The sequence below is a fragment of the Zootoca vivipara genome, chromosome 16 (genome assembly GCF_965207765.1).
Source record: "Zootoca vivipara chromosome 16, rZooViv2.hap1.1, whole genome shotgun sequence".
NCBI classification, from domain to species: Eukaryota; Metazoa; Chordata; class Lepidosauria; order Squamata; family Lacertidae; genus Zootoca; species Zootoca vivipara.
In genome coordinates this window covers 7,386,165-7,885,728 of record NC_142599.1, presented here as the reverse complement: position 1 = coordinate 7,885,728, position 499,564 = coordinate 7,386,165, and the positions used below count along the sequence as shown (strand labels likewise).

Genomic DNA, 499,564 nt, shown 5'->3' with positions numbered 1-499,564 from the left:
TGTGAGGTTCGCCCTACCCCTGTGCACAGATCATGCCGCCCCATCCCCATGTGCGGGTTGCCCCCCCCCGCCCCCCACTGCTCCAGGTGCCGGAGCATCTAGCTACGCCCCTGCTGGAAAGGAGTTTGTTTAACTTTAATCTCTGGTTTGATAGTAAAACTGAATTACTGTGTCACAAAATGATACATGTCCTAAAAAGTGTTGACCGACATGAACAGTTTGGAAAGCTCTGTTCTACACAGACTGGTAGTGACATGCAGAGGTTTTAGACAGGGATCTCTGCTAGCCCTACCCAGAGATGCCGGGGATGGAACCTGGGACCAGCCACATGCAAACCAGAAGCTACAGCCCTTCCAGTAAACAGAGGAGTAGTAATATTTATTTATATCCTGCCCTCCCCGGCCAAACTGGGCTCAGGGCAGCTGACATCAAAATATATAATACATTAAAACATAAAATCCAGCAATCGACTGAAATGCAGATTAAAATCAGATTAAAATCAGAATAAATCAGAATAAACCAGATGGCAACACAACAGCGTTGTGGTTGTGGGTGGAGTTCTCTGGGGAGAAGGACTGGTTATTAAACCACTCTGGGAATTGTGGCTCTGTGAGCGGGGAAGAGGATGTCCTAACAACTCTCAGCACCTTCAAACTACAACTCCCATGATTCCCGGGGGAAGCCTTGACTGTACACAGTGATATATCTGTTTTTAATGTGTAGTGCTGATGAGACCTAAAACAATAAAAAATTCAGCAGAAAACCAAACACAAGCCTGAACCTGAACAACAGCACTCTTCCTGTCCGTGGGCTTTTTCCCAGTGTTGGCTCTGACCCCCTACACACACACACACACACACACACACACACACACACACACACAGCACACCTCCCCTTTCCTTTCTGACAGCAACCTACAACTCAGTGCTGACCATACCTGGGGGGAAACAGTCTGGCAAAACGTAGCAGCAGAAAACCGAATAGCAGCTATTAGGTAAACACAGCAAACCTGTGCATGAATATATATATGCATGCACACACATTAAAGCAAACAACACAGAGAAGTTTGCTCGTGACGCAAAATAGCATGTAAAATTGTGTACATGTTGCCCTTGGCAAATTTTCTCGAGGACTTTCAAATGTGCAAGAAAACGGTGCAGAAAACGGTGCAGAAATGTGGCAAAAACTGGACTGGCTATTGCAAAAAAAATGAAAAACAGAGTAAAACGGAAATTGTCGGATCTGCCCCTCTGCAGCTAGAAGGGTGTTACAAACCACTGCACTCATTACCTGTTGAGAAAAATGTCTTTGGGGAGGGGGACATCTTGGGCAGAGAGCCATTCCCCACTTACAATTTCCCTGTTTTAAATGGCTCATCCCGGTTGCTCCCCCTCCCCACATGTTCAAGCGCAGAGGGTGGGGTTAAGCGCTGGCACTATTAGCTCTACTTCACTCAAAATGAACCCCTCCCCTTTGAAACAGAACAGCCTAGGGGCCTGACTATGCCCCTCTGCTACCTGTATTTGTACAAAGCATGTGCTTAAACCCTTGATTAAATTACTAAGAAGAACCCTTTCAGAGTAAAATTAAAAATAAATCCATACACTCCACCAAGCTCCATAGCTGCCAAGTTTTCGCTTTTCTCGCGAGGAAGCCTATTCAGCATAAGGGAAAATCCCTGTAAAAAAGGGATAACTTGGCCGCTATGCCAAGCTCTGGTCAGGCTGCCTCAGTCGTTGATTGTCCAACTGCTCCATCATCAGGAGGGGAAAAAGAACTGCAGCTTAAGGAAGGAGGAGAAAAAGCACAACGGAAAGTTGTGCTTTATTTTGTTTTCAATTGGTGGAAGGAAGGAGGCCTCTTAAGGAAAACCAGAAGCATGCAGAGAAACAGCAAAGGGGGGGGGGAGGAGGAAGCTAAACAGCAGTGCTGAAGGAGCTGGCGGCAAGCTAGATCCCAGAGATGATCTAAGCCACAGTAATATATATGTTGTACCGTGTTTCTCATATTTTAAGGCATCCCCAAAAAATAAGCCATGACAGGATTTCTAAGGGTTGGTGAAAAATAAGACATACCCCGAAAATAAGCCATGTCGTGTAGCCCCGACCGAGCGAGAGGCGAAGGCGCGGGACCCAGCAGGAGCTCCCTGCCTGCTTCCCCGAGCCGTCGCGCATCGGGGGACAGAGCCGAAGATCGGCGGGCGCTCCTTGCTGGGCTTGACAAGCCCGGCAAACAGCGCCCGCCGATCTTCGGACCTGTGCTGTGTGACAGGCAGGGGTGGGGGGAAGCGGAGATCGTTCTCCGCTCTCCCCCCACCCCCGCCTGTCACCGAAGATCGGCGGGCGCTGTTTGCTGGGCTTGACAAGCCCGGCAAACAGCGCCCGCCGATCTTCGGACCTGTCCTGTGTGACAGGCGGGGGTGGGGGGGAAGCGGAGATCGTTCTCCGCTCTCCCCCCACCCCCGCCTGTCACCAAAGATCGGCGGGCGCTCCTTGCTGGGCTTGACAAGCCCGGCAAACAGCGCCCGCCGATCTTCGGACCTGTCCTGTGTGACAGGCGGGGGTGGGGGGGGAAGCGGAGATCGTGCTCCGCTCTCCCCCCACCCCCGCCTGTCACCAAAGATCGGCGGGCGCTGTTTGCTAGGCTTGTCAAGCCCAGCAAGGAGCGCCCGCCGATCTTTGGTGACAGGCGGGGGTGGGGGGAGAGCGGAGATCGTTCTCCGCTCTCCCCCCACCCCCGCCTGTCACCGAAGATCGGCGGGCGCTGTTTGCTGGGCTTGACAAGCCCGGCAAACAGCGCCCGCCGATCTTCGGACCTGTCCTGTGTGACAGGCGGGGGTGGGGGGGAAGCGGAGATCGTTCTCCGCTCTCCCCCCACCCCCGCCTGTCACCAAAGATCGGCGGGCGCTCCTAGCTGGGCTTGACAAGCCCGGCAAACAGCGCCCGCCGACCTGTGCTGTGTGACAGGCGGGGGTGGGGGGGAAGCGGAGATCGTTCTCCGCTCTCCGCCCACCCCCGCCTGTCACCGAAGATCGGCGGGCGCTGTTTGCTGGGCTTGACAAGCCCGGCAAACAGCGCCCGCCGACCTGTGCTGTGTGACAGGCGGGGGTGGGGGGGAAGCGGAGATCGTTCTCCGCTCTCCGCCCACCCCCGCCTGTCACCGAAGATCGGCGGGCGCTGTTTGCTGGGCTTGACAAGCCCGGCAAACAGCGCCCGCCGATCTTCGGACCTGTCCTGTGTGACAGGCGGGGGTGGGGGGGAAGCGGAGATCGTTCTCCGCTCTCTCCCCACCCCCGCCTGTCACGGAAGATCGGCGGGCGCTGTTTGCTGGGCTTGACAAGCCCGGCAAACAGCGCCCGCCGATCTTTGGACCTGTCCTGTGTGACAGGCGGGGGTGGGGGGGAAGCGGAGATCGTTCTCCGCTCTCCCCCCACCCCCGCCTGTCACCAAAGATCGGCGGGCGCTGTTTGCTAGGCTTGACAAGCCCGGCAAACAGCGCCCGCCGACCTGTGCTGTGTGACAGGCGGGGGTGGGGGAGAAGCGGAGATCGTTCTCCGCTCTCCCCCCACCCCCGCCTGTCACCGAAGATCGGCGGGCGCTGTTTGCTGGGCTTGACAAGCCCGGCAAACAGCGCCCGCCGACCTGTGCTGTGTGACAGGCGGGGGTGGGGGAGAAGCGGAGATCGTTCTCCGCTCTCCCCCCACCCCCGCCTGTCACCAAAGATCGGCGGGCGCTCCTTGCTGGGCTTGACAAGCCCGGCAAACAGCGCCCGCCGATCTTCGGACCTGTCCTGTGTGACAGGCGGGGGTGGGGGGGAAGCGGAGATCGTTCTCCGCTCTCCCCCCACCCCCGCCTGTCACCGAAGATCGGCGGGCGCTGTTTGCTGGGCTTGACAAGCCCGGCAAACAGCGCCCGCCGACCTGTGCTGTGTGACAGGCGGGGGTGGGGGAGAAGCGGAGATCGTTCTCCGCTCTCCCCCCACCCCCGCCTGTCACCAAAGATCGGCGGGCGCTCCTTGCTGGGCTTGACAAGCCCGGCAAACAGCGCCCGCCGATCTTCGGACCTGTCCTGTGTGACAGGCGGGGGTGGGGGGGAAGCGGAGATCGTGCTCCGCTCTCCCCCCACCCCCGCCTGTCACCGAAGATCGGCGGGCGCTGTTTGCTGGGCTTGACAAGCCCGGCAAACAGCGCCCGCCGACCTGTGCTGTGTGACAGGCGGGGGTGGGGGAGAAGCGGAGATCGTGCTCCGCTCTCCCCCCACCCCCGCCTGTCACCGAGGATCGGCGGGCGCTGTTTGCTGGGCTTGACAAGCCCGGCAAACAGCGCCCGCCGACCTGTGCTGTGTGACAGGCGGGGGTGGGGGAGAAGCGGAGATCGTTCTCCGCTCTCCCCCCATCCCCGCCTGTCACCGAAGATCGGCGGGCGCTGTTTGCTGGGCTTGACAAGCCCGGCAAACAGCGCCCGCCGACCTGTGCTGTGTGACAGGCGGGGGTGGGGGAGAAGCGGAGATCGTTCTCCGCTCTCCCCCCATCCCCGCCTGTCACCGAAGATCGGCGGGCGCTCCTAGCTGGGCTTGACAAGCCCGGCAAACAGCGCCCGCCGATCTTCGGACCTGTGCTGTGTGACAGGCGGGGGTGGGGGTGGGAAGCGGAGATCGTGCTCCGCTCTCCCCCCACCCCCGCCTGTCACCAAAGATCGGCGGGCGCTGTTTGCTGGGCTTGACAAGCCCGGCAAACAGCGCCCGCCGACCTGTGCTGTGTGACAGGCGGGGGTGGGGGAGAAGCGGAGATCGTTCTCCGCTCTCCCCCCATCCCCGCCTGTCACCGAAGATCGGCGGGCGCTGTTTGCTGGGCTTGACAAGCCCGGCAAACAGCGCCCGCCGACCTGTGCTGTGTGACAGGCGGGGGTGGGGGAGAAGCGGAGATCGTTCTCCGCTCCCCCCCATCCCCGCCTGTCACCGAAGATCGGCGGGCGCTGTTTGCTGGGCTTGACAAGCCCGGCAAACAGCGCCCGCCGACCTGTGCTGTGTGACAGGCGGGGGTGGGGGAGAAGCGGAGATCGTTCTCCGCTCTCCCCCCATCCCCGCCTGTCACCGAAGGTCGGCGGGCGCTCCTAGCTGGGCTTGACAAGCCCGGCAAACAGCGCCCGCCGATCTTCGGACCTGTCCTGTGTGACAGGCGGGGGTGGGGGGGAAGCGGAGATCGTTCTCAGCTCTCCGCCCACCCCCGCCTGTCACCGAAGATCGGCGGGCGCTGTTTGCTGGGCTTGACAAGCCCGGCAAACAGCGCCCGCGTGCACTTTATTAAAAAATAAGACATCCCTCAAAAATAAGCCATGTCGTGTTTTTTTGAAGAAAAAATTAATATAAGACATGACTTATAATATGAGAAACACGGTATGTTTCTCTCAACCGGCCCTACCATCAGACACAGCAAGGCGATTGCTTCAGGCAATTGCCTGCTGGGATCCAGAGGCAGCAGGTCCCACCACTTTGCCCACCTGCCACCACCGCCAAAGTGAGGAGAAGCAGCAGCAGTGACATAGCGTGGAGGGGCTGGGGGAACATGACACATTTTTTGATGGGGCGCAACCAGGTACAACCAGGCGCCCCCACAACTGGCTCCCTCTTCGGAGCCTGGCTCCACTACATGAGGGAGCTGCAGAGACAGCTTCCTTGGGTGATGGCCCAACGCCGCCAGCTGCAGCTCCACCCCTAGGTCAACCCTGACCCTGGAGGCAGAGAGTCGGTGCCCCCTTCCCTGGTCTTCTCCTTGCCTGGGCTGCAGTGTGCTTCTTTGTGCCTGACTGCAGCTCTGCTCCCGGGTCACGTCTGACCCAGGGGCGAAGAGGAGGAGGAGGGTCGGGGCAGCTGCCCTGCCCCTCTCCTGGACTGTGGCATGCGAGTGCAACCCCATGCCACTTTGCAAGATGAGTCACACCCCACACCCCACCCCAGGCAGCCTTAGCATTGGCTTTGCCACTGAGTGCCTGCAGCGTGCCCGAGCCATGCGTCTCTCCTGGGAGTGACACAGTGGCTTGGGTGCCTGCAGGCTCCACACTGCCCCAAACGGTCCACCCACTGCCTCCCCCTCAGCTGTAGGGTGGCTGAGTGAAAGGAGGCAGGGAGACTCCTCGGAGGCCCTGTGGAGCATCTTGCCCCGGCTCGCCCAGCCCCTGCGTGCGACTGGCCCCGCCCCTGGGCACAGGGCATGCATGCTGCCCCAGGAGCCCAATCGGCTTGCTCTGCCGCTGCTGGCAAGCTCTCACTGCTGCCATTGGTTCTCCTCACTTCTCTGGGGATGGAAGGGATGGGACATGCCTGCAGTGTCGCTGGAGTTCTGCAGGTGGCTCTCACCCCCACTGCCTCCACAGAAGGGAGGAGGAGGAGAAGAAGCAGAACCCCGGCTTTGGCAGCGGGTGGAGGTGGCAACTTCCTGTTTCGCCTCCGGTGGCAAAATGAGATGGGCCGCCTCTGGGTCGGAGCGTTAATTCTGCATAGACTTTTTTAAAAGGAATTCTCAATCTGCTGTTGAAATGCTGAGAACTGAACTTAAGACTGGAAAAACGAGAAACAGAGAAAATTGGTCCAATTTGCCTATCCCAAATGATTGCACCCTTTGTGTTTGCTAACTCTTCCTTGTCCCGGCTCTTCCCTGGCCTAGAAGCCCACCACGACACTTTGCAGCTCTTTGAGTGAAATATTGGCCACCTAACTCACAGCACCCTTAACATACCGCAATTGCCATGTGCAGAAGAGTCCTTAAGGCACATGACTGCCCTCAAAAAATCTAAGGAACTGACCAAGCTGCAATTCCCAGTGCCCTTAACAAGCCAGAGTGCTTGGGATTCTTCAGCGGAAGCCCTGTGCTTTTAATGCAAAGTGTAGACGTGAACTTTCTGCAAGCAAATCAGGATGCAATCTGAATAAACAGGTCATCTGGAGGAGCCCAAAAACAATTGGAAGGGCACCAGGTTGGAAAATTCTGTTCTGGACATCTTTAGCTCTAGAGCAGGCATCCCCAAACTGCAGCCCTCCAGATGTTTTGGCCTACAACTCCCATGATCCCTAGCTAGCAGGACCAGTAGTCGGGGAAGATGGGAATTGTAGTCCAAAACATCTGGAGGGCCGAAGTTTGGGGATTCCTGCTATAGAGCTTCCTCCTTGGGTTGATCACAAAATCATATTAAAACGAGAGAGAGAGAGAGAGAGAGAGAGAGAGAGAGAGAGAGAGAGAGAGAGAGAGAGAGAGAGAGAGAGAGAGATGGGTGTGAGGGAAGAAATGTTGCTTTGTATGTGTGAAGAGTCTTTTAAAAAATTAAACATATGGCTGAAGAGCTAACACAATGAAACTTGATAGCTTGGTTTCAGAACTCTATTTCACACCGGATGCCTTCCAAGAGATTTTAGCACTGTGAATGCCAGAAAATTAGCTAATTGTCATAAGCTGACAAAAGGCACACCAGGAAAAGAATGAGAACCCAAAGTGAAAAACTCTCCCTTTTTTCTGATTGCTTAAAAGGGAGGCTACAGAAAAGATGGGGGTTGTATTCCATGCCATGGCTGGAGGAGTTTGTACTGCAGATTTCTTAATACTGTTTTTATTGGAATTGCCTGCCTCTTGGTGATGCTGTCCAGGTCAGCTGAATCCACCTGTGCCGTTCACAGACCTTCAAAGGGTCCCTAGTTTCCAGGGACAGTCCTGGATTTACAGAAGCCTTCCTGGTTTCTGATTTGATCCCAGAATGTCCCACTTTTCCTTAGGATGTCCCAATTTCATTGGAGGGTATGGAGTTATGCAACCCCCAAGGCAAGGAGATAACTATACAACCTTTAGAAGACATCTGAATACTTCCCTGTACAGTATAAGGAAGCTTTTTAATGTTGAATGCTTTATTATGTTTTTAGTCACTGAAATGTCGCCAAAAGGGCAGAGAGGAGCAGAACGAGGTGTTTGCATGCTTTTTCAATCGGTTTCTATTATTATTATTATTATTATTATTATTATTATTATTAGCGATTTCACTGATGTGCACAGTGCCTCAGAATGTAACCCCCACATAAACGAATTGCTGCCTGCATTTATTTGTGTCTTTATCTTGTGAACCAGCCTGAGATTTTTTGATGAAGGGCAGTATGTAAATCTAACAAATGATAATAATTGAAATATTCTACCAACATCACAGGCGAGCTCAATATAATACAAATCCTTTGCAATTCTAGCTGTTAAGTTTCATTACAAATGACCTAATATCTTCGATGGCTTTGAAATCTAAAGGAGAATGGATAAAAAGTACTCCAAATGTATTTCTAAATAAGTAATGGAGATTATTGATGAGTAAAATACAGCTGATCCAAGTAGGAAAAAGCTCCCCCCCCAAAAAACCCCCCACACACAATTGATGTGAGTTATAGCTTTAATGTTTCATCTTCTGGCTTAAACTATGGGCCTCTGGGGAAGTTAAAATCCTTCTTGCTTTTATTTAATTTCTGTTGCTAGAATCATTCCAAAATAATAATAGCAATAATAGAAGTCAGAAGCAGAAATCATTGAATCTAGGCAGAAAAATAAGTTCCCAATCCTATGCATGTTCACGCAGAAGTAAGTCCCTCTGTGTTCATTGTGGCTTACTCTCTAATTATGTGTGCTCAGAGTTCCAGCTCCAGTCCCATGGATATCAGTCTTACTTCTGGATAAATATGTATAGCATTGGGCGACAAGCCTGAAGTCATAGATGTACAGTATATACCTGTAAGACTCACTGAACTCAGAGGGTCTACCTTTGAGTAAACCAGAGGATTAGGTGGCACATTCTGTTGTCCAGTGGAAGAGAGGCATGTTTGCACCGCCACTCAAGCTTAGGCAGATCTACTCAGAAGTAAGCTCCATTGCATTCAGTATGGCTTACTCCCAGGAAAGGGCAGTTGGACTTTTTGATTTGATTTGATTTGATTTATTATTTATACCCCGCCCATCTGGCTGGGTTCCCCTAGCCACTCTGGGTGGCTTCCAATAGAACATTAAAATGCAATAATCTATTAAACATTAAAAGCCTCCCTAAACAGGGCTGCCTTCAGGTGTCTTCTAAAAATCTGGTAGCTGTTTTTCTCTTTGACATCTGATGGGAGGGCATTCCACAGGAGAAGGCCACCACCGAGAAGGCCCTCTGCCTGGTCCCCTGGAACTTGGCTTCTTGCAACGAGGGAACTGCCAGAAGGCCCTCGGCGCTGGACCTCAGTGTCCGGGCAGAACGATGGGGGTGGAGATGCTCCTTCAGGTATACAGGACCAAGGCCTTTTAGGGCTTTAAAGGTCAGCACCAACACTTTGAATTGTGCTCGGAAACACATCAGCTTTAGCGAGAGCAGCTCGGTCTCCGCTTGCTGGGGCGGGAACACAGCTCTAACAAAAACACATCAAATAAATAAAGCAAAGTGGCTACCGGTAGTTAAGCAGTTAAGACAATGGAGCAGATATCCCTTTCAGGCAAGATTTGATAGCCATCACTTCACCCTATTGTTCTTCAGTGGGAGTTGTTAATGAGCATTCAGGGATCGCATTAAGAGTTCTATTGGCGATTTAATGAGGGTGCAGAGGATTCAATTTGACTAAGGTGGCTCTGCAAGGCTAAAAGGAAGTGAATAAGCTTTGATAGACACAGTGATGTTTATAAAAAGCAGTGGTGTTCCAGTCTGCCCCTCCTCCTGCATCTGTATAATGTAAATCAGGGGTGGCCACCTCCCAAGAGACTCTGATCTACTCACAGAGTTAAAAAATGGGAGTGATCTACCCCCTTTTGGGGGGTTCAGGTCAAAGCTGTTGAGTTTTTTTAAGGAAGGGAAGCCCTGTTTTTTGGGGTTTAGGTCAAACTTGTTGAGCTTCTTTTAGGAGGGAGGGAGGCCCATTTTTGTTTATGGCTTCAGGTCATAGTTCAGCTTTTTTTAGGGAGGAGAAAAAATTTGGGTGAGCTTTTTTTAGGGGTGCCAGTGATCTAGCAGTGATCTACTGGTTGAAATATTATGCTGATATGCAGCAACACCTCGGAGCCGTCGTGACTGCGGCCGTGCCTTGCCTTGCCCTCGCCCGCCCTGCCACCCCCTCTCGCCTGCCTGACCCTCCCGTCCTCTCCAGCCAAGCAGGATAGCCGCCGACGCTGCCAGCCCCCAGAAGCACAAGGTGGCCGCCGCTGACGCTGCTGCCACGATGTCGCCAGGCCCGCTGGCCCTGTAGCCCCACCCATGTTCCCACTTCATGGCCCCTCCCCTCCTGTGCCCTGGCCCCGCCCCTGAACGACCATGGCTCCCCCTCCCCAGTTTTGATCCTGGGTACGCCCATGTCAAGGACTCATTGCTCTGATATGGCCCTTAGGGATTCTTATTCTGAACAATCTTTGCCAGATGAGAGGGAAAATCCAGCCAAGGGGGAAATGTATTACACACACACACACACACACACACACACACACACACACACACACCTATACAAGTGGTGGTTGTTACGGTTCTTCTTCTCCGGCGATCGCTTGTAGCTCACATCATGTTTACATGTTCGATGTTCCAAGTAGCACGTTGAAATGATTGTTAATGATAAAGGCTTGATGTCGTTGGAGTTTGCTAAGGCCAATGCTAGGTTGGAAGATTTGATTTCTACCCTTACAGAATTTAGGCTTGCATGGGGAATCTTACGAAGCCAAAGGGGATATATTCTATTGTAGTTCTGATACAGAATCTGGTAAGGATTCTAGAGTTACTTCTGTAGTGCTGGGATGGGGAATCTGTGGCCTCTGGATCTTGTTCTACTCCAAATCCATTATGCTTCATAGAAAGCGATTCACAAATGAAATCAATTAATAAATAATAGCACCCACCCCTGGAATCTGACCTGGAAAGGATCAGGGGGAGATTGGGTCAGGAAGACAATAACACAGGAAGAATGGAAGACAATAGCACAAGGAAATTCAAAACAGTAACAATTTATTGTGCATTTATTCAAAATCCATTAAAAATATTTGTTTTTATTCCATGCTATTCCAGTTCTCTTTCTTCTTTTCACCAATCGGTGAAATCCCGTCTCTGCCTTCAATCAGCTCGAGACCGAGACACGTGGAGTTACACAGGGAGCAGATCATATATCCTAAGGAACGGGAAAACCCAAAATTCCATGAGATCTTTTGAGGCAAAATAATGTGAATAATTTTCAGATCTCTCTCTGTCCCCTGCCCTGCCCTGTCTTTTGCCAAAACAAAGGTAGCCACCCTGTGCCCAGACAGCAAGACCCCCCCTCTCTCGGCCTCCCTGAGGTGGTCCAAAGGAAACAAGAGCAAGGCATAAGGCCCCAGCTTGGCTGCAGAAGGAGGTCTACAAAATGCCATCCAACCATCTTAGGGACTCCACTCTGCATCTGTGTAGAGTTTACTCTGGAGCCTTTTCTTCTCCTGAAGCCATCCCATGAGGCAGCAGAGGTTTAGAATCAGAGTTCTCCTCCATGGGCTCCCATCTGGGGGGATGAGCCCCATCACGCCCTCACTTCCCTCTACGGCTTCCTCTGGATCTCATCTGCTCCATCTGCCGGAGCCTGTTCTCTGACAGAGGGGAAAGTCCCTCACTCACTGAGGGTTTGAGAGCCATTGGTTACCCTCCCCTGGTTCCCTGGCCTCTTCTCATCCTTGACTGCTCATCCTTGTCCCCCCACCCCTTGGCCTCTGTCCCCACAAGGCAGCTTCCCCCTACCTGATCTGGTCCCACAGCCACTGCATCCCTTCTGCCCCCATGAAAATATGGATAAGGAGGTCTTGCCGCCATCATTCTGTCATCTGCAAGAGAAAACAGGTAAGCAGGATGCCAGGAGTTCCTGTTTCTCTCACAGATGAAACAGGGTGATATGGAAATCGGGGTACACTGTCCAATCCTATGAGTCCAGAAATGAACAGAGAGGGGAACCATCTCCTTGGCCAAACAGGAGCCATATTTTACCAACTGTCAAAGTCCGGTCAGAAGGAAGCCAGCCCTGATATCAGGGAAGGATTAATCCTTTCTTGACCCAGACTTACCCTCGGATACGCCTCACCCCTTTGCATAAGCTGATTTCCACAATCCCCTCAGGAAACTCCTTGAAACAGCACACATAACAATACCTAGCTCAGGATGTTCGAAATGACGGCTATCACCTCCCTTTACACAAATCCCTTCCCGCCGCAGCCGAAGCGTCAACACCCCGCCCCGCTCCAGGAGAGAGATTATCGAATTCGAGACACCCTCACCAATCATGCCCCAATAAACTATGCCAGCATAAAGAAGAAATTGTTTTATACTACTTTCAGTAAGGGTTTTCTTCTGGGTACTCTTCTGAGCTGAGATTTTGTTTCCTTTAATACTTTGTTGCAAGCTGTCAAAACGTTCCTCTGAAATGTCAATGTACTTTCGCTGTTAACATGTAGCCACTCTTTTCCCTTTTACCCGTTACAATATTTATGTAACCCTTTCCTAGAACAGAATCTGAAATGTAACCCTTGATACCTTTTTCATTCAATATTGTATCTATTTGATGAAGTATTGTCACAAGCTTGAAATCTTGTACGTTGTTCTATGGACTTCCTTCATGTACCCTTCCCACCCTGACATCCCCTATACCACACTGCCATCTAGCTGGCCGCGAACAAATGACACCAATACACAAGTTCAAGGAAAGAAAAACAACTTTATTTAGAATTCAATATCATCGACGTCTTCCGCACCTCCGCCCAAGTCGCCCTGAAACAATAAAGAGAATATCTGTTGCATCAACTGGACTATCACCGGGAATTATCACCTTTTGTTTTCCCCATCAAGGACTATCAACCCATTTGTCTTTACCAGATGACCCTCCTCCCAAACCCATTTCCCGCCTTGCATGTAACTATGTAACATGTGAAAAAAAATCCTATAAAAATGTGAAACTCCCTTTGTTCTGGGTTCTTCACTCCATCTCGCTGTGTGAGGGGGAACCGCTGTTGCAACAGCTTTTTATTTCTTTGTTTCTTTGTTGGTGTATAAACTTTGCATTGCCTTTGACAGCCCTGGCTTGATCTCTGTCCTTTCGCAATCGGTAAGCGGCAGTAACTGCGCTTGCTTGCCGGGATCTCCGGACTCTCCCTGGGTCAGGATCCAATTAATTGGGTTCATAGGGACCCCCCAAATTTACTTCAAGGGCATCTCTAACTACAGGTGGGCTTTTGAGAAAGTCTTACCTGCTGAGTTCATTTGGATGTTGGCCTCTCTCTGGTGTCCGCACTGCCTATAAATCTTCAATGACAATGTCATCTGGATGGAAGAGAATGAGAATGTGAATGAACATGAGATTTTCCCACAGGCCTTCTCCCCTCCCCCCATCCTTCAGTCAAAGGCGGGAAAGGCCTGCCAGGCAGGGAGCAGGTCCTGCAGGAGTCCCAGCAAGAAGACCTCAGAGGTGGGTCTTGGGCAAATAAAGGGACAAGGTAGTTTGCTGTCTCCAAGGTGTAGGGCTCACCTTCTTCCGGCTTCTGTCGGAAGCAGGCCAGGTCCGGCCGAACTACCGTCATCTGCAGAGGAAAGAAAAATCAGGATCAGTTGGGAGCAAGAGAGCACAGAAGCAGCGCCAAGCCAGGAAGGACGAGTCTCCCTCTGTCTTGGACCCAATCCCTTGCTCCAGAGGACCTCCCTGGGCCCTGCAGCCTCCTGGGCAGAGGTGGAAGGGCAGCAGCAGGAAAGGGGGCAGGAAAAGGGGATACACAGCGCATCATCCGCGTTAAAGCTCACTCACAGATGTGCTCTTGGATGGATGGAAGCAAACACAGAAAGGAATAGAAGAAGGCGAGCTACTTACTCGGAGGCGGGGAAATTTCCGGGCAACGGCCAGCAGCAATGAAATGCTGCTGGCCGCTAGTTTTTGAGCCTCCCCGCTTTCCCCCAGGGCGTATCCTCGCAAGTCCTGCAGGAGGAAAGAGCGTCTCAGAGTCAGGGGCCAGTCTGGGCCAAAGTGGCCCTCACTGTCCCCACCACAGAGTCCCTGGCACTTCTGGACCATGAGGGTTTGCCAGCTTTGGTCTTGGACCAAATTGAGGGCCAAAGAGGCTCTGTGCCCCAGAAATGGGGCAGTCCGTTGGGTAAGGGACGGGGGAGGGGGCAACCCTAAAACCACCCCTGATGCCATCGGGACACTTACATTTAAAAGTTGCAGGAGGGTGCCAGGATTGGGGGCTTCCATCAGGAGACTTCCTAGGAGGAGACGGAAGTGGCGCTTCAGCTCCTGCAGGAAAAGAGAGAAGAGAGTTTGAATGTTGGTGAAATATGATGATGAAGAAGAAAGAGCCATGCAAAGGGAATTCAAGACAAAGGACATACCTCTTTTTCCTCCTCCTTTTCTGGGCCCTGAATAACTGCCTCCATGGTCCTATGGACCATGTCACAACTGAATTTGGGCCTCATGGTACTGCAGAGATGAAAGCGAGAGGGTTAGACGCTTCCTCCTCCTTGGGGTTATGCCCCCCACCCACCACCCACAACCCCGTCCATCCCAAAGACCCCACTCACCTTAGCTGGAGGAGGGCCTCCAAGGCAAGGGCCAGGGTCAGGGGGCGATCCCTGAAGTGCTCCAAGGGCCCCAAGATATCCTGGAAGAGAACAGAGGAGGAAAATCAGCTCTTTCCGGGGCCTCCAGAGGACAACTCCGACCCCCAACACCAGGCTTGGCTTTCCAGGGGACCCTAAGGCGGCAGGGTCCTCCTCTCCGCAGATGAACAACCCCTTCCCTAAAGGCCCTCCTTCCCCCCACCTCCCCGCAGGGGTCCCTCATACCACCCCTCACTCACCAAAATGGCTTTGGCCGTCTCCTGCTTGGAGCACTTCAGGGTTCGCAGCCCCCTGAGCTCAGCTGCCTGGCAGCTCTGGATGACCCCGAGGATGTATACTTGCTCATCCTCGAGCAGCTGAAAAGCAAAAGTCAGGCTGTCAGTTCCTTGTGAGGGGAGGGCTTCTCTGCATCTGAGAGTGCAGAGTGGGGGGCAGGTCTGAGGGATCCAGTTCCTGTTATTGTTTTCTGCAATACTCACCCCTGGGGAAGGGATGTGGAACCGCAGAACTGCAAAAAGAAGGACATGCAAACAGGTGAGTCTGTCCCTGAGCCCCTGGCAAGCCTATTCCAAGAGTTTTCTCCTGGATTCCAAGTCCTACTACAGAGGTGGGACATCCCCAGGCCTTGGGGGCCAATCCTGGCCTCTTTTCCCCAGAATGTGGCTCCCCAGGGAAGGTGCCCCTCCCGCTGGCAATTGCCCCCTCAGCCATGCCCCCCAGCCCAGCCCCCTGCTTCATTCATTGGACTCCACAAAATGGGTTGGCCTCTGGGGGGAGGGGGTTCCAGCCACTGGCCCAATGGACCTTGGGTCGGATTCAGCCATCTGGCTCTTTCCATCTTTTGACTAGCTTCCCCCCCGTGCCGATTCCTGCCCTCCTCTGTCCAAAAAAGGAGGGCCACTTGCTCACCTGGCGCCACGGGCTGCTCTGGGCTTTGCTGGGGGGCCACCCTGTGGCAGCGCCGAAACAGGCGCCTTAAGCACCTGATCCTAGAAGAGATGAGCGGAGAGAGAGACTCAGATGCCAGCAGCCCCAATTCTTGTGTGTGAGGAGGGGTGTCAGGAGAAGACAGGGAACCACCACCAAATGGGCAGAACAGACATACGTATGTGGAGAGGGGAGAGCTTTGGGTCATTCATTAACAATGTTACCAGAACAATGTTACCCCCTCCAACTGTAGCCCAAATCAACAGCTTCACTTCTGCAAATGTCCCCACAAAACACATCATCCTGACACAGTCCTTTCCTTTTTCCATTCCAAAGGCTCCCGTAAATAAGGCGCTCAACCAATCTGCTCAGACTATCCAAGAAACTGTCCAATAGCAACCAAGGAGCGCCGCCAAACAGCGCCCCCCAGCACAAAGCACACAGACACTGCAACTGCCGACCAGCCGTGGCCTCTGCTCTACAAATAGGAATTCCCACTGGGAAAAGGGAAAAGTCAGAACCACCCATGAAAACGGTTCTTGGTCCATTGAAACTAGTCTTTTGCATTTCAGTCTAGGCTCTTGTACTACCAATCCAGCTGTAGGCTTCTGAAATATGAACCACTTATAAACGCCATCTCCAACGCCTTGAAAGATTCCATCAATGGTGTCCCCACGACTCACCCCACCCCCACCCCCCGGAGATGAAGAGAAAGGGAAGGAATGCTACTTACAGCCTGCCCATTTCGTCGACGAAAAGATCCCACCCTCCTCACTAAAGTAACTATCTATCTAAAATGCCCACCCAAGCCTAAATCTGACCCCAACCCCAACCCCTGCCCTAAGTCTATACCTAACCACCGCCCTAACACTACACTTAACCCTAACTACTCTATGTACAAAATATATACAAACTATGCACAGATGTGCACAAAAAACAAAGAACAAAAATAATATAAAGAACAAAAAATAAAATAAATAAAAGTGTTAAAAGAAAAGAAAAGAAAATCAAAATAAATGAAATAAAAGTAAGAAATAAAATAACAGTAAGAAATAAAATCAAAATCAAAATAAGAAACCGGAAAAATAACAACAATCCAAACTCCTCTCCTCTCCTATTCGCCACCAATCACCACCAACCGCCACTAACTCCTCTCTCTCTCTCCTCGCCTCACTACAAACCCACAATGGCTGCCTGCAAGTCAGTGGCTTTTAAAGGAGAAGCAAGAGAGGTCACAAAGGAGGGTGGGTCCTTGTCACCATGGTAACCCCCCCCCCAGGACCTGGCCCCACCTGGCCCCTCCTGCGTGGTGATGCTCCTTTGTCATAATTCGGAGGCACCTGCTGTTCTGCCTGCAGCTGGGCTGCATCTTCATTTCACATCCAGAGGGCCTTCTCGGTGGTGGCGCCTGCCCTGTGGCACGCCCTCCCATCAGATGTCAAAGAGAAAAACAGCTACCAGATTTTTAGAAGACATCTGAAGGCAACCCTGTTTAGGGAGGCTTTTAATGTTTAATTGTTTTATTTCATTTTTCTGTTGTAAGCCGCCCAAAGTGGCTGGGGAAACCCAGCCAGATGGGCGGGGTATAATATATATTATTATTATTATTATTATTATTATTATTATTATTATTATTATTATTATTATTATTATCCTTCTTCCTGCAGCCCCATTCCCCAAGGGAGACCACCCCCACATCCTTCAAGGCAGGCTAGGCATCTCCATAGCGCAGGATTGGACCATCTGCTTGGCATGCAGGTCTTCCGTCCTGGGGGCTGGGAATTCCCCCCCCCCCCAAAAAAAAAAAACCCCAGAGAGCTGCTGCCAGTCAGTGCAGGCTAGCTGAAGAAAGATATTGAGCAGCTGGAAAGTGAGCAGAGGAAGGATGATGAAGGTCTCCAGGCCTTATGAGGAACGGTTGAGGCAGTTAGAAGCCAAGCCTGATCCATATTATAGATAACATTAAACAGAAGTGTGCGTGCAAACAAACAAACAAAAGGAAAAAGGGAGGGAAACTATTTTGCAAAAGGTTTACGATGGAAACGTAGAGCTGACTCTTCCCCATCCTTAGATAGATTCTTTATTGCGGCTAAAAGCCCACACAGGTGAAGTACATCAAACACAAAAAGTAAAAAACTGCAGTTCAGAAATAAAACAAAGACAAACAGAGGTAGCATCTCTGTAAAAGTTACACCACAGCCATTTGGAAGAACACAGTCGAATATCTATATATGTATGTAAAATTGCCGAGAAATAATAGAATAAAATAACATATTAAAAGGTTTCAATAATCGTACAGCATTCTGGTTCGTCTCTTGTGGGAGAGAACTGAGGTTAAGAACCTTGCCACCTGCAGAGTTCTGTTCGAGTCATTGTTTTGCAAAACGAGTGCAAGATGGGACTCTGATGGTTTATCCGCAATTTCCTGAATTATTGAATTCAATATATACCTGCTTGTTTCCAAAGGAGTGCTCAAATAAATTAACAAGTCCTCAAACAGGAAGGCCTTTTCCAGTCCCCACATTAGATAGTCTCAAAGCGCGAGGAAGCCAGGGCAAATTTATCAGCAATTTCAGCAGAAGTTGTGTCTAAAGAGTGCAGCAGCTACCTTTTGACTGATAAAAATTCTGGCAACTTGGCTGAGTGTCCTGGAGCATGCACAGAAATCCTTGACCTCCAAGGGGGGGTGCAGCATTTCAAAGACCGCAGGAGAAATGTGTTCCTGAGCATATGCAGAATCCTTTTCCACTGGTGAGGTGTGGGGAACCTTTGGCCACCCCAGCTTTTGCTAGTTTGCAACTCCTGTCAACTCCAGCAAGCAGGAGTTCAGCAACATCTGGAGGGCCAGAGGTTCCCTACACCTGAGCTAGAGACTGTGCAGGTCTCTGTGGATTCTGGAGTCCCAGAATTTGCCTTAGGTCTCCCCCCCCCCCCGCCCTGAATGTTAGTGACTTCACCTGCTTGATGCTGCGTAGGAGGTGACCGAGGATGAGATTGCTGGCAGGTACTCATGCTATGGCCTGGCTGACTTGCTTACACAGTAAACGGGAAATGAGTACTCAGTGTGTAATGTTATCACAGTGAAGAACGGTAGAAGCTTCCCCAAATCTCTGCTAAGCAGCAAAACTCTGTATTGCTGTGTCTGCTTGCTGGCATTCACAGCAGAAAGCCATTTGTACTTCTGCCTCTCTTCTGGTCTCTGAATGGAAGCATGGTTTGTATCCCACTACTGACACCAGTGTCTGTTGACCCTTAACTGTGGATTCCAGATTTTAAACAGCTCTTGTAAAGTTGGAAAGGACCGCAAGGGTCATCTACCCCAATGCCCTGAAATGTAGGAATCATTTCCCCAACCTGGAGCTTTCACCCTGGGATTAAGAGTCTCGTGCTCTACAAACTGAGGTGTATGTTCTGGTTTAAAATTAAAATAAATCCAGCTGATCTTAAGAAAGACCTTCAGCTGTGGATTGTTGGTCGACACTGCAGGGGTGTGTGTGTGAGAGAGTACAGGACCTCCAAGTGACTCTACTTTCCAGGGACAGTCTTGGATTTACAGACGCCATTCTGGTTTCTGATTTAATCCCGGAATGTCCCGCTTTTCCTTAGGATGTCCCTATTTTCATCGGAGAAATGTTGGGAGGGCATGGAGCCAAGAAGATCAAGTAACTCTGCAACCTTTAGAAGGCAGCTGAAGGCAGCCCTTTATAGGGAAGTGTGAAATGTTGTTTTTAGGTATGTTGGAAACCTCCCAGAGTGGCTCCGGCAGCAGGGGCGTAGCCAGGATCAAAACTAGGGGGGAACCCAAGCCATGGTCGTTCAGGGGCGGGGCCAATGCACGGGAGGGGCCACAAAGTGGGAACATGGGCGGGGCTACAGGGCCAGTGGGCCCGACGATATTGTGGTGGCGGCGGCAGCGGCCCCCTTGTGCTTCTGGGGCTGGCAGCATCGGCGGCTACCCTGCTTGGCTGCAGAGGACGGGAGGGTCGGGCAGGCGAGAGGAGGTGGCAGGGCGGGTGAGGGCGAGGCACGGCACGGCCACAGTCACGACGGCTCTAAGGCATTGCGCCCGACTGTTGCTCCAGTCAAAAGTGTATGAAGCCAGACAGCGGGGCAGTTAGTGCCTAAAACAGAAATGTCAGTTTGCAAAACATGCATAAAGCATTTTATGTATGTAAACGCAAAATTAGGGGGGGGGAAATGGGTTGTTCTCAAAAGGTGTGGCCGGAGAGGATGGCAAGGGTGGTGGAAAGACTCAAGGACAACAATAATAATAATAATAATAATAATAATAATAATAATAATAATAATAATAATAATAAATTTATTATTTGTACCCCACCCATCTGGCGGGGCCTTCCCAGCCACTCTGTGCGGCTTCCAACAAAAATTTAAAATACATTAAAATGTCACACATTAAAAACTTCCCAGAACAGGGCTGCCTTCAGGTAGTTATTTATCTCTTTGACATCTGATAGGAGGGCATTCCACAGGATGGGTTCCACTACCGAGAAGGCCCTCTTGCCTGGTTCCCTGTAGCTTTGCTTCTCGCAGTGAGGGAACCGCCAGAAGACCCTCGGCGCTGGATCTCGGTACTGGACTGGGCAGAACGATGGGGGGTGGAGACGCTCCTTCAGGTATACAGGACCGAGGCCTTTTAGGGCTTTAAAGGTCAGCACCAACACTTTGAATTGTGCTCAGAAACGTAGGCTAGCAACAACATGGAGCTTAATAAACCATGAACCAATGCAAACAAGAAACAGCACTAACAGGCATCAACACAGGTACCAATTAAAAGCAAGATAACCATTCGATGGGGATAACTCCCAGGAAAGCGTTGTTGTCAGGGTGAGAACTTATTCAGCCCAAGGACCACATTCTTTCCTAGGCGACCTTCCTGGCACCACATACCAAGTCTGGGGGAGAGATGGGCGGAGCAGTGAATGCAAATTTTACCTTTGAATGGAAAGCTAGCTTCTACACATTTAAGCAAACAAGAGCCATTATCGGAATGATTACTTCTTGCTTGCCTGGCTGAAAGAACCAAGCCTTCTGTACAAAGGTAACATTCACAGTGTTTTTGCCATGCTCACTTTCACCTCTGGCTGTGGCCTCTAGAAGGTTGCCCAGAAAGGAATGTGGGCCTTACCCCTGGGTAAAAAAATAGAGGGGGTCCCTGGGAAAGAAGGATTGTTGAGAGCTTCAAAAGCTACTAAAGACTGGAGGGGCCATTTCTTCCTCTGTATCTGCTCAGCCTACTCAGTCCCCTTCTCCTTAAATCCTCTCTTGGAGACATGCTGGGAACTTAAATCACTTGCCCTTTTATCCTCATCCATGGAATAACACCACACCCATTTTCTTGCTGTCTGTGACACAACACACTGCAGGGCTCATGTGCCCTCTTGCCCAAGGGAAACACAACCTCAGAGGTGCCCTATTTGATTTCAAAACATGCACAGAAGCTTCCTGCTGGTTTCACAGCAAGGGGCAATGCGTTTAAGCACAAACATTGCAATAAGCGATGGATACAAAAGGAAGGGCAGGCAGAAACAGCCGTTAGTCATACAGTTGTAGTCATACAGTTGTCTCAGCATCATTGACAACCATGTTAAACGCCTCATTTTCGTAACCTGCAGAACCCTTTTCCCACTGCAGAAAGAAGAAAATCCAGCAAATCGGATTCACAGGAAGAGATCTCCTCCAGCATCGTCATCTCACTTCAGAATGGGGTGTGACCTAAGAAGAGCAGTACAAGTGAAAAGGATCTAAGGGTCTTGGTAGACCACAAACTTGACATGAGTCAACAGTGTGATGCAGCAGCTAAAAAAGGCAATGCAATTCTGGGCTGCATCAATAGGAGTATAGCATCTAGGTCAAGGGAAGTAATAGTACCACTGTATTCTGCTCTGGTCAGACCTCACCTGGAGTACTGTGTCCAGTTCTGGGCACCACAGTTCAAGAAGGATACTGACAAGCTGGAACGTGTCCAGAAGAGGGCAACCAAAATGGTCAAAGGCCTGGAAACGATGCCTTATGAGGAACGGCTTAGGGAGCTGGGTATGTTTAGCCTGGAGAAGAGAAGGTTAAGGGGTAATATGATAGCCATGTTCAAATATATAAAAGGATGTCATATCGAGGAGGGAGAAAGATTGTTTTCTGCTGCTCCAGAGAAGCGGACACGGAGCAATGGATTCAAACTACAAGAAAGAAGGTTCCACCTAAACATTAGGAAGAACTTCCTGACAGTAAGAGTTGTTCGGCAGTGGAATTTGCTGCCAAGGAGTGTGGTGGAGTCTCCTTCTTTGGAGGTCTTTAAGCAGAGGCTTGACAGGCATATGTCAAGAATGCTTTGATGGTGTTTCCTGCTTGCAGGGGGTTGGACTGGATGGCCCTTGTGGTCTCTTCCAACTCTATGATTCTATGATTCTAAGAAATGGGTGTGGCCCAGGGGAGTTCTGGAGAGTCAGATTACAAGGCCTGGTAGCTAGAAGTTCCCAGTTTCTGGTGCCTTAAAAAAACCAAGACCAAGACTCGCCTTCAGGAGTTGTTGACTCCAGCCAAGTGGAAGAGACTGTGGTTCCACTAGGACAGGGTTTGCAAAAGCATTCCTAGCTTCCCTGGCCATTGACCAGTCTTGTGTGGGCTGATGGGAGTTGCAGTTCGCCAGCATCTGAAGGATCAGAGGTTTCCCACACATGCAGTAGATCTTCTGAATTGGAATCTTCAAAGTCCTTCGTACATCTCGAGCTTTTTCCTAAGGGCAATTACCTCTCCAAATGTCCAGCCTCATCCCCTGAAGGCATCTGACCCCAGGGTCATGGTGCTACCCTACCATGTTCAAAGTGACATGTCTCAATGGTGGGCAAACTAATTAGATCTGCAAGGGCTTTTGAAGTCCAATTCTTTGAGTAGTTGCCACAACAAGTCATTGTGGCAGAAATTAAGTTTTGGGGGGAAATCCAACTGTGGATTTTTGTGTGAAGGGGCTGTGAAGTCTCAGTTCAGTTGTACAAATCCCTGGGTTGAGCATGTACTCGGAGACATCATGTTGCTTAATTCTATGTGTTTGTCTGCCCCCATTCTGTGCCCGACTTGGATTGGGGAGCCTTGGGGGCACTTCACAAAGCAACATAAATCGCACAAGACCAAAGCCTGCTCCACATAGCTTATCCCCTTCCCCTATCCTGTTTTCAGGGCTGCTGGGTCATAGGCAGCAATCTGAAGCCTATCAGGAGCCAGGGAACTGGGAATCGGTGCCAAAAAGCAAGACCAGAAACACAAGCCCATACCAAAGCTAAGGATCAATGGGATGGGAAGTTTTCTTATACCGCTTCCTGCCCAGGAATAGCCAGTGGTCAGGTCAGATTCAGGAGCACAGCAGGTGACGACAACAAGGCCATGAATTTGAATGAATTTGCCCAACGCCTTTTTAAAAACCATCCACGTCAGTGGCTATTGCTGCATCTTATACATATCCACGGGGCCTCTTTTAAAGTACTCGCCCTATAGTAGCTAATTCCAGAGTTTATGTGCTTTGTGAAGTACTTCCTTTTATTCATATGTGGAAAAGGAACAAAAACACTGGCCTGTTGTTTTGCTAAACCAAACAGCACAAATTCACAAAAATTGAATTACTCGTGCCTCTGTAGCAGGACTATGCTCAGCTACTTCCAAGTGACTTGTGTCGCCCACTTCCATGATCCCCATCCCCCAACTGAAGTATCCTGCCTTTACATGAAATGGTGCCATAAAGTTTTAATCATCGTCGTAAGCCTGAGTTGCAGGCTTCAATAAAACATCCCGTACCAGGCTAACGCTGCCTTCTTGAAATCCTGGTGAGCTTGTGAGGAACCCATTTTACAGAGTTTTAAAATAGTTTATTGGTGCCATTTATCTCGCCTTCTATAAGTCAGGAGTGCTTCAACATCAAAGAGCTGATAGCACAGATCTTGGAGGAAAGACCATTTTTCAGACGAAAAATATCCACTTTACTCTTCTTCTTCTTCTTTTGTACTCCCACATGATGGTGATTCAGTTTTACACAAAAACTACCGGTATGAAAGAAGAACTGGACAATCTCACATAAAACCAGAGGTGACTAGAAGCCATTGACAGGGTGAGTCTTGCAATTAAATGTTGCGCTATGGCATTCTCCTATTCAGGGTTCCGGTCATAGACTAGCTTCCTGCTAGGATACTCCATTCCATTTCCCCCCTTGCCCTTCTGTCCCATTCCCCCACCCAGGAGTGCCAACTTGAATAAAATATTGGGGGAGCACCAGGAAAGCCCTGCCCCACATAATCGATAACATGACACGGCACACACACACACCCTGTTTGAATAGCGGTGCCCATCAATTTTGGGGGAGTGCCCCCCTTAAATATTTATGGAGTTGGCTCCAATGCCCCCACCCATTGCAAGCCAGCATTCTGTGGCCACTGAGCATGCCCAGTCCTCACTGAACCATGGGTGTGTTGGGAGAGCTCTTCCCCGCTGAGTCCCTCCCCACCAAAAAAACATATTGTCTGTACTTCTGCAAACCTTGGTGCTTGCTGATACTTATAATGGCTGATTTAGGATCCACACTCTGAGAATTAATTCACTATTATTGTAAAGCAAGGATGAGGAACCCTGCAGATAGACTCCAACTCCCATCAGTCCCAGCCAGCATGACTAGTTGTCATGGATAATGGGAACTGTAGTCCTGAAGCATTTGAAGTGCTCTAGGTTTTCCATCCCTACTGTGTTCAGAACCTCAGGCCCCGGGGACAGATATGGCCCTCCAGGCCTCTCTGTCTTGCCCTTGAAACTCTCCCCACCCACAGCTCCTTTTCCCAGGCCTCACTGGCTCTGCTTTGCACCCTACTCGAACCTTTTTGCCTGACCTAATGCACAAATGGAATATTCAGGTTCATTGCTCCACCCACTTTTGCTCCACCCACTTATTCCTGCTCCACCCACTTATTCCTGCTCTCCACTAGCATGTGACCCCTGGAAGGTTGCACAGAAAGGAGTACATTTTGGGGGGTTCCCCACAAGAGTGGGGCCCTAAGCTATACCTTGTTTAGCTTATACGTAAATCCGGCACTGGGGTCATCTTCTAGTGTAGGAGAGATGTTGACATCCCTCAGTCTCAGAGCACGATGAGGCTGGCTGTGGGATCTTCCTCCTCTAAGGATGAGGAGGGACACGGGTGGCGCTGTGGTCTAAACCACTGAGCCTCTTGGGCTTGCAGATCAAAAGGTCGGCGGTTCGAATCCCTGTGACAAGGTGAACTCCCGTTGCTCTGTCCCATCTCCTGCCAACCTAACAGTTCGAAAGCACGCCAGTGCAAGTAGATAAATAGGTACCGCTGTGGCGGGAAGGTAAACAGCATTTCTGTGCACTCTGGTTTCCGTCGCGGTGTTCCGTTGTGCCAGAAGCAGTTTAGTCATGCTGGCCACATGACCCGGAAAGCTGTCTGTGGACAAACACCGGCTCCCTCGGCCTGAAACCAAGATGAGCGCCACACTCCATAGTCGCCTTTGATTGGACTTAACCATCCAGGGGTCCTTTACCTTTCTTTTTTTACCTCAGCTAGTCTCAGACTGGGGCATGGACTGGTCCTGGTAGCAGCAGCAAGTGCTCTGTGCTGCAATTCTAACAGTTGAATCAGCCCTAAGTAATGTTTCAGATTTGTCCTGCTCAGTAATTGACTCTATCTACCATAACAAATGTCGGCCTTTCAGGAGTTACTCATGAATGCAGATATTACATAAAACAATAATATTAACATAACTGGGTAAACATTCTCTTTGTTTCTTCTCCCCTCTAATCCATAATACATTTCCCGAAAAGCCACCAACTCTGCAAGTTTTTCTGGCATTGCACGGCTGCAGCTTCAGATCTCTGCAATTAGGAAAACATTTTTGCTACAGCAAGCACCTGCCCTTGGAGTTTATGTCAACGCATTTGTTTTCTATTATTCTCTTAATTCATTGCCTTGCTGCCCTCAGAGGTCAAAGGAACCCAATGGAAAATGACATCAGATAAAATAACACTGCAGCCATGTTGCATTGCAAATAAAATTCTACCACTCAGAGTTGAAGAAATGGAATAACTCCCTCACCCCCACTCACAAACCTGAGCTAGTTATCTCTCGCTTGGACTACTGCAATGTGCTCCATGTGGGGCTACCTTTGAAGGTGACCCAGAAACTACGATTAATCCAGAATGCGGCAGCTAGACTGGTGACTGGGAGCAGCCGATGAGACTTGAAAGACCTACATTGGCTCCCAGTACGTTTCCGAGCACAATTCAAAGTGTTGGTGCTGACCTTTAAAGCCCTCAACGGCCTCGGTCCAGTATACCTGAAGGAGCGTCTCCACCTCCATCGTTCTGCCCGGTCACTGAGGTCCAGTGCCAAGGGCCTTCTGGTGGTTCCCCTCGCTGTGAGAAGCCAAGTTACAGGGAACAAGGCAGAAGGCCTTCTCAGTGGTGGCATCCGCCCTGTGGAACGCCCTCCCACCAGATTTCAACGAGAAAAACAACTACCAGGCTTTTAGAGGACATGTGAAGGCAGCCCTGTTTAGGGAAGCTTTTAATGTTTAATAAATTATTGTATTTTAATATTTCTGCTGGAAGCCGCCCAGAGTGGCTGGGGAAACTCAGCCAGATGGGCGGGGTATAAATAATAATATATTATTATTATTATTATTATTATTATTATTATTATTAGTCTTTCCAAGTGTGAAATACAATATAGATAAAAGAATCGTAGAATTGTAGAATTGGATGGAATCCCAAGGGTCATCTAGGCACTGCAGGTACCTTAACTAAAGCATGGTCATCCAACCTCTGTTTAGAAGATTCCAATGAAGGATAGTCCACCACCTTCCAAAGGAGTCCATTCCACTGTCAATCAGCTTTTACCACCAGGAAGTTCTTCCTAATGTTTAGTCAGAATCTGCTTTCTTGTAATTTGAAGCCATTGGTTCAAGTCCTACCCTCAGAAGCAGCAGAAAACAAGCTCTCTCCATCTTCCATCTGGCAGATCTTGGGATATGTGGAGATGGCTATCTTATCACCTATCAGTCTTCTCTTATCCAGGCTAAACATACCTCAACCATTCCTCAGAAGGCTTGGTTTGCAGACCTTTTATCATCTTGGTTGCCCTCCTCTACACATACTCTGTCTTGTCAATATCTTTCTTAAACTGTGGTCTCCAGAACTGGACACAGGACTCCAGGTGGGGTCTGACCAAAGCAGATTAGAGTGGAATGTGTGCTTCTATTGATCATCTCACTGTATTGATGCAGCCGAGAACTGCATTATCTTTTTTTTTTTGCTGCTGCGTCACACCGTTGCCTCGTGTTAAACCTGTGGTCTTACTAAGATCCCTAGATCCTTTTCATATGTTCTGCTGTCCAGCCAGGTGTCCCCCATCTTATATTTGTGCATTGAGCAAGTGCAGGACTTTACATTAGATAAGAACCTTACTTTAGATAATAGAACATAGTCTGCCAGCCTAATCCTGTGTTAAATGATGTGGTGAGTGTTTCACTCAGCCATGAAAGCTCACTGGGTGACCTTGGGCCAGTCACTGTTTCTCAGCCTAACCTACCTCACAGAGTTGTTGTGAGGATGAAATGGAGCAAGGGGAACTTATGTACGCCACCTTGAGATCCTTGGACGATAAAGGGGGTATATAAATGAAATTAATTAATTAATAGTAGAAAAAGTGCCGGGGGCTTATTCTAGTACAATACGGTAGTATAGATTTTTACTAAGATGTCCCACTGAGTGCTGTGGGAGCTACTTCCTAGTAAGACAGCTTTTCATATTTCCATTACATGCTGAAGAGGCAAGCTTTTAGAGTGAAATGCAGCTTGCCTCTTCAGTGCACCAGCAGTTGTGAGATTTGCCAAGGGTGAAAACAGTGATGAATGAAACCAAGGAATCAGAATCATATTTCAAGTGGGAAAACAGGAATCTTTCAAGTCCCCTCACATGATGACCATACCATAAGAATGTAGGATAGTCCTAAAGCACAAATCAGAACAAATATCGCCGAGACACATCTAAGCACCCTGGATTAAGTGTTCCTCTTTCTCACACCCCAGTTCAGTGCCTGTATGATACAAATAATTAGAACATGCAAATACAGCAAATCCATGCAATATATTTCAGTTAAAAGCTGGATTTGTTTGTTTTGTTTTAATCAAAACAGAATTCTATACCCCATTTTTATCACTCTACCCTCTCAGCACTTTGTCTGTTCTATGGAGATTTGGAAGATTAAAATTTGCATCCTTGTTCCCCTAGGTGAATTACTGAGCATAGTGCCATCTTTTAAGCTTCTGTTGGCTCTCCAGACATTGCTCTGCTGCCAAATGCCAGCGAGAACTCCAGCTTCCATGCTGGTCCCCATGGGAATCATGGTACAAAGCTAATTTGAGGCTGCACGCTGTGTCTCCAAGAAAACAATCTTATTCAGTGGGGGGGGGCAGAAAAACAACATCCCTTCCATTATTCAAATATGCTCAGCTACAAGCAAATGTAAGTAGCTAACGCCATTGGGAAAACGGGTAGCTAATTAAAATGTAACACAGCTCGGCAAGATGTCATCAACCATTGAGTGGGGAAGGCCTTCAGATTCCCTTTCTGTATGATTACGGACCTCAATTTCACCACGAAGCTGAAGGTTCTTATGGACTAGCAAAGATTGTCTTATGGACTAGCCATTTAAAGATTATTATTCTCTTTCTCCAGATCTATCCCCTTCTCACTGAATTGAGACACAAGTAGAGCGTTTCTCAAAACTCTACTTCTCCTTTCCTAAATTCCACATCCCAGTTCTCACTTGTCTCTATACTCTTAAAAGACACCCGTCACACTCTGTTAACCTAACACCCAGCTCAGAGACTTCCTTCTCTGGCTGTAGATCTTTCTCAGAGTGGATTTTACACACAGCTCAGAAGCTATACTCTTATCCAGCAGCCTTTCCCAAAAGGTGGCTGGGACATTTCTAGACTACCAGTCCCATCAGCTGACCATTGGAGTCTGAAATCATCTGGGGAGTCAAGGCTGGAAAAAGCTGACCTAAAAAGAAGAGTTGTGTTATCAGGGCCGGCCCAAGACATTTCGGCACCTGAGGCAAACCACAAAATGACACCCCTCCTTGGCAGAGAAGAAGGGGCGAGCGAGGATTAGCATCAGGAATAAAGGTGGAGAGCTGGACCATAAAGAAGGCTGATCGCCAAAGAATTGATGCTTTTGAATTATGGTGCTGGAAGAGACTCTTGAGAGTCCCATGGACTGCAAGAAGATCAAACCTCTCCATTCTGAAGGAAATCAGCCCTGAGTGCTCACTGGAAGGACAGATCATGAAGCTGCGGCTCCAATACTTTGGGCACCTCATGAGAAGAGAAGACTCCCTGGAAAAGACCCTGATGTTGGGAAAGATGGAGGGCACAAGGAGAAGGGGACGACAGAGGACGAGATGGTTGGACAGTGTTTTCGAAGCTATGAACATGAGTTTGACCAAACTGCGGGAGGCAGTGGAAGACAGGAGTGCCTGGCGTGCTCTGGTCCATGGGGTCACGAAGAGTCGGACACGACTAAACAACAACAAGCACCTGTTGCCACTGTGGATCCTGCCATCTGAGGCAGTCGCCTCACCTTGCCTCATGGGTGGGCCAGCCCTGCATGTTGTAGAGAACTGCAGGACCCTCAGCAATCTTAATATTTTGGTGAGGATCCAAGCAGAAGGGTTGCCTGTTGTGTTGAATTAACACTGATGCTGCTAAGGAAGGGCTTTTTGGCTTCCCCCACCTCCCTGCCACTCTTCCTTCCAGCTTGTTTGAATGCCTCTTTATTAAGTGTAATCATGCTCAATTTGTTCTACTAATTATGCGCAGCTGGGTGTCAGGCAGACAGCGCCACAGCAGATCAGATTGCTGCTTGTTCCCGGTTCCCAAACTTCCCCTCCCTGGTGGACGCAATAGAATTTGGGGCTTCGGCTGTCCTTCTTGGTTACCCAGATTGCCTTCCTTTAAAAAGAAAATAATAAATTGGCGGAGCTGAGGGATGGCAAGGAGCAATCGTGCTCTGGTCCATGGGGTCACGAAGAGTTGGACATGACTAAACGACTAAACAACAACAACAAAGGAGCAATGGAGGAGTATTTTGCAGTAATCTCTTCATCTCCAAGGAGGACTTTCCAGAGCAGTTTTGCTTTTGCTTTGGGCAACAGAAGTAGATCAGGAACTTTTTTGTAGGAAGATATTTGGATGGTTTTACATGGATCGGTAAGAATTTAGACTCAACTCCCAGTCATTTTCACAATTGCAAGCCAAAAACGCAGAACTAATGCTAATATTTTGCTTGTTGCTTAGTCTCTACATTCCTCACCTGCAAAATAGGATTATTTAATGATCTGTTTTTTTTAAAAAATGTATTGCCTGCCCTTCCCCAAAAGGTCCCAGGCTGTATTGAAACGATTACGAAGATGAAAATACTGGAATATTGACTGGTCACATTTATAGATTGGCGAATCTGTCTGTTTAGGTTTCTCCCAGATTGTCATACTTCCAGTCTTAAATTTAGTTCTTAACATTTCCATTTCCATAGCCATTTGCATTTTTTCCATAGAGTAGCTGCAACTCCTATCTAGTTTTATACCAGATCTATTTCGAAATGGAGATGGTCCAGCCAGCCCGACATATTAGTTTCCCCCCCCCCAGGTTAAAAAAAGGTAAAGGACCCCTGACAGTTAAGTACATCCCGCAAACGACTCTGGGGTTGCGGTGCTCATCTTGCTTTACTGGCCGAGGGAGCCGGCGTTTGTCCGCAGACAGTTTTTCTGGGTCATGTGGCCAGCATGACTAAGTTGCTTCTGGCGAAACCAAAGCAGTGCATGGAAATGCCATTTACCTTCCCGCTGGAGCGGTACCTATTTATCTACTTGCACTTTGATGTGCTTTCGAACTGCTAGGTTGGCAGGAGCTGGGACCGAGCAACGGGAGCTCACCCCGTCGCGGGGATTTGAACCACCGACTTTCTGATCGGCAAGCCCAAGAGGCTCAGTGGTTTAGACCACAGCACCAAATCTCATTGCCACAGACCCACATGTCTGTTAACCGCCTGGAAAGAGAGGAGACATGCAGTTTCCTTGCCTCCAAGTTGTCCATCGGGAGTCGGCTGGTATTCCTCAACGGGGGTTGAATTTGACTTCAAGTTTTCCAGTTCCTGGTCTTTAAGTTGCAGGCTATTAGCCTTCATTGACTGCCAGCCCCATACTCATTTTAAGACGTCCTAAATGCACCCTGATAAGCCACTTCAATACAGTCTGTAAACGAAAGCTCCACTTGCTGAAGGTCCTTATATTTGTAATGTGGTGCTTTCTTTGCTCTGCTTACATATATACAGGACAATATCTAACATATATTTTTAACTTCCTTTGTTTTCGCAGTACAACAGGAAAGGTGACCAGGCATTAACTCGCTTGAGATGTCACAGCAAGTGGTTGTGTTTGCAAGTGGATATAATTAAGGAGGAAAGGCGTGCAAGGCCATTGTGTGGAGTGAGGGAGGTGGGAACAGAAGAAATATGGCATAAACAGCTGCCTGCACAGTGTGTTCACACCATTTTGAGAACTGGCTTCACACTATCATTTATAAAGAGAACAACGTAACAGAGGCAATGCTGGTCTTTAGGGGCATAGCTCAGTGGCAGAGCATCTGCCTTGCATGCAGAAGGTCCCAGGTTCAATCCTCACCATCTCCAGGTAGGGCGGGGAGAGCATCCCTGCCAGAAACTCTGGAGAGCTGCTGCCAGTCAGTGTTGACAATACTGAGCTAGATGGACCAGTAGTCTGTTACTGCAGGATGAACACTTTTAGTTAATGTTCTTTTTATCATCTGGTGTGTTTTGAATTTGGCACTGTATTTTTTTAAATTAAAAAACACATTTAAGTGACTTTAAGCAATTTTTTAGTAAGCAACAAATAATGAACAAATAAATATTAAACGCTTCTCCTGCCGTCGGAAACAATAGGAGAGACAGAGGACGGCTATTACTTCCTCTCCTTTTTCTTTGGGTGTTTTAAGCTACCCTGTGCTGCAGCTTAATACAGTTGACATATATAAAAGCTAGGCTAAAAGGCAGATGCAGTTCGTCAACTCAAGTTGCGGAGCTTGCATGGGTGCATAGCTCCATCATGTGGGCTCTCAGCACTGTGGGAATATTTCTCTTTTAAAGTCGGTCATTTTTCTGCTCTCCATCAGGCCTTGGCTGAGGCAGGCTTTGCTCCAACCAGGTCAGAAATGAGCCATTTTCGCAAGAGCACATCACCCCTGGTCTGCACTGGAGCTGTGACAGGGCTGGTTCAGCCAAGCCCTGCTTGGATCACGCATACACACAAAAACCCTGGAAACTGTGGGGAAACGGATTGTTTTAAGATAACAGCAGAGGTGGATAGTTCCATAGCCATAACTGGATCCTTCACTAGCATGCGGCTCCTGGGTGGTTGGCCAAGGGTGCAGTGCTCTCTTTTTTTGCTACACCCAAAGGTGCCGGAACACACCTCCCTCAGAATACCTACCCCAGATCCCAAAGAGGATATATCACAGGGGTTAGCAAACTATGGCCCGGGAGCCGGATGAGGCCCCCAGGCTCGTAAATCCGGCCCGTGCCGCAAAGCTGGAACCCACTGCGAAGCAGAGACTCCTAGCGATGGCGACAGGAGAAAGAGGCCGAGCGGCGGCAGCTCTGCCAATCAAACGCGGTGCCTGGTTTACCTCAGCACGGTGCGGGGACGTCTCTGCCAATCAACTGTTGCGCACTGGTTTGATTGGCAGTTTGATTGGCCTCCCTGGTGCTCCTGTGGGCCAGAGAGCGGGGCAGACATGCTCGCTCTGCCTACCCGCTTCATGAGAAGCAGAAGCAGTGGCGTTGGTGGCGGAAGTGGCAGCCCCTGGGGAGGTAAGCACAGCGCCTTCTTTCTCTAGGCCGGGAGGAAGCCCGTTTCGCGCCACCACTGCCAGCCCTTCGGCGAATAAGGCAGGCGGCAAACAGAGGAGGCTGGGGGTGGGGTGGGGCGAGGACGACTACTTGCCCCCCTCACAGTGTGCATAGGAATTAGTTTTTTAAAAATATATATAGTCCGGCCCCCCACAAGGTCTGAGGGACAGTGGACTGGCCCCCCTGCGGAAAGTTTGCTGATGCATGGCTTTGCGGTGCGTCACCCAGTAGCTGGAAGGCTGCAGAGTCCTGCTGCTCCTCCGGCTCACCTGTGCCTCTCCTGAGCCTGTAGAGGATATCCCCTTTGGGCATACCTGCCAAGTTGCTGTCAGAGAAATAGGGGACCGGGCCGGAAATAGCAGACCGGAAGTAGCGCTGCCGCCATTTTGGAACTGGGCGGAGCATGCTCAGAAGTGACTTTTGATGCTGCTTTGCCCAGTTCCAAAATGGCCGCCACGCCAGAATAAACCGGGGGGAAACCCCCCCCCCCAAATCTGTTTTTTCAGCTAGGAACAGCTGGGAAAATGGGGATTTCCTGGGGAAAATGGGAGACTTGGCAGCTATGCCTTTGGGCTCCGAGGAGGGTCTCCTCATGACCCAGAGGTGCAGCGGGGCTTTGCTGAAGCTGGTCAGGTCTCTCCCACTTCCAGGGCCCAGCTGAGAGGCAAGATTCATTCCCCTCTCCTTACAACAATTCTAAGAGTTGGACATAGTGATGCTAGTTATCTGTACACGTGCAAAGCTCTGGCTCAGCTGGTTGGTGGTGATCACGATTCTTTTTTCACTTGCAGTAATAAGATAAAAGGAAGAAGCACTCGGGAATTAAACTAAAAGAGATCCAAAATGATAATACCTTTTTGAAACTGTAAAACATCTCCACTCCAGTATTTTAAGGCCTCTTTTTTGTATGGAGTTACCTGAATTCCAAGATAATACTGTAATCAGAGGTCTTCTCCTTGTGCCCCTACTGCAGAAGGTGGTGACAAAGGGAAAGACCTTCGCAGTGGTGCTGGGTCATTTCTGGAATGCAGCATTAACAAACATTAACATCTTTTCAGCACCAGGCAAATGTGTTTCTGTTCTCCCAGGCATTTTGAGAGTAATAGCTTTGTAGTACTGTACATGGATCTTTTTCTGAAAGACACTGGTGATCGTGCCTAGGTGATGAGTTTTGCAGAGGGGAAATATTTACTTATTATGCATAATTAGTGCACGAATACTTTGTTATTTTAATTTAAATTTTAGAATACAAACTACTTTTGTTAAATCACACTGGATTGTATTCAACAAAATTCTACTGATTCAGCACCCTGAAATAAATCGGCATGACTTGGTTTATTAACTTCAGTAGGTCAACTCTATGTAGAATTATACTTGGGGATAGTGACAAAATAAATTCTAATGATTAAAGGGCTTTTCTTTACCTGCATGAAGCTCGCTCATGAGTTTTGGTGGGTGTTTCTTTGCTGGGAACCAGTTGCCGATTGCAGCTTCACGACTGGTGCATACTGAGCAAACCACACAAGCACAACCTTCACACAATGAAGCAAAAGGTAAAGGAAAAGGACCCCTGGATGGTTAAGTCCAGTCACAAGTGACTATGGGATGCAGTGCTCATCTTGCTTCAGACTGAGGCAGACAGCATATGTTCAGTTCTCCGTGCCATGTGGCCAGCATGACTAAACCACTTCTGGCGCAATGGAACATCGTGACGGAAGCCAGAGCGCACGGAAACACTGTTTACCTTCCCGCCGGAGTGGTACCTATTTATCTACTTGCACTGGTGTGCTGTGTGCTGTCAAACTGCTAGGTTTGTAGGAGCTTGGACAGAGCAACGGGAGCTTCCGATCAGCAAGCCAATGAGGCTCAGTGGTTTAGACCACAGTAAACTGTGTTTCCATGCAATCTGGTTTCCGTCACAGTGTTTCATTGCATATTTAATATTAAAAATGAGGGCATTTTTTAAGAAATATTTTAACACCCCACTTTCATCTCAGTCATCTTTAAGTTTCCTGATCTGGGATTAATCTTTTAACCCCAAGCTGCCACATGGGACTACCTCCTCCCCGCAAAAAGAAATGTTAACATTTTTGCACCTCTCATTTTCCTAGCCATGGCAACTGGCAATTCTGGATTGAATTTGCCAAGATGCTTCTCAAAAATGTCCTTTTTAGGACAGGAACTAACAATCCTCCTACATCATTAACACAAATTACTGCTGTTATGAATTGGCACTGGGCTTAATTTTGCATAAAAGGCAAAGGGACCCCTGACCATTAGGTCCAGTCGTGACCGACTGAGGTTGCGGCGCTCATCTTGCGTTATTGGCCGAGGGAGCCCGCGTACAGCTTCCAGGTCTTGTGGCCAGCATGACAAAGCTGCTTCTGGCGAACCAGAGCAGCGCACGGAAACGCCATTTACCTTCCCGCTTGGAGCGGTACCTATTTATCTACTTGCACTTTGACGTGCTTTCGAACTGCTAGGTTGGCAGGAGCTGGGACCGAGCAACAGGAGCTCACCCCGTTGTGGGCATTTGAACCGCCAACCTTCTGATCAGCAAGCCCTAGGCTCTGAGGTTTTAACCCACAGCACCACCTGCATACCCTTGCCTTTAATTGAATTATCAGATTGTAATTGTTTCATTATGGGACACGGGTGACGCTGTGGTCTAAACCACTGAGCCTCTTAGACTTGCCGATCAGAAGTTCGGAGGTTCGAATCCCTGCGATGGGATGAGCTCCTGTTGCTTGGTCCCAGCTCCTACCAACCTAGCAGTCCAAAAACACGCCAAAAAGTGCAAGTAAATAGGTACTGCTCCAGCGGGAAGATAAATGGCATTTCTGTGCGCTGCTCTGGTTTCGGTGTTCCGTTGTGCCTGAAGCGCCTTAGCCATGCTGGCCACATGACACGTCTGCGGACAAACGCCGGTTCCCTCGGCCTGTAGAGTTGAGTTCCACAACCCGTGTCATCTGCAACTGGACTTAACTGTCAGGGGTCCTTTACCTTTTACCTTTGTTTCATTACCATTTAACGCCAATGTTTACATTTCTCTCTCTGCATACTCACACAGTATGCCTTCATTCATAGCTTACAAAGGTAAAGGTAAAGGGACCCCTGACCATTAGGTCCAGTCGTGACCGACTCTGGGGTTGCGCGCTCATCTCGCATTATTGGCCGAGGGAGCCGGCGTATAGCTTCCAGGTCATGTGGCCAGCATGACAAAGCCGCTTCTGGCAAACCAGAGCAGCACATGGAAACGCCGTTTACCTTCCCGCTGTAGCCTATTTATCTACTTGCATTTTGATGTGCTTTCGAACTGCTAGGTTGGCATTCATAGCTTACAAAAGTTAACACCAAAGAAATGTGACAAGTCCTTCAAGGTGCCACAAGGCTTCTAAAATGGTTTTCCTGGTTTTATTATTATATGTCCACTTTTAAGGCTTGCAGTCTTTTTGATATACCATTAAACTACAATGGACACTTTCCCCCCATATACACAAAAACCTAGGGCTGTCATTGAACAGTCAGCATTGGAGGATGTGTACTGCCGTACACCCCATTGCGGGGATTCGAACCGTCCTAGACTCTGATTACTCAACATGACTAAGACAGGTCCATTAATTTCAATGGATCTACTTTGAATAAAGTAGGTTAGTTGAATAAATGTTAGTTGAATACTTCCCGTTGAAACCCCCTAGTTCAAGAACTGATACTATCTACACTATGTACTTTAGAATCACATTAACATACAACCAGAGTATTTAGTCTTCTGACACCCAGATCTTCTTTCTTGCAGTGTTCATTCTACATGCTCTGATTTTACTGCATTTATTGCAGATATAGAATCTCTCTCGTGACCTGGTTTATAAATATTTAAGAGCCTCAACACTGGTGTTTCCTTTTTCCAGCGTTGCTCCTTCCCATTTCTTTCTTGCTTTGGGCCCAGCCTCGCCAGCACAGAAACCTAGTAGCTAGCAGAACACCATGGACATTTGAAAAATTGTGAATAGCTTCTATGCAGGGTGGAATTTTATTCATAAGTGCAATGCTCAAGAGATAAGAGCCCTGTGCTCACCTGATGCAACTCATGACCTGGAAGGCAAACTTCCATAGGCCCTCAAGTGTCTGAAGGGAAGCTTAGATATTAACTGTGGTGGAGTAAATGGTTACTGCCCCACCCCGCCTTCCCAGCACACAACAATGAAAAATTCCCACACGCTACACAACTGGTTAACATGCACAGCACTTTATGATGCTTTAGTATTACACTTTATTTGGCCAGCTCTCCTAACTTGTACAAAGGAAAGTGAACTGGTAATTTAAGAATAAAGTCCCATAAAACTTGCCTTCAGCTAATATGCTAAAAAGTGCTGCTTTAAATATATAGTATTGCCTATCTGCAGCCAAATGGGGGAAAGAGATGTGCAAGTGACGAAACCGTTTCCTACTGCATGCCTTTACAGTGCTATGGACAAATCTCCAAAAAGCAGGCCTAAATGATTAGGCCCTATGCCACAATTTCAATCCAATCCAAACACAATCCAATTGTCTTAAAACCAAGTATGGCAGCTTTTCCAGAATGTGAATTTACCGACTGCTAGCCAGAGCACTTGGCCTGTTTAGGGTTAAAAGTGTTTTTACTCTGCCTCAAATTTGGCTGAAGCTTTGAGGACTCTGAATAACTATTCTTAAATTCATGAAGAGTCACTTGCTTGGATATTTGAAATACAACTTTATTATGGTCTAAAGAAAAAGGAATGGGAATGACAGTAACAAACAAGATTTACCACTGAATACTGTGATGCGACTGCAGCAGGTTCGAAACTCAAAATGGGGAGTAAATTGCAGTCCAAAACAGCTAAATATGCAGGTCCAAAATGAAGGAATTTTTTTTAACTGCCACATTCACTCCAAAGCCCATTCTCTCTTTCAGCATTTCAAAGATTAAAGCACATGTTCTGCTCAGCTAGAATAATAAAGTGGCAAACACGCTGCACCACTGACATCACAGGACAGTTGCCTATAAAACTAGACTTCTGACGCTGGGCTTCAGCTTCACTCCCTCACAGGTCATCATCTTCATCTGGCAGTGCAGTGGTCTGAGCAATCTGAAATATGGGGGGGGGGGAGATGGAAAACAAGTTTAGTAACATTCTAAAGTCAATGGCAACAACAAGCAGATCACAATCTCAAGTCCTTTTATGAGCTCATTTACCTGTAAATCTTGCTCATACTGTGCTGCCAATGCTGGATCCATAACGACCTCTGGTGGTGCAAGAGCAGGCATGGCAACGAATTCCAAGTTGGGATCTCCGATTAGCTTTCTTGCCAGCCAAAGAAAGGGTTTCTCAAAATTATAGTTACTCTTGGCTGAAATATCGTAGTACTGGAGAAAAAGAGAGATTGCACATTTAGAAACAAACCAGAGAGGAATCAGTATCCATATGTTGTTGCAGAAACAAAGTTCCACGGCAGCTTAAAACACAAACTGTTTAACTGTGCCACAAGCCCTGCAGATGCATGAAGTTTTCCTCAATGGGCAAATAAGCCCACTGCTTTCTCTCCCACTACAAGGTGGAAAATTAACATTGCACAGAACCTCAGAAGACTTGTGCATTATCAACACTAGGCCTGAGTTTGAGGGCCAGAGTGTGATGGCACCTTCACGTAGCGGTGTATCGTGGATGGTGCCTGCCTGTGCCTGACTCCCTCCGCTGCCAGTGCCTGGCACAGAGGCTGTAGCTTGTTCCTCCCTCTGCTTTTCAACATTGTGATGTATCACTGTACTGTATCGTAATGTTTGGCTGGTGATACATGACAATGCTGAAAAGCTGACAATGTATACAAAGTATCAAAGATGTGATGATGATGATAATATAGCAATAAACGAAAACAAACCATGGCTAATAAATGTAAAGGGGAATTTTTTGGGATAATTTACTGAAGAACATTTCACCCAGCTCTTTCTTTCATCCACCTGCGTTAACTTCACCAGGGTGGTGGCAACCTAAGACTAACTGAAGAATTTTCTATCCAGTTCAGTTTTTACACACTATCTTGAACATCCTTTATTTTTCTATTGCCATCAGGTTCAATGCTTGGACATTACCCATTTGTTGAATGGTTCATTTATTCAGACTTTAAAACGTTCACTGTGCATATAATTCATTCCATGTTTTTGGCAGAACTAGTACTGATCTGCACATAGCATTGTAACATGTTTTTGTTTGTTTGGTCTTTAGTCTATCTTTAGTTCAGTTATTATCCCAGTAAATTCCCTTTTACATTTATTAGCCAGTTTGTGGTGGTTTGATTTGGTTTAATGCTGAAAAGCTAACATTGCCCAGCCCTAATTACCACTTAATCCCATTCTGAATGTTGCAGTCCTCCTGCACATTCAAGTTTGGCAGAATGCTTATGGTACGGTACCAATGATTTTCTGTGTCCATGTGGTACAATTCCCCTCTAGTCATATCCATGTGCATAAACATACACCCAGCTGTGGTGTTCTGAGATGAACTTCATGCAAATAAATAGCTGACAAAAGTTTATGCCACATAGAATTATCTTCCAATGAACCTTCCTTTAACATAGCCTTTTACATACTACTCATCATCAGAAGGAATTTAGAAGTAGATTTCATTATCTAAATTTTTCTACAGCAATGTGATGTGAACTAAGAAACCAAAATTAGAGAGGACGTGGCTCCTTTACTTCTTCCCAAAACAACTGACCCACCACCCTACTGCTTTTGTCTTCCCTTCTTAACTATTATCTTTAGCAGGAGAACTTTATCTTACCTGCAGGTTCTTCTTCCTGTGGAAAACAATCGACTTTGCTTTGACTTTCCTGTCCTTGATATCCACTTTGTTGCCACACAAAACTATGGGGATATTCTCACACACCCGTACCAGATCTCTATGCCAGTTGGGTACGTTCTTGTATGTAACTCTTGATGTTACATCAAACATTATGATGGCACATTGAGCTAAAAAGTTGAAAAGATTTGTAGTTAATTAACAGTGATCAAACTCACACAAAACTAACCTTAGCAGCTGTATTTTTATGATTAAAGAGCCCACAACCCAATATTTCAAAATAAAGCATGGAAATGGCAAAAAACTATGCTTGTTTATTTAGTTACTTTCTGATGTCTTCCAACTAAAGTCCTGCACAATTGTGATAATCTAAAACATGTTCATAACACATTGGTGCAGACCAGAACCTTCACAAGCAGCTGCCAGTGATTACATTGGCCGATGCCCTTCAAAAAGCCAAAATAAAACTAGAGGTTGCTGCAATTAAATTACAGACATTTCACACTCTGGTCAGGTAGCAAAAGTGTGCTTTGAGAAGTTAATCAGTCAAAATAGCTGTGCAGACGACTTACCTTGGATGTAGTAGCCATCTCGCAGACCTCCAAATTTCTCCTGTCCAGCTGTGTCCCATACATTAAATTTAATAGGACCTCTGTTAGTGTGGAACACCAGAGGATGAACTTCAACACCCAGAGTAGCTGCAATTACATAAAATCTCTGTTGGAACATTGCATGTAGAAGGCACGAGTGCATATTCTAATTGACCTGTAGGCTATCAGCAAGTGTGACAAAACATGAGGAGAACATGGACCTTCACTTACATAAGAGCATGGTTATTCACATTCATCTATTTAATAAGGCTGGCATTCAAAACCCACTTGCCCAAAACAATGGGATGTTTTTTATCTTGTCAACAAAAGATCTAAGATGCTTGTGACACTGCCCTCAAAGGCTTCCATTTACATAAGGGATGGAGAAACCTGAGGCTCTCCAGAAGTTCCTGAGCTCTAACTCCAGGCTGGGGCTGATGCAACTTACAGTCCGGTATTAGGTTCATCAGCCCTGATCTACAGCTTCACATTTTTCATTGCATGATCTGGTACATTCTTTTCCCTGGAACCAATTTATTTTGCCTACCGCCATCCCCTCTTCCAACATCAATCAACTGACAACAGAGAAAAAAATCAAATTGTATTACAAATTCAGATGCCCCTTAACTAGTGTTAAGTCACACAACTGTAGATGCTCAAAAAAACCTTGTACATTATAAAAAACACATTACCACTTTATTTTACTGAAATCTACTTTGTCTAAAATAAGCTACCAAAGTTATTTTACGTAAAGATTACATATCACTAATATAGCAGCCTAATAGAATAAGGAAGACATTTGACATACCTACATACTTCTTCTCAAATTCACCAGTCAAGTGACGTTTTACAAATGTTGTTTTACCAGTACCACCATCACCAACCAAAACAAGCTGTTGAAATACAAATTTAAAGAATTCAGATACTTTTGTACTGTAACTACATCCTAGGTCTACCAACAATGGAAGTATTGCTCTAGCTTGACAGGTATAGAGATTAGAGTTTTAGGCCAGGGCTGGGGAAATCCTAGTTCAAACCCCACATAGCTGGCTTAGGCCAGTAATTCTCTCACAACCTAACTTTCCACAAAGGATTGTTATGAGCATGGAGGGTGGGTGGAGGTAATTAGGGGAAACCAAATATGGCACCTTGAGCTATTAGAAATAAAGAATGTAAAATAAATGTATTAAGTACAGTGGTACCTCGGTTTAAGTACACAATTGGTTCCAGAAGTCTGTACTTAACGTGAAGCGTACTTAACCTGAAGCAAACTTTCCCACTGAAAGTAATGGAAAGTGGATTAATCCGTTCCAGACGGGTCCGCGGAGTACTCAACCTTAAGTGTACTTAACCTGAAGTATGAGTGTAATTGGTTCCGGAAGTGCATACTTAACCTGAAGCGAACTTTCCCACTGAAAGTAATGGAAAGTGGATTAATCCGTTCCAGATGGGTCCACGGAGTACTTAAACTGAAAGTACTCAAACCGAAGTGTACTTAAACCGAGGTATGACTGTACTTACATTAAATCTTGGTTGTTGAACCTTGACTTGACAGGTAGGTATTTAGGCATTCCCATTCCTTCTGGACTATTTGATTTGATTTGTTCCTTAAGGCTTCAGTCAACTTAGCAAGTTCCAAGTACTCGCTCAGCTACTGTAGCCAATCTTCTCTAGTTAATATATGGCCACGCTTCCAGTACTTGGCTATTAGTACTCTAGTCGCCGTCGCTGCATAGAAAAATAGTTTTAATCTTTCTTTTGGGATATTGTCAGAATCCCAAGAAGGAATGATTCCAGTTTATTGTGAAATGTGATTTTTAGTAATTTTTTCATTTCCTCGTAGATGGTGTCCCAGAAATTTTTTTATTTCTGGGCACGACCACCACATATGAAAGGTTCCCACATTTTCATCTGGTACCTAAAGATATGTAAGTAAGGCACAAGGTGCATTCTACAAGCAGGCAGCCACTGTAGAAAAGTCCCATTCTCACATTGCCACCTAGTCAGGTGAGCCAGGTCAGTTCTTAACATGAGATGTGGTCCTTGAGGTATTGTGGTCCTGAGCCGTTTAAGGCATTGTAGCAGGGGTAGGCAACCTAACGCCCAGGGGCCAGATGTGGCCCAATCACCTTCTCAATCCGGCCTGCAGATGGTCCAGGAATCAGCATGTTTTTACATGAGTAGAATGTGTCCTTTTATTTAAAATGCATTTCTGGGTTATTTGTGGGGCATAGGAATTCATTAATTTTTCTCCCACAAAATATAGTCAGGCCTACCACATGGACAGTGGACCAGCCCATGGCTGAAAAAGGTTGCTGACCCCTGCTTTATAGGTTAATCCCACAAAGCATTTACACACTGGCACATGTCCATTCTACCAGACTTTGTAGGACTAGTTCAGAGTAAGTAGCATATAGCTGCCATATAAAATGTTCATAACCATAACCAACGCCACTTCAACCAGGCTTAAAATCTATAACCTACGCATCTTCAAGATGAGTAGAAAACTAAACAAGATGACAAAATGTTCTTTTTGCATTGCCTGGGATAGAAGAGGAAGGTAAGACATAGGTGCTGGCCCTCTAGGATTTAATTCAGAGGAAAATGTGGCTTACATTCAACCTAGTGTCTATACACTGTATAGACTAGTTGGGCTAGTAGAGGAATAAAAATTAATTTACAACTTTAAGTATCTACTGTATAGGAGTCTGCAAAAATCACAAAGCGTGATAAATAATTTTAACCTAAATCATTTTAACAAATGTGACTGGTCTATGGGTCTTGGCAGACCACTTAAGGATTTTCTGCCTGCTGTAACAATTGTCACACTGTGCTAGGTGTTGTATGGTATTTAATTGTATTTTGAAAACACACCACGTACCACCTGAAAAAAGCTCAGGGACCACAGGTAATCTGTGGATCAGAATTTGAGAACTCCTGCTCTAGAGCAAATATGAAGTCACCGGGGGGGGGGGGAGTCCTTTCAGGTCTACTTGTTATTTGCTCAACAACTTCTAAAATACCAATTTAGGCTTGGGTTAAAATATTGTTTCCTCTCTTGGCCCTCACACATGTTCACTTCATCAAATCTGGCCCTCTGTGAAAAAAGTTTGGGCACCCCTGCTCTAGCAGAATGCCTCACATACCATCGGTGACTAATCAAAGGTATCTCCAAAAAAGATACATCTGACATCATCTGGTCTCACTTTTTTTCTTTTATTGAAGAACAGCAGCCTATTTTAATGCCACGAGCATTACAGAGGTGTCTGTGAAGGGGGTATATTGATTGAAAATGTATTGTAACTTTCGAATAATTTTTTGGGTTTTTTAAAAAAAAAAGTCTACTTGTGTGATGTTGGATGTCCACATTTTTCCAAGATGTAAAATGTAATAAGTTTCCAAGCACAATTCAAAGTGTTGGTGCTGACACTTAAAGCCCTAAACGGCCTCGGTCCAGTATACCTGAAGGAGCGTCTCCACCCCCATCCTTCTGCCTGGACACTGAGGTCCAGCGCCAAGGGCCTTCTGGTGGCTCCCTCGCTGTGAGAAGCCAACTTACAGGGAACCAGGCAGAAGGCCTTCTCGGTAGTGGCACCCGCCCTGTGGAACGCCCTCCCACTGGATGTCAAAGAGAAAAACATCTACCAGACTTTTAGAAGACATCTGAAGGCAGCCCTGTTTAGGGAACCTTTTAATGTTTAACAGACCATTGTATTTTAGTATTTTGTTGGAAGCCGCCCAGAGTGGCTGAGAAAATCCAGCCAGATAGATGGGTGGGGTATAAATAATAAATTATTAATTATTATTATTATATTATCATCATCATCTTGCAAATTTGTACAATCACTTCCCTGACTGAGCTATAATCCAACCAAAAGGCAAGCTAGTACTTAATACATCTGAGACTATACTACCCTGTGCTTTAGCTTAGATATCCACTTTTAAAGGCTTACAGATAACAACTGTGTAGGCATAATAAGTGGAAAGTCATTTTTTTAATTGAACATGTGACATTAGAAAGAAATTGCACAAGTTACACATTAATGCCACAAAAAGCGCTGAAGGACATAAATTGTTATTGAAAGCATACAACACAATTTACTGTATATAGCTCACTGTAATATGCAAAAAATCTAAAAAGTCCCAAACATTCATAACTGTCTACCTATTTAAATGTGTCCCCACATTCTAATTAGTAACTTAATCAAATTGTAATTTGTACAGCCCTGGCAGAAAAGGTGAGCATCAAGTCTTCTCTTGAATAAAAAAATGTCATCAAAACCTATGGAAACAAAGCAGACAGACACCCAAGCCTCCAATCCTATACACACTTAAATGAGTTAAATCCAATTGAAGTTAATGGACCTTTTTCTAAGTAAGCATGCAGAATTGCACCCCCCACACACACACGTGCAATCCCAAACAAACCTAGGAGACTTTAAAGGTTTACAAGGTCCATTTTGTTTTTATCGACCTTAAGCCTCTCAGAAGCCTTCTCAACGGAGTGGGTTTTTTTAAAAAAAAAAATCCTAATAAAACGGCCCATCATGGTTACAAGGCATGTAGCCTAATGAACATCCTTGTGGGTTTTCATCAGCCTAACAAAAGAAGCTCCCAAGCTATTATCTAGGCGCTAGTATCACGAGTCGTTTTAAAGATGTGGTTTCTTTCAAAGAGAAAGCAAGAAAAGGGAAGTGTGCGTGTCCCGGCCTCGCTCCTTACCTTAAACTGCACTTGAGGTTCTCCTTGCGGGGCGGCCATGCTGCTGCGTCTACACAGAGAGAGAGAAAGGCCCGATTGAGGTTAAGAAAAAAAAGCTCCCGTGCTGCGCTCATCGGCCCACGCCGCCCAAAAGGCGCGTGGCTCGCTCTCCATCCGGGTCAGGGAGGAAGCAGTAAATGGCGACCAAGGATTTTGTGTGTGTGTGTGTGTGTGCGCGCGCGCCTTTCTTTCCCCGCCCTCCATGCTCTCTCTCTAAACCCATCCCCCCCCTAGGATGGCTCAGCAGAATCTAGAAACTGCATTAAATTGGGGGGGGTTGCTAATAGCGTGGGCAGGTAGAGAGGAAACAATATTTTAAAAGATAATCCAAGACTCCCCCCCCAAAAAAAATCCAATGCCTTTTACCTTTTATCAATTTTTTACGTTCCCAAACCAGCATGCATCATATATACGCGCACACATATAAGAATTTAACACGGAAGGAATGGGGGGGGACCTCACTCTCGTTTCTCTCCCTCCCCTCGCGCGACGATCCTCTCATCTCCGCCCCCCCCCCGTCCCCGCGCACTCACTCGCACCCTCGAGCCGGGGAGGGGGCGGCGGAATGTAGTTCTCTTTCAACGGCCTCCCCTCCAAACCGCCGTTCCCGGCCTCGCCTCCCGACTAACGGCGCGAGGGGAAGAGGGAAAGGGACCGCGGGGGATTGTGACGCGAGCGCGCGATGCAGCGCGTGCGTTCCCGCCGCCGCCGTCGTTCCCCACCCCCACGCCGCATCCCAACCCCTCCCCCCACCCGGCGTGAGGTAAATCCTGGGCCTTTCTCAAGAGCCACGCGAGGCCCGAGAGCTTCGAAGGCCTCATAGGCCTCTGCCTCGGGGAGGCCTCCTTGCCGCCGCTTCATCGCTCTCTTTTCTCTCTTTCTTTCTTTCTCTCTCTCCTCCACCCTGTTAATCGCCGTCCATTACCTTCTCGATGCGTCTCTCCGTTCTTCGTCTCCTGCTTCCGCCGCCTCCTCTGGTTTCTTTCTTTCTTTCCGTGTGTGTTTAAACTGGGCGGGCGGCTGAGGAAGAAGATGGCGGAAGCGCGGCGGTTCAAATAGCCGTAAAAAGAATGAGGCAAGGCGGGCTCGGCTCTGGGTGGGTTGGGAAAGGCGGGCAGGCGGGAGGGCGTGCGTGCGCGCGCACGGCGGGAGACGCGACGACGTCGGGGGAAGCACGCAACAGACGCAGGGTCGCAAACAGCCTAGAGCGCCGTGGGAGGGGCCGGGTTGTCACGTGGGAGAGGGTGAAACGCGCCGCGCAGAGCGGCCGCGTGGGACTTGCGCGCATGCGCGGCCCCGTCTCAAAGGCTGCCGGTAGCCTGGAAGTACACTTTGTCCTGGGCGCGCGTGCGCAGTAGGCACTCAAGCCGCCCCGTGCAGAGCCTCGTGTGGGAGATGGTGGCGGGAAAACCTTGTTTTCCTTCTTTTCCGTCCCTCTTCTTTCCCCTCCTCCCTCCGTCTTTTCCACAGAGTCACCATCTCCTGCGCTCGTGGCGCCCCTTCCTGTTACTCCCTTCCAGGGCCCGGAGTCCGTCCATGAGGCAGAGCCAGCCGCCTCAGTCGACTAAAGGAGGCAGGCGGCCGCTGTGCTCACCTGTGTCTCAGAAGAGCTGTAGGGGAGGGCCGGCCTTCTCCCAGATACGCAGCTCCTGTCCTTTGTGGGCCGCATTTTAAATTATTTATAGACCACCTTTATCTTCCAATGAACCCAATGGTTCTCCCCGTTTCATCCTCACAACAACCCTGTGAGGTAGGTTAGGCTAAGACATGGGTAGGCAAACCAAGACCTGGGGGCCGGATGTGGCCCAATCGCCTTCTCAATCCGGCCCACGGACGGTCTGGGAATCAGCGTGTTTTTACATGAGTAGAATGTGTGCTTTTATTTAAAATCTGTGTCTGGGTTATTTGTGGGGCCTGCCTAGTGTTTTTACATGAGTAGAATGTGTGCTTTTATTTAAAATGCATCTCTGGGTTATTTGTGGGGCATAGGAATTTGTTCATTCCCCCCCCCAAAAAAAATATAGTCTAGCCCCTCACAAGGTCTGAGGGACAGCGGACCAGCCCCCTGCTGAAAAAGTTTGCTGACCCCTGGGCTAAGAGATGGTGACTGGCCCAAGGCTGAGTGGGCATTCAAATCCTGCTGTCCAAGGTCCTAGTCCCAATGCTCTAACTTTTACTCCACACTGAACAACTAAACATTACGCCTCTTAACAGCTAAATGTTAATTAACGTTTATTGGAATCAAAACACGTTTTCTCATGGCTATACCAGGTGAATTGTAGTGTTGGGAATGGACCCCACCCCCCCATCTAGTCCATGCCCGTCCCCCTGTGATGCAGGAACAGTGGCTGAAGAATCCCTGACTGCCAGGGCCGGCCCCGTTTTTGGCACCTGAGGCAAACTACAAAACAGTGCATGCACACACACCCTGCCAGGGAAGAAGGGATGAGTGAAGATCTGCATCAGGAACAAGGGTAAGAGGAGACCGGCAGCACCACCTGAGGCTGCTGCAGAGGTGGCATTGGTGGGGCTGCTGAGCAGGTGTCGCGCAGCAGCGGGCAATGCATTCCTTGGAGGCTGGATCTGTGTGGTCCAAGGCACTTGCCTCATGGTCATCCAACCTCATTAAAAAGCCAAGGGAGGGGAGGCCACCATCTTCAGAGGGAGTCACTCGCGCGCCCTCAAAGGATTCATGGCGTCTTCTCACTCCAGCTCCAAGAGAAGAACAAGCACAAGTAAAAACAAAAGTACAGTACAAATAGTACATACAGTGGAAGAGATAAGACTGTCTTTCCATTCAAACGCTCTTCCCAGACAGGTATGTGATTTACACCAATCTCATCTGCAACATCAGAGGCGTGAAATACTAACACCTTCATAGTGCCAGGCCTTCAGATAGTTCAAGATCTTTATGTTGTCTCTCATAACAAGGGCTCGGGAACCTGAGGCATGGGTCTTGAGTGCATACCCTCCAACATTTATCTGATTAAAATAGTGACATCCTATTCAATAATAACACTCCACCCATCTGACTGGGTTGCCCCAGCCACTCTGGGTGGCTTCCATTATACATTTAAAAATATCCCTACGCAGGGCTGCCTTCAGATATCTTTGTTGTATAGTTGCTTCTCTCCTTGGCTCTGGGGTGACAACTCCATACCCTCCATTATTTCTCTGGTAAAAATAGGGACATTCTAGGGAAAAGCGGGATATTCCAAGATCAAATCAGAAGCTTGGGTGAGTTCTGTACATCTGGGGCTGTCCCTAGAAAATAGGGACACTTGGAGGGTTTGTGATTGAGGACTGCCAAACATCTCTCTCTCTGGTCCTTGGGACTCTCCCTAGACTGCACAACTCGCCAAACCTAATTCAGACCCTTCTTGGTATTTTTGCCCAACTAGCATATATCCCTGAACTCAGATAATGCTTCTTTGTTGCCTGGATGGGTGAGATGTGAGCGTGTGTGGAAACTAACCTGTGCAAAGGTTAAACTTACTGATCTTTTGCCTCTGGCACCACCCACCCCAGCGTATGGCCCCTGAAAGGTTGCCCAGAAAGCAGTGTGGCCCACAGGCTGAAAAATGCTCCCCACCCCACCTTAATTGCCCCCCCCCCATTGAACCCTTGACAACATGCCATTCCCATATCCTTCTTAAAACATGGCAGCCAGAACTAAATACAACTAAATCAACCAAAGGTTCTCATCTTGATAAATCACAATAACAATCATAATTTCTTTGGGTGTCTGATTAAATGTTTATTGGGGACAGTTCCCTACACCTTTGAAAAAGTTGTCTGTTTCTCATTTAGAGCATAAATTCTAAAGAAAAGTTTGTGGAGATAAGTTGAATTCAAGAGAGCAAAACTATCTGACAGAATGCCTGGTTTTAACAGTTATTTTAACTGTAATTAATTTTATTCGGTTTATGTTTTTTGCTTCGTAATGGCTTCAGCTATACCAGGCATCCCCAAACTTCAGCCCTCCAGATGTTTTGGACTACAATTCCCATCATCCCTGACCACTGGTCCTGTTAGCTAGGGATCATGGGAGATGTAGGCCAAAACATCTGGAGGGCCGCAGTTTGGGGAAGCCTGAGCTATACAAATAAATTATATTTGTATTCATATTATAATTTATTTAGATTAGAACAGATTCTAATGGATCATGCTATATGAAGTGATGAACAGAGTTGGTTGTGGGTGTTTTTCTTCTGAGAATTCATCAGTTTCCCTCTAGAGGTCCGGAAGGGAGTTTGTGTATAATTTTCTCACCCAATCTCTTTATAGATTGGTTACTCCACAACAGGAGACCAGAACGCTATCAAGCCTCCTCCACCACCTCTCTCCTTTTCTGCCTTTGTTCTGTCTTTTTGCCTGGCCTACCTTCAGTCCTCAAAAAGCCTTGGCTTTTATCTGGTCTGGCAAAACCATGAAGTGTCTTGGCACTGCCCCCGCCCCCGTGCCTTTTATGTGTTTAGGAGTTCAACACAACACATTAATGAAACATGTTTCAGATTTTAAACTAAGAGGCAGAAAGACTGCCTACCCAATACAGTATTGCAACTCCTGACTGGCAAATCCCTGTGAAATAGAAACTTAATTGGCTTTTTTGAGTCATTGTTGGCCTATACCATGGCTTCTGAACTCCCAGTGGGTTGTTTTGCTCTCACAACAAGGGTACCAGCTGGCTTGCTGCTCAGATGAGGCCGAGAACCTTTAGTTGATTTAGCCATGTTCCACCTCCACTGTCAGAAATGAATAACAGTTGTTGGGAACCACAGGTGGGCAGAGTGGGTCCCATTAGGACCTGTGTGGAAGGGGTTGGAATATACAAGTGGAAACATGGTATACAGATCAAATTCCTTCGTTAAGGTAACAGCCTTGGGCAGCCTCACCAGCATCTCAAAGAGTTAGCTAAAAGAGACGTATTGCCCTACCGTAGTGGCAATGGAAGATACTTCCATGAGGCATTCTGCCACCTCTCTCTCCTAGCTGGATTCCACATCATCATAGGAAGGGAAATAATAGGCCAGCGAAGTAGTGTTGGAGAGAGAGTTTGGTTGGCTTGGAAGCTGCAGAGGGAAGCTTGACTCCCATTAGCTGTGCTTAACCCAAAGCTATGATACCTTTTGAGGTAACCCCTATATAAACTTAATGGGGAAGAAATATCTGTTGGAAGTGTTAATGCGGTGTACATTAAGTGTAAATAAAACACTGTATACTGAAAGGACTAAAGTCTTACTTGACTTTCATTCCAAGGAAACCATATGCTGGGTAAGCGCCGGAACCCCTGGAGACTCACCACTCCAGGGAAATTGGGGTGCAGGCAACACAGTATGTTGTGGAAAAAGTTGTTTTTGACTGTTGAGTGTTCCAAAGTTCCTATGAACTGGCAGAGATAACTTGAAGGGATCGTAGGCAAGTACCTAAGGATGATCTGCATACACACCATACTTTGAAAGAACTTGTGTTCCACCAGCCCCCCCCCCAAAAAAAAGAATCCTGGGAACTGTACTTTGTTAAGGGTGTTGGGAAATTTTGCCCAGTTTGATAAATTTCAGCCCCCATGATTCTTTGGGGGAAAGCTACTTGCTTTAAATTGCAAAGTAGGGATTAGGGTTAGGTTCTAGACCAGAAGACAAAATTTCAAACTGAGGGCACTTTTTGCCCTGGACTCTTTTCGGTGGACCTGGATGGTAAACAGTAGTAGCAACTTGATGTCTGCCCACCTCTGGTGTAGATGGTGTCTTTTCCTGCCTCTACTCATGTTCTCTACCATTTATCAGAAACAAGCAGCAGGTCCAATTCTGGAATGTACCATTAGACATTGCCAGTTTGAATGCGGGGCCCTATTAAAACACCCTGCATGTACAAAAGTAGCGTGGGGAAGAGTTCAGCCTAGCTTTGTGTGTCGCATAGGGAGATTATTTGAGTTTTTATATAGTAGCAGCATTCAGATACAACAACACCCCTGTAAACTCTGGTGGTACAGCCCAGGAAAAGCTTTGCCACTCATTTCTGCTGAATGGATAAATTAGCCCATTGATACAGCGTCTATGTGTCAAAAGAGAATGCCGGCCTTATCATGGGGCTGGGAAAGTGCAGTTATGAATACGACGGTGACAAGCCTGCTCTTTGCCTTCATAGTTCCAAAAAAACTGGGATCATTTTATCCATTCTGTTTGTATCGTTTGTGTATTGTCATTCAAAGTAACACCAGGGTGGTTTGAAGGACACAGCATAACAATAAAAAATAATGCTAGCTTCATAACAATGCAGAAGAAGTATCAGCTGAAAGACTGGTTGCATTCCAAAGGCTTGGTGGGTGCGGGGGGAAATGATATGGGGTAAGCTTAATGCTGTCTAATACAGTTGGGACACCTAGCACAGTACTGTCTGCACTGACTGGCAGTGGCTCTCCATGTTTTCAGGCAGGCATCCCAGTCTTACCTGGAGATGCTGGGAATTGAACTTGTTACCTTCTGCATGCACAGCAGATGCTCTACCACTGAGCTACTGCCTTTCGAAAACGGCTTTCAGCTTGCACCTAAATGAGGCCTACATGGAGACAATGTAATTTCTGAAGGAGTTCCCTAATCAGGGGGCAGCCACAGAAAAAGTCCTGTTTCATGCTTGCCCAGCAGAAGCTAACATCCCCAGCAGATGTTAATAGGGTCAGTTTGCATTTCTTAGTACAGAAAGTATTGATCTGATGTTTAGAGATCTTTCCTATTCTGCTTAGTTCAAGAGGGTTCTGGAGGGTTTCTTCTCTGTGTGAAAGAAGGTTCTTGTTTGGGTTATTCCGTCTGAGAAGCTGAGTACAGCTGGTTTAAACTGGTTCTGTTATCTTTCTGTCAAGGTCATGCTGACTATAATAGTCAGGCCAGAAGGAGCCTGGGTTTCACTTACTTTCTCTTTCTATCTCTTTGTTCTGGTGTGGTGTTCTGTATACTGTATAGTGTTAAGGTTTAGACCAGGCAAATCCAAACTTCGGCCCTCCAAATGTTTTGGACTACAGTTCCCATCTTCCCCGACCGCTGGTCCTGTTAGCTAGGGATCATGGGATTTGTAGGCCAAAACATCTGGAGGGCCGCAATTTGGGGGTGCCTGGTTTAGACTTACCTGTATTATAAGATATTTAAAGTTTAGGTTAAGTCTGCTGCAACTGGATTTTTTAATGAACAGTGCCAATCCTGAATGTATTGAATTTGTGACCATTATGCTCATTTGCCTTCAGTAGCAGTAAAGCTCTGCTGGATGAAATACAATTGCCTCTGGTCTATTTTTGGGGAATCCTGCAACATGTTTAAATAGTTACTCTGCTAACTATACATTGGAATCTACTATGGATCAATATTGAGTAGCATTTCAATGACAAATAGATGAGAAAGGTGCAGTACGGGAGAAAGTGCTCTCAGTATAACAAAATGTAATAGCCAGTACCATCTTGCCTAAGGAGAGGAAAAAAGAGAGAAGTTTTGGGGAATGACCACCATCCAGCCCTCATAGTGTCCCCTCTGTCTCCCAACTGCCACCACAGAGGTGTCATCTTGCTCTGGGGGGGGGGGGGAGAAGCCACAACAACATCTTCTATAACAGGCTTCCTCAAACTCTGCCCTCCAGATGTTTTTGGCCTACAACTCCCATGATCTCTTAAGATGGCGGAGGCTGTTTTTTATAACTGCGTCATATCTCAGAAGTTTCTTGACAGGTTTCCAACTGCTAACGAGCTTGCTTCTCTCTGATGTCCATAAATTTAGGGAGACTTTGACCACATTCCAAGCAAATCCCCAATTACAAACTTCAATTATTTATATTTTCCAATTCACATAGTCTATATACTTAATAACGATATTATCTCAATAAATTTCTAACGTTCCAATTTCACTTGCTTTGTAAATATTATAAACGGCTCAACCGGAGGGAGGTTTGTTAAGTAGATAGTAAAGCACAATTATAGAGTTCCAGCCTCCCCCCTTCTGTTCCATTGCATACCTTCTTAATCTGATGAAAGACATTCCTCAATGTATTCTGCCCAAGCGCCATAGAAGATGGCTGAAAATTCCATTTCTCCGACACCTACGGGGTAATTTACAAGGCTGTAATGGGAGTAGCAGCCTCCCGAAATCTTCCCGGGGGAGGGGTAAGGGAAGATGCAGTCTCATCCGCAGATGCCCACCACCAGCTTCAACTTTGGAAGGAAGGAGGGGCTGGGGGCACTGGATGGAAAGCCCCCGTGGGAGACTGGATCTCCCGGACGCTGATTTTACGAGCGATTTTGGGCTCCATGACTTAAGAGAGAAATTAGATATGAGTCGTGGACATGCTTCAGACAAAGAAGGAGATTTATACTGCAAACTACATCCAATCTGGTTTCATAATTTCTGATTTTTCTCTATACAGTATAGTATTTGTTGAGTTTGCTGGACACCGCTTAGAGATGATTGTGATTAAGCAGCGTATAAAGCATCTAAACAAATATACTAAATTAAATATGACATAAAACATAGAACCAAGCAACACAAAGAAAACAAGGACAAGATCCACTGCACTCTAAAATGCAAATTTAGGCACCAGCTTGGTTGCTATTGAGAACAGGATGCTGGACTAAGTTGGTGACATTCTGTGTACAGTGGAACCTCGGTTTATGAACACCTCGGTTTACGAATTTTCGGTTTACAAACGCCACGGACCCATCTGGAACGGATTAATTCACTTTCCATTACTTTCAATGGGAAAGTTCGCTTCAGTTTATGAATGCTTCAGTTTATGAACACTTCCAGAACCAATTACACCCATGCTTTGGGTTAAGTATGCTTCAGGTTGAGTACTCCGCGGACCCGTCTGGAACGGATTAATTCACTTTCCATTACTTTCAATGGGAAAGTTTGCTTCAGTTTATGAACGCTTCACTTTTAAGTACTTCCCGGACCATCTGGAACAGATTAATCCACTTTCCATTACTTTCAATGGGAAAGTTCGCTTCAGTTTATGAACGCTTCAGTTTATGAACAGACTTCCGGAACCAATTGTGTTCATAAACCGAGGTACTACTGTACTGAATTCAACTGTTTATAATTATGGCTTTTCCATATACCATACCCTTTCATGAAGGGCGGTATACAAATTTAATAAATATTAATGATAACTAATCGCTATGGGATGCTGCACGTTGCTTAAGTAATCTTCCCATACAGAATCACAAGCATCACCGAGCCCAACCCCCTGCAATGCAGGCATCTTCTGCCCAACATGGGGCTCGAACTCATGATCCTGAGACTACCGGCCTCATCCCCTATCACCTGAGTTATACCAGTTAAATATGCAAAGTATTCAAAGGCTGCTCATTTGTATTATATTTTTTGCCTTGCAGTGTAATAATTGAAAGAAAAAAAGACAAAGCGCAAGAGGCAATTTGAAAATTATGGTATAAAAATGATAAGAACATAACAATACTCAACTTAAAAGAATGCAATGTTAAGGTACAATAAAATAATAAGTAGGAGAAGTTGATATGTAAAGAACCAGAAAAGGAAGATAGGGGGGTGGGGTGGAGTTCGGGAATTGTATTTTTCTTTCTCTTTGAGTTAATGTTATTGTGATGAATATAAAATTGCAAAACTTAATTAAAAACTATTTAAAAAGAAACAAAGAACATTATGCACCCCTGATTCCTTTTGCTGCAAGCAGCCTCGAGCAGGATCTCATGACGGTATTCTTATTCCTTTCGCGTGCGAAAGCGGCGTACAAAATTTACAAAAAACCGAATCCCCTCCCCCGCCCAGGGCGCTCGATTTGCGTAAGCGACGCCTCCCCTCCTTACATTTGCATATGGACCACGCCCCTCTCCTCGCGCGGTCCTCTTTGCCTCCCAGGCGCTCTCCTCAGCTGCTTGGCTCGCGGGAGCGGTGGCGGCGCATGCGCGGGAGGCGGTGGTTGCCCTGGCATCGCAGCTGAGGGAGCCGCAACCCGTGAGGGGGACGGAGGGGAAGCGGCTGCGGCGGCGCCCCTGAAGCCCCGCTGCGAGGAGCGTGGGGAGCGGCCGGAGGAGAAGGAGGAAGAGGGCCGCCCGGGCCGCGTCTTGGCCGAGATGAGGGACCGCCTGGCCGAGCTGGCAGCGGTGAGGGCGGCGGCGGAGGGAGGGTCCCGCGGGGAAGGGGTTGGGGGGGTTGGGGTTGGGGTGGCAGCTTGGCATCAGTTTGTCTGGAGGGCGCCCCCTAGAGGCTCCAGCCCCTGGGGTGGGGTTCTGGGGGGGGGGGTTACTTTTGAGTAGGCGCGCCCCGGGGTCGCTGAGCCCCGAGTTAGCGTCTTCCTCGCGCTGCTGCTGTCGGGTGTAACGTAAAACGTATAATATGAAATCGGATGCTGTTTTATTGCTATGATTTATTCGTTCGTTTGTTACGCGCCCCCCCCCTTCTTCAGTGCGACTTCTGAGCAGGCATGTAAAGGGGCTGGGCAGTTCGCAGCATCCTCGGGTTGTTGCTCTCATGAAAGTCTCGTGTTAATGGTAAACGTGTGTGTTTTTGTGTGCGTATTATTATTATTATTATTATTATTATTATTATTATTATTATTATTATTATTATTATTATTATTTTGCTGGATTTCGGTTTGGGGTGGTGGTGGTTGGGGTTTTGTTTTGTTTTTTTGTTTACAGCACTTTAGCGGGTCTTTGCTTTTGAATAGGCACCTAAAGGGCTGGGCAGCATCCTCACTTTGTTCTCATTAAAAAACAACAACACCTCGTGTTAATATAAAATGTGAGTGTGCACTTTATTTTTGTTGTTGTTTTCATTATTACTGTGCTGGATTCATTCATTTGGGGGTTATTTGTTTAAAGGGACATATTTTTGAGTATGTATGTATGTATGTATGTATGTATGTATGTATGTATTTTCCCTCCATCTGAAGATCACAGGGCAGTTTGCAGGGTAAAAATACAAATTGAGAAGACAAATGACAGGAAAAACATACACAATAACCCCCTCCCCACAAACACATTTAAAAGGTTAAGCATGAACATGCTCTCTAAAATGGGTATTTAGGTCTCACAACTGTGTGTGCGCTCGTGCGAGGAGAGCCTTGAAAATATGTAAAAGAGCTCTCAACTCATAGCATTCTCATTTCATTGCCTTACTCTCATTAAAGCCTCATGTTAATATAAAATGTGCATGTGCACTTTTATTATGATGATTATTGTGTTGTATTCGGTTTTGGATTTTTTTATTTATTTAATGGTGCTTAACTTTGTGAGTAGGTGTGTAAAGGACTGGACTCTGAGTATGTGTTTGTCTTAAAATGTGCATGTGCACTATATTATGATGATGATGATGTTGGATTGCTTCGTTGTTGTTTTCTTTAATGGGGCTTACTTTTGAGTAGGCAAGTAAGGGATTGCCCTTGAGAACTGTCTTTATCTGTCCTCTGTGAACAGATTTCATAAAGACTCGTGTGTATGCATATTTGTATTATGCTAGATTGATTACTTTTGTTTTTTGCATTTTCTTTTATGGGACTCACTTTTGAGTAGCTTGAGATCTGTCTTTATAGCATCCTCATTGTCCTGCTCTCATAAAAACTCATTTCAGATAAAATGTTTGCATGTATGTTTTTACTATGCTAAATAGATCTGTTTTTCTCAACTGCTCCAGATACTCATTGTGTGCAGAAAAGCAGCACATGCTTAGAAACGTATATAATGTAACACATACACACATTATATAATGTATATGTTAAAATGTGTATGTGCCTGTGTACACACTATACATTCAAAGCACATCCCTCCCAAAGAATCCTGGAAAGTAGTTTGTTTAAGGGTGCTGGGAATTGTAGCTCTGAGGAATAAACTGCAGTTCCCAGGATTCATTGGGTGGGGAAATCTATAGTGTGTATGCTCCCTTTTTCTTTTTTACATTTTCATTTTTTTTTACAAGAAACACAAAACAGTATAAACAAGTTTAATGACTAGTTAGTACAATAAAATATATATACATACATTTCATATACTGTAATAGAGCTTGTTTATTTATAGAGGCATCTTATGTAAAGTGTGTTTGTGTAACTGTATGTATTGGACTGGACTGGACTTATCTTTTAAATGGGTGGATAACCTGCAATCCTTCAGGTGTTTGTGTACTCCTTAAATCCTCTTACAACAGGGACTGTAGGGATGGATGATGGGAGTTGTAGTTACCTTTTGAAAATATTTAATGCTTTCCCAGTTGGTTTGCTGTAGTTAGCTTCAGAAGTACCTCTGTTTCTTCTGTGATTTTTTTAGATGCTAGGAAGAGCGGTATTTCAAGCCCTTGTTGCATCTAAGATACATTTTCTTCCCTGACATTCTGAAGCAATGGAGCCACATTTGACTTCCTTTGCCCCATATAGCATTCCTAACGGTAAGAACCATTTGCCCTTAGAAGAACACCGTTCTCCTTCTTCTGCATGCGTTAGAGAAAGCCCAAAGTAGTAATTAATACAGAACAGGCCACTCCTTCTGACAGTGGATAAGTCTGCGGTATCTCTCTGCTGGAAGGGATCAAATGCTCAAATCACACCTAATGCAGAGGTGTGTCAAATTACCCACTCTGGCTGAATGCAGTAGCTGAAGCGCAGTGGGGAGGTGTTTGGGTGGGTTGGTATTTGGGGCTTACAATTTCTTCTAATGATTGATTTAGTTTTGCATACAGTACGTTTCCGAGCACAATTCAAAGTGTTGGTGCTGACCTTTAAAGCCCTGAACGGCCTCGGTCCAGTATACCTGAAGGAGCGTCTCCACCCCCATCATTCTGCCCGGACACTGAGGTCCAACACTGAGGGCCTTCTGGCGGTTCCCTCACTGCGAGAAGCAAAGCTACAGGGAACCAGGCAGAGGGCCTTCTCGGTAGTGGCACCCGCCCTGTGGAACACCCTCCCATCAGAGGTCAGAGAGATAAACAACTATCTGACATTTAGAAAATACCTAAAGGGAAGTTTAGGGAAGTTTTTAATCTGTGATATTTGATGTATTTTAATGTTTGTTGGAAGCCGCCCAGAGTGGCAGGGGAAGCCCAGCCAGATGGGCGGAGTATAAATAATATATTATTATTATTATTATTATTATTATTATTTATTAGGCAGCTGCCCTTATAGGTGGCTCACCTTCAGAATATGGTTAGTGAATGGGATGTTCTTTGAGGGATGTGCAAGTTGGGGTCAGGTGCATTTGTGCCTGTGAAAAGGAACTTTAAGTCAGTGTGTCATGTTGAAGATGGTTGGAGGCAGAGACGCCGAGTTGTGCCCAACATAGGGGGACCCACCGTGCGTGTGTGATGTCACATGCACATGGCCCCCCAAACCAGTTAGGTCGACTCAGCCCCCCACCCCCTTACCTTACCTTAGTTTGTTGTCGCTGCCGCAAGGCTAGCGCTGCCTTGGCGAGGCCACTTCTTCCCCCTTCGTGGGGCCTGCCAAGGCACTTTAGTGCATTCCTTCCAAGAAGGCGCCCCGGCAATCATCAAAGGGATGACCTACGTGAAGATGTTTTGCCCCACCACGGTGGATGCGCCAGGGTAAAGACAGTTCACACCACCATGTCCCTGGCAGAGATTGCCAGCACACCTTCCCATATGTAGCCCTGGCAATCCTCAAAGGGATGCACCAGTGCGAAAACCCCTTAGGGACTGGGCCCCTAGCCCACAAATATGGAAGGGGCTAAGGACAGCTTGGCCCCTGGGGTTGGCGTGCTTGTTTGGAGGTGACATTTGATACACGAGATGGCAACTGGAATGAGGAGGTGAATGAGTGTGTTTGATGTCTGGGAGGCAAAGGTTTGAAATCCATACTATAGCTGCTAGGGATATACAGTGGTACCTCGGGTTACAAACGCTTCGGGTTACAAACTCCGCTAACCCAGAAATAGTACCTCGGGTTAAGAACTTTGCTTCAGGATGAGAACAGAAATTGTGCTCCGGCGGCAGCGGGAGGCCCCATTAGCTAAAGTGGTGCTTCAGGTTAAGAACAGTTTCAGGTTAAGAACGGATCTCTGGAACAAATTAAGTTCTTAACCAGAGGTGCCGGTACCACTGTATGAGAAGGCATGGGTTAAAGTGAGGCACAGTCTCTAAGAAGCAAAAGTCTGAACCGGTTCCTGGATGAAGTGCAACTTCCTGAGGTAGCTTTAGGCAAGCTGTATCTCTTGGGCTCATGCTCCCAAAGAAGAAGGTCGTGGGTGGGGACTGGAAGAAGCAAGGTCACTGTGAGGATCGGTACAAGGGAGCAGGTGCATTGTGTGAAGCGTAACTGACGCTGTGTACATGCTAACCCATTTGCGGCACAAAAATGTAGCCTTTCATTCAAGTTCGTCCTTGGCATGCCTCTTCCCGTCTTGATTGATTTGTGACCCTGCCATGCACAAAAAAGCATATTTGAAAACCCTCCCTTTGATTAGGTTATCCATTCCTTTTCCTTCCTGCACTTGTCCAAGGTGAATGAAGGAGGTGGTGGTGATCTTTGTATGTAACTATCTGGTATCTTATTGGGCAGGTGTGGATACACACACACACACACAGCCCATTCCTACATCTGTTTTCAAACGGACATACTGTGAGGTGGTGCAGAATCAATCCGCGTTAAGTTTTTATTTTCAGAACGAAGCCAGATTTTGAAGAAGTGCTTTTCAGGGGGGGGGGGGGAGTGTGTATGTAGTAGAGTTTTATTGCACATGGACTACATGGGGGGGGGGACAAGTACACAGTCTCTGTTGTTTCTAGAAGTCGCATGTTGTGTTTATGTAGCCTGAGCATGGGAATCATGCTAATGAGGCAAATGGGAAGGAGCACATTGCTCAGGTGTTACAGATTGGGAAATGTGCATTGAATTTAGATAGGTTGTGTAGGCAGGGAATAGAGAGCAGCAGCAGCTGCTCCACGGAAGTGGATCTGAATTGGTTGAAACTAAATGTAGTTTATGGGAGGGTAGTCAATCTTCGGTGGGATATTTATGGAAAGATAAATCTATGCCATCCTCCAGGCAATGGATTGAGGATATGACAACACTCGCAACTTACGAATGGATTGCTTTTAGACGTAGACTATGTGTGGACAAGTATAACATTATTTGGAATGCGTTTATTAAAATGCAAAATAAAAAAATTCATTCAGTAGCACCTTAAAGACCAACTAAGTTTTTATTTTGTTATGAGCTTTCGTGTGCATGCACACTTTTTCAGATACAGTACCAATGCAGTCGTACCTCAGAATGCAGTCGTACCTCAGAAGTCGAGCGCCTTGCGAGTCAAACTTTTTATCTCCCGAACACTGCAAACTCAGAAGTGAGTGTTCCAGTTTGAAACGTTCTTTGGAACCCGAACATCTGACGTGGGTTCTGCAGCTTCCGGTTGGCTGCAGGAGCTTCCTGCAGCCAACCAGAAGCCATGGCTTGCTTTCCTAATGTTTTGGAAGTCAAACGGATTTCTGGAACGGATTCCATTCGATTTCCGAGATACGATATATGTATTCGGATGATAATAACATTTATGTACATATATACTAGTCAAGCCTATACGGAATTGTAGGTGTTTGAATATATAGTGACGTAATATACTGTACCTTCCTCCCTTTTTTCTTTTTTAAATTCACTTTTTATTTCCATTTTATTTTGCTCAGTTGACATACTCTCAATAAAAAATAGTAATTAAAAAGCTGGGGTGGGATATGACTATGTTGGAGTGGTATTGGAGAGGATCTTGGGATGTTAGACTGGTCAGTATGGCAGCATGGAGGGGATGCTACCAAGTTGAGTCACAACATGTACCATTTGAGTGAGGCTTTGTGGTTCATTAATCTGCTTGGCATGACTGATGTGGGTTTGGGGAGTTGAGTTGTGAGGTGGTAACTGGATTTGAACAGCAACCCTGTGAGCATGTACACATATATAATAATAATTTACATAATTTTATATGCCGCCCATCTGACTGGGTTACCCCAGCAGCTCAGCACAATATACCGGTATGTAACCTGATCCGTGGATCAGGGGAAGCTTAGCATGAGAGCTGTTGCAGAAAGCAGAATCCAGCTTGGGTCTGTATCACAGGCACTAGGATAGTCAGGGGATGCAAACAGGAAATATGGGTCAGGAAGGGTTGCCATGTGGCAAGGATAGCGTGCAAAGGAAAAGCAACAGATTAGCCTCGAAAATTTCAAATAAAGGCATGATGGGAAATTGAGTGTTAGTCCAAGTTATTGTGGATCCTGTGCTGATCTCATCTTATTTCCCCCCTTGGTCCTCTATCTCAGTCTCGAAATGCAGCTGCCTACCAATACATGCACTGCATTCATTTCCATTGCCCCAACTCTCGCATTTATTGTTTCCCCTTTGGCACCCTTCCTGTGGTTGTTTCTCTATCTTTTGACCCTCTTCTTGGTTTACTCTGTAAAACATAGTGTATGCTTTATGGCACTGTACTGTACAATCCATACAGGCACACCTTACTATATTGTGTGTCAAAGATATTGCTCCTTACGAGGACACGGGTAGTCTGGCCGCTTCCAGGGAAAGGAAGTCCTCCACTGTTCAGCTTCTGACCACGGAAGTGGAGCTGACTGGGACTGGAACTGGGCATTTCCCCTCTCACCCCTGCAGCCAGCAGGACTTGGCATAATAGACTGCTGTAAAGTGTAAACATCAATTTTATATGCACTACCAATGGGAAAGAAATAATAATAATACCGGTAATGCTTGACTCGTTTTATTACGATACTTGCTTTATTGAGGTGGTCTGGAACTGAACCCACAATATCTCTGAGGTATACAATAGAACTAAATGTAATAGAACTAAAATGTACTGGTATATTGATTCATATAGTATTTAACTTCACATAAGGATCAGACAAACATAGACAGCATCTTAAAAAGCAGAGACATCACCTTGCCTACAAAGGTCCGTATAGTTAAAGCTATGGTTTTCCCAGTAGTGATGTATGGAAGTGAGAGCTGGACCATAAAGAAGGCTGATCGCCGAAGAATTGATGCTTTTGAATTATGGTGCTGGAGGAGACTCTTGAGAGTCCCATGGACTGCAAGAAGATCAAACCTATCCATTCTGAAGGAAATCAGCCCTGAGTGCTCACTGGAAGGACAGATTGTGAAGCTGAGGCTCCAATACTTGGCCACCTCATGAGAAGAGAAGACTCCCTGGAAAAGACCCTGATGTTGGGAAAGATTGAGGGCACTAGGAGAAGGGGACGACAGAGGACGAGATGGCTGGACAGTGTTCTCGAAGCTACGAACATGAGTTTGACCAAACTGTGGGAGGCAGTGCAAGACAGGAGTGCCTGGCGTGCTCTGGTCCATGGGGTCACGAAGAGTCGGACACGACTAAACGACTAAACAACAACAACAAGGATCAGAGAGGGAATCTTCCAGGAGTGTACCTTTGAGATAAATTTCTATACGGGGGAAAAAAGAGTCACTTCCTTATCTGTTTTGCTAGAAAACAGGAGGTATAACTAATCCTGCTAGATAGGGACGATTTTCAAAGCTGCTGAATTCTGTGTGGACGTATTTATTTCTCCTGCACTTCCAGCAACTTACTGCTTTTCTATTTCAGCTTTGTTGGGCTGGTTTACATTAATAAACAAATTATTAAGATTTCATTGGGTTTTGAAAGTACATTATTTAGTTGTCAATCCACTTTCCCCCATATTCACATGACACTAAAGTAGTCCAGACTTGCATGTATTTTGATTTTGAGCAACTTTGATCTTTCCCATTCATACCAATGGGCTTCCCCTTGCTTCCTTCCCTTGCCATCTCATTCTTTCTTTTTTATTCTATTCTGCTAAATATCGGCAGGGCATGCTCACAAATACCTGTGCATGGATCTTTGTTTACTTTTAAGTTCCCTGCCCAGGAAGTGTGCAAAAGCACGCCATCAGGCAATTATAAATTCTCAGCGTGCATTTTTTAATGTGATTTGCTAGTGTAGTTTTCTAGTTTTGTGCAAATCTGAGGGGTCAAAGAGGGGGAAACAGTTCAGGAGCATGCTTGAAATAGTTAGGAGCACAGCCGGAGAGAAATGAAAACATTGATGGAATCAATGTGTATGGAAAAGGAGAGTTGCAGAAAGTGGTAATACTTCTACCCACCCAAAAACACAGAAGTAAATTGCAACCCTGAGTGCTGTGTTTTGGAACCCAATTTTCCCCAGTTCATCAGATTATCCCCTTGGTGCATTTACAGGGGGAAAGCGTCGAGATCAGTGGCATGTTTTGGAATTGGCTATGCTCCCCACCCTAGGTTTCTATGTGCAGGGATTCTTATCTTTGGTTTTATACAGAAAAACCTTTAGACTTGTGAGTTTGGAATGGTGTAGTTAAGAGGCAGGTTGCTTGCCTCCTCTGTTTTCGTGTGAGAATCAGTCCCCTGAAGAGCAAAAATGGCCCTCCGTTGTTCTAATCAGCCCCCATTATAGCAGTTACAGATGCAGATAAGATTATGTCTCTGTTCATGCCCATGGGAAAAGATTGTGTGGCTCTTCTAGAGGTTGTTGGACTCCCAACTCTCATCAACCCCTGCCCACGTGGCCAACAGGGAGGGATGATGAGAATTGCACTTCAGCAAAGTTAGGAGGGCCAGAGGCATTAGTGCTTCCTTTGGGAACAATGAAAGTACAGTACTATATCAGCCTGCATTTTTTTGTATGTTTACAAGTGGGCATTCAAGCTGTGTGTGTGTGCGTGCGTGAGAGAGATGCTTTCCTTCCGCTTATTCTTATCTCTTCCTGAGGCAGCAAAAGTTGAGAGGGAGGTGTTGAGGGTGTGAGAGATGTCTTTTGTTTTAGCATTGGTGGAAACTCATGAAATGGCGTTTGGAGAATTATGTCTTCAGCTTTTGCATCTGTATTCTGGAGAGCACCAAAGCAATGCAATATACCTTTCCTGTTTTCTCAATAACCCTTCAAGATAGGCTGTTCCTATTTATGATTTAGCTACATGTCCAAAGTTGCTCTATCACTGTCATGTGGGTGTGATTGGAATACAGGTACAGGGTTGTTGTTGTTGTTGTTGTTGTTGTTGTTGTTGTTGTTGTTGTTGTTGTTGTTGTTGTTTTGCATCCTTCCATTAAGCTACTGCAGGTGCTGGGAACCTCTAGCCCAGGCACCCCCCAAACTTCGGCCCTCTAGATGTTTTGGACTACAATTCCCATCTCCCCTGATTACTGGTCTTGTTAGCTAGGGATCATGGGAGTTGTAGGCCAAAACATCTGGAAGGCCGCAGTTTGGGGATGCCTGCTCTAGCCCATGAACCTGCGAGACCCTTTTTCCACACCTGATGTAGTAGGAAATGTCAGGTGTGGGTTGGATAGCTGCCAACACACAATCAGAAGCCTTAAGTCTATTGTTATTTTAAGTTATTGAAAGTCTTGAATTAGCGTTCATTTTTTTTACAATTTTACTGTTTTATCTTTTTTTTGTAACTTACTTTGAGGTTGTTGTTTTTAAAAAGCCATGTATCAGTTTTATGAAATAAATACATAAATGCTGCCGAACTCCTTCACACGCCCAGTGCTTGTAGAACACAGGCTTTGGTTGTACAGTATTGCATGTTTACTCAGAAGTTAACCCCACTGATTTTTCTTAGCCTTGCTCCCTAGTAAGTTTGCATAGGATTGCAGCCTTAACTACATAATTAGGAAGTGCTTAATTGGAAAAGCATTTCATAAGTTATTCTCCAAAGACTTCATAGGAAAGTTTGTGAGGAATAAATATTTCCGATCTGTCTTGTGTGCCATATGCTTGTTTTACGTCTTTCCAGTGAGTCATAGGGGGTGCAGGGAGCACAGGAGGGAAAGACCTGTTTATTGCAAATGAGGGGAAATCTTAATGAATTTTTGTTGTCAGTGTTTTAAGTGTGGTTCAGTGCATCAAATACTAGCTTTAAAATGTAGTTTATTAGTAAAACAGGTTGTTATACACAAGGACAAAGTGATAGCTAATTTTATTGCTGTGTAATAGCTTGCAAGTATAATAGCTTGCAAAGCTAGAAATCATCTTTCTTTCTTTTTGCCTTGAGGTTGAAACAAATTTGCTTCTTTTAATGCAGGCACGAGGAACCTCTGACCCTCCAGATGTTCCCGAACTACAACTCCCATCTTCCCTGGCCATTAGGCATGCTTGCTGGAGGTGATGGGAGTTGCAGTTCAGCAACATTAGGAGGGCCAAAAGTTCCCTACCAGTGTTTTAATGGATATCTTTGAATAACATAATACTTGTGTTTTTTTAAAAAGCGCACCCAAAATGAAGATGGAGAGGCATCTGTTGTTGTTGAAAATGACCATTATATGGAAGACTTCTTCCACCAGGTAAGATGCATGCAAGAGACCACCAAGAAGGAGCTACACATTGTAATAATAGTACAGTATTTATTTAATGCAGTAAATCATAGAATAATAGAATTGTAGAGTTGGAAGGGCTTGGCACTTCTGAAGGCTGGAAAGCTTGCTCAGCATGCATCCCTTTTCAAATGCCTGACAATCAGCTGGTTGACGGGTGTTTGGGAAGTGCTGCATACAGGGATAAATGATCTCCACTACCCCACCCTCATGCACCAGCTTTGATAGGTCTCTATCAAGCAATTCCATTACGATGCCAGATAACTGACAGGTGGAGGGTTGCATCCACATATGAAAGTTGCAACCAGCCACAGGGGACAGGGGCATAAATATCTTGCCCTCCTGGTCAAAAAGGTCCCCCCTGGTTTTGGAACCTCTGAAGTTGGGTTTGAAGATGAGTTCTGGTGACAAGAGGTTGGCCTATGTTAACCGAAGTGAGTTCCTAAAAATCTGTGTTCCTAGTTTAAAGGTAATTCTCTCCTTGCTGTTTTCCAACCTTCATCTCAGTCCTGGCATATGTATAAGAGAACCATCACAACTTGGTGAAGTAATGATCACCTTTCACCACCAATATCTTTCCTCTTTCTTTGACCAGGGCTTCTGTAACTTACCTGGGTGAGTAATAAATTGAATTAATTTGCCCCCTCCCAACATTTTTAATTAAATTGTAATAACTACAAATATACACAGAAAAAATAAAAGAAAGAAAAAATAGTTTAAAAAGAAAAGCGGGGAGTTGTCACAGTTGGAAATAAAGGAATATGTAGTTTACTAAGTGAATAACAAAACATATTAAAAGGAAACGAAGTGTGGCCTAAATCAGAACAATTACATACTTTCATTTCACACAACCCCGACTGTCAACTGTACTGATTCCAAACACTCACATAGAGTGGTACCTGACAAACCTGAGCCACTGTGTTTGTATATAAAATAAAATTGGACCAAATGATGAACAAGTGTTCTCAAACACTTTGGCCCCTGGACACTTTTAACTTGCATGAGACTTTCTCCCCCCCACCCCCCAAGAAGTGCAGTTTGCCAAGTCTTGGAATACCAGTAGTCCAGATTATTGAGATAAAATGCCTTCCTTGTTATATGTGTCTTGATCTGAATCTGTGAACAAATTCAGAAGAGCCAGACAGGGGAAGGATGAATAATAGAATTGTAGAGTTGAAAGGGACCACGAGGGTCATCTAGCCCCAACCTCTTGCAATACGGGCATCTTTTTGTTCAACGTGGGGCTCGAACCCATGACTCTTAAGATTAAGAGTCTCATGTTCTACTGACTGAGCTATTCTAGTTGCTCTCAGAAAATACGTGTTCAGAATCTTTTACTTTGGAGCACTCCTATCACATTGAAATAATGATAACATAATGTGAAAATGTCTTCGATAAATCTGTGCAATATTTTGATTGTAGCTTGACTTACAGCCAGTACTCCCCCCCCCCAAATGTTTAGAGGTACTCTCATTTTCCTACTCATATTGAAATACTGCCCCTTAATGAGGCCAAAATTAGATTCACAAAATGTTTAGGGGTATGCATACCCCTGCGTCCCCCCCAGAAAAAAGCACTGCTTACAGCAAACTGTAATATGGGTTTTCTGTGAAATTTCTGATACCCAAGAGATTGGTCCCATTTAGCATGCTTATTTTACTTGTACTTAGTAAACAAAGCTAAAAACTTCTGAAACAACCAAGCTTGCCTAATACTGTATCAGCAGTTGGTGTCCAGTAATTGTTACTGATAAACTTATGAGATGGAAAATACCCCGCTTCACTGACGGAAAGGGGGGGTGTTCCTCCTCCTCCTTGTTCTAGGATATCATCTCTTGCTAGGCGCTACCTAATGGACCCATGCAGACAAATGAGCTGTGGATTTAGTATTGCAACAGATTGTTGACTCATTGTGATTAGAAGCAAATCTATCTCTCCCTTCACTGAATTTATTCATTTCTCTCTCTTGCTGATGTTCTCTTTAAAGGTTGAGGAAGTTAGAAAGTACATTACCAAAATAGCCGACGTTGTGGAAGAAGTGAAGAAGAAGCACAGCGTTATTCTTTCTGCCACACATCCTAAAGACAGTAAGCTTTTCATTTTGTGACTCTCTGAATATGCATGTTCACTGAATCTGCATAAAAGGTTATATTCTGTGATGGGTTAGCAAGTGAAGCTAGAATAGCATCTAACTTGGAAGGCAAGCCTACCTTGGAAAGGCCCAGGTGTTTTCTGTGGGTGGCATCACCACCTCTGTAACCTCCTTGGTGCTTGTTCAGACTAGGAATCTGTGTGCCACACCTGTCCCCAACAACCAGTGCCTGCGCAGGAAAGTATGTGCTTCTCAGTGTGGCATTCTGCCGTTATGGGGGTCATTAGGGGCATTTTATTTATTTATTTTGCTTTCCCCCTTTCTTTTGTGGATGCTGTGAGAGAAGATCCATCAGGCCTTAGCCAGCTCCTGCCATTTCTCACGAAATCCGCAAGGAAATTTTGGTCTCGGCGTAATGTTTGCTACACACACATGGTTCTTTGCAGGAAACATTGCAAGGCGCTCCCAAGGAGGGGAAAAGTTTATAGTTTTGAGCTGATGCTCTGGCTTCCTAAATGCTTTCTATATGGCCAGGAGGCTGTCAGCACAGCTAGTTATACATTTTGTGGAGCTAGGTGGATAAGCTTCTCCCTAGACTACTGCTCTATTCTGCAGGTTGTGATGTTGGGGTGGTCCACGCTAGCGTTGCTAAATTCTCGAGAATAATCTGTTAGAGAATATTCTCGAGAATATTCTTGATTAATGAGAATATTGGAGAATTTTCATTTAAAATAGGAGAATATTCATTTTAATGCATTGAAAATGATATAATTTTAGTGCATTGAAAATTATACAATTAGTTAATATACATGTTTATTCATGGGTAAACTTGTTCAGATGGCAACCCAAAACTGTACAGATACTTTTATTCAATGGGGCAATGCAGTGAATTACATTCTTTGATTTTCCCCCCACCAAACTTGAAATTGAAAATTCAACGCGAATGACTCACATTATTCACTAAGCCTGCCGCTAACCATATATTTATATGTTGTGTATGTATGAAGTGTAGCTTTTAAAATAGAAGGAATATAAAAAAACCCGCCTCAGGTCTGCTACATGAGTATGTTCTTTAATAAGCTTATCTACATGGTACAGTATTTTCAGTGCAACACTAATAAAATCAATAAAAAGTTTAAAATAAATGCTATTATTTCCAGTAAATAAAACAAATGGTGAATGATGCAATGCCCAGTAATGTAACTGGATCAAAAAAATCATTATTCATTACTTACACTGCCAATATCACAGCTTGACTTATTATTTACTAGATTTTTAAAATGTGGGTTGTAAAACTGGATCTTACATTAGAATTTACAGTTTGTGGAGAATATTCTCCGGAGAGAATTTTCTAGCAGAGAATATTCTCACCTCACAAAACTAGTCCATACCATACCCTGTAAAAAACAAAACAAAACACTTGCACCTTGCAAACAAGAGTAGCAAATCAGGAGAAAGAGCGCCAGGCCAGCTTTTATGAAGAAGGCAGTTGCATCTTGTAACACTTGTAGGGACTGGGCTGGAAAAGGAGGATGCGATTATGAGTTTCTCTTTCCCCGGAGACTGGGTAGGTTGCTTTGGCCTGAGGGCTGCATTCACCCTTGAACAACCCTTGGAGACTCCATGCCAGCAACAAGTGTCACTGAAAGTGGGTGTGACCATCTCACACTCTAACCAGCGTGCTTGCATGCACACGGACAGACAGAGACAAGCACACACGCAGGCACATAGCCTCCCCTTGCCCCTGCTGATCCCCACCCTGTGTTGTGTATGATTTGTTTTCTATACTGCAACCATAAAAAAATTGGTGCTGTATTGAGGTCATGGTTAAAAAATTGCATGGGCCCGAACTAAGGCACTCTTTCCATTGAGGCCTGCCTCAGCCTGATAATGCTGGAATACCATCTTTTATTGTCCTGACAGAGCAATCTATACATTTTTCATCCCAAATGCTTGCTTGCTGCCACCTCAAATCTTCAGATCAGGCCTTCCCATCCAAACCCAGAGTCCAGATCAGGCATCCCCAAACTTCGGCCCTCCAGATGTTTGGGGACTACAACTCCCATGATCCCTAGCTAACAGTACCAGTGGTCAGGGATGATGGCAATTGTAGTCCCAAAACACCTGGAGGGCCTGGTCCAGATCAAAGGAAAATGCGAGGATTTAAGCTAGGGTATTTCCATCAGCATTTGTGGGTCTAAGGCTGGTAGTGCATTTTCACTGACACCACTAAGACTTACTTTCAAGTAAGCATGCCTAGAAGTAAGGTAGATTTTTTTAAAATAAAAAAACCCTTAGTTCTTTGGCTTTACTGTGCTGTGCCTATTGAGCACGAGTCTTTTAAAAATCCACTTGTTTCCCTAACAGTTGTGATCATGAGCTAATTTTAGCTCTCTATACATCTAAGAGCAGAGTGAGCTAAATGCAGCATACAGTATTCTCTAGAGAAATACGAAGCAGTGCTTGGTACAGTTGTGTGGCTGGCAGGGGGTGGGACGACAATGATCCACTAATGGAGGCTCAGATATATAGAGCATTGTTTTATAAGAAATCATTTAAATTTTAAACGGATGTCTGTGGCTATGTAAAGTCTAAATGGATTGCAGCTATTTCTTGTCTGCTAGCTTGATTTGGAAGATGATTTAAAACTGGAATTATTATTTCTTAATCACAAATAAAGTGCAGGTGTCAAAAGATAAGACAGTCCTTGCCTGCAGACTCAGTATCTAATAGACATGAGTATTTAACGTCTGTAGACAAACCAATAGAAATAGACACAACACAAAAGGGAAAACGAGTGGTAAGGGTAGAATAAAGCAAACCATTTCAGATTTCACTTTTTCAAGTTGCACCCTCTCAGTGGTATTGAAGGCAGGTCCCTCCCTGCCTTTAAGTAAACAAATCACACCAGCAGTCCTTAGTCCCCTAGTTAGTGGCAGAGTCCAGAGTGTGCTTTCCCCCCACTCTGCTATTCCAGGGCAATTTACAGTTGGAGACAAGTTATTTCTGCAATTCTTTCTGGCTCCTAGGAGAGGGAAGCAAGCTTCATCCAGCTGCTCTTTCTCTGCCTGTGGCCCTTTCTGTGATGCAATAGGAAGCACGGGCCTGCAACCACTTTGCATTGACTCGGTCCAGGATCATTTCAGCTATGTAGGATGAGCCTGGAGCAGGGCAGTGTTCTTTCTGGTGCAAGGCTCTCTGCAGGGTCTGGGGGTCCTTTAGCCAGAAACAGCACACCACAATGTCTGGGTACTGTTTTCTTTCTTTTTATTAAAGTTTTTTTCATAATACAAGACAATAAAAGAGACTAGTCTAAATAAGAACAATGCAGAATTTGGGGACTGTTTTCTGAGGGGCGGGAGCACTTAATACGCAAAGCTTATTATTAAGCTGTCATTTGTCATAAACAGCTCTAAAATATGTTTCAAAATTCCTCCTTTTTAAGAAACAAAGGAAGAACTTGAAGAACTGAACAAAGAGATCAGGAAAACAGCAAATATTGTTCGTGCTAAATTGAAAAGTAAGTGCTGTTATTGTTACACCTATAGCACACCCTTGTTGCATCTATAGCACACTAAAGGCCCGATTCCTAAAATACAGTGTCACATAGTGTAACTGAGTGCAAAGTAACACAAGTCAGGCCATAGTTATGTAATGGTGTCATTGGTAGGCTTCGGACACTTTTTATAGCCTTACAGCAGGCGTGCACAGCTTGCTGCTCCTCAAGCCAAGCACAGCCTACCAGGCAAAATGGTAGCTCCCGAATGGTCTGTTTCACATGTAGCACTAAGCCATAGTTTGTTTAAGAAACCAAGAGTTAGCTACAAGTTATCATACAGATTACCGTATTTTACGGACCATGACACGCACCGAACCATAACACACACCGAGTTTTTAGAGCAGGAAAACAAGGGGAAAAAAATACTGGTATTCTTTGTGGGTCCCTGTGGGTGATGCTGTGAGGAAACTGGTGGAGGCAAGCAGCTGCTCCTGTTCTGGTGCGCCCATGAAGCCCAAAGCACAACACACAGGAGCCACTGCAGAGACAGTGCGCGCACACGACCCTTTCCTCCATGCAAACCAAGGAAAAAAGAGACAGAGAGGGAGAGAGGCAGGAACAACAGGCATGAAAGCAAAATGAAAGGGCACTACAACTTCAGGTTGAAAGACAAGGAGAGAACTGTAGTTGGCTCCATCTAAGGGGCCATGGGGAGTTGGTGTGGGGCTCATGATAATGCTAAAGGGATTTTTTTTGGGGGGGGGAGGGTGGTGATGGAGAGAATTGCAGTGCACAGAGAGGGGAAGAAAAGAACAATAGTCCATGGCCAAAGAAGACACAGAAAGAAAGAGAGAGAAGCATGGGGGAAGTGGGGGGGGGGAGAGAGAAATAAAACAGGAAAGCCACAATCAGGTTTGGATTGCAGCAAGAGAGCAATGAAGGAGCTGAATGAAAGAGAGAGAGAGAGAGAGAGAGAGAGAGAGAGAGAGAGAGAGAGAGAGAGTGTATGTAGGAGACAGCCTTCAATGACTGCGGGTTGTGTGTCTGTGTGTGAGTGAGTGAAAAGAGGATAAAAAAGTGAGTCAGTCTTTCCAGCAGGGAAACTAAGGAAGATGAAAGAAAGAGGGGGATGAGCACTCAACCACCCTCCTACCCTTCTTTCATGGGGGGGGAGAGACAAGCCCCCACACCTTACACACCTGACTGAGGGAGGGGGCGCCCCTCTCCCTGCGAGGGCTGGAAGTGCCCTGAGGTGAAAGTGTGGGGGAGAGAGGAAAGATAAAGAGTTCCAGCTAGTCAGCCAGTTGTGTTCTCTTCTAGGATTTTGCCTTTTTCTCCTCCTTGTCAATTTTCCTATGCCCAGCAGACCGCATTCTGTACACACTGGGCATCCTCTGTCCTCACTGAATAGCTTTTGTTGTGTCCACCCCAGTTATTTTGGAAAATAATAATTGATAATTAAAGTTTGATGCCCCTCTCCTGGCCTGCTGCTACCTCCCTCTTTCTTGTGCTTTGATAGTGCTGTTTTGGCTAAATAGGGTTAGGCTCTTAGACGATGAATTTGCTATTTATAGGATTTAATTCTTGGCTGAGTTTTATTTCTGTAGGCAATGTAATTTTTTAATGCAATTTCCATTTTTATGGTAGGGAGTGAAGGGTAGTAACTGTGTGTGGCATCTTATGTTTTACGAGTTGCTTTTGTCTGTTTTTCAGCAATAGAACAAAATTTAGGTCGACATGAGAATGTTAATCGAACTTCAGCTGATGTCAGAATACGAAAATCACAGGTATGGTATGGCTGGTAGGTGCTCTGAAGAGAATTTTAAAGTGTGTGTGTGTGTTAGGAAATGGTAGCTCTCTTCTGCTTGAGTTTATGGTTTATTTTCTCATTATTTTGTGTGTGTTCAAAATAAATTCAGTTTGAAAGGTAAGTCCCCCGCAAGCACTAAAATGGGATGATTCACAGAACTAGATGCCTGGATGTGAGCTGTGCTGCATCTGGGTGAGCAGCAAAGCAGTCATTACACAGCTCCCCACTGTCTTGAGGCTTCCAGCCTGACCCCACACAGCTGTTTCCCTTTAGAGTTGCAAGGTCTTCACTGGTCCAATGTCAGTTCTTTGCTATCCTCCCAAAGGGGGTTGGCCTGCTTTTGGAACGAGCAGTGCATTCTGCATAATTGTAAGTAAGTAAATACCGTAAGTAAATTTTTATTTATACCCCACCCTCCCCGGCCAAAACCGGGCTCAGGGCAGCTAACATCAAATATCAAATACACTAAAACACAATCAAACAATCAGAATCAGGATACAATTAGACGATTGCCCACAAATTACAACCATAGGGGTGAGGAACCTCAAGTATTCATCAGGGCCAGCTATCCATGTTGGTCCCTCATGAGCTAACAAAAGGGCCAAAGAGATAACTTGCAGGGTCCCATGGAGGGGGGTGAAACGGGGCCCGGACCAAAGGCCAGGTGGAACAGCTCCGTCTTCAAAATTGCAAAGACTACAGTAGCTATGCTCCAGACTGCTAGTTTCATCATCACCCAATCTCCCCAGGGAACCTTGGGAACTGTAGTTCTGAGAAAGGGCCAAAGGGATCACAAACAACTCTCAGCACCCTCCTCAACTGCCCTTTGGGGACGGGGTGGGCTCATAGGTATGTGGAAGAGCAATATGCTTTACATGTAAAAGTAAGTCCTAAAAGTAACTTTGCAAATTTTATTTATATCTAATCCCAGCATACAGTGTTGACCCGGAAGTTTGTGGAGGTCATGACAACATATAATACAACCCAGACATGCTTTCGGGAACGTACCAAGGATCAGATACGGCGGCAGCTAGAAATAAGTAAGGGATTCCCTTTATTACTTAGTACTGCTGAAAGCTTTCCTGTGCTGTCAGGATTATGCAGGCAGTTAAGAAAATAGCCATCTACAATAGCTGATCTCCTAAACAAAAGAAGTGGTTTTTAATTGTGTATATGTCATAAACTGCTTACATATTTTTTTATGAATAGTGAGATACAAATATATTTTTAAATGAAATGCTATACAAATGCTATACAAATGAGTACTTTGCAATAATATTTGCAGAATGGGGCAGCAGGGTTGTTAACTGCACTGCTTCCTTGATCCATACATGATTGTGGTGATAGTCCTGAATAATCTGAATGCTTGTTGTTCTGTTAACTAGGGCTGATCCCACCCCTTCCCCAGTGCCAGGCAATCTGACATAAGATGCTTGCAGTTAGGAAAATGTGCTTACCAGGATGGTGAGCTTGCAGCTCTCTGTAAGTTGTTGGAATGCAACTTCCAGGGTCATTTCTGTGGGAATGTTCAGGAATGTGGATGAGGAGATATTGTTTAATATATCCTATCCCCGATTGCGCTAGCAAGCACCAAACTTTAGCAGAGTAAAAACATTCCCCTTTTGCAAAATGCACAGCAGAAAAGCGTTTGCGCAGGCTTGATTTAAGCCTATAAAATAAAGTGTATTTTCCTGGTATTCCCCCCTTTTTCCCTCTTAAAAGAAAAGATACGACACAATGCTCTTAAAAGTATAAAAGATGTTTACTTACAAGCATCTCGAGGTACAGCACACTCAAGAGGTAGACTTGCTTAGGTAAAAAGTAAAATATATATTGTGAAGTTCACTTATACTCTTATAGGAATTGAGACTCCATCTCATCTCTCTCTGGGCTGGAAGCCTAGAGGGAGACTCACTAAGATGTTGCTTCTTAGATGTGTGTAGTCCAAGAGGTCTGGTCCAAGAGAAGGAAATGGCTTCTCGCTAGTGAATTTATCTGCCGCTTCCCCAACTCATTTGCATGTGGAGGAACAGGAAACCAAGCTAGTCATGTGTTCCTCCACAGCCCTCCAAGTGGACCCTCTAGGGATTGTTGTGACTTGACTGCACTTAACCCTTTGCATCCCACAATTTCACCATTTCCCATTCTGGCTGGGGCTGATCTGATTCAGGAGTCCAGAAGCATTTGGAGAACTATGTGATTCCCATCCCTGACTTTTTCCCATCCCTGCTTTCTGTAGCATTGTAGCCTTATCAGCTACTAAGGGTCCTTTAAGTTGCGCCCAGGCAGGACAGAGACAGTCAAAAATGACACCGGGGTTGAATTCAGAGAAAGAATTTAATTTCTTATTAATAAGAGACTCTAGGTGATCAGCTCACGACAAGAGTAAAGAAACACAAATTGCAAAGCTTCTTATACACTTCTTGGGCTCCTTTCCCCCTCCTCTGTAAATGTGCGCACGCAAGGGGGTCACAAGTACATATATGGATCTTCCTGTGTCCGGTCCTGTGCATAAACACATGCTGACTCATGCTGCCCCGGTAGCATCCTCACTCAGCCTTGAGTAAGACTATGCGTCAAGGATAGCAGCTTCCAGCGTCAAGCTGGATGTGCGTCCACTGATAAGCCTTTCTCTGTGATCCAGAAAGGTCAGCTCTTAGCCTTGATAGCAAGTCTCACTGTTACATTGCACTTTGACACACAGAGGCATAGAGGCAAAGAGGAAAGCATTTTAAAGAAGCATTTTAGAAGGAATATTGGGGGGGGGGCAATGCAAACTATAGGATCAGATCTAGCTAAGTAACACAATTGGCAAACCCCTCCCTTCAGCATGAGAACTAAACACGATTAGCAATTTAGATGCATTCTTTCCAGCCATGGTTTGGCTCTCAGGATGGCTTACAATTAAAATCCACCCCAAAATACAATAATAGCTGTGGATAGGCTGGTGCTTGTGTGCCTCAGTCTCCTCTTTCCCTTGGCAATTGGCGACCAGTTTCTAGGTCCCTCCCTCTGGAGGGTGAGGCAGATGAAGTTGTACATGGCCCTTGGCAGGAGGTAATATGTTTGTTTCCATTTGTTTCTAGTCCTCCTTAGTTGCTCTTGAGAATGTGGGAGGGTCTGCTGACAAAACTCATTTAAACTACAGAGCCTGTAGCCCTCCAATTGTTGTTGTCCTCCCAACTCCCATCAGCTCCTGCTTGCATGACCAATGGTTGGTGGTGGTCATGGTGGATTTGCAGTTCAACAACATCTCAAAGGGCCACAGGTTTCCCAGCCCTTCTCAAAAGATTACTGAACAATCAGGGGCGGAGGAAGGGGGTGTGGGCCACCCCGGGTGTCACCACTGAGGAGGTGACAAAATGCCAGACAGCACTCATTGTGGGGCCTGCAGCACGCCTGAGCCACAAGTCTCTCCTGGGAAAGACACGGTGGCTTAGGCATGCATGCACAATCTCTGCACTGCCCAAACAGTCCTCCCGCTGCCTCTCTCCCCCCGCCCCAGCTGTAGGGCGGCTGAGTAGGAGGAGGCAGGCAGACTCCGGATGCCCTGCGGTGTGCCCCGCCCCCGGCGCCCGAGCGGCTTCCTCCGCCACTGTGAATAATATAAGTGCTCTGAGCACTTGAAGGAAGTAATATATTTTATATAAATTTGCAGCAATAATAATTGTTAGTAGAAGTGTAGCAGAATCTGTCCACTTAAATACTAAGCATACGTCTGTTGCTCTTCTGGTGAAATAGCTTAAGAGGAGTCATCCCTCCACACGGTCAATTTGCCCTTGGTGAAAGGCAGACGTTTCCTTTCAACTTCTGAGCAAGTAGCTATTTTGCAGCATGTAACACATGGATGTCTATAATTTCTTACTAGCTGGAAAAAACACTTCTGATGAAGAGCTGGAAGAAATGCTGGAAAGTGGCAATCTTTCTATTTTCACTTCTGACGTATGTATTTCATGTCTGCTTCCCTTGTATGTATAATATTTCTGTAGTGCTTAAAATGAAAACAAGGCAGTGTGCTTGTAGAATTAAGAAGTTCAGCTCACAGGCTTACAACCTAAATGTCTGTCTGTCTCTGTGTGTGTACTATTTCTCCAATAAATGAAACAATCCAATGCATATTTTCTTCTTCCCCAAAGATTATTTTAGACACCAAAATTACTAGAGAAGCTCTTGATGAAATTGAGTCACGTCACAAAGATATTATAAAACTGGAATCCAGTATACATGAGCTGCACGAAATGTTTATGGACATGGCAATGCTTGTTGAGGTTCAGGTATGTGATCAAACTATAACTTAATTCATTGCAGTGCAGTATTTTATTAAAACGTTTGAGGTCTTCTAGTTGGAACAACAGTCAGTTAATTACATTGCACGCATGTGACCCCCAAAAGCACTTAGGGTGTGTGATAAAACAGCCACAAAAATGGGAGATGTCATCACTAGCAGGCAAAACCCTCAAACTGTTTTGTGAGCTGCTTTTCCTTTCATTTGAGGAAAGTAAAAAAGGGGGGCAGATAAAAAAAATATGTACAAGGGTATTTTCAAAATGTAATACATTTCTCAACTGTGCTTTGGCTGTATGGCATATTTAGGGAGGTTAATGCAGATTTTGTGGGTAGCAGCCAACCGGATACGCAGATCCACTTTAGTTCCTTGTTCAGTTCTTCCTTGAGATTATATAAACAGTTGCATTCAGGTAGCTTAGTTTTTATTATTATTACTAAGCTTAATAACTGTTTTCTTATGATTGACCTGGCTTATAGCAAAAAAAGAATCAAGTCTCCAAGTAATGTGATGCTTTGGGTGGGCTCTGTGGTTTTTCAAGTTAATTAGACTCCTTATTGGGGGCTTTTAGCAGTGCAGAAGTGAAATGTTAAATGAGCTTTTTTAACACTTTGCTGTTTATTGCTGCTGATAATGTCTGCTGACGGACAGAACTGCACAGGTAACACTCCTACAATATTTACATTTTTCCCCATGTGCCATTTCCTAAGTTAGTTCATCAAACATGATATCATATTATATGTATATATACTGGCATTCTAACAGGAATTGCTTTAAAGGAAGTTCATGCAGCGATATCTCATGCCTCCAACCTAGCCCTGAACCAGCAAGGACAGTTTCCGAATGTTTGGAGAGAATGGAAAATCTAAACGTGCTCTCCCTTACGAATTAGCTCTCTTGTTCAGTCCTTGTTCACTATAGCTTGCAGCAGGAGAGTTTCCCAGCAGACTACTGCGTAGTTCTGGTCTGCCTATTCCCCCCCACCATCTTAACAGCACCTGCATTCTGCTAACTTATCTCCTGGTGCAAAGAGAGATGCCTAAAAAGTGGACATGGAACAGGAAAACCACACTACCACCAGCGCCTTCCATTGGCGTGAATGGCAGAATGGCCCCATTTCTGCCTGTTATGGCCGCAAGCAGGAGACTTGTGCAAGACATCTAAGCCAGTGGTTCCCAACAGGGGGTCCGCAAGCTATGCCAGAGGGGTCCGCAAGATGCTATTAGAATAAAAAATATATTAAATATATTTTGTATGATAACAGATTTTTTGTTTGGGCCGCTTCCTGCATGAGCAGAGTCTAGCGCAAAACTAGAATTAGATAGAGGCAGTAGTTCTGCTGTATGCCGTTAGGTGGCGCTTTACAAACACTACTGTTTTGCAAAGAGGCAGCGCGTGCATTCTACTAACGCTCACCTCCCCAAGATGCTTTGCGTGCGTCGGCTTCATTTGTGCGCTACTGCGCAGGTACCCTGTCTTCTCCATTCCCCTCCCTCCTCCCTGGCGCACGCTGCCTCTTTGCAAAACAGTAGTGTTTGTAAACAAAGCGTTGTTTTTCACGGAAGCTACAGTTCGCATAGTTAAAAATGGACCGTTGGTTAAAAAGTGGTTCGTTAAACCGACAAAGGCCTACAGATGAAGAGGAAGATAATGCATTTGATGTTCAAGCAAGTAAGTCAGTGACTCTCGAACCGATCTTGTCAGTGTCCATTGAACCTAAATCGTAACTGTAAAAAACGTATAAATATAAAATATAAAAAGACTCTTAATTTGGCTCTCACTTTTTAATTTTAGGATTAGGAATTAATGGGGGTCCTTGTCACAATAGCGGCTCGATGAGGGGTCCTCAAGAAAATTTTGTTGGGAACCCCTGATCTAAGCTGAGGTGCTGTGTAGTGCGTGTCTCTGGGATGCATGTGGGAAGCATGTGTTTCACCTGTGAAAACATGTCTTCATAATAATTGGGGCATGCTTACCTTTTTTTCTTTCTCACAGAAGCATAGTGACTCTTATGTGCAAACACTGTACAGCCCAGATCTGTGCGGCAGTGACCGAGTGTCAAATCTTGTTGACCCATGAACCACAACGCAGCAAGTCTCTGATCTAGCACTGGGTTCTAAACATCTGGTGCCAGTAGGAGGTGTAGTCTGGCTCACTAGAATGGTGTGAATGCAAGAAAAGGGAGAACGTTCATCCCACTTTCCCTTACAGTATTGAGCTTGGCCCAGCATGCTTGTGTTTGGCTGGTTCACTGTGAGAGAGACTGTTGCAGAGAAAAGGCAGGTTGCAGATCAGGGCTGCTCTTGCATCCTTGGATGGAAGGTAGGCAAGGACAGGTGAGGTGGGAAAACCTGAGCCTCATTTTGCAATGCTGGGGTGGCATTACAAAGAGTTGCTGTATAGCAAGGTAGAGTGCTTTAATTGCATAGCTTCTCTGGGAGCCCCTTCCTCGGGGGACATATTGCCTTGGAGAGCAGTCTGGTGTCCCTGAAAGAGGGAGAAATAAATTTAATTTGTAGGAGATAAGCTGGCTCCTTACTCTTTAGGGAGTTGCGGGTTTGAAGCTTATTAACTGTGTGACACATGACAATTTTTTAAAAAGTTATGATCGCAGCACAGGAAGCTGTGTGGGTAAGGGGTGTGTTCGGGTAGATGGACTGTGTAAGATACAAAATTCCCAGGTTAGAATGCCAGTCCTAAGGAAGCTGTTCAAAAGCATATCTCATTTTTGTAGTTATGCTTTCAATTATCAGTATTTTCCCCCTTGCCTGCTTTAACTGATCTGATTTCCATATGTCTTAAGTTAAGCGTCAAATGTAATAATAATAAAAACATGCCGTTTTTCTTTAAAATGTGGGTGTCATCACATAATCCTTGTTGTACAATAATTAAAGTATGTTTCTTCTCGTTCTGAGCCATTTAATGAATTCTGGAAATTTCCAACAGTGGTGAAATAAAGCTGTATGTTCTTGTTTTTGCGTTAAGGGTGACATGGTCAACAGCATAGAGAAAAATGTGATGAATGCAGTCGATTATGTAGAACATGCAAAAGAGGAGACGAAAAAGGCAGTTAAATACCAAAGCAAGGCTCGCAGGGTAAGTTTTCCTGTTGGTGAGCAAGTCTTGCTTTTATTGCATAGATAGATAGATGCCTTTTTTATTTTGGCATGACATGCAAAACAAGATTGCTACAATGCCACCTTTTCTGGAGCAATCCCAAATAAATGATCAAGTTTAAGTTGGGAAAAGCAATAGTGTGTTACATGAAGAAGAAGAAGAAGAAGAAGAAGAAGAAGAAGAAGAAGAAGAAGAAGAAGAAGAAGAAGAAGAAGAAGAAGAAGAAGAAGAAGAAGAAGAAGAAGAAGTATTGCTTCCTCACCAATGGAAGGAGTTGGAGAGAGGGGCTGTTTCTCTCTTCTCCGAATATTTGTGTTTATTTGTTCTATAAACTTAAGATTTAGTCCTATAAACTTAAGGGTTAGAGTCCTACTCAGAGTAGAGCCATTGAAATTGATGAACATGACTAACTTGGCTCTATTGATTTAAATGAGTAAAGGTTAGTTGGATAAAGCCCCTAATAAAGTTACAGTGTCAGAAATTGGCTTTGTACACCACAGTCCTGTGCATGGTTACTTAGAAGTAAATCCCCTGTTTTCCTGTGAGGCCTTCTCATCACTAGTTAAGAGGATTGCAGCTTAATTTTTTGCATTTATCAGACTGATGTTACTGAAGAATACGCATGCTTGCATGGCCGCAAGGTTTCCTATTATATTACTGCTAGAATTATTACGAATGCCTAATAATGTTGGCATCTTGTTTATACTAATCTGTGTTGTAAACCGCTCTTTGATATTCCTGTGGTATATACACTTAATAAGTAAAATAAAAATAATAAAAATATAGTGCTTCAAATTGTTAAAAGGGCTTTGCATGCATGCATGCATGCACACACTCTGAAATGTTGGGAGTGTGGCACAGCTACACACCCACCTCCTCTTAAACATACTTGCACACGCTAAATATTTGACATGCTTGCTTGCTTGATTAATGCACAGTCACATAACAACTTTCACATGTGAACAGGCCGTTGCTAATCAAATACCACAGATGCTACAAACACGATGAATTTCAGAAAGAGTCAGCTACTAGTCATCAAGAGATGCAGAATCCACATTATGTCTGTGCATGTGTGAATGGGCCTTTAGAGAATTTGCTGAGCTACTGAAGTTTATTTGTCATGATTGTAGTGGACTTGCCAGAGTGTTTGGATTGGTTTTTTGTTTTTTAAGGTGCAGTGGAAACGTTGCTAATTTAATTGCATGTATTGTTACATGTTTTTTCCAGCTTCCTTTTTCCACAAAGCCCTGCCCTCATTGATGGGAACTGAAATTCCACAGGGTGGCATATGTGGGTCAGAAAGTTCAGCTGACCTAATACAGTCGGAATGGGTTTATTTTAAACACACTTTTTCATTCTTTCTTTTTGACCCCAAAATGGCTTTATTGTTTTTGGGGCTAGCTATTCAGCCCCACATATGAACTGAGGGGTGTTAGCAAGCTATTTTTAACTTTGACAGACAGTTTTTGGATATACTTGTTCTGTCCTGTGGCTCTCTAGTGTGGGCAGAAAATCAGTTGTAACCCCCTCACCCTGGTAAGGGCAGCTGGTACTATTGGCATGGTGATGGTGGTGATGATGAAGATTATTTATTAATTATACCCCACCCATCTGGCTGGGTTTCCCCAGCCACTCTGGGAGGCTTCCAACAAAAGATTAAAAATACATTAAAACATCAGTCATTAAAAACTTCCCTAAACAGGGCTGCCTTCAGATGTCTTCTAAACGTCAGATAGTTAATCCCATATATACTAGAAGATGGGACAAAACAATGGACACACCTAGAGAGGAACACAATTGAAAATACCTGCACCACAGCATACCCTTTCCTCCCAAACAAACTAAGGAAAATTCCCACAACACTTAACAGGTACACACAGACCATGCTCAAAGCATGGAAAACAGTAATAGGCGAACTATCCCCAACCCCATCCCCACTAATCCCACTGGCGTACCACCCATTATACCACCACGCAGCACATTGACCCATGAGTTGGAGGTTTCTCCCCCTGCTCTAGGGCATGGCCTTGGAGGTTCCAGGAAAAAACAAAACAAAAACCAAGCAGATCCAGTATTGCACCATACTGACTTTTTCAGGCTGGGTGGTAGAATGGTACTTGACATTTCTGAAACGAAGCTTTTAACACCTTTTTGCAAAATTGAAACAATTGCCTTACTTTCCTTTGGCAGAAAAAGTGGATAATTCTCATTATAGTGCTGGTGGTGCTTGCTGTACTTGCTTTAATAATTGGCTTGTCGGTCGGGATTAAGTGATGCTTCGATAACCTCAGCATGCAACCTCACTCTGCTGTTGTGCAGTAAGTACTAATCAACTAACTTGCCGTGCATGCTAACCTTTGTTCATCGGTGTTAAGTGCGGTGATTTAACACACCCGCCAAGCTGGTGGGTTACACTCAACAGCTACTTCAACCCTGAAATGTGTTTGGGAGCAGAAGTCATGCGCATAGTGAGAACTGAGACACCTAGTGGCTAACTGCTAAATATATTTAGCAGCATCACTTCCAGCAGATTTTGGATGGAGTGATAACCACTGGGACTAGATCTGTTTTGTATTGGTGTAGAAACACACAAGCTTGGGGGCTTACACAGATTTCATCAACGTGTAGAGAAAGTGATGGACTGGAGAGAGAATTTGGATCTCTGCGGCAAATTGCTAACTGGGCCTCTCTTGGTCTGCATGTATTGTATATTTGATAACCTGGATGAAGCTGCTATTTTCCTTTTGTAAGGATCCTTGCTAGGCAGTAGTTGAGAATTATGTGGCATGTCCTGTCTCAAAACCCATCTCCTCCGCAGGAAGCTGCCTTACACCAGATCAGGCTGTTCAGTACTATCTACTTTAACACTTCCAGGGTCTCAAGCTTTTCAGGCAGCTGGTACCTGATCCTTGTAACTTGAAAAGTCCGAGATTGAACCTGGGGTCTTGTGAGTGCAAAACATACCGTAAGCTACGGTATGCCCATTCCCCATGAAGGCTTCCGTACAGCCTTTAACATTTTAGCTCCTGGTTCTCACAACAACAAAGCAAAGACTGAGTTGTATATACTGCTGCATATTTGATCCCTGTGAATATGTGCTGTGTCCCTTTTTCTTCTATTGCCCCACCCCACCCCCACATCTCTGTTACTTCTGTTGCTCTATTAAGTACCTGAAACTCTGATGTTACTACACAAAAGAAGAAACCACAAAGAATGATGCACTGTTCCATTCTGTTAAGCATGGTTCTGTGTAACTCCAGATGTTTGTTGCTCCTACACCAACCAATTGTGATGTTGCTCCTACACCAACATCACAATGCTCTAGTCTCTGGTTATTTTATTACATACAGTCATACCTCGGTTTAAGTATGCTTCGGTTTGAGTACTTTCAGTTTAAGTACTCCGCGGACCCGTCTGGAACGGATTAATCCACTTTCCATTACTTTCAATGGGAAAGTTTGCTTCAGGTTAAGTACGGACTTCCAGAACCAATTACACTCATACGGTACTTCGGGTTAAGTACGCTTCAGGTTGAGTACTCCGCGGACCGTCTGGAACAGATTAATCTACTTTCCATTACTTTCAGTGGGAAAGTTTGCTTCAGGTTAAGTATGCTTCGGGTTAATAATAATAATAATAATAATAATAATAAATTTATTATTTATACCCCGCCCATCTGGCTGGGTTTACACAGCCACTCTGGGCGTCTTACAACAAAAATGAAATAAAATAATTAAACATTAAAAGCCTCCCTAAACAGGGCTGCCTTCAGATGTCTTCTAAAAATCTGGTAGCTGTTTTTCTCTTTGACATCTGATGGGAGGGTGTTCCACAGGGCAGGCGCCACCACCGAGAAGGCCCTCTGCCTGGTTCCCTGCAACTTGGCTTCTCGCAACGAGGGAACCATCAGAAGGCCCTCGGTACTGGACCTCAGTGTCCGGGCAGAACGATGGGGGTGGAGACGCTCCTTCAGGTATACTGGACCGAGGCCATTTAGGGCATTAAAGGTCAGCACCAACACTTTGAACTGCGCTCGGAAACTTACTGGGAGCCAATGTAGATCTTTCAAGACCGGTGTTATGTGGTCTCGGCGACCACTCCCAGTCACCAGTCTAGCTGCCGCATTCTGGATTAGTTGTAGTTTCCGGGTCACCTTCAAAGGTAGCCCCACATAGAACACATTGCCGTAGTCCAAGCGGGAGATAACCAGAGCATGCACCACTCTGGCGAGACAGTCTGCGGGCAGGTAGGATCTCAGCCTGCGTACCAGATGGAGCTGATAGACAGCTGCCCTGGACACAGAATTGACCTGCGCCTCCATGGACAGCTGTGAGTCCAGAATGACTCCCAGGCTGTGCACCTGGTCCTTCAGGGGCACCGTTGCCCCATTCAGAACCAGGGAGTCCTCCACACCTGCCCGCCTCCTGTCCCCCACAAACAGTACTTCTGTCTTGTCAGGATTCAGCCTCAATCTGTTAGCCACCATCCATCCTCCAACCGCCTCCAGGCACTCCAGGTTAAGTACAGACTTCTGGAACCAATTGTGTACTTAAACCGAAGTACCACTGTATTTGAATTCAGAAAGTTCCTTGACTTTAGTTTTTACTATTTGTGATTACCACTGAAATTGCTTGCTGTCAGGTAATTATGCTTAAGCTTGGGGTGCATATTGTAAATTCTTGCATCTTTGCATTTATTAAAATCTGGGGGTAAGCTAATCACAGTTTTCCTCTTTTTGCAGAAATTGGTGTTCATAATAATTTGTGTAGCTGTAATCCTTCTAATCCTTGGAATTGTCCTAGCAGCGACTTTCTCATAACGAACAGCACATTCCAAGAGTTTGGGATCTTCTGAATCACACATGCAGGGAAACCAGCGTGGCCTAGTTCTTGTAAAGATGCCTTTTCTTGCCGTAATGAAAGTTTCTTTTGCAGGATTGGCCATTTACTAGCTATTTAAGTAGTCAACAGCACTTACGTTTTACTCCTGCAAATCGGAACCAAATTGTAACCACGGTTGTGTTTTTTCTTCTTCCAAACAAGAAAAAGCTGAAAAGCCTATCATATGGACATGTAACCTTAAAAGCTGCTAAACCTTTTCTGCACTAACTAATTTGAAGATGAATTCCAACTGTAGGTACATCAGTGTTACCAGTATAGAATTAGGGAATTTGTTTTTTGTTTTTGTTTTGCCAGAAGCATTCAACTTTTGAAATTTGGCTTCGTTTTTCCACTATTAATTCATATTCTTAGCATAACAATCTTGTTGAAAATTAAAGCAGCCACATTCTCTGAATAACTGACTTCAATCCTAAACACATTTACTTTGGAAGCAGGTCACACTGAAGCAACTGGATTTACTTTGAAGTAAATGTGATTGAGATTGAGATGTGAAGTGGCTTTCACTTGTCTCGTTTTAATGTTGAGAAACAGTCTTAAACTATAGGTCTTAAGATTTGTGTATGATATTTTTAAAACAAGTAATTTTTTTATATTCATTTTTATTAGTGTCAAGGCAAACAAGTAGAAGTTGAAGTGCCTCTTTAACAGTGACCCTAAGTTTTTAAAACTTAAACTCTATTATGAATAACTGTAATCTGTGCTATAAAACTATTTCTTTTTAAAGAAGATCCACTCCACTGTGAAGTTTGCTAAGTGCTCTCTCTCTCTGTGTTCTTTCAGAGTTTTGTTATAAAATTCTTAAAGGACACAAGATTTCTTGAGATGAATGAGAGGTGCTCACATATTCTGCAGTCCATGCTGGGGAGCCTTCCATTCACTTCAGTGGAGGGAAGGGAAGCTTTGCATGCTTCTTCAGCCACCTCCGCTGAAGTGAATGGGGAAGCCTTCATGGGTGGCACTGCTCTAAACACGCACCAGGGCCCATTTGGCTAAGGATCTTTGGGTCCAAGTTCTCTTCTCTTGTGCAAGTCCTGTTAATTTTAGCAAGACCTGCACCTAAGGCTGATTTAGTGGGCTGTGTTCAAAATGCCTAGTAAGAAAATGGGCTGCAATAAAAAAAAAGTGATGATGGAGCAAAGATACAAGTGTCTTGAAGCTTGACTTAATTTTGAAATACTTCCAATCTGCAGTGTGTGCAAAGGAACTCGCATGCGCACAGATCAGATCTGCGTTATCAATATTGGGTATAGTGCAGTGAGCCACTTCTTCGCCAAGGAGCAAAAATCAAGGTATTGCTTCTTTACCGTTTCTGTTTGGTCCTTGAAGAGCGGGTGGTTGATAAAGAGATACTGGCATGTTTATACTTTTTTTTTTTAAAAAAAAAACTTAAATAAAACACTGATTTTGTTGGGGAATTGGCTTCTCAGTTTCCAAAACATGAATGAAGTGTTTGTGACGGCAAAAAGCTTCAATCCAAAGAAAGTTGGTTGCACTGAAATCCTACTGAAATGAATGGGACCTAACACACATAACTTCCTCTGGATTTGGGGCCAAAGTGTCCATCTGTTAGCAACTTTGAAGCATTTCTGAAGTAACCCAAACATTTGAATTTTGTTTGTTATTTTTTGTATCGTGTTTATTACAGTGTAAAAATATTTGTAAGTGTATTTTGATTTGCTACTGTTTAAATATAGTAATGTCGATATTTATGCTGAAAGTGAAATAAACTATAACGGGTGCCTTTTTAAAAAAACCAAACCAAACCAGAATGTGGCCTTGAAATGCTTATTTGTCTGTGTTGTATGTATAATAGATATGTATATATGTAAACATAAACTGCAGTTATTTTGCCTTGCAGCGAACTTTTTTTTTCATGTAACTTCTCATTTATTTTACTTTTTATGTATTTGAAAGACATACTTTTAAACAATTGGGACGCACACAGTGACCTAAAAAGGTGTCTGTAGTAGTGGCTATTTCTGATGTGTATAAATTCTTTGAGCACTACAAATGTTCTTTGGAAAATGTTCACCCTGAAATATGGAGACTAGTAAATATAACATTCCAAATAAGTTTCTTGATGCTTTAAAAACACCAACATAGGATCTCTATAAATATAAGATTTTTCTAAATATTTGAGTTGGGAGTGTGGAGTGAAGACATTGTGTAGCATTGCCAGGAGAATTATTAACACATAACCTTAATTGTTCGTTCGTTCATTCATTTCTTTAAAATGATTGCTGAACATCTTTCGCTATTTAATGCAAACATCTATAGAAATAAGTCACTCACTACACATTGTAGTAATAATTATTTATGTTAAAGTGTTTTAAAGTTCCATTCCCTATGTAGCCACACCTTTTCTCTTGAAATTCTAAGACATACACATCTTGCAGAGATTAATTTTGGGGAGGGCGGAGGGCAGGCAGGCAGACTGATACCTTCTAATAAATGCATTGAAACAAAATATTTGTTTCTTAACTTTGGAACAAACCATTGGCCGCTAGAGGACAGTGAGGTTGGCATTGAAGACGTGCATCATAATGTATCTAGAATCATAGAATTGTAGAGTTGGGAGGGCCCTCAAGAGTCATCTAGTCCAACCCCCTCAAATGCAGGAATCTCAGCTAAAGCATCCGTGACAGATGGCCATTCAACCTCTGCTTAGAAACCTAAGGAACATGCACTAGGCTTTAGAAACAACCCATCATCCAGATCTTACGACATTGGAGAGTTGCCGTTACTGCTCTGACACTACAGTCTTTGCTGTGCTTGTTTCTCCCCTTCATGACTTTCTTCTTCCGTCAGCATAGTTGTAACCTTCAAGAGCTGTTTGTTGAGTGGCTTCTATATTCAGCCATGAATAAAGCTACTGGTTGGTTAAGAAAGCTGAATGTTTTCTATAGGCCAGTGAGAGTTGGGGCAGACTCTGCGCAACTGTTGAAGCTCTTGAGAGGTGGACCGGACTAAGTAAGTCCTCCTTGGTAGTTGGAACGACAGCGGTTGCAGTTGCTCCTTTCAACAACACATTTATTCCCAATGTATGACTTTAAAAGAAAGAGAATTCCAAGAAGTGTGGAAGGGAATGGCTAGCTGGGTGTGTGCGTGCCCTTCCGATGATATTTTCCATTTCCATTTATTGCATTTAGCAGGAGAGAGAAAAGCAGGAAGTGTGGCTTTTAACAAAAATGGGAAAATAGAATTAACTTTTGGAATTTCCCCCTCCCAGCCCACAGCCTCTCTGAAATACCCTTTTGATATGTCCCCGCGCCTCGTATACCTTGCTAAATATAGCCATGGTACAGACACAGGCCAGCGGGTCACTCTGCACCTGTGAAGCAACATAAGCCATGTACCACGATCGCCCTCTCGGTTTATGCAACCATCGGTTGCAATCCCTATTTTGGTGAACGATACAAAGCACCGACAGCTTCACACGGCCGATGCAGGAAAAGGAGGGCAGATAAATCCTAGGAACTGATCAAGGAAGCAGATGGTCCAGGCGTGTAGGCATTTAGTGGACTCATAACTCATCTTTGTCAATTGCTTTAGGGGTTGGAAATGGAAATGGTAAGTTGCATGGTTTTGATGTTTGAAAAGAATTGTATACAGCACCTGCTTTCCTCAGAACAAACTTCTAATAGGAAGAGGCAGGAATAAACCACAAAGTTACTGATCAAAGCAGGATAGAAAATGGGTATGCATTTTTTACTTGGAGGTAGAAAACAGTCAAAGCATCTGAGCTTTGATTTGGTGTAAAAGAAGACGAAAGACAGAAAACATTTCTCAACTATACCATGCTGCTGACGACTTAAATCAGAGTGGACTGTTTGGGTTAGATAACGAAAGTGATTACTGTACTCCAATGCTCTGTCCTGCTAGTACTGCACCTTAAATTCTTCATGGACCCCCCCCCCTTAGTAAAATGTAATTAAATGAAATATTTTCAGGAACGTAAGGGAGGGCAGTTCAGCTTTAAGCTACCATGGGCAGTAAATTGCCTCATTCGCTTGCTTTGTTGCCCTTGTTCTGTATTCCCAAACATCAACATTCAGAGTGTAAGCTCCTTGAGGGCAAGGAACAATCATTTTTTACTTCTGTTTCCTTAAGCAGATGGCACTGCATAGATCAGGCATATGCAACCTTTGGCCCTCCAGATGTTTTGGCCTACAACTCCCATGATCCCTAGCTAACGACCAGTGGTCAGGGATGATGGGATTTGTAGTCCAAAACATCTGGAGGGCCTAAGGTTGCCTATGCCTGGCATAGATTGGGGTAGCTAACCTGTGGGCCTTCTTGATGTTGCTGGACTACATCTCCCATAATTGCTGGTTGGGGCTTATGGGAGTTGAAGTCCAACAGCATACGGATTAGCAACCCTGAATCTCAGGTCGGTTGCTAGAGCTGAGAAGCTGAGATATGCAGGTGGCCCAAGCTGTGGCATTGCAAACCTGGGAAACGGGAAGCTTGCAAGAGACGATTATATACCACCAACAAGTCACAGGAACTCATACTGGGGAGAGTCCTTATATTTTATTTGCAGAATTTTTAGGCAGCCCCAATAACAATGTCTCTGGGCTGCTTACAGTTTTCTCTTGTGTCCAAAGAGGAATCTGAGTTCTTAAACAGTCCCTGTCATTTCCAAAAAACCTGTTCAGGGGAGTGGGACCAGCAGCTGGCTTTTAAGGGGTTGCCCCAGCTCCACTCACCTGAGCAGGTGTTTTGAAAATTGCATATAAGCTGAGGCCTGGTGGGAATAAGGGATGTCAGAGAATTCCAACAAAAATGAAAAAGGAAGTAGAAATTGAAGGAATTTGCATATTCACCTGCCTGTAGTCAGGAACAGAAATCAGGTAGTATTTGTTCACATGGTTGCTCTTAACACAAAGGAAACCTAATGATTTTGGTTTACACCGTGTTGGCGTTTGCTTTACATTGAGATGAACGTAAATTGCATAGAATCATATGCAATTTAATGACATTAAATAGCAAACCGTGAAGAGGGTAATGCAACATTTGATGCCGTGAAAAGAGAACAGTGTGGATTGTGATGGCGGCAGGTTGGGCCACAAATTGCTGCCTTCTTCCGTAGTGGGATATGGTGCAAGTCTGATATGCTCTGGCAAGTGAGTTGGGTGGGGTGAGTATTGACACACCCCTCCCCATGCATAAACTAAATTACCCTGATGCTAAACTAGAGGCCAAAAGTGGGGAGGGGCAAGTGAATAATCCCAGCAGTTGGCAACTGGCTGGATTCCAGTCTCAGATCATGAGCCCCAAGTAAGATTAGAAGAGTTGGGAGCATGCAAAATGGGCTCTGGTGGAGCTATTGTAATTACCCCTCAACAGGCTCTGTGGGGGAAATGGGTAGCCCCTCCTGCTTTCCACCTGTGTCCAAGGCATGGGAGGGTACTTTGTGCATATTGCATTGCAGACATACACACACGATTTCGAGGTGACAACCAACTACTCAGCTGAGTGGAGTTTGGATCAGGGAACTGTCCCAGGTGCAACTGTCTCTGTCACGGTCCGGTCGGTGGGCGGTTGAAGCCCTGGCTGAAGACGTCAGGACCAGAGGCAAGATGGTGATGTAGAAGCAGGAACAGGCGCAGGGCTGAGGGTCCAGCAGCAGGCAGTCGCAGGGTCAAGAAGCAAGGCGGAGGCTCAAGGAACAAGAAGCAAGGCGAAGGTCCAAGGAGTAAGGCGTCGGCAAGGCGAAGGTCCAAGGGTCGAGGATCAAGGCGTCGGCAAGGCAAGGGTCCAAGGAGCAAGAGGCCAGAGGCAACCAGGCAGGGGTAGCGTTGCTGTGGCAAAGAACTGGAGGGAAATGCTGAGCTTTTATCCTTCCCAGCTCCTGCCACCAGGTGCAGTGAGGTATCAAATGGCCTCACCTGAGTGACCACTCCTTGCCTCTCCAGCACAAGCTGAGGTCTTCACCTGTGTGGCCACTCCTTGCTTCTCCAGCACAAGCTGAGGCAGGCCCCAGTCCTGCAAAGCACTACAGGCCCCAGAGCCTGACTCCTGCCCATACTCCTGACAGTCTCGGCCTAAGCTAGAGCGATGTTAGGTTGTTCCTCCAAGGCTGCTGGGTGCTGAGGCGGCTATAGAAAACGGGACTTATTCAAGCAAAGCAACCTTTCAGGCGTATCTTAAGAGTTGTCGATGGAGAATTTGGCCTGAGGGAAGGAATGGCAAAGTGAGCTGAGAGACTCCTGCTCAGGTGGATTTCCTCTGCTAGTCACTTTGCCCTTGCAGGCTCCTCTGAGCAGACTAGGCCCAAACGAAGACCAGTTCTAAATGAATTCTCTGTCAGCTTTGGTCAAGATTTGAGAGTGTCTGCTTTTGTAACAAAGCTCGAAGTGCTTTTTGTCGCTGTTAGCCGCAACAATACCCCTCCCCATAGAACAATACCATGTGGACAGACATATCTGTTATTATAATTTATTCAGTTTGCATCCTGCCCTTCCTCTGAAGGAGCCCAGCCAACATGCCACATGAAAATAGGGACAGTCTATTCTTTAGAAAAGAATGTCCCTGTTGTTATGAGGAATGTTGGAGGGTACGCATCAGTGATCTTGGGGTTGCCAGGAACAGTGCCTTTCAGCCACCTCCTAACCAACTTTCAGCACCTTTGACAAACAACAGTTCACAGGATTCTTTCAGAGGAAGCCACAAATGTCTAAAGTGGTATGAAACTGTTTTAAATGCATATGGTGTGTAGATGGAGCACAAATCGAATCCAGTGTACACCAGTCCAGCTGAAGTAGTCCAAATTCCACTGCCAGAAAATGTGGATTGTGTGACCTGTATAAACTTGAAGGACCTTATGCTTGTGAACGTAAACCAAATGCTAAAATTCTGAAGGGGTTTAAAGAGGCAAATGTTCTTGAGAAGGGTCCTGTTTGCGGTTTCCTTGACAGGAAATTATGTTCCACAGCCTAAAACACAGGACAGAGGAATAAAAGAAACTTTGCTGCCAGAGGACCAAGCCTTTAAAAGTGAAGTTGGAACTGCGGAGAAAACAAGAAGCTCTGTGAATCTTAAGAAGAAAAGCAAGGTGTTGTGGACGGTACAGAATGTCTTGTATTCCAGGGGAAATTCAGGATTCTTCCCACTGGAAGTAACTCGTGACAATGAACCAGGGACTTGCCTGATATCGAGATAGTTCTGTTGCAGTGCCAGAAAGCTTTCCTAACCTCCTCACTGCAACCCCTCAAAAAGGAGTTTTGGAGTTGCCTCTAATGCGAGTCCTACTCAGAGTAGACCCATTTAAATTAATGGACATTACTTGACTTGAGTTCATTAATGCTCTTAGTAGGACGAGCACTGGATGCATCCCCTACCCTACTTCTGGATGCAGTGAAATGGATGGTTTCTTTCCTACCTCCAAACCCAGTGCTCAGATTGGAAATTAAGCACCACGAAACAACGAGGAAGGGAGGGATGTGGATGGGAGGGAAGGAGAGACTTGTGATGCTCACCAGTCAGTGGTAGTTGGAGGAGGGATAACCATGCTCTTCCTGACATCATCAGGGAGCATGGCAATGGCCAGTTTGGCCCAAGACTGGGCTCAGAAATAGGAATGGGGGAGTACTTTGGTTCAGTTTGGATTTAAAGGGACGCCTACCTGAATTGCACTTCCCAAAAGAGTATCTGAACCAAAACACAGCTATCCTTAAAACTTCACACTTCTCTGAATTTTGTGATGCAGTTCTCCTGCCAATGCCACAGGCCCAGATGAAGGGGAGATCATTCCACAAACGGGAAGCCACTGCAGAGAAGGCCCGTTCTTGTGTTGCCACCCTCAAGACCTCTCATGGAGGAGGCACATGAAGAAGGGCCTCAGATGATGATTTCAGGGTCTGGGTAGGTTCACATGGACAGAGGTGGTCCTTGAGATATTGTGCTCCTGAGCTGTTTAAGGCTTCATAGGTAAAAACCAGCACTTTGAGTTGGGTCCAGCAGCCAGTGCAGCTGGGCCAGGATTGGTGTCTTGCCCCAACCTGGCCACTGAATTCTGCACCAGCTGAAGTTTCTAAACCATCTTCAGAGGCAGCCCTGCGTATAAGACGTTGCAGTACCTGGCTGCCTCCTTCTCTTCTGAGCTCAAGGCTATGACAGACATATGCATTCCAGTCCACATCCACTTAAAGACACACAGACAAACCAGATGCCAGCATATTGTCTCTTTTCCATCTCCTTGGTAACCACACATCTAGATAGTACACTTTGCTAAGCATCCTTGTAAAGTTAAGGGAGGGAAGCATAAACTGTGTTCTTGGACTACAACTCCCATAAACTAAGGTTACCAGACGTCCCCGTTTCCCGGGGACAGTCACCAGATGTACCAATCAGTCCCCTGGCAAAATCCATTAAAGTTGAAAAGTGTCCCTGGATTCATTGGAAAAAATCTGGTAACCTTACCATAAACCCCGACCATTGCCCATGCTGGCTGGGGTAGTGGGGGCTTGTGGCCCAGCTCCAAACAATGGTGGATTTCTAATTTGCTGATTTCACCTCGGTAACAAGATCCACCAATTTGGAACGCCAAAATCTGGAGAGAAATTTGGATGAGAATTTCAGGAGTATTTCTCTACCTGCTGACTGGATGAAGGTCAAAGTGCAACCCTTACTCAGCTTCCTGCTACCGTGCTGACAATGGTTTCTTGGAGATAAACAGTGTGGAGCTCTGGCTTGAAAGTTCAAATTTGAAAATAGCTCACGAACCAGGTAATTCAGGAACCACTGTTGAGATGTTCTTCAAGTAGAAGGTTTTCTTTTCCCCCTCTTAAGGTACCCATTATGAGTGCAGGCATATACAAACACACATATAATCAATGAGAAAATCCAAGCATATGGCAACTTGTTCCCTCTTTTGTTCTGCAGATTCACTTGACATGTTAATGCTTAATAGGAACCTCTCCTGTTAAATATTCATTGGCCAAACTACCAGTGGGTAAAGCACCACAGTTTGATTCAATTTTCCTGACACTGTTCATTCACAGCAAAATGAACTGTTTCGAGAGAATGAAAATTGCATTTGCTGAAGGAGTTACCGTTGAATTACTTATTTTGAGGTCAGCATCACAGCCTGTTCATAAGGGCCAGTTAATATCCCAGTGTCCAAGTGGTGTAGTCATGGACATTTCAAAGGGAAACCTGTTTTCTAGTTTCAAAAATTCAGGCTTTTAATGGAGAGTGCCAGATGTGAGCGAACTTGGCATATTTATCTTCTGCTTTTTCATGTTTTTGGTGAGCATTTGTGAAAGGAAGGCATACCGTTTGTTATACACCACTGATTAAAAGTAAGAGGTGAAGGTCAGGAAGGAACCACAGGTTTAATCTAGGTGAAGAAAGATGATACAGGTGCTGTGAGTCTTCAGACTCAACATGAAGTCAGTCATGTCACTAGACCTGCCATGATATAAATAAGATAAAATCAATTGGAGCGAATTTGCCTGAGACATATGGCACTGAAGGAAGAGGGGCTTTAACCCTTTGTCCCCATAATGGTTCTGATTCGGAACACAGTCCCAGTGCTGTTTGCCCCAGGAGGAAGCTCTACTCCCCGGAATGAGATTGTGAAGGGGCAAAGAGTTAAATGTCCCGTCCCCCCTGGTCCATAACCACAGTCCCTACCTGCTTGATCTCACTTTCTCCAGCAGCTGCTGCTTATTAAAACCAAATCACAGATGGGTTAGTGACATGATTGATGCCATGAGCGGTATGATGCAGAAATACATGTAGCTTTGCGGAAAGTGCCTTCCATCTTTCCAGGATGGAAGGCAAATGCAACTTATTGACTGGAATCCAATGACACTGCCCTCTGAAATCCCTAGAGCCATTTCGCAACTAGTTTTTGTGGCTGTTTTTGTAAGTCAAAGGGGTAGGTGTGTGAGATATTGATAGTGTGTGTATACACACACGAGAGAGAGAGAGAGAGAGAGAGAGAGAGAGAGAGAGAGAGAGAGAGAGAGAGAGAGAGAGAGAGAGAGAGATTTCTTAGTCAGAATGAATATCTCATAAGTAAGAGCCTCTGTCATGTTTTGGACGGAAGCAAGGGCAGCTTCCCTGTATTGTTAGGACTCCAACTCCCATCAGTCCCAGCCAACCTGGTCAAATGATCAGGAGAGATGGGAGCTGTATTTCAAAAACTTGTGTGGTTGCCACACTGGTGACTCCTTGTGTAGATAATAATGAGCTATACATATGAAACTATGGTTAGACTGGGAACAAGATGGATTCCAATGTGCTCGCCTCCTCGCCTCGTGGACACACACACAACTTAAAAATCTCTCCTCCCCCCTTTTAAAAAGCGGTGGCCTGCAAAATGCACAAGCTTAGTCATCTACATCAGTGTTTCTCAACCTTGGGTCCTCTGCTGTTTTTGGACTACAACTCCCATCATCCCTAGCTAGTAAGCCCAGTGGTCAGGGATGATGGGAATTGCAGTCTGAAAACAGTAGACCCCCAAGGTTGGGAAACTCTGATCTACATTGACTGCCATGGTCCTGGTCTGTGGAGCACTGAAACAGAGAAAACAACTTGAAGATCACCTCCTTTGATGAGAGAAAAAGGTTCAGCTAGAATCCCTCTTTTTGAACCCATGCTTGAAACAAAGGGTAGAAGGATGTCCTTTGATATCCCTTCAATAAAGGTAAAGGGACCCCTGACCATTAGGTCCAGTCGTGACCGACTCTGGGGTTGCGGTGCTCATCTCCCTTCAATAGAGGACTATAAATTAAGGCCTCCCCAAAGAACAAAGATGTGAAAAGAAACACGTGATGTTTGCCACCAACATCAAGTCCTATTAGACTCAAGCTCTGATGCTGAAAATAGTAATTGTTGATACCTAATACTGATAAAGGAAGTCTCGGTAGCTCTCATACTTATTTACGACCTGAGAGGACACACCCTGAGCGTGTCTGCAAGAAGATGTTCTCTGTCAGTCCCTCAGTTTCAGGCCAGTATAGGCCTTGAAAATTGGGCACATTAAATGCCTTTACATATCCAGCTGATCATTTTAGCCGCGTCAGAATTTCTTCCTGAGATTTTGACTTGGCCTTCTTTGACCCTAGCTTTGGAAATAGTTTTCCCTCACTCCTTCTCTTTCTCTCTCTCTCTTTTTAAAAAAACAACGCTAGGATGAGTCTGCCGGCTGTGTGGAACAGAACTCAACAGCAGAGGGCGGCTGCTATCTGTGAAGGGGCGTCTCCCTGAGGGGTTTTTGGAGAGGTGCTGAGCTGTAGCCTTATTTGTTTTGACTGGTGGGTGAGGACGGCAGAAGGAGCAATGGCCCCCCTGTTCCATATAAAGCAGCCTTAGCAGCGGATACAAGGGTTTCTGCCCTTGAAATTCTGACCAAAGCTTAAAGACTTTCAGTCAGAAAAGTGACAATCCTCTTCTGGTGCAGCCTGCGCCAGACATTTTGCTCCCTGAGGTACAGCAGAAAAGGAGACCTCACCAAGCCAAGGTGCACACTAGAGTATTCAAGGCTACTCAGGTGTTGCTGTTGTTTGGGCATCTGAAGCAAAGAAGCCCATATGTGCCTCTTCCCCCACCCTGGGAGTAAAAACTCAACTAGTCTGTTAAAGAGCTTAACAACTTCATGACACCCAAAATCAGTCACCTGTGGTGGTGTTTGACTCAGTTTACCTCATAACAGCCCTGCTTTCGTACATTTTTGAATAATATCTTCTTCTGGCAAGGGTGGCCATGTGTCCTACTTTACAGAGGACAGTCCTCTATTTTAAGAGATCCTCTATTTGAAGAGCTTCCCGGTCTGAGTCTGGCTTAAAGATGAGGAGCTCTAAGAAACGAGAGCAGCAGGGGCCTTGAAGGTACCTATCAACAGGGAGCACCTGTCACGCAAGTCACCTGCCCACAGACTCCCCCCCCTATGTTTAGAGGTATTTCATTTCTATTTATAGTACAGTGGTACCTTGGTTCTCAAACGCCTTGGTACTCAAACAACTTGGAACCTAAACACTGCAAACCCGGAAGTAAGTGTTCCGGTTTGGGAGGTTTAGAGGTATTTCATTTCTATTTATAGTACAGTGGTACCTTGGTTCTCAAACGCCTTGGTACTCAAACAACTTGGAACCTAAACACTGCAAACCCGGAAGTAAGTGTTCCGGTTTGGGAACATTTTTCAGAAGCCGAACGTGATCCCTTTTGAGTGCTGCGCTTCCAATTTGAATGCCACACTTCCGTTTTGAGTGCCATGCTTCCGTTTTGAGGGTTACCCTTCTGATTTGAGTTTTACGCTTCTGATTTGAGTGCCACACTTCCGTTTTGCGTGTTACGCTGAGGACTGTCTGCTTTTGCTATTTTGCGTTTTTGTTTTTGCGGCTTTTTTGTTTTGTTTTTGTGACTGTGTGGAACCCAGTTCAGCTACTGACTGATTGATTGTGTGACTGCATTACATTGTTTATTGCTTTCATTTTATGGATCAATGGTCTCATTAGATAGTAAAATTCATGTTAAATTGCTGTTTCAGCAGTTGTTTTTAAAAGCCTGGAATGGACTGATCCATTTTGCATTACTTTCTATGGGAAAGCGTGCCTTGGTTTGGAACGCTTTGGTTTTGGAACGGATTAAGTTTGAGAACCAAGGTACCACTGTAATTGGGCTGTGTCCAAAGTTCTCTGTCTGCTAGCGCAAGTTCTGTTGCACTAAGGGACTGTTGAGTTTTAATGCTGCCATGCAATAGAGGAATCCTGGCAGTTGGCTAGCAGAACTTCATTGTGCAGCAGATAATAAAGTTCCCAGGTACCTGCTTATGCATTCTCTTGCTCAGCAAGGTCCTGTTGGCGCAAAGCATTTTTGCCAGTGTAACAAATGTGCCATTAAGAGAGCTGAACGTAGTGCAACATTTGATACAACTAGTGCGTTTTTTCAGCCATAGCGTGCTGGAGTGCAGTTCCGGCACCTCTCAGGTAGGCACCGTTGCATGCTGGGGCTCCCCCCCTGCACGATTCTTGCCTCTACATACTTCTGAAAAGCCAAAAATGAACAAGGTAAAAACAGAAGCTGGTCAGCATGTGAGTCTACACTTTTTTTAGATCTATGACTCCACCTATCTCCTAGCCCAGGCATTGGCCTACAACTCCCAACATCCCTAGCTAACAGGACCAGTGGTCAGGGATGATGGGAGTTGTAGTCCCAAAACATCTGGAGGGCCGAGGTTGCCCTACACCTGTCCTAGCCTCTCCTAACTGCAATTGGTCAAGCTATGGGACTAGGCCACTTTGTTTTTCCTTTTCTTCAAACTGTCTCCCGCGTAGTGGCAGTGGGCTTTATGTATGTGTATTTATTTATTTATTTATTTATTTATTTGTGTGTGTGTGTGCGTGCGTGCGTGCGCGTGTGTACACACACAGAGAATATATAGAAAAATTATAGGCTGATGAAATACTGTCTGATAACATTATTAATATGTAAAAACATCAGCTAAATGAAAAAGAGACACAGAATAAAATGGAAATGGAAATTAAAAATTGAATGCTTTTAAAATGACCTAATCAATATGCACACATTTACTCTCTCTTTATATACTCACCCAACAGAGCAAATTCTTTTTCCTCTCATACCAGGGATGGGAGAGAAGTTCGATTTGGTTCCCATCTTAAAGTGAATCTATCAAATTAGCACTTTCTGAAACAATGTGGGAACCAAAACCCAGCCATCTTTTGAAAATTGCACTCATCCACATTATGGGATGCACTTCTTCAACCAATCAACGCTTGGGGGGGGGAAATGCATTGAAAATGACTATATTAGTGAAAATTGCTGCATCCTTTGTGATTTTAAATCTCTGCTGGGGTTGTCTCACCAACTGGAGAGTACTTGCCCCAATTAGGGTTGCCATATCTTGAAGAGCAATAGAGGACAGCCCGAGTGCCCGAGCTGGGGAAGAGGCGTGTGGCCATGCCCAGACACCTCTTTCCCTGACTTGGACTGGCAGGGACCAACCATAATCCTCCCCCGGAAATGTAGGACAAGGTAAAACTCTTCAATGAAATTGATTCAATAATGGTGATAGTCTTAACTCTATTCCCTGCTGTCTTCTATTTTAGCAGGCTGGTAGTCCACCCTCTTCCACCACTTCCTCCTCATTCAAGCAGCCACCAAGATCAGAGGCTAAAAAAACTCGGCCAAAGAAGAAAATGGACCTGGTCCACAAGCAGGGCCCAAAGATGCAGAACATTGCTGACCAGTCTTGTTCTGGCTTTAAGGATGATCTAGAGATTCGCCTGCTTCAAGCTGAGTGTGAGGAGCTCAGGAATAAGCTTGGGTGCTTGAGGGTAAATATGAAACCCACACTTCTGTTTGGGACTGCAGTGAACCAAGGGGGAGGGTTGCTGATGCTTTTGTTATAAAAGCTCTGGAGTCTAATGAGCTGGGTGAGGTTCGATTCCTTTCCCTAGAGCTGAAACCTGGGAAAAGGTGGGAGGTGGGGCCCAAGTAGTAATAGAAGTAGGTCTAGAAGTAGTTTCCAGTTCCACTCTGCAGTGCTGTCTCTGTTTTGCTGCAGTTCGGCCTCTGCCCAAAACTGTGTTTCACCTTGGTGTCCACTGTGACAAAATTACAGGTCTTAAATAAGTAATTATGTACATTTATATAATGAATTACATAAATTATGTCATCATTACATTGTTCCGCCCCATTAAGTGCAAAGTAAACACAGCAACATAAATATTTAGCAAAAGCTGAACCAAGACAACTATTGAAGGGGAACTGTTCGGTTTTACAGGAAGGACTGACGGGTCAAAAGCCGAGTGACGTGGAGGAGCTGATGAAGAAGTCTCAGATGGAACTCCTGTGGCTCCAGAGGCAGCTGTCTTTTCTCTCCACCGGGGCACCTGCATACATTTTGCCATCAGGCAAGGTACTATTGCTCTGGGTATAAAATGCAAACAACTTAGAAACTTCGACAAGGCTGGATTCATCTTCAGTTTGTGTTCAGAACTGGGATGGGTCAGGTCTTAGCAGCATTCAGTCTCTTGGCTTCCAGAACCTGGGGTGGGGTAAGGGAATAGTTGCCAGTCCATACAGGCCATAGGCAGAAACATGATCCAGAAGGCACACAGCATGTATTCCAGGGCAGACAGACCAACAAACAATGTATGGTAGTCCATTAGCACAGGGCTACTCAAAGAGGTGCTAGCAGACAGATGCTGGTACCTAAACATTCAGCTGTTAGTCCCCAGTGACCTGTGGTGTTGAGTTCCACACGGCATTGGAGGGGCTTGTCGAATGCGTGCGACGTCACACGCGTCAGGAGGAGGCTGCAAGTCCTGATGAGGCCCTCTGCCACAGTAGGGAGGCCAGCGGGGGCCCCTGCCACAGCGGGAAGGCCAGATGGGGCTCTCTGCCTCTGCAGGGAGGACCTGCGGGGAGGCCTGGTGGGGTCCGGCACCTCAAGATTGGGGGAGGGGGTTCAGCTCCATCTCCACATACTTTGTCCCATAGAGTTGGTTTGTATGCAGGTGACTCTACCACAGTCCAGGTTGGGTGGGGCACTTCAGATACCAAATATGGTACCAGTCCCTGGCAAATTTGGGCAGGGGGAAAATGCCCCCCCCACATCAGAGAGCTTGAGAAGCACTTCATTAAGACATGTGGGGTGCTGCTCTACTAAGGGAACGATGCCCTCAGCCAGCCCCCGCCTGCCTACCATCTTGCTTACAACCAGTCTAGGGGACGATGCTGGCTGTCAGCCTCCTCCTCCTCCTTCGTGCTGCCTTTGTAGAAGTCAGAATGGAGGAGGGCAAAGTCAGGATTAGTTGGCTCTGCCTCTTGTTGGTTCTAATTATGCCAGCCATTTATTCATTTATTTTGCTCCGCTTACAATTGTCCTTTGCTAACATGTTGAAATAAATATAATATATTGTATATTATATATTACAGCATTACCTCACATTTTCAGAAAGTAAAATTAAAATTATTTGGTTTTCTGAAAGCTGTTGATGTGCAGTGGCGAATAGTGCCGCTTGGCTGCCCAGGGTGGCACCCCCTGGGGACGGGGCGTCGCTCCGCAGCGCGTATGCGTCCTGATGCATGCGTTGTGACGTCATGATGCACGACGCGTGCTAGGATGAGCCAGGACGGACTGCACATGTCCGCACATGCACAGCCCGTCCAGGTTGGTGCTGCTGCCCCTCCCTTGCTACGCGCCTGTTGATGTGCTTCTTCATCAATCTTGGATTTACCAAGCTCAGTGTGGTCCAGTCACAAACATAGCACAGTGGTACCTTGGTTCTCAAACGGCTTGGCTCCCAAACAAATTGGCTCCCGAACGCTGCAAACCCGTGAGTGTGTGTTTGTGAACATTTTTCAGAAGCCAAACGTCCGACGCAGCTTCCGTGGCTTCCAGCTGAGTACAGGAAGCTCCTGCAGCCAATCGGAACCTGTGCCTTGGTTATCTGACTTTTAGAAGACATCTGAAGGCAGCCCTGTTTAGGGAAGTTTTAAATGTTTGATTCTATTTTTGATATTCTGCTCAGAGTGGCAGGGAAAACCCAGCCAGATGGGTGGGGTATAAATAATATGTTGTTGTTGTTGTTGTTGTTGTTGTTGTTGTTGTTGTTGTTGTTGTTGTTGAACTGTTTCCGGAGTCGAACGGACTCCCGGAACGGATTAAGTTCGAGAACCAAGGTACCACTGTAGCAGATTTTAATTCCTCACACCCAAAAACATATTTTTCAAGACCCCTCACTGAAGAAATTTGCAAAAATCACCCCCTAAAATGGTACACACTTCTTCTGCATCAGCACAACCAGACACCTTCCTCTGTCCCAGCTGCAACAAAACATCTCTCTCCTGCATTTGTCTCTACAGTCACAGCAGGTGCTGCAACCTTCCAGCAGCTTGACTTCACCCCCAAAGACTTCTTTGGTGATCACTCGTAGCTGAGTAAGATTGTCTTCCATAAACACGGTTTTAACAATGGGTCCATAAGTGACTGTGGAGGCCAATTCTGAATCCACACGTCCTTCCACAGTGGGGACATTGGTTTCCGGGCGGGAGTTGATCATGGTGTGGATTTGCCAAGCGTGCCTTCCTCTTAGCACGTTTCTCCCTTGCGTCCTAAGATTGAGTTTCTTCAAAGCCCATGGCACCTTTGGTAAAGGCTGTTCTCCAACTGGAGCACTCGCAGGCCAGTGTTTCCCAGTTGTCAGTGTTTATACTACATTTTTTAAGATTTGCCTTGAGACAGTCTTTAAACCTCCTTTGTTGACCACCAGCATTACGCTTCCCATTTTAAAGTTTGGAATAGAGTAGCTGCTTTGGAAGACGATCATCAGGCCATGCGCACAACATGACCAGTCCAACGAACTGATGTTGGGAAAGAAAATCTGGGAAAGAGAAGAAATCCCAGCAGACTTTAGGGATGCCAAAATGATCAATCTCTGTAAAAAGGTGACAGAACTGATTGTGGAAACGATCAAGGCATCTCTCTATTAGCTGCGGCCGGCAAAATTCTTGCAAGGATCTTAGCAAACCATCTGGTAACAATATCCAAGGTGACCCTTCCTGAATCCCAAAATGGTTTTCGGCCTTCTAGGGGGACAGTGGACATGATTTTCACCGCTCAACAGCTTCAAGAAAAATGCAGAGAGCAAAACCAACCCCTGTATATGGCATTTATTGACCTGACTAAGGCTTTCGACACTGTAAATCGTAATACCCTGTGGACTGTCCTTCTGAAAATTGACTGCCCAGATAAATTTGTAAGCATCATTCGGCTCCTCCATGATAATATGACAGCAACAATTGCAGATAATAATGGCTCTCAAAGTGAACCATTCACAGTGGGACCAGGTGTTGAACAGGGTTGTGTTATTACCCCAACTCTATTCATTATTTTCATTGCGATGATCCTACACTTTGTCGACAGGAAACTGGAGTAGAAATCATATATTGAACAGATGGAAAGCTCTTCAATCTGAGCAGGCTGAAAGCAAAAAGTAAGGTTACCATAACTTCCGTCCTAGCGCTTCAGTATGCTGATGACAACGTAGTGTGTGCATGCTCAGAGGATGACCTCCAAACCATCCTAAATATATTTGCAGAAGCTTACGAAAAACTTGGCCTATCACTCAACATCCAAAAAACCAAAGTGCTGCACCAACAAGTACAAAATAACCTCTCTGCAGCGCCACAAATCCAACTCAGTGGTGTAACGTTGGAAAATGTTGATCACTTCTCCTACCTAGGCAGTTACCTTTCCACAAGGGCCAACATTGATGCTGAAATCCAGCATCGCCTGAACTCTGCGTGTGCGGCTTTCTCCCGATTGAAGTGCATAGTGTTTGAGGACTGGGACATTCTCAGGGAAACCAAAATGCTTGTTTACAAAGCTATTGTACTACCAACCTTACTATATGCTTGTGAAACATGGACCACTTATAAACACCATCTCCAACTCCTCGAAAGATTCCATCAACGGTGTCTCCGAAATTTTTTACACTTCACTTGGGAAGACAGGCGAACTAATATCAGTGTACTGGAAGAAGCAAAGATCACCAGTGTTGAAGCAATGACCGCCACAACATATGGTGCATTGTGGTGCGCCGGCCATTCAGCGGGCATGGAAGACGGGGCTTGGGAGTGCTCGGCAGCCTCTCCGCAGCGGCCCGGGGTGGCGGTTTCTTGGGGCCAAGGGGGCAAGGAGCTGGGCAAAAACCACCCCGACGTGGTGGTGGAGGGCTGAGGGAAGTGAGCAGAGCGGGTGTGAGGGAGGCTGCCATGTCTCTGCACTCCTCGCAGAAGCCCCCCATGGGCAGCCACTCCCCGACGGCGAGCTCCCCTTTTCTGGGGCCGGAGCCCTCCCGCCGGCAGCGGAGCGCCATGGAGCCAGCGGGGAGAGCCTTCCCGCCAACAGGGATGACCCTGGCGCTGTGTTTTCATTGGTAGAGCTGCTGCCATGTGGCATCGCCTCTACCAATGAAATGCAGCGCCGTGGTGAGGGATGACCCTGGTGTTGCAGAGTGGAACAGGGTCCTAGTGCCCCTGCTCCGCTCGCTTACCTCCCTGCTCTCCCCTGAACCCTGAGCGGCGCGGCGTGTAGGAGGAGGGAAAAGAGAGGCCGCCACGCAGCTCCCCCACTTGCTGGGGTACCCTTCAGCGCCCCTCAGTGCCCCGGCGCCCAGGCGCCCCGCGCCACTAGAGCCAATGGGCGAGCTGGCCCTGTCCCCTTCCTCCCTTACTGCTCCATGTGCTGCGCGCTCAGTGGAAAAGAATGACCATCCCAGATAGAAGGAGTGTACCATTCTTCAGTCAAGGGTATATCATCCCAGGAACTGTTGGCAAAAGGGTGGGTAAGAAATCTAAGAAGCGTTTCCATGCAGCCAGCTTTCTCTGTTCTGCGGTGCAAGGGCGCTTCCGCCACCAGAGGAGCGGGTTCTGACATTGCGCAGCAGAGGGACCCCATGCAACAGTTGTGCTAAAGGAGGCTTGTTGAGCAACAGATTGTGTAACCTATTGTGCAACCAAGTTACCTGCAACCTGCTTATGCATTCTCTTGCACAGCAGCAGCAGCAACAACAACAACATCCTGCTGGCAGGAAAACATTGCTGCAGAGGAGGAAATGTACCGCTAAGTAACTTTAACTTAGTGCCTCATTAGATGCATTTTATTATTTAAATTGAAAGTGTTTCCATTTATTATTTAAATTGAAAGTGTTTCCATACATCCATTTCTTAAATTCAGGGGTTTATTTTTCTCTCTATATACCGGTACATACATACATACATACATACATACATACATACATACACACACACACACACACACACACACACACACACACACACAGAGAGAGAGAGAGAGAGAGAGAGAGAGAGAGAGAGAGAGAGAGAGAGATATGGCAAATGCCTTTTGAAAGGGGATGTTTTTTTATTAAATGGAAAAGTCCTTATAACATACATTAGCGACTTATTAAAAAAAAAGCATCTGCTCAAATGAGGGAGGAAGAAGACAGGTGTCCAAGGACTGAGGATCCAGGTATATTCCTGTGCATGTATACAGTATATTTATTTCCGCTGCTCTTCTTCCAGTTGCTAGGCAGCTGCCAGATCACACAGCGAAGGGCTGAAGTTGTGTGTTGGCTGCAGTTGTCTTCTGTTAAAAAAAAAAGTGGGGGGAGAAACAGAATGGTTGGTTCCAACAGCTAATCTGCCTTTAATACCCTTCTGTGTTTTGAGTCTCAGACGCTTCCACTGGGCATCGGAGGAGGGAGGCTTTGAAAGGAATATATGTGTGTGCTTACATTTATATACACAGAGAGAGTGAAAATATTGCAGCTAACAATTCGCAGTTCATTGGCCAGACTCGCTTGCAGGCCTTGGCTGACCTGCTGAGGCTGTCCTGCCATAGCCTTTGCGCGGAGGTAAAATAAGATCCACAGCTGCCTCTCTCTCTCTCCCTCCCTCCTTCCTTCCTTCCCCTCCTCCACCCTCCTGCATTGGAGCCAGGCCCTCGGGGCCTTGCCTTCAACCTCCGGTCAGTTTCCATCAGCGCCCGCTTGCTGTGGCGGGTTGCGGGGGGCAAATGCTTAGGTGAAAGAGAAACTGGCAAAGGAAGCGAAAGCCATCTTTGCGCGCGCGTGTGCGTGCATAAGTGTGTGTGCGTGTGCGTGTGTGTGTGTGTGTGTGTAAAAGAGAGAGCGAGAGCGTGTGTCCCTCTTTTCTGTGTGCGGTATGCGCGCGCCAAAGCACTGCTGTTTCATAGGCTCTGGCAGCTGCTGCATGGCTGATGATGCTCTCTCCATCGCCTGCCTCTCTGCAGACAGCCACAGAATCATTTTGAGCCTGGACCGCAAGCGGAGTTAATGTGCGCATTGGTGCTGCCTCCTCCTCCTCCTCCTCCTTCACCACCACCACCACCTCCTCCTCCTCCTCCTCTTCTCAGGACCAGCCGCTAGTCCTCCTAGCCCAGACTGCGGTCTCCTTTTTATTTACTTAATATTTTCGTGCTGGTTTTTTTTTTAACTGTTGTTCACATTGCTGTCTGGTACCCGGTGGCAAGCATCTGTTCCGGCTTACTATGAGGAGTGCTAAATTCTAAGGTAAGGAACGAGATGGCTTTGCTACCGCCGCTGCTTTCTCCTCCTCCTCCTCTTCTTCTTCTCTCTCCCCCCCCCCAACTTTTCCTTCTCTTTCCTAAAAATAGCTTCGGCTGCTTAACTGGCTTAGAGTAAAACACATCCCCGGCCCTCTCTTGATATTAGCAGCGTTGGTGCAGGAAGCTCTCCCTGCAAGCAAGCAAACTTTATTATTATGCTGGAATGTGATGCGCGCGGGGGTGGGGGGCTTGGATGTCCTTCAGGTCCTCCCTAGAGTGGGGGGGGGGAGAGAAGAGAGAAGAGGGAAAGGTTTCGCTTGAACAGATAGGAGAGTTCACCTCTCATCTTGTGTGCACAAATATATATATAAAAGGGATTAAGCCCTTTTGCTAGATTATTCTATCCTGTCCTTCATTCCCAGCCATTCCCCCATCCCCCCCCCCGGGCAATCTATTTGATGTTGGGTTTGGGGGTAGGCTTAACCCTTTCTCGCCTGCCAGGCAGGATCTTGGCCTTCTCTCTTAAGAAAAGGCAGACGGGGGTCTGCTGGTGGCTGATGATGCTTTGCTGTGCCTCTGTGGCTTCTGTGTGGGGCAAAGTTAGTAACCATGCCAGCTACTGTGTCCATGTATCTCTTCTCTCCCCCCCCCCCTTCCACTTTGCCATCTACCTTTCCTCCTCCTCTTCTTCCATTAACACAGTTCAGCTGCACGGTGGTATCCGATTGCTTCCCTAATCAACACCAGTGTGTCTTGCAAAGCGGGCACTGTCATTATTGCCACTGAGATATTGTTAATGAAATTGGCCTTGGCTTTGCACATCCGGTGTGTGTGTGTGTGTGTGTGTGTGTGTGTGTGTGTAAGAGCACTTGTTCTGAGTGGGCTGTGGTTTGGAACTCTTCACATCCCAGGTTTAAATGGCCAGGGTGTCTCTTTCCCTTATGGAAGCCTTGTGGCTTTCTGTTTGAATGGCATGCCTGCCTACTTGTGTGTGTGTGTGTGTGTGTGGTGTGTAGCAAGTTGAATTGCAAATGTGCATTAACACCAGCAATTGCATACAGTATATTTATTCATTACGTGTACATAGTGTCATCAGTACACATCTCTGTTGCAACCCTTTCCCTGCTGTGCCTTATTTTCTAGATAGCAAACTGTTGGCAGGGACTCCTGTTTCTGCCTAGTGCAACGCCAGACATATTAATAATAATTTAGCACATGCTATTTCAAAGAGCAATATTTTTTTTTTTAAAAAAGCACAGATCCCCCCCCCCAATAATAGCAGCAACAATGTATGGTGGTTTGCAGTGCAATTCTATGTGTGTTTATTCCAAAGTCAGTCCCTGTGTATTCAGTGGGACTTACTCCCAGGTAAGTGTCAGTGGGAGATCAACCATAGCGATCAACATTCTTTTTTTTTTCTTTTAAAAAGCACAGCTCTCTGCCCCAAGGAGCCTACCGTCTTAATTTTGGTACTGTGGGTGAGAATGTAGGGAAGAGGGATACCGTAGGAGGGGACAGACCAAGCAAGTGTAGCAAACTAAAATGAGGAGCGAGTAAGGACTTGACAAGGGAGTTCAAATGATGTGTAGCATGGGTGCCATTTAAACAGGGGTTGATATAGTTCACTCCAAATGAGGCAAAGTGCACCATCTTTAAGTGATGTCAGAGGAGGTGCACACATTGGCAACATAAACTTAGCGTTGTGTATACATTGCCTATAATAATAATAATTTATTATTTATACCCCGCCCATCTGGTCGGGTTTCCCCAGCCACTCTGGGCGGCTTCCAACAAAATATAAAAATACAGAAATCCATCAAACATTAAAAGCTTCCCTAAACAGGGCTGCCTTAAGATGCCTTCTAAAGGCCTGGTAATTGTTGTTCTCCTTGACCTCTGGTGGGAGGGCATTCCACAGGGTGGGTGCCACTACCGAGAAGGCCCTCTACCTGGTTCCCTGTAACTTGGCTTCTCGTAGCAAGGGAACCACCAGAAGGCCCTCGGCGCTGGACCTCAGTGTCCGGGCAGAATGATGGGGGTGGAGATGCTCCTTCAGGTATACTGGACTTGTTGAAATGGAGATTGTGTGTTTTGACTGGGTGACTGACAAAATCCTCTGTGTGATACCTATCTGATGGCCCTTCTTAATGCCTTCACATGAATGCATATAGTCAACATTCCCTGACCTTGTCATGGTGTTCATCATGGCTGGGATGAATAATAATAATAATTAGAATAATAATAGGGTAGGAAAGGGATGCGGGTGGTGCTGTGGGTTAGACCACAGAGCCTAGGGCTTGCTGATCAGAAGGTTGGTTGTTCGAATCCCCGCGATGGGGTGAGCTCCTGTTGTCGGTCCCTGCTCCTGCCCACCCAGCAGTTCGAAAGCATGTTAAAGTGCAAGTAGATAAATAGGTACCGCTCTGGCGGGAAGGTAAATGGCGTTTCCGTGTGCTGCTCCGGTTCACCAGAAGCGGCTTAGTCATGCTGGCCACATGACCCGGAAGCTGTACGCCAGCTCTTGGCCAGTAAAGCAAGATGAGCGCCACAGCCCCAGAATTGTCCGAGACTGGACCTAACGGTCCCTTTACCTTTAATGGGATAGGAAATTCGAAGGAAAACCTTTGTGAATTTCACAACCTCTGACTTCTCCCAACTGTAGCCAAATCATGTTCCCTTGTATCCTTCTTAAAAACAACAAGAACACAAGAATTAAGGGCAGGGAACTCTCTGCCTGCCTCTCTCAGTTGTTTGAGCATTGCTGCAAGAGAATGACCCCCTCCTTAACATTACACTGTTTCTCTAAATGTTTGTTTTCCACTGGTATTTATAAAAAGTGCATTTCCAAGTTGCTGGGTTTCGTTCTTTTTACTTACAAAGATGCAAAAAAATAACAACGTGATGGCATGTTTGCTACCAGATGGTTCAATAAGAAGCAAATGGGCTGCTCCTGCACTCCAGCATCCTGTCAATGACTTGCACGGATCCGACTAAGCCATACTTCAAGTAGACCCACTCAGTTAGTTCAGTCCTTCGATTTTCAATGGGTCTGTTCTGAGAATGACTTAGACGCAACCCACCGCCAAGCGCTTGGTGTGTGTGTGTGTGTGTGATATTTTATTAACATTATTTCCTAAACTGGATTTAACCAGCACCCTTCTTTATGGAGGTTTTTGCTGGTTGCATCCAGGTTGGGCCTGGGTTCCTAACTTATTGCAGTGTTTAGAGTGGGCATGATTTGGCTGAAATTGGGAGGAAGTGGGACTTGTGGTTTATGTGAGGGGACCCCTCTACCTTTCCCTGTCTAATTTGAGCACTGGGTGCCCCCTCATTAAAAACATCTAGCTTTAACCCCACCATATGCACACATCCTCCATCTCAACAGTAGGTTGGGAGCAGCAAAGTAGTGCTTGGTACTGTCTGCTTGCTGATGTGCGTGTTCCCTGGATTTGGGCATCAGTAACTGAATGCAGAGTGATCCCCACTCCCACCCCACGGGGCTGTCTCTGCCATGTAGAAGGGTGAAGCAGCCTCTTTCAGGCAGCAGCATTGAAGGCGGCAGGGAGTAGTTGAAGACAAGGATTGATGTCTGAATGGTGCAGCAAGACTTTTGAAAGACCATAGCAGAGGAAGTGGGGGACCATTCGGGCTTGGGGCAGGAAAATGCCTTGAGGCTGGCACTGGCTATCCACATGCCTCCCTGTGAAAAATAAAATCCAGCAGCCTTCTTGATTGCATGAGGCCCAGTTCAGAACACTCACTCCTAAGGTGTGGTTGGAAATCTTTTTCTTTCCAGGTGTGGATTCTGACTGCATCTGGCAGAAAGAGGGGCAGGTCCTTAGAGCAGCCTCATGATGTTATTTGCTGCTGCTGCTGTTTTTTTAAATAAAATCAAAGCTATTAATCTCAGTGTTTTACTAACTGCATCAAGTGGCCACAGAAAGGAAGTGTTAAGGCTGTGATCGATAATATAGAAAGCTAAATACAGACTGAGTAGCAAGCGAGAGGAAAAAAATATATACGATCCACCTTAAGAAGCAAGGGTGAAGCACAGGAGCACCATGCCAGAGAAGAGAAGAGCAGAGAAAGGAGGTTTCATGATAAATGGTGGAGAAGGGAGCTTCCTGTTAAAATAGGAAAACTCATCCTTCCTGATTCACACATGCATGGACATTGCTCTGTTTCCCACTGCTCGTGAGTTGTGATTGAATTGTGGCTGAATGAACATACAATGATGGTCTCTGCAGGAAAAGCTTGATGGAGGCAATCATGGAAGCGCCATAGCCAGCTTTTAATCTCTGATGCCTCATTCATGTCTACAAAACCCTGCTAGATGCCGCACGGCACCAGATGATTGGGTGCATGTGTGAACCATATTTCCTTGGCGTCATTGTTTGTGGGAGGTGGAGAAAGAATTATAAGGAAGACCCATCCATTGAGCTGCGGCTAGTCTACTCGATGCAGGAATTATCAAGTGATAAATGTGAAGAGTCGTTGGTGTCAACAGCTCTCAGCATTTCAGTCTTTGAATGAGGTGGATGATGAAGGAGACGCAGAGCTGCGTAGCTATTTACGGTTGGCACGGTAGGCAAATAATTTTCCCGTGACAGAGCAGAGGTGTAGGCAACATGATGTGCTCCAGAAAATTTTGGACTACAGCTCTCTCATTCCTGGCCACTGTCCGTGTGGCTGGGGCTGACAGAGTTGGGGCCCAACAACAACTTGCTTGGACTACTGCAGTGCGCTCCACGTGGGGCTGCCTTTGAAGGTGACTCGGAAACTACAACTAATCCAGAATGCGGCAGCTAGACTGGTGACTGGGAGCGGCCGCCGAGACTGCATAACACCGGTCTTGAAAGATCTACATTGGCTCCCAGTACGTTTCCGAGCACAATTCAAAGTGTTGGTGCTGACTTTTAAAGCCCTAAATGGCCTCGGTCCAGTATACCTGAAGGAGTGTCTCCACCTCCATCATTCTGCCCGGACACTGAGGTCCAGCACTGAGGGCCTTCTGGCGGTTCCCTCATTGCGAGAAGCCAAGTTGCAGGGAACTAGGCAGAGGGCCTTCTCGGTGGTGGCGCCCGCCCTGTGGAACGCCCTCCCATCAGATGTCAAAGAAAAAAACAGCTACCAGACTTTTAGAAGACATCTGAAGGCAGCCCTGTTCAGGGAGGCTTTTTAATGTTTAATAGATTACTGTGTTTTATTTTCTGTTGTAAGCCGCCCAGAGTGGCTGGGGAAACCCAGCCAGATGGGCGGGGTATAAATATTATTATTATTATTATTATTATTATTATTATTATTATTATTATTATTATACCAAGCCAGATCCTTTGCCCATCACCTGGCTCAATTTTGTCTACACTGAGCAGCTGTGGCTCTTCAGGGTTTCAGGCACGGATCTCTCCCAGCCCTACCTGGAGATGCTGGGGATGGAACCCGTGACCTTCTGCATGCAGAGCAGATGCTGTACCACTGAGCTATGGCCCTTGGATTGGCTGCAGCAGAGGATAGTGTGGGACTTGAATGCTTTGCTCGATGGTGTGCTCATGGTTGACTGTCCCATTTCTCAACCTAACCAACCTCACAGGACTGTTGTACAGTGGTACCTCGGATTACAAACACTTCTGGTTACAGACTCTGCTAACCTAGAAATAGTAGGTTAAGAACTTTACCTCGGGATGAGAACAGAAATTGCGCACCAGTGGCGCGGCGGCAGCAGAAGGCCCCATTAGCTAAAGTGGTACCTCAGGTTAAGAACGGTTTCAGGTTAAGAACTGACCTCTGGAACGAATTAAGTTCTTAACCAGAGGTATCACTGTAAAACTAAATGGTAACACATAAGGTATATACTGTACCACACTTAGCAAGTTGGAGGGAGACCTGGTTTACAATTGTTACCATTATTATCATTGTTGTTATTATTATTTTCAATTATTGTAGCACTGTCTAAGAACTGTAGTCTCTTCTTGCACCAGTTCAAATCATAACAGAATTTTAGAATTTGCACCTGATATTTTCGATGTTGAGCACTGTCACATTTCACTTTATAATCTGACACAGAAGCATCCCTCTGTGCCAAATTATAAAGTTGAACGTCAACCTGTAAAAAACATTCTATTCTCCCTGTTCAAAACAACACACTTATTCCAACAGCATCAGTGAGTGGGAATATTTTGTGGCGGGAGAGGGAAATCATGTTAGCCGAAGTTACTTTAGAATTCTCTCTTCTGCTATACTTAAGCATACAGGGTTGTTGTGCAAGGAGAATGCTTTCTTCTCATGTAACAGAAATCCCTTTTCCATTTCTCCCGCTGCAAGTCAATGCAGTCCCCAGATCTGCTCTGGGATTTCTGCAACACTGAAGCAAATTTGGGGGCAGTTTGGAGGGTGCACAAGGAAGGGAATAGAAGAGATGTTCTGTTGTGCAATAGTAATGTGAATTAGCCGGATTCATCCCATATGCAGTACTGTACAGAATACAGGATATTTGAGGCTTGGGATACCTTTCCGTGACTGAATTAAAAACACTGTGTGTTATTTTCAGTGAGGGGGTCTGAAGCTGGAAGTCCCCTAGGCCAAGCCTGGCTGGCTTCATGCCCACCTTCTCCAAGTTAACAACCCAGAGGAGTGGTTCCCAAAGGGTCTGGCACACCACACTGGTCTGGCAGGAGAGTTTGGCATGAGTGGTGGGAAGATTCAAGGACAATCAATATTATATTTGGGAATGATTCATGTTATTATGTACCTGCATTGGTTTATACTTTCTGGATCTCCCATAATCATATTATAAAGTACCGGTAGTTGTGTCCTGTATTACAAATCAAGCACTGCTAGGAGTTCTTTCTGTTTTCCCATGTATTTCTTATCAAGCAAAGATTTGGTGTGCCGTGAGCAAATTTTTATTCCGGAAGTGTGGCCCAGGGAAAAAAAGGTTGAGAACCGCTGATCTAGGGCCTGAAGGAAATGATATCTGTGGCCAAACTATATGCTGGCAGGCCGTTTTAATGAGCAAGTTCTCTCAAAATTGGCCAGGAAAGTTAATACGGCCTGGGTTTTTATGTTTCACATCCACAAATACATTTAAAGTTCCCAAAGAATCTTGGGAATTGTAGCTTGCTAAGTGTGTGCAGAACAGTAGCTCTGTGACAGGTAAACGGCAGTTCCCGGGATTCTTTCAGGGAGTGTGTGCTTTAAATGTATGATATGGATGCACCCAAGTGTTCAAGGTGCTTGGTAATCCTGGAAGGCAGTTCAGCATTACTAAACCCACACTGCAGTTGACAGAGAGCAAAGGTTGAGAGATGAGAGCCTTGCCTACAGCCAGCTGGCAAGAGCCAGAAATGTAGATGTTACACAAATGTAGATGTGTGAACAGTCCCCTGATGGTTTCTTACATTTGCTGAAAAGCAGCTGCAAGAGGCTTCCAGTTTTAGCAGAAGAATGCAGGAGGAGAAGGGCTGCTTGACCCCTTCCCCTTTTGTTTGTTTTTCTCCCCAAACTGTTTCGAGGCAGCAAATGGGTAGAAGAAGCCTGAATCACCCCTAGCAAACCCTGTTGTTGTTCAGTTGTTTAGTCGTGTCCGATTCTTCGTGACCCCATGGACCATAGCACGCCAGGCACTCCTGTCTTCCACTGCCTCCCGCAGTTTGGTCAGACTCATGTTGGTTCGAGAACACTGTCAAACCATCTCGTCCTCTGTCATCCCCTTCTCCTCCTAGTGCCCTCAATCTTTCCCAACACCAGGGTCTTTTCCAAGGATTCTTCTCTTCTCATGAGGTGGCCAAAGTATTGGAGCCTCAGCTTCACGATCTGTCCTTCCAGTGAGCACTCGGGGCTGATTTCCTTAAGAATGGATAGGTTTGATCTTCTTGCAGTCCATGGGACTCTCAAGAGTCTCCTCCAGCACCATAATTCAAAAGCATCAATTCTTCGGCGATCAGCCTTCTTTATGGTCCAGCTCTCACTTCCATACATTACTACTGGGAAAACCATAGCTTTAACTATACGGACCTTTGTAGGCAAGGTGATGTTTCTGCTTTTTAAAATGCTGTCTAGGTCTTCCTAAATATATCATTTTTATCAAATCTCCAAAAATATTCCAAAACATTCATCATAATATACAAAAGAAGAATTTCAACATGAATTTATTCTTGACTTCCCACCCCAGTTTTCCTGGTGTTTTTTTTTTTTTACTTCTTTTTACTAGCTATTTTACAATACATATGTTTTTATTATCTGAACTTCACTATCATTTGATCTTTCAGTAATCCACTGCCTATATTTCAAATCCTGCCTGCGACTTCATGTATGGGTGATACTTTGATAGATAATCCACCAATGGGCTCCATTCATCTGACGCATCAAGAGCCCTTCTCATTTGTCCTGAGTAGTCTGAGTTCATGGCTGTAGTGAATAATATTTCAGCCAGGGGACTTCTTAGCTCAAACACTTTCCCAACTTTGAGTTGCTCTCCTTCCTCTTCAAGAGCGAGGTGGCTTAAATTATTGGCCATTGGTCTTGCACTTAGAGGGGTTGGGCAGCTGTGAACATCGGGGATGGACAAGTCACGGCCCACCCACAGTTTAATTTTTCCATTGATTGCTAGCATTTTGTATTGATCTATTATCTTGAGTCCAAGTGATTATTTTATTTTAAAAAAATCCTCCCACTTTCCCCAGGAAAACCTTCTGTTTGCTGCTGAATTCAAACAAATGTAAATCAGCAGAAACCCCAAAGAAAAATTTGTCCCTCTTCTGAACCTGTCCTAAAATAGATCCTGACCCAGGATGTCGTGTACTTTCCTGGGAGCTGCATTCTTCCCTCCTCCCCTCCCCTCCCTGCCTACCCCTTTTCCAGTTGCCTCTTCAGCTTTGAGCCCTTCTGGTTTTCTGAGCATGCTTTTATATATATAAGGTAAAGGCACCCCTGACCATTAGGTCCAGTCGTGACCGACTCTGGGGTTGCGCGCTCATCTCGCATTATTGGCCGAGGGAGCCGGCGTATAGCTTCCAGGTCATGTGGCCAGCATGACAAAGCCACTTCTGGCAAACCAGAGCAGCACATGGAAACGCCGTTTACCTTCCCGCTGTAGCGGTTCCTATTTAACTACTTGCACTTTGACGTGCTTTTGAACTGCTAGGTTGGCAGAAGCCGGGACCGACCAATGGGAGCTCACCCCGTTGCGGGGATTCGAACCGCCGACCTTCTGATCAGCAAGCCCTAGGCTCAGTGGTTTAACCCACAGCGCCACCTGGGTCCCTGTATGCTTTGCATTGCCATGTTTAGTGCTCTCATCCAAGAATTGCGATCGAATGATATACGTGCAAAATGTGATGCTCCCGCTTGTTTTTTTTAATTGGTTGTGGTAGTTCCAACCACAGCTTTATTTTCTGTCTTTAATAGTATTATTAAATAATATGTCCTTTTGAATACGTTGAATGATTGTCTGATCATCTGGTTTTCTGATTCTCTGACTCTCTGCCATGGGCGAGGGGCAGATCTTGGTCATCTTTGCCAATATGGCTGCCCTGACCGAGCCCAAAATTTGGCACCCCCATGTGGATCTCTGGTGTTGGAGTTCCTCATTATTGTACCCTCTCGGCTCAGTTCCCTGTGTGGCAGAACTGCCTGCTCCTCCCTAAATCCAGCGCTGAATGGGTGGGCGAAGCTGAAGGTGGAGTTGACCACAGGAAGAGTTGACCATTGACTCTAGCTAGAAGGAAAGGGCTTTCAGGGGTCTTCCCCTAAGTAAAATCTGAGGCAGAAATCACAAGTGGGAATACCCAGGCCTGGATAAAATTCAAAATGGGGTAAAGAGGCATTTAATGGGAACTGTAGCTGGACCCTCAGTCAGCTTCCAGCCCACATCGCTGTAGTGCTTTCAGCTGCAGCAAGGAGGTTTCCACATAGCTTCTGTCTAAGTGTCTCATCCATCTCTGGTTTCTCCTTCCCTTGGCCTCAGCACTAGAGGGCTCCTCCTCTGGTCAAAGAAAGGCCCCAAACTGTCTTCTTCCACCACCTCCCACCCACCCACCCACATTTGCCATATCCAGCACTGCAACCAGCAGAATCTCTCAGGAGTTGCCTGGCTTCTCGTGAGACCTCCTAGACTTTCCGTAGGTGGGATGGCATCCCTGCTGCCATGGCAACGAGGCTGCAGCTCATCCTGCCGCTCCCAGGTTCCCTTGAAGGAACACCTGGCTCCATAAAGGGCTGCACATGAATTCATGTAGACATTTCGGTTTTGCTCCAACTCAAGATGGAGGATGGATGCAGTGCAGCAACTGCAAGAGTGGGGGGCACGCAGCTAACTGGGTATTTTGCTGTGGGTGAAGCCTCCCGAAGGGCACCATTGAGGTGTTTGTATATGTACGGAAATGTGCATGGGGGGTGGGGGGTGGCAAACTGGGTCTTTGACCTGGGTGAAATGAAGCCTGGTTTTGCTCCTGGATGGATGGCTTGGAGAGGCAGCTTCTGGCTCAGACCCACATGGGTAGTAAGGGCATAATAGAGACCCTCCAAGTGTCCCTATTTTCCAGCGATGTCCCTGATTTAGAGAAGCTGCCCCGGTTTCTGATTTGATCCCGGAATGTCCCAGTTTTCCTTAGGATCTCCCTGTTTTCATTGGAGAAATGTTGGAGGGTATGGAATTATCCCCCCCCCCCCCGGCAATCCTGTATAGGGAAGTTTTTAAATGTTTAATATTTTATTACGTTTTTTATGTGCAGAGTGGCTGGGGCAACCCAGTAAGATGTGTGTAAATAGTAAAATTATCATTATGGAATGGGACGTCCCTATTTTCATCAGAGAAATGTGGGAGGGTATGATATGAGTTTTCATATGTGTTCAGTTACAAGCCCATTTGAAAATCTGCATTAAAGAAACAACAACCCAGTAGGAAAATCTTGCCCAGTTGATAACCGTATTTCCTGGCAACATGTGCATTTCAAAGAATACCTCCAGATGGGTGGGGTATAAAACAAACAACAACAACAACAACTATTATTATTATTATTATTATGGATTGCAAAACCTATTTTGGTGTATCTTTGAGCCCCAAAGTGCATCACAATATTCAGAAAGTATGAAAGCCAGGGGCTTACTATCTTCCAATGTGCGCATTAGTTTGGAAGGTGTGGATCAAGTTAAATTCAATCTGAAAGCACAGAGGCCAAATTCCTCAAGCATCCCTTACTAAAAATTATGAATGGGTAGGAGTGATGTTGGTTGCATGTGACAGTATCCTGAACAAAAGCAACTTTCCCCCAGGCTGTAGCAGGTAGACTTGTTCAATTGACACCTGTCTTGGCGCCAGCTTGCGTTGCTTAGCGCCTTGCGTGTTTGTATTGTGTCGATATGTCCCGAGCAGGAAAGAAAACAAACATGGGCGCTGAGACATTAGCTTGTGAGCAGCAGCAGCAAGCAAAGAGAACAGAATGGTTTCTCAAATAGGAATGCCTTTGTCAGTAAGATGGTGGGTGATCTTTTGAGATGGAGAAGGGAGGAAAAAAAAACAGGTCTCCCTGACCTATAAGGATGTGGGTCAGTGTTGTGAGAGAACGCAAAGCTTTGCAGCCCAGGAGGAGCTAACACTTGACACTTTGATTAACCGATAAGCTGCAATACCTTGACTTCACTGCTGTGGACTTGGCAGCCCTGAGATGGCATTGCATTACACTTGATTACTTGCATAGACTTTGTATTGGTAGGGCTTTCCAAATGGAAGGCCGTATTTGTTTATTTGGAGTATTTGTACCCTGCTCTCCAGCCAAAAAGCCTTGAAGTGTGGGTTACATGCAATCAGTTAAAACAAGATATTCTCTGTATGCAGGCTTCTAACCTAAAATAAATAAATAAGTGGGAAAGGGACAAGGAGGGAAGAGGGAAAAAGCAAACCCAGACGCCATTTCTTAAGCCGTAGTTCCTCTGGTGAGCAGCTGGCATACAAACAGAGGTAGGAGGTGCCTGTCTGATTGCTATTCATTCCTTCCTGATGCCAGGCTGCTGCCAGGTGACAGTTGAGTTAAAAGGAGGGCTGGTGGTGTTAGGCTGATTTTGGTAGCAAACGATGACTGAAATGTTGTTGCTCTTTTATGTCCTTTATAAAGAGCTAAAGGACAAGCAAGGGATGCAGGTGGCGCTGTGGTCTAAACCACTGAACCTCTTGGGCTTGCCAATTAGAAGGTCGGCGATTCGAATCCCCATGACGGGGTGCGCTCCCATTGCTCTGTCCCAGCTCCTGCCAACCTAGCAGTTCGAAAGCATGCCAGTGCAAGTAGATAAATAGGTACCACTGCGGCGGGAAGGTAAACAGCATTTCCATGTGCTCTGGTTTCCGTCACGGTGTTCCTTTGCGCAAGAAGTGATTTAGTCATGCTTGGCCACATGACCTGGAAATCTGTCTGTGGACAAACACCGGCTCCCTTGGCCTGAAAGTGAGATGAGCGCCGCAACCCCATAGTTGCCTTTGACTGGACTTAACCGTCCAGGGGTCCTTTACCTTTAAAAATGAAGAAAGCTCATTGCTATCTATAGATGGCTACAGGTATAGCTATAAAGACCACATCCACACATTGAAAGCATGTGGCTTCTCCCAAATAATCCTGGGATCTGTAGTTTTAAGGGTCTCCCCGCACCCATTACAAACGACAGTTCCCAGGATGACTGTTAAAGTGGCATAAGAGGGCTTTAAATGGGTGTTGCAGGTGTGACTCCAGAGCTGGAAAACCCCCAGCAGAAGCCCTCCAGCTAGGGAAGACGAATGTACCTTACTCTCCCTCTGCTGGAGAACAGATGGTTAGGGCTGAGCAAAAATGGCTCCCACAAATTCTCTGCACTACTTGTGGGTGGTAAAACGGGATGTGGGGGCTGCCACATAAACCTGGTGAGTGGAGGAAGGTGAAGCCCTCTCCTTAGAAATTCCAGCTCAGTGTTGAAAGAAACTCTTACTAGGCATCTTGGTACCCTTTTATTGATGGGACATGGGTGGCGCTGTGGGTTAAACCACAGAGCCTAGGGCTTGCCGATCAGAAGGTCGGCGGTTCAAATCCCTGCGATGGGGTGAGCTCCCGTTGTTTGGTCCCTGCTCCTGCCAACCTAGCAGTTCAAAAGCACCCCAAAAAGTACAAGTAGATAAATAGGTACCGCTCCAAGCAGGAAGGTAAACGGCATTTCCGTGTGCTGCTCTGGTTTGCCAGAAACGGCTTTGTCATGCTGGCCACATGACCTGGAAGCTGTACGCCGGCTCCCTCAGCCAATAACGCGAGATGAGCGCCGCAACCCCAAAGTCGGTCACGACTGGACCCAATGGTCAGGGGTCCCTTTACCTTTACCTTTACTCAAGATGCTATCATGCCAGTTACATGCTATCCTACTTTCAGTGCTACTGGCACCTGCAAATGTTCTGGGGCAGCCACACGGCTTCATTTCTAACCAGTGCATATTCTTAACTTCCTGCTGAAATCCCGTCCCTATTTATACCATATATTTTCTGGCTTATTCGTGTCCTGCTGCAGTTGTACTATGACCCCTCTGGATAGCAGTAACATTGGGAAAGCATCACAGAGCAATTTAAAGCAGAATGAATCCGCCACGAATGCACTGCTGCAATTCTGAGAACAGGTTGCAGAATACACCAGCAATTTAACACCAGTCTTAAGAGGCCCTCATTCACATTGTTGGATGAAGGCAGCAATGGGCCAAGAGAATGGGTCTGGAAAGAGGGCAGACCCAAACCCATTGCTTCTTTCAGTTATTGTTGCTGCCTTCCATCTGTCTTGGAAGACCATGCGGGAGTGCGCTTTGGGGATGAAGTGAAACCATTGGAGAGTTATCATGCCTGCTATGACTGTAGAGAGCGATACAGTGGTACCTTGGTTTAAGAACAGCTTAGTTTATGAACAACTTGGATTAAGAACGCTGCAAACCTGGAAGCAAGTGTTTTGGTTTGTGAACTTTGCCTTGGAAGCAGAACATGTTGAGCATGTTCCATTTGCAAATTGAGTCCCCCGCTGCTATGGGAAAGCACGCCTTGGTTTAATAACGCTTTGGTGTAAGAACGGACTTCTGGAACGAATTAAGTTCGTAAAGCAAGGTACCGCTGTACAGGAGAGACATGTTTTGTTGCAGCTGGGGCAGAGGGAGGTGTCCGGTTGTGCTGCTGCAGATGCACCATGGCATTTATTCTCTCTGCACTCCTCCCTGCAGTCATTCCTCTTCTGGTCACTGCTATGGATGCATGACCTGACTGACTGTCTCCAGGCACTATGGTTGTCTGCAAAGGATTCCCATGTGACGGGGTGAATATTGCCAGCCTTCATGTCTTGTTTGCAGACATCTTTGTAATGCAGAGTTGGTCTGCCAAACCTCCTTGCATGTAGAGGTCCCCAAAACACCCCCCCCCAATAAATCACACTTCACACAGAAATTTAAGTTTAAGGTTTTTGGCATAATTTTGGCCACAATTTTATTTAAAATACAAAATGTGAGTGGTTGCTTAGACATTGGTTACGACTATCTGACATCCGCCCGCCTGTGGAAGTCAGGGCAAGGAAAACAAATTGAGGAGAGAATGGAGATGGGGAAAGTGTATATATCTACTATTCGTTCTGGAAAATGGCTTGTCCACTTGGTGGTGATCTTAGTTGACCATTGGATGCCAGCTGCCATTTTGATTCAAGATGGTGGACCAAAATGTCACCTTTGTCCATTTTTTGGTGGTGTTTTGGTTGGCTCTTGAGATATTGTCACCGAACTTGACATGAGGGTTCCTGAGGTCAGGGTGGCAGTCTTTGTTGATGTTTGCATGCTGGATACCTTTATGAATCGATGGTGGATCAAAACTTTACTACCCCCCCCTTTTTGCATGATGGATCCAAACTTACAAATTACACTATCCATGTCATAATATTTCTTGGTTTCTAAAAATTCCTGAGCAGTGCTGGCCAGTCCCCGCATATATGTGTTGTATATCTATACAGTGGTACCTTGGTTTGCAACCGCTTTGGATTACAACCGTTTTGGATTACAACCACGTCAAACCCAGAAGTGCATGCCCCCCTTTTGGATTACAACCCGTTGTTGTTGTTTTTTGGGAGACCCCATTGGTGAAAGCGTGCCTCAGGTTACAACCTGTTTTGGTTTACAACTGGACCTCCGGAACGGATTATGGCTGTAAACCAAGGTACCACTGTATATCTATATATACACACAGTCACAAACCTAGATGTTCTTTCTCTACTGTCAGATACAGCATGCCTCTCAATACCTGCTGCTGGGAGCCACAGGTGTATTATATCATTCTTACTTTTTTATCCTCACCTTTACTTCAGAATGGTGTACATGATTTATTTGGGTTTTTCCCTCATAACAGCCCTGTGAGGTAAGTAAGCCTCAGTGAAAGTTAATTGGATAACCCAGTTAATTTTGAGGCTGATCAGACTTCGAACCTGTTCCTCCTCTGTGCCCGTGTCGCTCTTGGGTTTGTGGCCACCACATTGTAACATGCTAAAAATGTGTTAGACTTACTATCGCTAAGGCTCAGTTCCCAAAGTTATTTCTTGTTTGTCGGGGCTTGTCGCCCTCTCAGTTCCATGTGCTGCAGAAAAGTAACCAGGTTCAACCAATCCCTTCCTTAAAACTAGTAATCCAAAATAGTTTGAATTAACAAGTAACAAAAAATAAATAAATTGCATGCTGCTTCTGGAAGATGCATAAGCTCAGACTTTGGTGAGTCTCCCAGGAAGAGAATTTCTAAATAATAACAATAATAATTTTATTATTTATACCCCACCCATCTGGCTAGGTTTCCCCAGGCACTCTGAGTGGCTTATAGCACATAAGAAATGGAAAAAAATATTAAACATAAGAAATTTCCCGATACAGGATTGCCTTCAGATGTCTTCTAAAAGTCAGATACAGTGGTACCTCGAGTTACAAACACCTCAGGTTACAAACGCTTCAGGTTACAAACTCCGCTAACCTGGAAGAGTTACCTCGAGTTGAGAACTTTTCCCCGGATGAGAACGGAAATCGTGTGCTGGCGGCGCAGCGGAAGCACACCTCTGGTTAAGAACAGTTTCAGGTTAAGAACGGACCTCCGAAATGAATTAAGTTCATAACTAGAGGTACCACTGTGGTTGTTTATTTCCTTGACATTTGATGGGAGGGCGTTCCACAGGGCGGGTGCCACTACCGAGAAAGCCCTCTGCCTGGTTCCCTGTAACCTCACTTCTTGCAGTGAGGGAACCACCAGAAGGCCCTCGGCGCTGGACCTCAGTGTCTGGGCTGAACGATGGGAGTGGAGGTCTACTGGGCCAAAGCCATTTAGGACTTTAAAGGTCAGCACCAACAATTTGAATTGTGCTCGGAAACGTACTGGGAGCCAATGTAGGTCTTTCAGGACTGGTGTTGTATGGTCTTGGCGGCCACACCCAGTCACCAGTCTAGCTAAAGTTTCTAAAGTTGAGGAGCAACAACTGAGGACCTTTCTTTGTGATCTTGAGTTGAATTGTGGTTAGTGATGTGATAACTTTACCGCAAGCCCCGGTTCAGATGACACATTAGATGAGCCCTGGCTGAAATCAGCGCAGCAGCAGGAAGGACTGGGGAGGAATACGGCAGCTGTCAGCTCCTCTCCAATTGCTACACACTCCTATAGTCTCTCACTAAGTTTGGCTTTCTGTCTCATGGAAACTAGGCCCATGTATGTCAAGCCACTCTCCCAAATCATACAAGTTGCAAAAATGAAATATCTCATTTATATACCACTAGCTGGCCCTGCCACGCGTTGCTGTGGCTCGGTCTGTTAAATGGAGACTCAGAGTCCCCCTTCAGACTCCCCTCGCCTTCAGAGTCCCCCTGTTTTATGCATGTTCTGTTTATGCAGGCGCATCCCTGTGACTCCCCCCCACCCTGTGTCGATCCATGACGTATCAAGCCCCCTCTTCCCACCACCCCTGGCTCATACCTGTGACTGGTCCCACCGTGTCCTGACCTATCCCATCCCCTCTTCCCCCAACTCCCACCCAGGCGAGTCAGTACCTCCATCCGGCCTAGTCTGTAAAGGCTTCGGCCTAGTATGTAAACTGGAGCCGAGGTGGTGTTGAGAGGGATGGTTTTATAGGTGCAATACAAGTGTAGCTGCTGCTAGAGGGCGCTGGTTTGCAACCTGGTTCTTTTCCCAGCATGCCCAGCAGTGCCTGCTGTATGAGTTTTGAGGTCAACAAAATGGGGTTTTACTTTGCGCTGGGGTGTCATCTGTGTACGCAAATGGTATGTGGACACTCGGTTATTCACATGTGATGTTGTGTCCAAATTTCATTGGCATTGGTCAAGCGGTTTTGGTGAGAGAGGTGGAGACCAACCAACATGCCCCCTTTACATTTTTATATATATAGATTGCAAACCGCTCTGTGATCCTTGGATGAAGGGCAGGATACAAATTTAAATCATCACCACCACCATCCTCAGCTTAGGACAGTGTTCTAGCCTGAAATACGTTGGGTTTGGAGATGGCTTGATAGCCACTCTGGATCTGTAGTCACTTCTGACTTGTATAACTGCCAGCACCACGTGGTGAAACGTTGTACATGGAAAGCATACAGCTCTTACCCCATAGCTCAGTGGTTGAGCGCACGATCCCTATGTTCAATCCCTGGCATCTCTAGCAGACAGAATCTCAAGGAGCAGCTCTGGGAAGGAACCTGAAGAACTACGAACCTGGTCAGAGTAGACAATACTAGATGGATCAAATGGTCTGACTCAGTATGTGCTTATATTTTGGAGAGGGGTCATAGTTGTGGGGCAAAGCACATGATGTGCAATGCCCAAAGGGTTCAATCGCTAGTGTCTTCAGTTACTAGGAATTCAAGTTACCAGACCTAGGAAAGATCTGTGTGCCTGGGAAGCTGCAGGCACAACCATAGTGGAGAACAGTGGTGTAGATTAACTAATGACTCAGTATAAGGCTGGTTAAGGAAGGGAATAGAGCAGGGGTCAGCAACCTTTTTCAGCTGTGGGCCGGTCCACCATCCCTCAGACCATGTGGAGGGCCGGACTATATTGGGGGGGGGAATGAATGAATTTCTGTGCCCCACAAATAACCCAGAGATGCATTTTAAATAAAAGCACACATTCTACTCACGTAAAAACACCAGGTGGGCCCCACAAATAACCCAGAGATGCATTTTAAATAAAAGGACACATTCTACTCATGTAAAGCATGCTGATTCCTGGACTGTCCACGGGCCAGATTGAGAAGGTGATTGGGCCGCATCCGGCCCCCGGGCCTTAGTTTGCCTACCCCTGGGTTAGAGGGCAGGGGATCAGAATGACTCTGCCTGGGTCCTTGGACAGCTCTTGCTAGCAAGGGTAAACAACATTGGGTAGATGGGAGATTTTGAAGACAGCTTCCTGTGAGCTTCGTTTGTTAACAGAGTAAGTTTCTGGCCCTCATGACTGAAAATATATGTTTGGAAGCAGGTGGGTGGCAGTACCTAGTGAAACTAGGTACTGCCACCTACCTGCATGGAAACTAGGTACTGCCTGAACTAGGCACCACATGAAACTAGGTACTGCCACCCACCAGCATGGAAGACATGCTGACTTAGATTTACAGCCATTGGAGGATGAGGCTTCAGGGCCTTGTGTGATTCCCTGCTCCTTTCCAAGAGCAGAAAAGGCAGAGTAAATAGTGCCAAGTGTGGAACAAGCAATGCAAACCAAGAAGTCATAGTACCGTAATTTGCCTTATTTAGAGTGACTGCAAAAGTCAGTGTATCTTGTCATAAAATTTGGGTTTCCTTAGTGCTCAATTTGTTATGGGCTTTCTTTAGTGCTGTGCACATCCAGCTTTGATTTTTGAGAGTCAAAAAGGCATTTTACATCCTTATCACAATGCAGAGTGTCCCTATGGCATAACGCCTCTGATTAAATCTCTTGCCGTGTGTGTGTGTGTGTGTGTGTGTGTGTGTGTGTGTGTGTGTGTGGCATTCCAAGATCACTGGGCACTTCCAGACAACCACCATTTTTAGGTGGGATTCAATCACACCCTGTTAAATTCAGGTTGCACACTTAGAGTTGATTCAGGAGGTCTTACAGTGCAACAACCCCTGCCTCTCCTTGCTACAAAAAATCAACTTTTTGCAATAAGGTGAGTGGCAGGGCACTGCAATGGAAACTGTGGAATGACACTGGCTTTGATGCAGCACCATCTAAACTCCCTGCAAACAAAGCATAACTAGGGCTCCTTAAATAACAAATCACAATGAATGCTCAATAAACGGTACCAACGATTGAGGAGTGGCAGACGAAAATGATTGACCATGCAGAGTTAGCAAAGTTGACCTGCGGGATCCGAAACCAGGGAGAGACAAGGATCCAAAAGGAATGGAGTAAATTTGTGGACTATATGAAGAAGAACTGTAGAAGTTTAAAGACACTTGCAGGACTGAAATAAATCCTACGAACTGGCTTTAAGTAGATGGACTAAAAGAAACTGCGAGACAAGCATGGGAAGGAAAACCAAATGATGGGAGGGAGGGAAGTCAAAGCTCGGCAGAGCAGGAGAATTAGAATAGTTGACTAGAAGATAAAATGGGAAAATTCTTTTTTGTTTGTTGTTGTGTTTGTTGTTGTTTTTTGTTGATGTTGAATGTTTATTTGGAAATGCAATAAATTATTTTTTGGGGGAAAAGCATGCTCAATAAATGGGTTGTCTAATTGTGTTGCTTGCAATCATGTTGTGTGAGGCGGCGTTTTCTTTAAAAATATATATTCCAGTGCAGACGTTATTTTTATTGGGATCGCAGCCCGTGGGGATGGGAGATTTTGCCCTCCTCTACCCTGTGACAATCACATTCACCCCCTTCTCCTATAGTAAGTAAAGAAATACCAAGAGAATGCTTGCAAGCAGTTGGCATGCTGTGTATTTAGGCCCTGGGGGTGAAATTTTCCCAGCCCTTTTACCTGAAAGCAGCAGGAACTGAACCCGAGACCTATTATTCGGTCATCAATGTTTGTGGGTGCGCTGTGTCAGTTTTGCAGGGGGGTTTGTGGCAACCTAAAGGAACAAATACGGGTAAAGGGGGCTGAGTTCCCGCTAGACATGTAGGAAGTCCCAGGTAAAATCCATAGCATCTCCAGCTAAAGGATATCAGGTATTGGGGGAGCTGCTACCAGTTAGTTCAGGGGGCATTGAGCCAGCTAAACCAAATGGTCTGGCTTGCTATAAATCAGCTTCTCTGTAACAGCGACTTAGACGGCCAATTGCGGGAAGGCTATTTATCTGTGCTGGTTGTAGATTTATCGACAAATCTGACTCTCCTCCCTTAAAAAAAAGAATAAATAACAAGGAACGATAAAATCCCTATGCATTTTGATTATAGTATTAAGAACCGCGTTATCTCTTGATCCTATGAGCGTTTCCACCCCCACCTTCTCTTGTTTACCGCCTGCTAATTAAATTTTGTAGGTGACGGTTTGAAATCTTACTGGGTTGTGTCATGTGATTTGCTTAATGCCCTGGTAGATCAGTATTACATAACCTCTAAGTAGTGATGGGGGTGGGGCAGGGAAGAAGGGACGGGCGGGTGTCATTCTGAGAGTGGCAGAAGGCATCCGACTCTAGCTTTGCAGCCCAAGTGTCATTTATGCAGAAGCTGACTGCAGACAGTTTTCTGGACGGTTTGCAAATACATTTTATTACCCTCTGTCTTCCATCCCCGATTGCCTTCTTTTAGATACCTATCTGTCCATCTATCTATAACTCTGACACATTGCAATCTACACCATTGCTCTTCTTTTACCTTAAAAAAACATCCCTTATCCTTTATCTTCATTTAAGCATGAAATTAAAGGAAGCATCTGTAAAGCATCAACTGCATGCAAAGAAAGACAATAGCCTTATGGTATCAGATGTGTCTGTTTAAGATGTACCACTCCGCTATTAGAGATTGTATTGTGGAACTCCAAATGTTCTGCGATTGCCTTGGTTATACTGAACCAGCATAAACAAACCCTGTATTCTTTATAGCGTGTGTGTGTGTGTGTGTGTGTGTGTGTGTGTGTGTGTGTGTGTGTATTATATATATGCGCGCTATGTACTGTATATATATATGGGGTGGCAGCCTCTCTTTCAGGGGCTAACTATTCTGTAGTGAGATAGATGGGTGATTCAGGAAGTATCTGTTGGGGAGTAGTACACATAATTCTGAGGGACCCAGGTGGTGCTGTGGGTTAAACTACAGAGTCTAGGTGTGAGGCTTGCTGATCAGAAGGTCGGCGGTTCGAATCCCTGCAACGGGGTGAGCACCCGTTGTTCGGTCCCAGCTCCTGCCAACCTAGCAGTTCGAAAGCACATCAAAGTGCAAGTAGATAAATAGGGACCGCTCCGACGGAAAGGTAAACGGCGTTTCCGTGCGCTGCTCTGGTTCTCCAGAAGCAGCTTTGTCATGCTGGCCACATGACCCGGAAGCTGTCTGCAGACAAACGCCAGCTCCCTTGGCCTATAGAGCGAGATGAGTGCCGCAACCCCAGAGTCGGACATGACTGGACCTGATGATCAGGGGCCCCTTTACCTTTTACACATAATTCCACATTGTCCAATCTGGCTGATTTTGTTGAGGTATAACCTCTTTCTGAGCCTACCAAAAGGGGTTAATGGGACCTCTGATTACATTAGAAGGCATATGGCAGAAACTAATACAACTCGTCAGAATCACCTTCTTGAAATTAAAATATCTACTCTGACCACTTTTCGTGGGGGCTGTTTCCAAACCAGCCCGTTGGAGATGTGACCATTTCCACTCTGTTGAATTGGAACCATGCACATCTGTTCTGAATTTATGGATTATTTTAGCAATAAAGTCAATTATTATTATTATTATTATTATTATTATTATTATTATTATTAGCTATGTGAGTAAATGCTGCTGTATTTCTCTGTGCTTATTTATTAGTTGGCTTCTTCTAAACTGGGATTCCTGGTTTGACCAACACAACAAGGCAACTGCTCTTTGAAAGTGACGCTCATCTCTCTAGAACAGTGTTTCTCAACCAGTGTGCCTCCAGATGTTTTGGGACTACAACTCCCATAATTCCTGACCACTGGTCTTGCTAGTTAGGGATGATGGGAGTTGTAGTCCCAAAACATCTGGAGGCACACTGGTTGAGAAACACTGCTCTAGAAGTCCTTCTCCTGGCCACAGGGAGGAAGTGGGGAGTGTGAGAGCCCCATGCTTTCCTTGGGTTCCCTTCATGTAGGGCTAAAGCAATGGCTGCTTTGGCATTATGTGTAAATGCAGCAGGGGAAAGTAATCTCAGAGGTGCTGTTGGTATTTGTATGATGCATGGCAATTAAAACTGCTGCTTGGCTTAAGACCTCTTGGTGGATTAACTGAATGAGTAGTAACGGATTGATTAATCCATGGATCCGGCCCAATCGCCTTCTGAATCCGGCCTGCGGATTGTCCGGGAATCAGTGTGCTTTTATATGAGTAGAGTGTGTCCTTTTATTTAAAAGGCATCTCTGGGTTATTTGTGGGGCCTGCCTGGTGTTTTTACATGAGTAGAATGTGTGTTTTTAATTAAACTGAATTTCTGGGTTATTTGTGGGGCATAGGAATTCATTCATATTTCATTCATATAGATAGATAGATAGATAGATAGATAGATAGATAGATAGATAGATAGATAGATAGATAGTCCGGCCCCCTGCTGAAAAAGTTTGCTGACCCCTGGCATTAATCCATCAAACCAGCACTGTAAAATATAACAATCCATCATTCATTCCCAACTATAAATCATCAAGGGCAAAAAAAGTATTTCCAAACCATTAGGGTGCCCGCTTACACATCACTAAAACAAAAGACGGAGATTTGCAGATTTAGGAACAACTACTGTACTACGATTTAAATAGAAACACAATCAAGTGACCGGGTGAATTGTTTGCTTGCTCAGTCTGCAGTTCAGGGGCTTGCTGTTGTTGGACAACTTCAAGGCTCGTGCCGTTCTCCCTTCTTAGGGTTCTTTACCTTTAAAATGCGACTTGGAGCAGAGACTGAGAGCCTTTAAAACAGGTATTGGGGAAACTCAGGTCTAGGGGCCAAATGCACCCTAGGCCTCTCTTAGCTGGCTCTTTGGGATTGTCCTAATGCAACATCCCTCAGTGCGCTTGCCTTCAAACCTGGTATGGGTCCTTGAACTCTGATAATGCCTCTTTCTCAACTGGATGGAAGGTAGAGATATGATGTGTGTGTAGAAACCAGCCTACTGGTAAAATTAACCTTCGTTGCTTAGAGCAATTTGCTCTGCCCATGTTTGCCTCTGGCCCTGCCCACCATTGGCATGTGGCCCCTGGAAGGCTGCCCAGAATCACATGTGGCCCTTGGTTCATGCATATGCGCTGCCGGGGTGCAAAGTGCCCCCAAATTTAGTTAATTTGGTTGAGAATGACAAGCTCTGCCGCTAAATGAGCGCACAAAGTCGAAAGCCCTTTAGTGAAACAGTAGGTATACATTTTGGTAATACCTAGGTATATATGTATTTTAATTTTCTAGCTTGATCAAAATTATTTATTATTTCATAATAGGTAGATAGTTAAGAGCTTAGGTGGCATCAGTGGCGGGCGCCGGGCGCCCCCCAGATTTCAATGCCCATGTGCCCCGCACCGTTTCACCCCTGGGTAAAGACGGCCCTGACTTGGTTAAAAAAAAGCTGCTTTAAAATGAAAGACTGTCCTGTATAAAGTAGGGCACACAGCTATCGGGAGCCCTGTGCTAGTCTGAGGCATAGCTCTGTCGGTGGAGCATGAGACTCTTCATCTCAGGGTTGTGGGGTCAAGCCCCACCTTGAGTGAAATATTCCTACACTGCAGAGGGTTGGTCTAGATGATCCTCATGGTCCCTTCCAACTCTGATTCTATAAGCATTCTCCCCCTCCCCATGTGAGGATAATTCTCCCCATCCCCTCCCAGTGCCTGCCCACATTTGCATGAAACAAAACTCACTATTTAAAAAGAAGTCACCCAAATAATTTGAAACATCTTTTTAAATTGATCCGAAATATTGTTTCAGCCCAGAGTTCTATACAGGTGTGCTCAGTCCTGTAGGTTTTATTGCGACTTCTGCCCAGGTAAGTGTGCACAGAGGATGGCAGCATGAATTGATCATCAAAGCAGTTAGCTGGATAAAGGTTGCAAGCCGTGGATATCGTCCCTTTCTTAGCACACCCTTGGACCAGCTCATGACCGATTTCTGGAGGCCTATTTCTAATCCTCCTTGGAATTCCAGCTTTTGTTGAGTTCCTTTCTTTTTTAAAAAAATTATTCTAATGGCTTCTAAATAATTACAGCTAAGTGGCTCATCCACCCTGTTGTCAGTATTTGTCAGCACACTGCGGCCACGGGATGGATGCTTCCATTGTTGGCGGGCATTCCTGTTTCCAGGCAATCTTAGATAATGTGTATAATTAAACCCAGTGTAGACCGACTCAGCCAGATGCGCCTGTAATTTTGCTTCTCTCGACTTCAGTGGAGTTCGGCTGATGGGCAAAAATCGTGCCCAGTGCTTGTGCTTGGAAGGTTGGATCAGTAGCCAGAATTCCCTACAGGATAGTATTTACTTTTTAAAGAAAGCTTGTTTTTAAAGCTTTTTGCCAATTGCACCCGATGTGTACGATGAGAACATTAAGAAGTGCCTTGTGAGTTCATTTCAAGCGTCTTTCCGGGATAGGGGGTTCCCTGGGTAGCCCCCTCCCTGCCTCATTGCTGCTGCCCCTTTGCAGAGGAGAGCAGCTATGGTAAGATGATAAAGGGCCTGGAAACCAAGCCTTATGGGGAACGGTTCAGGGGGTTGGATATGTTTAGCTTGGAGAAAAGAAGACTTGAGAGCGAGGTGCTGTGTTAGCAGTCTTCAAATACCTGAAGGGCTGTCACATGGAAGATGTAGCAAGCTTGTTTTCTGCAGCTCCAAAGGGCAGGATCTGAACCAATGGATTCAAATGACAAGAAATCAGTTTCTGATTATACGTTAGGGAGAACTTTCTGATGATAAGAGCTGTTCCAGAGTGGAATGGACTACATAGGAAGGCAGTGCACTTAAGTTAATTGGAGGCTTTTAAGCAGAGGTTGGATGGCCACCTGTCAGGGTTTCTTTAGCTGTGATTCCTGCATTACAGGGGGTTGGACTAGATGACTCTGGGTACCCCACCCACCTCTGCAGTTCTTTGCTTCTGTAAACTCCTTATGCACCCTTCCTAGCATGATGGAGAAGAAATGAAAGCAGCTGTAAATTCCCAGGACGTTCTTTTCAGATCGTTGCTCAATACATCACTTGAAGACATTTTTAAAAATGTGTTTTGCTTCTGCAGTTTTGGGGTTTTGTGCAAATCTGAGGGATTAAAAAGAAAAAGAAAAAAGAAATTCCACTGTTTAGGAGTGGCTTGAAATAGTTACAAGCACAGCTGGCAAAGAAATCAAAGCGTTTGAGAAGCAGTGGGCATGGAAAGGGGAGTGACCAAAGGTAAAAATTGATCCACCCACTGCAAAACGCTGAAAAAAAATGGTTTGTTACCCCCGGGAAAGCAGTTTGAAGCCTGGTTTCCCCCAAATTATCAGAAGAAAAGCATTGGCATTGGTGTTGCTGGAAGGTAATGTCAAATAATGTCAAATTAAATAGGAACACAGGGTAGGACAGGCGAAGAGAGAGGCTCCCTTGGTGGAGTGTTTTTGGGACATTGGGACACTATTTTGTCCCCTATGGCTATTGAACACAGATTGTGCTTTTACATTTATCGTTTAAAGACAATTACTCCTCCAGGTCTAAATTCACATTTTGACCCAAGTCCTTATACAGTGGTGCCTTGCTAGACGAAATTAATTCGTTCCACGGGTCTTTTCTTATAGCGAACAATTCGTCTAGCGAATCCCATAGGAATGCATTGAATTTTTTTCGATTTTTTTTTTGCCCATAGGAATGCATTAATTTAATTTCAATGCATTCCTATGGGAAACCACAATTCACTAGACGAATTTTTCGTAAAACGCATTCGTCTAGCGAGGCAACCTCCGCTTGAAAAATCCTTTCGTTAAGCGGAAATTTCGTTAAGCAGGGCATTTGTTAAGCGAGGCACCACTGTATATAAAGGCTGTGTAATAATATCAATACATCATAATTTGCATTGCTAATACCCTGTTTAAGAGAAACCCCTTCCATAGGTTATTTGCATAACATTCTTAGGAGGAATGGTAACAGTATACCTTTAAGGTATGTCTCAGGTGCAACCAATTAACTTTGTGTGCTAGTATAACTGAGATACAGTACAGTAGGATTTGGCATTAAGATTGGGGCACCAGGAAATACTTTTCCCCAGTGAGGATTGTATGATCATAAGACTGGTAAGCAACAATTATTTATGTGCCTTATTATCTCAAGTGATTAAATTATGGCTACAGTGGCTTTTGGAGTACTTCTGATATAACTTTTATTGTATTAATGGAATTGATTATTTATATCACCGTAGCCTTATGGTTTTTAATGCTTCCAGATAGTATATTGAACAGATATCATTGTTTTGTGTGTTTGGCCTTACAGCAATATAGATAAAGAATGCATTTGGAAATGGGTGTTTTATGCTAGCTACTCTGTCTGTTTTTTTGCTCAACAGCATTTGATGCTGAATACACCATTGTTCACATAAATGGAATTTTCAAATCAGCCTTTTTCATCTGCATTTTTTTGCTTTAAATTAAATAGCAAACACCTGCAGACATGCAGTAAATTCTGGTGAGGGCAAGCCCTCAGTATAAGGCGCTTTCCTACATCTGAGAGAGTAATGGAGGTGCTATTGTTGCAAACACCACCGTGCTGCGTTCTTGTCGTCCCCCCCCCCCCAATTATGTATACTAGGGACAGGGAACCTGTGGCTCTCCAGATGTTGCTGGATTCAAACCCCCTTCATCCTTGCTGATGGGACATGCTGGCTGGTGCTGGTGGCAGCTGGAGTCAAACAGCACCTGAGACGCCAGAGGTCCCCTGCCTTGGCCTTACTCTGACCAGCATGACAAACCCAGAATTCTTGGAGGGTGAGGGGAAAGTGCTTCAAATGCGATGTAAAGCTTTATTTGGTGCGTATGCAGCCCAAAGATTCAGCTACCAGTTCTGGAATCGGAGGGGACTCTTGTCTTATCCTTTGTCTCAGGCAGCCTTGCTAAGCAAAGAGGCAATAACACGGAAGCCCATGCAATAAGATTGGAGGGTTGGGTTCCTCTTGTGAACAAAATATGTCCTTATTCCCTTATGGGGTATACAAGATCCCTTATAGAGTCCTTTGTAGGTTCTCCATCGGTAGGCAAAAATAACAGAGGCCAAGCAGAGAATATTGAGAAGCAAAGCAAGCTAGTAAGCCTGATTTTTTTTGAACCATTGCAACAGGGTGCTCCCCTCACATGCAGGAGAAAGGACGAGGACCCAGAACAAAGGTGTGCCTGCCCTTATATAGACATTTTAAATTGCCCACCCTGGAGTCCAAGACCACCCCCAGAAACCTCATACATAGATCACAGAAAGGGTGTAGCCCAAGACCCCCCCCAGATACATCATACCTACCTACAACAGAAATTTGAATGTTGTTGTTTTTCCTGTTTTCCAGGTTATCTGATAATGCCTTATCTGATTGCCTTTTCTGGTAGTCTGGCCATTCCTTAATTCCTGAGACAATGGGACGGTTCCCTCACCCCCTCCCTCCTTGCAGAGAAACATTTGGTCAGTTTGGGAGTCAAAATGGTTTCAGGACTACCAGTATCTTCCTGTGCTGCTCCAGACATGTGGTTTATATTTTTATGTACGTGTTTGCTTGGTACATTTATGAACATATACTAGCTGGCCCAGGTGTGACATTTGTGTACGGAAGGTGTCTTAGGTTACTCTCTTATTCGTATGTGGTGTTGTGTCCAAATTTCAACACTATCGATGAAGCGGTTTCGTTGAACATTAGAGAGGAATGGACATGCCCAGTTTACATTTATATATATAGATATAAGACCTTAAATTTTTATTATACTCGTTAAGCAGATAATTTTTATGCCTTTTAAGTTGTAGGAGCAAAATATGCTTCATGTTTTAATTCAGTAATGGTAGAAAAAAAATATCACCTCAACTAACAGGGGAGTTTGGGAAATATTCACAGCCAACCCAAAACATTATGCTGGCTGAAGTCTCAAGGACAAGATATCATTTCCTCCATTTCCATATACAAAAGCCAAAAACTGGCCACTGAATCTTTGCTTAAAAACACACCCATACAAACAAAAACATATTTTATGTTCCCAATTCTATTTTTCACTTCGTCGGGCTTCTCTTACCCTTCCCCCCTTCCAAAGAGTTCAGTTGCTTTTGATCGCTTGGGGATCAAACTATTAACATTTAGAAAAACTGCTAAGCTCCTCTGAGCCCAGGAGATAAAACAAACAAATTAATCAATAAGAGGAAGCCTAAAGCAGTGAAGAATAACATACAAAGCAACTGCAACCTCAAAAACAAAAGATGCAATACAAAATAATAATAATATATTTTTTTAATGCTACCATAACCTATGAGTAAAGTTGCAGTTAAATACCGAAAAGGTGGGAATGTTAACAATTCAGTTAATAAACCCAATACAAAATTCATGAACATTAAATAAACAGATTCCTGCAGAATAAACATTTCAGTAAGCTAGCAGCCCACAGCAGGCCAGGCTGTTGCAGAATCCTCTCAACATGGCACCCATTCTGCCATTAATTATAGCAGTGGTGCAGGATCTTGATGGGCCACTTTTATCCCTATTTGTGTGATGTTGTCGCCGAAGAATTGATGCTTTTGAATTATGGTTCTGGAGGAGACTCTTGAGAGTCCCATGGACTGCAAGAAGATCAAACCTATCCATTCTGAAGGAAATCAGCCCCGTGTGCTCACTGGAAGGACAGATCCTGAAGCTGAGGCTCCAATACTTTGGCCACCTCATGAGAAGAAAAGACTCCCTGGAAAAGACCCTGATGTTGGGAAAGATGGAGGGCACTAGGAGAAGGGGACGACAGAGGACGAGATGGTTGGACAGTGTTCTCGAAGCTACCAACATGAGTTTGACCAAACTGCGGGAGGCAGTGGAAGACAGGAGTGCCTGGCGTGCTCTGGTCCATGGGGTCACGAAGAGTCGGACATGACTAAACGACTAAACAACAACAAGTGTGATGATGGCAAACACTGTGTGTGTGGAATGAGCATATATCACTTTCTTGAATAGCAAACTTTGATGGTAAGTGGAAAACAAGACCGGTGGGGGGCATGTAGATGTATCAGCATGTTTTTTGGGGGGGGGAACAATTAAAGATTTGCAGTAGTGCCCCCCAAAAAGCAGAAACAAAACAAAAACAAACCGTGAAGTGGCGTCTTCTCCCGTAAAAGAAACCCAGTGATGACTGGGCCTACTCAGTTGTCAAGGAATGCTGAGTCTCAGGTGAGTAAGAAGGAAGCAGGTGATAGCCATCATGAAGGGATGACCGAATGGTATATTCTGGAGGAGAACATGGCTGTGCTGGAGCATGCTCAGTTGTCATGGAATGTTGTCTGTTGGAATAAAAGGGAACGAATCCTAGAATCCTAGAGTTGGAAGGAGTCCTGAAGGTCATTTAGTCCAGCCCCGTGCAATGCAGGAATCCTGCCCAGGTGGTTATGAAGGAGCGGTGATGGAATGGACTATGCTGGGAGAGGGCATGGGTGCCTGACTGGTTGGAAGCCTGAACAGTAATGTTCCTGTTTTCTTCTTCTTGTTGTTCTTTGGCGATTGCTCGTAGCCAGTGGCGGAGCTTCATGCTCCGGCACCGGGGGCAGAGAGCAGGCATGGGCAGAGTACGCCACCCGCATGGGCGTGGTGCGCGTTCTGAGGGCATGGTGTGCATTCTGGGGGCGGGGACAGCGGCGATGGCACCCTACCGGGATCGCGCTGCCTGGGGCGGCGCGCTCCCATCACCCCCCTCTTCGTATGCACCTGCTTATAGCCAAGTAAGATTGTCTTCCATAAACACGGTTTTAACAATGAGTCCGTAAGTGACTGTGGAGGCCAATTCTGGATCCACACTTCTTTACACAGTTGGTTCATTGGTTTCTGCGTGGGAGTTGATCACAGTGAAGGTTTGCCAAGCGTGCCTTCCTCTTAGCACATTTCTCCCTTGTGTCCTGAGTTTGAGTTGTAGCCTTATTAGCTGATAAGGGTTCTTAAGTTGCGCCCAGGCAGGGACAGAGACAGTCAATAACGACACCGGGGTTGAGTTCCATTCAGAGAAAGAGTTTAATTCTTAAATTTAAGAGACTCTTGGTGATCAGCTCACGACAAGAGTAAAGAAACACAAATTTGCAAAGCTTCTTATACACTTCTTGGGCTCCTTTCCCCCTCCTCTGTAAATGTGTGCATGCAAGGGGGTCACAAGTACATATAAGGAAGATCTGTGTCCGGTCCTGTGCATATGCTGACTCATGCTACCCCGGTAGCATCCTCACCCGGCCTCGAGTGGGGGCTTGAATTCCTATCTATCTTGCCTGCTCTTTGCGTCAGACTGCTAGCATCAGACAAGACAGTCATCCGGCCTTGATAGCTTAGCAGGGCATTCTGTCTTGCTCTCGAATGTTTTTATTACACTTTGGCCCACTTTGGTGCACAGACGCCGAGGCAAAAAGGAAAGCATTTTAAGAAGCATTTTAGGGATATGGGGGGCTAAGCCATACAATCAGAATTATACAATGCAAACTATATGATCAGATTTAGCTCAATAACACAGTTGGCAAATCTCTCCCTTCAGAGTGTCTTCAAAGCCCATGACACATTGGTAAAGGCTGTTCTCCCAGGCAAGTGTTTCCCAATTGTTGGTGTTTATACTACATTTTTTTAGATTTGCCTTGTGACAGTCTTTAAACCTCTTTTGTTGACCACACCAGCATTACTTTTTCCATTGTTAAGTTTGGAATAGTGTTCCTGTTAGGTCTGTATGCACACATGAATATTCATAGCGAGTATGTAGAACCAATGTACCTACCTGAAACCAAACCTATGTAGTTCTGAATTCTCCTTTGGCCTGGTGGGTAGGAAAAAAGACTCAGCCTATCGACTTCAAGCTGCTGGGGGGCAGGTTCTGTGTGTGCACTTCAGACCCGGTCGGTGGCCTGCCGCTGCAAACGTTGCTGAAGAAGCATTTGTGGTGGTGTGTCCACAGCTGACTCGTGTGGGGTGGTGGGGCTTGAGCAGATCTGCCTCGTCACAGGGCTGTGAGCCAACCAATCAGGCTTTCCCTGCGCTGTCTTGGCAACCTTCAAGCGCCAAGCGGTTTTCACGAACAAGCCTTTGATGGCTGCGAGTCAAACAGCATTGCCAACTGATTCCACGTGCCAGCCCCCAACTCTTTTCTGTTCCTGGCAGAGCCTTTACCTGTTCCCACCAGAAGCCAAAGTATAGGTGTGGGGCATTTCACAGTGGGGGAACGCAGTGAAGAGAACACTTTTTAAAAAAAAGAAGAATAAACATTTTAGGGCAAATATAAGGTAAAAAGGAAGATAAAGGACCCTGATGTTGGGAAAGATTGAGGGCACAAGGAGAAGGGGACGACAGAGGACGAGATGGTTGGACAGTGTTCTCAAAGCTACGAACATGAGTTTGACCAAACTGCAGGAGGCAGTGGAAGACAGGAGTGCCTGGCGTTCTATGGTCCATGGGATCACGAAGAGTCGGACACGACTAAACGACTAAACAACAAAAGGACTCCTGGACGGTTAAGTCCAGTCAAAGGCAACTATGAGGTTGCGCCACTCATCTCGCTTCAGGCTGAGGGAGCTGGTGTTTGTCCACAGACCCCTTTCCGGGTCATATGGCCAGCATGACTGTTATGTACTGAGCTGAATCCTAGAACAATAGGATTCAGAATCAGCGGGAGCTACCCAATCCAACTCCAGGTGGAAGTGAATCCGCAACCTGATTGGCCTGCTGGAGCAGCCAATCAGGCGGCTGGCAGAAGTGAATCTGCTACCTGATTGGCCTGTAGGAGCAGCCAATCAGGCTGCAGGCAGAAGTCAATCCACAATATAATTGGCCCACAGGTGTAGCCCTGAAGTAGCCAATCACGCAAGGCCCATTGTGTAAATAATGTATATAAGCAGATGGTTTTGGGAAAAGAGCCATTCGTCTTCTCTTCTTCTCCTTGATGAATATGAGCTGAATAAAGAGCATGAAATTCACTCTCGACTCCGAGTATATTTCAATGACTAAACCTCTTCTGGCACAACGGAACACTGTGACGTAAGCCAGAGCACATGGAAACACCATTTACCTCCCCACTGCAGTGATACCTGTTTATCTACTTGCATTGGTGTGCTTTCAAACTGCTAGGTTGGCAGGAGCTGGGAGAGAGCAACAGGAGCTCACTCAGTTGCGGGGATTCGAACCGCCGACCTTCTGATCGGCAAGCCCAAGAGGCTCAGTGGTTTAGACCACAGCACCACCCGCATCCCTTGCCAAATGTACAATACTGTTGCTATCACTAATTGTCTATGTTCCTGCCCTCCCTACTGAAGGTAGCTCTGGGTGGCTAACAGTAGCTTCTGTACTGATAAAGTAAATGCCAAGGAGAACTAAAAACAAAATTGGCAGGTAAACAGCAGGCAGCAGTGCTGTGTTCTTTTGAACCTCACTCCAGCACTGTATGTTTTCTGCTGTTGCCCAAAAGATGCTGCCCCCTGGGAGGGAAGAGAGCAGGGAGCCCAAAGCACAGGTGGAGCTGGCAAAGGCAGTGACAGGCAGAGCCAGTTAATTCTAGAACAGGCATCCCCAAACTTCGGCCCTCCAGATGTTTTGGACTACAATTCCCATCATCCCTGACCACTGGTCCTGTTAGCTAGGGATCATGGGAGTTGTAGGCCAAAACATCTGGAGGGCCGCAGTTTGGGGATGCCTGTTCTAGGCCCACCCACTTCCATCTTTCTCTCTGCTGAGAGAATGGTGACAGACTGAGGCTGAGGAGGAAGAAGCTGACAACCAGGGTCCCCCCCCCCTTGGACTCGGGGCCGGCTCACACAAGAGGCAAGGTGAGGAGACGGCGTTGGGCAGCAGGATTTGCCCTGCTTGTCTCGTTGCATTCCTAGGGAGGAAATTGTGGGGGCTCCCCTTTGGGGTCCCCTGGGCTTTGCACCCACCTGGCATGGTTCAGAGCAGGCCCCTTGCCCCTTTCCCTCCTCATGACGGCATTCGATTCCCACTTCCCAACAATTGAACAAGGCTGAATGGATTCTCTTCCTTGTTCCCTGGTTGCGGCAGGGCTGATTTTGTGGTTCGCCTCAGGTACCAAAATGTTTAGGTCCAGCCCTGCTTGGGCTGGTTGCAAGTATAGAGGCAGGTTGGTGGCTGAGGGCAGACTCATGTTGGTGGGTCAGTGCCTGACTTGCCCTAATGGACCAGCCGCCGCTGAGGGACAGCCATAACTCCACTTGGCTGTTCCATGAACAGGCATAAAATCATTCAGAAAAAGTCTAAATGCCATACAATAACATCCTTCTGAGAGGCAAATGATGGGAGTTGTAGTCTAGAAATATAGGCATCTTTGGTTTACATCTAATGTCTAACTACTAGTTTTAAAGTGTTTTTTTTTTAGTTTTTGTAATTGGTTTTATACTTGTAATCCACTTAGAAACCACTTTGGCAATTGAGTGGCATATACATTTAAAAGCAGCAGCAGAAGTAATAATAATAATAATAATAAAATTAATAATAATATCTATATTAAAATTACCCTCATGCATAATACCCCTGAACCCCTTAGAGGAATAGTGGGAGGCAAAATTGACAAATTAATGAAGAAAACAAATGCACATTTAAATTTAAAGCTCCCTTTCTGCAGTAATGCTGGCCTACCTTACAGGGTTGTTGAAAGATTTACTGAGATGACCTAAACCACTTGGGAAGCCTTGCTGCTGAAAAGTGGCCTATAAATACATTAAAATGGATGTGGTGTCCTTCAAATTCTCTACCATACTATAATAAATGCATTCCTATTCACAATTTTCTTTTGGGAAATTATCGCAGAAGACAGATACCTGAATGGTATCATTCACTAATGTAAAAAATATAGTAGCATTTCCTTTTCCTTTTTTTGCTGAGATATATATATATGTGTGTGTCTAAAAACAAGAGGAATTCTGACAAAATCCTCAAAATGGAATTTCTTTAAAGGGAAACTGATTTAAGTCCACTTCCAGCATGGCTGAGAATAATGATTTCTTAGTTCTTTAGGGGTTGTGGGGTTGTTATTGGAGCTGTCCCCAGAATACCTTGTAAGCTGGTTAAACCTGATGCTAAACGAAAGTCTGTTGTCATGGGGGGGGGGGGTGCACAGAGAGAGGGGAGGAGAAAAAACCAGAGTTGCCGTCTAGCAGGAAATGTGTCTTTTTCCAAGTGGGTATCATTGGGTAGAGGCTCTTCCTTTGCTACAGAGTCCTATTGTGCTCATGTGCTGCTTGCAAGCTTTCCCATTGGGCCATCTGGCTGGCTACTGGGAAAAGAGGATGGTGGGCTCGGGAGGCCACCATTGGCCTGATCCAGTAGGACCTTGATGTTCTTAAACTCACCTCTAGTAGGCAAGGCCTTCAGCCTTGGCCTGAAGAAGGTTGATCGCCGAAGAATTGATGCTTTTGAATTATGGTGCTGGAGGAGACTCTTGAGAGTCCCATGGACTGCAAGAAGATCAAACCTATCCATTCTCTCTGCTGTGGCTGCAGAGACCGGTAACTCCATAACTTCTGCCTCCTGTGTTGTTTTTGTGCATTAGTAGCACCAACGTGACTTCTCTGAGATGCAAACCTGGGCAGGGTGTATGGAGGTCCTGGGCTACTCAGAGGACAGGATCCCCTTCCTGGATTCACTGATGTGGTCCAAAGGAAAGCAGAGCAATACGTTTGGCACCAGCTTGACTGCAGGAGTTGCCCGAAGAAGGTGTACAAGACCTTTTAGGGACTCCACTCTGGATTTCTGTAGGGTTTACTCCTTAGCCTTTTCTTGCCCTGCAAGGCAGTAGGTAAGCTGCTCTGTTAAAGCATAAAATAGTAGCAGAGAGTATCCAGTGTCGCTCGGGAATTTTTAGAAACAAAGTATTGCAATTTTTAAACAGATAGTGGTACAGTGGTACCTCTAGATCCAGTGGATCCACTAGATCCACTAGATACTAGATCCACTCGATCCACTAGATACAGTGGTACCTGATCCATTCCGGGGTGCCATTCGCACCCCGAAAAGTACGTATCTAGAGCGGTGCTTCCGCACATGCACAAAGTGCGCAGGACGCTTCTGCGGATGTGTGCGCGGCGGAACCCGGAAGTACTTAACCTGAAAGTACGCAACCTGAAGCATATGTATGACTGTATTTGTGAGCAAAGTCACAATTTGGTCTGGCATCTTGATTCAAAATTGGTACCCGGCTCCCAAACATCCACATAGACCCTCACCTCAGGAAACCTCTGGGTGACAATATCTCAAGAGGCGCTTTTGGCACGTGAGCTGTATATTTTTAGGGCTCACTTTACATTTGTGATTGCAAGTTGCATTAAACTATTTTAAATATTTTGTATTTAATGTTGTCACCTGCCTTGCGATCTTAGCTTCTAGGAGGGGATAATTATTATTAAATGAATAAATATACTCATTATATATATATATATATATATATATATATATATATATATATATATATATATATATCATAAATATATCTAAATATATACAGTATCTAAATATATATACTATATATTTGCAAATAATCCCAAATATTACAAAACACCAGAAGTCTCCATTGACTCCTGCTTGTAAACTAAACCTGGGTAAATTTTGCACCTCTGGAACTTCCAGGCTGCTTGGAGAAGTTTGAGTGTGGGGGTACGTACTGTATGTGTAATGACACCCCTTCCTTGAGTACTTTCACTTTTCTTCCTTGGACCAAACAAAGTTGCTTTTAACCATTGGCTGCAGTGGCAAGCATGGGTGGCTTCTTACATATAACTTCACAAAGGTTATATATAATCTGTTGTTGTTGACCCCCTCTGTTTACGTTGCAGTTGGGCATCTTGGATTAAGCAGGCAACTCTCGGGGGCCTATTAAGGCCACGGCTCCTTCCGACAGCTTGAGAAGTCTGGGTGGGGAATTAGTTTTCACTAAAGGCAACTTGAGAGCCAAATAGGCAGATTACTCACCTGTAGGGGTAAAGCGGTGGACTGCAGCTTTGCTGGAAGACTGAAAGAAGCCTGCAGTGAGCCTGCAAGAAGGCCAGGCTGCTTAGCTAAACCTTTTGGCTGCAGTTGGTGGCTCAAGTCCAGTGATCCTGATTCTAAGACTTAGTATTCCATATAAAGGATGGTAGCTAGAAAACAAAGTGCCCCCCTTTTCAATACAAAGTTGCAATCCTACGGTCGCACACATACCTTGGAGCAAGTACCATTGAAGTTATAATAGTAATAATAATGATAATAATAATGATAATAATAGTTATTATTTATTACTTATGGCGCTGTGGATTAAACCACAGAGTCTAGGGCTTGCTGATCAGAAGGTCAGCGGTTCGAATCCCTGCAACGGGGTAAGCTCCCGTTGCTCGGTCCCAGCTCCTGCCCATGGACAGCGTGGGATTATGGGAATTGTAGTTTACAACATCTGCGGGGTCCTACTTTGGGGGAGGCTGAGCTAATTGAGAAGCTGCCACAACTGAAGATAGCATGGATCTGTAAATATCTCAGTTGCCCCCTTCCGCCACTCCCACCTCCTCATTCATCCTGTGTTCCATTACAGCCTCCAAATCCATCACTTGGGTTTGGCAGGTTGATTTGCAACAGAGTGCAGCGGCAGATATATTTTGATGAGAAAGACACAGCAGCTTGAGCTATACAAAATATTAGAATATCTCCGAAACCCCCTCAATCAACTTGCGTGTTCTTAATGGGTCTTGCCGCCTCTGCTGTTCCGTGGACCGTGAACTCTCAATTTCTCACTGCGAGGCGGATACCTTATGCCTGGCGCTTTAATAAATAGTGTGGCTCTGGTAAGCAGAGGCGCCCATAAGGCCTTTAGTTTTGACTGAAATCAGCTATTAGGAGGACAGACTCAATACATTTTGGCACCTGAGGCGAACCACAAAATGGCGTCCCTCACCACAACAGGGGAAAAGGGGTGAGTGAAGATCTACCTCAAGAACATGAGGGGAATAAAGATCTACACCGGGGTCTGCTGTCCCATGGATCCTGTTGCCCGGGGCGGTGGTCTCCTCTTGCCTCTTGGTCGGGCCGGCTGTGTTTACAACTACAATTGTATTAATGTTTGATAATGCTGAGCAAGTGTAGTTTAATGCCTAGAGGAAGTCTTTGCTTCAACATCACTTCATTTGCGTGTGGAGGTCCCCAAAACCACCCCTCAAACAACTCACAACATAGACAGAGTTTTTTGTTTAATGGTTTTTTGGCATGAATTTGGCCACAACTTTTTATTAAATACAAATATGTGAGTGGTTGCGTAGGCATTGGTTCTCAACTGTCACCTAAGGACAGAAATAATAACTTGCCTTGTCAATGAGGGGAAATCCTACAGGGAGAGACGGGGACCCGGGTGCATGAACTCTCCCCTCTCCCTTCAGGCTCCCAGGGGCTCAATACGCGGTCCTGGCCTCCAATCTGGGGTTACAGAGGTTATAGAGCCCTGGGGTTATAGAGCCCCTGTATTCTGACTGGAATTTCCCCCACCACGCAGGCATTAACTTGGGCCAACAAAATCAACAAGACCCCTTAATACAACCCAAATAACCAATGCCTAACCGCCAACCTTGCAAGTTGTGACTGTTTGCTATGCAGTAGGCAAAAAACCAGATGGCACCAGCCAATCAGCCAACTGGGGAAAAAATCCTACCAGGCCCCTGAATACAGGCGACCCCTTGAGAGGCACAGCAATGTCAACACAGAGGCCTAAAAACAGCGGAGGGGAGGATCCGAAACGCAGCCAAAGAGAAAGAGAAAGAGAAACCAGGGGTTGGTCCTACAACTTGCAACATACAACTTTGCCCAACAACAGCCCAGGTCCAATTGGACGGTGGCCACTCATGCCCCCACCTTTGGACTCAGGAGTGGTTTGCTAGCCCCCACCGCAAATCGTGCTCTCTGTGATAGAGAACCCACATTACTAGTGCAAAGTGCCCCACATTGCTTGGGAATTCCAGGCCCTCCCAAGTGCCCCTATTTTCCAGGGACTTCCCTGATTTAGAGAAACAGTCCTGGTTTCTGATTTGATCCTGGAATGTCCCACTTTTCTTTAGGGCATCCCTATTTTCACCAGAGAAATGTTGGAGTGTATGATAGGATGTCCCTATTTTCGTAGGAGACAAGTTGGAGGGGATGGCAGAATGTCCCTATTTTCAATTGAGAAATTTTGGAATGTATGGAGTTATCTGACCCCCGAACATTTTTTTTAAAAAAAATGTTTAATGTTTTATTATGTTTTTATATATGTTGAAAGCTGCCCAGAGTGGCTGGGGCAACCCAGTAAGATGTGTGGGGTATAAATAGTGAAATTACCATTATGGAATGGGACGTTCCTATTGTCATTGGGAAAATGTTGGAGGGTACAGAATTCTAAGGCGGGGTGGTGGTGGTTGGGCGGATCATGGTTAAACTTAGGGCATATTTGAAAGGCACCCAGTAGACTCCAAACATAGAGAAAAACTTGCTCCTTGATCCTAGAAACCATTGTGCAAATTTTGGTTATATTATCTTAAGAAGTGTCCACGTGCAAAGACAACAGACGGAGACAAACAAGTTTACAAACTATATAGTAGATACAGTATAGGCATATAATGATAACAACAACACGATATTTAAAAATGCAAAATGCAACAATTAAAACAGCAAAAATAAATGAAAGGCAATGCACTATAACATAACTTTCCCTTAAAGACCAACTAAGTTTTTATTTTGGTATGAGCTTTCGTGTGCATGCACACTTCTTCAGATACAGTGAAATGGAAGTTTCCAGGCACTTATGTAGAGAAGGGGTGGGGAGGGGTGGGGATGGGGAGGGGGGATCACTCAGAAGGGTGGTGGAAATGGGTGATTGACTGACTGATAGCTGTTGATGACCGCAAACGACTGCAAATGGTTTTGCATGAAAAAGCAAGGGTTGAGATGGCTGAAGATCGCTTATCATGTATAATGAGATAAGAACCCGATATCTCTGTTCAAACCAGGTCCCTCCATGGTTTTGAGCTTGGTGATAAGTTGCAATTCAGCAACTTCTCTTTCCAGTCTATTTCTGAAATTCTTTTGTAGTAAGACAGCTACTTTGAGATCTTGTATAGAATGTCCTGGGAGATTGAAGTGTTCTCCTACTGGTTTTTCTGTCTTCTGGTTCCTGATGTCAGATTTATGTCCATTTATCCTTTGGCGTAGGGTTTGGCCTGTTTGTCCAATATAGAGAGCTGAAGGGCACTGTTGGCATTTGATGGCATACACAATGTTAGAGGATGAGCAATTAAATAGTCCTGAGATGGTATGTTGGATGTTGTTGGGGCCAGTAATGGTGTTGTCTGGGTGTATGTGGCAGCAAAGTTGGCATCTGGGTTTATTGCAGGCTCTGGTACCAGTGTCCATGTTAAGTCTGGTGGTTGTATTATTGTGGGTGAGGAGTTGTTTAAGATTGGGTGGCTGTCTGTAGGCAATGAAAGGTCTTCCTCCCAGAGCTTGAGAAAGGGAGCGGTCATTGTCCAGGAGAGGCTGTAGATCTCTGATGATGCGTTGTACTGTTTTAGCTTGGGAGCTGTATGTGATGACTAGTGGTGTTCTGTTATTTTCTTTTTTGGGTCTGTCTTGCAGCAGGTTCTCTCTAGGTATCTGTCTGGCTCTGTTGATCTGTTGTTTAACTTCATCAGGTGGATATTTTAGTTCTAAAAAGGTTTGCTGTAGATCTCTTAGGTGAGATTCTCTGTCTGTAGAGTTGGAACAGATGCGGTTGTAACGTAAGGCCTGGCTGTATACGATGGATTGTTTGGTATGTTTGGGATGGTAGCTAGAAGCATGTAGATATGTTTGTCGGTCAGTTGGTTTTCTGTATAAGGTGGTGTCTATATGTCCATCCTGTATTTTTATAGTAGTGTCCAAAAAATGTATTTCTTGCATAGATTGGTTCATTGTTAGGTTGATGGTGGGGTGAAAGTCATTGAATGTCTGGTGGAAGGTTTCCAGGGTCTGTTGTCCATGTGTCCAGATAATAAAAATATCGTCAATGTATCGCAGGTACAGGAGAGGTTTGAGTGGGTAGGAGTTAAGGAAACGTTGTTCTAAATCTGCCATGAAGATGTTGGCATACTGTGGGGCCATGCGGGTGCCCATGGCTGTGCCGCTGATCTGGAGGAACAGGTCATCACCAAATTTGAAGTGGTTGTGGGTAAGGATAAAGTGGCAGAGTTTGGTAGCAAAGTCCGCTGTGGTTTTATCTGAAATGGTGTTCCTTATGGCTTGTAAACCATCATTGTGTGGGATGTTGGTATATAGAGATTCCACATCCATAGTGGCTAGTATAGTATTGTTAGGAAGATTGTTCAAATATTGTATTTTCCTCAGAAAATCTGTGGTGTCACGTACGTAGCTGGGAGCACTGATAGCATATGGTTTCAGAACAGACATTCCACCAGACATTCAATGACTTTCCACCACCTTCCACCAGACATTCAATGACTTTCACCCCACCATCAACCTAACAATGAACCAATCTATGCAAGAAATACATTTTTTGGACACTACTATAAAAATACAGGATGGACGTATAGACACCACCTTATACAGAAAACCAACTGACCGACAAACATATCTACATGCTTCTAGCTACCATCCCAAACATACCAAACAATCCATCGTATACAGCCAGGCCTTACGTTACAACCGCATCTGTTCCAACTCTACAGACAGAGAATCTCACCTAAGAGATCTACAGCAAACCTTTTTAGAACTAAAATATCCACCTGATGAAGTTAAACAACAGATCAACAGAGCCAGACAGATACCTAGAGAGAACCTGCTGCAAGACAGACCCAAAAAAGAAAATAACAGAACACCACTAGTCATCACATACAGCTCCCAAGCTAAAACAGTACAACGCATCATCAGAGATCTACAGCCTCTCCTGGACAATGACCGCTCCCTTTCTCAAGCTCTGGGAGGAAGACCTTTCATTGCCTACAGACAGCCACCCAATCTTAAACAACTCCTCACCCACAATAATACAACCACCAGACTTAACATGGACACTGGTACCAGAGCCTGCAATAAACCCAGATGCCAACTTTGCTGCCACATACACCCAGACAACACCATTACTGGCCCCAACAACATCCAACATACCATCTCAGGACTATTTAATTGCTCATCCTCTAACATTGTGTATGCCATCAAATGCCAACAGTGCCCTTCAGCTCTCTATATTGGACAAACAGGCCAAACCCTACGCCAAAGGATAAATGGACATAAATCTGACATCAGGAACCAGAAGACAGAAAAACCAGTAGGAGAACACTTCAATCTCCCAGGACATTCTATACAAGATCTCAAAGTAGCTGTCTTACTACAAAAGAATTTCAGAAATAGACTGGAAAGAGAAGTTGCTGAATTGCAACTTATCACCAAGCTCAAAACCATGGAGGGACCTGGTTTGAACAGAGATATCGGGTTCTTATCTCATTATACATGATAAGCGATCTTCAGCCATCTCAACCCTTGCTTTTTCATGCAAAACCATTTGCAGTCGTTTGCGGTCATCAACAGCTATCAGTCAGTCAATCACCCATTTCCACCACCCTTCTGAGTGATCCCCCCTCCCCATCCCCACCCCTCCCCACCCCTTCTCTACATAAGTGCCTGGAAACTTCCATTTCACTGTATCTGAAGAAGTGTGCATGCACACGAAAGCTCATACCAAAATAAAAACTTAGTTGGTCTTTAAGGTGCTACTGAAGGAATTTTTTTATTTTACTTCGATCCAGACCAACACGGCTACCTACCTGTAACCATAACTTTCCCTGTATATAATAACACAAGATTTCCCCTGATTGCATAAACTGGTAAAAAATAAAATAACATAAAACGTCTGCTCTGCACATTAAAAAATGGCTACCGGTCCTACTGCAACATCAGTTTTTTTCTGATAGCCCTGGGAACATTTAATGCTGTATTCATATATGAAACATCAGCCAAGGGGCAAAGTTCAGTGTCTGTCACCCACTGACACAGTCTGCATGTGTCTCACGCACTCCTGTCATTTTATGTGGGTCAGAATGACAGAAACAGGGGAGTCGTGCCCTCTTTTCCTTTTTCTCAGGTTTAATGGACGGATGGAGGGGATTAATAAATGTAGCAGAAGCACAATGCCAGGCAAAATGCCACCCACTGCGAGAGCTAAGCATGGCTGCCCTAGAGCTTTGCATTTGGGCTACACAGCAATAATAAGTGTTATTTAAACAAACACGCACAGAATCCTTGCTTGCTTGCAACTACCCAAATTCAGAACTAAGAAAGGAAAAAAACCAATCAAAGTTCTCAAGAGATGGGCGAAGGAGGTTGCGGAAAACAAGGTTTCTCTTCAGCCTTTAACTTTAAGATTTATATAATAAAATTGTTTCCAATATTAATACCGTGTTTCTCATATTATAAGACACGTCTTATATTTATTTTTTCCTCAAAAAAACACACTATGGCTTATTTTCAAGGGATGTCTTATTTTTTTCCTCCTCCTCCTGCCGCGGCCGGCATTGCTGCTGCGCCTATCACTATGTCTTATTTTCAGGGTATGGCTTATATTCCTTGAATGCTTAAAATCCTGCTATGGCTTATTTTATGGGTATGTCTTAAAATATGAGAAACAGGGTATGCCACCTTTTAAACAACCTTTGGGGAAAAGAATGTTCCCAAGACGGTCACAGACGATGAAATGCGTGTGTTTGTGTACTCATTATAGGCGTCTGTATAAATTTAACAATGGATGCAAGAAGAAACCTTAAGAAATATTTCTTGAAAGATCTTGAAAGACCTACATTGGCTCCCAGTATGTTTCCGAGCACAATTCAAAGTGTTGGTGCTTACCTTTAAAGCCCTAAATGGCCTCGGTCCAGTATACCTGAAGGAGCGTCTCCACCTCCATCGCGCTGCCCGGACACTGAGGTCCAGCACCGAGGGCCTTCTGGCGGTTCCCTCGTTGCAAGAAGCCAAGTTGCAGGGAACTAGGCAGAGGGCCTTCTCGGTGGTGGCACCTGCCCTGTGGAACGCCCTCGCAACAGATGTCAAAAAGGAAAACAACTACCAGACTTTTAGGAGACATCTGAAGGCAGCCCTGTTTAGGGAGGCTTTTAATGTTTAGTAGATTATTGTGTTTTATTCTTCTGTTGGAGGCCGCCCCGAGTGGCTGGGAAGACCCGGCCAGATGGGCGGGGTATAAATAATAAAATTATTATTATTATTATTATTATTATTATTATTATTATTATTATTAAATGTGAAAACTTTTAAGGAATGTTTGAAGCAAGAGTGTTAAACAAATATTCACTTCTTACAAGCGGAATGAGGGATTTACAAATGCAGGCTTCTCTTGAAAAGCAAATTGTTGCGGTGTGAACTGGCAACCGAACCCTGTGTTGTGGGTGGGTACAATTGGATAGCCACAACACCCTATTGGTAGGTCCCTTGTTGTTGGGTTTAATCAGGCCAATGGGATGCTGGCCTCACCGATCAAGGGACCTATATATGCCCAAGCACGTGACTCAGAGCTTCCTCTTTTGGTCAGTGCATCGGAACACCCGCCCACCTCTCCCTACTTTTAGGGCTTGTGCGTTTGACATTGCTAGGCAGTTGTGTGTTGTCTGTTGTTGGGACAGGGGCATGGCAGGATTTTCCCCCACTTGGCTGATTGGCTGGTGCCACTTGGGTTTCTCTGCCGCGTAGCAAATCGTCACAACTTGTAAGGTTGCGATAGGCTCTGGTTCAGGTGATAGGGATGGGGGAATGCTCTCGCCATCCCTATGTGAAGGGTATTCTGTTAAAGGAATCCAGGGACTCAATGGTTTGGTCAACCCTGAGAGGGTTTGTGCCTGTGCTTGAGTCCAGGGGGACATCTGGGTGGTGGACATAGCATGTCCCCAGCTTTCTGCCATTCCAGGTGTTCACCCTAGGCTGATGCCTTGGGTCAGTGCTACCTGTAATGATGCAGGGAGCTAGTCGAACCAGAGCCTATGCAACCACTCACTTGATGTAATCAGTAAAGTTGTGGCCTAAATTCTGCCAAAAACCAAAACAAAATTCGAGTCTTGTCTGAATTTATTTAAGGGAGGAGGTTTAAAGGTCTAAACACGCAGATGTGTGCTTCAGAGGGAACCATTGAAGAGGGAGAGTTAAATTTCCGCACAGCATGGTGACAAATTAGTTTCAGGTTTTTCCTGAGGCTGCCCTTTACAGAACAAAAAATGTTGCATCCACACAATTAAAAAGAGCTTATCAAATCTTGCTTGACCCTCAGAGAGCATTTATGCTTTCAATGAGACAAATACATGGAGGAAGGCTTTCAGCCTTAAGAGCTAAATTGAACCTCCAGCTACAGGAGCACTTAGGAGTCTGGATTGCCTTGGTTGTGCGCTGCCAAAGGGTATCTTACTGGCAATGGCTGGAAATGGAATACTAATCCAGTTCAGCCTTAAATTTTTACATTCTCTCTTCTCCCTGTCTCCTGCCAGTGAGACTCCTGTTCCTTTAGCAGCTGCCTGACAGACAGAGATTTAACAGGAGAGTTTCCCTCATCACTGCATCTAGGGCTGTGCTCGGTGTTTACATGCAGAATTTTAGGAAGAAAAACATGTTTTGGGGAAGGAATGTGAATTGAATGAATCTTTCTTTGTGCCAGCCACCAGCCATAGCAATAAAATAACAATACGATATACAAAGAATAGAAATAAAGTCAATTATATAAAATACATTTTAGGGTTTTGAATCAATAGTAAAATAGTGGATGTTATTCTGATTGCCCAAGCTAAAAACCTTGCAACCTTTGCTGTCACCTGCTCAATGGGAAGGAATGTGTTTGCCTCCTTTGTTGCTATTCACTTCTTAGTAAGCAGAGGTTTAAAAAACAACCAAACAAGATGGGCTTAATATTGCTGGGAAAGGAGCCCCAATTGGCTGGGTCATCGCAGCCAGTGTGATGATGTCACAAAACCACAAAGCCGATTTGGAGTGAGGGCAAGGGTTTCTGTCTCTTGTTGCCGTTGTCCTCAGGGCTGTCTTAAGTGCCCCTGGCGCCGTGGTGTGCCGGATCCCTCCGGTGCCCCCCGTCCCATTTCCCAGCGCAGTGGGCGGGCGGGCGCAGCGCGGCTGCCACAGGCGCTGCTGTGTGGCGGGCGGGCAGGCACAGCGCGGCTGCCGTGGGTGCAGCTGTGCGGCGGACCGGCCGGCCGACCAGCGGGCGGGCGCAGCTCGCGGCGCCCCCTTGGCGGGCCGGCTCCGTGGTGCCCTGTGCCACCCAGCCTGCATGTAGGGCCGGCCCTGGTTGTCCTGAACATGTGCTGAGGATGATGCGGGTAGACTGTGGTTTCTATGCGAAGGGGCGCTTGAGGGAGGAGCATGGTTGTTATAAGAATTTTAAGGTCTTATATATATAAAACAGATGCTCATAAATGTACCAAGCAAACACATACAAATATGTAAACCACATGTCTGAAACCCACAGAAAAGTCCTGAGACCATTTTCTTTCTCCCAAAATGACCTCAAATATTTCTCTGCAAGGTCGAAGGAAATGGGAAATCTCCCCATTGTCCCTGTGCTCACAAATCCTGCCTTAAGGACACATTTAGGGTGAGCCTGTGACTTGTGAACGGATTCAGGAATTAACTACTAGTTACAGGTAGGTAGCCGTGTTGGTCTGACACAGTCGAAACAAAAAAAATAAAATCCTTCCAGTACCACCTTAGAGACCAACTAAGTTTGTCATAGGTATGAGCTTTCGCGTCCATGCACACTTCTTCAGATAGGAATAAGTACCGGTAGTTATAATAACAAAAGAGTGGCCAAAACCAAGATAATGCAATCAGGTAACCTGGCAGACAGGAGATAAACAACACCCTCAGGATTCTGTTTTAGACCACCCCCTGTGATGTATGTATGATGTATTGGGGGTGGTTTGGAGTTTGAGGGTGGGCAATTTAAAAAGTCTATATAAGGGCAGGCACACCTTTTTTCTGGGTCCCCCCCTTGTGTGTGTGTGGGAGAGCACCCTGTTGCAACAGCTTTAATAAAGATCAGGCTTACTAGCTGCTTTGCTTCTCAATATTCTCTGGTTGGTCTCTGTTATTTCCTCCTACCGATAGAGAACCTACAAAAGGACTCTATATGGGCTCTTGGGTACCCCATAAGGGAAAAGGAGCAGTTTTTCCTCATAACAGTGGCCTATCATGTTGCAAACACTTTTGCCCCTTTCAAGTCCCGCCTTCCCAAAAAATGTAAGGGGTTTTAAGGGTTTGATGAGCTAGTTAATACAGCTTCTTAGGGTCTTAGGCAATGGAGGCAGTGAGAGATTTTACTTTCTTGGGCTCATTGATCACTGCAGATGGTGACAGCAGTCACGAAATTAAAAGACGCCTGCTTCTTGGGAGAAAAGCAAGGACAAACCTAGACAGCACCTTAAAAAGCAGAGACATCACTTTGCCAACAAAGGTCCGTATAGTTAAAGCTATGGTTTTCCCAGTAGTGATGTATGGAAGTGAGAGCTGGACCATAAAGAAGGCTGATCGCGGAAGAATTGATGCTTTTGAATTATGGTGCTGGAGGAGACTCTTGAGAGTCCCATGGACTGCAAGAAGATCAAACCTGTCCATTCTTAAGGAAATCAGCCCTGAGTGCTCATTGGAAGGACATATCGTGAAGCTGAGGCTCCAATACTTTGGCCACCTCATGAGAAGAGAAGAATCCTTGGAAAAGACCCTGATGTTGGGAAAGATGGAGGGCACAAGGAGAAGGGGACGACAGAGGACGAGATGGTTGGACAGTGTTCGCGAAGCTACGAACATGAGTTTGACCAAACTGCGGGAGGCAGTGCAAGACAAGAGTGCCTGGCGTGCTATGGTCCATGGGGTCACGAAGAGTCGGACACGACTAAACGACTAAACAACAAAGGGTCTGTTTGAGTTCCTGGGTGTGTAGCCAGAAGTTGAAGCAGTTTTGAGGAGACATGGTATGTTTACGCAGGCAGGGTTGAACTGGGGTGGCGGTGGTGGTATCCTGATCTTTCTGATTTTCTTTCTTACCTCCCTGTTTTGTGTGGAGAAGGATTTACATAACACCTTTCACCTTGTGGCTGCAGAGCTTGCCTGTAAATATTTTAGTGACTGCTCAGCTTTCAGCCTGACTATACCAATGACAGAGATCAAACATTTTCTGACCTTTTGTTAATCTTCTCTGTGAAACCAGAGGATGCCCTCGGTCTCCTTTTAGTGCTTGGAGAAAGAAGATGGCATATTTGGGGAGGAGGGTGGCCTTTCCTGCGCTGGCTGACTTCACACAAACACAATGCAAAGAAAGCATTAGGTGCTTCAGAAGGTCACACGCCTGGCTCATGTACCAGTAAATATAAAAGATTTGTCAAACAGCGTTGCTAGTTTGGAATGTCATAACCTCATTTTGTTTTTGTTTTTTGCACTTAGAGTAGGAGTGGGGATTTTATTTTCAGACTGAGCCCCTTTGGGCAACCTTCCAAGGACCACGTGACTATACCATAGCTGCCAAGTACCCCGTTTTCCCTGGGAAACCCCCGTTTTTACTTACCTTTTCCCGGTGGTCCCTCGTATCATTTCGTCTCCCGTTTTTCTCCATTATTTTCTCCTGCTGGCGGCCATTTTTTCTGATTTGCCCTTTTATGGGCACAAAAAATGGCCGCCGGCAGCTTCAAAAGTCGCATCTACGCATGACCGGAAGTGTGTAGACGCGACTTCCGGTGTCGGCGGCGGCCATTTTTGGTGCCCATAGAAGGGCAAAGCGACACCGGAAGTTACGTTGACGCAACTTCCGGTGTCACACGGCTGCCGGTCCCAGATTCTGCAGTCCGGGACTTGGAAGGTATGGACTATACCCTCCATCATTCTGCTGATCAAAATTGGGGTGCTCCTTTTTTTTGGTCCTGGGCTCTGGTGCGAGCTGGTTGATTTGCACCAGAGCGCCAGACCAAAAAACAGGACATTCTGGGTTATGATGAGAAGCCTGGATGGCTTCTGTAATTCTGGGATGTCCCGCTTAAATTGGGATGGTTGAGGGGTATGTCTGACATCAGTCCCAGAGGCAAAAATAGCTGGAGCAACCAATGTAAATTTTACATTTGTGTAGTGTAGGCTAATTTTTCCACACATGCTCCCACCTCTCTCTATCCTCCATCCTGATGAGCAAGAAGCATTATCAGAGTTTAAGGACAACACAGCCTGGTGCAGTGTTTCTGAAACTCCCTCCACTGGGGACCACTTAAGAAACTCCCATCCATCCACGCAGCACTGGCATTATCATCAAAACCAACAGTGTGTTATGAAAATAATGGGCCGTAGACCTAGGACTGGCCTTGCTATTGTTATTTGAGAAGCAAATTAAGATATGTTATTCAAGCCATTAATAATCCATTTCCTGTTAGACACCCACATGGAGATCACATTCTTATGGATAAAAGATTGTTAACTATGCAAAACTAGTACAGGAGAGTTTGGAAGGTTTTGCTTGCAGACAAACATAACATTGCAGAGCAGTCAAAGGCAACATTAACCAGAGACGAATTTCATGATGACTGTTCTCCCTTCTTTACTTTTATTAATGCCTCACCAGAAGAACCTAGATCACTGGTGTTCAACTGGTGGGCCTGATCCAAGGTGGGCCAAAACTGCAATTGGGTCCCCAAATGCAAGTTTGGATGAAAGGTGAGTCCTGGGTCTGAAAAGGTTGAAGGCACCTGAGCAGACCAACTGTTCACTTTCCTTTTTGGAGAGGTATGCTATCCTGGACTTTATCTCAACACTACATATTTCTTTATTCATATACCTATCATACAACCGACTCCCTCCAAGGTTTAAAAAAGGTGGTTGTTAACTTTGCAGGTCTGCTACTGCAATCAATCTTGTATGCCTGGCATTTATAGAATACAATATATTCTTTCTGATGTGTTTAATGAGGATGCAATGTTCACCTATGAATTTTCTCTCTCTTGACCTTTGGAATGTTTTGATTGGTTTGTATTGGTTTATTGGCTTTGTCCATATTAAAAAAGGTTTTGTTGTTGTCGTTTAGCACGCCAGGCACTCCTGTCTTCCACTGCCTCCCGCAGTTTGGTCAAACTCATGTTCGTAGCTTCGAGAACACTGTCCAACCATCTCATCCTCTGCCGTCCCCTTCTCCTTGTGCCCTCCATCTTTCCCAACATCAGCATCTTTTCCAGGGAGTCTTCTCTTCTCACGAGGTGGCCAAAGTATTGGAGCCTCAGCTTCAGGATCTGTCCTTCCAGTGAGCACTCAGGGCTGATCTCCCTCAGAATGGATAGGTTTGATCTTCTTGCAGTCCATGGGACTCTCAAGAGTCTCCTCCAGCACCATAATTCAAAAGCATCAATTCAAAAGGTTAATAATAATAATAATAATAATAATAATAATAATAATAATAATGTCCAAAAATATATTAAGAAAACCATGGGTCCTTTAACTGGAACATTTTTAGCATGTGTGGAGATCTGTAGACTGAGCTAGTGCTGCATTATAAAAAAGCTCCAAGCTGAAGCCTGCTTGACGAACCCAACCTTTATCAAAGTGGTTTCAGCAAGGAAAAGTAAACCAAATAGTTGGGCCAAGTACAGATTAATTGTTTCACAGCCCTTTTCGCCAACCACAGTTTGAGAACTTCTGACCCCAGTGCAATAGTTTGGTACATGTGGCTGTGCATTTTGAAGTAGCCATTTCAGCCTATCCTAGCTCCGTCCTTGTCTCGTGATGGTGCCCCATATTTACCAAAGGAGCTTAATATTTTTTATAGTAGGGGGAAATGAGCTTTGCTAAATAGGAAAGGGTTGCTGAACTCCTATCTCTGTAAGTGGCCTATGTTCTGTAGGTAAGGACAGGCAAGTTCCCCAATTCATTCACAGCTGATGAAGCTTCAAACTAGCCCAAAGTCACTCATTAAGCATCATTTGAACCCTGGCCTTCCAGGTCCAAGTCTAACCACTACACCTCACTGAGCCTCTTTGACTTTCTCTGGAGGTCTTTGTGCAGCAGTTGGTGTCCAGTCTGAGAGGTGAACATCAGGTTGATTTGTGTGAGCATCTACAGAGATCCCATGTCTCAAGCAGCCCTTGTCTCTGCTAAGACAGAAGCTGTATTTTGATATATCCAGTGTGGAACTCACACAGGTCAGAAGGCAACAGAATCCTATTATTTTCACGCACGCTCCACCCCTGTCATTATTTATTGCGCAGGGCAAGTTTACTCCTTGTTGTTGTTTTTGCAGTGGGAAATGAAAGCCCCTCATGGAAAATGTATATACATCAAAGACCTTTCTGTGGAGTGGGTGAAGAAGAGTTCGGTCAATTCTGCTCTCAAAGCTTCCTTGTTTTGGGGAATTGTTATTCTACAGCTGTATGGTGAGTCTCCCTTTGAAGTCAGAGGGAATGCACCATTGAACCTTCACTGAAGGAATTGCTGGTTTATTTGCTTGAAAGGATCTCTGGGATAGATCGTAGCGGCTACCAAAAGTGTTGGGGCGTGATTCATGTTTCTGCATTGTAGCATTAGAACTTGGGATCACCCAATCAGTAGCTTCAGGAGAGATGTAAGGGAGCTCTTTGACCAAAATGTGATTGTTGTAGAACAGGCATGTCCAACAGGTAGATCGTGATCTACTGGTAGATCACTGGACATCTGTGGTAGATCACCGGTAGATCAGTGGCTCCCCCCAAAGAAGCTAAAAAAACTTTGGCTCCCCTAAAAAAGCACAACATCTTTGCCCTGCACCCCTAAAATGACCTGAACCACCAAAAAACAGGGCTTTCCTTCCTAAAAGAAAGTTCAATGTTTCTTTCCTAAAGAAGCTCAACAACTTTTACATGAACCCCCCCCCCCAACATGGGCCTTCCTCTTTCCTAAAAAAACCCACAACAACTTTGACCTGAACCTGACCAAAAGGGGGTAGATCACTCCCAGTTTTTAACTCTGTGAGTAGATCACAGTCTCTTGGAAGTTGGCCACCCTTGTTGTAGAATAATACTTTTTCTTTTTTCTTTAAGGACAGGTCTATCGATTGTTAGCGTACATGAAAGCTAGAGGACTGCACTATTTTCACCCATATTGGTACCAGGGCTGTCACCTGATTGGGAAAATACTGCCCCCCCCGAACAGTACATTTTCCACATGCCCCACTCCTATAAGAGAAGAGAAGTGGCTTGGTCTGGGTGAGGTGTGCTGTGGAACCTGCGGCCAATTGGCCAATGGGGGAGGTTAATGGTTAGAATTGGTTAGGAGGTTGTGCTAATAACGCCAAGGTTGCAGGTTCAATATGGGACAGCTGCATATTCCTGCATTGCAGGGTGTTGGACAAGATGACCCTTGGGGTCCCTTCCAACTCTACAATTCTATGATTCTATGAAGTGCTGATGTGGCATACATAGGGGTGGGCCATGTTGTCCCCTGCCAAGTGCGCAGGCCCAGGGGTGCAAAACCCACACCTTTCCACTCTGGGCTTTTTAGACACTCTTGAGGGTTGAGTAGGAATTTGTGTGGGGAGCTCCGACTGGCCTTTGGACTCTCCTTTCATTTGCCTCCTTTGCACTGTTGGGTGTTGGAGAGACAGTTTTGCAATTTAGCTCGTTTGGCATTTCCTCTGAGCAGGTAGCAGGCTTGAAAAAATGGCTGCTTGAAGACCTGAGGCATTATTGAGCTAGAGTGCCGCTCAGCCACCTACCTCTGGCTAGTGCTTTGGGGGTACTGGGGGTGCCCTTTACATCTTGAAAGCCCACCTGGGTGAACGCCGGCCAGCAGGGCCACACCACACCTGTCAGGCTCATCCCCAAGGTGCAGGAGAGTTTTCTTCTAAACCTTGCCTGCATGGCCTCAGCGTGCAGCCCAGGAGATTGGGGCGACAGAACCCTCCCCATTTATTACAAAATCACCTGCCCAGACAAATTTAATTTGGTTCGTTCAGACTGGTTTGTTCAGTTTGTTGCAGATCCTCTGACGTGTTTTGCTTACTAAATGAAACCTGTGTCTCAAGGCTATTTGTCTTGACTCTTGTTTGGTGTATTGGCAAAGCCTCTTTGCTGACTTAAAGGAACCGAATCTCCCTATGCTCTCAGTGCCCTGCCCCACCTCCTGCCTCTGTTTTTTTCGCTGCCTGTTTGCTTGCCATTCCTTCTGTGCTTGCAATTCACGATCCCTCCAAGAGGGAAAGGGTAAAGCATGCAGCAGTTCCTACCTGCTCCACCTTACTCTTTTCCCTGCTTGCTCATTCAGAGAAGGTGGGTGAACTCTGTGTAGAGGACTCTTCTGCAGGTGAGAAGTGGATTTGGGAGCAGATGGCGGCATTCCTCCAGGCCGCATAGATTGGTCATCTCTTCTGCATAAATCTTCCCTGCGATCCCTAACCTACATTTTATCGCCACATGCTGGCTTGGGTATGCAGGGGAGCCCGCGGGCCTGCTGGCCCCAACCTTGTTATTTTATTTCAGTGATCTCTATGCAATTCCCTTTGCTCAAGCAGTTTTCAACAAAACAAAGATCAAGATATGCAAAACAATGCAATCCTTAAAAACCCACAACGAATCAAAGAAGGACAATTACAGCAGCAGTCGGATTATCTGCTCCAAACACCCACTGGGAAAAAAGCTGTCATTTAACTAACTGCCTAAAACCGTAGAGAGAGAGATGGGGCTATAGGCACATCTCAATCGGGAGCCACCACCATTAAATGCCACATTTCTTCCCATTTGCTCAAGGCAGAGCAACTGGTTCTCTTCCTACTCACCCTGTTCTATCTCCACAACAACCTTGTGAGGTAGGTTGAACTGATAAAGAGGGACTGGCCCCAAGTTACCTAGTGAAGTTTGCAGCTGAACCTGGGTCTCTCCAGTCTAGTCCAGCTCTGTCAACAGCACAACACCTGACTCCTGATTATCCCAAGAATTGTATCTGCACTGAGCCCGATAGAAGGTGGCTTCGTACAGCTTGGCTGGGTGTGATATTCAGTATCTGCAGGAGGAGAACAAACAAGCAAAACAAAGCCCTCAATGGCTATTTTCAAGCTTTGCCTCTTGTACATTTGATTAAGAGTGTGTGAAGGTGCCTCATTATTGACAAATTACTGCTGCTCCTGTCTTCAAAACCCTAGGAAACTTCTTATCTGCCAGCAGGAATGTCAGAATTTTAATGCACTTTCTGCCTGTGTGTTTGGGTTTAGTGTAGTTGCTATGACATACATGAAGACATTTGCTGAGCTCATTCAAAGGGATTTTTGTGTTGGGGAAATGCTGCCTGAAACCTCTTATCTGTATGCCTCCCAGGGATGCAGGGCTCTTTCATCCATTGCTAGTGGATTCTCACTCTTTATTTTAGGGGGGGGGGGAATGATCCAAATCTAATGTGAAATGTGTGAACAATGGCTTTGTTTGAAAAATGGCTTCCTTCTCTCTGTGCTTCTTTTTTTGTACTTAATATAATAGTGATACTTTTGCTTAAGGAGAAAAATAGGCATTGGATAGGCAGCACTGGTGATCTGGGGTCTCCAAAAGCCAAAATTGTTGTCTTTTCTGGCTGAAGAATTGATGTTGGATTTAGATATCAGCAGTATGATCATGAGGGACCCAGGTGGCGCTGTGGGTTAAACCACAGAGTCTAGGGCTTGCTGATCAGAAGGTCAGCAGTTCGAATCCCTGTGACAGGGTGAGTTCCCATTGCTTGGTCCCAGCTCCTGCCAACCTAGCAGTTCGAAAGCACGTCAAAATGCAAGTAGATAAATAGGAACCGCTACAGCGGGAAGGTAAACGGCGTTTCCATGTGCTGCTCTGGTTTGTCATGCTGGCCACATGACCGGGAAGCTATACGCCGGCTCCCTCGGCCAATAATGCGAGATGAGCGCGCAACCCCAGAGTCGGTCACGACTGGACCTAATGGTCAGGGGTCCCTTTACCTTTACCTTTAATATGATCGTTATCTTTTTACTCTCTCTCTTTCTTTTGTGCAGGGCATCCTCAATAGCTCGGAAAGTGACAGGAACCACAAGCAATGTAGAATGCATTCTAGCATGCATAACATAAATGCAAGCACCAGATTGGACCATAAAATCTTCTAGTCTAGGTTTGTTCAGTTTTTGGCCCACTAAGGCACAACGCCAGCCATTGCCAGGCCTTGGAAGAGCCAGGATCCAGGCTGCTAGTTCTGGGATGGCAGGGGTGCAAGCTTTCATCCCAAGTGGAACAGAAGGAGTTATGCAGTCCAGAATGGTTAGGGATTAAGTTCTGAGGTGGCAGAAGAGGCAAGAGAGAAGGCACTGAGGCCAGGGTTTGGCAACTTGGTTCCCTCCAGCTGTTTTGGATTTCCATTAGCCCCAGTCACCTCCATGCTGGCTGAGGCTGATGGGAATTATAGTTCAAGACTTCTGGAGAGCACCACGCAGCCAAAAGCTGGCTTAGGCAATGTCCTCACACAAGAGACAAGTTGATTGGGCTGAGGAGCCCGACCTTATTTCCATGTGAAATATGAAGGGTGTCATACGGCGTCCTCTGCTTACGCAACAGCCACATCGGAACAGAGAAACTGCACATGATGTGTGTGTTTATTTTGCAGCAGACTGCCTTGTGCTTTCTTCCGAAGCAATTCCACCACTCTATTCTTCCTTTTAAAAAGCATTTATATATAGCAGGGTGGCTGCTTTCCTCTTTCCTGCTCCAGCATGACCTCGAAATAGTTTGCCAAATGCCAGTGCAGCCGCAGATCATTAGAATAGCTAAAAGAACAAGAGGTTGCATCACTTTTGCAAAGGCCGCCTCTGCCTCTGGAAGGAAGCCATCGAGTTGGCACTGAGCTTCTTGGATGAGACAGCTTCACCTTTGCCCTTGCACCTCGCAAGATGCTGCGGGGCTTTCTGTCCCGAAAGATGGCATTTTTGTGGCAGTGCGCATAGACAAGTAACAAGCAGCATGCAGCTTCACCTCATCGGCTGTGTCAGTGGTTTTGCCCTCGCAGCCTCTTCCTCAACCTCTGACCTCTTTGCCTGCCTTGCCTCTTTTGATCCCATTGGCTGATCTACTTTGTGTGTCACACAGAGAGCCTTTTTCACTCTCTGGTCTGTGTTCAGCAAAGCTGCTCTGATGTCACAGTAGACTTTGAGCCTGGCAGCTGAGCTGAGTTGCTAACTGGGAAATGCAGATTCTTTTAGATTTAGAATTTCAGGGCTCTCAGGCAACTCTTACTAAATGAGGAGAGAGCAGCAACTACTTTGTGGTACTATGCGATCCTCTGATCCATTAAATCCAGTTCCAAAGTTTACCATAGCTTTCCATGTATAATACACCCCCATGTATAAGACGACCCCTAATTTTTTAGGACTCGAAATGGGATGGAAATGGGGGGAGATTGCCCAGAGTTGTTGAGCTTTTTTGGAGGGAGGATGGCCCAGAGATTGCCCAAACACCAATCACCAGCCCAATCACCACTGACAATCTCCTCATGTCTCCCCCAATCGCATGTTCCCCCTCTGCACTATCAGTGTATAAAACGACCCCCAAATTTTAACATTTGACTATAGTATATAAAAAAAACCACTCATCTTATACACAGAAAAATTCAGTATTCTCTTCCGAGTGCTTAACAGACAGTCAATTCAATCCAGTTGTTACCAATCTTTTATTCTTTACTATTTTTATTTCACAATACGAAGTTCCAAGGGGTGGCCAGAATCCCTCAAAACTCCCCCAAGGTTGTCACTCTCTATCTCCTTTCAGGCAAAGGTCTTAGTTGCGTGTTCAGACCCAGAGACCTCCCCCCTATATAAATTCACACATGACTCAAATTTGGGTTTGGTTTTTGGCAGAATTTAGGCCACTACTTTATAGATTACAGAAAGTGAGTGGTTGCATAGGCTCTGGTCCGACTAGCTCCCTGCACCCTTGCAGGTAGCGCTGACCCATGGCACCAGCATAGGTCAGCCAAGGGTGAACACCTGGAATGGCAGAAAGCCGGGAACAGGCTATGTCTGCCACCCAGATGTCCCCCTGGACTCAGGCACGGGCACAACCTCCTCTCAGGGGTTGACGAAACCATTTGAGTCCCTGGATTCCTTTAACGGAATACCCTTCACACAGGGATGGCGAGAGCGTTCTCCCATCCCTATCACCTGAACCAGTGCCTATCCGCAACCTTACAAGTTGTGACGATTTGCTATGCAGCAGGCGAAACCCAAATGGCATCAGCCAAGTGGGGGAAATTCCTGCCGTGCCCCTGTCCCAATGACAGACAACACACGACAGCCTAGCAAGCTCAAGCTCAACAAAACCCTAAAAGTAGGGTGAGGTGCAGGGGCGTACCCAGGATCAAAACTGGGGGGGGGGCAAGAGAGGGGAAGAGAAAGGGAAGAAAGGAAGGAAGGAAGGAAGGAAGGAAGGAAGGAAGGAAGGAAGGAAAGAAAGAAAGAAAGAGAAAGAAAGAAAGAAAGAAGGGGTGAGAGAGAGAGAAAGGAAGAAAGAAAGAGGGGGGAAGGAAGGATGGAGCTCCCGTCCGCCATCTGCCCGCAGCTCAGGCTGCTTCTCGCCCTCCCTACATTCCTGTCGCTGGCTGCAGCCGCAGAGGGGGCGGAAACAGCCCAATTTCCATAACCCTCCCTTCAGTTTTCGGAGGGAAAAGCGCAGGTTATGGTCCGTAAAATACGGTGTTTTTTTTTGTTGCTTCCAGGGGGCAGCTGCCCCCCTGCCCCTCGCTGGGTATGCCCATGGCGAGGTGGGCAGGTGTTCTGAATGCAAGCACTGAAAGAGGAAGCTCTGGGTCACATGCATGGGTATATATAGGTCCTTCGATCCGTTTGGACTGCGCCCCATTGGCCACATTGAACCCAACATCGAGGGACCTACCAATCAGTTGTTGTGGCTGACCAATCCTACCCACCCACAACACAGGGTGTTGGTCTCCAGGTCTCACCGCAACACACACCCTCTTTGAGGGAGGACCCGATTCGCAAAGAGGTATCTTTAAAGTCCACTCTTCCCAAAAACTCTGCATTCCATTGCTTTGGGGGAGGGTCGACAATGCAGTTCCCAAAGAAAAAAACATGACTTAAAATATTGCCTCCCCTCCCCTCCTTCCACCGCTCAAATAAAGCAGAAATTAGCATCTTTCATTCTTTCCAAACCTTTCCAAACAGTTGATTTTCTCCTGCAGCATAAATCAGGATCTTTTCAGAGGGGTGCCTCTTCGCTTGCCAATTATGTCCGAATTCAAAGGTATTCTGCAGCTCACCACGGTCCCTTGCTGGGGCTGTCCTTGGATGGGGCCATTGAGGCCGGTGCCCTCGCCTTTTTGTCCGGGAGATGGGGATTTCCACCTCCGCTCACAGACAAATAAATAAATAAATAAATGGCATTAATGGACAGCCTCGAAAGGTGTGGGGAGGCACCCCCCCTTACCTCCCAGCTGGCACCCCTCCCGGGCGCTGGAGTGCCTGAGAGGGCGATATGCTGGGTTCCCTGCAAAACAGAAAGTTGACCCAGTCCCAGGGAACAATAGGGGACCTGTAGCTCTGTGCAGGGAATAGGGGTCTCACAACAACTCTGAGCACCTTTAACAAACTGTAGCTTCAATTATTTTGGGCGGTGGAGATGAGGGGGAGCCATGGGTGTTTGAATTGGTCTCGTACTGTTTGAAATGTATATTGCAAATGAGGCCTCCTTGTTTTCTCAGAGTATCTGCAGGAAAATGGTGGTTTTCAAATGCCTGGAAAGTGATGGAGTGTTGTTTTTAGCTGCGGCATTAAGGAAAGTCTAATCCAGTGTGGAACTCTTCTCTGGGGTTGATCTGAACGTCCAAGAGCCTTTCTCTCTCCCCCCCCCCCCGCATCCCCATTCACAGCGGCTCCTGGCAGAGTCACGATCTGAACCAGGGACTGTTTCTGCCCCAAAGCTTGCTTTTAAGTCCTGATTTCAGACACGGCGATAAAAAAAAAGATGCTTAGTGCTGTGTCTGTACCACGTGTGATTCATTGTTCTCAACTGAGTCTCCAGACAGCTGAGAATTTTTCAAGCTAGAAGATTTGATTTCCAGACAGGTTTAAACCCCAGTGCATCTCTCTTTCAAAATTAAGAACTCCAGGCCTCTTCCACCTGCAAGGAAGGGGATTTTGATGGCATCATTTCGACCCGCAATACATTCATTTCCCTTATGTGGGCATCTTTTCACAATGTAATCTCTTTCTGCTTGTGGCCATACCGTCATGCCTTTGGGGCTAGGAGCTCTAACCTGTGTTTCAAAGCAGTGCGCCAGAGCAGAAAACACTTTTTTAAAAAATGTCGAACCTGGGTGGGTGAGATATTTTGTTTTCTTTTATGAAATTGCCTAGGTTCCATCTCTGATTAGTCATCTTTTTCCTTTTGTGGCTGGTGGGACTTCAGCCAATATGTGTGAATGTGAATTCCTTTCCCTTAAGGCAGGCATGTCAAACCTGCGGCCCTCCAGATGTTTTGGACTACAATTCCCATCTTCCCCAACCACTGGTCCTGCTAGCTAGGGATCATGGGAGTTGTAGGCCAAAACATCTGGAGGGCCGCAGGTTTGACATGCCTGCCTTAAGGCCTTCAGATAAATTGAGGCTTAAGACACCTGTGGTTGCTGTAATGGGGAACCATAGTGGATTTTACACAGATGGGGAGAGTGAAAGCCCAGGGACATTTGAATGTGCACTGTTCCCAGGTGGGATACAGATATAGACAGCCAGGACCAGCAGGGGTGGATTTAGGGCTGAGTGAGCAGTGCACACTGACTTGGTGCTGAGCTGGGGTGGGGGGTGGGGAGACACCATCTCAAAGTTTGGTAAGCAAGGTGCTGGGCTTTGGGAAGGAGTGTGGGGCTCTGACAGGGTCCTAGAGTCCTCCCACATGCTTCCCAAAGCCTAGTTATACTTTTCCCAGCTTTGAAAAGGAGATGGGGGGGCACTAGGATCCTGCTGGCACCTCCTTCACCGCCTTTGGGAAGGCAGCATGGGGGGGGCAGACATCCAATTTTGGCCTCACATGGGGTGCCATAGCACCCTGGGGAGCATGGATGTGCTAATCTCTTTTCTAGCAAAACAGCCGCAGGCGAATGGAGGCTGTTTGAAGGAGAGACAGAGCTTTGATTTTTTAGCTCTGGATGTAAGATATGAATTAAGGTATTTACCTATGCTAGGATCAGTATATCTAGCACAGGGGTTACCAAACTGAGGCCCGAGGGCCAGATGCGGCCCAATCGCCTTCTAAATCCAGCCCGCGGACGGTCTGGGAATCAGCATATTTTTACATGAGTAGAATGTGTCCTTTTATTTAAAATGCATCTCTGGGTTATTTGTGGGGCATAGGAATTCGTTCATTATTATTTTTTCAAAATATAGTCCGGCCCCCACAAGGTCTGAGGGACAGTGGAGCGGCCCCCTGCTGAAAAAGTTTGCTGACCCCTGATCTAGCATATTATGCAACTATCTAAATGTAACTTTATTGCTTTAAGTTGTTTAGGAGTAAAGTTCTGTAGTAAAGCTTTTGAACCATATTTTTGGACTGGAGAATTTTCATTTCAAAGAAGAGTCAGTTTTTATTCATCCCATTTGCTTCCACATGTGCAATACATTAATAGCCTCAATACCTCTGACATGCTTTGACATGGCTACACTGTGCTCTTGAACTGTAAGAATGCCTCTTGCTTGCCTGGATGGAAAATGGAGAGATATGGAAGGGACTGGCAGGCTAGAAACATCTGAGTTTAGCATGAATGGAATGTGCCTGATGTTACAAAGTTTAAGGCAGGGGTCCCCAAACTACGGCCCCCGGGCCGGATGCGGCCCAATCGGCCTTCCAATCCGGCCCGCGACGACCCCCGCCGCCCGCTGCCGCCGCCCGCTCTCACGGCGCGCGGCGCAGCGGCGATCTGAAAAATCGGCAAAAAATCGCCGAAAATCCTTTGTGCGCATGCGTACGGGCCTCTCCCGACCCGGAAGAGGTCATTTCTAGTGCACTTCCGGGTCGGGGGAGGCCCATACGCATGCGCACAAGCGATTTTCGCCGATTTTTTTTCCGCCCGTGTGCGTGTGCGCATGCGCACGGGCGCGCACTCCCCCGCCCTCCGGCCCGCTGCGCGCGCACTCCCCTGCAGTCCGGCCCACCGCGCGGTCGGCGCGGCGGGCACCGGCCCGCCGCTCGGTAAGTCTGGGGACCCCTGGTTTAAGGGTTCCTTCACTCACTTTCCCTTTTGTCCCTGGTCCTTTCCACCACCAGCAAAAATAAAAAAAGCAAGCGGAAATTGCTGGAGTTTACACATTAGTCTGTGGTCAGGAATGGAAATCTGACAACTGAATATGATCACTATTTGCTCATGCTGTTCTTGTTTTAAAGTCTGCAAGTGATGCGTTATCAATTACTTTTTATAAAAACATTGCTTTGTTGTTTCCTTTACACTGAAATGAATGCAAGTTTTGTATATAGTTACGTAACTTTACATTAAGTAGCGAGCAGCAAGACAAATAACATACCGTAGTTATTTGGCGGACCCCGAAATGCAGCAGGGCAGAAACAGCGCTGATTGTGATTAATACAAGTTACAACAGAAACTGCTGCCTTCTTATGCCCCTTCCCCTGGAAGGCGTTTACCTTGCTAGCCAGGGTAGATGACCCTCACAATTAAAAGAAGTTGCCACAGGATGAAGCAGGAATTTGTTCAATCTGTCATTTTACAATTCATATTGATGATGATGGCCACCTTCAAATAGCACGTGGAAGATGGGGTACACCTGTTTTCTGCTGCTCCAGGGGGTAGAACCCAAACCAATGGATTCAAATGACGAGAAAAGGGATTCTGGCTAAGCATTAGGAAGAACTTTCTGGTGGTAAGAGCTGTCTGACGGTGGAATGGACTTCCTAGGAAGGTGGTGGCACAATCTGGCTAGTTTGTAGTTTGAGCCCACCCAGAAACAGTTGTGGGCAGGATTTCTGCATTGCAGGGGGTTGAACTAGATGACCCTTGGTATCCCTTCCAACTCTACGAATATATGATTCTTCACTTGAGGTTTTTAAACAGAGGTTGGATGGCCACCTGCCATGTATGATTTAGTTGGGATTCCTGCATTGCAGGGGGTTGGACTAGATGACCCTCAGGGTCTCTCAGCTCTACAATTCTATGATTCAATGAAATGGTTAGGAGTGCACGAAGCGTTTCAGAGCAATATTGTTTTTGCACAAAGATGTGTATGAATACTATCAACTTATGCTGAAGATTACAATATTGGTTGGGTTTGTGTGCGCGCGCGCATGATGGAGGGAAGGAGGGGGAGAGATCCTCAAAAGCAGATTTTTTCAAATGTCATGTTGATGGAAAATAAACTACAAAGTGCTTTGCTTCGTTAAGGGCATAGAAGAACAAATGCATCGCTTTCAAGTTCAATTTATCTTTCCCTTTTGATGTGTTCCTTGGTGTAAGATCTATGCTTAGATCTTCCTTTCTTTTTAAAAATTCTCCCTGTCATCAACATATTGTTTCACAAGTGCGTTATTGCTTAACATTCCATTTGGTGAGTTTGTCAAAGGTCATACGGTTAGTCACTGTAGAGGATGCTTCCCTCTGTGATTTTTTTTGGGGGGGGTATTGTATTGTGTGTTACATGCTTTCACCTTTCTGAAATGAATTGTTTATCTGACCTTCAAGCTGTTCGATGCACTAAACTCAAGTTGTGGATTCTGCGAGTTGCCATAGGCCAAAGGAATGAAAAAGAATATAAACAAAGTATGTCAAGAAACTGATCACTCAGCAGCTTGAAACATCATAACTAGACAGTGGAAAGAGCCTTCAGGAGTGAATATAGACCACTGGTTCCAAAATGTATGGGAAACTGCCCTATTAGAAAAGTTAACCAATGAACTTAAACTAGCACGAGGACAAGCAAAGGAGGATGCCTTCACCCCGGTGTGGCTCCCCTTTATCACATATACAGCACAACAAGACAATGATCTATTCCCCCATACACTCATACCTCGGTTTAAGTATGCCTTGGTTTGAGTATTTTCAGTTTAAGTACGCTGACCTGTCTGGAACGGATTAATCCACTTTCCATTACTTTCAATGGGAAAGTTCGCTTCAGGTTAAGTACACTTCAGGTTAAGTACGGACTTCCGGAACCAATTACACTCATACCTCGGGTTAAGTATGCTTCAGGTTGAGTACTCCGCGGACCCGTCTGGAACGGATTAATCCACTTTCCATTACTTTCAATGGGAAAGTTCACTTCAGGTTAAGTACGCTTCAGGTTAAGTATTTTCGCTGCTGGCAGCCGCCATCTTCACATAGTTCCGATAAAATCAAGTCTAAGCGTCTGCTCAGTAATTTCCCCAAACCAGTTGCATCAAACATCAAACATTAGCCTTTCCAGGGGAGATTTACCAAATCAAACTGGAAATACAAATATAATGACATATTAAAGGCTCAGTGGCTGGGTTGTTTAGCAGAGTAATTCCTCTCTCCTCGCTCAAAGCATATCCAAAACTTAAATCCAAATTTTCATCTTAAGAAATGGAACTTGATGAGCTCACAGAGACAGCGTCCAGGAGAGCCAGACACTCTTGGGGGCTTTCCATCCAGTGCCCCCCAGCCCCTCCTTCCTTCCAAATTTGGGGCTGGGTTGTTGGGCATCCACAGATAAGACTGTGTCTTCCCGTACCCCCTGGGAAGATTTTGGGAGGCTGATTACTCCCATCTCAGCCTCTAATTACCCCGTTAGAGCTGCAGCGATGGAATTTTCAGCCATCTTCCGTGGCGCCTCAAGCGGAAGTCCCCTAACAGTTACCTTGTTCAGCCCACATTTTACCACCTTCCTTGTGAGAATATCATGGGGGACTTTGTAAAAAACCTTACTGAAATCAAGACATACTATTGTAATTCCATCAAGAAATCAGATTGGACTGGCATGACTTATTTTTGAGAAACCCATGCTGGGTCTTAGTAATCACAGTATCCTTTTCTAAATGCTCACAGACCGACAGTTGAATTATCTGTTCTAGAATCTTCCCTGGTACTGATGTCAAGCTCACTGGTTGGTAGTTACCAGGGTCTTCCTTTCCTCCCCTTTTTGAAGATGGGGACAACATTTGCCTACCTCCACTCTGTAGGGACTTCACCTGTCCTCCAAGAATTCTCAAAGATAATAGACAGAGGCTCTGAAATTACACCAGCAAGCTCCTTTCGTACCCTTGGATGCCAGTGTGGACAAGCAAAGCAGTACTGAGGCTTTTAAAGCTTCTTGTGTCTTTAATTAAAAGCTTCCTGTTTACGGCTTCTAGCCATTTTATTGACTCTTGTAGAGCACAGCTGGATAATTAGGGATGAGCAGCCTCTTAATTGCCCTTGAATAGTTTCTTTTAATCTGCCCCCAGAGGCAGTATGTTTCTTAATACTATTTGTTGGAAACAGCAGGAGGGGATAATGTTCTTATACGCAGGTTCTGCTTTGAGACTTCATACAGGAATCTGGCCACTGTGAGGACAGGGGTGTGGGTTGACCATTGGCCTGATCCAGCTGGAATCTTCATATCCTAAATGGCCCAATTTCTGTTCTCTCCTGGAGTTTAAAAGAAGGAAAGGCTTTAGTTACTGATTTCCTATCATTTTTTGTTCTTCCACATTCTTTTCATGATAAAAATAACAAAATACAGTGGTACCTCAGGTTATGTACCTGATTCGTTCCGGGGTGCGGTTCGTAACCCGAAAAGTACGTCACCTGAACAAGCGCGAAACCGCGCTTCTGTGCATGTGCGAATTGTGAAGAATGCTTCAAACTGCACGCGGGGCGAAAAATACTTCCGGGTTTGCGGAGTACGCATCCCGAAAGTACGTAACCCGAAGCAAACATAACCCGAGGTATGACTGTAGTGATATTCCATGACAACAATGGCTGGGGTTGAAGGACGTTTATTAGGATAATAATATTGTCGTTCAAGTCCCCCCAAATGCCAAGTTCCTCTGAACATTTTAGTATCAACAGTGTAGTATCCAGGGCCGGCCCACCTGTGAGGCAAGGTGAGGTGACTGCCTCAGATAGCAGGATTTATTGGGGCAGCAGATCCTTTTTTTAAAAAAAATAATTTTTATTAGTTTTACAAAAATAGAACAAAACAGACATATCAAATTCATCCACCCTTTTCCACCCCCACGAGCCCCCCCCCTGCCATGAGAGAGACCCATGCAGGGCGAGCAGTCAAAGGTGGTCTATTTTGTAGCTGGGTTTATCCCCTCCCCCCCTCCCCCCCTGAGCCCACCTCTGCCACCAGTGGGCCCTAGGGTAATGAGAGAAGACAAAGGAGGATGTCCACCCAGCCACCCATCCATACATGTCTTTAAAAAAGAGAAATAAAAAATAAAAAGGAAGAAAGAATATCGAAAAAAGAAAAAAGAAAAAAAGAAAAAAGAAAAACTTCCCCGTATCTTTCCCCTATTGATTTTCATATTTTATTATACTTATTAATTGCAGTTTCATTCTGATAATTTCCACTCCTAATCTTTAACATAAATTCATACAGCTTATCATTGTCCTTATACTTTATCTCTTATTCTGGTTACCATAAAATTCATCTTCTCCCATCCCACAGGACCCCTCCTGCCACGAGAAGGCCCCATGCGTGGCGGGCAGTTGGAGATGATGCATTTTATAGCCTGGTCTTTCACCGCCCCCCTCCCCCCTAGAGCCCCTCCCTGCCACCAAGGAGCCTATTGGGGCAGCAGATCCTAATGCAGGCTTCCTCAACCTTGGCCGTCCAGATGTTTTTGGCCTACAACTCCCATGATCCTCAGCTAGATGGGAATTGTAGTCTCAAAACTTCTGGAGGGCCGAGATTGAGGAAGCCTGTCCTAATGTCATTCTTTCTTCTCCCCTTGTTCCTGATGTAGATCTTCCCCATAGCTGCCAAGTTTTCCCTTTTCTCGCGAGGAAGCCTATTCAGCATAAGGGAAAATCCCTTATAAAAAGGGGTAACTTGGCAGCTATGATCTTCCCTCACCCTTTCTTCCCTGGCATGGAGGTGGGGTTCTATTTTGGGGTTTGCCTCAGGTGCCACAATGTCTTGGGCTGGCCCTGTTAGTACTCCAAACATAATATTTTTATACAGCTTGTATTTTGAATGCTCGCAGCAGAGCCTGTGGAAATTAATTTGAGTTTTCAATGAAGACCTCTTGAAATAACAATACTGTACCTCTAATCCCCCTTCCAAAATATACTATAAATCTGATTTTAATTTTTTGTTAAGCTTCTTGAAATGGGTTATGCAAGAGGCTGGTGGTATTTGCATTGCACCATGGTCAGCTGCGTCTTCAGTAAAACGTTCTCTCTGCAGTAACTGTAGGTAAGGGGTCTGTGAAGTGCTCTTCCACGCTCATTTATTAACTTGTTTGTTGCCTTCTCCTTCATATTTCTTACATTTGCATCTTGTCCTTTTCGCTAAGGCAGGCAGAGCCATAGTCTGAATCTCAAAACAATCTTCTGGGGTCGGTTTGACTTGAGAGATGTCAAATTGTTTTCAGGCTACCCAGCATTGCTTCATGGCTGGGTGGAGATATGACCCCCCCCCTCTCCAGGACCTTGGGGAACATCAAATAAGACTAGTAAGTGGAGAACAAGAGAATTGGTTTTTTGGGGGGGTGGGGGGGGGTAGCAGGGCAAAGCAATGCCAGTGTGATCTACTGGATAGAGGCTCGAGTGAAGGAGAGACAGTTTCAATCTCCACTCAGACACAAACCTCATGGGATAATCCAAGTCTCTCTCTCTTAGCCATGAGTAGGCAAACTAAGGTCCGCGGGCCGGATCAGGCCCAATTGCCTTCTGGATCCGGTCCACAGACAGTCTGGGAATCGCCACGTGGATCGCCAGTGTGTGTGTTCTTTCCCTCTTGCTCCCTCTCTTTTGCGGTGGCGGCAGCGCCTCCTCACTCCCTCCTCCTGGCTTCTCCCCGCCCTGCCTAGAGGAGGAAGGGGGCTGGGCTTTGTTGGTGCTAGCAGCATCAGCACTCAAGCAGCCACCATTTTAAGCAGCCCCTCTCCAGAGCCCTTTCACGCGCCACTGATCGTCCCGCCGCCGCCAGCCTCTGCCGCTTGCAAGACACAGGTAAGCAGCCACCGGGGCTCGTGATGCTCTTGCATCTCTCCCCCCCCAAATATAGTCCAGCCCCCCACAAGGTATGGGGGACAGTGGACTGGCCCCCTGCTGCAAAAGTTTGCTGACCCCTGCTCTTAGCTATCCTATCCCACATGGTTGTTGTAGGTAGTGCTGTTTTTCTATAAAAAGAGGTGCCAGAACTTGTCATGAATGCCTCCCTTGTTCTGCTATAATGGCAGTGACACCCACCTGAGAGGTGTCGGAACAGACTTCCTACAAGTTCCGGCTGGAAAAAAAGCCCTGGTTGTAGGAATAAAATGGTAGAAGAGAGAACCTCTGAGCTTCTTGGAATGACCAGTTTGAAAAGAAAGAATCAATCTAGTACTAAGGGGGCTAGGCTTGCGAGAGAAACTTTTTCAACCCATGTTCCACATTCCCTGATGGATAACCTTTGGGGGGTCTCATGCTAGTGGCAGTAGAGCCAATGGCATGTATGCACTTTGGTCACACCTGTCCATATGCAACCACACATGGAATAATAGAATCGTAGATTTTTGAAGGGGCCACAAGCGTCATTTAGTCCAACCCCTTGCAATGCAGGAATCTTTTGCCCAACAAGGGGCTCGAACCCACGGCCCTGCAATTAAGAGCCTCATGCTCTACCAACCGTGCTATCACACATCACATCCATCCCAGGTCCTCTGCATTATAGCAGCGGCACATAGCCCTCTTAAGGAGCTCAGAGCATAGCTGCCAAGTCTCCCACTGAAAAATGTGGGATCAGCAGTGGCACAGTACCGGAAGTCATTTCTACGCATGCCCAGACATGTGTAGAAGCAACTTCCGGTGCGGTGCCGCTCTGCCCAATTTCCGGTGCCCAGACATGGGCAGAGCGGCACCCGAAATGGAGCCTCCCTGGCAGGTAGGAAATCCAGGGGATTTCCGGGATTTTTTTCTATTAAGGATAACAGCGGGAAACGGATTAAAATCCGGGGGTTTCCCGTGAAAAACGGGAGACTTGGCAGCTATGGCTTAGAGCCTGCTTGTTTTGCCGTTCCCTTTTTCTCTTCCTGCAGTGACTAGACAGCAGAATGAGAGTTGGCCGGTGGGGGGCAGAGCCTCACATGAGGAGTTGCCATGGGCCCTATCATGACCCACTCTGTGGGCCTGATCTGGCTTTCAGCGCCTTGCACCTGGTCGAGGGAAATGCTCAAACGCAGAGCCCTGGTGGTTTGCCACATAGATTCAGTTGTGCACACAGCTTTCCTGCATTGCGGATGTGACTCAGAACTAGACCAGGCTTTTCCAATGGATAGGTGAATCCTAAATAGAAATAAGGTTTTACTCTTGGATCATTTTTGGAAACAGTTGCTGGAAACACCTGGCTTGTGTCCAGCCTTCACTATACCACCAGCTGGAACTTCCTTATTTCCTGTGCAGGCTCTCCTTTTTGCCACCTGCTGCCAATTTAACATCTCTCTGTGCTGGCAGCTTTCTTATGCCTTGTTTACTTTGCCTTAAAGAAAAAATAAATCAATAGGCAGGAGTTTTAAAGAGAAGTATCTCTAAACCAATTAAGCTCTTGAGGAAGAAAGCCACAATTCCCTCTAGGGTGCTCTGGAAGCATCGGATCTCACTTGTAGAGCGGAAAAGGGTTTTGTGTTGTTGTCGTCTTCGTTTTAATTTTGAATAGGGACCACAGTTCAGGGGCAGAGGGCATATGCAGAAGGTCCTGGGTGCAGATGCTGGCATCTCCTGTTATAAAAGGATCTCGGGTATCAGTGCTGGGAAAGACCTGAGACTTTAGTGAGTGGCTGCCAGTCAGAACAGACGGTACTGAGCGAGATAAACCTATGGTAAGACTCTCGGTAAGGCATTGCTATTAATTGGTGGTGGTGGTGGTGGTGGTTAGACTTGATAGCTGCCAATTAAACTGATGGCTCCAAGCGCCTTGCAACATATCTATCTATAGCCCTGTAGACACGCTATAATATTGACACATCAATGCAATTCATAAAAAAAATGTGTGCAGCCCTGACAACATTTCACGTTGGTGTATCTGAAGAAGTGTGCATGCACACGAAAGCTCATACCAATAACAAACTTAGTTGGTCTCTAAGGTGCTACTGGAAGGAGTTTTTTTATTTTGTTTCGACTACAGCAGACCAACATGGCTACCCACCTGTAACTAGAACATTTCACGTGTGAAAGTCAGGTCCTTGGGCTTTTCGCCCTTGGGTCAAGCATCTTTGCCTGAGCCACCCTGTGTTGCGGACAACAGGTTGCGTGGCACAGGTCTTGGTAACCTTTCGGACTGCAGAGTTGAAGAGACACACGCTGGCCAGGGAAATTGAGGCTGGTGGGTTGTGCATGTCTGCATCTGCATTATGGCAGGGAGGCTCACTTGCCCAAATCAGATGATACTGCTGGGATTATATAACTTCAAGAATTGCTGCATAAACTTCCTTGTTTCCTCTTTCCCTCCCCTTTCCCTTTTGAATTGTTTCTATGAGATGGTAAACCTTTGTTGTTCATCTCTGTTCAGTGCTTGGTATTTTTTTTATTTTTTGATGCTTTATAAGTTGCTATTGTTAATAATAATAAATAATAGCCACTTTTCTGCTTTGTCTGTTTTTTACCATGGATGTTACTTCAATGACATTATTATTATTATTATTATTATTATTATTATTATTACAGTGGCACCTTGGTTTAATAACAGCTTAGTTTATGAACAACTTGGATTAAGAATGCTGCAAACCCGGAAGTAGATGTTTTGGTTTGTGAATTTTGCCTTGGAATAAGAACATGCTTCGCTTCTTGTTGAGTGTGTTCCATTTGTAAATTGAGTCCCCCGCTGCTATGGGAAAGCATGCCTTGGTTTAAGAAGGCTTTGGTTTAAGAATGGACTTCTGGAACGGATAAAGTTTGTAAACCAAGGTAAAAAGGTAAAGGTAAAGGGACCCCTGACCATTAAGTCATGGACGACTCTGGGGTTGCGGTGCTCACCTCGCTTTACAGGCCGAGGGAGCCGGCATTTGTCCGCAGACAGTTTTCCTGGGTCATGTGGCCAGCATGGCTAAGCCACTTGTGGCACAACGGAACACCGACACCAGAGCAGTGCACGGAAATGCCATTTACCTTCCCACTGGAACGGTACCTATTTATCTACTTGCACTTTTTGGTGTCCTTTTGAACTGCTAGGTTGGCAGGAGCTGGGACCGAGCAACGGGAGCTCACTCCATTGCGGGGATGCAAACCACCGACCTTCTGATCAGCAAGCCCAAGAGGCTCAGTGGTTTAGAACACAGCACCACCCCACTGTATTATTATTTTATTAAGGACTTTCACCCTGGGAAAATCACTTCAGTGCTGCAAACACAATGGTTTGACTTCACCCCTGGAGGCACACTCTGTTGTCTCGAGAGACACTGCTGCTAACATCAGCATTATTATTGTATATTTGTTTATACTTTCGTCTTTTCCCTCTGGCAGGGACTCAAGGTGGCTTGCAGATAAAAATAAGGACAGCCAAAATGGTATTTATGCTGTGAAGCCGTCTGATTCCCTCCCCCTCTTTTATAATCATAGTAAGAGTAATGCTATCTTTTTGGATTGAACACAGTGTTTATTTGCCTGCACCTGCAGAAGTCTTGGGCTCATGGAAAGGAAATCGGAAGGATCGCCTTTCGCTTTTGAACTAATCAGTGTTTCTCATTTCATCTGAACGGTGATTAATTTAAAGAAGCCATGATCAAATTGTGATTTGTGTTCCTTGGTTTTTCTCTAACCATAATTGAAACTAACCAGAGTTCTCCGGACTTTTAGATGTAAAGGAGGATCTCAGGATAGTTTTGAACCTGGTAACTGGTGCTTCCCCTCTCCTTGTAGCCATTCTGGAGTGGGCAGGGCACAAGTTTGAGGCTCGTTTTTGTCTTGCTAAACCATAATTTGGTGTTGCATCTGAACAAGTTGACTGGTGTTCATTCTCTGTGGAACAAAGAAAGCCAAATCAGATACAGTGGTACCTCGGTTTATGAACACAATTGGTTCATAAACTGAAGCGAACTTTCCCATTTAAAGTAATGGAAAGTGGATTAATCTGTTCCAGACGGTCCGCGGAGTACTTAAACTGAAGCGTTCATAAACTGAAGCAAACTTTCCCATTGAAAGTAATGGAAAGTGAATTAATCCGTTCCAGACGGTCCACGGAGTACTTAAACTGAAGCGTTCATAAACTGAAGCGAACTTTACCATTGAAAGTAATGTAAAGTGGATTAATCCGTTCCAGACGGGTCCACAGAGTACTCAACCTGAAGTGTACTTAACCCGAAGCATGGGTGTAATTGGTTCCAGAAGTCTGTTCATAAACTGAAGCGTTCATAAACTGAAGCGAACTTTCCCATTGAAAGTAATGGAAAGTGGATTAATCCGTTCCAGATGGGTCGGCGGCGTTCGTAAACCGAAAATTCATAAACCGAGGTTCCACTGTATTTGGTCCATCTAGCTCAATGTTGTTCACAATGGCCAGCAGCCATTTTTTCTTTTTGCATCACTTGGGGCAGGAGTCCTTCCCAACCCTTTCTGGAGATTAAACTTGAGATGTTTTCATGCAAGACTCTGTCAGTTTAGCTCAATATGGTCTACACTGACTGGCAGCAGCACCTCAGATGGGCTTCTTTCTTTGCCCTACAGTATCTGGAGATGGAAGGGATTAACGCTGGGGTTGTTTGCATGCAGAGAGCATGTTCTCTACCACTCAGCTTGCAGCGCTCACAGTAGCAACCAAGGCATATTTGGTATAATCCATTCCTTTGAAAACTGTGATTGGCGTCTCAGGTTGGGGTGGGCAGTAATCAAGGTGAGAGTTTCTGTGCTCTGCAAAGCCTGAGAAATGTGATACAAGCAAGATTCATTCCAACGTCACCTTCCCATGCCAACACAATATATCCAGAAGGGCACCAGTGGATTGATAGCTTTGTAATTGCTGACATTTTCCCCCTGCTTGGTTGAGCATCATTCTCTGTTTCGTTCTCCAGCTACCAATTTCCTTGGCTGTGGCACATTTGTCACTGTAGGAAGTAAAGAGCAAACAGAAAGAAAACAGGCAAAGTGCTGCCCACTAAATTATTTCCGAATTTGCCCAATAAGCAGCAAAAGTGGCAGGTTCCTTTTAAAAAAAGCAATATGCGGTACTATAATGCAGCCAATTTGAGAAACACTGCAATTAAGTAGGGTGTTGTTGCTTTTCAAAGCTATTGTTGGCATCCATCTGTTTCAAGAGACAATGGAGTGCACCTGGGGGGGGGAGTCAAACGACTGCGTTAGCACCTCTGAAGTGACCTCCCTGGGGCACAAATGTGAATGGAGATTCTGGACTGGCCAGAAAATAAGACCCCTCTCTCGGCCGGCCACACTGATGTGCTCCAAAGGAAAGCAGAGCAATACATTTGGCACCAGCTTCGCTGCAGGAGATGCTGGAAGGAGGCGTACAAAGGACTCCATTCCGGATTTGTGTAGGGTTTACTCCTTAGCCTTTTCTTCTCCTGAGGATATCCCACAAGGTAGTGGAGGTTTAGGATCAGAGTTTTCATTCTCCTAGAATTTCATTCCCAGGTGGATAAGCCACATCTGCCCCTCACTGAGGTTTTCAGACTTATTGGCTACCCTCACCCAGTTTACCCAGCAAGTCAAAACCATTCCTGAGGTTTGGCTGCTGTCACAGGCTGACGGCTTCTAGGAGCCACAGGTGAGAGCTGGGTGTAGGGTGGGAACCAGAGGTGGACTAACTGCCCCAGAAGGATCACAGCGTGTTCCCCACCAGAGGTACTATCCTTGCCGTAATACTCCATACATCCCACTATATTATTTTACCTTCAAGGCTGCCAGAATACCCTCTAGAGCAGGAGCTCTCAAACTCCCCTCCCCACCATGGACCCCTTGAAAATTGCTGATGGTCTTGGCAAACCACTTAATTATTAATTAATTAATTGTATTTCCATTGCTTCTTTTATTTCTTGTACCGTGGAACCTTGGTTTTAAAACGTAATCCGTTCTGGAAGACTGTTCGACTTCCAAAACGTTCGAAAACTGAGGAGCAATGGGCGGTTGGCAAAATCCTTTGAGAAAAAAGAAAAACACGCAGCGGAAGCCATTCAGCTTCCGGGGCACGTTCAATGATGGAAGCAATTACTTCCAGGTTTTCGGCGTTCGGCTTCCAAACCATTCGGCTTCCGAGACGCTCAAAAACCAAGGTTCCACTGTATCATATTACAATCTGCATCCATTAAGATTCAAACTGCAATGCAACGAAGTACAATATAGAAAGTTAAAGAAGCGGCAAAATACAATTGAAGATAAATATTAATATTTACTGCGGACATCCTGCAATACCTTCTGAATGAAGCTGGTAGTCCACAGACCACAATTTGGGAACCTCCCGCTTGTTGAGATGTCACAACTCAGCATGCAATAGAGAGAAAAGCAGCCTATGAAAAGAAAGACTGACTGGACAGATTCTGAAATCTACATGGCAGTGTTGGGGACAAAGTCAGGTGGCTGCTTCCCAGGTGTGCATTTGCTCTCTTTTTTTTAGTGTCTGAGAGATCCATTGACCCTGCAGTCAATCCACCAGGAGGTTCTCCTGTGCAAGTCCCACTGAAACAAAGGGGAGCAGCGTCTTTCCAGATAGGTTTGTGTAAGTGAGCTTCCCAGGAACCTGGAATAATGCCTGTGCAAGTGGGTGAGGGGGTGCCCTTTTGATTTCTCCCCCACGCACCAAAACGTTTTGGATCAGCCCTGCTAGGTTGAGCTGGCTTCCAATTTGGTTGTGTGAGCACCACACATTTAATGCAGACAACTCAAAAAGGATCCTGGGAACTGGCCTATGGCCCTGTGCTTTATATGTGCTTGAAATGTAGGATCTGTACACAGCCTTTTGGGAAGGCAGAGAGCAGAGCAGTAAAAGAATATGGAAGGAAACAGCTGAAGCATGGGCAGACCCAGGATCAAAACTGGGGGGGGGGGCAGGCAAGCCACGGGGCCTGGCCACCACCCCCAGCCACCTGATTGGCTGGCTGGTGATGACGTGGCCGGGATCCCCCCAGGAGGCATGGTCAACGTCCATGCCCCCCCGGAGGGGAGGGGATGGTCACCCTGAGAGAGAGAGAGAGACCGAGAGAGAGGCAGAGAGGAGCCTGGCGAAGGTGGCAGGGAGGAGGAAACGTGTGTGCGTGCGCCATACCTGCCAAGTTGCTGTCAGAGAAATAAGGGACCGGGCCGGAAATAGCAGACTGGAAGTCGCACTGCAGCCATTTTGAAACTGGGCAGAGCAGCATCAAAAGTCGCTTCTGAGTGTGCTCCGCCCAGTTCCAAAATGGCCGCCGCGCCAGAATAAACCGGGGGAAAACAAAAAAATCTGTTTTTTTCAGCTAGGAACAGCTGGAAAAACGGGGATTTCCTGGGGAAAATGGGAGACTTGGCAGCTATGGTGTGTGCGTGTGCTCTCCCTCACACACAACATAACTCAAGCGCTTTCTCTCCCGCCCTTGCCGTCACTCCTCAGACTCACCCCGCTCCGGTCCTGCTGCGAACGCCAAGTTGCGACCACCGATTGCCGCCGAACTTGCCCGCAAGTACAAGGGCGAAGAGGGCGAGAGGAGCCGCTGCAGCAGGCTCCTCTAGCTAGCCTCTTCCTCCTCAGCACGGAGCGGTCGCTCCGGAGCCCGATCCTGTGGCGGAGGCGACCGTGGTGAAGCGTGCGTGTACACACACACACCTCCCCGCCAAAGCAGCTCAGGAGCCGGGTGGGAGGGGAAAGAGGCGGGAACGCATGCCACCTCCTCGCGCAATTGGCTGGCTATGGTGTCCACGCCCCCCGGAGGGTAGGCAGCGGTCACGCGGTTCTCCGCAACCACTTTTCCCCGCCGGCCACTTTTTGCCCTGAAAAAAAAAGAGCTGTAATTTATATCTTTCCCCCCTTCCTTTTTAGCTTTGGGGGGGCAGCTGCCCCCTGCCGCCTCCGGTACACCCATGAGCTGAAGTAATGGGACCTTGAGGTGTAGCCTTACTCCAAGTCAAACCACTGGTTTGTCTTGCTCAGTATTGTGTATCTCAGTCTTCCCCAGTTCGATACCTTCCAGATGTTTTGGGCTATTCCTCCCATCAACCCTGAGCACTGCCCATTCTGGTGGCATCTAGAGTACAACAACATATGGAGGGTGTAAGGGGGAGGGATTACAGAGATAAAACCCCCCCATCAGAAGCAGCCCGTCTCCAAGCAGTCATGAGAGCGAGGGGACTGAAGGGATGAGTCAGGAAACGGAGAAGGAGTGCCAGGGCTCTGGCAGCATGGGAGAGCCCCTGCTCCGTAGGCAGGAAGAGAGAGAGGCGGAAAGAGTGGACAGGAATAGGGCAGACAGAAGACCCGTACCTCCGATGCCGGAACTGAGGAAGAGAAGGAAAGGGAGGCGCTTCTCAGTTCCGAGGCTTTTATGCTGGTCGAGAACGCGGAAGAATTTAGTGCAGGAATCTGACTCGAGCGGGTAGACATGAAATGAGCAATCAGTTACACTGTAAATAATGTGCACCAATAAAAACGTCTGAGAGACAAGCATGTGGACGGTTGTTACTCAAGAGTAGTCACAACAAACCCTGACAGAGGGCACCAGGTCTGTTTGACAGATGATTTCTGTCTAGGGATTCAAGCAACAGTCTTACCTAGTCCTACCTTGAGATGCTGAGGATTGAACTCAGGATCTCCCAAATTCAAAACCTGTCCTCTTCCTCACTGAGCTACAGGAGCTGAGTCTCGTGCATTGAACTAACTAGCAAAATATTTGCATATAGTCCTCTGATAATAGAATATTTAATATCAGCACCACCTGCAATGGTGGCAGTCTTTCAAGCATAGTTGTTGCTGCCTCCTTCTCCCCCCCCCCCGCCCCCTTACAGGTAAAACAATCCTGTTGTTATTATTATTATCAAAGCAGTGTATCTTTATCGGCCTGTTTCATTAGGGCTGAATGGGTCCCAGAGATTGAGTTGCGGTCTTTATTCAGTTGATACAAAAGCAGGCAGTGGCAGGCCTATGAATAAATGAACAGGTTTGCCATCTCATGCCTAGCATGGAGATGGAAAGTGGCACAGGGCCACCTCTCAATATTATTAGAGGAGCTGATAAAAACTTGGCAGGCTCGTTCCAACTGAACTGGCATCGGGGGAAGGAATTTCACATGGCATTGGTGCCGGGGTGTTAAAGCACCAGAGAGAAGAAACAGAGCGGGTGTTTTTGCTAATAGACAAGATTTACAAATGTAGATATCAGGTGCTTGCCCCAGGGCCGGCTCTAAGGCAGGGCTGGGTGGCACAGGGCGGCGCCGCGTGCTGCGACCACCCGCCAGCTGCGGTGGGAAACGGGGGGGGGCGGCGCCAGAGCGATCTTCACACCATGGCGCCAGGGCGCCCGATACGCTTAAGACGGCCCTGGGTTGCCCTGTTCCTTTTGCTGATGAAAAGCCTACAAATGTACCCAAGTTTTCAAGGTTTTATAGCGGACTCTTCGTGCACTTTGGACTTATAAAATCAAATCCTGGGTGTCTTTTCTTGAAATATCAGTTTCCAGGTCATGGGTAGGCAAACTAAGGCCTGGGGGCTGGATGTGGCCCAATCGCCTTCTAAATCTGGCCCGTGGGCGGACCGGGAATCAGCGTGTTTAAAATGCATCTCTGAGTTATTTGTGGGGCATAGGAATTCGTTCATTTTCCTTCTTTCTTCAAAATACAGTCCAGCCCCCCATAAGGTATGAGGGACAGTGGACTGAAAACATTTGCTGACCCCTGTTCTAGGTGCTTGGGTTGCTGCCAGCCCAGCAATTATTATTGCCATTTGAGCAGCTGCAAACCTTTAGCAAAGTCTGCCAGTTGAACTGATTAAGGGTTGGGGGGCTAGCAGCTTCAGTTCCACCCACTGACTTGTTTAACAGTGGCAAACTAGACACCTCTCCCCCCACGACAAACACCCACCCACAAGCACACACATCCTCCTCATAATGCCTACTTAAAGATAGGGTAGTAGGGATCTGCTGACCAAACTAAGTCTCACAGAGCAAAATATACACCAGGAAGCTTAGTTTGATCAGAATCGAGTACAGTGGTACCTCTACTTATGAATAACTCTACTTACGAATGTTTCTACTTACGAGCGGAGCTCCGTCCGCCATCTTGGATGGACAATTTTTTTCGACTTACAAATGTGCGTTCAGAACGCATTAAATTCGTAAGTAGAGGTACCACTGTACACACTTTCAGAGTCAATGCTAAATATGTTGCTTTGGGCAAATGAGCCACCACAGCTGCTAGAGGTCTGTTAAAATTTGTGTCCCAGGCTTTTTAGACTTGTCTAGTAGTCATGTACTATCTGAAACCAAAGGGGTGCATTGTTTGCCAGATGTGATTTTTTTACCAGCTCACCTTCCCCACTACAAAGTATGGTTCTGAGTATCACCAAGGAGGTTGCTCTGTGCCAGAAGCCAAATGGGTGGGCCCCCTTCCCCCCTCCCCCACCTGGCTGGTAGTGAGAAGCAGGCAGCAGCTAGAAAGACAAAACCATGCTTGATTTCTGTTTGAATCTACGGCTGTGACTATGAGAGAACAAAGACCTCCTGGGTGCTAATGCTGTGAGCCCCTCCATCTTAGGCTTAGGTTGTCTAAATGTGTAAATAAGCCACACACCGTGAAGACACCACAGTCTCTGTTGTGCCCCATTCTGAGGAAGCTGGGCCCCTGGGATCTTGCTTGGAAATTGGGGTGGCATGCAACCAAATTTAAAATGATCTGCAATGCAAAGAAAAACGCAAGCCAACATGGGTCATACAGTGCACATTCTACCATCTCACTCACAGCCATACATGACCAGTAGCATGCTATATTTGACTTGGTGGGTCACGCAGGTTGCAGGTCACTGAGCTGATCAACAGAATCTCTGTGTGCTTTCAAACCTGGTGTGTAATCCTTGCCGACTGAAGAGCGGAGTCTCTCTCCTCTCGCATTACTTACCAATATTGTGTCTTACTTAGTTTGCTAATTAAAAAGCTTGCCTCGGGTCTTGTACTGAAGACCTCCTATATTGTATGAGATAATTATGTTGCATGCTTTTTTGTGTTGTACACCAGATTTTAATTATTTGGGGATGCCTTGCAAATAGCCACATAAATCCTGAATCAACACTCCCTTTGCAAAGAAAGGTTTCTGAAACGTATGAGAACTCCCATTCTCCCATTCTCAAAAACAGGCAACCTTGGAAACACACACGTACTTAAGATCTGTTCATCAACAATTATTTACAGTACATTCACCAGAAACATAGGAAGCTGCTTTAGACCAGACCAATCTGTTTGTCCATTTACCCCACTAGTATTATTTACTCTGCTTGGCAAACATGGCTCTCCATGGTCTTTAGTGTCCACATCTTTTCCATTACCTGCTCCCTGATTTTAAGAAAGACATTGACAAAGGGCAGGTCCACACAAGGGCAGGACCCCAATTTCCGTTCACAGTTTAATCCCCAGTTTCCCAAACCAAACAGCCATTTGATGTTGCTTCTCTCTCTCTTTTTATTCTGCACATACAGAGAATTACACCATATACAAGCAACACATTATAAACGGGAAAAGGAAAAAAAAAAAGAGAAACTAAGTCAACACAACCTTCTTCCAATAAGGAATAATAATAATAAATACATTAATAAGAATACATTCACTTCCTTGTTTAGCTTCTGTTCTAGTTACATTGTGTTGCTATTCTGTAAGAATCTATTACAGTATATCCTTTTCTCTTGCATATGTTATTTTATTTCTTAAATACTATCTATCCCTCCCCTCCTCCCCATTGCTTCCCTTCACCCGTGTGAGATCTTACCGTCACTAAATTGTTTCTAGTTGCTTTAGTACAATAAACTGGCATGAGAGCTTATTTCTATAATGTCTAGTAAATTGTGATTGCTTCTCTAGGTCCCAAGAGACCCAAGCTTCTCCATGTTTGAACATTCAGAGTTCCAGATATTCCTGGAACTTTTTGCAATAAGGAAAGCATTGGGGACAGTTTGGGGAAACTGTTGCTTGATATGAAATTGTATAGCCTCTCAAACAAATCAGAACAAATGCTCAATAAACAGCCAACCTGGTATAACTTCCCCCACAAACTGGAGGGATGCTCCAAGTCATTAACAGGTCAATTGGATACGACCATATTTCATGTTTGCAGTGGGCAGGGTTTTTTGTTTTTGTTTTACTAATGCACATGAGCAAACATGCACATTGCTAAAAACACAGCACAGAAAGAAGTGTGTGTGTGTGTGTGTGTGTGTGCGTGCGCGTGTGAGCACACACACACACACACACACACGGGGAGAGAGATACATAAGGGAACTAGAGAGCTATGGAACACAAAGCATTCTGAAATCCTAAACACAGTGATTCAGAAACAAGCCCCTTAGGTTGCACATACTTCAGAAGTAAGATTGGATTCAGAACTTGAAAATTTGGGAAGAATGTATGAGGATCATTTGTCAAGTGTCTAGCAATGGGGCTTATTTTTGCTGCTGTTTGTATTTGGACAGACATGTGGTATTTAAAAGCATTCTGTAAGCTATGCTATCAAAAGCAAACAGCCCCATGAAAAGACAATCTAGTGTACTGCTTATTATATTTCCGCCCCCCTCAGAAAATTGGAAGATTTGAACTCTTATATTTCCTGCTGTTCTACTCTTTCCTCCTCACAGTTTGGAAATGAGCTACCGTACTTACAACCTGCAGTGCCACAGAAAACATTTGGTCGGATCCATATTTTAGAAGAGAAGAACCAGGCTTTTCGGTCTAATGTCACCACACTAACCCAAGAGAATCATCGGTGCAGCTTCTCAGTAAGTCATCAGTTTTTAAATTCTCTTTTCTGGTTTTTGGATTTTCTTGGCTTGCTTGGAGGCAAATGTAATTTAGCAGTTCAAGTGTAACTGTCTGAACTCTTTCTCGAGTTCCTTTTATGGCTTTCTCCCCGCCCCCACCTCCCCAGACATGTATTGCTATGTACAACACTTTGATTCCTTGTTTTTTCTACTAGAGGGCAATATGAAATGGAACATTTCATAGCTGTAATATTGCTTTATTGTGTGAAAGGGCAGCTCATACTCTCAACTGCAGTGATTAATCTTGTTTCTGATTTTAAACAATCTTTTGCTAAGCTCCAGTATTACATTTGGATTGGGGGTATCGTTCAAATCACTGTAGCAGGGATGATGACGTTTTCAAGCTGATGTCTCTGTTTGCCACTCAAGCAATGCTCTGTGAAATATGAAGGTTTGCAAATCTGGCTGTTTTGATGGAACCATACACAATGTTTGTCAACAAAATTACAAGCAGAAGGTGCAGAAGACGACTTGGCACAGCTCTTTCCCCGTGGACCGTTTGCCCCGTGCTGAACCTGTTGTGTTTTACTTTAGTATTTTATATCCTGCCTTATATCCCAAAGTGAGTTGGCATCTTCTTAAACTCATTCATGAAACAGTCGTGCAATACTACATGGAAACATCAGAAAGCAGCACAATATCTCTCTCACAGTGCATTCCTTGGGTGAACAAAACCATTTTAGCTTATCTGAAAACTGTGGCTGCCAGCTAGGCTTTTCTAGGGAAAGGAGCTTCATGAGCCAGGCACTTCCCAACCGCAGGACCAGAGGACTCTTATCAGAATGCTGCAGTGCAATTGCTGACAGGAGTGAGGCTTTGTCAGCATGTAAAGCCTGTGCTCAGAGGTCTGCACTGGTTGGCAATCGGCTACCAGGCCATGTTCTAGGTGTTACTGTTAGAATATAAAGCCCTTAATAAGTTGGGACCAGTCCCCTTGTGAGATCCCCTTACCCTGTATGTACCCACTCAACTGCTTTGATTGACAAAACTGGCACCACTACAGGTGTTACATAATATCCGCACCACATCTGTAAGAACTCGATCGTTTAGTATGGCAGCACCTGAACTTTGGAACTCCCTGCATATTGATATCAGGCAAGCATCTTCACTGTATTCTTATTTAGATATTCTCACTTAGACAAGCCTACCTAGATGTTTAGAAAGTTTGCATGAATCTTAATTTGTTTTAGCCTATTCTATTATGGTTTAAACTTTCTGTACGTTTTAACTTATGGCTGTTAGTGATAATTTTACTGTTTTATCTTCCATCGTTCCCCCCGATGGGACTCAAAGTGGCTTACAAATTAAAATGAGAACCTCTAAAAACAGAAAAAAATATCATTTGAAAACAATTAAACGTTGATAGAATTAGATCGATCGATCGAATCTACTAAAACCATACAAATAAGTACAATAGAAACAGCATAACACAAACCCTTTCATTAAAAGCTGTCAGTTCCCCCAAAGCCTGTTGGAACAAGAAGGTCTTCACTAGCCAGCAGATGGACAAGGAGGGAGACAGTCTAGCTTCTCCAGGGAGGGAGTCCCAAAGTCTGGGAGCAGCCACCGAGAAGGCCCTCTCCTGTGCCCCCACCAGGCATGCCTATGTGGGTGGTGGGACCAAGAGAAGGGCCTCCCCAGAATATCTCAGAACGTGGGCAGCTTCATAATAGTCCCCAGCAACAGTTGGAAGGCTGCAGACCCCCCCCCCATTCCCAGTGCATAGGCATGAGGCTTGCTCCTTCTTCTACCAGTCAGGTAGAGTAGTGCACCCAGCTGCAAAGGGTGCTGCCATGTGGGTGCTAAGCACTCCTCTTTCCCCCTGCCCACTTCTTTCCATGTAGAAGATAAAGCTGAATGAATGCATATTAAACAAGCTAACAAGCCAGTCCTGAAAACAAAACCAGCAGTTTCCCAAGCTGCAGATGCAGCTCCTTTCTCTCTCCACCCCCCCCATCAACTTTTGCATTTTCTCTGCGCAAAGCACTATTGCTGCTCCTGCTCCCCCCCCCCTTTAAGAACCTTGGCAAATAACACACTTGGCTTGATGTCTGAAGAGAAGAATGCGATTAAGGTGTGTGTGTGGGAATTATATTGCAGCTCCAAACCCCAACTGAACGAGTTGACTTAGCGGAAATTTTGCATGGTCAATTTTCCAGCCATGAATACAGCCCAAATGCCTAGGGAATTAGGCTTGCCACGCTCGATAATAACCCTTAAAACCTGCCACTTGCCAGAGATAACGGAGGCCTGTGATCTTGCAGTTCAGAGTAGTGCGTCAGTGGGGCTGCTTAGCTACACAAGGCTAATGGCAGGTTGGGAGAGACCAAATAATGACACGGGGACCAGGCAAGAAGCTCACGCCCAGTCTCTCGCAGGGAAGCTTTCCTTTTTCGACAGGCCAGCGGAGGAAACTGGAGCGGAAGCCTGTGGACTGCAGATTAATGATGTAGGTTTCTTGGATAAATCTGAAAGTGTGCTGCTGCAGGCGGGGTTTGTTGTCAAATTTATGAGGACAGCAACTTCCTATTATGCAAAGATGGGTAAGTTGTGCCTCTTCAGATATTGCCGGACTCCAACCCCCATCGGCCCCAGCCAGTTTAGCTGGCCTGTGGTCAGGGATAAGGGGAGTTGTAGTCTAGCAACACCTGGACAGCCACAGGATCCCCACTCTTGCTATTTAATTCGTTGAAGAAGAAGCCACTTTCCACATCAGGCTTCACAGATGAAAGTGGGGGCTCTTCCTCACATGTGCATGATGTGGGATTGATTGGCGCCCCGTTCTCTACCTGCTGTGTGCTGTGTTAAGGCTGTCATCCTGCGTGCACTTTCTCTTAAGAGTATGCCCTATTGCAATGTAAACGTGCATAGGGCTGTGCCATGCGTAACTCAGCACACCTGGTAGATGAGAACCCAAAACGGGTCCCGGACCCAAGCTAGAGTAGGTCCCACCAGAGGGGCAAGCACTGTTTCCTTCTTAAGAAATTATTGTCTTCTATATGTATAAAGCCTGCCTATTTTGGGGGTGGGGCTGCCCCTGGTAGGGCAGTCACTTTGGGGGTGGAGTGAGGGTGTGAGCCAGCCCCCTTGTGACATGCTTCTGCGTTTTGTTGGTGGGTTTGCTGCCATCCTGGAAGCGTGCTGCCTGCTGCCCTGAGCAAAGGAGAAGCCCTTTCTCAGAGAGATGGTCTCATCCGCCACAGGGTTGGTGCTCAGCGGCAGCTCTTTCCGATATGACTTTATTAAACTGCATTAATCAACAACAAAACCGTTTATTGTGAGGACCATGCCTGTACACAAATATCAACACAACAATAAATAAAAAATGTTAAAATTCATTACATACTATCCCAACAAAACCTTCATCCCACAAAACAGGAAGAGAAGGAAAACAAGCAACGAGTTAAACAGACGATGAAGGGGTCTTTACTTTATCATCCATAAATCTTTCCCTGGCTTTCGTGGCCTTCATCACAAAGACCGCTACCGCATGGGTAATTCGTGGGTTACTCTATCTTCAGGATTGATTATAGAGTTGGGTATAATTTGCAGCATCGCGTCTCTAAAGCCCGAGTAAATGGGGCAATAGAGGAGGTAATGTACAAGATCCTCTTTAATTTTGATGAAGCAAGGGCATAAACGGTGTTCTGCTGGGATTTTTGTAAATCTACTGGTCAGGTATGCAGTTGGCAATGTTTGAAACCGGGCCATAGTGAAAGCTCTCCGAAGGGTAGGATCAGTGATATCCACCAGGTAGTTGGCACAGATTTTGACTGCTTTTACCTGGGGGAACCAGTAGGAAAACCCAGAATTTTTTATCTTCGTGGTGTCTAAAAAGGCGTCTTTTTCAAAGATCCATTCCCAAACTTTATCAGGGCTCCACAGTTTGAGAGTATTAAACTCGGGTAGATTGTATCTGGATACGATATCTAATAGGTTTTGACGCCAAGCAGTATTGTTTTGTAAAGATACAAAGGCTTGTTTAGCCAATAAGGTGTTTGAGGCATCTGCAAGGTTGATGGAAAAACGCAGAAATCTTAAGTGGGCCCTGGCAGACACAGAAGGTAATCCTACTTCCACTCTTAAGACGGCTGCCGGAGTACCCTGAGGGAGGAACTGCATTAATCATTGGGATGAATTTGTTGGTGTTTCCTTTACTTATAAGTTATTGCGTTTGATAGCATGGCGATTGCAACATTTGCTGTTGTTTTTAATGCTTTTGTGTTTATTGTGAGCTGCTTTGAGCTCAACATTTGTTGTTCGAAAAGTGGAGTAGAAATATCAAATCCAAATCTATACCCTACATGTTCCTGCCTTGAGGAGTGCACAGTCTGAAACAGGAGTCAGCAACTTGTCCAGTCGCCCCCACAGGTGATGTCGGGCTACGGCATTGGCTGTGCAGAATAGGCCTGATGCATGTCACTGAAGGATACAGGCTTTTAGGCAGAGATGTGGAAAGAGAAGGTAAATAAGAAAGTTTGGGATATGAAGAGAAAGGAGAGAGAACTAACGAGAGAGGAGGAGGCAGACTGACAGAGAAATGTTTCATAGAATCATAGAATGGTAGAGTTGAAAGGGACCCTGAGGGTTTATTTAGAAAAAAGTTGAAAAGTATGCGCCACATACCAGGTTACGGGTTCAGAATAAGGCCCTCATCTTGAAAAGTTGAATCCTGCCCCATAACGTGTGTGTGTGTGTGTGTGTGTGTGTGTGTGTGTGTGTTTAATTGCTGGCTTTTCATAGTGGAACTGCTTTTTTTTTTTTACATAAGGGTGTCAATTTTGGTTGCTCTTGGTCTATCATTTTTTCAGTCTTTAATTTTGGTCCTCCACATTTCCTCTTCAGATTATTTGTGTTTGTGTGCATTTGAAAAGTCCTCGTGGAAATTCATTAGCAAATATCTCCTAATAGACACATTTAATGCAATTTATGCAGGTCCCCCCCCCCCCAAGAAATTTCTCCAATATACTGCATATTTATTTGTTATTCAGTAAAAAATAACAACGAATATATGTATTTTTATGTACATTTTCCCCTGGTAGATGCATTTTAATGTACATTATTTGGCTGGAGAAATGCATTGCAATATTCAGAGAAGTGCAAATTTTGAGCATGGGAGGAATGGAATTCCCAACACTTATCTCCTGGCCTGGGCCAGCCCACTTGGTTGCCTTGGCTGTTGCAGTGCAGATGGGGTCACTCTCCCCCTGCACAGGTTATTCCGGCTGTATGCTGAGTGCCAGCCCATGCTATGCTTTAGAAAGGGACTTACTGCTTCCTCTCAAACCCAAGTTGTTGAGGGAAAGGTAAGTTGTGTATGTGTGTAAAAATTCCACCCCTTCAATAGTCTGTCCCTTGACATATGACATATGACCAGGAGATGCTTAGACACCACATACATACTGTAATGATAATGATATTGTGTTCCCCTCCCAAACACACATACTTATCTGTGTGGCCTATTGATTCTCATTACTTACACGGAAATGCGTCTAGAGTTGCCTCCTTCCTCACTTTTGCCCCGCTGGCATAAGATACCCTGCATAATTCAAGGCCATCTAAACAAATGCCGCATTTGACGATAAAAGCAGGATGAAGAGAAGAGTCTTCTCAAGCTTTTTGTGTACGGCGACCTTCCTTTATTTGGGTACTGGGGATTCTCTTTTCCTTACATGGTCTGCAAATGCTCTCTAATATTAGAGCTAGGTGTACACTGTTACAGAACATTTGTCTTGTCGCTCGGGAGGATTCTGTTTCAGTAGTGTCTGGCTGAAGGAGGCCATCGTAGTTATACAGATCAACATCTTACAGACTGCCAACCCTTGCTTCATTGCAAAATCCCCCAGAGGGTTCTGTGTATGAAAAATAGGAGTAAGAGTTTCTATCCAGATACATTTGCTTTCTGAATGAGAATTCAGCCATTGGACATAATAAGAGCCCTGTTAGATCGAATCAAAGGTCCATTTAGTGCAGGAGTCTGTTCCCAGCACTTGCCAGCGAGGAGACTCTGGGATGCCCACGGACTAGGTGGGAAAGCAATGACTCCCCAGCAATTGGTACACTCCGGGTCAAGTGTAATGTGTGAACAGGGTTTAAGCCCTTATGGAAAACTGTGGTGCTGAAGGATTGAATGGGTGCTAGAGGGCAGGGGTGGCCAACTCCCAAGAGACTGCAATCTACTCACAGAGTTAAAAACTGGCAGTGATCTACCCCCCTTTTTGGGGTTCAGGTCAAAGTTGTTGAACTTTTTTTTAGGAAGGAGGAAGACCAATTTTGGGGGGGGGGTTTCAAGTCTAAGTTGTTGAGTTTTTTCAGGGAGGAGGTAAAATGTTGAGCTTTTTTAAGGGTAGCCACAGTTGTTCAGCTTCTTTGGGGGGAGCCAATGATCTACCAGTGATCTACTGCAGACATCCAGTGATCTACTGGTAGATCACGATCTACCTGTTGGACATGCCTGCTATAGGGGGTTATGAAGACTGGGAGATATACTGGCTTACCTGAGTCTGGGTCATGTCACCAAGTCCTCCTTCTACACCATCAGACTCCTTGTTTCCAGCTGCTTCCCATTTGCTTACTTCCAGCCTTTGTATATGCATCTTGCAGCCTGCCTTCGCTGTACCTGCCTTCCCCTAACCTGAGCGCTCTGCTTCAATCCATGTGCAATTATTCATCATGGTCGAATGGGACATAGTGTAGCCCAAGACAGGTCAGGACCCAAAGCTGGTGGGCGAAGGCAGCAGACTCTCCTTCTCCAAGTTATTCTGGCCCTGTGTAGTTGCACCTCACCAACCACCACCCATAAAGCCTTATAAAACTCTCAAAAACTCCCACTGAGCCCCCAGTATTTTTGTTCTGGAGCGCAGGCCCCCAAGACACATTGGCAATGCTCAAGTCAGCAGATCAGTACTTGGGTTTTTCCTCTCTCTAAAGCTTGGTGGCGCCACATTGGTCCTTCACAGTCAACTGACTGAGTTATCATCTGTATTGAGTGCAGAGTCCACCTTGTATTGAAATTCCCAGGGAAGCGCAGTTCAGTCTGCAGGGTTTGTGGAAGGATCGAGACCCTGATGGGGCAGGGTAGGTGGGTAGGAGATGACCACTGGAGCTCTTGCTTGAGAAACACACAGAGGTCCCTACTGCTGTTTGCTTACACATCCCCAAGCAAGCCTATTACCGTACTTAACACTCCACTTTGAATATATTCAGGGCCGTCTTTAGCACATCGGGCGCCCTGGTGCAGGGACCCCTCGGGTGCCCCCCCACCCTCACTCTTTTTTTTTTAAAAAAAACTCTGCACCTCCAGCTCTTCCCCTCCATTTTTTTTAAAAAGGAAAGCTCTTACCTTCCCTGGAGGAGCGCGCCGTCTCCCCCGAGCCGGAAGGCCTCAGGGCGACGCCTTGGCTGAGCCGAGAGCCACAGGGCCAGGAAGGGAGAGCGCAGCCTGCAGAGAGACCCGGCATCCCGGACCCGTGGAGCCAGCAGGGAGAGCCCGCTCCTGCAGTCCGGAGCCCTCCCGCCAGCAGCGGAGGCCAGATGGGCACCATGGAGCCAGCGGGCAGCGGGGCGAGTCCTAGACTGTGGGAAGGCATCCAAGCCTTCCCGCCAACAGGAATGCCAATGAAACACAGCGCCGGGGTGAGGGATGACCCTGGCGCTGCAGAGCGGAACAGGGTCCTAGTGCCCCTGCTCCGCTCGCTTACCTCCCTGAGCGGAGATCCTGAGCGGCGCGGCTGGTGGAGGGAAAAGGGAGGCTGCAGCGCAGCTCCTCCACTTGCTGGAGCACCCCTCAGCACCCCCATGAGTGCCCTGGCGCCCCGCGCCACTGGAGTCAATGGGCGAGCTGGCCCTGAATGAATTGCAAAAAACCCCAAACCAAACCAACCCCCAAAACCATATAATTACATTTCAGCACTGGACAGTCAGAAGGTCCTGAGTGTGCTGAGTTCTCCCATTCCAATGTCTTTTTATGATTATTATTTAGACACCTGTTTGAAGAAAGGCAATTATATGATATCATCATAAGGAACACAGCCAAACCACCTCTTCAAGCAAACATCCTCTTTGTCCTTGGCCATTAAGCATGCAATGTTCATAGGCCTGTCCCTGATCTTTTGCAACACTTACCTGTTCGTTACTTAGCAACCGTGGCATTTACCACTGGCTGCAGCTGTCGGTAAACGGCCTGTAAGTCTAAATGTAAACTGAATTGCTCTGAGTTTGCAACAGATGCTCTTAAAAGGACCTGCTAATGTGTGTGTAAATGTTGCTTTCTTCACCGAGAAGAACCAGGAGCAGCAATTATGCCCTTGAGGAACCAGGACGTGGAACACACACCTTTCATCTCGGTACAACCTTTCTTTGCTTCAGAACATGCTGCCTCCCGTTCTCTGGTTTCCAGGGGCTCATTGTGCCATTGCTCCCAGAGGTGTTCTTAGGGGGTGAGCGAGGGGACTTAACTCCCTGGTCTTTGGGGGCTGGGCCCTGGATTGCCTGCCCTTCTTCTTTTCTTAAAAAAAGCTTGACTTATAGGATGACCGGGAGCACTAAAATTGTAGCTCCCTCGACACCTGCTATCTTAATTTGTTATGATTTATTGTGATGTTGTTGCTGGGTATCATGTGTGCATGATATTGACTGGCAGCAGGGGACTTGTCAGCATGTGCCATAACTGGATTGTGTGTGTGTGTATGTCCCAATCCACACACAAGGTTTTATCCAGTGTAGCATAAGGTAAGTCATATAGTAATATACTTCTTGCACTAGTGTTACATTGTGGCACAAGGGAAAACACAAGTACTTTACTAAGTTTGTCATGCAATAGGTTGCACAACAAGAATTAGCTGTTGCACAATAAACTTCCACTAGCACAACTCTTGCATTGGGTTCCTTTAAGCTCTGCCATTGGTTATTTGCCCACAGAAACTGTATAGGATTTCTGTGGCTGGGCAAAGGTGGCCCCAACAGCACCTCCTGTAATATGCAAGCTCAGGTGGTGTGTGCCGGCAGGTTGGGAGCCAAATCGGGGCCACTGAGAAATGAAAGTCAGGTATCTGAATGCACAGGGAAACCTCCAAGGGTGTTGCAGAAGGACAGCAGACCATTTCTCCCAAATCCTAGAGGATCGGTTACTCCTTCCATCACAACCCCACAAGAACTGAGCATGCTCAGTAGCCATTGAACACTGCTTGTCCGTTTGAAAAGGGGTGGGGAGGTGGAGTGGAATTGGTTTGTGCTGGAGGAGGCATGGTTGCCTGGCTGGAACCCTGAGCAGGAGCACTCATGTTTGGGATTGAGATACATTGCAACATATGGTGGTTGCCGGTTTTTCTTGGGAATATCTCTTACCTGTGTTTTTGCAGTTATGTAGCATCCTCTTCCCCGTAGCCTGATCTCATTCTGCAGAATAATTGTAGGCAAGGCAAATGACGTGCTTTTCTGTGTGCAGATGTGTTTCTCTCTCTTCAGGAAGGGAGATGCCCTGTGTGGGAAATAACCTTGGTATTTGCTCATCCGTGTGGCTCCTCCATACAGATGTTACCAGGCCATGAAGCAGGGGCACCCACCACCACTTGCAGTTTCATCTCAACTGGCCTTGTCTTTTAAAAGTGGCTTACATGGTTATCATTATTGGTTTTACTCTGGACTAATTTAGGTATGGTAGACTTTCATTCCAATCTGCCTTGGGCCAAAGGGCAAGGTAAATGTTAATTTTAAAATAAACGCTCACATTATCTTATTTCTGTTCTCTTGCTCCTTCACTGATGATGGTAGAGTTGAGCTTTTAGGTTTCCCTTTCCAAGCAAGCCATCAAGTCTCAAAGTCCACATGTACACTTTTACATCTGTGTTTATTCAGGAATCATCTCTGCTTCTGCGAAATATTGTACAGTAGCAGATGAGCCGTGTGTTTACTCTCGCACATGCGGTAAATATTTGTTCCATTCAATTGGATGTCTTTAAGCAAACCCCAAATAGAGTCAACCTGCAAACACTCCCCCCTGCCTCTTTTTTTAGTTTTGTGCACACATGTCTCCTTGCCAGATTTTCAGAAAGCAGGACTGGTGCTTCACTGTAAAGTTTCAATGAGATTTGTTTTTAGGGCGTTGGTGACTAGAAACTCGCTATTTGAAATGGCCACGGATCCTATGGATCACAGGATCTCAGCTTATCCTCCGTCATAATGGACGTAGGATCAATGTATACATGAAGTCTCCATGTGACCAGCTGTTTCCATAAAGTGTTTGCCTCACTCAAAAAGTTATATCTTCTTTGTCAGACTGAAGGCTTCATATCACCGTGCGATTTCTATCATTGCATCCATCTGAAAGCGTGGAATGGGGTACACCAATCAAATGATAGTGTGGCACCTCTCAATTGTGTCAGTTTGAGCCATGCTTGAGACTTCTGTTCTGACTTCCTCCCATTGGGAGATGGCCCACAGGTCAGTGACAGAGCACACATTTTGCATGCAGAAGATTTCAGGTTCAACCCCTTCCATCTCTGGTTAAAAACATCAAGTAGAGGATGCCAGTCAGAGTAGACGAACCTAGCTTAGATGGTATAAGGCAACTTCCTTTGCTGCTCATCAGGTTGTGTTACACTCCCATGCTTTGGCTCTCAGTTGCGTCAGATACGAAAATCCCCTTCATTTATTCCCCTATGGCCGTGGTTCCTAGCCCTTTTTTTTGTCATGGTGGCATATGCCCTGTCTATCTGTCAGTCTGTCTATCTATCTTGTAAAAAATATTGATATACTGCTTTTTTTAAAAAAAAACAGAAGTCTAATAATAATAATAATAATAATAATAATAATTTATTATTTGTACCCCACCCATCTGGCTGAGTCTCCCCAACCACTCTGGGTGGCTCCCAATTGAATATTAAAACAATACAGCATTAAATAGTAAAAACTTCCCTAAACAGGGCTCCCTTCAGATGTCTTTTAAAAAATAGGATAGCTGCTTATATCCTTGACATCTGTTGGAAAGGCGTTCGACAGGGCGGGTGCCACTACCAAGAAGGCCCTCTATCTGGTTCCCTGTAACATCACTTCTCGCAATGAGGGAACCGCCAGAAAGGCTCTTGGTGCCTGATCTCAGTGTCTGGGCTGAATGATGAGAGTGGAGACGCTTCTTCAGGTATACAGGACCGAGGCCGTTTAGGGCTTTAAAGGTCAACACCAACACTTTGAATTGTGCTTGGAAACGTACTGGGAGCCAATGTAGATCTCTCGGGACCGGTGTTATGTGGTCCCGGCGGCCGTTCCCAGTCACCAATCTAGCTGCCGCATTCTGGATTAATTGCAGTTTCCAGGTCACCTTCAAAGGTAGCCCCATGTAGAGCGCATTGCAGTAATCCAAGCGGGAGATAACCAGAGCATGCACCACTCTGGCGTGGCAGTCTGCGGGCAGGTAGGGTCTCAGCCTGCATATCAGATGGAGCTGGTAGACAGCCGCCCTGGACACAGAATTAACCTGTGCCTCCATGGACAGCTGTGAGTCCAAAATGACTCCCAGGCTGTGCACCTGGTCCTTCAGGGGCACAGTTACCCCATTCAGGACCAGGGAGTTCCCAACACCTCCCTTCCCCTGTCCCCCCAAAACAGTTCTTCTGTCTTGTCAGGATTCAACCACAATCTGTTAGCTGCCATCCATCCTCCAACTGCCTCCAGGCACTCACACAGGACGTTCACCGCCTTCACTGGTTCTCAAAAGAGAGGTAGAGCTGGGTGTCATCTGCATACTGATGAACACCCAGCCCAACCCCCCCTGATGATCTCTCCCAGCGGCTTCATATAGATATCAAAAGGCATGGGGGAGAGAACGGAACTCTGAGGCACCCCACAAGTGAGAGCCCAGGGGTCTGAACACTCACCCCCCAACACCACTTTCTGGACACAGCCCCAGAGAAAGGAGCAGAACCACTGTATAACAGTGCCCCCCGGCTCCCAGCCCCTCTAGACAGTTCAGAAGGATGTTATGGTCAATGGTGTCAAAAGCCGCTGAGAGATCCAGCAGAACTAGGAAACAGCTCTCACCTTTGTCCCTAGCTCGCCGGAGATCATCGACCAGCACAACCAAGGCAGTTTCAGTTCCATGATGAGGCCTGAATCCCGATTGGAAGGGATCCAAATGGTCCGCTTCTTCCAAGCGTGCCTGGAGTTGTTCAGCAACCACCCGCTCAATCACTTTGCCCAATAATAGTAAATTTGAGACTGGGCGATAGTTGACCATACTGGCCAGGTCTAAAGATGTTTTTTTTAAGAAGAGGTTTAATGACCACCTCTTTCAGCGGGTCTGGGAAGGCTCCCTCGCAGAGGGAAGCATTCTCCACCCTGTGGAGCCCATCGCCCAGCCCTTCCTGGCTCGCTTTTATTAGCCAGGATGGGCAAGGATCAAGGAGACAGGTGGTCGGTTTCACTCATCCAAGCAGCCTGTCCACATCCTCGAAGGTAATGGATAGAAATTGACTCCATGCAACTTGACCAGACAGAGCTCCAGGACTCTCCCGCCCTGGCCCTGCTCCCACAGTAGTGTCTACCTCCTTCCGAATCTGAGAGACTTTGCAAAATCATTGCAGGAGATCTTGGGGTCTTTACAAGGCCCCGATGGTAAAGGTGGTTCCATTAAATTGTGAACCACCTGAAAGAGTCTCCTGCTACTATTTTCTGCAGATGCAATAGAGGTGGTGAAGAAAGTATTATTGTCTTATTTGCCATCGCCATCGCCACTTGGTAGGCTCGACATTGAGCTCTAGCCCATGTCCGGTCCGATTCAGAGTGATTTTTCCACGACTGGTGCTCTAGCCGTTTCAGTGATTGTTTCTTTTTTTAAAAAATGTATTTTTAAAAAGATTTTTCAAACAACAAAAACATACAAAAATACAAAACACAAAAAGAAAATACAAAACACAAAAAATACAAAAATATAAAAAACAAAAACTCTAACTTATAACCCTTATTTCTAATCTATTGACTTCCTCATTCCACCTCCTTCTGCGGTTCTTTGCATATCATCCTTAGTAAACTCTAAATCTTATATAAACTCTATTTATTGCTTTAATATTACCTTATTTCTCTATCTTTTACATCTTTTCCTTTTACACTCTATCTATATCTTACTTCTTAATTAACTTATCATTTGCCCCTGCCTAATCTAAACATTTTATTCTAGTGCATGCAGGCTGCAAAGGTAGTAGGAGCTCCTGGTGGAACAGCTCAAGCATATAGAATGCTGTGTTGCAGAGCACGGCCCCATCTGCCTCCCCCCCCCTGCCTTTGCAACATGTCTCCTTGCTTTTCTTCAGTTAACGAGTATGCATTGCACTTGCTTAATTTAGAATGTAGTCTCCCTTGATAGGCCTTGGAATAAAATTGGCTTTCACCCCTGGTTCTTCGAGAAGTCATCTGCTTTGAGGAAACACTTTCATAGTGTTGCTATGCTGGAAAACTGTGAGGAGCGGGTTATTTTTTGAGCTCATTTTCTAAATCTGTGATGAGAGAAAATGTGTTCAGGCAAGTAGCTTTACAAATAGTTGTGAACTGCGTCGTTTTCTCTCTGTCTCTTCTTTTCTTGTTTAATGGAACCAGTGCCCTCTCCCCACTTGAGGATTATTAGAAATCTGTTTCTCAAGATGTTCTTCTCTTCGTGCCCTCCTCGCCCTCCTCCCATGGCACAGTAACCATGGTTCCAATTGGAAAGATTGCTCATCTTAACTCTTTGTAAGCTTCCTTCCACTTAAGTCATGTTAGCTTTTAAAAAAATCACATCAAATCTCCATGTTCAGCTACCATATACCTTGAGTCCTGTGGACACAGTGCATGCATGGAGACAGGAGGGAGTGGTCATTTTCGGTAGCCCCAACCCCAGGACTGGAGCACTGAACTTTTTGAGGATATTGACTGTTGAGAAAGCCCTGTCCTGGGTCCTGATATGTTCTTCATTGCAATGATTAATTTGAAAATTCAGTGGTACCCCATACTTTATTTATTTGGCTAGCTAAGAAAAGCCACACACACACACACACACACATGAGACAGTGCAATCTATGTATGTTTACTCAGACATACATAAGCCCCACTGAATTCAATGAGACACTTCCAAGTTGGTATAGGATTAGCTCTATGTAACGCAATGGCCAACTTGAGCAAAAATGTTTGTAATCATTCTATACCATACCACAGCAAATAATTTAGCAGTGGTGGTGAAACCGCTTGGAGCAATTGGTTGAGCTGCTCCGATCTCAAAGACAGGCCCCCTGCTACCATTGGCCAAACTATTAAGGTGCTAGAGCAGGGATGAGGGACCTTTGACCTTCAAGATGTCACTGAACTCCAACTCCTATCAGCCCCTGCTTATGGTCAGAAGTGATGGGAGTTGTAGTTCAATGATATCTGGAGGCCGGCAGGGCCCTTACCTAGAGAGAAGTGAGACATACATAGGTGCCTGGGTTAGGAGGTTGTCCTGTGCCTAAGGAGGCAGCGGCAAAAGAAAGCAGGGTTGGGAAGAGCTGAGAGTCGAAAGGGAGGGTGTATCAGAGGGATGCAAGCCTGTGGGAGAGGAAAGCTGGAAGACAGAATGGCCAAAGAAAGAGGGCTGTCAAAGTGATGAATCGGACATTGTTTTGAAAGAGCCAGCAGCATCTTTTGAGTGTAAATTCACATATCTCGTTGGCCTTAAAAGTATTGTTCTATGTCATCCATAGGAGCTAACGCCTAGGGACTGTGGGGGCTGGGTCCCCCGAAAGTTGATCATTCCCATTGAAATGGTGTGTGTGCACTGCATCATGTGATCAGTTTTGTGGGGTGGGGCTTACCTGAACCCCACAATATTTTATTCAAGTTGGCTCCCCTGCTGTCATCCCTCACTGTGCGTACATGGAAAGTACTTAACATAAGAAATTTACGTTCTAGAGTTATATGAAAAGTTATCAGCCCAGCCATCAGTTTAGCTTGCTTTGTGGCCTCTATAGATAGATCCTATTATCCTGAGGTTTATGAATTATTGTTGTTAATATAGGATATATGGTTTGTGGGTCTGGGTGTGTTAAATACGTTGCCTCAGATCCACCAGTTCTGCTTTAATAATCAGCACTCATCCTTGCCTGCTATTAAATTTACTCCTTGCACAACCAGGTCAAAATGCATCCTGCCTCAGAGAGGGAGAGAGAATATGAATGAATCAGATTAAATTATTACAAAAATTCAATTATATCTTTTTTTCATTGTGAGCACATTTTATGACATATAAGGAGTCGCATCTGCAGTTTTGCCTGCCTGCTGAGTTGCAGAACAAAAATTCATCAATAGCTTAGCAGCTGTTGGTAAGAGCTCTCTCACACCGAATTGGGGGTTGTTTGTTCTTGTATGTTGAATCATGACAAGACAGAAGTACTGTTTGTGGGGGACAGGAGGCGGGCAGGTGTGGAGGATTCCCTGGTCCTGAATGGGGTAACTGTGCCCCTGAAGGACCAGGTGTGCAGCCTGGGAGTCATTTTGGACTCACAGCTGTCCATGGAGGCGCAGGTCAATTCTGTGTCCAGGGCAGCTGTCTATCAGCTCCATCTGGTACGCAGGCTGAGACCCTACCTGCCTGCAGACTGCCTAGCCAGAGTGGTGCATGCTCTAGTTATCTCCCGCTTGGACTACTGCAATGCGCTCTACGTGGGGCTACCTTTGAAGGTGACCCGGAAACTGCAACTAATCCAGAAATCCAGAATGCAGCAGCTAGACTGGTGACTGGGAGTTGTTGTTGTCATTATTGTCATTATTGTCATTATTGTCATTATTGTTATTATTGTTATTATTGTTATTATTGTTATTATTGTTATTATTATTATTATATGTGTGGCTTCTGTAACTAAAACAAGTGCAAACAGAAAGGTATCTGGCTTTCCTGGGGCCCATGTCTATGTCATGTCCACAGTGCTGGACTACCCAATACAGGGCTGAAACTAGGCTTTCTGTCACCCGAGTCAAAGACCCAGTTTGGCACCCACCCACCACCCGGATGCATATTTGCACACACACAAACACACACACACACACACACACACACCCCCCTACACCCCTCAACACATTTCTTCATAAAGGGCATAAAAAGTAGGCAATATATTATTTGAATACAAAGGAATCCCAAGAAGTATTATGGCTGTATGACCAAAAGGAAAATGAGCATCCCTTCCAGTAAAAGCAAATTGTTTGTCAAAAGTAGAGCTTCCATGTGCAACAATTGTCTATCTGCAGTCAGGTTTTGAATTGGATTGATTTGGTCACAGGATCATTAAAAGACTGCATTTCCGTGAGATCAGCTAAGACCCTAGTGTTTCCTTTAAATTATTATATCTATCTCTATATCAATGTCCTCGGTCTAGTATACCTGAAGGAGAGTCCATGTTAAGTCTGGTGGTGGTGGTATTGTGGGTGAGGAGTTGTTTAAGATTGGGTGGCTGTCTGTAGGCAATGAAAGGTCTTCCTCCCAGAGCTTACCACTCCTATCAGCCAATCACCCATTCCCACCACCCTTCTGAGTAATACCCCTCCCCACCCTCTCACTATACATAAGGGTCTGGTGACTTCTGTTTCAGTGTACAGTATCTGAAGAAGTGTGCATGCACACGAAAGCTCATACCCTATGACAAACTTAGTTGGTCTCCAAGGTGCTACTGGAAGGATTTATTTTTTATTTTTTGTTTTGTCTGTGGACAAACGCCGGCTCCCTCGCCCTGTAAAGCAAGATGAGCGCTGCAGCCCCAGAGTAGTCTGCAACTGGACTTAACTATCAGGGGTCCTTTACCTTTTAGGGTTTGGTTTGTTGTTGTTTTTCATTTTGTGCTCTTGTTTTTAGAACCATCTAGTGTTACTTTCCATCGGTGTGGAAACTAACTTTTTTTTTTAAAAAAAAAGCGTACGATGATGAACTTTCTTCACATCTAATGTGAAAAAGCTTTCCCATGACGAACCCATCAGCTCTCCAAACTTGTCCTTTTACTTTTATGGATTGAGCACTTAGTCTTGTGACATGTTGCTATCACCAGGGGGGGGGGGACACAAGGGACTAGAGCACCAATCCCTAAAGAAGCTGTGATTAACATATCTAAAAGTTTTCTTCGGTGGTGTTTGTGCTTGCTTTTTTTTTTTTGGCACTTGACTACTTAATAAATTTGCATTAATGAAAGATCAAACTCTTCACACAATCCTCTCTGGGTAAGCCGAGGCTAAAAATATATTGCTTGGAATTTTGGCTGCGGAATCTGACATTTTTGAAGGGAGTGGTGGGGGAGGTGGGGATAAAATGTTAGTTAATGCTTATGATTTTAACTTTTTAAAGCAGGAAGAAAAGGCAGGTTTCCTGAACAGACTCAGCTGACATTTTACAGCCTAGAAGTGTTCTAGTCAGGTAGAGAGAGATTTTTGATGTGCTCCACCTCTGGCCTTGGACGTGTCATGTTCTCACTTGTGTATGGTCCAAACACCTGTCAAGTTGAGACTGAGGCAGACATGAAACAAGACAAAGACAGGATGCACCCAATAAAAGGAAGAGCGGAGCAGGTCAATTCTGTGTCCAGGGCAGCTGTCTATCAGCTCCATCTGGTACGCAGGCTGAGACCCTACCTGCCTGCAGACTGTCTAGCAAGAGTGGTGCATGCTCTAGTTATCTCCCGCTTGGACTACTGCAATGCGCTCTACGTGGGGCTACCCTTGAAGGTGACTCAGAAACTACAACTAATCCAGAATGTGGCAGCTAGACTGGTGAGTGGGAGCAGCCGCCGATACCACATAACACCGGTTTGGAAAGATCTACATTTGCTCCCAGTACGTTTCCGAGCACAATTCAAAGTGTTGGTGCTTACCTTTAAAGCCCTAAATGGCCTCGGTCCAGTATACCTGAAGGAGCGTCTCCACCTCCATCATTCTGCCCGGACACTGAGGTCCAGCACCGAGGGCCTTCTGGCAGTTCCCTCGTTGCAAGAAGCCAAGTTGCAGGGGACTAGGCAGAGGGCCTTCTCGGTGGTGGCGCCTGCCCTGTGGAACGCCCTCCCATCAGATGTCAAAGAGAAAAACAACTACCAGACTTTTAGAAGACATCTGAAGGCAGCCCTGTTTAGGGAGGCTTTTAATGTTTAATAGATTATTATGTTTTATTTTTCTGTTGGAAGCCGCCCAGAGTGGCTGGGGAAACCCAGCCAGATGGGCGGGGTATAAATAATAAATTATTATTATTATTATTCCTAGCTGTGCGCATAGCTGTCATGTTCTCCCTTTTTTTAAGGGAAATTCCCTTATGCTGAATAGGCTTCCTCGCGAGAAAAAGGGAAACTTGACAGCTATGTGTGCATGTCTGCCAGGGAAGTTGCTGTCAGTTTTTTTGTTTTGTTTTTTTGCTGAAAAGGGTCAGGAGTCGCAAGCTAGAAGAGTGAATGGCCGATTTCCTTGCAGTTCATTCTAGGTCTGAGTAAAAACAGCCTCCCCAAATTTTCCACATTTGTTGGTGGCAAAATTTGGGTGGGCGGTGGTGGAAGTGTTTCACGAAATATTCTTTCCAAATAGAGAAATGGCATTCTTCAGCAGTTTGTTTGTTCATAAAAATAGTTGTATATTGCAATTTCCTTAGCAAAAAAATAAAATAAAAAATCAAAGTGGTTTGCAACAAATGGTTGGCGTCCGTCTCTGAGAGACAATGGAGTGTGCCTCAGGGGGTGAAGACAAACCGCTTTTGTTAGCGCCACCAAAGTGACCTCCCCAGGGCAGTTTGTATGGAAGTCCTGGGCTGCCCGGTCTTGGCCTTGCTGGTATGGTCCAAAGGAAAGCAGAGCAATATGTTTGGCATCACAAGTTGCTATCCAACCATCTTAGAGACTCCACTCTGGATTTCTTTAGGGTTTACTCCTTAGCCTTTTCTTCTCCCAAAGATATCCTACAAGGCAACAGAGGTTTAGGACCAGAGTTTGCCTTCTCCTAGATGGGCTCCCTTTCCAGGTTTATGAGCCCCACCTGCCCCTCACTTCCCTCTACAACAGGGGTCAGCAACCTAAGGCCCATGGGCCACAAGCGGCGCACGGGGGTCGTTCAATATAAACTTGCTTAGTCTTTTTAAATTAAATCTCAGGCACGTACATTAATTTGCACCATATATCTCCCTCCTTCTCAGAATGCCCAGAATACCAGGGTGCTTATTGCACATTTGGGTATCAGAGCCCATGGTGTGCAGGGGCGAAGGAAGGGGGCCGCGGTCGGTGCGGGCTGCCCCGGGCACTCACCATGGGGCCTGCAGCGCACCCAAGCCACGCGTCTCTCCTGGGAGAGGCTGAGTGGGAGGAGGCAGGCAGACTCCAGAGGCCCCGCGGTACGCCCCGCCCCTATGGGCAGCTCGCCTTGCCCTCGTCCTGCCCCTATGGGCAGCTTGTCCAGCTCCTGGGCACGTTGCCCCAGGAGCCCAAGTGGCTTCCTCCGCCACTGATGGTGTGGAAGCATAGCTATGGTTGTTCGAAAGGATTGCCTTCCATATATGTAAAGGTAAAGGGACCCCTGACCATAGGTCCAGTCGTGACCGACTCTGGGGTTGCGCGCTCATCTCACATTATTGGCCGAGGGAGCCGGCGTACAGCTTCCAGGTCATGTGGCCAGCATGACAAAGCCGCTTCTGGCAAACCAGAGCAGCACATGGAAACACCGTTTACCTTCCCGCTGTAGCAGTTCCTATTTATTTACTTGCATTTTGACGTGCTTTCGAACTGCTAGGTTGGCAGGAGCTGGGACCAAGCAACGGGAGCTCACCCCGTCACATGGATTCGAACCGCCGACCTTCTAATCAGCAAGCCCTAGGCTCAGTGGTTTAGCCCACAGCGCCACCTGGGTCCCTCCATATATATGAATTTGTTAAATTTATCAGCATTTAGCATGATTTTCTCCCGATACACATATCTATGCATTTTGAATTATCATTTACAATTTGTGTGTGTGTGTGTGTGTGTGTGTGTATCACATGTTACGCTAGATTTCTGTGCTCGTTACTTGCCTAGAGAACTGCATTGCCAAATCTGGAGAAGTGGGAATTTCAATGGGTGGCTGTTTTTGGTTGGTGGGGGGGACTGGTGCTCTCCAAGGGGAAGATGCTTCCAGCTGCTGATCAACAATATGCTTATAAGTTATAATCCAGACAAGTTTACTGTGCACACATAAAAAAGCCCATATTCATAAGAGCTGTGCACAGATTTGCATTTTGCAAAGCCACACTCTTGGAACAATGGCTGCTATTGCTGTTATTGTTTACTTCTATTTTATTTATTTTGATAGTTTTGCGTCTTCTTTCAGAGCAGGAATGTGGTTTTAGATAGCAGCATGCTTTGAGAGGGATATATTTTTCATTGATCAGTTCTCCTTCCTCCTCCTCCTCCTCCTCCTCCTCCTCCTCCTCCTCCTCCTCCTCCTCCTCCTCCTCCTCCTCCTCCTTAAACAAGGGCAATGCATTCCTTCATATACCCAGCAGTGTATTTTGTTTTTGCCCAAGCTGGGATTCATTTGGGATTGAATTTTCAGCAAACAGCAAGGTATCAGTTTGCTGGCTGTTTTCCTAGTGTCACTAAATAGTGCAACAGCTGAGCAACGATTAGCAACATCCTGCCTCATTAACGGCACTTTGGTTAATGTTCCAAGCACGGCAGTCCTCTAAGGGAGTGTGAACGCCCCATTAGCTCGGTCTAAAATGAGCAGTCAGCGATTGGCATCAGAGCACAATATTGTACCACTTTAGAACACAGGTGGTGGATCACATGATTGAATGTCCCCCATATAATTATAAGTTAAATCTAAATACTCGCAGGATATAGGAGAAGGGCTGAAGACCAGCAGATTGGTCCTTCCCATGATGATGTACTAACTTTCCGTGTGCAGGGAGGTTTTTTTTTTGATGCTATGGAACATTGCTCTTCACCTGTATTCTGACTTGGTACATTCGAAATGGGTCTGTGACTCATGACGTTTATCAGTGGCAGATCTACCTTCATTCCACCCAAAAGGAAACAATGAAAGTTTTTGTGACTGATCACCAAACCAAGGGAATTATAAAGCTGTTGGAAAGAGCAGAACTTGGACCTTGTTAATCTACCCCTGGGATAAAGACTCCCATTATCCATGACCATTGGGCATGCTGACTCGGGCTGACTGGAGTTGTAGTTCAGCAACATCTGGAGAGCCAGAACTCCCATGATTCTTGACCATTGGTCATGCTGGGAGTTGTAACCCATAAATGTTTGGAAGGCCACAGCTCCCATCAACCTTGGCTATGGACCATGCTGGTTGCGGCTGACCGGACTTTGTGGAGGGCCTTAGGTTCTCATCCCTGGGTTAACCTAACGAGAGACTATGCTTTGACCTCAAGGCACCTTCAAACAAAGAAGCAGGCAGTAGTGTGTAATATCAGGTTCTGTGATTGGTAAGTGGTTATGAAGTCCCTAGACTGGTAAAATATAGAACAATGCAAGGAGTCTAGACGTTTGCCCTTCTCAGCAACCCAACTGCTGTACTTCAAGTTCTTGCCTGTCCAGTTCCAGCTTCTCATCCTGTGAGTGTGTGTATGTGTGTGTGGGTGTGTTTTCTATCAGCAAAATTAGCATTTTGCACAACTTGCCCCTAAAATTAAATAAAGAAAAGTCATAAAATTATCAAGAAATGAAAGAGAGAGAAAGAGAGAGAACATTTATTTAAGCACCTCCTATGCTTATACTTATATGCCAACCTAGCAGTTCGAAAGCATGTCAAAGTGCAAGTAGATAAATAGGTACCGCTCCAAGTGGGAAGGTAAACGGCATTTCTGTGCACTGCTCTGGTTCGCCAGAAGCGGCTTTGTCATGCTGGCCACATGACCTGGAAGCTGTACGCCGGCTCCCTCGGCCAATAACGCGAGATGAGCGCCACAACCCCAGAGTCGGTCACGACTGGACCTAATGGTCAGGGGTCCCTTTACCCTTTATGCCTATACTATTTTGTTTCATGGATAGAGTGAACTCGCATAAAAATTAAGATTCATAGCCAGGCAATATAAGAGATTAAAGTAGGCTTCAACTTCTTAGGTTTATACCCTTATATATAAAGTTGTTTGAACCTAGTCAGATTGGAGGTTATTAAAAAGATCTCTGTATCAATGTGTGTGTTTTTTAAATTGTGATAGCAAGTTAAGAACAACAATGATGATTTCTGTTGTTATTTTTGCCAATTGACTTTCCTCTACAGGAAATTACGAATGAAATTTCAAAATTTTCAATCCTAAATTACCCTAATCAATTTACCCAAAGTGCCAATGGAGTACATTGGGTCACATGCTACTAATTTAGCTATAAAATCATTGCAGATAGGTGTAAATATGTCAGTTTTCTTTTGTGTTAAAAGCTAATGTATAATTAAATTAAATTAAAGCTAATCTATGCTTTGCCACCAACTTTTTCTAGGAGGGCCAGCTGCCAAACCACATACCTTTACTAATTTTCCAAGTTTGTGCCTTGAACTTGAATTTTCTAGCTCCAATCTGGAGAAGATCCCTAAACATGAGCGCTACAAACAAGCCATTTCAGGGCCACGTGAGCATTTTGTCACACGAAATGCTGCATGTGTTTTCCAACTGGTGTTTCATCTGCTCATTGCGTTGTGTGTGTGTCCCCAATTGTTATTAAAAATTCAGCTGTCTCTCCAACTGAGGCACTTTGTCATTTTGAAAGCCACTGTAGCTGTGAATAATTAAAGGCAATTAAAAAAGTGTGTTGAAAGTCATGTAATTTTTATAGACCAGTTACTACATGGAGTTTTCTGTACTGTTTGGAGGTTTGCAGGCAACTCATTTCAAGCATCCATCAATTTTGGAGTTGGATTTTGTTTTGGTGGGAGGGAATCTTTTTTTGGAGGGGTGATGCTATTTTGGCTTGGAAATTAAAGCACCCAAAATAATGCAAATGTTTGATTTAAGCCAATGTTTTACATTTTGAACAGTTATGTGTACATTTTGAAAAAAGACTTTTCTTCTTCTAAGAGTTCCTTTTTACACACACACACACACAACATCCCTCAGCCTTTTGTTGTCGTTACAAATTTAATACTGGAATGGAAAGAAAATCTGGCCTAATGTAACATGCCCCTCACTTCTTCATCCGTGCAAGCAAGAATCATTATCGGAGTCTAAGGACACATTCCAGCCCTACAAAAACACCTGACGAGGGTGCCAAGCAGGAACAATTGATAGAATAGATAGATAGATAGATAGATAGATAGAGAGAGAGAGAGAGAGAGAGATACAACCCTTGAAAACTATACAAATACTTACAATAGAAACACCAGCCCTTTCAATGAAAGCAGTCAGTTCCCAAAAGCCTGTTGGAACAAGAAAATCTGCAACTGCTGGGGGAAGGAGAACAAGGCGGGAGCCAGGCTAGCTTCTCTAAAGAGGGAGTTCCAAAGTATGGGAGCAGCCACTGAGAAGCCCCTGTCCTGCGTCCCCACCAAGTGTACCTGTAACAGTGGCAGACCTGAGAGAAGAGCTCCCTTGAATACCGGTATCTCCAAACCCAGCCTTTTGTTGTTGTTATAAATTGTCTTTCAGATAGCTTGGTTGGACCTAAGCTATGAAGCAAGGGGGCAGGCCAAGTGGGCTTCCCCACTGCAGCTGTGCTTGTGGTTCTGAATCAAAGCATGCAAATTCTCTGAGTGTGTGTATGTAGAGGTTCCATCTCAGAGTCAAAGGTTGACATTGTTTCATAGATTTCGAAGTCAGAAAAGAGAATGAATAATAATAAAAAAGACCAAGCAGCATTTAGAGGGGAATTGTTAAAGTTATTGCTGTTATCCGGAGTCTCCAGGTTTTCTCCAGTGTGGTGTAGTGGTTAAGAGTGGTAGACTCGTAATCTGGGGAACCGGGTTCGTGTCTCCACTCGTCCACATGCAGCTGCTGGGTGACCTTGGGCTAGTCACACTTCTCTGAAGTCTCGCAGCCTCACTCACCTTACAGAGTGTTTGTTGTGGGGGAGGAAGGGAAAGGGGGTTATTAGCCGCTTTGAGATTCCTTAGGGTAGTGATAAAGCGGGATATCAAATCCAAACTCTTCTCCAAATTCCACGAGAATAATCTACTCAGGAAGGAAAGCCGATATGACACTACGTAAGAAGCAGAGCTGTGCAAGGTCTATCAAAAAGGTCTTTGGCAAAAAAGACTTCTGGCTTCTGTGCCTTACTGTGGTTTTACAGCATAAAGAAGAATTCGAAACATCTGTTTGATGGATGGGAGAGAGGGGAAAAAACAAGCAGATTACAGGTAAAATAACATAAGAGATTCACATTTATGAGAGGAGTTCACATATCAAATCCTACAAGATCAAAAATACCTCAGAGGAATCTGAGCTTTGCTGTTCCTACAAAGCCCCCCCCCTTAATATTCTCGCAGAGAAGCCAGTAAAATGTGGGCTGGACGAGGTAACAGTTAGGTTGACTGACCGAACCCTAAGAGCAGGGGTGGCCAACTCCCAAGAGACTGCGATCTACTCAGAGTTAAAAACTGGCAGTGATCTACCCCCTTTTTTTTGGTTCAGGTCAAAGTTGTTGAACTTTTTTTTAGGAAGGAGGAAGACCAATTTGGGGTGGGGGGTTCAAGTCAAAGTTGTTGAGTTTTTTCAGGGAGGAGGTAAAATGTTGAGCTTTTTAAAGGGTAGCCACAGTTGTTCAGCTTCTTTGGGGGGAGCCAATGATCTACCAGTGATCTGCTGCAGACATCCAGTGATCTACCAGTAGATCACGATCTACCTGTTGGACATGCCTGCCTAAGAGTGTTCACTAATGGTTCCTCATCATCCTGGAAAAAAGGAACAAGTGGGTTGCTCTGCAGGGTTGTCTCCTAGGCCTGGTGTTGTTCAATATCTTTATAAATGACTCAGATGAAGGAATAGAGTTATCAGATTCACAGATGTCCTAAACAGATTAATGAAATGGGTCAAAACTAACAAAAGGAATGTAAATGTAAGGTTCTCTACCCTTAGGCAGGAATAACCAGCTGCAGAAATATAAGATAGGGGGCACCTGGCATGCCAGCTATGCATGTGAAAAGGATCTAGGGCAGGGACCAGCAAACTGGTCCACAGTCCCTCAGACCTTGTGGGGGGCTAGGCTATATTTTGAAGAAATAAGTGAATGAATTCCTGTGCCCCACAAATAACCCAGAGATGCATTTTAAATAAAAGGACACATTCTACTCATGTAAAAACACACTGATTCCCAGACCGTACGTGGGCCGGATTTAGAAGGATATTGGGCTGGATCCGCGCCCTGGGCCTTAGTTTACCTACCCCTGGTCTAGGGGTCTTAGCAGACCATAAGCTTAACAAGAGTCAACAGTGTGGTGCTGCGTCAGCAAAAAAAAGGGGCGAATGACACATCTAGGCTGCATCAACAGAAGTGTAGTAGTAGTAGTAGTAGTAGTAATAATAATAATAATAATAATAATAATAATAATAATAATAATAATAATTTATTATTTATACCCCACCCATCTGGCCGGGTTCCCCCAGCCACTCTGGGCGGCTTCCAACAAAATATTAAAATACAGAAATCCATCAAACATTAAAAGCTTCCCTAAACAGGGCTGCCTTGAGATGCCTTCTAAAGGTCTGGTAATTGTTGTTCTCTTTGACCTCTAGTGGGAGGGCATTCCACAGGGTGGGTGCCACTACCGAGAAGGCCCTCTGCCTGGTTCCCTGTAACTTGGCTTCTCGTAGCGAGGGAACCGCCAGAAGGCCCTCGGCGCTGGACCTCAGTGTCCGGGCAGAACGATGGGGGAGGAGACGCTCCTTCAGGTATACTGGACCGGGGCCGTTTAGGGCTTTAAAGGTCAGCACCAACACTTTGAATTGTGCTCGGAAACGTACTGGGAGCCAATGTAGGTCTTTCAGGACCGGTGTTATGTGGTCTCAGCGGCCGCTCCCAGTCACCAGTCTAGCTGCCGCATTCTGGGTTAATTGTAGTATCAAGGAAAGCAATAGTACCGCTCTATTCTGCCTTGGTCAGACCACACCAGGAGTACGGTTCTGAGCAGTGCAGCCTAAGAAAGATTTTGACAAAATGTGCAGAGGAAGGCAACCCAGGTGTTAAAGGGTTTGGGAAATAAGCCTCATGGACGAACACTTGAGGGAGTCGGGTATGTTCAGCATGGAGAAGAGAGGACTGATAGGATAGCCTCAAATATCTGATAGGATAGCCTCAAATATCTGAAGCGTTGTCCCATGGAAGATGGAGCGTTTGTTTTCTGCTGCTCCAGAGGGTAGGACCCAAACCAATGAATTCAAATGTCCAAATAATAACAAATAGACAAGACAACGACAAAAACCCACCAACAGCATACGAATCAATATGGCTAACCTGACTCACAACACTCACCCCCTTGCCCACAAACAAAACAAAGACCACCACAGCTAACCACAAAGGAACAACCATATCCTAGGCCAACCCCAGCATCTCTCACCAACAAAGGAAAACAAGCGAACAACAGAGAACCTATGCAAGCGTCACTGACAAGGAAAAACCCACCCCACCCACCCTCCCTCCACCTACTATCCTTCCCCTCCCCTTACCAATGTCTCAACAAACGAAACTGAGTTGTAAAAATCTTAAGAGAGACATTGCTCTTATCTTTGTAAACCAAGAAAATCCTTAATAAAAATGATTTAAAAAAGGGGGGGAAATAAAAAAAAATGTCAAAATAATAATAATAAAATGGATTCTGACTACACATTAGGAAGAACTGTTTGTTTTGTTTTTGTTTTTTAATATATTTATTGATTTTTTACAATAACAAAACATGAAAAAACACATAACATACAAAAACATAATAAATGACAATACACAACAACAAAAACAACTATATTTTCAATCAATTTTATATTCCGTATCTTTGTCGACTTCCTCCTTTCCCTCCCTTCTACGTTTCTATATATCACTTACTTGGCACTTTCTAACTCTTAATTCCAATCTTTTTCATAATTATCTAATCTAAATAATACTCTTAATCCCTTCTCGTTACATAATATCCAAAATCTCTTAATATAATTCTAATCTTAAGAGCATATTAGCATCATTGTTGTTGTTTAGTCGTTTAGTTGTGTCCGACTCTTTGTGACCCCATGGACCAGAGCACGCCAGGCACTCCTGTCTTGCACTGCTTCCCGCAGTTTGGTCAAACTCATGTTCGTAGCTTCGAGAACACTGTCCAACCATCTCGTCCTCTGTCGTCCCCTTCTCCTAGTGCCCTCAATCTTTCCCAACATCAGGGTCTTTTCCAAGGATTCTTCTCTTCTCAGGAGGTGGCCAAAGTATTGGAGCCTCAGCTTCACATCACATAACTAAATCTTAACACATAATACATTTATCTATCTTACTTCTGCAACCTCCTTTTACTTCCAAATTCTTTATTAAATATTGCTAATCTTATAGTTCTTCTCTAAATAAACTTTAAATTTCTTCCAATCTTCTTCCACTGATTCTTCCCCCTGGTCCCGGAGTCTCCCCGTCAATTCAGACAGTTCCATCCATGTATTCTCTCAGCTTCATCTGCCAGTCGTCCACCGTCGGTATATCTTCAGTTTTAGGAAGAACTTTTTGATGGTAAGAGCTGTTTGACAGTTCAATGGACTACCTTAGAGGTGGTGGGTTCTTCCTCTGTTGGAGATTTTTCAGCAGCGGTTGCATGCCCATCTGTCAGGGTGTTTTTTGACAGTGATTCCTGCATTGCAGGAAGTTGGGCTGGTTGACCTTTGGGATTCCTTTCCAACTCTACATTTCTGTGATCATTCTATTCAGATATTGCAACTCTCATCACCCCTGTCCATTGTCCATGCTGAGTCAGGTGGAAATCCAAGTTGAAGTTGATTTAGAGGACAGGAATGGAACATTTCGGTAGATTTGGTTGGCTAGGATGTTTGTGGAAATAAATCCACCACAGTACGCAAGGTGCTACCGTGGTGCCTCGACTTACGAATTTAATCCGTTCCGAAGGCACCTCCGTAAGTCGAAAAATCCGTATGTCGAAAAATGCCATTGGAAACGCGATTTCCCATAGGAATGCATTGGAAACGGAAAAATTCGTAAGTCGAAGCAATCCCTATCTAAAACCGCCGCGGTTTTTTTCCGGATGTCAGACATTCGTAAGCACGCAGCCATTACCCCCATTCGTAAGTTGAAAAAAATTCGGTTGTCGGATCGTTCGTAAGTCGAGGTACCACTGTATTTCCTATGATATACCTGTTGCCCGTCACTGTGCTCTCACTTTCGGCTTTGCTATCTGTGACAGCAAATTGTGCAGCCGAGCAAAAATTTGGACACAAACCACATCCCAAATTGGGCCTGAGACACTCTCTCTCTCTCTCTCTCTCTCTCTCTCTCTCTCTCTCAGCAGGTTGTCTCTGCGTCTGTAAGCTCTTTCTCCAAAAACCTTTCTTGACACATTGTATCTGTCCTGCTTCCTTAATGGCACTCGGTTCAGAAGAGAGCTGCACAGGATGGCAGGCTGGAATATATCACCCAGTGAGGGTTCTTTGACAGGCACTTAATGCCATGCTTTCCATAATATAAGCAGTGCCCCTGGACAACCTCATTTCAGAAGATTGCCTTGTAAACTGTCACAACCAAGGGCTGATTCATGCAGCTGCCTGTCCTTGTGCATCGCTGTGATTCCCAGGTGCCAGATCGATCCCTCCCTGCCTCTCAATATTTACAAAAGAAAGGGGGGGGGAGGAAGAAGCCTTGGGTCTCCTTCCTCTGACCTTGGCCGCCTTCAAACCATATGTTTAATGCAGCAGCATACCGCTTTAAGCGGTCATAGCTTCCTCCAAAGAATCTTGGGAACTGTAGTTTGTCAGGAGCGCAGAGAGCTGTTTGGAGACAGGGGCGTAGCGTGGGAGGGGGCGCTGCTGGGGCGATCCAACTCAAGTATTTAAAAACTCACTAGTAGCCGTAAATCAGCACTCTTCAACTTTTTAAAACCCAGACCCACCTTTAACCCAAACATGCATTTAGGGAAGGGTTTTTTTTTTTTTTGAATTTTCAATCTTTATTTCATTTAATTGTAATAATAATAATAATGTACTTGACCGAGGCCGTTTAGGGCTTTAAAGGTCAGCACCAAGACTTTGAATTGTGCTTGGAAACGTACTGGAAATATGTACTCTAAGGTATACAGAATATACAGTGTAAATTATTACATTGATTAAATGTAATAATTTTTTGCTTCGGGGGGAGCTGCCCCCCCTGCCCCTTGCTGGGTATGCCCATGGTCCCTTGACTTTTACATGGTAGCCCTGTTTAGGGAAGCTTTTAATGTTTGATTTCTGTATTTTAATGTTTTGTTGGAAGCCGCCCAGAGTGGCTGGGGGAACCTGGCCAGATGGGCGGGGTATAAATAATATATTATTATTATTATTATTATTATTATTATTATTATTATTATTATTATCCTCTATAGAATCCTGGGAACTGTAGTTTACCCCCCACAACGCTATAATTCCCAGCACCCTTAACTACAGTTTCCAGGAATCTTCGGGGGAAGTCATGTGCTTTTAAATGTATGATGTGTCAGCAGCTTGTGTTTCCATGCTGGCATTAGATGAGGAACCCCCCCCCCCTTCCTTTGCACCCACCAGAGAAATGCAAGATGCTCTTAGCAGGGTAGTTGTTGTTGTTGTTGTTGTTGTTGTTATTATTCTTATTATTATTATTCATGCCAGGGACTTTTGCAGGCTTATTTGCAAGGCTTCTTTAGGAAGTGATCCCTGGCGCGAGGGCAGAGATGCATACAATAATGTGAGTGGCTTCCTCTCTGAAAATGCTGGATTTGTTGAAAATGCTGTTGATTTGCAAGAATTGATTTTTTCCCCCCAGTGGAAACTGCTGCAGCACAGTAAGTAATTTGTGAGGTGTTTCTGTTAAGGCACCTTCCCCCACAGAGTGTGCGCCACTAAAGTGAATTGCTGCTTGATGGAGATTCCAATTGTGCTTTGTCAATGTTTCTGTTGCCTGTGCAGATGGCTAATCGACCACAAGGTATCTCTCATGGCTACTGTTCAATGAAGCCCTGCACTAGATTTCAGCGTGGGGCTTCTTCTTGGGTTACAGAAAGATTGCTTTTACATTCCAGCAGGCAGTCGGATTCAGAGGGTGATAAACTTGCGTAGTGGAGTTCCCCAAAGATTTGTGCTGAGGTCTGTTTGATACTGCTGTTGCATTAAACAAGGAGCATTTTCACACGTTACAGTATTTTATTTTATTTTATTTTTACCATATTCAGTCAGACTCCAACTCTTCAGTCAGTTCACTCCTTTGCTGACAGGTCCAAAGCAATAAGGCAGTTTCATTATGCTGTATACACTATATTCAGGCTTCCACTAGATCCCTAGTAGAAGGTGTAGGCTTCAAATACAAAGCAAGTACAACTCACAGCATACATACAGCACAGAGTTCAGTATCAATCTGGCAGAGCTTCCTTGCAGCCAAGCAAAGAGGCAATTGTACAGCCCGCTCTTAATATACCCGAGAATGACCCTTGGCTGGTTGCCAGGTCAGGACCTTCAAACACTAATCACAAGGCTGGCAGGTGCAAGATAAGGGGAGCACATGCACCAGATTTTTCTTAACAGCAATTAAAAGAAGCTCAACATAGGGCCATCCAGTCCACCCCCTGCCAAGCAGGAAACACCACCAAAGCATTCCTGACATATGGCTGTCAAGCCTCTGCTTAAAGACCTCCAAAGAAGGAGACTCCACCACACTCCTGGGCAGCAAATTCCTCTGTTGAACAGCTCTCACTGTCAGGAAGTTCTTCCTAATGTTTAGGTGGAATCTTCTTTCTTGTAGCTTGAATCCATTGCTCCGTGTCCGCCAGTGTGGTGTAGTGGTTAAGAGCGGTAGACTCGTAATCTAGGGAACTGGGTTCGCGTCTCCGCTCCTCCACATGCAGCTGCTGGGTGACCTTGGGCTAGTCACACTTCTCTGAAGTCTCTCAGCCCCACCCACCTCACAGGGTGTCTGTTGTGGGGGAGGAGGGGAAAGGAGATTGTTAGCCGCTTTGAGACTCCTTCGGGTAGTGATAAAGCGGGATATCAAATCCAAACTCTTCTACTCTTCTTCTTTTCTGGAGCAGCAGAAAACAACCTTTCACCCTCTTCTATATGACGTCCTTTTATATATTTGAACATGGCTTTCATATCACCCCTTAACCTTCTCTTCTCCAGGCTAAACATAGAAAGTCTCATACAGCCAACATGCTTAAATCTAATTAATGCATGAAGGGATTAACAACATAGAGCAGGCACCCCCAAATTGAGGCCCTCCAGATGTTTTAGCCTACAACTCCCATGATCCCTAGCTAACAGGACCAGTGGTCGGGGATGACGGGAATTGTAGTCCAAAACATCTGGAGGGCCGAAGGTTGGGGATGCCTGCCATAGAGTAACTTGTCCTGCAAGGCTTAGCGAGGTCACACCCCTCACCTTGGGAGAAAGGTAATCAAGCCTGTTGTTCCCATTCAGCATAGCTGCCGAGTACCCCATTTTGCCCGGGAAACCCCTGTATTTTCTTACCGTTTCCCACTGGTCTCCTGCATGGGTTTATCTCCCATAAATCCCCCGGAAAGCAGCTCCTGCTGGTGGCCATGTTTCTGGTGCTACTCTGCCCATTTCCAAAATGGCCGGGGCACCAGAAGTCGCTTCTATGCATGTCCAGAAGTGCGTAGAAGCAACTTCCGGCGCTGATCTACCCATTTCCAAAATGGCCACGGTGCCAGAAGCCGCTTCTACGCATGTCCGGAAGTCGCGTAGAAGTGACTTCCGGTGCCGCGCCGCTGCTGGTCCCAGATTTTTCAATCTGGAACTTGGCAACTGTGCCATTTAGTCTATCAGGGAAGCTCAATATGTGAAGAGGTTCTGAGCTGGTTGCTCCAAACTCAAGCCACATGGCTATTATAAGCCATTGTACCAATAATTAAGGATGCCGAAGAATTAAACTGAGCCCTGGAAAGCACTTAGAGATGTGTAACAACGTGGGGCACGAATTGCTTTGTGTTAAGAAGGATGTTTGCTGGTCGGAAGTGGTTGGCTTCCCATTAGGTGCACAAAAAAGCACAGGCCACAGGAGGTTGCAGGAGGTTCCATACTTCTGAGCTGTGAAAAAAAGATGCAACATGAAGTTTTTGGTTTCAAAAAGCAATAATGGACATATTTTTGGTTACTGTGGCTAGAGAGCAACAGGGTCAGAACTGCAGCCCTGGGATTAATTGCATTTTGAGGGGCTTCTGTTGTGTTTCTGTTTGAGGATAATTGGGTTTGGCTGTGATTACTGTGGATAACCAGATTGCAATTTTAATGCCACTATTGGCTCTATGGCAGGAAATGAGAATATTGATTTTACAATTACCAGCCAGGGAGCCATTGCTGGAAGGGTAGAATTTTGAAGCATTTGCTCTGGCAAATTGGCTAAGATTTGTTCCTTCTGGTTTCCCCCACCCCTCTCCCGGTTCGGCGCTTTTTTGCTGGCTGCAGCAACAGGAGGTGGCTGGGGGAATTCATCTGAAGAATAATGATCAGAAGCTGAATACTGAAGGTGGGAATCCTTATCTAGCTTCTGGATGTGGGTGGGAGTTAGACAGGAGGGGCTTTTTGTGCCTTCGCATCTCAGTTCTAATAAAGAGGGGCGTGGGAAGAAGATGGAGCTGGCTTCTTTGGAACACAAATGCATTAAGCAGAGAGGAGGTGGAGGACGACGAAAAAGAAACCCAAACAATTATTTATGTGGGGTGTGTGTGTGTCTCTCTGTGTGTACACACATGTGTAGCAGGGGAATCTCATTTGATTTAGTTCACTCTGAAATGGAAATGCGGAGAAATCGGATCAAGCGTTCATTTAAACGAGAACTTGCCAAACTCAAACTTTCCCAAACAATGTATGAACTGAAACACAGGCATTCTATGAAACGTGAGCTTCTTTGACTTTTTCAGTGTGACTCTCGGGCCACAGTAAAGATAACATACAAGCATGCATTATATTAGGGAAAACTTATTTCCATAAAATGTGTATTATCAGGCAAAACTGTGTGGGAAGAGAAATTGACACACAAAGGCTTGTGAATTTTGAGGAAGGCTTTTTTTTATTTTAAAAGGCAAACTTACATATGTAGGAGTGTGGAGAGCTGAATTAAAGACATGGAGTGGGTGGGGGGCAGGAAATGAAAAGCTGAAGAAATACTGATATACTTGCCCTTCCCTTCTCTGAAAACAGGTGATGGCCAGTTGTTTGAACACTTTATTACAGTGGTGCCTTGCTAGACGAATTTAATTCGTTCCACATATGTTTTCTTATAACGAAAAATTCGTCTAGCGAATCCCATAGGAATGCATTGAATTTTTTCTGAATTTTTTTTTGCCCATAGGAACGCATTAATTGAATTTCAATGCATTCCTATGGGAAACCGCGATTCGCTAGATGAATTTTTCGTAAAACGCATTCGTCTAGCGAGGCAACCTCCGCTAGAAAAAACCTTTCGTTAAGCGGAAATTTCGTTAAGCAGGGCATTCGTTAAGCGCGGCACCACTGTATTCCAAAATCATTTCAACTCCTGATTGGTTTACAGCAGACTATGTGCCACAAAAGGTCTGCAATGCAGCTTGAAAACAGATGAGTACATAGGGGCACCCCTCCTGGTGTCTTTTGTAGTGTGCATTCATCATGACGTTTTTATTCTGATGTTATCTGGCTGCTCATACACTATCTTGCTTTCAATACTGTTTGCATCTGCAAAAGTTCTGAGGTGGGCCCACCACTACATTTCCAGTTGGGGCATTTAGTTCCCTGCTGAAGGCCTGTGATTTTCTTTTCATGTCACAAATTCTCCAAGGTGTTTGGCTTTGCTTTTTGCTTCACTGTGGTACAGCAATAGCGTGGTAATGGGAAAACATTACAGAACAACTAATCGAGTAGAAGGATGTGTGGATGCCCCGGTACAAAGCAACCACCACTATTATTGTGTCAATGACATGTTTGTTCTCCAAGTTGCTCAGCCAGAATATGTAGAATTGGCAAGCTAGACATGTAAAATTGGAGACCCGAAAGGGACTGGTTTTAAAGGAAATGGATAGAGAGGTGCTCTTTCTCCTTCAGGGGTTACATAATAATAATAATAATAATAATAATAATAATAATAATAATAATAATAATTTATTATTTATACCCCGCCCATCTGGCTGGGTTTCCCCAGCCACTCTGGGCGGCTTCCAACAGAAAAATAAAACACAGTAATCTATTAAACATTAAAAGCCTCCCTGAACAAGCCTGCCTTCAGATGTCTTCTAAAAGTCTGGTAGTTGTTTTCCTCTTTGACATCTGTTGGGAGGGCGTTCCACAGGGCAGGCGCCACCACCGAGAAGGCCCTCCGCCTAGTTCCCTGCAACTTGGCTTCTCGCAACAAGGGAACCGCCAGAAGGCTCTCGGTGCTGGACTTCAGTGTCCGGGCAGAATGATGGAGGTGGAGACGCTCCTTCAGGTATACTGGACCAAGGGCATTTAGGGTCTGACATGGGAGTTCTGCGTCAGCCAAGTGAAACTGACTAGTGGGAGATTCAGGACAGACAAGAGGAAGAGGAAGAGGAAGAGGAAGAGGAAGAAGAAGAAGAAGAAGAAGAGGAGGAGGAGGAGGAGGAGTTTGGATTTGATATCCCGCTTTATCACTACCTGAAGGAGTCTCAAAGCGGCTAACAATCTCCTTTCCCCTCCTCCCCCACAACAGACACCCTGTGAGGTGGGTGGGGCTGAGAGACTTCAGAGAAGTGTGACTAGCCCAAGGTCACCCAGCAGCTGCATGTGGAGGAGCGGAGACAAGAACCCGGTTCCCCAGATTAGGAGTCTACCGCTCTTAACCACTACACCACACTGGCTCTCTCCTGTTAGAAAGAGTTCTAACAGGTGCTGCTTTAACCTCACTAAAAACAGATAAAAGTTGCTGCCTCGTGTAGGATTAGGCCTTTCAGGTATACTGGACCGAGGGCATTTAGGGTCTGACATGGGAGTTCTGCGTCAGCCAAGTGAAACTGACTAGTGGGAGATTCAGGACAGAGAAGAAGAAGAAGAAGAAGAAGAAGAAGAAGAAGAAGAAGAAGAAGAAGAAGAAGAAGAAGAAGAAGAAGAAGAAGAAGAAGAAGAAGAAGAAGAAGAGGAGGAGGAGGAGGAGGAGGAGGAGGAGGAGGAGGAGGAGGAGGAGGAGGAGGAGGAGGAGTTTGGATCTGATATCCTGCTTTATCACTACCTGAAGGAGTCTCAAAGCGGCTAACATTCTCCTTTCCCTTCCTCCCCCACAACAAACACTGGAGCCTGTCTCCCAAAGATAAATTAATACCTTTTTAAAATAAAATTAAAAAATCAAAATCAGGAGGAGCAGGAGGCCTTGGAGGGCACAAGGTGGTGCCTGGGGGCACCATACTGGCAACTCCAGACTTAAACTAACAGCTAGAAAATGTTGCAATAACATGTTGGCAGAGGAAGAAGAAGAAGAAAAAGTTTGGATTTGATATCCCGCTTTATCACTATCCTAAAGAGTCTCAAAGCAGCTAACAGCCCCCTTTACCTTCCTCCCCCACAAGAAACACTCTGTGAGGTGAGTGGGGCTGAGAGACTTCAGAGAAGTGTGACTAGCCCAAGGTCACCCAGCAGCTGCATGTGGAGGAGCGGGGAAGCGAACCCGGTTCCCCAGATTACGAGACTACCGCTCTTAACCACTACACCACACTGGCTGTAGCACATAGTTCACACACCACATAGCTAAACTAAATTTGCTGCTATGAAGATGTGGCTCTGAACTATGGCTAGATAGACAGAAAGATGTGGCTATAGTCACTACACTGGGTGGATTTTAAAAGGGACATAGATAAATTAACAGGCGGTAGGTTTATCGATGGCTCCTAGTAATAAGGGCAGGCTAGAAGTCCCATGTTCAGAGGTGGCATGCATGGCACTGAGTAACTGCTGCTGGGGTGCACTAATGCAAAAGGGCTTTTGCTCTCATTCTCTGCTTGTGGGCTACCCAGAAGGCATCTGATTGGGCCACCGTGGGGAAAAGGATGCAGGAGTGGCTGGACTTGTGGTGTGATCCAGCAGGGCTCTTCTTATCTTCTTAGGCTATGCTTGGATAATTCAGTTACTCCCCATCCAGCAGAACTGCCTGTCTTCAGAGGAGGCTGCATGTTGCCTAGGTCTATGAGTCATTGCTCTTGGCTTTTTGCCTCCTCCTAATCATGTCCTTAAGAGCGACTCGATTAGGCTATTTTCGGAGGGCAGATCATTCTCGCCCTTTCACATCCTAAAAATAAACTTTTATTTGAGTACAAGAGTGAAGTGGGCCTCCAGTTTTAATTCATTGTCGTTGTTTGAAAGCATCTCAAACAACCAGAAGTTCCAGAACTACTGTTCTGCACACTCAGGTATTGTCTCCAAGTTTAAATGCAAAATTCAGGCTCCTGGACTTTTTGCTTCATTTCGATCCTTTGTGATAAGTGGACAATATCAGGGCTGCTGCTCATGTCTGGCTGGGCCCAAACTGCCTAGTTTAAAATCAAATTTGTGGGGAGGGAGAGGATGTGTGTCACATGCCTTGAGTGTAGAAGGTCTCGGATTCAATTTCTAGAATCTGCAGTTAAAGGGGTCAGATAACATATGATGGGGAAAGACTTCCTTTGTGTGGTGACCTGCTAGTCACTGGACATTCAACAGTATGGAGTTAGATGGGCAAGTTATTTGACCCCTCATATAAAGCAGCTACGGTACCTGTGTTCCTAAGTTTACTGTGGAGACCAACCCATTCACGTTTGACCTCAGCAAGGTCTGCAAGAATTCAGACAGAGTTGGAAAATACATTTACTTGTGTTGGAAAACTTGCTCCTGAAAGTTTGTCCCTAACACAGCTGCTTATTTTCAGTGTCTAACCCTGATCAGGCAGTTTCTCAGTAGTATGTACATAACATGTTTTAATGTGTCTGAGCAACTGAAAGATAGAGCTTTAGGGAAATAAAATATATGGGTGCCCTGATTAGGGATCTACTGGCGAGGACTCACTTCCAGAGCCATTGGCCAGAATTGATACCAGGAGACACCCAGGCAGCTCCATCAGTCTTTGCAAGATCAAACTCACCTAAAAATTGAATTGAGACTGCAAGACAGGAAGAGCAGGTTCCAGGACCTGGTCTGAAAGCTGATGATGTATCCACTTTGTGGAAGCTTAGCAGCTCTGGGTCTGGCCAGTGAATGGATAGGAGACCCACCTGTAAACCTTGTCCAAATGCTATTGAGCAAAGCCTGCTCAGTCATTAGGCAGGGTGAATTTCCTGCCTCAGGTGACAGAAGCCCCCCTAAGCGGCACATCCACGGATGTCCTGCCAGATATTTGGGGCAAGATTGCTTTCAAAATTGGTGTGATCGTGCCCCGAATCACGGCCAATGGTGGTGGTGCTTCTCCCCCAGAGGTGATTTGGGCAGGGTGTGCAGTGGAGGCAGGGCAGGTGGCTGTGGTAGGAACAAGTTGGTCGCGATGATGTTGGCAGCCACGGCAGCAGCAGCAGCAATAGGCAAAATAAGATGCACCCCCCCCCCGGTCTTGAGTTGCATGAAAGATAAGTGGGGTGTATGATGATGATGATGATTAAGTTTATTATCTGCCCTTTACTAGCAGGTCCCAGGGTGGGTTACAACAATTCAAAATTGAGAGTAAAAAAGCAGATTAAGCAGATTGCAGCTGCAAGAATAGGGTGGGTCCTGAAAGCACACATCTTGGGTGTCCAACACACCAGGGTCAAGAGGCGTGTCTTCGGCATTTGCCGATAGCTTTATATGGAATGGATGGCTATTATGGCAAACTCCAGCTCTTCAAAATGGTTCAGCCCTGTGTGTGGGCTGGCAGGCAGGCATGGAGCACAAGGTGAATCAAGATTGCCTGACGGCAAACAGCAGCAGCTTTACCGCACAAAGAATCTGAGCTGGTTTGCAAAATCTTCTTGAAATTCGTAAAAAGCTTGCTAAGAAGTTCCAGTGGCCTGCAGGTTGCCCAGAAGCGACAGGTAGCACTGAGGCAGAAACCCAAAATAAGTCAGAGAGATCTAACCCAAGGGCCTCGATCCTGGGCACCCTAGAGATCCCTAATATTGCAAGAATCCCTGGGTCAAACTGGGCCAAATAATTAAAATTTCTAGGTAAGGGGTCCCTTGGGGCACCCATCTGTGCGCTTTGAGAACGAACTAGCCTCGCAGGGTAACATCAATTCCTGTTGTGCCCTATTCCTCTGAGAGCCAGCGTGGTGTAGTGGTTAAGAACAGTGGACTCGTAATCTGGTGAACAGGGTTCGCTTCCCTGCTCCTCCACATGCAGCTGCTGGGTGTCCTTGGACTAGTCACACTTCTCTGAAGTCTCTCAGCCTCACTCACCTCACAGAGTGTTTTTTGTGGGAGAGGAAGGGAAAGGGGGCTGTTAGCTGCTTTGAGACTCCCTAGGGTAGTGATAAAGCGGGATATCAAATCCAAACTCTTCTTCTTCTTCCTCTGCCAACACGTTATTGCAACATTTACTAGCTGTTGATTTAAGCCTGGAGTTGCCAATATGGTGCCCCCAGGCACCACCAAGGCCTCCTGCTCCTCCTGATTTTGATTTTTTTTTAAATTAAAAATGTATTAATTTATCTTTGGGAGACAAGCTCCAGCTTCCAGCCAGCCAGCCAGCCAGTCAGCCAGCCATCTTGCTCCCTCCCTCCCTGAATACCTCTGAGCTCCGCCATAAACCTCATGGGCTTGGTGGCATTCTTAGAATAGGAAAGGAGGAGGGTGGGGCAGCTGAAGCTGGTACTTTGATTTCCAGTGTTCCAAGACAGTCTGATTTGTTTTGTTTTAATGAAAAGCAAAAAGGCTTTGAAAGAGTTGCTCACCCCTTCTCCTCTATTTAGCCTAATGGTTTCCAGCTTCTCTTAATTGAAACATTGCCCAGTATCCAGAGTACTGCATTTATTAAGCTTGGTTGGTAAACCAGAGCCTGCAATTTATGTTCCTCTGCATTGCCTGGAAAAATAAGATCTGGCAGCTTTTGTGCCTTTCTCTGTCGATAGTGTTTGCGCTCGAGAGTTTTGCAGATGAGTTGGACAGAATTTCTTCTTTGAAAGCCCTCGAGCACAAGGGCTGCCAGTAGAGGCAGGGCTTCACCTCCTTTGTTTCTCTGTGTTCAATAAACGGAGGCAGGGCAAGAAGCGATGCTTGAGCCCCGCTGGAGGCAACATAGACCTCAGTGACTTCAAATCCATCCTGAGAAGATGGTGGCGGGGAAAGAGGGCTTTGTCCCACTTTCCCTTGCCAAACACAACTGCAGGAGCCATTGAGACAAGCAGAAAGAACTCTGAAGCAGACTAGCAATGGCTTTACCATCCAAGCCTTGGTGAAAAACACCATGATGAAGAACAGTGTGCCTTCAATTGGTTCAACTGGCTTCAACCAGGAAAGGGGCCTTCTTTGTGGTGGCACCTGCATTCTGAAACTCCAGTGCTCTATAGAGTCCATCAGGGATGCTTTCCCACTAGAAGTTGAAGACATTCTTGTTCACCCCGTCCCAAGCCTTTCTCGACCCTTGATCAACTTGGCTCACTGTTTGTTATTTTTGTTGTACATGCTTGCTCTTCTGTATGATTTTACGAACTGTCGTTGTTTTACATTGTTGTACACCACTTTGATGCATTTTGTGAAAAATGGTATCACGGAATCATTGAATTGTAAGGTTGGAAGGGATCCTAAGGGGCATCTAGTCCAACTCCCTGCAATGCAGGAATCGCAGCTGAAGAATCTCTGGCCAGTGGTGTCCCACCGTGGAATCCCACCGTGCCAGAGCTCCAAGCAGAAGGAGGCAGCCTGAGCGACACTTGAATGTCCACTCACTAGGAGAACTCAGCTGGCACATGATTTTGGTCATCTCCTCTTCTCTGCAAGGGAAGCTGTGTACAAAGGACAAAAGCCCTGCAGGATCAGCGAGAGGAAGCACCAATCCTGCCTGGTCTAGAGTGTTCCTTTGCAAATGGATTATCTACAACGAAGCCACCTGCAAACAGTGCCCTGAACACAGCAGGATTGGGTTCCTCCTCTGAACAGCTGTTCAGTGAAGGCATCGATCTTACTCCTTTGCGAGCAGCTTCTCTCAGTAAGGATAGTCAAGCAGCAGGGCCCTGTCTTCTTCGGGCAATGAGGGTAGGTATAGGTCAGGCATCCCCAAACTTCAGCCCTCCAGATGTTTTGGACTACAATTCCCATCTTCCCGACCACTGGTCCTGTTAGCTAGGGATCATGGGAGTTGTAGGCCAAAACATCTGGAGGGCCGCAGTTTGGGGGTGCCTGGTATAGGTCATTTTGCAGGGTTTTGGTGCCTGATAGCTGCCTCTCCTTATTACCTGAAACCCCCCCCCCCCTGGTTTGCAGACATACCTCTGGGTCATCCAACACAACCTGTAGCTATCTTTGGCGGTCTGTACCTGACTCATCTCAGTGGCACACTTTGGGCTTTCAAATTTCAGTGGTGTGCTGTACAGTGTCAACATTTGGTGGTCTTCAGTACATAATTGTTCTGGCACTCCCTGTGGCACCCTCTCGGCTTGATGCCCAGTGCGGGAAAACCAGTTGCACTCCCCTAAATCTGCCTCTGCTCATCTGATGCCAGATTTGGCTTGGACTCAACCGAATCTGGTGCACAGCCCAAATATATATACAGTGGTACCTTGGTTCTCAAACGCCTTGGTACTCAAACAACTTGGAACCCAAACTCTGCAAACCCGGAAATAAGTGTCCCGGTTTGTGAACTTCTTTCGGAAGCCAAACGTGCTCCGTTTTGAGTGTTACACTTCCATTTTGAGCGTTACTCTGAGGTCTGTCTGTTTTTGCTATTTACTTTGCACTTTTGTGGCTTTTTTGTGGCTGTATGGAACCCAGTTCAGCTACTGATTGATTGATTGATTGATTGTGTAACTGCAGTACATTGTTTATTGCTTTCATTTTATGGATCAGTGGTCTCGTAAGATAGTAAAATTCAGGTTGAATTGCTGTTTTAGGGGTTGTTTTTAAAAGTCTGGAACGGGTTAATCCATTTTGCATTACTTTCTATGGCAAAGCGCGCTTTGGTTTTGGAATGCTTGGTTTTGGTACGGACTTCCAGAATGGATAAAGTTTGAGAACAAGGTACCCCTGTATGTATGTTTTGGAGTAGGGAGGAGATTGCAATTGGCAGGAGCAAACTTGTAATCATTTGGGGTTCCCCTCCTCCTTGAGACTAGTGCATCATTTTATTCAGGAATGGTTCTGCAAAGAAACATATTAAAGATGAGCGCTCTCTCTTTTAAAATAAAATGTTGCCTTCTGAATGGTCAGTTATCTCATGCTCATTTATTGAGGTCTTGATTTATTGAGTTTATATTCAATGAATGATTCGGTTAATTAAACGTCTTCAGTCAGGTTGAAAGCCCCATATTTTTTGCATTTGTTCTGGCTTTTCTCTGGGCCTTCACATTGCGGGCCATGGGGTGCAAATAGTCAATCAGCAGAATCCCTGGGAAAAGCCCTGTGTGACTGCCACAGAGCATGGCACTTGCTGCTGAGATTCAATTTATACAGTGGGCATTATGCCAGGTGCAGCTTGTGAATACGGGCCCTCAATGGTGTGCGTGCGTGAGCATGCAACAGCTCTGGCAACTGGTAAAGAGGCTGAGCGATTCAGCCTTGTGGAGTTAAGCAAGCATTTCAGATGCACCTTGATTCTTGGGCTGTTCTTCTCTCCAGCAAATCCCCCTCTCTGTGTCAATCCAGCGCTGCCTGTAAACATTGGCAGATAAAAGAGTTTTTCCTTGGTTACCATGCTGAACTCTTGGCAGGCATAATAACCCAATGATTTGGCCCCAGGGTTACTACCACGATTACTGCGTGCTGATCAGATGAGAGGAACAAATACTTTTGGGGGAAAAGGAGGGTATGCTTTCTCCTCTTCTTTTTTCCTGCATTTTCCCTATTCATCAGCAGTCTGTGTTTTTGAAATGAGAAGGGCAGAGAGTGCAGAGAGAAGGGTTGTTGCCGGTTGTCAGTTGTTTTAGCAGCCTGATTTTTAAATTGTCTTGTGGTTGAAAGGTCTTGCTCCACCTTGGGTAACGGAGGGAAGCTGTCAAGTCAGCTGGGGGGGGGGAGAGAGAGAGAGAGAGAAAGAGAGAGAGAGGGAGGGAGGGAGGGAGAGAGACGTGTTGTTTGTATGAAAGGCTAGGGAGACTGACACTTTTCTAATCTGTTCAATTGGCATGGTTTTCGGCATGACATCCTGCATTCACAATGTCTTGCCAGGCTGTCTAACAAGAAAGCCTCATCATTTATGACGGGGCTTAATTTAATCTGTTTTATGGATTCTTCTTCTCATTGTTGGTTATTTGCCTTTCTATGTCCATCACGATTAGCTATGAAATTCCACGATGAAGGAAGAGGAGGGAGAATCAACTGAAGTGAACAACTTCTTCGCATCGGGGATTGCCATCACTTTTCATAAAATATCTATGTTAGAAGTAGTGCCGAGCTTCCCCCACCCCAAATCATTGATAGTAGATGGTTCCTTTCAGGTGTTTTGGACTGCAGCTCCCATCAGCACCACCCAGCATGGTTAAAGGTCAGGGATGATCTGATTGGGAGCCCACAACATCTGGAGGGTGAGCATGTTCACCTCTCCTACTTTACGCTCACAGATTCTATCCTATTGATGGCTTCCATGCGTTGTTGGACTACAAATCCCATAATCCCTGCCCATTGGCCATGCAGGCTTGTCCTTAATGGGTGTTGGAGTCCAACAGCATCTGAATGGCCACATGTTCCCATCCTTGTCATAAAGGGCCGGGGAAACCCTCTACCTGAGACACTGGAAGAGTGTGGGAGAAGAGTCTGGAGAACAGAAGATCAAAGTGGGACTTGATAGCCATCTTCAGATCTCTTCATACATCATGCAGACAATGGGGTAAACTCATTCTCTGCTGCTCCAGAGAGCAGAACTGCATGAAGTATGGCAAAATGATAAGAACTGATTAGCAAAGGAACTGTCTTTACAGTCTTTAACAGTCGTTAACAGTCATATATACAGGTTTACCACTCCTATCAGCCCATCACCCATTCCCATCACCCCCCCACCCTCTGAATATACATAAGGGTCTGGTTTCTTCTGTTTCAGTGTATCTGATGAAGTGTGCATGCACACGAAAGCTCATACCAAAATTAAAACTTAGTTGGTCTTTAAGGTGCTACTGAAGGAATTTTTTCATTTTGTTTCGACTCAGACCAACACGGCTACCTACCTGTCTTAGAAGGTGTTGGCCTCTCTTGTGGCTGTATAGGTCCCATCTTTGCTGTACATTTAAAGCACTACTATTCCAGTTTATAACAGCCATGGCTTCCCCTCAAAGCCATGGATTTCCAGGGGACCATAGTATGTTAAGAATGTTGGGGGTTGTTAGAAGACTCCCTATTCTTCCCACAGAGCTACAATTTCCAGAGTGGTTTAACATTCAAAGCCCTCTTTTCAGGGAACAATCTCATTTCTTGTCATTTGAATCAATTGGTTCAGGTAGTAATCTCTGGAGCAGGGGTCAGCAAACTTTTTCAGCAGGGGGCCGGTCCACTGTCCCTCAGACCTTGTGGGGGGCTGGACTATATTTTTTTGGGGGGAGAACGAATTCCTATGCCTCACAAATTCCTATGCCTCACAAAAAACCCAGAGATGCATTTTAAATAAAAGCACACATTCTACTCGTGTAAAAACACCGTCCGTGGGCCGGATTTAGAAGGCGATTGAGCCGGATTCGGCTCCCTGGCCTTAGTTTGCCAACCCATGCTCTGGAGCAACAGATAACAAAATTGCTCCATCTCCAGATATTTTAAGATTGCTATCATATCTCCTTTCAGTTTCCTCTTTTCCAGGCTAAATTGCCCAACTCCCTCAACCATTCCTCATAGGGCTTAGTTTCCAGACACTTGAGCATCTTGGCTGCCCTCCTCTGCACACCTTCCAGCTTGTCAATATCCTTCCTAAACTGTGACGCCCAGAACTGGACACAGTGCCACAGATGGTATCTGATCAAGGCAAAATAGAATAGTACTATTTCCCTTGACCAGGACTTTACTTCTGTTGTGGACCTAGGACCTTTGCAGCAACATCTTGTTCAAAAATAAGTATCCCATCTCCCATGAAGACGAAAAGGCTAGTTTTGTCAGCAATCTAAGGAATACCAGTTTGTCAATCAAAGTTTTGCTCTCCCCTTGCTTTCTTTTACATCCGGATTAGTAACTGGGGCCAGGCAACTTTTTTCAAAAGGGCCAGATTTAACCCCAGTGCTCTCCATTTACTGACCTCCAGCATACCCCAAAGGCTGATGTTTGTTCAAGACCTGCTATTGATTCTTTTTGTGACATTTAACACAAAAAGATGCTTGCAAAGAAAACACAAAATACTAGTTTCACTTCAACGGGGGGAAAGCTGCCAGCAAGGAAGCAATTTCCACCACCGCCACCGCAGGAATTCAACTTTCAAATTATTAACAACTCTAAGGAACTGGAAGTGAGCATTTGAGCCAAGGAATCCCCTTAGGGGACCATTTCTCTTCATGCCTATTTCACTGGCTTCTATAGCAATCATTTCTTTAAATTTAGGAGCTACCCCTTAAGAGATTATTATTATAGCAGCATTAGGAACTAGCTATATTTGGCCTTTTGAACTACTCCAGTGAATTCTTTTCAGAGTCCAAAATATAGCTGTTTGATGCAAAAACAAGTGGAGAGAAATAAACACACCCAACCCAATGATTTCTTATATCCCATTAATATTGATAAAGAGGAAATTGGCAGGTTATTTTTAGTTTAGTTTATTGCAAAACAGGCACAGGAGAGAAGAATGTTTGATTCTATATGCATGCCTTGCAAGAATTTTGCTTCTCGGCCAGCTTTGCTGTAGATAATAGGTAGAAAACTTGTGGGTGGGGAAGAATCTTTTTGTAGAAGAATCCTAAATGCATGGTTGCTCAGAAGTAAGCCCCATTGCATCGTGTGAGGCAAATTCCCAAGCAAGCCTGCATATGTTTGTAGCTTTCAAAAGTCAGGCACTGAACAACAAATCCACGCCCCTGGCATGTTAGTTTTGAACATGAAAGGATATTTTGGTACGGAGGAGCATTTGATCATGTGAACCCCAAACTGCAGTCAAAAGTAGTTTACCGTACTTACAGTTTGTGACCACTCTAGGTCTGTTAAGGAAAGGAGGGGAAGTTAGGCTGACATCTGGAATGCAGACTGATCTTCAAGCCCAGATCAAGCCCAAACCTGGAGTTTGTCAAGACTGAGGCTGCATGCGCATCATGTATTTAAAGCACATTTAAAACACCCTCCCCAAAGCATTCTGGGAACGGGTGTTTCTTAAAGGTGCTGGGAATTGTAGCTCAGCGAGGGGGGTAAACTACAGTTCTCAGGATTCTTTGGGTGTGTGTGCCGAAGCTGCCTAGTCTCCCGCTGAAAAATGTAGGATCAGCAGTGGCGCGGCACCGGAAGTCGCTTGTACGCATGTCAGGAAGTGCGCCGACGCAACTTCCGGTGTCACTCCGCCCATCTATGGGCACAAAAAATGGCCGCCGCCACTGGAAGTCGCATATATGCACTTCCGGACATGCGCAGATGCAACTTTTGAAGCCGGCGGCGGCCATTTTTTGTGCCCATAGAAGGGCAAATCGGGGGGGGGGGAATGGCCACCGGCAGGAGAAAATAACGGAGAAAAACGGGAGACGAAGTAATACGGGGGACCACCGTGAAAAGGTAAGTAAAAACGGGGGCTTCCCGGGGAAAACGGGGTACTTGGCAGCTATGGAAGTGAGCTGGAGTCCATCAACATTTAGAGAGTAAAAAACTACACAACTACACACACACACACACACACACACACACACACACACACACACACCAGGATACAAAGCATGTTATTGGTCAATATAACTAAAGTGAACATGACTTACCAGAGTTTCTGTTATTAGAAACTATAAGTGATTTTCCAGAATTTCAGGTCAGAGTCAAGGGTCTCTCCCAGTCCAACCTTGAGATGCTGGGGAGATTGAACCAGGGACCTTCTGCATTCAAAGCAGATGTTCTCCAGAGTCTTTCCCCCGTCTATATGGCAGAGAAAGCGGCTGCTCCCCTCCCCCTTTTGAACAAAGTTGTTCATACGTAGCTTCATGGACCCCAAACCCATGAGTGATAAGAAATGGATTAAGCTGACATTCTCTCCCTTCTTACCCTTCGGGAAGATCAGAAGCGTGAGCGGAGTTGCCGAAATGAAACAACAGCAGATTTTTTCTGGAAGAATTTCAAAGGAAGCAAAATATGATTTTCCTCGTACTTGTTTTGGCTTACAGTGCAAATTGCTTTTCAAGTTAACAGCTCATTCTTGTAAGACAGACATGAAGATTTAAAAGCAGCAGAGCCAGTTTCAGAACAGTCCCATTGCATTTCATATACACATTTCATTTTCTGTTCCAGGGAAAACTCTGGTGCTACATGTCTTGTTGGAATTGAGATTGGGGGAGGGCGGGACAGCTGTGGAAGGCACCTATTGGCTCATGCCTGTGATGTCTGCCTTTGAGGACCAAGGTACACTTTGCTTAAATTCTGTCATTTGTATTGATGTAAACCACCAGAACATATTTTGTATAGCTAACTGTTTAGCTCTATCCCCAGAATATTTTATTTTACTGCTATGGCTAGTGGCTAATCCAAATAAATTTTCTCATGTGCAATGGTGTTTTTTTTTTTAAAAAAAAAAACAGCAACGACCACAACAACAAACCCAAATGTAATCATCTTGTAAATTAATGGGATTGGGTCCAATGAGGGATTTATTCCCAATGCAAAAGCTAGCTTTAGAGAAAGGAGTTTTCTCAAGCCCACAGCTGGAAGGAAAATGTTAAATTCTTTCCTCATGCCTTATCTGATCCCATTAATTGTCACCCTCCCCTCTTGGCTAATACAGTTTGCATTATTATTTTTCTAACAACCTACATATTGAATACAAATATGTATTAAAATCATGTCTAGTTTGGCACTGACATGCACCTGAGAACATCCTTTAGATCAGGCATCCCCAAACTGCGGCCCTCCAGATGTTTTGGCCTACAACTCCCATGATCCCTGGCTAACAAGACCAGTGATCGGGGAAGATGGGAATTGTAGTCCAAAACATCTGGAGGGCCGAAGTTTGGGGATGCCTGCTTTAGATGCTGCTAGTGTTTTTGGAAGACATCGGGCCACATTAGACAAGTTGCATAGAGATGTTCCCTTAAATCAGGCATGTCCAACAGGTAGATCGTGATCTACTGGTAGATCACTGGACGTCTGCGGTAGATCACCGGTAGATCATTGGCTCCCCCCAAAGAAGCTGAACAACTGTGGCTCCCCTAAAAAAGCTCAACATTTTACCTTCCTCCTGAAAAAAACTCAACAACTTTGACCCGAACTTCAAAAGGGGGGTAGATCACTGCCAGTTTTTAACTTTGTGAGTAGACAGCAGTCTCTTGAGAGTTGGCCACCCCTGCCTTAAATGAACGCAGTATGTTTTGCAGTAATCATCTGCAGTATTGTTAGCGTAGGCCATGTTGAGAAGGAGCTGATGGGTAAAACCTGTCAACAAATCTAACCACAATTATTTCCCCCTCCTTCTCCCTCTGTCTGAATTGGCTGAGTTTTGGGGAGAATAAAGAGGCTGGGAACTTGAGTTTATGTCCCAGTCCTTAGGGGCTGAATTTCAGCTGATTGGTTACATGCATTACTTCTCAGTCTTCCCTTCCTTAAGTATGTTAAAGAATATATATATATATATATATATACACACACACACACACACACACACACACACACACACACACACACACTTGTAGAATTCCCCAGAGCAAGATAAATCCCCTAGAGAAGACAGCTGTAAACTGAATCAAAAACTCTTCTCCCCGTTAAGTGGAACAATAGTCAAAGATTACATAAGAGAGATGCAAAAGAGGAGCTGTAATGCTGTTTTCTATCAAATTCAATTTCATATTTATCTAGGGAGAGCAGGCATTAGTGAGAGAAAAGGACACTATGGGTTCCCTCAGGGCATGGAAGACAAACCTGGCATGCAACAGGGAACATGGATGGCAGAGGTTCAAATGTCGCACCAGAACTCCCAAAAATGTTCCGCTGACACCCCTAAGCTCTGAGCAACCAAAAGCAGCATGTGGCTAATAATGTACTGACAAAATATTTATAACATTATATTGTATCACAATTCATAAACAGAAAACATGTGATACGTGCATGGAGTCACAAATAATAGGAGTCAAATAAATGTTCCATAAACAGTAGTAGTAGGCATGCTCAGTCACTATTAAAGAACACTGAGATGGAGGCAAAATGTCTTTCAACAGTCAATATCCTGCAAATGTGTGGTGATAGGTGCTCTGAACATAGCAATAAGGTCCTCCAAGCACAGCAGCAGACAGCAGCAGACAGAACAGTTCTTCCAGGATAATGAACTGTTTCAGTGATAATTCTTCATCAGCAAATAAATTGTCCCCACAGGTACATCAAATAGCAACGGATCAGCAATCGCCTAAGCTCAGCTAAATGTTTTCTTGGGTTCATCGTCCCTTTCTGTTTCTGCCTGTTTTTTGACACTGCGAGCAAAGTTATGTGGTTATCTACAGGGTGGCAAAACTGCTGAAGGCAGCAGAGAAGTTGTCCAGCCAGACATTTGGCCATGGCACCTAGACATGGCACCTAGCAAAACAGATGCTCACCCCTTCTGCAGGTGGGGGGCTGTTGCGGATCCTCGCACTCAGTCCCCATCCCTGAGCAGCTAGAACAGAATGCATATGGCCAAGTGGCCATGGGGGGGCGGATTCTCCCCTGGCCGTCTGGGTAGCTGGCTGCTGCAGTTCAAATTGGCCAATGACCAGCCTCCGGGAGGGGGTGTGCCTTGCTGGCTGAAAGGGCATTGGCTGCCTGTCTGCCTGGGCAGCCAGCCAGGCATAAAACCAGGCAGCGCCTTCCTGCCTTGTTTGTCAAGGTCTATGGCCTCCCTTTGGTCTCTGTTCATCTGGGAAGGGGAACCTGTGACTTTCCAGTGGTGGTTTGGCCCCATCCTAGCAGGTTTTAAATGCTGTCCACTTGCTTTACCAAGGCCGTGCAAATTTCTTCAAAAAAAGAAAAAGTGGGGAGCATGCATTCAGACTGAAAGCAGAGGTTGCGGAGAAGCCGCTTGCTCCCCGCTCTCCTGCTTGCACACGGATATCATTTACCACAAGGACCTTCAAAACTCTTCTCATAAAAGTGCATTCTTGTCAAAACATTTATATCAAAGACAGGAGTTGGTTCGGCACCGGAGGGAATGAAAACACTTTAAATAGCAGTGTGGCATCAGGGAAAGTCTGGAGAGAGAGAGAAATCACATTTTAAGTGTAAACGTTCCGATTAGTGTGACAGACACTTTGATTGCACATTATCCCCCCCTCCTTTTCCTTGCTTGGGTGTGGGGAGGAAAGGGAAAGGAAAGAAGTTTCTTCTCTCTTATTCATGTGCCACTCCTCATTAGAAACAAGGTTCTTGGTTGAAACACCTACTGTATTTTCCTGTGGGTAAGACTACTTTTTAACACAGGAAAATCTTCTCAAAAATTGGGAGTTGTCTTATATACCGGGTCGTCTTATACGCAACCGCAGAAGCGATTTCTGGTGCTGTGGACATTTTGGAAATGGGTAGTGTGGCACCGGAAATCACTTCTGCACATGTCCAGACGCAATTTTCGGTTTCCGGACATGCACAGAAGCGATTTCTGGTGCTGCGGACATTTTGGATATGGGCAGCGCGGGCATGTCCGGCCCACGGACGATCGTAGGAAGAGGGGTAGTCTTATACGGCGAGTATATCCCAAACTCTATATTTTAACTGGAAAAGTTGGGGGTCGTCTTATACGCCGGGAAATACGGACTTAGGAGTAGATGTTATGGCATTCAGTCAGTCTTTATGACATGAATGGGGAAGTGGCAGCCCTTCAGATGTTGTTGGACGTCAAACTCCCATTAAGCCCAGTCAGCATGGCCAATGGACAAGGATGAAGGGCCACAGGTTCCTTACCCCATATCTGCCATTGGACCATTGGCCAGCTTTTTCTGTGCCCTGAGATCTGTGTTATTTTTGATTGGTCAGAACCTGATCTGGACCTGGTTTGGAGACCCCCTTGGTTAGGGAAGGGCCACACTATACAGTGGCAGAGCCCCCTGCACCTTGGCCAGACCTGGAGTCCTGTCTCCAGTTCTGGGCACCACATTTTTAGAAGGATATTGACAAGCTGGAAACCAAGCCTTGTGAGGAATGGTTGACGGAGTTGGGTATGTTTAGCCTGGAAAAGCGGAGGCTGAGAGGAAATCTTATAGCCATCTTCTAATCCCAAGGGCTGTCCCATGGAAGAGGGAGCAAATTTGTTTTCTCCTGCTGGAGGGTATGACTGAACCAGTGGCTTTAGGTTTCAAGAAAGGAGGTTCCAACTAAACACCAGGAAGAACAGTGGAATTGACTCCCTTGGGAGGTTGTGGACTCTCCTTCATTGGAGGTTTTCAAGCAGAGGTTGGATTGCCATCTGTCATGGATGCTTTAGTTGAGATTCCTGCATTGCATGGTCCTATGACTTGTGTCTGAGATCGTGGAAAGCTTCAGCCGGTCAGTGTAGTCAGTACTGAGTTAATGGACCATTGGTCTGACATGGTGTAAGGCAGCTTCGTGTATGTTTATTTTATTTTACTTGTGTACTACAATTTCTTTAAAATGTCAAAGTATGTGTGTATCATACACACACAATAAAAAAACAACAGAAAAACTTAAAGCAGATCACCAACCAGCTATATTTATTTATTGGGGGAAAATGCATGTGTTCCATGCACGAAAACCATTTTGAGCCTTGCAAAAAAAAAAAAAAGGAACATGAGCACAGTAAAATAAATTATAAAATATTATGCTGGATACTGTTTGTAGTTTATTCACTCCTCCAAATAGCTAGTCATTTCTGTCTGGTCTTCAAAAAGGTGTGATAAAAGGGGCAGGGGTGTTGTCGGGGATGTTATGCAATTTTTGTGTGTAGCAGCTGTCTCCTTCTCTGTGTTAACTGTACATTCAGACTCATTATAACTTCTCATTAAAAACCTGACTGTTACACTCGCATTTGGCACTTTCCTTTTTAGAATGAGTATATATATGCATAGATCAAAACTACCATTGGTTACTTTGCATTTCATCTCATAGCGACCTTAGACAGATATGGCCATTCCTAACAGGTACAAGGGACACAAGTGGTGCTGTGGTCTAAACCAGTGAGCCTCTTGGGCTTGCCGATCGAAAGATTGGCGGTTCAAATCCCCGTGATGGGGTGAGCTCCCGTTGCTCAGTCCCAGCTCCTGCCAACCTAGCAGTTCGAAAGCACGTCAAAGTTCAAGTAGACAAATAGGTACCGCTCCAGCGGGAAGGTAAACAGTGTTTCCGTGCGCTGCTCTGGTTTTGGTGTTCTGTTGCGCTAGAAGCGGCTTAGTCATGCTGGCCACATGACCCAGAAAAACTGTCTGTGGACAAACGCCAGCTCCCTCGGACAGTAAAGTGAGATGAGCGCCACAACCCCAGAGTCATTTGCGACTGGACTTAACTGTCAGGGGTCCTTTACCTTTTTTAACAGGTACAAAACCATGGGAGAAGACCCTCTGTGACTTTGCTAAGCATAGGTGGGCATGAAATGGCAGCAGGTGCCAGAAGCCAGGAACAGAAGCAGGTAGAAAACAAGAGGGGACACTTGTGCACTGTATATTTAAAACAGCACCGAACCACTTTAAACAGCCATGTTCTGACCCCCCAAAGACCCCTATTGCCCCCACAGAGCTACAGTTTCCAGAGTGGTGTAACATTCAATCTCTCTTCCCTGGAAAATCTGGGAACTGTAGCTCTGAGATGGGAATAGCAGCAATTCCCAGAACCTCCCAAAAACTCCTAAAACTAAAAACCAGGATTCTTTGGGGAGGGGAGAAGCCATGCCTGTTTATTGTGCCATGCTTCTGCTTTAAATGTCTTGTGCTGGTGAGGTCAGCGAAGACAGCCAGTTAGACAGGGAGCCTCTGGTCAGCTGCAGGGTCTGCCAGGACCATAGACATTGCCATGGTGCAGGCACAAGTTGCCCCTATGAATTAAATAGCCTGTCTGGCATGGCCAGCTCTGGATTTCCCACAGAGCATTTACTTCAAAATAAGCTGTGGCCGGTCCCAGCACTTCCAGTTCCATAATTAACTTATTAAATTCATCGCTGCAAGTTTGCGGCAAGGGCTGTGTGGCTTACATGACTTTTTTATAATAATTTTTATTAATTTTATAATAATAATAATAATAATAATAATAATAATAATAATAATAATAATAAATTAATAATAATAATAAATTATTTTATACCCCGCCCTCCCCAGTCAAAAACCAGGCTCAGGGCGGCTCACACCAACAAAACCACAATAAAACATAAAAACAATTGATTAAAATACAGATTAAAATACAGTATTAAAATTTAAAATGCTGCCTCATTTCAAGTAGTCCATAAATCCAGGCCATGGGGGAGGAAAACACAGGGGTCAGGCTAAGTCCAACCCAAAAGCATAGACAAAAGCATAACAAAAACATACAAAAAGAAAAAAACACATTACAACAACAAAAATGAAAAAACAGAAAAATCTCATTATAAATCTAGAATTCCTTTAACATTGTATATAGCAGCGTTTCTCAACTAGTGTGCTGCGAGACGCTGGCTGGTGTGCTGCGACGTGTGGCGACGAGAAGGGCGATTTGCATTGCCACGTGCCTGGCAGCCGCCAATAAGCAACACTGGCCAGCCGGAAAGGAAGCCGGCCGGGTTACGACGCGGAGCGAGCGCAGCTCTCAACAGCCACCACCACGGGAGGGTGGTTTTAGACAAACTTAAAGAAGCTGGCTGGATGAACTCAACCTGAAACTTGCTGAGCAAAGGATTGTGCTGGCAGAGAAATCAGCGGCTTGTGAAGCCTTATTACAGGAGATTGCAACCAACACAGCAATTGGCAAGTGTTTCTTACAGTCATAATTATATAGTCAATATAGGGCGGCACAGAGTTAATTTTTTTAACTTTTTTAATGGTGGTGTGCCTCGTGATTTTTTTCATGGAACAAGTGTGCCTTGGCCCAAAAAAGGTTGAGAAACACTGGTATATAGGGACCTCCTTGAGTTCCATCAATCTGCGCTTCATTACATTTATTATCTTTAGCAATTTCTTATACATTTTTATATAAATTTCATATTGTTTCAATTCTTACGTCCCTCTAGCTACTTCACATATTCTCTAAATCCACAGCTTTTATACCTTTCTAAATCTAATCTTAATATACAATTTTAGCATATTTTTTCAAATAAATTTTGAAATCTTTCCAATCTTCTTCAGTCGCCTCTTCTCCCCGGTCACGGATTCTCCCGGTCATCTCAGCCATCTCCATATACTCCAACATCTTCATTTGCCAATCGTCAACTGTTGGTAATTCATGAGACTTCCAGTTCTTGGCTAGTAGTACTCTTGCCGCTGTTGTGGCATACATAATTTTTTTTACATTTTTCTTAGGAATCTCTTTTCCGACTATACCCAATAGGAAGGATTCTGGTTTCTTAATAAATGTGTTTTTCAACACTCTCTTTAGTTCATTATAAATCTTTTCCCAGAAATCCCTTACTAGTGGGCAAGTGTGTGGCTTAAATGACTTTTAAAGGGGATTATACTAATGCATGGAGAAGGATAGGTCCATCACTGAATATCTAACTATCACTCTCTCTATTAGCAAACTCAGGTGGTGAGCACTAAGGGAAAACGGGAGCCCTGAGAGCAAGGAGGAGTCAACAGCATGGCCCAGGGGAACCCCAAGGTTTGCAGAGCTACAAAAACAATCTAAAACCAAAACCAGAAAAAAATCCAACTAAAGCAGCAAGAAACGCCCCGTGCCAGGACATAGAAATCATTACAATTATTATCTAAGGACCAACAGTACAGTGCAATTTTGCAAACAGCATTATTGGACTAACGACACAAAAATTAAAAGTAGCAAGAGACCCAAAGAAATGTGATTATTTTATGCAGTCTGGTGTGATTAAAATGAGGCATGTGGTAGAATAGTACACATAGTTTACAGTTTGGTATGCATTAATTACATATTTTAATTTCCCCTCCCCCTTCCTATAAAATTCTATAAATTTTAATTGTTATAGATATGAAATACATTTTTTCTTATGGTCACCTATCTAAGCAATACATCATTTCATATCTGTAATATTTTCGGCTTTGTCAGTGCTTTGCCAAAATGGTCAAAGGCCTGGAAACGATGCCTTATGAGGAACGGCTTAGGGAGCTGGGTATGTTTAGCCTGGAGAAGAGAAGGTTAAGGGGTGATATGATAGCCATGTTCAAATAAATATATGAAAGGATGTCATATGGAGGAGGGAGAAAGATTGTTTTCTGCTGCTCCAGAGAAGCGGACACGGAGCAATGGATTCAAACTTCAAGAAAGAAGATTCCACCTAAACATTAGGAAGAACTTCCACCTAAACATTAGGAAGAACTTCCTGACAGTAAGAGCTGTTCGGCAGTGGAATTTGCTACCAAGGAGTGTGGTGGGGTCTCCTTCTTTGGAGGTCTTTAAGCAGAGGCTTGACAGCCATATGTCAAGAATGCTTTGATGGTGTTTCCTGCTTGGCAGGGGGTTGGACTGGATGGCCCTTGTGGTCTCTTCCAACTCTATGATTCTATGATTCTATGCTCCCAGCACTGATAGGTTGATAGATTGCTGTGAGCACTATTTGTTCCAGCAAAGGAGGAATCAGGAGCCCACTTTGAGCTCCCAGATTTTCCACATCCCCACTCAGCCTACCTACCTACCTCACAAGATTGTTGTGGGTCTGATCCTTCACGTGACACATTCAATCACAGATGCCTGAAACGAGGCGGAGTGATCTCACTTGACTTTCCATTGGTGACAATGATGCTATTAGATTAGGATGCTGTGAAAAAGACTTGCCTGATCAATCTTTTCACTCTTAATCACTTGAAGTTGATGGCTTTATTTTATTTTTAAATGATTAACACCTGACAGACTTTTCTCTGGGCGTTTTTTCATTACCCGTTTGTTTTTGTCCTTGCAATTAAATTGGAGAAGGCTGTTAGAGAATGTCAACAGGGCAACCAGTTTGGAAACTTGACTTGACAGTCTCCGATACAGAAGAAACATAGTCAAGCGCTAAATAATTTTGTTATTGCCTCCATGGAAGCCAGATAGAGTCAACACTAGAATTTATCATTCTTTTTTATCTTTAATTCAGAATGAAGAAAATCATTTTGGTGAAATAAAGTGGAATTCTATTAGCAAAAAACCACATAGCCTAGGGCTTGCCAATCAGAAGTTTGGCGGTTCGAATCCCCGCAACAGAGTGAGCTCCTGTTACTCGGTCCCAGCTCCTGCCAACCTAGCAATTTGAAAGCACGTCAAAAGTGCAAGTAGATAAATAGGTACAGCTCCAGTGGGAAGGTAAACACCGTTTCCGTGCGCTGCTCTGGTTCGCCAGAAGTGGCTTAGTCATGCTGGCCACATGACCTGGAAGCTGTACGCCGGCTCCCTTGGCCAGTAAAGCGAGATGAGCGCCACAACCCCAGAGTCATTCACGACTGGACTTAACTTTCAGGGGTCCTTTACCTTTACTATTAGCAAAGACTTGTGCTAGTCACTCATCGGTTGAAGCATTATTTAGCTGAGTAAGAGTTTTGTGGACGAATTAGTCACTTAAACCTGCACAGGAGAAAAACCAGTTCTCAATAAAATAAAAATGTATTCTTTTGTGGTGAGACACATAGCTGCCAAGTACCCCGTTTTCCCCGGGGAAACCCCGTTTTTACTTACCTTTTCCCGGAGGTCCCCCGTATCACTTCGTCTCTCGTTTTTCTCCGTTATTTTCTCCTGCTGGCGGCCATCCCCCCCCCGATTTGCCCTTCTATGGGCACAAAAAATGGCCGCCAGCGGCTTCAAAAGTCGCATCTACGCATGACCAGAAGTGTGTAGACGCGACTTCCGGTATCGGCGGCAGCCATTTTTGGTGCCCACAGATGGGCGGGCCGACACCGGAAGTTGCATCGACGCACTTCCGGTCATGCGTAGAAGCTACTTTTGAAGCCGGCGGCGGCCATTTTTGGTGCCCATAGAAGGGCAAAGCGACACCGGAAGTTACGTCGACGCAACTTCCGGTGTCACACGGCTGCCGGTCCCGGATTCTGCAGTCCGGGACTTGGAAGGTAGGGTGAGACATGCTCCTGGTTGCAAACCACAGGCCCTGTATTCAAAGAGGATATTGTTCAAGAGAGGATGCCTATTCCAAGGTGACATTTGTAATTTCAAGTACTCTGCTTCCAGGCCAAATTTAAGGTGTTTGCTCTGACATAAAAGGCGCTATACATCTCAGGACCAGGTTATTTCAGAGCCTGCGTTATATAGCCACCACGTCTCTCTTGCAAATTCTCAGGGTGGTTTAATAGTCAACCTCTCTTTCCATCAATCTCTGGGAATTGCAGCTCTGCGAGGGGAATCAGGGTCTCCAAACAACGCCAAGCACCATTAGCAAACTACGCTTCCTCAGATTCTTTGGGACAAGCCATGACTTTTTAAAGAGGTGCATATATAGTTTGTTTATAATTTTCATTTATAACAAATAAACATTTCAACAATAAAAAAAAGAATTTAAACAATTATCAAACCTCGACTTCCCTCCCTGTCTTTCAGCGGTTCCATAAATTAACCCCTTTCACCCCTTCTGCATATCCCAAATGACTTTTTAAAGAGGTGTGGTACACTTTAAACGCATAGTGCAGATGTGCCCTCAGTGGAGTCTTGTTGTCAGGAGTATGGGCAGGAGTCAGGCTCTGGGGCCTGTAGTGCTTTGCAGGACTGGGGCCTGCCTCAGCTTGTGCTGGAGAAGCAAGGAGTGGCAACTCAGGTGAGGCCACTTGATACCTCACTGCACCTGGTGGCAGGAGCTGGGAGTGATAAAAGCTCAGCATTTCCCTTCAGCTTTTTGCCACGGCAACCCTATCCCTGCCTGGTTGCCTCTGGCCTCTCGCTCCTTGGACCCTTGCCTTGCCGACGCCTTGATCCTTGACCCTTGGACCCTTGCCTTGCCGACGCCTTGATCCTTGACTCCCAGACCTTCGCCTCTGCCTTGCTCCTTGACCCTGCGACTGCCTGCTGCTGGACCCTCAGCCCTGCACCTGTTCCTGCTTCTACATCACCATCTTGCCTCTAGTCCTGACGTCCTCCGTCAGGGCTTCAATCGCCCGTCGACCGGACCGTGACACTTGTTAGCTTTGCAATCCTAATGACGTAACTTCACTCCAGGACCAGAGAGTTCAGTCTAATTGGACCTCATAAATCAAGACCTGAGCCTGGTCAGAGCTGGAGCCAGAGGAAAACCTAGTAGATCCTGCAGAATCCCACAGATCTAACCCCCCCCCAAAGGATCAGACCAGTAAGCTCCCTGATTGCATCATCCTGTCAAGCACCAGGGATAATTTTAGTACATGTAAGGTACACAAGTATGTGGTGTGCTATCCCTACACCAGGGGTCAGCAAACTTTTTCAGCAGGGGGGCGGTCCACTGTCCCTCAGACCTGGGGGGGCAGCAGACTATATATTTTTTTTTGGGGGGGGAGAACAAATTCCTATGCCCAACAAATAACCCAGAGATGCATTTTAAATAAAAGGACACATTCTACTCATGTAATAACATGCTGATTCCCGGACCGCCTGCAGGCCGGATTTAGAAGGCGATTGGGCTGGATCCGGCCCCCGGGCCTTAGTTTGCCTACCCATGCTGTACACAGTTGCCCATAGGTGAGATCTTGAACAATCTGGCACTGGCAGGGTGTGGGTAGATCCTTTTCAGATCAGGCCTCCAGATGGTTTCCGGTTCAAATCTCTCTCACCCACTTGAAGGCAGCACAGTGCAATGGGAGCTTTTAACTTTTAAGAAATGTGTGTGTGTGTACACGCGTGCTGGACATCCTGCTTGGACTGGCACAGCGACTCAAGAGGTGTTGCTCTCTCTCTCTCTCTCCAAGGCCCCACCTCTCCGTGCAGCCCCCAGGGGAGTGATGTTCTGTTTCCAGGCGCTCGCTGCAAAGGTCAGCACCAGCCAGCAAGGGAGATTAATTTTAATTTAACAGCATGCAGACAACGCAGCAGGAGAAGGAGGAGCGGGGCAGGCGGGTGGCACTCTGACTACTTGGGTGCCTTTTTAATGGGGCAGGCGATGGGGGGGGGGTGCACAGAGGTGGGGCTGCTTTCAGAACAAGCTGGCATGCCGAGAATGGCTGGAGGAAGAGAGCTGGTTAGTGTTGTGAGCTTCGTATCAGGAATGGGAGACTTCCCCGTGCATTCGGCAGCTGCATCATCTTGGTAAGTTTTGGGAGGCTTCTTCTTCTTCTTCTTCTTCTTCTTCTTCTTCTTCTTCTTCTTCTTCTTCTTCTTCTTCTTCTTCTTCTTCTTCTTCTTCTTCTTCTTCTTCTTCTTCTTCTTCTCTGCAGATTCGCTAACAGCTCAGTGTGTTGTATTCATTGGAAGTTACCATAGTTCATAGAATCATATTTCTGTGATTCCTTGATCTACTTTCTATGCACAGTGCCCAGGTTCAAACCCTGGCCTCTCCAGGGAATACTGAAAAAGATCCCCACTCTCTGAACACACACCCCCCCCACTCCCAAGAGCTGCTGCCAGTCAGTGTAGACATGAATGGGCTATGTCAGGCATCCCCAAACTTCGGCCCCCCCTCCAGATGTTTTGGGCTACAGTTACCATCATCCCTATCCACTGGTCCTGTTAGCTAGGGATCATGGGAGTTGTAGGCCAAAACATCTGGAGGGCCGCAGTTTGGGGATGCCTGGGCTAAGTGAACCAAAGGTCCAACTCTGTATGGGGCAGCTTCCCATATATTTGGGAATAGAGGCATAGAGGTATCTGTGAACAACCTAAAGGTGTCTGAAACGCTTTCGCTGGTGGGGCAAAAGTGAAGACAGAGGAGCCCTAGTGAGACTCCCTTTCATGGCTTAGAAAACAGCAGCACAGTTTGCCTCCCATTAGGACCCATTGAGGGGGTCAAACTGGAGAGTTTAATTTGAGGGTAGGTCAGGTGGTGAGGTAGTTTTGGATCCATGCTGTTTCCGAGTCTTTCCCCCTGAAAACTGCCCCAATATGCAGCCCCCCCCCCTTTGACCTGGGCGTTCTCTGTCCAGGGCACCAAAGGTTCTTGTGTGGGTGGAGCAGGGGCACCGAATTGGCCCCCACATTGTGGGTGCCCAACGTCAGCGCACACCATGCCATAATGACGTAATGATGGCGCAGCGGCGGCAAGTGGACCAGGGCCTCCACCTCTGTGAAATGTGCACCGTTGCCACGGCAAGCTGCCTGCCACAGGCTCCCGTCACCTTTCCTATGGCACTCAGACCCAATCGCCGCCACTGCGGGCGTCTCTCAGCAGCCACGGCAGGCCTTGCACAGAGGCAGCGGCCACTATGGGCAGGGGAAGTGGGTGGCGGCAGGGAGCGGAGGCCGGGCACCCATGGGCACCCGCAGCAAAAAAAATAATAATGCATGCCTGGGTATTTTTTTTTTAAACATAATTTTTATTGATTTTACAAATTACAAAGAATGGTACATACATGAACACCTTTTCCACCTTCTTCCCACCCCCCTCCATGGGTCCTCCCCTGCCACAGAAGTATCCCATGCATGTGAACAGTCAGAGATGGTCCATTTTATGATTGGATTTCTGTCCTCCTCCCCCTCCCCTGCCCCCGAAGCCCCCCCCTGCCACCAGGGAGCTCCAGTGAACCAGGGCAGTACGCAGGAGTTCATCCATCCAACCATCTATTATCATACCAAAAAAAGAGAATACAAAAAGAGAAAAAGAGAAAAAAGAGAAGAAAAAAAATGACAAAAAAGAAAAAAGACAAAATAATTCCTCATAATTGTTAAATTCATAATTGTTAAACCATATTTTGTGGGCTTCCCCACCCTCCCCCCTTCCCCGGTTTTCCTCCCTTATTTATCATCTTCAACAGTTTCATAGTTTCATATTTTATAACATACACCTTTATAGCTTATACCACTTTTAAATTAACTATTATCATTTTCACCTAATGTCCAATCACTGAAAAATCAAACTCCCATTTTTTCTTCCCGTGCCTAATTTTTACCCCCTCTATAGGCCTCCATATTTTCACCTTTTTCCAGAATCAATTCACTTTTTAAACCTATAACTATTCCCAATCTAACCTTACACCCCCCGAGTACCGGCTCCACCCCACCAATCCAGCAAGTTCCATGGTCAGCAGTCCAGTTATAATCCTATTAACCCATCCTTACAATCACAACTTCACTTTCCCTTCACCCCACCCCCTGTTTACAGTCTTTTGCCATCCAGGCCTCCATATCAGACCCCTGAGCTTCTTCTCTTCTCTGCTTAATTTTTCCTTCTTCCCTGTGGTCATTCTGGAGTTCCAGTAAATCCAATCGTGCCCCCCTCGAAGGGGAGGCACTCCATCCGACTTTTTGTAGAATAAAAACATCATTTTTTCCTGGTGGGCTTCATTTTGTGTTATATTATCGCAGTCCTCATCCTCCTCTTTTCCTTCCAAATCACAGTCTCCATCATTGTCATTCTCTCTCTTCTTCTTCTTCATTTTCAATAGCTTCATCCTCTATGAAATCATATTCTGCCATCACCATCCGGAATTGTTGCTGTAACTCACGCTGTTGTGTCTCCTCTTGACATAGTTCTATTCTTACTTCCCACATTAAGGTCAAAACAGTCCGCTGAAACTCAGGCGAGTACCTTTTTGTTGACATAGTTCAATCCTGTCAAGGTCAAAACTTGTCACATGGGGTGGAATATGATCGCAGTTTATTTTCTCGACTCCATTTTAACAAGCTGGCTGCATTCTTAAAAATAAAGTTCGAACTCACATTTCAAAAGCATATAGACCAAAAAGGAGTTTCCAAAAAGTCCAGAAATAAAGATAGAAATAAAATTTAACCATAAATCCTGATCAGCTCACTGGGTTGTCTGGGCTGCCGGCTCCCGAGGAAAAGAAAGGTCTTTCTTAGTCTTAACCTCTTTCTGCAGGGCATTCACAACCACAGTCTCTCTCCCCTTTTACCCTGCATTTAGGGGAGATTCTCTTTGATGCCTTTGAGGGATCCTTTTAAGTTAAGATCTTCTGTTTACGGCTTCGGGTTTCTGTTAACTGTCTCTTATGTTACCGTGGGGGGGGTGGCTTCCTCTTTCCCCCCTCTCTCCCAGGTCCAAATTATTGCCTTAATTTAAATTCCAAACAATCCAAATTACTCACAGTCTATTCATTTGCTGAATATTCTTTGAAGAATTGGTCGCCTCCACTTCCCAGACTCGCAGCTTCGCGCTCTCAGAGCAGCAGTGTCAGCATGCCTGGGTATTACTTATTTCATAGAATTGTAGAATTGTGGCATTGGAAGGGACCCTGAGGATCATCTAGTCCAACCCCCTGCAATGGAGGAATATGCAGCTATCCCATCTGAGGATCGAAATGACAACCTTGGCATTATCAGCACCACGCTCTAACCAACGGAGTTACCTGGGCGCTGATTTGTTTACTGGCAGCTGTTTTTATAAACAAAGATGCCTAGAGTTGTGTTTATAGGTTTCATCTACAAAAAAAATCACACCCGTTTTAAAATAAATTGGAGGACAGGGTGGCCTTACTTAAGAAAAGTAAAGTGATCAGTGAAGTTATCTGTGTGTGTGTTTAAAATAACCTTTATGCCTTGATGTTTTAAAAGATCTTTGATTAATAAAATATTAGCCTGGGTCCTCACAGCTTGCTCATTAATGAAAGGGCAAACTGCGAGATTTCATCCCTAGGTGTGCGGTTGTGAATACAGGAATGAGGAAATGTCACATGGGGACACTTGTGTCTTATCAAGGCCAAAACTGGGGACTTTGGGCTGCCATGTCTGGATCCAGATTTGGAGTGTGTGTGTGTGTGTGTTCTGCATCCCAGGGGCCCTGAGGTCAGTCAGGGTCTGGTTTATCATGTCGGACAACCCAAACACATCTGGCACGGTGCATCTGGCTTGGTGTGGTGGGTGACCAATTGCACAAGTTTGACTTGTGCAGGGGGACATGTTTGTCATCAAGGGGCACTGTAGAGCCAGCTGTTGTTAGCTTGCAGTGAGGCGGCTGTAAAGGAAAATAACTTTTTCTGAAAAGATCTTACTGTCTTTTCTCTCAAGCATCTGAAAGGGATAAATGTTGGGGGATATTATTGTTGTTGTTGTTGTTATTATTATTATTATTATTATTATTATTATTATTATTATTATTATTATTATTATTCTATGTATACCCATTTGACTGGGTTGCCCCGGCCACTCTGGGTGGCCTCCAACATATATGAAAACACAATAAAACATTAAACATTTTTTTAAAAACTTCTCTATACAGGGCTGCCTTCAGACAGCTTGGGGGTCGGATAACTCTATAGCCTCCAACATTTCTCTGATAAAAATAGGGATGTCCTAAGGAAAAGTGGAACATTCCGGTATCAAATCAGAAACCGGGGGGGCTTCTGTAAATCCGGGGCTGTCCCTGGAAAACAGGGGCACTTGGTGGGCCTGCAGGTGGTAAAGCACAACCAGGGAATTAAGCGGACCAGAAAGGGCAGCATGGCCTTGGGAATATTTCAGAGAATTATTCCCTTCTAGCTAGGATTCCCCACCCCCATCTTCTCCAGCCCAAGGGCCACATTCCCTCCTGGGCAACTTTCCAGGGGCCATAGGCCAGAGAGGTGGATGAGGCCAGAGGCAAAAGTGGATGGAGAAACAGGTGCTAATTTTACCTTAAACAAACACCCCTTTCCTCCACCCAGGTCATCAAAAGGGCCATATCAGAGATCAAGGACACATTCTGGCCAGGCAAAAAGAGGGTGTGAAGCAAGGCAGTTGCGGGATATGGCCTCAGGAGTGTCCTGAGGGCCACATTACAGAGGCCCCGAGGGACAAATTTGGCCCCAGGTTCCCCATCCCTGCCCGGGGGCATCATGGGAAGGCTTCTCTGCCCAAAGAGGTGACCAAAGATTATGCTGGCCTATAGGAATCATAGAACTGTTGACTTAGAAGGGACCCTGAGTGCAATTTAGCCCAACCCACCTGCAAAGCAGGAATTTCAGCTAAAGCATCAATGACAGGTGGCAACCCAACTTCCGCTTAAGCCGCTCTTACTCTGGTCATACGAAAACACCCAAGCCTCCCCACCCCTTCCTTTTCTGATTCTCAAATAGGTACTACAGGACAGATATTCCGCACCTGCTGGGCTGCATTGCCATGGCAACCACTGATCTCTCCCCCCCCCCCCCGCCACTGTTCCTTCGCGCATTGCAATAAGGAAGGCTTGTTGGGAAACAGTTGTGAGAGCCTATCCTTTTAATTGAAACGTTAAGTGTAGGCAAGGAAGGATACGGGGCTTCGATGCATGTACTTGAAACTGACTATTTAATCATGGCTCATGCATGTCTGGCTTTCGTGCCGCCTTCCGCATATTGATGCCCACGTGTTGGGTGGGTGGAATTTCAGTGCGTGCTGCCGTGCAGGCATGCACCTGCATAGCGGACTTATTTTCAGAGCACACAAGAGTCCTGACACTGTTACCTGCTTTTGCTGACCATTTAATCAAACCCTCTCCAGCACTCACCATGTAAAAACAGCTGCCTTTTCCCCCTTAACCCCCTCCCCCAATTGGTGTTAGGGAACAGCTCCTCATAGTGGGGTAGAGGGCAAATTGCTGTGGATTTCAATGGGTGTTGACCAGAACACTGAAGTGGCCTCCCCTTTCCCTTTCTATGCACCGCGTAGTTGTACTGGAATGCTAGGTCAATGATTCATAAGACCACTGCCATCTATGACTTGATCGTGGATGGAGGACTTGACCTGGCATGTGTAACAGAGACTTGGTTGGATGAAGCAGATGGGCCTGTCCTAGCTGCTGCTTGTGGGCGCGGAGGGGGGTTGCAGTGATTTTTAGGAAGTCACTAGCCCATAGGTGCCAAGTTCTGGATTGAAAAATCCGGGATCAGCAGTGCCGTGGCACCGGCAGTCGCTTCTATGCATGTCAGGAAGTGCGTAGAAGCGACTTCTGGCGCTGCAGAAATTTTGGAAATGGGCACAGCGGCATCAGAAGTTGCTTCTACGCATGTCCAGAAGTGGGTAGAAGCGCCTTCCGGTGCCGGCACAGCACCAGAAGAACATGGCTGCCAGCAGGAGCTCCGTAATCCGGAGGAATACGGGGTATTTTGCCATTCGGGACAACTGCAGGAAACAATAAGAAAATACGGGGGTTTCCCAGGGAAAACGAGCTACTTGGCAGCTATGCACTAGCCATCACGCATCCTACTGGGAAGACCCAGTTCTCTGAGTGCATGTTCTGGATGTTGGGCAATAGGGGCAGTACAGGATTCCTTTTGGTGTACCGAACTCCCCACTGCACCAAGGATTCCCTGCCCGAGCTGCTTCAGGTTGTGGCGGATGTTCTCCTGGAAACATCTAGTTTGGTTGTCCTAGGGGATTTTAACATCCATGCTGACACAACCTTACAAGGGGCCACTTGGGACTTCGTGGAAAACATGGCCTCTATGGGGCTGTCCCTGAATAAGTTTGGCCCAACTCACGGACATGCCTTAGACCTGGTGTTCACCTCTAGTGACGTGGGTGATCTGACACTAAGTAAAAGTGTAACAAAAGAAGTGCAATAGTCAGATCACTTCCTGGTGCAACTGGACTTCTCCGCGACCCTTCCCCTCTGCAGGGAGGTGGGACCAATTCGGATGGTCCACCCCCGCCACTTAATGGATCCAAATGGTTTCCAGAGAGTGGAAAAAGGTAAAGGGTAAAGGGACCCCTGGCCATTAGGTCCAGTTGTGAACGACTCTGGGGTTGCGGCGCTCATCTCGCTTTACTGGCCGAGGGAGCCGGCGTACAGCTTCTGGGTCATGTGGCCAGCAGGACTAAGCTGCTTTTGGTGAACCAGAGCGGTGCACAGAAATGCCGTTTACTTTCCCGCCAGAGTGGTACCTATTTATCTACTTGCACTTTGACGTGCTTTCAAACTGCTAGGTGGGTAGGAGCTGGGACCGAACAACGGGAGCTCACCCCATCGCAGGGATTCGAACTGCCAACCTACTGATCGGCAAGCCCTAGGCTCAGTGGTTTGCACCACTGCGCCACCCGCGTCTCATTCTATCTATTACTTATTCATAATTTCCAAAGTCCATGTCACCTTACAAGTATCACTGTATTCCTGCTAGTGATTTCAAACTGTTTACAGTAGTCTCTCAAATATGTTACAGAGTTATTCCAGTCTTTCACAAAAATTTGGTCTTCCTGATTTCTGATCTTTCCCGTCAGTCTTGCCATTTCGGCATAGTCCAACAACTTGGTCTGCCATTCTTCTCTGGTTGGTACTTTATCTTCTATCCATCTCTGGGTCTCTTGAGTTGCTTTCAACTCTCTTCAATGTTTGCTCCCAGCGTCAGGTTGCTTTTGGGTTGGGAAATTAAGGCTAAGAATGACAGACTGATCAGATTCTACTAGGGTTGCCTTCTCATTTGACCCATTGCGTTTTAGTGCTATTTCCCCTGGGATGGTTATTAAGAGGTTGCGAAGGTGGTTAGGAGCCCAGCATAATTGCATATATTCACTGTGGCAATGGGGGGATAGCTGGAGCGAATGACCTTTTCAAGGGCATCACCTTCTGTCCTATCTTAGCCCAACACCAGGCAATAGAGAGTAGCTGCCACTTTTCAGCTTGGCAAACACTGTGGTGCAGATGGTGGGTAACAAAAAAGGAAGACAATACATTAGGACAGCTCAGTTGGTAAAGCATGAGATGCAGCCTAACTTCCAACAGAACGTACTAAAGCAGAGGAAGCCAAAGTGGGGCCCCAGGGATGGAGATGCAGCTGTGGAGTGAAAGGGTGGGGTGCCTTATTCCTTAGCTCTGCTGCCACAATCCAATCCCCAGCCCACACCCGGAATCAAGTATAATTTGGTCCTGGGAACTTATCTGTCCAGTCTTAAATTCAGTTCTCTACATTCCTGCAACAATTCAAAAAAAAATCCTTATGAAAATTCTCCAGGGTGCAAAATTCTCCCAATAAACATATTTTAGCATGCAGTTTTCACTAACATGCACATTTTGCAGTGTGCCTTTAATGTTATTTTCACTGATTTGTTCCTTCTTATGCACCTTTGCCCCTCATAGGTGCAATTTGGTAATCACCGGCTGCATCACACAATTCCTATCAGTCCTGATTTTGAAGGATGGCTGCGATTTGGTTTTGTATTGTTTCAATAAGTTCGAATCTGGTAGATTCACCTTTAAATGGAAACTGAATCGAACTCCCCACCCCACCCCACCCGCATCCCTATTTGGTTCAAAGTCTCATGTCTACAGCATGGGAGATACAGTAATATGCTTTTAAAAATTGCTGTGATAATGGATGTCAACCTTCCCAAACCTGGTGTATTCCAGGTGTTTAGAACTACAATTCTGTTCTGCTTCCAGCCAGCCTTGACCACTGTTCAGAGATGACTAGAGATGCAGTCCACAGCTTCCACAGGGCACCAGAATCTAACAAGGCAATTGTTATAAAATAACATATATAAAATAAATGTTCATAAATGTACCAAGCAAATACACACACATATATAAACCACATGTATGAAGCTGTAAGGGTGACTCCCTACAGGGAGCCAGTCCCCATCATCCTGACGTCCACCCCGTCAAGTACAGAAAGCACCTGTGGTTCTGAAGCAGCCAGAGGGGGAGGGAGAGACTTGGAGGAGGAGAGAAATCAGCGGGAGGAACAATGAGAAAGCTCGGGGGGGGCAGAGAGATGCAGGCAGGTGCTCAGAGATGTTGGAGACCACTCAGGGAGGAAGCTGAAAGGGCATCGCTCCTTCCAGCGCAAGAAGTAAGGAGAGCGCCACAACGCAGGTCATGGGGGCGGCGTTTTGGGGTGCCCCGACTACTTTGCTGGCGTAGGAACAGACGTACGTCATTGCCGGATTCTGATTCGGGATGAGAGGTCATGTTTTAAGCTGTCTCTACACTGTAAATAAGTAGCACAATAAACGTCTTTGAAGACAAACTGGACTCTGGCGGAGTTACTCTAGAGTAGCCACGGCGACCCTCTGACAGAAGCTCACAGAAAAAGTACCATTTTGTCCCTCCCAAATTGACCTCAAATATTTCTCTGCAAGGTCAAAGTGGGAAACCTCCCCATTGTCTCTTTCCTCACAAATCCTGTCTTAAGGGCACATTCAAGATATGAACAGGGTGTGAGCCTGTGACCTGTGACGTAGATTCAGGAATAAAGTAGTTATAATAACAGAAGAGTGGTCTAAACCCAGATAATGCAATCAGGTAACTTGCCAGACAGGAGATAGGCAACACACTCAGATTTCTGTTGTAGACCGGCTTTTCTGTGATGTAGGTATGATGTAACTGGGGGTGGTCTTGGACTCCAGGGCGGGCATTTTAAAATGTCTACCTGTATGTAAGGGTAGTTACAGGTAGGAAGCCGTGTTGGTCTGACGTAGCCGAAACAAAATAAAAAAATTCCTTCCGGCAGCACCTTAGAGACCAACTAAGTTTGTCATTGGTATGAGCTTTCGTGTGCATGCACATTTCTTCAGATACACTACCAGTATAACAGAAGTCACCAGCCATCTCACCCCTTGCTTTTTTCCTGAAAGACCAATTGCAGTCGTTAACAGTTGACAACAGCTATCAGTCAGTCAATCACCCTTTCCCACCACCCTTCTGAGTAATACCCCTCCCCACCCCCACACTATATATAAGCGCCTGGTGACTTCTGTAGTGTATCTGAAAAAGTGTGCATGCACACGAAAGCTCATACCAATGACAAACCTAGTTGGTCTCTAAGGTGCTGCTGGAAGGAATTTTTTAATTTTGTATATAAGGGCTTGCATGCATGGCTGTGGGTCCTCCTCCTCTCTCCTGCGTGTGGGAGAGCACCCTGTTGCAACAGTTAATAAAGATCAGGCTAACTAGCTGCTTTGCTTCTCAATATTCTCTGGCTGGCCTCTGTTATTTCCTCCTACCGATAGAGAACCTACAAAAGGACTCTATATGGGTGCTTGGGTACCCCATAAGGGAAAAGGAGCAGTTTTATTACTTATATCACAACATTATACATAACTATGCAGCAGCATGTCCTGTCAAGTTCAGTGCTGCTTCCTTGTATTTACTTTAGGTAAACGAGCCTAAAACCCATTATAAATGTTTTGAAATTCTGAATGTTGAACAGTATATTAACCTTAAATAAATAAAATAAAATAAAACAGCAAGTGTAAACATTGTCTAGTTCAGTGTTTCTCAACCAGTGTGCCTCCAGATGTTTTGGGACTACAACTACCATCATTCCTGACCACTGGTCTTGCCAGCTAGGGATGATGGGAGTTGTAGTCCCAAAACATCTGGAGGCACACTGGTTGAGAAACACTGGTCTAGTTAAGCAGTGCCTGTTTCTTTGCCATAAGATGGACAGATATGGAAGTTGTTCTCTCAGTTGGAATAAACACATCAGTCTTCCCAGGGAATGAACAAACCTGTTGATTTCTCTTGCTGATTCTGCCCTTAAGTCTGTTTTGTTCCGTTTCTGCACTAAAATGCGATTATTGCTTTTTTTAAAAAAAACCATCTCCAAGTACATATTTCAATGTATATCTTGATATTATCTAAACTGCCAAACTGCATTGCAGTGTTCCTAGAAGCACAGAATCTGATGGACAGCTAAATTCCAATCCTCGTCTTTGGTCAAACAGTGCAAATCAGTTCATTCACAAATATCAGATTCCCCAAGCATCTCCTGAACCCTACATTTTCCAAGCATAAAACAATTGCTTCTGCTTTGTGTGTTTCTTTTTTAAGGATATGCCCGAGGGAGTCTACCCTGGGGTCATGCTTTGTAACGTCTGTGACCTCTGTTCTACAGCAGAGGCAAACTTGAATTGGTGGGCTGGGGGGGAGGGATAGAGAGAGAAGAAACCCAGGATTCCAATTAGAATTGCTCCTGGCATCCTTGCATGCAGTGCGCTTGGGAACCCACACAGTCGGAGCTGCTTTAAAATGTAGCAATTCCATTAATTGCATTGGCAATTGCATTAGTGGCTGAGAGTCCCTGAGAAGGTTGTGTTTTGCTTTGGTTTTTAACACCCGGGAAAGGCAATGCTTTCTTTGTCTTTAAAATGAAGTGACCCACTCCTCCCACTTCCCACCCTTCTCCAAGCTCCAGGCTTTTATGTGGTGACATATAATGTGCTTTTCATCAAGTGGTTGCTCTTTCCTTAACTTTAAAAGTGCCCATCACTTATCGTTGGGAAGGACTTTGTGATGGGGAAGTTGAAGTTCCATGCCCTTGGGATTGGTCGATAGAATCATAGAGTTGTAGAGTTGGAAGGGACTCCAAGGGGTCATCTAGTCCAACCCCCTGCAATGTAGGAATCTGCTAAACCATCCATGACAGATGGCCATCCAACCTCTGCTTAAAAACCTCCAAGGAAGGAGAGTCCACAATCTCCCAAGGGAGTCCCCCTTCCACTGTCAGAAGAGCTCTTACTATCAGAAAGCTCTTCCTGATATTTAGTTGGAATCTCTTTTCTTGTAACTTGAATCCATTGGTTTGTGTCCTACCCTCCAGAGCAGGAGAAAACAAGCTTGCTCCCTCTTCCATGTGACAATCCTTTAGATATTTGAAGAAGACTATCCTATCTCCTCTCAGTCTCCTCTTTTCCAGGCTAAACATACCCAACTCTCTCAACCTTTCCCATGTTTGTGTATACAGTACATCATTTTGCTTCTTTGCCAGGGTGCTGGTTTGAAGCTAAGATGTGCTCATTGATCCACCACTGGCTCAGTTTGTGCCTGAGTGATGAGGTGCTCAGAGTGAGGAGCTGGGACAGAGTAATGAGAAGTGATTAGTCCCTTGCAGAAGGGCTGTGGCTCAGTGCTTGAGCATCTGCGCTGTATTTTGATGGCCCCGGGTTCAATCCCCATTATATCCAGGTACAGTAGGACCCTTGTCTGAAACCTTGGAGAGTTGCTGCCAGTCGGTGTAGATAGGTGCATGCATGGGAAACAGCATTTTTGCCATTTGGAACTGGAGAGGGGCAGAGAGGGTGGAGCTGTAAGTTGGGTGAAGACACTTTTAGCCCCCAGGGCTTCTCTGTGAGTATCTGGTAAAGGTAAAGGGACCCCTGACGATTAGGTCCAGTCGCAGACGATTCTGGGGTTGTGGCGCTCATCTCACTTTATAAGCCAAGGGAGCTGGTGTACAGCTTCCAGGTCATGTGGCCAGCATGACTAAGCCACTTCTGGCGAACCAGAGCAGTCCACGGACACGCTTTTTACCTTCCCGCTGGAGCGGTACCTATTTATTTATTTACTTGCACTGCATACTTTCGAACTGCTAGGTTGGCAGGAGCAGGGACCGAGCAACGGGAGCTCACCCCGTTTCAGGGATTCGAACCTCCAACCTTCTGATTGGCAAGCCCTAGACTGTGGTTAAACTCACAGCGCCACCCGCATCCCAGGCGTGAGTATCTGGTACAGGGTGGCAAATCTACAGTTTTGCAAGAGTGAGTGTTTGCTGTTCAATCTACATATCAACATGTATTTACTTAAGCAGGACCAGATTTAGGTTTGATGAGGCCCTAAGCTACTGAAGGTAATGGGGCCCTTTATATGTCCTGCTGCTCTTTGTCAACAACAAATTGCCGCTGTTTTTGTGTGGAATATATGCTATATGCATAGCTGCCAAGTACCCTGTTTTCCCCGGGAAACCCCCGTATTTTCTTACCGTTTCCCGCAGGTGTCCCGAATGGCAAAATACCCCGTATTCCCCCGGATTACGGAGCTCCTGCCGGCGGCCATGTTCTTCTGGCGCTGTGGACATTTTGGAAATGGGCACAGCAGCATCGGAAGTCGCTTCTACGCATGTCCGGAAGTGCGTAGAAGCGACTTCCGGTGCCGCGGCGCTGCTGATCCCGGATTTTTCAATCCGGAACTTGGCACCTATGGCTATATGGTCATTTAAGGGCCTAATTGGTATCTAAAGCAATTTGCACATGTTGCCATGCAACCAGTGCATGCAGAATGTAGGCACCCTATATACAGTAGTACCTCGAGTTACAAACACCTCAGGTTACAAACGCTTCAAGTTACAAACTCCGCTAACCTGGAAGAGTTCCCTTGAGTTGATAACTTTGCCCCAGGATGAGAACAGAAATCGTGTGCCGGCGGCGTAGCGGCAGCAAGAGGCCCCATTAGCAAAAGCACGCCTCTAGTTAACAACAGTTTCAGGTTAAGAACGGACCTCTGGAATGAATTAGAAATGAGAAAACCAGTGATATTTTAGGGAGCAGGCTAGCAGGTGGGGCCCATAACTTACATCATAGGAGCCTACACAACACAAAACACTGTTGCTGTATGTAGGTTTTGTTTTATTTGTTTGTTATCTTATATTTTGGAAATGTACATCCCTTTTGGGGGGGGCAAGAGAGTGGGCCCCTAAGCTATAGCTTGTTTAAGGTAAAGGTAAAGGGACCCCTGACCATTAGGTCCAGTTGTGACCGACTCTGGGGTTGCGCGCTCATCTCGCATTATTGGCCGAGGGAGCCGGCGTATAGCTTCCAGGTCATGTGGCCAGCATGACAAAGCCGCTTCTGGCAAACCAGAGCAGCACATGGAAACGCCGTTTACCTTCCCGCTGTAGCGGTTCCTATTTATCTACTTGCATTTTGACATGCTTTCGAACTGCTAGGTTGGCAGGAGCTGGGACCAAGCAACGGGAGCTCACCCCGTCACAGGGATTCGAACCGCCGACTTTCTGATCAGCAAGCCCTAGGCTCAGTGGTTATGTAAATCCGGCACTTAAGTAACTTAAGGAGGAATAAGCCAGAAAAGTCGGCCCAACCCAATACACTTTGGCACCTGGGGCAAACCACAAAATGACATATGCCTCCCCACTGGGGAAGTGCTGAAGGTGATGCTTCTGCGGAGATGTGTTGCCAACTGCACAAGAATCCCCCTATTGTAATTTATGAAAAGCTGTTGGAGGAGATGCAGTTGCGTGCGTCAGATTTAGAGGCACCCCAAATCCCAAGGTGAAGGGGGTGCCCCTCGGGTGTGTTATTTTTTTCTTGTCAGAGGTGAAGCAGGGTGCATACAGGTTAAGCAGATGCGAATAAGCATCTACTCAAAGCGGTTCATAATTTCTGAATAGGGTGGGTAAGGAATGATGTAGACTTCAATGAATCCCCAAGCAACGTATGGAGTGCCTTGGAATAAGGTAGATCGTTTTCCAAAGCACAAAATCGGGATCCGAAACCAAACCTGTGGTCAGTGCAAGACCCCTATCAAGGGATGCACCTTTTGAAAGAGTCTCGCTTTTAATTACTCTTCTGCTCTTTTTCTGTTGTCCACCCTCAATTTCATGAAATTAAGAAGAGAGGTGGGGGCAAGATAATGAGAGAGGAAGAGATTCTCTAGGTATCGACAGAACATATGGTGCTGAGCAATTTAAATATAAAAACATTGGAGCTTTTGAGCAGTGTTGTGGGTTTTTTATTATTATTATTATTTAAAGGCTGCACAAATTTAATCTTCTGCTACTGTACTTTAATTATCCAAAAGTGAATTCCCACTAGGCCCCTGCTGTTCTCTGTTCCTTGCACTGTGCAAAGGTACGATGCGTTAAATTTATGGCTGCTGTTTTGCAACTCCACTGAGATTGCCACAAAATGCAAGAATCTGGAAGGAAGCTTGCTTCTCTATAACCTTCAGCTTTCATTAATCCTACTTTGGGGGTGGGGAATGGTGGCCGTTCAAGTGTTGTTGGGCTATAACTCCCATCATCCCTGACCCATGCTTGTTGAGGCTGATGAGAAGTGGAGTCCAACAAAATCGGGGGGGGGGGGGTCATACATTCCCTGTCCCTGATAGCACCACTAACACAAATGCAAGTTTCCAGACATTATGAGAGAGCCAGTGTGGTGTAGTGGTTAAGAGCGGTAGACTCGTAATCTGGGGAACCGGGTTTGCATCTCCGCTCCTCCACATGCAGCTGCTGGGTGACTTTGGGCTAGTCACACTTCTCTGAAGTCTCTCAGCCTCACTCACCTCACAGAGTGTTTGTTGTGGGGGAGGAGGGGAAAGGAGATTGTTAGCCGCTTTGAGACTCCTTCGGGTAGTGATAAAGTGGGATATTGTTATAAAACAATAATGGAACGGCTGAAGGAGCACTTCTCACCACAGCCCTCGGTGGTAGCTTGCCGAAATGCCTTCTACGCAAAGCGGCAAGCCCCGGGGGAAACCATAACAGATATCAAATCCAAACTCTTCTTCTTCTTCTTCTTCTTCTTCTTCTTCTTCTTCTTCTTCTTCTTCTTCTTCTTCTTCTTCTTCTTCTTCTTCTTCTTCTTCTTCCTCTTCTTCTTCTTCTTCTTCTTCTTCTTCTTCTTCTTCTTCTTCTTCTTCTTCTTCTTCGAACATCAAGAAAAGCCTTGAAAGATATGCATGGGGTGTCTGGTGAAATTTCACCATGTTCTATCTTCCTAATGCCCTACACACAAGCATTAATTTTAATAGACATGGTTGCCATAGCTCAAAATCCATAGGGAATATTTACCATTCAAGCTTCTTAGCTTCTCTTGGAAACGGAGATTATCATTGTTTGCTAAACTGGTGTTGGGGGTCTGTTAACTACCATTTAAGTTTATGTTTAGAGGGTTTGTCCTGAGCAGGAACCCAGTAGATGAGGGAGGAGATGGGGGGAGCAGAGCAAAATAGAAAGAAAAGGTTGATAATGTAGCTGGATGTGATTAATAAAGATCTCCTTAGAGCGCACAAAATCTGTTTGTCATGGATAAGGATCCAGACACCAAACCGGGGCTTACCCTTTCCGCTTTTCTTGATATTTCTTGGAACTTGTCCTTCCAGCACATTCATTACGATATGTAGTTTTGAGTTTTTGTATTGTAAAGCACTCTGTGATCCTCAGGTGAAGGGCAGTAGAAATTTAATAAGTAATAATAATAATCCCTAGTCTCTCTGTGGCTTACTTTGCATGTTGCCTTGAATGGCATGGTAGTCTTTGCTTAAGTGGTTGTTTCTAGACCAATCCTGGTCTAGACCAGTCCTTGTTTCTAGACCAGTCCTTGTTTCTAGACCAGTCCTTGTTTCTAGAACAGTCATGAGCAGGGCTGTTTTTCAGCCGGAACTCGCCGGAACTCAGTCCCTGCACCTTTCCAGTGGGTGCCAGTGCCACTATAAGAGAAAAAGGGAGGTGTTTGTGGTGAGTTCTGGCACCTCTTTTTCTAGATAAATAGTACTGGTCCCAGGGGCATGTGTGGCAGACTCACCCCACTAACTGTCCCCAATTCAATATAGTGGACCTACTGCATGGTATGAACACATTTGAACACGGTATGAAAATTGAACGAATTTCTACAATTTACCACAGGCTTTCTTGTGTGAAGCAAGAAACTTTACAAAAAGAGGTCAGTGAAACAAAGTTGGGTCAGGAGATGCATTATTTCAGGTAGAAGTTAACTTAAAACTAAATATGAAGATGTCACAGGCTTTAATCACAGTAGTATATGTGTAAAGGGTAAAGGTAAAGGGGCCCCTGACCATCAGGTCCAGTTGTGTCCGACTCTGGGGTTGCGGCGCTCATCTCGCTCTATAGGCCGAGGGAGCTGGCATTTGTCTGCAGACAGCTTCTGGCATTTGTCCGCAGACAGCTTCCGGGTCATGTGGCCAACATGACAAAGCTGCTTCTGGTGAACCAGAGCAGCGCACGGAAACGCCGTTTACCTTCCCGCTGAAACGGTCCCTATTTATCTAAGGTACTTGCACTTTGATGTGCTTTCGAACTGCTAGGTGGGCAGGAGCTGGGACCGAGCAACGGGAGCTCACCCCGTTGCAGGGATTCGAACCGCCGACCTTCTGATCAGCAAGCCCTAGACTCTGTGGTTTATGTTTAGAGGGTTTGCTATATGTTTAGTATATGCATAGCTTTCCTTAAACTTCCATTACTCAAAAGTCAGTTGTTACACTTCAGTTTCTGTTACTTCTCTCTGGGTCTTTTCACTCAGATGCTTCAGGTTAATTCTTTTGACACAGCACAGCTTCTTCCTCCACAGCTTAATACTTCAGTTCATGAGTGAGGGGCGCTCTCTTAACAATCCCACTCCTATTCCAATCCGTATTAACATAGCCAGGGATCACCTCACCCCTTGTTACTGCCTTGGGAGTCTCCTCTTTCTAGAACTCTTCCTTCCAGACTGAACTGAGACCCAAGTAGACCGTATCCGCACTGCTTCTACCTCTCCTTAGTAAGCAGCATTTTCCCTGCTCTGTTTGCAACAGCCTTGTGAGGTTGGACACGAGATAGCGGTAAGTAAACAGAGAGGGGGCCCTGCTGTGTGGCTTAGCTGACTTCTCACTTGGCTGTTAACAGCAGAGGCTTTTAAATGTCACCAGCTCTTTGCCCTTTTGTAGCTTGACCTACATTTCACTCTTTCTCTCCCCCACACCTTTCCACCCCCCCCTTCAAATATGTCAGCACTAAAGTTCAAATTGTAAACTAGACCTCGCTGATGCACAGATTTTGTTTTTAAATACAGGAGTTCATAAACCAGCCCCTAGTTATTACCACAGAGGTGAACTTCAGAGACAGACTGCAGGTAGAATAATACAGGAGAAACATACAATAGTAGAGCTGGAAGAGTTGACCCATGGGGGTCGTGCTTGAATCTTTTGCCAAACGTGGGACTTGAACCCACAACCCTGAGATTAAGAGTCTTGTGCTCTAGCGACTGAACTCATGTTACTATACACTTCCCCATTTATGAATATTGTTGCACGGCACCCCAATCTCCAAGCGGTGCGATAACCCAGTGGTTCAAGGTGCTTCCCTAGGCTTTGTGTTTGCTATATTTGGAATGCGGCACAGCGGAGACCGTGTTGTCTTTAGGATATGTGGTTCATTTACGCATACAGTGGCACCTCGGTTTATGAACACAATTGGTTGTGGAAGTCTGTTCATAAACTGAAGCGTTCATAAACTGAAGCGAACTTTCCCATTGAAAGTAATGGAAAGTGGATTAATCCGTTCCAGACGGGTCCGCAGAGTACTCAACCTGAAGCGTACTTAACCCGAAGCATGGGTGTAATTGGTTCCGGAAGTCTGTTCATAAACTGAAGCGTTCATAAACTGAAGCGAACTTTCCCATTGAAAGTAATGGATAGTGAATTAATCCGTTCCAGATGGGCTCGTGGCGTTCGTAAACCGAAAATTCGTAAACAGAGGTGTTCATAAACCGAGGTTCCACTGTATATACAACCTGAGCCTACGATGGAGGGGTTCACAGCATTAACACCCCCAAAAGGGTCTTGTTTCTCCCATCGCCGCAGCCTTGGATTCCAAGAGAAATCAAACATTTCTCTCAAATGCTGCCCTTCTTTCTGTCTCTCCAGTTTTACCTCTATGTATCATCACTGCCACTCTAAACTCTGGCTTTGTCCTTCTAACTGTCTCCCTATCACCGACTAGCGTGTCTCCCTACCACCTAGTTTTCTAACTGCAGGGATTTGCTTTTAAAAACAACAACTAAGCCTCAGTCAGGATAAGATTCTATGTTTGCCATTGACTCACTGCCTCAGCATCATCACCATTCTCATTTTGCACAAGGCACCCCATATTTGAAGCTCAAAGGCACTGTGAGAGAATTGTTCATTTGTGAACAATTTATTGGCCATCTGGTCAATAACAATGCAGAGCATTAACTTAGCCCTGGGCTGGGGAACATGTTGTCCTTCAAATGGGCTACAACAGCCATCATCCCTGATCATTGGCCATGCTTGTTGGGACGGATGGGAGGCGTATCCAGCAATGTCTGGATCACTGCAGGTTCCTTCCCACTGTAGTATGGGAAGTATAAGCTCTCCTGCCATGGCAATTGTTATAAGAATTTTAAGGTCATATATATATTAAAAAAATGTTCATAACTGTATATATAAACCACATGTCTGAAACCCCACAAAAAAGGTCCTGAACAAATTGACCTCAAATATTTCTCTGCAGGGGACGCGGGTGGCGCTGTGGTCTAAACCACAGAGCCTAGGGCTTGCCGATCAGAAGGTCGGCGGTTCGAATCCCTGCGACGGGGTGAGCTCCCGTTGCTCAGTCCCAGCTCCTGCCAACCTAGCAGTTCGAAAGACCGTCAAAGTGCAAGTAGATAAATAGGTACCGCTACAGAAGGTAAACGGCGTTTCTGTGCGCTGCTCTGGTTCGCCAGAAACGGCTTTGTCATGCTGGCCACATGACCTGGAAGCTGTACGCCGGCTCTCTCAGCCAATAACACGAGATGAGTGCTGCAACCCCAGAGTCCGTCATGACTGGACCTAATGGTCAGGGGTCCCTTTACCTATTTCTCTGCAAAGTGGGCAGGCAATTTAAAATGTCTATATAAGGGTGGGCACACCTTTGTTCTGGGTCCTCCTTCTCTCTCCTGCGTGTGTGTGGGGGGGAGCACCCTGTTGCAACAGCTTTAATAAAGTTCAGGCTTACTAGCTGCTTTGCTTTTCAATATTCTCTGGTATTTTCTCCTACCGATTGAGAACCTACAAAGGACTCTATATGGGCTCTTGGGTACCCCATAAGTGAAAAGGAGCAGGTTTTTTTCCTTATAACAATAGGATGGATAATCCTGTGGCAATCCATATATTGTTGGACCCAAGGCCAATTATGAGGCCTGCAACTTCTGGGTATCTCAGGCTCCTCATCTCTGAGTTATAGAAGAGATAATAGAATCATAGCATTGGGAAGGACGACGAGGATCATCTAGTCCAGCCCCCCGCGGTGCAGGAATCTTTTGCCCAACGCAGGGCTTGAACCAATGACCCCAAGGTTAGGAGTCTCATACTGTACCAACTGAGCTTTGGTGAAAATCTTGGCAAGTATTATTTCAGAACTCGCCGCAACAACCCTGCAATCTGGGTCAGTAGTAGTATCTCCCTGTTTTCATCCGCTTGTATTCTTTACTTGCCAGTAGCAGCCAGTCAAATTGCTATTTTAAAGTCTATCCAAGCATTTCTCAATCTCTCTCGTTTCCTGTGCCCCTCTATCTCAGCTTACCTTCTTCAACTACGTCAAGGCCAGGCCAGTACAATTTGTGACTCTCAAGCCAAAATACAACTCATCAGGGGCTTGCTAGCCCCCAGGCTTGTTTAATTTTGGTTTGTTGCCTGCCTAGTGCTGCTAACAAAAGTTTGGGGTTGGGACATTCTGAAGCATCCAACAGACTGTGATAAATGGCAGGTAGACGGTGTCCAGTTTTTTTAGGTCACTCAACCAACTCCACTCTGAGAAATCCTGGTGGGAAGATGAGAACACACTATTGGGCAGTGGAAGACAATAACTCAAAAAGTCCAACACGTTTCTCTCTCTCTCTCTCTCTCCCATCTCACCCTAACTGCATAATTTTATATTCCAGAAGGGCAGGGCTTTTGTTTTCAGATGCAAAAAAATTGATGCATGAGCTAAGGAATGCAGGACAACAGATGCTTAACTCCGGGCGATGTAGAACCTTGCTGCACAGACAGTGGTGTCAGATTGTGTTAAATCTACTGGAGCCATCTCCCCATTGTGGTTTTTTTTGTTTTTGTTTATCTGTTGGCCTTGTACCCATTGAAACACACACACACACACACACACACACACACACACACACACACACAAATACCATATATATTGAAAATGTTTCCTTTATTTCAAACCGTGGAAGAGATTCTGGCTTTCTTTCTGCAAAGATGCAAATGATCTGTAAGGTAACTTTTTTTAATAAAAAAAAAGCATTTATTTTCTTCGCAAATGAGCTCATATTTCTCCTACAGGGTTTTACAGAACGCAAGCGTGTTAAAACTGTTCAGCAGCCTGACTTCCTATTAAAGAGGGACGCTGAGCCAGAGGAGGAAGGGGGTTTCTTATCTGATCTTATAGATGCCAAAGAGTTGTCGATTAAAATATATGGACTTTGGGGGGAGTTGGGGGGGGCACGTACTTCACCTTCTCGTGTTTCTATTGCAATCTTCACCCAAAATGCTTGCATCCACTTTGTGGGGAAAGTTTGTCTGCCTGCCTGCCTGCCTGCCTGTTTTTAATAATTTTGCTTAGCTAGGAGACTGGCTGTGGGGGATATTCCAAAAATATTCTGGATATGGAAGAACAAGCATTTCTAGGATTCTATAGGCAAATGCAAAATGTGTGTTTCTGCTGAAATAGAATCTCTATGCCTTCAGGTGATGTAAAACAAACTGCCAGATCAGAATGTTAACAAGAAAACTGACTGAGCTGGTTGGTTTTTCTTGTGGCGCTTTTAATCTTGTTGATACTAAGCAGTAAGCCCACCATGGTTCCTGCACATGGCCTTATTGTCTGTGTGGGGTTTTCTTTTCAAATTAAGCCCCGTTATGTTTCTTGCATTTATCTCTGTTTATCAAAGGGATTGAAGGTTTTGATTGCATATTTACTGAATGGTGAGCCAGTGAAGGCACACAGTAAATGATCTAGAAGCCTGTAAGACCATTTGCCTGTTTCTCAATCTCTCTCTCTCTCTTTAAATATGTCTGATAATATTTCAGAAGAGTTTCTCTTTTCAAAGGGTTGTGTCCTGTGGCTAATAGTGGCTGGTTTCATGACTTATTAATCTCTCTCCAGCCTCCTTGGCTTCATCAGCAGCTGCTGGGGCAGGGAAGGAAATTGATTTTGAATAGGTTAAATGGTGGACCTCATTTGACTGTGTCACTGCCTATGGTATGTGGAAAGAGTGAGGGATAATTAACTTCTCAGAAATACAGCAGGCACCGCTGACCCCTAGCTCCAAGATAGGGGCACCAAATAAATAAATAAATAATACCATTTTAAAGGTCAAAAAGCACCTCCTTCAAAAGAACAAGATGCTTCACCCCACCTTTTTTTATTTATTTAACTGATAAATTTGAGTTTCAAACACCCATCCAACTGGCCAGAGAGACAAGTGGCAGGAGTGAGGAATCTGTAACTCTTCAGGTGTTATAAGACTCTCAGATCCCATCAGCTCAGTGGTCAGTGATCTAGGGGCTACCTCCCTGGGTTATGAGTGTGGGAATGTTCAGGGATGCAGGAGAGGCTATATTGTTCGATTATATCCTTTCCAACTTGTGTTAACAAGTTCTACAATTTAGCAGAGTAACATCCCCCTTTTAAAAAACTTGCACAGTGGGTGCGTTTGCTCAGGCTCGCTAAAGCCTCTAAAATAAGTTTCGTTGGTAATTTTCCCTTTAGTCCCTCATAAAACGATAGACACGGCACAGTCTTCTATAAAAGTATAAAAAGAGTTTACTCACACATTCTGTTCACAAATGGATCCCAGAAGGCAGACTTAAGTTACAAAAGTAATATACACCTGGAAACTATCCCATGAGATAGCTCCTTTGTCCTCTCTTGGCTGGAAGCTAAGCAGATGTTGCTTCTTCAACAAATGTGGTCAGAGAGAGAGAGATGGCTCTTTTGCTTACCTGGGCAGCTGAGGTCACGCCCACCTCTAGCCACATGCAGAGGAAGTCTGTCCCAGCCTAGGAGAAACAGGAAGTTCTGACTGGCTGGTCCAGACATCCCCTTTTATGTCCACTCTAGGGGATGTTGTACTTGACTGCTCTTGTGTTTCACATCCCACAATGAGCCCCAAGTACAATCCCCACAACTGGGGGAAGAGCCATAGTTCAGTGCCAGAGCATCTGCCTTGCTTGCAGAATGTTCCAGGTTTAACCCCCACATCCTCCAGGTGGGGCTGGGAGACTCTGAAATCCTGATGAGCCGCAGTACTGGCCATACTGAGCTGGGTGTCGGACCACTGGTGTGACTCACAATAAGGCAACACCCTGGAGTGCCCAACATTCCGCTGGTTGATTGAAGTCGCTGAGATTGAAGATGCCACCTTGTGCTTTAGTCTCTCTCTTCTCTTTTTCTTCTAGGAAAATGAACTGAACAATGTCGTGCATGAAAAGAACTGCTTGAGGCTCCAGTATGCGAGCATATCTCACAAGGCACTTCAATATGACCAGGTAACTTCTCACTACAGTGGCCAAAACTGTTCTTGGGTTTCATTGATCCCTGTGGGCCAATGATCTGCTGGAAGCACAATGCTGTGGATGAAGCAGATGGACCACCTTCTGCTTCTGCTGGCATCTTCAGGTGCACCAACCTCCCCACTGCTCTGCTGCCAAGCTCTTGAGTTTTGAGTAGCTTTTCCTGCTCCATTAGTGACACTTCTAGGCTGCCCAGAGTCCTTCCTTAGAGCAAAGCATTGTGGGAGAGCTGGCTCTGAGGAGCGCTGCACTAGTGCTGCTTTGCGCCAGCAGCAAATGCTTCTTGGAAGCATTACCGTGATAAATGGTGTAACACAGGCATCCCCAAACCTTGGCCCTCCAGGTGTTTTGGACTACAATTCCCATCATCCCTGACCACTGGTCCTCTTAGCTAGGGATCATGGGAGTTGTAGGCCAAAACATCTGGAGGGCTGCAGTTTGGGGATGCCTGGTGTAACACCTTTCTCCCTACGGTTATTGGTCCCTACGGATTTTCTGGGGTGCTAAAATTTTATTTTATTTTATATATACTGGGCTATACCTGCAGGTCTCAGGGCGGTATATAAAATGGGTGTTGGGGGCTCCCTTGATAGTTCCACCAACCTCAAGAGGTTTGGGAATCGGTGGCCTTGGAAAGGGCAGTCTCTGGGGCAGCCCCAAAGCCATGAAACCCCCCCCCCCAAGTGTGTCTGGCATCTTGCCGGAGATGTACCTCTTTACCCTGGCCTTTGGACACACACACACACACACACACACACACACACACACACACACACATATATATATATATATATATATATATATATATATATATATATATATATATTAGGACTCCTTCCTTTGGAGGTGTTTAAGCAGAGGTTCTATGTCCCACTCTATTCTATTGACTGAAGTCTGTTTTAACTGTTTCCTCTCCCCTCACCTTGGGTGTAATCTTGGGGGCTTGAGCAGGGGACTGATCCACTGCTCTTCCTAATTTGCTGCCTGAGGCAAAGGTGCTCACCTCACCACCTGAGAGGGCCAGGCCTGCTTGGGACAGTATTCAAAGGATCAGCATGCTTTATTAAAAGCAACCTGCAAATAAATAGGGCGAAAGTCCAACGTGCACCAATAATACAATAAAAGGATATAAAGTACAATACAGTGGATAACAGTTGCCTCGGATACCGACTCATTACTTGGTAGAAGTCCTGGGGAAATGTTTCTTTAAGCCTCTTTGCTTGGAGCAAAACATAGATCAGGTGGTAGTGCCCGTTGCAACTTGTAGGGCAGTGAGGCCAACCGTAGGGGGAGCAGGAGCCGATGGCAGGCAGAGTAAACTAATTCTTCTGCCATGACCGCGTAAAGTTCTATGATACTGCTTTAATTGTAGAATGTAAACGGGCTCTAAGCCTGGGAGTACTTGCTTCCTTCTCTCTCTCTCTCTCTCTCTCTCTCTCTCTCTCTCTCTCTCTCTCTCTCTCTCTCTCTCTCTCTCTCTCTCCATTCTTTCATTTTGTGGCCTCTCAGGAGGGCCTAGGAAATAAAGGGAGATGTTTTGTAGCACATGTTCGCAGCAACGTTCCTGAGCCACGTTTCATAATCTGCTCGCCGGTAGCTGTGATTAAGAGAGGGAAATTCATTAGCAGGTCTCTTAATTACAGATGCTCAGAAATGTGCGCGCATGCCTGCATGCGAGATAAACTCTCTCTTCCTAAGTCTGCCTAGAAATAATCGGTATTCAGAATAAGGCTGGGTAGAGCGAGGAGAGGTGTGGAAAGCTGTGTGGAATATTTTGCTGGTCCTTAATGAGCTATGTCAAGAAGAATCTCTCCCAACCCCCCCCCAACCCCCAGCTTCATGTTTAAAAGGGAGGAAGCAGATCTTTTCTAACAGAAACCTATAATAAAGCTGAAATGAGGAGGAAGCGGCCCATTAATTCTTTGTTTATTTGTTTAGCGCATACATCTGAAGGGTGATTCCTAGCATGTTCAGCTGAAAGCACAAAGGTCAATAGCATAGGTGGGGCCTGTATCCAGGGCCCCCACTCCATGCCTTATTTGAATGCATGTAGACCTATTGTCTGACTAGGGTTCAAGTTTCTTCCTTGAGAGGGCAATTCCGTTGGATCAATCCCTATTTGTTCTAAAGTTTGTTTGTTTTTATAAAGGGGGTGGGGTGTAATTCTGCAAATTTTGGAGTTCTCCCAGTCCTCCTCATCCCTCCCTGTTGCACACAAGTGGTGCCAGTTTGGCTGCATCAGGAATCCACAGCCAGGGAATGAGTCTGCTGTTAGCCTATAGCAGGTGTGGGAAACTTTTGGCTCTTGTGATATCGCTGAGCTACAACTCCCTGTTCATTAGCCAGGCTTGGATGGGAGTTGTGGTTCAGCAACATCAGGAGGGGCAAAGCTTTCCTACACCTGGCATATAGGATGGTGGTGATGTGGATCTGCTCTTAGGCAACCACAGCTGAACTGTGCGAATATGTTTCGGGGCATCTTGAATCATTGAAAGAGGAATCACCCCAGAGCAAACACACAAAAGACCTACAGATTTGGTTGTGATTTAGTGTCATGCTAAATCTTTTGCTTTTTTAAGTTGCCACAGGGCCATCTTTGTGCTTGGTATCACAGGCTAGTTTGGCTACCGCTTTATAATTTGTTCTAGGAGCAAAGTATTCTATAAGAACCAGGAGGGCTGTGTCTAGGCAGTCCTTCAAACTAGGTCAGCCGTCTTTTGCTGCCACTGGAGTTGGGGAGGGGGGGCCCTTCGCAGCTCTGACCCTATTTTCATTTCATGTATGGCCCATATGTTCCCGAAGCGGCAGCTTGCAGAGGCGATCATTAGATCCACTTGCATAAGCATGAACAAATGGGATTGACAGATTCCATGAGCACATTTGGGACGGGGCAAACCAAATCAGCTGCTGCTTGTGCACCCAGCTCAAGGCAAAAATCCAGAGGGAAGGAGAAAATGAGGCTCTCTTGCCGGGGGGGGGGGCAGTGTTTAAGCACCACCCAGCACCTGGGCACCTCTATACCTGCTTTGCCAAACACATAAATTAAAAACCCAAGTTTCCATGTGAAGGAACCCCCAAATTCTGAACTCAAGCTCTGTGGCAGCTACTGGTTTTGCTCCAGCTAGTCTTGTTTGCTGGCAGCAGCACCAGGGGAGGCTATCTTATTAGGGCAAATGCGGCACTGCCCCACCAACCTCAGTCCACCCTCAGTCCCCCACCTCCCTTGTCTGCCTTCTTACTTAATGCCAGACCATGGGATGCTACTACCTGTCAGCTTCATCCTATGGAACCCAGCAGAGATTAGTCTTGTGCAGGGGTCCCCAAACTAAGGCCCGGGGGCCAGGTGTGGCCCAATCGCCTTCTAAATCCGGCCCGCGAATGATCCGGGAATCAGCATGTTTTTACATGAGTAGAATGTGTCCTTTTATTTAAAATGCATCTCCGGGTTATTTGTGGGGCATAGGAATTCGTTCATATATTCTTTTCAAAATATAGTCCGGCCAACCACAAGGTCTGAGGGACAGTGGACCGGCCCCCTGCCGAAAAAGTTTGCTGACTCCTGGTCTTGTGTTTGTGCAAAACTAGTGTGAGTTGGCTCTGCCTGTCATTGGCTCTGGCACCACCTACTGTTGGCCTCCCTGTGTTCCACCCTAGCAAGCCCCACTGGGCAGTCCTATTTTCCAGTGTCTGTCCCAGGATGAATCACTATTCCCACTTTATCCTGCTTTTATCTGCCTTTTGGAGACGACTTGTTCTGATTTGTAGTGCGAGTTGCTGGGATTTGTCACTCTTCAGAGTTTCGCTTCCTTCTTTGGAGCTTCTAGAAATTAGGTGTCAGGGTGGTTAATGGAAATGTTGCCTCTCGTGTCAATGCATGCCCTTGTTCACTAAGGCAACCACTTCTCGCCACTGGAAACCATACTCTGAAATTCCTCTGGGTTCTGTGAGCTTCCATGGCATACATCTCACTGTAGTGGTGAAGACTGTGGCTGAGCAACCTTTGTGTGCCTTCTCAATCTACCGTTCTGGTGGTAACTTCAAGCCCCCTCTTCCCCCTTCTTTGAGTTCTTTATCTTTAAGCTAGATTTGGAACACAGAACCCTTTAAATATAAGGTGCTTCTAATAAAGCGCAGTCTTCTGGCACATAAAATAGCACATATGGTCACCCTACATCAGGGATCAGCAAACTTTTTCAGCAGGGGGCTGGTCCACTGTCCCTCAGACCTGGTGGGGGGCTGGACTATTTTTTTGGGGGGGGGGGAATGAATGAATTCCCATGCCCCACAAATAACCCAGGGATGCATTTTAAATAAAAAGACACATTCTACTCATGTAAAAACACGCTGATTCCTGGACCATCCGCGGGCCGGATTGAGAAGGCAATTGGGCCACATCCGCCCCCCAGGCCTTAGTTTGCCTACCCCTGCCTTACATGCTCTCTCAGCTTAACCTACCTCACAGGGTGGTGGTGGTGGTGATTGATGGGGGAAGAAGGAGAGCTGTGTATTCCAGTCTGAGCTCCTTGGAGGAAATCTGGAATGTAAATGTAAATGTGATGTTAAAACCTAGCCGCCTTGGTAGCTCGGTCGGTAGAGCATGAGACTCTTAATCTCAGGGTTGTGGGTTCAAGCCTTGTGTTGGAAAAAAGATTCCTGCATTGCAGGGGGTTGAGCTAGATAGATGACCCACATGGTCCTTTCCAACTCTACAATTTTATGATTCTATAATCTGCTCCAGAATCTACAGCTACACTAAATTCCATATTGTACAAAGGGTGTACATGCTTCCAGCCATCTTTTCCCATATAGAGTTCAAGGGTGGCACAGCATGTCATCGGCAACTGTCCTTTGTTTGCCCTGTTTCTACATCATGAAGAAGTTGCGGCTCTTTCTAGACATTCCAAGCAACCAGAAACTAGAAATTTAAAAAAACAAAAAGGGATGGAGGGCCGAAAAGCAATCCTTGGACAAATTTATGCAACGCATATACTTATTACTTAAATAAATTTTTGCAGTTGTTGTTATTATTATTATTAATCTGCATATGGAAACAGGATGGAGCAGATTATCAGACACCAAACTGAAACAGGCTGACTCTAGCTGGGTCTGTTCATCCCTAAAGAGACCACAGGATGCATACATAAGTGTTGTTATGGTCACTATCCAGTAGGTGCCTGCAATACTCACAGAACTGCGTTCTGAGCTACACCCATACAACAGGCTACGTACACACACCCTTCTCCACAACATGGATAAGATCCCCACCTGATTGCACGAGTGCATAAGTGACTAGTCCCAAAGATCCACGGGCAATAATACTTAAAGCCTTTTCCTTGGAAATATTGGCCGGGGTGGGGGGGGGGTGGGCAGTTGTAAATCATGTGGTTCTTCTTTCACATTGATGGCACCTGCGGAAAGGCAATTTGTGCTGTCTCAGTTTTTCCTCTGCTGTTGTTTAGGTGAAAACAGACTATGATCAGCTTAGAGAAACCCTCGCCGCAGTGACCAAAGAACGTGATTTGGCTGTGAAGGAGAAGCACCAGCTCCGAGCCAAACTGGAGAACTTAGAGCAGGTCCTAAAGGTATGTAGAAAGAAAGCTGAGAGGCTGTATGTGGAGCTCTCTGGTCCCTTGAATGTAAGTGTTGTCATTGTCATTGCAAGGAAGATGCTCAGCAAAGGGCTCAATTGTTTGCAACATACGGCAAGGCCCAGCTTGGCATTGCAACCTTGGAATGTTTGAACATTCAAATAGGAGGAAGATCCCGTTGATCTTGCGTCTCCATTTCGCATGCTCTCTATGCAATCTCCTTTGTGCTCGTCTCAGGCAAACTACATACACCAGGCATAGGCAAACTCGGCCCTCCAGATGTTTTGGGACTACAATTCCCACCATCCCTGACCACTGGTCCTGTTAGCTAGGGATCATGGGAGTTGTAGTCCCAAAACATCTGGAGGGCCAAGTTTGCCTATGCCTGACATACACACTAGTCGATTCCGTTGTCTTCTCTTTGAGACCTTTTAAATTGATGGCTAAAATAAAATACATTAACAGCCATAGGTCTGGCTGCACACCCTCTTCACAGAATCCTATATTACAGTTTCCTCTTATATATTCACTTCCTGTATGCATTGTGCGCTTGGAGAATTGCATCACAAAATCTGGTTTTCATCATCAATTGCTGTCGTTTATTTGTATGCCACCTTCCCATAGTTAAGCCATGCTCAAGGCAGCTTACATTCTTAAAAAAGATTTACATAATTACAAATATATATATATATAACAAAAGTAGCCATGAGCACTAAATGAAAAACATCTCAAGAAGTATACAATAAAATTAAACAATCCACACATAAATCATAATAAGGTCTCATAGTAAAAAACCAAACAAACACCAATAGCAGCAAAAATTAAGCATCTGCTGGATTAAATCTTGATGACAACAATTAATCCTAGACAATACACCACCCTGAGAATCACTGGGCGTTCTGAGCAGCATACCCTGCAGGACTCATAGCAAATGTGGTTTCGGTTTGTGTATTGGTTCGAGAAGTGTGAATCATGCTGTTTCTCATTAAAATGCAAACAAAATCGAGTTTGTATCAATGGCCTACCCAGGAAAGTGGTGTTCATTTTCCGCCTCTGAATATAGAAAGCAGCCCTGCGTTGAGGCGGAGCAGTTTTAATTTTCCCTTTCATTATATTGGGATGTATTAGCTTAGCAGAAAAGCCAGGGCTGAAATGTGCTGACACAACGCTCTGGAAAGTTAAGTATAACATCTCAAAGGAAATGGATCTCTTTTCTACCCCTCTCTTCCTTTCTGCCCAATGTGCTCCAGCTGCCTATCAGCCCTCACTCTGCTGTGCCGTAGATGTGGCATCGGCTGAGCGAGACGACAAGCCCTTTTGATCGCCACATTCTAGTGCAGAATTAAATTTGGGTCGCTTTCCTCCCTGTGTTCCAGTTATCTTTCTGAAACAAGGCAATGACATTCAAAAAGTCATCTGAGTCTCCGTTAATGTCAATGGTAGGCTTTTATAGATATTGGAACTTTTAAAAATAAACCTGTTCCCGGGGCAGATTCCTTCCCCACCATGGAGATCAGCTTCCTCAGCAAAGCCATCTTGTCGCCTGGGGGAAGCACACACACTTTGGAGACAGCTGGACTGGGGCAATGTGGAAAGAGAGACAAAAGCTCCAACTCGCCCTTTGGAGGTTGTGATGCTGTTGTGACTCTTGCATCTAGCAGCAATGTGGACAGTCTGCAGGGGCACTAGGTGGGGAGCCAGGTCTGGGTCTGGGCTCAGAGATGACTGCAGAAGATGGAGAGGCCATTGTGCCTGGGAGACTGGACAAGAACTCCCAGAAGAACCTCCCAGACCACCAGGGCCTGTAGAGCCAGAGCCCTTCCTACGGGAGGCTGTGGAACGGATGAGGAGTGCCCGTCTCCGACAGTGGAGTGGACTCCCTAGGAAGATAGTGGGTGCTCCTCCAAACAGCAGTTGGATGGCTGTTTATCAGGAATTCTTTAGCTGTGATTCCTGCATTGCAGGGGGGTTGGAGTGGTTGACAGTGGGGGTCACTTCCAACTCCACAGTTTTGTGATTTATTAACCCAAATTGCGGGTGGCGCTGTGGTCTAAACCACTGAGCCTCTTGGGCTTGCCGTTCAGAAGGTCGGCAGTTCAAATCCCCATGACAAGGTGAGCTCCCATGGCTCAGTCCCAGCTCCTGCCCACCTAGCAGTTCGAAAACACATCAAAGTGCAAGTAGATTAATAGGTACCGCTCTGGCGGGAAGGTAAATGGCGTTTCCATGCGCTACTCTGGTTCGCCAGAAGCAGCTTAGTCATGCTGGCCACAAGACCTGGAAAAACTGTCTGTGGACAAACGCCGGCTCCTTCGGCCTGTAAAGCAAGATGAGCGGCGCAACCCCAGAGTCGTTCGCGACTGGACTTAACTCTCAGGGGTCCTTTACCCTTGCCTTTTAACCCAAATTGCAGGATCCCAAGAGGAAATGGGGCTCTGGGGCATGCTCAAGAGCATCGTCTGACCGCAAAAGAAAGAGGAGGCTTCGCCCTCCCAGACTTCAAATTGCACTATGAGGCTACATGTTTGGTTTGGATTAGGGACTGGATAAAACTGGAAAAGGAAGAAGTGTTAGATTTGGAAGGCCATGACAACAGATATGGATGGCATGCATATTTATGGTATGGAAAGGGAAAGTACATAAAGGATTTTATAATCATATAATTAGGAGATCATTAATGAGAGTATGGGAGAGGTATAAAGACCTAATAGAACAAAAAACACCTTGGTGGCTGTCACCAATCGAAGCTTCGTTACTCAAACCGCTTGGCAAAAAGGGGAAGTGGCCTACATACAGAGACTTACTGAGAGATCAAGACGGAAAATGGAAATTAAAAGATAATGATGAAATAAAAGACCATGTTAAGAGTTGGTTGCATTACAGACAACTAAATGAGATGTATAAGGAAGACAAAAAAGGGTTTATCTATACAATTTCTAGATTCCAAAAAGAGGTTATAGAAGAAGATGTGAAGCTACTGAAGAAAGCATATAGTATTCTACTAGAATGGGAAACAAAAGATGAAGAGGTTAAATCAGTTATGATTAAATGGCCGCAAGATATAGGACATAAAATAAAATTTGAGGATTGGGAAAAATTGTGGAAGGTAGATTTGAAATTTACAGATTGTTCTCTTTTGAAGGAAAACTATATGAAAATGATGTGCAGATGGTATATGACACTAGTTAAGATGGCAAAAATGTATAAAACTGGATCAAATACATGTTGGAACTGTAAAGAAAAAGAAGGTACCTTGTATCATATGTGGTGGGAATGTAGGAAAGTCAAAGCGTTTTGGGAGATGATATATAATGAATTGAAAAACATGTTCAAATTCACATTTGTAAAAAAAAAAAGAAGAAGAAGCATTTTTGTTAGGGATTTTAGGACAAGACCTGCCAAGGAAAACAAAGAGTTTATTCATGTACGCTACAACAGCGGCAAGAATCTTGTTAGCACAAATATGGAAGAATGAGGAAATCCCAATGAAAGAACAATGGCAAGAAAGACTGATGTGTTATGCAGAGTTGGCAAAGCTAACATATAAACTACGTGAGAAGGACAATTGTGACTTTAAGGCAGAATGGGATTTTTTTTTACAAACTACTTAAAAAGACAACAAAAGGATCTGGACTCCTTGGCAGGTTTTGAATAAACATCCACAAATTTATTAGTAGAACATATGACAGATAAGGTAATGATATGTACAATTTTATAACATGCAGAGAATAATATGTACCGTATAAACAAATCAGAGTGGGGAGCTGAGGGAAGTCTTTGGCGGGTGGGAGAGGGATGGATGGGAGGGGGGAAATGTAATTGGTTAAATTGATTGAGAATTGTTTTTGTTGAATTTGTTCAATAAAAATATATTACAAAAAGAGAGAGAGCATCGTCTGACACTGTCATTGTGTGCTCAGGATTGAGTCAGCACAGCCCTGTCCAGCAACCTCCTTTGCAAGTGCTGCGTTGCTGACAAGGAGCAGCAGGAGAAACCCCATTGTGAGCTGGACTCAAGACTGAAATGGTCCTGGTCTTGACTTGAATTGGGGCACCTATTTTTAAGTCTGTGAAGCTCACGTGTCTAGCCCCCACTTTTTATTTTGGTCAAAATCGCTAGCTCCAAGCAGCCTCTGAAATGCCCTCCCCAAAGAGAGATGGCTGGTGCCTACTGTTTTTTTAGTGCCTGGTTAAGACTTTTTTTTGCCTCAACATTTTAAAGGGGTTATTTGACTCTCTCTCTCTCTCTCTCTCTCTCTCTCTCTCTCTCTCTCTCTCTCTCTCTCTCTCTCTCTTTTTAGTTCTTGTGTGTAGGACCTTGGGGTCCTTTGGGAGTTATATAAAGTATTAAATTAATAATATTATTTTTTTATCATTACATGCTGTCCAAGCCACATCTCAAGCTAGGATTTACTTCTGAGTAAACATACGTGGGATGTGGGTGGCACTGTGGTCCAAACCACAGAGCTTAGGGCTTGCCGATCGGAAGGTTGGCGATTCGAATCTCCGCGACGGGTTGAGCTCCTGTTTCTCGGTCCCAGCTCCTGCCAACCTACGGTAGCAGTTTGAAAGCACACCAGTGCAAGTAGATAACTAAATACCACTCCGGCAGGAAGGTAAATGGTGTTTCTGTGCACTGCTCTGGTTCGCCAGAAGCGGCTTAGTCATGCTGGCCACATCACCCTGAAGCTGTACGCCGGCTCCCTCAGCCAATAATGCGAGATGAGCGCCGCAACCCCAGAGTCGTCCGCGACTGGACCTAATGGTCAGGGGTCCTTTGCCTTTACCTTTTAAACATACATACGCCAAGTCTGCAATCCTAAACCCATTTACATGGGAGTAAGGTAAAGGTAAAGGGACCCCTGACCATTAGGTCCAGTCATGAGCGACTCTGGGGTTGCGCGCTCATCTCGCGTTATTGGCCGAGGGAGCCGGCGTATAGCTTCCAGGTCATGTGGCCAGCATGACAAAGCCGCTTCTGGAAAACCAGAGCAGTACATGGAAACACCGTTTACCTTCCCGCTGTAGCGGTTCCTATTTATCTACTTGCATTTTGACATGCTTTCGAACTGCTAGGTTGGCAGGAGCTGGGACCAAGCAACGGGAGCTCACCCGTCACAGGGATTCGAACCGCCGACCTTCTGATCAGCAAGCCCTAGGCTCAGTGGTTTAACCCACAGTGCCACCTGGGTCCCTTACATGGGAGTAAACCCGATTAATTTAGACATGTTTTAGGATTGCACTGTAAGGCTACAGATGCCGTATACATGACTTAAAAGAAAAGTTACTATGTCAAACAGTGGGAGTGAATTGAATGGGATTTTACTTCTGCCCTGAATTTAATGGGATTTACTTCTGAGGTGTAAGTTTTGGTGGATTATATGGAGCTTGCTTCCCAAGATGGAAACTTGGATGTAAGTTATGTAAATTAGTGATAGAAATCCACGGCTTTTTAAATTTAGTGTCAACAGTTGCCTCCTTGCATTTGCATGTAGTTGATCCGGTGAGCAAGTATGTGGCAATTTCAACAGCCAGTGAGAGGCAGAGTCTGTGCTTTCTGACCTTGCCAAGAGTGCTGTAATCACTTGCCTTAACCTACTGTGTGTTTGAGAAATGGGGTGACTTTGATTCAACTTCCTCACACAAGAAGTAATGAAAAGAAGGAGAGTTTTCTTCAACTTTTTCCAGATTTTCTTGCCAACTTTGACTGTAGGCAGGAGGCTTAGAAACTCTGGTTTGAAGTGTTTGTGTGTGTGTGTGTGTGAAGAATAGAAAGCAGAGCTTAGCAGCTAACTAATCAGCAAATCTCGCACTTCAGTGGCTAAAAAGTGGACAGGCAGAACATCATTTATTTATTTACTCCTCAAAATTTATATATCGCTTGTTGTTGTTGTTTAGTCATTTAGTCGTGTCCGACTCTTCGTGACCCCATGGACCAGAGCACGCCAGGCACTCCTGTCTTCCACTGCTTCCCGCAGTTTGGTCAAACTCATGTTCATAGCTTCAAGAACACTGTCCAACCATCTCGTCCTCTGTCGTCCCCTTCTCCTAGTGCCCTCCATCTTTCCCAACATCAGGGTCTTTTCCAGGGAGTCTTCTCTTCTCATGAGATGGCCAAAGTACTGGAGCCTCAGCTTCAGGATTTGTCCTTCCAGTGAGCACTCGGGGCTGATTTCCTGAAGAATGGATAGGTTTGATCTTCTTGCAGTCCATGGGACTCTCAAGAGTCTCCTCCAGCACCATATATCGCTTACTAGAACAAAAACTGATTTACAAGGAACCATCCAAAATATTCATTTGAAAGACCAAACAAACAAACAAACAAACATTAAAAGCAAGATCTATAAATCAATAATTTTTTCCCAAGCAAGAATGCTAAGAAGGAGGGGGAAAATGTGTAGAAAGTCAATGCCCATAAAAACCTGTGATTAATTAAATTACTAACTTCCGCCATCGCAGGGCTTCTAATATTGGATAGTTTTAGCATACTCGAAAGTTTTGTGTCTCTTTTGCAGGAAATGTATACTTTTGTGCATTCAGCAATTCAGCATGTTCTTATACCTACTAAAAACCATGTGTCCAAACCATGCGCTAAAATCACTTGCCTGGATAAGCTTGCTGGAACAAAACATTTAATAGCATGGGGCAGAACCAATGCAGCGAAGGTGTCTGCAGGGAGTTCCAAAGTGTAGGTGCTGCTATGCTAAAGAACTGGTTTCTTGCAACTGCAGAACAAACATTATGTGTCATTTGTAGGAACTTTTGAAATAAAAATTAGCATAGTTATAAGTTTCTAAATGGTTTGCGCTGATCTATAAAAATATGCTCCCCTCCACCTACCCAGAGCAGGCGCTTCAGGGTCAACAGACAGACAGACAGACAGACAGACAGACAGACCTTTCGTCAGTTGACTGAACCACAGTAACAGCCTCTGCGAAGTCTCCTTTGAAGTGACACAGATAAAGAGAGGTTCAAACATTGCTTTACAATCACAACTTTGTCAGGCAAGCAAAAAGAAGACCAAGGAGGGCACAGCGTATATGTTTCAGAGGCGAACAAAGGAAGACGAAAGCAATTCTGTCTTTGGTTTCAGCAAAAGAAAGACACACACACAAAAAACCCCATTCTCCAACCTGCCCCCCCGCCCTTTCCCCCCAAAAGGATGTGGCAAGCAAGGCTGGATGCCTTTTATTCCTATTTTAGTCCTTCAAAAACAGGCCAAATAGTGATGGGTAGATAGATCTAAAGGTTCGTGCAATGTTTGCCAGCTCATTCTGGATGATTTCAAAAGCGAAGACTGTCTCTCTATGATTTCGCAATGAGAGCTCGCTCCCTTTGCTTACTCTTAAGACCTCAGCAGGCGCCACTTACTGCCTGCAGGTTTGGTGGGAATTGTTTGCAACAGAGGAAAAGGTTTGGGGGAGAGGAAGGTCAGATTAAAGGACATAGGGCTTTGTGTGAATGTCTGTTGGTCCATTGCCTGGGAGGCCAGCAAAAGAAATGGTGGTTAAAGGAGGATTAGTTAAGGAAGGGCTATTCCAGAGCCCTATGCTCCAACTGGCAGTGTGTGTCTCACATCATCTGCCACCTGATTATTATTTTCACTGCAGATGCTCAGAATTGGCCCTGGGACCTTCTGCCTGCAACTCAGGTGTCCCACTACATTGTCCCTCTATGTCACGGGTGTCAAACACAAGGCCCGGGGGCCAAATCCGGCCCGCCAGACCTCGTCATGTGGCCCGCCGAGTGCCCCAGCCAGCGGGACCCAGCAGTGGGACCTTGCTGCTGAAGCGCCGTGCCAACAAAGTGCCGACAAACAGCTGGGGCCGGGGAAATGCTTTTTGCCCCTGGGTCCCTTTGCGCTCTTTTCTGGCGCTGAATCAAGGCGGTGACCCCCCCTCCCTTTCTTTCTTCCTCTCTCTCATTCTTACTCTTTCTTTCCCTCTCCTTCCTTCCTTCTTTATCTCTGTCTTATCTCCCTCTTTCTTTTTCTTTCCTTCTTTATTCCTTCTTTCCTACTCTTCTTTCTCTCACCTCTTTCCTTCCTCTCTCCCTCCTGCTCCCTCTTTTCTTTCTTTCTTTCTTCCTTACTTCCTTTCTTCCTTCCGTCCTTCCCAACTTTCTTCCTCTCCCTCATTCTTATTCTTTCTTTCCCTCTACTTCCTTCCTTCTTTCTCCCTTTCCGTCTTCTCTCCCTCTTTCTTTTTCTTTCCTTCTTTATTCTCTTCCTTATTTCCTACTCTTCTTTCTCTCCCCTCTTTCCTTCCTTCCTTCCTTCCTCCCTCCCTCCCACTCCCTCTTTCCTTCCTTCCTTCCTTCCTTCCTTCCTTCCTTCCTCCCTCCCTCCCTCCCTCCCTCCCTCCCTCCCTCCCTCTCCCTCTCCCTCTCCCTCTCCCTCTCCTCAGAAACATAGGATGCTGCTTTATACTTCGGGCCCTTAAACCCTGGAACCAGGAGAGCAGCTTCAGTGAGTCAACCTCAGCCAGTCCCTTTGGTGAAGGGTGGTGGCTCACTGGCAGAACATCTGTCCTGCATGCAGAAGGACCCCAGCATCTCCAGGTACTAGTAGCTCTGCAAAGGTCCTGCATGAAACCCTAGCGAGCCTCCACCACCCAGTGCAGTTACCAAAAATCATTTTTCAATAAATTGTACAATAATTGTACATTTGAATATCTACTTGCCATTATTCTGACTATGTTTCTGCTTTCAGAGCTAGTTATTACTTACATTATTACAAAAAACAGTAATAATTGAATGCAGTGACAATAATTTATGATAATAAAGAGTGGACACATAGTCCCACAGATACAACCGGCCCTTTGAGGGTGACCAAACTGCTGATGCGGCCCCCGATGAATTTGAGTTTGACACCCCTGCTCTATGTCATCTTGAGTACATCTTTGGCTCCATGTCATGACTCATTGTACTCAGCCCCTTCTGTGATGTATTATTTTTAATGTGTCCTGTTGCCTGTTTAGATACCTCGAGAATTTGAACTATCCCCAGGTGAACAAGCAGCCATTAATAAGCAAAGTGATCCACTGAGAATCACGTCAGAGCATTTCAGAAGGGAACAAAAGACAGCATTCTACCCAGCTTATGATATGACTCTAGGAACTATCTCCGAAGAGCAGAGAGAGTCTTTTTTCTTTCCATCTCAGCTGTGATTCCTGCATTGCAGGGGGTTGGACTAGATGACCCATGGTGTCCCTTCAAACCTTGCAATCCTATGATTCAACAGTGCAATGGGAAGAGAAATATCCCACCCCCCTGCTGACCTGGCAATGGTGCCTCTTCTCTCTTTTGCAAACCTGTAAACCACTGGTCCCATCACCTCCTGGCAAATAGAAGAGGAAGAAATGGAGGCAGTGAGAGATTTTACTTTCTTGGGTTCCATGATCACTGCAGGTGGTGACAGCAGTCACGAAATTAAAAGATGCCTGCTTCTTGGGAGAAAAGCAATGACAAACCTAGACTTAAAAAGCAGAGACATCACCTTGTCCACAGAGGTCCGTATAGTTAAAACCAGTGTTTCTCAACCAGTGTGCCTCCAGATGTTTTGGGACTACAACTCCCATCATCCCTAGCTAGCAAGACCAGTGGTCAGGAATGATGGGAGTTGTAGTCCCAAAACATCTGGAGGCACACTGGTTGAGAAACACTGGTTAAAACTATGGTTTTCCTAGTAGTGTTGTATGGAATTGAGAGCTGGACCATAAAGAAGGCTGATCGCCGAAGATTTGATGTTTTCGAATTATGGTGCTGGAGGAGACTCTTGAGAGTCCCATGGACTGCAAGAAGATCAAACCTATCCATTCTTAAGGAAATCAGCCCTGAGTGCTCACTGGAAGGACAGATCGTGAAGCTGAGGCTCCAATACTTTGGCCACCTCATGAGAAGAGAAGACTCCCTGGAAAAGACCCTGGTGTTGGGAAAGATTGAGGGCACTAGGAGAAGGGGACGACAGAGGACGAGATGGTTGGACAGTGTTCTCGAAGCTACGAACATGAGTTTGACCAAACTGCGGGAGGCAGTGGAAGACAGGAGTGCCTGGCGTGCTCTGGTCCATGGGGTCACGAAGAGTCGGACCCGACTGAACGACTAAACAACAACAAAACAAGAACAGAGGAAGCCGCCTGATACTGAGCCAGACAATCTAGCTCAGTATTGTCTACACTGACTGGCAGCAACTCTCCAGGGTTTCAGGCAGGACATTCACAGCCATACCTGAAGTTGCCAGCGATTGAACTGGGACCTTCTGCATGCAAAGCAGCATGTGCTCTGTCAATTGAGCTGACGCCCTTCTTTCTGGAGCATTCTGATCTGCTTGCAAGATCAGAGAGGGAGAAGATGCTCGGGTGCATCTTCAGTGCTGGCAGTGGTAAATCTAATCTTGGGACTGGTGAGCTACTGACAACAGTTTGGTAGGCCTAATCCTGCTCTAGACAGATTATAGACAGCATCTCTTCAAAACTTCGTGGGGAAGCTATTATCATTGGAAGTCAAGGTTGGCCTGGAAGTGGGGGTTTAACTCCAATTTATTTATTTATTTATTTTAAAAACCCTTTTCAGCAGCGACAACAAACGTTTTGAGACTGTGTGATGCACCTGTGCAATCCGCTACTGGAGTGTTGTAATTGGAAGCACCGTGTACGTGTGATGAGTTATCCCAGGGGTCACCAAACTTTTTGCATTTTTGACTGAGAATCATGGGCACCCTCTGATCTATTCTCTCCCCCACCCCCTGGATTGGGGTTCCCCTCTTCCCCTTCCCACATCCAGTTCCCATTCCCCCTGATCTCCCAGGGTCAAAAAAGGTATGAAGAGGGTGGAGCAGAGACAGATGTGCTGATGGAGTCTCAGCTTGCTTGGGAAGGACCCAGGGGAGGAGGAGCCTCAGACAATTGTGGGAAGGCAAGGACCTTCAGTCCTCACAACTGCCTCTTTGGTTGGGGCAAAATCTACTGCAGGCGTCAGCGACCTTTTCTGCCCGTGGGCCATAGGATTCCCACAGACTATCATCCGTGGGCCGGAAATGGGCCGCACAGGCACAGAAACCATTTCCAGTGGTGCTGCCGACATCTTGGAAATGGGCAGCCAGCACCGGAAATCACTTCTGCGCAGCCGCGGACATGCACAGAAGCGATTTCTGGCACTGCAGACATTTTGGAAATGGGCAGCACAGCACCAGAAATCGCTTCTGCACATGTCTGTGGCTGTGCAGAAGTGATTTCCAGCGCTGGCTGCCCATTTCCAAAATGTCTGCAGCACCAGAAATCGCTTCTGTGGCTGTGTAGACGCGATTTCTGGCACTGCTCGGCGAGTCCCCGCACCGCACTGTGCCAGTTTAGCACAGCGCGGGGGACTTGCTGAGCGGGCAGCTTGGTTCATGGGCAGCCTGTGGGCCGGATAAACTGCCTCCATGGGCCGTATCCAGCCCATGGGCCGGAGGTTCCCGATGCCTGATCTACTGGGACGAGTTGCTGTGCTTACTAGGCCTGGCCTCCTGAGCTGTTTGTTTCTTTGAATAGAGAATTAACTTCACTGACACTGTGTGTGAGCTATTACTGACCTGTTCCTGGCATCTGCCCCTCACACTTGCCTGATGAGTTGCTTTCTTCCCCACTCAACAGCATATGCGAGAGGCTGCTGAACGGCGGCAACAGCTGGAATTGGAGCATGAGCAAGCCTTGGCTGTTCTCAACGCAAAACAGCAGGAAATTGAACTCCTGCAGAAGGTAAGCAAGGCAGCGGGAGGAAGGGGAGGGTGAAAAGCAAGCAGTAGGGCAAAGCCGTCACATGGGTGGCACCAGGAGTGAAACAGGTGAGTCCCTGGTAGATTTCACAATTCAGTTTCTTAATCTGAGCCCATTCTAGTTAGGACATTAAGTGAACATGGAATACATTATTGGATCCATTTCTTCATGTTATGGGAACCATATTTTGAGAACTTTGGTTCCCCCCAATATTATGAGAACTTTGGTTCTTATCGGTGCAACCGTGTGTTAAGGGCACTTTGTACATTATCTTGCTGTTCTTGGATAGCTAGCCAGCCATGGCACGCTGCTAAATGCAGCTTCCATCTCTGAAAATGTGACTTTTCAGTGGCTGAGGGCAGATTCAAACTTCTGCAGGTGATGGGAATTGCTGTGTGTCCCTGCCCATTATGTTAAGGGAAAGGCTATAACTCAGTGGTAGAGCACACACTGTGCTTGCAAATGGTCCCTGGCTCATTCCCTGGCATTTCCAGCTAGGCCTGGGAGAGATCCTTGGTCTGAAATCTCAGAGAGCCCCTGCCTGTCTGCGTGGAGACAGTCCTGACCCAGGCGGACCATTGTTCTGCAGGGACATTCAAACAGCTGGCACATAGGCGGTAGCCAACAAATATAAGGTTGGTGCAGAATTCAACCCTTGAGACACCAATGGTTGGAAGATAGGAAGAGCCCTGCTGGATCAGGCCAAAGGCCCTTCTAACCCAGCACTATTCTCACTGTGGTTGACTGGATGCCTTAGTGGGGAGCCTCTCCTCATTTGTGATTCCCAGAAGCTGGTCTTTAGAGACATACTGCCTCCGATAGGGGAGGGAGAACATAGCCATTGTGGCCAGCAGCCTTGATGGTCTTATCCTCCATGGATTTGTCTAATCATCTTTTAAAGCCTCTCCCCCCCCCCATTTGGTGGCCATCACTATCTCTTATGAGAACAAATTCCATGGCTGAACTGTGAGCTGCGTGGAGAATTATTTCCTTTTGTCTGTCCTGACTCTCCCAACATTCAGCTTTGTTGGATGTCCCCAAATTATAGTATGTTGGGGGTGCATAGCTTTGTACACCTCTATGATGACTCCTCTTCCTTGCATTTTCTGTAAGCTTAAAAAGCCCTGAATGTCTCAACTTTTCCTCGTAGGTGAGCTGCTCTTTTTATGAGATTTCATAGCTGCATTTCATATTAAGAAAGCTAATAACTGCTGCTTCCACCTTAGATCTCTGATAGCATAGTCAGGCTGATTGTCCTGTCTCAGCCAATATGTCCCTATCTAGCCTGCCAGGCACAATATTGCCTTCCCAGACGCAATGCTGATAAGGGGGCCCAGTAAGATAACCAAGTTTGTTATGAACCGGGTTTGCAGTGAATACTGTTGTAACTTTCAGTATCGATATTTTGAGTTTGAATTCTGGAAAGGTATATTTATCATTTTTTATTAAACCTGTGATGGTAGATAAGACAAAAGTTTCTTATTACTTGCTAAGGTATTGTTTGCACTCCAGAGACCTCTTTGTGGTCTCTTTCCTTTATCAGATGCTATTAGGGAACATTTATTAGTCTAGCACAAAAAGCCAATGGAAAGAAAAGGCGTTTGACCGGGACTGAATAAAAGGATGCTTCTCCAGACAAGCCCATTTTCTCTGTAGTTTCTTTTGAAGACAAAGTGTTGAGGAGGCATGCAAACAGAGGAAAGCGGCAAGTTGCTTTCTCTCACATCTGACCATTGCCACATCTAGCTCAGTATTGTCTACACTAACTGGCAGCAGCACTCCACAATCTCAGAGGAGCATCCTACCAGGAGATGCTGCAGATTGAACCTGCAACCTCCTGCATGCAAAGCAGATGCTGTACCACTTCTCCCAGTGAAGTTGGTCAGGAATGGATATGGTGGGAAGTGAAATGTACATGGGGGATTTGGGGTGAGCTACTCTGCGAGAGGGACGGGGGTTGCGCTGTGGTCTAAACTACAGAGACTAGGGCTTGCCGATCGGAAGGTCGGTGGTTCGAATCCCTGTGATGGGGTGAGCTCCCATTGCTCGGTCCCTGCTCCTGCCAACCTAGCAGTTTGAAAGCACATCAAAGTGCAAGTAGATAAATAGGTACCGCTACAGCGGGAAGGTAGACGGCGTTTCCGTGCACTGTTCTGGTTCACCAGAAGCAGCTTAGTCATGCTGGCCACATGACCCAGAAGCTGTCTGTGGACAAAGGCAAGCTCCCTCGGCCTATAGAGTTGTTTGCGACTGGACCTAATGGTCAGGGCTACCTTTACCTTTACTCTGCGAGAAAGAATTGAGGTGCTATTGTCCTTCTAGGTCCCAGCATGCTCAACTCTTTCAACCATTCCTCAGAAGGCTTAGTTTCCAGATACTTTGTCATCTTGGTTCCCCTTCTCTGCACACATTCCAGCTTGTCAGTATCCTTCTTAAACTGTGGTGCCCAGAATTGGACACAGTACTCCAGGTGGGGTCGGACCAAGGCAGAATAGAGCTGTACTATTACTTCCCTCGATTTGGGCACTATACTTCCATTGGTGCAGCCTAGAATTGCTTTAGCATTTTCTTATTTTTACTAAGGAGTAGATCCACATGCTACGCTGCAAGGGAGCCTGGGTCACAGCTCTAAGATTGCATGGTGCAATCTCTTAGACCAGCAAAAATGTCTTTACCAGCCCCTGAGTGTGTTAAAAACCATCTTTGTAAAGATCTGTTGGGTTAGGTTTATTCTAGAGCAACAGGAGCTGATCTAATTTTCTTCCTCTGTCTCTTTCAGGCTCAGGTTGAAGCTAAGAAAGAACATGAGGGTGCAGTTCAGCTGCTAGAGGTAAGGAAGGCAACAATCTTTTTTCTGCTCTCAGAGCTATTACTACTAATAGGACTGCAAGCTTTGGTTGGTTGTGTTCAAGGATGGGGAAACTTTAGCAGCCCAAGGGACACATTTATTCATGGGGAGTTTTCTGGGGGCCTCATGCCAGCGGTGGATGGAGCCAGAGGGGAAAGTGTGTGGAACAGGGAAAGTGACCAGAGTTAGAGGTTTCCACACATATCATTCACCATCAATCTGTCTATCCAAGGATGCAAGAGGCGTTATTACTGTTCAAGGACATATTCCAAGTCAGCTGAAAGCATTTTGGGGGGATGCAAGATGGGGGCCCTGAGGGGTGTGGTCAAATAAGGAGACCCAGAGGGCCACATTCAGTATAAGGCTTGCACTTCCCCACTCCTGCTTTAACTGGTAGGTTCATCAACTGGTGGATTAACAGGCAAGTATCAGCCGAGCTAAGAGTTAAGAGCATGCTCATTTTATGTTTTGGGGTTGTTCTGGTGTTTTGCTAACAGGCAATTTTCAAAATAATATAATTAATAATGGCCGTTCCTCCCAACAAGGAGCGGTAGGTTTTGCCTGCTAAATTATAATTCTTGGTGCCTTGCCTTCATATCTCAGAAAGTGTGCTTTTGATATTTTACGGATGTGAATTGTATACTCTGATACGGCATGCCCGCTTTGGGGAACTTACATTGAAACACGCTATAACCGCAAACAAAGTTGGCACAATCTAAACAGCAAAAATATTCCAGTGGAATTGCTTGATTGGTTAAGGCAGGCCATTGATAAACCAATGTTTCTATAACTGGTTGATGACCCTAATTATTATTCTTATCAGTACATTTGTATGTATGTATGTATGTATGTATGTATGTATGTATGTATGTATGTTTGATTGATTTCAGCTTCAACCCTATATACACTTATGGGCAGAGGGGCTGGATAATTCCCATTGAATATGATGAAACTGACTTCTGAGCACAAGTGTAGGATTTCTTTCATAGAATCACAGAATTGCATAGTTGGAAGGGGAACCCAGGGGTCATTTAGTTCAACCCCATGCAATGGAGGAATCAAGCTAAATAACCCATGAGAGATGGCCATCCAACTTCTCTTTAAAGCCTACAATAGCTCTTACCATTAGAAAGCTCTTCCTGACATGTAGCTGGAATCTCATTTCTTGTCATTTGAATCCATTGGTTCAGGTCCTACCCTCTGGTATGCTGCCTCCGACAGTGGAGGGAGAGGCCTAGAATGTGACACCAGCTACAGCAGCGGTGGCCAACTTCCAAGGACTGCAATCTACTCACAGAATTAAAAACTGGCAGTGATCTACCCCTGTTTTTAGAGGGTTTGGGAGCAATAATTGCTTAGCTTTTGGGGGGAGGGGGGCACAACATTTTTGCATTATTTTGGGGTCAAAGAGAAACAGCAACTCCCCAAAAGATCGCTTGGGGGGGGGGCACAGCCTCGGTTTGTAAACTCCGTCTTCCGTTCTCCAACAATGGAGGGCGGGATGGGATGAGGGGGCGGGGCCAGAAGGGGGCCAGCGATTGACCGTGATCGACCAAAACCTCGCAGGGATCGACCAGTAGTTCGCGGGTCGACCTGTTGGACATCCCTGAGCTTATAGCATTCAGCTTCCTTAGAACTTCACTTTTTAAAGCAACAGACGTAGGCATCTAACCCTTACGATTGTATCAGACCTCTCGAGGGATAGTGCCAGAGGCAGCTCCGGGAACACAGGAAGAACTGGTGGTCAGTCCAAGTGGGACAGAATCAAGTGCAAGGTTTAAAGCAAGCAGGCATCACAATCTAAGGCAGAAGGCAGGAGAAACAGAGAAGGCTGCTAAGCAGTTTTTTCCCTGCCACAGAGACCAGTTGCTCTGAAGTGTTGACTCTATAAGGCCTGGTTGACAGGTATTGGCCACTCCAGGTCAGCTGATGGGTTCTAAAACCAGTGAGCAATTCCAAGATTACTTAACACAGATAGGCTATGCCCTAAGTCATCATAGCACCGTCCAGGTGTTACTGGACTTAAACTCTCATCAGCATCATCCTACAGTCATGGATGATGACAAATCCAGTACAACATCTAGAGGCCACCAGGTTGTGGAAGACTGCCTTGAAGATTAAGAGGTCCTAAGAACGTTCTCTTGTTTTGCTTTTTTTTTTAATGGGGGAATTACAAGGAGTAAGTGGAGACAAGGGCGAGATAGAAGCTCATTTATGTTTCTTAAAAGGGTGTTAGGTATGCTCAGAAAAGGTCTTTTTTATTTTTAAGGAGAATCCCAGCATTTTTATTAGATTTTATTGGAAGTCTCATGGACTTAGCAATAAACAAGGTTGTCACATCAAGCGGAATATCGAAGGCTGCCTCTGATAATCTCCCTGGCTCAGTCAAAGCCCATTAATTGCCCTGTCTGTACAGCTGGTGCCCAGAGAAGTAAAAATCTATATGCCTCCACCGGCTCCATTAATGACTTCTAATAGTAATTATGATCTTTGATGCTGGGAATTTCCTGGGGATTAATGACTGGGTACATCTTATCGACTCTGGGTTTGTGCCTCTTTGCCTTCCAGTCCTGTGAACTAGCCATTAATCCACGAGGAAGGCCCCTTGAGTCAATTTTTTTGCTTTGAAAAAACAGGCACAATGGTCTGCTGCTCTCTGCGTTGCTATTATGGGGTAGCAATTAAGAGGATAGCAAAAGTGACACCCCCCCTCCAGATGTTGTTGGATTCCCTTCACCCCTGACCATTGGCTGTTCTGGCTGGGACGGAGGGGGATTTTTGGAGCCCAACAGTATCTAAAGGCCACCATGTTAGTTGCACTTGCTGCAATACCTTTATCACAGGGTTTTCATTTATTTAGTTAGTTTAAATAAATAAAAAAAGCCACACACAATTATTTAGTTAGTTCATGGGGTATATGGGGTGTTAGGGGAAGGGTAGTGCCTCTGGTGGGGACACATTGTGCTCTTTCTGAGGTAGTTTGCCCACCTTTGGTCCCTACCCTGCACTCAGCTCTCACCATACCTGCCAAGTTGCTGTCGGAGAAATAAGGGACCGGGCAGAAGTAGCAGACTGGAAGTAGCGCTGCCGCCATTTTGGAACTGGGCGGAGCATGCTCAGAAGTGACTTTTGATGCTGCTTTGCCCAGTTCCAAAATGGCCACCGCGCCAGAAGTCGCACTGCAGCCATTTTGGAACTGGGCAGAGCAGCATCAAAAGTCGCTTCTGAGCATGCTCCGCCCAGTTCCAAAATGGCCGCTGCGCCAGAATAAACTGGGGGAAAACAAAAAAAATCCTTTTTTTCAGCTAGGAACAGCTGGGAAAACGGGGATTTCCCGGGGAATATGGGAGACTTGGCAGCTATGGCTCTCACCTGTGGCTCCTAGCAGCTGTCAGCATGCAACAGCAACCACAATCTGGGAAATGGCTTTGGCTGGGTGGCTAAACCAGGTGACGGTAGCCGATGGGTCTCAAACCCTCAGTGAGTTAGGGACTTCCCATGCATGTGAAGACAAGCTCTGGGCGAGACCAACGGTGGGGCAAGCGGTTAAGAAAGTGGTTTCTGCACGTGCTGGAAAGAGAAGTAGGAAGCAGGGGCTCTGGGAAGGTAGCCCATCTAGGAGAAGGAAACCTCTGCTGCCTTGGTGGCTATATGCTCATTCATGAGAAAGGCTGCAGGAGTGAACCCTGACCAAAAATCCGCACCCGCCGCCTTTAAATACTTTAAAACATACAAAAAGTTAAAATCCTTGAACAGGTTAAAAGTCACGCCAGCATTTCTAAGCATCTGGGTAGGCTTGCCTAACAAGGTTTTTAGCAGGTGCGAGAGTTCAGTGAAAGCACCTGCTTGTTAGCAACAGGCGGGGAGTTCCAAAGTGCAGGTGTTGCCATGAGAAATGATTGAGTTCTTACCAATGCAGAACAGGTATTACGTGGCACCTGTGGCAGTGCCTGTTCTGCTGGTCAAAGTGGTTGAGTGGGTGCATCTGCGGAAAGGCGATCTCATAGACACTGGGCAAAACCAGTGTCTCCAATGTCACTAGCCCCAGGGGCCAACAAAGGCTTTGGGTTTTTCTTCCTTTAAAAGTTTTCATGTGAAACGTTATTTGTGCAATTTCACTGCCACCATCAAGTGTATTAAAATTGCTTTAAAAATTGCTTTAAAAAACAACAACCTTCAGATCATATAAGGTAGCAAACCCCTAGCACATGCAAGAGGAAATGAGTTTGATCAAGCTGGGAGGGAGCAGTTATAGCCGGGAAGAGGTCATTTATCCTTCCTGAAATTCCAATTTCGCTTGGATTGTCTGCTATTTCTTCCCTTTGTGATTTGCTTATCGATCTCACATCGCCCTTGAGCTTATTAATTTCCCCCATGTGTTTATTTAATTGGCTTGTTGCGATTGCTAATCAGCAGCACTATTGATTCCCCCCTCCCCTAAACGTATGCCAGTGTGGTTGTTGCTAATGCATGCCATTTTTCTTTTCTTCGTTTGAGTATGGCAAACGTCTCAGTTGGCATATCTACGTTACTCATTCTCGAAAAAAGAAAACTAGTTTCCAACTTGTGTTCCGCTCTCATATTTCCCTATCAAGAAACTCAGTGAATTGCTTTGTGCAGTGCTGTGTAAAGAATGTCCTCGAGCTTTTGCAGGCTGCAAATGCTGGGTGGCATTTTGCAAGGTTTCTTGAGGGGCAGGAGAGAGTTGCAATATTCTCAAGGCCCAAAGGCTTAGTGGTGAAAACAACGGAGGCAGCATCTTCCTCATCAAGTGAAGGCAGGTCCCTTAAAGCAAACGGGTCACTCCCCTGCCAGCCTGAATCTGCCCCCAGCCCACCCAGCTGTCTCCTTACTTGTATCCAGTTGAGGAAGTGGCCCTGCTTGCTGGATTCTTCCTCCTCAATCTCTGTCTTGCCCTTTGTGAAACTCAGCAAGGAGGAGGATGGGAATGACTTTGCCTGTCCTTGGCTCTGGTTCCACCTACTGCTGGCCTCTCTGCCTTCCACCCTACCGGCCACCATTACCCGCCAGCTGACCCCTTGCCTGCTTCTTGCTTTTCCCACCACTTCAAGCGGCGTGAAGCTGCTGAACCCAGCCTGCAGTTGGGACAGTGCCCTGTTCCCACCAAAATGCCTTAATCAGTGGGGGGGGGGGAAAGCGACATCATGATGCAGTCAGGGGTGGAGGAAGGGGGGCGGTGGGCGTGGGCCACCCTGGGTGTCCCCACTGAGGGGGGTGACAAAATGCTGGGTGGCACTTACCATGGGGCCTGCAGTGCACCCGAGCCACACTTCTCTCCTGGGAGTGACGCAGTGGCTTGGGCGCCCGCAGGATCCGCGCTGCCCCAAACGGTCTGCCCGCCGCCTCCCCCTCAGCTGTAGGGCGGCTGAGTGGGAGGAGGCAGGCAGACCGATCAGCTTGCTCCACCGCTGGACGCAGTGGGCTAATCCACACTTTGGAGTTGAAGCTCAGTTAAGCAAAACTCTTTGTATTTTCCACGCATCTGCTAAGATTCGAATTGAGAGCAAGGTCGGATTTCCGCAAGGCACAGCTGCAGAGCAATGGGAGAAGCTCTCAGGCCTGGTGGAATTAATTGGTATACAGTATACACAATAGTGATCAAAAGTGTGGGTGAGCCCAGTGTTGTTCTGAATGTAGTGTTGACAGGGGGTGGAAATATGATGATATGGCTGTCTTCCAGCCGAGGCATTCTGGGGAAACATGGTGAACTTGCCTCACAGTGAATTGTTGCATCTGTGTGCCCCTTGAAGCATTGGGAAAAACCTTCCGTGGAGGGTCTGCGAACTTTGAAAAAGGGTCACCAAGCACTCTTACCCAAACTACGGCTCCCAGGATATATTTGAAATGGGTCTGAACATGTGGCGTAGATACGCACAATATATATGTTGGTTTGAAATGTGTGAAAGGAGAAGTGTGTTCTAATCTGTTGTTGTTCAGCTTTTTTGGTTTTTTGCTTTAAAGATCTTTCTTTTATTCTGCATCTTTCCCCTCCCCTTCCCTGTGTCTTTTTGTTTTTGTTTCTGTGTATATTGCTTTGCTCTTCATCCAGACCACCTTGGACAGCATGCAGGTATTTTGGTCAGAAAATAAAACCTCTTCTTTCCCCCCCTCCACCTCAACTCCACACCAAAGCCAAATGAGTGCACACTGCCCGCCCGCCCTCCCCTTTGCATGAAATCCCCACGCAATAGAGCCCTTGTTCCAAAAGCATGTTTAGTTACGGAGGGGGGGGGGAGCCAGGTGAATCAAAGCCAGTGGTATTACCTGGTGAATTGGCACAGGGAATGCTTTGTTACTATCATACTCTCAAGTCTGCATTTTGATGTTGAGTGCTAGGATTTATGAGCATGCCCAGTAAGAATGATTCAAAAGCTTCGTGCAAAGTAGTAACTTCCAGGTGTTGCGTATGGATTTGTCTGAATTCAGATTATGTGGCCAGCTGGCTGGTTGACAAAGGGCTTATCCGCCCCTCTGTTTGCCCCATTGCTTCCCCCCAGGGAAACCTGATCTTTAGCACTGAATCAGAACAAACAGCAATCGGGTTTTCAGCGGATTGCTGTTTGTTCTGATTTATCGCTAAAGAGCAGATTTTCCAGGGAGAAATGGAGGGACAAAGGCAAAACCCCAGAACAACCACTTTCAATGCCTGGGACAAGCAGAAGTCTGGACAAGCCCTAAATAAGAAGACATGGTTATCTCATTGTTTCAATTGTTAATGGCAAGAATGGTGTCGTTTTAACTTGGGCCTGATAGTGAGTCAAACTCTGCTATCATTACAGAAGAGGATGCAGGTTTGCATAAAATGTGCATATGGTAATATACCAGTATGTGTGTGTGTGTGTGTGTGTGTGTACACACACACACACACACACACACACACACACACACACAGATGCAAATTTTAAAATGATACAGTACATTTTAACTTGGAGCGGGCTGTGATCTGGTGCCCTATGTGCCTGCTTAGGCTGCACACACACTACCTTTAGATCACAGTTACAGTTCCCAGAAACCCTCAACAAACTACAATACCCAGAATTCTTTGAGGCAAAGAATGTGCCTTAAATGTGTGGCATGCATGCACCTTTAGTCTGCCATCCAGGTACTCACTACTGTTGGGCAACTCCAAGGCCCTGCTGTTCTGCATTCTTTCTCTTTAAACTGGACTTGGGCAGGACAGCCCTTCAGAAAGATGGCACCTTCAACCCAGAGGACCATTCTCTGGCTGCCTCCCAGATGGAGAATCATTCCCTGTAAAGTAGGGCACATTGCCTCCCTCGTTACCTGAGTCACTGGAGCACTGCTGTCAGTCACAGCAGACAATACTATGAACGAAGAGTCTGACTTGGTCTTCAGCCCATTCTCTTAGATAGGGAGGGAGGTCACCTGCAGTGAGAAAAAAATATATATCCAGAAGAGAACATGGAATTAATATTAATGATTTGCCTTACAAGATTGATATAAGTATTACTGAGATAATACATGCAAAGATCTTTGCATACTCCAAAGGATGAAGTTAGGGATGTGGAACCTGAGATCATGCAGATGCTGCTGGGCTCCACCTTCCACCTTCCACCTTCCCTGATATTTGGCCATGCCAGCTGAGGCTGACGATGTCGAACTGTAACTTGGAGGCCTCAGGTTCTCCATTCCAGATCTAGGGAAAGAGCTTTGGCTTCCCATAGAGCAGAGATGGGGGACCTGTGGCCCTCCAACGGTCAGGGGATGGTGGAAGTTCATTAACATCTGAAAGGCCATAGGTTCCCCCCCCCCACCGGACTTAGGAGCAGGGCCACAACTCAGTGGCAGAGCCCATGCTTTGTAGGAAAAACCATTCCAGGTTCAATCCCTGGCATCTCTAATTAAAAAAGGATCTCATGTAGCTGGTGAGATGGGAAAGACGCCTTTTCAGACACCCTGGAGGACCACCAACCCTCAAAGGAGACAGTGCTGAGCTACTTTGTCAGGGAGAGGGAATAAATTTTGGTGCAACAGCCTTCGCAGTCCATTGAATCCAATCTTGGAGTGAGTCTCAATTCAGAAATCCCACCCAGGAAGTTGCTCCTCTTGCAGCTGTTTTGCCTGCTTCTGCTTCTGCATCAACAGTGACTATCCTAAAGTAAAATAAAAAAATTCCTTCAGTAGCACCTTAAAGACCAACTAAGTTTATATTTTGGTATGAGCTTTCGTGTGCATGCACACTTCTTCAGATACATGTATTTTCGTGTGCATGCACACGAAAGCTCATACCAAAATATAAACTTAGTTGGTCTTTAAGGTGCTACTGAAGGAATTTTTTTATTTTGCTTCGACTCAGACCAACACGACTACCTACCTGTAACTATCCTAAAGTAGACACTTTGTTCCAGGTTTTAATGTCTGCCCTAGATTTCTGAAGGGGAAGCCCATCCATGGGAAACTCTCTCCCTCATTCAACGCTTGCCCTGCCTCAACACACCTTAGGCAAAGTGACTCAAAGTGGAAAGAAAGGCTGATCTTGTGGAAAGATCAGTTTTTGGGGGTGTGCACCATGTGATGGGGGTGTGGGGGCTGTTAGGGAAGTGATAGCACCTCTGGTGGGGGACAGGTCATGCTCCTTCTGGGGTAGTTTGCCACCTTTGGTCCCCACCCTGCACTGAACCCTCACTTGTGGCTCCTAGAAGCTGTTGGCATGCAACACCAGCCACAGCTTTGACTGGGTGGCTAAACCAGGTGAGGGTAGCCAATGGGTGTCAAACCCTCAATGAGTTAGGGACTTCCTCTGCACATGAAGACAGGCTCTGGCAGATGGTGCGGTCAAGACCAAGAGTGGGTCCAATGGTGAAGAAGGTGGCTTCTGCGCGTGCTGTAAGGAAAGTGAGAGGCAGATGGGGTCCATCAACCTGGGAAGGCAGTGTCTGCTGAGGTCCCTACACTCCTGCAGGGGGCTGCTGTCGAACCCCGGATCCCCTGTTTCTGGTGCTCCTTTTCCTCTTAGCTGTTGTTGCTCGTTCATCTGCCCTCTCTGACCATTCATAGAGTGATGACAGGGAAGCAACTTCCTTCACTTGCCATTCCCTCTCTGGGTGGCTGCATAGATTGGACTCAGGGGCAAGTAAAACAGACTGCAGTGACCCAGAAGAGGAGGGAGAAGAGGAGGAGGAGCAGCTGAGATCCCACCCAAGGGAGCTGGGTTCAAACCCTGGTGTTCTGGGTTCGACTAAGAGATCCATTCCAAAGCTTTAGCTTTTGTGGGTTCGGTAAAGAAAAATGGCCACCACCAAAGCTTTTCTGCTTGAAGTTCATGCTGCTACCTGTTCCAGCTGGAATTACTGAACAAAGCAATTCAGCAACATCTGGAAGTTACTCATGTTTTTGTTTGTTTAAAAAAGGGGCTATTGAGCATTTTCTGGAGTGTGGACTCTTGAATATGTTCAGTTAGGGCCAATTCATGGCGTTGTTTTGGGACATGGTGTGACAGGTGACTGGCAAGTGGTGACTGTAATAAATGCACCAAAAGACCCATCTTAATCAAGCACTCCAACAGCCAGACACCCTTGAAAGTGAGACATAATGGGGATATACCGTAATCCTCCGCTTATCTGACCTAAACCCCTGATATCCTCTTCCTGAGCATAGAATCATAGAATTGTAGAGATGGAATGAACCCCGAGGGTCATTTAATCCAACCCCTTGCAAACAAGTAATCTAATAAATGGACCATGCTTACAGCTCAATCCTGACAAAGTCTACTCAGAAGTAAATCCAGTTGAATTCAATGGGGCTTACTCCCAGGTAAGTGGAGTTAGGATTGCAGCCTTTGCAACCATGGCTAGCAAACACAGAGAACTAATCTGCATGACGTTGTGAGAATAAATTCCATGAAGCATTGATTTCACAGTGAAGCCGTCACCTGGTTGCTTCACCACATGCCCAAACAAGTTCATAAGTTTGCCCTTCTCTTTCTGTGCACAGTGGCATGTTGAGTAGCAATGTCGGTGCTTAATGGTGTGATCAGATTGCCTCTTTGTGGTGGATCTGGCATCCAGCAAGCAGCTTTGCTGGCAGGTCTGTAAGCTTAACAACAGCTTAGCATATCCTTTTACTTTTATGGAGCCCCAATTCGCTTCCTGGAACTTAAGTGCCTAAGTCAGGCATAGGCAAACTTGGTCCTCCAGATGTTTTGGGACTACAACTCCCATCATCCCTAGCTAACAGGACCAGTGGTCAGGGATGATGGGAATTCTAGTCTCAAAACATCTGGAGGGCTGGAGTTTGCCTATGCCTGGCCTAAGTTCACAGGGTTGGGATACACTGGTCTCTTGAGGGAAGAGCGTGCGTGGCCAAATGGGCCCTTTCCCTCCTTTCTTCTGAAGGCAGTTCCTTATAACCAGGGCTGCATGTGCCAAAACAAAACACCCCAAAACTCTGCACCAGTGTGTAGATCCAGATTCCACAGCCCATCAGAATTCATTCTTTTATCCACTAAGGGTACAATTATGTACCCTGTGATGGCTCATCTAATGGCCATAGGAATGGGGGGGTTAAATGGGGTTCACACCAGCTCCTTGATTCCCAATGCCCTTGTGAATATGCCAGCACCCTGCCCACCCCAAGGGAAAAGCCACAACATGTTATCTCCAAATGTGACCCCCACGTCCCTTGATCTCAGTTTTGGTATTCTCCCTTTGCCCAGGCTAAGGTCCGTGAGCTAGAGGAGAAATGTCGGACGCAAGGCGAGCAATTTAACCTCCTCTCCAAGGAACTGGAAAGGTTTCGGCAGCAAGCTGGGAAGATTGATCTCCTGACGAGTAACTCGTTGGCATCCACGGATATCCTTGGCTCACCTAGCAAATCCCTGTCCCAGTTCATGAACGGAATTGCCACATCCTTAGGCAAAGGTAAGAGCCGAGTGCTTTGGTCCGTAGAATGTCTAGAAAGATCCCTCCATTTCTGGAAAAGTTACGGAAGCTAGAGCAAATTAATGCCATCATGTGTTTCGGAATATCGACGAGTGGTTCAGATATAATGCCAAACCATAGCTTGGCATTTCATCAGCCTCCCCCAGCCTGGAGTCCTTCGACTCCCATCAGCACTAGCAGCCGAGTGAATGGCCAGTGACAATGGGAGCTGTAGACCAACAGCATCCAAAGGACATCAGACTGAGGAAGGCTGTACATCATGAACAAACAGACCGGAGCCGCTCACTCCCTCCTTCCCTTACACCAGGCAGCATGATGAAGTTGATTGAATTCAGCTTTTAGATCTCCCTCTCCCTCTCTCAACCCCCCGTTAAGTGGACCAGAACTGGAAACTAGAATCAGACCCCATTCTGCAATCCTGCTTTTCAAGGCAAGCACCAATAATATCTTTCTGTTCCAGACAAAATGGCAAGTGATGGGTGGTGAAAGATTGCTGTGTTCAAGGGGAAGAGGGTCAGGGAGTGGGGACAGGATGAGCCCAGGGTGCCTTGTTTTTCGTTAGGGTGACCACATAGAAGCATCACCCCCCAAATGTAAATGCATCCCCCACAAAAGAGGAAGCAGGCTTGCATAAAATGTGTGCATCTGATTTTTTTAATGCAAATTATAAATTTGCAAGTTATGCAAATAATTGTTGTAATTTAAATATCATGCCATAGAGAGGGAAGACTGTGACCAGGTGATCTCTGTCTGCTCATTCTGCTGTATGGGTGCTTATAGTTGATGGGCAACCTCAATTCTCCTGCTCCTCTCCCTTCTTAAGGCTCTTTCTCTTTAAGCCAGTCCTTCCAATAGAGGGTTCCTTCTGATGGAGAACTATTCTCTGATCGCCCTTCCGACAGAGAAATGTAAAGTCAAACCCAGAACCCTACTGTCCATTCACGTAACACCAAATCATGTCATTGCATCTGTAGCAGCCAAGAGACACTCAATGAAGTTGAGTGAATCAATTTTTCTTGATTGGGAGCCAGCGTGGTGTAGTGGTTAAGAGCAGTGAACTCGTAATTTGGAGAACTGGGTTCGCTTCTCTGCTCTTCGACATGGCAGCTGCTGGGTGACCTTGGGCTAGTCGCACGTCTTTGAAGTCTCTCAGCCACACTCATCTCACAGAGTGTTTGTTGTGGGGGAGGAAGGGAAAGGAGATTGTTAGCCGCTTTGAGACTCCTTAGGCTAGTGATGAAGTGGGATATCAAATCAAAACTACTACTACTACTACTACTACTACTACTACTACTACTCCCCCATCCTCTTCCTCCTCTTCTTCCTTAAGGGGAGTGAAAGGCAGGATATCAAGTCCAAACTCTTCTTCTTCTTCTTCTTCTTCTTCTTCTTCTTCTTCTTCTTCTTCTTCTTCTTCTTCTTCTTCTTCTTCTTCTTCTTCTTCTTCTTCTTCAGAATAGTCATGTGTTCTTTGAAATGTACTGCTTCAGACATCAAGGGAAACAGTTGTTTATGTGAATGGTAAGAGGCTGGGCTGTGCCCTTGAGCTCTGATCATGCCTTGCTTGACTGGATGGAGGACATGGCCCTGGCCATGTTTCCCAGTGGGGTGTGTGTGGCCCTTGAGCTGGAAAAGGCCCCCCAGGCCAGTTTAAAATTTGCAGTTGTCTATTCCCTTTGCATTTTAAGGAACCAGAGGAAGTATTATAATCTAGAGGAACATTGCAGGGTCATCATTCCCTCTGTTCCCACTTCTAATATCTCTTGCCTTGCTGATTGTAGGGTTACGTAAGTTGTACATTTCCTAAACCTTCACCTAAAAGCAGCGGCGTAGCTAGCCGCTCAGGTGTGCGCGTTCTGCAGCTGGGGGGCAGGGCAAGCCACCCATGGGGGCGGGGGGCGCTGCAAGGAGCCTCTCCATGGCCCCCCCCTCAGCTGTAGGGTGGCAAAGGGAGAGGCAGAGGGCAGATACAAGTCCCACGCTGCCATTTCAAGCAGCTCGGAGCCCACAGGAGCCCAAGCCCCCACTTCACTCCCAGGAGAGACAACTGGCTTGGCTTGGGCACACTGCAGGCTCCGTGGTAAGTGCTGGCCCCCGCAGTGTGGCGCCCAGGGCCAGCCGTGTTTCGTTACGTTTGTTGACTGAATTAAAAAGTTTCGTGAGCCCATTTTTTAAAATAAAAGCAACCTCATATTTTTGTCATTTTGTCACCCCCCCCTCAGTGATTCCACCCGGGGCAGCCTGCACCCTCTGCACCCCCTTCCTCTGCCACTGCCTAAAAGCTTTTGTTTGGTTCGTCTGGTGTGGTGGTGGGGCTTTGGCTGAGGTTTTTCTGTCTCGCCAATAGTAGCTACTGCTAACTAGCAGAGCCTTGTCTCCTTAGCTTGCTTTTAAGTGCATCAATAATTTCCAAAGGTCACAGCTGCTTCGCTGGCTGGAGGGTCACCCGAGGACACTTGGAAACATTCCAATGTGCCAATTTGCACACGTAGTTCTGTCTCCCACAGGCCCTTGCCCTCTGATTAGGCTTGGCACTGGCAGGTTTGGCCAATTCAGATGTCACATGTGCGTGTGCTTATTATTGAACAAACATTTGCCAGTTCAACTACAAAGTTGTGTGTTGTGAGTTAGCAGACATCCAATATTGGATATCTGGGTGAGTTTAAATAGTTGTGTGTGTATCTGGCTTGACCCTTATATGAAGTCATGGGCAGAGCCTGGAAAGGCTCATTTTAAAAAGGAACTAGTTTGTCTGAAAAGTAACTAATTCCAGCTAACACTCATCCTTTTGCAAAATGAATTTGTTCTGTGCATGTTTCAATTCAAGTTCATCCTCTGTGGGTTGAGGCAGGGGTGGGATTAAGCATTCGGAACATTGCAAACTGCCGCAGTGGAAAGCATCACAACACTCACACAATGCAATGTGAATAGTTTGATTTATTTCCCCCCAATGATTGTGAATTTTAAAGGCCCAAAGAGTCTATAAACAGTTAAACACACACACACACACACACACACACACACACACACACACACACACGTGAGAATGAGCTCGTTCAGAGTTCTACCCTGAAACAAACTTAATTCATGTTTAGGTCACCTGGCAATTATGGGAACTGCTTTCAGATATCTTTAAGCGGATTTGGCGCACTTTGTTAAACTCAACCTAGTTCAATCCACATTCCTGCTTCTGCGTATACAAGGAAACCTTACTGGGCTATACCCAACGCCCAGCAGATATTCCTGATCATATGCAGACATCTGAGCAACCATCATTTCGGATTCAATATATTTTTACCTTGCTCTTCAAATAGAATTTAACAGGGTGACCAAACACAATGCCTTGCTGGAGGTATTTAAGTGGAGGTTGGAAGACACTCTGTCAGGGATGCTGTAGTTGCAGGATTCCTGCATTGAGCAAAGGTTGGACCCTTGCAACTAAGGGCCCAACTTCCATAGCATTCTTCTCTCATCCATCACCTGGACCGGCTCTGACATTAAACAGAGTGAAGCAACTGCCTCAGATGCTTACCTTCCAAGTCCCGGACTGCAGAATCCGGGACTGGCAGCCATGTGACACCGGAAGTTGCGTCAACGTAACTTCTGGTGTCACTTTGCCCTTTTATGGGCACCAAAAATGGCCGCCACCAGCTTCAAAAGTAGCTTCTACGCATGACCGGAAGTGCATCGACGCAACTTCCGGTTTCGCCCCGCCCATCTATGGGCACCAAAGATGGCCGCCGCCGACACTGGAAGTCACGCCTACGCACTTCCGGTCATGCGTAGATGCGACTTTTGAGGCCGGCGGCGGCCATTTTTGTGCCCATAGAAGGGCAAATCAGAAAGGGGGGGGGGGGAATGGCCGCCAGCAGGAGAAAATAACGGAGAAAAACAGGAGATGAAGTGATACAGGGGACCACCGGGAAAAGGTAAGTAAAAACGGGGGTTTCCCGGGGAAAACGGGGTACTTGGCAGCTATGCTCAGATGGTGGATGTGGTGGGGTGCTGGTGCTTGCAAGGATGTAAGAAGGCAGTGATTTTCCTTCCAATGTGTCTTATCCAGAGTCAGCAGTGTTTCTGCTTCATGGCAGTTTGGTTTCAGCCAAATACTATGTTAGTCACTGTCTGCTGTTTAATGGAATCAATCTACCTAATTATTTCTGCAGCTAACGAACTTAATATAATTATTGACATAATTATTTCCACGCTATTTATTTTAATGCAAAGGCTGTTCATTTCAATGCAAAATATGCACAGTTTAAGTGGGAAATTAAGCATTATGATTGCGTATCATTTGTAGACTGAAAATTAAAACAGCAAGTGCCATTTTGTATTTATTTATTTTATTTCAGAAAGTTTATACACCGCTTGACTGTAAAAAAAAAAAGGTCAATGCAGTTAGCATATAGAATAAAATGATTGGGGGGAAACCATTTCAAAACAAAAAAAATCAGCAATAAGTCAAAAAGAGATTAAAGCATACATCCATTTGCTGGGCTGATTTCTATTGTGGACATGGGACAAATGAGCGAACACCAGCAATTACTGCTTCCCTGTGCATTTTCGCCAGAATTCTCCGACATTCCTGGGTGTTGGAGCATTTTTTTTCAAACTTCCAGAACCTGAAAGGGTGAACTACGGAATGTCGCGATGTGCATACACTTTGGGTTCAGAGCTGGGACGTGGGAAATGTAAAAACAAAAAGCTTTGTCAGGTTGCATTAAATTGTACAAGCCAAATCCACTTTGAAAAAGTCACACAAGTCTTCCAGCTGCAACCAATTGGAAATCCGCTCTGGGTAAAAAGATAGCAATCTTCTTGGCACAGCCAATCAGTAAGATATTCTGTTCATCAGATATCACGGACAGTTTAATGCGCTCTCCTGGGCGTTCAGAATAGTCCATAATTGATCAATCAATAACAGTATGAATTACTTTGTGCAAATGTTCTTTAAGTGCTGCTGGCTAATTTGTGCCCTGAGACCTTTAAATTGAGGAGCCTGCCACACTGCAATGTTTTCTTTTGCTTTCTGTGGGGCTCTTGCCTGGGCCTTATTTAGGAGGTGGCTGAATACCAGTTTCTGGGAACTACAACTGAGGAGGGCACTGTTGCGCTCAAGTCCTGCTTCCAAGTTTACCAGAAGCATTGCGATGCTCAACGTAAGAGCAAGGGGCGGAACTAGATGGGTCTTTCTAGCCCAGGAGAGCCTTGTGTTCTTCTTAGGACTGTTCCACACATTGCAGTGCTGAATTTGCCAATGAGCACCCCAACCAACACCCCCCACCCCCCAAACTTCATACCCTCCTTGTATAGCCTTATCAGCTACTAAGGGTCCTTTAAGTTGTGCCCAGGCAGGGACAGAGATAGCCAATAATGACACCAGGAGTTGAATCCAGAGAAAGAGTTTAATTCTTAATTAATTAAGAGACTCTTGGTGGTCAAGCTTCACGACAAGAGTGAAGAAACACAAATTTGCAAACATTCTTATACACTTATTGGGCTCCTTTTCCCCTCCTCTGTAAATGTGCGCACGCAAGGGGGTCACAGGTTATAAATCCAGGTTACACAAAGGGGGTCACAAGTACATATAAGGAAGAAGATCCGTGTCCGGTCCTGTGCATAAACACATGCTGACTCAAAAAAGCCTTTAGTACGACTATGCATCAAGCTAGCAGCTTCCAGCGTCAGGCTGGATGTGCATCCACTGATAAGCCTTTCTCTGTGATCCAGACAAGGGCATAGAGGCAAAGAGGAAAGCATTTTAAGCAAGACATCCCAGGGATATTGGGGGGGGGGGGGTAAGCCATACAATCAGAATTATACAATGCAGGTAATGCAAACTATAGGATCAGATTTAGCTCAATAACACAATTGGCAAACCTCTCCCTTCACTTGTTTTTACCTCACTGGAATGTGCCTGTGAATTCTGACAATGCCTCTTGCTCGCCTGGATGGACAGACATGTGAGTGTTAAAAAAAAAGGTTGGTGTACAAATCTCTTTGCTCCACTCACTTTTGCTTTGGGCTCTGCCCTAAGGTGACCAGACGTCCCCGTTACCTGGGGACAGTCCCTGGATTTACAAACCAGTCCCCATACAAAATCCATTGAAGTTGAAAAGTGTCCCCGGATTCATTGGAAAAAAATCTGGTAACCTTACTCTGCCCATCACCAGTAGCATATGGGCCTCTGAAGGTTGCCCACAAGGGAATGATGTGTTCCCCGGGGGTCATAAAGGCTCTTCAGCCCTGGTCTAGATGAATATGCTCAGGCAACTGGGATGATTTCATTTGGGAAGGGATGGTGCTCACAGTTTAGAGTGCTTCAGAATAATTAAAGCCAATTGCAGCGGATGAGTCATGGCATCAGCCTTTGAAAGCCAGCTGTTTATGTGCTTCAAGACGCTTTCTGGGGTTCAGAATAGAATCTGGGAAACTTGGGCTGACTAGCAGATTTCTTGCAGATCCCTTGCAGAAATTGAATCAGTGCTACACAAGTAATTATTATTATTCATTAAATCTGTATAGCACTCTTCATCTGTAGATAGGGTTGCCAGACTCAATAGTGGACAGGACTTCTGTGCCTTTAATTGCCCTGCTCTCTTTTGAGTCTGGAAACCTTAAAGAGAAACCAGCAGACCCTTTGCTTGAAAATGAAACAAAGGGTCTGCTGGTTTCTCTTTAAGGTTTCCAGACTCAAAAGAGAGCAGGGCAATTAAAGGCACAGAAGTCCTGTCCACTATTGAGTCTGGCAACCCTATCTGTAGATCATAAATTACACAAAATACATAATAAAAACAAAAACAAACCAATAACCCTCCCGCCTGCCCCCCTGCCCTCTCCCCCAACACATTTAAAAGCGCATCAGATGTCAACCAGCCAAAGGCCTAGTCAAAGAGGGACATTTTCATCTGACACCTAGAAGGGGTATAATGAAGGCACCAGGCGAGCCTCTCTGGGGAAAGCATTCCACAAGCGGGGAGCCACTTCAGAAAAGGCCCGTTCTCATGTCGCCACCCTCCAGACATGTCATGGAGGAGGCGCATGACCTCAGACAATGATTGCAGGGTCTGGCTCGGTTCATATGAAGAGTGGTGGTCCTTGAGGTATTGCAGTCCTGAGTAATGTCAGGCTCTAGACTCATTTGTCTTGCTCCACTCCCTCTTTAAGATAGTAATGTGTCTTCTTTTACTTAATTCAAAATGCAGCTAACCAGGGTCTTGTGAACAGGGCCCTGGAAGCCTGCCTTGAGAGCGCCTTTGGTCCAAGCACACACACACTTGAGTTTGGAAATGGTGCACCCATATTTCTGTATAATCAGGAGGGGGGAAGTGCATTTGCTTCTATAACCAAAGGGGCTCCATAGGGCTTTTTGACGTGGTGGTCGTACCCTGCCAGGTACGGAATTAGGTCCTTGACTTTTTGACAAAATCTATAAATGCTGCAGCACGTTGTGTCTGCAAAATGGCCGTTTTGAAGAAGCATTATTCTTTTTTTTTTAGTGAGGGGAGGGAGCGACATGCCGTACTCTGTTTGCCTCTGCTCTGCACTGTTGTTCCCTGGGAGCTGCAAATATGGAAGCAGAAAATAGCAAATGGAGCCTAATTATATCAGCAGTAGCAGCAGCAGCTGTAGCAAAGCCACAGCAGCCAATTTAGGACGGTGCTGACATCCTCAAATATCCTCTCCTAGCCTCTTTGCCTCCCTCCCTCTTTCTTTTAATTAAAATAGTCTACAGTACACTTTTCAAAGGCTGGATCTGTGCATATGGTTCAGAGCGAAAATTTATATCTGACTCATCCAGGTCTCTTGACTCGAAATCAGTTCACAAAATGAGTTTGCTGTTGTCTGCTCTTTTCTGCTCTCTGGTGTGCTTTCAAGAGCCCCTTACACCTGCCATTTCTTCCCTAGCCCAGACTACATGTTGTGGGGCTTCAGAGCCCTACTAATTGCAGATAGACAATGCAATGCTTAAACACAATGCTTCCTGTCATGCTCCACCCCCCTTTTTTTGGCTGTAAAACAGTTGCCTGGAGGTGGTGATGCCATCATGCAAGGTGTTGCTGCAGACTGCAAACTTAGGACCAATCTGAAGAGTCCTTCTTGTGGTATAGACCTTTCCAGCCAGAAAGAACCAGGTTTAGTGTCCAAATATATAGAGAGGTAATCCTGGCTTTCCTGAGTGTACCTGTGAGATACACATGTTTGTGTCTCATTCATACATTACTCCTTCCCCCATTGTTTGGCCATGCTTTGAAGATCTCCGGGTGCCTGCAAAAGACCCATTTATTGAGCGTTCATCCTGATTTTCTTGCATAGAGCTTTCATGGGAATTAGACAGAGCCTGTTTTTTATTGAGCATTCTTTCTGATTTGTTTGCAAGGCAGTTATGCCAGAATGAGTGTCCTGATTTGATTGTGGGGTGGTTATGCATTTCCATGAATCAATCATATATCCGATACCTTCTTTATGCATTTCTCCATCACTTTCTTAACAGCAAAAAGTGAATTTGTTGGGTTCACATTTGCACCATACATTTAAATCACATTCAACACTCATTTAAAACACTAGGCATCTCCCAGGGAATCCTGGGAACTGTAGTTTAGCCATCACAGGACTGCAGTTCCTGGCACACTTGGCACACTACCACTCCCAGGATTGTTGGGGGGGGGAGCCATGAGCTTTAAATGCATGGTGTAGATTTGTGACAGAGAGCTTTGATCCACTTTAATTGCACTCTCCTAAATTTGAATGTGTGGAGAGGCTTATTATAGCCATTCATTTCATGTGGCAAGCAGTTAATTTGCCATAGTTCACCACCTAGTCCTGGCAATTACATGCCCACTTCAACACTAAGCTTTCCCTGCCACACAATGTGTGAAATGGTCCAAAATGTGAGCAAGTTAAAAGGAGACAGATACACCAACCCTTTGCAAGTTCTCTCTCCCCCCCCCCTTAAGATTCACAAACATTTCCTTCTTGCCTGCTGAAGTTTGAGCCATCAGCCTTTGAGTGACTCTATGCAGAGGTGGCATCTGGTTCTGGAAGGCTCCCTGTGAACGCTTTAGACCTGTGGGATGCCCTCCATTTTGCCTACGGTAGAAGCGATTTCTCAGAGCAGCTATAAAACAAAATGGCTGTGTTTCAGAGACACTCAAGTCCATCTTAGCACCATTCAGATGCTGCAAGTAGACTGCAGCTATGTCATAGAGACAGACTATTAATTTCTGGGAGAAGATGGAAATACTGTAGTAATAAGGTCTGTGCCAAATGCTGTTTGGGCAGCTCTTGGTATGAAAGTTGTGCTTTTTTGGAAATGCCCTCAAAACAACAATCCCAAATATACCCCCCCCCATTTTGTTTGTGACTGTCTTTGTTAGAGCCATTTCTTCTCTTTCTCCTCCACACATTCCCAGCCAATTAGGGATCACACTATGAATGTGATAACATAAGGTCATCCAAGGGTAGTCAGTGTGGTTGACTCTCCAGATGTTATTTGGACTCCACCTGTTGGAGGGTTGGTGAAAGGGGTTGTCCTGCAACAGTTGAAGGGTGCCATACTGGTGATGCCAGTGGATGTAAGTGAAACCAGCTGCACTTGTAATTCATGTGAGGAATGCATGGAGGGGAAGCATTGGGCTCTTTGCAAAGACAGCAGGTGGATTCGTTGCCTTACAGGGGTCAGCAAACTTTTTCAGCAGGGGGCCGGTCCACTGTCCTTCAGACCTTGTGGGGGGCTGGACTATATGGGGCGGGGGGATGAACGAATTCCTATGCCCCACCAATAACCCAGAGATGCATTTTAAATAAAAGCACATATTCTAGTCACACATTCTACTCATGTAAAAACACGCTGATTCCCGGACCGTCCACGGGCCGGATTTAGAAGGCGATTGGGCCAGATCCGGCCCCTGGGCCTTAGTTTGCCAACCATAGGACAGTAACAAGGAGAATTGACCTTTGCAATCGTCCTCCCTCCTCAAATCATCCTAAACAGCTGCTCTCCTGTTCAACATTCAGCACCTTTACTGTTGGACAGCTCCCCTATCTTGTTCAGAAGGCCAGAACAGCACATTGCAGGCTTAAGACTCCCCATTTGGGATGTTCCCTGAGCTCCATGTGGGAAGCAACTGGTGTACAGGATTTGGGGAAGGCAGATCAGATTTGAAACCAACTCAATACCATGTAGCCAACATGATGAGCTAATTGATACCTTTTGGGGGGGGGGAGAAATTAGCTCCCTCCAAAGCTCTCTCTTTAAAAAATAAATACTCATAATTGGTGATTGATTTCTAAGTCAAGCTGAGAGGAGTTCACTCATCACTAATCTTCATCTATTCAAGCTACCACTCTCTTGATATGATACACCTTTCTGGACTCTGGATTGGTTCTAGGGGTACAGCTGGTCCTCTTCTGAGCCCACGGACATCCTGTTGCCAATGTTAATGTATGGAAATGCTAAGGAGGGGGAGGGGAGGGTTTTCTCTTATCACTGGTTGTGTAATGGGTATTGTCCAAAAGATGTGATTTGATGTTCATGCAGCAGCATCCTAAGACTAAGTAACATAGGCACCTGTCAGAGGTAAGCCAAGAGATGGGGGGACCCAGGAGTCCTGCCCACCCCTGTAATCTAAAATCAGTAGTTAAGAAGGCTGGAACATAAGGTAACGGAACTGCCTTCCCACCTCCACCCCCCAGTAATAATAATAATAATTTGTGTGTTGCTGCAAGATTGCCACTATACCTGCCAGTTTCCTGAGATGTTACTTCCTTTCTCTTTTTCACACAGGTCATGAAAGCTCCTCAGGAGGCCACTGTGTGATCTCAGAGTTCATACGACCCCTACAACTATCTGGTGACAAACCAGAGCAATTGTCCATCAAGCCAACTTTCCTGTCCCGGTCACGATCTGGCAGCCCAAGATGCAGGTTTGAATCAGACGTAAGTTGAAAATGGCTTTGGGCAAACCTGTCTCTTCTTCAACTGTTGGGACTAGTTTTTGATTAAGATGGGCTGATGATATAGTTCAGGCTTGAGGAACCTCTGACTCTCCAGAGGTTTCTTCACACACACACACACACACATTCAGTTTTCAAAAATTTACAGATACACACCTTATAATCACACACTTCCAATACAAATGCATATTAGGCTTCCCCCTTTTGTGGTTTCTGTCTTATTTGAATTTTTAACACTGCATTTTCCACTTTACTCAATTTTTTAGTTATTCTAGAATTTGTCTTGATAATAATTTTAATTGCTTGATTTTAGTTAACCCTACTAATGCACTTACTTGCATCCCATAATTTTTCAGATATTCCACAAATGTTCCCCACTCTTTAATAATCCCCCCCCTTTATTTCTTACTACACCTATTAATTTTGCCATTTTGGCATAATCCATCAGTTTAATCAGCCTTGGTTGGTACACCATCCTCTTTCCACCTCTGGGCAAATACCATTCTGGCTGCAGTTGTGGCATACATAAACAAATTTTCAGGTCCTTCAGAACCTCTTAATTCTGCCTTTGCTCATGCTTGCTGGGGCTAAGGGGAGTTTAGCAACATCTGGAGGGCCAAAGGTTCCCCATACGTGATGTAGGTAACATGATTGTGTGCACCAATCCCAAGAAAAATGGTCGAGTTTGCACGTTGAGTACAAACAAAAGTCAGAATGTTTTATTATATTTTTAAAATTTTGTTGGAAGCCACCTAGAGTGGCTGGGGGAACTCACCCAGATGGGTGGGGTATATTATTATTATTATTGTTGTTGTTGTTGTTGTTGTTGTTGGAACAAAAACTGAGGCACTTTGGAAATGGAAAACTTCCTCCTCTCCTCACACCCCTGCTCCCTTATCCTCTTATGTCCCTCCAGTCCTAGTTTGAGATGAGCCAAAATTCCCTATTTTGTCCAACCCAGTGAACTATGGTTTTGCACTTGCCCTGCAGACTAGGCTCACAACGCAGGCTCAAACCCTGTTTTCCAGGGCAAGCAGAATCTATTATTTAGCAAATGATGATGAAATGGCAAACAATGGTTTACCTCAGGCATAGATCAAAGGGAAGTTTTATCATGGTGGGCAGGGAAGGACTGGGAGCGCTGATTCTCCTTGCTCATTCAAGAAACACAAAACTTTGGTTTGTTGCTATGTCTGAACACTCTGATGTTACCTGAGCAGTTACTCCTGTAATGATTCTAGATCTCTTCCTGTTTTAATTGCTGGATAACCAGACATATGTAATGTAGAGGAAGCCTTGCTTCAGTGGAGACAGCCAAGAAGGGGGTACACAGCCTTGTTGGGTTTTTTTTTTAATAATGATGTCACCAGTGGTGCTAGAGGGGAAACACACTCTGAATAAGATATAAGAAAATGATATTGAAATGTCAGGACTTGCTAATGGAGGTAAGTTTACACTGTGTTTTTCTTTCTTCTCCCCATCCCAACATTTTTTTTAAGTGCTCTTGTATGTTTTTATGCACATATGCATTCATCTTTCACTTTACTTTGTATGGAACTTGATACTTGAATTAACAGCACACACCCCGCTTACACCAGGGATCAGCTCTGCTCCCAAGTGGAGCAAATTCCCAAGTGGAGTCAATCCCAGCAGAGTTTGCATTTTGAGCCAAATGCAAAAGGGCGCTGTGGGTTAAACCACTGAGCCTAGGGCTTGCCGATCAGAAGGTCGGCGGTTTGAATCCCCGCGACGGGGTGAGCTCCCGTTGCTTGGTCCCAGCTCCTGCCAACCTAGCAGTTCGAAAGCATGTCAAAGTGCAAGTAGATTCCCGCTTCAAGTGGGAAGGTAAACGGCGTTTCCATGTGCTGCTCTGGTTCACCAGAAGCAGCTTAGTCATGCTGGCCACATGACCTGGAAGCTGTACGCCGGCCCCCTCGGCCAATAATGCAAGATGAGCGCTGTGACCCCAGAGTCGGTCACGACTGGACCTAATGGTCAGGGGTCCCTTTACCTTTATCAAACACAAGCCCCTGTTTGCAGAGTGCAGCTTAAGACGTCAGATTATTCCTTTGCAGACACATCTTTACCTATATGGCATCCGGTTGGACTGTTTGACATTAATGGGGCAAAATGGCCTCATGAGCCAGATTTGGGTCCCTTGTCAGGCCTTACATAGCCCATGGGCCAAAATTTCCCCATACCCTTCTATACACACTTACCTCAGAGTAAATCTCATTGAACTGTGTAGGACTTTCTTCTGAGCTGAAAGGAATAGGATTGTACTGTTTGTGCGTTGCAAAACAGGTTGGATCAGAGTATGCAGCAAGCTGGGGTGGGGGTGGGGTGGGGAATGTGTCTGCATACATTTTAAGCAGCTATAGCTCTATCTTACTCCCACCACTCTGAAAATAGGATGCTGGCACAGAGACCCAGGTTGGCTTTTCTATTACTCGTTACTTCGCTTGCCCTTTTTTTCAAACATGAATCGCTCATTGTTTGCCTTTTGTATTGGTAATTACGGGGTGCGTGTGTACCCCACGTGGGGATTTTGGCTCTGGATACATTCAGCGGTGCAGTACCCCCGAGAAAGGCAAAGAGCTATATTATGTTGAAAATGCTTCAGGAGAACTCGGGCTTTGAAATGTCAAACCAACAAAGAGGTTCTTGACATGGGCAATTTTCAGAAATTGCAAGCAGGCCTCGGCCGTTCCACAAAGACACCATCCATTTACCGTCTTGGTGATTGATAACAAGGAGTGGGGAAGCAGTCTCCCAAAGCAATGATTATGGGCTTGGTTATGAGTTCTATTGCGTACCAATAGAGTGGAGAGAAGGGCTCTGTTATTTTCTCCACGGGCTACCAGGGCATGGGTGGGAAGAAAGTGATGGTGCAAAACATTTTTGGGTTGTTTGCGTTTTTCTGTGAGGAAGTGGGTGGATTGAGAGTGGGTGGCCAGGAGCACATAGCCCCCAGGAATGAGATAGGTAGAATTATTCATGCAGGCTGTTTTGCTGTCCACAGTGGATTCATGACGGTGCAGGAACTTCACTGTAAGTTTGAGGGAGCCCAAGCATACCTGGGTTCAATCTGTGGTATGTCCAGTATAAAAGATCAGGTAGAAGGTGGTGCAAGACCCTACTTTGCCCGAGTCCACAGCCAATGAGAGAAGACGACACAGGGGAAGGTGGACAAAAAGTCTGACCTGGTACAGCAGCTTCCTGTTGATCTCGTTCTTTGCATGTAGAGGACTCCATCATTGATCCCAAGGACCTTCAGTGACATAGGAAGCTACCTTATACTGAGTCAGACCTATAGGTCCATCTCTGTGTTGTCTATCCTGACTGGCAGTATCTCTCCATGGTTCCAGGCAGGAGACGTTCTCAGCCCTCCCTAGGAGATGTTGGGAATTGGGAGGGGGGAATCTCAGGTAGCAGGATCTAGAAGAGGATTATGCTTGCAACCTTTGTGGGCCTGGGAATCGGTAATTGGAGAGCCCTGGGGAAAACCCAACCCATTGAACCCTACAGGGAAAGGGCCATAGCTCAGTGGTAGAGCACCAGTATTGCATGCAGAATGTACCAGCTTCAATCTCCAGCATCTTTAGTAATTAGTAATAATAATACCCCGCCCATCTGGCTGGGTTTCCCCAGCCACTCTAGGGAGTACTGAGAGAGACTCTGTGTCTGAAATCGCGGAAGGCTGCTGGTAGTCAGTGTAGATAGCACTGAACTGGATGAACCTATGGTTTGATGCAGCCTAAGACAGGTTCCTGTGATGTGTGAATCCTGGTGGCTGAAAGAAAGATTTCTGAACGCGGAATTGCCCACACCTTACACAAAGTGAACGTCTGGGAAAACTAGTTGCTGGTCATCATAGGAAATAGTGAGATAGATTGGCCAGTGGTCTGACTTGGTATAATGCAAGCACTTCAACTGCAATATATCCATTTTTGCCCTTGGGTTCTGCAATTTTGCCAGACATTGAATGCCTGTTTTCAATATTCATTTCTCTCTCTCTCTCTCTCTCTCTCTCTCTCTCTCTCACACACACACACACACACGCACACACACACACACACACACACACACACACACACACACAGAGAGAGTCTTAAGTGGTGCTTTGTTTTTAATGAATATCTTTCACACGGTGTTGAGTGCCACACCCAGTACCAGTTCTTAGCACTTCCATATTGCGCATTTTGTTAAATTCCTGTTGCTTGATATTAATGCACTTTCCTAAAAAAATGGAATGCTTGTCAGACTCTATCTGGGAAGAAATAATATTATATACATATATATATTGTGGTCATTTGTACGTTAGGAGATTAAGATATAACCCTGATCCCAGGAGACCAATCACATTTATTACTTCTTATTGTAGATGGATAATGAACGGAATTCTAATACCTCAAAGCAGAGATACACTGGGAAAGTCCATCTTTGCATCGCTCGATATAGGTAATGTCAACCCACCAAGCAGGCCTGTATTTGAACTGTATTTTTTTTATTTTTCAAAATTTGAAATGCTTTTTTAAAAAACTGATTTATTAGCAGTCAATGCAAAATACAACATGCGGCATCCATTACAGAGTATAGGGGGTCTGCTATAAAGAAGACACATCAACGGGGGACACACACAAACTATTCATTTTGACAGCATCCCTTTAAAAGCTGTTGGTGGGGGCCACCCATGTTCTTAGATAGTAGCATAAGTGACAAATGGAAACTTTTGCATTGGCCTCAGTTTTTCTAATGACGCAATATCCCACACCGTTGTATGCCAATATTCTCTCTTTTATCCTCTAAGTTCTTCACTAACCTCAAATTTTGAGCCCTGCCACAAATCACCAGGAAATTGTAAAATTTTTGGTCTGCCTGAAAGATGTTTCCTGAATTTCAGACATTGGGGAGAATGAGAGGTGAGCTGGCCATTTTATCTGCTGATTGGCCACTTTCAGGGGCCATGGGCAGAAGTGAAAGCAGTACTTTCTCTTGCCCTCTCAGAGTCCTGCTGCTAAAATAAGTTGCCTTTCACATCTTGGGATTTCCCTCGAACTATACAATTGCGACACCGGTTGTTGTTTTTTTTAAAATATCCTTCATGCGTGGGAAGTAAGGCAGTCACGTTCCCAATTGTTGGGGCTCCTGAACATTCGTTGTTAGCATAGATGCTGAAAAACTACTGGGCCAGTAGAAATAATGTGGGTTAGCCAGATCCGAGGAGGTGGAGAAGGCAAGGCTCAAAGAGAGGCGTTGGGAAAGGCTGAGTGAGACAAGGTGGGGCCAGTTGCAAATTGACTTCATACGCTGTTTAGACTTAAGAAACAGACTTCTGCAAGAAACAGAGGTCACGTCTTGGCCCTCGGCCTACTTTGCGTTCTGGGGGTTGGTGTAGGACTGATTGCTCTTCCTGAGGTCCCCTCCAGTGGTTGCAAACCCTGACATCCTTGTCTTCCAAGGGTCCCAGGCTCAGGACCTGTCATGGCCTTGATGCCTGAAACTGGCATGTTACTTGCCCAACACTGCCCTGCTGCCAGTTGTGCTTAATAGCGCCCTGGCCTGGCCTACGTGAGGACTGGCCAAGGAGGGGCTGGATCACAGAGGCATTCCAGAATATGATGAAGCTTTCCAATGTTGCAGTAGGACATCTTGCTGCTTTGGGGATATGGGAGGTGTGAATTGGGTAATAGTGGGTAGCCTAAGACTCTTAGGGGAAATATGCAAAAGCAGATGGGGGAGACCAGCCAGAGAGGCAAGGACTGAGGAATGAATCAGCCCACCATCCTTCCTTAAGAGGAATGGTGCTGTGAAAGGGTTTGGGTGCTGTAAACCCAACTGGCTCCCCAAGGGCCTGACTTGCTAACTGTGTGGGGAAGAGCCAGGATATGGCTTTCTGTGAAGTTGGGAGCAAGTGGATGAAGGGCCATAGCTCAGAGGTAGGGCAGCTGCCTTGCGTGCAGAAGGTTGCTGGTTCCACCTCTGGCAACTCCAGGTAGGGCTAAGAGAGACCCCTGCTTGAAACCCTGGAGAGCCGTTTCCAGACAGTACTTGGGATGGGTCCATCGTCTGACACAGTTTAGGGTGGCTTCCTATGTAGCAGGAGGTTGCAGGAGCTCTTTGCCCTACCCTGAGATTCTCAGCACTGACTGGTTAATTACATGAGCGATGGCAAGGGAAAGTAATTGTGCTTCCCTGCAGTTACAACCCATTTGATGGACCAAATGAAAACCCCGAAGCAGAGCTGCCCCTCACTGCAGGAAAATACCTCTATGTGTACGGAGACATGGACGAAGATGGCTTCTATGAAGGTTTGTTGAGATTGGCAATTTATTAGGTTTTTTTTTTTTTGCTGTTGTTTTGCCTCTCTTTAGCCATCAAGAATTTTGGGTACATGGGAGCATTCTGGGTTTCACTTGCCCCCCTCGCGATTATCCAGCATTCTGAACCATCTATGGTGGCTCTTTAAGTAGAGCAGCCTCACTGCTGGAGACATTGGCCCACCAATGCATGGGGAGTTATGGAACTGAATGAGTGGGATGTGGCAGAGAGAGGGTTGCCCTTGTTCTCCCCTCCTACAAGTTCTAATTCTAATTGAACCGTAATCAGATGAGGGCAGTGGTGGCTAATTTATTAGAGCAAAGGGGACTTGGTCCCACTGACCTCTGTCTACCCTCAGCCAGCCCCCACTTGCCTGCCTTCTTACCTACAACTAACCCATGACTGTCAGCCTCCTCCTCCTTAGTCTCATTGATGCCCTTGTAAAGCCCAGTAGCAGCAGGAAACAACAGAGCATGCCATTCTTTGTTGCCAGTATTATATAGACATTCAAACTAGGTTTATCCAACCCATCTTATATAAGTTTCCTGGGCCTTCAGAACAACACAGCATCTCCCTATTACTACAGGACGAGAGCCCAGAAGTCACATATTCAGTCACCAGATTTTGCGCTGCCATGACAGATATTCAACGAAGAATGGTCTATGCTATAATTCAACCCTAAACTGAAAGCCCATGTTGTTAGATCCTCACTTCTGAAGCCTACCCCATATAGCTGTGTTAACCGATCTTTTAATTTTTCTTATAAATTTTTACACACCCATCTAAACTGACCCAGAAACTCCAGCAGGTGCAGAATGCCACGGCAAGGCTCCTTACAGGGTCCCGGCCGCGGGATCACATTCATCCAGTGCTTTACCAGCTGCACTGGCTCCCGGTGGAGTACAGGATCAGGTTTAAGGTGCTGGTTTTGACCTTTAAAGCCCTATGCGGCTTGGGACCCTCGTACCTACGGGACCGCCTCTCCTGGTATGCCCCGCGGAGGACCTTAAGGTCCACAAACAACAATATTCTGGAGATCCCGAGCCATAAGATGGCTAGATTGGTCTCTACTAGAGCCAGGGCCTTTTCAGTACTGGCCCCAACTTGGTGGAACGCTCTTTCCCAGGAGACCAGGGCCCTGCGGGATTTGTCATCTTTCCGCAGGGCCTGCAAGACAGAGCTGTTCCGCCTGGCCTTTGGGTTAGACTCAGCTTGACCCCTGTGTTTTTCCTCCCCCATGCCTTGGATTTATGGAATACTTGAATTGAGGCTGCACTTTAAATTTTAATACGGTATTTTAATCTGTATTTTAATTAATTGTTTTTATGTTTTATTGTAATTCTGTTGGTGTCAGCCGCCCTGAGCCCGGTTTTTGACTGGGGAGGGCGGGGTATAAATAAAAATTTATTATTATTAATTAAGTATCCTATGTATATGTTTAAATCTACGTTTGGTTCTTGTTCCTATTTATTTAATAATTATTAGATTCATACTGTTATGCTATTTATTTAGATGTTTTGCTTATGCTGGTCTGTGACCGTAATAAAGTACTTGAACTTGAGGCTAAAGTAAAGCCCAGTAGACAGGAAGGTAGAATTCGTTGACTCTGCCTATCCTTGCCTCTGGTTCCTTCTGCTGTTTGCTTCCTACCAGTTCCGGTGGACAGCAGTCACTACTGGCTTAGATTGGGTTGGGTGAGCACCTCAACAGGGCTAGGGCAGGGGGGGTGGTTGAAACTGGCTGTGTTTCTCCTTGGCCTACCTTTAAATGTGAATCCAGATGAGTAGTTGTGTCTTTTCTGTGTGATTGTGCAACCTGCCTTCCACCTTTTTTTCTCTTTCTCCTCTAGGTGAACTCCTAGATGGACAGAGAGGTCTTGTCCCTTCCAACTTTGTGGATTTAGTGCAGGATAATGAATCCCGTTCGTCGAGTGGGGTGGGCAGCGAGCAAGACCAGAATTACATCAACCACACTGGTCACATGTTGGAAGGAGATGGCCTTTTGGAGATAAACCCTCCCAGCCACTTAGAGCCTGGCGTTGTCAATAACAGCGCAGGGACCCTGGATGTGAACATTGATGAAATTGGAGAAGACATTGTGCCTTATCCTAGAAAAATTACCCTTATCAAACAACTAGCCAAAAGTGTTATTGTGGGCTGGGAGCCTCCGGTCGTGCCACCTGGATGGGGAACCATTCATAGCTACAACGTCTTGGTAGACAAAGAAATACGGATGAGTGTGTCCTTGGGGAGCAGAACTAAAGCTCTCATAGAAAAACTTAACATTGCTACCTGCACGTATCGAATATCTGTTCAAAGCATAACCAGTAGGGGCAATTCTGACGAGCTCCAGTGCACTTTGTTAGTAGGGAAGGATGTCATTGTGGCTCCTTCGCACCTTAAAGTGGACAACATCACCCAGATTTCCGCCGAGCTCACCTGGCTCCCGACCAACAGCAATTACAGTCACGTGATCTTCCTCAACGAAGAGGAATTCGATATTGTCAAGGCTGCCAGATACAAGTATCAATTTTTTAACCTGAAGCCCAACATGGCCTACAAGGTGAAGGTATTGGCCAAGCCTCACCAAATGCCCTGGCAGCTCCCACTTGAGCAACGGGAAAAAAAGGAAGCCTTTGTAGAATTTTCGACATTGCCAGCAGGTTTGACTCTGTTTTTGTTGTGTTTTTTTAAGGATATTGCTTGCTGTTGTTTGCTAATTTATACAGCGCCATTGGTGTATGTGAAAGCTTACAGATTGCAAGAGGGAAGGTCATTTCCTGAAGGATCTGGCATTCTAAACTTTGACACAGAAGAAGCCAACGTGGGGTCTTCCAGATGCTGTTGAACTACAAATCTCATCACCCCCGACCAGCATGGTCAGGGACAATGGGATTTGTAGTCCAGGAACATCGGAGTGGGGCACAACATTGACTGCTCCTGGATCATGCCAGGGTTTCAGTTGCACCTACTTAAGGCTTCGTTACGGACCCATGACCATTGAACACTGGAAGCAGGGGGTTGCCGTGAAGACTTTGGGGGCAAGATGAGTTTTGGAAAGACTGTCAAAGGAAAGAAGAAAGGTAGCCTCACACATGTGCTCTGGGAGGTGAGGGAGAAAGGGTGTATTACCATGAGTGTGCAAGTGCCTATGACCTCATGGGTGTGTGCACCCAAAGAACGTGGAATTGGGACCTCTAACTTAGAGCTGCCCTCTGCCTTCCCCTCTGGGAAGGACCTTAGTTCACTAGTAGTGGATCTGCTCTGTCCCAGATTCAATCTCCAGGTAGGGCTGGGAACATCCCCTACCTGAAACCTTGTGCCAATCAGTGGTAGACAGCACTTATCTAGATGGACCAAAGGTCTGACTTGATATGAGGCAGTTTCCTATTTTCCTGTGCCATGGGGAAGGATCAGTGAGCCAGCAAGACAAGTAGCCAAGGTTTCGGGAGCTTAAATGCATAGTTTATTGCAGAAACGGGATAAGTATATGCGCCACATTTAGATGGCACCATCAGTTATCCAGACAAGCAAATGGACACAATCCAGCCAGGTGAGAACACCTGGGGTGCAAAGCAAGGCCAGGGATGGGTGTGGCCTGGGTAGAACCCTGTGGGCCAAATAGAGAGGCCAGGGGGCCCATATCTGGTTCCTGCCTGGGCCTAAGACCCCTGGTCTAGATGGAGACATCCATGTTTCCCAAGCAGGGTCAGCGGTACTTCCGAAGCTAAAAAAAAAGTGGTCTTCTCAGATCGTAAAGTTCTGGCTGCAGGTGTATTAAATGGCACACCTTAAGAGAGTTTTTGCTCAGCAAGGCGGTCCTCGTATAAAAGGGTCTTCAAGGATCGCCCCTGTAGAACTGGCTTGGGGGAGGGCTTCATTCCCCAAAATGACACACAGCCTATTTCCCAAGGGAAAGCTAAGCAGGATTCCTGGTATACAGGGGCCTGCTAGTACTTTTTCTCAACCCATAAGAATTTTGTTGCCTGGCAATAACAATTCAGAGATGATCGGGGCTGTTGTAGGACTGCCGGCACTGTGAATTGATTGTTACGGTGGAGGGGGAGAGCGGGTGGCCCTTCCCCTCCGAAAGCTTTTTAGCTTGTTCAGTTTAGGCAGGATGTTGCCAAATATGTGGCAGAACTCATGCAATATGCATAACCTTAATAATCACAGGGATATTTTTAGGCTAGGCTTCCATCCAGCACACTGCTATTTATAGGGGATTGGTTTTAATTAGAGACGTAGCGAGTGTGCTATCATGATAACAGGCTTTCAGGGCCTTCAAACAGGGGAAGGTTTTGTTTTTGTTTTTTTGCTCAGCTGTTTTTAGCTGCATGGCACCCAGGTTTTGGAACACACATGCAGCCTGCCACTCCAAGATTCAAGGAACGGAAAGAAAGCAAAAGATCTAGCAGTCTAGCTGAAGCGTAGCGCTTAAGAGGAGCGTTGCTGAGTTAGGCCTCTGTCCTCTTATGAGGGCCTCATGCACGAGCAAAGAAAAAGTGTTACAGTAAGTGCCACACTTTTAACATTTGGGGGTGCCGGTACTGCGTACCCTTGAGTAAGGTAAAGGGACCCCTGACCATTAGGTCCAGTCGTGACCGACTCTGGGGTTGCGCGCTCATCTTGTATTATTGGCCGAGGGAGCTGGTGTAGAGCTTCCAGGTCATGTGGCCAGCATGACAAAGCCACTTTGGGCAAACCAGAGCAGCGCACGAAAATGCCGTTTACCTTCCCGCTGTAGCGGTTCCTATTAATCTACTTGTATTTTGGCGTGCTTTCGAACTGCTAGGTTGGCAGGAGCTGGGACCAAGCAACGGGAGCTCACCCCGTCACAGGGATTCGAACCGCCAACCTTCTGATCGGCAAGCCTTAGGCTCAGTGGTTTAACCACAGCGCCACCTGGGTACCCACCCCCAATAAATGAATAGAAGCAGTGTTCCCACCCAACAGCTGTAGAACAGAGTAGTGTGGCTTCAGCAGGACCATTTGGAGTCATTGGAGTCTTTTTTTCCTGGACTTTTGACTCACTGACATCCTTTTGGAGCTCATCCTTATGAGCCACAAGGATTTTCCAGCTCTCTCCTGTCATTTCAGGTTAGAAGAATTGAATTACCGTACTCATTTAACAGTGCCATGCATATATGCAGTCACACGCGAGCTGATCATACGTAAATAAGGGGATGCCTATAAAAAAGAAAGCTATGGTGTCAGGGGGAGATGTAGACACACACCAGCCTTCTTCCCTGACCTGCTAGGTTTCTGTGTGCAAGGAGTTGGGCCAGTTTATTGAGCACAGCTGATGCATGCCCTCCTCCGACAAACTTCTCTTCCAATTGCTGCAAACGGCACAAAAGACTCTTGGTAGCCTCTGGCATGCTGTTTCCCCATCCACTTGTCCTAGCGACCAATTAACCAGGCAATTATTAACCTGGCACCGACTTTGGACACTGGGACCGCAGCAGGAAGTTGCCCGTGTGCCATTCGCCTTGGCATTATTGGGTTGCCGCATGGTTTTCAGCATCTCCTGCTTCCTGCAAGCTCTTTCTAGGATTTTCTGTAAATGGTTTTCCAGACTTCCCTCCTCAGCATCAGATTGCTCCTGCCAAAGTTGCTCCCCAATGTTAGGATGTAGAAGTGTTTGCTGTAATCCTTCCAAGAGTGATTTGCAAGGTTGGCCTCTGCCCTGCCCTGTTCTCTGCTCTGCAATGACACCTTGGTAGCTGTCTTGCTCTCAACAGGCTTACCTCCCATCCTGGCATTGGCTCTGGGATTGCAATAGAGATGAGAGGATTTCTACCCTTCCATTCCTTTTGGTGTTTTCTCGGGCTTGCATTCCGCTCTTCCTGAATTCTTTTCCAGCTAGGAGGATTTCTGAAATTTCCACGAGGCAGATGGCTGTGTTGTATTATTTTCAGCACCTGCTAAAAACCTTTCTCTTTAGCCAGCCAAGACGTGTAATTTCAGCACTTAATTTTATTTGCATGCATTTGTTTTAAAACGACTGGTTTTATTTGTATTTTGATAGTTTTAAGTCCTCTGCATTTTTTAAATCAGGCATCTAATTTTTAACATGTAATTTTTACCATGTGGATTTCTTTTGAAACATCTGAATTTTAAAGAATAACGACTAAGAGTAACCCTGGAATTAAAGCATGTGCATCTTGCCACAGAGCTTCCCCCCCAGTTCACAACCACTACCACCACCTACATTAGCAATGTCCATATGTGGTTTGCTAGAACTAGAGATGTCTAGGGAATTCAATCTTTGCAAAATACGATGTGGACAGACTTGATGTCCACTTCCTGCATTGATGTGCCTCCACATCACAGATTTAAACTGCATTAATGATCAATCATTCTTCCTAGGGAACTCTGGGAATTGTAGTTTGTAAGGGTGAAAGGAGGGCTCTCCTAACAATTCTCAGCACACTTAGCAAACTACATTTTCCAGGATTATTATTATTATTATTATTATTATTATTATTATTATTGGGTTGGGGGAGGGGGAAGACCCTGTAAAGCACCTGTGAGCCTCAGATGAAGGGCAGTATATAAATTTATTAAATAAATTATTAATAAGAACAAGAACAACAACCCAGACGTTTAAAGTGCTATAAAAGTGCTTCCATTATGTAGTGTGGACTAGTTATCGTTTGGAATGTTCTGACACAGTTCTGAGCTAAAAACAACAGCAACATAAAACTAGGTTTGGTAATGCATAATGTCAGAGACAGTATGTAAGAAATCCATGTTTAGAAACATGTTTACACGTGGCAAATTGTGCAGATTTTTTTAAAATTTTGTTTTTAAAATTATGGATTAAAAAATGGTAATGGGGTGAAGTAGACTAAAGAGTGAACATATGCCAAAGTCACCTGGCCCTGAGACCGTTTCCTCCATCCCTCAATAAAATACTGAAATGACACATCTTGACATCTCCAGCCTAATCTCCTTAGACCAGGCATGTCCAACTCCCAAGAGACTGCGATCTACTCCCAGTATAAAAGAAATCTACCCATTAGATTGTCCTAAATTGTTGAGCTTTTTTTGGGGGGGAGACCCAAAGTTGTTGAGCTTTTTTGCTAGAGAGATGAGAGAGAGAGAGAGAGAGAGAGAGAGAGAGAGAGAGAGAGAGAGATCAGGGTCACGACCAGTAGATCCGTGATTGAGCAGTAGATTGACCAGATTGACCTGCGATTGACCGGTAGGTCATGATCAACCAGTTGGACATGCCTGCCTTAGACAATGAAAATTTAATAACAATGTGGTTCTACCTGTAGAACATAAGGAATCAAGTGACTAGTAGTAACTGAAGCATGTTTTGAAATCTAGGTCCACCAGCTCCCCCTCAAGACATCAGAATTCAGGCTGGGCCGACGCCAGGAACGATGCTGGTTTCATGGAAGCCACCAATTCTCACAGCAACAGGGACCTCCAATGGAGCCAACGTAACCGGTTATGGAGTTTATGCAAAAGGCCAAAGGGTAGGTGGGGTTTTCCACTTTGTTGATGGTGATCCACATGCCTTGATTCCCAGAGTGGGTTCAACTGTCCATCCCTCCTCCCAGGGAACTCTGGGAATTGTAGCCCTTGGAAGGGAGTGGGGTGGGGATCTCCTGACAACTCTCAAGAGTGATTTTTCCCCCCCTGGGGATACTCAATGGTACACAGTAGCGGCACCATTTTTTTCTAGAAGAAAACCACTTGCGTGCCGAGGCACCAAGATATCCTCCCAGTAACTCATACCAAACACGTAATTTTAGTTTAAGGTTTTTGGCATTAAATTTGGCCGCAACTTTATTAAAATACAAATAATAATGTGAGTGGTTGCTTAGGCATTGGTTTCCCCAGCCATCTGTCCCCCGCCTGGGACAGATCTGACTCCCTCTAGCCTAGTAGGGGAGCCAGTAAGTAAGCACCCCCTGAGAGAGGACGGGGCAGGGGGCACAAGCCCTTCTTCTTGTCCTCTCCCCAGATGCTCCCCAAGGCTCATGCGCGGCCTGTCCCCTAGTGGGCTTAAACAGACAAACATGTGGAGCCCCAGGATTCCTTTAACAGAATACTTCTATATGGCAGCAGCAATCAATGAGGGTCAGGCCCAGCCAAAATCCGTACCCCTCGTCCATTTTATTTGAACCAATGCCTAACCGCAACCTTACAAGTTGTGACTAATTGCAGCGTAGTAGGCAAAAACCACCTGGCACCAGCCAATCAGCCAAGTGGCAAAATTCCTACCAGGCCCCTGAATACAGGCGACCCCTAGACAGGCACTGCAAGGTCAGTGCAAAGGGCCTAAACATAGCGGAGGGAGGGCGGGCGGGAGATTCAATGCGAGCAGCAAAGAGGGGGCACAAACTGCTCAGTATGCATATATATTGCCAGGGCTGTCAATCAAGCAATTGCAACATGCTAAATTCCCCAGCAACAACCATTCCCTCCAATCAGATACCAGAGGTCATCCAAACTGACCCGCCCACCCAGGCCCTGGGATATCTCGTTAGCCCTTCCGCAACCCATGTTCTATCCTATGGACACAATCTACTTTCTCAGCACCCTCAACAAACAACAGTTCCCGTGATACTTTGGGGGGGGGAAGCCATGGCTCTTTAGAGTGGCACAATGCTGCTTTAAATGTAAACTGCAGGTGGATTCCTTTTCTCCCCCTTTCTATGGGCTCACCCACAATGCCACGGCCCACAATGCCCCATAACGGCCACTCGCCGTGGGTTATAGTAAAACAATGGAAAGGTAAACCACCGTGAAGTGCAAATATTTAAAAATATATGCACCAACAACCTTCACATATACAAGGAGTTTCAAAAATGTGTACAAAATCTCATGCTCGAATTCTTAACAGTCCAGTATAAAGTGCAATAATCAAGTCCGATAGTAAAGTGCTATGATGTATCATGCATTCTTATCTCTTCCCATGCGTTCTTATCTCATCCGACGGGTGGCCAGCTTCTTCCCCGTTTCACAGGAATGGTTTCCTCAGGGGGCGGACTCTTTCTTAAGTAATAAATTTGTATAAATTTATATGATGCACCATAAATACTTGTACATTTCTTTAAAACATTGTACAGAAATGTTTAAAATACTCACCAAAGGTTCATGTGCAAAAGCTTAACAAGACTACCGAAGCTCATAATTATCAAAGAATGATGAAAATGCAACAGTTACTTACAAGGTTAAATACAAGGTTCAATCATACATCATAGCACTTTACTATCGGACTTGATTATTGCATTGATTATTACACAGAGCCAGTGTGGTGTAGTGGTTGAGAGCGGTAGACTCCTAATCTGGGGAACTGGGTTCGCGTCTCCGCTCCTCCACATGCAGCTGCTGGGTGACCTTGGGCTAGTCACACTTCTCTGAAGCCTCTCAGCCCCACTCACCTCACAGGGTGTCTGTTGTGGGGGAGGAAGGGAAAGGAGAATATTAGCCGCTTTGAGACTCCTGAAGGGTAGTGATAAAGCGGGATATCAAATCCAAACTCTTCTTCTTCTCATATGTGAAGGTTGTTGGTGCATATATTTTTAAATATTTGCACTTCACGGTGGTTTACCTTTTCATTGTTTTGCTAACATTACCGTGTTGTCTGTTTGTTGCTGCTACTCTGTGGGTTATAGTAAAGCAAACAGTCTAATCTGTCAATGCGTAAATGATATCGAGCGTCAGAACAACTTGGCCACAATAAGGAAATTTTGCCCCATGGTACGACCATTTTCCATCCTCCCATTTTGATTCTCTGGCACCCTATCTGCAAAACCTAGCAACTCCAAAATATAGACGTGCTTTTACCCTTGCAGGATTGAATGTATTGCCCTTGGCTATACTTGAGGGATGATTCCAACAGATTCCATACGAAAAAACGCTTAGGGTATGTCCCTGCGGAGATGGCAGCACCAAATCAGTGGCACATGCCCTCCTGGCTTGCACTCTTTATAAAGATCTGAGGAACAAGATTATCACCTGTGAGGGACAGGGGATATCGCGAAGTCCCTCCCCTCCTGAGTTCAAGCCAATCACCGAGCACAGGGGAAAGCAGAGAGAGTTCCGATTCCAGTAGGGAAGCAGGAAGTCGGGTCCGAGGCTCAGGCAAGGTAGAGGAGCCAGGGTCCCAGGCGGGACAGGAAGGGGCGAATAAGGGAGGGAGACCCATCCCCCCAACGCCAGAACTACGCAGAAAGAGGAGGGGAAAGAGGATGGGTCTGCCAAAGCTTTTGTGTTGGAGAAAGACGCGCCAAAAGCCATTAGGAGGTTCTGAAACCGACTGATCACATCACTCCGTGTAAATAGCAATGACTTTAGCACTGTAAATACGCAGCACCAATAAAAGAATAAAATGCAGAGCTGCGTAGCATCGTTACTCTGAAGTAGTCCACTCCGGCCACTGTGACAGCAACCTCCTAATCCTTTTTGGGCTACTTTGGAGTTGCCGGGATGAGCGTGTCAGAGGCGGAGAAATGGCGGCAGATCGCGGAGCAAGCCCAGCAAGAACTGCAGCAGCTGTCGCTGCAGGCGCAGGGGGAATTGAAGGCAGCTAAAGAAGAGACTAGGAAGGTCCAGGACGACCGGCTACAACTTGCGGAACAGGTGAGAGCGCTACAGGAAAGAGAGCAGGAATTAAGGGCGGTGGCGGTAGACCTCCAAAACAAGCTGGATGCAGAGAAAAACAAGGCGGGAGGGGCACCCCAAGTCCAAGTGCTGCCAGGAAGGAGAGCCGGGACGCTAGTAAGCAAGTTCAATGGAGACCCGAGGGAATATCAGGGCTTTGAGACTGAGATTGTGTATGCTCTTGAGCTGCACCACGCTGAGTTCCCTGATGATGAGCACAGGGTAGCGTTTATTGTGGAGCACCTTACCGGGGCAGCCAGGGAGTGGCTAAGACCGTTAATCGCAACAAAGAATCCTTGCATGAAGAATGTCAAACTATTTCTAGAAGGTTTGAAAACGATGTATTCGTCCGATAGTCATATGGACCAGACTAAGGAGGAACTTCATAATTTACGCCAAGGAAATATGACAGTTCGCGCGTATTGGGCGAAATTCACCATGCTGGTGCACAGATTGGGGTGGGAACTCGAGTCACCCCCAATGCAAGCGGCGTTCTACTTGGGGTTGCATGAGGAGGTGAAGGATGAGCTCTCGAGAGGTCCAAAGCCCAGTAATATGGATCAGCTGAGCAAAGCGGCTCTGGCGGTGGGGGTGAGACAGGAATCCCGGTGGAGCGACAAGCAAGCAACGCGCGCAAAGCGGGCTTGGTTCCCACGGTCGCAGGAGAAGCCACTCCCCCAACAACCCTTTCAAGCCACGCCTGGGGCCAGTCAGGACCAGGAACCCATGCAGATTGATAGCGCGCGCGCGGGGGCTTTTCAAACCCCAGCGGCGCCAAGACGCAAGGAGGGAAGGGGTGGGAATTGCTTTCTCTGCAACTCCCCCCAGCATCTCGTCAGAGACTGCCCACATCGCAGGGAGTGGCAAGGAAAGGCGGGAACGGTTGTGCCCTCCCCCACTGACGCAGCACCACAGCAGGGAAACGGGAAAGCCTGGCTGCAGGAGACAAGGGGCAGCAGCCAGGCACAGTCAGCAGACAACAGCCCCAGCCCACCCACCCGCACAGAGAGGAGCAGAGCCAGCCCACCCCTCCCAGAGCAGGAGTGGTTCTAGAAGTGACGCTCACGCTCCCAAATGGCTATCCCCTGACGGTCCTCGCCCTAATTGACAGTGGGGCGTCAGCGAACTTCTTCTCGAGAAACTTTGCAGAAGAGCACCAGATCCAGCTTCTGCAGCTGGATTTTCCTCTGCACGTGGCAACCATTGACGGCAGAGAGCTGCTGGGAGGGGCCATCACTCATCAAACCCCCCCCCCCATGAGAATGACGGTGGGAAGGCACTCAGAGACACTGGCATTCAACGTCACCACCATCTCAGACCCCCCCATCGTCTTGGGCATGAGCTGGCTGGCGCGCCACGACCCCTCCATCAGTTGGCACCAAAGATGCATCACTTTTGGATCGGACTTTTGCCTGGAACATTGCATGCAGCACCAACCAGGGGAGGGGCCTCCGATAGCCACGGTGGCCACCATGCACGTCAAAGGGGGTGAGGCGATACCCAAGCCGTACTGGGACTTGCAGGAGGTCTTCAGCGAAGCGGAGTCCGACCACCTACCCCCACACAGGCCTTTTGACTGCCAGATCAACCTGGTGCCGGGGGCAACTATACCCCCAGCCAAGCTGTACGCCATGTCAGACCAGGAACTGGAGGATCTGCGCGCTTTCATCGACAAGAACCTCAAGCGGGGGTTCATCAGAGAAAGCAAGGCAGCAGGGGGCAGCCCGGTCTTCTGGGTGGACAAGAAAGACACGCAACAGCGCCGTCTTGTGGTGGATTTTAGACGGCTGAATTCAGTGACAGAGCCAGTGGCTTTCCCCATGCCCAGAGTGGATGATCTCCTGACAGCGGCACGCAGGGGCAAGATTTTCACCAAGCTAGACCTGAGGGGGGCGTACAACTTGATCAGGATCCGGGAAGGCGATGAATGGAAAACCACGATGTTCACGCCTCTGGGCTCTTTTGAATATCTGGTGATGCCCTTCGGGTTGCAAGGGGGCTCAGCATGCTTCCAGGCCTTCATGCACCACGTCCTGGGGTCCCTCCTTTTCAGGAAATGCTTGGTCTTCCTGGATGACATCCTTATCTACTCCGATGACCCAGTGCAGCATGTGAAGGATGTCAGGGAGGTGTTGCAGCGCCTGAAGGAGAACCACCTGTATGTGAAGCTGGAGAAGTGCAAGTTTCACACCAAGGAGGTGGACTTCCTAGGCTACAAGCTGTCAGACAAGGGGCTGGCGATGGACAAGGACAAGGTGCAGGCCATCCTGGACTGGCACAGCCCCAGGACGCGCAAAGATGCCCAACGCCTACTAGGCTTCGCCAACTTCTACAGGAAGTTCATCAAGAACTTCTCTCGCGTTACGGCTCCCATCACTGACTGCCTGAGAGGCAAGCAGAAGTTCAGGTGGACACCAGAGGCGCAAGCAGCGTTTGAAAGCCTCAAGAGGGTGTTCGCCTCAGACCAGAACCTGTTCCACGTGGTTCAGGACGCGCCCCTACACGTGGAGACAGATGCTTCTGATAAAGCTGTGGGCGCCATTTTGTTGCAACTGGACGCCAACAGAGAGTGGAGACCCTGTGCCTTCTTCTCCAGGAAGTTGACCCAGCCAGAGCGAAACTACACGGTGTTTGATCGGGAACTTCTTGCGATCCACGCTGCGTTCCAGCACTGGAGACACTTCCTGGTGGGCGCCAAGCACCCCATCCAGGTGTGCACAGACCACAAGAACCTGGAGTTCTGGAGAACTGCCAGGGTGCTCAACCAGCGGCAGATACGGTGGGCAGAGTTCTTCTCGAACTTCAACTTCTCCATACACTACATCCCGGGAGAGCAGAATGTCAGGGCGGATGCCCTCTCCCGCAAGCCAGAGTACATGGAGGAGGAGGCGCCACCGGCACCCAGGCACATCTTCCCCCCGTCAGCTTGGTCCTGCGGAGCAGCAGTGGTAAGCGAGGCAGAACTCACAGCACTGACGGCAGCGGATGAATTTGCCAACCGCATCTTCAGAGAACTGAGAGGGGGGGGAGCAGGCAAACGACTTTGCAGAACGCAGGGGACTGCTTTTCTACAAGGGTGCACTGTACCTGCCCACCACCCAGCTCAGACGTACGGTCCTCAAGCAGATGCACGACAACCCAACGGCGGGTCATTTTGGGAGGGATAAAACCACTCACCTAGTCATGAGACACTTCTGGTGGCCAGGGGTGCGGGAGGATGTGAGGGATTATGTAAGGGGCTGTGACACCTGCCAGCGGGCAAAGGTGGTCAGAGCGCCACCAGCAGGTTTGCTGGAGCCCTTAGCCACACCGCACAGGCCGTGGGAAGTAGTGTCCATAGACTTCATCACAGACCTGCCGTCGTCCAGGGGCAAGACCGCAGTGTTGGTGGTGGTGGACCTCATGTCCAAAATGTGCCACTTTATACCGTGTGCCAGGGCGGTCTCTGCAGAAGAGACAGCCAAACTGTTTGTGGATCACGTATTCAGACTGCATGGATTACCTTTAAGGGTTATTTCGGATCGTGGCCGCCAATTTGTTTCCAGGTTCTGGCGGCGGCTCATGAACCTCCTGCAGGTGGAGGTCAGCTTGTCGACGGCTAGACACCCGCAGACCAATGGACAGGCGGAGAGGGTCAACGCCATTCTGCAGCAGTACCTGAGATGCTACGTCAGCCAGCGGCAAACGGACTGGGTGGATCGCCTGCCACTGGCAGAATTTGCCTACAACAATGCGGTGCACGTCTCCACAGGGGTGTCGCCCTTTAAGGCCAATTACGGGCGTGACCTCAGATCTTTCCCAGAGAGGGAGGGGGAGGAGGAGGAGGAGGGCCCACAGGCTGAGGATTGGGCAGAGGAACTGGAGACGGTGCACCAGCAGCTCAGAGAACACTTGGAGAGAGCCAAGGAAGCGTACAAGAAGGGGGCAGATCGCCACAGGCGACCGGGGGAGGTCATTAGGGTGGGGGACAAAGTGTGGTTGTCCTCGGAGGGCCTTCCCATCAGAGGGCGATACAAAAAGCTGGCGCCCAGAAGGTTGGGCCCCTTCACGGTCACGCAACAGGTCAACCCGGTGGCATACAGGCTGGCACTGCCAGAGGACATGAGGGTGCACCCTGTGTTTCATAGATCGCTGCTGTCGCCGTACAGGGAAAGCAGCAGGCTCCGAGACAGCGAACAAACCCCTGAGGGAGGGGGGGAGAGGGAAGGCAGGGAGCAACTCAATGAGGCCACGGCCATCCTGGATTCAAGGTGGGGGGTGGGGGGACTGGAGTACCTCATGGCATGGGAGGATGCTCCAACGTCCCAGAATGAATGGGTCCCAGCCACTCAGATACAGGAGGAATTCCTGGTAGAAGAATTTCACGCCCTCTTTCCCCATAGACCCAAGCCCTGGCACATGGAAAGGGAGGGGGAGGGGGAGGAAGCACGGGAGAGCAGTTCACCATGGCGCTGGGAAGCGGAGTTTGAGGAACCAGAGGATGAGGTATGGGTGTCACCGAGATCCACCCAGTCAGAGGAAGGAGCAGATTGGCAGAACATTTTTACCCCCACCAGCTCTGACGCCACGGACTTTTTGGGATTCCCATCCTCCCAGGCGGAAGGGGGGGCTTGCAGGACTGGGGGGAGGTGTTCACACCAACGGGCTCGGAAAGCACTGAGTTCTTAGGCTTCCAGTCGTCACCGACACCTGGGGGGGACCTGGGGAGGGGTGAAGGAGAGCTTGGGAGGGGGGTGGATGTGAGGGACAGGGGATATCGCGAAGTCCCTCCCCTCCTGAGTTCAAGCCAATCACCGAGCACAGGGGAAAGCAGAGAGAGTTCCGATTCCAGTAGGGAAGCAGGAAGTCGGGTCCGAGGCTCAGGCAAGGTAGAGGAGCCAGGGTCCCAGGCGGGACAGGAAGGGGCGAATAAGGGAGGGAGACCCATCCCCCCAACGCCAGAACTACGCAGAAAGAGGAGGGGAAAGAGGATGGGTCTGCCAAAGCTTTTGTGTTGGAGAAAGACGCGCCAAAAGCCATTAGGAGGTTCTGAAACCGACTGATCACATCACTCCGTGTAAATAGCAATGACTTTAGCACTGTAAATACGCAGCACCAATAAAAGAATAAAATGCAGAGCTGCGTAGCGTCGTTACTCTGAAGTAGTCCACTCCGGCCACTGTGACACCCATCTTTTATTGCCCATTCCGGGCTGCCCTACCACCGCCGTGGTGTCTTTTCTCCTGGCAGATCAAAAGGAGCAGGTGACAGCAAAAGTTGCAAGGTTTTTAGCTGGGGCAATCAGAATAAGGTCCACTATTTGACTGCTGATTCTGGGCCCTAAACCGTGTTTTATATAATCAACTTTTTATTTTGTTCTGTGTCTACCACAGCCGATGGCTGATGCAAATAAAGTTTTATTCATTCAATGCCACTCGCCCTGTGTTTTCTAGACATGGGTCCGAAAGGTTTTTTCATTTCCTTGGGAAAACCCACCACTTACTGCTGAATCAGAACAAACATCTATCAGGTTTTCTGCAAATGGACGTTTGCTGCGACTCAGCGGTAAACAGCGGTTTTTCCCAGGGAAAGCGGTGGAACAAAAGAAGAATCTCTCAGACCACATAGAAATCATGGGACAAACCTAAGTTTGTCAGGGAAGAGTCATAACTTAGCATAAATGCTGAAATGGAAATCTCCAGCCTTATATTGCCATAGTTAGCTAGAGTTAAACCTCCTGCCTAATACGAACCTATACATAAGTTTTAAACTTCAACGCATACAAACATAACATTCTATGCATACTAAACTTATAACTTTAGCAGACCTCGGGGTCCTAGCAAATATATATATATACAGTGGTACCTCGGTTTATGAACACAATTGGTTCCGGAAGTCAGTTCATAAACTGAAGCGTTCATAAACTGAAGCGAACTTTCCCATTGAAAGTAATGGAAAGTAGATGAATCTGTTCCAGATGGTCCGTGGAGTACATAAATTGAAGCGTTCATAAACTGAAGCGAACTTTCCCATTGAAAGTAATGGAAAGTGGATTAATCCGTTCCAGACGGGTCCGTGGAGTACTCAACCTGAAGCGTATTTAACCCGAAGCATGGGTGTAATTGGTTCCAGAAGTCTGTTCATAAACTGAAGCATTCATAAACTGAAGCGAGCTTTCCCATTGAAAGTAATGGAAAGTGAATTAATCCGTTCCAAATAGGTCTGCGGCATTCGTAAACCGAAAATTCATAAACCGAGGTGTTCATAAACCGAGGTTCCACTGTATGTCAAAGTAGATGCTGTAAGCTAGAAGTCTGCCCACCTCTGTCTCATATAGGGCTACCAATCGGTTCTTCTGGAGTGTCCTACTCGTCTTCTGTACTAGTTTGAGGGCCCTTCCTTCCTTTCCCATCCTTCTCAACTTGGCCTTTGTGTTTTATACATCCGATTAGGTGGCAGAAGTTATCTTTCCTATGGCTGAGAACACCGTCGTGGAGCTCATGAGAATCCGGAGCTTGGAAGCCAGGGAAGTTCTCGTCCGGACACTTTCTGTCCAAGGGGAATCGGTGGACTTGCTGGGCGCTGCCATTCCGCCTGACCTACTGGTGCCTCCAACCCCTCACCCTCGGCCAGCTCCCAAATCTAAGCCATTACCAAGTGCCGGCATCCCAGATACCAAAGACGAACATTTGTGTCCGCATGTAAAAAGGGATGAGTCGTGGGAGCAGGGCCGCGTGGCGTCTCCCGTCCACGGCCACACCCTGGAGCCTCCCGACTTCCACAGCCCACTCCAGGGGAGGAGGTCTCCTTCCCCAAACCGGATACTCCCTCAGCCACAAGGCGCGCCCGTCCCCAACACAGTCGCAAAGGCCATGGCCAGGGAGGCTGCTCAGCGCGTCGCAGCAGAGAGCAGCAGGGTAAGTAGAGCTTGCTGCATCTGACACCCACAAAACTGGCAGCAAAACCTGATCTTGGGCTATTTCACACATGCGCTTCCTTCCACTGGTGATTTTTACATAAGATAAGATATCTTTATTGTCATTGTCCCCTTGCGGGAACAACGAAATTACTCGGTTGCTACATCCACTCAGATAAAGCATTCCGCATAATCCAAAATTACAAAACCTAATTAAAAACAGTAAACATAATACAAATAACAAGTAAAATAAGATGGCTTCAAAGTCCAGGCTTTCCATTTAAGGCCACAATCGCTCTAGAGAAGAAACTGTTCCTGAGACGGCTCGTTCTTGCCTGCATTGTTCTATATCTCCGTCCCGATGGCAGGAGCTGAAAGAAATGGTGACCAGGGTGCGTTGGATCTCTTGATATGTCTAGTGCTTTTCTATGGCACCTGGTGGTGTAGATTTGTTCTAAGGTGGAGAGTGAGCAGCCAATAATGCTCTCTGTTGTTTTAATAATTCTACACAGCCCTGCTCTGTCCTGAGAAGTACAGCTTCCGTACCACACACATAAACCGTACGTGAGCACGCTCTGTATGGCACAGTGATAAAAGGCAAGCAGCAGCTTTTGTGGAAGATGGTTTTTCCTTAAAATTCTCCAAAAAAAAATACAGTCTCTGCTGTGTCTTCTTCACAAGCCCCCTTGTATTAACACTCCAGGACAGATCCTCCTGTAACTCAATGCCTAGAAATCTAAACGTTGTTACCCTCTCCACACATGTGAGTGTGACCTCTGTGGGTCCGGTCTATGCATGCAAGCAGAACAGCATAGCAGGGGTAGCCAACATGGTCCCTCTAGATGCTGCTGAACTGCTGGTTAGATGGCCCTTGGGGTCCCTTCCAACTCTACAATTCTACGTGTGACCCTGCCTACCCATGGAAGCGAGGGACATGGGTGGTGCTGTGGTCTAAACCACTGAACCTTGGGCTTGCCAATCAGAAGGTCAGTGGTTTGAATCCCCATGATGGGGTGAGCTCCTGTTGCTCGGTCCCAGCTCCTGCCAACCTAGCAGTTCGGAAGCACGCCAAAAAGTGCAGGAGCAGACAAATGCTGGCTCCCTTGGCCTGTAAAGCCAGATGAGTGCCGCAACCCCAGAGTCGTCCGTGACTGGACTTAACTGTCGGGGTCCCTTTACCTTTACCTTTACCCATGGAAGCAGAATGAGATAGCCGAGTAGGGGTAACCAATGTGGTCCCTGTCAGATGTTGTTGGACTCCATTCCCATCAGCCGCAGCCAGCATGGGCAGTGGTAAGAAGTGATAGGAGTCAAGCATCATCTAGAGGCCACCACATTAGATATTCCTCTAGAAGAGTTATGACTGGCAGCTAGCTGTTGGGCACCCCACTCCAAGCACACACACACACACTTGGATGGAGCTGGGGAGGAAGCTGGGAATATAGCCAATGAATGAGACAGGATTCCTGAGAGTTTTTTCTTTTCTTTTTTTTAACAATGATTTTGGTTGGTGGGCCTTGAGAGGGGAGCAAGCAGGTATACACTTGAGGAACATGCTGTTGCTTTGAGGAACCTGGTAGTACTATAAAAACAGTGCCATCTGTTGGGATATCACCATTGGGAGGTCCAGCCGGCAGCCTCCTCTTCTCCTCAGTCCCGGTGATTCCCAGGGAACACAACTCAGGGTCTCAGTGACCTGAGCACGCAATCAGCAGAGATCATTTCCAGCGTTAGCGTGGTTTGGCAGCAGCAGCAGCATCAGAAGGAATACTCAGAGAGAAGTCCTTGCATATTTACAAGCGTTTATTATAAAGCATCTAAAGCATCTCGGAAGCTAGACCAAACGTGTCTGTCTCCATCAGCAAAAACGAAAGCAAGACTAACATTACAATAGTACAACCAAACAGAAATATACATCATGTGATACATTCAACATCCTCTGCCAAGCCTGTTCCTATTTAAGGTGGAACAGAATCTACTATGAAATCCTAACACCATCTACCTACTTTTCCCTGTGCCTTTTAAATCTGTAAATCAGCAGATATAGTACACACCCAAAGTCCCCCCCCCCAATGTCCTCACATGACGCTGTAGGGCAGAGATGGAGAACAGGTAGCCCTCCAAACATCGTTGTACTTCAGCTCCTACCTAACATTGTCCAATGATGGGATGATGAGAGTTGTAGTCCAGAAATGTCTGGAGGGCCATAATTTTTCCCATCCCTGATATAGGTTCCTGGCCTCAAGCTTCCTACCAACTGGAGAAAGGAGGAGCCCCAAATCAATGTTGAATGTGTTGAAGAATCACAGAACTGCGGAGTTGGAAGGGACTGTGAGGGCCATCTAGTCCAACCCCCTGCAATGCAGGAATCTTCTGCCCAGCATGGGGCTCGAACCTATGATCCTGAGATTAAGAGTCTTACACACTACCAACTTAGCAACCAAGACTGTGCAGATTAAATGGGCTTGCCTTTCAGTGCAAACTGAATTGAATGCCTCCCCCATCCCTACCACCAGAGCACACAGACCTCACATCCAATTTTCCCACCATCCTTGGAGAGGAGCTCTTCCCTCATGGTGTTCCCTGTTCTTTACTTCACAGCTGGAGAGAAGGAGCGTGTTCAGCGAAAGGAGCGGCGCTGCACATTACGCAAACTCTGACGAAGAAGAAGATGGCTATGACTCGCCGCGTGTCAAGAGGAGAGGGGCTTCTGTTGACGATTTCCTAAAAGGCTCTGAGCTCGGGAAGCAGGTAACTGATGCGACTGCAGCAGCTTGAGCGTCAGGCATGTGCCATAGTCACAGTGTGAAGAAACTTGCTTCCTTGTATGTGCTTTAAAACAAATGCTAAGATCCCCAGGATGGTGTATTCTGCAGCTGGTGTTGGAGAGTCCTTTGGTTTCGCAAATGCCTGCAGCCCTGGTGGTGGCGCTGAGGTTTTTGGGAGCTGCTCCACCTCAACATCTTGAGGTTGGCCTTGATTTGAATGTTGAAAGTCGCATCTTGCTTTGTTCGCCCCTCTTTCTCCCTCTCCCCCCACCCCACCCCCAACAGCCCCACTATTGCCATGGGGAGGAGTACCATACTGAGAGCAGCCGGGGCTCCGACCTCTCCGACATCATGGAAGAAGACGAGGAAGAGCTGTACTCAGAGATGCAGATGGAGGATGGAGGGAGGAGGCGAGTCAGTATAACATCGCATAACACTCTCAAGGTAAAAAGCAACTATGAGATGGGGAAATCCTCTATGCAAAGGATAGGATAGAGAAAGAAAGAGAAGCTGCTGAGTTACTCGAGGGTAGGCTTGGATGGTCCAAAGGTTTCATGGACTAGCAGCATCTTCAAACGAAAAATGTGGTTGGAGATCCTAGGCCATCATGCTGTATACAAAAAACAGCCAGAGACTTCCCAACTGTAACCTCAAATCTTCACTAAGGAATCACGTTCTACATAATTTCAAATTTCTGCCCCTTATCAGCCCTGCTGCCCCAAGAAAAACCATGGCACACAGTCACACATATTCCTAGAATTACCTTGCTGGCAGGAACCAGGTACTTCAAACCAGGCCAATCCCATCTCTGTGCACCCCTTCCGGTCTGCCACGTGCCAGGGAAATATTTTCTTCAGGCGTAGTTTGTTTTCTTTTGCTTTGAACATCTAACAGAAAGCCAGTTTCAAATAATGTTAAGCTTAAAAAGTTGGGTGTTCTTTAAAACGAGGAGCAGAGAAATAGGAAAGCCAACGCCTCGCCTATCTTGGAGCTCTCCCTGGTGCTGATTCTTCTGCCTTCCTGTTGGTAATTTATTTAGCATCTGGCAGGTACCAAAATGTTAATCCCCTTAAAACTGTGTGTCACAGTATAGATTTGGTGAGTCAATTCATAAGATATCTTCAAAACAGGAGTCAGTTTAGATAGCCACAGTGCTAAACAGGAAGATGACAATATCCTAATTGATCACTGGGCATTTGTAGTCCACTTCAATAGAAAAGGAGCATTAATGTGCCTTCTAAGAATTATTCTCAGCATACAAATGCATGCTGGTAAATTTCTGTTCTTCATCTAGATTCTTTTAATGTGTGGGCAGGACAGGAGATTTTGCACTTAAGATAAGTCTAACTGAAGAGCGCGGTCTACAGATTGGAAGAAAGCAGAGGGGAGAGTTATGCCATAGGGAAATACCCCATCACCCTCACATACCAAAGAGACCTCCTGTGCAGCATCAACTTCCTTGTTCCAAGTGCCTGGTTTTCGGTTCTTTGTCAGAGCCTCAATATATCAGCCTGCTGTATTGACATCCTTGCACTAATTACAACACTGAGCAACTTCCTAATCATGTCTTTTATTTTCACAGATTCCATTCAAAGCATGACATCTTTCCTCACTGAATAAAAGCTGCATGCTTTCTGTTCGCCATTGCTCTAAAACTAATTCTGTCTTTATTTTTTTTCTTTCCTTCCTCTTTTCTTTCTTTTTCTTTTTTTAAATCACACACTTATTTCTTCTCCTCGCCTATTCTTTGGTCCGTTGTTTTTTTTTCCTTTTTTTTTAAAAAAAATCTCACGTGCACTTTTAAAGGGATGTTATACGAATAAGAAAATTGACGCAGCTTTTTTGGAGCAGCCTGATTTTGCCCAGCAGATCCACCACAGTAAAAAGCTGTTCAGTATCCCCGAAGTAGCTGAAGAGGACGGCGATCACTCGGAACTTTTGCACAAGCAGGGTTTAGGGATGGCCCACAAAATGAGGAGCACAATAGCTAGAGAGAGTAGATCTGCCAGAGCTTACCACCAAGACCTGCAGCACAACTTCTGGCACCCGGCGAAGCAGAGAATCTTGGAGGATGCAGGCGAGAGAGGCTATACCTACAGCAGGTCTTCCACAAGGAGCCCAGACAGCGGCCTGGACTGCGGCAGCGAGGAAGAGGAATCGCGCTTCAGCTTCCGCAACCCCTATGATGCGGCTTCTGCAAATGTCACGCCCAGCTGCTGTGCTACTGGCGGGAGCTGCTCGTGCCGAAAGATGCCACCCCGGCCCCTGCTTGCCCGCCGGAGGACGCTGACGAGGCAGAGCAGCATTGAAGAAGACTTTGGGGACACCTTCCCTTCCTTTCTAGAGCCCCAAGGCGAGGAGAGCAAGTCATCTTATTATGAGAGGAAGTGCGAGCCTCATTGGTGTAATAGAGCAGATAATTTGATGCGCGAAGATTATCAGGGAGGCTGGAGTGGCCACTTGGCAGGGAATGACATTAGGGCACCTTCCGTCTCACTTGCAAGGCCATCCTACCGAGAGCCCAAAGACCCTCTGGTGTGTTGAAATACAAAAACTTCCTTCTAAACATCTGCTTGCCAAATCAACCTCTTTTCTTCCTTTTTCTCCTTTTTGTTTTCTCAAGAGTCCATTCTCAGCATGTGTCTCTAGCTCCCTGCTCCCGTTCTTATTTTGCATTTTCTTTCCTCATTCTTTCCTACGTATTTAATTTCTTTTTTTAAAAAAAATCTATGTTGCTTTCACAGGCTTCTTAATGCTTCTGTTGTTGTTATTATTATTATTATTTTGAAAAAACTTGTGCCATAATGAAATGGGACTAATTTGCTTTACAACGATTATTATTATTATTATTTAACCCCTCACAGATAATCAATCAACAAATAGATACTGGCTTTTGTTTTCTCCCTTCCTTCTTTAAAAGGACAACTGAAACTAAATTTTAATTAAGGGTTAGCTGAACTACCATTTTCCTAACATTTGGGGTTGTTCTTTCTTTTATAATTTTTTATAATTTTTTCCAACAGTTTCTTTTTTATTGTGTGCTCCTTAAAATGTAACCACTAAGGGATTTTATTTATAACTTTGAAAATTTAAACAGCCACCGCTGCCAAACACTAACCTTATTTCAACCCCTCCTTTTCTCTCGCTTCTGTTTGTTTAAGGTCTGCTTTAAATATTCCATCTTGTCATCTTGTTTTTGCTTCCCTCACTCCTAGACTTTCAAGGACGAATTCTCTTTTCCTTCAACCCTTATCTCTGGGCAAGTACTAAGAACAGTCTCTCTCCTGTCCTGTCCTGTCGCGACAGTGACCTAAGGGCTTTGGAGTTAGCAAGATTCATGGTGTTTCTATTATCCACCGTCCTCACTCTTAAACAACAAAAACCATCTCTTCTTGCCTTTGAAGTTGCGAACTGCATCTCTGCATGCAGGAGAAAGAGAACTCCCCCACCCCAAAAAGCTTTTGCTCTCCTTGGCTGTTTCCAAACACACACACACACACACACACACACGCACACACACACACACACGCACACACGCACACACACACCCTGGGAACAGTTACTGCAGTTCCATATTTAATCCACAAGAGGGGCAGCTGTACAGGATTATATGGAAAAAGAGAATTTAGAATGTAATTTAATGATGTGCTTAGAGTAAAGAAACTATAAGAGGAGAATTCATCATAATGTGAATCTATTAGTTAGGAATTGTGTATAGATTTAATTTAGAATTCAGCAAGGGATAAGTAATATATCTAGGAACGCGTGTTACAAATAATAGGAATCAAATTTTTATCTTCTTTTTCTTTTCTTTTTTCTCTTTCTTTCCCTTTCTTCTTCTCTTCTTTCTTTCTTTTTTCTTTCTTCTCCGTACCGTAGAGCCTAGGCATTTTTATGTATAGGTTTGTTGTTTTTTCTTTCTTTTTCTTTTTTCCACTTTTAACTTCGAACTTTAAATGTATTTTTGTCTTTATTTGATTTGCATATGTGTTTTTATACTCTTTGAAATTTTTTGAATAAAGTTCTAAAAAAAAAAAAGAGGGGCAGCTGTGCTTGCAAAGCCTTTATATCGTCTGTCATAGACTTCCCTGCTTCCAAATACACCAAGAATGGCTTGCTCACTTTTTAAGGACTGCAGTTATCCAGAGAATGGGCATGTCAGAAATATTCTACCTCAAATGATGATCGTAGATTCAGCATTAGCTGCTTCTGCATTAACTAGGCTAGCAGGTTATTTTCAGTGGAATCTCTCTCTCTCTTTTAAATGATCCACAAACAAAATTGGTGCCGACCTCTCCCCCACCCCTTCCTTCTCTCCAGTTAATGTCGGTTGTTACAAAGCTGGCCCCCGAAGAGCCATTTCCAGCAAACTAGCAAGCAGAGTGTGGCGGCTGTGCAATTTTGAAGGGGGAAACAAATAAATTAATTTGAGAAGGTTTTGGAATCTCATTTTCGTCTTCTCCCCCACTCCTGCAAGCATTAATGACTTTTAAAAAGCCTAGAGGTGGCCACAGACCGAACAGTAGGGGGAAAGGGATGACAGGAGGATGGATGGTGACGCTGCAAAAAAAACGACATTCTGGCTGGAGTGAAATGAGTAGATCAAATAAATACAGGCTAATCCACTCTTCGCAGCTCCACTTCGAGGAGGGATCAAAGGGACCGGAAGCATGTTTTAGTGGCAACGACAAAGGCAAAAGAATGTCTTAAAACTCTCCTTTTTTTCTGTTCCAATGTGCGACTGTTGTTTGCAAAGTTATGTACCACATCAGGCCAGCAAACTTTTTTCTTTCGTTTGTTTCTTTCCTTTCCAGGTTTACTGGGCATCTGTCCTCTTCTTTTCAGCTAACCTTTCAGTTAAAAACAAAGTTTAGTTGCCTTTAGAGCTTTTGACAATGATTGACTTGATTTTCTGTTAATTTCACACACCCTGCCCTCTTCCTCTCCCTGCCCCCTGCCCTTTACTGACATGTGTACAGGTGTGTAACTTTTAAACCTGTCTCTCCCCTCCCCTTTTCTCTCTTTCTCTCTTTCTCTCTCTCTTCCTCCCATTTATTTTGGTTCTTAGCTTTTGAGTAACCCATCATCCTCCGGACGACCAGACAGGATGGAGCACCGGAGTCAAAGAGTATCTCACCGAAGCTCGGGAGGACCACAGCGGTCGCGGCCCATGCAGGTCCCTTCCATTGGTTAGTTGGCCTGACTGGTACATGTTGTGTTGCTTGCTGGAAGGGAAGCACAGAGATGGGTTGGCAGGAAGGGAAATCCCCAAATAAAGCTCCTGACCATGATTTTGATGCAGCGGGAAGGAACAGCAATGACACATTTCTGTCTGCTTTGCATAGGAATATCCCCACTGGATATTTAGCACGAGAGATTTTTGAGGATGAAACTGCCGAGCGGATGAACCATTCTGCTTGTACAACCTGGGTTTGTCACAAAAGGCGGGTGGTAACATCCTGTCACGGCCGTACCACTACAGAGTCCTAGCGATGGGGGGGGGCAGAGGGCACGCTGTGTAATTTGGATAGTCCTTTATGCCATTCCCCTCCTACTCAGCGAGTACACAAGAGAGAAGGTTCCCAAAGCTTTTCTTCCTGTGTGCTGGCATGTGCATCAATGCATGGACACATTTGAACATGCAGCCCCCATCTCCGCCATGTATATTCTTAAGCAGAGGTCGGCAACCTCCGGCCCATGGGCCAGATCCGGCCCATGGAGGCCGTTTAACCGGCCCATGAGCCGCCCGCTCGGCAAGTCCCCCGCGCGCTGTGCTAAACCGGCGCAGCGCTGCGAGGGGACTCACCGAGTGGTGCCATAAATGGCATCTGCGCACCTGCAGATAACAGAAACCGCATCTGCACATGCCCAGACGCCGAAATCACTTCTGCTCAGGCGCGATTTTCAGTGTCTGGGCATGCGCAGAAGCAATTTCTGGCTTCCGGGCATGCACAGAAGTGATTTCTGGTGCCACGGACTTGCACAGACATGATTTTCGGCATTGCGCCACGCATGTCTGTGCATGTCCAGTCCATGGACAATTGTCCATGGGAATGATCCGGCCCATGGCCGGAAAACCTTGCCAACCCCTGTTCTTAAGCAAAACAGTCCCATGAAGACGTTGTGCCTATATGTCTTCTCGGAATTTCGATAGAATTGGGAGGACTGGGAAATGGGGTGCAAAGCCTTTCTTATTTCAGTCAGTTCATAGAATCATAGAGGGACCTCAAGGGTCATATGGTACCCCCCCTTGCAATGCGGGAACCACAGCTAAAGAATCCCCATGGAATTGCAGAGCTGGAAGAAAGTGGAGCAGCTTTTTTAGTAAGAAGAGTTTCTTGGCTTTTTATTTTTATTTTAAGGGGGCTTTCGCTCCACTTCCATGCACAGGAGAATGGCTCTGTACTTTCCACATCCTTGTGATTCGCAAATGGTGGGTTTTCAAATTGCAGCATGGCGATTGGAAAAGATTGCCCAATATGTCCTGCTCACACCTAGGACAATTTCAGGCTGTCAGTGGCCACACTGCGCTTGGTGAAAACAAGCTGGTGTGTGGCTGTATTGGATGCACACGCAGGTCCCGCTTCCCGAACGCTCGCTATGCAAAGGTTCAGTTATCTGAACATGAGGAATTCGTACCCAAGACTTGCTCTACGCACTGCAGATTCAGATATCCAAACAAGGCATTTTTTTACTTCCTTGTTTGCCTTTTGCTGGTTGGCTGAAGATCAGAGGGAGGGGGAATGATCGGACAAATCAGAGAGCATTTTGCCTGGGTTTTCCTGGGTGCGTGCGTTCATGTGTGTTCGGGGACAAAAATCTGTGATTGGGAACACATTAGAAACTTCCCCATAGGAATCAATGGAAATTGTCAACTTGTTATGCAAACACATTGTGTTTGGTAAGCGGGACCTGCATGTTCTTACAGCACAAGCTGAAACTAAATTAGCCTTTCCCCAAGGACCCCGGGGGGGGGGTGATAATATCTAAAGAAGCTCATGCAAAGGATTTGCTCTCTCAGCAAACTATCAGCCAAACTAGATGCTATTTGCTACTTACATGTTATTTTACGTACCCTTTTAAAAAAGAAAACAGCTTCCAAAGGCTGCAGAACTGAGTGAAGGAATGGAAAGGGCTGCTTAAAATCACCCTCCCTTAAAATCACACAGCCCCCTCTGCTTTTCCCGCTGCAGGAATATTAAAACTATATCAAACTGGGTCCCCCCCTATTTTTCCGGGGGGGGGGGGGCTTTGAGGGAAGGGGGGACTATTTTTCCGGGTTTTTTCCAGGCCTTCCCATCTCTACTTACAACCAATTCAGGGGGGTGGCTGTGCTTGAGGCAGCTTCTTCCTCCTCCTCCTCTTCCATTGCAGTACTTCTGGTGGGAGGAGGATGGGGACGAGGCAAAATTAAAATTACTTGTCTCTAGGCTGAAGCTGTGGGTTAAACCGCTGAGACTAGGGCTTGCCAATCAGAAGGTCAGCGGTTCGAATCCCCGCGACGGGGTGAGCTCCTGTTGCTCGGTCCCAGCTCCTGCCAACCTAGCAGTTCGAAAGCACATCAAAGTGCAAGTAGATAAATAGGTACTGCTACAGCGGGAAGGTAAACAGCATTTCCGTGTACTGCTCTGGTTCGCCAGAAGCCGCTTTGTCATGCTGGCCACATGACCTGGAAGCTGTACGCCGGCTCCCTCGGCCAATAACAGGAGATGAGCGCTGCAACCCCAGAGTTGGTCACGACTGGACCTAATGGTCAGGGGTCCCTTTACCTTTACCTTTACCTAGGCTGCCATTGGCTCTGGCTCCCCCTACTGTTGGCCTCCCCACTTTCCGCTCTACCAGTCCTAATGGGCGGCAGCCACCATGGTAAGAAATAGCCTGTAACTCAGGGGTCAGCAAAAAATTTTTAGCCGCGGGCCTGTCCACTGTCCCCCAGACCTTGTGGCGGGCCAGAGAAGTGGCACCGGGGGGGGGGTGGAAGCTGGAAGAAGAGGCGAGGGGGGCAAGTAGTCCTCCTCCCCCAGCCCCAGCCCCAGCCACTGTGCTTACCTTACCTGGGGCTGAGGATGCCAACCGCCGCTGCTGCTGCTTCTTGTGAGTAGGCAGAGCGAGCTCGTCCACTCCGCTCTCCTAGCCCACAGGAGCAACCACGGCGACGGCGGCGGGGGGAAGATGAGCGGCGTGAAAGGGCTGGCTCCGGAGAGGGGCTGCTTAAAATGGCGCTTTGCCCAGCCCCCTTCCTCCTCTAGGCAGGGTGGGGAGAAGCCAGGAGGAGGGAGGGAGGTGGCTCCACCGCCGCGGTGTGGGTGAGGGAGAGGGGGGAATGGAATGGCGCAGGGGGGAAATGGCGCAGCCCTAATGAACAGAATCCCCACGCCAATCCACGGACAGTTCGTGGGCCAGATCCTGAAGGCAATTGGGCCTGATCCGGCCCACATGCCTTAGTTTGCCAACCCCTGCTGTCACTCCTGGGGTGATTTTCAATTCTCAGGATCCTCGTCTGCCCTTCTGCTCAGCCTGAAGGCTGTTTTCCTCTACTTTAAACCATGTATGGCTCACCCCTACCCCCTACTTTTTTTTTAACCCCGGGGGCCATAGTCACCCTGCTCCCAACTAGCCACATTCTCACACACACCCCTTTCGCATGCACACACATCACACAGCTGATTCATGCAGATGAGCAGCGGAGATCCATTTCCCCTTCTCTGCTCATCATGTGGTCGATCTGATCACTATGGAGCCTCTCCCTCCCCCCAGGGCCACGAGCCACTGTTGCCAAAATCAGTGGGATCTGGTGAGGGGGGGGGTGTAAGAAAGATTTTCTGTGTGAACCATATGAGGCCCCTGGCTAGGGGAGGCATAGCTAGGTTTGTCCGAGAAAACCTATGTCACTTGAACTCTTGTTTGATGTGCTGTAGATGTCCTCATTGTTGGAAGGAATTGCCCTCATCCTCCTCATTGATTCACCCATCCCAGCATCCATTTTCCCATTCCTCTTCATCAGCACATTGCATTTCCCCCTCCATAATACAGTGGTACCTCTACTTACAAATGTTTCTACTTACGAATGGAGCTCCGTCCGCAATCATGGATGCGGTTTAGATAGGATTTTTTCTACTTATGAATTTTTAGATAGGGTTGCTTCGACTTACGAATTTTTTCTCCCAATGCATTCCTATGGGATTCGACTTACACATTTTTTCGACTTACAAATGTGCACTCGGAACGCATTAAATTCATAAGGAGAGGTACCACTGTACTTTTATTTTTTTGGAGCTTGGTCAAGAGTACCCAACAAGGAAGACCCAACAATCTGAATGAGAAAACTTGAAATATGAATTGTGTCCCTGTGGTTTCCTTTCACTGGCCTGGCTATCTTCTGTTCCCCAGAGGGATAAAGGTGGCTTCTCCTCACACAGCTCATGTTCTCTGGCAGAGCATGAGGTACCTTTGCCATTTCTCATAAAGGCTAAATAATCATCACCACTAACAGTGAACTCAAGAGTTTGCGTCCTTTTGAAACCAGGGCTGCCAAAATTAAGTCAGGCATTTCTACATAGTTTGGGGATGCAGAAGAATATATAACAAACAAAAATTCAGCCCATAATGGCCTGAGAGGGACCTATGAGTTTCCACATTTATAGAATGCCAATGGCAAATTGTTCAAATATGGAGAGGCTGCATTTGTACATAGCAATGATACACTATGATTTATTATTACACAAACAAGCCTCAGGCTTGTCCCTTCCTCTCATCATTTGCCTGGTGTATGGTAAGAGAGCCAAGTGCCACAGTTTTGGGGTTGGAAGGAACTGCTGGCATATTTTTTTGAGGATCTGGTGATATTATTTATTGTGCCTTAGCCCACCATTTCCTCTGAGGAGTTTAGGATAGTGTACATTGTTTCCCTCACATTTTATACACACAATAACCCCGGCAGGTAGGCTAGGAAGAGAGATTGTGACTGGCCCAAGTCTGCTCAGCGGGCTTCGTGGCAAAGTGAGGATTTGAACACAGATCCCTGAAATCAACACTAATGATTGCACTACACTGGCAGTTTTGCCATGTGAATTACTCTCCCCCCACCCCACCCCACCCACATCACAAGGCTACTTCATCTCACTCGGCTGTTGAGAATAACCACCTTTCTACCAAAAAGAGAGAGAGAGAGAGAACAAAACAGCCCAAAGCGTGAATCAGCAAGGTGATGCGTTTTATTAGATTAGCACATGCAAGAGGAATTGATGGCGCTCCAGATGTTGGTGGGCTCAAAGGGTGGGTTGATGATTTGAACTCCCATCAGCCAGGGGTGGTGGGAGCTGGAGCCCAGAAACATCTGGAGGGTACCAGACTAGGCACGATGGTGGTGCTCTCCCTCCACTGTCAGAAGCAGCACGCTTCCAAACACCAGTTGCTTGGAAGCCACAGGTGAGGAGAGCACTGTTTGTGCTCAGGTGCTGCTCCTGGGCTTCCCACTGGGATATCCTGATGGCTGGGCCAAGATGAGCATTTGGCCTGATCCAACAGGGGCTCCCTTCTTAACATTTTTTGTGGAATGCTTTGAGGTGCATGGCAGCCAACGTCCCAGCCAAAGGGAAACCAGAGCCGGACGGAGAGCCTTGCCGTGCGGAAGCCTCTTACAAGGGAAGGGTAACCGGAGTCGTGCTTAATAGACCATTCCGTTTTTCTCCATAGAGATTACAATGGACAGTAACAGTGAAGGTGCTCGGTCAGGTAGTGAGGGGCATAGTTCCCCCCTAAGAGAAGATGCTTATTCTCGCAGCATTGGCGGACACAGGAAATGGTGCCGGCAACGTACCGTGGCCTCTGACTATAGATACGGTATGCCAAAACCCTTCTTCGTCCTTTGTGCCAAAAAAAGGGGCTGCTTTTTTTTAAGAACTGCGTGTGAAATGAGCGCCATCTCTTTATGTCGACGTTGCATGCCACGCCGAATGCCGAGGCCGCCCCTCCCCCTCCCCCTCTTTTATAAGGCAAGTCTTGTCCTGCTTTCCTTTCCCCCTCTTTACGAACAGGTAAGTTTTGCTTAGACTCAGTCGTTGAGGGAGGAGAAAGCTTTATGGTCATCTGCCCCGATTCCCTGCCCATGCCATCAGCTTTCCACATTGAAATGAGTCAAAAGTACCACCCCATTGCATGAACCCCATCCTCTCTCTGCCCCCCTCCCCCCACCTTTCTACTTGGCTGTGCAATCCCAATGGATATGATCCAAGCACATGACCGCTTTCTTGTAACCCCCCCCCCTTCAATGCTTCTGTTGCCGAAATGCAGGTGCAGGATGCTCGGGGGGGGGGGGAGCGAATCGACAACACCAGAGCAGTGAGCAGATTCAGATCATGCAGCCCTTGCCATATCCTTGCTTTGGGGGGAAATCCTAATAACTCGGTGGGACATGCGCCCAAGAAAGCATGCATAGGGTTAGGCTTTGTCTCTGAGAATTTCAAATTTAGTTAATGTCCAAGTCTGGCAGAAGCCTGCATGCGGATAGAACTTGTTTCACCTCTGAAAATGTCACAGAGCCCCGCTGTTAGCAGAGCTCAGATCTGAATATCAGGCCCCCCTGCTACCAAAATGGCGCTGAGGCCATGTAGACCAGTACCAAGCATTGCCGAAATCAACGGGACTCGCTTGCAAGTAGGGTGTGGTGTTGATTCAGAACAGGAATGCTTGGGTCTGTGAGCATTCTGGAGGCATGTAATGCAACGCAGCGCAAACTTGAGAATGGGGGAAAATAGAAAAGAATTATTACAAGGGGGTAAATCCTCTTTTCCCCTGGGCACAGGACACATCCCAGAGGCATCTTGTCGCCATCTTGTTTTGGGAAGCAGTAAGTGGGGAGGCACCATGAAAATGAATTGGTTTCCATTCCTCAGTGGGCCTCATAAAAGCAAACTTTTGTGCACCTAGAACAGAGATGGAGAACTTGTGGTTCTCCAGATGTTGTTGGATTACAACTCCCATCACCCCTGACCACTGGCCATGTTGGCAGAAGCTATTGGGAGTTGAACAACATCTGGAGAGCCACAGGTTTCCCCATCCCATGACCTAGAATCCCCCTCTCCTCCTTTCCCCACCATCTTGGTTTGGCAACTTACTTCTGGTGTGTGTGTGTGTGCATGTGTGTGTGTTTAGGGGGTGTGGTCCTCATACCCCTCTGTCCCATATGCTACCCCCTTGTCCACATTCCCACCTGCTTTACAAGAAAAAGCAAATACAAAGAACAAATGCAAGGCTTTGGGGCTGGCCTTCCTTCCCCTCATTGTCTGGCTGCCATGCATTTTGTCTGCCCTCCTGCTGCTTGGAAATGACGTTTCAGTAACTTCCCCCCTTAAAAAGGCGGCACCTCTCTGAAAAGGTGGTGTTCTGTTGAACAAAAATTACGTATATGCAAAAGGCATTGGGGGATGCCAGTGGTGAATGTTGACCTTGAACGACTGAGGCGAGCAGACGGGTCCTGCTAGCGGCAGCCGCGTCTCATGCAAGTGTGCCCATGGCAGAAATGCACAGTCTCCTTTGTTGTGAACAGAACCAGCCACTTTGTGAGATACCACCATGTGCCACCTCAACGTGGGTTGAGTGGTGGCAACGTTGCAAGTTCTTGTAATGCAAGAATGGGGAACTTGTGGCCCTCCAAATGTTATTGGACTTTCTGGCTGATGGGAGCTGGGAATCCAACAACATTTCGAGGCCCACATGTTCCCCAGCCCCTCTCTAATGGGAAATGAATTAGACCCTCTTACATATACTTCTACTGGCATGGCTGCTGCTCCCTCCACAGATGCTCCCTTGCCAGTCTGGGTAAGTATAAAAGCTTCTTTAAACACACAAGGAAGGCCCACCTGGGTAGCATCCTTTAGACTTGTCTGTGCGGGTCCTGTTGGAAACCACTGAAATCAGTGTGCCAACAAAGATACATGCACTTATCTTCATATGTGGTGTCAAGGAATCGAATCAAGGGGGTGTGATCAAATTGCCATTGGATTGCAGACGCCAGGCGATGGTGTGGGGTTGCGTTGGGGTACTGCTGAACTGCAGAAAGGGGTCATTACACTCCACCCAAGAAATATTAGCTATGCAATTAGAGGTGTCAAGAGCTTCATACCCAGCGTTGCTTGGGAATCCTAAGAAACCCACAAAATCTGTGCAGTTTTGAATTTGGTGGTTGAAATCATTGCTGTTTTGGAAGGTCTTGATTCAAAATGGCAATCAATTGTATCCAATGAACTATAATGCAAAATTTGGTTAAAAGCAAAACCCCATGCCCTTTTCACATCTAGGCCAGCCCCAGATCCAGCACACTGTTAAGGCAGGCATTGATGGACTCCAATTCCCATCATCCCACACGCAAAGAGCTGAATGGGATCTCAGCATGTCACTTTGTCTCAAGTTCCTTGGATTCCAAAGGGAATGGCCTGGACTAGAGTGTTCATGGTCAGTTCTCAAGTGTGGTCTTCTTGTGCATAGACAGCAACTTTGACCGGGCGAAGGCATGTTCAGGGGAGCTAAAAGCTAATAAAGGCCAACCACTCTGCTCAGAAAGACTTTGCAGCAAGACTTTTCTCTGTAGCTATCTATGCACTGAAAGTTTCTGTGGTACCATTTCGCCATGGGCCTCATTGCAAATTAAGTCCAGGTGTCTTGCTTGGAACACTTCACTCATCAAAGAGACTCTGATGTAAACACTTGAGATAGGGAAATGGGAACGGGGAACTAAGAGGCCCTTCCCACAGTTATTATCCCACCACCAATTGTGAAGTCCTCACAAGTCGACTTTCCTTGCACTTGCTTTGGTTAATGCTCATCGCAACTTGGAAAAAATCATTGAAACCAGTCAAAGTTAGAGGAAGGCATATTGGGGGGGATGCCAACACAGAGAGTATTCAGGAAATTTGTCTGCAATTGCCAAATATTCTGCAAAAGTCAACATGTGATGACTTTGATTTTAAAATTGTGTGGGATTGTGCGAATTGCATGGGCTGCAAGTGGGAGATGGATGGATGAATAGATAATTTTTTATTAATATTTATTTTTTTATTACACTTATATCCTGCCTTTCATCCAAGAAGCTCAAGGCAGCCTGTGTGGTTCCCCCACCACCACCACCACCACCACAAAATTATCCTCACAAAAATCCTGTGTGATAGATTAGACTGAGAGACTGCTACTATTGACCGAAGGTCACCTATGGAGCTTATGGGTTGGACCTTCATGTATGGGAGACTCTTCTGATCTTCAGCAGAGAGTAACAGGTCCAAGCTTCTGTCTCTGGAGCAAGGCAGGGACTGGTGGACTGTAAACATGCCAATCTGCAGAAGCCCTCCTGCCGATCTGCAAATTTCTCTGGTGGCTGGGGACACAATAGCCCAGCTTCCAGTCTTACCCCTCCAGGCAGAAGGAGATGATGCTGCTTGATCAGCTAATTTATTGCTGGAGAGAGTAAGTCGTTCTAGCACCCCAACTTGATAATTAAAGAAATCACCCTGGCTTGGGGCACTTGGAGCTGTATGTTTTCAGGACCCACCTTACTTTATGATTGTAAGTTGCTTTAAATGGTTTGTAATATCATTTTAATGCTGTCCCTCATCCTGGGACCTTACGGAGAAGGGTGGGCAATAAATAAACAAACAAATAATTTTGTCCGCTGGAGGGAATGATATAAAAACTGCTATGGCCAAAGGGAATAGCAGTATTTAAAATGTTCACCCGTGTCCAGGCACCACCCACCCACAAGAGGGAAGAATCAGGGGAACCTTAAGATTTGCAGAATAATGAAAGCAACTTTAATTGGGTGGGTGGGAAACCCAAGTTGAAGGGGCTCAAAACAGTGTGTTCAGTGGCCAGAGGATTCTGACTTGCTGAGGTTGGGGGATGGGATACAGGGTAGAGGAGGGGAAATTGAACTGGACGATTGGAATCCTGAACAGCAACACTGCAGCCTATCATTGCAAGTTCCACTTATTATTCTCTCCCCGGGGCCGCCGCTTTACTGCAGCCGAGCCTTTAGGCTTCCTGGTCATTTCATGTCATTTATTATGAACTAGTGTATTTCAGCCCGTTCAATAACGGGCTCTAGAACATCCTGGGGTTCGGAGAAGCGCTTGCGCAGCGCTTCTCCGAACCCTGGGACCTGTCATTGCTGTCGGCGGCAAGGGGACAGGAACGGAGGAGGAGAAAGCGCTGCTTTCTCCTCCTCCGTTCCTCTCCCGCAGCCGCCGACAGCAAGGACACCTCCCAGGGTTCGGAGAAGCGCTTGCACAGCGCTTCTCCGAACCCTGGGACCTGTCATTGTTGTCGGCGGCAGGGGGACAGGAACGGAGGAGGAGAAAGCGCTGCTTTCTCCTCCTCCGTTCCTCTCCCGCAGCCGCCGACAGGAAGCAGAACTCCCAGGGTTCGGAGAAGCGCTTGCGCAGCGCTTCTTCGAACCCTGGGACCTGTCCTTGCTGTCAGCGGCAGGGGGACAGGAACGAAGGAGGAGAAAGCGCTGCTTTCTCCTCCTCCGTTCCTCTCCTGCAGCCACCGACAGGAAGCAGACATCCCAGAGTTCGGAGAAGCGCTTGCACAGCGCTTCTCTGAACCCTGGGACCTGTCCTTGCTATCGGCGGCAGGGGGACAGGAACGAAGGAGGAGAAAGCGCTGCTTTCTCCTCCTCCGTTCCTCTCCCGCAGCCGCCGACAGGAAGCAGACATCCCATGGTTCGGAGAAGCGCTTGCGCAGCGCTTCTCCGAACCCTGGGACCCGTCCTTGCTGTCGGCGGCAGGGGGACAGGAACGGAGGAGGAGAAAGCGCTGCTTTCTCCTCCTCCGTTCCTCTCCCGCAGCCGCCGACAGCAAGGACACCTCCCAGGGTTCGGAGAAGCGCTTGCGCAGCGCTTCTCCGAACCCTGGGACCTGTCATTGTTGTCGGCGGCAGGGGGACAGGAACGGAGGAGGAGAAAGCGCTGCTTTCTCCTCCTCCGTTCCTCTCCCGCAGCCGCCGACAGGAAGCAGAACTCCCAGGGTTCGGAGAAGCGCTTGCGCAGCGCTTCTTCGAACCCTGGGACCTGTCCTTGCTGTCAGCGGCAGGGGGACAGGAACGAAGGAGGAGAAAGCGCTGCTTTCTCCTCCTCCGTTCCTCTCCTGCAGCCACCGACAGGAAGCAGACATCCCAGAGTTCGGAGAAGCGCTTGCACAGCGCTTCTCTGAACCCTGGGACCTGTCCTTGCTATCGGCGGCAGGGGGACAGGAACGAAGGAGGAGAAAGCGCTGCTTTCTCCTCCTCCGTTCCTCTCCCGCAGCCGCCGACAGGAAGCAGACATCCCATGGTTCGGAGAAGCGCTTGCGCAGCGCTTCTCCGAACCCTGGGACCCGTCCTTGCTGTCGGCGGCAGGGGGACAGGAACGGAGGAGGAGAAAGCGCTGCTTTCTCCTTCTCCGTTCCTCTCCCGCAGCCGCCGACAGGAAGCAGACATCCCAGGGTTCGGAGAAGCGCTTGCGCAGCGCTTCTCCGAACCCTGGGACCCGTCCTTGCTGTCGGCGGCAGGGGGACAGGAACGGAGGAGGAGAAAGCGGCGCTTTCTCCTCCTTCCTTCCTCTCCCCCAGCCGCCGACAGGAAGGACGCGCGCACTCTCCCCCCCCCGCCTCCTCCAACCGCCGCTCCTCACGGCCAGGGAGGGTTGTGAGGAGGCCTTCGCCGGCCTCCACCCCGGCGGGAGCGGCGGTTGGAGGAGGCAGAGTGGGGGGAGAGTGCGCGCGCGCAGTCTCTGCTGTCCAATCCCTGTATCCCTGGGGCACATGCGCAGTGACCCAGGGACACACGGGACATCTGGACGCAGGGACAACATGGACATTATTATATAGAATATTTGTCATAATAAATGTGAGATTATTGTGTAACCAAATGTGTAACCAAGTGCTTGCGCAGCGCTTCTCCGAACCCTGGGACCTGTCATTGCTGTCGGCGGCAAGGGGACAGGAACGGAGGAGGAGAAAGCGCTGCTTTCTCCTCCTCCGTTCCTCTCCCGCAGCCGCCGACAGCAAGGACACCTCCCAGGGTTCGGAGAAGCGCTTGCACAGCGCTTCTCCGAACCCTGGGACCTGTCATTGTTGTCGGCGGCAGGGGGACAGGAACGGAGGAGGAGAAAGCGCTGCTTTCTCCTCCTCCGTTCCTCTCCCGCAGCCGCCGACAGGAAGCAGAACTCCCAGGGTTCGGAGAAGCGCTTGCGCAGCGCTTCTTCGAACCCTGGGACCTGTCCTTGCTGTCAGCGGCAGGGGGACAGGAACGAAGGAGGAGAAAGCGCTGCTTTCTCCTCCTCCGTTCCTCTCCTGCAGCCACCGACAGGAAGCAGACATCCCAGAGTTCGGAGAAGCGCTTGCACAGCGCTTCTCTGAACCCTGGGACCTGTCCTTGCTATCGGCGGCAGGGGGACAGGAACGAAGGAGGAGAAAGCGCTGCTTTCTCCTCCTCCGTTCCTCTCCCGCAGCCGCCGACAGGAAGCAGACATCCCATGGTTCGGAGAAGCGCTTGCGCAGCGCTTCTCCGAACCCTGGGACCCGTCCTTGCTGTCGGCGGCAGGGGGACAGGAACGGAGGAGGAGAAAGCGCTGCTTTCTCCTCCTCCGTTCCTCTCCCGCAGCCGCCGACAGCAAGGACACCTCCCAGGGTTCGGAGAAGCGCTTGCGCAGCGCTTCTCCGAACCCTGGGACCTGTCATTGTTGTCGGCGGCAGGGGGACAGGAACGGAGGAGGAGAAAGCGCTGCTTTCTCCTCCTCCGTTCCTCTCCCGCAGCCGCCGACAGGAAGCAGAACTCCCAGGGTTCGGAGAAGCGCTTGCGCAGCGCTTCTTCGAACCCTGGGACCTGTCCTTGCTGTCAGCGGCAGGGGGACAGGAACGAAGGAGGAGAAAGCGCTGCTTTCTCCTCCTCCGTTCCTCTCCTGCAGCCACCGACAGGAAGCAGACATCCCAGAGTTCGGAGAAGCGCTTGCACAGCGCTTCTCTGAACCCTGGGACCTGTCCTTGCTATCGGCGGCAGGGGGACAGGAACGAAGGAGGAGAAAGCGCTGCTTTCTCCTCCTCCGTTCCTCTCCCGCAGCCGCCGACAGGAAGCAGACATCCCATGGTTCGGAGAAGCGCTTGCGCAGCGCTTCTCCGAACCCTGGGACCCGTCCTTGCTGTCGGCGGCAGGGGGACAGGAACGGAGGAGGAGAAAGCGCTGCTTTCTCCTTCTCCGTTCCTCTCCCGCAGCCGCCGACAGGAAGCAGACATCCCAGGGTTCGGAGAAGCGCTTGCGCAGCGCTTCTCCGAACCCTGGGACCCGTCCTTGCTGTCGGCGGCAGGGGGACAGGAACGGAGGAGGAGAAAGCGGCGCTTTCTCCTCCTTCCTTCCTCTCCCCCAGCCGCCGACAGGAAGGACGCGCGCACTCTCCCCCCCCCGCCTCCTCCAACCGCCGCTCCTCACGGCCAGGGAGGGTTGTGAGGAGGCCTTCGCCGGCCTCCACCCCGGCGGGAGCGGCGGTTGGAGGAGGCAGAGTGGGGGGAGAGTGCGCGCGCGCAGTCTCTGCTGTCCAATCCCTGTATCCCTGGGGCACATGCGCAGTGACCCAGGGACACACGGGACATCTGGACGCAGGGACAACATGGACATTATTATATAGAATATTTGTCATAATAAATGTGAGATTATTGTGTAACCAAATGTGTAACCAAGTGGAGGTGACACTCAGAAGAAAAAGACATGCAGATTTGGAAACGATGGTTAGAACTGAAATGGAAACACAATACATTCCATCTCGCTCATGGACACAAAGGCTGTTGTGAAATGAGGGTCTCGGCACAACTGCCACATCATAGCAGGGTTAAATGGTTGGCCCGGAGCCCATCTGATCCCCATATGGATGTCTCCAAAACTATGTGCCATAGTGGGGGTCAGGCATTGAGTAGTCAAGCAGAGCTGTAGTTTTAGGCCAGTGTTAGCAACTGGCTGCACCTGTTCATATGTTGCCTGGAGTGAGGCAACATATCCACTAGGGAGCGGCTAATCCTCACAGTTTTCCAGTACTGCAATTTTCACATCTATTTTCTTTTTCTTTTTGAGTCCTCATTTAAAAAAAGCTTTTCAGTGTGAATTTTTCCTAATCTATGCATTTCTGTATGCGATTTCCCCTAATCCACACAATAGGAAAAGCATTCCCCCCCCCACTCACCCAGTGTGAAGCATTTTTGTATCTCTGCCTGCATATTGTTTCAGGAAGTGCCAATCAAGTAGGTTTGGTTTAAATGCAAGCTGAATCAAATACCGCCCACCCCTCCTCCGTCCACAGTGTCCCCCAGAGAACTGACAGCCGGCTAAAATGCAGGATTGCTATAGGGCAGGGGTGGCCAACTCACAAGAGACTGCGATCTACTCACAGAGTTAAAAACCGGAACCTTTTTTTGGGTTCCGGTCAAAATTGTTGAGCTTTTTTTTTAGGAAGGAAGAAGGCCCATTTTGGCGGGGTTCAGGTCAAAGTTGTTGAGTTTTTTCAGGGAGGAGGTAAAACATTGAGCTTTTTTAAGGGGAGCCACAGTTGTTCAGCTTCTTTGGGGGGACCCAATGATCTACTAGGGATCTACTGCAGACGTCCAGTGATCTACCGGTAGATCACGATCTACCTGTTGGACATGCCTGCTATAGGGTGACCATGTCCTTGTGTCTTACTTTACAGAGGACAGTCCTCTATTTGAACATGTCCACTCTTTAAGAATAATAATAATAATAATAATAATAATAATAATAATATATATATATATCCCACCCACCTGGCTGGGTTTGAAGGGCTCTCCAGTCCAAACCCACTTTCAACACAAATAAATAATGACAATGATAATTTGTATAGTTGGAAGGGGCCATGAGGGTCATCTAGTCCAACCCCCTGCAATGCAGGAATCTTTTTGCCCAGTCTGGGACTTGAACCCACGACCCCAAGATTAAGAGTCTCATGCGCCACCAACTGAGCTATAAAGCAAGTCAGGTTTAAAGTTAATAAAGAATGTATGCTAAGAAGGGAGAGCAGGGGGCAGGACACAAGGACCTCTGGGACACACGTCTCCCTCACTGTGGTGGGTTGTATTGCATTCCTATTTCACTTGCAGCCGTGATCCCCAAATTGCATCTATTCATATAAATTAGCAAGTGTAAGTTGTATGCAAAAATCTGTGTCCTCTTTTGTCCTCTTTCTCTTACTTCACGTTGCATAAATGTCCACTCTAAATTGCTTACAACACAGACATTGGGCCTCTGCTTTCGGTGCCAGTGCTTAGTGGCTAGAGCAAAAATGTTCTGCCTCTCCCATAACACCATAACCTGGGCTCGTCTAATAAAATTGCATCTGGCAGCACACTCGGGGTGTGCAAAATAAAGTACTGCCTTCATGCAGCCTTTGATTAACTTGCGGAACTCTCTGCCACAAGATGTGAGGATGACTAGTAGCTCGGATGGCTTTTAAAGGGGGAATAGACAGATTTGCGGAGGAGGGTTGGGCTACCGGTGGCTGTTAATCATGGCAGCTTAATAAATCCTTCATGTTTTGAGGTACTGTGCCTCTAAATACCAGCTGCTGAAGGCTATTTCGTTCATGCCCTGCTTGTGGCCTTCTCAGAAGCATTAAATTAGCCTTTGACAGATGGATGGTGCTGAACTAGATGGGCCTCTGTCTTGATCCAGGAGGTCCCTTCCTATGTTCTCACGTCCTCTGTCTATTTTGCACCTGAAGAACAAGTCATTTGCTGAATGAGATGGAGAGGCACCTGCATGGAGGCCTGTCAAAGATCATCTCTCAATGCTGCTCCCTGACACGTACTTGAACTTTCTCTCTGGCCTCTGGCGTTGGTTTTGCAGATGGCTACTGTAGCCGAGAGCGTCTGTCCCCGGAGATTTACGAAGAATCCGAAACTGATCCTGGTGCAGATGAGGTCTCCACGCGGATCTTCGTTGCCCTCTTCGACTACGACCCGCTGACCATGTCTCCCAATCCTGATGCGGCTGAAGAGGAGCTCCCGTTTAAAGAAGGGCAGATTATCAAGGTATGGCCTGTGAAGCACACTCATGCAGGATTGGGGCTAGAACCGGTTATGGCTGCTAGCCGTGGGGGCCAGCAGTCTGTGAGGGCTGGTGGGGCTCTGCCCTGCCAACCAGAATGTGCATTCAGCCAGCCCTCACTTGCCTGTTCTCCTAAACACAGGCAATACATGGGATGCCCTTGGCTGTCACGTTCTACCTTTTTTAAAATAAAAATAAAGTTTATTTATTCATTAAAAACATACACAATAATAGAAATGGAACAGAAAAAAACAGAAAAAACTAAAATATAAAGAAAATATAAACACAAATTAACAAGAAACTAAATTAATAATAAAATATAAACACAAATTACAAGAAGCCAAAATCCACCTTCCCCCAAAATAAATTCAAACATAAATTCAAACTAAATTAATTATAAAATATAAACACAAATATATAAATATAAACACAAATTACAATAAGCCAAAATCCACCTTCCCAAAATAAATTCAAACATACTTTTTCCAAAATAAATCACTATCCCCACCCCCCTCCACCACATTCCAACCTCTCCTACATTCTGCTTTATATCTACTTAGCTAATTGCATACCTTATTTTCCTATAATTTCCTTTTATTTTTGATTTAGTACCCTTCATATTTCTGCTATAAGATTCACTTTTTCCACTTGTTTCTTTAAATATTGTTTAAAGGAGATCCAATCTTTCCCTACTTTTTCTTCACTCAACCCCTTTGCTACCCCAACTTTAATAGCCAATTTTTGATATATTATTAATTTTGTAAGCCAATCTTCTTTGCTCGGAACTTTGTCGCTTTTCCAATTCTTTGCTATCAGGAGTATCCCAGCTACAGTTGCGTACATCAAAACACATCTATCTCCTGTCACGTTCTACCTTTGAATCACAGAATCATGGAATTGTAGAGTTGAAAGGGAGCCTGAGGGCAATCTAGTCCCACCCCCAGCAATGCAGGGAATCTCAACTGAAGCAGCCATGGCAGATGGCCACCCCATAGACTGCTTAGAAACCTCCAAGGAAGGAAGGTCCACCACTTTCTAGGGGAGTCCGTCCCACTGTCAAACACCTCTTACAGAATTTCCTTTGGTCTCTGTGTTAACCACTGTTAAGGACTAGAAATAGTTGGCTCTGCCAAGAGGTTGAGGGAACTTTTTCTCATATGTGGTGGACTTGTAAAAGGGTAAAAGAATATTGGGAAATGATCCATAATGAATTGGGGGGGGGAATGTTTAAAAGGATTTCCCCCCCAAAACCCGGAGTCCTTTCTGTTGGGGATAATTCAGGCTGAAATTCCCAGGTGTCAAAAGAAAGGTTATTTATGTATGCCACTACTACGGCCCATGTTTTGTTAGCCCAAAAATGGAAAACGATTGAGGTTCCAACTAAAGAAGAGTGGCAACTTAAGCTGACAGAATTTGTGCAGCTTGCAGACTTAACATATCAAATAAGAGAACAAGAAGAACATACGTTTAGAGAAGATTGGAACGTGTTTATTTAATATATGGGAAATGACTGTGTACAGTTGAAAATGCTGGCAGCATTGAGATAAATTCAACAGTGTAAATAAGTTATGATGGTTGTAATAATGGAATACTGAATGGTATAGTTTCTGTAAAATATGCAGGGATTTATGATATGTAAAATGAACTGTGGAAAGAGAAGAAGGGAAGTCATTGATATCTTAAGGATGTACAGTATAAATGAGTACTTTGAATTGTAAAACAGTCACCTGCTGTTTGGGCTCCCTGCTTTCCACTCCACCAGTCCCACTGGCCAGTCCTTTGAAGGCAAGCAGACCACCAGCAAATGGTGCCAGAGCCAGCCGATTCTAGTTGTGGAACTCCCTCCCCACTGTACAGCTTCTGGAGCAGGCATCCCCAAACTTTGGCCCTCCAGATATTTTGGACTACAATTCCCATCTTCCCCAACCACTGGTCCTGTTAGCTAGGGATCATGGGAGTTGTAGGCCAAAACATCTGGAGGGCCGCAGTTTAGGGATGCCTGTTCTGGAGAATGCTGAAGACGCCTTCCCAGCTGGCTGGGAATAATAATAATAATAAAGCATCGATAAAACATCAAACATTAAAAACTTCTCTAAACAGGGCTGCCTTCAGATGTCTTCTAAAAGTCAGATAGTTGTTTATTTCCTTGATAAACAAATAACAAACAAACAACTTTTAAACTTCAGAAATGCCTAACTGTTTGGTCAAACTGAGTAAGTCATTTGTTTGTTTTCTCGTCCCTGATTTAACATCAGGTGTATGGCGATAAAGACGTTGATGGATTTTACCGGGGGGAAACCTGCACGAGGCTGGGCCTTATTCCTTGCAATATGGTCTCTGAAATCCAAGCCGACGACGAAGCTATGATGGAGCAGCTTCTGAAGCAAGGGTTCCTCCCTCTGAACACCCCTGTGGAGAAAATAGGTAAGGGAGCCCGCCTGTGGCTGTCATCACACCATTGGGGCTCTGCCTGCAACAGTTGTAGATATGCTCCCCAGTTCAGCAGTAGGCCTGCAGTCAAGTAGGATAAATCTGCCCAGAATTAGATTACTGCATAAGCCAAGGGTAGGGAACCTCTCAACCCTGGGAGGTCCTGGGGGCCAAGGCCAAAGTGGGCAGGGCAGCAAATGCATAGCTGCCAAGTACCCCGTTTTCCCCAGGAAACCCCCCGTTTTTACTTACCTTTTCCCGGTGGTCCCCCGTATCACTTCGTCTGTTTTTCTCCATTATTTTCTCCTGCCGGCGGCCATTTTTTTTCTTTCTGATTTGCCCTTCTATGGGCACCAAAAATGGCTGCCGCTGGCTTCAAAAGTCGCATTTACGCATGTCCGGAAGTGCATAGACGCGACTTCCGGTGTCGGCGGCGGCCATTTTTGGTGTCCATAGATGGGCGGGGCGACGCCGGAAGTTGTGTCGACGCACTTCCTGACATGCGTACAAGCGACTTTCGAAGCCGGCGGCGGCCATTTTTGGTGTCCATAGAAGGGCAAAGCGACACCGGAAGTTACGTCGACGCAACTTCCGGTGTCACATGGCTGCCGGTCCTGGATTCTGCAGTCCGGGACTTGGAAGGTAAGCAAATGCCTATTTGGCCTTTGCACAGTAGACTGGTTTCTGCACGCACATCTCGCTATCCGGAGAAGTGCTAGGCATTACCCAGAGTTCAAGGACACATTCTAGCCAGGCAAAAACACTTTGGGTGCCAAGGAGGGCCTGTGAGAAGTGTGGCCTGGGGTGGGTGGCTGTGGCAGGAGGAGACTACCGAGTTCCAGATAGAGAGACCTGGGGGGCTGGCCTTTGGCCCTTGGCCTTGAGGCTCCACACTCCTGGTGAATACAAATAAGGGCTAACAAAACTCCAATAGAAATGTTTGTTCCCCCCACTGAGACCTTTAAAACACAAACACTGCCAACAATTCATCAGTCCAAAGAAAAGAAGTTGATCTTCCGAATGGTTACAGCCTACATGGTGTGTTCTGGACTGCTGGTTGGTCTGGGTGGTCACCCCTCTTGTTGTTTCCGCCGGAGACCCCTGCCTGCAGCTCTGAATCATGGCCGGAATCGCACAATATTCTGGACCAGGCAGGTCACCGTTGTGTGAAGGAAACTGAAGTAGCCTTCAGAACAAGTTAAGATTCAACAAGTAGAGAGGCAAAGGGCCAAAATAGATGTAATGTTAATTGCTTGGTGACGTGCACATTCTTCAGTTATGTGGGACAGCCTGAGCTGTCTCGGGACTATGGGGAGGTTTAACTCTCTGCCCCCCCCTCCGCACTGCACCCTCCCCAAGGGGCACCCAAAGGAGCTTTCCTTGGAAGACAAACAACAGCTTCCATCTATTTTTGTCAGCAGAGGGGGAAAGAAGCTGGCTGCACACATTTAAAGCACCTGACCTCCCCCAAAGAATCCCGGGAACTGTAGTTTACTCCTCACTGGGATACATTCCCAGCACCCTTGGCAAACTACAGTTCCCAAAGTTCCTTCTGGCAGGAGGGCAAGCAGGAAATGTGCATCAAATGCATTGGTTCGCTGCAGCTGCTTATTTAGAAAACAAAAAAATGTGTGCCTTCCATGCAGCTAATGTTGTGGCTAGGTTGGCCAAGAACCTTGCGTTTTTGTTGTTTTAAGGGAAGTATAATGATTTAACCCCTTTGGCCTGAAAGGGGTTTGGGGAGGTGGGTTGGAATCTGATTTTGATCCTCGATTGTTCATGTTGGGGTCTCCTTTGACCCTGAGGATGTGGAAAAGCAAGCAAACCCCTTAACCAGGCTGGATTACACATGGCTGGCACCACTCTCAGTGCAACAGTGGCTCTGTGATAAAGACAAACACATGGGGTGGTTAAAATGAACTCAGGAGAGGCGCTGCATTGCCACCCATCTGGTCTCGATCCTTGAAAGTCCACATTTGGAAAGTGCCACGCTTCCTTCTTAACAGCTTCATATCTTCTCTTCTTTTGTTTGTTCTTTTCCTGAAGTCAACTGCAACCGTTTCAAAGAGAGCTCACACTCTGCACACCGCAGGTCCAGAAAGTCCAAAAGAGGTCTGTGCTTAAAACCAACCAACTAACTAACCAACCAACCAACCAACCCCCAACCCAACAACCTGATTCAAGCTGTTGACGAAGCAAAGTGCTTTGAGCTGGCTTGTTTGATACTCCTTTTAGACATCCCATCAGATACTGGCAGCAGAAAGGGTGTTCCTCACCTGTAAAAATGTGAGCATTCATTAGGTGCCTCTGGTCTGGTCATTGTGCAGCTCTGCTGGCTACTTTTAAGAGTTCTGAGTTAGAATCTTTTGCCCAACATGGGGCTCAAACCCACAACCCTGAGATTAAGAGCCTCGTGGAGAATGGAGTTCCACAGAGCTTTTCTGCTGCACCCGCTCTGCCCCTAGGGGTTGGGTACACTCAAAGCTGGGCAGCAGAAGGTTTTGTTGTTCTGCTGCTGCTAAAGCCTCCCTTACCGAGGCTGTTTCTGCTATGACGGTGAGATGGACTCAAGGGAGTGCTGCCTCTTCCATTTCCATTGCCCAAGGCAGCTGCCTCACCCTGCATCATGGGCTCTGGCATGAAAATCAATTATTTGGTCTTGGAAGCAATTCTCCAGTGGTCTAGGGGGTGAGGAAGTTTGGGAGCTACTGGCCTAGAATATCCCCCCCCCCACAGAATTCCACAGTAGAATCAATGAATTGTAGAGCTGGAAGGGACCTCACGAGTCACCTACCAACCAACCAACCCACCCCCCCTGCAATGCAGGAATCACAACTATAGGGTCCCTGGCAGGTGGCCAGGCCACCTGTGCTTTAAAGAAGCCTCTGGTGAAGGGAAGTACAGCACCTTCCAAGGTTGACCGGTCTTCCTCAGACCTGTTAATGTTGGTAAGGACTCCCTGGTGATAGAAAATGTGGAGTTCTTGCTGTACGACTATGGAGATGTTGGGTGGAGGGCAAGGAGGGCAAATAAAGCCCTGAAACTACCTCCTTGTCACTGCCAGAGAAGGCCTTGTACATTTTCACCAAGCACTGGTCACATCCACAAACCTAAGGACTAGACTTTTTTTCTTTAAGTAAATGAAAATTAAGATTTCCTAGAATGAAAGAAAATAAATAAATAAGTGGTTTCCAAACATGAATATCTGGAATACACACAGCCCTGGGGAAAGTCTCGAGGCCTACCTAGCAGGTTAATCCCATGTACCCCCGCCAGAATCATAAGGTATAACCACCAGGATCCGTAGAACTGTGTAGGGTGGTTTTGTTGTGTGTTGTCAAGGGACTGCTGATGAAAGCAACACGAGGTATATGCCACCTGTGGCTTCATGGAACTACTTTCATTCTCCTTTTGGATCCTGGTCTGCATCTTCAAGGGAGGCAGCTCTTTCAAGAGCAGGGGTCAACACAAGATGTGATGAGAAAAGGAGTCTTTAAACTCGCAAACCCTCTCCTTCATTTGAGCATCCTCTCCCCCCCCCCAGTCCCTATTTCCCCGCATCCTTTGCACAGCTGAGACTGGTTATTTTTCTCCATCGTTCATGAAAGTGCTACAACCAGCACCTCGTACCAGCTGAAATAGTGGTTCAGCTCCAGGGGAAAACAGCCTGACCTCTTTTTTGTGCATCTTTAAAAGGGATCTGGTGCCTCTTAAAAAGGCTGTTCAAATATGTTTCGGGCTGCCTTGACATCTGCAGGGACCAGTTGCTAGTCAAGCCTGAGTCCCAACACAACCAAGATTTCAGCTTCTTTCCAACTGTGACTTGAGTCTCCTCCAAAGAAATGCCAGCTCCCAGGTGGTGTGGTGCGATGCTATACATTCCTTTCTTTCTTACAAAAAAGTGTACCAATCCCAGACGTTCCTCATCCTCCAGGTGTTCTTGGTCCATCCGATGTGGAGTCCCTGTCCCAAGTTCCCTTGCATCAGTTTTCATACTGTTCCCCACTAACTCTGCTCCAAAGCATCCTTCATGAGATACCGATGCTAAACAAGCATGGTTTTCCTTTGCCAGATCCATCAGTTTTAAGGACCATGCCCCATTCATGTCGTTTGGAAGGCCATTCCAGAACTTCCCCTGAGAAATGTTTAATGTTGGTGTCTAAACATTGCGGCTCTTGCTCAAACCACGTTTCCTCTTGTCGCTCATTGAGAAAATGTGTGTATTTCTGGTGTAAATAATGTTTGTTTCTGTTACTGCTGAGAGTGGCATGAAAGGTCTTGATGGAGCCTTCTTTCTTCTACCATGCAAAGGTGTTAATTGGATCTATTTGCAGAGGCTTAAATCAAGATGAACTTAGAGCCCTGCCTTTTAGCTTCAGTTTAGCCATAGTTTCCCACCACCATTGGTGCACCCATGAACCACTTGTGGTTCTTTCCAATTCTTGAAGACTACAAGCATATGTTGTTAGCTGCTATATGAGGGGCGCATGGGCGTACCCAGCATGGGGCAGGGGGTGCAGCTGCCCCCCTAGAAGCAAAAAAGGGAGAGCACAGCATGACAGGCAGGGACGCTGCCAGCTGTGCTCTGCCTCAGCCTGCTCGGCTGAAGCGAAACGGCAGCAGTGGCAGCGCTGCCTCCCTCGAGGGAAATCTGAACCTGGACCTGGGCTAACTTCAGCCCACACTCCTTAAAGTCACAGCGAGCACAGCACAGAAAGTGGTGCCCCACAATGCTCTGCGGCACTTCATTTGAATTGAAGGAATGTAGACTGAAGTTAGCCCAGGTCCAGGTTTCTCTAGACGGAGGCAGCTTCGCTGCTGCTGCCTCGTTGGCTGGAAACAGCCCCCTCCCCTCTGGGGTGTGTGGGTGTTGACCACACCTCCTGGGGGATCCCGGCCACATCATCGCCAGCCAGCCAATCAGGTGGGTGGAGGCGTGGCTGGCGTGCCCCCCTTACTTTTGATCCTGGGTACGCCCATGGAGGGGCATCTTCCTGGCCACTATGAAAACAGGATCCTGATATAGACTAGCCACTGGCCTGATCCAGCAGGGCTCTTCTTGTGTTCCTATGTTATTTCTACCTTCTGTTGCTAAGTCAGGAGAGCAGTCCATTGGGCAGAAGTGGTTTGGATACAGATGAAACCAAGGCCCCTAACCAGCTTTTGCTAACCGTGTGCCCTCCAGAGGCTTTGGACTACAACTCCCAAAAAGGCCATGAGGGCACCAGGTTGGCAAAGGCTGGCCTGAACAGTACTATAAAAAGGCAAAGACAACCTCAGAGTTAGAAACTGTACCTATTAGCCCTGCTCAGGGTTTCGTTGTGTCCATTTTAAAACCAGTGACTTGCTAGCGAACAAGGTCTCAAGTGGGGTTGCTCCCTTGTTTATGTCACAGTTGCACAGTGACATATATTTCTAAGTAACTGTGATAGATTCTCCTCCCTTTGGCTGGAACAGAAAGGAACAGGCGGAGCGGCCGTCAGCCTGCAGCATCGACCAGGAGAATGGTGGCCCTATATGACTACGATCCAAGGGAGAGCTCTCCTAATGTTGATGTGGAGGTACGCATTGAAGCAAACCAAAACCCTTCCTTCTAACCTGATTGATACATGGATACAGAAAGAATTAAATCCTTTTGAGGGGGCGGGTAGCCAGCTTGGTGTCAGGGACTAGCTGGACACAGAAGAGTGGTGGCTGGGTGCTGAGAAGCGGAGGTAGAGACTGACTTGGAAGAAAGGATCAGTGATCTGGGAAGACCTGTAACAACTGGGAGACAAGAGTCAGACGCAGGAGGGGCTGCAGTATTGGACAGTGAAGAGTCAAGGGCTTCCACACTTCCCCCTCCTGTGCCTACCTCTCCTGCTCCTGTGTCTCCCAGGACCAGGAGAGGAATGAAAGCAGGAGGAGCAGAAGAAACAGGTTGCATGTAGGCGCAGTCTCCATGTGCTTGCACGCAAACATGTAAGCCCGAGGTTGGGGCCTCCCTGTTGTGCCCACCCAGGAGTAGCTGAGACACGTAGGACTGCTAGACATGCCTTTTCCTAACTTGTAAGTGTACGTTTGACAATAAAGAGTTTGTTCCTCACTCTGGACATTGCTTGCCTGACCGCACTTTGACACTTAGTGCCTTCCAGATGTTGCTGGAATTCAGTACCCATCATCCATGACCACTGTGTATCGTGGTTGAGACTGATGGCAGTTGTGGCGTAAAACAAGTGGAGGGCACCACATTGACTACCACAGATTCCGGGGCTGGGGGCTGGTTTGTGCCTTCCCTGGTGAGAACTGCAGTCCAAAATAATCATGGCACTTACACGGGAGACCAGTGGTCCTCCAGGTGCTGTTAAACTCCAGTTCTCAGCCCTAGCCAGCCTTGCCAGTCGTCAGAAGCAGGGATGGGGGAGAAATCAGATTCAGTTCACATTTGAAGCCAAGCCAATCAAATTTGCATTTCCCACTATGAGAACTGCAGCAACACAGCCCTCCTTCAAAATTTGCACCCGCCCAAATTGCGTGGTGCAGTTCTCCAGCTAACCAACTGGTTACAAATTGCATAAATTTGGGGGTGGGGGACATTGGGAAAAAGATGGTAACTGCATTTTACTAGGGAAAACTCTCATTTTTAAAGAGAAATTTGCGCTGAAATGCTGAATAATTTTCATGATTTTTTTTTTAAAAAAACCCAAAACCAACCTCAGATTGCTTCAAAAAAAAAGTGTTCAGAACTGAACTTAAGATTTTTTTAAAAGGAACTTGCTTCTATTAAAATGAATTCCCACCCAAAATACTTCCTTACGACCAGGTATAGCATAAGCAGTGCCAGATTTATGTACTGTACAGTGGTACCTCTACTTACGAATAACTCTACTTACGAATGGAGCTCCGTCCGCCATCTTGGATGCGGTTTTTTCTACTTACAAATTTTTAGATAGGGTTGCTTCGACTACGAATTTTTTCTCCCAATGCATTCCTATGGGATTCGACTTACAATTTTTTTCTACTTACAAATGTGCGTTCGGAACGCATTAAATTCGTAAGCAGAGGTACCACTGTATAAGCTAAAGAAGCTATAGCTTAGGATCCCACTCTCTTGGCCTCCCCCCAAAAAAATAAAGGGGAAAAAACTGGATGTACATTTCCAAAATATAAAATCATAAACAAATAAAATAAAACCTACATTCAGCAACAGTGGCATATGGCTTTAGATACCTAATAGATCCAAAATTTACTATAGCATACCTGTATATTCAACAGAAAAATCAGTGAGAATTTGTTGTTGACAAACGACAGCTGGGCATATAAAGGGCCCCCATTACCTTCAGTAGCTTAGCAGGGGTGTCCAAAGTTTTTTCAAAGAGGTCCAGATATGATGAAGTGAACATGCATGAGGGCCGACCAACATTGTTGACTTTTTTTAGTTGAGCTATTTTACGCCATGAAATAAACTGCCACAGGGGCCGGATTCCGGATTAAACCAACCGGCGGGCCGGATTAGGCTCCCGAAACAGACTTTGGGCATGCCTGTCTCAGAGACTCATCAAACCTAAATCCAGCCCTGAGCGTAAGGCATAGACTTCAGCAGGTTTCAGATCGGGGACTCGCCTGCAACATCACCTCACACCATGGGGCCAGCTGTTAATGTCTTGCCAAAAACATGAAGATAGATTTGGTACACCAGCATGAGAAAAACTCCCCCTTAGAATTTCTTCTTCTACACAGACCTTAAAATTAAAGGAGCTCCTGCCATTGCATCTCATCTGCTCCCTTCTTTCTCTTTCCCCTCTTTTCTTTAAAAGTATACTAAACAGAAAAGGGAAAGATGGAACCTGGGGTTTTCTGCCTGCAACGCAGATGCTGTGCTACTGAGCTCTATCCCATGTCTGTTCTGACATTCCTCCTCCTCATGCGTATATGTGCTTGCTAGTTCAGGGTTGCACTTTGTGCGTTTGATGACGTGAAACTCTGGCCTGCAGCAGCCCACACCATAACAAACCTTAGTTTTTAAAGGAACCCCAAGACTTGTCCTGTTGTTTGCTGCATTAAAGGGAAAGGGAAAGGGACCCCTGACCATTAGGTCCAGTCATGACCGACTCTGGGGTTGCGCGCTCATCTCGCGTTATTGGCCGAGGGAGCTGGCGTATAGCTTCCAGGTCATGTGGCCAGCAGGACAAAGCAGCTTCTGGCAAACCAGAGCAGCACATGGAAACGCCGTTTACCTTCCCGCTATAGCGATTCCTATTTATCTACTTGCATTTTGACGTGCTTTCGAACTGCTAGATTGGCAGGAGCTGGGACCAAGCAACGGGAGCTCACTCCGTCACAGGGATTCGAACCGCCGACCTTCTGATCAGCAAGCCCTAGGCTCAGTGGTTTAACCACAGCGCCACCTGGGTCCCGTTTATTGGTGAGGTGACTATATCTCCTGCTGCAGAAGAAGATATACAGAAGTCTATTTACATTAGTCTATTTACATTAGTCTAATGTATATCTTCTGCAGCAGGAGATATAGTCACCTCACCAATAATAAACAGAGGTGCTGCTAGATAGCCATCACATATTATTATTGTTGTTGTTGTTGTTGTTGTTATTCCGCCCTATGCCCGGAGGTTTCAGGGCGGTTCACATAAAAAGATCACAGTATATAAAATAAAAATAAAAGCAATAACCCAATAATACTCCCCCCCCCCAAAGAGCCACGTTTTAAAAGGGTATGGGATGTTGATCAGGTCAACCAAAGGCCTGGTTAAAAAGGAACGTTTTTGCCTGGCACCTAAAGGTGTATAAGAAGGCACCAGGCGAACTTCTCTGGGGGGAGCACTCCGCAAACGGGGAGCCACTGCAGAGAAGGCCTGTTCTCATCATGCCACCCTCCGAACCTCTCGATGAGGCACACAAAGTAGGGCCTCAGAAGATGATCTCAAGGTCCGGGTAGGCTCATATGGAAAGAGGCGGTCCTTGACGGAGTGTCAAAAACTGAACCCCGCTTTGCAAAACCTGGTGATGCTGTCCTTTATTCTCTTTCCACAGGCTGAGCTAACATTTTGTACAGGAGACATTATAACAGTCATGGGAGAAATTGATGAAGATGGCTTTTATTATGTAAGTGTCCTGTTGATATTTCTTTCCGCTACTCTGTTCCAGTTGCAGTATTGAGCCCGTTCATTGGCGGGCAAACCCTCTTCCACTCAGGGTGTTGCAAACCAAGAACAGCCTTTTTCTTTTTCTTTTCAAGAGTGCCCTTGGAACCAGAACACCTCCCTTGCCTTTGTATGCACCAGCAAGAGCAGACTAGTTAGGCTCTTTTTCCAGTCAAAGCCCCTGATACAAAAACAAGAACACACACACACACACACACACACACCCAAAAAAACAAGCTACAGTTCAAATCCAGCAGGAACTCGTAGAAAAGAGCGGAAACAGCCGCAAATACCAGAGGACAGCAAACACACCTGATCAGTCAGGTCCAATAAAATAGCCAAGTTTCAACCTGGTGCCCTGAATGACCAGACTTTCAGGGCTTGCTTGAGATGCCTCCTTGGGGGAAGGCATCCCACATGGCGGATCCCAGAACTAGAGAAGGCCCTGCTTCTTAGATCTGTGTCTCGGTTCCCTGGGCTTCCCCAGGGTTTGTTTCCTTTGGAATGAGGCAGAGCAGAGACCATGTTGTCTCTAGGTTATGTGGTTCATTTACACGTATATACAACCTGAGCCTATGATGGAGAGGTTCACATCAGCACCCCAAAAAGCTCGCTTCTCCCAGAGCCCGCAGCCTTGGATTCAAACAGAAATCAATCATGGCGCTCATACCTGCCAAGTCCCTGCCTGAAAAATAAGGGATCTGACCGGAAGTAGCGCTGCCGCCATTTTGGAACTGGGCGGAGCATGCTCAGAAGCGACTTTCGATGCTGCTCTGCCCTGTTCCAAAATGGCCGCCGCACCAGAAGTCATGCTGCAGCCATTTTGGAACTGGGCAGAGCAGCATCAAAAGTCGCTTCTGAGCATGCTCCGCCCAGTTCCAAAATGGCCACCGCGCCAGAATAAACTGGGGAAAAACAAAAAAAATCCATTTTTTCGGCTGGGAACAGCTGGAAAAATGGGGGTTTCCCGGGGAATACGGGAGACTTGGCAGCTATGATGGCGCTGTGTCTTGCTTCCCAGCTTGCTGCTTTGCTTCCAGCTCACATCAACTCTCCACTGTCCTTTTTAACTATCCTAGTTGAGGCAACCACCCATTCGTCCTCTGGCACAGGTCGACTTCCTTTGTTCCCTTCATGGCCCATTACCAGGAAACTGGCTTGGTTGTTTCAGGAATTTGAATCCTTGAGTCAAGGAAGTGACTTTGCTGGATCCAGGAATTAGAAGGATCTCAGTATATACACAACCCTGAATTTGGAGGTGCACACTGAGCAAGGTCTGATATTTACACACACGGGGATACATATCCTGGAGTAGCTTCAAGGTAGAGTAGCAAACTAGTGAATCAGTCACGGTACTTCAGTAATCCACCCATTTGATCATCTGCCGCATTTAACTTTCTACATTATTTCCCTTTTCATATGGATCTTCTGCGATTCACTGTGGTTTGCTCATCAGTGAGAAAGTAGTGTTAATGCCTCACATGGCTCTGAAAACCTTGATCCTAACTAAGGTTTGCTAGTTTATCACTGGGGAAATCAAGGAAAAAGAAGGGAAGCAGAAACACTCCATCCCAGCTGCTCATTACAATTTGAAATTAGGGCTGGAAGGGAAAGTAGGTTTGGTTTGTTTTCATATAATTCACAGTTCCTGAAACCACCCACGAATCAAAACAACAACTTCAAATTTTGCCACGCTAACCAAATGAATGAATATCTTGTTGTGGCTGCTTTAGCTGAGATTCCTGCATTGCAGGGGGTTGGACTAGATGACCCTTGGGTCCCTTCCAACTTTTAAGGTTCTATAGAAATAAAAATGCATGTATGAGCAAAGATGCTCATAAAACGCAAAAAAAGGGGAAGTATTGCAAGAATGGCATACTAAACTGCTGCTGGATTTTCATGAGGACTTTTAAAAAAAGCAAACCAATGTAGAAGTGTGGAGAACTGGGCTTAAGACTGGGGGAAAGTGGAAACCGAAAAGGTCAGATTCATGTATCCCTACTTGTAACAATCGATACCTACCTTTCCTTGCTTCTCGCTCGCTCCCATTACATTTCCCTTTTGGTCTGTGTCTTTGAACTTGTAAGCCTGCCTGTCTGTCAGCTATTTTGGATACAGGTAGGTAGCCGTGTTGGTCTGAGTCGAAGCAAAATAAAAAAATTCCTTCAGTAGCACCTTAAAGACCAACTAAGTTTATATTTTGGTATGAGCTTTCGTGTGCATGCACACTTCTTCAGATACACCTGAAGATGTATCTGAAGAAGTGTGCATGCACACGAAAGCTCATACCAAAATACAAACTTAGTTGGTCTTTAAGGTGCTACTGAAGCTATTTTGGAAACCACTTTTGGAATTTGTGGCTATTTTTTTGCAAGGAAGATTTCTTTAAGTAAATATGGATTATCACTTCCCACCTCACCACTTACATTCCAGGGTGAACTTAATGGCCAGAAGGGTTTGGTTCCTTCAAACTTTCTTGAAGAAGTGCCTGATGATGTAGACGTCTACTTGTCTGATGCCCCAGCACGATATGCTCAAGATACGCCAATACGTACAAAAGCAAAAAGGGTAAGCAAGCATTGAAAAACAAAAAACACATTTATTCTTTTTTGGTTTTGTTTCCTTCCCCACCCCCCATATTTCATATCAGATTTAGTTATGAGTGTCATCTTGTCAACATTTTTTAAATCCATTTTTTTGTTTTTAGGACATGCTGCTGGGGAAAATGCCAATAAACACAGAAATAACTTGTTCTTCCACTAGTGTGTATAATAGTGTCATGAGCATTTAGCTGCGAACCATTCGTTTTGTGTTTGGTTCATTGCAATGCAAGCTTAGCTTTTCAAGCATTTTTCTGCCTTGCAATTATTAAACAGCTGCAGAATATAGGTATGCTATAGTGTTAAATGGAACACAGAACAAGGGGTTGGGGGGGGGAGGGACATGCTCCAGCAAGCTTGCGTAGACCATAAACTCAAACCATTCAAAGTCCTCACCCCGACCCCGCTGCCAGCAAGTATCCCACAAAGGTGCTCATCTCTGAATATTCATGTGTAGTATCTCACTTCTGTCTTCTTTCATCACTGCAGTTTTTATATATTATATTTTGTGTATATTTTTATTTCTTTGCTCATCTGCTTGGGAACAGAAGAAGAGTGTTCATTTCACACCTTAAAAAAAGGCAATGTAGCCTTCACGTAAGTGAGCAACTGAAGATACCAGTAAAAATATCAATTCAAGCTAGCAGGCATTATCTAATGCAGCCGTCTTAGCACCTAAATGTGCAGAGAGAGAAATATGTCTCCAAAACCATTAGCCCTGGTTGGTTGCAGACTTTCCTTCTATGTATTTTTCTTTTTCTTTGAAATAAAACCTCAACTTCTAGCATCTATATAGTCATAAAAATGTCAACAGAATTGACTTGTCTCACTGTTTTCTTCCTCCTTGTATTCAGGGCTCATGTTCGTAAAAAAAAGTTTTAACATTTGGAACATATTTCTTACTGGACGTATTGTTTGTTTGCATAAAAAAGTGTTCCTAGTGTCTAATTCCAAAGAGAAGCTGCATATTGCATTGTTAGCCAATCTGGGAGGAAAGCCCCCCCACCTCCAGGAGAGGGAGGGGGGGTAAAAGCACAACAGACCCACCCTTGAGTAAGTGTAAGACTGTAAGCAGATCAGTATGGTAGATCAAAAGAAAGGGGTATGGTTGTATCTGAGAACACATTAACCTCAAATATCTGCTTAAACTGTTTGCCTTAAAAGTTCCTCTGCTGGTCAATGATATACCCAAAGTCTGCCTATGGCAGTATCTTCTCCAGTCATCATTTAATAAATAATAATAATGCAAACTCTCCAATAGCACAGTCCGACACCCATGTTTGCAAAGCACTCGGCGGCTCTTTGGTTTATCAATGCAATAACAGTTGACATAGACATGCAGCTCAAACCCATGAATGAATGCATTAGAGCTCAATATATATATATGGTATCTTCAGGTGTAAGTTGGGGGTGCTTCTACGAAGTGGTTCTTTTTTGTTTTCTTCATTAGACAAAGACCTTGATTTGAGATCAAAGCAAGCTTGCGACCTCTTTTCTTCCATTTCAGTTCCGTTCATTAAACTGAGCCCGATTTAGATTTTCTGGATACAGTAGGGACCACCCAAGTGTCATAGCTGCCAGAAAGAATTGGTGGCCAGCATTAAGCAAGCACTGCGACTGGTGTGGTCACTCACAATAGTTTTCACTCTCGAATGACTTTCATACATATCAATGCACTTTGTGCAATGAAGTATTCATTCCCTGTACCAGCCATTTTACAAGCAATCCTATTGTATACAAAGTGTGCATTACTACCATTGAAGGTCGCGAAGCTTTCTTTGATTATGATTAAGGTTCATTTTAGCTTTTTTTCTTTCAACCAGTGTGCCATCTTACTAAAATATGTATATACAGTATTGCTTTTCTTTTAAAAGTGTCCAATGGACCTCAAAAATTAAAAAAGGGGGGGGGGAAGCCTCTGATTATATTATCTCCACAATTGGCGATTCCCTGTGGAAACTGGCTGGTGTATATATAGAACTTGGCATTTGTAGTACTCAGTTCAATTTTCTCATGTGCTCAGGGTCACCCAGAGTACCGCAATGTGAAAAGGCAATTTTAATTTTGGCCAAAATCCAGTTCCGAGTCACCTGGTTAAAATAAGCAGTACTATTTATTTTACCAAAAACAAAACAAAACCCACAAATTTAAGCCTTCAGCTGTATATGCTGTTTTTCTCACTACTTTGGTAAATTAGCTAAATCTGTTGTGTGGCATACTTTAAAGAAAAAAAATGGATTGTCCAAAAAAAAAAAACTAACAAAAAATGTTACCAACTTTCTTGTTGTTTGGCTTTCATTCAGTAAACTGTAACAATGTACCTACTAGGTTCCTCCTGAGAATACAGGTACATCACCAAGGAGAGCACCATCCCCCACAGTCCATCTCCATACGGGGTCACCTACGTCATCTGTGGGTTCTGGTAGTCCCGGGCGAGGCAGGGAACTGTCCTCGAAAAAGAAAAAGGGGCTGATTTCCAAAGGGAAGAAACTTCTGAAAAAGCTTGGTGCAGTGAAATGATTTCGTGTTCATCTGGACAACCTATAAAGCTTCAGATCTATGTATTTTTTTTATTAACAACAAAATAAAATGATTAAAAACTTCAAAAAAACAAACAAACTAGGGCTTTCATGACTATTCTGAACCTCTTTCTATAGAGAACCTGGCCATTTCCTAGCACATTCCGACATCAGCAGAAACATCTCTGACTGGTTTGGTGTCAAGTTCCTTAAATCAGATGGCAAGGAAGGGAGGGGGAGAAAAACAAACAAACCAGCGTGGCATTCTTACTAAAAAAGCAGTGTTGCCAACATGCATTTTTAAATAACTATAAAAGGGAAGACTGAAGGGATTGAGGAACATCATGAGAACCAACATCTTATGACAAGGCAACTCTCTTCCAGCTAACAACTTTGGATACATTTTGGTACGTTACCCTCCCTTAAAGTGGAGAAAGAAAATCTTGGTTCTTTGATCCCTCTTCTGCCATTTACCCACAACTTTACAAATAAATGGTCTTGAAACTCCTAGTTTATTCCGCCTTGATGTTTGCCTTATTAATGCACAAATGATTTGTACTGTCTAAACTATACAGCGTATACTTTGTATGTACTGTGTATTCAACTGTCTTTCCATCCTTCACCGAGACATTGGTAATTTTAAAAGATCAAGTAATTGGTGTTGCAGACTCCGTTCAATGTCCAATGTAATTCCTGGGAGTCTGAAAGTGTTGTGCAAAGATGCATTCTTAAACATCTGTACGAGTTCTGCTAGTCAACCTCTCAAGTACATTAAAAGCCAGATTTACTGCATTACAAATATTCAGAGAATGCACAGTCAAGCCATTTTAAATATATATATATTTCTGTAGGTCCTGGCACCAGTAAAGGTTTTGGTATTCCAACAGCCAGATAATTTTTCTAAAAAAAAAAAAGTATCTTGCAATGCGGTTGAGATGGACACCATTTTTTTGGTACTGATCTCAGAAGTATGCTAGACACAAAAGTGAGGAAGTACTACAATGAGAAAGTTGTGTTATTCACTGACCATCGCCAGCAAGAAGTTACTAAAACAGATAAAGAGTGCTACGTTTGCCACTACATACTATGTCCTAATATTGGTATTGCGGTTTGGGAGGTGGAAAAAAGATTTTAAAAAGCCCTATGTAGTTGATGGCAGGCATATTTGGCTGTTACTCTTTTGTAACTTGTCCATTTGTAAATTCTTTTTACTGTTTATACATAATTTTCAGACTGCCTTTCTTTTTGTAATTGATGGAAGGTTTATAATATGATGATCAAAGCTTTTCCCCATTGTGTCTTCAAAGAAATATAATGTAAATTCCTGTAAAATAATCTAGTGTGCTAGATTTATGAAATTAAAAGAAAAATACTGGCCTAAATTTGTGGTAAAGTATTGTGTGGGCGTGTGCATGTGTACAGTTGTTCATGTGTAAAATATTTTATATAAATAAATTTGATATTTTGTAGGTTTGTCTTTGTTGCCTCTTTATTGACAAAGTTAGGAAGGGGTCAAGCTCTTCAAGGATTCAGAAACTCCAAAGAGCCCAGTCTGTCTTCTAATATACCCTCCAGCAATGCATAGCCATCCTTTTTTAGAACATCAAGAGCAGGCATAGGCAAACTTGGCCCTCCAGCTGTTTTGGGACTACAACTCCCATCATCCCTAGCTAACAGGACCAGTGGTCAGGGATGATGGGAAATGTATTCTCAAAAATACCTGGAGGGCCGAATTTGCCTATGCCTGATCAAGAGATTTCGGTTTAAGACAGATTGCCATGCACCCCAGCCCTCTTAAGCAGTACTGGCCCTTTATGCCTCCCCCATCATGAATGAAATCACTCAAGTCTCTCAAGAATCAATTTTCAGTCTTTCTGGAAGGAGGAAGCCTGGATGCATGTGTATACATACATCCAATGAACAAACAGTCAGGTAAGTAATTCCCACCCATCAAGGGCTGGGGGACCATTTTCCTCCACACATATTTACTGTCCTCCAACTGCAGGCATTCTAAACAGACATTAAACATGAAGGTAAAATAGACGTAATCAATGCCCACAAGCTAAGCCAGTTGCTGCTGTTTGTTGGCTGGCTGAAACAGCAGAAATAAATCAATTGAACTAAATGGTGCTTACTACAGAGTAGACATGCATTATTTTACTTTGACCTTGCTGTTGACAATTTCCACTGTGTGTACAGATGTGCATACCCAACATTTAACTTGGGAAAGCACTTTATGCAAATGAAGACATGAAAGCATTCAATATTTCAAGTGAGTGTCAATGGCCCTCTACAATCCTCACTGGTGTTTACCAAAATTTTACTTTTTCTCCATACCAGATGTCAACTTTTCTTGCATCCTTTCCCCCCACCCCACTCCTGCAGTTAGGCTGCATACAGATTTGCAGTGCAACTTGACACAAACCTCCTCAGAAATAAACCCCCTGGAACAAGGTGGTCCAACACTGAGCCCACAAGGCCTTTTGGTGGCACCTGGCAGGGCAGGGAACTGGAAGTGGCTCCTGGGGTGCTTTCCCAGATTTGGAAAGGAGGTGCGAGGGCTCTAGGACTGTGTCTTTCTCAAAGCCCGTCAAGTGCTGACCAGGTTTTGAGGTGTCCTTTGGCTTGGTGCCCAGTGTGGGAGACCCAGTTGTGCTGCCCTAAAGGTCAAGGGCCTGCCTGGGGGCCAGGGAAGGTGAATCAGTGGGATAGGGAGAAGCAGCAGAGATATGGGGCCATCTGGGTAGGTAGGTAGTGTGCAAAAACCTGCCTAGTGGGGAAGAACAAACATGCTCCTGGTTTTAGATGGACATAGGCCTCTTTAAATCTCCCCCTTGCCAAAGATCTCACACTTGCCCCACGATTCCTCGGTTCTTCCTCATTGCCGGGCTCTGCATCTACCGATTTGTCAGGGACTCGCCCTGAGTTTGTGCAGTAAATTTAACAAATATTAGTACTATTAATTGTATATTTATATATAATTAAATAACATAACCATAATGCAAACACTTTAACAATATGGCATGCAGGTTCTGTGTCAAAGTATTGGTTGTGGCCCACTTGGTCTGAGGCTGGACCCCCCTGCCCAGCTACAATTTGGTAGGCTATATCTATTCTGGAGGGGGCTCTTTTGCCTACAAATCTCACTCATTTCTGTGAAAAAGAATAGTTATAGCTGCAGTTACATCAAAAGATTTTAATATTTTCCATTATATATGTAAATGGGGAAGAACAGAACTTTTGTTTGCCCAATCTGACTTGCTATTTGGATGTAAATTGGATATGTTAAAACCAGAATGGCTCCAAAACAGGTTGGACGGCTTCCCAACACTACACATACAAGGAAAATCTTGTGCCCACTACATATTTTAATTGACCCCAAATATTTAATGAAGAAACAATTGAGTACTTAAGTCTTCTATTTAAGCTTACTGTGTCCACTCATTCTCTGGGATGAAAAGTACCAATAAATTCAGATTAATGTGCTAACAGTTTATTGAAATGGAAATATATGGTTCTTTAGCAAGAACGATGTTCAAAAAACCAAGTACACTTTATCAAACAAAACATTAACAACTAAAAATTCATCTTGCTGAAGTCACAAGAAATAGCTTGACATAATACTAAGTGAAACAGCATAGCATGATGAAACAAGCGTTTTTTTAAGCTCCACATTCAAGACTTCTCTAAAGGGGAGAAAAATGTCTACGATACAAGTTGTCTTCCCATACTGTTCTTCATCCTCTCCTGTAAGATCACAAGTAATACAGATTCTCTGACAGCGACAAGTTAGGTTCCCTGTGTATGCTCTGACCCACAAGGAAAGCCAGCTTGTGGGCATATTGGCAGGGAGCAGGAACTCTAATAACCCCCTATGGAGAAAACACACACATTACAGGAGGCAGGTACAGCAAGCTGGTGCCCTCCTCTTAGGCACATCACAAACTGAAAGTTGCACTTTCAAAGGACAAATATGATTAAGAGACAGGGACAATTATCATTAAAATGTACATCTCAAATTCAGCTTAGCTGCCTCCTCCATTCCTCCTTGATAGAAATCTACCCAGAAATCTCCTTTCTGCTGCCCTCACCAACAGAAGTTAAAAATCAACAAGAATCTAAATATTCTATTGAGAATGTGGCAGAGGGGTGGTGCCAAGTTTCTCCTGTCTCCTCTCAAAAGAATGACTGGAGAACTGTTTTACTTTCAAACAGCCTTCTTAATGAGAAATGTCATTTGGCCCCAACTGGAGAAATGCAGTTTGATCCCAATGGATTTATGCTCATGGCTACAATGTACTACTGATGCTGGGTAATATGATTTTGTGATGGCCCTTGTGTGAGGTTCTGCAAATAAACAGATTTTAATACATTCTCATTAGTGGCATTCAATCGATCAAAGCCACCCATAACAGGATTTCTGAGCTAGTTTGTGTGTCACAATAAGCTAGTCTTAAACTACATCTTAGCCATCAATGTATCTCTGACGTGCTAAGCAGGTCCCAATGCAGCTTCTCTTGGTTTATTTCTGGCTTACTGTTCAGTCTGAAACAAACCGTGGTCTGGGTTCAGACTAGATTATAAGACCCATTTGAGCGGCACTGGGTGGGAGGAACAGAACGGAATGCAGCCACATGCATGATTCTACCAAGGAAACTGTCTTATTACAAGTGATGCAATTATAGTTTGGTGCAATTATAGTTTGGTGGGCTTCTTCAAACCAGTTTTCTGCTTCAGATACAGACAAACTGTGTATTAATGTGTTAATCAAAAGCAGCATGCATGGTAAGGGAACACTTGAGCAAATTCAGCTAGTTTGCTTGTCAACTTACCAATTTGGATACCCTCTCCCCTCTATTTTTGCCTCTCTCCCCCCCCCTTTTAAAATTTTATTGATTCTTAAGCAGGCAGAAATGCTAGTAAGCCTTACAAAAACAAAGTCTCTCCACCCCGAATGGATGGTTGTGGGCAGAGGAGCCCACAACAAGCTTTTTGTTGGAACTCACATCTGTTCCCAAATGTATTGGAGCAAAGCAAAACAGAACTAAAAGTGGAAAGTTACTCCTCCCCAAGCGTCCAAAGCAAAGATTCTGAACCTGATTTGCAGGAGCCCTGCTTATTAGAGGACCTGGGAGGAGTTAACTCATTTGAGGATATCATCATCTGCTGAGAAAGAAGCATATTTGTTGTACATATACTTACTGGCCAGTTGTAATACATATGGCAGAGCTTGTATGTTAGCCTCTGCATGTAGTCCGGCTTCAGCGCACTATTATCATAGATTACATTGTAGTGGGTTGGTGCAACACTGCCAGTTCTCACAGACTGACTCACAATAAAGAAATCGTACCTTTAATAGAAGAAAATTACAATTCAGAATGGAATTCCAGTCAAGTGCAAGTTAAGGAACACATGCTATGAGGGGGAGAAACTTTGTGCTAGCCATCAGGCAATGGCTTTTCCCACCTGCCTTGCCCCACCCTCCAGCCTTAAGAAGGGAGCTGTTTCTAGAGAAAGGAACTGTGAGGGGAGAGAGACTTGTTTGCCATCAGTGTGTGGTTGGTTTCACCCCACCCCCAGCCTGAGGAACCTTCAAAAAGAAGTAGCTGCCACAGGGATTATGTGTCTTTTAATGAGCTGAATAGAAAGAAAGATTATGGGGCATGGGGGTGAGGAGTGTGTGTGCATGAATTTAACAGTGCTTACGTTTGTTTTTTGGTTGCTATTTCGCTACTGTTGATAATATTGATTTAGAGATTATAAGTGCTGTATTGATTTGTTAATCATATAATATGACTTTGCCTTGTAATGTTCAGATTATTTTTTAGTTGTTTTGTTAATTGTTTTATAGACTGCAATTGTCTAACTGATGACTTGTTATTCTATACGATTCTGTATTTGTAATGTTCTGGTTATTTACTGTTTAAACTTTGCAATTCATCTGAATGAAAAGTAGCACAATGAATCAAATCAAGTCACCTTGAACTGGATTGAATTCATATACGGTATGGCAAGTAACTTGGGAGCACCAAATGACCTCTCTCCCCCCCACCCCACCAACAAAAAAAGAATAATGCACAAACTTTGCTAGGTTTTGCTTAATCTATACCAAACAAAGTGTGGGATGTTCTGCAGCTACAGAACCAATGGCTCAAGTTGAGCATAGCAAGTATCTAGAATTGTTGGGTGCTTTCCCAAGTACACCCTTTGATTTAGTCCATTCAAAATAAATACAAAGTAAATACTCAAAGTAAATACAAGTCAGGAGGAGTAATCCATTGTATTCATTCATACAAGGATACCTTCTTACACTGATGTAACAGTTGTTTACCACGGTATAAACTATTTCACTGTGGATGTACAGAGGATCCCAGATAACTTCCAAAATCTCATCACTCAATACTTAGTTTTCTCATGGGATGAGAAAGAGGCAGCATCTCTCACTCCTGCTTGCTCTCTAGCTTCCTGGAAGGGGGCAGGAGCCCTTGTGCCAACCAAGGTACATTTAGAAGGCAGTGGTGCAGGGAGCAGGTCCTAAGGAGCACTAGGTTGAGGCATGAAAGGAGGAAGGGAAAGTTCAGGTGCAGTGTGCTGAATTAAAGCAATCTTAATTTGTTACAGCAAGACAGGGAGGAGACCAGAAGGAAAAATATACTGTATATGGAGAGCAGATTGTTGTGGCAAGAAGACCTGATATAATGGCAACTGTGCCAAAGGCATCACTTGTGGGTTCAGAAACAGGGTGGGCTCCTGATGGCAAGCCTGAAACAGTTGGGCCCCAGAAGCAAGTTGCTGAGATTTTGGGGGAGATAGGAGGCAATTCTCACACCCACTGTGCTACAGTCCACAGAAGAAAGCAGCTCTTCGGTCTCCCTATCTCTGCAGTGGCTGAATTGAGGAGGGAACTTGACATGCACGGAGCAATGGCGGGATAATGTGCAGCCTTGCCTTTGCTCCTCCACAGCCATGGAAGTGTTCAGCCCTGGTATAACGGGCGAAGAGGCAGTGAATGAAGCAGGCATACCATCAGAGACAGAAAAGCCTCCAGACTGGAGGAAGGACCTTGGCCCAGCTCCCTGAGTTCTCAAAATGGCACTGAATGTCTCACAATTATGGCTGCCTGGGTGCTGGCTATGACTACTGCTAAGAGCTGCCCCTTGCTTAAAATGCAGCTTATGCTTCCCTTGTCTCCTCTATGTTAAAAGAGCTTCTGACTCCAGGCCCAGAAAAAGAGCACAGAAAGGAAAAGAAAGGAAAGAAAGCAGAGTTTAAAAATTTAAAGGGATTTTGTTTTTTTAGGGGAGAAGGAATGCAACAGAAAAAGTACAAGGTAAAGAAGAGCAATAGAGAGGGAAAGGATGATGATCTGAGCTGAGAAAGGAAACAGAATGATCCTCAACAAGAAGGGAAAAGTCTTCTTGTTGAAGTTCTGGGTGTTTCTTGCCTCTGAACTGCAAGGCAGAGAACATGGCCTACTTGGAGACGTCTGGCATCTACAGAAGAATTGGCTATTTCCCAGTCAAGAACCATAGCAAGAATACTGGTTATTAACAAGAATACAGGTTATTGGCAAAAGCAATCCAGACAACAGCTCAATTATTTTCCATATGCACAAAGTTTACTTGCAACTTACCATTCTGGTCTGGTAACTTCCAAATCAATAACTGTGCCAGGAGGTGGATTCTGAAGTCTTCCACCAATCTGAGCAAAGAATCTTGTATTCACACGCTTCTTCACCACTATCACTGTTAGTTTGGGACTTGAGAAGATCACATAAGAAGTTTATATAGTTACTACTTTGAAATAAAACAGTACGTTAAGAAACCTACTCTAATATGGTGTCAATTAAGTACAACAGAAACACTTTTACCAGGTGGTATGCTACACCAATGGGAAGTGGTTCAATAAAGCCATCTCATTTACCCATTTGATATTCAGGTATGCCAGATGGCACCATCAAGCTTACCTTTTATGGAGCCACTGCATGTGATTAACCATGACATGATCGTGTCAGATCACTTAACTTACTTGTAGTCCTGCCCAACAGCTTTCAAGCACTCCAGAAATTGAGGAACTTCATAGTTAACCAAGGTTTTCAGTTGACCATCTCCAACACCATCTCGATACACAATAATGCGAGAAGGCATGTGGTTGTTGTAGGTATACCAAGTCCTTAAAGCAGCTTTAGGAGAAAACATCAGTGCATCAATTTACTAATGTTATTCCCTTTGGCTGTCAACACAGACCCATTAAATTAAAGAATTCTGTTTATAGCCCCTTCCTCCAAATGTCAAGCTTAGTAAAACTGGTTTCTTTCATACACTTGTTTTGAATGGAAGCACTTTATCTTTTTCACAGGAATAAATTAGCTGTCCACTCTGCCAAGACAACTTCCCATTAAATTGAATTTTATAAGCAAGCTTGTAATGAATCAGTCTGTTATATAGCAATTTGCCTGGTTAAAAGAGTACTTTTAATTTATAAAATATTAGTAGAAATGTAAGGATCAAGAAGATCAATTAAAAGAGGTGTGGGAAAGAAGATCAATTATAAAAAGGAGTGCTTTTTAAGTTTCATCTTAACCAATATACATAGCACTCGAATTTGTGTCAATTTAAAAAATATTTGGGCATGACCCAATCGAAGATAAAACGCCAAGTCCCACTGATATCAGTGAAGGCAAAACATATGCCCCTCTCTCCCAGTGAAGGTAATGGAATTCAAAAGTATCCATTTAATAACAGAAGGATAAACTTTATTTACACCAGGCATAGGCAAACTCTGGCCCTCCAGATGTTTGGGACTACAATTCCCATCATCACTGACCACTGGTCCTGTTAGCTAGAGATGATGGGAATTGTAGTCCCAAACATCTGGAGGGCCAGAGTTTGCCTATGCCTGATTAACACCATCCCCACCCCACTACCCGGTTGTATTTGCATTAGGAAAACTGCATGAAAGGATAAACAACTTCCAGCTGCCACTGAGTGCAGAGTGGAGTGCTCTGACCTGCTTTCAAGAGCAGTGGGCTATTGGCTGTGCCACCAAAGGCACCATCAGCAGATTGGGGCATGGGGCTAGACAGGTCTTTACGAAGAGCTTGGAAAACCTGGTCAGACCCACGGTTACCGATTCATCAGTCCCTTAAAAAAGAGAGAGAAATAGGGAATATGACACACAACAGTTCTTCAGTATTTAAGTTTACCTTGCAAGCATACTTTAAGTCCATCTACAAGTTCTTGTCCACGATCTTGAAGGACACAGCGTGAATACCAACTGTTGTGAGAAAAGAAAATGCTTCAGCCAAAATAAATTTCCCTCGTCATTACTGTGACAGCAGCCAAGAAAGTGTGTGCAGCACAAGCCAGGCAGCTGAGAAAGTTTAGGTAATGCTTTGGATTTCTCCGATAAATTGCCTTTTCATAAAAACTAAAAAACAAAGTGCTGCAATTAAACAACAACTTCAGAGTTTACCGTGTCATTCCCTGATTCAGGCTTGCAACAAATCCTGCAATTGACCGCCGGCCAGCTGTGGTATCATGGTAACAGTCAATTCCCACAATCATGAGTTGTTTCAGCTTGAAAAATATTAGAGAAACAGAGTAAGCTACAAACTCAAAAATCAAAGTTTCCAATATATTAACAAAAATATATTTTGCATTAAATAGTTATGGGTCTACCATTATTAATCCAAGAGTCATACTCAGATCTCAAGGGGTCTACCACAGTACTAGCTAGCTGGATATCCTCTTAAATTCCTATTGCTCTGACCCAATCTCAATCTACTGATAGTCACTGTAAACACACCAGCAAATTCTACTGTCTTAGTCCATTAAGGCGAGTATCATATTTGAAGCTTTCTACATAAAACCAAAGCTGCTTATTCAATTCAGTCTACAAGAAAGTATTTATGAGCAACTGAAGGGTTTTTAGTATGGATGTGCAGCAGCTTTGAACGAATACTGAGCCAATTTGAGCTGTGTTCTAGGGTATGCATGCTTCAAAGGCAAAACAAGTACATTTGGGCAGGGGGAGGGGGGAGAAGACACTTCTACAGTTCTTCCTTTTTCTCTCTTTCACATGGTGCTAGCACTTAGGAGTACAAGCTTTTAAACTGCAATCCTAAATCAATTCCAGCCTTTGTAACTGTGGGCCGTTTTGGACAACTCCCCAGTTCCCTTTTCTCCTCTGATAGTAGAGAAACAAAGCAAGAAGCTAAGTTAAACAGATCACAAAGTCAACAGGAAGAGTCAAGTGGGATCATGAAGAAATTCGGTTAAAGAATGAAACTTCATAAACCAATCTAAGCACATTTCAGTATTTATGTGCAGGTATTTGACAATGCTAACAAATGGAATGAAGTAAACATAATTTATACTTGAAAAGAACTACTTACTGGTATCTCAACACTCCAGAGCTCCCCACCCATTTTACAGTTCATCTGTAAAGCAATTTTTGTGGCTATGGCCATTACTGTCTGGGGTTTACTCAATGTCCGAGCGAGCACACATTGGCTTGGAGTGGGACAATCGGTACACAAGTATTTCTTGATTGCATCGTACTTGTCTTTACGATTACTGGAGAGGAGGCAAACCACCTTTTAAAAAAATGGAAGAAAAACTTCAATAGATCACAATTATTATTGAAAACTTTTCTATCTTTTGGCTTGCTCAAGCTATGGTGTTCTACATAACGAGGGCCAGTTGGCCAACATGCATGCCCCCCAGCAGCATACTGATGTGTAGGACCACAATGGTGGCCTTCCACAACCGGATGGAATTATCAGTAATGCTCAGCATGCACAACCCAAAATATGGAATGGCAGGTTTCTGCAACACACACTGTAACCTGCCTATTGATGATGGGTCTGGAAACCTTTATCATCCGGGGCTCCCGCATTGTACCAGATAACAAGAAATCTGTACATCTCAAGTCCTTGGTGCAGCACACAGACCCAAAAACCTCTCTGGATGACAAGTCTGGTGGACTGGTTTTGGGAATTATCCAATGCCAATGCACCTTGTGTTCAAATAAACCAACAAAAGGAAATTCAATTCAAGCTTTTCCCAGCATGATTCAGAGAATCTACCGCCACCACACCATGTTTCAGCATTATACGGTATCTTCTAAATCACTTAATACATACCATCTTTGTATCTGAATCAACTTTTTGCTTCAAAGTTCTCAAATATGCTTCTGTTCTATCCTCTACTTCAATCCTACAAAAAAGGCCACATTTTACTGTTACTTTATTCAGCAGCACCTATTCCAATTTAAGAAACTCAATAGCAACGAATCCCTATTATTTTAATAGTGCATACAGTGCCTAAGAATTCCAGAGACTCCACTGAAACTCTCAATTTTCAAAAGATAAAACAAAGATTAGGTGTTCTAGATGGTATTACAAATTCTCCCGAACATTCCCATGGCTTCAAAGAAGCTTATTGGAAATTCTGACAAATTACTGTGTGTACAAATTTTCTTGATTTAACCATCCTGGTACAATTTCTGAAATAGAGCCCTATAGTTTATAGATATTAAGTGTCTATATGGTACTTACATCATTGCCTTGTTCATTTGTATACCCATTGCTGGTGTGACTTTGAAGAGATTCTGTACTAATGCATTAGCTGCATCATAATTCCTCCGTGTATAGATTAACAGCCAGTTATCCAAAGGCTTTACACTGATTAGAGATACTCCTCTGGTTTCTTTAGACCAGTCTGCAAGTTGCGGATTGTAGTCAAACTGAATTAGAGAAGATTCCAAAGTAACCATCCAGCATGAACGTAAATCCAAGCCTTAAAACATTTTTTTCTTGAGCAGCACATCTTGCTTGATGAGAATAATCTGTCCTGGCTATATTTTAAAATGCATTAAAGGAAGTAAAAGGTTAACTTACCACTTTCCCTCCTTGATGGATCTTTTCTGACTGAACAACTCGTCCCGAAAAGGAAAGCAAGTTGGATTCAAAACTTAAGCCCCAATCATGAAGTTCTTTCTGGACATTATCATCTCTATTTAAAATAAAAGAACACGGCAGTTACATTATTTGTGCTAATCTTTTTTTTTCTGGGAAATAGCAGGCTTATGTTTCTTAGTAATCAACGCCGTGCAACTGTTATCTGAATATGACTTAAGTAACGTACTTGTTAATGTAATCAATGAGCCGTCCAACTTCACGCATTCTCTGGTCCGGGGCAAGTCTTGTATGAACAGACAAGTCTTTCATCACGGTAAAATCACTTCGCATTTTATCAGTTAAGCCTACAAATATGAAAAAGCTTATTTAAGGCAAAATGTCACACAGAAGCCACTCTTTCTTCTTAACTGAATATACAGCTAGGGAATGGCTAACTAAATCCAGTTCTTCCCCCTACGTGCATGCACTCTCTCTCACACACACACACGTACACACACACACACCCCTCATTTATTATCCAACTGCTACAAATGTAACTGTGTAAGATTCCTGTGAAAGAGTGTTAATGCGAAGGACCCCTATCAGCACTACACCCATAGTTTAGCTACCAGAGCTATGCTGAGTGGTGTCAACAGTACAGTAAAAATCTGTTGACCCAAAATATTAACAAATATATTGAACATGACAGAAAGCTTACTTTTAATTTTATTATACCTGTAAGGTAGCAAAGTTCGGGAACAAGTATAGCTGGACCTGCCATGACACCTCCTGGGCCTGCCCTCCTCTTCGGCTGACTCACCAAAAGTGGTTGATTCAGGTCTTTGATTTCTTGGCTATATTGCTATATTAAAAGCACAACATCTAGAATTTAGTTTTGCAAAACCTTTTGACAATGAAGTCAGAAGGAGCTGTGTCACGAGAGATGCAGGTTCCACAATATCATAAATATGGCCAACGGAAGATGCTAGCAGCTGCAACAGAACATAATGCTAGGACCCACTGAGTGGTATGCCACATCAATGGAAAAGAAAATTAATTTCGCATCTTTTAAATAATAAAACAGGCCTATTTTTAAAAAAATCTTCCCTCCCCAAACTACCCTTGCATGGTAACCTTTTGCAGGGTGCCCTACATGGCAAAAAATGTGTGGAACTAGATCACCTGGCAAAGGTCCAACACAATGGACTGTGCTTGGTGGTTTTAATACATTGTGATCTGCCCTGAAACTTTGGAATAGAGCAGAATATAAAGTCCAAGTAAACAACCACCACCACCCACCAAATAGCTGTACAATCTAGTGTTGTGAGTTTGGGGGGAACCCCCTAAATGCTAGAAATTAGTAAATGGCATAATTTTGATTATTCGAGTATTGAAGAGATGATTGCAGATCAGGGGGAAAACTCAGACTAAGCTTTTTTTCCAAGTCAGGGCCTCACCTGGGATAGAGGTGTTAACATGATAAAATGTGTTGATAGCCCATCTAATAGGAAACCTGTGTCTGAGCAGACAAGATTGCCAGGGTAACTGGGCGTAAGGTGACAAGAAAAGATAGTTTTGAGCAAGGTGTGTGGGGTAGACTGGAGAACAAACATTGAGATCCATCTTTACCATGCTGTACGTTCTGTACAAAAGGCAGAAAATGAACTTGGGGTCTCTACAAAGGCAAGGCAATCTACTGAATATAGAAGTCCACACTCCCTTTTTCCTCTCAATTATTTCTGGATTCTCACATAAACAGTAGCAAAAGACATGTCTTTGGGGTCGCAAGTATTTGCCTACAGTTCAAGATACACATCTTTAAATAGCTAAGTCCACTGTATTATTTAATAAGTAAAAAGAATCTTTTTGCCAATCTTAACTTTAGAAAAGCTAATGTGAAGGTCCAACACAGTGGAAGCCAATGTATCATACCATTTTGTAGTAGTCCATAAAGGTGATTTCAGTTCCATCTCCCTTCTTAAAGGAAGCTTGGGGATTGGAATCCCAATCAATGTCATCAACTCGGTATGTTTTGTTGTTGTATCTGGCAAAGTATTGGAAAGTTCAGTTAATCTTGCTTCCTTTGTGATTTCAGCATAAAACATTGTACAGAAAACTTAATACTAAATGACTCAGTATCAGATGGGAAACTGCCTTAGTATAACAGGGAAAGAGACGTGGTGATACTTTCAGCCCCCCCCCCAACTCAATTTGAAATAAAACCTCTCAGTTGATTGTTTTATCCAAGTGCTGGAGAAAAGAAAAAGGATCTTCTCAGAACATTTAAAACTCTTATCAGAAATACTTGAGGAACTCTGAAGAAAAACTCCTACAACAAGCAGACAAACTTGATTTGGAGAAAAGCCCTGGAGCAAGTAGGAGGCAACCCACCTTGGAAGCCCTCTTTTACGAATGGAGCATTTATACTAATTCAGTGGGATAGGGGAGATTTATGGCAGAAAGAGCAGTTCAGATCAACATTCCATCCCAGGTATAAGCAAAGTGCCCCAAAAGGGGTAAAATATTATCCCTCACAATCACTAAATTAAGTTGCTTTATTTGAAGTCAGATTTTTTCATGTTATTGTTGTTTAGTCGATTAGTCATGTCCGACTCTTCGTGACCCCATGTACCAGAGCACACCAGGCACTCCTGTCTTCCACTGCCTCCTGCAGTTTGGTCAGACTTATGTTCGTAGCTTCGAGAACATTGTCCAACCATCTCGTCCTCTGTCGTTCCCTTCTCCTTGTGCCCTCAATCTATCCCAACATCAGGGTCTTTTCCAGGAAGTCTTCTCTTCTCATGAGGTGGCTAAAGTATTGGCGCCTCAGCTTCAGGATCTGTCCTTCCAGTGAGCACTCAGGGCTGATTTCCTTCAGAATGGAGAGGTTTGATCTTCTTGCAGTCCATGGGACTCTCAAGAGTCTCCTCCAGCACCATAATTCAAAAGCATCGATTCTTTGGCGATCAGCCTTCTTTATGGTCCAGCTCTCACTTCCATACATCACTACTGGGAAAACCAAAGCTTTAACTATACGGACCTTTGTTGGCAAAGTGATGTCTCTGCATTTTAAGATGCTGTCTAGGTTTGTCATTGCTTTTCTCCCAAGAAGCAGGTGTCTTTTAATTTCGTGACTGCTGTCACCATCTGCAGTGATCATGGAACCCAAGATTTTTTCATACAGAGAGCAATACTGTAGTAACTTTGTGCCTTTTGCTTACAGTGGAATATACTTACATCAGCCCTGCGTCAACATTACCAGAACTCTGCTAAAAAGCCTTCAGGGGCAGAAGACTAAGTCAGGGAAGCAACCAATGCTACACATTGCAATGTATGCACATCCTAAACACTGTTTTGTTCTTGTAAGAGAAAGTTACAGTGGTACCTCGACTTACGAAGACGATCCATTCCGCAGCAGTCTTCGTAAGTCGAGGTTTTTGGATGTTGAAGCGCGCAGTCGCCGCAGAACACACCGGCAGGGCACGCGCGGCAAAAAGACTTCCGGGGTTGTCGACTTCGGAAGTCGAAACCTTCAGAAGTCAGGCGTTCGGATGTTGAGGTATGACTGTATTTAGATTTTGGATTAGTAATACCCTTTTAAGTGCTTTCAACGATGCGCTCTTTAGCAAACTGTTCATTGCTTTCAAATATACTGTACTAAAATAAGTAAGAACAGTGAAAACCCAAGCAAAGCAATCCTATCCATTTATTAACAGCAACCAACTGTTTCTATATATAATCTAGACAACAGACACTGCAAGCATGGCTACAATTCCCTTCTGTGAGATCAGGTGTAAGTAAACCCCTTCCCCACAAGAACGATCAAACAAATCTTACCTTGTTAGAACAATCAAGCCAACCAGTTCTTTAGCACATATTTCCCTGAACCGCTGTTCTCCCACCTGCTCATACATGGAATACATAAAATCCAGAACAGTTTCACTCCTGAGAACTTTGTGGCTCACATCTGTGCACAACATGATACTTGTTTCATATTGCAGAATGGAAGTTGTAAAACCCGGCCAAATCATCAACCTGCCATACAGACAGAGGACAGAATGTCACATCACAAATTGCCATTCAGTGGCCTCGTTTGCAAGAGATGCTCAGCCATTAGTTTGATTAAACCAGGCATCCCCAAACTTGGCCCTCCAGCTTTTTTGGGACTACAACTCCCACCATCCCTTGCTAACAGGACCAGTGGTCAGGGATGATGAGAACTGTAGTCCCCAAACAGCTGGAGGGCCGAGTTTGGGGATGCCTGGATTAAACCATGGGTAGGCAAACTAAGGCCCAGGGGCCGGATCCGGCTCAATCGCCTTCTAAATCCAGCTCACGGACGGCCCAGAAATCAGTGTGTTTTTACTTGAGTAGAATGTGTACTTTTATTTAATATGCATCTCTGAGTTATTTGTGGGGCATAGGAATTCATTCGTTTATTTTTTTTCAAAATTGAGTCTGGCGCCCCACAAGGTCTGAGGGACAGTGGACCAGGCCTGCTGCTGAAAGGTTTGCTGACCCCTGGAATAAACCCTGCCCAGTAAGTCAAGTATGGTTTGTTTACAGTTAACAGAACACAATCTGTTTGTGTAATCTGGTTTAACTATGGCATGGATTACATAGGAACCAGGCCAACACTTTGAGAATACAACTGGACATTTTTATGAGAAGCTATTCATTTATAGTTACAATCATGCTTTGTAGAATCTGTGACTCAACAAAAAGAAACACCATTTCAAACACAATTCCAAAGGTCATGAAGTCAAAGATGCTTTCCTTATTTCTGAAATTCTAAATCTTTGAAATTTAGAAAATATCTGAAGGCAGGCCTGTTTAGGGAAGTTTTTAATGTGTGACATTTTAATGTATTTTAATATTTGTTGGAAGCCGCCCAGATGGCTGGGGAAACCCAGCCGGATGGGCGGGGTACAAATAAATTATCACCATCATCATCATCATTATATCTGAAAATGTATAATCCTCCTTCAAAATAAATTACAAGGCAGGTTGCAACATACAAAACACAATAAAACCTGCCTATGACAGAATTAAAAACATAAATAAAACACCAGTAGATGCTGGTTAGTTTAAATAAAAATTCAAAGTGCCGTGCAGTTTTCAAAAGGTACATGAAAGAAGGCAGAGACAACTCCTACTCAACTTCTACTGGCAGAGAGTTCCACAGGGCAGAATCTCCCCCACCGAAGGTACACTAAAAGCCAATCAAACCTCAGGGGCATAAGGAGCCACTCAAGTGCCGGAGATGACATATTAAGGGATCAGGTGTTCCTTAAGGAACTTTGGGCCTAAGCTGTTTAGGGCTTCATGAACTAACACAAGCCCTTGAACCAGCCTAAAAGCAAATTGACAACCAGTGTAGCTCTCTCAGCCGTGGACTGAGATGTTGCCAGTAATCTGCTCCTGTAACCAGTTTGCTTGCTGCTTTCTTATGCTCTAGCTGCAGATCAAATACAAGAGCAGCCCCACATAAAGCAAATTACAATAATATAGCCTTGAAGTTACCCTGCATGGACCACCATGGTCAGGCTGTTGAGATCCAGGAATGGCTGCAGCTGGAATACCAGATGCAGCTGGTAAAAAAGCACTCTAGACCACAAATTCTAGTGGAAGAGATGGAAATGTAGTAAGAAGTACCCTCAGACTGACTGCATACCTGCTCCTTTAAAGGGAGCACACCATCCAGAAGAGGCAATTGACCCAACTCCTGGACACAGTAACCAGCTACCCAGAAAGAAGAAGTTTGGATTTGATATCCCGCTTTATCACTACCCGAAGAGTCTCAAAGCGGCTAACCATCTCCTTACCCTTCCTTCCCCACAACAAACACTATGTGAGGTGAGTGGGGCTGAGAGACTTCAAAGTAGTGTGACTAGCCCAAGGTCACCCAGCAGCTGCATGTGGAGGAGCGGAGACGCGAACCCGGTTCCCCAGATTACCACTCTTAACCACTACACCACACCTTTCCAGGACCCAAGCTGTTTAATTGACCCTCAACCAGTCCACCATGGCCTAGATCCAGGCATCAGTCTAGGGCAGGCATCCCCAAGCTTCGGCCCTCCAGATGTTTTGGACTACAATTCCCATCTTCCCCGACCACTGGTCTTGTTAGCTAGGGATCATGGGAGTTGTAGGCCAAAACATCTGGAGGGCCAAAGTTTGGGGGTGCCTGGTCTAGGGCTTGCAAACCTTCTCCTGACACAGATGTAATGAGAAATAGTCTGGTATCTACAGCATACTAATGATAACTTGCTCCAAAACTCCTAATGACCCCTGACAGCCTCATAAGGGACGCGGGTGGCACTGTGGTCTAAACCACAGAGCCTAGTGCTTGCCGATCAGGAGGTCGGTGGTTCAAATCCCCACAACGGAGTGAGGTACCATTGTACGGTCCCAGCTCCTGCCCACCTAGCAGTTCGAAAGCACATCAAAGTGCAAGTAGATAAATAGGTACTGCTCCAGCAGGAAGCTAAACAGCATTTCCGTGCACTGCTCTGGTTCGCCAGAAGCGGCTTAGTCATGCTGGCCACATGACCTGCAAGCTGTCTGCGGACAAATGGCGGCTCCCTCGGCCTATAGAGCAAGATGAGCGCTGCAACCCCAGAGTCGTCCGCGACTGGACCTAACGGTCAGGGGTACCTTTACTTTTAACAGCCTCCTATTGATGTTGAATAGGGACAAAATAGTGCTCTGCTGCATCCTACTGCATAAACACCAGGGCCCCTTGAAGAGGACTCTCCCAGTGCAACACTTCATTCTCAACCCTGCAATTAGGAACAGAGCCACCATAGCAGTGCCACTGGTGCCCATCCCACATATTTTATTTATTTATTGAATTTATATACTGCCCCATACAGAGGTCTCAGGGCAGTTCACAGAATAAAATCAAAATACACAATCAAAACGACAACTCAATAACCCTCCCAACCCCCATTTTGAACATAGTCTGTTCAAAAATGATACCATGGGCAGCGGTACAAAAGGCCATTGCCCTTTTCTCTTAAATGTCATCCATTAGGGTAACCAAGGTGGATTCAGTCCCAAACTCATGTCTGAACACAAACTGGCAATGGTCCAGATACAGTTAATCCCATCCAGGAAGGTCTGCATTCTTCCACCCGAAAAAAGAGAAATGCCCCAATAATCACCATATCCTAAAGGTACACGTGCCTGCTTCCAACAGAGACATGTCCAAACATTTCCGCAATTAATTTTCTAAATAGGCTGAAATAGAAAATCCTGCAACCCACATACACACATCTTTGCAGTCAGCACTGTCTTCTAACTGCTAATAGGAAAAAGACTGAAAGAATACATTCATTTGGAAATGAATTTCTAAAAAGTAAACATGCAGTCCACCATGTGCAATGGTGACCATTTACCTTTGTTGCAAGTAGACAATAAAAGACAAGTGCACACCTATCTCTAGCCATAGATCCTTGCAAAAGTAACTTCCACCCTTACCAATTATCTCATGCACAACAGTGAAGAGTTCTATCTCAGTGGCTCTTGAGTCACACAGTACATGTGCAGATGTTGGACATTAAAGTTCAGAGCTGGAACTGTGTGGAAGCCTCACTGCTTTGAAGCAGGCAGACAGGGAGAAGCTCCTCTCACTGTAGACCAAGAAGCACAGGAAATGGGAGGAGTAATAACCTACTCCACTTTCAGCAATGGGAGTTATTCAGAAGAGGCTGGTGAAAACGTTGTATTATCTACAGCAGTGTCCCCCAGCCTATGGGATGCAACCTGCAAGTGGGTCACAGAGTCTGTGCAAGTGGGTCACTGGCTTCTTCAGTTAATCCAAAATAATCATTTCCTTTAACTGGTATGATGAATATCTTGGAACTTCATTTCATTTGCATATTATAATGCTGCATTTATACTGGTAATCTAATATCAGAAAGACTTAAATCTTAAATTTTAACACTTGGGAAATGCTCTCTGACAGCACATCCAATGATGGTTCACAAGATGCTCAGAACTGTTGAGCAGGAGTGCCAACTAGCCCCACCGCCTAAGGCCATGGGTGCCATGCAGCATGAATGGCCCTGGCACCGAAATTTGTGGGTGTCTTGCCCCTTCATGGGGAATTTTGTGAGTACTTGGGCCTCAGGAAGTTGGCACCTATAGTTTTGAGTGGCTATTATACCTTGCTTCTAATGTGCAGGCACCAAAGGCATCCCATCTCTCTTACAACAAAAAGTTGTACGAAATAAGCGTGAAACCAACAGCTGCCGAAGAACTATGGTCCACAATACATGTGACAATAAATCAATGGGTCACCCAAGTCAATTTGCCAAGGCAATTTAGATTTGTTGGTCACCATACCAAAATGGTTGGGAACCACTGATCTATATAGCACATGGCCTTATCTACAGAACGTAACAAAGCAAAAACAGCTGTTGGTCCATGCTACATATTACTGTGCAAAGTACACTATATAAAATTTAAGTACAGGATACCAAAAAGTTACGACATTATCCAAAATAGGTATGTTCAGTAGAGTAAAAAATGGCTGACCCGAAAATCTGTTACAAGGGCACCAAAACATTTAAGCCCTATTTAATTACCTGTGCTTGGGAATACTGATTGGGTCACTTGGATTGTAATAATTTCGTCCAATTTGCTGCAAGTTCATTATTTTCAGTAGTCTGGGAAAAAATATTTGGGAGTGGTTAGATAATAAACAGTGCTACCAATCCACAGCATAACACATAAGAAATAGGTTCTGCCATGGTTTGAACATTTATAGAAAAGAACACCTCAGTTCTGTTTAAGAGCTTCTTATGTGGCAAGTCAGATTTATACAGATTTTACACAGGCAACAACACTTAGCATCATCCCCCCACCCCCTACCCCTTTCCTTCCAACCACACACGGGTATGGAGAACCTGAAAGGTGGCAACTGCAATAAGTTTTGTTGAGGAGCATGTCACTAATACCAAAAATCCACAAAACATGTGGTTGTCAAGTGCACTACTGCCATAAAATGGACAGACAGCCAAAGCAGCCCACTCCCTTCTCATCCTGAAGCACAATGAAGAGCAACTATCCAGGATGTTGCTCTGAAGAGGCTAGCATTAACTGTGCAGGAGTCCTTTCAACACACTGTAAAGTAACACACTATATATATAAAGCAAGCAGGATAAAAACCAGGTGATTTTGTATGGCCCTGCCTACAGACACAAATAGGAAAAACTTGCTCCACTCCATGGATGAAGAGTATTTCAAGAGCACTAAAGCTAGCTGACTTACAGTGCATTAAAAAATCTGGCTCACCACAAACAGAAAACCAATATAAGCTATCAAAATAAACATACTGCTGTCCTATCACTAGTATTACTTTCTTTCACAGGAAATCAACACTGAAAGCCAACCTTCTAAAAATAATGTTGTAAAACTGCAGGCATGTAGGTGAAGTAGATGGCAGCTCATTGGTTAAAGTGATTGTAATCTTCACAGTCTCTCCTTGTCGGGTCTGACTAAACACTTCAGAAACCTGAGAATATTAAGTGACAAGTTAAGTATCTTAAGATTTTACTTGTTTTGACGTTTAGAAACATGAAGGGAACAGACCCAATCCCTTAAGAGTGGTTGTTGCCAATGTGGTTGGTGCCTGTGCCCACAGAGTCCCTTCCTGGTACCCACAGGGTACCTTCCCCACTCGCCTCCCAGCAAAATTAGGCTTCAAAGAAGCAATCTATTAGTGTTTGCCTGGTTCTAGTGGGCATGTGCTCACAGGTTTCTCTAGTTTGCAAATGTGTCCACAGCATAAACCAATGAAGCACCCAGAGAAACAGAATACACATCTCAAGCCATTTGAGCTTGTTGCTATGACCACCCTGAACTTCAGAGCCCAGGTGAAAAGCACACATAGCGCAGAAGATGGAGTGCAACTATTGTGTCAGACGTATAGGCACAATTAGATTTGAAGAACTTAAGAGCCACCATACCTTGTTTTCCAGTTTCTTTGGCAAGAACAAAATTGTCCCATCAAAAGCATGTGTTCGCCCAATTAGGTCCTCGTGCTGAAACAGCAAAGCTGAACGAAGACGCCGGGCTTCCATTTGTGGATTGTAGTCAATGTGGTATTGGAACAAGGCCCATTGTGGACGAGAAGTCAGACGAAAATGGTTCGTGCTTAATTTTATCAGAGTACCTGAAGCACCTGAAGAAAGGCATCCAGCTGCTATCAGCCATCTCTTGCCAGCAGAGAAGATAGTAGTCATAGAACAGAACTCCAAGAGCCCCACCGGAATTTAATACAGGCATGGTGAGCCTTGGACTTCCTTTCCTCCCCACCCACATTGGCCTTCATTTAGCTTTCTTTGCCACCTTGGAAATTTAAATGGTGGTTTGGGAGTTCAATAGAGCAGCTGTTGAATTAGAAAGGTATACAGCATCCTCATTTATTATTGCGTAGTACTTATTATTTACACATTTGTATGTTTTAGAATCATTACCTGTTTTAGAGTCTCTAACATGTTCCATTGATTGACGAGTATTTACGCCAAGGTCATGGTAGTCTCTGCGACGTCCACCTCTTTCTCCCAATGACATTTCTTGAAAACCAGCTGAAATCTGAAGTTCTGCAATTTTGGGAGGAACCATCATGACTTGCACTTGTTACCTCCCCCCCCCCCGCCCCGAGTAACAGCAAGAAATTTCAGAAAGCTAAATATTAACACTGCATCTTTTGGCAACCCAGAGCTGATGAAACCTCAAGGTTAGAGATATCCCACAGTACCAAGACTACTTCCAATGCTACCTGAAGCAAAGGTAGAAGTCTAGTGCTTGGGGTAGTATGTTAAAGGGGAAATACACCAGACAATGTTGACACCTCAGCATAGATATACAAGCACTGCACACAAATGATTATGGGGTTAGGACTGCAAGATTATAATTTTAACTCTTGTATTATATAAATAGTGTAAATAACTTATTTTATTTCCGCATTTCATAAACTCTCAGCAGTAAATCTTCCTTCTCACAGCAAATCCAAACAGGCAGTATCACAGAAGAAAACAGAAAAAAAGCCAAATGCTAATTCACTGAAACTTCTTGAAAGCAAATGCAAACCCAAACAGTAACATAATATGGAAGTCCTCTTCTGCTGTAGCATACTTACCTTGCGATCTTGGTGCAACAGGTCCTCTTCTTTGCCGCCCACGCCCAATTAGTTCTCCTTCTGCTGGTGGCTCAGGTTCAGGTTGCTGAGCTCCAGTTTGCACAAAGGTAGGTGCCTGAACCTAGATAATTCAGTAACAATTAGAAAAGAATGCTGGCCACTTACCATGAATATCCAAGGTGAAAGAGGCATTCAGATATGACTCGACTCCTAAAACTGCCCGTAACAGGCAGATTTGTGGGTTATAAAATGTTAGGTTGTTGTTCTAGGTGAAAAATGAAAGACTCTGCTGAAAGTTCCAGACAGCTCCCAATCTTTAGAGACAGTGAGGAGACTTGAGTACCAACAGCTGCCAGTGATACTATGGCTTCTGAACTGGCAATAAGGCTCCTTCCTACTCTCGTGCAGAGGGACTCATGGAGACCCACCCGCTCCAAAATATGGCCAGCAATCTGGACACAAGGAATGAACCTCCTAGAAAACCCATTGTGAAGGACCCTGCAGTGGCCATCAAGCCAGCAGAAACAATGCTATTAGACCCACTCCCTGCCAATCCATCCAGTCTACCTCTGCTTCTTTTGCTGTCCCCGAGGGCTGAACTTTGGGCCACTGGCAACTATGCCAAGCAACAAAAGGGAAGGAAGGTATGAGGATGACATAAAAAGATCCTTTACAAAAAAAGGGGAAAGCCAGAGAAGGAACTGTAACTCTGAAAATCTGAGGAAAAATTACTTGAAATTTTATCATTTCTTATTAAGCTTATGTCACCTGAGTTATTGAACACCTTATCAAAGACTACAAATAGAAAAGAAAAACACCTATGTTGTCTCTTGGGCACAAAGTCAAAGCTGTGCAAGGTTTTACTGGAATAGTTTCAGTGGGCTATTTTTTTATTAACCATCCAATTATTTTTTAAAGAAGTTTTAAAGAAAACTCAAGCAATGGAATATAAAACTATGCATGAATCAACACTCCCTATATCTAAATACAGTGTACCTCGAGTTGCAGACCTGACTCGTTCCAGGGTGCCGTTCACACCCCGAAAAGTTCACAACCCGAGCGGACCCGAATGCTTCTGTGCATGCGGCGAAACCCAGAAGTAAACACTTCTGGGTCCGCCGCATTCGTATCGTGAAAAAACGCAACCCGCAGTGGACGCAACATGAGGTTTGACTGTATCCAACCCTTAAGCTTTTAAACACTCACCATAGGTACTCCTACTGTAGGTGTAGCAGACTCCTGGCCACGGGCCCTTCCCCTTGCTCTGGCTCTGGCTCTACCAGACATGGTTGCTCAAGTAATAAGCTGTAATAAATGAAACGCACACATATTTTGATTCCCTCATATTCCAATAAGGTAAAAAATTATCTACCAGCATTCAAGCTAAAGCCACACACTGGCTCATTCTAATTTCTGGACAACAAATGTAAAAGTCTGTGAGCACTATTAGAAGATGCTCAAAGAATCCTTTAAAAATAAAGGGCAAACTCCAGATTAATAGTCTCATACCTTTTCTCCAACACTGAAACCAACACAAAACAAAGGCTGACAGTTTCAGTGGAGGAAATGCAGAAAGGGCTGCTTAGTCACTTCCCCGCATTAGCTTTTTTCCTCATTCAAAAAATAGACCCCCCCCCTTGTTTTTTGTCATATAGGAAAAAAATTGTGTTAACTTGGCCCCTGAATAGTTTGCTTAGCTTACACATCTGAGGAATGGGATAAGTTTTGAGTAAAACAGGAAGGGAAGCACACAAAGGGAAATGGCTTTTTTAAACAATGGCAGAATTATGAGTAAAGGTTGCTTTTTTTAAAAAAAGAAACGTGATTTAACAAAGCAAAATTGCAGCGATGGGTACAACTCAGAAGCTAATAAAGCTGGGCAATATCTGGTTTTCAACATCATGATAAATCACCAGCTTAACATCATGATATACTGATATGTCACACTGTCTGAAATAAGGATGGAGCTATGTAGAAGCATTGGATGGCTTAACGGTTTTTCCCACATTGTGATTTTTGCATAGCGCGCACACACACACTATGATTCACAATATATTGCCATGTCAAATTATGAAACCAGTATCACTACAGGGACTTCAAACTGGTTTTGGACAATATATCACCCAGCCCTAGAAGCCAACACCAAAAAGCTTACACAACTCCTGTGTAAGCTCCCATTCCCCCCACTCATTTTACTCAAACCTCTGCCACTGCTGAAAATTGCCACTTGCCGACCTATCAATTCTGTGCTTTACTCAAACTTCTGCTGCTGTTTAAAATTGTCATTTCCCTCCACAATGAAACCAAGCAGGCTGCCAGAGGGACATAATTTTACATCCCTTCTCTGTCGAGCCCTCAGTAGGCTAGCAATTTCTTATCTAAACTAGTAACTTTTGGAAGCTGATTTAGCAGGCTGTGAGGCTTCAAAGTAAAATTCTCCGGAATTTATAGCAACCACTAGATATAGATATGCTTAGCTCTAAGACATGTGTCCCATGGAGCATATAAAATTCTATTTTAAGGCTCCCATTATTTAGAATTAAGCCATATTTAACTCAAAGAAACTCACTTTCACGTAGAAATGAGTGCACTTACCTCTGACGAAAAAGGCTTGGGGTTATCACTGCTTTGGTATGAAGATTGTAACCTTCATTTTACACAAGTTAGATTAAATGGAAACAGCACATGGGGAATCCTACCACCCCCAAAAAGTCCACAAGGGAGATCTTACCCCAACAGCTCACTCTGTGCCACACAAAGGAGGTGCTTCCCACAGCTGCCAGCAGTTCACCATAACACCTCCACTCCCTAAAACCTACCTCACAGGATTGTTGCAAGGATAAAATGGAGAAAAGCAGCACGTACACCACCTTGAGCTCCTTTTGAGGAAAGGGAGAATATAAATTAAACTTTTAGATAAAACTAACATTAAAAAGTTTACTCCAGACCTGTTGCGATCTTTTTCTGGATTTCTGACTTATTTCTTCCTCCTTTCCTACCTTTCTCCTCACTCCACGTTCTCCACCCACTCACCCCCTTCTCCTTTCTGTATTCTTATTTTTACATACATTTCCCAACCCCTCTTCAACTGCTGTGCTATTCATTCACCAGTTTGAATTCAATATCGGACACAGATAGGGCTTGTTTAGGGCTTCAGGTCATAGTTCAGCTTTTTTAAGGGAGGAGGAAAATTTGGGGTGAGCTTTTTTAGGGGTGCCAGTGACCTACCAGTGATCTACCACAGACATCCAGTGATCTACTGGTAGATCACAATCTACCTGTTGGACGTGCCTGCTGTAAATCAAGCAGAGAGAAAGCTGCTTGCAAGTCTCCTGTACAGGCGTACCGTATCTTCCTCTTGCTGCAGAGTTCCAGCATCACAGCGTCACCCAGAGGCACCCACAAATGGAGTTATCCCTCTCTCTATTCTTCCTTTCTTCCCTCCCTCTTCCATCCTTAATAAAATACTGGTGGGGGGGCAGATAAGCCCCACATACAAAGCCCTTGCCTCGCCCTCGCCCGCCCTGTCACCCCCTCTCGCCTGCCCGACCCTCCCGTCCTCTCCAGCCAAGCAGGGTAGCCGCCAACGCTGCCAGCCCCAGAAACACAAGGTGGCCGCTGCCGCGGCCACCACAATGTCATCAGGCCAGCTGGCCCTGTAGCCCCGCCCACGTTGCCACTTCGGGGCCCCGCCCCTGAACGACCATGGCTTGCCCCCCCTAGTTTTGATCCTGGCTACGCCCCTGTATTATATTCTTGTTATTTAATATCATAAAGGTCTGTTTTTAGGGATAAAGCAAAAGCAACGGGACACACAGCATCTTCAATATCACAAACACACACGCATGGGGTATACCAAACTAAAGTCAACTTAAGACTAAACCCACCAAAATTAATGGGTTAAAGTTAGTTAAATCCAGAGTAGACACAGTGAAATCAATAAACATGACTAACACTGGATGTACTTCTGTGATTGCAGTTTACCCAAGAATAAGTCCCATCAACCTTCTTTTGAGTACACATGTAAATGACCCAAACGCACAAAATACACACTGCTGCATATTACTGTGTAATGTCTTCATTTTAAAAAAAACCCTACAGTATTATGGAATATGTTTGCTTGCATTTGTAACATAAACTCAAGAGTAGATGCATGGGCATATTCAAATTTTAATCATACTCAACAGTAGACCTACAGAAACCGATAATCATGACTAATTGTAATAGTATGCCAAACTAAGATCAATGAGAAGCTAGGAATAACTAATTTAGCTCTAATAATCTAACATATATTATTACATCTGGATCTAACTGAGCTTTCTTTGTTTTTTGTATTTTTAAATTATTTATACCCTAGTTTTATATATTACAGTTTTGCAAGGCAGTTTGCAAGGGAACCTTAACACACACACACACACACACACACACACACACACACACACACACACAGAGAGAGAGAGAGAGAGAGAGAGAGAGAGAGAGAGAGAGAGAGAGAGAGAGAGAGAGAGAGAGAGAGAGAGGTTTTTAAAAACAATGCAGGAACTAAAAAAGGGCGGGGAGGGGGGCAGCCCCGCAAGCAAAGACCTTGTTTCATTAAGCTAATGAAACATTAACGAAGCAGAGACACTCTGTACATACACAGAGGCACTGCAAGCCTAAGACACCATTCCACAACCTGTCATGACAATTAAAGGGTTACAAACAAAAATATCTAAATTAATTTTTAAAATCCCAAATAATGTGAGAGCTAAGAAAGTTGCCAACCCACTCCCCACTCTCACACACAAAACCCAAAGCCAATACCTTCTTTGTACATGCACAGAGGCACCGCAGGCCTGAGGACACGCCCTTCCACCATCTGTCTTGACAACTTAAGGGTTTGATGATAACAGCAACAACTATTTTAAAATCCGGAATGTAATTATTATTATTTTAAAATTATTTTAAAACATCCCAAAGAGTGCGGGAGCTATGAAGAAAGCTGTCAACTCCCCCCCAACCACTCCGCCCCCCCCCTCACATAAAACACAACAAAAACTCGAAGCAAACACTAGATTTGCGAAGGCACGCTGCACATGTGCAGAGGCACTGCTGACCTGAGTACTTGCCTTGATAATCTGAGGAAGGGCGAATCTCCCTTTAACCCCAGCCCCCTCTTCCCAACGCCCACGGCCCCTTTTGTCCTGCCCACCAGCGAACGATCCCACGGAGACGTTACACCGGGATCCTCCAATCGGTCCCAAGAGGCGTTGGTGTGACGGTTAACGGCCTTTTATAGACCCCGGGAGGAGCACGTGCAGGCTGACCCCGCCCACAACGCCTATTGTAAAAAGACACGCACGCAAAAAACCGGGGCTACGCCCTAACGGCTCTTTCCACCTTTCGAAGCGGGATTGGGATGGACGTCATAAAGATAAGAAAATCACTCCGCGCCACGTTACGAACCTCGCCTTTTGAATCCCCGGCGCCGTTGGCCCATTTTCTCACACGGAGCCAACTCCCAGCCTTTTTTCTTTCTTTTTTTTATCGTATTCCTCGTCGTAAAAAATAATAACGACGTTATGTTTAGGGATATTTTTCTCACGCGCGCGTTCTCTGCGGATGAACTCCGTCGACCCTCCCTCGGAACGCTTCGAAAGCGAGGAAGAAGCGCGCCGAGCTCTGATTGGTCCTCGTGACCTCCCCGTCCCTCCCGCGCCTTCTAACAGGCATGTGATGCCGAACGTTTCCGAAGCCGGTCGCTTGCGGCCGGCGGCGGCACATTGGGAAGCGTACAGTACTGTATTTACCCCGCTCTGAGAAATAAACGAAAGTTACCGAGGAGTCCCGAAAGTTACCGAAGCGACCCGGAATTTTCGGACGCGCTGGAGAGACAGCCTCAGGTTGGCGCGTGGTTTTAAAACGCTCTGGATTTAGAAGCGGTAGCAGCACTCAATATTTTTAATTGGGCAGTTTTCCTATTTGTTAATAAAACAAAATGTTCTATTTTTCAGCGACCTCAAATAACTAATCAATCACTGTCAGGACTGCAATTTAAAATGACACAGCACAAAAGGAAAGTGGGGTGGGGAGGGAAAAGGAAAGATTTGATTTGCTTTGATTTATTGTATTTCAGTGCCACTTTTCATTCAAACAAATCCCAAAGCAGCTTATAAACAATAATAAAACATAATGCAGCATCACAAATAAAGCAGAAATCAATTAGTCTATAAAACGCTATTAATAGAAGAAGAGGATGAGTTTGGATTTGATATCCCGTTTTATCACTACTCGAAGGAGTCTCAGAACAGCTAACATTCTCCTTTCCCTTTCTCCCTCACAACAAAAACTCTGTGAGGTGAGTGAGGCTGAGAGACTTCAGAGAATCTCCAGTGTGATAAAGAAACAAACTCCAGCATTCCCGCCAGCTTGGACGGGAAACAGGTTTTTTAGAAGAAAGAGAAAGAAAGAACCATCTAGCAACCCATAGTTCTTGGAAGGGGCTGTAATGCACCTTCTTAATTGCCTCTGCTGGTTGGCAATTGCTAGCGGGCTGGCTTCTGTTTTAAAGTTTGGCACGTGGCTAGGAAGCAATATATGTATCTCCCACCAGATGGAGCAGTGAATCAAGGAATCAGGTAAATTAAAAAGCTAACATAGATTAAGATTACCTCAACTTTCTAAGCATCTGATTAAAGGTAAAGGGACCCCTGACTGTTAGGTCCAGTTGCGGACGACTCTGGGTTCGCGGCGCTCATCTCGCTTTACTGGCCGAGGGAGCGGGCGTACAGCTTCCGGGTCATTTGTCCAGCATGACTAAGCCACTTCTGGTGAACCAGAGCAGCGCACGGAAACACTTTTTACCTTCCCACCGGAGCGGTACCTATTTATCTACTTGCACTTTGATGTGCTTTCGAACTGCTAGGTGGGCAGGAGCTGGGACTGAGCAACGGGAGCTCACCCCGTCGTGGGGATTCAAACCGCAGACCTTCTGATCGGCAAGCCCTAGGCTCAGTGGTTTAGACCACAGCGCCACCCGCATCTGTTAAGCGTCTGATTAGGTTTGCCTAAACCAGTGATGGCCAAACTTGGCACTCCAGCTCTTTTGGGACTACAATTCCCATCATCCCTGACCACTAGTCCTGTTAGCTAGGGCTGATGGGAGTTGTAGTCCCAAAACTTCTGGAGGGACAAGTTTGGCCATCCCTGGCCTAAACAGAAATGTTTTTAGCAAGCACCCAAAAGAGCACAGTGAAGGTGTCTGCTTGATCTCAATAGTCAGTGCTGTTAACCAAGGCCTAAGAGGAATTGTTGTTGTTGTTTAGTTGTTTAGTCCTGTCCGACTCTTCGTGACCCCATGGACCAGAGCACGCCAGGCACTCCTGTCTTCCACTACCTCCCGCAGTTTGGTCAAACTCATGTTCGTAGCTTCGAGAACACTGTCCAACCATCTCGTCCTCTGTCGTCCCCTTCTCCTAGTGCCCTCAATCTTTCCCAACATCAGGGTCTTTTCCAGGGAGTCTTCTCATGAGGTGGCAATTTTAGGGTTGCCATATTTCAAAAAGTAAAAACCAGGACACCCTAGTTTGAGGGATTTGTTTATTTTTTGTTTATTTTTTTATTTTTAGGAAGACCCCAAAATTCTTCAACTTTTTTCTTTTTTTTCGATTGACTTGCCTAACATCCAGGACAAAGCCTTTCAGAAATTCCCCCCAGGCATCAATTCCGCCTTTGAAATCCCAGTAATGTCCAGGAAAATCTGGATGTATGGCAGCCCTACTGATTTGATGAGAGTCTGGATAGAACAGGTGTTGGCTAACTTTTTCAACCAAGGGGCCCCCATCCCATTCTGGGAAGTCTTCGAAGGGAGTGCATGCCAGTGGAACAACCTATGGAAATTTGAGGACAGGATTTGGTTGGAAGGGGGGCAGAACTGATGTGATTGGTCAGTTAAGTATTTCTATTGTTTTATTTGATCTAGGGGGGACCGCTCCATTAGTTACACCCATGGAGAGGGTGCAAAACTGGGTAAGTAGGGTGTTTGTTCTGGTAGGTTTCCTGAGGGTCAAACAGAGAAGTTTGTATATCCACATTCAGCCCCCAGGCCCTGTGGTTGACCACCCCTGGGATAGAATCTCATTTAAAAAACCACTTTATCAAAAGCATTTATTGTTATAAACTGCATAATAGGTGCTTTGTTTTTACAAAGCACTGTGGGTTTGTTGGTTTGTTTTTGGAGTTGGGAAAGTGATTGGGGAGGTTAAGAGGGTGAGATGAACCAATGTTTTAATGTGAAGGCATGTAAACACCCAGCCAGCAAATCAGGATGCCTATCATCATATACCTGGTCCTAGGAGGGGGCGGGGCGGGAGCTCAACCAGCAGGTCACATCCAGAGCTCTAAGGCAACTGCTTCATGGCTTTTAGAAAGATCTTGCCAATTTTCTTTCTTTGTGCGAGGTTCTGGCCATAACTGCAATCCGGGCAGTTACTGCTGCTGCTGTAATCTCTGCCACAGTCTCAATTAGGTGGCCTTTGTCTCAGCCTCAGTCCCCCATCTGCAATATGGGGATAATGATAGCAGCTAGAACTGCTTTCAAGGGCTGCCAGAAAGATTACTTGGTTGTGCATGTGCACCTTACGAAATGCTTAAGAGGAGAAGCATTCCCCCATGTATCAGCTGTGACTGTGCAGTTTTATTTAAGACATGCAAATTTCTCCGTTCTCGACAATGTGCATTGTTTTCTTATTTGCCTAAATGATGTTGTGTGTTTTTTTTCTCTCTTAAGGATTGTGTTCTTTTATGTATTATTATCACCTTATCTGGTTGTGTTGTAAACAGCCCTGTGATTTGCCCATTTCTCTTTCTTGATGGTTTTTGCATCAGTCTTCTTACATGTCAATTTTACTACTACGATCATTTGCCAAGGATTTTATCCAGTTTGTGTTTGGTGGGATATCTTTTATGTGCATTGGTTTATTGTTGCTATTAATTTTCTTTTGTCATTCTGTTCCAGAATGTTTTCAAATGGGGTTTCTTTTTAAAGCGTTTTGCTTGCAATTGCTTCATGATGTGTCTTAATTGGAAGAACTGAGAAAGCTGATGGTTTTTGCTGCTTGTTAATGTGAAAAGGGACCCAGGTGGCGCTGTGGTTAAACCACTGAGCCTAGGGCTTGCTGATCAGAAGGTCGGCGGTTCGAATCCCTGTGACGGGGTGAGCTCCCATTGCTCGGTCCCAGCTCCTGCCAACCTAGCAGTTCGAAAGCACCTCAAAGTGCAAGTAGATAAATAGGAACCGCTCCAGCGGGAAGGTAAACGGCGTTTCCATGTGCTGCTCTGGTTTGCCAGAAACGGCTTTGTCATGCTGGCCACATGACCTGGAAGCTATACGCCGGCTCCCTCGGCCAATAATGCGAGATGAGCGCGCAACCCCAGAGTCGGTCACGACTGGACCTAATGGTCAGGGGTCCCTTTACCTTTACCATGTGATATTGTTCAAACCAAGTACTGTACTTTTAACAGATTATCAGATGAGGTTGGTATCCAGATCATCTAAATCCATCCATTTCTGCTTGCTTGTTTCAGTTACTGCTATTAGAAAGGAGAGAGAGAAATGCTGTGCTTCACCCTTAAACTATGCTCAGCTCTCTCCCCAGCATAACTTCAGAAGCGGCACATTCATGCTTGCCTGCGCTCAATCTTACGGACTAGAAACTTGGGTTTAAAAACCAACAAGAGATTGAAAGCTGAGATGATTTGAATGCTGAATTACGAACCAAAAGGCACTTGTCTGAGGTTTGTGCAGGGAACTATGGAATAATTATACACACCGCTCTGGGTATGTGGCAAAATTCCAGCTATATCAATAAACACGTCACCTGTATCCTGTATGAAAAAGAATTGGCTGATGCTTGGCTTTGATGTTTGTTTTGCCCCCGTGATGCAGCTGGCTGTGTGTATGTGTGCATGGGGAAAGTGGGAGGGAGGGCCTGGTTTGTGCGGCCTCCTGTTGCTTACAATAAGCCATTTCCCATACATGTCATCTCCAAAGCAGAGGGGATAGAGAGGAGGGAAGACCATATGGAAGCAGAACAAAGAAAACAGAACAAAAAAGAAATCAGGGAAACTTTCAAAAAGTCCATTTGATGTGCAAGTATAAACAGGAAAATGATGCCTTGGGACTCGGGAGCCAGGAATTGCACCATCAGACAGCTGTTAGCTTATGTTGTTTAATACCACAGCGAGACCCAGCGCAACTGTGTTTTTTCAGACTTTCTGGCTTCTTGGGGAGTCGTATGCACGTCAACCTGTCTCTCAAGGAACCCCCTAAACCAGGGATGTGGAAGCTCTGGCCCTCTAGACGTTGATTTATTTGTTTGTTTCGTTTAATAGCATTTCCAGCCACTTCATATTTCCAAAATGAAATAAATTTCTAAGCGGTGTACAATATAAAAGCAATATCCATTTAAAAATACCACCTAAAACCTGGAAAACAACAGTATAAAACGTGCAAAAGCAATTAAAACAAAGACTTGGGGTGGTATTCATGCATATAAAACAAGGTTCAGTCTTATGAGTCAGGGAAAGCCTGGACAATTATTATCATTTATCTGAGGGACCCAGGTAGCGCTGTGGGTTAAACCACAGAGTCTAGGACTTGCTGATCATAAGGTCAGCAATTCGAATCCCTGCAACAGGGTGAGCTCCCATTGCTCGGTCCCAGCTCCTGCCCACCTAGCAGTTCGAAAACACATCAAAGTGCAAATAGATAAATAGGGACCACTCTGGTGGGAAGGTAAACGGCATTTCCGTGTGCTGCTCTGGTTCGCCAGAAGCAGATTTGTCATGCTGGCCACATGACCCGGAAGCTGTCTGCGGACAAACGCTGGCTCCCTTGGCCTATAGAGCGAGATGAACGCCACAACCCCAGAGTCGGACACAACTGGACCTGATGGTCAGGGGGCCCTTTACCCTTTACCTTTATTATATATTTGTTTATACCCCACCTCTTTCCCTGACAGGGACTCAAGGAGGCTTACAGATTAAAATAAGAACAGCTGAAAACATTGGGAGGAGCACCAATCATTAAAAAGAATTAAACATTAATAGAATTAAAACATACATAAGATCCACTGTGGGTTAAACCAGAGCCTAGGGCTTGCTGATCAGAAGGTCGGCGGTTCAAATGCCCGTGATAGGGTGAGCTCCTGTTGCTCGGTCCCTGCTCCTGCCAATCTAGCAGTTCAAAAGTATGCAGTGCAAGTAGATAAATAGGTACCGCTCCGGTACCTATTTGGTTCGCCAGAAGCGGCTTAGTCATGCTGGCTCCCTCGGCCAGTAAAGCGAGATGAGCGCCACAACCCCAGAGTCGTCTGCGACTGGACCTAACGGTCAGGAATCCCTTTACCTTTACCTAAGATCTACTAAGAACCTACAGAGTAATAACAACAAGAACAGCACAGCACCAGCCCTTTCATTAAAAGCTGTCAGTTCGCCAAAGCCTATTGGAGCAAGGTCTTCATCTGCAGAAGGACCACAAGGAGGGAGACAGTCTAGCTCATGAGTCAGCAAACTTTTTCAGCAGGGGGCCGGTCCACTGTCCCTCAGACCTCGTGGGGGGCTGGACTATATTTTGGAGGGGGGGAATGAATGAGTTCCTATGCCCCACAAATAACCCAGAGATGCATTTTAAATAAAAGCACACATTCAACTCATGTAAAAACACGCTGATTCCCGGACCGTCCACGGGCCGGATTGAGAAGGCAATTGGGCCGGATCCAGCCCCCAGACTTTAGTTTGCCTACCCATGGTAGCTTCTCCAGGGAGCACTCCCCAAAGTCTGGGAGCAGTCACCGAGAAGGCCCTCTCCTGCATCCCCACCAAGCTTGCCTGTGAGGGTGACCAACAGAAGGGGCTCCCTAGAAGATCTCAGAACCCAGATGAGGGAATGTGCACAAAAATTACATCTAAACAAACAAATAGAAGTTGCTGTTTCTGCAGTAGTAGAAAACCCCAATATTTGGGTCAGCGCCTAATGGCATCCTGTAGGGTTTGGTGCCACGAGTAGAATTTTACCAGATGATATAAGTCAGGCATAGGCAACCTTGGCTCTCCAGATGTTTTGGAACTACAACTCCCATGATCCATAGCTAACAGGGCCAGGGGTCAGGGGTCATGGGAGCTGTAGTTCCAAAACATCTGGGGAGCCAAGGTTGCCTATGCCTGAATTCTAAGTCATCTTTCAGGTCTTTACAGGAGCAGGCGGTCCTTCTGATAAGCTGGACCTGAATCATAAAATCATAGAATCATATCATTGTAGAGTTGGAAGGGACCCCGAGGGTCGTCTCGTCCGACTGGGGGCCCTAGAGTTGATGGGCATTGCCATTCAAATGGTGTCTTGTTTTCTTTTTTTAATATGATTCTTATTACATTTTCTGTTTTACAATTTTGGATAAACATTTTACATACTTAAGATATCAATGACTTCCCTTCTTCTCTTTCCATGGTTCATTTTACATATCTTACTTATATCCCTGCATATTTAACAAAAACTGTACCATTCAGTTTTTCATTATTACATCCACCATGTCTTGTTTTTGATTATGTGGGGTGGGGCTTACCTGCCCCCCAATATTTTATTCAAGTTGGCACCCCTGGGAGAATGGGACAAGCAAGGGAGCATCTCCACACAATCTTAGGGACCAGGCAATCTAATTCCAGAGGGAAAATGAGGAAACTAATGTTACCAGCCATTTCTTCCCGTCTCTGGCCCGTTCTTGTTTAAGCTGGGCCTAAGCAAATTCCACTGCACAGCTGTGGTTAAGGCTTAAAAAACAAGCACACCCAATTCCTTTACCTCAGCTAAGTTCATTTTCTGTTGTTGTTGCTGCTGCTGTTGTTGATGGCAATGAGCGCCCAGCCTCAGGCTCAGAGAACTCCTCGTAAACATCAGGAAATACCCAAAGCTGCTGAGAGGATTAAAGCGTTGATATGAACCTTAGATCTCTGCTTTAAAGCCCTGGCGTACAGCAAATCTGGCAACATGGTAGAGGAAGGAGTAATTGCCCAAGTATGTTTTCTTGAGTTGCAAAAACTGCTTTTGACATGTTGCCTTGGGGGGGGGGGGACCTCTGCTGGTGATGTGCATGATGACGAGCAGCCTGGTTATCTAGAATGAGCTCCATCAACTTTAAGGTACCCTTTCAAGACCCATCTAAGGTGGCTCAAATTTTAAGGGAACCAATTCTAACAATATACCAATATACTTTATTCGACCGATAGTCAGAAAGAAAAACATTTCTCAATACAAATATAAAAACATAAAACTGAAGGCACCAGAGGGATACATAAATGAGGTATGACCGCGCTACTGAACCTCCTACAGGTAACCCACATCAAGGCATTCGATTATACGTTTCCAACACTTGAGCGCCAGGAAGAGGAATTTAGCCACCGAGAAGGTTATTTCCCCAGGCCTCAGATGCAGAGAGTGCTGCTCTCATTTGAATCCAAAAAGTCCCCTGCACTTAAGAAGATCTTTAATCAATTTTGGAATTTTTGCCACAAGAGTTTTTGCTACCGTAATATCAAGATTCGCCCTCTTTTACCTAACTGCTTGCTCAAAAAGAAGGCAGTTAAGCCCGAGGGCCTACCAATTACCACGGCTCCAACTCCCCTGGTTGCAGACCTAACCGGCTGGATCGATGTCCCCCTTCCGCCACTGACGAAGGCTACGCTTTTGGAGAACTCCATAGAGCATGAATTACTGCTATCCTTTTCCCACCTGCCAAAATCTGAACGAACAGAGATAACAGACAGATTGGACGAGTTGTTGCTCTGCCTCCGTAACTCAGAAGACCATGCCCATATAAATAAGATGAAACCCCCCCCCCATTTTAGACCAACCTACTCAAGCCCAAGTGGAGCCTGCTTTAATAACCCCCAATCTTCAATCTGGCGGTACACTCCGTGGGGATGCTAAACCTGTGCGGGAACCAATTCTTGAGATCTCTCTCTCTCTCTCTCTCTCTCTCTCTCTCTCTCTCTCTCTCTCTCTCTCTCTCTCGTTAGCAGGATGCAGTGTGGCACAGGTCAGAGGTGCAAGGTTGACAACGTACTGCTGGACTGAAATTGGCCGCTGGGTCTCAAACTTTCACTGAGTTAGGGACTTCCCCTGCGTGCGCAGAAGGGCTCTGGCGGATTGAGCAGACGAGACCAAGAATGGGTCCAATGGTCAAGAAGGTGGTTTCTGCACGTGCTCCAGATGAAGCTCGTCAACCTGCTCAAGTAGCTCATCTAGGAGAAGGAAAGCTTGATCCTAAACCTCTGCTGCCTTGCAGGATGTCTTGGATGGTTGCAAAGGTGTATGCCCTTGGTTTTTACCACTTTAACACTCAGAGCTCCCCCCCCCCAATCACAGATCTCCAATTCCCAGCACACATAAACTACAGTTCCCAGGATTCCTTAGGTGGAGCCATATGCTTTAAATGCATTGGATTGTATCAAATGCTATTTCTACTCAAGAGTTAGTCTTTTAGATTATTAGGTATGCCTAACCATTCATTTCCATGGGTCTACTCTGGATGGAACACAGTTGGCTGCAACTCATTGTGTGGATGCAATCTTAGTGGAAATAATATAAAATACACATACTAGCAGCTTTATATAAAGCATTACATGGGAAATTCTGTTGTTGTTGTTGTTGTTGTTGTTGTTTAGTCATTCAGTCATGTCCGACTCTTCATGACCTCATGGACCAGATCACACCAGGCACTCCTGTCTTGCACTGTCTCCTGCAGTTTGGTCAAACTCATGTTCGTAGCTTTGAGAACACCGTCCAACCATCTCGTCCTCTGTCATCCCCTTCTCCTTGTGCCCTCAATCTTACCCAAATCAGGGTCTTTTCCAGGGAGTCTTCTCTTCTCATGAGATGACCAAAGTACTGGCGCCTCAGCTTCAGGATCTGTCCTTCCAGTGAGCACTCAGGGCTGATTTCCTTCAGAATGGATAGGTTTGATCTTCTTGCAGTCCATGGGACTCTCAAGAGTCTCCTCCAGCACCATAATTCAAAAGCATCAATTCTTCGGCGATCAGCCTTCTTGATGGTCCAGCTCTCACTTTCATACATCACTACTGGGAAAACCATAGCTTTAACTATACGGACCTTTGTTGGCAAGGTGATGTCTCTGCTTTTTAAGATGCTGTCTAGGTTTGTTATCGCTTTTCTCCCAAGAAGCAGGCATCTTTTAATAAACCCCTAAATCTGTGCAGTTTTGAACCCAACGGTCAACATCAATGCAGCTCTGAAAGGTTCTGTCTGCTGTCTTGTTTCAAAACAGCCATACCTGCCAAGTTGCTGTCAGAGAAATAAGGGACCAGGCCGGAAGTAGCAGGCCAGAAGTAGTGCTGCCGCCATTTTGGAACTGGGCGGAGCATGCTCAGAAGTGACTTTTGATACTGCTTTGCCCAGTTCCAAAATGGCCGCCGCACCAGAAGTCGCACTGCAGCCATTTTGGAACTGGGCAGAGCAGCATCAAAAGTCGCTTCTGAGCATGCTCCGCCCAGTTCCAAAATGGCCACCGTGCCAGAATAAACCGGGGAAAAACAAAAAAATTCCGTTTTTTCAGCTAGGAACAGCTGGAAAAACGGGGATTTCCCGGGGAATACGGGAGACTTGGCAGCTATGAAAACAGCACCCAGATGTATCCCAACATAGATGAAAACCTAATTTTTGGTCTTAGGAACCTTCATGCAAAATTTGGTTATGATATCTTCAGAGATCTCCAAATGCATAGTGAACAGACACGTTTCCAAAATTTATAATGTGTGTGCACTTGTTATTTATATATACCATCAGCTGGATGGTTCCCCAGCTGAGGCTATAACTCAAGAGTGCCAAGAGTCCAAAGTCTTTGTCCTACATTTAGGCCCCCATGGGGTGTGGCAGGCAGGGCTGCCTTCAGCACATCTGGCACCATGGCACAAAGATCCCTCTGGTGCCCCCTCCATTTCCCAAAATTTAGAACTCGGGTCCCAACTTGCGGACCACCTCGCAGCCCCCGGAGCCGCCACCCACAGAATACGCTGCCAATGTGGTGGCCGCGGTGCGGCTGGCCAGACTGCCGGAACTCCGCACTCGCTTGGGAGGCTCCGGGGCGCCTCCTCCTCCTCCGCTGCCTGACGACAGCCCGCTGCCGGCGCTCTCACTGCTGCCCAGCGGCCCAAGGAGCAGGAGGTGCTTGCCACGCTGACGCCGCCTGTGCCCCGGGGAGTGGTGGTGGTGGGGCGGCGGGCACCGGTGACGTGGAAGAGGCCCCTCGGGAGCCGCTCCCACCACCGCTGTTCCTGCTGCTCCCTCAGACAACAGCGGCTCGGCAGGCAGCGGCTGAGGGGATTCCCGCGGCTGAGGGAGAGGAGGAGGAGGAGGAGGAGCCATAGGGCTTAGTGGCTCATTGCGCCCCGGTGTGCAGGGAAAGGGGAGGCCGCCGGCAAAGCCGCGCAGCTTCCCCACTTGCTGGTGTGCTCCTGAGAGGCTGGTGCAATGGCGCAACGAACCACTAGGCCCTATGGGAAAGACGCCTCTGGGGGCAGGAATATAAAATCAGGGGCTCATACTGCAAAAACTTGTTTGGGATTCAGGCATTGCGAACCTGACCCTCGCATTCAGCTTCCCATAACTGTCTGTCTGTCTCTAGCTAGCTAGCTATTCCTTTTTCAATAAATAAATAAAATTAATTCCCAACTTCTAAGGGTTTTTTTTGTTTTTAGCTTGCTGTGTGTTTGAAAACACTTCAGGGGGGAAATGGTGGTGGCCAGCAGAGAGTGCCTCTTTTTGAAAGACATTCCTTTGTTAAATTCCTTCCCCAAGGGGACAGAGAGTTGGGAAAGAGAGAGGTTCTCAAACACCTGGGGGCAGCGACGGACTCTTTCCAAATGACCTAATAAATTCTCAAAGTGTTACAATGCTTGATTTGTCAACCTCTGCTTCATCAGCTATTTATGGAGTGCTTGTAAACTGGGAGCCAAATGTGCTTCCACCCCCCTCCCCACCCACCCCCGTAAAATGCTTGCTTGTCCTTTTTGCTCTTTGAATGTTTCATAGGTATGTCCGGTGCTTTTATCCTATTCTGTCGGGGGGGGGGGCTGATTATAATTTGATGCATCCATTTTATTTCTTAGAGTGGGTAATAATGTGGGCAGAAAGGGGGGTGAGCAGAACATCAGGGGGGATTGGTGGGGGGAAGGACAGAGGGGAGAGATAGCGGGAACTTTCCAAACAGGGTTACCAATTACTTCTGTCACTTGAAATTATGGACAGGATACTTCTCCTCCTTTGGCCATCACTCGTAGCAGAGTAAGATTGTCTTCCATAAACATGGTTTTAACAAGGGGTCCGCAAGTGACTGTGGAGGCCAATTCTGGATCCACACATCCTTCCACAGTGGTTCCCAGGTGGGAGTTGATCATGGTGTGGATTTGCCAAGCGTGCCTTCCTCTTAGCACGTTTCTCCCTTGCGTCCTGAGTTTGAGTTTCTTCAAAGCCCATGACACTTTTGGTAAAGGCTGTTCTCCGACTGGAGCGCCCGCAGGCCAGTGTTTCCCAGTTGTCGGTGTTTATACTACATTTTTTTAGATTTGCCTTGAGACAGTCTTTAAACCGCTTTTGTTGACCCCCAACATTATGCTTTCCATTCATTTTTAAGTTCGGAAAACAGTAGAGTAGTTGCTTTGGAAGACGACCATCAGGCATCCGCACAACATGACCAGTCCAATGAAGTTGATGTTGAAGAATCATTGCGTCAACACTGGTGATCTTTGCTTCTTCCAGTACACTGATATTAGTTCGCCTGTCTTCCCAGGTGATGTGTAAAATTTTTCGGAGACACCGTTGATGGACTTTTTTGAGGAGTTGGAGATGGCATTTATAAGTGGTTTACAAATGTGTGCAGAAGCCGACTGAACTGCCAGTGGATTCTTGCTTCAGCCCTGCTGAGGGGATAGTATTCTGAAGGCAAAGCACCTTAAAGAACCTTCTGATTTCTTTTGCTCCTCCTGGAACCCAAGATCGTCTGATGTGGCACCTTTCCAGGGGCAAAGCCTTCCATGTGTCAGACAATAGGATCTGAGCCTTTATGCTCTGCACTGCTCCAGCGTATCTTTCAGCCAAAGAAAATAGAAATCTTCTTTGCTTTTAACTCACTGCTGGACAGGCTATTGCAGGATAAGAAGGCTATTGCCATCTCCATATCAAGAGCTATCCCATGAAAGATGGAACAAGCTTGTTTTATCCTGCTCTGGAGGGGAGGACCAGAAAGCCCACCCAGAAGCCGTGCCAGCGTCTCGGAAGTCAGTCCCCACACGGTGAGGCGTCCACAGTGCGTGGGGACTGACCAAGCAGGCAGCAGAGTCCGTGGGCCAGATTTACGAGCGGGGGGGCACATCCAGCCCCCGGGCCTTAGTTTGCCGACCCCTGCGCTAAGGCCTGTCGTCCTTCCTTGCTTTCCGGTGTCCATGTTTATTGCTTCAGCCACAACTGTTCTCTGCTTCCCTTGCCCACATCCCCACTTCCCATCCTTCTCCAGGAGGTGTTTATTTGTGTAGCTATGGGGGCAGTAGTACAGAGAGCATGCTTTGAGCAATCCAATCCCTGGTGTTTCCAGAGGAACAGGTCAAGCAGCAGGTGGTGGGGGGACAAAATCTGCCCCAAGTGCTTGAGCATCACTCCCCCTGTCAGAACAGAACAAAATTTGCTACTACAGCTTCAAAACTTTTACAGGAATAGACCATCCAGTTACTAGCTACCCTACCTCTCCATTTGGACTATGCATTGGTTTCACTTTTTGTTTTTAAGAAGCCAGCATTATAGCTACTATTGTAGAATTCAGCACACATTGCTGCAGCTGTACAAATTTATAAATGGTGGTGGCAGGGAGGGGCCCTTAAAAACAGTCAACCTGTGGATACAGATGCTGATGTGACTTGTCAATTTTTTATTTTATTTTTAAAGGCCATTATTTAGTTCGGAAATCTAGTCTGTTGGCCATTAAGTTTGGCAAGGGCTAGCTTTATTTTCTTACTGGGTTGTGTCCACCTATGTTCTACTCTAGAGTAGACCCATTGGAATGAATGGACCTTAGCTAGGCCCCATCTGCACTATACATTTAAAGAAGTGTCATACTATAATGACACTTCTGCCAACCTAGCAGTTCGAAAGCACGTCAAAGTGCAAGTAGATAAATAGGAACCGCTACAGCGGGAAGGTAAACGGCGTTTCCATGTGCTACTCTGGTTTGCCAGAAGCGGCTTTGTCATGCTGGCCACATGACCTGGAAGCTGTACGCCGGCTCCCTCGGCCAATAATGCGAGATGAGCGCGCAACCCCAGAGTCGGTCACGACTGGACCTAATGGTCAGGGGTCCCTTTACCTTTACCATACTATAATAATAATAATTTATTATTTATACCCCGCCCATCTGTCTGGGTTTCCCCAGCCACTCTGGGCGGCTTACAACAGAAAAATGAAATAAAATAATTAAACATTAAAAGCCTCCCTAAACAGGGCTGCCTTCAGATGTCTTCTAAAAATCTGGTAGCTGTTTTTCTCTTTGACATCTGATGGGAGGGCATTCCACAGGACAGGAGCCACCACCGAGAAGGCCCTCTGCCTGGTTCCCTGTAACTTGGCTTCTCGTAGCGAGGGAACCGCCAGAAGGCCCTCGGTACTGGACCTCAGTGTCCGGGTAGAACGATGGGGGTGGAGACGCTCCTTCAGGTATACTGGACCGAGGCCATTTAGGGCTTTAAAGGTCAGCACCAACACTTTGAACTGTGCTCGGAAACGTACTGGGAGCCAATGTAGATCTTTCAAGACCGGTGTTATGTGGTCTCGGCGGCAGCTCCCAGTCACCAGTCTAGCTGCCGCATTCTGGATTAGTTGTAGTTTCCGGGTCACCTTCAAAGGTAGCCCCATGTAGAGCACATTGCAGTACTGTATTCCAAGCGGGAGATAACCAGAGCATGCATCACTCTGGCGAGACAGTCTGCAGGCAGGTAGGGTCTCAGCCTGCGTACCAGATGGAACTGATAGACAGCTGCCCTGGACACAGAATTGACCTGTGCCTCCATGGACAGCTGTGAGTCCAGAATGACTCCCAGGCTGCGCACCTGGTCCTTCAGGGGCACAGTTACCCCATTCAGGACCAGGGAGTCCTCCACACCTGCCCGCCTCTTGTCCCCCACAAACAGTACTTCTGTCTTGTCAGGATTCAACCTCAATCTGTTAGCCACCATCCATCCTCCAACCACCTCTGCTTTAAACAGTTGGACACAACTCTATATTGGTTTCTGTGTTGCTTTTTATTATTATTTTAAGCCAAGTTCTATGTTGGGAGCATTCAAAAAGCAAATGGATTTTCTCGCTCTTTCGGGATCTGTCAAAGAACTGGCCTAGTCAGGCTGGCAAAGGGCAAATCATAGTATGTGGTCCGGTTTGTGTGCACAGTTCGAAACAAGGCGGTTGGCCTCTGAATTGGGGAATTTGGCGTTTTCGGGGCGCTGGTGTGATGCTATGCACAGTCTCATAGCCTTTCCAATTCATGGAGGGGGCAGTGGGGGGAGCATTGTGAAAAAGGAAAGTGCATGGAAGGGGGGGGGGCTAAGCTTAAAAAGCAAACCTGAACACTTTTGAGGCTATACAGGGAAAGTGAGAAACGGTCCCCCCTGCTGGGGTAGCTGATGAATAATCCGCAGATATCAAGCTGAGCGCTCAGCTCAGAGCGGCTGGTATTCCATACTAACACTAATCAACCGGTATGAAACATCCATTTTAAACGCAAATGAGAAGGGGGGGGGAGGCTTTTCAACCAAGACCCAAAGAGGAGATTGGAAGGGGGTGGGAGGGAGAAGAGTTCAAAGCTCAACCCGTCTCTCTGTTTCTTTCTCTGTGTGTCTTTAGAAAGCAAAAAAAAAAAAATGCAGCTGATTAGTTATTGTAAAGGCGGGGGGGGGGAATTATGGACAATGCTGAAAACCTTTTCTGAAAATCAGGCTTAAAACACACGCGCACACACACATACATACAAGGAGGTGGCTCCTCTTGAAATGGGTGACAAGCGGGAGCCTGCCGCACAAGGTTGCAGAGTTGCCCAAGGCATGCCAGAGATGCCCTTTCCCAAGATATTCCATTCCATCTCTCTCACACGCAACATTCCATGCCCCTTGAGCATGCTCAGTTCTCACTGGTCTGTTTTGGATCCACCACACCCAATTAGGGTGCAAATCTGGGGTCTCCTCCCAAGCAACAGGATGGTGCCATTTTGCCTCCATAAGGATCCAGAGTTGAAGAATGAGTTTGCTAATTGATTGATTGATTGATTGCATCTACATACCACATTCCCCCCCAAGGAGCTTAAGGTGGCATACATAGTTCTTCTCCTCTCCCATTCTGACCACACAACAACCCTGTGAGGCAGGTTAGATCGAGTTGAGTTGAGTTGGCATCCTTGGGAGACAATGGAAGAGTGGTGCCTTTAGGGGTGACTTTTGAGAATTACAGCACCTGCGGCGGTAGAGATCAATATGGGCATAGCTCATAGCTGTCAAGTTTTCCCCTTTCTCGCGAGGAAGCCTATTCAGCATAAGGGAATTTCCCTTTTAAAAAAGGGAGAACTTGACAGCTATGAATATGGGCGAGATATGTTTTGTTGCACCTGGGGCAGACAGCGGTGAGCTTTGAGTTTCCAAATTTCGGCGACACCCGGTGCAACACCAAAATTTGGCGCACCCCCCCGCCTCTCGCCCTCCATTCTAAGTTGTTGTAATGCCCCCTGTGGGGCCTTCTCAACTCAGCGCCCCTTGTGGGTCAACCGGTCGTGCTCCCCTAAATTCACCTCTGGGGCAGATGAAGGCATCTGGTTCTGCAGATGCACCATGGGTAACTTCTCTCTGTGATCCTCCCAGAGGTTATTCCTCCTCTGGTCTTTGCTATGGATGCACGACATGACTGAATGTCTCCAGGCACAGTGGTCGCCTGCAAGGGGTTCCCACACGGTGGGGTTAATGTTGCCAGCCCAAGGTCACCCAACCGCGGACTTCATGGCTAAGAGGGGATTTGAGCCTTGGTCTCTCAGAACCATAGGAGCAAAAACAACCCAACCAGAAATGCTAGCAGTGAACATTAAAATGAAGCAGCCCCAGGGCACAAACTATGCCATTAAGCCAATGGAGGATGATCTGTTTGGGGAAATGAGGCCCTGTCCTACCAACCTCATTCTGCTCTGATCTCCTCCACCTACCAGGCTTCTTAACTCACATCCTGCCCAGAGGGTGGCATTGCTTGTTGGCTTCCTCCAGTTTTGTCCCTTGAAGAGCTGGGCAGAGGAGGACAGGGAGCTGTTGACTCTGGTGCCACCTACTGTTGGGCTCTCTGCCAACCCCCCCCCCCACTATGCAGCTCCTAAGAGGTGATGCCAGGGCCGTCTCAAGCATGCCAGGCACCCTAGCGCCATGGTGCAGAGATCGCTCTGGCGCGCCCGTCCTGGTGGGCGCAGCACAGCTTCCACGTGGCATTGCCGCACGGTGCCCCCCTGCCATAGCTGCCAAGTTTTCCCTTTTCTCACGAGGAAGCCTATTCAGCATAAGGGAAAATCCCTTTAAAAAAGGGATAACTTGGCAGCTATGCCCCCTGCTGGCACGGCGCCCTGGCGCCCTGCGCCACCCAGCCTACCCCTGGGTGATGCCTTAGGACAGGGGTCAGCAAACTTTTCCAGCGGGGGGGGGTCCACTTTCCCTCAGACCTTGTGGGGGGCCAGACTATATTTTGAAGGGGGGGGAGAATGAATTCCTATGCCCCACAAACAACCCAGAGGTGCATTTTAAATAAAAGGACACATTCTACTCATGTAAAAACACACTGATTCCCTGACTGTCCGTGGGCTGGATTTAGAAGGTGATTGGGCCGGATCCAGCCCCTGGGCCTTAGTTTGCCTACCCATGACTTGGCCCTCCAGTTCAGAGGGGAAAGCAATAGACTGGTGACTGGAAGACTCATTGGAGAGGTTAGAGTTTTCGCTGACTAATCTTCACTCTTTTTTCAAACAGCTCTCTGGCTAAGCTGGTTTCTGACCAATACTTTACAGTTTTGTTTCATTTTTTAATGTCTTCAACTTCGGGATGATCCAGTCTCAACTGTCAAGTACTAATACTAGATAATTCATTGCCTTTTCTTGTGATTAATATAGCCCTTGATGGAGTCGATGCTATCAAATCCACTCTAACGATTCCCTAAGTAAAATAAGAATCGTTTATCCCTCTGCTGAAGTATTGCAAACTCCAATTTTGCAAACATCTCTTAAATGCTTTAAAAATATTTCAGTGAGCAGATCATTAAAGAACAGAGCGATTCCTGCTGTTTAGATTATATTTACATTTTGTGGTCCATTTCATTTCATGGTACATTATGTAATGTATTAAGGGCACATTTCCGTATTAGCAATTGTTGAATAATTCTCAAAATGTAACTTATGTTCCATACCATATTTCTATCTCCACCCTCTCCCCAGGCACTTCACATTTGCAAGTGTGTGTGTGCGATTCAAATCAGTGTCCTTCAAGGCTGAGTCCCAAGATGTTGCTGGACCTCAACTTCCATCATTCACAGCCAGCTCGGACAATGGTCAGGGAAGAAGGGAGCTGCATTTCAAATAGGGATGGCAATGAATTCTGATGGAAACAGGAGCGAAAATTGCCCGTGTCTTCACTTATCAGTTCCATGTCTGGAATGAAAAGCAGCCCAGTTAATACAACTGGCTGCTCCTGTTGTTTTCAGTCTGCATATCAATACATAATAAACTATGGAAAGTTAAACTATGGAACTCACCCCGCCAGGAGGCACCAATGGCCACCAACTTGGATGGCTTAAAAAAAGGATTAGACACATTTGTGGAGGAGAAGACTGTCAATGGCCACTAGTCATGATGGCTAAGCTGTTCTGCCACAGCAGGAGGCAATAATGCATCTGAATGCCAGCTTCTGGGAACCACAGAAGGGGAGAAAGTGCTCATGTGCTCAGGTCCTGCTTGTGTGCTTTCCATAGGCAACTGTGAGAACAGGATGCTGAACTAGATGGGCCATTGGCCTGATCCAGCCACTGGCGGAGAAAGGGCGGTGCGGGGGGGGGTGCGGTCCGCCCCGAGTGTCATCCCTGAGGGGGGTTACATCGCTCCGACGCTCGCCGCAGCTGGCGCCCTCTCCCGGGATGCTCGCCGTGGCCAGCGCAACCCCAGGATGCTCGCCGTGGGCAGCTAGCTCCACCCCTGCGGGCACCGCTCTGGCTACCGGAGCAGCTTTTTCCGCCTCTGGATCCAGCAGCCTCTTCTTGCATTCTTATGATTTCGTTTTTGTCAGAAGCTGGACTGTAGTGGAACGGACATCTTTCCTCCATAAACATGTATCACTTTAATAATAATAATAATACTTTTATGTATACCCCGCCCTTCCCAGTCAAGACCGGGCTCAGGGCGGCTAACAACAAAAATATCAATGCAGGTATAAAAGAAACAATTCAATTAAAATGCAGATTAATACAATGTTAAAATTCCGTTTTAAAATTAAAAATCTACAAATAAGATAAAACCATTATAAGATAAAACCTTAGGGGAGGGTAATCCCGGGGTCAGACTGCGTCAGTCCAAAGGCCAAGCGGAACAGCTCTGTCTTGCAGGCCGTACGAAAAGATGACAAATCTCGCAGGGCCCTAGTCTCCTGAGACAGAGTGTTCCACCAGGTCGGGGCCAGTACTGAGAAGGCCCTGGTCCTGATCGAGGCCAGCCTAACCACCTTGTGACTCGGGATCTCCAGTATGTTATTATTTGTGGACCTTAACGTCCTCTGAGGGGCATACCGGGAGAGGCGGTCCCGTAGGTACGAGGGTCCGAAGCTGCATAAGGCCTTAAAGGTCAAAACCAGCACCTTAAACCTGATCCTGTACTCCACCGGGAGCCAGCGCAGCTGGTAAAGCACTGGATGAATGTGATCCCGCGGCTGGGACCCCGTAAGGAGTCTCGCCGCGGCATTCTGCACCCGCTGGAGTTTCTGGGTCAGTTTCAAGGGCAGCCCCGCGTAGAGCGAGTTACAATAATCAAGCCTAGAGGTGACCATCGCATGTATCACTGTGGCCATGGACTTCCTCCAAAGGATCCGGGGGCATTGTTGAGTTGAAAACTCCATCTTCCCAGCCATGCTCCCATCCCCCATGATTCTCTGGGAAGAAAGAATGCCTGTTAAACCCATTTTAAGTGTGCAATGGTCATTCCCCCCCTCCCTCCTCTGAAGGCAAATGAGCAACTATAAAGCTTTGGCCCCAGCGCCTGCCTTCTCTGTACAGACACCACCTAAAGACCTGCTCCCTTTTGTTGATGGCTGTCTTGGATCTTGAACCCTGCCTGGTTTGGATTGTGCCAGGGTGGCTGCCTGAGCATCTGGCAAGCGTCCACATCCCAGAAGAGGGCCCACCAGCAAGAGCCCCCTGGACCTGTTCCTCAGCTTCACCATTGCAACATACTCGTTTACTTGCCTTTCACTCCAGCCCAGAACACAGTGGAAGTGAGAAAGAAGACTGGCAGGTGCCACTGCCTGCTTGCTCATTTGCGAGTGATTTGGTAGCAGTGCAGAGAAAGAGATGGAGCAGTTGGCAATAATAGCAGACCCTTCCAGTGGAGAGCCACTGCAGACCCTCTGAATGTCCCTATTTTCCAGGGTCAGTCCCTGATTTACAGAAGCTGTCCTGGTTTCTGATTTGATCCTGGAATGTCCTGCTTTTCCTTAGGACATATCCATTGGGAAGATGTTGGAGGGTATGGAGTTATGTGACCCCCCCAAGCTGGTGAGATACAACCTTTAGAAGACATCTGAAGGCAGCCCTGTATAGGGAAGTTTTAAAAAAATGTTTAATGTTTTTTATTTTATTTTTTAAAAATGTTGTATACCAGGGGTCAGCAAACTTTTTCAGCAGGGGGCCGGTCCACTGTCCCTCAGACTTTGTGGGGGGCCGGACTATATTTTGGGGGGAAATATGAACAAATTCCTATGCCCCACAAATAACCCAGAGATGCATTTTAAATAAAAGGACACATTCTACTCATGTAAAAACATGCTGATTCCCGGACCGTCCGCGGGCCGGATTTAGAAGGTGATTGGGCCGCATCTGGCCCCCGAGCATTAGTTTGGGGACCCCTGTTGTATACAGTATAAGAAGGGGGGTAGTAAACATTCATTCTTTTACATAGTGTATGTGTGAGATTTTTGTGTCAGCGTCATTTGGGTGTTATTATTATTATTTATGGAATTTATATACTGCCCTATACCCGGGGGTCTCGGGGCGATTCACAGGTTCTCTGTTTATTTTTATATTATATCTGTTTATTTATAAACTAAAACACTAATTTATGTTTTATTATGGTTTTCTACAAATTGGAAGCTGCCCAGAATGGCTGGGGCAACATAGTCAGATGGACGGGGCAATAATAATAATAATAATAATAATAATAATAATAATAATAATAATAATAATAATGGAATAGGACATCCCTATTTTCATCGGGAAAATGTTGGAGGGTATGTGACAGCAGTGATCTCAAAGGGCCGGAGACTGATTTGAGATGGAGAGTTCTGTTTCGCTCAGATCCCGCTTGTGGGTTTCCCCAGAGTAATCCAGGATGCTGGACTAGATGGGCCTTTGGCCTGATCCAGTAGGGCTTTTGTTGTGTACTTGGCAACTTAGGACATTTCCTAGCTCCCCTCGGACACTTGCCGGTGGCTCAGCTCTGACACGAGCTCTTTGCTAGATCAGGGTGACCCTGAACACCCCATTTTCCTTTCCATTATAAACGGGCAGCATGAAGGAGCCCTCGCTGAGAGAGAGGACAGCTGACAGGGGAACCTGTAGCAGGCTATGGCAATAATTGCAAGCCACCCCCCACCCCCAGGATCCAGGCTCAAAGTTTTTGTACGTTCTCGGGAGACAAAGATGAGTGAGCATCAAAGGCAGAGGAACACAGCAGGACTGTCGTAAGCCTGAAGTTACAACTTAGAGATGCAGTCGAAAATATCATTGGTACCTCTCCAATGCGTAGCCTCTAGTAATTAAAAACTTGATCCCTGCTGTTTTATCATCTCATTAGCAAGGGGGGGCACATGACTTTTATCATTATTTGTCAGGAATCAAACATACCAGAAGAACTCTGATTATAAATTGATGAAAGAAAAAGTTAAACTTTCAAATAAGAGCCATTTCAGTTCACAATGTTTTATTTTATTTTATTTTTTCAAAGCTGGTTTTGAAAGAGAAGGAAGGGCAGAATCTTTCCCTCTTTTTCTCTTCTTTTCCTCCAGTAAGATACCCATATCCAAGTCCAGTTTGAAATAACAAAAAAATGATTGTCAGACAAAGCACATGAAGAGTCCACATACTTTTAAAATATTTATGATCCCGGAATAAATACTAACCCCTACAGGGGAAAAGGGGGGGGGGCAAAGCTGGGCAGACATAATATTAAAAAGAAATGCCAACCTTTTGATCAAGTTTCAAGGGGGAAAATATGATGTAAAATGTTCTGTTTGTGTCAAGTAGTTAATAGGATTTTCTTTTGTGAAAGAGCCAGGGATACGGAAGCAATGCTGGCACATATATATAGGGGGTTTGTGTGTGAGAGAGCTCTTTAATAAAAAATAAAAATGAGCTGCTGGTACCTGAAGCCCGCAGAAAGCAGGATTGAACACAACATGCATCAATGGATGTATGGGGAGTTCGGCTCTGCTTGCGGGATTCTCCATCCACTGCCATGGATCAACTTTGACTGGTGGGAGAGACCACTTACCTACCTGCCAATCACCTGAAGTCATTTGGATGCCAGATGATTGACTGGTAGGTGGTCCAGCCCAGCTGCTGAAGTTGGCTCATTGGGTGAGGGGAGATGATGATCTGGCCCACCAGGCTAAAAAGGTTCCCAAATCTAGAAAGTGTTGAAAAACACATTCAGTAAGAAACCAGAATCTTTTCTATTGGGTATAGTCGGGAGAGAGATTCCGAAGAAAAATGTCAACTTTTTTATGTATGCCACAACGGCGGCAAGAGTTTTGCTAGCTAAGAACTGGAAATCTCATGAATTACCAACAGTGGACGATTGGCAAATGAAGATAATGGAGTACATGGAAATGGCTGAGATGACCGGAAGAATCCGCGACCGGGGAGAAGAAGCGACAGAAGAAGAGTGGAAAGATTTTAAAACCTATTTGAAAAAATATGCAAAAATTGTATATCAAGAATAGATTTAGAATTGTATAGATGCTGAGGATTTGAAGTCTAAGTGAAGTATATAGAAAGGATAGATTTGAAATTTTAAGAAATATATATAAAAATGCATTGGAAATTGCTAAAAGATAAAAATGAAATGAAGCGCAGATGGAGGGAACCCGAGGAGGTCCCTATATACAATGTTAAAGAAATTTGGATTTGTATTTAGATGTCTGTTTTTTCCTTTATTGTTATGTTATTGTTTTTTAATGTGTTTTATTGCTTTTTAAGTTGTTGTTGGTTTTTTGTTTTTTTTCTTTCGTGTTTTTCTTTCCAGCACCGGGAGCGGAAAGCAGGCGGGGGTGTGGCTGGCGCGTGTCCTGGGGGGTGTGGCGCGCCCGCAGGTGCGTGGCTTATGTCCCAGGGGTATGGTGCGCTGCCTGCGGGGGCATGGCACCCAGCATGCGGGGGGGGCAGCCGCGATGGCACCCCACCTGGATCGTGGTGCTGGGGGCGGTGCGCTCCCCCCGCCCCCTCTTCCTCCGCCAGTGCCCATGCCACCAGCATAAGCAACCTCCACCGGCTCCTGGGGCGGAGAGATCGCCCAAAGTTGTTGAGCTTTCGGGGGGAGATCACCAAATGTTGTTGAGCCCGGTGATCCCCCCCCAAGCCCTCCCTTCCTACGCTACTGCCCCAAGCCACACCCCTAACTGGTCCTGTTTCACAGCACAAGGTTTGAACTCTGATAACGAGTGGCGTGCAGTGACATTTTTCATAGGGGAACAGCTAATGCCAGTGGCACCAGCTTGTGAGAGTGATTGGGGGGGGGAGCCATGCACATGAGCATCTCACCTCCCTCCCTAAGCTGGGCAAAAGCTTCCTGGGCTTTGGGAAGGAGGCACCCGGGATATCTTTAGGGGAATAGCCTAGTCCAGGGGTTCCCAACAAAATTTTCTCGGGGACCCCTCATCGAGCCGCTATTGTGACAAGGACCCCCATTAATTCCTAATCCTAAAATTAAAAAGTGAGAGCCAAATTAAGAGTCTTTTTATATTTTATATTTATACGTTTTTTTACAGTTACAACAGAGTATTCCATCAGTATACAGTTAGTTTTACTTTTCAGTTCTTAATGAGATGAACCACTTTTTAACCAACGGCCCATTTTTAACTACGCGAACTGTAGCTTCCGCGAAAAACAACGCTTTGTTTACAAACACTACTGTTTTGCAAAGAGGCAGCACGCGCCAGGGAGGAGGGAGGGGAATGGAGAAGACAGGGTACCTGCGCAGTAGCGCACAAATGAAGCCGACGCGTGCAAAGCATCTTGGGGAGGTGAGCGTTAGTAGAATGCGCGCTGCCTCTTTGCAAAACAGTAGTGTTTGTAAAGCGCCACCTAACGGCATACAGCAGAACTACTGCCTCTATCTAATTCTAGTTTTGCGCTAGACTCTGCTCATGCAGGAAGCGGCCGAAACAAAAAATCTGTTATCATACGAAATATATTTAATATATTTTTTAGCATCTTGCGGACCCCTCTGGCATAGCTCGCGGACCCCTGGGGGTCCGCGGACGACCTGTTGGGAACCACTGGCCTAGTCCCCCAGTCCACTGACCGCACGCCACTGCTGGTAGTGTATCTGGCTTGTCAGAATGGAGGACAGAGCAGTGTGTGAGAGTGAGTGTAGAACTTGCCTATTTTTCACTCTAGCCCTGCCCACCACTGGCATGCGGTCCTCAGAAGGTTGCCCAGGAGGGGCCTTGGGTTGGAAATGTTCCCCTACCCCGATGTACAAAAAGGATAGTTTCCAAGTGGTATCTGTCTGTCACACTCTACCGCGACCAAAAAAGAGAACTGAGGAGGATTGATAGGTAGGTGTGGAGCTCTTTTGGAGGGGATGCAAATGCAACCTGAGGGTGGTTGAATTGGTTCTTAATTTCCTATATATTTTCACTAACATGTGTGTTTCAATGCATGCTTCCCCCAAGCATAGGTCTGACTTTGAGTGCAAGCAATCAAATTTCTCTCCCACCACTACAGAGGGGCCAGCTGGTATACTGTAGCAGGCCAGATTTAACTGGAGTTCCTCCAGTTGCTGGTCCCTAAAGCACCCGTCTCTATTTTGCACTTTATTAAATGCAACCGGGGCCATATATGCCTCTTAGTTACAATGCAACACCTTCTTGAGATACCCAAATCCCTATTTCTCCCCAGCATCTTCATTTATAGACCATGTCGAAACCAAAACCTGACGTCTATTCCGTGTTTACTCACGGTAAATGCCCTCTGTAGTTAAGTCCTCAGAATCAGGCCTCAGAAGGACATAAAGGGGTTTCATCATTCTGACGATTCTGGTTGCCAAACGAAACACCGGCACTTCACAGAGCTGGGTTTCAAAACGCTGCACACTTTTTGCGGTGATACGCAATCGGACCGTTCCCAAGCCCCATTGAAGTCTATGGAAATGCTCCTGTGGACATCAATGGCCTTTTGAAGGTTCCCTTTAATGAGGGTTCTTCTGAGTCGAGCCGTCCTTTCTTCCCCAAGGGGGTACATCTCAACTTGCAGAAGTGACACCACTTGATTGCATTTTAATGAATCGCTGACCTGAACAGAGGTGTTACTCTTGAACTGAGTAGAGGCAAATTTGGTGGGAGCAAACAAACGGGGACATCTTTTCCCTTTTGTTTCACTCCGCCTGGAATCGCTTTTCTTCTTGCTCCTCTGAATCTCACTCTGTCTTCTTTCTTCATCCCTTCCCTTCCCTTTCAGGTGTCTGGTTGGAGGTCTAACAAGCTAAAAAGAGAGCATGCGGCAGAGAGAGTGCCTAGACTGCTGGGCTGACTTTTATTAACACGCTTAAGCCTAATGATAATATTTTAAAAGAGGCAAACCAGGACCTCTCTTCCCTTTTAAACGGTGATAATAGAACTTCCCTTCATGATGGAGGCGATTACGAGCCAGGACAGAAATCGTTATACAGTGAATCAAAAGTGCGGCAGTGGGATAATTTTCTCCTTATCCTGAAAGGAAGAGAAGTCATTGAAGCCAAAATTGACTAATCAGGAGCGCAAGGCCCCACTTTATGTGAATTAGGAGAGCGTTCCACTTTGGACAAAAGCGTAAGAAGATGCTGGAGCATCTCATTATTTTGCTGCAGTTATTCCGCGAGGAACAAAGTTATCAGATTTGTTTGGAATTCATTAGGCCGAAACACACAATTTGCCGAAGACAGGGGGAAATTACATGTTTAGCGACCACTAAAAAAACAGAAAAGAAAAAAGCCTCTTTGAGAATATTGTTCTTGCATCTGAGAAGAGCGTTGCTTAAAAATCTGTGATCCATCTAAAAATTAATAATAAGTTTGTGTAGGAAAAAAATGACACTTACCAGCTAATTGGGCAATTACACCGAGGAACTGTGTTTGTAATAGGTCAGGCTCAGGCTGCCTACGAAGGGTGAATTCATGGTCATCCTGACTGGGTAATGTGGATTTGGGGGCCTTAAGATGATCCTTTGGAGGTGTGCGGCCCTCTGGAAACTTCAGCAGGTCCAAAATGCATCTGTCAGAGTATTGACTGAGCCCCAGAGATGAGAACATAGGGTTCCTCCATTAAATATCGCTGGAGGAACTCCACTGTGTTAAACATGCAGCAAGCTGAGAGGGAAGCAGGTTGCTGTGTGGATTTTGATGAGTAGGGTAGTATATTCCCCCCGCCCCCATTAATTATCCTTCCTCTTCTTGTGTAAGAATACAAGCACCTATTTCAGGAGAGTAATATCACCATCCATGTGCAGCTTATCTCTGGAAGCTTTTAGAGAAGAGGCTGCGTAACCTCCTAGAACAGGCACATCCAACAAGTAGATCGTGATCTACCGGTAGATCACTGGACGTCTGTGGTAGATCACTGGTAGATCAGTGGCTCCCCCCAAAGAAGCGGAACAACTTGGGCTCCCCTAAAAAACCTCAACATTTTGGCCCTTCACACACACACCCAAAACGGGCCTTCCCTCTTCCCTAAAAAAAGCTCAACAAGTTTGACCTGAACCCCACACAACAGGGCTGTCCTTCCTAATAAAAAAAGCTCAAAAACTTTGAGCTGAACACCCAAGAAACGGGCTTCCCTCTTCTTCCCTAAAAAAAGCTCAACGACTTTGACCTGAACCCCCCAAAAGGGGGTAGATCACTGCCAGTCTGTGAGTAGATCGCAGTTTCTTATGAGTTGGCCACCCCTGTCCGAGAACAATTGTAACATCCAAGGATGCTTAGGAAGGCATAGATCACCTCCCTTCTATGTTTCCCTCTGTTATGTACTGAGCTGAATCCTAGAACAATAGGATTCAGAATCAGCGGGAGCTACCCAATCCAACTCCAGGTGGGAGTGAATCCGCAACCTGATTCGCCTGCTGGAGCAGCCAATCAGGCGGCTGGCAGAAGTTAATCTGCTACCTGATTGGCCTGTAGGAGCAGCCAATCAGGCTGCAGGCAAAAGTCTATCCACAATATAATTGGCCCACAGGTGTAGCCCTGAAGTAGCCAATCACGCAAGGCCCATTGTGTAAATAATGTATATAAGCAGATGGTTTTGGGAAAAGAGCCATTCGTCTTCTCTTCTCCTCCTTGATGACTATGAGCTGAATAAAGAGCATGAAATTCACTCTTGACTCCGAGTATATTTCACTGGCGACGAAGGTGGGATCCTGCTGAGCTGACCGCCACCACGCACTGCACCGCAGCACCGCCACCTGCTGCACCGCTGCATCGCACCGTGCATCCAGGCTTCAGCTCCAGGACCCAAGGAACCCAGAATGGCAACCGACAGCAGCTTCTCGCCATTCAAACCAGCATCAGGAGACTGGGAAGGGTACGCCGCCCGTTTCAACTTCCTCCTGCAAGCGAAAGAAGTCACCAACGATGCCATGAAGAGGGCGACATTCTTCAGCGTCTGTGGAGAGGAGACGTTTGAAATCGCCCGGGCTCTCCTTGCACCTAGAGATGTCGCTACCGTCTCTTACAAAACAATAATGGAACGGCTGAAGGAGCACTTCTCACCACAGCCCTCGGTGGTAGCTTGCCGAAATGCCTTCTACGCAAAACGGCAAGCCCCGGGGGAAACCATAACTGGGTTTGTGACCTCCCTCCGCCAAGCCGCCCGGTTATGCAACTTCTCAGAATTGGAGAACATGCTTCGTGACCGCCTCGTCGGTGGCCTGAGGGACGAGATGTTGCAACGACGCCTCTACGCCAAAAAAGACCTCACGTTCCAGATTGCTCTGGAGGAAGCCCTGGCAACCGAAGCCGCCGAGAGGTCAACGCAAGAGGCACGACCGGCCCCGCCATCCCAACCGAGGGTCTACCACGAAGACCTCACCGACGAATCCGAATCTGACAGGGAGGAAGTACACCGAGTACAGCGGCGCACTCAAGCAGCACACACACCACAGCAGCCTCGACGAGAAGGAGGGAACTGTGCAAGCTGCGGGGAGAACCACGAGAGGAGGACCTGTCGTTTCCGCAACGCAGAGTGCAGGCAGTGCAGAAAATTGGGACACATCGCCCGGGTGTGTCGGGCTCGACTCACCCGTCGACAAGCATCAGATGACCGACCCAGGAGCCCCAGGTCACACGGCACCATGCACCAAGGCAACTCGACGGAGATCACGGACTACCAGGTATTCCAGTTGCCCCATCCCAGCACAGAGAAAATTTATATAGAGGTACAGATAGAGGGAGCCCCATGCCGCATGGAGCTGGACACGGGTTCAACTCTATCCATAATCTCGGCCCGAACATTAAGGGAACTGTGCCCTAATGGGGGTCCCAAACTAAGGCCGGCCCCATTCACCCTCCGGGACTTCCAGAAACGTAAGGTCCCTACAATGGGGGTGGGGACCTTCAGGGTGCAATATCGAGGGCGAAAGCAACAATTGGACTTGCTGGTAGTTAAGGGCCCCTACGTTAGCTTACTGGGACTGGCATGGTTTGGACCTCTGGGGCTAGCCGTTACCGGGGTGAACCGCACTAGCTTACAAGTGGACGTGGACGCCATATGCAAAGAGTTTCCAGGGGTTTTCGATGGGGCATTGGGACGATATACAGGACCCCCCATTGCCCTACAGCTAGACCCCGCTGTACGACCCATCAGGCACAAGGCCCGCCGGGTCCCGTTTGCCCTGAAACCCCGCATAGACGAGGAATTGGACCGGCTCGTGGAGCAAGGAGTGCTGGAGCCGGTGCCCAACGCCCCCTGGGAAACTCCAATTGTCACACCCGTCAAGCCTAACGGTTCGGTCCGCATCTGTGCAGACTACAAATGCACCATAAACAAGGCTCTCACGGCCCATGCATACCCAGTGCCAGTGGTCAGCCATGTCCTCGCCACCCTGGCTGGGTCAAAAATCTTTGGCAAACTGGACTTGGCCCAAGCGTATCAACAGTTGCCTGTGGACGAAGCCACAGCAGAGGCTCAGACGATTGTGACGCACAGAGGGGCATTCAGAGTAAAGCGGCTGCAATTTGGCGTTAGCGTGGCACCAGGCATATTCCAGAATCTAATGGACTCTCTCCTTAAAGGGATTCCTGGTGTCACCCCCTTCTTCGATGATGTACTGATCGCCGGGCCCACACCAGAGGAATTTGAGGACCGCCTCCGCTCCGTCCTGCACCGTTTCCAGACGGCGGGCCTCAAGGTGAAGCGGGAAAAGTGTTTACTGGGAGTGCCGCAGGTGGACTTTCTGGGATTTAAGGTGGACGCAGAAGGGGTCCATCCAACCGGTGACAAGGTACGGGCCATTTGTGAGGCCCCAGCGCCCAAGAGCAAGCCCGAACTTCAGTCATTCTTGGGACTATTGAACTTTTACCATGCCTTCCTTCCCCATAAGGCAGCGGTAGCGGAGCCCCTACACAGACTCCTAGATAAAAGGGCCCCTTGGGTGTGGGGCCAGCGACAAAGGGCCGCATTCCAGGCAGTCAAGGACTTGCTCGTCTCGAACTCGGTCTTAGCACACTTCGACGAGAGGCTGCCAGTGGTGCTGGCATGCGACGCCTCTCCCTATGGCATCGGCGCTGTCCTGGGACACCAACTCCCGGATGGAAGAGAGGTGCCGGTGGCATACTTCTCCCAGACGCTTGCTGCAGCCGAACGAAACTACTCACAGATTGACAAGGAGGGTCTGGCAATCGTGAAGGGCGTAAAAAAATTCCATGATTTCTTGTACGGGCGGCCCTTTACCATAGTGACTGACCACAAGCCGTTGCTTGGCCTGTTTGCCCCTGAGAAGCAGACCCCCCAAGTGTTGTCTCCACGTGTCCTCAGGTGGTCAATTTTCCTTGCCGGCTACCAGTATGCACTAATCCACCGCCCTGGGAAGGCGATGGGCCACGCAGACGCCCTCAGCAGGCTACCACTACCAGAAACAGGCCCCGACCCAGCGCCTGCGCAAGAGGTTATGACCCTGGAGCTGCTTCCCGACCGACCCATTCAGGCACAAGAAGTTGCGCACCATTCCACAAAAGATAGGGTCATCTCCCGGGTCCTGGACTGGGTGTGGCGAGGATGGCCCAGCAGCAGCCCCGGGCCAGAATTCGCTGGCTACACAAACCGCAAACATGAACTGTCGGCCCACAAGGGGTGCCTGTTATGGGGAAGCAGGGTTGTTGTTCCCCAGCCCCTCCGCAAAAGGGTCCTCACAGCCCTACACGAGACACACCCAGGGGTAGTGAGGATGAAGGCCCTTGCCAGGAGTTATGTGTGGTGGCCGGGGATTGACAGAGAGATAGAGGCCTGGGTCCAACACTGCCAGACCTGCCAAGAATCCCGCCCGGATCCCCCAAGGGCCCCAGTCCAGCCCTGGGAGTCCGCCCGACATCCATGGTCACGCTTGCACGTGGACTTCGCTGGCCCCTTCCAGGGAAAAACATTCTTCATAGTGGTGGATTCCTACACCAAATGGCTGGAGGTCGCACTGGTACCATCCACTTCTACGGCGGCAGCCATCCGGGTACTACGTAAGCTGTTTGCGACCCACGGGCTCCCTGACACCCTCGTCTCGGACAATGGAACCGCATTCACGTCAGAGGAGTTCCAGACCTTCACAGCGCAGAACGCCATCCGCCACATCCGCTCAGCACCATTCCACCCTGCCACCAATGGCCAAGCGGAGCGCATGGTGCGGACCACCAAGGACAGCCTCCGCCGCATGACACAAGGGGACTGGGAATACCGCCTTGCCGCATTTCTTCTAGCACAGCACAGCACCCCAAGCACAACGACGGGCCGGAGCCCAGCTGAATTACTAATGGGCCGGCGCCTTGCAACTAGACTGGACCGACTTCACCCCGACAGAGCTCAGGATGAGGTAGTGGTGGGGAAAGGCAGGAACCCCCGGACATTTGTGGCCCAGGACCCAGTGTATGCAAAGAATTTTGGGGCAGGCCCAGCATGGGTACCCGCCACAGTCACCAAGGTGACCGGTCCCGTGTCGTACGAGGTACTAACGGAAGGGGGGCAATGTTGGCGCCGCCACTGCGACCAGATACGGCGACGATTCCCAGGAGGAACCCGGGAGGAGAGCGGGACAGAGGGGTCCCAAGGGGACAGCAGGGCAGTGAGGCCTGTAGAGCGAGAGGGGTGGGCAGAGGAAGCAGAAGCAGTAGGCACAGAGGGGCGCCCCGAGGCTGGAAGGACACCGGAACCAGAGCTACAACCTAGTGGTTCAGTGGCGCCAGACCAGACAGCCCCGGCACAGCCAGCAGCCTCGGAACACGAGCCAGAACCAGAACCCCTGACCAAGGAACACCCCAGGCCACAACGCACACGGAGGCGGCCAGCAGACCTTGGGGACTACGAATGCAACTTCCCGGGCAGGACTGGAACTTAGAGGGGAGGGGTGTTATGTACTGAGCTGAATCCTAGAACAATAGGATTCAGAATCAGCGGGAGCTACCCAATCCAACTCCAGGTGGGAGTGAATCCGCAACCTGATTGGCCTGCTGGAGCAGCCAATCAGGCGGCTGGCAGAAGTTAATCTGTTACCTGATTGGCCTGTAGGAGCAGCCAATCAGGCTGCAGGCAAAAGTCAATCCACAATATAATTGGCCCACAGGTGTAGCCCTGAAGTAGCCAATCACGCAAGGCCCATTGTGTAAATAATGTATATAAGCAGATGGTTTTGGGAAAAGAGCCATTCGTCTTCTCTTCTCCTCCTTGATGACTATGAGCTGAATAAAGAGCATGAAATTCACTCTTGACTCCGAGTATATTTCACCCTCTTAACAAATAAATCATCCTTAGGCTAAGTAAACAGGAAAAATAGAAGGTTTACTCACATCAAAAGACTTGCCAGGATTCAACAGATACAGTGATGGAAATCAAGCAGGCAATAATCTTAAAAAGTTTAAAAGTCCATAGCCCAATTCAAAATAGAGAGCGCTCTCTGGAAGAGAGTACCGGTAGGTGACCTTCTCCGTTGTGGGTAAGAAGAAAAGTGTGCTGTGACAGGAGGAGGGGTTTTCTATTGTTTCCCCTCCTGTTTCAAATGTTTAGACTGGGTGTGACATCATACTGTCCCCTGTTTGTGGCTCTCTGGCAATCATGCATTCGTGATTTGCCTGCAGATTCTCTCACTTGGGTGAGGATTTGAGGCAAACCGGGTGGGGAAACTTAGGGACAGGGGGTGGCGAGTGGACTGAGCAGGAGCAGCAGCCCCTAGGAAAAACAATCTTGTTTAGCCTTTAGCCACAAGCACTGGAGACCTAGGCTAAGTACTCTACAGCAGGCATCCCCAAACTGCGGCCCTCCAGATGTTTTGGCCTACAACTCCCATGATCCCTTGCTAACAGGACCAGTGGTCAGGGATGATGGGAATTGTAGTCCAAAACATCTGGAGGGCCGAAGTTTGGGGATGCCTGCTCTACAGCATTGAACACCCGTCCTATTGGATCCTTCCTCAGTTCAAATGCTAGAAAAATGTCCTGTACCGCTTCAAAATTGCTTTCAGCAGTGACTGCTCACTTGTCAACACATTGGCCGTGGTCCCAGTCTGAGGAAATGTCTAGAACAGGCAACCCCAAGCTGCAGCCCTCCAGATGTTTTGGCCTACAACTCCCATGATCCCTAGCTAACAGGACCAGTGGTTGGGGAAGATGGGAATTGTAGCCTAAAACATCTGGAGGGCTGAAGTTTGGGGATGCCTGTTCTAGAACCTCCCTAGGTTGTAGGGTGAAGGCTTTCTGGAGGACTCAAGCCATAAACGTGTTTGAAAATCACAGTTGGTGTACACCAACAGGATTTTGTGTGTGTGCGCAGAGGGTGTGTATGTGTGAATATTGATTTTTTATATATATACAACTACTAAGCTGTTTTCATCTTGACCCTTGCTGTGATTTTGCCATTAGTGGCTCTATAGTAACACGATCCTGGCAAATCAGGAAAAGGAAGGGCAGGTTGGCATGGAAGCCAGTAGGGGAGATGGACACATTTCTGCTACTCATTTCTGCCAACATGAATGGGGATGGATGATAACACCCAACTGGGATTGGAAACAGGCAGGGCAGGGCCAAGCCTATTTGGCACCTGAGGTGGAAAAAAAGAGAGAGAAAACGAAACTGGCCTATACTGTGACAAATAGTAATAGTAGAATAAATACATTGAAATATTTTGTAGCACACATGCCCCAACCATCTGCCTAGCTTGGAGGTAGCCAACTTGACATGGCACTGTCTGGATATTGCTGGACTACAACTCCTATCATCCCTGGTCATACTGAATGGGGCTGATTAGAATTGTAGTGCAGCAACATTTTGGGGACACTGCATTGGCTACCCCTGGCCTAAACCAGGGAGGCCGTTTACCCAGGAGGACATAGATTTGCATAAAATTTGCAATTAATGCATAGGTTCCAACTGAGAAATTATTATAATTTAAATAGAAAGACAATGCATCTCCTCATAGCGTGGGGGAAGCTGTGACCGGGAAACCTGTGTGCCTGCCGACCAGATCCTCCCTAGATATGGCAACTTTATGATTCTGTGATTCCATATTGCCCTGGAGAAACAAACATGACCCCCCCTGCCCAATTCTTGGGATAAGTCAAGGAGGGCAACCAAGATGATCCAGGGCCTGGAAACAAAGCCTTATGAGGAACAGTTGAGGGAGCTGGGTATGTTTAGCTGGGAAAAGCGGAGATGGAGAGGAGAGATGACATCCTTCTTCAAATACAGTGGTACCTACCTCTACTTACGAATTTAATGCGTTCCGAACACACATTTGTAAGTCGAAAAAAATTGTAAGTCGAATCCCATAGGAATTCATTGAGAGAAAAAAATTCGTAAGTCGAAGCAACCCTATCTAAAAATTCGTAAATAGAAAAAATCCTATCTAAACCGCATCCAAGATGGCAGACGGAGCTCCATTTGTAAGTGGAAAAATTCGTAAGTAGAGTTATTTGTAAGTAGAGGTACCACTGTATCTAAAGGGCTTGTTTTCTCTTGCTCTGGAGGGTAGAACACAAACCAGGGCTTCACGTTACAAAGGAGATTCTTACTAAATATCAGGAACCTTCACTGGAGGTTATGAAGCAGAGATTGAATGGCCATCTGCCATGGATGCTTTAGTTGAGATTCCTGCATTGCAGGGGGTTGGACTAGATGACCCTCAGGGTCCCTTCCAACTCTACAATTCTATGATTCTATGTCACATTAATGAAGGCTGAAGTAGGAAGAGGGCTATTTCATCTCTGGTGCCTTGCTTATGTAATACCCTTCCCACGGTGGCTGCCCAGGAACCAGACCATATATTTCAGGAGTCGATCATTTTGCATTAACCCCACTAATCTCTAGCGCACAACCATGACTGGCCCCAAAGTGAGTGACCCCATCATTATTTGGGCTGAGTCAGATACAGTCATACCTCAGTTTAAGTACGCTTCAGTTTGAGTACTTTCAGTTTAAGTACTCCTTGGACCGTGTGGAACGGATTAACCCACTTTCCATTACTTTCAATGGGAAAGTTCACTTCAGGTTAAGTACACTTCAGGTTAAGTACAGACTTCTGGAGCCAATTGTGTACTTAAACCGTCGTACCACTGTATTTGATTCTCCTTTGTCCTAATCCAGGCATGTCCAAAGTCCATTTTGGGGGCCTAATCCGGCCTATTGGTCGGTTTAATCCGGCCCCTGTGGCAGTTTATCTCCTGGGGTAAAATCCTAAAAATCCTAAAAAAAAAACCTCAACAACTTCAACCCTAAAAAAAGCTTCAATCCTTTAAAAAAAAGGTTAACAACCTTGGTTGGCCCTTTGGTTGGCCCTCACGGCCCTTCACTTCATCAAATCTGGCCCTCTTTGAAAAAAGTTTGGACACCACTGTCCTAGTCCAATGCTCCAACTACTACACATATTTCCCCTGCAAATGAGAGCAGTTGGAGGATATGAGATAGAAGCTCATCTAATGGTGCAATCCTACATGTCTACTCAAAAATAAGTTCCAGTCAGATCAATGGGGGCTTACTCCTCTTTGTTAAGTGGCTCTAGGATTGCAGTCTGAGGCAAAAATCCTGGTGCACATCTTAGCCAAGATGCAACATGCATAGCATGCAGTTCTGTGAAATGTAATCTAGCCCTCACACAGTCCATTGTGTGTGTGTGTGTGTGTCCCCCCCATGCAATTAATAATCTGGACTCAGGTGGAACGGCATGAAAGCAACAGGAGCCAGGAACTGTAGCCAGATTGTATTCTCAATACTTCACAATATACACACACCATGATGCATTCTTCAATGGTTATTAATTTAAAGGCTCTCAAAACATTGAAGAGGGATGATGGGGATATCCTGCTGGTCCATCTGGGTTGGTTCCAGGAAACCGAGAGCAGGATGGGAAAGCTATATTTTTGAATTTGATTTCAAAGCAACTTGCTGGAGGACTCTGATTTGCTTTATTCTCCCCAGTGCACCTCTCTAATCTGGAGCTGAAGAAGTGCTTGGTTTCATGTTCCAACATCTTGTTGAATATCAGAGGGACTTTGGAATGTAAATGAAAGGATGGTTTTCCCCTCCCAAGATACATGCAATAAAAATGCATTTGAAGGTGTGAACCTGAGGACGGTGCAAAAAGCTAGCAGAAGCACTGCGATTATTCCCCCAAATGGGGTAGATCCACATGTACATATTTGTAACTAAGTCTGCCTTCAGGAATCCAACTGTGAACTGATGTGAGTAAACTTCTTTGATTGACTGTAAAAAAAGGTTGACGTCTCTTTATTCTTTTAGGAGGGATTCAAGGGAACTTACCAGGAATGCACAATTCAATCTGAGACAGATTGAATTCTAGAATAGTGAGAGGCTCACACGAGCCTGCAACCAGCTATCTGCTGTGCATATAAGAGGGGGAATGTAACTCTGCTACATAAAGGAACATGCTAGCGCAAGTTAGGAAGGATATTAATAAACAATATATCCTCTCCTGCCACCTTGAACAGGGGGGAGCCCGCTAGGTAACACAGCACTTGGCGGGTGCAAAGTAGGTGCCCCCCCAGTGCGGCCCAGCCTGGTGCTCCTCTCTGCAAGCATCGATTCCTCTAACACTGTGAGAGGAGCACTGAGCCAGGCTGCGCTGGGGGCTCCTGGGGGGGGAGCCTGCTCGGCTCCCCCTCAGAAATCCATGCCCAGGTCGTGGCCCCTCTGGCACCCCTCACACTGTGCCCCTGTGGGAATCGCAAGTGGGGAGCAGACTATTGCACTCACTGGTGGGCTTCTAGCGAGCATCTGATTGGCAAAATGCTGGACTACATGGGCCTTTGGCTTGATCTGGCGAGGCTTTTCTTAATTTTGCAAACCCAAAGTTTTGGTATGCAGTTGAATCCCTGGCCATCTGGAGGCAGCCTGGGGAGCGATGGAGAGGTGCAGCCAGGAAGCAGGTGCTACTGTTTTGGGTACCTGCTTGCCCTCCCCTAATGCCTGCGGAAGCAGAATGCGGTTCTACAAAACATGCAAATGTAATCCTTTTTATCTGCCTTATTCAGGTCACAGAACCCTGATTCTATTGGCTCTTTATTAGAGCGCAGTGCACACTGCCCAAACCTCGTGTTTGATATGAAGCTGTTAGAACAAACAGAATCGATGGACGGTGCACCCTCTACACATCCATTGACAAACGGCTGGGGAATATCAGAACACCGAGAAAGTCGCTGTCCACAACGTTATTGGCGTGTCGTTGTTTTTCCAGCTCTCTGGCTCATTGGGTTTTACTTTGTCAGGGAAGGCGAGAAATCATACAGGGGTAGAAAGAAGGGGGGGGGAGAGAACCTAAAGTAAACCACAATCTGGTTCCAAGCCAACAATATTAACTAAGTTCTTTTAGTGCTTTTGAAGTTAGCAGGGGGTATCCCAGCTTGCGGAGCAAAGAAAGAACTATACTTTAAGTGATTCCTTTTCATCCCTTTAGCTTAATGAAAGATTAATAGCCTTGTTATTTTTTTGTTCCTGCTTTATTTTCTTTATATTTCTCTCTGTCTAAACGGAAGGGGGGGAGCTTTTAAGCACTTGTTGAAACGAAAACATTGCTTACAGCGATTTTATGGGTCACCGGCATCTAATTTTTATGCCATAACATATTGTTAAGAACGGTGCTGTCCTAGTATTCAGATCCTCCCTTTAATGGTGATGCGTCTCTTGATCATTAGCTGCAACATGCTAATTATGCTAATTCACAGGCGTTTGGGGGCAGCAGATAATCTCAGACCATCTGCATGGTCAGCTTGCATCCGCCAGCGATAGCAGGGGGTGATGACCTTCAGGTGGGGGGGGGCAAAGGTGGCCCCAGACCTACTTGACACTTGGGAGCCTCTCTGGCCCTGCTCTGCATTCTCCTTGAGCTTTTGCCTGTCCGGAAAGCATCCTTGAGCTCTGATAATGGCTCTTGCTCAAATGGGTGGAGAGATCATAGAATCATAGAGTTGGAAGAGACCACAAGGGCCATCCAGTCCAACCCCCTGCCAAGCAGGAAACACCATCAAAGCATTCCTGACATATGCCTGTCAAGCCTCTGCTTAAAAGCCTCCAAAGAAGGAGACTCCACCACACTCCTTGGTAGCAAATTCCACTGCCGAACAGCTCTTACTGTCAGGAAGTTATTCCTAGTGTTTAGGTAGAATCTTCTTTCTTGAAGCTTGAATCCATTGCTCCGTGTCTGCTTCTCTGGAGCAGCAGAAAACAACCTTTCACCCTCTTCTATATGACATCCTTTTATATATTTGAACATGGCTATCATATCACCCCTTAACCAGCTCCCCAAGCCATTCCTTATAAGGCATTGTTTCTAGGCCGTTGACCATTTGGGTTGCCCCGACCTCTCTATTTGACCCTTGGGAGCCTCTCTGGCCTTGCTCTGCATTCTCCTTGAGCTTTTGCCTGTCTAGAAAGCATCCTTGAGCTCTGATAATGGCTCTTGCTCGAATGGGTGGAGAAATGTGTGTGTGTGCTGTTAGGGAAAAATCTGGGTGCAAGGCTGCTCTGCCACCCAGCTCGTCGGGCATGAGCCCGCGGTCCACTGAGGAATGAAAAGGAAGGAGTCCAGCCACCATCCGGAGCAAACAGCAAGGTTTATTACTGCACAGCAGGTTCAAGCCAAGACTGAACACTGAGAACAGGGTTACAAGAACTTTTAAAACTTCCCACCTGAATCCCATAATGCATTTCAAAAGCGTCATTCCGACATCACTGTTACATAGCTAAACGTCAGAAAAGGGGAGGTATATACAATATCAACATACTGGTAAACAAGATTAACTTAAGGATAATGGTTCAGGGCAAACGTAAATGTGTGATAAGTACCAAGAGGAACTTCTTGAGTATCCACAGAGAAAGAACAATAAGGTCCTGGCTTTGCATCGTCTGCCACCTGGGTGGGTCTGGTGATGGGATTAGGTTCGGCCAACAAAGTGCCTCTGGGCACTTCCTGGAGTCCCTTTTCAAGGGTAAAATAGTGTTGGAATGAGGAATCTGGAGTTGATTTTATATGATTTTTAAAACTAGGTAACTTCCCTGAGCTGTGAATTCCCTAGCAATGCATAGAAACCTCTGCATGTGTGTGGTTGAAATATTGACTTCCTGAAAAATGACCAAGGCTCACATCCCTTGCTCTTCTTGTCTCTCTTCCCACCCACTACTGGCAAGTGCCCCCCCTCTTGTCTATGAGGAAATGTGGCCCTTGAGTTACGAAAGGTTGGCCACCCATGCCATGCCTGCAGCTGGGATCGCCAACCGTTTTTGGCCCGGAGTGAGTGCCCACTCTGATGTTTAAGAGAGTGTTGGGGTTGCCAGTCTGTCATGGGAGGGCGTGGCATAATACCACAAAATTAGAGAAGTTTTCCAATAACGGTATTTATCAAATGCAGCTCTGACTTCACTCCTTGGCTGATAACACTGACCAGAGGGAGCAGCCAGGCTTGCTCATTTCACATGAATTGCTTAGAAGGGCAGGCCCTCCAAGTGTCCCTATTTTCCAGGGACAGTCCTGGATTTGCAGAAGCTCTCTCCATTTCTGATTTGATCCCGGAATGCCCCGCTTTCCTTAGGACGTCTCTATATTCATTAGAGAGATGTTGGAGTTATGCTACCCCTAAGCCAAGGAGATAAGTAACTATACAACCTTTAGAAGACATCTGAAGACAGCCCTGTATAGGGAAGATTTTTTAATGTTTAATGTTCTTCTTCTTCTTCTTCTTCTTCTTATTATTATTATTATTATTATTATTATTATTATTATTATGTGTTGGAAGCTACCCAGAGTGGCTGGGGTAACCCAGTCAGATGGGCAGGGGACAATTTTTTTTTTAATGGAATAGGACATATTCAGATTTGATCTGGAATGTCCCGCTTTTCCTTAGGGCGTCCCTATTTTTATTGGTGAAATGTTGGGGGGTATGGAAGGGCACCTACACATAGGGCTTCATAACTTTCTTTCCAGGAGGGCTAGAGACTTCTCCAAAGGCTCAGAGTCTAGGACTCCTGCCCACAGGCAGTAGTGAAGAGCATAGGGAAAGTCTCAAGGCTCAGACAGAGCAGCTTAGAGGGCCACAATTTCCCATCCTGGCCTGCAGTGAGTGAGGGATGTGGGGACAAGCACCTGTGGAGTTTTGCTGCTACGTTTTTGCGAAGGGCCTCAGCACTTGACGATGATAAATGTGTCAGAGTGCTTCTCATCAATTCATATCACGGTCCTGTAAGACTCATTTACATTATTATACCCATATAGCAGATGCGAGCAGAGGCCAGGCCAGGTGTGGGTGTGGACCAACCCAGGAGTCATCACTGAGGGGGTGACAAAATGGCCAGTTTTCTCTAGGATTCCCCTCCCTCCTTCCGCACCTGCAGGTCGAAAAGGCAAGGCGGCAGTTCTGGTGCGCCTGGTTCCACGCTGAAGGGACGCAGCGTCTCCCTTGGGCTTAGCCGCCAGTCGCCCACGGGGCTTCCTCCAAGGAAGTCCCCTGAGGAGCCCAGCGCAAGGCGGCTCCTGCCCGCCTGCCTTCATTTGCCCATCCGCCCTCCGTCCCTTTCCCCTTCCTCCCCACTCACCACCATGGAACCTGAGAGGGAAGCGGCGAACACTCAACACTCGGAGCACCATCTTCCCTCCCTGCCTACATTTGTTTCACGGCTGCGGCGGCGGCTCCTCCACAGGCAAAGGTGCGCCAGTGGACCCTTCTCTCACCCCGGCGGCTTAGCGAGGGAAAGGTGCGGCGGGCTTGGCGAGCAAGGCCACAGCCGCGTGTCCGCCCACACAGCCCTGCTCAAGCACAGAGGACAAAGTTAGGGGGGGGGGAGGTTTTAAGTACTTATGCTCACAATGTTAAGTAAATAAACCAGAAAATAACACTTGCAAAACTGTAAGTATCTTATTTTTCCTTCTTTAAATAATTTCAATTGGGGGTGGGGTGACAAGAAATTTTCCACACCAGGTACCACCTGATCTTGGTACGCCACTGTACCTGAATGCCAGGTGTTGCGAATAAGAAGTGGGAAGAGTGCCCTTGCGCTTCTGGGTTTCCCATCAGCATCTGGCTGACCACTGTGAGAACAGGATGCTGGACTAAATGGGCCTTTGGCCTGAACCAACAGGGCTCTTCTGGTGTACTTATGAGGTTCCCAGTTCAGTCCCCTCAGAGTAGCATTCCCCAATGTCAGATGTTTGGGTCTGCCACACCCATTCATAGCTGCCAAGTCTTCCGTTTCCCCCGGGAAATCCCCGTTTTCCCAGCTGTTCCTAGCTGAAAAAACTGATTTTTTTTTGTTTTTCCACGGTTTATTCTGGTGCGACGGCCATTTTGGAACTGGGCGGAGCATGCTCAGAAGCGACTTTTGATGCTGCTCTGCCCAGTTCCAAAATGGCTGCAGTGCGACTTCTGGCACGGTGGCCATTTTGGAACTGGGCAAAGCAGCATCAAAAGTCACTTCTGAGCATGCTCCGCCCAGTTCCAAAATGGCGGCAGCGCTACTTCCGGTCTGCTATTTCCGACCCGGTCCCTTATTTCTCTGACAGCAACTTGGCAGGTATGCACCCATTGTCCCTGGCCGCTAATTAGCTGTGCAGTGGGGGCTGATGGGATTTGTAGTCCCAAACAATTGGATTGCATCAGGTAGAAGAAGGCTGTCGCAGAATCTCCAACATGGGCAGTGTTATGTATTGGTTTAATTTGTGTACATGAGTTCCTCTGCTAGTCCTGTAAGTACCTTTCCCGCTCCAGGGCAATTCAAATGGGTGCGGTGACAGTTGCTATTGGTTAACTTGTTAGCACAATTTGGGTCCTCACTCTGATAGGGTCCCTCCAAAATCTAAATGTATCCTTTCCCCAACCCCTGCTCCTGAGAGTATAAAAGGAGCTCACCCTTTCCCTCCAGTTAGTCAAGATTCCTACTCCAATAAAGAAGATTGTTCTTGTTATACTTGACTCCTAGCAGTTCCTTGCTAGTATGCTGACTCACTACTCAGAGCTGATTTCACGATGAGCTGAAATCGCACTCACGACATAACAGGTAGTGTCCATTACATGTGAACCTGCCCTTGCGAACTAAACAATATGCTGCTCTTTAGGCTCGTCTCTAAGTTTGGGGCCTTGTGAAATAGCATGCAGCTTGTCAATTCATGAAGAACACCAGTTAAGCTTCTCTAACCAAGTTTGATGTGAAGTGATCCAGTGCAACTAAGTCACAGGTATTCATAGGCAAATTAGTCATATGGCTTTGCAGTTCATCATATAACACTAACCATAGTTTGCTGTGATGTATAAACCAGTAAACTATGGCTAATGTTTGCCCTTCAAACTGGAATAGAAAGTCCCCCTTTGAAGTGTGGTTCCCGTATCTCATTTGGTGGGCAGGTTCTAACCCTAGTTCTGGTTTATACATCACCACAAACTGAAGTCACAGCTCTGTTGCAAACTGAAGGGCCTTTGCGCTGACAGAGGTCTGTTTCTCAGTGCACAGGAGAAGAATCTAATGCGATGCACTAAGAGTTTATGCTCGTGGAAATGTTGTGAAACTACATTTTATTTTCCGGTCCGAATTCTACATAAAAATACTGTATAAGCTGTTTGCTTTTGGAACCTCTTGTGTAATAATAACTTCTTGCACAATGCAATTTGGTAGTGAAATTAGTTCAGTGGTGATAACTTAGCATTATGTTGGATACAGCCCTCAAAGTGAAGCCGAGAGAGAAAGAGAGACGGGAGAGGAACGGGGAGACCATGGGCACAGATCTCCTTTCCACTGGTTCAGTTCAGGAAGTTTAACCATGGCTGGATGCAATACCTGATTTGGCTAACTGTGCTATGCGACCGTCTGTCAATGTCAAAAACAGTACTTCTGTCTTGTCAGGATTCAACCTCAATCTGTTAGCTGCCATCCATCCTCCAACCGCTTCCAGACACTCACACAGGACAGGACCTTCACCGCTTTCACTGGTTCTGATTTGAAAAAGAGGTTGATCTGGGTATCATCCGCATACTGATGGACACCCAGCCCAAACCCCCTGATGATCTCTCCCAGCAGCTTCATGGGGAGACCATGGGTACAGATCTCCTTTCCAGTGGTTCAGTTCAGGAAGTTTAACCATGGCTGGATGCGATACCTGATTTGGCTAACTGTGCTATGCGACCGTCTGTCAATGTACCAGAAACCATAATTCGAAGGGGCTTTTCAGAGTGGTTTGCGGCGGGGGGGCGGCGGGGAGAGGAGTTTGATGTAGCTGAATGGAAAAATCATAGTTACAGCTATTGCTCTGCATTCAGAATCTGCAACAACATGGAGATTAGAATGAATTGTTGAGTTCCAAGGCTTGATCATAGTTTGAGTTCCTAGTTTGAACTGCTGTGGAACAAACTAGAAGTGGAAACTTCTAATCTCCTCCCCTCATGTGGGAAGGGGAAGAGGAAGTGGTCGACTGAGGCTTACCACTGCACGTTCTCATAATGACAAGCCATGGTTTGTTGGTTTATATCTGATTTCAGCTACCAGTTCAGCCTGTTGCTTAGAGATACAGCCAGTCAGTCTTTCTTTCTTTCTTTCTTTCTTTCTTTCTTTCTTTCTTTCTTTCTTTCTTTCTTTCTCCCCTCCCCTCACTTTAAGTTGCCTTCACATTTTTGGCTGAAAGGCTGGTCCCAGAGTACAAAATAAAATGCATCACTTCTCTTGATAACTAGGCTGTTTCAAATCAGAAATCAGAGGTTGTGTAATACGGCAGAAATTAAAACAGAATTTTTCTGCCATTATACCAAACAGCCTGCTTAATAAGTGGGTAATGAAAAAGAATAATTTATCACGGCTTGTGAATTTTGACAGTTCTAAAAAGACGTCCTTAAGAGTTTTCCCCAAAGGGAGAACAACCACGTTTCTTCCTCAACACACTGGCGTTAAATGTAATTTCTCTGTCTGTAGAATTTTGCTCTTGCTTGGTAGAAGGCAGCTCGGTTTCTTTTCTCCCCCCCCCCCTCTTCCATCCTACATCATAACCTATTTTAGGCAATTATCATCCACAAGTAATAAATCATCTTCATTCACTTCTCATGGGGTGTGAATAGATGTGAGAGAGAATTCCGGAGCCTTAATTTATATCAATGTTTGCATTACCATTAAGTGAATTAAATGGGTTCTACAAATGTTTTCCCATAGATTTGCAGTAAATGAAGAGGCTCCTTAAATACAGTTATCATTCTAATTGTCCACTTCTGCACACCATTTCCAAATGGTGTGACAGGAACAGAGAAAAAAGAAGGCAAAGTGTGGGAACATAGATCTCAGGTGGAACACAAGTCAAGCAGCACAGTTGACGTCCATATTTTTTTAGAGGTGGGAGAAACCAACCTCATATCCATATAGCAAGCCAGAAAGTAGGCACTACAACAGGTGTAGGTAACCACTGGCCTGGGGGGGGGGTTATAAAGTCCACACACACACACATTTTTTCTGCCTCCTCCAAAGACAAATGGCAGTAGGGATGGGCAAAACTGTCCACTTGTGCTGCTCTTTGTTTCTCATTTTCCCCAAATGTCCGTGTTTCTCCCTCTCTTAACACCAGAACTTGAAGATGAATGAAGTGGAGTGTTGGAAGAAGGCCGTGTACAAACTATGGAACTCACTCCCACTGGAAGGCAGTGATGGCCACCTACTTGGATGGCTTCAAAAAAAGGATCAGACGAATTCATGGTGGTAGAGGCTATGTTCTGCCTCTATGCTGGAGACCGTATGCCTCTGGGTGCCAGTTGCTGGAAACCACAGGAGAGGAGAGTACTCTTGTGGTGAGGTCCTGCTTTCGGGCTTCCCGTAGGCATATGTGGAAGCAGATTGCTGGACTAGATGGGCCATTGGCCTGATCCAACAGCCTCTTCTTATGTTCTCTGGATGGCAAAGTGCTTAATCCACTTTTGTTGCACAAACCTAAATCTCAGGTGTGCCCTTGACTCCCTCCCATGGGCGTACCCAGGATCAAAGCTAGGGGGGGACACACCAGCCACGCCCCCAGCCACCTGATTGGCTAGCTGGCAATGACGTGGCCAGGATCCTCCCAGGAGGCATGGTCAACGTGCACGCCCCCCAGAGGAAAGGGGGCCGTTTGCAAGGCAGCACACGGAGCCACCCGCGCTTGCACTCCTGCCTCGCCCGCTCCTTTAATGGCAGCGGTGACTAAAAAGAGGCAGCAGCAGCAAAGCTGCCTCCGTTGAAGGAAACCTGGACCTGGGCTAACTTCAGGCCACACTCTTTCAAGTCACAGCGAGCACAGCACAGAAAGTGCTGCCCCACAATGCTCCGTGGCACTTCATTTGCACTTGAAGGAGTGTGGGCTGAAGTTAGCCCAGGTCCAGGCCCAGGTCCAGGTTTTTTTCAACAGAGGCAGCTTCACTGCCGCTGCTGTTTTGCTTCAGCCAAGCAGGCTGAGGCGGAGCACAGCAGGCAGCACCCCTGCCTGTCCTCTCCAGCTGCCCTGCTTCTAGGGGAGCGCAGCTGCCCCCCTACCCCATGCTGGGTACGCCCATGCTCCCTCCCACAAAACAGTGACTGTCTGGGGGCAGCCAGAGAGAGGGCCACCTCCACCACTTGGCATTCAGGATCTGGCAGACTGGTCAAGGTCAATGCAGCTCACCTGCCAAAAAGGGTTAGGCACCTGTATTTCTATAAGAAAGTCAGCACCTCCTAGCACCAAGGGCACCATGGCTATTATTAATTGCAGTCGTACCTTGGAAGTCGAACGGAATCCGTTCCGGAAGTCCGTTTGACTTCCAAAACGTTCAGAAACCAAAGCGTGGCTTCCGATTGGTTGCAGAAGCTCCTGCAGGGAGCCAAAACGTCCGAGTACCAAGGCATTTGGGATCCAAGGTACGACTGTGTATTTTATACCATTCCTCCTCTAATGGGCTCAGATTGGCACACATAGTCTTCATTAGTCAATCCTTTAAGCAACCTGTGCGGTAGGTTGGGGGGGGGGGAGAGACAGAGGGGGGGGGAGAGAGAACAGCTCATTGCCATCCTGTGAGTAGGGATTTTAGTCCATTGGTTAGTTATGTTTTTCTTTATAGCATTAATATTCCACCTTTCCTCTAGGAGCTCAAGGTGCATATATAATTCTCCTCTTCCCCTGCCCATGTTATCCTCACAACAACCCTGCAAGGTAGGTTAGGCTGAGAGGCAGTGACTGACCCAAGGCTACCCAGTGAGCCACGTGGCTGAGTGGGGATTTGAACCCTGGACTCCCGGGTCCTATTCCGACACTTTAACCACCACACCGGCTCTCAATGCAAAGTCTCCCACAGTGGAGGCTGGTTTATTTGGGCAAATGGGGCCAGGCTGCCCCCCCCCAAACCTCAGCCTGCTCTCAGTCGGCCCCACCTGCCTGCCTTCTTGTTTACAACCAGAAGGAGTGGGTGGCATTGCCTTCTCAACTTCCTTCTCCTTAGTCTCAGTGCTGCCCTTGTAGAACTCAAAACTCATTTCCTGGGGAATTGTGTCTTATTGCAAGGGTAGCTACGTTCTTTTGAAAATGGGAGATGTACCAAGGGAAAGCCCATTTACAGCACAAGTTTTCTTTTTTAAAAAATAAAAAAATAAAATCTACTGCTTTGATTATTTTTTAAAAAAACATTTTCAAAGTGAAAACATTATTTTTATATCTCAAAGTAGGGGAGCTGGATGTTACACACACACACACACACACACACACACACACACACACACCAGGTGTGTGTGTTTTTAAAAAACTGCATTTGACATCTAAAGCTAAGTTGTTCCTCTAGCCAGAATCCAGCAGAATGAAGGCTGTTCTTCTCATAGCTGCCAAGTTTTCCCTTTTCTCGCGAGGAAGCCTATTCAGCATAATGGAAAATCCCTTAAAAAAAGGGATAACTTGGCAGCTATGGTTCTTCTGTGTGGGTAATACATGTTGTGCATATAATTAGGGGGAGGAGTAAACTCGTATATAATAATGATGATGATAATAATAATAATAATAATAATAATAATAATAATAATAATAATAAATTTATTATTTATACCCCGCCCATCTGGCTGGGTTTCCCCAGCCATTCTGGGCGGCTTCCAACAAAGATTAAAAATACTGTACATTAAAATGTCACACATTTAAAACTTCCCTAAACAGGGCTGCCTTCGGATGTTTTCAAAATGTCAAGTAGTTGTTTATCTCTTTGACATCTGATGGGAGGGCGTTCCACAGGGCAGATGCCACTACCGAAGAAGGCCCTCTGCCTGGTTCCCTGTAACCTCATTTCTCGCAATGAGAGAACCGCCAGAAGGCCCTCCGCGCTGGACCTCAGTGTCTAGATAGAACGATGGGGGTGGAGACGCTCCTTCAGGTATACTGGACCGAGACCGTTTAGGGCTTTAAAGGTCAGCACCAACACTTTGAATTGTGCTCAGAAACATACTGGGAGCCAATGTAGGTCTTTCAAGACCAGTGTTATGTGGTCTCGGTGGCCGCATTCTGGATTAGTTGTAGTTTCCGGGTCACCTTCAAAGGTAGCCCCACATAGACGCATTGCAGTAGTCCAAGTGAGAGATTACCAGAGCATGCACCGCTCTGGCCGTGTCATTCTGTGGGCAGATAGGGTCTCAGCCTGTGTACCAGATGGAGCTGGTAAACAGCTGCCCCAGACATAGAATTGACCTGCACCTCCATGGACAGCTGCGAGTCCAAAATGACTCCCAGGCTGCACACCTGGTCCTTCAGGGGCACAGTTACCCCATTTCAGGACCAGGGAGTCTTCCACACCTGTCCGCCTCCTGTCCCCCAAAAACAGTACTTCTGTCTTGTCAGGTTTCAACCTCAATCTGTTAGCTGCCATCCATCCTCCAACCGCTTCCAGACACTCACACAGGACAGGACCTTCACCAATTTCACTGGTTCTGATTTGAAAAAGAGGTAGATCTGGGTATCATCCGCATACTGATGAACACCCAGCCCAAACCCCATGATGATCTCTCCCAGCAGCTTCATGTAGATGCTGAAAAGCATGGGGGAGAGGACAGAACGCTGAGGCACCCCACAAGTGAGAGCACAGGGGTCTGAACACTCACCCCCCCCACACACCACCACTTTCTGAGCACGGCCCAGGAGGAAGGAAAGGAACCCAGCTCCCAGCCCCTCTAGATGGTCCAGAAGGATGTTATTTGTGAAACTAACATACAGAAATGCATGATATTAGAAGGTGCTTGCAAAAATTTGTACCGTACTCAAAACAGGAGAAATTCACACACACAAATGCAGAAGAATTTTCGTGAGGATTAAAATCATCATCATCATCATAAATTGCTGCAAAAACGTGGAAAGTGGAAAAAGAGAAACGTAAGAGTCTAACTAATACAGACCCTCCAAGTGCCCCTATTTTCCAGGGACGTCCCTGATCACAGTTTATGATTTGATCCCAAAATGTCCTACTTTTCCTTGGCATGTCCCTATTTTCATTGGAGAAATGTTGGAGGATATGGAATTATCCAACCCCTGAGCTGTCCGAAGGCAATCTTGTATAGGGAAGTTTTTTTAAAAAATGCTTAATGTTTAATTATGTTTTATATATGTTGGAAGCTGCCCAGAGTGGCTGGGGCAACACAGTAAGATGTGGGGGGAGGGGTATAAATAGTAAAATTATCATTATGGAATGGGATGTCCCTGTTTTCATCAGAGAACTGTTGGAGGGTATGCTAACATGATAGATCCTTCCTTAAAAGGTAAAGGGACCCCTGACCATTAGGTTCAGTCGTGACCGACTCTGGGGTTGCGCGCTCATCTCGCATTATTGGCCGAGGGAGCCGGAGTATAGCTTCCAGCATGACAAAGCCGCTTCTGGCAAACCAGAGCAGCACATGGAAACACCGTTTACCTTCCCACTGTAGCGGTACCTATTTATCTACTTGCACTTTGACGTGCTTTTGAACTGCTAGGTTGGCAGGAGCTGGAACCAAACAACGGGAGCTCACCCCGTCACAGGGATTCGAACCGCCGACCTTCTGATCAGCAAGCCCTAGGCTCAGTGGTTTAGCCCACAGCGCCACCTGGGTCCCTCTAGATCCTTCCTTACATGGCCCTAAACCTTGCTCAGTTTGTGTGCCTCCCCCTCCCCCATCAAAGCAGATATGGTTGGTCTCCCTTGAGTGATGCTCCCTATGGGGATGGGAAGCTATTGTAACCTCCATCCCTCTGCTATTGTCAGTAGGTCAAAGCACTGCGTATCAATAGGCTAATTCCTCCCCCTGCCAACCCCAGCTCTGGACTGGAACACTTAACTTCTCTTGAAAACATCATTCACCTTTGGTCTCTTTACTGCACTACACTTCAAAGCCTCCTCTTCTTGTGGAAAATAACTTGTGGAAACTGGAATGCACAGCCATCGTTACTTGCACAATTTAATTGTTAAATACATACTCGTCACACACACACACACACACACACACACACACACACACACACGCAGAGTTGCTCTTCTTTGTTTCTGCTGATGACAGGAGGACCAGCAACAGAGACAAAAGTCAGATCAGATTGCAGGTGGGTCACTGTGTTCCTTCCACACCTTTGATCCTGTGTTAGGAGAGAACCTGGGTTTTGTCAGAGCAATCCTGCCAAACCGGTTCCTTTGTCTGTAGGTAATGGCTTTGGCTGGCTAGTTAAACACCAGCCTTAGCATAACCAAAGAAGTTCCTAAGTGCCATGCAGCTAATGGGTGAGCCACCCCACTCCTCACTGAGTGAGACAATAACCAGAGTTGCTGACCCTCCAAGTGTCCCTATTTTCCAGGGATGTCCCTGACCCGGTTTCTGAATTGATCCCAGAATGTCCCACTTTTCCTTTTGTTGTTGTTGTTTAGTCGTTTAGTCGTGTCCTACTCTTCGTGACCCCATGGACCAGAGCACGCCAGGCACTCCTGTCTTCCACTGCCTCCCGCAGTTTGGTCAAACTCATGTTCGTAGCAGGGGCGTACCCAGGATCAAAACTAGGGGGGGGCAAGGGGCGGGGCCAAGGCACGGGAGGGGAGGGGCCACAAAGTGGGAATGTGGGCGGGGCTACAGAGCCCAGGTGAAATCAAAATAAACCTGAAGCGACGGCGGCGAAGGGGAGAAAACCAGCGGCCGCCTAGAGGAGAAGAGGGAAGTCTGGGGGTGGGCGGGGGGGGGAGAGAAGGGAACCAGGCTTGGATCGGGGCCTCCGCGGAGGTCTGGAGCAAAGCCCCGGCCTCCGCGAAGCTATCCGAGGCTCCGTTGCTGCAGCGGTCTCAGGCGCTGAACGACTCCCGACGTTCGGGAGACCTTTGAGCACAGCCGCGCTGTGCGCATGCGCCCTGCACGGCGGCCGCCGGAGTCCACAGCCGCGCTGTGCGCATGCGCCCCGCTTTGCGCATGCGCAAAGGTCTCCCGAACGTCGGGAGCGTCAGCCCTTGCCCCCTCCCACACAGCGCGGCTGTGTGGACTCCGCACGGCTCGGGCGCAAGAGACTGCTGCGGGCGCCGAACTCGCGCTCCGCTGGGCTGTCCTCCGCCTCTGCCCACCAGCCCCGCCGGCAGCGCCACTCTTGCCCGCAGCTGCCCGACCGGCCCTGCCTCTAGAGTAGGGCAGCGGCCCCTCCCTGCCCCGCGGTGGGTACGCCCTTGGTTCGTAGTTTCGAGAACACTGTCCAACCATCTCGTCCTCTGTCATCCCCTTCTCCTAGTGCCCTCAATCTTTCCCAACATCAGGGTCTTTTCCAGTGAGTCTTCTCTTCTCATGAGGTGGCCAAAGTATTGGAGCCTCAGCTTCAGGATCTGTCCTTCCAGTGAGCACTCAGGGCTGATTTCCTTCAGAATGGATAGGTTTGATCTTCTTGCAGTCCATGGGACTCTCAAGAGTCTCCTCCAGCACCATAATTCAAAAGCATCAATTCTTCGGCGATCAGCCTTCTTTATGGTCCAGCTCTTACTTCCATACATCACTACTGGGAAAACCATAGCTTTAACTATACGGACCTTTGTAGGCAAGGTGATGTCTCTACTTTTTAAGATGTTGTCTAGGTTTGTCATTGCTTTTCTCCCAAGAAGCAGGCGTCTTTTAATTTCGTGACTGCTGTCACCATCTGCAGTGATCAAGGAGCCCAAGAAAGTAAAATCATCTAAAGGATAGTAGAGCAGAATAAGTCTTAGAGATGACGATTCGTTTGTTAAGGGCAGCTCAAAGAGTGAGCACTCAGGGCTGATTTCCTTCAGAATGGATAGGTTTGATCTTCTTGCACTTTTCCTTAGGATGCCCCTATTTTCGTTGGAGAAATGTTGGAGAGTATGGAGTTGCTTGTGAGAGAGCTGGAAGCAGGCTGGAGGAAAACAATACATAAACATGTCTTGCTCTGTGCTGGATTCAAAGCTGTGACTAACAGAGAAGCATAAGAGCCAACTCTTAGTGGCCGAGGGGTCTTCAGACTCCCCCAATAAAATATTTGAGGGGGCTGGAGGCAGTGCCTTTCAAATGGTGTGTGTGTGCCACATTATGTGATTGATTATGTGGGGTGGGGGGTTACCTGCCCCCCCATGTATTTTATTCAAGTTGGCAGCCTGCAGAGAAGCAATATTTGTTGGAGTGTAAAAACGGGTGGCACTGTGGTCTAAACCACAGAGCCTAGGGCTTGCTGATCAGAAGGTTGGCTGTTTGAATCCCCGTGGTGGGGTGAGCTCCCATTGTTCGGTCCCACCTCCTGCAGTTTGAAAGCACATCAAGTGCAAGTAGATAAATAGGTACCACTCCGGCGGGAAGGTAAACAGTGTTTCCGTGCGCTGCTCTGGTTCGCCAGAAGCGGCTTAGTCATGCTGGCCACATGACCTGGAAGTTGTCTGTGGACAAATGCCGGCTCCCTCAGCCTATAGAGCAAGATGAGCGCCGCAACCCCAGAGTCGTCCGCGACTGGACCTAATGGTCAGGGGTACCTTTACCTTTACCTTTAAATGCTGTGAGCCTCTCCAGTCTATGCTATGCTCAGGTTAAATATATGTGTAAAGAAAGCCATCTAGAGTGGACCCTTGGGTTACGTACCTCTCTGGATAAGTAAGTTTCAGGTTACAAACGCGGCAAACCCGGAAATATTATTCTGGGTTTCGCCACGCACATATGCACAGAAGTGCTCTGCGCAGAAGCGGTGCCTCTACTTACAGATTTTTCGGGGTAAGAACGGACCCCCAGAACGAGTTAAATTCATATCCAGAGGGTCTACTGTATCTTAAAGACACCAAAGTCTCCCCTGACCTTCATGCAAGGAAACGGAACCCTGGGCAAGTGCTTGAAGCCCCTGGAGACTAGGGTGGCACATTCATAGCAATATGATGGCAGCCTGAGACTTTGGTCGCCTGATTGCCAAGACACACAAAGCTTGTTCTTTGCTTTCTGAAAGAAGGTGGCTGTATGCAGTCTGATATCTCATCCTGCAGTTTGTTTTTCCTTTGGGGAGGGGCACATACCTGCCAAGTTCCTGCCGGAAAAATAAGGGATCGGCAGACCGGAAGTAGCGCTGCAGCCATTTTGGAACTGGGCAGAGCAGCATCGAAAGTCGCTTCTGAGCATGCTCCGCCCAGTTCCAAAATGGCTGCTGCGCCAGAAATCGCTTATGCGCATGTCCAGAGACTCCAGACATGCGCAGAAGGAGTCTCCCCCGGTCGGTACGTAAACCAGGAAAAAACAAAAAAAATCCGTTTTTCCAGCTGGGAACGGCTGGAAAAACGGGGGTTTCCCGGGGAATACGGGAGACTTGGCAGCTATGGAGGGGGACCTAACACTTGAATTCACACAGCACATAGTTAACCCCCCCCCCACTTGCGAATCCCAGCAACTGGCTTTCTGAGGCATTCCGTCTCTGACAGTGAAGAGAGAACATAGTCATCATGTCTAGTAGCCATTGATAGGCTTCTCCATGAATTTGTCTAATCCTCTTTTAAAGCCATCGAAGTTGGTGGCCATCGCTACCTCTTTGGGAATGGACCCCGCTGCGGAACTAGGCACTGTGCGAAGAAGGGCTTCCCTCTGTCAGTCCTGATTGCTCCAAAACGCGGCAGAATTCCCAGCTACGAAGGACTTGGCTTTCAATGCTGTTGCTGTCTTGATGCTTCCACTACAAAATAAATGATACAAGCTAGGAAAACACGTGGTTTTGGTTTCGCAAATTTTATCCTAAGCAACATATGCAGCCTGCATAATAAGTATCATTAAGAGCACCCTGGGTTCATGGTCTGTTTGGGCATCTCCAATCTCCTTTCCGGCTGGAAGGATCGCTGCAGCATTTCAACGTGATAAACATATGCTTCAATTTCTCACTGTGGCTTCAGTCCACTGGCTTGATGCTGTTTCTCTAATGAAATTTGCCTTGCACTTACCAGAACGACGCTTGTACACCTTGTCATGCTAGTAAATCTGCTGGAATTGCTTCCTCGGGCTTGCTGGTAAGCTGCGTATTAGGATAGCAAGGGCTATAGAATGCAACGCCCCATCTGCACTGTTGATTTAAAGCAGCATCAGACCACTTTAAAGAGTCATGGCTTCCTCCCATGGTATAACAGGGCTTTCAATATATGGTTTGAATGTGAACAAACTCTCCATTGACTCTAGATACACACCCACACCCTTATCTCTCTGCTCTTATATCTCAGTATATTTATTACTTGTGTGCCCAACACATCCTCCAAAGAGCATGGTTCCTTCCCCAATTTTACCTTCACAACAACCCAGAAAGGAAGTAATTGAGGCAGACACAGATGACCTGTGTCCTAAGTGCTTGCAGGATTTGGGCTTGGTCCAAATCCATTGCACACCCCTTACAAAAATCAAACCTCTCTATGCTCACTCCTATGATAAATATTAATCGTCATTCTTCTCTTTGTTGTTCAACTGACTCTTCATGCTGGTCTTCACAGGTCATTTGTGCCAAAAGGATGCTAATACAGTGTGAGTGTAGGGGGAAAGGATGAAACCACAAGGGCCTCACTTCCTGTCTCCCCACTTCCAAAATTCTTTGCAGTGTTGCTTTTAAATTCCTTCCGTAGCCAAGGCTCAGCTGTCCTTCTTTTCCAGAACCCCCAACTGCGTGCAAATAATTATTTTCACCCTGCTGGAGCTTTGATAAGGTTCTTAAGAGCTGCCTTTTGCTTAGCCACTTCAGCCTTTGTTCCCCATTGCTGTGGTTGTTTTCTTCCTTACAAAAAAACGGGGGAAAGAAGGGTCAGGGAAAACTCAGTGGTTATGTGTGGAGAAAACAGTAACACTCAGAAGAAGTGAAAACAAATAGCAGAAAATCTGGGTCGAAGAAGTGCATATCTTTGAATGCAAGTAGGCAAATTTTAAGCCTTTAAAATTAATTTTCAAAGTAGGCAGGAAGATCTGGGGCATAGATTGTTGCCAGGCAGGTGCTGGGTTTACAAAAGGCTATAAAAACCCCAACTTTGTCTGTACAGCAGCCAGTAATCTCCTAGCCAAATTAGACATGTATTACATTGATTATTATTTTTTTAAGATAGTTCAGGATCAAGCCTGAGATCAGATCTGCAGGGATGAGTGGCTCAGGAATCCTGTGGATCCCTGGTTCAGTGAGCTGGTTCAAGGCAAAGCTGGGCCCATAGCTGCCAAGTCTCCCACTGAAAAATGCGGGATCAACAGCAGCACGGCACCGGAAGTCGTTTCTACGCATTTCTGGACATGCGTAGAAGCGACCTCCGGTGCCGCGCTACCCATGTCTGGTCACTGGAAATTGGGTGGCACCAGCACCCAAAATGGAGCCTCCCTGGCAGGTAGGAAATCCGGGGGATTTACGGGATTTTTTTTCAATTTGGGAGACCAGCGGGAAACGGATTAAAATCCGGGGGTTTCCCGCGAAAAACAGGAGACTTGGCAGCTATGGCTGGGCCACACAGACTTAAGCCCCCAACCCCAGCTCAGTCAGAGATCCACTGGCATTAGTCCCCAACCTGGCTCAACCAGGACCCATCAGAATATAATACATAAGCTGGACCTGGTGGATCAGGCAAATGGCTCATCTAGTTCAGCATCCTGTCTTTACATAATAGACAGCCAGAAGCAGGAGTGAAATGCAACACTTTAGATTGAATAACAAACAACCCGAATTTCCACACAATACTCTCACACAGGGGAGAGAAAAAGTTCTAAGCTAGCCCTCTCCCAGACCCTCCAAGGGACAGTTTTCCAGGGGCAGTTCCAGTTTTACTGAAGCCATCCTGGTTTCTGATCTGATCCCAGAATGTCCCGCTTTTTCTTAGGACAATCCCTATTTTCATCGGAGAAATGTTGGAGAGTATGCATTCTGCATGGGGTTTCTAAATGTAGGGGAACATTCAGAATTGTGGCCATCCACCTGCAGGCAGAAGTGGGACAACCCCTTCTACTGCTTCAACCTGGTGCTGAAGCCTACAGTACAAGGAGAGTCACAGTAGTTGACTTTTTTGTGAAGCTCCGAATCCTGCTGGTGGACCACTGGCAAATTTGCCTGCCTCCAATTTCCCCTTCCTATTCAATGTGCTTTACAGTGTCAGGTTGCAGACAGGGCCACTCTGTGTGATGATATGGCCTTGGAATTCAGCAACAATCCAGGCACAGAGTTGGAGGTTACAGAGGCATCAGCTAAGGAGTTGAACCAGGTTCAGGACAGTGAGCCCGCTGCTGTAAGTCAGGAGCCCTCTTGACCTGCAGTTGAGAGACAGCCCACAGACCAATTCCCTGTAGAAGCAGGACCTATAGAGGCAGAGCCAAGACCTTCACTGTCACCTTCCCCTGAGTTGGAGGAACCCAATGCTTCCTGCAATACCTTACTGGTTCAGCAGCATAGGGAATGCATCAAGCTTCCTACCTTACAGCCTGTCGTGCTTGGATTGGATGCCACAGCAAGGCAGGTCTTGAGTTTCAGGACCACAGACAGCTCTGAGTGAGAAACGTACTCTGGTGGCTTGAAAGCAAACCAAGCCTTTCTAAGCCTCTGCTCCAAGACTATTTCTCACTGGCTCCTTTAACTTGTGGATAAATCTAGATTCTGGGAATGGCTTTGTTGTTGTTGTTTCTTTCACAATGAGGTGGTATATCAATTTTATGAAGTAAAAATAAATAAATAGAGTCATATAATTGTAGGGTTGGAAGGGACCACAAGGGTCATCTACCAGGCACATCCAACTCCCAAGAGACTCTGATCTACTCCCAGTATTTTTTTAAAAAAACTGGAAGTGATCTACCCATTGTCATTGGAGGGAGGAGGAGCGTGCATGGGGAGGGGTGTGTGGATTGCCCAGAGCTATTGCGCCCAGAGTTGTTGAGCTTTTTTTTGGGTAGGATTGCCCAGAGTTCTTCAGCTTTTATTTGTTAACTTTTGGTAAACTTTATTTAATCCCATGATTGATAAGGGTCCTGTGATCTACCAGGATCAGCCGGGGATCTACCAGATGGCGATCTACTGGTTGGACATGCCCAATTCTAATCCAACCCCCTGCAATGTGTGAGTAACTTTAAATAACTTAAAGAGTTAAGTTTAAATAAAGGGTCAGCCCTCTGGCCTGAAAGCTGTCACTCCTTCAACAATAGCTCAGTGGTAAGAACACCTGCTTTGCATGAAAATAAATAAATCCCAGGTTCAATCTGCTGAATCTCCAGACAGTTCTGGCAGAGACCCCATGTCTGAAACCCTGGAGAGCTGTTGCCAGTCAATGAGCTGGTGCCTAGATGGACCAATGTTTCTCTGCTCACGGGGAGAACTAGTGTCTCCACAATGGAGCGAGACTTCTTAAGGTGCTGGCTCAAGCTGCTGGGGAGGGGAAGCATTTGGTTTCTGCGTCAGGTATCACAATGCCCTTGGCTGGCACTGGTTGCAGGCAAAAGCTCATGAGAAGTTGCAACCTTCTGCCTGACCTGCTGCCCTTACTAAGCCTCTGAACAAGCTTGTTGCCAACTGCCATGAATACTTGTGTCGTTATCCCATACTGAAAGTTTAAATAACTTCCAAGATACTTAATAATCCTTGGTGTCCAATTTTATCCCCAACTCAAATGGTAATCAAGGCAGGTGTCCCCATTGACTCCAGTGGCACAATTAGGTACTTTTAAACTCTGGACCCAATGTGGAAGCGGACTCAGTATGGAAGCTGGACTCAATGGGAGGCACTGGGTTTCTGCCATGGCAGCACTGTTCCACCCCAAGCACCCAACACCTAGTTATGCTACTCTAATCATGAAGGCAGATACACTGGGGAGTTTGTAAAGACTAGAACAGTGTTTCTCAACCTTTTTTGGGCCATGGCACACTTGTTCCGTGAAAAAAATCACGAGGCACACCACCATTAAAAAAGTTTTAAAAATTAACTCTGTTCCGCCCTATATTATAATTATGACTGTAAGAAACACTTGCCAAATATTGCTTTCCGGCGGGTCAGCGCTGCCGAGTTCTTAAAAGATCCGGGTTTCTGATCCACCCCATCCGACCCCGCCGTCCCGTATCTTACCCTGTGTGTGTTCCCGGACTTGTGAGAGGACAATTTGGTCTTCATGCCTCCGTGAATTAGCAACAAACTACCTTTTGAATGATGGAGATTGAATATTTTAAAAGTAGCTACTTGAAGTCCGCTCGATTTTCCAAAAAAGAGACACACGTGCGGCTGGGGGCTGCCATCTTGGCTAAAGGATTCTGGGATGATCCTGTCACGTGAGGCATGGGAAAAATGGAAATAGTGAAAGCTGATTGGTCTGTGGAAACTAGAAGGGGCGAAGAAATAGGACGCCCAGGGAGGTGGAGTTTGCAGCTGCAAAATCGCCCTTCTCGTCGCCGCACGTCGCCGCACACCAGCCAGCTGCAAACTCGCCCTTCTCGTCGCCGCACGTCGCCGCACACCAGCCAGCGTCTCGCGGCACACTAGTGTGCCATGGAACAGCGGTTGAGAAACGCTGGACTAGAAGATGACTCATTCTGCCCTTGAAAACAAATTTGGGTAGAGGATATAATGTATACATTCATTCCATCAGAGGACTCTGGGTTCCCTGGCTCCACCTTTTCGTGCCAGTTGGAGACCTATTATCACTAAACCTTTCTTCTGATTTCTGAATCTGCTACAGGCGCTGTTAGAATTACAGCAGGAATAGCGGGCAGCAGGGTGGGGGTAGCTGGGAGTGGTGGGGGCAGGCATGGGATTTGAATTAATGCTTTTAGACAAATCTCCATTCCGTTTCTAATTCGAATGCTAATTGCATTTGCGGATCAAAGCCCGCCCGTCAAAAGTTTCTGCTTCAAAACTGTACGCAAAAAGATTTGACTTTTATTTTGCAGGGAGCGTGCTTTGCAACGGAGACCAAACACAGTTCCAAAAATCAAATAAAGGGATGGCCACTCCGGGACCAACCTCTCTCTGTGTTTTAACTTCCTTTCATCTGAATTTCATGGCTCTGATAACGCCAGAGAATAAGGAAGGTCTTAATGGGATGCTTAGCCACAGTTGTCCCCCCCCCCGCCCCAAATTGCTCATTTTTGTATTGCTGATTCTCTCTTGCAACATCCATGTGCTCTGTGCGCATTGTGAGCCTATTTTGTGGATTTACATTGTGCTTTCCCACCAGCTAGTTGTCAAAGCAGCTGGGGGGGGGGGAGGAGGAGGAGGAGGAGGAGTGCTCTGAGGACAGAGAAAGTACAGTATTGAGAATACCAAGGATATGCACACATCAGCACTCAAGAAGACTAAATCACCCAAGCAAAGATCAACTGGCTCAGGAAGCCTTCTTCTTCTAGAAGGATTCATTGTCCAGCCTGGGTAGGTGGAATCAGCCCAGGGCAAGGCTCGGCAAAGTTTTTGTGGCTTGGGCCGGTTCACGGTCCCACAGACGCCGCGGTGTGCCAGAGTGTACATACATGCACGCATGCCCAAACACTATTTCCGGTGCTCCTTCTGGTGCGGAGGAGGCATGCGTAGCTTCCCATTGGCTGCAGGAGCTTCCTGCAGCCAATGGGAAGCTGGCCAGTGTCGCAGAAGGCGGTCCCCGCTCTACTGCGCGCCGGTTTAGCACGGCACACAGGAGCCGGCCGAGCGGGCGGCTTGTAGCCCATGGGCCTTAGGTTGCCAACCCCTGGCCCTAGGGCCTGAAGGTCCTTCACTGAGAAGACTGCAGTTCAGCGACTCACCACGTGGGGAAGCACTATGAAAATCCAAATTATCCTCCCGATGTTATATTGCAGTTGATTAACACCCCCCCCCCCCCGGTGTTTCTCTCTCTGAGCTCCAAAGCCTTGTATGCAGATGTAGCTGTATGTCTTCCAAAGGTCAGTGTCTTTAGCAATCCTCCTTTGGCATGATGCTGTACCCTGGGGCTGCTGAGCCTTTCTAAAAATGTTTCAGTTTGCTTGTCCTCACCTGCCGCAGTGGTCCAGGTGTGCCACAGGCAGATTTGCACAGGTGGCCTAGACAGGCACTACATTTTGCTGCTGTCAGAATAGTGCACAAGAGCAAGAAAGCACCCTGTGGATCAGCTGCTTTAGGAAGAAAAAAACGGGCTTGTAGGAAGCATAATTACTGAACACAAGTATATAATGGAGTGAGGAAACTAGCAGCAAAGTCTAATCAGATTTACCTGGGGGGCGGGGAGCTCCATTGATCTCAACTGGATTTGCACCCATGCATGCAGCTAAGGCACATGGGACCCAGGTGGCACTGTGGGTTAAACCACTGAGCCTAGGGCTTGCTGATCAGAAGGTCAGCGGTTCGAATCCCTGTGACGGGGTGAGCTCCCGTTGCTCGGTCCCAGCTCCTGCCAACCTAGCAGTTCGAAAGCACATCAAAATGCAAGTAGATAAATAGGAACCGCTACAGCGGGAAGGTAAATGGCATTTCTGTGTGCTGCTCTGGTTCGCCAGAAGTGGCTTTGTCATGCTGGCCACATGACCTGGTAGCTGTACGCTGGCTCCTTTGGCCAATAATTTGAGATGAGCGCACAACCCCAGAGTCGGTCACGACTGGACCTAATGGTCAGGGGTCCCTTTACCTTTTATGCAGCTAAGGCAGGGGTCAGCAAACTTTTCCAGCAGGGGGCCAGTTGACTGTCCCTCAGACCTTGTGGGGGCCGGACTATATTTTTTTTGGGGGGGGGGAGATGAATGAATTCCTATGCCCCACAAATAGCCCAGAGGTGCATTTTAAATAAAAGGACACATTCTACTCATGTAAAAACACACCGATTCACGGACCGTCCGCGAGCCAGATTTAGAAGGTGATTGAGCTGGATCTGACCCCCGGGCCTTAGTTTGCCTACACATGAGCTAAGGGCACCTTCCACACCTGATGAGGCTTGACATGGTTACACCTGTACAGGCCTGGATGCTCCACTGCATTACAAAATGCCTTTCCCTTTTGATTTAGCAATGGTGGCATAAATACCGGTAGCAGGCAGGCAGCTCAAAGGGGGGTTGAACCCTCCAAAACGCCCTAAGAGAATTTAATTTCGGTAGCGAGGAAAAACCTCTGGGCCTTCAGCAAGGAACAATTGGGCTGGTTTGGGCTGGAAGTCAAAGGGAAGCCAGAGAGAATGGCGGAATCGAAGTGTGAAAAGCAGGATTAGGTGCCTTAAAAAAAAAAAAGACTACTAAGATGGGGTTCAAGAAGGAGGTGGCAAAAGCAGGGGGTGAGATTCGGAGGGAGAAAAAGCCAATTAGTGGAGTATGAAATAAATCCCCCTCCCTATTTTTTTTTTAAAAAAAGCAAAAGCTAATTCTGGAAATAAAGAGCCAGAAGTCAGATTGCGGAAAGGCTTTTGAGAAGGGAAGAAGGGAACTGGAGCAGAAGGAAGCAGAAAGGGAAAGGATGAAGGCAAAGACACAGAGATGGAAAGAAAGTGGATTTCTTCTCTCCGATTGTCACGCAGTTCCATTGCAAGCAGCCCAGCCTCCCGCTGTCCTCCTCTCAGAGGTGTGCTGCCGCTGAGAGATGCAAAGGAGGCAGCAATCTGCTAACATCCGCAGGCAGTGCCAAAGTGCTTGCTGACTCAGGCAAACGGTGAGATGCGGCAGCCACAGCTAGACACTTCCCAAATCTCTCTCTGATACAGGCCTGGATTGAGGGGAGGGGGCAAAGGAGGCAGGAGCCCCAAGCGGCAGGTTAAGGGGGCAGTGGACAGCATCCTGCCCTGAGGACGCCCCCTTCTTTCTCCCCTTCATGCCCACCCTACCAAGGGAAGGAACCCTGTTTTAAAAGAGTAAACAGAAAACCAGGCAAAGGCAAGACAATTAGCCTTTTCTGCTGCTTTTCTACTTGCAGGGGGATTTCTTTCTTTCTTTTCTTTTCTTTACGAATGATACACCCTGTCTGCAGCTCAAAATAGCATAGCCTGTTCTTTTACTTCACCTTGGATGGGAATCCAGATTAGCCTAGTGAAGTTTTAGCATGCTCAGTGGCCACAAAATGCTGATGGAATGAAGGGGTGTGTGGAAAACAAGAGGGGGGGTTGGAATGGGACATGGAGCAGCTGACTGTAAATTCAGAAATGCCGGGGCCTTTCATGGTTGTCACAGCCCTTCACAGTTTCGTCCCCCAAAGCCGCTCCCCTTCTAAGATTATACAATAATCTTGGTAGGAATGTGAGCCTTCTCAGTGGCTGCTCCCAGACGTTGGAACTCCCTCCCTGGAGAAGTGAGCCTGGCTCCCTCCTTGTGGTCCTTCCACTGGGCAGGTGAAGACTTCCTTGTTCCAACAGGCTTCTGGGAACTGCCTGCTTTTAATGAAACTGCTGGTACCCTGCTGTTTTTCGTTGCATTTATCTTTATGTTTCTAATAGATCTTTTATATTTATTTATCGTTTACTTTTATTAATGTTTGATATTTTTTAAGAAAATGATTCCCCCTCCCCCATGTTTTAAGCTTTAAACTGCCTTGATCCCCTGTCAGGGGAAAAGGTAGGGAACAACAACAACAACAACAACATGCTGTCCATCTGTCTAGGTTGCCCCAGCCAATCTGGGCAGCTCCCAAGAGTAAAAGCACAATACGACACCACACACTAAAAACTTCCCTGAACAGGGCAGCCTTTGGATATACAAAATAAAAAAATTCCTTCCAGCAGCACCTTAAGGACCAACTAAGTTTTTTATTTTGGTATGAGCTTTCGTGTGCATGCACACTTCTTCAGATACACTGAAATAGAAGTCCCCAGGCGCTTATATGTAGAGAAAGGGTGGGGAGGGGTATGGGTGATTGACTGACTGATAGCTGTTGACGACCGTAAACGACTGCAAACGGTCTTGCATGAAAAAGCAAGGGGTGAGATGGCTGAAGATTGCTTTATTATGTATAACTAGTGGTTTTCAGCCCGTTTAATAACGGGCGCTAGAATCCTGGGGTTCGGAGAAGCGCTTGCGCAGCGCTTCTCCGAACCCTGGGACCTGTCCTTGCTGTCGGTGGCAGGGGGACAGGAACAGAGGAGGAGAAAGCGCTGCTTTCTCCTCCTCCGTTCCTCTCCCGCAGCCGCCGACAGCAAGGAGACATCCCAGGGTTCGGAGAAGCGCTTGCGCAGCGCTTCTCCGAACCCTGGGACCTGTCATTGCTGTCGGCAGCAAGGGGACAGGAACGGAGGAGGAGAAAGCGCTGCTTTCTCCTCCTCCGTTCCTCTCCCGCAGCCGCCGACAGCAAGGAGACCTCCCAGGGTTCGGAGAAGCGCTTGCGCAGAGCTTCTCCGAACCCTGGGACCTGTCATTGCTGTCGGCGGCAGGGGGACAGGAACGGAGGAGGAGAAAGCGCTGCTTTCTCCTCCTCCGTTCCTCTCCCGCAGCCGCCGACAGCAAGACCTCCTCCCTGGGTTCGGAGAAGCGCTTGCGCAGCGCTTCTCCGAACCCTGGGACCTGTCATTGCTGTCGGCGGCAAGGGGACAGGAACGGAGGAGGAGAAAGCGCTGCTTTCTCCTCCTCCGTTCCTCTCCCGCAGCCGCCGACAGCAAGGAGACCTCCCAGGGTTCGGAGAAGCGCTTGCGCAGCGCTTCTCCGAACCCTGGGACCCGTCCTTGCTGTCGGCGGCAGGGGGACAGGAACGGAGGAGCGCTTTCTCCTTCCTTCCTCTCCCCCAGCCGCCGACAGGAAGGACGCGCGCACTCTCCCCCCCCGCCTCCTCCAACCGCCGCTCCTCACGGGCCAGCGGTTGGAGGAGGCAGAGGGGGGGGGGAAGAGTGCGCGCGGGCAGTCTCTGCTGTCCAATCCCTGTGTAAACGACTGCAAACGGTCTTGCATGAAAAAGCAAGGGGTGAGATGGCTGAAGATTGCTTTATTATGTATAACTAGTGGTTTTCAGCCCGTTTAATAACGGGCGCTAGAATCCTGGGGTTCGGAGAAGCGCTTGCGCAGCGCTTCTCCGAACCCTGGGACCTGTCCTTGCTGTCGGTGGCAGGGGGACAGGAACAGAGGAGGAGAAAGCGCTGCTTTCTCCTCCTCCGTTCCTCTCCCGCAGCCGCCGACAGCAAGGAGACATCCCAGGGTTCGGAGAAGCGCTTGCGCAGCGCTTCTCCGAACCCTGGGACCTGTCATTGCTGTCGGCAGCAAGGGGACAGGAACGGAGGAGGAGAAAGCGCTGCTTTCTCCTCCTCCGTTCCTCTCCCGCAGCCGCCGACAGCAAGGAGACCTCCCAGGGTTCGGAGAAGCGCTTGCGCAGAGCTTCTCCGAACCCTGGGACCTGTCCTTGCTGTCGGTGGCAGGGGGACAGGAACAGAGGAGGAGAAAGCGCTGCTTTCTCCTCCTCCGTTCCTCTCCCGCAGCCGCCGACAGCAAGGAGACATCCCAGGGTTCGGAGAAGCGCTTGCGCAGCGCTTCTCCGAACCCTGGGACCTGTCATTGCTGTCGGCAGCAAGGGGACAGGAACGGAGGAGGAGAAAGCGCTGCTTTCTCCTCCTCCGTTCCTCTCCCGCAGCCGCCGACAGCAAGGAGACCTCCCAGGGTTCGGAGAAGCGCTTGCGCAGAGCTTCTCCGAACCCTGGGACCTGTCATTGCTGTCGGCGGCAGGGGGACAGGAACGGAGGAGGAGAAAGCGCTGCTTTCTCCTCCTCCGTTCCTCTCCCGCAGCCGCCGACAGCAAGACCTCCTCCCTGGGTTCGGAGAAGCGCTTGCGCAGCGCTTCTCCGAACCCTGGGACCTGTCATTGCTGTCGGCGGCAAGGGGACAGGAACGGAGGAGGAGAAAGCGCTGCTTTCTCCTCCTCCGTTCCTCTCCCGCAGCCGCCGACAGCAAGGAGACCTCCCAGGGTTCGGAGAAGCGCTTGCGCAGCGCTTCTCCGAACCCTGGGACCCGTCCTTGCTGTCGGCGGCAGGGGGACAGGAACGGAGGAGCGCTTTCTCCTTCCTTCCTCTCCCCCAGCCGCCGACAGGAAGGACGCGCGCACTCTCCCCCCCCGCCTCCTCCAACCGCCGCTCCTCACGGGCCAGCGGTTGGAGGAGGCAGAGGGGGGGGGGAAGAGTGCGCGCGGGCAGTCTCTGCTGTCCAATCCCTGTGTCTCTGGGGGACATGCGCAGTACCCCAGGGACACACGGGACATCTGGACATCTGGACGCAGGGACAACATGGAAATTATTATATAGGATGAGATAAGAATCCAACGTCTCTGTTCAAACCAGGTCTTTCCATGATTTTAAGCCTGGTGATAAGTTGCAATTCAGCAACTTCTCTTTGGATATACAGTATTTTAAAAGCCACACTGCTGGTTATATGTTTGACATCTGCTGGGAGGGCGTTCCACAGGGCGGGCACGACTACCAATGAATGAATGAATGAATGATGCAATGCAATGCTTGGTGGATATCTCTCTGTGTTGCCTTTCAGCTAGCTCTACTATTTTCTGCTCATGTAGATGGGTAAATGATTTGGAGTGCATTTTCGAATTTCTTAAGCTGTGTTTTCCTTGAAGTTCCATTGCGCATAACCAAACCTGCACACCATTTTCTAGAAACTGCAGTACCATGTGTATTCACTGTCCCTAAACTCCTCAGTGTTTTTCTCATGTGCCTTCTCCAGGGTTACCATGTGGGAGCCCATCCTCAGTGGCCGGATCACCTCCATTCACTCTGACGGCCTCCAGTCAGCACAAAGGGTGAGAAGGCTTCATCTCAGTGGCAATAACAATAACAACAATAACAATATATTTATACCCCGCCCATCTGGTTGGGTTTCCCCAGTCACTCTGGGTGGCTCCCAACATAACATTACAAACAGAATAAAACATAAAACATTAAAAACTTCCCGATACAGAGCTGCCTTCAGATGTCTTCTAAAAGTCAGATACAGTGGTATCTCGTGTTACGTACCGTCCCCCTAATGAATCCTTCGGGTTACATGCTCTGCTAACCTGGAAGTAGATGCCTCTTGTTGCCATGGGATGTGAGTGGAAATCATGCTCCGGCAGCGCGACAGCAGCGGGAGGCGCCTATAGCGAAAGCGCGCCTCATGTTACGAGCAGTTTCCGGTTACGAACGGACCTCCGGAATGGATTAAGTTCGCAACCAGAGGTACCACTGTAGTTGTTTATTTCCTTGACATCTGATGGGAGGGCGTTCCACAGGGTGGGCGCCACTACCAAGAAGGCCCTCTGCCTGGTTCCCTGTAACCTCACCTTGTTAAAAGGCTCCCCTTTCATGCTGGCTGGGCAGAGACCCCACGGTAAAATTCGTGCTGCAAAAATAGTAACAAATCTTCAACCCCTTGAGACCACTGCGACATGGTGTTTCAGGTCTCCCTTGAAAACATCTGTTCAGATTTGGGAAGGAAAGGCCGGCACTCTAGCTAATACGATGGAGCAGGAAGCCACTGGTTCTGTTCAGCCTATGTCCAGCTTCCCTATGCAGAAAGGTTGCAGTGTTCAGGACTTGTTTTGCTTAGAGAAAAGGTGACATGATAGAAATTCATAAGATTATGAATGGCATGAAGGAAGTGGACAGAGAAAGTTTTCTCTCCCTCTCTCATAATGCTAGAACTTTTGGACATACAATGAAGCTGAATGATGGGAGATTCAGGGCAGATAAAATAAACTCCTTCACACAGTACATAGTCAAAACTACGGGTAAGCAAACTAAGGCCCGGGGGGCTGGATCTGGCCCAATCGTCTTCTCCATCCGGTCTGCGGGCGGTCCAGGAATCAGCATGTTTCTACATGAGTAGAATGTGTCCTTTTATTTAAAATGCATCTCTGGGTTATTTGTGGGGCATAGGAATTCATCACCCCCCTCCCCCCCCAAAAGTCTGGCCCCTCACAAGGTCTGAGAGACAGTGGACTGGCCCCCAGCTGAAAAAGTTTGCTGACCCCTGGTCAAAAGGATGGAACTCCTTCCCACAGGAGGCAGTGATGGCCACAAATGTGGAAAACTTTAAAAGGGTATTAGATAAATCCCTGGAGGAGGAGAGGACTATGGATGGCTACTACCGTAGCCATGATGGCTGTGCTTGGAGGCAGGAATGCCATAGCTGTCAAGTTTCGGATTTGAAAATAAGGGATCAGCACCCTCACCTGTCCCGGGGACAGTCTACAATTCTCAGGGACAGTCCGTACCGCGGGGCGCGGTAATCCCCACAGGCTACAAATTAATTTACACCAGGCCACACACCGTCATCTTTCCCCACCTTCAGAATGGACACCAATCCCATCCATCTCCCCATCCCACCCTCCTCTTCCCTGCTTTTCTTCCCAATGTCTCAATAACAAAAACTGATTTGTTAAAATGTTAGAGGGGAAAAATATGAGAGAGACATCACCTTGCCTACAAAGGTCCGTATAGTTAAAACTATGGTTTTCCCAGTAGTGATGTATGGAAGTGAGAGTTGGACCATAAAGAAGGCTGATCGCCAAAGAATTGATGCTTTTGAATTATGGTGCTGGAGGAGATTCTTGAGAGTCCCATGGACTGCAAGAAGATCAAACCTATCCATTCTGAAGGAAAGAAATCAGCCCTGAGTGCTCACTGGAAGGACAGATCGTGAAGCTGAGGCTCCAATACTTTGGCCACCTCATGAGAAGAGAAGAATCCTTGGAAAAGACCCTGATGTTGGGAAAGATTGAGGGTACTAGGAGAAGGGGATGACAGAGGACGAGATGGTTGGACAGTGTTCTCGAAGCTACGAACATGAGTTTGACCAAACTGCGGGAGGCAGTGGAAGACAGGAGTGCCTGGTGTGCTCTGGTCCATGGGGTCACGAAGAGTCGGACACGACTAAACGACTAAACAACAACAACATTAAAGTGTTCAGGTACAATGCTTCTAAATAGCACTTGCTGGAGGACTCTTGTGCTTGTAGGTTTTTCATAATGGGCATCTAGTTGGCCACTGTGAGAGCAGGAATGCTGGCTAGATGGGCACCTACCTGATCCAGCAGGCTGTTCTTACGTACATTCTCATGTCAGTCTTCTCCCACCAGCACTAAGGGGGTTGATCTTGCTTCTGAAGAGGCACACCGGATTACGGTTGCTTCAGACTGGTGGGGGGGGAGTGGCCTAATTCATCACAGTGGAACTAAAGTGCTTACAAAGTAGGCTTCAGGGATGGGCTGTTTACCTTTTCCTTTCTTGATCATCAAATTACGCAAAGTCTCTTCCTTTCCTCATCAGGAGGCTTAGCAATTATTTTATTTTATTTAAAAAACCTCACCCACAGTTTCTAGCTCTCCCACATTTTAATGGGATCACTATTTTGCCGAGATACCCACTACGTTTTGCATAAAATTCCCCTAATGGCAAAGCTACTGTACTCAAAGAGTGATTCACTGAGGTTAGCCCATTATTAAGCCACACTCAAGCAATGGGAAGTGTGTCCTTATCAGCCCAAGGATTGCAAACCACAAGTAATTAAAGTGTGGGAGGTCACCTAAGGAGACTGGTGTTTCTACTCTTCCAGAAAGCATTTGGTGTGTCAAAGCACTCCGAAGTCATCTCTTTTGCGTGCCTTTTTGGGTGGAGCCAAATGTTATCAACTCCAGTCCATCAGCTCTGGGGTGTGAGTTCAACAGGTTTCATAGTCTCTGGATATGTGCCAGATTGGGATGTAATGAGAGAAAATGCAGGATGTGATGGCAAAGGTGAGCTGTTGTTTTTAACTCTGTAGGCACAACTCTATATTATTACAGTGGTACCTCGACTTACGAACGACTCATCAACCGCATTTTTCAACTTATGAATGGGGGTAATGGCCGTGCGCTTACAAATGTCTTGACATCCGGGGGGGGGGAACACAGTGGTTTTAGATAGGGATTTTTCGACTTATGAATTTTTAGATAGGGTTGCTTCGACTTACGATTTTTTCCGTTTTCAATGCATTCCTATGGGAAATCGCGTTTCCAATGGCGTTTTTCAACTTACGAAGGTGCCTTCAGAACGGATTAAATTCGTGTCGAGGCACCACTGTATTATTATTATTATTATTATTATTATTATTATTATTATTATTATTATTATTTCTATTCCTCCTTTCTCTCCAGAGAACTCAAGGTAGCATTCATGGTTCTCCCCTGCTCAGTTAATCTCCACTACTAAGCTCAATTCCTGCCAACCTAGCAGTTTGAAAGCACGTCAAAATGCAAGTAGATAAATAGGAACAGCTACAGCGGGAAGGTAAACGGCGTTTCCGTGTGCTGCTCTGGTTTGCCAGAAGCGGCTTTGTCATGCTGGCCACATGACCTGGAAGCTATACGCCAGCTCCCTTGGCCAATAATGCGAGATGAGCGTGCAACCCCAGAGTCGGTCACAACTGGACCTAATGGTCAGGGGTCCCTTTACCTTTACCTTTACCTTTACCTAGCTCAATACCATGCCCAAGGAATACAGAGAGATAAATCACAAACTAAACAACTCTATATGTATACTTCCTTTTGGGGCCAGAAGAAGATTCACAAAACAGAGATTGAAATCTGGGTATCTCGTTCTTGGAGTTCCGTTTGGGATCGCAACGGTATAAGTATACACACAGAGAGTTGTTCTCATGGATTTTTTCCAGGAATATTTGGGCTGCTTGGCTTTGAGACACTGAGTTGCGCATGTCACTATTATTTTGGCATTGTATATATATTATTTAAGATTTCATGTATTAGAAGGTGTTGAAATGTCGTACATTAGTAATGGATTTTTGTAAACCACATGTTTGTCATTGTCCCCCACTTGTCCCCCACCCCACCCCCAACACAAACTTATTCCCCCCTATTTGTTTAGTAACACCTAATATAATTTTTCTTCTGCCTGCAGCAGGTTATAAAGGCCTACATTCTTTTTACAGCTTTGAAAATCTCTGCAGGATTATGAATGAATACTTCAAGGGTGTATTATACATTCAGACATGTCTGTTGGGCTTTCAAGTGCCACAGCGGGAGGCTCTTACGGAGGCAACCTGAGGGTAAAGGCTTTCCCACCTTTTGGGGGGGAAACTCCTCCCATAAAATTTTCTTAGGCTAAAGTTTTTTAAAACATGCACACACACACCAGAAGACGACCTGACTAGTGTTCAGCGCTTTAAAGCCACTTCGCTGAAAGCAGCCTTGGAAATGGACTGCAGTATTGCATGGCTACATATTTCTCTACAAATTCCCCGTTCTTTCCCCATTTAGAAAAGAAAAACAAATCAAAGGAGCGTGGACTAGAATAGCAGCTATTTTATTTTTATTTTTAAAAAGTATAGTGAGGAGATTGCTAGAAACATGTCTCCCCACCACAGGAATTTTGGGAGCTATTGTTTATTCTGTGAACTGCCCCGAAACCCCTGGCTATAGGGCAGTATATTATTATTATTATTATTATTATTATTATTATTATTATTAATAGTAATAGTAATTATTATTATTATTATTATTTAATTATACCCTGCCCACCTGGCTGGGTTTCCCCAGCCACTCTGGGTGGCTCCCAACACAATTAAATGCAGGCATTAATCCCTAGCTAACAGGACCAGTGGTCCAGGATGATGGGAGTTGTAGTCCCAAAACATCTGGAGGGCCGAGTTTGCCTATGCCTGTATTAACCTGTACACAATGCTTCTGTATATATGCAATAAACACCTTCCATTCTTCCAGGAAGTTAATGCAAGTTTTCAACTGTTTTTAGTCCACTGTGATGTTAACTTTTCGAAAGTCTTAAATTATTGTGGTCCATTTTTCTTATGGGATGGATCTACACTGGTCTGTAAAAACACTTTCAAAAAGGTCATAAAGCTCTCCATGCAATTTCCCATTCACCACAGACCACTGCTCTACAGCGCCCCCTGGTTTCACATTTTATCACATATTTTTAATGTTACAACTGACCAGTGTAGATTAGCCCATGGATAATGTCATCGGTTTATCTTTTTTGTAAGTGACTTTGAGCTTCTTTTTGTTTGCTTTTACAATCAAGCACAATTTTTATGAAATATATTAATTAAAGAAAGAAATTGGCAGTCAGTTCCCCAAAGTCTTTGGGAATAAAGCGGTCTTCACCTGCTGGCAGAAAGGTAAGAAGCAGGGAGCCCATCTAGCCTCTCTAGGGAGGAAGTTTCAAAGTTTGGGAGCCACCACCGAGAAGGTCCTCTCCCTCAGTTCCACCAAGTGTGCCTGTGAGGGTGATGGGACTGAGGGAAGGGCCTCCCTGTCCTGAATCTAAGATTCTCAAAAATGCTTATCTGCAGCTGCAAACAATCCGGTCCCCCAATTTGAAATGAAAAATCCATGGATATTTGTGACATTTCTACTATACTGTCTCCACTGGCATCTGTTTCTCCACCCCTCTCTCCTCAGTGGCCCAGGAAATGTACTACAGTGCCTCTCTTGTTCCACTTAAGCCTTTAATTTGCACTTGTGGACTCCTTAAACGATTATGGACAGTTGTTTCTATGTTGGGATTTCCCTCGGTAAGGTTCTTCAGTCTACATGTCCACAGTGTGAAAAGGCCAAGCCTCCTCCTATAGGTTGTAAATATGTGTTAAGATTCCCCCTTTCCCCGTTCTCTAACCGCCTTGGCGAAGAATAGCAACCTGTCATATGTAGGTCACCGTTGGTAGTCTGAGAACAGTTTAAAAGGAAGGAAGAGTGATTTCTCTTTGTAGCTGGATACGCCAGCATCAATGCGCCAGCTGGGCCTCATGCCCCAAGGGAGAAGCTTTATCAGCAACCGAACAAGCGCAAGCTTCTATCTTATGAGACTAGTGTTGCCTTAGCAAACGCAAGAGACACACACACACACACAGAGAAAGGTTTGGTTGTGCCACGGATATTAAATTAAAGTCTCCACACTTTAACTGGAAACCTTGTCAAGTCGACCAATGCCTCTTTGGCCTGAGTTAGAAAAAAGAACGACCTTGGGTGAACTCCAGAAAACCTTAATTGGATGACTGGATAATGAGAACATGAGAAGTAATGAGTATGGTGAAACTAATCTAATCTGGGTGGTGTTGGGGTAGGCAATTATTTAATCTGTTGGGAAAAATGGAGTTTGTTTATTTGTTATGTATTGGTGCAATAAAGGGAAGAGCCATAGCTCAGTGGTAGAGGGTCTGCTTTGGATGCAGAAGTTCCCTAGTTCAATCCCTGGCATCTCCAGGTAGGGCTGGGAAAGAAACCCCGGAGAGCTGCTGCCAGTCTGTGTAGGCTGCAATAGGCGAGATGGGCCAGTACCCAACCTTATACATTATTAGTACTGTAACATATCCAGTGAGTGACTTAGGTGCATGGCTCTGTTCATTTGTTTTGCCCTATTAGCCATTGTTATTTTGACAACTGTAAGAAATACTACTAACTACTACTACTACTACTACTGCTAATAATAATAATAATAATAATAATAAAGGTAAAGGGGCCCCTGACCATCAGGTCCAGTCGTGTCCGACTCTGAGATTGCAGCGCTCATCTTGCTCTATAGGCCGAGGGAGACGGCGTTTGTCCGCAGACAGCTTCCAAGTCATGTGGCCAGCATGACAAAGCTGCTTCTGGCGAACCAGAGCAGCACATGGAAACGCCGTTTACCTTCCCGACGGAGCGGTCCCTATTTATCTACTTGCACTTTGACGTGCTTTCGAACTGCTAGGTGGGCAGGAGCTGGGACCGAGCAACGGGAGCTCACCCTGTCACAGGGATTCGAACCGCCGACCTTCTGATCAGCAAGCCCTAGACTCTGTGGTTTAACCCACAGCGCCACCCTGGGTCCCAATAATAATAATAATAGACAGGCAGAAAAAGAAAAGAAAGGCTTCCAATAAACTCCACAGGACGAAACACCTTTGGTTTCTGGTTCAAAGAGTGTGGTTTAGAAATTTTACACTGGAGGCTAGGGAGCAAAGGATCTTTTCATTGCAGCTCTCTCTATTTCTTATTTTTCTGATCTTAAATGCAGTTCTTCACATTTCTACAGCATCGTGCAATTTTTAAAGGAAAAAAAAACCTACGTGATCTTTCATCAGCATTTTTGTACCAATTTCTCTTAATAAAACCACTTTTGTATGCAGCTTTGACTAAGGTACATGATTTTGCCAGCATCTCCCCTAATATAATGCTTTTTCCCCTATGCTACCAATATTTTCGCTATTTCCTTTGGGAGAAGGGGTGGGGTGGGAATTTAATTATAAATTAAAAAAATTATAACGTATTCATTTTTTAATAAACAATTTCCCCTAGTAGCTGCATTTCTGTAAACCCTGTTTGGTTGCAGCACTTCACTGCAAAATTCAGAGCAGTGCAAATTGCGTATCATTTTAGACAGTGTGAATTTGGTAGATTCACCTTTGAATGCAAACTAAATCAAATTTATTTCCTCTCCCCGTTGGCGGCCCACGGGAGAAAATTCCCACAGTCACAAACTTTTCAAATTGTACCTTAACTACGTACTTTATCCCAAACTATGATACCCAGCTCTACCTCTCTCTCAAATCAGAACCAGTGAAAGCGGTGAAGGTCCTGTGTGAGAGTGTCTGGAGGTGGTTGGAGCAGTGGTTCCCAACAGGTGGTCCGGGGACCCCCAGGGGTCCGCGAGCTATGCCAGAGGGGTCCTCAAGATCCTATTAGAATAAAAAAATATATTAAATATATTTCGTATGATAACAGATTTTTTGTTTTGGCTGCTTCCTGCATGAGCAGAGTCTAGCGCAAAACTAGAATTAGATAGAGGCAGTAGTTCTGCTGTATGCCGCAAGGACTACAAGAAACTTGGAGATAAGGCAACCAAATATCGGTGTGAGCAAGCATTTTCTTCCATGTGTTTCATGAAAAGCAAATATAGGAATCGGCTCGACATGCGGTCGGATTTCAGAGTGAAAGTTTCAAGTTTGGAACCTAATATTTCAGAAATAATGGACTCAAAGGACAGATTTAACTCATCTCATTAAGAACTGAAAATTAAAACTAACTGTATACTGATGGAGTACTCTGTTGTAACTGTAAAAAACGTATAAATATAAAATATAAAAAGACTCTTAATTTGGCTCTCACTTTTTAATTTTAGGATTAGGAATTAATGGGGGTCCTTGTCACAATAGCGGCTCGATGAGGGGTCCTCGAGAAATTTTTGTTGGGAACCCCTGGGTTGGAGGATGGATGGCGGCTAACAGATTGAGGTTGAATCCTGACAAGACAAAAGTACTGTTTGTGGGGGACAGGAGGTGTAGGACTCCCTGGTCCTGAATGAGGTAACTGTGCCCCTGAAGGACCAGGTGTGCAGCCTGGGAGTCATTTTGGACTCACAGCTGTCCATGGAGGTGCAGGTTAATTCTGTGACCAGGGCAGCTGTCTATCAGCTCCATCTGGTGTGCAGGCTGAGATCCTACCTGCCTGCGGACTGTCTCGCCAGAGTGATGCATGCTGTAGTTATCTCCCACTTGGACTACTGCAATGCGCTCTACCCGGAAACTACAACTAATCCAGAATGCAGCAGCTAAACTGGTGACTGGGAATGGCCACCGAGACCACATAACATCAGTCTTGAAAGACCTACACTGGCTCCCAGTACGTTTCCGAGCACAGTTCAAAGTGTTGGTCCTGACATTTAAAGCCCTAAATGGCCACGATCCAGTATACCTGAAGGAGCATCTCCACCCCCATCGTTCTGCTTGGACACTGAGGTCCAGCACCAAGGGCCTTCTGGCAGTTCCCTTGCTGCGAGACGCCAAGTTACAGGGAACCAGGCAGAGGGCCTTCTCGGTAGTGGCACCCGCCCTGTGGAACGCCCTCCCACCAGATGTCAAAGAGAAAAACAACTACCAGACCTTTAGAAGGCATCTGAAGGCAGCTCTGTTTAGGGAAGCATTTAATGTTTAACGGAATATTGTATTTTAATATTTTGTTGGAAGCCACCCAGAGTGGCTGGGGAAACCCAGCCAGATGGGCGGGGTATAAATAAAATATTAGTAGTAGTAGTAGTAAATAGGCTAAATATGGTTAAACAGGACATACTGCTTTCTATTATGCCCTCAGACTTAAGGAAAGAGTATAGAGTAGCTTCTGTGTCTAAAGGAGCCTTCTGTTGCTGTTTGAATGCAGCCACTGCAGAAAAAGCAAATTAGAAATGGGGTCAGAAAGAAAGTTGCTGATATCATGATGCTGTTATAGAATCAAGAAATGATATTGTAGAGCAGGAGAATTGCAGAAAGGGACAAGCAGAATGGTCAAGGGGCTGAGCAACACCTGAGCTCATGAAAAAAAGCCTTTGGATTCTACAGTTTCATGAATCCATGCAAGGATCTAATTCCTGGGGCTGGCCCTACCATTAGGGAGCACATGTTAGTGGTGAGGGGAGAGCAGCAATAAAATGTTGGTGAACAGAGCTGGGTGTGTGATGTGGTCTGTCCTGCACAGCTATGCCATCCTGTTGCCTTCAGGTGTAATGCAAGACATCCCATATCCAGTACTGAAATATGACTCATTTACTAGTCTGGCAAGCTTTTGTAGATGGAATGGGGCGGGATGCCATCTTGCTTCAGGCAACAAAATCTCTTGGACTGGACCTGATAACTCTTGCTTCTTTGAGGGAAGCATTGATTGTTAAACCTCTTATAAACCAGCCTAATATCTGTAATCCTAACAAAGTGTCTTTACTTGGCCTGATTAACACATAACACCAAGCTGTGGTTTGTTTATCCAAACCATAAGTTTTACAAACCACAAGTTGCCCCAGAGACTGTCAGACAAACCATGACTTGTCTCTCCAGAGCTTGGTTTGTTTTCCAGCTGCTCTCGCCTCATGCCTCAGTAGCGTCTGGGGTAGGTGGGGTCAAGCAAACCATGGTTTAAGGTGCATATGTGGTACCAACCACAGTTAAAACAAACCAAGATTGATAAGCCAACAACAAATCATGGCTTCCAGTCATGGTTCGTTGGCAGCAAACAAACCATAGTTGAGCTACTGGGCAGGATTCTTATATAACATTAAGCCATGGTTTAATAAACCATAGTTTGATAAATGATGGTTTACTGTGACGTGCAAACCAGGCCTTCTGGCAAGCAGCTCTTGTTGTGAGTTCCTTGTTCTCCTCATTGGTGCCTCGAAAGACGAGCTGTTCCTTTACACATCACACTCCACCACCTCACTCAACTCTCCCCTTCTCCATATCCCCTCTGTCTCCTGGTCCTGAATTATTGCTGCATTGTTCGCAGTCACCCACTGTAGCTGCACAACAACAATGGGCCAGTGACTCATTAACGCATTATTTAACATAGCTAGTTAAACTTCCCAAGGAATCTAGCCACTGGCATTCCAATAGGGGTGGGGGTAGAATATTTCAGGCAAAGCTTCTTGAAACAGTGAAGCGAGATTGGAGAAGGAAGCTTTGTTTGAGTAAACCGATTCAAAGAGGGACAAACTGATTCAAAGAGGGCTGTTTCCTGTCCCTGCTTCAAGCCAAGTGGCCGGTTCATCAAAGGGCTTCCTGTACTCTTCCCTCTCCAAAACTAGTTTCAAATACTTTTAGGCCTTCGCCCTCTTCCTGGATCCTCTGCTGGCTCTCCTGGCGGCAATAAAAAACTCACTATGTTACATTAAAAAAAAAAAAAGATCGTACATAAATCGATGTGCGGAAGGAAACAACAGTGCCCCCGTTTGCCAGGAAGCAGGGAGGAGAGTCATCCTTGAGAGAGCACCAACGCTTTGATCCGTGGTTGGAAAAGGATCAGAAGTGGGTGAGGCTCTTTCAATACAGGCCAGAAATGTTCCAACTGACCAGCCCCATTATTTTTCATTAATTTAATATATATTTTTACAGCTGTCTTTGAAAAGCGAATAATTTTTTTTCATTAGGTGGGACACAAGACTTAGCAATTAAACACATGTTTATAAAGAAATACTTGTTGATTTTAATTATTATTATTTTATTTGAAAAATCATTGCCCTGGTCTTTTTTTTTTTTTTTTTTGAGGGTGCACAACCAGGCTCCCTCATTGAGGGGAACCATGCCTGGGCCCAACCTTTGGGGCTGGGGCATCCGCGCCCCTGGCTCCTCCTCCTCAGGGCTGCCCCTGGGCTGGCCAAGAGGGAGAGGGAGAGGGCACAGGAGCCAGCTGGCCACATTCCCAAGGGGTGGAAGCAGCTGGACTCAGGCGTGTTAGTGCACCCCCGGTGTGCTCCACTCGCAGCACATGTGCTCACCCCCCTGGCACGTGCAAGAATTGAAGGCGCTACACCCCTGCTCTATGATCACATCTGCAACAAACGTTTAAAGCATTCTTATACCATTCCAGACATGCGTTGCTTTCTCCCAAAGGATGCTGGGAACTGCAGTTTGTTATGTGTGTCCATTATGAGGAAGGGCTGTAACTCAGTGATAGAGCATTTGCCTTGCATGCAGAAGAGCCAAGATTCAAACCCTGGGCATCTCCAGGTAGGGCTTAGAACAGGCATAGGCAAACTCGGCCCTCCAGATGTTTTGGGACTACAATTCCCATCACCCCTGACCATTGGTCCTGTTAGCTAGGGGTCATGGGAGTTGTAGTCCCAAAACAGCTGGAGGGCCGAGTTTGCCTATGCCTGGCTTAGAACATTCCATGCCTGAAAATTGATGTAGAAAATCACTAAAAAAGAGCTGGAAAGCCAAACAAACCAAATAATGACAACTCATGTTGTTGATTAATCTATCATCTACGTATCTATCTATCATCTATCTATCTATCCTTTTTAATAATACTTTGCCTTATCCCATTCCTCTAAAATTCTCCCGTGCTTGCCCCCTTTCTTTTAGTTTGTGCTTCTTTTTTTGTTCTGACGAATAAAGTGTTCCCTTCCGTTTATTTGTGCTGCCTATTGCCCATTCCTTAAATTTCCCCCATCCCTATTTTATGTATGAGTAATAAAATATATTTATGGAATTGTAGTTTTCTTACATTAAATGTGAAGTTGTATTTTCCTGTCTGTGAATGTAGAATTCCTAAAGTGACCTTGCTGCAATCACTTGAAACAGAAGAGTCAGGCCCTTATGTATATACAGAGGGTGGGGGGGGGGGAATGGGTGATGGGCTGATGGGAGTGGTAAACCTGTAGATGGCTGTTAACGACTGCTGATGACTGCAATTGGTCCTGCGGGGGGGGGGGGAAGCAAAGGCTGAGGCGCTAAAGAAATCTTGATCATGCATAATGACATAAGAATCCTAGGATTCTTATCTCATTATGCATGATCAAACTTTTCTCACCAGGGAGTCAGAAAACCAATGTGCACGTGGGTAGCGGCACCCCTGCTGTTCCATCTCTTCACCAACTTTTACTTCTGGCCCTATCTACCCACCACAGGCATGTGGCCCCCAGAAGGTTGTCTATGAGGAGGTCTGGCTCTCAGGCTGTGAAATGTGTCCTACAAGGGACACACGTGTCTAAGCAACAAGATTATGTTTAGCATCCCAGTTTCTTTTGACCACAGGGTTCGAACCTTCCCTGCATGCAATTTTAGAATGGGACTCTCAGATTGTTGCTGAAGCTCTGGTTGCCACCCAGGCATGTGGACCCGAGGAAAAACTCGGATAAGCTTCCAGCGGAAGCGCCAGTGACCCTGAGGATCCCAAGGACTCAACTTGTTGATCTATGGCCCCATTTCAATCATTCATCTGACCGAATGTTGCCTTTCTGCAGATTTGTCTGCAAAGAGAGCCGTCTGCCAAACTGGTTGGACGTGGCACTAAATCACAAAGAGACACAAAAACATTTGGGCTGGGTCAGGGAACGTAAAGACTGAGATTGCTGCAGTGCCTCAGGAGGGGACTGACAAGCATGAAATAGGACTCGGGTTTTGCAATTCCTTGGTGTTCAATGTTTCCTCACGCTGTGTCCCACATCCTCACCAACAAATCAGAACATAGGTCCCGTGGACCTAGAAGGATAGGAGCCAAAGGAGACATGACTATAGAAAAGTTGCCCCAACCTCAGAAAAACGAGGAATCTCAATTGATGTAATAATAATAATAATAATAATAATAATAATAATAATAATAATAATAATAATAAATTTATACCCCGCCCATCCAGCTGGGTTTCCCCAGCCACTCTGGGTGGCTTCCAACAAAAGATTAAAAATACATTAAAACATCAGTCATTAAAAACTTCCCTAAACAGGGCTGCCTTCAGATGTCTTCTAAATGTCAGGTGGTTCTTTATTTCTTTGACATGTGATGGAAGGGTGTTCCACAGGGTGGGCACCACTACCAAGAAGGCCCTCTGCCTGGTTCCCTGGAACTTCGCTTCTCGCAGTGAGGGAACCTCCAGAAAGCCCTTGGTGCTGGACCTCAGTGTTTGGGTTGAACAATGGGGGTGGAGACGCTGCCCCATATGATAGACTGCCAGAACTGCAGGTTGGGGGGGCATATTATGAATTTGCAGGTCCTGTCCACCTAGGCTGATCATTGCCCCTTGCAAGGGGGAGGGAATATAGAGAACCCTCCCCCCTCATCAGAAGCAGCCCGTCTCCAAGCAGTCATGAGAGCGAGGGGTCTGAAGAGGTGAGTCAGGAAACGGAGAGGGAGTGCCAGGGCTCTGGCAACATCAGAGAGCCCCTGCTCCATAGGCAGGAAGAGAAGGAGGCAGAAAGAGTGGACAGGAATAGGTCAGACAGAAGACCCGTCCCCCCGACGCCGGAATTGAGAAGGAGGAGAAAAGGGAGGTGCTTCTCAGTTGCGAGGCTTTTATGCTGGTCCCGAACGCGGAAGGTGGTAGTGCAGGAATCTGACTCGAGCGGGTAGACATGAAATGAGCAATCCGTTACACTGTAAATAATGTGCACCAATAAAAACCTCTGAAAGACAAGCATGTGGAAGGTCGTTACTCAAGAGTAGTCACAACACACGCTGACACCCCTCCCCCCCCCGGACAGGGAGGGCTATATAAAGCTTTCTGTTTGAGACGGAACATTGCCTGAGCCACAGTGGTCTTCCTGGCTGTCACTCCCCACCTCCCCAAACTGGGGAGCTGTAATAAAAACATTACATTCAAAAGAGACCCCAAATGGACCGAAAAGACACAGTTGATGAGTGTAATAGGATGGTAAAAGACCTAGAAGCTCGCTGTTTAGGACTCAGCCTCTTCTCTCTCGGTATTGATTCTTGTTCACCCTCTCCTGTTCTCTTTGCTCATCAGCTCTCAACTCTTTCTCCTCTCTCCACAGCAAAGTGTCGCTCCCAAGGCACAACAAGCAAGCAAGCCATTGCTGAGTCCTACAAAATAACTGGCAGCTCTCCCGATCCATTAGCCTTGACTACAAGAACAACCTTTTTTTGCATGTCCATCCTTTAGGGAGTTCAGAACCCATCCACCCCAGGGAATCTCAGGTGGAGCTCTTCCCCTTTCCAATGGGGGCCCAGCTCTGACTCCTGGTTCACCCTCTTAAGTTGGATCCCCATCATTCGGCACAGCTCCTGGCTCTCCTCAGCAGCTCATTCTGGACAATGAAAGGTCATGTGAGCAGAGGAGGGTCCTCAATGATGGCTTTCTTCCAAGCAGTCTGACTCCCTTCCCAAGAGCTAGTCTCCAACACTGGAAGTGACCCAAGTTTAAAGGAAAGTGCTTTGAGAAGTGGTCTGTGAAGCTGGTGGTCCTGGGCTAAGGTTAAAGATTGCTGGGGAATGATATATAATGAGTTGAAAAAGATGTTTAAAATAACGTTTGTTAAAATAAAAAAACAAAAAACAAAAAACCCAGAAGCTTTCCTTTTGGGAATTATAAGGACAGAACTACCGAAACAGTATAGAATTTTTTTCATTTTTGCGACTACAGTAGCAAGAATGTTACTTGCCCCAAAAATGGAAAGAAGAAGTCCCAGTGAAAGAAGAATGGATACAAAAACCGTATGGTTTTGTTGTTTGTTGTTGTTGATACAAAAAATTATGGAATATGCAGAAATGGCGAAACTTACCAGAAGAATTAGAAATCAAGATAACAAAACTTTTTATAAAAGAATGGAAATAGTTTATTGAATATTTACAAATAAACTGTAAGCAGGTAAGAACATTGGCAGGATTACTGTAGTAATCTGCAGTCTTATAAGATAAGAGTATATATTTAAAGCAGATGAATAAATGAATAAATGAGGTTAATTTGGAATATGCAGAAAATATAAAAAGATAAAAAGATAAATTTAAGGAACCGCAGAAGGAGGGAGAAGGAAGTCAAGTTTTGAAATGTTAAAAAGATTGTAAAATTATTGAAATGTGTAAAACTGAAAATAATAAATAAAATAATAATAGGGAAGAGGGCTGTGAAGGGAAAGTGGCAGGTGGAGGGGAGGGTTCAGGCCCCCTCATGTGCAGACTCCTTTTGATGTCAGATCACATCCCCACCATCCCCACCACGATCAGCAGTTTTCTACATTATAGGGGCAGATCTGTGTCAGATCCATTCATCAACACAGTGCTTGGAATGAAATAGTTTGGTTCAATGAAGTTCACCGAATTAGATCAGAAATCTCAAAAACTGCACCTGAATGTAGTTCCCATAAATGCTGAGTGAGCTGAACGTGAACTAAGTTCGTTTTGGGGTAGAACTCTGAATGATTTCTAGTTCAAGTTAATTATGTAACATGTTTTTTGTTTTTTGTTTTATTGTTTTTTTTTAAAAAAAACTTTAGACTTTTGGCCTTTAAGCCAAATGGTTATAATTAATTTTATTATTTTATTTTATCAAATTTAAGCATCACTTGGTTTTTTTAATATTAAAAAACCCCAACAACCACAAAGTAGTTTACAAAAAAGATAAAACTAAAAAATTATCAATAAGTGATAACAATTTAAGACTTAAGAAGTTGAAATAATAATAGACAAAAAACAGATTAAAACTTGCATCAAAATAAAATAATAATAATAATAATAATAATAATATTTGCATAAACCTTCTAGACATCTGGGTAGTCTTGTCTAAACAAAAATGTTTTTTGTGGGTGGCAAAAAGAGTACAATGAAAGTACCTGCTTGAGCTCAATAGGCAGGGAGTTCCAGAGTGTAGGTGCTGCCACACTGAAATATTGATTTCTTGCAAATGTAGAGAAGGTATTATGGCACCTGCTGGCTTTGCCAATCAACGCAGTCAAGTGACCATATATGGGGTAAGGCAGGTAAACTGGTCTCAAGTTGCTAAGGGCTTTTTATACTAACAGTTTTGATGTTTTCTTAGTTGTCTTAAGTATATGTTGTGCTTCAGCACAGCTGCTTGTAACATTCTGAATACTGATTTTTTTTATTAAAAAAAACTTGAACTGTGAACTGAACATGAACTGAACAAATTCATTTTGCAAAGAGGCAACCATGAACTTGAATTATTTATTTGGGGTACATGTTGAACTTGCGCTATTATAACTAGCCCCTTTTAGAGCTTTCCAAGTTGTGCATCCTGCCTAGTTGGGCCTGTATCTTTCTAGGGCTCATGGACCAATCTTCTAGCTCATTGGTAGGGAAGGTAATTCTCACCCCAGAAATCATGGAGGAATTGCCCGACGTAGGTTACACAGTTCGTTTTTCTTGTTCTCTCCCTCCCACGGCAACACAGCAGTTTGAGTCTTTGATGTGACCAGCCTGGCTTGAAAGTTTTATAATCTCTCTTCATGATTTAGTGCCGTGTTCAACCAGTTTGGGGTTGACTGTTCAGGCAGCGTGGAAATCCTGAGATTGTATGAGGGTATTTCTGCCCTTCACACTGATGTCCCGGCCTTCAATCTCCTCCCATTCCAGCCCTCCGGTTGTCTGGGAGTAAAGTATTGATGAGTTGTGTTTGCTAGCCCAGGCTCTTCCATCTTTAATCTGCAAAATGTTGGTTGGCTTTGTTCATCTATGTCAGGCTTCTTCAACCTCAGCCCTCCAGATGTTTTTGGCCTGCAACTCCCATGATCCCTAGCTAGCAGGACCAGTGGTCAGGGATGATGGGAATTGTAGTCTCAAAACATCTGGAGAGCCGAGGTTGAGGAAGCCTGATCTGTATGTGCAACTAGATGAGCTTCGTTGGCAAATGCAGGTTGATGGCAGGCAAAATAAAATACAGAAAAGCTTAATGAGGTCATGTGGCTTGTGATGTCAGCTAAGAAAAAACACAGTTTGGGAGTGGTAAAGAGCCAAAGCAGCCTTGAGGGTCTCCTTCCCCTCTGCTCTATCCATTGCCTAAAATCACCAACTAGACCAGGCATCCCCAAACTGCAGCCCTCCAGATGTTTTGGCCTACAACTCCCATGATCCCTAGCTAACAGGACCAGTGGTCGAGGGAAGATGGGAATTGTAGTCCAAAACATTTGGAGGGCCGAAGTTTGGGGATGCCTGAACTAGACTAAGATGCCTCCAGATGAAGGTATTGGGCCCTGTTGATTTCAGAGCAGGTGCAACTAGCCTGGAAAGGATATACTGAGGTGCCCCAAATTAGCTAATTGCACGTTCAAGCCAGTAATTAAGGATGCAATTACCTTCCTCCTCCTTTCCTCCTTGCAATTTCACACACAATGCCGACTGGAGGATACAACATGGACTTCTTGCCTTTGAAAATACAGTACGCTACACGTTGTACAGCTCTGCCGATGTTCTCTGTACCTTTGGGAGCAATGAAAAATGCAATGGCTTTTTCTGGGTGAATTTTCTCTCTCCTGCTGTTCTGCCTGAACCTTCCCCACTGCAAGAAACTAGGCCACCAGTAGGATCCTCTTTCGAGCTCCCAGAGCCAGCAAGTATCTTCTTGTGGGGAGTTTAACTTCTTGGGCTGTATCAGATTATAGCTAAACAGGATGCAGGGGAGAAGGTCCCTTCTCAGTCTTTAGAACACCATGACAACAAAATGCTTATTCTGACACTTACTGTAAGACAGATTCTAAAGGGACCCCTGACCATTAGGTCCAGTCGTGACCGACTCTGGGGTTGCGCGCTCATCTTGCATTATTGGCCGAGGGAGCCGGCGTATAGCTTCCAGGTCATGTGGCCAGCATGACAAAGCCGCTTCTGGCAAACCAGAGCAGCACATGGAAACGCCGTTTACCTTCCCGCTGTAAGCAGTTCCTATTTATCTACTTGCATTTTGACGTGCTTTCGAACTGCTAGGTTGGCAGGAGCTGGGACCAAGCAACAGGAGCTCACCCCGTCACAGGGATTCGAACCGCCGACCTTCTGATCAGCAAGCCCTAGGCTCAGTGGTTTAACCACAGTGCCACCTGGGTGACAGATTCTAGGGGCACCTTAAAAACTAACAGATTTCTGGTGCAATCCTGTCCCTGCTTATTTGGGAGCAGCGGTGGCTGTTGCTCAAGCCTGGTGCATCCATGAGGCAGGGCAAAGCAATGTGCCTAAAGCTGGCCTCAAAGCAACAGATCCAACTCCTGCCCCACACCCATTGCTGCTCCGCTACCAGCACTGTTGCCCCTCTGCCAGCCCAGCTGTGGCTTCACCCCCACCACTGTGGTTGCTGCCACAGCTCCCTTGCCCTCGCCACTAATGCTGTGCCCTTGCTGCCGTGTCACCTTGGCAGTCTGGGTGCAGGTGTAGATGAGGGTGCCGTTGTGGTGGTGGGGCTGGTGGCAGTGGGGGGTTGCAATGCTGTGGGCAGAGTAGGGGCAGTGGAGGGGAATTTTGCCTACAGTGGCAAGACACCCTGAACCATTCCTGCTGGTGCCCACTCATTGAATGGAAGGCCTAAACAGTAGGTGGAGCCAGGGCCACTGATAGGCATTTTGGAGAGAGAGATTTGGAAGAGAGATTCTTACGTCCTTATAGCAGAGTTAGCACAAGGGTGATCGCCCCAAGCTCATTAAAACTTTGATTTACATCTTCCCCCATCAACCTTCAAACAAACTTTCAGCATGAAGATGCTTAGGCTAGAATAAATCACAGACACGTAGCTTTGTAAATACTCTCAGAGTTTAAGAAATTACAGCAAACAAGCCTCCATCTATTGGCAGTACAAAAAAGAAGGTTCCAAATGACTTTAAAAGAAAGAACTTACAAAAAAAAAAGAATTGTGCAGCAGGCTGTAAGAAATAATTTTTTAGAGATAGTTTTCATTCACATGCAGTGTTTGCTGAACTGGAAGTCAAGCCGCATGGGTCCTTTCTTCTAGGAAGCAACAGAGAGAGGAAAAGGGAGAAAACAAAGGCTGGGGGGGGGCTGCTAAGCTCCACCCACTGGGAACTTGAACTCAGGGCTCAGGTTAACCCTTTCATGCATGGACGTGAGAGTCTGCACAGTACATTTACAGCAGTATCCATTAAGGTTGCCATATTTCAAACCGTGAAATCCAGACACAAAAGTTGTCAAACTTTTTTTTTGCAAAGTTGTGGAGCCAAATAAATTATGAAGTTTTGAGTTATTTTTAAGGAAATTTGCCAGAATCTACACTTCCAACATGGGTTGCCAGGTGTCTAGATTTTCCTGGACATTAAACAATTTCCCGCCCAGATGCTGTTTACGAGGGTCGAATTCTGGCTATGTCCGGGAAATTTCAGATGTATGGCAACCCTAACCCTCCCTCCCTCACCAGCAGTGCTTTGCGCCCTCCTTTTGGCTGTAGGATTTACATTTGTTGCTTAGCCCACTTTTGCATCACTTCCTGCCTTCCACTGGAATGTAGGGAAGGTGACCCTTGGGCTGACAAAGGTTCCATACCCTTGATCTATAGGTACAGCTACCACTCCTAACCATAGAAGTGTATTGGTGGTTGTTCTCTTGCAAGTGAACATAGGAGAGCCCTTAGCGAAGTCGGTCCTTGCTGTCCTGCCTCTGGTTTGGAAACCCAGCTCATCATTCACTTTGGTCCTTGTTTGGTACTTCATCAGACCTTACACAGTGGTTAGACTATGCCGGTCATTACTGAGCATTCATCCTGATTTGCTTCCAGGGCCTTTACACATTAATCATCATTCATTCATCCCACATTTTTTCAACGCATCAAACAAACAAACAAGTGGATTTTTTGCGCATGGAATGCTTTAATCCACTTTAATTGTGCAAACCTAAAATTCCTAGTACATGCTTGAATCTCTTCTGCAAAATACTGGCAGCATGGAGGCACTCTAAAGTTCAGCTTCCAGTCTGGCCAGCTTTGGTACATGTAAGGGGGTTACCATCTGGTCCTTTGTTTCAGATAGCAAAATGTCATGGGCTTCCTCCCTTTGAACCCTAAGGTGTCCCAACCACTCAAGTGCTCTAACCACTACTCCACACTGCCTTCCACTCTGGGAGGGGAGCACTACATGCTAGGAAACTGAAGCAGCAGATCCCTGCTAGACAATTGTGAAAGGCATAGGGAGGAGGAGGGGAGCATCTTTAAGTGTAGAAAGATGGCACCATTCCTGAGGCAGGTGAGGGAGGATGGAAGACTAAGCCGGCAGACTACAACAGCAACCGTCCGTAGCAGGCAGGGTGTGGAAGGAGACAAAGGCAGAGATGTAGGCCACACGGACATACTGGCTGCTGCAGAGCAATTATGAATTATTTCCATTGGCTTGTATGCGTTTTGGATCTCACTGGCATCATTTTGCACATTTCCTGTGCCTTTTATTTATGCTCTTTGCTCGAGCCGGCAGATAATGAGAAAGACTCGTTTTTGTGGTTCTCTGCAACATCCCGGCGACACGACACTTTCGGCTGGGCTAAGATTACAGCCTAATGAATAGGTGGGGTGCTTCAAGGAGGAGAGAAATAAACCAAGTGAGAACTCCTCCAAAATGAGTTTAAGAGTGTCTTGTGGCCATTGTTTTGCCATGCCAAACAGATGAATCAAACGAGGGGTGAGCTTTTGCACCATCACCGCTATCATCAAAGCAAGGGCAACAATTGGCTTTGACATTCCTAAGTGATGGTAAGGGCAGGGAGATGATCTGGCAGTCTTGGATCTCCTATGGCAGGCAAATTGTGGCCCTCATGAGAAGCTGTTGGGCTCCGTAAAGGTAAATGTAAAGGGACCCCTCACCATTAGGTCCAGTCGTGACCAACTCTGGGGTTGCGCGCTCATCTCGCATTATTGGCCGAGGGAGCCGGCGTATAGCTTCCAGGTCATGTGGCCAGCATGACAAAGCTGCTTCTCAGAGCAGCACATGGGAACGCCGTTTACCTTCCTGCTATAGCGGTTCCTATTTATCTACTTGCATTTTGATGTGCTTTCGAACTGCTAGGTTGGCAGGAGCTGGGACCAAGCAATGGGAGCTCACCCCGTCACAGGGATTCGAACCGCCGACCTTCTGATCAGCAATCCCTAGGCTCAGTGGTTTAGCCCACAGCGCCACCTGGGTCCCTGTTGGGCTCCATACCCTCCAACAATTCTCCTATGAGAATAGGGATGTCCTAAGGAAAAGCGGGACATTCCGGGATCAAATCAGAAACCGGGAAAGCTTCTGTAAATCTAGGACTGTCCCTGGAAAATATGGACACTGAGAGGGTCTGTTAAATGGTCCTGGCTTCCCCCAAAGAATTCTGGGAAGTGTAGTTTGTCAAGGGTTCTGAGAACTGTTAGGCGACACCTACCCCTCTTCCCCTGACGGAGCTACAATTCAGAGTTTCCTGGGAAGGGGCATTGATTGTTAAACTGCTGTGAACTGTAGCTCTTTGAGGGGCATAATGATATCCTAACAACTCTGCAATGTCGTGGGCCAATTAATTTAATAGTGCTTTAAATGCAGAATGCAGATGGGGCCATATTGTGCAAGCACACCAGGAATTTCTGAAATGGTGCACTGTAAGCTATCAAATAAATATAAATTGTCCTGGTTGTTGTTGTTGTTTGTTTAGTCGTTTAGTCATGTCCGACTCTTCGTGACCCCATGGACCAGAGCACGCCTGGTTACTTTGGCTCGATTGAATTTGTCCTGGTTACTTTGGCTCAGTCGAAAGACTTGGTAGAAAACTTGTAAATGAATAAATAAATGAAGATTCCCGTGTGCCCCAAGTACTCATCTGCAGAGGAGGCTGCCTGTCGCATCTCTGGGTGATATGTTCCTTGCTGCCTTTCAAACAGCCTCCAGTGGGGTGGGAAAATTTGGAATGTGCTTGCTTTGATCGCAACTGGATCATTCAGTCCTTTTCAGTGAGCAAAGAAGGCTGCCATGGTGTTTGTCTCTGCATGAGTCCCTGCTGCAGACTAATCTTCCAGTTTTAGATTTATTTCTTTTCAGATGAAAGAATGAAGCATTGCTATTTATTTTAATTTAGGGGTGGGGTGGGGGAGAGTGTGCTTCAGTAGCCTAAGTTTTGGAAAGACTGGAATACACTCCACACAAAACAAGGTCCACCCTGCTTCTCCCCCTTTCTCTCCTCTCCCCGTTTGTATATATTTCTTCCTTTGAGGAGGGAGCCCTGATCTTCCAGTTCCGTGGCCTCTTTCCTCTCCAGCCGACAACAGAAGGGACTGTGCATTTCAAAAGGCATTGCCTTGTTCCCAAATCTAAGGATCTTTTTGTCATGCAAATGAAATTAACTCAGGCCCCTTGTTGGGTCTGTTTCTTTTCCTTTTCCCAGGTTACAAGTTTACCTCTCCTGTGTGGAGAGTGAAAATCAGAATGTGAATGTCTGGGGGAAGCCTTTGCTTCAGGGAGCAGCATTCTTATCTGAAGGAGGTTGCATTTCCAACATGCAATTGTTAAGAAAAAGAGAACTGAGCCCGCTATAAACCCCCAGCACTCAGGAGCAGCCATTTTTGCAAGGAAGCAAGGCACTCAAGCTCAACTGGAGACTGTCCCCTTTCAAAGTTATAAAGGAACAAGACGGCGACGATAGCTCATTCTTCCACAGAGTAAATCTGTAGCCTAAGTTTCCAGAATCCTTTGCAGCATTGCTGTTGACATTGCTCAGGGGGTGGCTGGGTCAGTAGCAGGGGTGCAAACTTGAATAAAATATTGGGGGGAGCAGTTAAGCCTCACCTCACATAACTGATCATTTTTAAACACGTAGCATGATTATTGAAAAGTCTATATCCTAAATCTGGCTGTAGAGGTGCAGCTGGATCCAGTGCCTGTCTCATACACTCCAACATTTCTCCGATGAAAATTGGGACATCCTATTCCACAATAATAATAATTTTATTATTTACACCCCACCCATCTGACTGGGTTGCCCCGGCCACTCTGGGCAGCTTCCAACATATAAAAACCATAATAAAACATTAAACATCAAAAAAACATCCTTACACAGGGCTGCCTTCAGATGTCTTCTAATGGTTGTATAGTTACTTAACTCCTTGGCTCAGGGGTCGCATAATTCTATACCCACAAACATTTCTGATTAAAATAGGGATACCATACCATACCCAGGTGGCGCTGTGGTTAAACCACTGAGCCTAGGGCTTGCTGATCAGAAGGTCGGCGGTTCGAATCCCTGTGACGGGGTGAGCTCCCGTTGCTTGGTCCCAGCTCCTGCCAACCTAGCAGTTCGAAAGCACGTCAAAATGCAAGTAGATAAATAGGAACCACTACAGCGGGAAGGTAAACGGCGTTTCCATGTGCTGCTCTGGTTTGCCAGAAGCGGCTTTGTCATGCTGGCCACATGACCTGGAAGCTATACGCCGGCTCCCTCGGCCAATAATGCGAGATGAGCGCGCAACCCCAGAGTCGGTCACGACTGGACCTAATGGTCAGGGGCCCTTTACCTTTTTACCATACCCTCCAGCATTGGGATGTCCTAGGGAAAAGTGGAACATTTTGGGATCAAATCAAAACCTGGGGTGGTTTCTGTAAATCAGGGACTGTCCCTGGAAAATAGGGGCACTTGGAGGGTATGCTGTTTACTTGGAGGTAAACCCCAATGGTTTTAAAGGGACTTGGTGGAATACAGACATCAACCCCATTGATTTCAATGTGTCTTCCTCCCAGGAAGACGTACTTGGGATTGCAGCTGGACAGTGTGATTCTTGTCTAAGCATCTGTTTACTTGCAGGCAAACCCCTCTGGGTTCATAGAGAAGTTACTCTGTAGTTAGTGTGTTCAGGATTGAAGCTGTTACCTGATAAAGTGGCTTTTATCAGGATACTTTCGGTGGTGTGTGTGTTTGTGTGACCCTCCGATCACCATCTGAACCCTTTCTTTGTGTTCCTCCTCCACGTGAGGTCCACAGGGTAGCAACATGAGAGTGGGCCTTTTCTGTGGTGCCTCCACATTTATGTAATGCCCTTCCCAGAGAGATTCGCTTGGTGCCTTCACTGCATACCTTTAGGTGCCAGACAAAAATATTCTTCTTTCTCCCAGGCCTTTGGCCTTTAACTCTCTACAGCCTTTTTAGAAGTGGATTGTATGTTTCTAAGGCATTTCTCTTGCCTCTTAGTTTTAATGTATCTATGTGGGGTTTATTGCCTATTTGTTTGGTTACAAGTTGCTTTGGGTTGCTCTGGAGACCTGATAAATTTAATAAATGAAAATAATGAATAAATAAACCTATTTATTGAGCTTTCGTCCTGATTTGTTTGCCAGGAGGTCGGACAATGTTGTGTCAAGCAAGTTTTATCCCATTGTATTTCTCTGTCGCTTTTCCTGGTTGTTTGGGGAAGCAGGTTTGTTGCACAAGAGCACCAAATCTACCATCAGAAAACAGATAATGTGCTTGACAAAGGTTGCCAGCTTCTTACCTCCCCCTCTGGACAGGGCTCTTGTGCCATTAACTGAGGCACAGCAGGCAGAAGCTTCACCCTGTTGCCTCCATGCTAGGAGTTTAGCTGCTGAATTTCTGCCTGTCCCGTCCTTGTTCAAGGAGTCCCTGCCAGACAAAGCAACAACAGTTGGTGACCCTCAAGCCAACCCATCACACCAAGTGTAGTGTAAACACATGCTTTCCGAGCTTTGATCAGCAAGGGCCTAATCCTGCAGTGTTAATGCATGCAAAGTTCCCGGCTACATGCAATCCCCACATAGACTCACTCCGGGATTACAAAAGGAGGGCAAAATTTGCATTTTAAAAGCAACCTGTAGAACAAAAGACTAACACATGGCTGGGAGAACACAGTGGCAGGGAAGATACTTCTCTCTTTCCCCCCCCCCCCCCCCCTGACAGAGAGGTCAATGTTCTCTTGTGGATAAAAAAAAAGTGGACAGCAAAAGCAAAACAAATCCCAAACAGTCTACAAATACTAAGCAGAAACGGGCTATTGACAAGCTGGAACGTGTGCAGAGAAGGGCAATGAAGATGATCAAGGGTCTGGAATCCTATTTTTTTGAGGAATGGTTGAGGAAGCTGGGTATGCTTAGCCTGGGGAAGAGGAGATGGAGAGGAGAGATGATAGCCACTTTCAAATATATAAAAGGTGGCCATGCAAGTTTGCTTTCTCCTGCTCCAGAGGGTAGAACCCAAATCAATGGCTTCAAGTTACAGGAAAGATTTCTACTCAACATCAGGAAGAACTTGCTTCCTTGGAGGTTTTTAAGCAGAGCTTGGATGGCCAACTGGCATCGATGCTTAAGCTGAGATTCCTGTGTTGCAGGGGGTTGGACCAGATGACCCTTGGGGTCCTTTCCAACTCTAAGATTCTATGATTCCATGATTCTGGTACAGGGATACAGAACCACGTGGCCCTTCTGATGCTATTGGAGTCAAGCTCCCATCAGCCCCAGCCCGCAGTAGTCCTACAACATCTGGAAGGCCCCAGGTTCCCCGTCCTTGTGCTAGAATAAAAGAGAGACACTCCAGAAAAACTCCAACGTTACACTGTTGGCCCATATAATTTACCCCTACTAACCAGTAATGTCTCTCCATGGTTTCAGGCAGGAGTCTTTCACAGCCCTACCTGGAGAAGCTGCGGGTCCAATGTGAATCATTACAGGGATCAGGTAGAAGGAGGGAAGACCTTTAGCAGTGACCCTGGAGAGCTGCTGCCAATCAGAGTAGATCTGGGGTAGAACCCTCTTTACAGCACAGGGGCCACATTCCCTTCTGGACAACTTTCTGAGGGCCACATGAAGGTTGTGGGCAGTGCCAGAGGAATAAGTGGGCGGTGCAGCAAACGTAAGTTGTAACCTTTCTGCAACAGGCTAGTTTTTACATCCACTCACACAACCTCCTCTCTGTCCTCCATCTAGACCAGGGGTCAGCGAACTTTTTCAGCAGGGGGCTGGTCCACTGTCCCTCAGACCTTGTGGGGGGCCGGACTATATTTTGAAAAAAAATATGAACGAATTCCTATGCCCCACAAATAACCCAGAGATGCAGTTTAAATAAAAGGACACAGTTTACTCATGTAAAAACATGCTGCTTACCGGCTGGATTTAGAAGGCTATTGGGCCGCATCCGGCCCCCGGGCCTTAGTTTGGGGACCCCTGATCTAGACAAGCAAGAGGCATCATGAGAGTTCACAGACACCTTCCAGCCAGGCCAAAGGACTCAGGGGAGGCAGTTTCTTTATCTTATTCATTGGATTGATGTCCCACCTGGTTCCAGGTGGCATACATGGTTCTCCTCATTTTATCCCAACAAATCTGTGAGGTAGGTTCATCTGAGAGGCAGCGACTGGCCCAAGGTCACCCAGTGAGCTTCATGGCCATGGGGGGGGGGGCGGATTTGAACTCTGGCCTCCCAGATCTGACACTTTCACTGAGCTACAGCTCTTCCCCTTAAATAGCAACACAAGCAGCAGCCTTGTACCTAACCCTTTGTCCATCCAGTTCAGTACTGTATAAAAACGGACTGGAAAGGGCTTTCCAGGGTTTCAGACAGGAGGCACCCCCAGCCCTGCCTGCAGAATCGCCCGGGGATGGAGCCAAGCACCTTCTGCATGCGAAACAGGTGCTCTGCTGTTGAGCTCCCAGAGTTTTTGTTAGGCAGGCTTGTTGTTGCCTCACATCTGGGGTACTTTAGAGACTTGGCATGTCATACATTTGCATAAATGCAGATTTATCCAGACTGTCGGAGAATGGTGGGAGCTGTAGTTCAGTTGCATCAAGTGGGCCAAAGGGCCCCACATCTGCTTAAGAAAGTTAGTCAAACTGATGATGTGTATTGTGTCACCAATGAATTAAATATGTAGACTTTTTTTTCAGAACTAGAAACAGCACTTAAAACTTAAGAGAGTTGAAAATGCAAACAAACTCCTCTCTTTCTGGTTACAGGTAGGTAGCCATGTTGGTCTGCCGTAGTCGAAACAAAATAATAAAATTCCTTCCCGTAGCACCTTAGAGACCAACTAACTAAGTTTGTCATTGGTATGAGCTTTCGTGTATCTGAAGAAGTGTGCATGCACACAAAAGCTCATACCAAAGACAAACTTAGTTGGTCTCTAAGCTGCTACTAGAAGGAATTTTTTAAAGTTTTGTTTCCTCTCTTTCTGATTCCAGAGGGTGAGGAGAAAGAACAGAGAGCTGCTTTTTGGCCCACCTGAAAAACTTTTCAGATGCATTTTATTTATTAGAGTTTTGGGCCAATATATTTGCATGGCAGTAGAACCACTGAAGGCATGCATCTGCGAACCAGCACTGGGGCCCAGATGCTTGGGGTAGAAGTATGAGAAAGGCCATAGCTCCACCACAAAGAATCTGCTCTTGATGAAGGAGGCCCCTGGTTTAATTCCTGGCAGCCCCAAGTAAGGCTGAGAGACACTCCTACCTGGAGCACTGGAGAGCCACTGCCAGTCCGTGTAAACCATGTTGAGCAAGACAGATTAATGTTCTGACTCAATATAAAGAAGCTTCCCATGTTCCTAAGATGCAGATCAGTGACTTGGGGTGTCCCCAAGATTCACCTGTGGCTGAACACTGAAGGGAAGTATGGGTAGCAATGGACATGCTTGCACAATGGTGGTCAGTCTTTGCATTTAAAAACCTCTGGCAAGCTTCTGATGGTCCCCACCCAGAACTCAGCTTGGAAACCACGGCTTTAACCACCACACTAGGGATGGCCAATGTGAAGCAGGCCGGGTGTTGGTGAACCCCAATTCCCACCATCATCCCTGGCCATTGGCTACTCAGCTGGAGCTGATAGGAACTGTAGTCCAGCGTTTCTCAACCACTGTTCCGCGGCACACTAGTGTGCCGCGAGACGCTGGCTGGTGTGCCGCGACGTGCGGCGACGAGAAGGGCGATTTGCATTGTCACGTGCCTGGCGGCCGCCAATAACCAACGCTGACCCACCGGAAAGCAATATTTCTCCTCCTCTTTCCCAAAGCTCAGTGCAAACGAGCCTGGTGGCCGCCAATACACAACACTAACCCACCGGAAAGCAATATTTGGCAAGTGTTTCTTACAGTCATAATTATAATATAGGGCGGCACAGAGTTAAATTTTTTAACTTTTTTAATGGTGGTGTGCCTCGTGATTTTTTTCACGGAACAAGTGTGCCATGGCCCAAAAAAGGTTGAGAAACACTGCTGTAGTCCACCAACATCTGGAGGGCACCATCTCGGCATTTGGAATTCCTCCATTCCCAAATGGACTTACAACCAGAATGGATAATCAGTCCCTTCACATAACCTACAGTAGTTAATTACAGACCCTAACAATGCATGTCTTGGGGAAAGAGGAAGAGAGGGGAAAGAATTTGGTGTTTGGGAAATAAAATGTTCCCGTCCCGCAACCAGGCCTTGAATGAGATGAATTAACATGGTTACTTTGAAGCTTCTCTTCACATTGCATAGTGTTTGCAAAAAAACCCCACAAACCTCTTTTATTTGCTGCAAAACCCCATCAATACAGAATGCTAAGGACACACATTATCATCAAACTAAAGGCCACATTTTATTATTATTATTATTTAATAAAATAACAGGGCATAAAAATAATTGTATATTACAAATATATATAATATATACATACACTTTCTCCACCTCTCTGATACACGCACACACACCACAAATAAGTTTATGCCTCTCATATGCAACAAAGAGACAAAATAAAAAATAATCTAGTGCTTGCTTCTTGATCTATTCAGCACCCAAATTTGTTTAACAATAGAAAGTCAATAAGCCCTTCTGGATCCTTTGCAATTGATACCCCCCCACACACACACACTTTTTCTTTTTCCACAAATCAGTCCAAACGTGTCTGATTTCCATTAAAAAGCCACAAAAAAGTAACACTAAAGGGTTTCTAAGGACTAGACCCCTTCGTTCTTTTGTTTAGAGATCGCTTTTGTTGCCTTTATGTACAGCAAAATACTTGTTTCTCCTTTCATGTCCTGGCAAGGATTTTGTGTGTGTGGCAGCAGGGTGGGGGGTGGGGGGTGAGGAACCTGTATTGCACATAATTTTTTCCTAAGTTTGGTCCTGACAGAGGACTTTTTAAAGCAACTGAGCAGGGGTGAGCTTTTCGCATTGAACCTGTTTTTAGAAACTCCATGCCCAGTGGGTAGGAAGAGAAGCATTTGGTAAAAGGACAGAAGTTGTTTTCAAAAGACAATGTGCCGATTGAACAAAAGCTACTCTCAAAGGGCTGGTTACCTAAAAGCAGACAATTCTCCTTCAAGCTCTTAAAAAAAACCAAAGAAACAAAACCATTGCTCTATAAATCCTAACTCTACCTGGTTAGAAATCTAAACACAAACCAATTTTCAGTATACATACAAATCATTACACATGGCTTTTAACTCAGGAGGGCTGAAAAAACCCCAAACCATTAAAAACAAATTAATTTTCTATTTAAATAAGGGACCATCAGTATTCCTTGCACTAAAAACTTTTCCTTAAGCATGTTCACCCTTGTTTTATCCTCCATATCTTGACTTTCAACATTTCAGTTTTATCCCTTCACTGGCTATTTTGTCTATCTGACAATAGCACTGTTAAAAAGAACATTTTTATTCATTATTATTGTTAATCTTTAGTTCTGAGCACTATTGTGAGTGCATGTGAGTCTTTCAAAGTAGGGTCACTCCACGGCTGTTCTTTTTTTAAATTATTACTACTAGTAGTACTACTACTATTATACATTCTGCTCACACACAGGTAGGGGGTTGCAAAGCAGACTCGTATTTTGCATGCTGGGCTTTGGGCAAGTGTTGGGGCTTCTTGTAAAGTCCGCTACTTGCAATCACGCTGGCTGGTTTTCTCCGAGTCCTCTTCTTTAGCCTCCGGCTGCAAATGCTTTGCCAGGACTGGAAGGTCTTGGAGGTCCAGATCCACATGCCGCTGGTAATCCCCACAACCAACAACATGAAGACTTTGACCATGAAAATCTCCACCACTGGGATAGAGTGGCTCATTGAGCAGTCCAGGTGTTTGGTCTGGTTGTTCACCTTGCACTTCTGCTGCATGGCCAAGACCTTCCAGTAATCCATGTTCAGCCTCTCGTAAAAGTAGCAAGCAATGACACAGGTAGCCGGCACCGTATACAAGACCGAGAAGACCCCGATCCTGACCATGAGTTTCTCCAGCTTGTCCGTGTTTTCCCCACCAGTTTTCATCACCCTCCTGATGTGGAACAGGGCTACAAAGCCAGAGAGGATGAAGGAGGTGCCTATGATTAGGTAGCAAGCCAGAGGGACCAGCACAAATCCAGTCAAGGCATTCACATCCATGCTCCCCACATAGCACAAGCCTGTCAGCTCATCCCCAGCCACCCTTCGCATCACCAAGATCATGATAGTCTTCACTGCCGGGATGGCCCAGGCCGCCAAGTGGAAGTAGCTACTGTTGGCTTCAATGGCCTCATGGCCCCATTTCTTCCCGGCGGCCAGGAACCAAGTCAATGTCAAGATCACCCACCACAAGGAGCTGGCCATGCCAAAGTAATAGAGCACAAGGAAGACAAGAGTGCACCCGGTGCTCTCCAAGCCCTCCTGGATGACATAGAGCTGCCCACTGTCGCGGTCGCAGGCAATGCTTTCGGCCCCAGAGAAGAGGCGGATGATGTACCCCACCGAGTAGACGCAGTAGCACATGGACAAGAAGATGATGGGCCTTTCGGGATACTTGAAGCGCTGGGGGTCTATCAGGAAGGTGAGGACGGTGAAAGCACTGGAGAAGAAGCAGAGGATGGACCACACAGCGATCCAGATGACAGCAAACTGCTTGTCATGGCGGCTCCAGTAGACGTCGACCCCGGCGGTGCAGAGCGGGGCGCAGGAAGCGCTCTTCTCCACATGATGGAACTTGCCGGGGTTCTCACAAGTGGCCCGCCCCAGGCCGTCCTTGTGCTGCTGCTGCTGCAGGTCGTGGCTGGCGCTCTGGGGCCTCTGGGGCCGGAACATGGGGGGCAGGATGCTGGAGCCCCTGGGGGGCTCCTCGGAGCCGTTGTTGGGGGCTTCCATGCATAGGTAGTTGGGGTCGTTCTTGTTGGGCAGCTTGCTGCAGTCCAGGGAGTCGGGCCACTTGAAGGTGAACTGTTCCATGATGGGCGAGCACTTGAAGCGGGCCTGCTCGCACATCACCCGGCAAGCGGGGATGGGCGTGGAGACCTGCTCCGTGCACATGGGGGCGTAGAGGGAGCAGAGGAAGAACTTGAGGTGCCCATGGCAGCCGTACTCCACCAGGGGGGCAAACTCGTGGAGCTGAATGGCTGCTTCGCGCTGGTCCTCGTGCCCCATCAGGTTCGGCATCCGAGTCATGTTGTAGCCGATGTCCTTGCACATGGGGATCTCGATGGGCTGGCACCTTCCGTCCCCGGCGCGGTCGATGTCGATGGAGCTGATGCCGAAGCAGGAGCAGACCAGGTGCAAGACAATGCCCAGAGTCCGACGGGAGTTCCTCCGCGCTGCGCCCATGCTGGCCAACGCTGAGCGGCGACCCACCGCGCTCCTGGCTCCCGCGTCTAGGAAAACGCCTGGAAGAAGGCTGCTTCTGTTGGCGGCGGCGGCTGGTGTCAAACCAGCTCTTCCGAAGCCCCTTCCCCGGCCACAGTCGCTCCCAACTTTCGCCAGGAGCCCCCCCAGAAGGGGACAGGCCCGATCCACTCGACCTGGGGCAGCAGCATAGCAGCCCCTTCTCACCCTCCCACCCCAAAGGAAAGCGAAATAGCGCCTTTCAACTCCGGTTAAGAGCTTCGCATCCGAACAGCGGAGGTCTTCCGGCCAAAGTCCATCCTGGTCAGTTTCCAAACTCGATAGGGCAAAAGCGGTGGCGGTGGCGGCGGCGGCGGCGAGAAGGAAAGACCCGGGAGAGAAGGACCCTCTCGCCGTTTCAGCCCTCCCCACCCCCCTCCGCAACCAAACTTACTGCACCAAGGAGAGAAAGCTTAAGTTGCGGGGGCTTGCCGTTTCTTTTTAAGTCCTTGCAAGGGGTCTCTTGGCGACAGGCGTTCTTTCCTCCATCTCCTCCGACCGCGATCGCAGTGCCCCCTTGCTTGCAAAGTTGCTTGTTCAAAGAAAAAAAAGGGAAACCCCAGCGATCACTGCACCTCCACCGCACACATGTCCCCAAAGCGCCGTGGAAGATCCTCTTTCTCCTCGGTCTGTAGCTTTTCTCTCTCTCTCCGATTTGTGCCTCGGACGATCCCACCTCTCCACACTTTTCGCTCGCTCGCTCCCCCTCCCTCCTTCCCCCAGGAGGCGGGCCTTGCGCGACGACGAGAGGTGGGGAGGAGGCAGATCCGATTGCAACGAGAAGGCGAGGTCTGAAGCGCCGTGGCAAGGAGAGCTTGTCGGCGGGGGTTGGCGAGGGGGGGAGCGCACCGAACCTCCTTCCGCAATACGCGCGCACCGTCCCTGGGTCGGATTTTTTTTTCCTTCCACCCAAAGCGAGAGGTCGGCAGGGTGCAGAGATGCGTGCGTAAAAGCGCTCTCTCTCTCGCTCTCTCTCGTAACTCCTGAGGTTTGCAGCAGCTGTGTTTGGAGGAGGCGTTTACAACCCAGGATTCTGATTCTCTCTCTCTCTCTCTCTCTCTCTCTCTCT

General features: G+C 46.3%; 6 protein-coding genes across 39 annotated transcripts; 2 read left to right on the top strand and 4 right to left on the bottom strand.

The window, feature by feature from the left end:
* Window positions 1–13,219: 13,219 nt before the first annotated feature.
* Window positions 13,220–18,161, bottom strand: LOC132591296 (uncharacterized). The gene is made up of 10 exons (XM_088659586.1): window positions 17,959–18,161; window positions 15,491–15,570; window positions 15,061–15,089; window positions 14,821–14,937; window positions 14,543–14,622; window positions 14,354–14,441; window positions 14,175–14,258; window positions 13,836–13,940; window positions 13,500–13,551; window positions 13,220–13,294 (listed from the first exon to the last, which is right to left on the bottom strand). The coding sequence occupies exons 1-10, from the start codon at window positions 18,030–18,032 to the stop codon at window positions 13,269–13,271; spliced, it is 735 nt and encodes a 244-aa protein (XP_088515712.1). The 5' UTR covers window positions 18,033–18,161; the 3' UTR covers window positions 13,220–13,268.
* A 19,057-nt stretch (window positions 18,162–37,218) lies between these two features.
* RAN (RAN, member RAS oncogene family) lies at window positions 37,219–45,747 on the bottom strand. 2 transcript variants are annotated; one of them, XM_035099033.3, is made up of 7 exons: window positions 45,601–45,747; window positions 44,637–44,685; window positions 40,723–40,807; window positions 39,897–40,022; window positions 39,307–39,494; window positions 37,722–37,892; window positions 37,219–37,614 (listed from the first exon to the last, which is right to left on the bottom strand). In XM_035099033.3, the coding sequence occupies exons 2-7, from the start codon at window positions 44,673–44,675 to the stop codon at window positions 37,570–37,572; spliced, it is 654 nt and encodes a 217-aa protein (XP_034954924.1). In that variant the 5' UTR covers window positions 44,676–44,685; window positions 45,601–45,747; the 3' UTR covers window positions 37,219–37,569. The 2 variants fall into 2 exon arrangements, with proteins under 2 accessions (XP_034954924.1, XP_034954925.1); XM_035099034.3 differs by lacking the exon at window positions 45,601–45,747 and adding an exon at window positions 45,209–45,301.
* An 8,823-nt stretch (window positions 45,748–54,570) lies between these two features.
* On the top strand, window positions 54,571–86,596 carry STX2 (syntaxin 2). Of its 2 annotated transcripts, XM_088659585.1 has the most exons (11): window positions 54,571–54,795; window positions 64,938–65,012; window positions 67,029–67,128; window positions 70,579–70,653; window positions 72,346–72,419; window positions 73,374–73,482; window positions 76,311–76,384; window positions 76,579–76,716; window positions 79,713–79,823; window positions 82,035–82,162; window positions 84,586–86,596. In XM_088659585.1, exons 1-10 carry the CDS (start codon window positions 54,766–54,768, stop codon window positions 82,116–82,118), a joined length of 870 nt encoding a protein of 289 aa, XP_088515711.1. In that variant the 5' UTR covers window positions 54,571–54,765; the 3' UTR covers window positions 82,119–82,162; window positions 84,586–86,596. The 2 variants fall into 2 exon arrangements, with proteins under 2 accessions (XP_088515711.1, XP_034953447.1); XM_035097556.3 differs by lacking the exon at window positions 82,035–82,162 and having other exon boundaries at window positions 54,572–54,795.
* A 1,579-nt stretch (window positions 86,597–88,175) lies between these two features.
* RIMBP2 (RIMS binding protein 2) lies at window positions 88,176–374,578 on the top strand. Of its 20 annotated transcripts, XM_088659584.1 has the most exons (28): window positions 88,176–88,315; window positions 98,824–99,051; window positions 99,501–99,635; window positions 185,025–185,165; window positions 266,560–266,649; window positions 272,133–272,255; window positions 283,895–283,999; window positions 286,797–286,847; window positions 292,936–292,956; window positions 297,562–297,766; window positions 308,574–308,725; window positions 313,127–313,203; window positions 314,944–315,053; window positions 316,913–317,725; window positions 322,401–322,552; window positions 332,120–332,584; window positions 335,185–335,334; window positions 335,637–335,795; window positions 337,158–337,886; window positions 340,420–340,540; window positions 346,047–346,193; window positions 356,223–356,407; window positions 358,679–358,847; window positions 360,900–360,965; window positions 364,311–364,414; window positions 367,881–367,952; window positions 370,424–370,558; window positions 372,919–373,358. In XM_088659584.1, exons 1-28 carry the CDS (start codon window positions 88,307–88,309, stop codon window positions 373,108–373,110), a joined length of 5,106 nt encoding a protein of 1,701 aa, XP_088515710.1. In that variant the 5' UTR covers window positions 88,176–88,306; the 3' UTR covers window positions 373,111–373,358. The 20 variants fall into 20 exon arrangements, with proteins under 20 accessions (XP_088515710.1, XP_088515696.1, XP_060125701.2 ...); XM_088659570.1 differs by lacking the exon at window positions 360,900–360,965 and having other exon boundaries at window positions 372,919–374,578; XM_060269718.2 differs by lacking the exon at window positions 360,900–360,965 and having other exon boundaries at window positions 370,698–374,578.
* A 2,002-nt stretch (window positions 374,579–376,580) lies between these two features.
* On the bottom strand, window positions 376,581–433,913 carry PIWIL1 (piwi like RNA-mediated gene silencing 1). 13 transcript variants are annotated; one of them, XM_088659561.1, is made up of 23 exons: window positions 433,756–433,913; window positions 398,892–399,039; window positions 397,367–397,465; window positions 396,161–396,281; window positions 395,496–395,621; window positions 394,986–395,200; window positions 394,410–394,531; window positions 393,603–393,683; window positions 388,849–389,046; window positions 388,397–388,576; window positions 386,944–387,055; window positions 385,747–385,873; window positions 385,259–385,376; window positions 385,012–385,126; window positions 384,670–384,857; window positions 384,256–384,328; window positions 383,506–383,706; window positions 382,584–382,687; window positions 382,315–382,385; window positions 381,138–381,291; window positions 380,743–380,868; window positions 378,312–378,459; window positions 376,581–376,981 (listed from the first exon to the last, which is right to left on the bottom strand). In XM_088659561.1, exons 3-23 carry the CDS (start codon window positions 397,445–397,447, stop codon window positions 376,865–376,867), a joined length of 2,778 nt encoding a protein of 925 aa, XP_088515687.1. In that variant the 5' UTR covers window positions 397,448–397,465; window positions 398,892–399,039; window positions 433,756–433,913; the 3' UTR covers window positions 376,581–376,864. The 13 variants fall into 13 exon arrangements, with proteins under 13 accessions (XP_088515687.1, XP_088515682.1, XP_088515686.1 ...); XM_088659556.1 differs by having other exon boundaries at window positions 398,980–399,039; XM_088659560.1 differs by lacking the exon at window positions 433,756–433,913 and adding an exon at window positions 401,606–401,739 and having other exon boundaries at window positions 398,980–399,039.
* A 61,538-nt stretch (window positions 433,914–495,451) lies between these two features.
* Window positions 495,452–499,456, bottom strand: FZD10 (frizzled class receptor 10). The gene has a single exon (XM_035098249.3). The coding sequence runs from the start codon at window positions 498,436–498,438 to the stop codon at window positions 496,672–496,674; it is 1,767 nt and encodes a 588-aa protein (XP_034954140.1). The 5' UTR covers window positions 498,439–499,456; the 3' UTR covers window positions 495,452–496,671.
* Between the last annotated feature and the right edge of the window lie 108 nt (window positions 499,457–499,564).

Excerpts from the sequence above, each read along its gene's own strand:
- RIMBP2 (XM_088659584.1), top strand. Across the intron at positions 185,166-266,559 it reads ATCATCGGTGCAGCTTCTCA|GAAAATGAACTGAACAATGT; the intron begins GTAAGTCATCAG and ends TTTTTCTTCTAG. Across the intron at positions 367,953-370,423 it reads ATGAAGATGGCTTTTATTAT|GGTGAACTTAATGGCCAGAA; the intron begins GTAAGTGTCCTG and ends CTTACATTCCAG.
- STX2 (XM_088659585.1), top strand. The coding sequence starts at position 54,766 with ATGAGGGACCGCCTGGCCGAGCTGGCAGCG. Across the intron at positions 65,013-67,028 it reads TGGAAGACTTCTTCCACCAG|GTTGAGGAAGTTAGAAAGTA; the intron begins GTAAGATGCATG and ends TTCTCTTTAAAG. Across the intron at positions 72,420-73,373 it reads TCAGAATACGAAAATCACAG|CATACAGTGTTGACCCGGAA; the intron begins GTATGGTATGGC and ends ATCTAATCCCAG.
- PIWIL1 (XM_088659561.1), bottom strand. The coding sequence starts at position 397,447 with ATGTCTGGTAGAGCCAGAGCCAGAGCAAGGGGAAGGGCCCGTGGCCAG. Across the intron at positions 393,684-394,409 it reads TACAACATTATTTTTAGAAG|ACTACTGAAAATAATGAACT; the intron begins GTTGGCTTTCAG and ends ATTTTTTCCCAG. Across the intron at positions 384,858-385,011 it reads TCCATCAAGGAGGGAAAGTG|TTTGACTACAATCCGCAACT; the intron begins GTAAGTTAACCT and ends TCTCTAATTCAG.
- FZD10 (XM_035098249.3), bottom strand. The coding sequence starts at position 498,438 with ATGGGCGCAGCGCGGAGGAACTCCCGTCGGACTCTGGGCATTGTCTTG.
- LOC132591296 (XM_088659586.1), bottom strand. The coding sequence starts at position 18,032 with ATGTGGGGACTGGAAAAGGCCTTCCTGTTTGAGGACTTGTTAATTTAT. Across the intron at positions 14,623-14,820 it reads AGACGGCCAAAGCCATTTTG|GATATCTTGGGGCCCTTGGA; the intron begins GTGAGTGAGGGG and ends GTTCTCTTCCAG. Across the intron at positions 13,295-13,499 it reads CCGACAGAAGCCGGAAGAAG|ATGACATTGTCATTGAAGAT; the intron begins GTGAGCCCTACA and ends TCTTCCATCCAG.
- RAN (XM_035099033.3), bottom strand. The coding sequence starts at position 44,675 with ATGGCCGCCCCGCAAGGAGAACCTCAAGTGCAGTTTAAG. Across the intron at positions 40,808-44,636 it reads AACCTCAAGTGCAGTTTAAG|CTTGTTTTGGTTGGTGATGG; the intron begins GTAAGGAGCGAG and ends GTATTTCAACAG. Across the intron at positions 40,023-40,722 it reads ATTTGAGAAGAAGTATGTAG|CTACTCTGGGTGTTGAAGTT; the intron begins GTATGTCAAATG and ends ATGTAATTGCAG.